The sequence below is a fragment of the Anthonomus grandis genome, chromosome 22, assembly GCF_022605725.1.
Source record: "Anthonomus grandis grandis chromosome 22, icAntGran1.3, whole genome shotgun sequence".
NCBI classification, from domain to species: Eukaryota; Metazoa; Arthropoda; class Insecta; order Coleoptera; family Curculionidae; genus Anthonomus; species Anthonomus grandis.
In genome coordinates, this window is record NC_065567.1 from 21,936,318 (window position 1) to 22,511,960 (window position 575,643).

Consider the following 575,643-nt stretch of genomic DNA (forward strand, 5'->3'; position numbering starts at 1 on the left):
GTCATTATTGCATATTTTTGTTGTTGTTTTCGATTAATTTTACACTATTAATTGGGACGGTTTCTTGTTTTTTTAAATTAATTGCTGGAAATAGAGCGGATAATTTAATGCGACTCCATATAAAGTTTTAATTAAGAAAATTGAAAACGGAGAAGGACAGGTAGGAAGAATTTTTTATAACCATTTTTTCCATCAAATGAGTCTCTTATGGAAAGGAAAAAAAAATCCCAAAATATCACTTAAAAAAATGATCATGCAACTTTCGTCATTTTTTGTTCAACCACCTTATCATCAAAAATAGCACTGACCTAAGAAATGAGCTCTTAGGAATATTGACAATTACACGTGGACTCATAAAAATCACTAAAAATATTTGATACCACACGCGAGTATTAAGGAATTTCGCGATTTTTTGCCTATAGTGTACCTGTGTATTTTACTATAGGTATTTCTTAAACTTACTCCTAGAAATTGACTCCAGAAACTTCATTGAATCCATTACTGCCATATCTATCTAAATTTTAAATGAAAGACCATAAGGTGGAAGAAAATTTTGGAAAACCTCTAAAAAAATACCAATCTTCTCAAGATCTGCTTTTTTTCTATCAAATCTAGATGATATTTTTTAAATCAAAGTTTGGATCTTATCCAAAATGGCTAAGTACTGATTTTCTTCCTAGGAAAGCCAGAAGAAATAAAGAAAGTGATAGAAACTTTTATGTAAAATAATGTAAACCTAATGGGACTCAGTAAAACTAGATGGCGTAACTCAAAAGAAATGAAAATTATTTATCATTTAAAGATTTACTACTCGTGTAACAATAATACACATCACCGAAATGGAGTGGCGATTGTGGTAGATGAGAGATTTTGTCTAACTGGCAAATGATGATAAGAGCAACAACAACTCAGAGAATACTTAACATCAATCAGGTAAGAGTAAAGAAGAGGTAGAACAATTTTACAATGAAGTTCAACAAGCTCTCGATGTGAAAAAGAACAGGAGACTTATTACGAAAGGGGTAATAAAATGACACAGTTCTGTCAAGAACAAGACAAGGTTTCCCTTGTATCAGCTTATCGCCCTCCAAATATAAATGCTACAGTGTTTAACAAATTAACTGAAACATGCACGAGTGGCTTGGTAAATTCAAGAATGATCTAGAACTCCAAGAATCCGAATTTTTTATACTGGTACTGTATACTGTATACTGGTACTCAAAGTTTCACGGAATAGTGAAATACAAAGGAAAATAAATTTTAATTTAATTTTATCCACAGTGAAAATTAGGAAAACACGTTTAATTAGAACAATTTTCATATTTCCGGAACAATTTTTTTTAAATATGCAGAACAAATATGAAAGATTTTAATTTTTGCAAAGTAAATATTAATTTTGTACATTTAAACACAAAAAAACGTATTCCGATTCAATGATTTACGAAAAAATTAGTTTGCCTACACAATTAAAATATGAGTAGTATGTACCCAAATGTTATGCACATAAAACATATTAAAATTAGATGAATGGTTTTTCTTGCGTTATTTTTATAACAAAACTTAATTAAATTTTCACATTTTATAAGCCGAGAGCAAAAAATACTGATATTGGCAAAATTTGAGAATTTCAATTTTGACGAAGTCTATTAGGCATCAATCTTAATCTCTATGGCAAAACTCAAAAAAATGGACATCTCAAAGAATTATTTGTTAATAAATTCATTTAAATAAAAATTAATGTTTTTCTAGAAATAATATTTTTTACATAAATTTACATGAGAAGACCTTTTTCTTCCTAGCTGGACCTCACTCTACTTTCAATTATGCATAGCAATTACGCTCCTCAATATAGACTAAAATATTTTTAAATAATAAATTTAATAAAGCTTACTGTAAATTTCATGGCCCATAAAATATCTATAAATACGCAAGCACATCAAGCTTATTAAAACCTATTTAGCGAAATACCAAAAGCGAAAGAAAGGCAATTCACCTCATTATTTTCCATACAAATAAGCAGAAGAAAACCAATTCTGATACCACGAATCGTTTCTTCTGCTACTTTAAAACGTAGCAGGGACCCTTGAGCGGCTAATAGGATTTTCGCTAGAATACAAATTTGTCCATTTGCTATAGGGAAATTATGCTATAATTTGTTTGCAGCCGACATAAATTTCCCTGCGAACTCGATGCTGAGCCAAACGGTACCTTGATAAATATTCAATGGAAAAACCGAGTTGCATATCAATTAAAGGTTTATTTTCCCTTTGTTTTGTTATTTCTGCTATTATGGTTTTTTTTTTCGGTGGTAGTTAATCAGATTACCTTTCACCCATTTAATCCCACTCTTTGCATTATCCTTACTATTCAGGGTATCAATTATTTATTAGCAAAATTGTATAAGAGGCAGCTGAACTGAAATTTAATAAAAGCGGTTTCGAAGTTATATTTTTGTCATCCAATGAATCCTGTAATAATGTTCTATTTTTATTGTTCCATATTTTTTTGAATAATTATTGAATCCGGGGCTTTTGCCAACTGTTTTCATTGTTTTACAATGAAGCATCGAAAAAATGTGGTAATTGCAGGATAATTATATTTACTTTGTTTTCTGTTTGGGAATATTTGATTAACAGCCATTTTGTCAAAAAACGCATGTAAAAAAAATTAGTAAGCATTTCTTACCAGTGATTATCCGAATGATGTGACTTGGAAATCCGAGTTTGCGAACAAAATTTCCCTAGGGATTTTTTTAAGGGATGATTGGGGATGGTCTTGGATTGATGCCAGACCGTAACTGCTATGACTTCGATCCTGTCAGATAAATTGTTCAGAAAAACCGCGGCTATATTTTTGTTTGCGGGTGTGAAGTCGTCAGAAGTTGATGTAGGGGTTGGAAAGTAAGACTAAATTTTTAAAAACTTAAGTTCATACAGTTGTTGATTGGTACCACCAGTAAATCCGAATTGATTGATAATGAAGTCGGCACTGGTAATGTGGAATTTTAAAAAATCGTCTGTTCACCTTATCGAAGAAGAGGAAAATTCTAAATGAAATTCGTTAATACTAGTAATATGGTTGCCATTTTTTTTTGTGAAAAATCGAGAGGGTACATTCGGAAAACGTTTTTCTGTCACCATTTTTTGGAAAAAGAAATGAATTATAAAAACTAATAGACTTTTTTTATCTACAACTTCAAATCATTTTTTTTAAATTAATTTTGCGAGTGACTGGCAAATGAAAAAAGTCGATAATTCATAGATAATTTATATATTAGAAAAAAGTTCTAATGAACGTGATTTATGTTCGAGGGATTTACAATTTTTACGTGATTAAAGTCTCCTTAGTTTATAATTTTTTAGAATGTGTTTTTTATAGAGGTTTACCAGTTGTGTGTTTTCCTTCCAGGCAGTTGAGTTTTGCAGCTTATGGGAAATTACAAAAAAATATTTAAAAATTCAACATTCAAATGCTTGTAAGAAATAAAGAAAAAACTTAATTTAACTGCACAAAACATTTAAAAATTGACTTTATTTACGGAAAATAAATACAGCCTCGAACACAAATTAACTTAACAGCATAATCTGAAAAAGTGGAAACACACTGATTGTTACACACAAATATGATTAATTATCCATACCAGACAATCCACAAGTCAATGGCATTTATTCATCATGACATTCAATTAATTTAACCAATATGTAATAAACTTTACTCTTTACTTTTTTTCTTAACTCTCTCTCTCTTTCTCATTCATATTGATTGCGCAATTCCAAGAGGCCAATACAGCATGCGCACAACTCAATTTTGAGCTATCGGTCATTTACAACTGTCGCTCCGATTGGCTGAACTTGATTTGTCTTTATCGGTACTACAAAGGGAAGCTAAATACTTTCACCTATTTGATAACATACTATATATGCTAAATTTAATTTTCTTATACTCAAATTCTTGTATCTCATTATTTCTTTAATCCAAAATTTTTTTGAGCAATTAATTGTTCAGAAAAACCGCGGCTATATAATTGGTTGGAGGTGTGAACTCGTCAAAGAAGCTGATTTAGGGGTTGGGTTGGATTCATAATGAAGTCGACACTGATAATGTGGAAAACTTAAAAAAATCATCAATTATTGAGATTAAGAAAAATCGTCTTTTTTGTAATGCACCTTAAGCATTGCTGTCAGGAGGAAAGTTCAGAATGAAATTGGGGGTTAATAGTAGTAATATGGTTACCATTTTTTTTGTGAAAAATCAAAGGGATGCCTTAAACAAACGTGTTTTTACAATCATTTTCACCTTTGGACAAAGAAATGAAATAGCGAATAGAAATTTTTTTTATTTGAATTTTTGCAAAATTTCTTTTTTTTTCTGAAAAATTAATGGGATGAGTGGCAAATGGAAAGGGCTGATAAATCGACAGTAGTTTATATATTAAAAATAAGTAATGATGAGTGTAAGGCATATTCGAGAAATTACGTGATTAAAGTCTCCTTAGTTCACAATTTTTAAGAGTGTGTTTGTAGTCATGCAAATTATTATTTTTTTGATGGAGGGTTACCAGTTATTACTCCTATAATTTGTTAATATACTATGTTAGGTGTTTTTCTTCCAGGCTGTTAAATTTTAGAGATTTTTAAGCTTATGAAAAATAAAAAAAATATTCAAAGAGTCAACATTCAACTGCTTGTAAGAAACAAAGAAAAAAATAAATTAATTTCCATAAAACATTTGAAAATTGACTTTATTTACAGAAAATAAATACAGCCTCTAACAAACTATAAACGACAAATTAACTTAAAAGCATAATCCGAAATAGAAGAAACACTGATTGTCCACACAAACATGATTTGTTATCCATACCAGACAATTCGTAACTCAATACATTTATTTATTCCTTTAAACTATCTATCATGAAACTCAATTAATGTAATCATTATGTAGTAAACTTGCGCAAGTCTAGGAAGCCAATACAGGATGCGCACAACTCAATTTTGAGCTATCGGTCATTTACAACTGTCGCTCTGATTGGCTGAACTTGATTTGTCTTTATCGGTACTACAAAGGGAAGCTAAATACTTTCACCTATTTGATAACATACTATATATGCTAAATTTTATTTTCTTATACTCAAATTCCTGTATCTCATTATTTCTTTAATCCAAAATTTTTTTGATCAATTAATTGTTCAGAAAAACCGCGGCTATATTATTGGTTGGACGTGTGAACTCGTCAAAGTTGATTTAGGGGTTGGGTTGGATTGATAATGAAGTCGACACTGATTATGTAGAAAACTTTAAAAAATCATCAATTATTGAGATTAAGAAAAATCGTCTTTTTTGTAATGCACCTTAAGCATTGGGGGTTAATAGCAGTAATATGGTTACCATTTCTTTTGTGAAAAATCAAAGGGATGCCTTAAACAAACGTGTTTTTACGATAATTTTCACTTTTGGAAAAAGAAATGAAATAGCGAATAGAAATTATTTTATCTGAATTTTTACATAATTTCTTTTTTTCTATTCTGAAAAATTAATGGGGTGAGTGGCAAATGGAAAGGGCTGATAAATCGATAGTAGTTTATATATTAAAAATAAGTAATGATGAGTAGTAGTTATCTTACCACGTTTCTGTGACACATGCCATCCACATCTGAAGAAGTGGATGATATTTGTTCTTGAGCTGTGCCGTAGAGGTCATGCAGATCTGAAGAAGACACAATATGTCGTCGACAGAAGTGTCCTTTAGTCCGAAGAAGTGATGATGTAACGCTGAAGAAGTAGTAAGAAGAAGAAGAAGAAGAAGAAGAAGAAGTTATGACTAATTGCCAAAGAAGTAATTATCTAAAGAAGTCATCAGCGTGTCTTATCAATTTCTTCAGATGTGGATGGCGTTCCGTAGCCGAAGAACTTATGACGCAACGCCGAAGAAGTAATTAACATAGGGTGTGGTCGGTGAGGGTGCCTGAGGTAACATATCACCTAACTTAATATGAAAACTCTTTGTGGTAAAGCCAAAATAAATACAAATAAATACAGCCTTGAACAAAATATAAACCACAAATTAACTTAAAAGCATAATCCGAAATAGAAGAAACACTGATTGTCCACACAAACATGATTTGTTATCCATACCAGACAATCCGTAACTCAATACATTTATTTATTCCTTTAAACTATCTATCATGAAATTCAATAAATTTAATCATTATATAGTAAACCTGCGCAAGTCTAGGAAGCCAATACAGCATGCGCATAACTCAATTTTGAGCTATCGGTCATTTACAACTGGCGATCTAATTGGCTGAACTTGATTTGTCTTTATCGCATTTTATTATAACAATTCCCTTTGCTAAATACTTTTACCTGTTTGATAACATAATATATATGCTAAGTTCCATTTTCTTATACTCAAATTCCTGTATCTTTTTGATCTAAAATGCTGTTGCAGAAAAGATCTTTAATGGTATAAAAACAAGTAATAAAGGCGCAAGAGAGCGTCTTAAAACCGTGCAACAATAAAATAAATTTAGCCCCCGCTTTCCAGTTTTATTTCTTCGACTTGTATGAGAACTTAATTACGGAACACACGATAAACCAATAAGCCACGCAGCGAGTAGCGAGTTCTTTCTTTGGAAAACCTTGCCTTAAAACGTAACAGCTGGAGCATTTTTTTTTTTAAATTACAAATTGCTTGTTAGGAGAACATTAGCGTTTTAATATTTAAAACTTTCCTTCCATTTTGATTAAATCTAAAGCTGTTTTTCTCGTCACAGCTACTTAAAAGGCAATTTTACGCATAAACTCAGGAATATATGACACTTTTTCTTGGATAATGCGGTAACGCGGTAAGCTCATTTAGCCACCCTTCCATTGCTGAAAGGACAATACACATGAGACAAGAAAATGACAAAATGTTGGAAGATAAGCCAAGAATATATAGATAATTGTAAAGTGAACATGCGGCGTTATATTATTAAGATGATGACGCAGATACATATAGTCCCAGGTTGCCTTTTTTTCCAACTTGGGAATTATATTGTAAGGAGTCACACACACGTGTAATGGATGGCAATTTTAGCTACTGACGCCTGTTCCATGACCTTTGGGATACCTGTGAATTCAGATGTTTTAAAAAGTAAATGTTTATTCCGCATTTTACGTCACGTGCAAATCGTGCTAATGAGAAATGGAAGTAATGGCTTATTTTTGGAAACTGTGCTTTTAAGGCAGTCATCTGCTTATAGCACTTGTGTGTTAAATTTGTTAAAAAAGTTATGGGAACATACTAATTCAATAGTCTGAATAAGTTAAGAAGAAGAAGTAAGAGTTAAAAGAACATCTGAGTCTACAATTTAGAATTTTTTAACCTTAAAAATTACCAAAATTGCCAACGATCCTATTGCATTAAGCATGACTAGAATATCTTAAAGCTACAAATCATGATAAACAAATTCATATTTTTCTTTTCCTCTAAAAATTTACCACCTTTCTCTTCATCGCATTGGATACTTTGTCTGGATAGAAGGTTTTTTCCACAAGTCCCTAGAGATTAAAAAAAGATCTTAGAATATATGAGAATAGAAAAGTAAATAATAAGTAATCATTAGTTCATTGAATAATCTGACAAAGACAGATCATAACCTATCTTGGTTAGTATCATATTTAACATATTACATAAATAGATTTTTGGTTAGCATGTTCACACCATCAATATATACTTCCTAATTCAGTTCTTGATTCAAGTGAACTCCTTAATTTTTTGATACCACATACCATTCAGATTACTTACATCATTGAAAAGGTATTTGTTTTTCCTTATTTATCACAATTGGCTAGAACTTTCTGATTTCTTTGGTGTAACTTGAGAAGTCTATAGCACATCTACTATTTAGAAGCTGGCAAGTTGGTTTAACCAGTGCCAAAAAAAACATTTCAATTTATCAATTGTGCTGCTTTCAGTGTTATCACTAAAGAGTGTGTAGACACTTTACAGCAGGGTGGGCTAATTTAACGTGATGCCATTTGGACTATGCACTGCTCCTGGAATGGCTGATGGAAACTATTTTAAAAGGACTGTCCTGGAAGACTTATCTGGTTTATTTTGATAACATCATTGAAATTTATCAGAATCTAGAAGGAGAATTCAGTCAAGGAGTTCTTGTTAAAAATACAAAGGTCCAGACTGTCAAAGACTGACTAGTTTCCAAAGGCAATCACGAGCTACGCAGCTTCTTGGGATTATGATTTGGAGGGATTAACCATTATCGCAAAACCAAGTTTTGATATCTTCCTATAGAGAAAATCAGCAACTTATCACATATATTTATGGATCGGATATCTATGACGAAACTCCAAAAGTATTTTTAATGATCTTTTTAGCATCCAAACCCAAATATTATAAATTGAAGATGCCCTTATTGGATTCAACACAACGAGAATAAACAAAAACCTTCAGTAACATAAAAAACCATTTTTTTAAGCATTATTCACTCAAAAGTATTCTTAAACATCATTTAACTATTTGACCACTAACATTTATTTCTTTTTCAGAAAAAAAATTCCACTATGATCCAGACAGATTCTACACCTACAAGTATTCAATAGAAGCCAGAAGTATTTTCAGTGGTACAAGCAAGAACGAATCAACCCTTTTTATCGACTCAACCGTCACCCTTAACTTTCTTAGTCATTGTGATGGTATTATTACCATCTCGGATACACATATAAGCGAGATTAATAAGGATGGCTTTAAGACCGCCAAGTCTGAAAGTAGTAATTTACTATCCAACTTGCTTGGAAGAAATCGTCTTAGATTCGCCTATAGGGATGGGGTTATTTATGAAATATGCCCGGATCAGATGGAGGGAAGTTGGGCCTTGAACTTCAAGAGGGGAGTACTGAGTATGATCCAGAATAGTCAGAAGAGGTTCGATCTGGATTGGGCTGGAGATGAGGAGGATGTTCGGGGTTTGTGTCCGACTAGTTATAAATTACTGGGAGCTAAAGAAACTAGCTTGGAAATTAGAAGAGAGAAGGATTTAGTTAAATGCGTGGATAGAATCAGGATTGATTCTATTGTACAATATACTACGTCAAATTTTCACTCTGTAAGTTAAATTAAAAAGAAAATAATTTGTAGAGTTAGTTGTTAGAGTTGGTCCTCTTAATTCAATTTAAGACCACTGCTATTTGAAAGAGTTTTGATAATTAAATAAATTAATTCCATTTTCAGCGGTATTTTTCTCATTTTAATCACTCTTATTTTCATTAGCTTTCTCATGAAAGTTGCCTTCACTAGTGAGATTATGTCAGTAGGATAATTTTTTATTACTCTCCATTCTACTTCTTCATACTCTTTATGTTAATTTAGTTCTTCACCTAAATTTAATGAGCAATCTTCTGTATCAGCTATACCTTTGATCCGCAATCAATTTACTACACAGGGCATCAGAACCACTTAGTCATATTAATGACTTATGTCAGTATGAGCATGATTTCTGTTTTAATTTGAGAAATAACAATGAGTTTTAATGACTTGTTCCATGGAAAATCTGCTTTTTTTGTCCTCTTCTACTTCATATTCTTTTGGTTTTTCGTCTCAATTGACTAAGCAATCTAGTGCATCAGAATTACTTACTTATATTAATGACTCCATATTTATATGTTTCTATACACTTTTGTACAAATACACGTATACTATATTTTTTAATGAACGCTTCTAACTTTAAAAGAGTTAATTGAAGCAAATTGCTCTGGATTCAAAATTAAATTCTCTGGAAATGTTGCTCCTTCAACTCTTCAGTTGAACAATCTGCTTCAACTGAATTTTTTCATTTAAATTTAATTTTCTCAAAAACTACTCAAAATATTCTAATGAAGCAAACAGCACTAGATTCAAAATTAAATTTTTTTGAAATATTGTTTTGAGTCCAAAAGCGTCCAACTAAAAATTGCCATGTTATTCAAAGTTAAACCAAGTAGTGCATCCCGAGGTCCCTTAAACCGAGTTTTTACTATTTAAACTGAATTTTCTCAAAAAATACCTAAAATGTTTTAATGTAACAAAATTGCTCTAGATTCAAAATTAAATTTTCTGAAAATTTGCGAAATTATCCAGAGTTAAACCAAGTAGTGCACCCTGAGGTTCCGTAAACCGACTTTTTGCCATTTAAACTCAATTTTCTTAAAAAGTACTAATACTATTTTAATAAAAAAAGTTGCTCGGGATTCGGAAATAAATTCTCTGGAAATATTGTTCTGGGCCTAATAGCCTCCAACCAAAAGTTGCCAAGTTATCCAAAGTTAAACCAAATAGTGCACCCTGAGGTTCCGTAAACCGATTTTTTGCCATTTAAACTCAATTTTCTTAAAAAGTACTAATTTTTTATAAAATTTTTAATAAAACAAATTGCTCGGGATTCAAAAATAAATTCTCTGGAAATATTGTTCTGGGCCTAATAGCCTCCAACCAAAAGTTGCCAAGTTATCCAAAGTTGAACCAAATAGTGCACCCTGAGGTCCCTTAAAACGCCTTTTTGCTATTTAAACTCAGTTTTCTCAAAGAGTACTTACAATATTTTAATAAAAGAACTGTATTTGAAACTAAATTCTCTAAAAATATTGTTTAGGGCCAAAAGCGCCCAACCAAAAGTTGCCAAGTTATCCAGAGTTAAATCAACTAGTGCAACTTGAGGTTCCGTAAACCGACTTTTTCCATTTAAACTCAGTTTTCTTAAAAACTACTCAAAATATATTAATGAGATAATTTGGGCTGGATTTTAAATTAAATTCTCTGGAAATGTTGTTTTGGGTCCAAAAGCGTCCAACCAAAGATTGCCAAGTTATCTATAGTTAAACCAAGGAGTTTACCCTGAGGTCTCTTGAACCGCCCTTTTGTGAAAAAAAGCAAAGATCACAAAAAAACTGCTTCAAATGTTTTAATGAAAAAAGTTGCTCTGGATTCAAAATTAAATTATCTGGAAATATTGTTTTGGGCCTAAAAGCGCCTAACCAAAAGTTGCCAAGTTATCCAGAGCCAAACCAAGTAGTGCACCCTGAGATCCCTTGAACCGCTCTTTTGTTATCTAAACTCAATTTTCTCAAAAGTTACTCAAAATATTTTAATGAAATAAATTGCTCTGAACTTAAAATTAAATTCTCTAGAAATGTTGTTGTGAGTTCAAAAGCGTCCAATCAAAAGTTGCCAAGTTATCCAGAGTTAAACCAAGTAGTGCACTCAGAGATCCCTTAAACCGACTTTATACCATTTAGATTTTTTCTGTACAATCATTTAATTTTTAAACTACTCTCTAGATCACTTTGGTTTTTAATATCAATTTACTATGCAATCTATTGCATCAGAATTACTTACTCATATAACTGATTTTATGTCAGTATGGGCAAACTAATTAGATGGCCTCCAAAGAGTTTTTATGACTGATTCTATAAATCAGCTTTTATTTATATTGGATTTCAATGAATTTTTTTCATAAATTAAATTCATTAGCCCAATTAACTATGCTATCAGAAAAGCTTACTCATATTAATGATTTATGTCAGTATGAGCTTGAAATTTGGTTTCAACCCAAATACTGCCGCTTCTATGGATTTTAGATCGTAAAATAATACTAATAACAAAATAATTATAAATTAACTAATAATCTAAACCAATTCATAAACGTATAAATTCGCGAAATATGTAAAATAATATTATGACAAATTACCAATAACTTTATGAATAGAATCGTTTATCGTTTTAAATTTTAAATGGTTATCAACGAAAGTTCATTAATTATGAATATAACTATTTAACTTTCTCATTACCGGACATTTAAATAATCGTGAAATATTTAGTGGATTTCAAATATTAATTATAATCTCTTTAGTCTTATGGCACTACAATAAAATATCGAAATAAATTATTATATAATGGGAAATCAAATGTATTTACTTTATCCAATCGGTTGTTGCGATAACATTTATAACAAGTATCAAAATTAAATAATAAATTTAATTAAACAATGCATTAGACTGTCCCATTAAGGAAGTTCTTCAAATACCACAAACACGATGTGTGTCACTTGAACTACTCTAAAGTTTATCGTTCGGCATTTTAAAATTTAAAAAAGGCAACTGAACACAAAATTCCCAGTTTAAAATAATAACGGGGACCGCTTGGGGAAAATCGAACTGGAAGAACAACATATTTTCACGAATTTCAAAAAATAATAATCGCGGAAAAGGGAAACTTTTCGAAAGTTTCTAAGCGCGAAACTTGCAAGCACAGTTTTGCTTCAAATGCGATTCAAGTTTTGTGCATGCTTATATTATTAAAAACCTTAAAATTTGTGTTGTCTTATTTTTAATCTTCTAAGGTAGGATCTTAATTAAGATCAGTCAGTGTGTAATAAAAAGCGTCACAAAATATAACAAATTAGTAAAATATAAATGTAGAGTGCATTTCGATTGGTACGATAATCAAAACGATAAAGGGCGAATCCGCTTGATAAACGATAAACTTGCAAATTAGTTTGCCATAAATATACCCCGCCATAGCTTGAGCAATTTATATTCTGGGATCAGTTGTGAAAAAATGTATTTATCTATTTTATGTCTAAATAAATCCTGCTATAAATTTATAGGGCAGTAAAACGTTTTGAGGGTCGCACAAAAGGAAATCATTTATAATATCCACAAAATGATATCAGGAATAAAAGGGTTGCTTTGGACGGGTTCGGGATATTTTTCGGGATTAAACAATAATGATTATTGATTAATGCCACGTCTGGTGGATTAATATACAAATTATCTACTGTGTTGTCACTTTTTACTCAATTTCAGAGAACGAAAAACGAAGATATCCTGCAATCCTCAAGCAGTTGTCTGTTGTCAGTTGACGAAAATATATATAACAAAATAACATGCAAGGAGGAGTACGTTCTGGAACCTTTTTCGAAAAACGCCGCAGGAGCTAGAACAACCGTTTTGCAGGAATTGATATTAATCGAAACTGGCCAAAGAACGACTAGCGACGAGAGTGAAATATCCAGAAGAACTAATTTGAAATTCGACCATTCGATTCCAAAACAACCGACTAATGGAGACTCTTCAACGACCAGGGATTTACTGATGAAATTATGCAAGGAAAACCAGCAAGAATCGGAAAACTTCTCGGATTTATTTGGCAAATTCGTTTATGGACTGAGAGGGTTATCCTATCCTGCTTTGTCCAGTTTTTACTCACATAAAGAACCCACTTGCCCAACAGCTAAGTAAGTTTAAATTTATTCGAATTTATTAGAAAAACTAATTTAGAAAGAAGCCTCACGATACCAACCTTATATCTAAAATTGGCGATAATTTCATGTTCTGTGTGTCCCAGGATAAGCGAATTTATACGTAAAAATGGCAAAAAAATTTGGAGTTGAAATTTGACGGTTTGTCATCCAGCCCTGCTTGATTAAAAAATAAAATTAAGCATATTTTTAATTTTTTAAAAATCAAACATGCCTTGATACGAGCATTTTTTAAATTTTATGCGTAGGTAAAGTTTTTTCTAGGCAAGATATAAAAAAAGTTTATGAGAAAAAGTTGTTTAGAATGCAAAATTATGCCCGAATACCGAATTTCATAGCCATAGTCCTACTTTGATTTTTACGTATTAATTATTTATTCTCATTTTTTTAAAAGTTTAAACAAATACCAAATAAATTATTTTAAAAATTATTGCCCTTGGACTAATTCTTATTACGATTGGTAGGAATTTTTTGCTCGTGGAATGCATGCCGCTTATTATATCGGGTTCTTTTTTGCAGCATTTTCGAGTTTTCGTCGAACTTTTTAAAATGTAAACTTTCTCAATTAAATGTAGCAGCTACTATAAAACATTATCACTGTCAAAGTTAAGTACAAAAAAAAAAGATAAAATTTTAGAGAACTGGAATTTTCAAAACAAAATTATATTCTCGAACAAATCTACTTCGATGGCCGGTTTTGGTCCAATGAAACGCCAAACTTTGTAATCCATGGTAAGAAGCAATATTTTCAAAAAGTCAACGTATACCATACTTTATTGAAGGATCTCTTAATTAACCTCTTCAGATCCCAGGTATCATAGATGATACGTTGAGATTTTATTTTCTCAAAAAAAGCGCGCATTAATATTTCGCTCGGAACCAGACGTATCATTGGCGATGCCCACTGGCAATACTGTTTAAGGCTCCAGTACACGTTCGGTCAACTAGTTTGGCCAATGAGCTGGGCCAAATATAGTACAGTGATTACACGCTTGACCAACTAGTTAGGCCAAAAAATAAGTAGGTGGACTTGACTCAGCTGCTACATAGACCATTTTTTGACGATGGATGTGGAAACCATCGCAGCTGCGGCAATTTATTTGCATAGTGCTTTCAATGTTTATAGAAAGGTGCACCAAACGAAAGTGATAAAAAAAATGGCGTAAAAGAAGATGCTGGATGCTGAATATTCATCGAAACAGGACAAGGTGATTATAAAAATACATCTAGTATAGTTGCATGTTTACTTTATGAAATTATGAGAGTGTATGACGTTAAAGATGTGATATGTCAGTATAGCAGTATAGTAAAGATGTAAAAATATCTGTTAATATTTTTGTTTTAGAGAGACCATGAACAACTAACTTGCGGAGCTTCTTGCAGATCCATATGGGGAGTGGTGATAATTTCATTCGGATGTCATATGCAGATTTTGAAACTCTTCTACAACAAATTGCTCCAATGGTTGCAAAGCAAGACACTGACTGGAGAGAAGCTATACCAGTAAAAATACGACTAGCATTGACCTAAAGATATTTAGCTAGCGGAGATAGCTTCAGAAGTTTACATTATCTGTTTAAAATATCAGGTTCACTGATCTCACGCATAGTCATTGAAGTCTGTGTGGCACTAAATGAAGTTCTGAAAGATATGATTAAGTAATAAATAAAATTTCATTGGAAAGTATTTGAAGCCGTTGAGTTGGTGCTTGATAAGGGTTATAAGTGCTGAATCGGATATATATGACCATTCAGATTCATCTGAACTTTGCGAAGTGCTTGGACGAGTGTGTGTGTACGAATGAGTGTGAATATTTTGCTTATTTCGTCGTCTCTTTATTATCATGTTGTCCAACATTATTTCTTCTCTTACTTTGTTACTTTCTTAACTTACTTTGTTTTTAATTTTGTGTTGTTTATGTTTAGGATTCCATATTACTGGTTCATTTTGGTACAAATCTATAAACTTTAAAACTTCTTCGCTCTTCCATGCCGCCATCGTAGCCGTCATTTCACTTTTTACGCCGTAAAATCAACGACCAACGTGTGAACGCTGGTTTGTAAATGGCGCCAAGATCCTTTGATTTGTGCACAAAAAACCGACAACATTCGGTTCGTGGACCAACGCTGGCTGCCAATCACCAAGTAACGCCAAACGGTCCTGTACACATTGGCCCAACTCAATGGCTGAACGTGTACTGGAGCCTTTATATTTTTTTCCGCACGCGATTTTGACATTTTGAGGTTATAATTTTATGCGGTTTGTTTACGTTTGGACTTGTGATTCTTGGACCATGGTTTTAAGTAGAAATAAGCGTAAGTATAGAAAAATTAATTATTTTGTTTTGTTTAAAATATAGTTTGTAGCTTGCAGAATTACGATTTAATAAAAAATTATAAAAAAAGTTAAAATTTCGGATGATTTGGAGAGTTTTAGTTAAGGTGATACCTTGGGATTGTACCGATTCAGATATATATTATATTATTATTTTTTAGTTGATTAAAACTACTTTTAGTTTTTATTTTTTGATAATAATATTTTTGTTTTAGGACCTTTAAGACAAAAGGAGCTTCAAGATTTAGCAGACAACATTGATTTGAACCAGTCGGTTATCGGAGAGCTGTCATCAGAAGATGAAGAGGAGGACCTGACAACGCATTTTGCTGAAGATGAAGAAGATCAACAAACCGACTCTTCATCATCAGACGATTACCTACCCTTGTCCTATTTTCTCCCAGCAAGAAAAAAAAGTTGGGGCCAACTGCTAAGCTAGAGGTACATTCTTTTCCATTTTTGAATGATGCTGCTGATGTAAACAAAGAGTTAGAGTACCCCATCAAATATTTAGAAAAATACATTTCAGACGACTTTTACGAAGATATTGCACTTTATACAAACATGAGAGAAGTAAAGGATAAAGGTCGTTCTTTCGAGACTACTTCTGATGAAATAAAAATGTTTTTTGGAGTGTCGATATTAATGGGAATTTACGGACTTCCAAGAATTCGAATGTTTTGGTCCAGAGAAATGAGGGTTCCCATGATATCTGATAATATTAACAGAGACCGATACTTTGGTTTGCGCTGTCGTCTGAAACTTGTAGAAGATGACAAGATATCAAGGGAGCAAATGAGTTTCGATAGGTAGCAGTAATTGTAATTAATAATATAATCGTAATTGCTGCTAACTGGTTAGAATACCGAGAGAATGCTATGTCTTTAAATGATGCAAAGAAGGATATTATGGATTATCTTGATTTTAAACTCTCGCTGGGTAAATCGTTAATTCACTCTGCTAATGAAAGCAAAAAAGAAAAAAATGATATTGAGGAAGAAGAAGATGAATTACCAACTTCTCGCAAGCAAAGAAAAGTTGAGCCCGTATCAGACAAGAGAGAAAAAAAGGAAATAAGCATTTATCTACTTTCATGAAGAACCAGCAAAAATCACGATCTAAATGTCGAAAACCTGGCTGTGGAAAATTAACATTTGCAAAATGCACCTCCTGCAATATTTTTCTGTGTTGTAGCGTTGACAGAAATTGTTTTGAGTTATTATTACATAACTAATGTAATATTTATAATATTATATTAGTTATGAAATAACTAGTAGTTAAATAATTAGTTATGAAAAAATTAGTTCGACAAAAATTAATCAGTTCGACTTTTATTTGTATTGATATAATCCCAACGTATCATATATGAAACGTATTTTTTTCTTCATAAATATAAAAAAGTAAAACAAAAAAAATTGAAAATTGCTTTATTAACATAATTACTACCTACAAGGATAATGTGTATTTTTGTAAATTTCATGTAATAGACTCTTGGGTCTGAAGAGGCTATGAAACGTATCTTCAAATTTTTGAAAGATTTTTTGAAGAATACTTACAACCTTTACCAGTTGATCAAAGAATAAATCTTTATTTTCAATACGACGGCTGTCCTATTTATGGGGCCGGCTTAAGCAAATTGTTTATACCGAGCCATCATCAAATGACAGGGAATTACTAAAACAAAGAATTAGAGATGCTTGTAATTCAATTTCCATTAAAGAAATTTGAAATTCTTTTAAAATGTTTAGAAAATATATTGAAAAATGTTTCGATAATGAACTTTTGAACATTTTACTATGAACATTTTATTACAAACATATTTTTGAGAATGGTTTGTAACTCTTAGATCAGTGATTTAACTATTAAATAAATAAATTAGTTAGTTTTTCTCCAATAATTAAATATGAATAAAAAAATTAATTGGTACACAAAACGTAAAAATCAAAGTCGGCCTATGGTTATGAAATGCGATATTCGGGCATAATTTTGCATTCTAAACAACTTTTTCCTATAAACTTTTTTTATATCTTGCCTAGAAATACTACTTTACCTATCACAAAATTTAAAAAATGCTTGTATTAAGGCATGCTTGATTTTAAAATAATAAAAATATGCTAATTTTATTTTTTAATCAAGCAGGGTTGATGGATGCCAAACGGTCAAATTTAAACTACAAAGTTTGTTATCATTTTTACGTATAAATTCGCTCATCCTGGGACACACTGTATATACGAGCAGGAAATTTAGCTTTATCTGGATTTTTCTTACAATTATTAAGCCATCTCTATCCATCAGTTCAGTTCGAATTGATTATTTAACCGTATTAGCTTGGCTCTCTCTTTACTGGAGAGCTCTAAAATCTATTTTTAAAATTAATTGACTCTAGGATAAAGTATTTTAAATAATTGACTTTTAAATGACACATCTGGTGAACTTCTTTAACTTTATGCACTCTATCACAATTAAAATCATTTTTCCAGAAAAATAATCTTAGATGCTCTCCCTTACGTTAACACAGCAGGATCACTTGGATTAATGAAAGACCGGATAAAAGCGAAATTAGTACCAGAGGACACACTCACAGATTGGATGAGCACTTTAGCCTTCATCCCGAATCCTGATAAGGAAATGCTGGAAGCAGCATTAATTATTCTTAAAGAGAAACAGTATCAGTCTAATGTAGCTTTCAGTGTTGCATCACTGACTCACACCTATTGCACCTTGCATAAAGACTGCCAAAAAACATATGAGGTCCAAGAGGTTGTGAAATATTTTGAAAGTGAACTTAAAGATCTTATGCTAAATGATATTTTAGAGAGGGTTGTTCAAGATAAGGTAAGACCATTTCATATTTATTATTTGATACAATTTCTTTTTTGTTGGGATATGTAGAATGCGTGGGTCGGACGGAGGACTGAACGGTTCGCCATATTTTGCGATCCGATTGGGCTGCGCAGTTGACCACTTTTATAAAATTATAAAAAGCATCTTTATCTCTTAGATGAAAAGTTCTATAATAAAAAGAAAATATATATCTGTCGTAGATCATAGTGACACTAAAGGCATTGTCTAGCATCGGAGTGATATCAGAGAATTTCGAGTTGGAACTTTTTAAACTTGCGGCTGATTCTAATCTGGATGTAGGTATACGGGTGGCAGCCATTGAAACTTTCAGGCGGCTTCCATGCGAAAAGCACCGAAGTTATTTCGAAAGTATGTTCGGAGATCAGGAACAGGACACTGAAGTACGGATAGCTGCATATTTGCAAGTTATGAGGTGTCCGAGCTACCTTTTGGTACGCACCATAGCGTATAACTTAAGAAACGAAGAAGTTAATCAAGGTTAGTTGAGCAAAAATTCGTTTATTTAGCTAACTGCAACACATAAATTTATTCAATTTATTCATTTATGTTAACTAATAATATTAATAATAATAAACAAAATTTATTATTTTTCATGACAGATTTACAATAATATATAAGGAAAATAGTAATAGAACATGAAAAATAAAAGACCGTGTCAATGCAGCCTTCAGGCGATGCCAGAAACTGTTTAGGCCTAAGTAAATACCTATTAACAAATATAACAAAATATAAGAATGACGCTTTAAAGTGAAAAAAAAACTTATATAAAAATGTTATATAATATAAGTTAAAAATGCAAACAGCATGAAGCAAGGAAACAGGATAAGGAATGGGAAAGGGGAGGAAAAGGATTAATGTCGGGATAAATACATATATATTACGAATGAAAAAAAAATTATATATATATTTATTTTTTTTTTACTGAGGAGAAAATAATAATTGTTTAATTTGTTTTTTAAAGGTAGCACAGGATAAGACAAATGTTGAAATGTTTGATTATGAGTTATCTTGCCTCTTACTGACAAGTCAATATCTTCGGTTCTAGTAGTCACAGTCTAAAAATTGTTGATTTATGACTCTTTTATCCTGCTTTGAAAAAAATCTTAAAATCCAGGCACTAAAAGTCAAGAAATTGGAATTTTTATTCCTGGAGTGCCTGTAAGAAATAAAATCATTTGTCTCTTATTGGAAATATCTGAAGTTCTAGTAGTCAAAATTTAATAATTAATAATATATGCACTGTCGTAAAAACTATTTTAGCATTAATGAAAAAAATTACTAAAATCCTTTCACTAAATGTTAAAAACATTAATTTTTATTTCAGGAGTGCCTGTAAGCGACAAATTAATTTGTCATTTATTGGAAAGTGAATATCTTAAGTTACTATTAAAACTATTTTATTTTTTGTTGAAGAAATAATGAAAATTCATTAAGTAAAAGTCAAAATAATGGATTTCTTATTCCAATAGTGCCTGTGAGAAACAAAAATATCTGTCTCTTATTGACAACTATTTTTGTTTCTCACAGATTTATAGTCTACTTTGAAGACTCTCTTACATTTTTTCAAGAAATTCCTAAAATCCATTCACCAAAAATCAACGAATTCAAATTTTTATTCGAGGAGTGCCTATAAGGAACAAAATAATTCCTCTCTTATAGAGCAGTGAATTTTTTGGCTTTTAATAGTCGAAACTTACAAAAGACCCGTTAAAGTATCCAAGACATTAAATTATTTAATTTTTATAGAAGAGTATTTGGTTTTTCCTAAATCATCAGCTTTTTGTTAGTGTTTATTTCCAAATCATATTGTATGATATAACACTGTGCATTAGAAGTTGTAAGGAAGCTAGGTTGTCTGCAAAAAAAATGGTATCTGCTGCAAACTTTATGTTATTCAATCGTCTAGCCGAAACCTTACCTTTTTTCGAAAAACATCCTAAAATCTATTCACTAAAAGTTAAAAAAAAGAGTTTTTATTTCAGGAGTGCCTTTAAGCAATAAATGAATTCGCCTCTTATTGACAAGTGGTTCTAGAAGTCAAAGTCTAAAAATTATTGATTCATGGACCGCTCTAAAAACTTATTTTTATCTTGATCATCGAATTATAGTCTTTACCTTTTCTGCTTTATATTACATTTTAGAAATGCCGAAAAAATTGTAAAAAAATCACAAAAAAAAATTGTTGATGGAGATGGGAAAATCATTGGCTAATTATAACAATTTATTGATTGTTAACTAAGAAAATGAGAAAAAATCTTTTTCTAATCTGTATGCTAAGATAATGACAACTATGTATATCAGATTGGTAGGTCAAAGAACTATAAAAGACTCAACCTGTATGTACATAAATAAAACGCTCCCAGTAAAACAACTGTCCTTGTGGTGACGTTAAGGCATAAACTTCCGTAGCGCATTTTTAAGTAAAATTGCCAACGTATCTCTAGGGCCAACTTCATAACAAACGTATTTGTATGCAGATTTTAATATTAAGTCTTCTCAAGACCTCTAACTCAGCTTTTAATAAAATTTTAGATTAAATTTCATAAAGGAGGTTTTGAAAAACCGTGCTCTCCGCCTAGATACCTCTAAATTTTATTAATTTTTTAGTCGGTTCATTTGTGTGGTCACATTTGCACAATATAGTTAAGTCGGCAAATCCATTGAAAGTCGAGATCCAAAGTTTGCTATCCGAGGAAAATCTAATTAGTAAATTCAGCTCGGACGTGAGGAAATTCTCGCATAATAAGGAGGGATCTTTATATTTTGACGAATACAACGTTGGTAAGTGTAAAATCTTTATCAAAACAATGAATTGGTAAAAATAAATTTTTCTCTCTTTTTTTTAAGGTGGCACGTACGAGACAAATATACTGTTTTCCCCATCGTCCTACATCCCGAGATCTGCCATGTTAAACCTCACCGTTGATTTATTCGGCAAATACGTCAACCTCTTCGAGGTAATATATTATAAAATAATCACAGGGTCTTTTATAAACCATATTTCTTTCGCTTTTATAGGTCCAAGGTAGAATGGAGGGCTTCGAACGTTATTTCGAGTCGCTTTTCGGTCCAGGAGGGAAGGCCGAGGGTATTAAAGAAAAAATCGAGGAATATAAGACGAGGTGGATACGAGCTGCTAATGAGAACGATCGGGTCGAGAATCGAGTCCAAGAACTCGCTGATAATGCTAGAGATGTCAAAAATGAACCAAAAGTAATTAGATGACTTAAAATAATTAAAGTACAAACTTTTTAGGGTTTATACAATTCAACTTCTTAATGCAGTACGTACTCTGACATTTCTTTAATTTGATTGTGGATGAACAAATTACACACGGTCATCCCAAAGTCGTTTAAATCATTGTAAAAGAAATAGCAACGAATTATCCCTGGCATAGTTATTCTGATGTCTAATTTATATATAAAAGGTCCTGGATTCAAATTCGCTCAATTTGACATATTTTTCTACCTTTTAAAATTTTTTATATACTAGTGCGTCAAATGTTCAATAATTGACCAGTTAATAAAAATTTTCAAAAATAATTACTTAATATAAGGTCACTTTTAAATTATATAAAATTTTAGTAATTTTTCTCAGCATTATTATTTAAAATAAGGAAAAAATAATGACCTATGAAATACTTTGAAATCCATTTTATTCTCTTTTAAATAAATGTCTAAAATCCATTTACTAAAAGTCAAGAAATTGGAATTTTTATTCAAGGAGAACCTGTAAAAAAATTTACTCTAAATGGCACGTAAATATCTTGAGTTCTAATAGTTAAGAGTAGTATATTTATGAACTAGAACTAGAAGACTTTTGAGTAATGTTTTAATAAATTCCTAAAATTCAGTCACTAAAAGTCAAGAAATTGAAATTTTCATTTCAGGAGTGCCTTTAAGAAATAAATTAATGTATCACTTATTGGCAAGTAAATATATTGGTTCCTATTATTTAACATTAGGCAATTATGGATTTATGGGCTACTTTGAATACTTTTTTAATCTTTTTCGATAACATTTCCAAAACCCATTTACTAAAAATAAAAAAAAAGGAATTTATATTTCAGGAGTGCCTCTAAGAAGAATCTTCTAAGAAGAAAGAATCTTGAGTTCTAGTCGTCAAAATATAGAGATTATTGATTTGTGAACTACTCTGAAAACCTCTTTAATCCTTGTTGAAAAAAAATTTTAAAAAATTGCAATTTTTATTCTAAGAGTGCCTGTAAGAAATAAAATAATTCCTCCTATTGACAAGGTAAATAACTTAGGGTCTAGTAGTCAGTCTAGGATTACTCTAAAAACTGTCTCTTCTAAAAAAAATCCTAAAATCTGTTCACTAAAATTAAAAAAAAAAGGAATTTTTATTTCAATTTTTATTGTCAAGTAAAAGAAAGAAATTATTGATATATGGACTACTCTGAAGACTCTTTTAATTTTTCTTAAAGAAAAATTCAAAATTCACTATTAGTTTTACTTCACTAAGAGTTCAAAAGAGTTAACAAATTGAAATTTTTACTTCAGAAGTGCTTGTAAGAATCTATCTTATTGGTACGTAAATATCTTGAGTTCTAGTAGTTAAAACTTAGTAATGATTAATTTATAGACTACTTCAAAGACCCTTAGTCTTTTTTAAAACAAAATCTTAAAATTCAGTTACTAAAAGTTAAAAAATTGGAAATTTTATTCAAGGAGTACTTGTAAAAAAATTAACTCTTAATGGCACATAAATATCTTGAGTTCTAGTAGATAAAATCTAAAGATTATTGATTTATGTACTAGTCTGAAGACTTTTAAGTAATGTTTTAATAAATTCCTAAAATTCAGTCACTGAAAGTCAAGAAATTGGAATTTTTATTTCAAGAGTGCCTTTAAAAAATAAATTAATTTATCACTTATTGGCAAGTAAATATATTGGTTCCTAGTGCTTCACATTTGGAAATTATTGATTTATGGGCTACTCTGATAACTTTTTTAATCTGTTTTAATAACAGTTCCAAAATCCGTTTACTAAAAATTAAAAAAAAAGGAATTTATATTTCAGGAGTGCCTCTAAGAAATAAATTAATTTGTCTTTTATTGGCAAGTGTTTATCTTGAGTTCTAGTCGTCAAAATTTAGAAATTATTGATTTGTGGACTACTCTGAAAACTCACTTAGTCTTTGTTGAAGAAAAAATTAAGAAATTGCAATTTTTATTCTAAGGGTGCCTGTAAGAAATAAAATAATTCGGCTCCTATTGACAAGGTGAATAACTTGGAGTCTAGTAGTCAGTGTAAAAATTATTGATTTATGGACTACTCTAAAAACTCTCTCTTTTAAAAAAAATCTTAAAATCTGTTCACTAAAGTTAAAAAGGGAATTTTTATTTCAGAAGTGCTTGTAAGAAACAAATTCATTTATCACTTATTGGCAAGTAATTTATTTGGGTTGTAATACTCCAAATAAAGAAATTATTGATTTATGGACTACTCCGAAGACTGAGTGAACAAATTGAAATTTTCATTTCAGAAAAGGAATCCAGAAATTTTTATTCTAAGAGTGCCTGTAAGAAATAAAATAATTTGCCTCCTATTGACTAGTGAATAACTTGGGGTCTAGTAGTCAGTCTAAAAATTATTGATTTATGGATTACTCTAAAAACTGTCTCTTCTAAAAAATTCCTAAAATCTGTTCACTAAAGTTAAAAAAGGAATTTTTATTTCAATTTTTATTGACAAGTAAAAGAAAGAAATTATTGATATATGGACTACTCTAAAGACTCTTTTAATTTTGCTTAAAGAAAAATTCAAAATTCATTCACTAAGAGTTAACAAATTGAAATTTTTATTTCAGAAGTGCTTGTAAGAAACAAAATAATTTGTATCTTATTGGTACGTAAACATCTTGAGTTCTAGTAGTTAAAACTAAGTAATTATTAATTTATAGACTTCTTTAAAGACCCTTAGTCTTTTTTAAAACAAAATCTTAAAATTCAGTTACTAAAAGTTAAAAAATTGGAAATTTTATTCAAGGAGTACTTGTAAAAAAATTAACTCTTAATGGCACGTAAATATCTTGAGTTCTAGTAGATAAAATCTAAAGATTATTGATTTATGGACTAGTCTGAAGACTTTTGAGTAATGTTTTAAGAAATTCCTAAAACCCAGTTACTAAAAGTCAAGAAATTGGATTTTTTATCTTAAGAGTGCCTTTAAGAAATAAATTAATTTATCACTTATTGGCAAGTAAATATATTGGTTCCTAGTGCTTCACATTAGGAAATTATTGATTTATGGGCTACTCTGATAACTTTTTTATTCTGTTTTAATAACAGTTCCAAAATCCATTTACTAAAAATTAAAAAAAAAAAGGAATTTATATTTCAGGAGTGCCTCTAAGAAATAAATTAATTTGTCTTTTATTGGCAAGTGTTTATCTTGAGTTCTAGTCGTCAAAATTTAGAAATTATTGATTTGTGGACTACTCTGAAAACTCACTTAGTCTTTGTTGAAGAAAAAATTAAGAAATTGCAATTTTTATTCTAAGGGTGCCTGTAAGAAATAAAATAATTCGGCTCTTATTGACAAGGTGAATAACTTGGGGTCTAGTAGTCAGTCTAAAAATTATTGATTTATGGACTACTCTAAAAACTCTCTCCTTTAAAAAAAATCTTAAAATCTGTTCACTAAAGTTAAAAAAGGAATTTTTATTTCAATTTTTATTGACAAGTAAAAGAAAGAAATTATTGATATATGGACTACTCTGAAGACTCTTTTAATTTTTCTTAAAGAAAAATTCAAAATTCATTCACTAAGAGTTAACAAATTGAAATTTTTATTTCAGAAGCGCTTGTAAGAAACAAAATAATTTGTATCTTATTGGTACGTAAATATCTTGAGTTCTAGTAGTTAAAACTTAGTAATTATTAATTTATAGACTCCTTTAAAGACCCTTAGTCTTTTTTAAAACAAAATCTTAAAATTCAGTTACTAAAAGTTAAAAAATTGGAAATTTTATTCAAGGAGTACTTGTAAAAAAATTAACTCTTAATGGCACGTAAATATCTTGAGTTCTAGTAGATAAAATCTAAAGATTATTGATTTATGGACTAGTCTGAAGACTTTTGAGTAATGTTTTAAGAAATTCCTGAAACCCAGTCACTAAAAGTCAAGAAATTGGATTTTTTATCTTAAGCGTGCCTTTAAGAAATAAATTAATTTATCACTTATTGGCAAGTGTTTATCTTAAGTTCTAGTCGTCAAAATTTAGAAATTATTGATTTGTGGACTACTCTGAAAACTCACTTAGTCTTTGTTGAAGAAAAAAATTAAGAAATTGCAATTTTTATTCTAAGGGTGCCTGTTAGAAATAAAATAATTCGGCTCCTATTGACAAGGTGAATAACTTAGGGTCTAGTAGTCAGTCTAAAAATTATTGATTTATGGATTACTCTAAAAACTCTCTCTTTTAAAATAATTCCTAAAATCTGTTCACTAAAGTTAAAAAAGGAATTTTTATTGACAAGTAAAAGAAAGAAATTATTGATATATGGACTACTCTGAAGACTCTTTTAATTTTTCTTAAAGAAAAATTCAAAATTCATTGTTAACTCTTTTTGTTGTTGAATTGAAATTTTTATTTCAGAAGTGCTTGTAAGAAACAAAATAATTTGTATCTTATTGGTACGTAAACATCTTGAGTTCTAGTAGTTAAAACTTAGTAGTTATTAATTTATAGACTACTTTAAAGACTCTTAGTGTTTTTTAAAACAAAATCCTAAAATCTAGTCACTAAAAGTCAAGAAATAGACATTTTTATTTCAAGAGTGCCTGTAAGAAACAAATTAATTTGTCTCTTATTGACACGTACATTTTTTGGGTTCCAATAATCAAAATTAAAAAAAAAATATTTATAGACTACTTTAAAGAGCCTTTTAGTCTTTTTTTCAAAGAAATTCCTAAAATCCAGTTAATAAATTTCAACAAATTGGAATTTTTGTTCCAGGAGTACCTGTACGAAACAAAATAATTTCTCTCTTATTGGCACGTGAATATCTTAAGTTCTAGTAGTCAAAATTTAATAAATATTGATTTATGAACTATACTAAAGACTATTTTAATATTTGTTGAAGAAATTACTAAAATCCTTTCACTAAAAGTTTAAAAAAAGAATTCTTACTTCAGGACTGCCTGTAAGAAATAAATTAATTCGTCTCTTATTGGCAAGTGAATATTTTAAATTTTAGTAGTAAAAAATCGAAAATTATTAATTTGTAGACTCCTATTAAGACTCTTTTAGTCTTTTTTGAAGAAATTACTATAATCCATTTACTTAAAGTCAAGAAATTAGAATTTTTATTCTAGGCGTGCCTGTAAGACATAAAAAATTGCCTTTTAAGTGAATATCGTATGAAAAATATTTCGCCTAGTAATGACAAGTGAATATTTTGAGTTCTAATACTTAAAATCTGAAAATGATTGATGTATGGACTAGTGTGAGGACTCTGTAGTCATTTTCAAAGAAATCTCTAATATACAGTAACCAAATTTTAAGAAATTGAAACTTTTGTTTTAAGAGTGCCTTGAAGAAATAAATTAAGATTTTTCTTGACTTCTAATAGTCAAAATTTAAAATTTATTGATTTATAAACTACTTTGAAAACTATTTTAGATTTTCTTAAATAAACTACGAGAATCCAGTCACTAAAGGTCAAGAACTTGAGTTTTTTAGTGTAGGGGTACCTCTAAGAAATAAAATAATTCGCCTCGACATTGACAAGTGAATATATTGCGTTCTAGTAGTCACAGTCTAAAGATTATCTCTTCTATTATCTCTTTATCTACCTTGACATAAGCCACCTGATTTTAGTAGAGATTTCTGATGATTTTGAGCTTGTATTTCTAGTTTTACATGAGATTTGGGCTTTAAGTATTTTGGTTTCAGTAATTATCTACCTTGCTATAGAGACACAAAAACTGGTCACTGCTAAAAAATTACTACTGGAACTGAGAGTCGTATGTTTGGTCATCATTACACCAATGAGAATTAATAAAAAGAATAACGAATTTAAAAAGTGGTCAATTACTGACCCTAAACGTTTTCTTCGGAAGTAGAAAAAATCTATCATCGATCGTTTTAGATACTTGTTACATTAATAATATTTTTTTTATAGGTGACAGTAGGAGTGAAAGTTTTCGGAAATGATTTGAAATATAGCAGCTTCCAAGGAGATCAGGAAATTAAAAATGCTCTTGACCAGTTCAATGTATTCACTCACCTAAAACACATTTTATCAGGAAAGGTAAGGCTTATTTTCACCCCTAAGAAATAAAATAGTTTTCATATTATAGGAAATATTTATTGTTTACAATGCACTTACTAGGGATGCTTCTTCAGTAAACTTCTAATCCAGAGATAATGGATGTTTTGTATGTATAAGATAATTATATATTATATTTCAATTATCCTGGGGGCTTACCGCGTAATCTCAGCACCTTAGATCCCTGTACATGTTACAAGACAGCCAGATTTAGTCCACTAGGGTTAGGTAGAACTAAGGATTAGTATATTTTTGTATGTGTCTTTAAGTATATAAAGTTATTAGAGAATTCTTTGTCATATATTTATTTATTTGCCTTGAATCTCTTTAAATCCCATAAAAAGTACCCATTTAAATTATGCATAAAAAATATAAAGCGATAAAAATTATTTGTAAATATATAAACCCAGTCGTAAATCATCTCCTAATACCCCTCTAATCTGTTTCCACTCTCTTTTCTCCGCAGGAAATAACGTATAAAAAAGCCACTATGTTTCTGGATAGCAACTACGTCGTTCCCACAGGATCTGGCCTCCCGTTGTTTCTCTCGGCACTCGGCACATCGTCGGTTAACATCAAATTATTTGGATCGCTGAGAGCTGCGGAATTTGCGAAAAAGAAGGAATTAGACCTGGTAGCTAATTTCGAGCCTACGGCAGCTGTGGATGTGTCAGCCGAGATGTCGCTAAGCGCTTTTTACGAGAGCACTGGGATCAAACTAAAAACTGACATGCATTCCTCCATTGCTGTCAAAGGGGATGTTAAAGTACGGGGTGCTAAGCTTGTTAGCGTTAAGTTCAGTTTACCGAAGAAAACGGTGAACATTTTTGGGGCAAGGTTAGTATTTCGCCTATAAATAAAAAAAAATATCGACGAAATAAATAATCCTTGTTAGAAACGATAATCTGGCTTAAACTTAGCATTTTTATGGCATTTTAACCAACTACAATTTCAGATTTGTTCCAAATTTTTGAAAATTATTCTTAATTACATATGCATAACTTAAGTGGATACGATATATATATTGACATATTAAGCTTTTCTATGAAATTAAATTATTAATTATATCTTGCTTGTAATAATATAAGTGTGAAATGCTCAGTGGCATAACTGCAGCTAAATGTTCGATTGACTTATGTAGAGGTCACGCAAGGGACAGTCAACTTATAACTTATTTACTTAATCAATATTAGAACATCTGAGGTTCGTAAATAAATTAATGATGCAATTTTTTTATTTTTGTTGTGAAAAGTATTTTGTGAGAATGGTAATAAGGGTCTTGAAAATTAGAAATGTTGAGAGGAATTATAAAAATCGTTAAAAATCTTGTAGGACCTAAAGCGATACTGCAAGGAATGTGATTTTCAAAAAATTATCCCTATCCTGTAAATTTCGAATTTTTATTAAAATGTATTCATAACTTACTATTTTCGGAATTTTATTATTATTCTTATTACTAATATTAATAATAATTAATCATCATCACTGTATGTCATCGCTGCCACTCTTCTCGGCCTTGTGCTTAATTGATTCATGTATTTTCAATCAGTCTCTATACATCTAATAAGAGCTCGTTTCTCCTACTAGTCCAAGGTCTCCGCTCTATTACTCTAAATTTCGAACAAAAGTCTACAAATAATTTAATTAGGCTTTCCATGACCTCCGCCCTTTTAGATCTACAGCGAATTTCCTCGATTGTTATTCAGTCTAGGAGTTACTAAGAGATCTACAGTTGCGACTATCATCCTCCTTTCCATTGCTCATTGAACAAATTTTAATCTATAAATAATCTTTTTGTGCAGCGCCCATGTTCTGTTCCGTATGTTAAAGTTGGACATACTGATCAAAAGTTCATGATTTGAGAGTATTGGGGATATTTGAATAAAAAACATCTTTATGCCTTCTTAAAGTTGACCATACCAATGCTATCCTTTAAAATAAATCTGCTTTAAAATGCCTTTCGATAATACCAATCTTTGACCTAAGTATAATAATAATATAATAATACTTGTATAAGTCTGTTCATTCTGGTTTTGTGTTATTGATTTCGATATTTATATTCTAGTTTTGTCGGTGCTTTTTTTAAGATCTACGTTCTTTGAATTTCGATTTAGACCTGTTATCATTTCCTGCAGATCCTGTTGATTTTGTGCAAACAAAATAATATCGTCCACATAACGAAGGTAGCTTTTCATTTATCTGCATCTCTTTGGTATCCCAATCAATTTTCTTAAGCAATTGTAAAGAATTTTGGTGAGATGGATTTGACTTAATCCTCTGCTGAGTTTGGTTTTGTTTGTGCAGTCGTTCAGTGCTACGGGAAAAGTTGCTTTGACATATGTATTTTTATTCAAAGTTGTGTATCGGTGGTCTACTAGGCAGTTACTAAGACTGTCCATGTTTCTGTGGAGTTAAATGGTTTTTCATAATCAACAAAAGCTATCCAATGAAATGGAATGTATTCATTTGCCTTTTCAATGATTGTTCTTATAATTTCGATGATCTAAAGTGCTAAATTCTTTCCTGAAACCGGCTTGCTCTTGGATGATAGCTGTCAAGTTTTTTTGGTTAGTCTTTTTGATAAGATCTATAATTTCTTTTAAAAGTATCTTATTTTTCTTTTCTTTTACCCGCCACTTTTTATGCTATTGATTCTGTTATTTGCTGTGAGATCTCTTTATTCAAGATATCAACAGATTGAGTCTATAACATAATTCTGTTACGGCAATTTTTCAGTTGGGTTTGGTATTGCTCTTCTTTCAGTTTAAGTCCCTCAATTTGAACCTCTAGACATTTGCTTGATCACTTTTTGTGTAGTGAAATATATCTGAGAACAGAAGGCTGTTTCTTGGTAATTCAAGATTAAGTTACTATAATTCGAACCTACCATTAGCCTATTCTAAATCAATGTTGACAAATCTAGTAAATGTACTTGAAGTCCAGAAACTGTCACAAAATTTCATCTTGTCACACAATGGCAAAATATATACTACTTTACCAGATATAAAACTATACGAATTTGATACATTCAATTTATCAGGATACTAATAGGTATATCCAAATTCCATCGATCCACTAATTGCAAGATATATTGGGATCAAGGCATGATAACCGATGCTCAAACAAGCAACACACCAAATATAACTATAAGAAATAAACAATAGAATAAAACTTGCCTTATAGATGCTTCCATCAAGAATAGCTTCAAAATTTTGCGACACTATCAACTGAAGTAAGGGAGGTGTGGAGAAAGCGATCACTATAATTCCAATTATAATCTTGGCCAATGGGGAATAATAGTTGGAATCTATTTACCAATACAAAAAGCAGCAGTAATACAAACCATAAGTCTTGGAAGATAATTTTTACTTCAACCCTAGTTTATATTTACAGAATTTATTACCCAACTGAGACTGTGGTGATTCAGATGAAAACCTTTGCATGTTTTTAATATAATTTGATTTGTATCATGTTCTGTATCTGTATACCTACAACATATAAATTAAAATCTAATCATGCAACAAATATATTTTTTTTAATTTTGTGAAAAGCTATATTGTGCAAGTGGAGTGAATGGCTAATAGGAAAGATACTTTCCTAAAAGGAAATCTTTTCTTCCCAAAATTACATGCCAATCTTGTTTTAGGAGTCATACATTCGTCAGTCAACACCTAAAATTTTATATATCGCATTAAAATAAATAAAAAACTTTCTAAATGATTTTCAAATGTACCCTTTCAAACAAAAATTGGATATGACACTCATATACTAATTTATGAAATAATTTAGTCCTTTATATTCCAATTAATATTGCTTTTTTATTTTTATGTTATTATTATTTGTTTAAGAGTATATGAAATTCATTATCGAGAACATCGTACCAATGTAATTATTATACTTTAAATAGACTTGTGTGTAATATGCTTCACTTAATAAAATTAATATAAAGAAAACGTTAATTAAAAATAGTTAATAAATACAGATATGTTGTGTATAGTAACTTGGGGATAACGTGTGTATATTTAATATTTATCCATTTAAGTTATGTATATAATTGTGATACTCATATGGTAAATCTTAAAATAATTCTACTTCTATTTCTAAATAATTCTGCAAATAATTAATGGGCACACTAATGTTGTTTATATAGTTTTAATTATATATACATTACTTAAATGAACTTAAATGCATGTTTAATATTTATCCATTTAAGTTATGCACATATAATTGTGCATATATTTGTGATACTCATATGTTAAAATCTGAAATAATATTCCATTTACGTATGTGATGTTTAAATTAATATTGTTTATTTTTTTTTTTTGAACTATTTGTCATTAAATGAGATTCATTATCGATTACCAGAATAATTAATATGCCTGGAATTGAATGCTTTTCTTAATTAAAATTAATATAAGGGAAACAATAATTGAAAATAATTAATAGGTGAAGTATGGCTTTTTAATTATATATGCATAACTTAAATGGATATAACACTCGTGTTTTAATTTATAACAATATTTAAAACAATATTCCTTTTTTTTTTTTCAATTAATTATTATTTGTTTAGAACTATAGGAAATTCATTATCGAGTAAATTGTCCCTAAGAACTCAGAATAGATTTGTGTGTAATATGTTTTACTTAGTATGAATAAATATAAAGAAAACGTTAATAGAAAATAATTATGTAATGTTAAAATATTATGAAATAAATATTAAATCGTGAAATAATTTAGGATTGCGTGGGTATCATTAATATTTATTCATTTAAATTATGCATGTATTTGTGGTACTCATATGTTAAATCGTGCAATAATTTAATGTTTTTAGTATGTGTATAATATTGAAATTATTATTGTGTATTTTTTTTTTTAATTATTTATTATTTATCCTTATAGGCGTTTTAATATCGAGTACAAGGATAATTAATATAACTGAAATTGACTGTCGTATAATATGCTTTACGTAATTAAAATGTATAAAAAGGCAACAATAATTGAATATAATTAATAGGCACAGTAATGCAGTGTTTCCTCCATAAAATTAAATGCCAATCTTATTTAAAGAGTGGTTCATTTCAATAAGATAACTAATGTACTAAAGACTGTGAATTTTACACATCACAAAATTTAAAAAAAAACCTCTCTAAATAATTTTCAAACGTACACTTTCAAATAAAACTAGATTTAATTTACGACGACATGTTTAAAAGTTAACGTTCCTAAACTAATATCGATCAATTTTATAAATTTATTTGCTTACCTTATTCATTTAAATATTGGCAGGCTTTAAAAGCGAGTTCGACAGCGTCCGCCAGTTTTTAATTTGTCGCCTGCAGGGTCCATATTTATTTTTTATTATTTATAATCCGAATAAATTATATTTGTCTTTTAGATCCGAATTATTGGTTAAACAAAACAACAAGGATCTCCCTCAAGGTGGCCTTCAGACCCCAACTGTATCCAGCACTCAATGTACTTGGTCGGCTTTCTCTGATGCAATTGGTCTAACGCTATGTCTTGATTATAACTATAAAAACTCAACTCAGCTACCATACGCTCCAGATTTTATGTTAGCAGGTCCAGCTAGCTTGCAGCTACACATCCAGAAATCTGATCCAACAGCTAACGTTTACTTGTTTGAATATAAGTCCACTCAGAATAAAGGCTTGGGTGTGGTATCCTTAAGGTTTGACACACCAGGGTCGGAGGTTAAAAGGTTAATTCATGCTAATTTTACTACCGAAAGCTCTGGGAATAATTTAACTATGCTTATGCAAAGCTCTGCTGGGATGATCCTTGCTAAAGGCCGCATTAAGAACACTGACGATCAGAAGATTTTTCAAGTAAGTAAAACCCTAGTGTTGCTACTCAATAAATACTTGGGAATTTTAGATGACTTTGGATATAGACGATAAACAGCATTTTGACGCAACTATTGCCTATGATAGATTCAAAAAAGTCAATGGGTTCCTTTACAAACCGAGAGTCTATTTAGGAGTTAACGGAGAAAGAGTTACGGAGCTACAAGGTAAATACAACTTTTCCATTATCAATGTGAAATGATATGATAAAAATAAACCATGACAATAAACACCTCATACAATTAATTAAATTAAGGGAGCACAATGAAAACAATTAGGGAAAATCCGGGTCTAGGGATAAGTCGAATCGAACTCCGCTTCGAGAAAATCGGGTTGTTGTAAACGAATTCACAACCCTTAATATATACATATATCATATAACAAGTTTGGAAAGTTCGCTCCGGTTATATACCCTTTATATTAATTGATTGTTGTCTGAGGCGTAATCAAGTTTCCTTAGTTGTTATCCCAAAATTATTAATAATATTAGTATTGTTTTTGAGTCCTCCATTAGAAGAATTATTTATATACCGCCAAAGGGTGTTTATTTAGCTTAAATACCCCTAAGGCGGACGGTAAAAGATCAATCCTGATAATACATTGGGAAATTGGCGATGGAATACCACATTTGGATTCTATTGTGCTTTTGATGCTCAAAAGGCTTTGCACATCTTACATAAAGATTTCAGTATCAAGTTAAATCTACCAAGATAATTAATATATTTGGAATTGACTTGTGTGTAATATGCTTTACTTAATATAATTAATTCAAAAGGGGTTCATAGTTAACAAACAGAGTCTGATGTAGTGATAATATTATACGTTAAAGGAAATTTAATTCGTGCATGTATATATTTTTAATTTTACATGCCTCTACATGCAACTCATTAGGATTATAGCAATTTCAGTATGGAGTAAATCATACCAAAGTAATTAATATAATTGGAATTGATTTGTGTGTAATATTCTTTAATTATTAAAATTCATTCAAAGGGGTTTTCATAATATAATTTCATATTTTAATGTAGTGATTTAATATAAAGGTGCAGTAATTTTATGTATGTATTTTTAATTGTACCAGCATAACTTAAATAGACATGGCACTCATATATTAATTTATGAAATGGTCTTTGATATTTACGTGGGGGATAGTTAAATATTTTTTTATTTACTTACGTGTGTAATGTTTAATGTGAATTAATATTTTTAATTTTTTTTACTGTTTATCATGAAAGAAGTTTCAGTATAGAGCACAAGGATAATTATTATAATTGGAAATCCTACTGTGTAATATGCTTTATTTAATTAAAATGAATTCAAAATGGTTGACTATTAATAAACAAATTCTAATATAGAGATATAAAATAAAGGAGACGTTAACTGAAAATAATTAATTGGTACAGTAATTTTATATATATTTTTAATTGTACATGTATAATTTAAATAAACATAGTATTCATATTTATTAAATAATTCAGTCTTTTATATTTACGAGTCTGATATTCCAATTAAAATTGCTTTTTTATTTTTATATTATATTATATTATTATTTGTTTAGGACTAAAGGAATTGTATTATCAAGTAAATTATATCAACGTATTTAATATATTTGTCATAGACTTGTGTGTAATATGCTTTAATTAATATAAAGGAAACAATATTTGAAAATAAATAGTAGGTACAGCAATGTTATGTATATACTTTTAATTATATATCCATAATTTAAATGGATATGTCACTCAAATAATTATTTATGAAATAACTTAGTCTTTTAACGTATGTGATATAAATTGATATTGCTTTTTATATATATATTTTATTATTATTTATTTAGAACTATAGAGATTTCATTATCGGCGAAGTCATATCAATATAATTAATATTTTTGGAACATATGTTTATATAATATGCTTTAGTTATTAAAAATAATTCAAAGAGGTTCAATGTTAATAAATGCCTTTTAATATAGTGATAGCAAACGGTAATTGGTATGGTACCGTAATTTTATGTCCAATAATGTTGTATATATCGTTTTAATTATATATGCCTAACTGAAATTGATATTAAATCGTAAAATAATTTAATAACATTTAATATTTTGTCGCAAAAAAAAATTAATGTTTTGCTTTGTGTGTGATGTTTAAGGAGTTTATTTATATAGGAGTTTCAGTCTCGAGTAAATAGTATCAGGATAATTAATATATGTACTTGGAATAGACTTTACTTAATAAAATTAATAATAATAAGCCTTTATTTACAACAGGCAACTTGCCCAATAACAGGAAACAGTTGCAAAACAATGAAAAATTTAGTTAAAAAAAACACACACAAACAAACCTAAAAGAATGAAAAGAAAAGAAAAAAAGTAAAGTAAAGTCACAATCTCAAAAGTTATCCAAAAAATTAGAACAAATAACTATTAATATGATATAAAAACCCAATTATAAAAGTTTAACAAGATAAGCACATATTCAACAAAATTAAATTAAATTAACTGCAATATAACTATAACTTAAACACATGGGTCTTAATCCCAAGAGTAATGATCCACCAAGATATCGACAATCACATGAACCGGAGAGAAATTTATATCGCACATGTGACAGATTCGATTAAATATAGCGCATATTGTATATAGTGGCGATTTCAATAGGATGTTAGTATGAGGCCTTGGCAGAAAGAATGTTAGGGGATGTCTAGCATTAAGCCTGGGCACCATGAAACGTACACCAGAAAGAAGTACAGGACTATCAATGAATCCATTCAGTAACCCATGCAGGAATTTTACAGAGAAGATCATTCTTCTGAGATATAATGGATGTAGATTGAAGCGTTTCAATAGTTGCCGATGATCAAACCCTCTTACCGGATATATGCCATCCTGCCTGAAGGCCAAAAACTTAGCAAATCTACTGAACAGATTCAAGGAGACCAATGTGATTCTGATAAAGCGGGTTCCATATAATGCAGCCAAACTCCAGTTTTTGATCTCACAAAGCAACAAAAAAGCAGTCTTAATGTAGATTCCAAAGTAAAACTCTGAGAACTTCTAATTATGAACCCAAGCCTTCTCAGGGCTGACTTGACTATGTTGTTGAAGTGTGGAACGAATGTAAATTCAGAGTCAAAGGTGATACCAAGATCAGTAATTTGCTCTAATTTACTCAAAATAGTATCATTAATAAAGTAATTAAAATTTAAGGGTGTTTTTGATCTAGAGTAACTGACCACACTACATTTAGCCGCATTCAAGCCTAACCTGTTAACAGCGCACCATACCTACAATGTATTTAGACAGTTCTGAAGAAAAACATAAACTTCCAAACCATATACATTTAAATATAGCTTCAAATCATCGGCAAAAGCCAGCCTATGACAAGTGAGTGACTCAATCAAGTCATTTATAAAAAAACTAAACAGAAGCGGACCAGGTTCGAGCCCTGTGGCACACCCGACGTTACGTTAAAAAGTTTCGATTTAAAGCCCTCATATTCAACATATTGAGATCTACCAATCAAGTAGGAATGAAATAAATTCCCTAAATAATCTCCCTGAAAAACCTTACTGAGTTAATTTATGCAGCAAAATATAGTGATCTATCCGATCAAAGGCTTTTTGGAAGTCGGTATAAATAACATTGACTTGAGTATTAACATCAAGTATATATATGTATATATATTCTTAATTATAAAGGCATAACTTAAATGGACATAAAGTATTTTATATTGTATACGTATTTTGATATTTTACAATTATAGAGTATTAGAGTGGCCCAAATTTTCGGGTTATCATTGGTATCTTGGAAATAGCTATGTTTATTAAAAAGTTATTTAAATAAAAAAACACAAAAATTCAAAAAAAATTATTTTAAATTTTTTTCTAACGTTGTTGAAATATCTACAGCAAAATAAATGACACGTTCAGATCTTCTTCTTTTCATTAAAATCTTATGAAAAGTACTTAAATGAATTTTTAGATATGCAAGTGTGATACATCGTTAAAAAGGCACTTAAAATGACCGAAAAAAAAGCTGATGATGGACCTTTAAACATGGAAAATCTCTTCGATTTCCAAAGTGTTATGTTCTACATGTTTAAATAATGTCAGAAAAAAATTAAAACAATCTTCATATTTTGATTAAGTTATTTTAGCTGACCGTTTATCTTTTACGGTTTCTAAGGTCTCAATGCTGACTCTAAAATTTGAGCCACCTACTGCAGCTTATATTAAAAATGACTGAGTTAGTGTATTTTATCTTACTTTTTATTTTTTAGGTACAATAGACCTCATAAGTAAAAAAGATATCTCCCAATATACTGTAGATCTAAAGTTTCAAACAAAACGCCTGACCTCAAAACTGTTTGGATACATTTCCAAAACAGAATCTTCCATAGGTATTGACCTAAGTCTGGACTACAAATTTGTAAACACCAGGGAGCAAAGGGTCTCTATGACTTTCAGAATAGCAAACCGATCCAAAAAAAATCTGGCAAAAATTATTGGAGACTGTGACGTCCAGTCCACTTCGTACCCCAGTTTAAACTTTCAGGGTAATATGACTTTCCAGGTAAATAAAAGGGTAATATTTTATTTAAAGCCCAATAAAGAAGCTTAAGGCTGTCTTGAAATTTTGAGTAAATATGATGGATTCAAAAAGGCCGACTAATTAAGTGCAATTTAAAATCATTTACTCTATTCCAGCGTAGCGGCAATCACATGGAATTTAAAGTAGGTTTAATCCAAAACCCGCTGCCTCCGAATGATCCAAATTCAGATTTTGAGAGCCTTAAATTCGATTTTCTATTTTCCCATAAGGCTTTTACGGATGCCAAGCAAACAATTAAAGCCGTAGCTAACGTAAAACGGATATCAAGTAATTTGGATTTGAAAGGGTCGTTGTTTTACGAAACGATTAATTCAAATACTAATATGGAGTGCATCGTGAATTATGGGCATAATAAGCAAGTTTCTTTGGCTGCTTTTTATTCACATCCCAGAACCACTTTAGAAGAAATTAAGGCGTACGTTAATATTTCCGTACCTACCTTTGTACCTATGCTTTTAAAGGTGGAAGTCAGCGAGAAGCAAAGTAAAAATTATAGGGTAAGTGGAAAAAGGACACGCGGTTAAATTATTTGTTTAAGTACCAAGGTTTTCAAAAAGGAAAAGTTAAGACATTTCATAATGTTAAATAAACGAAATTAAAGCATTTCACTTAAATTTCTGAGGTATTGCTACACTTTGCACGACGTGGCGGCATCTTATAAAATTCTCAGTAATATATTACTGCGCAGTAAGGAAAGTTTTGTTTCAAAAATGAATGGTTATATGCAGTGTTTTCATGTGTTAACAAAGTTCATGAAATACGTAATAATTTTACTTATTATTATAAGAAAATTAATAATACACATAAAGTGACTTAAAGTAAGTCATAGATGGAATATAGAATAACTTGAAGTATGAAAAACATTTTTAATGTTTTGTTAACGAATACTTAAACTTTCTAATGAAAAAAGGCATTATTTCACTTAGAATATTTGAGGCGTTGATACATATTGCAAGACGTGACAACATCGCTTACTAATTTAGCAAATATATTACTGCGCAGTCAAAGCAGATGGAGCAGTTTTGCTTTAAAATGCAATATTGCCTTAACTTCGTAAAATACGTAAAAAAATTAATTTTGATTAAGAAAAACAATAAGGATTTTAAAAATTGCCAAATAAAGATCTAATAAGAAAAAAAAGAGTTATTCTTAAAATTTCTGAATCGTTGATACATTTTGCAAAATTTGGCAGCACCGCTTAAACCTATAGCAAATAGGCATCTGCGTCAAGCAATGTTGTCTCAATAATGCATCGTAGAATGCAATGTTGCCATGCGTTAACAAGTTCGTAAAATACATAAAAAAATAATTTTTATCAAGAAAAGCAACACATCTCGTGAGAGTTAAGTAGAGAAAGTAAAATAGGTGAGTGAAAAAGTAAAAGAAAATAAATAGTATAGAGACAGCTATTGAGCTCTAGCCTCAACTACTCCACCTAGTTGAATTAACCAAACAGTAGAGTGTAGCTGAAAACTTAATCTAAAAACGCTGTTTAAGTTCGAAGTAATCCAAAAAAACAGTTTTGGAGTTACCAGACTTTATATGCCTCAATGTCAGGCACAGCTATTGATCTCTTGCCTTAACAAAAATCAAAATATCTCAAAAACCACCCACTTACATTGAGTGAAACAAATAGTAGAGTGTAGCTGGGAGAATGGCTTAAAATGCGTAAAAATTTTTTTTAAATCTTTAGTTAACAAAACATACAGTTTAAATGTCTAATAAAAAAATTCTGGGCCGTTACTCTATCTTGCAAAACGTGACAACGGTGCTAAAGGCTCTGACGATTTTAAGGCTGCGCAGTAGACAAAATTGATGGAGCAGATTTGCTCTAAAAAGGCGCAGTTGTATGCGATGTTGCCACAAGTTAACAAAAACAGTTAAGCTAACAATTCGGTTGGGTGAAAAAATTATTTTCATTAAAACTACTGATATTATAATATCATGGCTTTGCTGTGAGCTAGTTTTATTTAAAATTTATTTTTTTATAAAAAGAGAAAAATATTCCTGGGCTTGTACCAAAAAAAAATCTCGCGAAGACGTCGCATAAAGTATCTCTAGCAAATATGAACGTTAAACGACATGTAACGTTGCCATATGTTAACCAAATTCGTAAAATAACATAGAAACTCTTAATTCATAAGAAAATAATTCCAGTAATCTTTACTACCTAAATAAAATTGGTGTCATCTTACAATAAAATAATTTTTAGTTGGACCTCAGTGGTACATGGTTTAGTGGTCATAGCGCAGCCGCAGTAGGATTTTACCAAGATAGTAGTACCTCAATAACTTCGAACCACCATTTAAAGCTCTTCATTACATCACCAACATTTAAGGATATTAGCAGTGATTTAATTATTTATAGAGATAATGAAGAAATCAAAGTAGACGTTAAGGTAAGAAGAAGTAATTTTAAATAACATTTTTGGTGAAAGCATAACTTAAATGTACCTGAAAGTTAGATTACTAGAAAGTAAACGCAATAAATTGCTTTATTAAAAAGAACGAAATACTTTCGTGAACTTTTAAACAAAAGTTCTTAATCTTGTTTTTAAATAACTTTAAAAATGATAACTTTTCGTCTATCTTAACAGTCTGGAAAAGTAAAAAAAAGGGACGTTTTTGTCGCCGCGTTTAAGTAATAATTCGCGTAGAAAGGGTGACAATGACATATGGGGCCCTGAATCTTAGGTAGGTAAGCAAACTAAAGTTCTTGTCCGAGTTAGACAATCATTCGCCACGTGTTCCTAATAATTAAAGCGGACATTTTCTCATTATTCTGCTTGTCTGTTTGCACTGACAGCGGCTTAAGCTTAAGTTCTTTCACGACCCGATGGAAATAACGTGCTTTCGGCACCTTCTCTTTTTGATAATTTGTAAATGTGTGAAAAAAAGTCTTTTATAATGCAAGCCATTAATTAGGTTTTTTTCTAATTTATCTGTATCTTGGAAACAAAAACCTTTTTTGAAAAGGGATTGCATCTTGAAGGTCTAGAGATTCAACAGTATTCATCCAGGGTATATATATATATATTTATACAAGGGTAGTCATCAGTTATTACAAAGGAAAAATAAATATGCTGAAGCAATCAAAGAGATCCTTAATACTTTTAAACATTGACACTGATGAAACAAGAAGAGCTTTATTAAACCTAACGATGTCCCATTTGCATACCCAGTGCAATTGGCTTTGAAAGTTTGATCTACGACGTTCGATCCATTATCGTTGCAACAACAACTTGCATTTAGACTTTGTAGATTTTCAAAATAAAATCTTCTTAGTCGCATGGATATCACGTTGGATGCTTTGGAGAAGAGTATTTAGATGGAATTCTCCAAGGCATTTAACAAGGTCAATTAAGTATGAAAACACTCAGTTGATGATAATTCTTTACTTATTTTTAAACTGCGTCTAGGATATAGGTCTTAGGAGTGCCAAAAACTCGACTTTTTGGCCGGTTTTCCGGACATATCCCCATCTCAGTTCTTTAATGTCCTCGATATTATTCCAAAATTATGTTTTTCTATTGCAGTTTATATAATTACATATGAAAAAGTAATTTAAAAATAATTCTTCTCTTATTTTTAAACTGCATCTAGGATATAGGTCTTAGGAGACCCAAAATCTTAACTTTTTGGCCGGTTTTTTCGGACATATCCTTGTCTCAGTCCTTTAATATCAGTTAAAATTAAGTTTTTCCATTGCCGTTTATCTAATTATGTATAAAAACACTCATTTATAATAATTCTTCGCTTATGCTTAAGCTGTGTCTAGGATATAAATCTAAGGAGAGCCAAAAACATCAATGAACAGATATACTAACCCTCTTAAAATCAGCATTCTAGCTCCTGAATTACTTTAAAAAATTGATTTGTCTGTTCAATCAAGACCTACAAAATGCAATATTACTCTCCAATTCACCGTACTAATTATGGTTTAAATAAATTTCTAGAACCATCAGATGGGTAATCGACTTCTTCTGAAATTCACTTCTCTGGTTCGTTATCTTTGTCATTATCTTTCTAATTTAATAATTTAATATTGCACTATTATTACACATTTGAATTTAGGATATTCAATTGTTAAATTTATCTGTATTTTCTATTGGCGTTGATATATAACGTCAATAAATAAAATGGCGTCAGATATCCCTTAGGATTCCGTTTAAAGGACAGTAACCCTCCGAAAAACTACATTTCTTTTGCTAAATTTAAAGTCGCAAGAGGACACTACTGTCACGAAACAACAGTAAACAACAAAGTGCGATTTATTTTAAAATCTATTTTAGAAACAACCCCTTTAAGACAATCTCGAGGCATAAGCCAGAATTTACGGCTTTCAATGATAAATTACCCGAGCCAAATGTCATTTTCCACCGGTGGTTGGTTTTTATTGAATATTTCTGTGCGATATGGGGAATCTCATATAGGGTCATAAAAGTTTAATTTTTTTTTAGGTTACACATGATAATAACGACTACCAGTTTCTGTTGGATCATCAATCCCCTTTAACGAACCAGCTACGTTCATATATAAAAATTAAATATAAAACTAAACTGTACAGCCTCAATACTGTAGTAACCAAAGGTAGCCACATGAAGATATCCAGTGAACTTCATATTGACCAGTAAGAATTATAAACTGGGCATTCAAATTTTACGCATATAGTAACACTTTTATTATTACAGGTTGAGAGACGTGGAGTTTTCAGTGTGGGTATTCAATGAAGAATCACAAAAGGCTTTAGGGTTCGATATTAACTGGGACGCTAATAGAGACCCGAATCAAAAACTGTTGGTTGCTGCCAATTTTACAAAAGCAGCCGATTTCAATTACAACGCAGATTTAATCGTTAGCTATCCAGGGCGGACCATCATCGGGAAATACGAATTTCTGTTAGAAAGTAAGCGCAATTCGAAATATTACGTAATTTTTGCAGATATTGCACAGTTTGATGGATATTTATTGTTCAATTAGAATGTTATCGTGCTTAATTAAAAGCGAATTTGGTTGCAATCAACGGGGGATTAAAGAGATTAAAACAGTTAAATTTTAATGATGACAGGTTATGCTTTAAATAGGCATGCTTTACTTATGTGATATTCCTGGGTGTCAAATTATTATTCTGCCATATTTGTCATCTCTTGACACTTTTTATTTACACATATTGGTACCATCACTTAAACTACTAACACACATACTATAAATATCACAATGGTTTCTTAAGTTTCTGCACATAGAGATAATTGGAGAATTTAAATAATAGTTGGTTCAGGCGAACATCCATATTAAATACAAAGCTAAGTTGGGTAGTAATATGGGCTGGTACATTAAAACTTAACTTAGTCAGCAGATTGTAGTAAGTCTTAAGTACTTATTGCCTTCTATTTTCCAATGTTCTTAAATTACTTGCATTTTTGGAATGTGCATTGTAACAGCAAAATCTTATTTTGCTCGTGTGACATATGTGAGTCAAAAATGAGACCTAAACTTTAGGCAATATTACTCCACCAGCTTCCTACTGACAGTCTTCTGGCACTTATTTATGTTAATAAGTAATCAGGAAAAGACTCTATTCAAGTCATCTTGGATCATTTTACATTCTCCTGATGTTTTAATTTTTGCATCAATCTTCATGTCATCGGCAAATAACACTGTTTTTGTTTTATTGACTGAATCATTAATGAACAGCAGGAATAGCACAGACTCGAAATTAGATCTCTGGGGTACACGTGACGTGGCAAGATAATAATCGTGCCCTTTGTTAGCCACTGAAAATAGACACTAGAAAATGTTTTTAAAACAATAACGAATAAACTAAAGTCTCATTAAACCCATATAGAAATTGTAACTTTTGTAGTTAAAAAAAACCGTAGTAAAATCATTGGAGAGAACATCCACTTGATATTTTTTTATCAATAAATTATGTAATATTACATAAATTGGAGCTATTTCTTACAAATACATGTTGTCTGTCAGAAATTTTATTACGCACATTAGAATATCTACATATGTTTACATATCACAATGGCAAAGGATCGAAAGTTTTGGATATTTGCAGAATCATCTCTCTTAAATACTTTACATATTTTAGCTTGCCATGCTTCAGGAAATTGTGGATTACGTGGAAATAGTGTTTTTCTCTTGTAATGTGTCCAATTATGCCCGAAAAATATCATTTTATACTCATGCTCTTCTAATATTTAGATTGAGATATGGATATGTAAATGAGAATTCAAGTTTTCCATCTTTTTCTATATCATCGTTTCATTTTCTAAATAGTGTTTGGATCGGCTGGAAATAGTTTTTTTCTTCTATAATGTGTTTAATTATAGCCAAAAAACATCATTTTATTTCCATGTTCTTCTAATTTTTAGATTGAGATACGGATATATAAATGATTATTCGATTTTTCCACCTATTTTCTATATCACCGTTTTATTTTCTAAACAGTATTTGGATCGGTTAAAAATAGTATTTTTCTCCCGTAAGGTGTCAAATTATACCCGAAAAACATTTTTATTTCTATCCTCTTTTAATTTTCAGATTGAAATACGGATATATAAATGAGAATTTGATTTTTCCACCTATTTTCTATATCATCGTTTCATTTTCTATATAGTATTTGGATCGTCTAGAAATAGTGTTTTTCTTTCGTAATGTGTCTAATTATATCCGAAAAGCATTATTTTATTTCCATCTTCTTCTAGTTTTTAGATTGAGATACGGATTTGATTTTTCTACCTTTTTCTATATCATCATTTCATTTTCATAATAGTGTTTGGATCGGCTGGAAATAGTGTTTTTCTCCTGTAATGTATCTAATTATACCTGAAAAGAATTATTTTATTTCCATCCTTTTTATATTTTCAGATTGAGATACGGATATATAAAAGAGAATTTGATTTTTCCACCTATTTTCTATATCATCGTTCCATTTTCTATATAGTATTTGAATCGGCTGGAAATAATGCTTTTCTCCCGTAATGTATCTAATTATACCCGAAAAGTAATTTTATTTCCATCCTACTAATTGCCATAAAATATACTAATTTGTCCATGAAAAATAATGATAAAGCATATTTAAATGCATTATGATAAAATTTGTATACAAAATTAATGCGACATTGCCAAAGAACCTAGAATTTTAACATACTTTAAAAATAAACTAATGTTCAAATAAACCCATAGAGAAAACATAAGTAATATCTTTTTAGTGAAAATTAATTTGCCGGAATCTACTCAGCAGGAAATCGGTTTACTGCTGAGACTCGGACTACACTTTTCACTCAGTATCCTTTATGTGGCTGATTTCTACGGCAAGCTCCAACTTCAACTTCCATTCATCCTCTAAAATTACCTTTCAGATGAGTTTGTAATTAATTGCTATATTTGTCAAACTTTGGGGGATTTACCCTGGACTAGGACCGGGATATTTTCGGGATGTTATTACTGTTTAAGCGATATTTAATTGTGGATGTAATTACCAATTGATTTTAAGCCAAAACAAAAACGGATGTGCGCCTTTTAATTTATTTATTTTATCTGGCGGATCTAATTTTTATTTATAAAATAAATCAAGGCAAATAATCCCGGGGTAGACTACTCCTACGAATATAAAAGTCTAATCGATCGCCGGGAAACGATGGGGCATCATCAAAGGCCATTAAATAGGGGTCCTAAATTTTCTGAAATCTGTTTTAGCCGCATAAAAGGGTTTCAATGGAAATAAATTAAATAAACTTCCTATTTTAGAGGGCCACATTGATATGCTGGCCAGTGTCTCATGGGATGACGGCAAATCATTCGCAATTAATTTAAACGTCAAATACAGATATGAAAACGAAATATTTTTCGAAATATCATCCCGACTTAATACCCCGTTGGAATCCTGGAAAAATATGAAGCTCACTGGTGTGTAAGTACTTTGTTTTTTTTAATTTATTATATTCTAATAAATAACACTGAAAAAATTTACAGTTTATCAATTAATTAATTTTGCAGCATATAATCAATTAATGGAGAATAACTTAAATTGCTTACTCATTTGTGTGTTAAATGAAATTTGGAATTCTGGTTTCTAGTTGAAAAAGTTGCCATATTAAAAAATCATACTTTTTGTAACTAAAATTTGAATATTTATATTATGATAACTTTAATAAACCAAAACGTTGTAAATAAAATGTCAGCACAAAATCGTTTTCGATATAATAGTTGCTTTAAAAAACTGTTTATAGATTTTAAAAATGTTGAATATTTTTTGTCTCAGTTTTTTAAAAAATCTCGAAAATAACAAGACAGAAAATTGCAAACTAAAGGGCATTTATTTGCAAAAATATTTGCCAACAATTTTTTCCCATTTAACTTTTGAAATATAGAATGGTAACATTTTCAAGAAACAATATTTAATGTCACTTAAAATTTGATAAAAAAGGTACTATGTATTAAAAGGCATTTCTTAGAGTATGGATATGAAATAAAAAAATTATATGCCTTTAAATTTGATCTGAAGTTAACAAAAAACCAAGTATTTCTTGAAAATCAAAATAAAAGTGCAGCGTAGCCATTTAAGTTATGCCTATAATAAATAATAACTTTAACTAAATATAACTAGCTACATAAATATATTTTCAGGTTTGAACACATAAACCAAAAATACATCCTAGATGGAGCATTAACATGGAATCCAAGACAAAAAGTAGCAATTAACTTATTTGGCGATTATGCGTCCAATGAGACGAGCATAGATTGCAGATACAGCTGTGCTGTGCAAAGTACCATGGCCTCCATACCAAATATAAACACAACATTGCAGCATGCGCAGAACGGGTCAGATTATAATACTATTGTTCATTTAATGGTACGTATATAGAGTGTAGACATAACAAAATGTTACTTAAGAAATATTTACAGTATAATCCGGAATTTTTGATCGACATTGACAGTAAATGGCAAATTCAGAGAAACGAAAGAACCTCAAACCTAACAGGAACTGTAAAGACAATAACCCCGTTTCCAGGTTTAAAGAAAACAATCTTTGTCAGTAAAATAACTTATGATACGTCAAACAAATACCTGCGTGGTGTCGCTGAAGTCGATGTAGATCACAAAAGTATGCTAATTGATATGGAAGGAAAGTTTAGGAAATTAATGGACAGTATGTTTGTGGCCAACATCACAACCCCCGATGAGAAGTACCAATGTAGGTTTAAACTCTCTAAGAAAGAGAGACACTTTGTGGCACTGATCAGTTATCCAGACGGGAATTTGGGAACGGAAGTGCTATTGGTTTTTAATGATTTAACTGATTTTGATGTGAAGTTACTTTTGGCTACCCCTGTTGAGTTTTTGGAGAATGTGGTAGCTGTTGCTAAGTTGAAAACTGGAGCGGTGAGTCTTAATTTGGTTTATTTATTTGTATTTAGGAACAGAAACAGACAATAACCCAAAATAGAATTAAAAGTTATTTAATTAAATAAACTCAAATATAATGTATTTGAAAAAAATAAAAAGATTCGTTATCTAAAACTTGAATATATTCTATTTTTAAATCTCGTAATAGATTTAAGTGCTTTTTTTGATACATGACACGTATTGAGCTAGGGTCTTGCCTCAACTGCCTGGAATAAATTCCTGTTTATTTAAAAAATTAATAACCTTTAACTCCGAAAGACGATCGGGAGAAAACCCAGTTTTCAATCAACACAATTCCAAGGATTTCTTGCTTGCATCCACAAGAACATCTAAATCAAATTAAAAATTAAATTTAATTAGTTAATTTCCTAGAAAATAGGTACAGGGTCTTTCCCCATATATTGACTCCCCCCCCCCCTACAGGGGTAATGCAAAAAGTTAAAAAAAAATTTTAATACAAAACTTTTGGGGTTTTACTTTAAATTTTTGAATCCGATGTCAAAGTTTTTTTTTTGTTTAGAAACGTCATTTCGAAAGTCAAACGATTTGGGTGTTCTAAAAAGAAATTCAACATTTTTGATGGGCAATTTGAGGGAGACAAAGGCCCGAACATGATAGCGTAGATCTAAATGTATTCAAAAATTAGTAAAAACTTACCTACATTCGAAATATAGCAAAATATGTAATTCTTCTTCTGGATCGACAAGAACTGTCCGACGTTTTCTTCGTAGAGTTTTCTTGATGCAAAATGCTCGTTCTATATTTTTAAACGTATTTTTTGCCGGCATGGCACGTAAAGGAAAGGTTCGACGATATTCCTTTCTGGCGGCATTTGCGTTATTATTATTTTTATAAAATATACGGACGATGTCACATTTTTCTTCATCACTGTACGGCATTTTTTAACATTTATGGGTCAACAAACAAGAAATGACAATGTCATCTGAATGATTTGTTTTTTAATAAATGTCAAGCAATAACAATGCAGCGCCTACCACGATCTTCAATATATAATTTTTTTAAAGTTTGGAGCCCGATATTTTCAAAACGGTTTAATAAAACATAGTTAAACTATATATATTTGAAATCAGAAAATTCGGCTCTTTTAACTATGAAGTCATATACAGGGTATTCCATAAGAAAAAACTGATAATCTGTCAAAATTTGACGTTTATAAACGAAAAAAAAAAATTTGACATCGGATTCAAAAATTTTAAGTAAAACCCCCAAAAGTTTTGTATTAAATTTTTTTTTTTAACTTTTTGCATTGCCCCTGTAGGGGAGGGGTCAATATATGGGGAAAGACCCTGTACATAGACCTACTTTAAATAAAAAAAAACTTATGCGATGCACCTTTAGAAAATATATTTTAATTTAAATATATAAAATGTGTAATTTTTCTATTAAAAAAAAAGTTTGAAAGAAGAGTTCTGATTCAATGCATATGTTATAAATAATTCATTCAAAAACTTTTAAAAATGTACTTAGCTTGAATATAGGTCTATAATTCTTTATATCGATTTATATGGGTATGGTAATAGCTTCCTTCTAGGCTGATGAAAATATATAAAACTCAGGCGATTAACTTCTAAGAAGAGGAAGAGATATTAGATTTGCATTTTTTAATAATATTGCTAATTTACAGGAAATATTTCAATAATGCTTTTTTTATGTAATTGTGTAAAAAAACATAATTTCTAGACAAAGCATACAGTAGTAAAAAAATGAAATGTGCAAGAAGAAAAAGTGCAAATGTCATTTTTTAATATTGCGGAGGGTTGTTGGGTGGGGTCAGAAATAAAACAGAAACCTGTTTACCTAAATGTCGACGTTTCGACTTATATTAAGTCATCCTCAGGACACTGAAATGGATTTAAGTAATTACAGAGATAAAAAAAGTAATTTCAAGTACATAAAAAACACTATTAAAATAAATGTTCTTTAAGTTACAAAAATTAAAACAACAAAAAAACAAAAACCACGACACAGTTAAAATTATATTCAGGTACAATTCGTTAAAAAAATTTTTTATAAAAAAAACAGTATAAAATTAATTTTTTTTTTTTTATACATTACACCTCTTACCTAAGTCTAGGTTTCTTAAGTTATAATTAAAAACATTTATAATAGGAGCGTAGAATTATTTTTAACATGGGTTAAATTGTAGGTGTTATTGTGGGCAAACTAGAATCAACAATAAGCCAAGAAACAAATGTTTTTATTCTTCCGAGCGTTTATTTATTTAATTTTTTTGATTCAATGCTATGTTGATAAGTTAAGGATTAGTAGATAAGGAAGATGTATGTATCTATACGTTCAAAACCAGAAACTTAATTTGTTAATACACTGTGTGATCTAAATTTGGGACATACACTCTTTGACAAAAATAAATTTTATGTTTTAGTTTTATCTTTTTGGTAGTAAATTAATTAAATTATAGTAACTTGCATTTAGATCATCGGTGTCTTGTTTTTTATTAATGCTTTCTTTATACTTTTTTATATTAACCATTTTTAGTAAAATTCTTTTTTTATAATTTGATTCTCTGCCAATGATCCGAGTGTTGTTAAAATCAAATTGGTGTTCTTGATTGAAGGATCAACAAGGAAGGTCATTTTTTAACTTCATCTCATTCAGAAATGGTAATTGGTTTTTTATGTAGCTGTGCAAACTACGTAAGAAAAATACAATTTCCAGGCGACCCAGAGGCTTTCAAGTCGATTCAATATATTCAGACCTCCCTAAAGCCTGATTGGGTTTAGTATTGTGTGTTTATTGAGCAGCTTTTGTGAGTCACTGAATATTTGTTGATTATTAAATGACAGCGAACAAATTTGGGCATTGAATTTTTTTTTTTTTTGAAAATGTATTAAAACCCTTATAATACCATTGTTAAAATCGAAAAAATACATGAAAGTTGGCTTTGTGGTAACACAGCTCTATGGAAGCCATTATTTAGGTAATACATTTTGCTCAATATGCATTATTTACAATTGCCTGATTTCGAACTAGTCGATTTGCTGGTATTTTCCGAAAATATTCATCAAACAATAGAGGAGCGCTTTTTTATAACTGTTTAATTTACACTGAGTCAAACGATTGCTAAAATTTGATGATTTTGTTTGGCGTCAGGTCAATAAAGTGAAATCCAATAATAAAAAACAGATTGAGTTTTTTTTTTACTAGGAAAAACATTTTAGTTTAAACAATAGACGTATTACCTTTAAAAGCGTGTTTTTTAATACAGTCAAAGCAGTAAGCCTTCCTTTATGTTAAAATAATAAATTCGAAGCATGTACTGGTAATAACTACCTTAAATTAAAGCTAAAAGCACTATCTCAAGGATTTAGCACGTGCTAACTAAGTAATAAATCATTTAAATGCTACAAATGATAACAAAGTGTAAATATTGAGATGGAATTTTAGTAAACAAAGTATCAAGATCGCAGAATCGCATAAAATATTTTTATGTTTTTCTGGGAAATATTAAGAAAAGTCAGTTTAGTGCAGAAAGCATTTTAAGCCATCCAATAAGCACTATACAGCATATAAATTTTAATGGTTTCATAAATCCCATGCTATATGGTTATTTTTATGCTTACATATTTTTTTCTTCGTTGCTGCAGAGTATTGTTGGGTAGGTATAATATGTACTATTAAAAATAAATAAATAAAGGGTTTAATATAAAAGCTCACTTAAATATTAAGGTTCTTTGGTTAACATTAGAATAATTAATAAGGAATCGCGAAATATATAAAAAAAACATTTTATATATGGCACAATTAAAATTTTACAAGTGCAGGTATATTATAAATTAGATATTTGATTTTAAAATTTTATTAATAATTAATAGCTTTAGAAATATTTACCATTTACTACCTATGAAGACACAGATAATAGGAGCAAATTTACCAATAATACCTCAAAATAATTTATCAAATTGGGTGACAACTTTCTTAGTAAAGGAAAAATATTGCAAAAACTTCTTTGACTTTATTTTGTAATGTGATTTATCCTATTTTACGTAAAACATAAAACTATGATTTTAGCGATTTAATATTTACTTGAATATTATTATTTGATTCTTCAGAATATAAGTTTAAGAAAAATATTGAATTTTTAATTTTTTTTCTCGCAATTCATCTCTTTAGTAAAAACAATCACCAAAAACTATTCAATGTCAAAGTTTGACAAACTTTCCAATTACATTTGACAAAAAGAGACCCATACATATTTTATGTAATACTTTGTTTTTATAGGCCGAGTTCCGGATAGGTTGGAACTCCCTCACATTGGGAGTTTCAGGTCTATGGCATTATGTAAATATCATCGACTTCGAATACGCATACAAGATTTATACCCCAATAAGAGATTTCGAAGAAAACGGTGTTGTGGCCAGGCTTGTACTCAAAGATGGCTTAGACTTTGAAGTTTCCTTCCAGTTATCTCTGTATAAGGTAAGTTTCTTACATAAATATTTAAAATTGTTTTCCCAAGGATATTTTATTAGATCTCATACAGAAACATGACAGTTATTAATGAACATCCTCGTTTTACTCACGAGGATTTATTTAGGGTGTTAAATATATCCGAATTAAAACAAAGAAAAAGAATAGGAAACGCATGGATCTGAATAAGGTCAAGGGATAATAGAAGTAGGAACTATTCCGAATAAAAGGGCACGTCTATATTTTATTTATCTGCTTTTCAGAATTTATCTTACGTGCAAATCCATTCCTACTTGTAAATCCAGCGTTCACTCTATGTATATAGATACACTTACAAAGTTTTCCTCAAGGGTGTTCTATAAGGAAATTTTCTTAATAGATTATTCTAAGTCTGTTTGCTATAGGTTTAGAACTTTGGGCGCTTTCGAGCAAATATTACACCCCTATGTCACATTTAACGCCGGCTTTAACACATGCATGTGCCGCCTAAATGAAATAACATCTTTGTTAACATGTAAATTGCCTTTATGATAATCCGTCTATAGGTTTCTTTATCCTTACGCTAGGGGGTAATTTTGTATACAATTTGCTATAATATTATTGAAAATTTTATTAGTATTTTACATAATAAAGTAAGAAAAACTTTTTTATATTTAGATGGCAAGTAAGAAAGTTATCAAAATAAAGCTCGATTTATATAAGAACCTGTTATATCTGCGCAGATGGTCAAAATTCATTTACGCGCCGCCAGCATGTAGAAGATTGATATATTAACATAGAGTCGTCAATTTTCCCTAAAAGTTAATTTTTAAAATCGAGAAATCTTCCGTATTTCCCCTTATTCTGATATAAGACAGGCAGGGCCTATTAAGGCTGCGCATAGCGTAAAAACTCGTAGATGCGCCGTTACCCTATAAGAGATTAATAGATTATCATAGATTTGTCAACTTTCTTTCGGAACAAGATGGCTAAAAAGAAAAAAAAATCCCACAATTCTAATGACAATTTTAAAATATCTTGCAAGTAGGCGGAGCCTCTGCGCGTATGGTGAAAACTGGTTGATGCGCCGTCTTATTTATCTGTCGTTAACTTTGCATAAGAAATTTATTTATTTGTCTCGTAAAGGCTAAAGAGAATAACAAATAAGAAAATTCTTGTGAGTGGGTGTAGACTCTGCGCATATGGTGAAAACTCGTTGACACGCCGTTACCATAAAGAACATTGACAGATTACCATGGAGTCGTAAATTTTCCCTAATAATTAGTTTATGAGGCTCAACAGGCTCAATAAAGAAAACGCGTTAATTTGAATGCTTAAAAATTTTCCAAAATTTTGATGTCTTCTGAATTCCTCCTTACTCTAATATTGGATAGGCCTATTATGTCTGTGCACATCGTAAAAACTGGTTTACGCGCCGTTACTAGAAGATTAATACATTATCATAAAGTCGCCAATTTATTTTGAATCAAGATGGATTCATTAATCTCACATAAGCTAAAAAGAAAAAACATATCTTCCATAATAATGACAATTTAAAAATTTGTTGCAAGTAGGCGGAGGCTCTGCGCATATGGTTAAAACTAGTTGACGCGCCGTTCCATTTATCCGTCGTTAATTTCCCCTTAATAAATTAGTCTTCTATAAAATAAACAGAGAAAAGATGTATATTTCTCATACTTCAAATAATAAAACCAAAGTGGGTGGAGTCTCTGCGTATATGGGACAAACTCGTTGATACACAGTTCCTTAATGATTTATTATAGAGTCGGTAATTTCACTAAAAATTTCTTAATTAGTAACATTCAGGCCTAAGAGAGAAAACATTTATATTTTCCATAGTTTGCATGACAAGTCAAAAAATTCTTGCAAGTGGGTGGAGCCTCTGCGCATATGGTAAAAACTCGTTCACGCGCCGTTAATATATAGAAAATTGGGAGATTACCATAGAGTCGTCAATTTATCATAAAAATTAATTTGTTACTTTCAATAGGCTAAATAAAAAAAGCGCATTCTTAAATAAAGAAAGCATGTTTTAAATGACAAATAAAAAAATTCTTGCAAATGAGTGGAGACTGCGCATATAGTGAAAACTCAGTCACGGGCTGTTCTATTAAGGAGACCATCAGATTAACGATTTTATGAAAGTGGTAAATCGAGATTTCAGGCCCTTTCTTGGATGTTCTCTTAGAAACAACATTGCCGATACTATCCAACCAAGACTGCTCAAACGCAATAGGTGATACTAAATTAGGCGCAGAAATATGTACTTAGGTAGATGGTAAGTCATTTCAATTGATTTCCCAGATCTCCAAGATCCAAGGCTCTGAAGAAAACCAAGCCTTGAGCAAAATGTCGTGACTGATGTGGTCGAATGCCTGTAACAGATCACGAAATGTTGCAACAGAAGTTCCCCCACTAATAGTTGTTGAAAATATTTATAAAATTGTTGATGTCTCTTTAAAAATAGATCACCATTATAGGGTTACTTTTGTGGTAGAACAGAGCTGGAGGTTAAAGGAATATAAAGATTTTCAGCAGTAGGTTGATTCCAATTTACATATTTTGCTAAAGGAATTGATTTTGTAAGATAATAAATGGGGCATCTTCTAATTGCCCTTGGTCTTGAAATTATGAAGGGAAAAGAGACGGAAAGACTTGACATGGGACAGCATGATGCCAAAGTCACCACGTACTGGTTAAGTGTTCATACAAGGGTGGTGTGAACGGTTTCTAACCTTACTTTTGATAAGTACTGGTCAGTGTTTCAGCTATTTTGAATTATGAGTTTATAAGAAAATAGAGAATGGCCTGTGGCTAAATTAATGATCCAGAGCAGTCAATTTCCGCACAAAAATAATTCATTAGTCTGGTACAGGCTAGAGAGAAAACATGAATATTTCTCATGGTTCGAATAAGACACAAAAAAATTCTTGCAAATGTATAAATGTATGCAGCTTCTGCGCATATGGTAGAAACCCGCTCACGAGTTGTTCCATTAAAGAGATCATTATAGAGTCAAAAAAAATTAATTAGTCTCATAGAGATAAAGAGACAAGACATGTATATTTTTTTATAGTTCGCATAACAAATAAGAAAATTCTTACAAGTGGGTGGAGTCTCTGCGTATATGGTGCAAACTCGTTCACGCGCAGATGTTATAAAAAAATATTTAGATAGAATGAGTTTTTTTTTTAAGAATATGAGGCAAAATGACGTTTCTGTGTTTTTACACTAAACAATTTTAAAAAATGTTTAAAACCAGAAAAATATCCTTCCAAAACTAATTTTGCATGTCTTTTTATTTCAGTTAGGTGTAAAACTCTTAGGAAAACCAAAACCAAAGCCCCTTAAAGAACTAGGAATAAATGTAAAAGAGGTTTACAATACAAAACCAGACTTACAAATAGAAGAAATGAACAAAACTGATGATTTCCTAAGCCTAGAAGGCCTTATTGAAATAGATGCAATCTTTCTTCCAACGATGAAGGGAGAACTTGAAATAGATCAGAAGGGGACAACGCTATATGTGCTTCAATCAAAACTCTCCTTGCCGCATGGAATAGCAGTGATTATAAATGAGTTTGAATACATTGTAAGTGTGATTATTTTAAAATTGCATTTTAAAATGGCAGCTTTAAGTGCCATTGAAATGTTAATGGGTAAACACTTCTTGTCCATCGGGGGATCAATTTAAAAATCTGCATGAAAGTTTCATTTGTTTAAATTGCATAAACAGGATATTTACGGCTAACTGCTTTTCAAGTTTATTGTGATAAAAATGTTCATTTTTAGGATATTTTAGCTATGAGCAACTATTTAAGGATAACCACCCCCTATAAAAACTTAAAAGAAATCAAGTCAGATTTTAAGCTGCGATTTGTGGAAAGCAAACGTTATTTGTTCAATTTGGGGCTGTATTATTTGAATAATACATTACCTACTAAAGTAAGTTTAAATTGATTTAATACTGAAGTTTTGATTATATATGCAAAATGATCATTTTTAGGCAAGCATTCTCGCGGAATACAACGTAAACCGGCAAGATATTGACGAAAGAATTTACAACGTTACCCTAGAAGTAAATACCCCGTTTAAAGCTTTTCCAAACTTGAAATTGTTTGGGGCTTTTGAAACCGAGGAGAATTTTTATCGCACGAAGCTATTATTCACAACAAATAGAAGTGATATATCTCTGGACGCCACCACGGAAGTAAGAAATTAAATATACGGCTTGACTTTTAAATTGAATTGCTTTATTATTCAGTATGGTTTGGCGGCAAAATGCCTTGGAAAATTATTTGGACTTTTTATCATATTTTATTCTGGAAAAATATGATAAGTCCTGTTTTGTTTTTTTTTGTGTTCATTTAATTGGGTTTTAGGTATCAGGCTAATATTTAAAAAAAATAGAGTTGCAGCTAAGGGTGAATGGATCATCCAGTCATGTTCCATTTTCTTTCAATTTACTAACATGCATAAGTTTGAATTTTTTTAAATATAATTTCCGTTATTTTCCATAAAATATTTTACAGAAAGTAAATCAAATAACTTTTTCCTAAAATTGCATTTTTAATAAACTAATTACGATACGATCGAAAGTAAATAAAAGTTTACATAAACATTAAATCTAGTGCCTGTAATATTCAATAATATTATCTTAGGTAACATCGATATTATATAAGGAGTCTCGTAAACTAAGCTCATTTATTATCCGAATCCCTAAAAAATTCCGGAAGTTTATATTCTGCTATCGGTTTTAGCCATTAAATAAAAAAGTTTTGTAATAATTTACGGAACTCCAAGACTGCTAATTACCAACCCGGAGTTGTATGTTTTACCAATAAGAAAACAATTCTTCCGTTTAACTTTTTTTAAATGTATACGTGGGTAAAAATAGTAAAATAAAAACAATTTTGTCAATAATTTTGATTTTAAATGGGGTAATAAGAGAATATTGTTTATATGTTAATTTAGAATTTGGTCCAAATATGATTCTAGTTGTTTCAAAATTTGATATCTAACCATAGTAATTGAGTTTGTCAAATAAACAATTTCTGATGATTGGCTTTATTCGTAATAAAATGAAAATTTGTGATGGTATTTACATAAATATGATTTATAATTTACAATAATTTTGAAATAATTCATGGACGTTTTACTGATTATTATGATTTTTCCAGAATTTAATTGATTATTTTAGGAGCACAAGCTGTAATAGTTTAATAAATGTTAATAGTAATTATTGAAAAATCATGTTCTTTAAGCGTTTGTTTTAATGCAAAACCAAAAACTATTATTGCTATAAAACCCCAGTCTTCCGACGCTACATTTAAATAAATAATAAATAACAGTGTACGTTTGATAATATTTAATAAAGTCCTATAATTTGACTTAAAAATTTTCAATTGTTCAAATAAATTTAGTTCTTACTTCTGTAAAAACTGTTCACTCCAGTAGCAAAATTAAATTAATGCTTGGTTAAAAGGTGAAAAATGACAATAGATCCTCGGATTTATTAAAAAATTTCTTGTGTAATGTAGAATTTACATTTAAATTGAGAGTTACGTACAGAAATAAAATACTTATAACTCTTTTATTTTTAATTCGAAAAGTACATCTATAACCATTTTTGTTTAGAAAGATATTTGCTATTAATTGACATACTAACATAAATCTTATTTAATAAAACAGACACTTTTGAAGATATTTAAATTGAATTCAGAACAGTAATTCAGCAGCCACAACATATGCAGTGTGTAATAAACATTTTTACAAATATTGTACGCTACTGAAGCTACTCTCAATATCCCTCGAGATACACTGGATATTTTTTCTTTTCCACAATTTTTTTTTATCAAAGTCATTAAGTAAACGGAAAACTTAAGTAATAAATTAAAAGCGAAATGCGAGAAACAGAATGAGCCGAAAATGCGGTGTAGTGAACGGTGTCATTCCTGGCAGACAATCGAACCAAAACTGCGGCAAAGAACGGACCCTTAGGGAGCCATAATATACCAACTCAAGTGTCTGGAGTGATAACTAACAACACAGGAATAAAATATAGCTAGTCACGGATGCGCTTCAAAAACTGAGATATCGCCCCGATTTAAATTGAATAAGATTTCAACCCTGATCCCGTGGACTATTGATAAAATAAAAGTGTGTTTTCAAAATAAATTGGAAGTTGGGGAAAGGAAAACGGATAAACTTGCCGGGGATAACATGTGGGGCGGATCATATTTTTAATGTCAATATTGGACTTTTTTTGTTATTGTTATTATTAAATATAATATTAAATCTTTAAAAAAAAGATTAAATTTCCATATAGTAGGAAAATTTAATCATTCGCAAAGTTTAAGTCTTAAATCGCTTATTTATTATGAATAAATATATAGTATACATTTTCTTACATTCTTCTTTATTTAAGTTTCAATTTTTTTATAGCATGCATAACTTAAGTGGATTCGATGTAGCTTTATTTTTCACTAGATTTTATGTATTATTTAACACTTTGTATATTATTTTCACTATATCTATAAGATCAATTAAACATTTAGGTAAAAAGTAATCGTAATATCAATTAAAGGTGTACATGTTGGAAGTTAAAGATGTCATGGTAAATATTTGGTTATTCCTATATTTTTCTAATCTAATGCATAATTTAAATGAATGTGAGGCACTTTTTAATTATCACCTTGAAAAAATACAAGATAAACCAACTGCGGCTCCTATTTTTTGCAGTTGAGAACATATGTATATTTGTTCATCAACTGCCTGGGAGAAATACAAAGCGAATCGACTATGGCTCTCATTTTTTGCAGTTAAAAACATATGTTTATTTCTTTATCAACTGCTTAAAAGGAACACAAAATGTTTTATCATTCTGGCCAATTATTTGGCATGTTGAGGTTTTTATTTCTTTTTTAACTGCCTGGAAGAAATATTAAATGAATTAACTGTGACCTGATTTTTTTGTAGTTAAAACGTTTTCATTTTCTTATCAACTGCTTAAAAGAAACACAAAATTACTCAACATTTTTTCTTATTTAATCTAGACAGCTGAGAATTTTGTTTCTTTGTCGCTTGTCTTGATGATACAAAATGACTCAACATACTCTTTTATTTAGCCTAGGCAGTTTAATTTTTTTTTTAATTTCTGGAGAAAATATAAAATGCATTAAGTGTGGCTTTACTTTTTTTCAGTTGAAACAACATTTAAATTTCTTTATCAACTGCTTGGGAGAAACTCAAATTGACTCAACGTTCTCTCTTATTTAGTGCGAGCAGCTGAGAATTTTGTTTCTTTATCACACTCAACATACTCTCGTTTTTAGCCTAGGATGTTGAAGTATTTTTTTGTCAACTGTCTGGAAGAAATACAAAATAAATCAACTGTGACTTTCACTTTTAACAAAGAACACATCTTTATTACTTTATTAACTGCCTGGAAGAAACACAAAATGAGTTAACATTCCCTTTTATTTATTTCAGGTTGTTAAAATTTTCTTTTTTTTTCAACTGCCTGAAAGAAATATAAAATGAATCAACTGTATCTTTTTTTTTGCATTTGAAAAAAACATTTTTATCTCTTTATCAACAGCTTAAAAGAAATACAAAATTAGTCAACAATCTATCTTATTAATTTCCGGGAATTAAGATTTTTATTCGTTTTCAACTGCTTGGAAAAAATACAAAATGTCTGAACATTCTCTCTGATTTATTTCAGGCAGTTATAGTTTTCTTCTTTTTTCAACTGCCAGGAAGACATATTAAATAAATCAACTTTGGCTTTTGCAGTTAAAAGCACATGTTTATTTCTTTATCAACTATCTGGGAGAAACACAAAATTATTCAACAATCTCTCCTATTGATTCCTGGTAGTTGCGGTTTTTTTTTCCTCATAAACTGCCTCCAAAAAACATAAAATAAAACAGTATTCTCTCTTATTTATCCAGTTGAATATTTGTTCTTAACATCCTGGAAGAAATATAAAATTAACCAACTGTAGCTTTCATTTTTTGCAGTTGAAAAAATATTTTAATTTCTTTATCAACTGCCTGGAAGAAACACAAAATAAATCAACTATGATTCCTATTTTTTGCAATTGAAAAAACATTTTCATTTCTTTATCACTTGCCTGGAAGAAAAACAAAATGACTCGGCCTTCTTTCTTATTTATACCTAGAGCCCAAAATGCTTTTAAATCTTAGTGATTAATCAATAATAATATCCATCTACTTTTCATACATTTTCAGCCCCATATCTAACAACCAATGTGATTCTCTTATTTTATTTTGTGTCTGAAATCAATATCATTACTAAATTTTTCATATAACTGTTTCAGATCGAAGAGGGATGGCTAGAATTAACTTCAGACCTGAAGTTTCAAACGGCAATCATAACAGTGCCAAGATCCCTATTGAGACTTACCAAAAGGACATCCCTTAATGATAACTTCGTTGAAGCTCGCCTAAACGTACCAGAAAAACTACAATCGGAAGTAAGTTAAACACTACTAGCCTAGAAATGTTATTATTTCCCTACTCGAACATCTGCACCTTAAATACACTTTTTAATTACATCGTTCAATGGCATTTTATCTTTCGTTTCTTCTTCCTAGCACGTATAAAATAATAAAAGCCTTCCTATATTTGCAGATATATTTCAGAAGTTCTTGGCTTTTGAAAGGAGTAAATCAGTTTAGGAGCACATTAGAACTCGAAACTCCGTTCACGGGACTCGAGAACACTAAGGCCGCCGTGGATTTCTTATCTACGGACGTAAGAACAACTTTGTCCTCGTACTTGCAGGTTAATCCCATTGAGGGTAAAGTAAACTCAACTTTTGAAAACAACCTTTTGACTGTGAGCTCTTTGATTAAATTTAGTGGAAAAGTGTAAGTATAGTTTCAACACTGACGAAATCTAATTAAGACGCCTATGTTTATTATACTTCTCGCATGTTAAGACTTCATTATGAAATTTTAACAGCTATTTCTTTGTCTGTTAGATCAGAACGAAGCATGATTCATTCAGTGACTCAAACCAACATTTTGTTTAGATTGGATCATGATTTTCCAAGAAAAAAAAATTATTCAGAAAGTGCCTCTCCTGAATATTTTTTTTTTCAAAAAATTAAAAAAAAAATTGTCTACTGATTATGACAAGACAAAATTATAATGACAATAATGACTTATAGAGCCATGGCTTAAAAAATTATTCTTTAATAAAATTATCATCGTGGTAATTGTAATTACGACTCATTATTAAATTATTATATAATATTAAAATGTTATGTCTTAATTAATAATAAAAAACTATATTTTAATTCACATAAGCCATAATCAGCCGATCATATTTATGAAAAATCATCAACTAAATTGACATAATGATCCAATAATAATAATATTTCAGTTTTTTCTTTCATGAAATAATTAATCCCTATTTAAGTTCCAAGCGATTTCCTACGTAAATAATCTAAAAAAAAAAGAGATTACATAAAATAAAACCGCGTCAGTTATTTCATTTGAGCTAAAAACCCATTAAGGGCGACCAATAAGTTTGAAAGATACGAATCTTTATATCTGGCTCAGGCCTTTTTACTTGACCCCTTAAGGCCCGTATAGTCAAGGGTGTTTTTTAACCCATATGCTGAACAAAGAACTTATTAGGGTCTGAATATATCCCATTCCCTTAAAAGGTTTATTACGCCTAAAGTGCCACAATATTAGGTTAATTTTTAACTTTTATTAATGCATAACTTAAATGGCTATGGTATTATTTTTCTTTAAAAACGTTATTTTAGGGCCAGTGTATATAAAAATCAATATAATAAGCTATAAGGTTTTTTTTTTAAATTTCAGTATCCCAATAAATGTTCAATGCCACATTATTCCGTCAAACGCCCACCGCACTCTCAATGGCACCCTATTAGTCACCGAGAAAGTATTCAATATAAATGGAGACGCGGATCTTATGGGAAGTTTACCCGTAAAAGTTTTAATCACTTTAACGCCAAACGATAATGGCCCTACTTCAACTTTTCAATACAATCTCGAGCCTACTTTAAAGGGTTATACATTAGTTGGCTCGCTTGGTTTCGCTAACAGATTGGCCAGATTTAGTGGCAATGCCACAGGACACAGTAAGCTTAATTGGGAGATTTATTTACAGGTAATATATTTTCGAGTATACTTTTTAGAAGTTACTTTAAATTAATTGTATTGGTTATAGTTAAGAATCTTTATAGTCAATAATAAAGATTGACGTAAGTCTAGTTTAAAGATCAATAAATCAACTCATTACGTCAACACACTATTACGACGGTAGCTGACGAACTGGTCGTTAAGAAAATAGAGCATGCGTTGTCTTTAAGCTCTCTTTTTTCATATTTTAATATTTTAATTTGCTATGAGCTATTATGTCTAACCCAGGATCAGAAGCAAAACACTGGATAATATTGTCATGCATTGTCAACCAAAAGAATAGGTTTTATATGTTCAACATTTGGAAGATCACTAATGTATATGACAAATAGCAGAAAACTAAGAACAACACTGTTGACTCACTCTAAACTGTCTGACAAAAATACACAGCGAATCAACTGTCAGTCTTATTTCTTGCAGTTGAGAATACATTTTTATTACTTGCTCAACAGCCTGGAAAAAGAAATATAGTATGACTTAAAATTCTTTCTTATTTCTTCCAGGCAGATAAGGTTTTTACTTATCTTTCAATTTCGTGAAAGAAATGTAAAATGAATCAGCTGTCGCTTTTAATTTTTTGCAGTCGAAAACATATGTTTATTTCTTTATCAACTGCCTAAAAAAAACACAGGAAGAAAGAGTATTCTCTCCTATTTATCCCAGTCAGTCGAATATTTGTTCTCAACATCCTGGAAGAAATATAAAACTAACCAACTCTAGCTTTCATTTTTTGCAGTTGAAAAAATATTTTCATTTATTTATCAACTGCGTGGAAGAAACATAAAATAACTCAACATTTTCTCTTATTTATTCCAAGCAGTTTGAGTTTTTTTTCAACTTCCTGGAAGAAATATAAAATGAATGAAGCTACAGTTTGCTTTCATCTTTTGCAGTTGAACAATTATTTTAATTTTTTTATCAACTGCCTAGAGGAAACACAATATGATTCAACATTCTCTCTTATTGAGTGCGGGTAGTTAAGGATTTTTTTTTCAACTGCTTGAAAAAAATACACTGCGGTTTTTTTATATACAGCGGCACAGTCGGTCTTATTTCTTGCAGTTGAGAATTCATTTTTATTACTTCCTCAATCGCCTGGGAGAAGCATAAAATGACTTAACATTCTTTGTTATTTCTTTGTCATTTCTTGTTGTCTTGTTATACATTAGTTGGCTCGCTTGGTTTCGCTAACAGATTGGCCAGATTTAGTGGCAATGCCACAGGACACAGTAAGCTTAATTGGGAGATTTATTTACAGGTAATATATTTTCGAGTATACTTTTTAAAAGTTACTTTAAATTAATCGTCTTGGTTATAGTTATGAATCTCTATAGTCAATAATAAAGATTGACGTAAGTCTAGTTTAAAGATCAATAAATCAATTCATTACGTCAACACACAATTACGACGGTAGCTGACGAACTGGTCGTTAAGAAAATAGAACATATGTTGTCTTTAAGCTCTCTTTTTTCATATTTATTAATTTTTATTGCTATGAGCTATTATGTCTTACCCAGGATCAGAAGCGAAACACTGGATAATATTGTCATGCATTGTCAACCAAAAGAATAGGTTTTAAATGTTCAACATTTGGAAGATCACTAATGTATATGACAAATAGCAGAAAACTAAGAACAACACTGTTGACTCACTCTAGATAACACAAACATATTGATAGAAACTTTGGCATTCTCCAAATCTCCAAAAGATCCTTTGATAATTTTATTTAAACCTGGTCTTTTATCTTGGCCTATTTTGGCCCTAGAGACATTTGGTGAAAAGGGCAGCAACAATGATATAAATAAAAAGAAAGTTAAGGGCTTTACAAGGTTATAATATAGGCTACCACAAAAGCTCCTAATAAAGCAATTCACATTTAACGAACAATATTTTATTTAAATTGCAATAAAGATGCAAATCTCGTCTTCAGGTGTGTCCAAGCGATCCAAACACTTTTTAAAAAATGAAACGATGATATAGAAAATCGGTAGAAAAGTCGAATTCTCAGTTATACATCCCTATCTCAGTCTCAAAATTAGAAGAGTATGAGAATAAAATGATGTTTTTCGGGGATAGTTTGATAAATTAAAGAAAGAAAACACTATTTGCAGGCGATTTAAACACTAATAAGAAAATGAAACGGTGATACAGGAAAAGGTGGAAAAGTCGAATTCTCATTTATATATCCCTATCTCAGTCTAAAAATTAGAAGAGTATGGAAATGAAGTGATGGTTTTCGTATATAACTGGACAAATTAAAGGAGAAAAACGCTATTTACAGGCGATTTAAACACTATTAAGAAAATACAACGATGATATAAAAAATAATGGAAAAGTGAAATTCTCATTTATATATCTCTATCTCAGTCTAAAAATTAGGAAAGTATAGGAATAAAATGATGTTATTCGGATATAATTTGACAAATTAGAAGAGAAAAATACTATTTGGAAGCGATTCAAACACTAATAAAAAATGAAACGATGATATAGAAAAAAATGGAAAAGTGACATTCTCATTTATATATCCCTATCTCAGTCTAAAAATTAGAAGAGTATGGGAATAAAGTGATGTTTTTCGTATATAACTAGACAAATTAAAGGAGAAAAACACTATTTAGAGGCGATTCAAACACTATTAAGAAAATATAACGATGTAATAAAAAATAGTGGAAACGTGAAATTCTCATTTATATATCCCTATCTCAGTCTAAAAATTAGGAGAGTATAGGAATAAAATGATGTTATTCGGATATAATTTGACAAATTAAAAGAGAAAAACACTATTTGGAAGCGATTCAAACACTAATAAAAAATTAAACGATGATATAGAAAAAGGTGGAAAAGTAGAATTCTCATTTGTACATGCCTATCTTAGTCTAAAAATTAAAAGAGTATGGGAATAAATTCATGTTTTTCGGAGATAGTTTGACAAATTAAAGGAGAAAAATACTATTTGCAGGCGGTTCAAATAATATTAAGAAAATAGAATGATGATATAGAAAATAGTGGAAAAGTCGAATTCTCATTTATACATATATTCAGAAATTTGAACTGGCAAGACAAAATTTATTTAGAGACCTCAAGAGAATGTTCTTGGAATGTAAAATATTTCGAAACATTCATAGCGTGTTTGTTAAATTTTTCATGAATATTCTTAGACTGTATAAAGTCATTAACTTCATAATCACTTTAAACTGAACCCAAAAACCTAATTCACATTCACTAAATAAAACAAAATTGTAAATTAATATTTCCAGGTTGATCCTCCTAATCCAGAACAAAAAGTAACCCTTCATGGAACAGCAAAAACTGAAATTAATGGGACTTTTATAGAGCTGGAAGCCTCTACGAATATTCCTAAACTGGAACATCCATTATTCGGACTTATTTATAGGTAAGATTTAGAATGTTTCGGTAGGCATTAAGCAAACAGATTGCGATAATGAATTCTTAACACCGGGGAGAGGAATAATATCTTATGATTTTCATTTTTGAGCCCATTTTTAATGAAATTCAACCCATTAATATTCTTTGCAAGTGCGGTAAAAAATCAATTTTTTCCAATATGATAAATGCACAACAGGCCATTGTTTCAGTTTTTAATGAAAAGCGATCCCTTCGCTGGCGTGTCTATGCAAATTTTTTAATTATTTTTCCATTTGAAAACAATTGAAGATAAATAATCTTATGAATTGATGAATTTTAATTGTTCCACTATGTGATATTTTACTTAGTATGTGATCCAGTTAAAAGGGGCTTATTTGTCATAAACCTCAATATATTAGCCTCCAGTGGTTAAGGAAAAGGGACAAACTTAAAGTGATACCTGTGGCCCATCATAAATAAAATTTACTTGGCATTTACTTTATGGTGATAAATTATTTTTTATTTAGTGTGAAAGCTTTTTCGAATATTGTATTACACTTTGTTGCAAGTTTACCTCAATTTCACAACTCCAATTACTGTGTTGTAAAGATAATGCCCCGAGCGCTTAAAACGGGACAATGTTTATCTTGTGTCAGAAAAATGGATTGTTGCCAAGCTTTTTGCCCCTTTATACCATTGAGCTTGACATTTATAAAAAGATAATGTTTTGAATGCCGTGAAAGTACTTTGGAACTTAATTAAAAAATATTTTTAGAATTACTCGTTTGCTTCCGACAAAATGATTTGTTTATCTAGTTTAAGCTCTTGAGTTGGAATGTTTAATTCGTCAAAATTTAATTTAATTAAAATATTTTTAGGGATAAAGATTTAGTAAAACAGGCTAAAGGATATTTCAAGATAACGCAAGCTGAAGGTAGTGCTGATATCGAGCTGACTTGGCTCTACTTAGAAAACATGATCCTAAAAGCTGTCGGAAACTACAAAAATCCTATTTATGTCAGCTCGTCTCAATTGGAAATGTTTTACCAAAACCCAGATAAGTCATTCGTTGACGTGAAAACTGGAGGAGACCTGAAAATCGATCGGCTATGGGAGTAAGTTATTTTACATTGTACTGATATATTAACTCATTAAATTACTTTAGGGCGGGTGCAAATGCTTCATTAAAGTTACCAAATAAGAGCAATATAAGCTTAGAGGGGCACATTAAAATCCCTAATGACTTTAAAGAGACTCATAGTCTGTTTGGCGACTTATCATACACGACTGGACTGAAATTTGTTGACTATCTAGTAAAATACCGAAGCACGTATCCTATCAGGAAATATGGACTATGGGGAGAGGTAATTTAAAAAAAAAACGACCTTTTATAATTTATAATGGCAATAAATTTTAACAAAATCCGACATGCAATCTGTTTGGGCCTTTTATCCGCTTTTATAGGAAAAATCAAAACAGCCGAAAAACGTAACAAATTCGAAGCGATTCCTAAAGATTTTCGCAACTATATATTTTTAGGTTTCCTTGGAAAACAAGCGGGAAATGTCAGGAAATGCTACGATCGAGTGGAACGGCGAACAATACCATAACGATGCTAACTTAAAACTGCCAGTGGAAAATGCGTTAGAATTCGGTTATAAATTAAAAACACCCAAGTATGATGATAAGCAATTATTTGTGGCCGATGTGATTTATGGAAAAAATGGCGAACACCATAATGTTACGTAAGTTAATTTGAAAAAATTAGGTTATCTTAATGTATATCGTCTAAATTAAGTAGTTTTTGCGTAATAATAAAAACTAATTAAAAGTCATTAGTGCAGGACGTAAATGAGTTACATTATACTTAAGAAAAATGATCATCATACTTTTTATTATGATTATAGGTCGAACAAGGGACAAAAGTTTCGTCCGTTTTTTTTAAATATTTGTTTTATTACCTGAATAAGTTTACTATAGATAAGGAGCATATTTTTTGAGTTTCATGCGCTCATTATACGTGAGAAGCATAATTTCATTGAAATAATAAGATTTTAGGTTGATTATCATAGAGAACAATGGATGAAATGACGATTTGTTAGGATCCTACTGAGCCTTAATCTTCAACTACAGTTGAAGTTGAACCGGAACTAATTATTGAAAGTTTGAATTTATTAGTTTTTGAAAAAAAAATTAAAATTGAAATTTTTTTTCTATGTGGATCAAAGAAAATAAATATTTGAGGCTTACGGAACATTTTCAAAATACAATCAAAATATCTACAATTCTACCCAATATATTAAATAATTTTGTTTGTTTGTTAATTCAAATCTAGAAAATAATCACAAACAAATTATTTAATTTTATTGTGAAATTGAATTTTATAAAGTGACCGCCTAAAGTTCCGCATAAATTCGATAAAAATTAGAGACATGATTTTTTGGGAAAACGCTTGGACCCGTCGATTTTTATTTTAAGTTGCGCATTATTTTACATAAATTTTTGTATACAGGGTGGAACAAAAAAAAAGATATGACGTCATCGGTCATTTTTTAAGCGGAATACTATATTTTTTACTGCATTTATGAAATATAGGCGAAATTCCAAGCAAGTTTCGTATAACACACCTTATCTCAAAACTTAACTGTTTCCGAAATATTTACATTTAAATAATAAGGAAACAAATAAGTACGTCTATTTACAAATTAAGGTAAAATCGAGAATAAAAATAATGTTATAAATACTGCCAATTATTTCTATTTCCATGGTTGCACTTGTATCTCCATTTTCGAATGTCACTGTCAGTTCGAAAATTAATAGTTTTTATCAGAATAAATTATGGCTAATTTAACGGGGATCGTGTGTGCACGTAAAAAGAAGTAAGTGAACTGTTTAATGCCAAATACCCAAACCATCCTATTTCTCAGTCAACAGTTAGTAGAACAGAGCACAAATTCATAACTTCAGGTCATGTTAGGGATTTGCCAAGATCAGGTCTCCCAAAAATTTCTGAACAAACAAAATTAAACGTTCTGCTCTCCGTCGAAGAAAATCCAAACAATGCAACTTCACAAATTTCAGTTGATAATAATAATATAGCCGGAACGTCAGTAAGACGCATCTTAAAAGCAATTGAATACCACCCTTATAAAATTAGACTAATACACGAATTAAATGAGGACGATCCTGATCGAAGAAACAATTTTGCGAGCAAATGATGAACATTTGCAATAATAACCGTCAGTTTGTGTTTCGAGTTTTGTTTTCGGATGAAGTAACTTTTTGTTTAAACGGTGTCGTAAATCGGCAAAATTGTCGGTACTGGTCAGTGTCAAACCCACACCGGGCAACTGAGGCTCATACACAGTACCGTAAATCTATTTATGTTTGGGCTGGTATCGTGGAAAGTAAAGTAATAGAGCCATACTTTTTCGAAGAAAACTTAACAGGACAATGCTATTTGAATTTTACCTTATCCCTGCTTTGGCTCCCTTATACCCAGACGAACAAGACCCTGCTGTCCTGACAGATAATTTGTGGTTTCAGCAAGACGGCGCACCGCCACATTTCTTTCGAGATGTTCGTAATTACTTGGATACTGTGATCCCAGGAAGATGGATAGGATGAAGAGGGCCAATAGAGTGGCCGGCCAAGTCACCAGACCTAATTCCCTGCGAGAATTTTCTGTGGGGATGCCTGAAAAGTAAAGTTTATACTGAGGAGCCAAACAACGTAAAAGATTTCAAAAATAGAATTAGCTATGAAATTAGACGTATATCACCCGAAATAATTGATAGTTTTTTATATGAGTTTGTAAACCGTCTTGCTTTCTGCCAAGAAGTAAGTGGGGATCAGTTTAAACACTTGATACAATAATAAGAGTTTTCACAGTTTATAAAATTTGTAAATAGACGTACTTACTTGCTTTCTTGTTGGTTAAATGTAAATATTTCTGAAACAGTTGAGTTTTGAGATAAGGTGTGTTATACGAAACTTGCTTGGAATTTTGCCTATATTTCATAAATGCAATAAAAAATATAGCATTTCATTTAAAAAAATAACCTATGACGTCATATCTTCTTTTTTGTTCCACCCTGTATACATTATGTAAAATAATGCGCAACTTAAAATAAAAATCGACGGGTCCGAGCGTTTTCTCAAAAAATCATGTCTCTAATTTTTATCGAATTTATGCGGAACTTTAGGCGGTCACTGTATATTTTGCATAAACGTGGCCATTGTAGATTAAAATTAGTGTGATATGTACAATAAATGATGGGTTTTTTATTTATAAAGTTGAAAAAAAAAGTTCTTAGATAAAGACTTTAATATCCTTTAAAAGATAAATTAGACATCTTCAACGTTAATCTATTGCCTTATTTCTCCGAGTATATTTGCTTTTAATGGACTATTTACTGTAAAAACTAATTCCTTTAAATTTCGTTACATGTATAATCATTAGTCGATTAGATGATTTGATTTTTTCCTATTCAGAATGCAAGTAAATAAAGAATTTTTACGTTATTTTTAAACGTTTTAATTTAAACGAATTAATATAAATTATCTACGAAGGTGTCAAGATTGAGTTCATTAAATCCTCTCATCATTCTGGTGATTGGAAAAAAGAAAACAAATAAAATATTTACATCAATTATTGATATTGCCATTAAATGTAAGTACATTTTTTAAAATGCCCGGGCCATAATAAATTCCATTGGTTATTTTATAAAACGCGAGTAGATCCGAACGAGTCATCCTTATTTTAAGAGCATTTTTAAATGTTAAGCTTCAAACTATTATTTACTGACCACAAAAAAACACTTGCACATTAACATCAGCTTGTAAAAGTTACGCATCAATTGCGGATTTTATCATTTTATACAATTCTAGGTCATCTGCAAATAATAAAAATTCCGAGTGACGAATAACACAACAAAAATCATTAATTAATAAAATAGGTCCTAAGGTACACCATAAAGGACATAAATTTATTCAGAAAATCTGTTATTTATACGCACCAATTTAATACGATTGGACAAAAATCCATCAATCCACTTTAAAAGACCCAACCCAACCCAGACCCATTGCACGCAACTTCTGAATGAGATGTCAATTGCGTACTATGTCAAATGCCTTCAAAAAGTCGGTATAAATACTGCCCACCTGACTGTAGTTTTTAAAGGCGTCCAACAAGTACCGCTGATATGTGAACAAATTAGTTACGGTACAGAAAAACCACGTTGCTTATCTATGCATGAAGACTTCTTGCCCAAAAAGTTATCAATAATTTTAGAAATATCAGATTGAATGCTTACACCCCTTGGAAATATCATTTCTATTCACACTTTTATATAATCGAGTCAAGAAACTTGTTTTCAAGAAGTCGGGAAAATATCCAATAAGAGAGACAAAATAGCTAATGTAGGGTAATGATCATTACGGATCATACACAATTTTAAATGAGACTGATGATATTTAGTTTTAAGGCCATCAATGCCTTTAAAAACATCACTTGGATAGGAGTTTGATCTTTATAAGTTGGTTATATGTTTTCAAAAGTGATTTGAATTTTGTGATACATCGTGATTAAATTTAGCAATATTAAAATTTATACCAATTATCACTTGCACCTACTTTGATGATGTGGAAAATACTATGTAATCGCTTTTAAGTTTAATATTTTTTTATGTGCTGTTTTTTCTCTATATTGAATTTTTGCAATTGATGACTAAGCCAACATCGAAATTGAGGTGATTTATAAATCTTAACTGGAAAAAACATTTCAAGATTAAAGTAGAGAACACCGAACAAATAGCTGACACACTTATTAATATCAATTGCATTAAACTCTAGTTCCCAAGCAATAGTGGCAAAAAAGTTATTCATAGAAAAGTATTCTTGGTTTTTAAACCAAGATACGGAGTTGTTTAAAAGACCCCTTTTTTGTTAAAACATTGCGATGCAATAGCTGAATTATAAAGAAAAACTTTGAGGTCTACCTAGACGAAATGTTTTGAAATTAGGAAATTTCCTATGTCAGAAATATCATGTAATTTCAATATTATTTAATTTAAAATATAGACAATCTTCACAACTGACGAACTTATCCAATTTCTTATGCGACAAGCTGAAATTGCAGTGACATCACAGTACATAAAACGCAACGAATATCGCTCCGAAATGGCCAAGAATTTCACTGAATTAAACGGACGCCTATCTTGTGTATTGTGACGTCATCGAGCCACCGCGATATATCGATGTTTATAACTTTCTTATTTTTAAAGATAATTTAGAAAATCAAAAATACATATTTTTAGAATTAGACATGGTTTCTGCAAACGGTTGGGAAATTTTGGAACTTAAGATACTACAGACCAAAATATGTGGACTGACCCAAACATACCTCAGTCCAAAAGTTCATAATAACATCATTAATCGGAGGGTCAATTCAAAGTTAGAATTTTATTTTCTATTTTCCCTTATTGCTTAAGGAGCGTGACAGATTTTGGCATAAAACTTAGTTTTCTAGTATGAGAAACAAGGCTCTGTTACTTTCTATGGTCAAACTTCTAGAAGACGCCACTTACACCACTATTTTAGTAAACAACTTATCACAAATTTTTTGTGCTACCCTGTATACAACTAACCAAAAAATCTGATTTTCTCATATTTCGACAACAAAAAAGATCCACTTGTTAAAGCTCACTACAGCCGACAGGTAAGAAACTGGCTGGACAATAATTTTACAGGCAGATGGACACTAAACTGGCCTGCACGATCGCCCGACCTTAATCCTCTGGATTATTATCTTTGGGGTAATATGTGCAATATTATTTATGCCACCGAAATTGATACTCCAGAAGAGCTTCAGAGGCGAATTCTCGCAGCTGCAGGCCAAATAAGAGAAAACCGATTTGAAATTCTTCGATCGACCCAAAACGTTCAAAAAAGATCTAGGTTATGCATTCAGGAAAACGGAAACTTGTTTGAACATTTGCCTCAAATAAATTAGTATTTTTATCTGTTTGCAATTTTATTTGTCAATTTACTTTTGAAGCGTGCTATTGAGTTTTAATAAATAAAAATTGTTAATAATAATACTATGCAGCGTTATTTTTAAATGCGTTTTTCTCGAAAATGGTAATTCCTAGCGTTATTGATCAAGAGGTACTTTTTTACGTAAAAAACTTTAAATTTTTAAACTTTAAAGAAAAAAAAACAAAAAACTTTGCAATTAATTTTTTTTTAAGTATTTTTTTAGGCTCACCCCCTAAATGATACGCACCTGACTAAATAATGAAAATTATGAAATTACAAGTAAATTCAGCATATCAAAATTGGGAGAATACCAAAATTTAAAATTTTTATATTTACCCGTTTCGAAAATAAGTGGAAAAAACCATCTTCAGGAATCCTCCATCATCAACATCCCTTTAAAAGGGGCGTAGCTCTCTTGGGGGGCGTTTGCCGATATATGTTTATAGGAAAAAGTGAGGTTATTTTTGACCAAAGAATACAGGGTTCGCGTTTCGTCCACTAATTATGGGACACCGTGTATTCACTTTATATATGCTATACATACGAGAATTGTTATTTAATTCTTATAATTCCAATCCATCCAAACTTGGAGATGATTTAAAGACCAATTATTATTTCACTCTAAATAATACTGAGGTGCGACAATTTTTTATTTATTTTTTTACAAAATACCTAAAAAATCCAGGACAGTGCATTATATTTTGTGCGACACTCAAAAAACATTACAACTGCATATAAAAGATTTTTTATTACAATCTAGCATCAAATTTAATATCGTACCGACAAATACATTTTCTAATTTTATTTAAAAGTAATTTTCAGTCTGGGTTACGTTATATTCTCGATTGTAGTTTTATTCCGTTACGTTTCGCCCGACAGAGCTCTTCTACTTGACTCATGTTCTTAAGAGATTAGACTTGATTAAATGTGATAAAATTTCGAATTACTGGATAAACCGCGCCTTTTACGAAAGAGAGGATTTAATCCCAAATATTTTCCGGGTATACTATTTTGTTCTATAAACTGATTTACATATTTACTTTATATTCATAGAAGTCGGTCTAGATACACGCGCTATCCTATGTATCACCTCAATTATGCCAATGTAATATCAAAGATCAAAGTTGGATTTTTCGCACCGTGTGTTTATAAGTTTCTTTTCAGATGTAAAACGTTTTACCCCGAAGATGTATTGTTGGCTTATGGAACGATTGACTATGCGGAATTGGCCAACATGTTTGGCACTCTCAATATGTCCTTGCCACATAAATCACTCAATTTTTCTGGGCTACATTTTAAAGCTGAAACTAATCGGTAAGTAGCTAATTTTAGATATGCTCACTGCAGATTATTATTAATAAATTATTCAAATGAAAGCTTATAATAAACAATGCATTGAACCTGAAAAATATATTTGAATGATAGCGTTCCTCTTATAATTTATCTATGGAGAATCGGTGAATAATTGTTGTTCTCTCTTCAACTTAAAGTTTTGCTTAGGCATTTCTGTTGCCAGACATGTATAGCAGCTGGAAAAAAATAAAACCACTTTTTAATTTTTTGCTCATTTTAATTGGCCAATAAATAGCTAATTAGTTTTCACTCAAAAGGTTAGTTTTAAGGTCTAATCAAAGGCAATTGAGCGAATTGTTTGCAGATTACTCAAAAATACCATTACGCTTATAATTTCACTCACTTTAAATAGGAAGTTAATTGAGTTCTCGCTAGCAACTTGCTCAATTTTCGATTAAGTTAGTTCCTTTCAATGAGCTATAACCACGTAATTATACGAATAATTTAAGGCAGTTTCGCTCACCGAAGTTAAAACAAAGTTTATTTTGTTCTTTGCTCGTGATTTTATAAACATACCGTTTACATATATAAACATATATACGTATAAACATACGTTTATTGAGAAGTAAGGGTTAAAACTGTTTATTTTATTTATTTTAGGGATGTGCACAATCGTTACTTGCAAGTATTTTGGGCTAACGATACTGCTCTGTTGGACAGCAAATGCAAAATAAATACAGATTCTGTGTCTTCAAAGCATTATGCAGGAGATTTGGTAGTGGAAGTACCCCTTACTACAAGGCATGTTGGCGTAATTGATTACGAATATCAGGTAGTTATTTATGATAAAAGTAATAATAAAATAATTTATGTACAAAGTGATTCTTTTGCAACTGCGTCGGAGACTGTAGGGAAACTATGAACAGGAAAATATTGACAGCATGGCAGGATCAATTAAGATATTTTATTTTTTTCTGTATGGAGGTTTTTAATACTAAATTTTCTTTTGATTCTTTATAGAAGTGTGTTTGCATATTATTTAATAAATAGTAACAAAGGACGGTCAAAAAATGGTCAAAAGTAATCGTCTTTTTAAATAGAAACTGCAGGATTGTATAGTTTTTAAGATTGAAAAAAGGTAAATTTGTATAATGTTCTTTATCTCGATAATTTGTATTTTTATTTTTTTTGAAAGTGGTAGACAATGATAATGTAGAAACAGGTAGTCGAACTGACATTGTCTTTGTTTTTATAGAACACGACGTTTTGATAATTTGTAGTTTTCAAAATATCTAACAATGGAAAAAAATATTATTTTATACAAACCTGAGCCTTAATGACGAATTAAATAAGAATCTTAAATAAATGTAAAAATAAATGTAAAACTCGAGAAGACGTACGATTAACATATTTTTTCAGATCTCTTCTACAAACCACATTTTAAATATTTAACGCATATTTGCATTAATAAAAATATCATGAAAACATCTTTTTGGGCCTATCTTTAATTCTCCTGCTAAAAAATCCTTTATAGTGTTTTTTGTATGGCGTCTTTTTGTTAGATATAAAAGACATCAAAAAGTAAGATTTAAAAGTAATTTCCATTCGTTTTCCTTTTCTTCAGATAGCCAATTTTAAATCTGATATGGCTTGATTGATTGCTCATATATGTTTTTTTTGTTGGGAAAACACATAGGGAAAGATATCAACAGAATTTATATTATAATATATATTTACCACGTCATAGAATTAGGTCAAGTTATATGACTTTTAAATTAAAACCAAATAAACAATAGTTTTGAGACTTTTGTAAGAACAGTTTGTATAAAGGCATAATGATTTATTGATTGATTAATGAATAATAGCCTGTCCATGATGCTTGAAAACACTAGTTCGAGATTCTCCGCATAACGCACATTTTTTCCAGAAATTAATATCTCGAATAATAATCTTATTTCATAATAAAATAGCATATACTCCTTAATATGAATCTGCCTTAACAATATAAAATTTTTAATAATAAAGTCTGAAAATATAATCAGCCAGCTCATGCAGAGATATCCCTGCATGCGATATGTCAGAGAGGTTCATTTTGAGAATAGGATATTACTACTGATATTAATATTTTTCATGATTCAATATTTTTAATATTGCTTTTCAGAATATTTTAGTAAAAGATTTTGACTGGTATTTGCAAATATTAATTTTTATTAAAAATTATCCTCTGCTATTTTTTTCCTAGTCAAGCAAATATAAAACAACATTATGGATAAGATATAAGGTTAGGGTTATAAGATTAGGGTTATAGTGTTATATATTTATTAGTTAACTAGAATTCATAAACTATTTATATAATCTTCATTTCATTAATGATTTTTTATTTCTAGCAGAGCAAGTTAAAAAATACATTTAATGGCAGTTTTCTTAAGATATTATAAATCTTTAAATTCCTGAATTTCAAAATTAATTTCTTACATAATAAAAGTAACTGCAATTAATTAATATTTAAAAAGTAGAATATTCTTGTTGTGATATATTTTATTTTTGATCGCTAGAATTTTATAAAAATTGTTAAATTAAAAAAAAATAAATTTAGTAATATTTATGCAACGCAAGTGGAAAACGACATTTTCCTAAGATTTCCAAGATTTTTTCAAAATACTTTAATTCACTTCTAATGAAATTGAAAAATTAAATTATTAATTAATTTAATTAAAATTTAACAGGTAGACATAATTAAAATAAAATTCGTAAATGAATTTATTGATTAATTTAAATTAGTTTAAATATTTATAAATCAATAAAGAGTAATAATTAACTTTTTTCTTCACCAGAATTCTTTAGTAAAAGATATCCAGGGCTATTTGGAAAATTTAATTTCCACTAATAATTATGACCGATTTAATGAATGCAAAATCCAGAGAAATTTCGTACTCAACATAGACGTAGGCTTTCTGTTTCTATCCAAATATCATTAAAGATTTGGGGCTATTAGCATTTTAAATTTATAAGATATCCATTTGATTAAAGTGAGTTAAAAATTAACTGAAATGTTTTATTTGTCACTTATATGATACATAATTAATTAATTAAGACTAGTTTAAATAATTTAAATTTTTGCCTGCCAGAATTCTTTAGTAAAGATTATCCAAGGCCATTTACAAAATGTAATTTTCAATAATACTAATAATAATACCTGATTTAATGAATGCATAATAATAATAATTAAACTTCATTTAATGAAATGCAGTTTTCAGTTAAATTTTGAACTCTGCATGGGTAAAATAATATATGATTATAAACATTTCAAATTTTTAAAATATCCACTTTATTTAAATGAGTTTATTTATTTTATAGTAAATTTATTTATTTATTGTAATAAAATTAAATAATTTTACTAATATAAAATGTGTTAATTAATTTATTAATTGTTTGAGTTTATTTTAGATAATTAAAATTCAACAAGTAAATAAGAATTATCTAGTAAGAGTTATCCAAGGCCATTTATAAAATCTAATTTAGAAATTTAAGAAAATCTAAAAACCTAGAAAAAATGCGAGAAAGACTTGAAAGAAAAACAAACAAAAAATTAGTTAAATACCTAGAATAAAAAGAAAAAATACTTAAACTACCTAAAAAACTATTTTACATCCCTGGAAAATTAAAATAAAAGCTCTAATGCCTATAAAAAATTAATTTTGGTAGAAATGTGCGTGGAATTACGACTATTTTAATGAATGAATTAGTAATAAAACCACATATAATTAAGTTCAGTTTTCCAGGAAAATTCAAAATCAAGTATTTAAGTTATTCCTGGGAAATAATTTAAACATTTACATTCACCAGCATTTTGAATTCTTGGATATTCATTTAATTTAAATCAGTTAAAAATTAACTCTAAAGTTTAATTTTACACTCATTTAAATTAAAATTAAATGAATAATTTAAAATAAAATTCGTAGTTTTATGATTAATTAATTTAAATTAGTTTAAACAATTAAACTTCAACAAGTAGTCATAATTTAAATTTTTGCTCCTGGAATTATTCACTACAATTATCCAGGACCATTAGCAAAATATGATTTTTAGTAATAATTATGACAGATTTAACGAGTCCACAATAATAGAACCAAATTTAATGAAATGTTATTTTCCAGAACTTCCAACATGGGCATAGGTTTTCCAGAGAATAAATTTGTAATAAGTCTAAATAATTAAAATTTAAAAAGTACTCATAACTAAATTTTTTTTTGCTTACCAGAATTCTTTAGTAAAAGTTATCTAGTATTATTTGAAAAATCTAATTTTCAGTAATAATTATCACCAATTTAATGAATACATAATAATAAAACCACATTTTATCCATACCAGGTTTTCCAGGGAACATGTTTCTATCCAAATATCATTAAAAATATAGGGCTGTTAGCATTTTAAACTCTTAGAATTTCCATTTAATTTAAATGACTTGAAGACTAACTTAAAGTGGATTTTTTCACCTAATTAAAATAAAATTTAATAATTTAATTAAAATTCAAATCAAATTTGTAAACAAATTGAAATTAGTTTAAATAATTTAAATTTTTGCTTGCCAGAAATCTTTGCTAAAAGAAGTGGAGAAAGCTTGAAAAACAATCAAAAAATGAGTTTTCCAGGGAAATTCTAAATCAAACATCGATGTATCTTTTTCAGGGAATATGTCAAAATATCATCAAAGATATAGGCTTATAGGTATTTTAAATTATCGATTCGATTTAAATAATTAAAAATTAACTAAAAAGTTTAATTTATTACTTATTTCAAATAAAATTAAATAATTTAATTAAAATTAAAAGAAAATTTATAAACCAATTAATTAATTAATTATAATTAGTGTAAATAATTTAAATTTTTGCCTACCATAATTTTTCAGTAAAATTTTTTCAGGTCCATTTAGAAAGTCTAATTTGCACTAATAATTATCATCGATTAAGTGACTACATAATAAAAAAAACTACATTTAATGAAATGCAGTTTTTCGTCCATATATCATCGAAGATATAGAGCTATAGGCATTTTAAATTCTTACTAACTAAAAAGTTTAATTTTTAGTTAATTAAAATTCGTAAATTAAATAATTAATTCAAATTAAATAGAAACATATTATCCATTTTTTCCATTTTTTTACGCCTGACGAAACACATGCAGCTATTAATTATATGCTATAGATTTGTTTTCGTCAATTTTGTATGTTTATTTCTGGGCCAAAAATGGATGATATTATTGTATTTAACAAACGTGTTATACTAGAATACTACAAAAAAAAATTATTAAATTATCTGTAATCTGTAAATTAAAAAATTATACAGATAATAGGAGCGTTGATACATAAATGTAAACAAGAGAGTGGCATCAACCACTGAAGAGCACTTCAATAAATTTAGATCCTATATTCAATTTAAATAAAAAAATTTAAACCAAAATCTATCTATATCTGAAGTAGTTTTTATAAAATATAAATTAAATATACATAATAGGATCTTTAGCCATAATAAAATACAAGAAAAAGCAATCATGAAAACAGAACTAGCTAATATAAAAACAAGGTATACAAAATAAAAGTATGTATAGTAAATTAAAATACATCATATATGCAAAACACATACAATTTAATATTATTTGGATAAAGTTTGCGGAATTTCTGAGGAATGATCCAGGCTTCTTGGCTTAACAGGTGCAGAAAATGTGTGGAAATGTATGGAGAACACTTTGAATATTTGGTTTAAAGTATTAGTAAATTGTTTATTTATGGTAATGATGTTGAACTTCTGGCTGTATCAAAAACACGTTTTAAAGGATCCTTGCATTGATGTTATTTTTAACACGAAAACGGCGCGTCGGAGTGCAAAATTCAAAGACTCTTTTTTATTAACAATGATTAAAAAAATTTTTTTTTTCAAAAAAACAGTGGTACCGTACCTTTTTTGCCAAAGAACAGAACCCTCATGTGCTGCAAGTCCATTCCTGGAGGAGTCAAATCAACTGCAATTACTTAAAAAGTGGCCTCATTACCTATGATTTAAAAAATCCAAAAATTTTAATAAAAATCACTAAAAGCGTTTTTAATACATTGAATAAAATTCGATTATTTTGTAAACGACGCACATTCGACCATGTATATATTCTAGCATTTTTGACTCGTTGAACGGGGTCACCCTGTAGAATTATAAACATTTTAAAGTTTTAAAATTTCCAAGCTTGTTTACAAAAATATATCCTTTGCTATTGGCAAAAAAAACCTAATTTCCATTAATAATTATTAATTCCGAGCAAAGCAAATCGGAAACGAGATTTAATGAAATGCAATTTTCCAGAAAAACTCCGATCTCAGCATGGGCAAAGCGACTGTAATCTACAACGGCGGCAATGTTCTCGATGCCAAATATAATTGCCTGTCCAAATCAGAGGCGGACGCAGCTACGGACACGATCCATGTGGAACTATTAAATAAAATTATCCCCATCGGAGCCGACTATGTGCATCGCCAGGAAAACGGTTCGCCTAGGGACGCTTACATCGTTCCAGCTCTGGTGGGTGCATCAAATAAATCAGCTTCTCCCATAAAATCCTTTGTAATCTATTGCTCGCCTTGCATTACCACTTCCCGATTCCTCAGTCATTCCAGAACCTCTCGCTGCTGCTGTATTAAACCTTTTCCCGTTATCCCGTATTTCCAATACATCAAAGATTGTCTTTTTTTTTTATATTTTTTAAATTTACTGCGACAACCTATTTTATATGCCATATGCATTGGCGTTCTCGCACTTGTTTAATATTACGTCACCTTTTATTGCAAGTCAACATAAAAAACTACTTAACTCAAAAGTAAAGAAAATCATATTGGGCAAACATAGAATATAGAATATAAAAAAGTTTTGTAGGGGATGCATTTCGGCAAGTGTTCTTACCATCAGTATACTAAAATAAATTACAAACAGTTCAAAAAATATTAACGAACTTTTTTTTTTGTGACAGATAATTTCAAAAAATACAGATTAAAATTAAGAAATAAAAGAACAGATTTTTTTCAACTATAATTCGTATGAAATTTGGACATGCTTGTAGGTAGCATATCTCAATAAAATTAAACTATTACCTACTCATTTGTGCACAAATTGTAATGTTACCTGTGACCTAAATCACATATTTTTTTGAATGTAAAAAATATACTCAAGAAATCGAGATGCCAGTAGATGTAAAGTTGTCAGTCCGTTTAATATTGTGCATTTATTGGCACTAGAAAATGTAAAAGTATTTAATTATCTAATTACCTTCCTTGGAAAAGTATTTAATTAAATTTTTAATTAGAATAATTATCCTAGTTACAAGTCTCATTCCCTTATGTTTCCGTGGTCAATATCCCTTGTATTGTATTAAGTCGCCCTCAGCCCCCAGCGGCGCGTGTGTCTCACTGTCTTAAATGCTTTAAGATAGGATAATATAGCTAAGAACCGTCCTATAAATTAGATATATCTAGATATTAAAAATAAGACAACATTAAAAAAATAAATAATTAAATAATTTAAAGAGCAATATAATATATTAATTAAATAAAAAATAAATAAATACAAGATTGCAGATTGAAGCAATAACATAATTTGCATAAAGGATAAAGAATATTGTTGAATCAATGATCAGAGTAGTTAGAAATATGCGATATGTTAATAATGGCAAATTAAATAAAATATAAAAATTATAACTGCCACATGCCACCAAAAAAAAATATCCTTTTTTTAGAAATGAAATGCAAAGTTTCTGGATTTAAAAGATGCGAGTTCGCACTATCTACGAATGAATTATTAATCGTCTCGAGTTCAGCTAAATGGCTAGAAGTTAAATTACGAGGTTTTGAGTGAAGTATTCCAGTTTGTTTAGAGTTATCATTCTTTATCTTGGTCAATACCTATTGTAACTTGGTTCCGAAGTTTGCGATAATTGGTACAGTTTAATTTACTGATTTTACCTTTTCGAAATTTAAAAAAAAAACATATTTTTAAAGTATAAGATGCCTAATAATGCCTGTGATCCAAGTTTTATTATTTTCAATGTATGGTGCATGTCTATCAAAAAGACTCAGATTACTAAATCATCATGAAAGTCGGCTATATGCCAATAAAAAAGGGGACGACTTAGAAATCAAGGTGGAACATAACAAAATGTTCTGACCCGTACAGAGTCGGATCAACATTACTTCTTACTAAGAATTTTTTATCGGAATAAATAATAAGGTCCAAAAGAGATGCATTTACTGACATTTGAGACTGCACCAGAGAAATAAATCACATAATATTAAAATATTCATTTTTTTTACCATGCCTAGAGGTAGAACAAAAATTGACATATTTGTTGCTCCGTTGGCATTTTTCTTCTATAATAAAAACCGCATCACATTAAACTTATATTTTTCTCACGTAATTTCGCTCATATTATACGAAAATCGTAATTTAATTACGTTCCTTGGCATTTTTTACCGTTTTCCTCCTTTACTGCCTGGATCGCCTTGAAAGTATATTTTTATTACGTAATTACATTCACTATATATGAAAAATTTAATTTTATTACCCTCCTGAATAATAGTTAGGTTCAAAATGGGACATCATACCTAAAAATTGTAATTACAGCAGAATCGTCGATAGTAGTGGGGTCAGTCATCTTAAAATTACTTTCTTCTTAAGTAATTTTGCTCATTATACACAAAAATCATAATTCGATTACATTATATTTGGAAAATATTGAAAAGGCTATATGGATATAAGTAGTTCCGGAAATGTTAACATAATTCACATAATTTCATATACAGATCGTGTTATTACCCGTTACGTATTACCCAAAATAATGGCAACACCGCTTGGTTGCGGCTTGCAGGCGGCGGAATTTTTCGTTTTTATTTTTTGAACCAGGAGTCAGCAGACCTCACTTTGCTGTGTTACTGAGCATTATTTTCATGTTTTTTTCACTATGGCTGTTTATAGCCCTTCCGAAAGAGTTCAACTAATTAAATGGTTTTATGGAGGCAATTCGGCAGTACAAAAAATATGGGTACAAATGTTTCACGTATTCAAAAACTCAGGCAATATTTCCTGAAGACCAGTCGCGAAGAATGGAATTTTGTGAAACCATGATGGAAAAGGCAAATGAAAACGAATATTTTTTAAACAATATTTTGTTTTCTGATGAATCTTCTTTTCCATTACATGGCAAACACAATCCTTCCATTGTTCGTTTTTGGTCTCAGGAAAACGAGCACAGAAGTTTTCAGTTTCGTACCCAGTATCCTCAGAAATTGAATGTTTGGGAATGTATTTTGGGCCACAATGTTATAGCGCCATTTTTTATTGATGCCCAAAAGTACCTTGAGTTGTTGCAAAACCAAGTTCTTCCTGCCATTCAAATCCTACCTGATGTAGACCTGGGATCGGTTTATTTTCAGCAAGATGGCTGTCCTGCTTATAACGCGGCTAGGGTAAAATAATTTTTAACAAATACTTTTCCTAACGGCCTTATTAGTGGGACTGGCGATATTAAATGGCCTCCTAGATCTCCAGATTTGTCTCCAAATTACTTTTATCTATAGGGTTACCTTAAGCAGACCATTTACAAGCATGAATTTAGTAGGCCAACAAATTTAGAGGAGTTGCGAAATAAAATTGTCGAAGGTGTTAATTCCATTTTACCTGAAACTCTTTTGGAGGTGCAAAATAGCTTTTACGATAGGTTAAGTTTTTGTTTAGCGAAAGAATGCGGTTTATTTAAGCTTTTTATTTAAAAAAATGATATGTTATTAAGTTTGTTTATTAGAGTTTTATTTCTGATTTTTTATTATATTTTTATCAGAGTTGATACTTTATTTTTTATTAGAATAACGCTTTAATTTTCATTATGCAAAACACAGCATATTAAACATTTTAAGATTACGAAAATCAGATGTTTACTAATCCCGTCCTCGGGCCGGCCAGGGCGGTGCTCTGTCACAGGCACTCGTACACGCGCGACGTTGCAAAATTTCGCCTCTATGCGGTTTCCTATAAGTAACGAACGAAAACACGATCTGTATATTATGATATTCAACTGGCATGTGAGTAGTTAAAAATTACCCCGATCTTATATTCAATGTGTAAATAGTCTCTGTAATAAGCAAAAATCAATAGCGAAACTAAAAACAACTACAGGACATATAATAGAGGGTCACAAGGATATATCCGAATATTTTATTAAATTTTTTGGAGAAATAGAAGAAAAACTTGCTGCATAGATGGCCTGTACAGATAATCATAATGAAAACCTAGAATATCTTGCAAATTAATTTTATTTGTCAAACACATATTCTTTAGAAGTGGAAAACACAATACACCAACTTAAACAAAAGAAATCGCCTGGTTTTGACACAATAAGAGCAGAAACTTTACAGAAAGTGGCCAAAGAAACCTCTAATCCATTAGCATACATTATCAACCTATGTTTTACCACTGTATTTTTCTGGATATTCTGAAGACTGGAATTATAATATCGTCACACAAGAGCGGATCTTGTACCAATCCAAAATCATAGAAAAGATTTTAAAATCTCGATTGGTAAAATTTTTCGAAAAATTTTATATATTTTCTGAGATCCAAAAAGGTCAGCTAAAAACGCGATTTTCAATCTTACTTAAGATTTATATAATGCTCTAGATAAAATAAACATGCACTCTGCATTTTTGTAGACATATCGGAAGCATTTGATACCATAAACCATAGAATCCTATTAAATAAACTTGATGCTTATGGTATAAGAGGAATCAGTATGTAAAAGTAAATCGAGTACAGTTATGGAATTCCTCAGGGCACAGTGTTAGGTCCGCTACTTTTTATAATATACGTTAAGTCTTTTAAAAATAAATTCCAATGGGGAGATTGTTATTGTTGAAGTAATTGTGATGACACTGCAATTTTGTATACGGCAAACACGTGGCAAGATTTAAAATACACTGCTGAAAGAGATTTTAGATATATTTCAAATTGGTTCCAGAATAACCGACTTTCACTTAATGTAAAGAAAACAAAATATATTAGTTTTACATCTTATAATGATAAGCTTCCCAGAATGGAATCGTTAATGTTTAATCCAAAAATCTCAATTCCCGAAACAGAGACCATTAAATACTTAGGAATTATTGTACGTAATTTAAAAGCTCAGAGGTCTGGTATCCAAATTTAAGTACCTAAAGACTTATTTAGATATTAAACACCTAGGGCCGTATTTTCGAAACCATGCGAAAATCTTCGAATGCGAACAAAGTCGAGCGGCAAAATTCGCATGCGAATTAAAAAGTGCATTTTTAAACAGCATTCGAAATTTCACTAGCATGAAATGTAGCGGCAACGTAGCAAAGTCGAGTGCTATTGGAGGCCATGTCAAACGGGATCAAGAAGATAAAGATTTTTTAACCTAACCTGAAATTTAAATTTAAAAACATCAGGGAATTTTGAGTTTTTTTTATGGCGTTTCTTGGGTTTTTCGAATTGACTTTTTTGTTAAGATAGATTCAAAAAATAAAAAATATTGCGGTTTTGTGTCGAGCAAGCAAAAGAAAGAACTAATTTTAATTATGGAAGAGCACTCAGAATTAAAGTCGGGCAAATTCACCCAAGATTTTTCAGCTAAAATTGCACAAGCCTTGTAAATAAAAGTAGCGGACAGATTACACAGTCTCTGGAGCACATAAAAAGCACATCAATTCCATCGTAATAGGCTTGCTTAATCTATATAATTTAATAAATTGAGCATTTGAATACATTTCAAATGGGTCAAGAAATGAAGAGTAAATCCTTAAAGAGTTTCAGTCTCTTCTAATGCATTGACGACGTTTCTTTGCATAAGATTGTTTAATCTTGCCATTTGATTTTTGGTAATTTTTTTTTCAATAAACAAGAAAAAAACACTACGAAAATACTTAACGAACTCACAAAAATTTCCAAAAAAACAAAGCTAGTTTAAAATCAAGACAAGTGGCAGATTCAAATTGAAAATCGCAGACGCACTTTGAAATTCGAATGGTATATACCTATTCAAGACACCGCATGCGAAGCGGTCGAAAATACCATATATCGATTTTTCGTGCGACATCCTCTAATTTCATATGCGAATCAAATTCGAATGGTTTCAAAAATACGGCCCCTGGTGATAATTTATTATTCGTTAATACAATCTCAACTTACTTACCAGCTGGGGAGGAGTTAGAGATTCACATTAAACGACTAAACATCATACAAAAATAACTACTCAAAATAATGTTTGAAAAAAATAAATTGTTTCCAACTGATTTATTAGTTAAGGAAGCGAAATTATTCGACATAAGAAAATTATATATACAAAATTTGCTAATGAATATTTCTAAAAATTAAATACGTTTGGAGTACGTACTTATGCTACAAGAAATCGCCGAAAAAAGTAATAGTTCCAAAAAAGCAATAGAATATTGAATAAAATGTAATTGGAGAAAAACGGTTTAAATCAAAACTACAGGAATGGATTCAGAAAACAAGTCGCCAAATTTTACATGACTTAGTAAACAATAAATGAGTCTTATTAATAAAATTAAAGTTAGATTAAAATACACTAACTCGGCCTCTATGAACCTTACTGTGATTTTTTTCCCAAATTGTGAAACTATATTTTGAATTTAGACGTTATTGTTTTGTGTTTATAATTTAGAACCTTTTTATTGACCAGACAGATATCATGCTAAATGTCCAAATGCCATTCATAATTAGTTAGCTTTAGTGTAGTAAAAAAAATTAATAAAAAAATTACTAACAAGTTAAACTAAATTAACACGCCCAAACATTTTTGCAAAAAACACAAGTTTTTTCATAATATAAACGATTTGAGACAAAAAGAGAAGCATGGGGCGAAAAGCGATGCATTTTAGTAAAGACCCAGCAATTTTTGCCGTGGTGCTGAATCGGAAAGTTTAAATTGGCGATAATTCATATTTCGGTGGATTAGAGAAATAGCAATCTGCCACAGGCTACAGCGTACTTATGAGTTGCGCTCAGCAAACCGTTTGTTTTTCCTCGCGTGGCTCATATTTCAAACAAGCGAATGGAGAGACTAAAGCGACGAACATTCATCACCCTCGAATATATACCAAAGTTTAAATCAATAACCCTTTCGCTTTATGCTTCCAGATAGATATATCACCCCACCAAGTTATCATTGCAAAATTATCTGACTTGTCAGCACTCCCACATATGTTTTAATATGTAAAATATGACATCTTATAAATGTGTTTTTAGGACAAAAAAAATTTGCACCTCTACCACCTACAAAATCAGTCAAAATTCAATTTAACAGGAGAAGTGAAAGTCAAAACTCATGATAATGGACAAGGATTTGTTATAGCAGCAACTCATTCCAATCGAACTATCAACTTATCATCAGGATATTCAATTGAGTCTCAAAAGTATAGTCAACGGTCCAGATTGGAACTTAGCCCTAAAGTCTGGATCGAATACGATTTTAGCCTTATTAATAAAACTGTGGTAAGTAGGGGCTCAATTGTTTACATAAATACATTTTTTTTATAATATGTGCACCATGTCCGTTTATGTTATGCCTTAATTTAATAAAAAATTATACCACGAATGCGTAGAAATATGGTTTTAAAGCTTTTTCAAAAAATAATTAATTTTTAATTAAAACGAAAACAATCTACAAAACAGTTCTTACACGAACGTCTCTTGCATACTGTTGTTCACTGTATACGTTTTATCTAAAGATCAAAAACAAAAGAAATCCTTTTGCTATTTTAATTTTCTTCCAATCACGATTTTAATTAACTTTGTTTAAACCCCTTTAAGGACGATCATTTTGATGTCGAGATGTTTGTGGTGAATTTATCCTACCCACGACGAAACGTCAGCGGTCAGGCGTTCTATAACGTTAGTGACTCTATTATCACCACTGATATTTTGCTTGAGTGGGATAAAGATAAAAAGACTGTCGAAGCCGCGTTGGATTGGAGGAAACTCGATTTGAACAGAGGGCAGCTCAGTCTTGTACTTAAACATCCATCCTTTCAAAAAGTAAGTAGAGAGTAGAAATTAAATAAGCAATAGAAGAGGGAGGTGCCAAATAAGTGAAAGATAATCTATCTATTTATTTTTAAGTATTTTTAGATTTGTCAGAGAAAATGTACGTGCAAAATTTTGATTCCTTGTTATGTCTGCTAAGTAAATTTTTTTACAATATATGCTTCAAAGGTTTTGATTTGATGGTTTTTGGACCTTGATTAAGAAAATGTTCTCTAACTCAACAAGAAACGTTCTCCTATCAAATTATTGCGGCAGAAATACCCTTTCTTGGATTTAAATACCTTTAGTCATATATTTTCCTGTAATTCCACCATAAACATTAGTCTCAGTGATGTTATCCACAGAGAAACGGATGTTCAGATATAATCTTGATGGGATTCTCGTAATTCATTGATTATTTACTCTATGGAAATCAATGCATTATTTTTGTTACATGATAATGAATACTGTTGATAATGAAAAGAAGCATATATTCTATTCATGAAATTACTACATGTTGGGCGCCAATAAGTACCAAATAAGAAATTTAAAAAAATTCGTAGAGTATGAAGAGAAGATTCAAAGTTTTGAACTTTTTTAATGAGTTATGAAATTATACCATATGTTGGGCACCAATAACTCGCCAAATAATAAAATTTAAATTTTGTGCTTTTTTGTACTAATTTGATTAGACTATATGTTGTTAAAATAAGCAATAAAATTCCTTAAGATAAACCGTTCTCAGAAGAATACATTTTTAATTTTCACTGTTTTAATGTTTTAATCTTAAATCAATCTTCAAGAATCCGTCTATTTTGGAGTAAAAAAAAAAACAAAAATATTTTAAGTGGTTCTTAAGTACTATATAATTCCTATTATGTCAAGTGTAAGCAAAATTCTTGCAACATACGCTTCAAATGTTCATATTTGATGACTTTTAATGACATTTTTTTTTATTCTAAATTTTTTGAGGTACCAGAAAATCCTATCAAATTTTAAAAAAAATTCTTGGATTTCAAAAACTCGTTATTAAAATAATCTAAATAATATAATACAAAGGCGTTTCGTAATGATGGGATTCTCTTTAAATTGTTATCGTTAATACAATCGTCAATATCGTTATACGACAAGGAACATAAATACTACTTCTAAAATTACCATATGTTGGGCGCCAACAAGTTATTAGTTAAAAAATTCAAATTTTTTGTATTTTTTTTATGAAAAATTTAAAGTTTTGTGCTTTTTCGGTTATTTTAAAGTTTTATTACACATTGGGCGCCAACAAGTTCAAAAATAAACATTTTATTAAATTAAAAGTTAATAAAAGAAAATCAACTTTTTGTGTATTTTTATATTAAGGATTTTCGTCGTCAAAAAAACAACAAATATCAAATTTAACCATTGGCATAATTTGTGTTTCATGGTGTACCTTAACAGTTGAAAAATTTTTGTAAAACAAATCACAATTTTCATACGAAATATAATTTAGTAAAACTTTGTGATTTTACTAAATAATATATTATTATGTATATTTAAATGAATTCATGTCATGCAGAACCTTCAGGCAAATTTACTTTTGAAAAAGCTTCACCTTACCAAAAATTATCTTAGTAATTTTAATAATTAATTTAGGTATTATTATTCCAATTTCTATACAAAAAACGTCATTTTATATATGTTTCGGATGTGGGTTATGAAAATCTTCTCTAATTACTAAAATTCCTAATTTTGAATCAATTCTAAACTGTCTCTAATTCTTTTAGTTTTTAAGATTCAAGACTCATTCTTATATTCCCATATAAAATTATTGAGAAAATAATGCCCAAATTCCATTTTAAAATATTCCAATTAATTTCTGAAAATATTTTTAAAAATAAAAATATCATAAAGAAATATAATTTGATTCAAATTCATGCACCCTTAATATTCTTAATTCTGAACTAACATTTATTTAGTGTAACTCATAAAATATCCTATAATAAGGAAGATGTTTTAGTTTTGCCGATAGAAAAAAAACAATCAAAAACACCGATTATTAGACTCTACCTCCAAAATGGAGTTCTTCAATTAAATAAGAAAAAACATACTATTCATATTTTTGAAACATTTAAACATTTGAAGAGTTTTGGTGGTATTAAGGACTTATATGCTTTGTTGGCGCCCTTATATACCTTTACTCTGTCTATTAAAAAAAAATCTTTTTAGGACGTTTCACTTGTATCATCTTACGGCTATGACAATTCATCACTAGACGGCGAACTTGTAATTGACTACTCGCCAAACGCCGAGCAAATGGTAACAGTTGGTGTACGAGCATCCGATAAATCGTCAACACCATCATATTCCTATACGTACAACATTTGGGCCGAACATAATGCTACCAATTTACATTTGACTAGTAATGGACTTTTCCATTATAGTCCTGAGATGTGTCAATTTGAACACACTGCCGAATATCAACGATCATATTTACCTTTGACAACATCCTTGGCTTCTGCTAAGGTTGATTTTAATTTAAAGGATGTTAGTTTCAAGGTAAATATATTTAAGTATACTAGGGAGAAGCTAAGTAATATTATATACTTTCTAGAAACACGATATCATTGGTAAATCACATTTCTGGGGAAGATACGGCGGAAATTACCCAATATACACTGCTAACATGACAGCTGCCCACAGTGTAAATTATACCGCTGGATCGTTTTATCTTAATTTTGCTGAAAAATTACTTTATGCTGATGTCAACCTAACCGAGGGTAAGTTTATTGCTAGATAAAACTATCTGGTCATTTATAAAGGCTTTGAAGTGAGGTTTTTATAATTTGGCATCTGGTGTTGCGTTAAATGAGTTTCGAAATAAAATGAATAATTTAAAGTGAGCCCATATAAAGCGGAAAGTAATAATATTTTAAGGCCGATTTTAATCGAGGTTCTAAATAATAAATCACTTTATAAAAGTGAATTAATAGGTAAACGGTGGCATAAAACTAAATACAAATATGAAAGCAGAAGGGAGAGAATTATTCATCGTTTATACGGAGCTTCATAGCAGTGTTTCGCTGGGAACTTTGTCGTCCTCGGAACAGCTTTTTTGGTAAAGCGTCGCAGCGGCGATTGTAAAATATAATTCGGTATAATGCAACGAGGAGCGGGGCAGGTAAAAACGTTCTAAATTTATAGCAATATACATAAATTTTCACATTTATGGATGTTTTTCATTAGGAGCTTCGCCTGATATTAATAATACCTGGACATACTAAAAACCGAGGCGTGTGATAAATAAAACTTAATAAAATATAACATTATTTTTAAAATAATACTATTTGTGTTACATGTGTTGATTTATAAGACACGTAGAGATGCTGTTGAGTGAACATTTTGACTAGGCTACAGTACGGTTTTTTTCCAGAAAAAATGTAAATAATTTCTTTAAAAAATACGTATATTATTAATACAAAGGATAATAGAATAGTAAATAATAATAATAATAATAATAATAATAATAATAATAATAATCCAAGTCCGGCTAGCCATGATATAATATGTACTAGGGCGGATAATAGTGAAAATGCGAATTATTGTGGATTTTGATGAAATTTGGAAGAAAAATAGAGTTTTATGTTTAAATGAGATTGAGGTTGGTAGAGGTGTGAGGAGGCCTTAAACATGACGTCTTCTCGTTATGTGTTGCACGAAGGTTAACCTTGACTTTGGCCCGGTTAACCTTCAAATCCATCCCCTGTACCGGTAAAATTAAAAAAAAAACTGGTTGTCAAGTGGAACTGAAAGCCTTTAGACGAGAAGTGAATAATATGGTACACCAGAAGAAAGCTGTCAGCAATGACAAAAGACAATCTGCAGACGGGAGACAGCATTTCATAGCGATCATCGATGATTTCTGGATCTTTGAGTGATATTTATACCGATTTGAGGGTCAAAAGTGCCTTTTTTGACTTTCTACCGCATCACACATCATAGTGACATTCCGGATCTTCTGGAAAAACTACTTTTTGGGCGTAACTAGATCAATTACAGATGGGATATATCATTTAATAGCGATCGTTCATGATTTCTGGATCTCTGAGAAACATTTATACCGATTTGGGTGTCAAAAGTTCCTTTTTTGACTTTCTACCGCGTCTCACCTTATAGTAAGATTCTGGATCTTCTGGAAAAATATTTTTTTTGACGTGACTGGACCAATTACAGACGGGAGACATAATTCCATAGTGATCGTTTTTGATTTTTGGATCTCTGAGTGACATTTGTACCGATTTGGGTGTCAAAAGTGCCTTTTTTGACTTTCTACCGCATCTCACCTTATAGTAATATTTTGGATCTTCTGGAAAAATAATTTTTTTCACGTGACTGGACCAATTACAGACGGGATATATTATTTCATAGCGATCGTCCATGATTTCTGGATCTCTGAGGAACATTTATACCGATTTGGGTGTCAAAAGTGCCTTTTTTGACTTTCTACCGCATCTCACCTTATAGTTACATTCTGGATCTTCTGGAAAAATAATTTTTTTCACGCGACTAGACCAATTACAGACGGGAGACATAATTCCATAGCGATCGTTTTTGATTTTTGGATCTCTGAGTGACATTTGTACCGATTTGGGTGTCAAAAATGCGTTTTTTGACTTTCTACCGCATCTGACCTTATAGTAACATTCTGGATCTTTTGGAAAAATAATTTTTTTGACGTAACTGGACCAATTACAGACGAAATATATCATTTCATAGCGATCGTCCACGATTTCTGGGTCTCTGAGAAACATTTATACCGATTTGGGTGTCAAAAGTGCCTTTTTTGACTTTCTACCGCATCTCACCTTATAGTTACATTCTGGATCTTCTGGAAAAATAATTTTTTTCACGCGACTAGACCAATTACAGACGGGAGACATAATTCCATAGCGGTCGTTTCTGATTTTTGGATCTCTGAGTAACATTTGTACCGATTTGGGTGTCAAAAATGCGTTTTTTGACTTTCTACCGCATCTCACCTTATAGTAACATTCTGGATCTTTTGGAAAAATAATTTTTTTGACGTAACTGGACCAATTACAGACGAAATATATCATTTCATAGCGATCGTCCACGATTTCTGGGTCTCTGAGAAACATTTATACCGATTTGGGTGTCAAAAGTGCCTTTTTTGACTTTCTACCGCATCTCATCTTATAGTTACATTCTGGATCTTCTGGAAAAATATTTTTTTTGACGTGACTGAATCAATTACAGACGGAATATATCATTTCATAGCGATCGTCTACGATTTCTGGATCTTTGAGGAACATTTATACCGATTTGGGTATCAAAAGTGCCTTTTTTGACTTTCTACCGCATCTCACCTTATAGTAACGTTCTGGATCTTCTGAAAAAGTTAGTTTTTGGACGTGACTAGATCAATTACAGACGGGATATATTATTTCATGGCGATCGTCTATGATTTCTGGATCTCTGAGTGATTTTAATACCAATTTGGGGGTCAAAACTGCCTTTTTTCACTTTCTACCGCATGTCCCCTTATAGTAACATTCTGGATCTTCTGGAAAAATAATTTTTTTGACGTGACTGGACCAATTACAGACGGGAGACATAATTCCATAGCGATCGTTTTTGATTTTTGGATCTCTGAGTGACATTTGTACCGATTTGGGTATTAAAAGTGCCTTTTTTAAAATATTTTTCTCTTTAAAAACTGGGTCAATTTTTTATCAAATTTCGTCTAAACTAAGTGTTTACGTAGTTTTTTGCCTTAAAATTGTACTTGTATGTAAAAAAGTCTGTCTGAAGAATGCTTTTTTTATAAAGCAAAAATGATTTCTTTAGCCCTATGTATACTTTACCTAATTCATTATAAACAATTAAAATTATTTATAAATCAATTTAATTCCAGATGGAAGTCAAAGCCTGCACATCCACGGTGTAATTCCCGATGCACGTAACGTAGAATTCGACGTATGGCGAGACTACGAAGACAAGAGACTCACCGACGTATCCTATTATCTAAAACTGAATCACTCAAGATTAATAATGTCCCAGCTGAAATGGCGCCCCGAGCTGATAAGCGACGTCCAGGTCAGTTTTTAACCCCCTATACCTCCATTAAATGGAGAATTAAGTTTTCTTTAGTCAGGGGATGAACGTATGTTTTTGTGCCCTAACTACAGGTTAACCTACTCGATTCAGTTGTGCTAATAATAGATTTTAAAGTAAACCAAACTTTAGTTTAATAAAATCTTGCTTTATTATTCTAAATTTGGGTCACATGAACGGCTTTTAAGTATAAAATAAAAATACAGGGGCACTCAAACAATTTTAGATAAATATAATAGAGCATGGATGAAGTTGAGTGTTTTTACCTTAAAATTATTTAATAAAGTTTTAGAGTTTATTAATAGCTCCCTAAATAAATTATTTTTTTTTGCTCATGGACTACAAACCAGCTTTGATTTGTCACCTAAGAAACGACCTGTAAGGGTCTGCTTTTTATATAAGGTTTCACGTTTGCCAAGGTGGGATTTTCGTTGGAAAAAAGCCTTAGTTTGACCCGTTTTTAAACAGATTTCGGTCGGGTTACCCTTGCGAGTAAACGTTTTTTTTGTTTTTATAACTTATTATTTATATACCTATTTTAAATGAGTTTAATTTTCTCTCATGTTAATATTTTAAAGCATTTTCTTCTTTATTCTTTGAAAAATAACATTTTATTAAATTATAAGCATATATATATATAAAAGTATACATATATTTTCCATTCTATTATTATCATATGATTCTGTATATGCAATTTTAATACATCTATGCTACTGTTTGGTACGAAAAGAGATTTACTTCTAATTCTGCTTTAGAAATACATCCGAGCGTATAATCAAAAGTCATTTTTCGAAAATGGCGAAAAGCCGCATCTCTGCCATTTTATATTAATGTTCGTATATCTTTTTATATAGAATGGAATCCGGTCGCAAGCGATGCAGTTGTATTATGAAGCTCTGGATCAAATAAATGATACCAGACAATATGTTATGGCGGAGTCTATGGAAACTATTGATGCTATATGGCAGGATTCAAAGCCTATTGTTTCTGATTTTCTAACCGATCTAAGGTGAGTAACAACATTGAAAAGTTTTACTATTAAATTTAGAAGGTATTTAAATTAATTACCAAAACTTCAATCGGCAAACATAATACAAGATTCCGTATCAGTTAAAATGAAAGCTGCAAATATAATTGCACTGCCTTTGTGCCTGTTTGTCCGATTAAAATCAAATTTGTCTTTGATGTTTAGCGTCAAATGAAATTGGTATTAATTTGGATATATGGCAAGCGATTGTGGCGTATTTCGCTGTTTATTTTAACGTACTTTTAAATCGTTTTGTAAAAGGAAATAAGCGGGTATATTTACAAGCAGTTTATTAGCATAACATTTGCATATTTTTAACTACGTTAAAGAAAAAGGTTTTTTATTCTACTTTTATGTAGCATGCACTTGTTAATGCAGTGAAAGTTTTTTTGCAAACATTTCAAATGCATAATTTAAATGGATTTCATTATTGGTGTGTTTGCACTTACAAAATCTGATATAAATCATATCATATTTTGCAAGTTGAAGTTGCAACGATAGTTTACCTGTCATGCCTAATATAGAAAGTCAAAATTAATTAAGCTAATGTAAATTATATTATATCGGAATAGGAACTTTTTTTTTAATTAAAAAGAAATTGTTTTCCATCCCGAAGATAAAATACTTACATTTTTACACGTGTTTCTTTAATTATGTCAGCATCTTCAGGAGAAAATATTTTGAGTTTTAATAAATAAATGAGTATTAGGTGTTTAAAGGCATTTTCACTGATTCAAGTAGAACGGATCACATGCAAGAAAAATTTTACTTTAAAAATGCATAACTTAAATGGATATGATTGGATATTTTATGTCTTGACAAAATTAATTAGCAAGTCAAAATTTACCTGAGGGAAAGAAAGAAAAAATATTTCTCTTAATTTTGTCATTATTAATTACAAAAATGCAGCATTTGAAACTTTCGAAAATTTTACAGTACAAAGTCTAAGGTAACAAAATCAACAAACAAATTACTTTTCAGTATTTTTACAATAACTCAATAGAATATCCTTAGATTTATGCGAAGAATTCCAGTTTTAGTATGTTTTAGGATAAAATTCATATTAAGCTTTCTTAAAGGCCCTTTACAGCTTTATCTTAAGAAAAATAAAACGTCTGAATTTTCCCATAGAGGTTGCGAAATTCGATCTTTTTTTTTATTATTTTTCTCAATTTCCTCCAGATTTATGACAGATAAAATTGATCTATTTAAACGCATGATTACGCCACAATATTTCTAATAACTTTTATTTAGGATAAAAATAAGACTTCAAGACTAATTGTTTATTAACAAAAAATTGAAAACCGTTTTTTTCCAAATTAAGTTTTACCCTAAAATAGTTCATTATAGGGTGAAATTCATTATTTTAAAGATCTTTTGGTGTTGTATTTAAAAAAAATTAAAAGGTGTGACATTTTCCATAGGAGTTTTTAACAGTTTTGCCGCCATTTTCAAAATTCAAACCCTATTTTAATTTCGATTTAAATTCGAAGGAGGGACACCTCTTAACGGTCAGATGTATAACGTAAATCGGTATAATTTTATGATTAAAATTTCAGTAAAAAGCCTAAAGTAACAAAATCTCCACAAAAAAAACTACAATTCAGTATTTCTACAATGACTCAATAGTAAAGCTTTACATTTCTTCTATGGAATGTATCAAAAACCCCAAATTGTCCATTCAATAAATCAAAAATGTTAAAACTGACTTACCAACTAAATTACAAAAATTTTCGATAATTCCAGTAGAAGTTTTATTTTAATGCATAATTTAAATGCAGACTATGGTTGCTTTGTATAAACTTGTAAAATATGCTTAAAATTATAATTTTTTGCAAAAATAAAAGAAGAACATTTTGCTAAATTTTATAATTATTAGGTGTACAAAATAAATTTAAAAAATTTAGTAGTAACTAACTGGAATTTGCGGAAATTAAGCAAGAAATCTTACGGACAATAAATATAAAAATGCATAACTTAAATGGATATGATTGTTACTTTATATGTCAGCAAAAAACTATAAATTAGTATTTTTACAATAACTTAATTGAAAGTTCTTATATTTTTTCACAGAATGCATGAAAAACACCAAATTATACATTTAATAAATCAAAAATGTTAAAACTGACTTAGCAACTAACATTTGAATATTCGTACCGTAGAATAGGTTTTACTTTAGAAATGCATAATTTAAATGGATTTGTTTTTTATTTAGTATGAACTTGCAAATTATGATATGAAATAGTTTTACCCACCACATCCAATATAATAAAGATATAAGAGAGTCAAAAGTTACAAGAGGACGAGAGAAGTGAGTCAGATATTTTAGTAAAATTTGTCATCATAAAACAAGTCATAAAATTTTCGAAAATGTTAGTAAAAGCATCTGAATGAGACATTTCAGTTTTAAAATACATAAGTTAATTAGATATGGTCGTTATTCCATACGAACTTGCGAAGTATGTTTAAAATGTTAAAACTATTGGCTTTTAGTCTAAAGATTAATTAGCTAATTTTTAAGAGGGGAAGAATAGAATATACATATTTCACTAACTTTTATCATAATTAAATATTAATGGGGCGGACTCTTTTTTTTCCGTAAATAAAAAAAAATGTTTTACATCTCGAGAATAAATTACTTACATTTTTACACTTGTTTCCCTAACTATATTAGCAGCTTCAGAAGAAAATAGTTTGAGTAGAAATTAATAAATGATTATTAGGAGTTTAAAGACATTTTTGATATTTCCATGCATGATAAGTTTTACTTTAAGTGCAGATGATTATTATTTTGTACGAGCTAATATGTTCATGCTCAAAATATACTAAAATCATTATTTTTAGAACCAGAAGTAATAGGAGGTTATTTCGCTTTATTTTATAATTTATAACTTTTATATTTAAAAATGCATAACCTAAATGGATATGATTGTTATTTTATTAGTCTGTACAAAATGGATAAGCGAGTGAAAAAGTATATAAAACTGGAAGAAAGGAGAATTATTTCGCCGATTTTTTCATTATTAAATACAAAAATGCGGCATATGAATTTTTTAAAAATTTTAGTAAATTCATACCAAAATGAGTAAAAAATTTACAATTCCAATAAATAACCTTAATATTTTTCTATGAAATGCATGAAAGACTCCGAGTTGTCTATTCAATAAATCAAAAACGTTAAAACTGACTTAGTAACTAAAATATGAAAATTCGTACCTGATGCAATATCAGACCGTCTGGATTCTGACGAAGGTTGAATGTGTCGTAGCCACAAACGGATTCGTTTGTTTAAATTACGCCGTGTTTGCAACGCTGGCAGTGAAACAAGAAATGCTTTAAAGTTGATGCCACCCTTAAGGGCATCAGGCGATGAGTTTGTTAAGATCTCAACTTCAGATGTGCTAAATTAACTACATTGATGCATATTATATACAGTAGAAAATCTTGGATTACTAACCTTTTGGCTATGCTTTGGCTAAACGTTGGTTAAATTGGAGTTTCTATGCTGCAAGTGAGTAGAGATGAGTTATTCAAAGCTTAATTTTTTTTAGGAACCTCGCTGTAATAGAAGACGACATCGAAAATCTAAAAGAGTTCCTAAATACATCGTACAATAACAATGACTTTTATATTAAAGATATTTCAACAGTCATTATAACACTTATTGATGACTTATCTTTAAAATCCCATCTTCAATCGTTACCAAAAATTTTCCAAGAACTATGGACCATTATGGGGGCCTCTGGAAAGAATTTAAAAGAAAGTATTAAATTTGTCATTGAAAAGGTAATCATTAAGTAAAATTAAGGTGCATTTATATTTAACTGACTGATCTTCTAGGTTAAATCATACTATGTTAATACAACTAAGTTCATCCATGATTTAATTAATGGAGATCCAGTGCGTCATTTATCAAAAATTTTGGAAAAGATCGTGGACAAATATGATGATTATATAAAAAATATGCATGTGGCCACTTTACAATATATAGAAATGTTATGGAACGAAACTTATGAGCTGATAGTAGACAATTGGCACCAAGTTTTAGCTGCAATGGAACCTACTTTCCTTAAGTTTATTCACTACGGAGAAACAATACTTTGGACAACCGGAAAAGAGTTTTTGGGTAAGTGTTATAATCAATAAATGAATCTCAAAAAACATAAATTTTTTACCCGTTTTTGACATTAATTAAATAACAGTCGAATTAAAGCTGACAGCAAACAAATACTCTTTGATTTTAGATTTCCTATACATCCGAAAGAACAAAATAATTGAGTCAGCGTATTTCACGGAGTTCACGAAATTTTCACGGGATGCCGATAGATTTTACAAAGATATTACCGGAAATAATACCGTGGAGGCCATTTATAAATACGGCACCATCGCTTGGAATTTTGTAAACGAAAAATACATTAATCATATACCGTTCGGGAAGGAGCTCAAGGCGGTAGTCTTGGAAATAATTGCCGAACTGGAACACCTGGGCGAAGTACCAGCCATTAAATACGGCCTTGATAAAGTTAACGAAGTTTTCGACGGGGTCAAGTACTACTATAAATATTTTGAAGTTGAATATCGGGTGCACAGGTTTATTAGGTTTTTGTATAGGAAGGTATCTGAGATGTCTGTTACGGCCCTGGAATATGATAACAGGTAAGAATTTTGACAAATATTACACCTTACAGGGTAGGAAATTTTTATTTTTATAGTTCTTGAATTCAATTACCAAAAAAATATTAGTGAGTGAAAAAAACCCTATTTTGTTTGTTTTTGAAATATTTTGAATAATTTTACTTTTACTGTGTAATTTTATTGAACTTAATAACAGATTCCTTAAAAAAATGAGGTTAATTTAAATACACAAATAACACAGGGCGATTGAACTTAATGTAATTTTTTTTAAATTTTGCCATAAATTCAGTATGTATCCCTTGTTTTTAACAAAATTTGGAATATGATTTTTTTATACGGCAATTTTTCAAATTAACCTTTTTTAAAAGTATATCATAGAGGGCGCCACCAGCAATTTTGTTTTAAACTGCGGAACTTCTTTAGAATTGAAATAATTTAATTTTTTATTTAAAATGTGCATTGTGCAAATGGCATACTTCCCTAAAATTTCCCTACTTTACCCTTTTCGTAATATTTACATTTAAAGTTTTCTATGCACTTAAAAAAAATACGTTCATTAACTATTTAAATTGCTTTATTACACTTCCAATGAATGATAAAATATTATTTCTCTCTTATTGCATCCTCTCCGTTTATTGTGTTTTCATCAACAATTAATTTGTTTGTGAAATGTATCCTCATGCACAAAAATCTAATGTGTTAAAGTGTGGCCGTGACTTGATAATCCAGGCTACTACTTGATAAAGCGAATGCACCACCTCAAGAATAAAGGATAACATCTGGACTAGAGGTTTATGTGTGTACTATATGTCATATTGGCTAGCAAAAATTTGCAGTGAATTTTGGTGCGGATAAAGTTCTCAAAAGCATCTTGAATGTTAGTATTCTTAGTCTTATTTATAAATATTTTGTAATCTATTACAGCTTGAGCTTTACATACAGTTTAAGGTGCGCTAGAAATTATATAGTCAATAATAATCTTTGGTTACGTTTAATCTTTTGTGGGTAGTTTTTTGTTAATTATGTTTGACTTAACGTCTGTATTATACTAGATTGGGACTAAAATTTAAATGACTTCCATGTCAACTTTAATCTGCTGTTAAATTATTTACCATTATTTATGGGACACCCTATTTCAAGGAGTACAAGTAATATTTTGTGAAAGTCAACTTTTTCTTTTTTGTTCTTTATCACTATTTAATTTACGTTTCTCTCACGTTATTCTTTCTTCTTCAAGTACCATTTCCTCTTAGAAGGTTGGCTATCATAATAGCAATTCTCACTTCTGATCCTGCAACTCTAAAGAACTTAAACAAACTACAGTTATACCATTTTCTCAGGTTATTGAACCAGGAAATGCATCTTCTTCCTTTGCTTCTTTTTAACCTACATAATATTTTGCAATACATATACATATTTTTTTGTCCTCATCACTTCAACTGATAATTCAACTTCCTTATCTTAATTGTATCTTCATTATTCCTAGTATCTTCTTATTTGTTACCATGTCCTATATCTCAAATGCGAAAATCGATCACCTATATTCTTCTTTAACCTTCAGGATTCCATCCAATATAGCAACTAAGTTGTACGTCTCTACTGTAACACATTTCTCATTCTGTTAAACATGGTTCTGGATTATCCAATTTCATCAATGTACTTATTAGCTTCATTGACCATTGTTCCTGTATTTGTATTTACTGACTTTCTCTACTAGTTCTCCATTGATCCATAGGTTTTATATTATTGAACTGATCTGTTATGGTCATAAATTTGGTCTTTTTGATAGTTAAGTCTACTTTCCTCATCGTTTGTATTTGATAAACCAAACTTCATAAATCTTCTATTGTTTCGGCAATAAGTGTGGTGTCGTCTGCATACCGGATATTGGTAATGAGTATTTCTTTAACCTTTACTCCTATTGTTGTTTCCTCTAGTGCTATCTGAATGATGTTTCCAATAAATAATAAGGACTAATTGTCTAATTTTAGTATCAATTATTTAATCTCAAAAGTAATCATTTTACTTTTAATCAATTGAATAAGGTGGTTATGACGAACTTTATCAAATGCTTTATTGTACTCAAGAAGACGGACGTTCATCGCTTGATTGATGTCTATGCAGGATAATTGTTTCTTGTATCGATCCTTATAGCTCTTTCCTTCTTCTTACCTTCATTCAAAACTATCTCCCTGGAAATTTTTTGCCTTGAAATTAAGAATGTTGATTATCTAGGGATATCGATTAAGATCTTTAATGGTGAAAATTTCAAAATTGAGGATTTTACAATATTTTTATATATCATATTTTCCCTTCTATACTGCTTTTATTTCGTCTTTCTTTCATGATTTACCCAATTAGAATAAGAATCAATTATCAATATGTAAAACTCAATTATGTTTTAGGGCAAGAGAAGCTAAAACAAAGTTCGTATACGAACCAAATGATGGTATAATGCTTTTAGAGGAAAAACTTCCGATGTCTTGGCACGGATTTAATGAAACTCCACAATTCCAGGTAATGTATTTTTTTTTGGTTACTCTCTACTCTTATTGTATATATAAAAATATAATAAATATTATGAGTTGTTATGCCTTACATGTTTCGATCATACAGATGGCCATCCTCAGGAGGTAAAATTATACTATGTAAGAAAAATAAAAAAAAATTCAAAATAGTCGTCTATTTATTCTTTAAGAGACAAACTTAAAAAAAAAATCAATTATGGTCAAAGTCCCGAACTTATATTGTCAATACTGATTACTTGGTAACACGTGTTTCGCCCCTAAAAAGAGCATCATCAAACCTGATAAACAGTTTCTAAACTTTGTATTCTTAAGGACAGCCACCTTAAGACGTGCACACTACAAATACATGATTCTCGTAATTTAATTTATAACTTGTTTATTTTTTTATTGGGTATATATATTAAAAAAAAACTACTTCAGACGATCGATTTATATATTTTGGTCGATTTTTCGATTTCTATGAAGTCATCCTCTGGACCCTAAAAGATACAAAAATAAAACCATACATTCTAGCATAGTTTCAATGGTTAAATTTTCATTTAATGAATTTTAATTTTTAATTTTTTATTAAAAATTTTAATTTTAATGAACCTTAAATGAAATAATTGAAATAAAAAAATTACCCAAGTAACATAAATTAAAAACAGGACGGTGACAAACTAAATAATGCTTATTTCAACTTTCAACAAAACACTAAGGAATCTTATTAATTTTACTCCGAAAATTCTCAGTTTTTCAATATTTTTATCGGCTTATGATAAAATGTTTGTTATAAATTAAAAACTCTTTTCATGAAAATCGGTGGGACATTAAGGAAACTATTCTAATTTTTTTAATTGAGAATCTTTTTAAATTGACACATTTTTTCATATTTCCCTGCAATATTTTTATATTTACACTTTTCATTTTAAATTAAAAATCCTTTCCATGAACGTTTTTTTTTATGGAAATCGGAGGAAAATAAGGAAATTTGTTCCAGTTTTTTTACTTGAGAATCTTATTAATTTGTCATATTTTTTCATAATTCTTTTTACTCTGGAGATTTTTAATAGAATTTCAATAGATAAGCTTTTTGTTCTAAACTAAAATCTCTTTCTATGGAGCTTATTTTCATGAAAATCGGAGAAAAATTAGGGATTTCATACCAGTTTATCTACCTTCTTTTATTAATTTGTCACATTTTTTTATAATTATTTTTACTCTGAAAAGTTTCAGGTTTTTAATATTTTTGTAGATACACTTTTGGTTCTAAATTAACCCTTTCCATACAGCTAATTTTTATGAAAATCGGAGAGATATTAGGGAATTTATTCCAGTTTTTCTACTAAGAAATCTTTTTAATTTGACATATTTTTCATATTTAATGTTTACTCGAAAAATTTTCAGCTTTTGAATATTTTTTCTATATACATTTTTTATTCTAAATTAAAAAGCCTTTCTAAAGATCTAATTTTCGTAGAAATCAAAGGGAAATTAGGAAATTTGTTCAGGTTTTTATACTTGGAAATCATTAAATATGAATAAAGTTTGCCACATTTATTCATATTTAATTTTTACTGTAAACCTTTCCAGTTTTTTAATATTTCTATAGAACCGTTTTTATTCTACACACTAAGAATCCCTTGTACATCGCATAAGATCCTACAATATGTGAATCCTCAGTTATATTTATTCTAAAATGTTATTAATAGCAACATGCTGCTTAAAAGACGATGTCTTATAGTTAAAAAAACATCTCACATATGACCCAAAGTAGATGGTTAAAATATTTAAAAAGCCTTGATCACGAAAATCTTATAAATTTTTGTATTTATTATGGTTTTATAAATATTGTTATTTACGAAGACGAATTAGAATATAGGTAAGTGTATAGGGAGTCTTTTTATTTATTTATAGAGATAGAATATCTGTTATAGCTTAATGGTTTTAAATTTGAAAAGTTGAGAAATTAGGGTTTGAACTTTAAAAATCCATTTTATAAAAGAATATTTTTTTGCAAAATACTTAAATTATAATCTTACTTCTAACTAAGTGTTGATTATTGTTTTTATTGTGGAACATTTAGCCTGTGTAAATATGCCAGAATGTACGATTTTATTTATATTGTTGTGTATCGTCTAGAGTCCGAAAAAGCATATACTATATAACTTCCTTTTGTGTGCTAAGTTTTTCATTTTTTTATTTTATAGCCTATTTGTAGAAGACCTGCCAAAGCATAAAAGTCAATTAAATCCAGTAAAGTTTTGTTACCAAATCAGTCCTAAAAGAATCCCTTCAAAACAAAAGGGTAGCCAAAAAAATTTGATTTAATAAAGTTTGCTTGTGTTCTAAAACGCAACTGCCTAAGGAAGCTCGTATTACAAAGCAGAGGACATATATTCGAAATGGGAAATGAAGTTCTGCTTTGAACTTTTTAAGGCACGTTAGACATTTTAAACTAAGCAAAGTTGTTCGGGTTGTACCATTTTTTTACGTGTTTTTTTGATAGATAAAAAAAACGTTGCAATTACTCTGACACGGGGATAAATATATACGTCAAGAGACAAGTAAATTGCTTTTTAAAAATATATTTCTCCGAAAAATATTTTAAAGATGATAGTAAAGAAAATCCCAAACGGCAAAAAGATGGCATAATTCCGTGTCGTGTTTTGAATTTTTATAATATATATTTCATTTTATGACCCGATGTTTACGCGGAGGTGGAAGTGCAGTTACTAAGATTTCACACCAGTGCAGTGCCAATATTGCGTTTACTATTATCAAATATACGTACCCCATAAAACTATATTCAAACGTTTATATTAATACAGTATTGCATTCAAATAACACTTTATTAAAAGTGCATAGTAGGTGTAACGGAATAAGATGCTGATCCTTACGGACGTTAATCCTTAGGTAAATTTAAGAAGAATAGTTCTAATAAAGCTATGCCCTAAACTCCTTAACTCCTGAGCAACAGAGTGTTGATAGTAACCCTTAGAACCAAATTTAGGAGGCCCTGTATGAAATTTTTTTACCAAGAATTTGGCCATGCATAAAAATGTTTTTATTTTTTTCCGCCGTATTCGCATGTTGAACAAAAAAAGCCAAGAAATCAAATTTGCCCTAAAATGAACGGGGATTATAAAAGTAGTTTTTATTTTACGGAAAATCAGTGGCGCACATAATACTTTACCATTAATCGTAAGCTTGCCATTAGAAGAGCCGGACATCTTTAGTACCTTTGTAAATTAAAAAGTTTTAGTAACAGAAGTACGACCTCCCACTGCATTCTCTAAAAGTATTCTTGCGTTTCTTGTAGCTTAATCAGAAATAGAACAAATAGTCGGTAAGTTCGGATTATTTGATTACCTATGCCTCTTACATCATTATTGTCTATAATCAAATAAAAAACAATTATTGAACTTAAATTCCATTGGATTTTCTACAAGTGATTGACTGTGCATCATTATTTTTGTCTAAGTTCTAATAGAAAATCAAATAGATTAATTGTTTTACCTTACGTTAAAAATCTACATTAGCTTACCTAAGGCTTACATTGATCCAGTGGTTTTAAATCAAGTGCGATTCTAAAAATCAAATATTTTAGCAGTATGAAAGCTCATTATGATGCACTAAATGTCTCTGGGCTTCTTTTAAGGTCACTAATTAGCAAACCACTATGTACTTGCTTAGATTAATAATTTTCTGCATCAAAGGCTAAGAAAAAAAATATTCTTTTCAGTCGTAGATCGAGTTTTTTTTTAATATTTTTTTTTCACTGCCGGGAAAAAAAATCTATTTATCACAAAGATTTTTCATTTGCTGATTTATAAAATTAGTACCATTATCACACATGAGAAATTACCAGATATGAAGAAATCACGGCTTTAAACTATATTCAAAACAAGATTTTCCTTTGAGTATTTTAACGGAAATATTTGAAAGATATATTTGGAAAACCAGTCAGCTGCCACACACTGAAAATCAAAATGTGGTAATTTTACAGCAAATTTAGTAGGTCATATGTTGCCAGCAAAAGAAGTGGTAAACTTATTTTAGTACTGTAAATTTAAAATATCTGTAAAAATGTGAAATCTTCTGTAAAATGTAAGCAATAATCATAAAAATTTTTAACCAATATTACTAGTATATAAGATTTACTGTAGTCTTGTACTTTTACAATGGCTTTAATGCAAATTCAACGATTATATCCGTAAAAATCCTGTAAAACTTAAGCATTTTTTAGAGACCCTGTAAATTTACTATAATACTTTTGGTTAAAAAATGCTGTTCTCTGTGTATTTATTTTATATTTAGATATAATATAATTTTGCTGTAATATTTCATAAATAAAATTCGTTTAAAAATTGTGGCAATATCCCAAACTAAAGGCTTTTATGAAAAAATAAAAATATATTTCCTTATACATTTACATTAAGATATCTTAACATAATAAATTTATTTTGTAGTGAAAGAAAGTATAAAAGATAAACTTAATGGAATTAAACTTAAAATATTAGGATTTATTAAGCTATAAATATTTAACATGCTTACATGCAGGAAAAACAATATGGTCCCTTATTGTGCTTGCTTTTTGAACTACATGTTTTGTTAAAGGAATGTTAAAAAGCTTAATTTCACTAAGTTTACTTTTAATGGTACATATACTGAACGAATATAACCAAAACAACGTTAACATCTATATTAACACAAATTTTAATTCCGGTTCCATATTTGTTGACTTTCAGGTTTGATGTTCTTAAAAAAAAGACAAAAACCGTAAGCTATTAAAAAATTATATATTTACAGCCTGTACTTACATCAAATTAATCTTACTTCTTTAAAGTAATGTGCCAGTATCCTCAGTGATTGCAGCACGATTTCGTCCTGATCTTCGTCAAAAATGGTAAACTTCTTATACTTAGCTTTTTGGGTCAGCTTTAGAAAATGCCAAAATATAGCTTTTTTAGTAAAAAGCACAGGCCATTCTTTTTTAATACTCCCAATTGTAGGCGGATCGGTATTTGTTAGGATATCTCTTTGTTTGTTTCTTCTAACAAATCTTTAAACTTGGTGTGGTCCAATACTATTAATAATTACTTTCAAATTATTAGCATCATTTTCTATTAGTGGTTTCCACGTTAATGCAGAGCACCCAGCTTTTCTATTAATGAGTTTCTTTTTGTAATTTTTTTTGCAGGAACGTTTGGTCTAATAAAATAACCGATTCTCTTGGTACCTCTATTCATATACCAATTTCCATCTTGCATTTGGCTTACTAAAATGCAACATTCGAATTTACAGGTACCTGTGATGTCATAATAATGTAAGCAGCGAATTTTAACCGCATTTCAATCAGTTTTACGGGCTTCTGTAATTTTCGTGATGTTTTGTAAGAGTGCCGGGTTTTTTAACCATATGGATTAATTTTTATGCAAAATGTCTATATCGACAGTAAAAAAGCTGTGATTTTCCTAAATCTAGTATCATTTAAATTAATTTAATAAATATAGTAAATTCACATTCTGACATGGTAAATTTGCTTTAATTATAACAGTTAATACTGCTGTTGAAGATTGACGGACACATTTAGAGTGCACCCCACCATTTACTTTTATTGTTGGAGCATGAAAAAGAGTATATTTTTTTACGTATATTTGAGTGTTTTTTAGCACTACAAACTAGACAAATTTTTGAACAAATTCCAAGACATCAAATCACGTTACAGAGTTTTACCGAAAGCTAAACGACCTTTAGTCGGAGTGTTATAGTAAGCTTCAATGACTTTAACGTTCAGATTTAGGAACTAGAATTTTCCATACTTGTATAAAACACGCAATTGCGGAAATTTTTTAGGATTTTTACAGACATTCACACACATGATCAATATTTTCTAAATCAAGAAAAATAGTAGCAATTTCATTTGGACATATCTGATATAGGAGTCGAATTTACATTAACAGAATGAACTTGAGGAATTCTACCTAGAACATCAAGAACCAAGTACAGGGTGTCCCATTTTGGGTACTTTTGCGGGATATCTCCGTTATTTTTAGAGATAGAGAGTTGCGGTTTTCGTAAAACTAAAGATGTTGTTAACAAAATTTTCATAGCCCTTTTATTTTTTAGGATATAGGGCATTTTTGAAAATTTTGCATTTTGGGACCCCCATCGCATCTCCGTTATCTTAAAATTTTTTGTAAAGGTAAAAACTCGTTCTTATAGATTTTTTTCTATAGAATCTAGTGGTATATATTTTTTTTGATTAATAGTTTTTCAGTTATAACCCAAACTTATATTTTTTTTTATGTATATTTATAGTTCATAATATTGGCCTTTTTTTACATTTTTAAAAATATATAACAGTATAGACTGTATTTTTTATATAACAGTATAGACTTCTCCCATTAAATTCATAATTTAATGGGAGGCCATGGCTATTTATAATAAGAAACAAAAAAATGACAAATAAATTATTTTTGTATTAAATTAACATGTTTCTTTAAATTAATTGGTAACATTGATTTATGTCTTACTATTATCAAGCTTAAGTTGAATTCATATTAGTATCTTTTGTATTATTTTATTTTTGTAAAATTGGTGGATACCGTTAATAAATAAATAAATAATTTTATGGGGGTATATACAAGATCAAGTGTATAAAAGACAATGCAATAATTTCATCGAACTTCAAGACGCAATTCAAATCTGAGAAGGAGACAAATTATTATTTTGAATTGCTATTCAGTTACAAGGGTTATAAAAATGTGCCAATTTTGTATCAGAGAAGATGGTGGTTATTTTGAACATCTCTTGTAAAACTGTTGTTTTGTTACATTGTTGTTTTGTTGTTTTCTTATAGTGTTTATTAAATTTATATATTTGTTTTTTATGTTCCTTTATTACAAAAAAATCAAGAATGATGCAATTTCCCATTCGTCGTTAATAATTAGTAATTTTTTATTTGTTTATTATTGTTATTCATGGCCTACTATTAAATTATGCATTTAATTTAGAAAGTTCTTAGTTATTTGCGTATTTTTGAAAATAAGTCCATAGTGTTATATATTTTTAAAAAGGTATAAAAAAAAAACAATTTTATGAACTATAAATATATAGTGTTCCATTTAAAAAAACATAAGTTTGGGTTATAACTGAAAAACTATTAATCAAAAAAAATATATCTATACCACTAGATTCTACAGAAAAAAATCTATAAGAATGAGTTTTTACTTTTACAAAAACTGTAAAAATTACGGAGATACGACGGGGGTCCCAAAATGCAAAAAATTCAAAAATGCCCTGTATCTTAAAAAATAAAAGGGCTATGAAAATAGCCCTTATAAAAAAGGGTACATGTGTTCCAAATCCAAAAAGTATGTTATTAAGACAAAGCAACCAACGACTAAGCTTACCAAATGGATTTTTACGATTATTTAATTGAAGTAAACTTCTATGCTCAGTGATAACTGTAAGCGGTACCTTCAACCCATGGTCTCCATTTTCCTATATTTCTGATTGAATAAAAATATTTTACCAAAATCAGGCTGGGTTAAGATAGGAGCACTCACCAATTTTTACTTGTTTGCAAGAATCTATCTCAGCCTCAGGCATCCATTCAATGGATTGTTTTCTTTTTTTGTCTCTTAAAAGGGTTTATCAAGGAAGAAAAGTTTGAACCTATGAAACGTTTAACTTCGGTAGAAGTACTTGGACGAGGATAATTCTTTATTGACTCAACTTTAGCAGGACCAGTGGCTAAAGAAATATTACCTACTATAAAGCCAATATATTTAAGAGTTTTAGAAAATTGACATTAATTTCAATTTAATTATGTTATTGAATCACTTTTTTTTCTAGTTGCAAATTGATGCAGCTTTAAAATCACTGTTAAGATAAATATTTAATTAGCCTAAAGCAGCATTAAAAGACACTGTGTTAGTCCCACTTGTTGAAAGTTTGTATTCACTGCTGAGATAATTATTTTAATGCACCAAATTTTAAAAAAAATACCACCTTTAGCTAGTTAGAGGAAATAACTGCTGAGAAATAAGTTTTTTATTATCCAAGTATTTAAGAAACTAAAAACTTATTTTTTATAGATTCCTGACCTTTTAAGTCACTGTTAAAAAAAAGGTCGATTGTTGAAACTGAATTTTCCAATACAACACAATACAATAAAGAGAGAGAACTTCTGTCTTATGATTGGCCCTTAAAAAAGAACGAAATAATAAATTTTTTTATTTTTCCAGGAAATTCCCGAAATGAAAATGTTCTACAACATGTACAATTATCTGGCCAGCTCCGAAATATCTTTTTGGAATTTCTACTACAAATACATGCCGTATACAGACCCACTAGAATGGCTCCCTCCATTTAAAGGTAAAACGGATTTTTATTTGCAGAGTCCCTTATAAAATATGCAATCCCGTCGTTATGAAAATATGATAAGGGACTGTGCTATACTGTATAACGCCTTTGTGGTTTATAAGGGCCACCATTTATTTGTAATGCTAAAACGTTTATTTTAGGTCATGCCATGTTAATTGGCGGAAGGCATTACGTAACTTTCGACAAAAAACATTACGAGTTTAAAGGGAGTTGCACTTACTTGCTGACAACAGATGTTGTAGACAGAAATTTTACCCTTCTGGTTTCGTACAATGAAAATGGGGTGTCTAATGAAGTCATTTTGCTGATTAACAGGACCATTATCAATATTGACATGTTTAAAGACGTAAGTGCTTATAAATTATGCATGAATAAAATATTTCAGTCAAAAAAAAAACTGTATTAATTAAACTTTATTTATATTCATTAAAAAGGTAAATTTAAAAAACTGTTTTGAGTGCGATAATTGTTTTCTCTTCTCTTAAAATAGTATGAGTACCTAAAAATGCATAACTTAATTGGATCTTGTGCACGTCTTATATTATTTAAAATATGATAAGTAGTAGTTTTATTTACAGACCTTTCTTACCCTTATTACTTGAAAAAAGTGTTACATTTCAATTTCTAAACTGCAATTTTAAATTTAGGTTATCACAGTTAATGGTTCTGAGAAGATGTTGCTTCCGCTTGAAATAGGTAACAACTATTTATACAGAGAAGCCGAAATTCTATATTTAACCAGCAAATCCGGCTTTCGGTTAGAATGCAATATTAAATTCCAGATATGCGTTTTCGAAGTGACAGGTAAGTTTATATTATATGATATATTCGGTACATTTTCTACCCTATTTTTCTTATTAAAAGAAAAAAAAACGAGAGTAGTGCCCTTCGGTGTATCCATTATATGCTTTTTTACGCTTCGCTTGCACGTACTCGAAAAAATAATTGGCTAATTAAGTAGATCACTCAACCCTTTTATACATAACACTTAAAACACAAATAAAAAGCTCAGGAAGGGCAATTTACCACCGAAAAACATCAACGAGATAAAAAACACATCGGCCGGCTATTTAATGATGTTAATTTTACATCACGTAGTATGATCATAGCCCATTTTTTTTGTTAAAGTAATAATATCTATTTTTTAAGGTATAATTTATTTTTTTGTTTAGGGTGGCATTTTGCGAAGACTGCCGGGCTTTGGGGGACATACAACAATGAACCTAACGATGACATTAGTTTTCCCAATAAAACTAAAGTTGATGCGAGTGATTTAACGAGATTTGGTGACAGCTGGGTCGTCAGTCAAGATTGTAAAACTAAAATTCATTTAGGTAAGAAATAATTAATAATACAAATAGTAATTGTTTTTATTGATTGAATATTGAAGCTCAAAAATCACTGTTGCTATAAATATTTTATTATCTGAGAGCCGATGAGGCAAAAAAATACTATTTTACGTAATAATTTGTTAAAATTTTTTTTTTATTATACATTTTGATTTGGTAAATCTTGATTTTCAGATGAAATAAATATTATAATTTTAAATATATACATTTAAAATTACTGTTTAAATAAATGTTTTGCCATTGAATTCATGGCATATTGCTAAACTTTTAGCCTTTTTTCCAGTCTATGAATGTTTAAAATTAGCGTGAAGATAATTATTTTATTATATTCCGTGTAAAGGATAAATTTTTTTATATCCTGTCCAATAATATCTCTTAAAATTTGCCTATGTGATCATTTATATCATTAGGTAAATATTTTAATAATTCCGATAATACTAATAATCTTTATATTCTTATTCGTTTTAAATATTTTATCTACGAACGTTAAAAATCACTGTTGAGATAATTTATTAGCTCGTAAAAAGGAAAAAAAAATACGGTGTTGACTTGACAAGACTTGTTTTATTATTTTCAATAATTGAAATAAATTGAAATATTTTCCATTCTACGAAGGTTTAAAATCATTGCTGAGATAAAAAAAAATATTTTTTGATGGGAATATATTTATTTATTTATTTTTAGTACAATCACAACAACCATTAAAATTGTGGCCTAAATATGTACAGGGTGTTTCATTAATATTGCAAAAAAAATTCAGGGGAAGTTTCCTTGCTTAAAAATAATAAAAAAAGTTCCTATAAACCTATGTCCGCAAATGCTTAATTTCTAAGATAAAGGGTGTTAAAGGTTTATTTTTATTTTTGTTTTTTCTTAAAAATTTTGGTAGTTATGCAGATATTTGAACGAACATTGGCATCTGGGGTTATTTTTGATATGATAAATTCAAATTTAATATTATGAGGGTTCTCACTTGTAGAATGCGCTACATACACGGTTTTTTATACTTTAAAGCATGATGATTTTCTTATAGTTGCTTAAATATTTTTTTTTACAAAAAAATTATTTTATCTATCATTTTCACGTAAAAAAGATATCTTGGCCAAAGTCGCTATGAGCCAACGTTTTCGAGATTTTTGAAATTAAAATAATAAATGCATTACATTTTAACGTTTTAATATGGAGTTTTCGTTCACTATTCAATGGTCTTTTGAAACTTCAAAATAAATGTCAATATTTTATTAAGTGAAAAAAAATTACCCAAAGTTCTTACGACAAATATCTACTTTAAAAAAAGCCACTTGGTGGAACATAAGTTATAACAGTTGCTCAGAATGCGAACCCCTGCAATACAGGCCTCTATTCTACAACACATCGATTGGCAAACTCGTTCAAATATTCCGAGTGTGTGTTTAATTGTTTCACAGGATGCGATAATGCAATTTCGTAATTCTTCCAAAGTATCTACTAAGGTTGTATAAACCCAATGTTTAAGAAGACCCCAAAGGAAAAAGTCCAAGGAATTAAGGTCGGGAGATCTGGGAGGCCAAGGTTCAGTTCCTCCTCGGCCTATCCAACGATTCGGATATACTGTGTTCAAATATTCACGTGCAACTAAATTGAAATGAGGTGGAGCTCCATCGTGCATGAAGTACATTTGTAATCTTAACTGCAATGGAATATACTCCAAAAGTATGGGCAATTTTATAATTTATTATTAAAATTGCAATAAACTAAAAAAAAACGAATAATTACTAGAATAAAGAAAGTCTAATCAAATCTCAGCAATATGTCCATGGTTTTTAATTTTTTGTGCGAAAACCGTGCATCTAACGGACAAAGTCCAGGGAATCAAAAATGTTGCAAATAAAACGGGGAATATAAAAATATTTTTTAATACAAGAAAAACCAGTGGCGTACCATTTTTCTTTATAAAAGCATTCAGCGGAAAACCCGCACACACGCCACTGGAGAACATAAAAATGTTAAAAGTATGTTGGTAAATGGCTCTGGATACACAGATTCTGCATACCAATCTTTAGACAAATACCTACAGGGGTATTTAAGTTATCGAAAAAAATAATTTTTTTGTTAAAACTTTACCACCCTGTAGCTCAAACCTAAAAAGGTTTAGGACCTATGTTTATAGGAACTTTTTTGCGAATTTTTGTCCAAAGAACACGTTCCTGAATTTTGTTGCAATATATAAAAAAAAACCCTGTATACTGGAAGTTGCTAGCCTTTAATACAGATATGTTCTTGTCGGACAATCCTAGGTCTGTGATACGCCAACTATGCAATTTGCAGCTGCCTATTCCTTTATTTTAATTTTCAACATATAACAGAACATTAAAATTATTTTCAATCTATGCCATTACAGATTAATAAAAAAATGTTTACTGTTACTCTTGATTTGAACATTTTTCATACTTCTTAAGTAGCTTCTTAAATTTAAACAATTTTTTAAAATTTACTTTTAGATTCTAATCAGTTACCTACTCGAGAAATCCAAAGTCTTTGCCACGAGTTTTTCTTCAGCAAAGTTTCCGACTTAAGCTTATGCTTTGATCGCATTCCAAAAGATGATTTCGTAAATATCTGTATGAAAAGTAACACACCCCAAGAAGCATGCCGAAGTGTTATCGGTTACATTGAAATGTGCCAAAGGGACAACACACCATTAAACATTCCCGATTCGTGCATCAAGTAAGTGTTTTCAAAAATAACTTTACGACCAGTAATTCGTAAATTATTAACGCGAGATATCCAAGAGATTGCCATGATAACCCTATTTATTCCAGATGTAAATTATTAAATGGCACTGAAGTTCGTGAAGGGGATTTCATCAGGCAATATGGGAATACGCTACCGAGAACCGCCGATGTGGTTTTTATAGTCGAAGCCAAGAAATGTAATAAAAATCTGAAGGAGCGTAAAAACTTTAAAACCGTTGTGGAGTCAATAAACCAGGAGCTCGCTGAGTTAAACATAACGAATAACAGGTAATTTATTCCGGTTTCATCCCTGGCGAAATTTAATAACACATCTTTTTAGGTATGCTGTTGTTGTGTTTGGAGGCGATGGTGTTTTTAATGTACCTAGAAGCATCGTCTCGGAAAATGGGGTATTTACTAACGCTATATCTGTCTTGAGGCATTTTGACTTTCTTATTGGTAAGGCCTTTTATGTAAATCTTTAATTTTATAAAAGTTTCTTGAATTATTTTAGGCAATGGCAGCTCAGACATTTATAGAGCAATAACTTATGCCAACGAACTAGTGTTTCGTCCAGAAGCATCTAGAAACTTCATACTGTTGCCATGCTCTTCTTGTGAAGAACATAATATGGAGGTGAGGCATATTATTATTTTTTTGATTGCAGAAACATATAGTAAGGACGCGCAAGTTGGAACAAATTCATTTAAAATTTAGGGGTGTGTTCGAAAAATGGTCCCAACAATATGGCGCCCCCCCACACTATTCGCGAACAGTACGAGATTACCTTACCAACATTTTCCCAAATAGATGGAATGGACGGGGGGGTTTTATTGAATGGCCAGCAAGGTCGCTAGATTTAACCCCATTGGATTTTTATCTATCTAAAATCTAAAGTTTACTTTGATAAACCTGAAAGTTTAGAAGAATTACAAAATAGAATTAGAACCGAAATATAACAAATCCGGCCTCAAACAATAAAGCATTATAAGAATTTGAATATCCACTTGGTTACTGTCAGGAAGTTAATGGTCAACAATTTGAAAATTTATTTTAATTTGTTTGTATTGTTTTTTTTTATAAACTGTCTAAAAAATTTAATTGCAAATTTCTTAATAAATATTGAGGTTAGGTATAGGACATGGTATATAAAAAATGGGTGTTTTTATTAAAAAAAATTAAGTTGATAGTCGTAGCTAATTTTTGGTCCGCCAGGTATACATGAATTCATTATGAAAAAAATCGCGACAAAAAATAAAAATCGATGTGTCCGAGCGTTTTTTTTTTCGAACACACCCCTGAATTTTAAATGAATTTATTCGTACTTGCGCGTCCTTACTGTATAAACAAAATATATAGGGGTTTGTGAAAAAAAGTGTCGGGGCACCTTGAAGCTGCAGATATTATAAAAAGCTAAAATTAAGAGCACAAGAGTTTAAAGAAAAATAAATACTTAATCATGGCCGATATTTTTATCTTGTGTTAAGATATTTTTGATATTAAAATTAAACCTAAAGCATTGAAACACTTTCTGTATTAAAAAAAAAATACAATAGAGGGCTTAAATATATAATAAGGTGAAATCATGATCAAATAACATCAAGGGGCAAATCCTACATAACGAAGTTGTTATTTTAAATCGAAACGTTCTCCCTTATATGTGAGGCACTTATGGGTAAAGTGTTGTTCCCTCGATCGGAAAAACGAATAAATATATCAATATCTCGTTTATTTCTTGAGTAGAAATGTAAATACTACAATAGGTCTCCGAAACAAAGAAAAAAGGTTTGATATACACACACACACAAAAAACACAATTTATGATTGCGAAATTTATGTTTTTTTTAAATTCATTTTAGTACGATTACGGAGTTGTCCATCAATTGCTGTTTGAAAACTCCGCCTCCTTACACATCTTAATGGATAATTCTTTTAGCATAAAAGCCAACGAGTACAGAAAGCGAGAAAATAAAGTAACATTTGGTAAGCCTTATTTTGTTTTAAACATACACGTGTAATAGCGAGCGTTTCTTAGGTATTGATTTGGTCACGGCCTACACGAAAAAAGACATAAAAAAACTTGAGGGGGATCAAGCATTGAGGAATTCAATCAGCCTCTCGAAATCAACGTTGGGACTTTGTTCGTCTCTCGCCTTAGAAACAAACGGTGAGTATGTAGAGCACTGATTAAATTTTTTAGGCAGCCAGATTACATGCGTTGATATTTTCCGTTTTCACTCGAACATATTAGTTTTTCTTTTTTGTTACCCTCCAAGGACTAAACCAATAATAGATCTGATCTATTTTTAAAATAATGGAACATTGACCCTTTTATATATAGATACCCGTATTTGCCTATTAATAAAATATGATTCATTAAACTCATTGATATTCTTATTCGACACATCAGGAAAGTTTAAATTTTTCAAGTTGTTGATATACTATTATTTCACAATTTTTACATATTTTACAATTTTTTATCTGAAACTTTGTTGGGCGCCAAGATATATTTATTTTACCAGCCACTATAATGGACTCCTAAATTCTGTAATTTAATTTCCTAAATTTAGTTTAATTTTATTATTTTTTGTAAAGTTTCTGTTCAATTTATTTAAATTATTGTTTTTTTTTCCAAACAATTTTGGGATTTTTTTAACTTTTTAAAGCTTACTGCTAGGGTTTTTGGAACGACAACTTTTTTTAGGGGATTAACATTTTTTGGTTCAATTTCTTAAATTAATATTATTTTTATGGAATTCCGGTAGGTTCTTATATTTTCCGTTTTCATTCATGAATACTAACTTTTTTTCGTTACGCTCCAAGGGCTAAACCAATAATAGATTTGAACTGTCTTTAAAATAATGGACAAACCCGTTAATATCCAGACCCATATTTGGGTGTTAATATAAGGTGATTCATTGAACTCTTTAATATTCTTATTCAGACCGATCAGGAAAGTTTAAGTTTTTATCTTTGTTTTTTTGATTAGGATTTAATTTTAATTGTTTTTTTATTTATTTATTATATGATCGGATCCATTTTCCATTTTGGAATTTTTAAATGAAATTTTGTTGGGCGCCAAAATATATACTTCTTTTATCTGTCGCTTAAATTTAATTTATTGTTGTTAGTTCTTCTACTGTTCCGGTTCAGTTTATTCAACTTATTTATTTTTTTAAGGAATTTTGTTTTTTTTGCCTTTTGAGAGTTTCTTTTTTTTAAATGCTATTTTTGGTAGTATTTTGATTTTCTTTAAAATTCCAGGTAAATTTGATTTTTTGGTTCAATTTTTTAAATTATTTTTATTTTTAATTAATTTTTGGGATTTTGTTCTATTAATTTTCGTTTTCATTTAAGAATAGAGAGTTTTTATTTTATTTTTTTAACTAGACTTTAATTTTAATTGTTTATAAATTTGTTTTTAAGATGGCGTCTTTTTTTTATTTTAAAATTTTTGAACTAAAACTTTGTTGGGCGCCAAAATATACTTATTTTACCTGTCACTTTAATTCACGCTTCCACTTTGTAATTTAAATTAATCTTCTATAATCTAATTAGTTTATATACTGTTTTGATTTTATTTTGTAAATCATTGGTATTATTGAGAAATATTGGGATTTTTTGACTGTTGAGTTTGCTGCTAAATTTTTTGATTGTCACATTTATAATCAAAAATTACATTTTTGGTGCATTATTTTGATTTTTTGTGTAATTTCTTAGATTATTTAATATTTTTGAGGTTTTTTGTTTTTTTTTTCACTCTTGAGGGATTCTTGCTAGGTTTTTTGAATAACCAATTTTTAATCAAAAGGGATATTCTTAATGCAGTATTTTGATTTGTTTTTTAAATTTTTTGGAGAGTTTTGGTTTCAATTATTAGGTAATTTGGGTTTTTTTGAATTTTTGACAGTTTCTTGCCAGAATATTTGAATGACATATTTTTAATAAAAAATTACATTTCTGGTTCAGGTTTTTAATTTCTTGTGCATTTTTTAGAAAATATTAATCTTCATGGAATTTTCGGTATTTTTTCGATTTTTTTCAGCATGATCTTAGTCATAATTAAACTATGTTTAAATGAACTAGGAACATGAATTCTGTAATAAAAAATTGGGGCTATTGTGAAAAAACTGGAAATTATTTGCACATAATTTAGAGAACATCAACTTAAGGTAATGGAATAAAATAATAAATTAAATAACAAAGGCATTTGAACTTCATTTAAAGAAGTATTGTATTACCAAAGGTTTTGTTAAATCCATAATTTTTTTAATTTTGTTTGTCTAAAAAAACGCAACAATTATTTTATGGTAAGAACTTGTATAGCAATTTTTACTTTGAGATCAGAAAAACTTACTATAATATATATACCCTACCTATATAAATACTCTACCTATCAAACCAATACGACTGGTGTAATATAGGGAATTCAATATAAATTAACTGTAAACTCTTCTGCTTATTGAAATTAATTCAGAGTGACAAGGGAAGCGAATTTTCTAAAACAAAACTACTCGGTTTTAGCTGCAGCATACGATACAATAATTATTGTAAGGAATATATTAGAAATTCCTCAGCTATTTCATCCTTATACCTACTGCTGGAAAACAGGCATAAGTAATGAATTTCAATATAATTTATACAAAAGGGATGTACGTGAGGCATTCCGGTGAACAAAGACATTTTATTTACTTTAGGAAAAGTGAGTTTTTGAGACTCCTATATTAACTAAGCGAAGAAAATACCTGTAATATGCCTTATTTATAGCTTTATTTATTATAGCTTTAATAAAAAACAACCTGCTTTAATTAAAAATTACTTGTTGATAACACGACCATTTAAACCCGAAGTTACACCGAAACAATGAAATTAAGATACACGCTGGCTGATCATAGCTAAATTACTGTAACTGGCTGTTTACCTAAGCAAGACAACCAGCGAATCTAAGGTTATTGGTTGCTGGAGCGATGTAATTACTTCAAACACAAACCTGACTATGTGTTACACTGTTGATATATGACGCTATTGGACATTATTTGGTTTTACAGCCCAGGCGCTTCGGATTAGTAAAAGATAAATGAATTTCCGTTATTATTGATAGCTTTCATTAGACAGATTTAGAACTACATTTCTAAGCTATTATATCTCGTATAGTAATTAGCAATATTTAAGTAATGCTATACCAAAGAAATTCCATTCCATTGATGTGAGGATTTTTATATTAAAGACTGATTTTTTAAAATGTGTACTGCATATAGCATATACTTTTTTAGATCTTAGAGATTTTATGTCTAAAACCGGGTAAAATGTTTTTCTCTTACCCAATTTGGTTGGATTGAATTTATACCACATTTCATTGTTTTATTACGTCCTGAATCACCTTGAAATATTTTTTTCTTACGTAAATGTAGCCCTGCAGATTAAGAATACTATTTCAATGCAATTATTCATGATAAATGGACCTGATATTGGTTTTTTGAAATTTTACATTTCATTGTTTCATTACGTTTCGCCTTCGTGAAATGTTATTTTACTTACATAATTATTTTCTCTATAGACGATTAATGCTATTAGATTATGGATATAGGTTATTTAAAATTATGCCACATTTCATTGTTTCATTACACCTTGAATTGCCTTAAAACATAATAATTGTTTTCACTTAATTATGGTCTTTGTAGACCAACAATATAAGCCTATAAAAAATTGATTTTTTGAAATTCCACCATATTTCATTGTTTGCATTTTGAGTTGCCCTAAAATATAATTATTTTCACTTAATTATGGTCTTTATAGACCAGCAATATAAACCTGTAACAGGTAGATTTTTAGAAAATCTGCTATATTTCATTGCTTCATTACATTATGAATTGCTTTAAAACATAATTATTGTCACGTAATTATGGTCTTTATAGACCAGCAATATAAACCTGTAACAGGTAGATTTTTAGAAATTCTGCCATATTTCATTGCTTCACTACATCTTGAATTGCCTTAAAATATAATTGTTTTCATTTAATTATGTCTTTATAGACCAGCAATATGAACCTGGAACAGGTAGATTTTTAGAAATTCTGCCATATTTCATTTCTTCATTACATCTTGAATTGCCTTAAAATATAATAGTTTTCATTTAACTATGGTTTCTACAGACCAGCAATATGAACCTGTAGAAGGTTTTGTTTTAATTTAATTATCCTCTTTATAGACCTGCAATATAAACCTGTAAAAGGTAGATTTTATGAAATTCTATCATATTTCATTGCTTTATTACGTCTTGACTGGCATTGAAATATAATTTTTCTAATCCAACTTTAAAAGTATTTATTCGACTAAGAATTCTGTTGATCTAACCAACAGTTTGAAAAATCTTATTATCCCTCATCAATCTAAACTTATTTCCTTAGATGTAAAAAATCTTTTTCCCAGCATCCCTCCCAAAGTTGTTTGTTTAAAGTTAGTGAGAACTCTCCTATTAAAAACATCTCTTAGTCGTATAGTCATTGAGGGTCTTTTAGACTTACTCGATATAGTGATCAACCAAAATTTTTTCCAGTTTAACAATAAAATTTTCAGGCAGGTCTCAGGTTTGGCTATGGGTTCTTGTCTTTCCCCTCTGCTAAGCGAGATTTTCATGAGTCATCTAGGAAGAGAAATAGTTGAGGGTAGGTTTAGAGATTGCCTCAGGATATATAAGAGGTATGTGGGTGACATTTTTATAATCTGGAATGGCAGGGAGGAAGACCTACCAAATTTTCTTAGTTTCGTAAATTCCTTACACCCTAACATTTCATTCACAATCGAAGAAGAAAAAGATGGTTGTTTGTCTTTTCTTGACCTTCTAGTTAAGAAATGCAACAATAAACTTATTTTTAAAATATATCGTAAGTCCACTACTACCGATAATGTAATTCTCTTCAAATTCTCCCGACTCATATAAATTTGCCTCCTTTAATTCATTTTTCTATAGATTGTTTAATATCCCCTTGTCAAAAGAAGCTTTCGCTAAAGAATTGAATATTATAAAACATATTGCTCTCAACAACGAATTTCCCCTTCATTTAATAGACAAAATTTATTACAAATTTTTAAATAAATATAAATTGACCTACAATATTGTTCATAATAACGACTCAATAAGTTCCTTTAGCTCCTTGACCTTTTTTGGTTCTATGTCCGTAAATTTAGTAAGACTCTTTAAATCCCTAAATGTAAAAATCGCGTTTAAGACAGTCATTAATTTAAAGAACCAATTGGTCAGTAGAGTGGACAAGGCAGGCATCCATCATGTGTTGTTCTTTGTTTTTCGTCAATTTTATAATTTTTCTTACATAATGATTTTCTTCATAAATGATGAATACACTTACCGTTAATTGAATATTAAAAAAAAATTAATATTAAATATAAATTATTAAATATTCAATCAACGCCAGTGCATTGCAATCGTCCATGGTATACGTATGATCCTGAGATGTTATGTAAACAATTGTGAAAAAAGTAGGTTATTTCAAATTTTACCACATTTTATTGTTTCATTACATCTTAAATTGCCTTATAATATAATTGTTTTTATTTAATTATGTCTCTATAGGCCAGGAATATGAACTTGTAAAAGGTACTTTTTTTTAATCACATTTCATTGCTTCTTTACGTCTCGATTCGCCTTGAAATGTTATTCGTGTTATATAATAATTTTCTGTATATACCAATAGTGGCATTGCATTGTGATCTAAATTTTGATGTAAAAAACTGTTGAGAAGTAGGTTTTTTGGAGTTCAATTACATTTTATTGTTTCATTATATCTTGAATACACCTACATTTTTACAAAAAATATCATAAATATATTTTTTTTAAAACGTAATAATATAATATTAAAGAATAAATAAAAATTACTATAAATTTTTCATACAAGCGACAACGTCCCAACTATAAAAATAGTTTAGATTGATAAAGCAAAGCCTGCTTACATAATAATGAAATTAAAAAAAAAACATATACCATCAATCACATTGCATAATTTTATATACCTTACTAATATTAGGCGAAAAAAGGAAGAAACTGTACAAAAATATTTATATAGCATTTTAATCAATAATAAAACACAATGCACATAATGCACAATACATATTATAATTTTTTTCTAAATTCGACTATTGACTTAACCGTAAGTCAGAAAATGTATGCAAAAAAAATAAGATTTTTTCTACAATTAACTTCTGGGTGCGAAGCGGTATAACCAACGAGAACAAAGTTAGAGAGCGCCAAGTTACCAAGAAATAGGTAAAATTTCAAACAAATAGATGCCAAGGAAATACTTTAAAATTAAACTTAAAAAGTAACTAAAAACTATATATTTGATAACGACCTTTAACTTTGTTCTCGTTGGTTTATATATTCAATCCCACATAAATTATTGTTTAAAATTTAATCAGCTTCGCTTAGTTTTATGAATTTTTCTATACTTGTGACTTGATTTTCGATTGAAAGAAAAGGACATAGACAGCCCCATCATGGCGTAATTTTTTTTTAATTCATAAAAATTTATGGGAATGATAAAATAAAGCATCGATTTGCTCCATATGAAAATATTTTATAATACTTATTAAACTTCTGCGCTGACGATGAATAAGCTTCTATTACCTGTCACCCATTATTTATTTATGGAGAATAAATGAATTTAAATTTCATTAGGTATAAAATATTTTAAGCGATAAAATTGGCGTTTCTCTATTAAGCCCTGACAATATTTTATTCATTTATTGACTGTCGATTCGCACAAAATAGCCCGTGAAATGTTTTTTTAGCAACGCTAAGCAACCGCTTTAATCCACCCTATAACTTAATATTAAGACAACATTACCTGACACCCTTAATATATTGCCTATTGAACAATACCATCCCTCACAGTTATTACTACACCATTTACAAAGCTATTTTGAGAATTTGAGACTTGCCCTAATGAAATAGCGGACCGCAGCAGCGTCCAGTACGATCTATTTGTAAGTTGTCATTGTTATGGGTTTAGACTAGTTAATAACATGCTTCATGATTATTTAAAGCAAATTTAACTCCACTCAAGGGAAATTAGTCAGCTAGGTGGGCAACACGTTGCCGCAATTGCCAGATTAAACGTCCGTACTATTACCGAAATTAGATCGTGATTCTGAGTTTTTTGATTATGATTTTTTTTTGTCAATTTCTACTTTAAAACCCATAAAATTATATGCATGTATTTATGCAAGAAAAATAAAGAGCATTTTTTATTTCAATATTGAAGCATTGTATCTCTAGAATCCTTGGTCGGTCTTGGCTGACTGTGATTATTCTTTATCCTTTTCTATCTTGCATCAATTCAGGATCGTATTCTATTCCCATTGCTCTTAGGTCTGCAACGAGAGTTTCACATAAGAGTCTAATTATCAGTGTACATGTTGAGGGATCTCAACATACCTGATCCTAAACAAGATCAAGTTCTCTTTTAGTATCATTTGAGAAATCTGGTCCTAGTATAAGACCTAAGAATATTGCTCAACTTGTAAACCCTATACAAGGTAAAATAAATTTCAAATATTTCTAAAATTTACGTATAAACTTTGTAGAAGAATGGCTCGAGAATCATTTACCAAACTTTCTAATATTCTAAATTGATAAAGTTGAAGTATAAATTCCAATCTTTAACTCTGCCTGGAAAAAGTCAGAAATTACTTGAAATTCATGTAAGACTAACATTAATTAATTATGCTAAGCAGTTGAGGTAATTCATTTTAATGAATAAATAATTGTTTTTTCACTTCCAGGCAGTTGAAACATTTTGTATTTAATTAGAGTCAGTTGGTTATAAACAAGTTTAAATTTAATGTCTCAACTCCCTAGAAGAATCCAGAAACGACTTTTAACTACCTAAAAGAAAACAATAATTATTTAAATTATTAGCGAGGCATCAACTGCCTGGAAGAAATAATTAATATTTTTATTTTCTTCCAGGCAATTGTCGCTATTTTAATTTTATTAGAGTCACTTGGTCAAGTCCTTAACAAGTTTTAGTATCAACTGCCTGGACGAATTCAGAAACGAATTTAACTACTTAAAAGAAAAACGTTAATTATTCGCATTAATAATAAGGCATCAATTGCCTAGAAAAAATAATTAATATTTTTTAATAAGTTTTTTTTACATTTTCATCTTATTAAAGTCACTTGCTTATTACCAAGTTTTAATTTAATGTATCAACTGCCTAGAAGAATTTAGAAACGACTTTTAACTACCTGAAAGAAAATATTAATTAGTTTAATTATTAACGAGCTCACTTAGTCATTAAGATGTCAAGTTATAATGTAATATCTTAACTGCCTAGATGAATTCAGAAACGACTTTTAACTATTTGAAAAAAAAACATTAATTATTCTAATTATTAAGGAGGCTTCAATTGCCTGGAAGAAATAATTAAGATTTTTATTTTCTTCTAGGCATTTGAAGTCATTTTAATCTTATTAGAGTCACTTAGTCATTAATATTTTAAGTTTTAATTTCATATCTCAACTGTCTGGATGAATTCGGAAACGACTTTTACTACTTTAAAAAAAAATCATTATTTTAATTATTAATGAAGCCTCAAGGAATTGCCTGGAAGAAATAATATTTTTATTTTCTCCGAGACACTTAAAGCCATTTTCAAGTCAAGTCTCAATTTAATGTCTCAACTGCCTGGACGAGTTCAAAAACGACCTTAACTTCTTGCAAGAAAAACTTTAATAGAGATGTTTTTCACATTATTGTAATATCTGTTTTTTTGTCTTGTTTTTATTATAAGTGTGTGTCCAACGTTGGTTATACTATGCACCGGGGGTCCCAAAATGCTTGCCACAACATATAACTTCGCCATTTTTAAAGATAGCAAAAATTTTCAAAATGATTTTTTTATGGGAGACAATGCTCTTTTCAAAAATGTTTTCAAAACAACCTCTGACTAATTCATTCCCGAGAAAGCACATGTAAATTCATGTAAGACTAACATTAATTAATTATGCTAAGCAGTTGAGGTAATTAATTTTAATGAATAAATAATTGTTTTTTAACTTCCAGGCAGTTGAAACATTTTGTATTTAATTAGAGTCAGTTGGTTATAAACAAGTTTAAATTTAATGTCTCAACTCCCTAGAAGAATCCAGAAACGACTTTTAACTACCTAAAAGAAAACAATAATTATTTTAATTATTAGCGAGGCATCAACTGCCTGGAAGAAATAATTAATATTTTTATTTTCGCATGCACTTGTTGCCCCTCGGGCGCGTTAGGTCTTCCCTGAAAGTATGTCCAACTATTAATAACAAAAAAAAAACAGAGAGTGAGTCTAAAGGAAACACAATCGAAGGTTCCAGATTGTCTTAATTCTACTCAATTAAATACAAATGCAGATATAAACCAACAATTTTACATAATTATCTACACGTAGTTTAGATTTGGCTAATGTTGACAATGCTGGCAGTTATCTTTCTTGTGATAAAAATTAATTCCAAACTTCTATAAGATGCACATGTTGATTGCATATACCCTGGAATGAATGAAAGTCTTTCCTAAAGTTGCCCTGTCTGCTTACTTTGCATCTGATATAGGATTCTAGTTTGGAGGCGTGCAACTAATGTAGGCCATATTTTCTTTCTTCAGAAAAAGGACTTCAAGATTCTTCAAAATTTGAACTATAAGGCGAAGTGTAAAATACATTGCTTAAGGCTCAATAAGTGTACAAGTTTTTTTAGTATTGATAAATATAGCAACAATAATTTTACTGACCTTACAAACTATGCACATTAGAGTTAAGTTTGTGTATGTGTGTCTGTGATTTTGGCCAATATTGTATATTAAATGACTTGTGTAAGCCTACTATTAACATTAATAAAGCTAAACTCTTTGTCTTTGTTAGCAGGTGTAATAGCAGAATCTAATTTTTTTCAGCAATTTCTAATATTGCTATTATCTCATTGTTAGTAGATAATTACAAGTTCTTATGCACTTTTTTAATTTAAGCAGCGAGATAGTACAAGAAATATTTCGACTCATATGCAATGGAAAATTTCCACAATGGTTAGAAATTTTAGTTCACTTCATAGGTTGAAATTCAGAGCAAATAATCCAAATTATTTAAAAAAACTGTATTTTTCTCACTATATTACCATACTTTATTACCATTGTCCATGAAAATTTACATTTATAAAATTCGTATTTCTTCATAAAAAAAATGGTTCTGAAAATACCATGCTACTAAGTGTAACTTTTCACTCACCATCCAATAAAAAAAATATTTTATTTTCCTAACATTTTTATTGATTAAATATCCAGTAAAATCAATATTGAACCTCATACAAGCGGATTTTTTACTTTGTCCAGCAGCCATATTAATATTTCCCCACAATTCCGGAATTTAGGAAGTTGCTTCGACCGCATTTACATTTGCAACTTTAAGTCGAACAGATAGTGTTCCAGACTATTATTCATCCATCTAAAACTAAATGTTTAAAGTTGTCAGGGAGTACAAATCTGTTTGGAACAACGGCGAGTTTCATTTAGCGAACGCGCTAACTTTTTAGGCCTTAATTGAATTTTGCAAAGTATCCAGCTATGAACCGTAACGTCGTTCTACGATGACTGATGTAGGACGTTTATAATTTTTGAAGACCGTGGTGTATGAAGGGTAGTTTTCACTTTAACGGTTAAATCTTGTGTATAATTTATTACCGTAATATTTTTTTTGATATTAGAAAAAATGTATGTTAAAGTTTTTAGATACTAAGTAAACATTTTATAAAATAAAATACAGTCGTCTTTATACTATTTTTATTCTTATTGTTTTAGTGTGGACTCTATTGCTATGTGTGAATTAGGTGTCCAAAAAGATTTCCAAACATTCCTATATTTCATTTTAAAACATTCATATTTAACTACAGAACAAAAAAATAAAGTCCTCTATCAAAAATGAAAGACGTGTCTTCATTTTTACATGTGCACTGTCTTTCAATGTGTGTCATATGTTATACGTGACCGCGTTGCCACTTGTTATGGTCCATTCACGTTACCACATTTATTATTTGTCCACTTATATCATAATTATTTACTTAGAAAGACATGACCGTAGTAAGATTTTTTTTTGCAAAAAAACAAACTGTGTACGATTCTATTAAAAAAATTATTGGTAATGATCGTAATTAAACGATATTCCTTCTATAAAGATCATGGTTTCATAAAAAAGTAGCATTTTATTTATTTATTTATTTAAGTACAAGGCTCTCCTACAGATAGACTAAGCAATCCAATAACAGGAAAGTACAAAGTATCTTATAAATTTAAATACAAGTAAGCGCTTTGCCAAACATTACATTTTCACCAAACCTAACAAATACACCAAGCAATATAAACCTATCTAACTTATTTAATAGTATCTCTTATAAACAATAAAGAAGCATGAATAATGACAATAGGGAAAAAAGGACAATATTTATCGTTCTTTGCGAAATTAGGTACAATTTTTTAAGTATCGCTTAAATGAAGCCATACTGGAGAAAAATATATCATTATTCAAATTAGTTTCTTGAAAATTATTAAAACTACAGGCGCATCTGAACAATGGAGACAAATCTTGAGATGCTAAAGGATTATCGAACGATCGATCTATTACGCAAAATATAAGGATAAACGTTGATATGAAAATTTTCCAGACAGAAAGGGCAGTCTATTAAATTATTAATAATTTTATAAATCAACATTTAATCAAAATTGTTTGTATGCTCTAAGGGCTTCATACCACAAAATATTAAGATATCATAGTAAGTAAAAAAATTTCTTTGTCTATTAAATTTACTATATTTACAAACTTGCGTTGAACTATTTCAATTTGGTCAATATATTTGTGATACATCGGATTCCAAGACACTGTCGCATATTCTATAGTAGGTTTAACGAATGCATTATATAATAATATTAAAGATGGTTGATTACTAAAACTCTTTGTAATTCGAGATATAAAACCGAGATTTTTTAGAGCTTTCTGAATAATGTTTTCTATATGAACGTCGAAGAGCAGCCTGGAATCCAACGTCACACCTTAATCCTTAATAAACTCTACCTACTTCAAGATAGTGCCCCCGAGATAGACATTACATTTGTTTTGTGTCTGAGATGGTTTTCTGCTAAAAAGTATAGAATGACATTTTTCTGGATTAATAAATAATTTATTTAAGGTACAGTACCTTTCAAAATTTGCAAGATCAGATGGCAGGGCACGAAAATCTGATACCTTCTTAATTGTTGTAAAGATTTTTAGATCATTTGCATATGCAAGATATCTACAGGTAGAGAAACATTGACCAATGTCATTTAAAAAAATTGAGAACAAAATCGGTCCCAAATGAGAAACCTGCGGTACTCCTGAAGTTACGGTTGTACAAGAAGACTTTACTCCATTTATGACAACGTACTGAGAGCGATTTGTTAGATAACTTTTAATAAGCTTGAGTAGGGCCCCATGCACACCGAAATTCTCCAACTTCACGGAAAGTGTAGGATGATGTACCTTATCAAAAGCCTTGGAAAAGTCGGTGTACACAGCACAAGTTTCCAGACCACTATCCATACTTTCGTTTATACTCTGAATAAATGGTATTAAGTTGGTTATTACCGATCTTTTTTGGAAAAAGCCGTGTTAGTTAACATCAATAGCTTCTTTGACCTTAAAGAATAATTGTTTTAACAGCAAAGATTCAAAAAGTTTACCAAAGTGAGTAAGTAGGGAAATAGGTCTGTAATTCCGTACATAAGTTTTTTCTCCAGATTTAAATACTGGCACAATTTGAGCTGTTTTCCAATGAGGAAAAATGCCGCTGGATAAATATTGATTATACAAAATATGCAAAGGCTCGCACAAGCTAGGACAAGACTTCAAAAAAAATGAAGGAAAACCGTCTGAGCCAGGTCCCTTTTTAGGATCCATAGATATAAGTGCGGATTTAATAAAATTTATATCAATATTGTACTACAAAACATTCTTGACATTGACTAGGCTCAATTAAAGTTGGTGTATCAGAAGGTTCATATACTCCACTAAAATACTTAGAAAAGAGTTTACTAATGTCAACACAATATGAAGCTTCCTGATCATTCAATTTCATTTTTATTGGTAAGCTTTTAGTGTTTTTCTTGTTGTGAAAAAATGACCAGAAATATTTAACGTCTTCGACAATGTTTATTTCTGTTTTATAAATATAATCTTTGTAATCATTGCATATATTAATCTTTACTGTTTTGCGTAAATTTGAAAAGTTGTCGTGATCAGATTGTCTTCGGTACAGTTTCCACATTTTATGTGCCTTTAACTTATTTTTAATTAGACTGATTGTGTTTAGAAAACCATAGATGGTATTGTCCCTTATTGATCTTAATTCTAGGGATGTGGTTAATAACAATGTTATCTAAAACTGTATAAAAACATGGAATGTTAATATTTACATCTTTAGATGAAAATAGTTTGTTCCAATGAGTAGAAATAATAATTTCATTGATAGTGTCGTAATTGGCATTATTAAATTTTAACTTGGTATATGAATAACTAATAATGTTTTTCTCCGATATTAAATTAACATTTATATCCAAAGTCATGTGATGGCTATCTTCAGGCACAAATGGATCCATACTTTTGTTTACAGAAACTTTTGTAGAATTAGAAATAATAAGATCCAAAATTTTATCACGAGCATTAAAGACGTGATTCAATTGCTTTAGATTATTAAAGTAAAAAGCATCAGAAAATGCTTTGCTGCAAGGATCAGTGGCGTTGATAGGCAATAAATCCTTAACATTCGGTTTTTGTGACCATATTAAATTAGGTAGATTAAAGTCACCCATTATTAAAAAATAACTATTATTATTAGTGCCTATAATATTTTCTAGTTTAGATAGTTTATTTTAAGGCGTTTCAGGATGAAATCAATAAATAACTAGTTTTTTTATGCCTAAATAGTGGTGTTTCCAAAATAGTGAACCAATTTATCGGAATTGGAATATATTTTTTTTCGCCAAACCAATGAGTTTAATTAAAAAAAAACGCTTAAAAGCGCTTACTTGGCCATCCCTTTTTAATATTAAAAAACAAAAAAATAAGCAAACGAAAAAACAAAATGAACATCGCCTCGAATTCAACGGTCACTTGCCTAACGTCAAACACCAGGATTGACCAGCAAGAGTATAGCGAAACGTCAAAGAAGATTTTATAGTTAGACGCGAATTCTGAATGGCAGATGGTGATCCTTTGGGTGACATTTTTAAGAAACTAAAACACGCTTAAATACGGTAAGCGAAGAAGTAAAATGCTTCACAATAAAACATAACCTCTAATTTAACTGTCCTCTATCACTTTACCCAACGTCAAACATTGGTACTGCCTGCCACAGAACACAAATATACAGTGCTTTCATTTAAAAACGATCCACCCTTAATAACTTTCTTAAAAAAAAAAAAAAAAAAAAAAAAAAAAAACTATTTGCTTTCGCTAACTATTTGCTTACACATTTACCGATTTAATTTTTTTTGGTACCGTTGAATAGAGAATTTTACGCTGCTTACTATGATGTATCACACGATGGGGGTTCCCATTTGACATATTAAAGTAAGGTTAGCTGGAGGTGAGGAGGTGATTGACAGAACATCAGTAAATGCATAATTAAACGTCCCCCTTTATATCTAATTTGACGTGTTTTTTTTTTTTTTTGTAAGAAAGTTATTAAGGGTGGATCGTTTTGTAATGAAAGCACTGTATAAGAATTTAGCATTTGAAGATTGCTGTACAGTAAGTGAAAAATTCAGATATTATGTGGAAATTGTTCAGAAAGGTACTGAAATTTTTCCAAATACCAATTAGTTGTATATATATTTTTTTTAAAGAAATATTTGTAAAAAATTTCAATTGATATTTAAATTTTAATTTTTTTTTGTTGGCGAAGAAATTTTTTATGAACACGGTTAGCTTTTGAACCCCTGGTAGAGTGGGACTGAGACTTGCAGTCCTATTTTCTACAACACGGTCTGCATAACGTGTGTAGAAAGCATCTCATACTAAAATGTTGCAAAATTTAATATTTAAATAAAAAAAACAACAACAAGTGCGTCCATTGCCAGGAATTGAACCTCAACCTAAAAATATTCGTTTACTGCAATTTATTGGCAAAACCACAGTACAGATTGCTGCCTTTAAATTGCTTTTACAGAAAATTCCAGCTTAATGAAACTATACGTTGTAATTAGGCACATTCATAACTAAATATTAATTATATTTTTTTTAATTCCAGGTACAATTTTCAGTGCAAAACAGCTTGAAATCCAGAAAAACGCGAAAAAATTCGCCACAGTTTTTGGAAAAAGGGTGGCATATAGTGCTGCTCCAAGAGATTGTACTGAATGCGAGTGTACTTCATTTACAAATGGCTTATCTCGAATGGAATGTGCTCCATGCACTTATCCCAGGTCGAATATTGAACACGTAAGTAGTTAATTATCTATACAAAAATAGCCGCGAAAAAAAATTTTAAGCCAATAACTTAAGCGTGCTGGAATAATATTAAGATAATAAATGAACATCGTTCACGGTTTCACATCCCCTTGCTGGTTTATAAAGAAGAGTAAACAGCCCTAAAATTAGAGCAAGTTAAGACAATACAATTTTCTTATTATATAATTTAACCCTTAAGGAAGAGGGGAGAAGCTTAAGCCAATAGCATATCTTAATATTGCTAACGCACGTACTTGGAGCAATTTAAGAACATCCCTCTTTATTGGAATTTCTGAGATCCTCGGAGTTTTGGGGACAAATAATGAAGAAAGTTTGCTATATTTATTTTAATTGGCTTAATAAATAACATTAAGAAAGATAATAGAGTTTGATCTAATATACCTTAATATGTGTTTTTTTTCTTTCAGAATTTCTTTGAAGAAGATGAAATCTTTTAATGACGCGCCACGTATAACTTATATTTTAGTTTTAATTGACTTTATATAAAAATGTAACTTAAAAATTTATTGTACGGACATATTTCTAGGCATTTTCATTAAAAAATTATGAGATATTAATAAATCATTGTTTTTTTTTCTACTTCGATTTTACTTGATCTATTAACTTGGTTTTTTTTGATGATTGAAAGGTACCTACACTAAATATGTGTCATTGGTAAGTAAAGTCTGAATAGACAATTGGGAATATGTAATTTGCTTTAATTTATAATGAAATATATTGCTTCGAGTTATGTGACCTTATCGAAACTTGACTCGAGAAAAAACATTATTACCAAAGAGTAATAAATTTGATATGTAAGAAATAAAAAAGATTTCTCTCAGTTTAGAGTATTTTAAAGTTAGTCGATCTCCTGAAATTGTGTAAATCATGCTAGAATGAAAAAAGCGACTAAAAAAGAAGAGTTTTTGTAAATATATACATTTACGAAATTTGATAAGAAGAAATCAGGAACGCAGCATATCATTAGTTAATAATGACGATTTGTTAAGGCTAAAAACCTCTACAACTCTTCTACAAAGCCTTCGTTTGTAGAAGTTTAAAACCTCTATAAATTGAAATATGTATTATTCTTAGACTTTTCTACAAATTTTCATTAAATTTTATGAAAGTTTTAACAGTTAGCAGAGGCTTTCTAGTTTTAACAATAAACTTTTCAATAATGTATTACAAAAAGCGTTTCGTTTGTAGAAGTTTATAACTTCCATAAATCAAGTTAGTCTTTTATTGTTAATATCTGGACATAAAAATATTAAAATCCCTTAGGAAATTTAGGCGATACAGGCATTATAACGATTAAATAACAACGAACGCGCACTACTGCGTTCTTGATATAGTTGCTGTCAAACCGATCGAATGTTAGCTTCCAATCCACATAATTTATTTAATATTAGGATAGAGATATTTTTTGATATAATTATGCAAACAACATAAGAAAAACATATTTTATCATTCGCATGATATTTTTCTAATTCTTATACACAATAGTCATCTTACAAAAATGTACCTCATATAAAAATAAAGCTCGATATTATTGAACAAATAAAGTATGGTAGGAACGAAAAAAGTTAAGATATTGATCATTTCTCTATTTGTTAAAATATTTATACAAAGAAATATTTATTAGAATAAAAATATATAGGAGTTCCTATAAATCACATTCCCAATTATTTCACATAAGAACGCCTACTTTAAAACCCCAGTAATTGGAAAAAAATTGAAATCTGTGTCCAGGATATATGTATCCTGTTACCTGTAATCCCAAAAAGTTTCAAAAGTGCCTTAGTATATATATTTTTTAATTACAGCAAAATCAAGAGCCTAAAAACCTTGTGCAAGCCGCCGATAAGTTTTTTATTTAAAAAAAAAAAGAAGTTTTTTATTTTATTCAACCATCCTTACTTTTTTATTAATATTTTGACCACACTCCACGTTCTATGTAAAAATTTACAAAAAAATTTCAGTTTTTAGGCGTCCCTTTAACTTTACCGGACCCCTTTTCTGCAGATTAATATTACTGTAAAAAAATTAAACATTATCCTAAAATTATATAGCAACGTTTCCTCACATTTAAGTGTGAAAAATTGGGTTGGGTTAGGGTAAGTGTATAATTCCAGGTATGATTAAAATGCATAAATTTCAGAATAATTTTTTTCATTCGAATAAAAATTTAAAAAAATCCACTAGAATATTTACTACTCTGCCATTAGAATATTGTTCCAAGTATTCCAATTTTAGATGGAATTTTCAAAAAAATTGCCTTACATTGACGAATGAAAAATTAGGTAAATCTGAGTTCACTATATTTTACACACAGAGACTAAAGAACTTTAACGCACATTTAACACTAAAATAACACATGAAATTATCATCATTGTAGATAAATAAATAGAAGATACCTTCCACATCTTAATTACTACCTAACCCATCTTAAGTTCAATTTAATAAATTGCCGAAAGCGCTGCGCAATATTAAGTGAAATGTGTTTTTTAAATCGGCTTGATCCCCCGTTTAAAGAACCAATCGGTGAGAAATATTTTCTCGGTTAGACTATACATATAAAACAACAATTACGTTACTAACATAATTGTACAAATTTATTAAATTATAGTTTATAATAATTACAAAATGGCTTATTAGTATGTAGTTATGGACATTCTGTCGTATAATTAAAACAAAATATTTTCCAAAAATACTCAAAATCTTGTACGATGTTGGAAAAACGCTAAAATAAGTGTCAGAAAAAATGTGTATAAACTTTCGAAATTATTTATTAGTTTGAATTTTGGACATTGTGTCTTATAATTTAAAAAAAAAACTAATTTTCGAAAAAAAAATTGCATTAAAAATTTCTAAATTCTCAAAATCTTGTACGAATTTAGAAAAACTATGATGTAGGTGATAGGAACAAGCCGCTGGTATAATTAGTTCAATTTTGAAATAAATCTATTTTTGGTGAAAAATTCGATACGTATACCTGAAAAATGCCAAACTTTCAAAGTCGATATCTCGGCTTCTGTATACACTATCGGGAAAATGTCAATGGTTTTGACTTAGTTTCGTCCTTCTGAATCCAATAAGACCATTCGCAAAATCGTAGCTTTCATATTAGCCGAGATATCGCATTTTTAGGGCCCATTTTTAGGCTTAAAAGCAAGTCGAAAAATTACTTTTTACGAATTTTCAAAGTGCTCTTATTTCTTTAGTCCTGCTCGAATCCCATTATAACTCATCTAACGCAATATAACGGTGTTTTTGTGTTGTAGTTGATGGAACCAAGCCGCTGGTATAGTAAGTTCGATTTTGAAAAAAAAAATCAGTTTTTGATGAAAAATTCGATACGTATAATTGAAAAATGAACGAAAAAATCGGGAAAATGTCGACGGTTTTGCCTTAGTTTCGTCCTTCTGAATCCAATGAGACCATTCGCATTGTAATCGTAGCTTTCATATTAGCTGAGATCCCGCATTTTTAAGGCCCATTTTTGAGCTCAAAAACGAGGTAAAAAAATTGACTTTTTTCCGAATTTTCAAAGTGCTTTAATTCCCTCAGTTTTATTTAAATCCCGTTATAGCCCCGTGTTTTCATGATTCAGGTGATGTGAACAAGCCGCTGGTATAGTTATAATCGAATTCGAAAAAAATCTATTTTTTAGTGAAAAATTCGATACGGGAATGGTATACCTGAAAAATGCAAAAACCCAGAATTTGAAGATTGATATCTCGGCTTCTATAGACACTGTCGGAAAAATTTAAACGGTGTTGACTTAGTTTCATCCTTCTGAATCCAACAAGACTATCCGCAAGGTCGTAGGTTTCATATTAGCTTAGATCTCGCATTTTAAGGGCCGATTTTTGGACTCAAAAACTTGACCTCGTTTTGAGTTCATTATCGAGAAGGTTTTAACGGTTTTGGCCTAGTTTCGTCCTTCTGATTACAACGGTCCTTAATCACCTTGTATAAAGACTAGTTAAAATTCTCTGAACTAAATAAATAAATAATTTTTCAAAAACACGCAAGTTCCATTTAAAAAGTTATTTATAATTTAAACTGTTGATAAGAATACCGGTAAATGTTGGTTTTTTAATTAATATTCGCAAACTGACGCTTTAACGCTTTCCCGTGAACCGGGTAAAATGCATAATAATTAATTACGCAAAATAAAAATGTTTGCGAGAAAAAGTTTTTCGCTTGCCAAGAGATAAAACCGGCGTCACGTTCATATTCGGTTTCAATTTTAGTTTCTTTGGCGAAGTGTATTTTTAAAACGTGGAAAAAAAAATTGGGAAAATGTGCTCAGCTCCAGGCCGGGCTGGTTGTTATGCAAAAGATTGTTCGGCTTAGTCCCAAGGGGTTGACTTTCAACCTCTTTACGAGGTTTGTCAACTATACTTTTACTGCATACTAATTTCTTTTAAATCCTTGTTCTCGAGATGGGTCGTTTAGTTGTTAGAACGTAATAAACAATACATTTTATGAATAATAAGGATTTAAATACGAAACAGATTCTCTTCCTTTTTAATATAGCACGAATTTTATACAATTAATATAGCTTCGTAATATGCGTAGTTAAATTAAATTCCTCCTACAATTATTGAATTTCTTATAGGAAATGACAAATTTTCTAATATGTAGCTCGTGTATTATAGCAAAGACGTAACGTGTATAATATAACTTTTTAATATAGCTTTACATTTATAATATAGCTTTTTAATAACCGTTTTGTGATAAAAAAAATTAACCTTTCCATTTACGCTCCTTAAGAATCCTCCTAAATCATCTGAAAATTATGTTTAGTGTGCACAGTTACTTAAAAATGCATATTTTTTTTTCATACTTATTTTAGGCCAAGATTTTATTTATTTAGAGGAATTGGTACACCCTGGCTCCCCACAACATTTATTAAAATTAAGATCATAAAATAACAGAATGTGTTTTTGACAAACAAAAAAAAATCTGTGTGCGTTAATATTTCAAAGAAAAGTTGAAATTAACCTTAAACTATTGTGATAAGATAAATAATTTTGTTACAGGTTTAATCTCCAACAGATACAGAACCATAACTAAAAATATATACTACACATATATGATACACCGTTAAGATGGTCCCTCCTAACATACCCGATCTGAAACGGAAGGAAAACCATTATTGGATGAGGAAAGTAAATAATAATATGGGATATTGTTTTATAGTTTTGTTGTTTGAATAGCATCCAGAACTGCCATTGATTTTACGTTGATTTTACCTTACAGGTCAATTTGACCTATTTTACATTTTAATGAATACTGAGCACATATTAATTGTCAGTTTATTTTGTTCAAGTCATAAGGATCCATAGTGATAAGAATGTTAATGTCAATCTGGTCTGTCAATTTTTTTTTTGTAAATCATTGTTGCTAAACTATGGCCTCAAGTTATAAGTTACTCCATAATTGCAAATTACTTAAACCAATGTTGGTACCAGATAGTACCCAGTAGTTAAACCCAGCATGTCAACACCTAGGTACTTGACAAATAAGTGCATTCCTTAAAATCTGGGGGAAACTGACAATCCTATTTTTACTAGATTCATTCTTTATCTGCTTCTAGAGTATGACAAATAGTTTCGCTTAATGCGGATGTGAAAAGGTAGACCCTATCTTGGCATAATTTTTTTTTAATAGTTGCTGTACTTGGATGGCTTAATTGCTGATTAACTAAGTAGGCCTAAGATTTTATAGGGCTCCTTGTTTTTTTGGTGTTAAATAGACGCCAGAAAAGGCCACATTCCATCTTCGGCCTTCCGGTACCTTCTGCTTATCCTGTGCTTCTGCTTTTGCTGCACTTTTTATTGTTACTGCTTCCACCTCACTTGCTATTCCACATCAAGTAGATTGGATCATCACCTCCGGAACCTGCAATCCTTCCAATCAGCTACACCTAATACCGATTGCCTTTCACTACCTGCTAGACATTCTGGAGGCCTCCTAACTGGTTGATCTGCCGTTACCCTTTTGGCCCAAACGTATAGCTGCCAACAACGGAGCCCCATTCAGACCAGGTGGGCCCTGCTGCCAGTCGGAAAGACTCAGAATTTCAGGTACCCCCTTTTTGGCTTGATTTCTTTAGCTACTGGTTTATCGGCTCGCCGTAATTTATAGATTATTTTTTTTGGAATTAATATGTAGAAATGGTCACAGATTTTAAATTCAATTTAGCAAAATTGTTTATATAGCCACCATCATTGATTTGATTTGAAATTGGGAACTGAGTATATACGTATATGCGAGGTATTATCAGATGTACAATTCAATAAGTATTAAGTGCTAAATTTTTCTTTATTTTCTTTCATAGTCTTGAATTTCATAATTATAAATTAAGTATTAGAGTATTAATGTATTTTTTTTAAATTGAGGTTATACATTAAATTAGTTGTCAATTATGACATTGATTTATCTTTCAATATTAAAGCTGGGGTTACCAATAAAAGCTGCGTTTTTTTTGCGTGCCTAATAAAGGCTAATAATAATAACCCTGATTGTGCGAGAAACAGTGCAATAATTTCTACCGTTGTCTTTCACCAAAAAAAAACGTGTCAAAGTAGAAACATCATCGATTTTTCTCTAAGAGACCAAACAAAGGTAAAAGCTCTAAATCACGGTCTCATTAAACATATAATAATTTTATGCGTTACACGTGTTTCGCTCCTATCGGAGCATCATCAGGTCAAGACCTACGCCTACACAGATCATGCCGTATAATAATAAATAAGGGTGAGATAATATGTTTGTTTTTGTTCTACCTTTTTTTAGTTTTTTTATTCAATTTTTCGTTCCCAATATGTGGCCTTTTTTAGTTTTGAAATTATCAGCCTGCATATATGTACTTACATACCAGATACAAGGATATTATCAAAAAAATTTGGCAAAATTTTATTGTTACATTATTTGCTAAATTTCTAATTTTTTTGATTTCCTTTACGTACGCAGGGGGGTTCTAATTGCATCAAAAATTAGGAAAAATATTCTTTTTTTAATACAATAATGTAACTAGGTTTTAATTAAAAATTAGTATTAGTATGTACTCCTCAGGAAAAGCAAAAGTTACATAGACAAAAAACAAGAAACTCATTTAATTAAATCGTTTCTATTCTTTGAAGTCGTTGCGACAAAAGGGACTTCGAAACTTCTAAGCCTAAGCTTTAGATGTTTTGCTCATTTTACTTCACCGATGAATAGTTAGGGCTTAGAGGAAAAACTTCTACAGTAACAACAAAATTTAAGTGTATATAAACTAATAGAATTATAAAATATCATTTTTTTAATGAAGCGAATAATTAATTATAAACTTAAGTCGAGAACTAAGAGAGCCTTTAATCGTAAAGGCAATATTCGGCGAACTTTGTGACTTACCCTTTTATTTTATAGGTCCCGCGGGTCGAGGAATAAAAAGACGATTTTCCGGCTTTTTCTCGGAAAAGACTCTCTAGGCAAAGTACCCGGTAAATACAAATGAACACACTGGGACCTATTATTGGTCGTATCTTCAAAATAAATCAATTCGCTGCATTACCTTACTGTCACGGGAAGACATATGCTTTAAGGAAAGGCATCTAATCGACTTTGTCATTTAAAATTTATCCAAGAGAAAAATATATATATTTTTTGTAAAACATCAAAGCGGTTTAAAAAAAATACAAATAACATGATTGATATTGTTTTAATGTTTTGAAATATTACCAAACTTAAATGTGTAAATTAAGTACTACATGACATTGTACATTATGCATTATAAATTTCCTTACAAAATAAACATTAAAAAAAATTAAAACACTTTGATGTGTTGACACATTAATTAATATTTATTTAATTATGTTTATTTTTAATGTTTTAATAATAGTTATGTGAACCGCACTCTTATGAATAATTATATTTCTTATAGATATCGATGAAAAAATAAATATTAATTGCAATAAAAAATTTCTATAAAATAAAATAAAATAATAAAAAGCGATATATTCAAATACCAAGCATTTAAATATTAATTATGGAAATTACTTAGAATAAACTTTTAACAAACCAAAAACATTAAAAAAGTACACTTGATTAACTAAATAAGTTTAAAAATACATCCCTTAGATGCCTTGACAAGGTCTCAACATTTTTAATGTAGGTATTTAATATACTTTAAGTAATGTATAACATGATGTAACATTAATTATTTATTAAACTATATCACAATAAAATATCCTGTGGTCGTTAATGCTGAGAAAATTTAATTAAAATGTTTTATTTATTTTCTGATACAGATTTAATATAATCTTGTTTTTTTTAATATTTCAGTATTTTAGTTTAATATATTGAAGAGTCTTTTTAAATTTTCATCAATTTAATTATAAAACATAATAAAAGAAAATAATGAAAAAAAAAGTTTAAATCACTAATTTATACTTAATAAAACAAAAATTATTGGAAATCTTTTTGACTTTTTTTTTTTAAGAGTATATTATAGATATTGTAAAAAACAGTTTTTTTAATTGTGTTTTTTCCTATAATATATTTGTACAAGATTGTATTTAAAATATAAAATAAGAATCTTTAAACTAAAATAAACATTCAAGCCTTTAAAAATTATTAATACAGACCTGTACAACTAAATAAAGCGTTGAAAGTCTGATGTTGATCAGTGGATTCTTACATTTATTATAATAATAATTATACTAATAATAAATTTTGTTATTTAAAATTAATTTTCTAGTTATATTAGTATTTGTAAATATTGGTACATAAATATAATTATAATTAAAGAAGAATTATTCAAAAAAATATTAAATTAAGCAGAACTAAATATTTTTAGTATTTACTTTCTAGAATATATTTGTACCGGATTGTTACTTTTTTTTTAAATATTAAATAAAAAAAAAATTTTCAAGCCGAAGTAAACATCGGCAACAAAGAATATAAATCCGGACCTGTACAACTAAATGTCACTGGATGTTTATTACCATTATAATTTTTGTTGTTCAAAATTGGGTTTTACAAAAAAAAATTGTATTTGTAAATATTGGTACATAAACGTAAAATTATAAATTAGGAAAAATAATTTCAAAAAGTTTAAATAATTAATACATAGTAAAAAAAGAAAAAGATACATATATTTTTTTTTAAGAATATATTGCAGAAATTATTAAAGAAAAATAAAATTCTTATTAATTTATTAAATTCTTAACACAATGAACATAGCATGATATAATAGATATTTATATTTTTACTGTTTTTTTTTCTAAAATATTTTTGTACAGGATTGTATTAAAATATAAATACAAAATCTCCATACTAAAATAATAATAGTAATAATAATTTTTGATGCTTAAAATTTATTTTGTAGATACCTTAAGTTGGGTTTTATTAAAAATATTAGTATTTGTAATTATTGGTACATAAAAATTAAATTCTAATTAAAAAAAATTATTACAAAAAGATTAAATAATTAATTTTTATTCGAAGAAAGAATCAATTAAATAGAATTAAACATTTTTACTATTTACTTTCTAAATGTACTTGTACCGGATTGTAAAAATTGTTTTAATATAATATAAAAATCTTCAAGCCGAAATAAACATACAATGCAAAAAAAACAACATGTGTCAGCGGATATGTATTATAATTTTTGTTGATCAAAATTGGATTCTGTACAATCAGTATTTATTGATTTTGATACATAAACGTGAAAATATAAATAAGGAAAAATAATTCTAAAAGGCTTAAATAATTCATCTATAGTCATAAAAAAAAATAATTGAAAAACAAATTTTTTATTAGGAATATTAGGAATATTTTTTTAAAAATCTAATAATAATATAGTCAATTACAAAGCTTCGACAATGAATATAGTATGAGATAATAGATTTTTCTGTTTTTTTTAAATGTATTTGTATAGATTTGTATTAAAATATAAAATAAAAATGTTTAAACCGAAAAAAACATAAACATACAAAAATTTTGCTATCAAGGATTACAAATACGGACCTGTACAATTAAATAAAATGTCGTGTGGTGGTCAGTGAATTATTTTATTCATAATCATACTCATAATCATATTTATAATAATAATAATAATCATATTAATTTTTGTTATTCAAAATTGATTTTGCAGATGTTCTAGGTTGGCTTCCATTAAAAACATTAGAATTTGTAAATTTTCTTACAAGAAAATAAAAATATAAATAAAAAAACAATTACAAATATAAAAAGCTTAAATAATTAAATAATACTTAAAGAAAGAAAACAATAAATAGAATTTAATATTTTTACTGTTTTTTTTTCTAGAAGATATATGTACCAAATTGCATCAACATTCTTAATCTGAAATAAAAAATTTCAAACAAATAAGGCATATACTATACATACAAAAAAATCGTCATTTAAAATTATAAATCCGGATCTATAACTAAATAAATGGTCAGTAATATTTTTTATAATAATAATTTTTGTTCATAAATTTGGACTTTAAAAAATTGACACATGTTCAAAGAATAAAAAAAATATTTATTCTTTTTTTTTTTAAGTAAAAACATTTTTTTGCAAAATCCTATTTGCTAAAATAAAAATGAAACTGATATAAATAATACATTAAAAGCAGCAAAAATTCTTTATCTTTATTCCATCTTTTTCTTAGCTATCCAGCTATCTGATGATACTTTTAGACTTATAGTTATCCGGATTCCTTAACCTGCACTTCTTTATTATAAAACAGAAAACACATAAACTTCATTTTATTATGATGTTTGCCTGATTTGCGATTAAACAGATTCACCAGTAAATACAGAGAGATGGCAAATGTCACTCATTTTGTCATCGCGACTGTCCACAACGTTTGTAAATGGCTACATTTAAATTGCCCACCCATTTTACGAGTATCTACTATGTCAAAAGCAATTTCCAGTTTATCTGTATAACGCTGTCTTACTTTCGCATTTCGGTTTGCGGTTATGTAGTTGATTTTCGCTTTGGCACTATTTTCGATTTTGCGAGTTTTTCAATCCTGTCACAGATCTATTTGATGGATATTCGAATCGAGATTAATTAGACCGGTTTTCAGCCCCATTATTCAAGAATTTAAGGGTTCGTTTAATGAAAATACCCTTTGGGGTTGTAAAAAGTTATATTTAGCACCATTTCTCTATTTAATAATATATTTATTGACACCTGGTATCTAACAGATAGTTAATTCGTTTTAAAAAAATATTATTAAGACATATCATAAGGTGATAAAAACATAAAAATAACTATTGCAGTGCATGAAATAACACTACAGTATATATGCTTATGGAAAAACCTTTTTATCCACATTAAAAGAAAGCAAAACAAAAGTAGAAAAAATTTATATTAAGCGTTTCAGAGCTTTAATGCTTTATGCGAGCCTGTAAAAAATAAAAGAATAGGACCTTTATGAACATGTCATGGTTTTTTTTTATTTCAATTAACTATAATATGACCGTACGGGTAAAAAGCATAGAAAACGAGGAACATTAAACCTTTTATAAATTGTTGTTTTCTTCAGTCACATATTTGCTCGTGGTTTAGTTCGTTAAATAATTAAACATATTTTTAAAAAAGGTATTTTCCTCTCAATAAAAAAAGCCATTCTCTACAGTTTAGATTATATCCTAAAATTTGATCCCAGTGGGGTTGTTCATGTATTTTTTGGGAAAACGTCGAACTCCCTATCCACTATCGACGCTGTCCTGAATTCGTTTGGGATTAGGTTTTGTTTAAGCTCTGGAGATGCCGGAATTGGGTTATAAACCCGATTGTGTTTACCTCTTCTTTACTAAAAACACTATGTGCAGTTCGTAAACAAACTGGAAAAAAAATTGTATAAAATCGTTGAGTGCATTAGTGTTTATAGCACATTGAGCTAAAGAAAAACCAATTTTAAGTATTTTTTTTTTTGAACAAAACTAGTGAAAATAGTAAAATAATTTAGAACAGGTGCGCCGTACTCATTTAAGTTATGCATATATAATAAATATTAATTTCACTAGTACTATGGTAATTAAGAGAAAAATATTAATGGTATTATTAAAATGTTTCCTGTAATCTGTGTATTTGCAAAATAAAAAAAAGTTCTTTTAATGCCTGTCTTAATGTACTAATTAATGCTGATAAAACAATAAATTTACTGAAAGAAACTATTTTGATAAACTTCTATATTAATTAAAATTCGCTGTTATGAAGATTTTGTTACTTATTAAATTACCTACATTGAAAATCTAAACAGCGGTTGCTGAATTAGCAATAGACCGTTCCCAGTGCGGTTAACTACGAAGCCAAGATTTACACATTAATATCTCTGACTACATATATGATAGAGACATCAGGCTTGATAAGATTATTGTCGAGTTAATATAATTCAGAGGTAATTGATTGGGATTATAAATTGATACAGTAACAGGTAGCTGTAGCTATCGTATTTATTTAGTGTATCAACAGAATAAGGTGATATTGATTAATTACTTAAGTCTGTTTCAACATAAAACGAATACAAAAAAAATATAAAGAAAGCTTACATTGGATAAACACATGGTTGAAGATGTATAGAAACCAAAAAGTCGTATTAATAGCATTTTTTGTCGCATACTTACTAATTCTAGTTTATTAAGCATAACATTAATGGATTTGGTGATAAGTTAAAAATTTTGTTTTTTTTAATATATTAGAGAATTATATATAGAAGAGAATCTAAAAACATACAGTTTAATTAGAGTAACTAGAATGTACATATTTCTTCCAATACTCTCCATGTTTTCTGCACAAAATTCCAAATACATTAGGTGACTTACTGGAATAATTTAAAAATTAGTGTAGAAGTGAAAATTTTTTAAAATTACAGAAAAATACCTAGAAGCTGTTTTAAAAGCTGCATTTAAAATAATAGAAAAATCAAAAAATGTGACTTGAACTGCTTGAAAAAATTTAATAATGACTTTAAATGCACGAAAGTTACAAGAGATATACTTTAAATAGCAGAAGATTAAAGAAGGTCAGCACTTTAACTGCCTTAAATGTCTTAAAAAATTATTTTGAATGACCGATAGCTATAAGAAGTGAAGTTAATATCACAGGAAATTAAGAAATGACTTCAATTACACAGGAGGATTTAAAAATGCCTGAAAGTCACAAGACGTGCATTTAAAGTCTCAGAAAATTAAAGAACGGCCGACTTTAACTGTCTGGAAGGTTTTAAAGAATTATTTAAATGGAAATTATTAAAAGTGCAATTAAAGTCAAAGAAAATTTACAAATAACTTTAGTTACTCGAGAGGATTTAAAAATAACTGAAAGACAAAAGAAGTGCACATAAAGTTTGAAAAAATTGGAGAATTGCCGACTTCAACTGCCTGGAAGTTTAAAAAAATAACTTTTAATGCCTGGAAGTTATGAAAAGTGCAATTAAATTCACAAAAAATTTACGAATGACTTCAATTAGACAGGATGATTTAAATATTCCCGACAGTCACTTAAAATCTTAGAACTTTGAAAAACTGCCGACTTCAACTGCCTGGAAGGGTTTTAAAAATTACTTTAATTGCCTAAATTAATAAAATTGCAATGAAAGCAATGAAAATTTACAAATGATTTAAAATACCTAAATAGAGGATTTAAACATACCTGAAAATCCTAAGAAGTACACTTAAAGTCTCAAAAAATTAAAGAACTGCCGACATCAACGACCTGGAAGGTTCTAAAAAATATCTTTAAGTGCCTGGAAGTTATTAGAAGTACAATTAGAGTTACGTAAAATTAACAAATGACTTTAATTACCTATAAGACAGGATAAAAAAGTGCATTTTAAAGAACTGCCGACATCAACTGGCTGGAAGGTGATAAATAATAATTTTAAATGCCTGAAAGTTTATTAAAGTGCCATTTAAAATTAAAGAAAGTTAAGAAATAACTTCAGTTACCCAAAAGGAATAAACAATGCCACAGGAAGTGCACTTAAAGTTTCAGAAAAATAAAGAACTGCCGACTTCATTTCCTGGAAGGTTTTCAAAAATTACTCTAAATGTCTTGAAGTTGTTAGAAGCACAGTTAAAAATCAAAGAAAATTTACAAAATGCTTTAATTACCTGGAATCATTTAAAAATGCCTGAAAGTCAAAGAAGTGCATCTAAAATCTCAGAAATCTATAGAACAACCGACTTGACCTGCTTGGAAGGTGTTAAAAAATTGCTTTAAATGCCTGACGGACTTAAGAATTCCTGACAGTCAAAGAAGTGCACTTAAAATCTCAGAAATTTGAAAAACTGCCGACTTCAACTTCCTGGAAGGTTTTAAAAAATTACTTTAATTGCCTAGATTAATAAAAGTGCAATGAAAGGCAATGAAAATTTACAAATAATTTAAAATACCCGAGAGGATTTAAACGTGCCTGAAAATCACAAGAAGTACACTTAAAGTCTTAGAAAATTAAAGAACTGTCGACATCAAATGCCTGGAAGGTCCTAAAAAATTTCTTTAAATGCCTGGCAATTACAAGAAGTTCATTTAAAGTTACAGGAAATTAAGAAATCACTTCAATTGCCAGGAAGGATTTAAAAAGGCCTGAAAGTCACAAAAAATTGTCTTAAACGGGGAAACTGCCTTGAAGAAATTAAAAATTACTTTAAATGCCTTGAATTTTTAATAATTGCTTTTAAAATCAGAAAAATTCAAGAAATGACTTCACTTACCTGGAAGGTCTTAAAAATACCTTAAAGTTTATCCTAAAGAACTGCTGACTTTTACTGCCTGGAAGAATTTAAAACTGACTTTCTATACCCTAAAGTTACACGAGATACTGCATAAACAGTAAACATGAAATTTAATTATAATGGCTAGTTAAGTTACATATTTGCACGCTATTGATAATAATACTAAAGTCAACAAATATTTCCCCGGTACCATTCCCAGTTAAATTAATATTCTCCGATCTTAATAAAAGTAAAATGGCTTTTAATAAAAGTAGGGGAGCCAAAATCAATAAACCCATAAGAAGCTTATTTTAGCGTTCCTAACTGAATTACCCTGCACTTATCTGGACACCCCCTCATCCCTCGAGTGCTTTTTACCCCATTTAGTTTATACGCTTTTTTATTTTTCTGGCGTGACTTTTTACTTTTCTCGCCCTCAAATAGAAAGTAGTATATTAATAAGAAGCAGCATTCATGTGTAACATTCATAGTTGTAAAGGAAATTAACATTTACTGTTATTAAGGTTAAAAGCTTTAAAATTATGAAATGTAATAAAACAAGGGCAATTTAAGAGAAACCGTATCGTATTAGAGATCTAAGGCAATTTTAAAGCATTAGAACTGCAAAGCTACTTTAATAATATACGCCTGGCGTATATTTAACATATCCTATCTACTTTTAGTAGAAGTAAACTTTTACTACTTTCGAGAGAACGCCATATCTAGGTAGGGCTCGATTTTGTCACACTTATCTATTCTGAATTTTAACTGTCTCGGGAAGACTTAGCGAAAACTTTTCAACAAGCAACTAAATTTGACATTAGGGTAGTTGAGAAAATAGTTTTCCTTCGGGAGAGGTTACCTCTTTAAAATATATTATGGCAGATAAGTAAATAAAGATGAAAATAGTTGTTGTTAAAGCGAAGCTCTTAATTGTGTCTTCGTGACTGGCGATACGCTTTTTAGACTGCTGATAGGGAAAAAATTATATTTTGGTTCTATTTTGATTTTTTTTTGAGGTTAGCTGAAATTGATGTTATTAGGTTATGAGAAAAAATATCCATCGACCAACGCATTTTTATTTTTTGCATGTAATTTTTTTCGAAAAACGTATTTTGCTAAGGAACTCAATTGCCTGAAAGAACTTTTTTTTTTATTTAAACAAATTTTTTTATTAATTTCCTGCAGAACGTTTCCTTTTAATATTATCTTTAAGCAATTAGTTTTTTATTTTTTCCAGGCAGTTTAATTCAAGGCAACTTTTAGTTCAACCTAAGTTAGTTATTTTCCCTTTAACAACTGATTTTTTATTAATTTAAGAAAGTTAAAGCAGAGTATTTTAAGGCAATTTCATTTTTTAGGTTCAACCTCAACTGCCTGAAAAAATCAGTTTGTTTTAAATATTTCAACTAATATTTCTATTAATTACTGGTATATTAAAATTTAATTTTTATTTCTTACCGCTAGTTTCTTTTGAAACACATATCCTGCTAAAGACCTCAATAATTTGAAAAAATTGGTCTATTTTCCTTTTTGCAACTAATTTCTTAACAATTTATTTAGATTGTTTTCAGTCAGTTGATTTTTCTATTTTTAAATGCAAAATATTTTCAGGTAACCCCGTTTTTTTAGGTTAAACATTAACTCCCTAGAAGAATCAATTAATTCTACATGCTTTAACTAATATTTTTAATAATTACAGGCATTTTTTTCAAGCTCATGAAATTATATTTTTGTTTCTTGCAGGCATTTTTTTTTAAAACGTATTTTTGTATTAATTTCAGGCATTTTCTTAGGCTATTAAAATTTTATTTTTATTTTTAGCAGGCAATTTTTTTCGAAAAACTTAATTTGCTAAGAACCTCAATTGCCTGGAAGAATAAGTGTATTGTTCTCGTTTCAGCTAATTTTTATATTAATTTTAGGCATGTTAGTTCGTTAGCATAGACAAATAATTTTTTTAAGTTAAACTTCAGCTGGCTATAAGTATGTTATGTTTCAACAAATATTCTTATTAATTTCTATCATGATTTTTCAGGCTATTGAAATTTCAAATTTTTAACTAATTAAACTTCAACTGCCCGGAAAAATCAATTTGTGTCACATATTTCAACTCATATTTCTATTAATTTCTGGTATATTTTTTCAGGCTGTTTTTATATTTTTTAGGTAGTTGAAAATTTTTATTCAGTTTTTTTCAGGCAGTTGATTTTTCTATTCCCTTAAAGCAGGGTATTTCAAGGCAACTTCACTTTTTTAGGTAAAACTTCAACTCCCTAGAAGAATCAATTATTTCTGCAAGCATTAGGTAACATTTTTATTAATTAGAGGTATTTTAGGTAGACTGTTAAAATTTTAGTTTTATCAGGCAATTTTTTTTTTTAAACCGTATGTTGCTAAGGACCTCAATTGCTTGGAAGAATTAGTCTATTTTTTTTAACTAATTTTTGTATTGATTTTAGGCAATTAAGTTTTTAGATCTATCAGGAAATTTATTTCAAGAGAAATTCATTTTTTAAGGTTAAATCAATTTGTTTTTACATTTTTTAACTAATATTTCTATTAATTTCTGGTATGTATTTTCAGGCTGTTAAAATTGAATTTTTATTTTGTGCAGGTTTTTTTTAAATTATTTTGCTAAGGACCTCAATTGCCTGGAATAATTAGTCTGATTTTACTTTTTTAACTAATTTTCTTATTAATTTCAGGCAACTGATTTTCCGGTTTCTTTCAGGCAGTTTATTTTTAGGCAACTTAGGTTAAACTTCAACTTCATTCGTATATATTGGGCGAATAAAGAAAATTTGAAATTTGAAATTGAGACTGCCTGAAAGAGTCAATTCGTTTCATATATATCATCTAATGTTTTTATTAATTTATGAAATTTATTTCAGTTTATTGAAATTTCAATTTTATTTTTTGTAAACATTTTCATTAGAAAAATTTCTTTTTAAAGGACTTTAATTGTCTGGAAGAATTAGTTAATTTTTCAATTATCAATATTTTTTAAATTAATTTCAGGCAGTTGCAGGCAATTGATTTTTTCTATATATTCAAATCCACTTTTCTAGGTTAAATTTCAACGACATGGAACAATAAATTTTTTCCACGTATTTCATTTAATGTGTCAATTAATTTCTGGCATTCTTTTCAAAATCTTATTTTTATTTCTTGCTTAGAAACTCAATTGTTTGGAAGAATTAGTCTATTTCTCTTTTTTCAACTAATTTTTTTATTAATTTTGACCAGTTGATGTTTGTATTTTCTAGTTCATTTAAAAGCAACTTCAAAAAGAATTAATTTTTTTCTCATATCACAACTAACATTTGTATTAATTCTTGGCAATTTTAAAAAATACAAAAATTATATAAAATCTTATATTTTTTGACGTAAAAAATTACATAAAACTTTATCAGGCTTTAAGTTAAATAAAGTAATTTTCGTTCAAATGCAATGTATTTTATTATACTTAATATGCGTACATACGTCAGTTAGGTACAAAAACCTATAAATCTAAAAGAATTAATTAATTCTACATGCTTTAACTAATATTTTTATAATTACAGGTATTTTTTTTCAAGCTCATGAAATGAGATTTTTGTTTCTTGCAGGCGTTTTTTTAAAACGTATTTTGCTAAGAACCTCAATTGCCTGGAAGAATTAGTGTATTCTCGTTTCAGCTAATTTTTGTATTAATTTTAGGCAGGATTGTTTTCTATTTTTTCAGGCAATTTATTTTGAGACAAATTAATTTTTTTAGGTTAAACTTCAGCTGGCTATAAGTATGTCATGTTTCAACAAATATTCTTATTAATTTCTATCATGATTTTTCAGGCTATTGAAATTTCAAATTTTTAACTAATTAAACCTTAACTGCCCGGAAAAATCAATTTGTGTCACATATTTCAACTAATATTTCTATTAATTTCTGGTATATTTTTTCAGGCTGTTGTTGTTTTATTTTTATTTCTTGCAAAATTTTTTTAAACGTATTTTCCCAAGGACTCCTTTACCTGAAAGAATAAGTTAATTCCTCAATTATTGACAATTTGTATTATTAATTTTAGGCAGTTGAAAGTTTTTATTCAGTATTTTTCAGGCAGTTAATTTTTCTATTCCCTCAAAGCAGGGTATTTCAAGGCAACTTCACTTTTTTAGGTAAAACTTCAACTCCCTAGAAGAATCAATTATTTCTGCAAGCATTAGGTAACATTTTTATTAATTAGAGGTATTTTAGGTAGACTGTTAAAATTTTACTTTTATCAGGCAATTTTTTTTTTAAACCGTATGTTGCTAAGGACCTCAATTGCCTGGAAGAATTAGTCTATTTTTTTAACTAATATTTCTATTAATTTCTGGTATATATTTTCAGGCTGTTAAAATTAAATTTTTATTTTGTGCAGGTTTTTTTGAATTATTTTGCTAAGGACCTCAATTGCCTGGAATAATTAGTCTGATTTTACTTTTTAACTGATGTTCTTATTAATTTGAAGCAATTGATTTTTTAGTTTCTTTCAGGCAGTTTAATTCAAGGCAACTTCACTTTTTTAGGTTAAACTTCAACTTCATTTGTATATGTTTATATTGGGCAAATAAAGAAAATTTGAAATTGACACTGCCTGAAAGAGTCAATTTATTCCACATGTATGTTCTAATGTTTTTATTAATTTCTGAAGTTTATTGAAATTTCAATTTTATTTCTTGTAAACATTTTTATTAGAAAAATTTCTTTGTAAAGGACTTTAATTGTCTGGAAGAATTAGTTAATTTTTCAATTATCAATATTTTTTAAATTAATTTCAGGTAGTTGCAGGCAATTGATTTTTTCTATATATTCAAATCCACTTTTCTAGGTTAAATTTCAACGGCATGGAACAATAAATTTTTTCCACGTATTTCATTTAATGTGTTAATTAATTTCTGGTATTCTTTTCAAAATCTTATTTTTATTTCTTGCTTAGAAACTCAATTGTTTGGAAGAATTAGTCTATTTCTCTTTTTTCAACTAATTTTTTTAATAATTTTGAGCAGTTGATGTTTGTATTTTCTAGTTCATTTAAAAGCAACTTCAAAAAGAATTAATTTTTTTCTCATATCACAACTAACATTTGTATTAATTCTTGGCAATTTTAAAAAATACAAAAATTATATAAAATCTTATATTTTTTGACGTAAAAAATTACATAAAACTTTATCAGGCTTTAAGTTGAATAAAGTAATTTTCGTTCAAATGTAATGTATTTTATTATACTTAATATGCGTACATACGTCAGTTAGGTACAAAAACCTATAAATACTCGGGATCTTAACTACAGATATCTCAAATCAATGATCAACGTCAAATCGTAATGTACTTCAAATTGATTTCCAGAGCTAAAGCCTGGATATAAAATCAGTCTTATGAGTTTTACTGTTAAATCAATAAAATAAACGGTGTTTTTATAGGGACAAATAAAATAACCGATATTTGCCTACTTTACGACAAAACTTGTACCAGAAATATCAAAGCTCATAAATAAAGAACAACTTGTGTAAACCAACAAGAAGGTAATAAACATAAACACGTGTCAGTAATGAAAAAGTTTGAAATGGAAATTTTGGAAAACGTCAAAGATTTTCCTACATTTTCTGGGTAATCGAAAGCGTTTTTACATGAATTAAAGATTTTATACGAATTTTTCCAAATACCAAAGTTCCCAAAATAGACTTCCCTTTTGATTTTCAGGATCATACATTATTGTAATTGTTTATATTATTTTTTTATAAAATAATGAAATTTAAAGCACCACCATATCTCTATAATAAGCTTAGATATCGTACTGACGTTCACAATATAAATATTCGCAGACATCACCTTTTGTCTATACCTTTACACAAGAAAGAAATTTTTAAAAAGTCATTTTCTTACAATATTGTGTCCAAAATTAATAAATACAAAATTTGGGATTTTTCTAAATCTACATCGGCTTTTAAAAAATCAATAAAAATGGTTCTTTCATCTAAACAAAATAATATTTAATGCATTGAAATAATTTATGTTATTTCTTGTTAATACTGACATCTCTGGTAATCAGTCGCCCTGGTTCTGCTCTCTTTTGTGTCGGGATTCTGTGTTTGGATCTGGCGCGCGTTTGGAAATATAAATTTTTATATTTATATTTTTCTCTACTATAAGAGTCTACAACAGAAATATAGTCAATATACTTGTCCTCCTCGTTCCTCCTTTCCTGTCTCCTATTAGTAAATAATAAGTAAGCTAGGATAATTTAGATTTTTTTTCTTTTCGGTTAGTTATGGATGTATAGTAGAGGATACCAACATACGATACCACCTTCACCTATAACGTTACGGGATGAAACGTATGTTTTCATAAAATGTAGTATCTCTTAAAATGTATTCCACAAAGGTTGCATGAAAAATCTTGTGCAAAATATTAATTATTAATGATTAAAAATTATTATTTTTTAAACATTGCACTCATTCTGTTACGCATTAAATTGCGTACTAATCGAAAGTACGTAACTTATGAAATATGCATCCACTGGGTTGCCTACTTTTTTCTTGTGCAGTTACTACGCAGCCAGGTGCTCGGAGGTGATTCGTAATAGTAATTTGAACCTATCATGTTACGCAATAAAACATTACATTAAATTAAAGTTAATTTTATTGCAAACAATATGGCATAGGGTTGCTTGCGAAAAACCTGTGCATAATACCGGTTGTAAACAACAAGGTGGTAACAATTATTGGAAACAAAAAAAAATTTTTTACAGTTGACCATCAATGCTACTCTTATGAAGTAAGGGAAAATTCAATTAAAAAGATCGAAGAACCCGATTATGTGTGTCATCATGAAGAGGCGGATACGAGAATAATTTTTCATGCTTCTAAAGTAGCACCAGGGTCGAGAATTTTGATAAAGGCCTCTGATACTGATGTGTTGATAATTTTGATGGGAACAATCACAAATTTGGCTGGCTAATGCAAAAAAAACAAAACATCAGCACCTGGAGTGCATTAATTGCACCGCATTTGCATCATTAACTGATAAAGTGGATATTGTTATTAATGAAAAAATGAACACCGTTCAAGAATTCACGGCAAGCATATATGGCATTAAGAACTGCAATAGTGTTGATGAAGCAAGACATCGAATTTCTTTGAAAAATTATTCTTCAAAAGAAGATAATGAGCAGTTCTTAAAAAAAATAAAAGTTTCGATTCAAACAGTATACCCCCTTGCTGGTTATCACTGCAACAAAAAATTTCGCGTACAATTTTTGTTAATTCTATGTGGCTTCATGCAACGCATAAAGTTGCAGCCTGAAAAATGTGGGTGATATGTTGACGGTTATTTGAAACCAATAGGATTTATTGGTGACCAAACACCTTTAACGGTGTAAGACATTGTCGAAATGACTGATGGATCAATTGAAATTCAAGAACAATTTTTTTCCGATGAATCGAATTTTTAATAATATATATATGAAGTAAAATGTTTGTATTCTAATATTTTTGTTGTTTCAATAAATTACATTTTTATACAGAATCTAAAAATCATATTTCCTGGAAGTGGTCTTTATAAAATGGTGTTTTTGAACCGCACCTCAAAATGGTCCCAAACATGCCTATAAGCACTTTTAGCCTAAAATATGTAAATTCGTGATATATTCATAAAAATTTGCAAGATAATATGAATACATTTTAATATATTTATGAATGAATTTATTATATGTATACATATTTGTCGCTCGCATTAAGCCGCGCGAGAATTTGAACTTTAAAAAATCGGCAACCGGGATTATGCACAGGTTTTTCGCAAGCAACCCTATGCCATATTGTTTGCAATAAAATTAACTTTAATTTAATGTAATGTTTTACTGCGTAACATGATAGGTTCAAATTACTATTACGAATCATCTCCGCGCACCTGGCTGCGTAGTAACTGCACAAGAAAAAAGAAGGCAACCCAGTGGATGCATATTTCACAAGTTACGTACTTTCGATTAGTACACAATTTAATGCGTAACAGAATGAGTGCAATGTTTAAAAAAAAATAATTTTTAATCATTAACAATTAATATCTTGCACAAGATTTCTCAGGCAACCTTTGCGGAATACATTTTAAAATGTAGTACATTTTATCAAAACATACGTTTCATCCCGTAACGTTATGGGTGAAGGTCGTAATATGGTGAGATCTTAGACTAGTAGGGTATGCATGCTATTCGTACAGTCTATAATGCGGTTCGCGACTTTTTTTTTTAATTATAAGTGTAATATTCAAGGTCCTAACAGCTCCTTCTGGGGGTAGCTGAAACATGACCTTTAATTCCTCTTTACAGTTACATGCTGAATTAATACACACTGATGGATATTTTTCTTTGTATTTATATTATAAACTTATTTATATCTATGAGTGAGTATTTATGTAATTTCTTATGAGGAAATATAAACTGTCTATTATTATTTATTTAATTATATCACTCTGCATATTACTTAGAAATATATCCTTTTAAATCAAGTGAGATGAGGTATTTTTATTTAAAAAAAATTGAACAGCCTAAAAAAATCCTTCAGAAATTAATACAAATATTAGTTGAAATATGTGAAATAAATTGATTCTTGCAGGCAGTAGAAGTTTAACCTAAAAAAAAATATTTAAAATATCAATGCTGTGAAAGTAACAGAAAAATAAGTTCTACGTAACTTCTAAACGTATTTTATTTATTTAAATATACATTATTTACCTATTCTTGGCCAAACCTGAATAAAAATAAACCTCTATTAACCTTACCACCAACATCTCCTTCCTGACAGGTAAAAGTTAAATTCCCATTTGTAATTTTTGCCCTTAATTACTAACTAAAATAGTTTTAAATAAAGTGCAACAAACTAAAATATAGTAGTTTTTTAACAAACAAAAAACTAACATACTACGTTAAAAGTGACTAACATGTTTTATTTATGTATACTTAAAAATAGTACATACATATCTACCAAAGTCGTGACGCTTTTAAGTTACTTCCAATTTGTTGATTTTTTTTTAACTTTTACGCCACCAGCCAACACGCTATTTGATATTTTACTTGCTTTACTCAGTACATATCTGAAAGATATTTAAAAAACATTAGGGACACTGCAGTAGAGCATCCCATTCAATCGTGGTTATATTGATAACGATTTTTCAATTACGAGGTTTTCGATATGCTTTTGGATTTTTAGTCTATTTTTTAATATTGAAATGAACAAAGCAGTAATAATTGAATTACGTGTTTGTTTATTTTTATTATTCTCATAGATTTAAAGAATAGTGTAAAAATAAATAAGAATAAAACGTTATTGATTTATTATACTTTGCTGGTGTCTATAAAGGTTGCAATTTAAGTCCAGAAAGTTCTAAAAAAAATAATTTAAGCTAGCAGATAATAAATTAAACTTGACTAAAATAAGCAATTAAAATCTCATTACTTTAAACCGAGTGGCTCGAAACTACAAAAGTTATATTCTAAAGAAACTTGGATTTATTTATGTTTCGTGTTGATAGTAAACACCCAAAGTAAAGTTTCTAGTCCTCTGACCTAAAAAACTAAAATTCATTATAATGGAACTTTGAAAGTAAATAAATTTATTATTATAGATCTTTCTTTAATAAAAAATGTGTTGTCCAAAAAAGAAAAAACAAGTTGATGATATTAAACCTCCGAACACAAATAAAAATGAACCTTTTCAGCATATAATTCTCAGGCTTGTGTAAAATTGAAACAGTAAACTAATTTGGCTCCTTTCAGCACTCCACTATCCAATTTTGCAGTCAGATACATCGTTAAAATTGGAAAAGTAGCAAATTTCCCGCGAATGGTTTATTGAGGGGATAATTAAAACTTTTATGATATCCAGTTTAAGTGCTCAGAAATTACGATTTTTAGTTTTTCACTTGTCTGGGATAAATTGGAAAAAATTATCGCGCATTATCAAAATTTACAATTAATGGAATTTTCTTTATTTTGAAATATTTGTTTGAAAAACACTTTTTTTTGTATGATTTTCGTAAAAAACTAAATTACTGAAAAACCGTAAAATCTTGTCATATATTTTTTGAAATCAGCTCATATTCTATATCACCGGTTTGAGTTTGGACTATGATAATATATGTCAATATATAAAGAAAATTAACCTTTGTAAATTAAAATTATCACACTTAATCCATCTTTTAAAGAGTTTTATGTCCTTTTGGTGTAATGAAGATATCTGGAAGGCGCATGCAAATAGAATTAATTCAAATGATCATTTTTCTATCTAATATAGGCACACTGATTATATATTGGTCGAAAGTAATAAAAATTCATAAATAAAGTAGTCGTGGTCCATTATGTATTATTGGTATATTCCTTACTTTATTCATACTAAATAATAAATATGCTTCATATGGTAATGATAGAGCCTAATAGAATTTTTTGTTCTCTAATTTTCATATTAAAATATCATGATGACATATGAACTTTATAAATATAAAAAATTAACCTTTAAAAGGTTTTGGAAAGAACTTCCTATGAATAACAAAAATCAATATTTTTATCATTGTATTTCCCAAATATTTCTAAAAGGCCTAAAATCAATATAATAAAAATAATTTAGTTATTAATCTTCTTCCACCAAAAGTTCATCTGTTCATCACCGACTAAGTTAATTTAATTTTATTAGGTTTTTAAACTATGTTTACGTTATTATTATGTATTATTATCGCAAAAGGGTGCTTTACACGTTACAATTGCACCTATTGAAAATATGTGAAATAATAAAAAACAATTTTTTTCGTACTTAAACTCGTATTCGTTATTATAAAATGAAAAAATCTTATGTAACCTTATCAAAGTGAGCAAGTATAATAATTTCTAAAGTAACAATTTAAAGGTGATAATTACAAACAACTTCAATTATTAAGCATGAATTAATAACTAATGACAATTAATTTCACTGTAATTATAACCACATAATAGTGCATAAGGAGTAATGTAAGTACAAAAGATTTTTAACAAAGATTATCATGAAAGAAACAACTTTCATAGAATTCTTTCACAGTTTACTAACAAGATACTTTATATTTTTTTTTTTATTATAAATGTTATACGACTGCGCATGAAATTTTTTTTATATCTCTTTTGACCAATGACGTTAATATACTATTTTCTTAAATAATCATATAATATTTTTCATTTTCTTATTATTGTTCATTATTATTATTTATAATTTTGCAATTGAAAATATTTATTCTTATTGTAAATATGGAGGAACATTTTTAAATATTTTGAGTATGAAAAAACTTGATTTCATCATACAAAGCAAAATGTTCGTTATTGTACACGCTATAACTAGAGAATGGTTTATCGCCCAGAAAAAAATTTTTAATGAATTTTATAGGTTTTTTTGTGACGAACAACTTTTCTTTTGACAATGTTGTAATAAATAATTTTTTTCTATGCTAAAAAGCAAAAAAACACTTTTTTGGGTACTTTGACTCCATCTACTTTTTGTAATTTTAATAGCAGCAAGTGGACTCATTAAGAAGAGTTGTAGAAAATGATGTATCCGACATTTTTTGTCCTTACCAATTTTTCCAAAAACTTACCATTTATTGAGTTTTTTCAAAAACTCGGTACGCATCGAGGTCACAAATTTATCGATTTCCGCGAAAAAAGTGTGTAGGTAATTTTTCGTCACAAATTTAACAGATTTACTGTACTAACATGAGTATTTTTAAATTTTTTTAACTTTTCTTTCATACTTCTTGTAATAAATCTGATCCCTTAATTTGCTTGCAATCGACGAACAAACATTTTCACCCCGCATCAGATTTTTAGGAAACTAAAATTGTTTTTATTTTTTTAAGCGAAAACCATGCGTCGGATGAAAAAAATCAAAAAATCTAATTTACTAAAAAGTGATTATTAAGTTAATATTAAAAAACTGACCTGTTTCTCAACTTTTTTTTTTTAAATGGATCCAGGAATCACACCCTTAAATATGAGCACGTTTTTAGCACAATTTGAATTTGAATTGAATTTAAATATAACCTCCTACTACCAAAAGTGAGGAGAAGACTCCTCCCAAAAATTAACCAATTATTAACACCGAATACAAAAATCGCGTATTTAGAAAATGATATTTCCAGAAATAAAGCTGGAGCCGTGCGCAACAAAAGGTTCCCGGCGCAAGCCTAATTTTCCGTAAGGGCGCACGAAAAGGGCGGGAAAATTCGCGTCGAGCATAAGCGTTTATAAAAGAGAGCGCAATCTAGGCGAATCCACATTCTGTTCCCTACAGTGTTGTGCTCCAGACCTAACCTTCCCTAATAAAGTTTCCGGAGCGAGCGCGAGGCGAACTTGTGAAAACTTCTGAGTTCCAAACTCCAATTCATTTATTATGTAAATGTAACTGTTAAGTGTGATGTTATCATATTCATGTGCATAATCTAGTGTCTATGTATTTTTTTTGCTGACTTGGATTTACAAGTGTTTGTACTAAAATGTTTATAGGTTAAGCCGATTAAAATATTTAATCATGAGTATCAATCAATTGGTCTGTTTAATATTAATCATAAGCGTATTTAATGCGAAAAACTTTGGACTTGCTGGACCTGTCCAGCGTCGCATCAATCCAAACCCGGTTCAGCGTAAAAGTGACCGGGATAGATCTAGTGAAAGTGATAAATATTTGGTGGAGTATGATCCTAATGACGAGAACTTTGGACCGTTTTTATGTAAGTCCTTTTGAATTTATATTATATCCTTATAAATTCGAGTAAGGCAACTTAATTTTTCCATGCAATTAAATTTAAGGCGCTGCCAAAAAGAAGAGCCGCTGAAAGTCTTTAAGTTTTTTGTTTGTTTCTTTAAAGCCGGAAAGATTGCTTTTGTTAGAGTTTTAATTTAAGAGTTTTATTACAGAATATCTTAGGGTAGTTTTTTAAAGCGTGTTTTTTTTTTAAATTGTTTTCAAGCAATTTTATTTATTACATCAGCGAGGGCTTAAAAAATGATTTTAAATTAAAGTTCAAAGAATATACCTTGTGTATTGCATCACTTATTTTCTTGAAATATTCAATTTTTTATTTATAACCAAATAATTTAATTTTTCCACGGTAAGTATGCACGCAATATTATTTAATAGCGTATCCATATAAGTTATGCATTTCTTAATGTAAAAATGTGCTTTAAGTAAAGTGATTCTGTCCAATCCATTCGCTAGGGTGACGTTTAATGTTGGTTTACATATTTGTCGAGTATTTGTTTGTTGTATAAGATAATAGAGTACAATAAACAAGAAATGGGTACATACATACCATATTTTTTCCAGCATAAATGTAGACGCGTAAATTACACACTATTATTTATTATTTTTTACTAAATCCATAAATTAAGCATAAAATTCCATAACAATATCAAGCGTAATCAAACAGTCTGTTTTTGCTGATAAATTCAATAAGCTGGGACACGTGCTAGAGAGGCAATTTTAGAATATTTTTTTTATTACATTTTTATTTTGGTACAAAACAACAAATTACAGGTTTACTACTAAATAAATCACTTAGGACCATGCACAGATCCATTTAATATATTATGTATTGTTGAGAAGGGGTATAAAAAATTAAATAGGCTCTATTGTATTTGCAATATGTATATTCTACTTAACCCTAAAATCAGGGTAATAAAAATAATTTAGGTATTTACATCTTCCCACTAAAAGACTATTTTATTATACGTTTTATTAGTTGATTTACTACTAAATAAATCACTCAGGAACATTTCTTATAAACTTAAATACAAATTTGATGCACAGATCCATTTAAGTTATGCATTATTTAGAGGCGAGTATAAAAACTATGAATAAGCAATATTGTATGTTGTAATGTTATAAATATAATTTAGTTGTTAACATCTTCCCACAAATAGACTCTTTTATTTCACGTTTTATTTAAGTACAAAAATAATTATCAGTCGAAAAGCAATTTTCGAATTTAAGTACAAGCTTCAATAATTCAAAGGCAAGTATAAAAAATTTAAATAAGCTTTATACAATACATAACAAATGGAAGAATATTTTACTGAATTCTAAAATCAGTGTAATACAAATAATTTAGTTATAAGCATCTTCCCATCAAAAGTTAGGAGGAGACTCTTTTATTACTTATTTTATTCAGGCAGAACAAATAATAATATATTACCAAGTAAATCAGTTGAAAAACAATTTAAATACAAACTCGATGCCAGACCTATTTAAGTTATGCATTATTCAGAGGGGAGTATAAAAAAGTGTAATAAGCTGAGATAATTTACCTCCTTTGGGTAGAAAAAATTTATAATTTTAAAATTTTTTATTAAAAGTATAAGGTATAAAATAATAATTACAATAAAATAAAACTTAATAAGCTTAATATGCCTGGTTACCCAGGGCAAAAGAGGCAATTTATTACTTCCTTAACACAAATGAAATTTGGTATGCTGGGATGTTATATAAATACTCATTTTTTGGTTTCTGTTTAGCTTGATCAAGTTAGTCTGTCACTTCCAATTTAACAAGAGATTGCCTTGGTGTTTTATGCACCAAATAGTTAGTTAGTAGAAAAATACCTTTAACAGATGTTTATTTATTTAAAACATTCAAACATGTATTTTGGGCCTTTATTCATTATTTTTAATCGCACCCCAATGAGTCAAACCATGAATAAAATGAGTCAAAACCTCATTTTAGATAAAGGTTTTTTCCCAATAGATTTTTAATGCTCCTGTAGACTTATTGTGTTAAAAAGTGACAAGTCAGTTTTCTTTTTTTTGAGGTTTCTTATAAGAAATTGATGATGTAAAAAAATTCGCTTTCACGCAATATATCATTATACTTAATTTCATTTTTACTTTTATATTAATAATAATGCCTATTAATATATTAAATTCTAATGCACAAATGAATTACTTAACTACTTAAGAGATATAATGTACGTTGATGATTTCATAGAGCGCACAACAATATAGTAGTGCGAAGGGGAAATATTATGTTATCTAAAACTCTTTTATTATAATTTATAATCGAGAAAAATACAAAACAAGCTTGTAGCTATTTAATACATGTTACTGATTTTCTTTATCTTGGGCCATCTCATAAAATTAACAAATCTTTTTAATAAACTACGTTACCGCCCTCTCAATTAGTCTTATCATAGCATCTTAATAGGCATAAACATTACAAGTAGGCAGCCTTACCCATTTAAATTATGCATTTAAACAACGTAAATATATAAGAAATTCTTATTTTCGTTTTTAAGTTGCTAAAAACGTTTAATTGGAATAACTGGGTTATGTATATGGATTGCAAAGATATCTCCGTAAAAATAAAAAATAATCGAAAAACCTCCTTATCTGTAAAAACTGTTCTCTGTTCTCATAAATGATTTATATCGTATTCTTAAAATGCTTTACACTATATGCGAGCGCGAGGAATTGTGTAAGCTGCAAAAGCGCCATTGAACCGGATAAAGTTCCGAGTTTATGAAATAATTTAAATTTGCCACACGACTGGCCACACGGACCGTTTTTAATTTTTTTCTTCACTCGTAATACTTAAATATATTGCCAAATTAATCCGGAACTGAAGTGAACTTTACAGAGCTTAAATTACTGGGACGATCGATAAAAGACAGAATTTTGATTTAGGGGGATGCAAGCGCGTTTAATCGAACTGTAGATTGCACTAGTTTCAAGTGGATTTTCGGTAACAATTTTGTCCAAATGCACATGCGATATATCGAGTGGGCACGTCTGGACTTAGGAATCAGAACTCTTTTAAAGCGTGTACTGAATTTAAATAACCTAAATTTAGGTGAGAGCTTCATATGTTAGATGCAAGAAATACACTTAATCTTAATGTAGGACTTTTTTTCTTAAGATTGTGTATAGTTTTGACTTAAAATCACTACAAAGATAAATATTTTATTCTTTGACAAAAAGGGTTCAGGATAATCTGGCACTTAAAATTAGTGCTAAGGTAAATATTTCATTATTGTCAAGAGACACTTTTTTTGCATCATTTCAAGTGTTTCAATTTGCTGCCGAGATAAATGTTTCTAGTTTTCCTTGCTGGACTTTATCAATGCTTTTAGATAACGCTCAAAGCATGCATATTCAGTGCAGTTCACATCACGACTTCTCTGAAATAGGACTTGTACACAGAAATGATGCTCTTTATATAGCTTATTTAATATTTACGTTGGTGTTTAACCCTTAGAAAGATCTTCAAGAGTTAGCTCATAAAACTTATTAAGCGATATTCTGAGCATTATTTAGTGATGCATATTTTAACATTTTTTGATTAATATAAAGGGTCTTGAGAGAAATTAAATTATATGTGGAGTGTAATTTTTTTTTCTAAAAGATTACAGTGCCATAACTCGAAAGCTTATGGAGATAAGATACACTTTCAAAAATTTGTTAATAATTAATATAAATTAATTTATAAGACAGGTATTTTAGGATTTTTTAATGAGTTTACAGAGTGTTGAGAAAAATTTAATTATATGTACAGGATAATTAATTATCATAAAGTATCTACTACTGGAAAACTATTGCAAATATAATTTTTAAAATTTTTACATAGAATATATAAACAAAATCATTTAGCAAGTATTTTAGCATTTTTTAATTAATATTCAGGGTGTTGAGAGAAATTAAATTATATGTGGACGATAATTTTTTTTCTAAAATAGCACATTGTCTACATCTCTAAAACTAATGCAAATACATTTTTAGAATTGTGTATATGAATTATTTAAATAAATTCATTGTAAACGTATTTCAGCATTTTTAAATTCATATACAGGGTATGGAGAGAAATTATATTATATGTGAAAGATATTTTTATTTCTAAAAAATTACAATGGGTCTTTAGCTCGAAAACCAGTACAGATTAATTTTTGAAAATATACATAAATTATAAATTTATTAGGCACGTATTTCAACGATTTTTAATAATTATACAGGGTTTTAAGGAAATAAGAATTATATAGAGAAAATTACTTTTTTCCTACAAATGTCACAAAGTGTCTATAACTCAAAAAGTAATGCTGATACACTTCTGAAAATTTGCATTTGAATTACATGAATAAATTCATTTATTATAATTATAAATATATAATTATAATTAATAATTTCTTTTTAATTAAAAGTAAGTTTCTAAAACCAATAATTTTGGAGATAATAATTAAAATAAAATTTGGCGTTTTTTTATAAATCACCCTGTAATTCACAAACTAATAAACATTTTGCAACGCTGTAAAAGGATTTAGAATAAGCATCAAAATTGGCAACTTTTTTCTAATTGAACTGTCCTCGTATCTCCTATAGTTTCGGAAATAGCAGTAGTCACATATAGCAAATAGGACAACCTGTATAAGCAATTTTATTAATAAAGTTCACGTATAATCAGTATGTTTCACCCACTTAATTCTGTTTATTGCTGTTTAAAATATGTTAATAAGACAAACACAATTTTTGTTATTTCTCTCAGGCATAATATTATTGTTTTTTTGTTTTCATGAAACCTAATATTTCAGGCGTATTTTTTAAAAAACATCGTGTCTTACCTTAGGGCATACACAGATAAATTGAAGAGAATAAGAGCGAAAATTGAAATAAAAATATAATATTTATTACGTTAAAATCTTTTTTAATTTGAAACGAAAATTGTAGCATTTTTATTATCAATTCAGTTTCTTTAAATAACATCCCGAGAAAAACAGAATCTTTTTAAACCCGATATTTGCAGCGTCGCTCCATGTTCCATGAAAACGCTGAAATCCACTCAAGATTTTAAATGGCCAAAGACCGAGTCAAGAGTTTTACTGTAAAGGGGATGGTGGCTTGTTGGGATTCTACCAAATATAACTGATTTTGCTAAAAAAGTCGTTTTTCCAGGTATTTCATTAAATTAAGCATAGAAGTTTCTTTTTTTAATATATTTTCACTTAATCTACTAGTTTTAATTTTATTACGACCACAGAATTTATATCAACACGTAAAATAATAAATTTTCTACTGAGAACGCTGTATCTCAAAATTGGTTTGGCGTTAAACAGTTTAAGTTTGACCATAACTATATTACCAAGCCAAATACGCAAATACTAGTCCCAGCAGTCAGCAATAGAGTTGACCGGCTTTTTCTGACACGGCCGGGATATTGGGTTGTCGTCACTGAAAAGCAGGATATAACCCAATGCGATGATTTACCTAAATCGTAGTTACGTATTTGCGGGAATTGTGGTTTAATCCTATCTCGCACTTCTCCTCAAAATGTATTAGTTTTGGTGACAATATACTTCGACTTATTGGAACTTCGTTGGCTCTAGATTCCTAATTGAAAAGTCATCAAGGGCGAACCATTTGGGTAGCTGCAATATATTTTTTTCGTGACACACAAGGATTATTAGACATCCTAATTAAGTGAAATTTAGTATATTTTGTACTCTCGAATAGTGATGTAAAATTCTCGAGCACGTAATTTAAAAGAATGTTCCCTGAGCAGGAACGAGCATGAATGAGAATAAACAAGCATAAACGAAAAAAACCTAAGAATTTATGTTTGGGATGTGGTAAAGTATTCAAAAACTTTCTCAAAATGCCTAGAAAAATGCTTAATATTCTCCTAATGCTTTGTAAAATACCGACACTGAATGATTGTTCTAACTTTATAAAAACCTTAACATCATACTATTCATAAATCCGGATAGAATAAGAATATTCATCATAAATAACCAAATATTATATTTAAAGGGGTAATTAAAGAATATACAAGAATTTATGTTACCGATCAGGTTTGATATTATATTCTTAAAAACTGAGCAAAGTTTGTGTGCTATGCTATGTGAATACAAATACAAAGTAGGTAACATGAAAATAACATGAGAAACGTTTTATGATGTAAGAACTAAAAAGTAACTCGAAAAAAAGCTTTATATAAAAAAATAAACTGCAATCTGCAATAAACCAAAAATACAGTTTTAACCTAACTCAGGTACTCTAATTGTGGATCAAGATCAAGAGTAGTCAAGCCCATCCAAACTTTCTAGCCCAATGCTACTATTGGAATCGAAATCGTGAACACTGTAGGCCCGGCTCTCTTCGTCATCGGACTCATCAGTCTCTGAATTCTCAGATTCTAATGTTAATAATAAATCATGGACCTGATCACCCAGAGGAGGAGCTGTCTGTGTAAACGTGGAAAGTCCAAGGACTGAGGAAGGTTTACCTCCATTGACGTTGATTCACCTTGTCTTTGGGACTCTTTGGCCATCAGATTAAGGTTACAGGCAATATGGCTTAGCATTCCCGCTCTCTTCACCGTCAAGCGATTTCGACGTTTAGTTCAAATGTTATATATTATTTATAAGGCGAAGGTATAGGCAGGTACTTACTTTTCACAATTTCACTGCCTTTCAGCAAATGAACCCTTACATTATCTGGACATTTTAGACACTTTTTCAAATGATTTGTCATTCGTGTCGCGTGGCGGCTGTATTCGCCATCACAAAACTTGCATGCATAAACATCTTTACCATCTCGTTTTTTATGCGAAAAGAAATCAAATGATTCGCATTTTCTTCTAGGCATAATGAAATAACTTTTCCGGGGGGAACAATAATTTAATAGGATAGACACCAGACCCAACACAACCCAACCCAACCCAACCCAACAAATCCAAGGTGTTGACTAAATTAAATATCAAAAATAAAACATCTTAAGTTTTGTTAAACGCAACACAAAATAAACAAAAAATGCATAAATAACATGCAAAAACTACAGTCGGCATTGCTACAAAAGAGACCGGCCGTAATATTCGGGGAACCGCCGCTGTCGGCGCCGGCGCCGCTTTGTCTTTGTGATTGATGCTGTTGCCGACGCCGACAGTAGTTTTTGTAAATAAAGCGCGCCGAATACGGAATCGTGCTGAAAATTCTCTGGCGAACGTTCGCGCACGAGAGAACGATCTATCTTGCGCGCACGAACGATTTATCGGGCACGAACGTGCGCGAATATTCGCCATAGCACGAAGGGAACGTTCCTTCATTTACATCACTACTTTCGAACTAGTTTTCAATTTTGTTTCAGGTATTCTAACTTTCATCTAGGTATTAAAAGTCATTTTTCTTCCAGGCATTTAATGTCGTTTAGAAAATGGAAACACTTTGTCAGGGCTTCCAGACTATTATCCTTTGGAAATTATTGTGTTTTCTAAATATTTAGAAATGATTTTTAAGGTTTTTCACATTTTCTGTCTGTTTCCTCCAAGTCATTTAGGGCCTTCTAAAAACTATAAATAAATTTGGACATATTTTAGGATTTTAAAGTTATTTTGTTAATATATTCCAGAGATTTTAATTTTTTTTTAATGTCCTTCTCAAACACATTTTTTTTTTAATTCGCCATGCTTTTGGCCTAATTTCCTTTTATTTTTTCGAGGTAATTTTAAGCTTTTAAAAGTATTTTATATCCCAGGATTTAATTTTTTCTGCTTCCAGTAATTCAACGTATTCCAAAAACTGAAAATAATTTTTTGCGATTTCCAGGTTTTTCGCTTTATAATTGAATAAAGTCTTTTAATGTTTATGTTCTATGGATTGAAAATATGTTTTATTTCCAATTTTTTTAAATAATTTTGCATGTATTTCAGAAAATTAATTTTTTAACGTAATCATATAATTAAAATTTTATTATATAATTAATAATTCTAGGCACTTTAAAAAATAAAGTGCCTAGAATTTTCAAATGATAAACTTATATAACTGCCTGAAATTATGAAATAACGAACCTATTTTTTGTTATAGGACATAGGAAATAATAAACTAATCTTGGTGCCTAAAATCTTAAAATAGTAAACTGAAATTATGATTAAATATATATTTAGAAGAATAGCCTAGAATTTCAGAATCAAATAATAAACCTATTTAATAGCCTGGGATTATGAAACAATAAACTCTTTAATTTTTCTGGAATTATGAATAAATAAACTTACTTAAGTGCCTGAAATTGTGAAAAAATAAATCTATTATCAATTTTTCAGCCATTTAGGGTCTTTCAGAAATTATAAATAAATGTGTATATATTTTAGGATTTTAAAGTAATTTTATTCTATGCAGTTTCCAATTTTTTTATGTTTTTTAAAAACTATTTTTTTTATATTTGAGAGGCTTTTGGTGTATTTTTCTCTTTTTTTGAGGTAATTTTAGGGTTTTGCAGGTATTTTATATCTCAGGTTTTAATTTTTATTTTTATTTGTATTTTTCAGGCTTTTTCGGCGGATTCTAGGTTTTTAGCTTTTGGGAGTAATTTTTTATGTCTTCGAGACTATTAAGCTAATTTTTACGGTAATAAAAATCATTTTGTAAAAATGCTTTTAAATTTTTTTCTAAGCATTTAGTGACTTCTATAAACGGAAAATATTTTTTATTTTCATTCATTCATTTCGTTCATTCATGATAATTTTTTTATGTAATTACAAAATTATATTTTCGTTCAACTGCCTAGAATTACGAAAATTACGAGAGAATGACAAATTTATTTAGCTGCCTGGAAATATGAATGAATAAACTCACTTAAGTGCCTAGAATTATCAAATGATAAATTTATTAAACTGCCTGGAAATATATAATACCAACTCCTTTCATTGCCTAAAATTATAAATGAATAAACTCATTAAAGTGCCTGGAATTGTGAAAAAATAAACCTATTTGTCTCTTAAAAATTAGGAAGTAATAAACACAACTTGCTGCCTAAAATCATGAAATAATAAACTCATTTAACTGTCTGGAATTATGAAATAACGAACCTATTTATTTAGCAGGAATTAGTAAATACTAAACTCAACTTACTGGCTAAAATTTTATATTAATAATAACAGCCAAAAATATTAAATAATATACTTATTCAATTGCCTAGAATTATCAAACAAGAGTCTATTGCCTGGAACCATAGACTCTTTGAACTGTCTGAAAATATTGTTTCTCATTTCTAAGGCTTTTGGAGTAATTTTTTTAGGAATATGACGTAATCTTTATATCTTGCAGAAATTGAAAAGTAATTTTCATATTAAGCATTTAAATTTATTTGCCGTTTTATTACAGGCAAAAATTTCTCCTAATAAAAATGTCAATGTTTCTAGAGAACTATAATCTTTTATTCTAGACTTTTAGGATAAATTGCTTTTGTGTTTTTAGGTTTCTTTTTTAAGTTATTTTAAGTCATTTTAAGTTTGTGTTGTTGCGCTATATTGGACATTTCTTCCTTTTTTTTGTATTTTTTTTATTATTTATTTTGAAAACAAAATGCGAACTAGTAAGTTAAACCACGCTTTAAAACAATGCCTTCCGAACTTCAGCGCTTATAAATTAGATTCTAAGTTAAGTAGAACGATAATAATTGGACTTTTAAATGCATAAAATAAAAAGATATTATTCCCTTACCGTAGAACGATTATTTTAAAATTCTTATTTTTCGATTTAACTTCTAACTTAATTAAAATGCTTAAATTGGTTAAAAACTGGCCGTCAATTTTGACGAAAAATGTATTTAACTGGAATGATTACCCTATCAAACCTAAATATCATACTTAAAGTCACTTCAAATAGCGCATTTTGAAATTATTAAACTGCTAAAAAGCTCCGCGACTAATAAAATAATAGCTGCAATTTGTCCCTATCAAAGTAAGCCTCTGGTTACTCGAAAAAAGCTTGTGTTGAATCTGCACAATTTTTTTATTAAAAATTCTACTCGACTTTATTCTTTGTATTTTCCATAAATGAGTTAAAAAGTTTTATAAAATGCCGCTCGTCTTGCAGATACATTAAACGGAATTTATTGAGGACATAAATTTAATATTATATCTCTACTTAGCTTTGCCGAGGTAAAATTATAGATACTTCTAGAAAGGTTACACCTTCTATCTTTCTATATATAGTTTAAAAGCAAAGATCAATGGCTTGGAACTTTTCATTTTATATTGGCCGATTTTAATATATAAACTCACTTTATAGGTGCTTGACTAGTAGAAATTTACGATTTACTCGACATTTTAATCGGATAAAGGACTGAACCTCTTTCTCAAGATAAACGTCGTGATTTCATTTATTATAAAAGTTAAATTGCATCTCTGTCACGGCTCTTTTGCGAGTTAATGATTTTAATTTAATTTTGAAATTAATTTTTTGGGTGAATAAAATTGGTAATATTAGCGTAACATGCATGAGTTAAGTTTAAGTTAATCCATTTTAGACACAAACAAAGAGTGCTTCGAGTTCATTTAAGTTATGCATGGTTTAATTTAAAGTGATATATGGTGCATAGTTATTTTAAATCTATTTTGCTTATTTTACACTAAAATTTATTTAATTTTATTCATGTTTATTGAATTATAAGCCAATTTTTAAACACAATATAATTTCAGCAAGAAGAAAATTTTTTTTGTTAATTCAGGGAAAAATCCAAAAAATTATAAATATTTTTTTAGATTAAAAAAAATTCTTAAGCAAAAATTGCCAAATCAAAAAAAATATATGAAAAAAATTAAATTTCACAAATCTTAAAACAAAAATAATGTATTTGAACAATTTTTTGAACATAGTTTTAATTTTTTTAAATCATAAAAAATCGCTACAAATTGGGTTAATAATTAAATAAAAAAAAATAAAAGTCTTATAGGAAAACGTTTCAAATAAAAGTTGTGTGGAATAAAAAAAGGTATATTTTATATGAAAAAAATTGACTTTATCGAAATTGCGAAAAACTATAAATTTTGATTTTGCGATAAAATTAATATTTTCTAATTTTTTTTAAAAATAAATGATTATGGAGTTAAACCCTTTTGGACATAGACAAAAGTTTTTTCCTATCCATTTAAGTTATGCCTGGCTTAAATTAATTTTGCAAATGTTATATGGTGTATAATAATAATGTTAATTGTATTTACCATAAAAAAGCTACAATTCTATAAAAATGTAAAACTTTCATACATCCATATTCTATGTACTACCAGTAGAATTATCATACATCTATTTTGCGTTTTTTATCATAAAATTGATTTAATTTAATTTAGTCTTTAAATAAAGAATAATTTCTGTAAGTAAATGCTCTGCCTACCCATTTTAGTTATGCACAGTTTATTATTATTTAAATCCTAAATTTCCAGTTGGAAATAAATTAATAACTATAGGAAATTTTCTGTTGTTATTATATTTTAATTAAAAAAAGACCATTTTTTTCCAATGGTTTTCCAAGGGGAACAGTTATTCTTAAATCTGTAGAAAACGCCAATTTTACTCTTTCTATTTTTTTTATTAAAAAATTCTGGCATTTTAGCCTCAAAAAGTGCCCAGTATCCATTTAAGTTATGCACATATTTAACTAATTTTTGGGGTGTTATTTAAAAATACCTTAAACTTAATAAATTAAAATTTAAATAGTAGTTAGAGTAAAATTACAAAAAGTAGAAAATTTTTTTATTAGTAAAATTTGGAATGGTATAAAGGGAATGTAAGTGCATTTTTTTTAACAAATAAGTATATCTTGTTAGTTTTTAATCCTAGATAATTAGTTCTTTGTATTTATTCAAGTTAGTGCATACCACTTAATAATTGAGTGTTTAGTGTACATACCACTAATCATCAATTAACATCCAAAGTAAGGGAATATTTTTTTATTAGTATAATTTTAAAAAAATTACTATTAAAAGAGGAAATAGGACTTTTAAGGTTTAATTTCCTTATTATACTTGGACACTTAAGATATTTATATAATTTTTTTAGACTATTATAGGAGACACCCCAATAATGAAAACTATTACTATTTATTGTAAATGAGCTTCTCCCACATGACTGTTGACTTTAAACGACCATGACAAAATTATATAAAAACGATGTGACCGAACTGCCTATAAATTTCAGAGTTTCCATTACTTTTTATTTTATTAATCCTTTCACTTAATTCCTTATATATTGACGATGACTCTAAAGAACCTCTCCTAATTTGTTTAAGTGGGCTTTTAGGAAGAACGTACTAACAATACCAGCTTTACAAAATTTTAAGTAATTAGTAAACCCCTCGTCCCTAATAAAAAATATTAAAAGCAGGAAACGAAAAAAGCAACGTTTTAAGAATCTTTCGCAGCTTAAAAGCTCAGATCATAAACATCTAAAAATAAGCCCCTTGAGGGAAATAATATTTAAATAAGAAGAAAAGGAATCTGCATATAAACGAGGTAATTTTAAATTCAAATTAAGATTGATATTATCTTAGTTATTAATTGGCTTAAATGTGATAATGCTGCTCTGTCTTACTAATTTGATTTTACTGTTTTAACCAGAACTAAGGAATAATTTAAAAAATTATTATTTAAAGGGTAATATAATAAATTAAAAGTTATTTAATCAAGGAATGTATAAGGGACAAACTTACTTACGTATTCCTAAAGGGTCAGCAGCAAGCAGTTGCTGGAATCTCTAGCTGCTATTTACCTGAAACAATAATCTAAGCACCTGTTGAGATTTTAATGGAATAATTAGTTCTGAAGAACCCGTTCTGTAACACACGGAGAATAAATTCATATTTCATCTCTTTTAAATTAAAGTTTTTTGAGGTTTAAAAGTAGGTCTTAGTGGAACAAATTTATTTTTATGTGTAATAAAGTTGATTTTTTTTGCTTTTATGTCGCAATAACCCTTTACAAATTGTGAGGTAATGTTTTTAGCAATAAACGCAAAATAAAATCATAATTTTGTTTTTAGTTAACGCGACTTTTTGTTATTACGTGTGACGTAAAACAGTGTGTTTTATCGTGTTAATTTGCATTTGTAAATTGTTAAGTTTATAATATGTTGAGCAATTTACAAACATTTGTATTTTAAATATCACTACTGTGAGGATTTAATTTAATATAATATTTTTGTTAGTACATATTAGGTCTGTAGCCAGTTAAATATAAATTAGCTCAATATAATTAAAAAAATATATTTTTCTATAAAAGCTACTTATACAAAAAATTAACAGCTGCTATTTAATACTTCTTTTATGTGTAAAATAATAGTATACAGAAATAGGAAAACGAAAGCATTAAAAATTACACAACAGAATACTTACTTAGGTAACAAAAATATTGTAGATTAACCTCGAAAATAAAAAATTTAGTCAAGTAGAACTTTAATTGTGGCCTATGCGCCTTTTTTTAATTTTCTCAGTGCATAACTTAAATGACTATTATGTCCATTTTCCTCCTATTTTTGATTATAACAAGTTATGTAAGAAAAATAAACATTAATAATATATGTGATCAATTATGTAAAAATTATAACATACAGAAATATACACTGATTTTTTGATACCAATACAAATATTAAATTAGTAAAATAACTACATGAGTATACTGAAAGCATTAAAAATAATAACAGGAAATTACAAATAAATAAACGACTGGGCTATAATCGATCTCTTATTTTACGTGGCTTGGTTAAAATCGGCATTCGAACTTCTCGAGAAATAACCGACTCAGTTATTTCTCGAGAAATTCCTCTAAATGATTCTCGGCATTCCGAAATCAGCTGTAGTCATTCTCGAGGTTCTCGAAACATAGAACATCTTGTTTCTCGAACTTCTCAGAAAATTCTTTTCACATGATGACGATAAATCAGTTGTATTCGTTCTCAATACTGAGTATCTTCAGATTTTCTTGTGTATTTACTGGTAAAAAGAAAAACAGATCAATAACACTACATGTGACAAATCCAAGGTAAAAATTAAAAATCAGGACGGAGACTAGTTATCACATGTATTGTGATGATTAGTAGAAATGTATTAATTACATATTACCGTCCTAATTTCTTAACTTTTAATTTTTACCCTGTAACATATAGAATTGCTTATATGTTTTTTTTATTAGTGAATACACAAAAAGATCTGACGATGCCCAGTAGAACAACTCAGCGAAACACGTTTAAACTAAACTTTTTACTTTGTGTTTGAGACCTGTGACTTGGCGTTTGATTCATTACTATTAAACAGAATGTCTTGTTTCTCAAAGTCCTTTCTCTTCAACTTCTTGAGAAATCCTACTAAACAAATCTCGCTTTATAACATTACAGAAAATGACAGAAAATAGTTAACGCTTTTAGTCTAGTAATGCATAATTTAAATGGCTATCATACAAATATTCTTACCGTTTCTAAATTACTAGTACTCACGTACCAAAAACCCATGTTTTAGGTTAACATAACATTAAAGAAAATAATTTGTTGCACATGTTACAAGCATTTATAGCCAAACACTGCCATTAATATAAGGAAAACCTGCCTGTTCGGCAAAATGAGCCACAGTATATTAGATATAAGCCGTGCTCCTAAATTATATGTCTTTAATTGCACCTTCTAGTCCCATTAAATCACCTTGGGGTGGGTTAAGTTGGATTGTGCTAGATTATTACAAACGCAATAAAATTTATGAGATAAAAGAACATTTAAATACTTAGAAGAACGTGCAATAAGTCGTCTTTCTCTAAATAGCCTCAGTATTATCTTTGGAACAAAAAACTAAAAAAAAGTAGGTGTCCACTTCCTTCATAACGTATTTTATACCAAATAGAGGCCGATTCATCAATTACTATCCCTTATAAAGAATGATCAATAATTCCTTCAAGAGCGTAAAGGAAAAGATAAATGACTCCTTTGACTTACTCTTGAGCGTGACAGAGATCTCTACTTAATAAAGATAAAAAAAAGTCATCGTGCGTTTTCAAATACTAAAATTGTGTACGGTTTATCTTGTATAAGTAGAAATGATAATATCTTATAAAGGAAGTAAGTCAAGCAAACAGGATAACAAGAAAGCCACGTATGGAAAGTAAAAGTTATCAAACATTCAGAAATTATTATGCTCACATGCATGCAACTTCCAATACTCTACTTTATTGGAAGCATTTCCAATTTGAATGGAGAAAAATATAATTCAACAGGAAAATATTTTTAGAATTTAGTTTCATTTATATGGAACACCTGAATTTTCGATTTTCATGTGATTTTATGTTAAGGTTGTTTGTTATGTTTTATGTTGATAGAACATTGCATGGCTTTAATTGTATATAAATTTGAATATTATTATTAAGGATTATCGATAAAATTAATCTATTATAAACAGAACTAGGCATAAATTTAATGGATATGATAAACACTTTCTTATGTTATCCCATTGAATGACTTTCAATTATTATCAATTTAACCTCTACTCGTCAAACTATATAATGTTAATGGTCATTAAATTTAACAATTTTTTTTTATAAAATGGACCTTTTCATTTTAAATCCAGTACAAAATAGTAATAAATTGATTACTTTTATCTCATAGCAAACGTTATTGGCTTTAATTTATAACAACCACCGTAAAATAATTTAATTGATAATTTGTAAAAATACGTTACCAAGTAAATTGATTTTCAAATATATAGATTGCTTTCAATAAAAAACTGTTTATACGTTTTTTTTAATACTCGACAAAGTCTAAAAATAACATAAAATTCCACTTTACATGACAAAAATATGCAGCAAATAAATTTGAAAAAAAACGAACTTTATTTCTGATAATAGCCGCTTGTTTAATTTAATAATGCATAACTTAAATGGCTATTTATATAATAATCAATTTACTCATTCATAATTTAACTGAGTATGTTGTCTATTTTCTTACTGTTCCTGATTAATAGTAAGAAAGTTTGTACATGACAGAAACATAGAGTCAGCCAAGAGTTGGTTTCAATACATTGTGGACGTATTAAACAACTTATGACGTGTAATTTTGGAAAGTAATGCTCTTAAGAAAACAGAATTATGCGGGGTGACAACCCAGTGTTTACATGATTGCTATGCATATATACCTTTAGGCTCACATCTTGTTGCTAAGAGCGTTTAAACGATTTTCTTCTATCCAATTTGTTTAGGAAAAATAGAGCATTCATAGAAGTAATGGCTTCTAAAAGGTAATTACAAGAAGATATATATCCAGGACGCATAAAAATGGTATCTAGTTGAAACACAAAAGATTTATATAGCAAAATTTAAAGAATTAAAATGCATTTATGAGCATAATAAAACATCCTATTGTATAGAACCAGCCAAGTTAGCAGAATATTTCAGATAAAATCTTCGTTTATTTTGTTTAGAGAACTTAGGGTTTAACTGCATAACGAAAGCTTATAATATTTTTAGAATTCTCACCTTTAAATATAATACGTCGCTCTAGTTAATAAAGCTACACAAGTTTCTCCGTGAAGTAAATAAATATTACAAATGAAGAAAATGCGACGCTCAAGTGAGCACATGGACATCTCAAATAGCGGCTTATAAAAGGATAAAAATGTCAGAAAAAGAGACAACAGTCCAAAAGTTTCCGTACGAGTGTATAAAGTATATTTGTTTGGGATTTCGCCTTCTTTTGTAACGCATTTTTCGAGAATATCCTGTTAATTCCACATGCCTCAAAACTTTCCGTTGTGTCGCATTAATGTCGCAGACAACAAAAAAAACATTAAGCCTTTGCCAGGATGAATATGGATTTAGTTAGCAAAACATTAGTCTCTCGTTTCGGTAACAATATTACAAATTTACTGTTTAATGCCAGTTTTAATGAAGAGGCTATTGTCATCATGGAATATTATTTGACTACTGATTAGTATTAAGTTTTGTCAAATATTAGTGAGCTTATCAAATATATTAAAAAGTTGCCTTCTTTTACTAAATTTCATAAGTAACGATAATAATTATTTCAAATGAGCTCTTTATAAATTACTAAAATGCAGAAATCTATCTGAAACCGCAAAAGCAATAAAAAGGCACACAGAATACCAGTAAAATTATGGTGGATCTGAACTTTTTTTTTGGAATGCATAACTTAAATGGCTATCATAACTATACTATCAGTAATCAGTATCAATTTTTTTCCTTGTGAGCAACTATTAATTAAGAATAGTGGAAAAAGGTCGGATACCCATTTAAATTATGCCTTATTAAACTTTTTATAATCATTACTAAAATAATAAGTTTATGATAAATTATGTGCAAAATAAAATTTATAAGTATTGATTTGTATTCCGATGATTGCTATAAGAATGATTTCACCAGAATTATTTCGCTGCTAAAAGTGCTTGACGAAGATATTATGAGCGAGATGAATAATATTTCCAGCATGAGGAATTAATTAAAAATATTCATTTATTTTTGCTTCATTAAAAATGCCAAAATGCGGGGAGTTTCCTCGACATTTCGATTTTCTTTGAACCTTTAATTATGACCAATCTTTATTAAATCTTAGTGAGAAAACCCTTAATTAAATACTAAAAATGATTTTAAACAATTTTTAGGAATCCGTGTTTTTGCGATCATAATTTTAAAAATAAAAAATGTGTTTATAAACAGGAATTAAATTTCAAAAACTTCAGTTGGATACTCAAAAGAAAATTAATCTGAAAGGAATAGATATTACTGAAGATAAAATTGTTGAAAATTGTATATTACCTTAGTATTAAAATAAATAATTTACAATATGAAGTGTTTTTAAAAAAAGTTGTTAACAGGGAGTCAACTGAGCAAGAAAAATTTATAAGTTGGTTGATTTTTGATCATTTTGAACAACAAAGTTAATAATTATATGCACTTTTAGTGAAAAGACTTTAATATCCATATAGTTTATGCATTATAACAAGTCTTACTTAATTTTATTGTATTTCTTTAATTTACTAGAGATTTTTATCCTAATTTATCAAGAGATTTAACTGATTTATTGTTGATTTATTATGTTTATTAAGAAAATTCATTTTGTTAAACCAATACATATTGTACCTTTAGTCGCTGCCTGTTTTATATTCGAAAAGTAAAATTTTTATGAAATTTATTACTTTTAAAAATAATCAGCAAAATTAAATAACAATTACGAAATAATGATTAAAAATCCCAAAATGGGGAAAGATTTTCTCGACATTTCAATTTCCTTTGAACGTTTAATCATGACCAACGTTTATTAAATCTGAGTGAGAAGGGTCCATTAAATCCTAAAAATGATTTTTAATAAAATCCTACAATTTCAAAAAACCCTTATTTTTTGCGATATTTAGAATTTCCAAAATTAAATTCCAAAAAATTTTGTCCACAGGGTATTAAAAAATATATAATCAGTTTCTTATGTGCATACTCACAAATATATTTACTCTGAAAGCAATAGAAATTAGTGAAGACGAAATTGTTAAAAATTGCATATTTCGTTAGTATTGGAATATAATGGAAGTTTTATAGCCATTTAAGTTATGCATTTAAACAAGTCTTTAATTATTTAATTTTATTATATTATTCGAGATATTTAACTGAGTTATTTTATAATGGCTAAAAAAATGGATTGTTTACAACTTAACAAACAAGAAATTTAAATAACCATAACAGATAAAAATTTACCGCTATTTAATTTTCTAGATCGGAGACTAGAAAAATGTCAAATTTTTCATATTTCCTTCTCCATTACTGCCTGGATAATTTACAAATTGAAGTTTTCGTACATGATTATAATTTATTTTACATATAATGACTGAATTCAAAATTGCATGCAACTGGAATACGTATTAAAAAATTATTAAAAAAAGAAACACATACCCATTTAAGTTATGCATAAGTTTTCACTAAGCAACAATAATACCTTCCTGGTCTTTTGTTTGCAAACGTATTTAATATGGCATCAATAAATTGCCAGTCGGATTACTTTCCGCACTTTGACAGTCCGATTACGTAGCTAACAAAATTGATTTAGGATCCATACAGCTACATAGTAATTATGACTATGCAAACGCTGATGCATTCAACCGTGTATTTATTGATATTAATGGTCTAGTTAGTATTGTAAGAAGTTTCTTGTTGCTCGCTTATAAACTTACTTAGGAAATATGAGAATATCCTTAATTAAAGTTTTAATAAGGCAAAAAGTAGCAAAAGAAATATTTTTAGTAGAGTTTACGGGTCTAATTATTTTATCAGGTTAAAATTACTAGATGTCAGCTTGTAAGGCTCGTTCTTTACGACGTAAATAAAATTTGAGGGATTTTAAATTATACCTCAAGAAATTTATGTATTCAAGCCGTTAGAAAATAAACAATGCCGGTAGGTAATTTTCCTCAGCCGGAATCCCTCGTCGGTCTTGTAAAACTAACAAGAAACACTACCCGCGACCTTCTTTTTTGAGATAGCATTAATAAAACTTGGGTTATAAATTTAGGGTTGCTGATTTAAAAGCGGCAACGCTGTAAAATAAATGGGGGTTTTAAAGGTTAAGTGGTGAAATAAGCAAACTGACGGAATGGTTTGCATAAACAGACTATAAAATACTACGCGGATAAACGAAATTCCACTTTTTTAGTTTTCTAGACAAGCACGCAAAGATTTTTGAGGGAACTCTTTCTTTTGACCCATAAAATACGAACCATATAAAAATATCGTAAAGGACTCCTGTGGGTTATATCTTTATAAGGAGATATTGCTCTTAAGCAACTACTAATAAAATCCTCCTGACAGTAATTCAGAAGACAAACGGATTTTGGTGTCATTTGTTTGTATTGACGACTGAACTTTTGTTAAAACAGAGCTTAAATAATTTATCATTTTATTGATATAACAGACTATTTACGTCTTTTTTTTATGAAATTAATAATGCCTAAAAGCTAAAACAAAGTATAATGAAGCTTTTCAAATTGTTTCACTAATTTTCTGTATAATTTAATTAAGAATCCGAGCAACTGCTTAAACACGCTTTGCTCGCGATCTTTTTAGAAGTTGCACAATTTTTAATTAGTAATTACCAAATTAGGGAGGTAAAAGCGGAATTAATATAATTAAAAGTTGTTTTTTTTGGCCCCTAATAGCCTTAAAATCTGACAATAATAAACTTTTATTTATTTTTTTTTGGCGTGCAGAAAATTAATTTTTTAATACGATATTTGCCAATAAATTTTTTTATTTTGAAGCTAAAAAAGCTAATTTTTAAAGCATTTTTAGTAATTATAAAAAAATTACAGTTATGTCTCTTTAGGTTATGCTTAAATATTGCAATTTAGGTTTAAAATTGAATATATACACAAAAATATTCAAATTTGTGACATTTTGACAAAAAATTGGAAAAATATTATTAAATTTGTACTTAATGGGAATGGTTTCAAAATAAATATGAAAAATGATAACCATGTTTATTTAAGGATTTCCACTCATTTTCTTGACTATTATTTTCGAAATATAATTTTCTCAAACGAAATTATACAGAATGTTCTTTCTAGATGGCATCTACCAAATATCTTCTCTCCAAGGCTTTCAATTAAATAATTTTAATGAAAGACTCCACAAATTGTGGGTCAACTCGGTGTAAAGCCTTGCAGAAATCAGTATGCATGACATCTAACTCTACTCTTAAGAAAATTATTTACATGGTATCCACCAAAATTTCTTTCTTTAAATATCTTTAGATAAAAAACTAAAGACGTAGTAGGTTAGCTCTGTCTGAAGTTGCGGAAATCAGTATAGATGTATCTAAATATCTTCTCTCCAAGGTTTTTTAGTTATATAACTTAAGATGGAAAACTCAATAACCTATCGTATTCTCGAACAACATTTTTCTCGAATAACTGTTATTACAGAATTTTTCAAGGAAAGAATGTCATCCGAATATTTCAATTACTTGGTTTATTGGCAAGTACTGATTAAATCAATCGTGAATAAATTTTAATACTTGATAAATTCAAGAAGAATAGTTATATTCGGCCTCATCTCGTAAATAAGAGTCTATGTAGTACCTTCGTTTTTGGGCGCTATCGATCACAAGACTCTTATTTACTTCGACGAGGCCTTCATATAATCAAGATCGAACATCACAGGTAAGTTCGTTTGATCTTGAAATTATTTCGGAGAAATAAAGTTAAAATGATTTCGAGAAAAAAGTATTTAGGGTAATGATAGTTCGAGAAATTGATTGTTTGGGAAAATTAGTTGTTCAGGAAAAAATAACATTCGGAAAAATGACAATTCGGGAAAAACAAATTCGAGCAGAAATGCCATTTAAGTTATGCATATTTATTATAATTCAAGATTAATATGGAACAGGATATCCCAAGGTTCGTTTTTATTAAATATTTGGACTTCTCGCATGGTCTCTCCCTATATACAAAAATCACCAATTTTTTTACATTTGGGTGTAAAAATTATTTACGAAAAATATTTAATGTTCTATTTATTTAGAATGAATATTATAAAATTATAAAAATGACTATCATGTCCATTTATGTTATGCATAATTATTTCCATTTTAGTTAAAAATGAGGTACCTTGTCTTGGTTTTTGTTTTATTGCAGTGTCTAAATATAAAAAGCATTAAAATCATTACATTCGTCTAAAAATTATTTAAAATTACAAAAATATTAAATTTTTTAGACATTTGGAGAAAATATTAAGTAATTAAGTCTTACGTAATTTATCATCCTTCTACTTCATATTATTCACTTTTGGGTGCTAAAAATCCTTTTCTTAGGGTGTTTTATACATACCTGAAGGTATTTATGAAATAGTAAATAAATTTGGCATTCCTAATAAAATGGTCCCACAATCGATAACACTTTTTGCATTATGTATTAAATCAGTTTCATGGTTAATTATAGATAAATTAAATGCTATAAAGATAAATAATAAAGTGTATGCAACTCCAGCATATGCAGATAATGCATGTGCATATTTAAGTAATAAACAAGATATTTAAGAAGTTTTTGAAATTATAAAAATATATGAACGAGGGACTATTAGACATGAAAAAGTCAGTAATATTAAGCTTAGGTAATTGGAAATTAAGGCCAATGTTAAAATTTTTGTAACAATATGATTTAGAAGACACTACAAGAAAACTGGAAAATAATTGCAAGGAACTTTGAAAAGTTTATATATAAATAGTTAGCAAAGAATTTAGATCTAATAAGGACGGTGTGGTATACAAATTATTATTATAGTTTTACCCTTAACAGCAACGTGTAGTCAAAAAAATTATCAGTATATACCTATTGAAAAAGATGGGCTTAAATTATGTATAATGCAAAATATTTGATCGGTTGATAATTTATTGCACAGAATAAAAGAGCGTAAAATTAATAAAGTAGTATGGGATTGGGTTAAAACTAAAAAAAACTAAAAATCTTTAAGTTAGAATATTGTATACCTGTTAAAAGTAATTTCAGTTTTATTGAATAAAATTTTAAAAAAATATTTGCAAAACAGAAAATTCAAAAATAATAATTTTCTTAATAAATGATTTTTTTTGGAACGCTTATAAAACCATGACACTCATGTCCATTTACGTTATGCATACGAGATTTTATTCATAACATTTCCTGGTAAACTGGGTAACCTAACCTTGTTACATACTAACATTTAAAATAAACTAAATAAGAGATATTGTTTCGGCATGCAAGCGTATACATCATAAATCACCGGCAGAAGCAGAAAAGTTCCGAAATAATATTCGTAGCAAATTAAAGTTGGTGGGCATGCGATGTGAATGCATACATAGTAAAATCTTCTGGTGAATAATCCGCCTCTGAAAACTGCGGAAAACACATTAGTTTAATTTCGAATCTAACAGAATAATAATGTAACACCAGTATGCGTGTATACGAGCAGCCGCTAATTTTTAGCCAATTTTATGTAACTCGAAACCGTGTTATTTGGAGATTTAAGTTGCGTGGTATGTTGCAAACATTTGATAAAATCGCTAATGGATTTGTAATACGTTCGTTCGAAGATAAGAATGGAAATGAACAGTTGGACTTTCAATATTTCCTGAATTACTGACGTTATCTTTGATTTAATTTGAGACGCTTACTTTAATTTTTATAGCCTATTTTAAGCCTTTTTATTATAAAAAATAGAGTATTATTTAACATTAAGTAATAATGCCAGGAATATTCTTTTATCTAGGCCGCAAAGTTAAATCTTTAATAAGGCGCCCCTGCAACTATAAAATGTTCAAACTTTACGTTAAATTTACATATAAAAAGGCAAAATTCTAAAACAGGTTTCAATAAAAATAATCTACCAGGTTACGCTTTTTCTTGTATAGAAGTTGTAACAACATCCCTTACATTGACGACTTTTCTCCTTTTTCCTGTTTTTCCACGAACTTTCTCTGCTTAGTAATTACGCCTTAGGAAAACTTTTAATTACTTAATAAATAGTATAGCAGCTAAGCTTATTGGCTTATGTTCTAGAGACTATTAGCGTAGCGAGACCCTTAATACGTATAAACACTTTGGTTTATAGGTTTCTAATTGGGTGAGTTTTATAGCACTTTGTGCTAAAATATTTTAAAAAATTAACACCACAGAGAGAAGTTAATAAAAGAGCAAATTTTATAAGTTTTTATTTATAGGAGTTAAAGGGATTTGTCTACAGATAACTTGTGGCATTCTGCCATTAATTTGGGTAATTGGTATGTCAATTGTTAAAGTCATATATTTTTCCGAGGTGGTTTAATTCATAGAGTTAAAAAAAATTAAGAAAAATAAAAACAACACAATAAAATTATGACGAAAAAGCATGCTTTTTTAGATTTTAATAATTTTTTGACAGACAGTGGCTTAGTTACCTCAAGTTCCTTGGTTGTAAATGGAAAATAATTAGATTTTTATTTAAAAAAATCAATACAAATAAATTGCATGTATTAGTGCTAAATTCAATATTAACTTAGTTTTTTCCATTTTAGCCTCTGATAACATCGAATACTATCGTGCGCCAAAAGGAGTGAACTTCACAGTGCGTTGTCCAGGTGCTAACGAGAACTCTATGGTCGAAATCCTAGTGTGGCATCTGGATACTTTAATGGAAATGACCATCCAGTATAACAAAAGTAAAGACTTTCCATTTATGGATAATTGCACTGGACGCGTTGGTATGAACAGAGATTACAGTCTTACCTTATGTGACGTCTCGTATTTAGACACGGGAAATTACCAGTGCTTGATTAACCATAGACTTGTGCCAGAAGTGATGATCAGGTTCATTGTTGTTGGTAAGTAATTATACATTTTATTTGATTTTTTAATAAAATTTACTGGATATCCGCAAATTTTTTGATAAATAATTAATCACAGACTAACTCTATTCAAAAGTTGATTAATTGAGATATAGGGTAATATAGTTTTTGATATATTAACGAATAAATCATGTATCAATTTATGATTCTTTTATGTATTATTAATTAGCACATACGCTGTAAATACGATGTTTAAAGTTATAAACCAGTAAGGTACGCGAAATAACTACACCGACTCATAAAACCATATAAAACGCAAAAAAATATAATTATAAATACGGTAAGCACAAAATGCTCCCTATTAAAATAGTTTTATGATTATGTTAGTTTACGAGGTTATAAAAATATTAGTCCAATCAACGGTGCATTTTAAATAAATAACATTAGCCCTTAACTGACAAATCATAAAACACAACGAAGGCAATAAAATTTCTATTGTTTTTACTACAATAATTGCCCCCATTTGAGGGATTAGCCAAACACATCCAGTTGATGATATTGGAAATAGCTTTTACAGTGACACTTTATATTTTAGAAAAAAATTAATAAAAAAGCTTTTACAATTGACATAAATTCAATTTTTTATGATTTTTTTTTTAATTTATCGGGTCGATTAAATATTGATAAATATTTTGACGAATATATTTTAATATTAACAAACTTATGTCAAAATATATTCAATAGTCCATAGGTTAATCCTCCTAATTATAATTCATTTGAAGTCAATGAATACGATTATCCTGAAAGCCCCGTAGACACTGCGTTAAGAATTTCTTATTAGCAGGAATATTGGCAAAATGTCTGCCTCATTTTTATGGCTAAAATGTCCGTAATAATAAAAAAACAGGTATTTTTGCATAATTACAATCGCCTAGCATATAATTCAATTAAGTCATGCTTGATATTAAAAAAAAAAGACTTTATCGCACAATGTGCTAATACCGACTAAAAAGGCCAATCTATGGAGTTCTGCATTTCTTTATATACCCTTTTTATTTTTGAATCATCCTATAAAAAAGAGCCATTGATACCTTTCCCGAGGAAGGAAAGATGCCTATCAGCAGAAAAGAAAGCAATTTGATCATGGAGTGCTCAATAAAAACACGTATTCTCCAGTCGCGATTCCGAGCCCTCAAATAGGAAGTATTTTAAACAAGACGCCTTTGTACTATATCCTTCAAAGAGACAATTTTATTCCAAGACACAATTTTATGTCCGTTAAGGAGATACATTTTTTTTTATCTTTGGGGGTTTTCTCGTCAAGAGGGTACATTTAGAAGGGGATTTTTTTTGATATTGCTTACCCTTCTACAAAAATTAAACTGAATTTTTACTGAGTATAAGTTAAAAACTAAATGGAGTAACTGATGTCAAGCATAACTTAAATGGATATTGTGCTTACTTTTCTATATTTTACTTGAAAGTCGTTTCGTAATTTAAAAATATTTTAATGTAGTTAAAGCTATTTTATTTTTGTGTAAAGTTGTTAATCGTCATTTAAACACTCAGTCGATTTTAGGATTTTCTAATTTTAACATTTCTCAGGCTAATCTCAGATTTATTGAAATATTTTTAATCTTTTTTAAAATTATTTGTTATATAGAATAGCAAAAAGCAACAGTAAATATAAAATGGCTTTAGATTTCTTTAGCATATCTCCAAACTCTTAATGCCTTTAAATGAATACTATAATAGTTTTTTTTTCTTCTAATTAAGTTGAGTTACTTGACTCATCTAGTTGCATGCTTTTGTATATATTGCGACTTACAGTGAAATAATTGTACTTGTCTTAGTTATTATGGTGGATTTAATTTTGAGTTACTGCTCCTGTGGTTCTCTCCTGTGTAATCACCAATAAATAAATAAATGAAAATTTTAAAATATGAATTTAGGCCAGTCGAATTGAATCTAAAAAAATTGCATAAGTACCTATAAACTTCTTTCAGACACTTTAAGATAACTCGAGGGTCTATTCCAAGAGTCTGAGTCAGACTGACTGCCTGTAAGAGTCTCCTAAGTACTCATAATTTTCTTCCAGACACTTGAAGGTAATTTGAGTATCTACAACAGGAGTTTGAGTCAGTTTCACTGCCTGTAAGTGTCTTCTAAGTTATCAAACACTTCTGCCAGGCCGTTAAAGATAATTTGAAGGTTTATTTAAGGAGTCTGTGTCAAGTTCACTGCCTGTAACTTCTAAGTAATCATAAACTTATGCCAGGTACATGAAGGTAATTTTAGGGTCTAACCCTACCCCTAGACCAGGCCTTCTTTCCTTCTTAGACCATGAGTCTAAGTCATTTTGGTTACCAATAAGAGTCTCTTAGGTACTCATAAATTTCTTCCGGGCACTTCAAGTTAATTTAAGGGTCTATTCCAGGAGTCTGAGTCAAATTCACTACCTGTAAGTGTCTCCTAAGTATTTATAAACTTTTTCCAGGTAGTTAAAGCCAGTTTCAGAAAAATTTTCATCCTTTTTCAGGCAGTTGATATTGTGCATAACCTAAAAGTATATTGTTCTTGCTTTTTTATATTTTACCTCAAAATCGTGTTTTTAATTAATTATGTTTTAATCAAAAAATATTAATTTAAGACAAATTGAATGAATTAAAAAAATGTTTTTTTTTTTTAATTAATTTACTAATTTAAAAAAAATACAAAACATGCATAATTATCTGAAAGATGCATAACTAAACACACAAATTTAATAACTAGAGGATTTTACTAGCACAAACCAAAACTAAAAACGAAGTGATATCATGCATAACTTAAAAGGATATTGTTCTTGGCATTTTTATTTTAGCTAAAAGTTGTATAGTTTGCCTTTTTAGTGAAAAAATTGCCCTTTTAGTGAAAAAATACCAAATATATTAAATCTTATTTTAATTTTAGCCCACTAACTTGATTAAGTTTACCAAACGGAGTCAAAAATACGAAATTCATTAATATGCATAAAAATTAAATTAAAATTTAATATACAAATTTAATAAACCAATGGGCTTTACGGTTAAATTTTTATAATAAGTATAAAATATTTCAAAAAAACATTTAAAAAATGTTATCAAATACTTACAGGACTGTAATAGCAAATAATTTGACTAATAATGTGCATAACTTAAGAAGACACTATCGTCACTTTTTATATATGTTTTGACAGTACCGTTTCTTGGAATAATTTCACAACATTATTAATTTTAACCTTTCTAAAATCTCTTATCATAAAATATTAAGAAAGTGATGTATTGAATAAATCACCTGACCTTCAGTAACCAGTATCATGTTTCCAAGTCAATATATCCATCTCCTTTTAATTATTTTTTTTTTGCAATTTTGCAAGGATCACTATGTCCTTCTCAAATCTGCTTAGAATCTGTGGTCACATGTTCCAAAAATACTAAAACATATAATGGTTAAGCTTTTATCAAACGTTAGCCTAAGACCGAACAACTTTGAACAATATCCTGCATTAGTTAAAAGTACGTCATTTTCACCATTATAATTTTTTGTATTCTGCCTATAAACACTATATAAAATCATTATCGTCAGTCGAATTGAACACAATAATAATTATATAAATTTAATTTGTCTAATAGAGAGCATAACTTAAAACAACATCACGTTCACATTTTTATATTGTACTTGAAAATATGGCAAATAACTCATAATATTAAGGAGTACTGTTACCTCTTCCACCTTACCGCAGATTGTTATATGTCCTATTTATGAGTGCTCTAAATGTAATATTAATGAAAATATCCGCACAACAAGTGTGTGTAAAACTTCGGATAATAAACGACATCCTAAAGAGATGTAACTAAGGAAATTATGGTGGAAATTGCATGTAAATGAAGACTATATAATTAAAGGCTATCATTATCAAGTGTCAGGCATGCAAATGTGTTTGAACATGCTTGATATAGCTGACACTCAATAGATAATGAGGCGGAGCTCAAAGCACTAATGTATACAGAAACTAACTCTCTTGTGTACCGTTCGCCTAACTAACACATCATTATGAATCCGTTGTTCGACCTGTCACAAATGGGATAATAGATTTTGGAAAATTAATAAACGTGGAAATGCGTGAATGCGTGCCAGACGAACATTTCTGCACTCTGGGGAAGTTCCTTGTTTATAACTTCCCTCCGCTTTGTAAATAAGTTAAGTGTAGGTTTCTGGCTGAATTTATCGCATTAAGGGGCACAGTCTTTGGGAAGTTTGAATTAAAATTGTCAACTATTTAAGACCCTTTTCGTGGTTACTATAAAATATGTTAGTCAGCGCTCCCTCTTTTACTTAATACCGTATTAATTATATTTCATGTATTAATAAAGGTCAGAATAAGCAAACTCTACTCTTTTGGACTCCAGATGCTTTAATTCATGTGAATTCAAAGAGAATCGACTGTCGAAGATGCTGCATCTCCTTTAACAACATTTTTTATTTATAAATTTCTTTCTACAATAATATTATGTTAGTAATAATAACGAGGTTCTTATTTAGGGTTAGCATACCGTGTGTTTAAGACCTCACTAAATATTCTGATATTTGCACAGCAATACACTATTTACCTCTATTTCTAATTTAAATAAGGAAAAGCAATTAAATAATTAATAAAGATAAAAATAGGAGAATGGAGACAAGAGACCAGGAGAGACAGAATAAAAGACATATGTGCAGGATTATCAACAAGTTATAGCAAAAGCTGAGAAAAAATTGGAGTCTGCCACTTTCATTTGACAGATATGGAAAACACGTCGCAGATCGACTACAGCAAATCAATCCCAATCAACATTAATTCATTCAAAAACTTGTTAGCGACAAGTTCTATTATTTGAAGCTAATATAGAAAACCTTAACAAAAATGTCAAAGTAACAGATATCGGTGAGAAATAAGTAGTGCAATCTCGAACATCCATGCCGCCATCTAGCGAACCCACTCAAGTTGCCACTAGTTATTACTTAAAAGTAAAACCTAAGCCATACCTAATAAAAAGTATACCTACACGTACTCATCTTTAAATATTTCTCCCTTAAAGCCATATAAATAGTGTTACAGGTTTCAGGAACTACTTTGCTTTACGGTAGTTTAGATATAATCATTGTGAACTCTAAGTCTTTATAACTTCTTCCTGTGGTGATAAATCTAAGAGCAAGTCTTTCATGAGGTGAGATAGTCTTATGCAGGTGTCCTGTTTTTTATGTATGGAGTAATCAAGTCCAGTAAATCATAATACTCTTATTTTTTTAGTAAATTAATGTGTGAATGCTGATTTCTTTTTGAAAAGCATTCACCTTACCCGCACTAGTGAAACAATTATGAGATTAACCACTACTGCTGCCTCCTCCATATTGGTTACCTTTAGTTAACATAAATTAAAATGAACTGATACTAAGGAAAATACGTACAAATGTATAGCACTCCTCAAAGATGTACGTTTTGTATTCTGTTTTTATTTCCAATAAAATTTTTCTTCTTCTTCTTCTTCTTTCCTGACTTTAAAACTCTGGATGAGTCTTAGTAAGTCAAAGTGACTTAAACTTATAAAATAAAGCTATATACTCAATACTACTGCTCACTCCATTGCATGGATGAAGTCTAGGAGTACTTAATGAGTATTCCAGGCACTTAAAGTGACTTAGACTTATGAAATGTAGCGACTTAATGCTACTGCTAAACTAAACTTATAAAATAAAGCTACTTAATATTACTGCCGACTCAACTGCCTGGAAGAATTCTAGGAGTACTTAAATAAATATTCTAGGCAGTCAGAGTGACCTAAATTTATGCGATAAAGCTACATAATACTACTGCTGACTCAACTGCCTGGAAGAAGTCCAGGAGTACTTAAATAAGTATTCCAGGCAGTCAAAGTGACGTAAATTTTGTAACTTAAATTTTTAGAGCAATTTCAAATATACAGGACTGTAATCATTTACAAAAGGACATAAACAACATTTGCAGCTGGTCTCAAAATAATAAGGTGCCTATTAATGTAAAAAAAATGCAACATCATAATATATTCTAGGAAAAATATTATTATTGAGCAACAACTATTTTGAATCGAGTTAGTGAAATCAATGACATGGATATGAGGTTGAACTCGCACTACATTTATATAGCCAATAAAGCATACAACTCTCTGAGGTTCCTTATTAGGAATAATAAAAGGTTTTAAATTGGCGCAGTTATTAGACTTTATAATAATACATATTTTCCAAATCTGGATGCCTTCAGCCCAAATCCACATAAATCAGATTGAAAAAGTTCAAAAATGGTTTCTGAACATACCTGTTTATGGTCACATGCAAAAGCACTTTGGATAATTTTATTATTAAAAGAGTCAAATCGAAGAAATCAACAAGCGATGTTGTTTATTTATCAAATCTTTAATAATGTAACATTCAAAGACTCTGATTTAGTTGGGTATATAAGTATATTTGTTCCTAAAGTAAATCTAAGAATCTTAAATTTTGACTTATTTAGTATAGATCCAGGTAGCATATCTTCAATAAAGAGAATGATACTGATTTGTAATCAGATCAGCAATCAATATTTTTAATACAACGAAAAGTGACTTGATTAAGAATTTAAAGCAATTTGTATATTAGCTTAGGTTAGCTTATTTTTGTTATTTCCGTTAACTATTTTTATTAGGTACCTTGTTACATATGTTTTCTGTTCCATTAATTACCCTAGTTGGTGTTAGTAATGAGTACAATAAATAAATATATAAACTTATCAAATATGATGACTCAACTGCCCGAAAAAAGTCTAGGAGTACTTAAAAGAGTATTTCAGGTACTCAAGGAGACTAAAATTTATGAAAAAGAGTCACTAATGACCGCTACTGGCACAAATGCCTAGAATAAGTCCAGAAGTACTTTAAAAAACGCATTTTTTTTCCTCTCCTACGATCCTATGCCTCCATTTGCCACTGCTAAACTTCCATCCTAGAAAAATCTGCTGCGTAGGATGTTTCCATCTTTTTCTTGGTCTACCCAATCTTTATCAATTTGTAGTTTTCTGATCTGTCTACATGATCTTCTTCTCTTATTCGGTAATTTTTTATGTGTCTGACTATGTTTTTACATCCATATATTGTCATAGTCTTTTTTAGGCTTCTGTTGTTTCTTCTCTATTGGGTCCAATCATTATTCTAAATTTTCATTTAAACATACGAAGAGATTCAGACTTCGCTGCCATAAGTAACTACTGGGCGACTGTTTTGTGCAAAGTTAATTTGAATTGTTTTTTTTGATCTGGCCATGTTAATGGGTTAAAGTCAAAAAAAACTAAACCAGTATCATTTCGTGGCTATGAGAATTAGCTTAATAAATAATAGAGAAAATCAAAAATAAAGGTGTTGCTTTCCTCATTCTTTTATATATACGTTAAATAAATAATTTATATACCTTTAAAGTGTTAAGTCTTCTCTTAAGCCCTCTGAAGTGTTAAGAGCTTTTAAGAATTTTGAAAAAAAAGGGGATTTGGATCTGTTGGCTTACATTGCTAATGTTCCTAACCTCCACAAAAAATCTAATATTTTATAAGTATATGATATAACAAATATCACAGATTTAACAGATTTTAAGCAAAATAAGGCCCGGCATAAGTCAGTTACCGGATTTGCATATTATAAAATAGCTTATTGATTGGTAATTATCATACCAAAGTATTATGTTTTAGATGTTACATTCTTCGGTTAAATTGCCTGCCTGCCTGCCACTATCCTGAAGACATCTTTATAGTTGAACATGTCGTGTCAAATAATTCTGGGTGCGCCCTAGAGCGTTAAATGCATCTTCAGTTTTCAAATGTTGGTATCAAGTAAGGGAGCGGGAAACACTTTCACCACACGGAGTCAGGTCTGGAGGCCGTGCTGGTTACTGAATGAACTGGAACTCATTAAGGGTTATATTGTGCCTGATTCGAGGCCTTGGATTCTTTGTAACCAACATATTTTTTGTTTCTTCCTCGTTTACTTGTAGGTTGATTATCTGGCTTATTCACTATCAACGAGACACTGTATCTATTTCATCAGCAAAAGCCAATTACAATTTTGAATCTTGATGCGTAAAATCTTCTATTAGCTTCAACGCTATTCTGCATATTTAAGACAAAATTATATAACAAGGTGATAAAGGGTCTGAGACCTGATGTTACCCTAAATGGCGTTAATGATCTGTTTCCGACGGTTTGTTCAAAAATTTACGTAAATAATCGAGCAATAAATAACATCCGCTACGCTAGTGATACAGTATTATTGGGCAGTTCTTTTGAAAATTTGCAATGGCTTCTAAGGCGCAATTCACTCGGTGGCGTGGGACTGGCATGGAGCTAGAATGGAGTGGACGTGGCGCGCACAATTCACATAGAAAGGGACTCAATGTGATTATTGTCATTTATTTGTTATGTACATGACTGTGTAGTAAAGTTACAATGCTTTCGGATGACGAAGATGATCAAGATATGTTGAACCTTGTAAATTTAGCTAACATTCAAAGGAAAAGGAGTTACTGAATACATCCCTTGTGGTTAGATAAAGAAAAAACTGATGGTTCGTTTAATGTTATACGGGAGCTCAATATGTACCCTGAATGTTTTCAAAGTTTCTATCGAATGTCTGTTCAATGTTTTTATAAAATACTAGCTTTAGTAAGGGTTAATATTGAGAAGAAATCTACAAATTGGAGAGAACTTGTCAGTCCAGAGGAAAGGTTGTTAATAACGCTGAGGTAAGTTGAAGAAAATATATTTAAGTGAATTTATTTCTGTTTAATCTAAAACAAAAAAAATAACGATAATGTTACCCTAATATTAATTATTGTAATGTATAAATTTACTCAAATGAAATTCATCCGTGTTCCTGTGCGGTACTGAATCTAGATTTCTATTTACCGAATCTTCAATACATTGGGATAGTAGAGGCTTCAGGAATGGTTGAGGATAGTATTTGCTCGGCTAAATTCAAAATTCCAATTTTGAAACGCCGCTTCTGAACAGAATTCATGGAGTTAAAAACGCCAGGTCTGGGTCAGGAGGATCGATTATGGCATTCGTTTTCGTGCTGTTTTGGATCTCCAGCAATTGTTGCTTTTTTTCAAAGTACTGGTAAGCTCGCTGGTTGAACTCATTAATAGCGGTTCAGGCTGCTAACTTCTTTTTTTTTTCTAAAATCATCTTCTTAGTAGTGTTTTAGGTGCTCTCATTGCTATCGGTTGATCATCGATAGACGTACTGGAAGATGGTACAGGTGACCGAGAGGAACGACTGGGTAGAATGTTATAAGGTGAAAGTACATTGGCATTGGAGTTGTCTTTAGACTCATTAGATTGTGACCCCGTTAGGCAGACTTTTGATCTAGGTTGCCTTTGCTCTTACGAGACTTCAAGAAAGGATCCAAAAAGGAGAGATATGGGGCCAAATAATATTCTTTGACTTGTTTTGTTCCTTGTCCTGATTTTGTTTTTAATTTGGCTGTATATTTTGAGTAGCTTCCTCGTATGTTTCTCCAGCGGTCTTTACACTCGGTTACGGAAACAAAAGTATAATTTGTAATGTAAACACGAGTTTAAACATCTTTTGTTAATAAAGACGTACATACTTACCATTTTCACTAAATTTATTTTATTTTGATATCCCATGCTTGATCTTGTGCACTTCTATTGCAGTAATCCAACCTTCTATCGTCGTATAGAACTGCATGCTGTTGCATGTCTTCACAGAACTCGGTATCAAATAAATAATCATCCCGCATTTTACCAAATAGACGAAAAGAAGCAATATAAACCGCTGTTTGGTATATGGTATTTACCGCTAGTGTAGGCCACTCGTGGCGTCGAAGTGACGTGACTTATCACGCCAGTGCCATGCCATTTCTATCTGTATTGCCCCATAAGCGAACATGCAAGAGGCACATGCGCCTACCACGCCAGTCCCACGCCACCCCCATATGCTCGTTCTGTGTGAATTGCGCCTAACAAGAACTAACCAGGCTAGTAACACTAGTAATTTACCAATAAATTTAAAGAAAACTAACATGTACAACTTTCAGTTGGCAAAGAAATAATAGAAAGAATTCATCTCTATGAATACCTCTGATGTTACCTAAACAGTGAATAGGAAATACAGATTCGCTTTAAAAAGGACACTGTTAAGTTGACGTTATAAAAAGTGAAATGTGAATTTATCAAGATTTGCTAGAATATTAGAATGGAAACGTAAATACCACCACTCTACTCTAACCTAAATAAGGGTCATTTGTGTCTATTAGTCCAACCCAAATTAGCTTAGTAGGCATTGCATATATATATGCGTCCCATTTTTTTCAAGTTTGTCATAAATGAAATGCATTTGTAAAGTTAATTACTAACAATCAAAACTCATTCACAAACTTCGTAATCGTTAAAAAAAAAACAAAATCTTTTTGAAACAAAAATCAAATATTGTATACTTTCAACATTAAAGCGTAAGATACTGCGTTGCATTATTTTTTAATAAAGACTTTTAATTAAAAATTCTCCCTGCTTAAATTTCCCGACCAAAAAAAAGGGTAGGAGGGGGAGGGGGAGGCCAGGCCGGCGCAACATTTTTACATAAAACTATCCGCCGGCAACTAAAACTAATATGCTCATTTTAAAAGTGTTTTTAAACTATGGAGGAGTTTTAAAATTTTAAGAGAATGTTTTATAATGAAGGTTCCATCGCTGCACATCCCTATTTATGAGTTACCGAAAAATTCAATTTTGAAAGGGTAGACTCATGTGTACTTAAGCAGTTAATTAAAATTTTAAGTAGAATAACATAGTGGATTTTCAGGTTGCATTCATATGATGTGAACATTTAAAATGTCTCTTACAAAGCTTATAAATTGTTAAAGTTTTAGGGATTTATATGCTTTGCTGGGTTTCTAAAGTTTCACGCAACACTTGCTGCAGGAGTCATAAAAACAATTAGTATTTTAAAACTTTTAAAATTAATGTTTAACTTTATTTAATTACAAACGTATAGAAGGTTTTTTTTAATAAAACATGGTGTCCAGAAGGACAATTAATAAAACTCGAGGAATAACCCGAGAGTTTCTTAATTAAATTGCTGTTATTTGGCACTGCTTATTAATACCAAATAACGTTAAAGATTCATATTAATAGAGGGTGCCACTGCTAAAATATCCGTGAAGGCAATTAATTATGAATACCCTAATTATCTGATAACACTGTGTCATTTTGTCTCCCCTATTACGCTGTAAACAACAGTTTTTTTACCCTAACCATTAAATGTCTTTTTTAGCAGTGTAGGATATAAAATGATGATGACCTAAAAAGTTTAAAGGCAAAAACTCAAATTGTACGGCACTCATTTAGTTTGTATTTCCATTTTTGACCTAACAAGGTGATATTTCTATGCTCCGTATTGCTGGTACAGTCATAAAATAGTAACAAGAGCAATCAAACAATTGCAGAAATATAAAGAAAATTAATGATGTGTCTGGGAAAACGTGAGAAATTTATTTCTAATTTTGAAAAAATTAATAAAGTCATATGGGTACCCATATTTCATATTCCTATTTAATTTTGATTTTCTATCTCAGGATCATTGATACGATCTCCAGTAATATTTTTCTTAAGGTAGTATGGATCATTTGTAAAAAAAAATATATTTATGTAAACTGGCATAGAACCTGCAGGAGATGATTTTTATTTTTGAATTAATCTGAATGAGGATTTAAAAAATAATAAATAATTTTTATTCTAAGAAAAAGCAGTGATGTACCATTTTTTAATCAAGAATATGCAATTAAAAATTACATATCGAAACCACTATAAAGATTTCCAAAAATCTCTGTGTTTCAAAACGAAACGTTTCTCGATATATATAAAGAAAATTAGAGTTTATTGAGGAAAAGAGATTATAAAAATGTTCAATCATTTAACTTTATAAATCTTCGATATTTTATATTTTAATCCTAAATGTAGACTCTTGTTTTGTGATCTGTGCAAGGCCTTTAATTGTGCGAGACGAAGTCTGTAGAGTATAAGCTAAAACGATTCTTAATGTAGATCCTAATTTATCCTACTATGTATTTTTCGTTGAGAAAAGCGGCTGTATCTGTATCAGGACCTGTATTTCACCGCTAGTTTAAACATTAAATAAAAAAAAACATATTTTTTTCCGAAAACATATATTATCCCATACTTTTGATAAAACTGTTGGAAAGCAGAGAAAATTCATCATCATTAATGCTTAAGGCTTATCGGCCTACGAATGATAGTAGAGCTAGGGAAAGTTATTGAAAGTGTAGTCACTTATTCGATTTTAACAACCCAAAATTTGTTTACAAGACTAACGTAGCTGTCTTAAATATCCGATCTCACTACTACTCTATAGTTCCTACTGAAAGAACTAGAGGGTGCAATTTGTAATAATTCCCGTTCTTTTTTCATTTTACTTGAAAAGTTCAGATTAAACGATATATTTTTGATATCATTTTGTAAGCAGTAAAAATTTGCAAAAATACTGTAAAAACCGGACGATGATATCTTTGCTCATTTTAAAGCTATAAGGAATTAAAGTTTTTTACACACCGAGTCAAAACTTATGTAGGACCATCTAGCGTTAGATCTTATAATGTCTAATTCAATTTTAAATCTAATTATGTATTTTCTTTAATATCTTTTCTTAATAATGATTTTAATTTCGTTTTTTATGATAATTTCTTTAGTAATTAAACTAAATTTTCTTATGCTTTAATTAGGTCTTCTAGTATGTGTTTAATTTTACTACAAAGTATTTACCTTAATTTCTTTTCATGGAAAAAAATATATGATTTATTTTTTTTTTACATAAACTAGTTGGGATCATTTACTGTTCTGTGGTGTCCTAAGGATGTCTTTGTATAAAGTCGAAATATTAATATTTGAAAAAAAAATATGATCATCCAGGCAGGTATAGAAAATTAAAATATCAGTACAATGAATTTCAAAAAAAAAAATATATTTTTTATTATTTATTTAATTTTCAGATAAAATAGTCAAAATCATATATAAAATATGATTGAATTAAGCTAAACCTACACGTTTTTTCCCCGTGAGAGAAGCTCTACCAACATTCATTATCCTAGAAGATAATTAAAATTAGTTTGACACCCACATAAGGGTCATGAACAAAGGACAAATTTACTCTCTATATAAAAAAAATCTGTTTAATAATAAAATTACATACCTACTAAAAGAAGAAAATATCAAACCAACCCAAAATTCCCAAGATATTCTGGACGTTTCATTAATTTATTTTCATTACAAATATATCATTAATAAGCTATTTTTAACTATTCTCCGTACCGCCTTAAAGAAAAATTAATTAGAAAATAAAAATTTCAAATGCCCTTCATAAAACCCATAGGTAGAAAGCAGGTGAACAATACATAAAAGAAACAGAACTACGACTAGTATGGCCTAATCAAGTCCAACAATAGGGGCGAAAGCTTTCCAAGACCATTAGCTTTTTTTATTGAGTTTATTGAGGGGTATTTTTATACTAAATGTACTCTGTACTGGAACAGATTTCTAAGCTCTAATTAAACTTTTAAACGCGCCGAGCGAAATCTTTTATTGTCTCTCGGAAGTTCTTCTATAGGATTCCTTAGAGCGTTACTTGTACTAAATGAACCTTCAAAGAAAAGCTCTAATAAAAGCGTCATTCGAAAGCATCGAGTGCTTTCGTATAAAAAATTATTTTATTATTAATAAATTACGGTGACTTTTTTCAGTATGTTAATTCGCTGTTTGATCCCTAAACGATTAATTTAAAATTTCCCATCCGATAATTTTTCATTTTTTTTTCTCAGCTTAATTATGTTTTCATATTACCATTTAGATTGCTTTTTGTGACTTTAATTGACAACGCAGCTTGATTGGTAGGACTTGTCCAACATGAAACGAATCTGTAATTAGGGATAAAAGGAACGAATCATTTCCTTTACTTGGTATTAACGCCAACTATCCTGAATAAATTGCCTTACAAACGTGTTAGGCTTCGCTAATGACTTATTTTTTATGCGTGTCACAACATTTACTGATTATATTATTTTAGATGTACCAGATCCACCAGGACGGCCCCTTGTAGTGGCATTTACTACTAATACTGCGAAAATCTTGTGGCCACCACCAAGGCATATGGGAGGTCTTAGCCATTATACCATTATAACCAGGTAAGTTTTTGATTTTGGAGTATAATAATAAGCGCAAAAGTAACAAATTTAGACAACAAGACGTGATTTTAGCATATGAGCATTCAAGTCTCTAATTCAAATTCAAATTTATTACATGTTAGTCACAATAAAGCCAGCATGTGACAACAATATAATTAAGAAATAATATATAATTATCAGATAATATAATAAAATTATTATAGGCGAATTACAAAACATTATCACTTTAAAACGCCAAGATGTACAAAGAAAACAATTTAACATTCACAAAGTTTAAGGTGATTTATTTTTTAAAATTTAGATAAAAATACCTCTGGATTTAAGTCACTTATTCAAATTCAAATTTATTTCATGTTGGTGATAATATACAAATTGCCTACATTACCGTAAAAACAGAACAATATGTACAATACACCATAGTTATCTCAAATATTAGTTGGTTAGGATATACAGTGCATCCCAAAAGTTATGTCTAAATTCATTTAAAATTCAGGGGTGTGTTCGAAAAAAAAGGCCCGGACTCGTCGATTTTTATTTCAAGTTGCGCATTTTTGTGCGTGAAGTTTGTATATACAGGGTTGCTCAAAAATAAATTACGACCATCAACTTCATTTTTTCAAATGAAAGCACCTTTTTTTATTTCATCTTTGAATTTCGCGTGGAATTCTACGTATGTTTCGTGCATCACGTCCTATACCTAAAGTCAACAAAAAAAGACGATTCATGTGACAAATAAAAAAAGAACAAAAATTAAGTTAAATGTTCAAAGTGGTTGCCATTCACGGCTTGACAATATCCAAGGCGATCAATAAAGTCTCGTTGCACATTTTCAATTATTTCCGGAGTATTGGCGCGCACCTCTCTACGAATTCTCTCTTTTAAGTCGTCTAGATTATTTGGCCTATTAACAAATACCTTTGACTTGAGGTATCCCCACAAAAAAAAGTCCATTGGTGTTAGGTCAGGCGACCTAGCAGGCCATTCAATGGGTCCTCTCTTTCCTATCCACCGATTAGGAAAGGTTATATTCAAAAATGTACGCACAGGGGCAGCATAGTGCGCCATCTTGCTGAAAAATTAGTTCTTCGTCAGGATAGTCTGGGTCCAATGGATTTGGAAGTAAAGCTAGTAATACTGGAACTAATTTAAATTGGAGAAAATCGAGATACACTTGTCCCGTTAAAGTCTGTTTAAAGAAAAAGGGACCTATTACTCTTCCAAATTCATTATTTCCTAAGTTTTACAGCTGAGTATATTGAAGCTTAGTAGGTCGTTGGCAAAAATAATAAAGAGTATTGGCTCAAGTATGGATCTTTAAGGAATACCATATTGCTCAATTAATAAACTGAGTCCTATTAGACAGTTATGATTTTATCAGTGATAGAGCCTCCCCAGTTATATTGTAACTTCCCAATATCTTCATTAACATTGATACAATCGAAAGCTTTGCTGAAGTCATAGTGTGACTGAATTCTATTTTCATCTGTTCCATGCTGTCAGATTGGAATTTAATCTCTACTTAGTCTCTTGAATAGTCATATTATTATCAATATTAAGAGACCTCATATTTCGTAGTTCTAAAGTAGAGGAAAACAATGGCAGATATTTTGTTTTTACAGTATTTAGATATAATCTATGCCTTTGAAAACTTGTCATCCAAACATTTATATCAAAAAATGTTGAAACAAAGGATAATGATTTTCATAAGCAAGTATTGTAACCATGTCCGATAGTCAATATGGCTTTCAAAAAAAAATTTGATGTTGCTAGATGAGGCGTTTTAGAAGACTATCCACATAAGTAATGAAAAAGAGTGGCTCCAAAATGGTCTCCTGGGGAACTTCATAAGTTCGTCTTATTCTATCAACTATTATCGATAGAATAAGACGCACTTTTTACAATGTTGAATTGATTGAGTTGATAATTGATTGAATAATAATTTTTTTAATCAACGATACTGTAGTCGACGCATGGTAAAGAGTCATGCAAATAAGATTTCAGTTTTTTTTTAACCCGTCTTGACTATCGGACTTGGTTACAATACTTACTTATGAAATTCATTGTTCTTTGTTTTAACATTTTTTGATATAAGTGTAATAGATCTGTATACTGTATAGTTACTCATATTTTCTTTTGAGCTATTTTTATGTATAGGACTACTTATTGCTATTTTAAGACAATACGGAAACATTCTATTTCTAAAATGAATATTTCATATATAGGCAAGCGGTTTTGATATTTTAATGTTTGGAAATTGCAGAATTTCGGGTCTCATGCCCTCATTTCCTGAAGCTTTATTTTTCTTTAATTGTTAATATTTGACTCTTTGACTTTTAATTCCACAAAAATATATTTTTACTGTCTTTAAGAATATTCCGGAATCCAATGTTGTCTTGTTGATAGTCCTGCTATTGTAATTTTTATTATTACAAATAATATTCACATAATTCCATAACGCTTTATTTTTATTTTCATTTTTACTTATTTATCCTTGTGCATAAGTCTTTTTGCTTTTTTCTTCATTAACCATGTTCTTATAATTTAATTATTCTTTTATGTACTATGAATATAGTTCATGTTTTATCATTTTCATAATTGGTCTCGCAATCCAATGTTGCTTTCCGTTTCACCTGTTACCATTTATAATTATATATGTGTTATTAGTATTTCTTAAATAAAAGAACTGGGTCCCAAATTTTTTGTAGCAAAAAAATTAAAATTGTCACAGATTCCCATTACCCAATTTATTTCATATTAATTAAAATTGAAAATGCTTTAAACGGATAAAACCAATAATATTAAACCGGTTAATATGAAATAACATTAGGCTTAAATAAATTCGGTTATTTTTAAAAAGTTAAAATTATAATTTATATTTGTTTGTTGCGGAAATATATAGGAAAACACGGTGAAATGCGGGGGATATTATTTCAGAAAAATTACGTAATTTCGCACATCATGATGCAAATGCGCTGTTTTCCCGGTTAATTATTAATTAGTTTCCATCAAATTACTAAAAAATATTCATAAAATTAAAACCCGTGTTCATTATTTTCGTGTAAAATGTTTTCAGCTGAACTTTTGAAAAACAAAATGCATAAAATATAAGACAATTACCCTAATGTTGGCAATCTTTTTTCCCTAATTGCTTGAACGAAATCCCGTAAAATATTAAATTGAAAACAATAAATGAAAAGTATAGAAATACCGGGTTTGGAAACATAAAGCTATGATTAAAGTATTCCAGCGATTACATGGGTAACGGTATTGCGTGACAGTGCTATCGACACAGTAATGACCACTGACAGCGTGCAAAAACGTGTTATTTAACAACCTTATCTATTATCCCGCAATTTCGATGTTAAACAAAATGGTGGTTATTTTTTCCCTTAAGTGCATTACGTCCGATACCAAGAATTCCCGTTATCAAAACAGAACAAAAGGGCGTGTTTTAATTTCATTTGCAAACAATTTTAATAATAGGCTAACTCAATATATTTAGATGATGAGATGCGCAGCGTATCGTCCTGCGCAAACGGCCAAATTTAATTACTACGCATTTGTATGTGCGTGGACAACACTGATGATTTATGGTTTTGGTGAAAATATGTTGTTTAAGGTGAATTTTCATGTTTCTCTTGGGGAGTATTACCAGACTGCACCATTAAAGAAAGAAAGAAAGAAAGAAAAAGTGCTATATTACGTAAGAATAATCTTGTGTACAAGCATCCTACAAGCTAAAAAAACAAAAACAAAACAAAAATACAATTTCAAAAATTGCCAAAACAATGAACAAAATTAAACACAAGAAGACAAAACTTTTTGAACATACTTGAATTAAAGATAACTAAATAAAACAATTAATTACTAAATAAAGGTAAACTTGTTGACAAAACTAGAGAAGAAAAAAGAAAAAAAAACTTTCCAACATGTCCAAGGTTAAAACCTATCATTAAAAAAGTCATCCAGGTTATAATATGCCTTAGCCAATAAAAGCGTTTTTAATTCTCTTTCAAATTTCTTAACATCCGATATATGTCTAACACATAGAGGAACATGATTGTAATTTTTTTTATTTATGTAAATTAATGAGTTTTTGGTAAGGGAAGACGTAGGAATAGGTACATCATTTACACCATGAGTCAAATGGCCAGTGTCAGAGGGTAGTTTCGGAATTTTGTAAATAAGAGCAGCTGTTTCTAAGATAAAGAGTGAAAAAAGAGTTAGGATTTTTTTAGAAATGAAGAGGACTTTGCAAGAATCTCTTAACTTAGCAGAACACAGGTATCTAACTACTTTTTTTTGAATATATCTTATTGGTTAAACTCCAAAAAGGCAAGCCATACCGAATAGGAGATTCAATAAGTGAAAAGTACACTGAAAGTGCAACCACCCCTCCCAGCTCTTGTTTAGCCATTCTTACTGCAAAATATCCAGAAGATAATTTCCCAGCTAAATGTAAAATATGATCTTCAAACCGAAGGTGACCATCAATGGTAATTCCTAGGAACTTGCAGCACTTTTTATTCTGCAAGAGGGAATTTTCGTCAAACATCCGACCCTGAACATCGCACTTAAACCCCATAATAGACGTCTTTCTTACATTAAACACGAGCCTGTTGGAAGCACACCACCCTGATAAAATCTGAAGGTCTTCAAGAATACAAGTCTTAATATAATCAGAAGTTTTATGGCTCCATAGTATGGTGGTATCATCAGCAAACTGAACAACCTTGCCCTGGAGTTTCAATGAACTCAAGTCATCCACATACAGTAAAAATAACGGCATTAACATACATTAACTTATCAGTCTCCATATTCCTCTCAAGATCTTCTCGAAAATGTTGTTGCTTTATTTAAAGTTTTAATGCTTAAAAGACAAAATCTTTTTTGGATCTTCTTTTCTGCTTGCTTACTCTTCATTTTTATATCATACTCTTAATCAGGCCTTTTTCCTTTCGCGCTCTTTTTGCTAGTATTTGTCTCTTATATATTTATCAGTAAAATAAAATGTTTACACCTACACATATAATATTTAAACTAACCATTTAAGAAGACTCAAATTTGCGTATTGATGTTTAGGACACGGATTGTTTACATCATTTACTATGTACGGTGTAAACTTATCTATTGCCGCTTTGTATTCCTGACATTATTGTTTATTTGATTGAATTGATTTTCAATTAGGAGTATTTTCACTTGCATTCATAAGAGCCTTTTTATATAATAGATTCCTTTTGTGCATCATTTTCCTTATCTCAGCACAAATCCATTTTTATCTAAATACTTTTGCTCTTGGACTGTCTTAACTCTGAGACACATAGAGAAGTATAATGGACACTTATTTTGAGAATAAAGTGGACTTTTTAATAAAGGTTTTTATTACTATATAATCAGATCAGAGTAACTAGAAAGCCTAACATTAAGATATATCTTTGGTTAGCCCCACATGACTCCTGAAAAATTGACTACCTATTTTACCCTGAAATACCCTATAAACACTTTTTTTCTTATTCTTTTTATACTTGCATAACCGTAATACGACGATAATTGTTTAAAAAAAAATTGATTTAATTCTTCCTGAAAACATCACGCGCTGTTATAAAATAAGAAAGTTGAGTGTAACATTAGACAGGAATGGTTCATAAAGTAGAAAGCAGGGAATTAGGTTAGTCGTCCCTTTAACTACCGTTATTCGTAGTAATAAAAAGCTTTAATTAAAATTCTAAGTGATGCTCATTTCCTAATTACCCATATACCGTGTTATATGTACTTAAAGATAAAAAAGTATGTCCAGTTATCTTGCTGGAACTTTTCTCGTTTAATTTGATTCCGCGTTTTATCTTTAAGGTCATTAAAAGATAATTTTAAGTATTTAATATGAGGAAAACTTCACTAATGAGACATGTTTTACGATGGAATGAAATATCCCCTTGGAATTTAACTTGCATTATTTTACCAACATAGTCTAGAGTGCATTTGCATGGCGGTCTCTCCGTATTCAATTAAATGCTAATAGTAATCGGTATTTCCAAGTCTTTCTACTCCATTGGCAATTATGTAAATACTACTAAATATTGCTTTAGCACAGCCCTTGCCCTTTGTATTACTACACCCTCAAATTGAACGACACTCTGCTTTTTATATTTAAATTTATAAAGCGTCATCTGGGATCCTTTATTACGCTAAAGAATTGGATGGAAAGTATTTGCTTAGTTTTTTAGAAACAAACCAACAAAATACTTTTTTAATTAATAATAAATAACCAATTGTCTTTCTAATTAATTCATGCCATTATATTTACATTAAATAAACTATCCCTAGCGGAAGAGATTGTGGGGGATTTTTTTCGGTTTAGGCAAGTTAATTCCCACCAACGGCGCTCAGCACGGTGATATTACGAAGGGTTGTATAATCTTTCCACGAATAAATGTGCAAGATAAGCTTATATGTGTTTAAGGTCTAGTTAGGGTGGTTCTGCAAATATGAGACTCCCTAGAATACGGATGATACCTTTAATTTAAAGTCTCTTTAGTTTAAATCTGCATTAAAGTGTTATTTTTTTTAAAGGTAATTTATTGTTAATTAGATTTATTTTAGGAGTTCTAGTATGTTATGGCAATAACGCTAGCTTGGATTTCTGGTTGAAGATTCCTAATGATGAACATCTCTTGTTCGAGACATTGAGTTTGGTTTTTATTTCTTTTTTCAATAATTTTTAAAAAATTCAATATTTTTCTCAGATTTTGGCAGTACAGTCCATCACAGCATTGAGCAAAATTACGTAAGAAAATAATGGAATAATTATTTTTGTAGGGTAGAAATCAACGTTTAGGTTATATAAACTTTCTTGCTTGATTTACTTTAATATGTCCTTAGAAAACACTCCATATATAAATACATATATAATACTTCTTAGGTAACCCAAGCAACACATCATATATTATTATCGTTAAATATATATTTATTCAATGATTTTTTAGTATATTTTTGGTTTTAGTATATTTATTAACCGTCGATTCTGTTTACAAATGGACGAAAATTTCGGCAAATAAAAATATTGACACGAGATTTATATATCTAATTTTTACACTCGATTACTAAACCTGAAATATTAGATGAAATTCTTCTGAAAAATCACTGTTTTTTATTCATATTATCCAATCTAATAACACTGTTTTTATACTAAATATTTATATATAAAATTATATCAAATTTAAATAAAGAGTGTGATTAAATAAAATATTGAATATATATTTTCTGCACAAACATTGTTTTTCATCAACACAACCCATACCCCCCCCACCCACCCCAAACATTTGCCGAGTAAAAAATTCTTTTGAAAAATCACCGTATTTCGTCCATAATATCCAATCTAATGGCACTGTTTTTGTATTAAATATTTAATAATATAAATATATATAATTATATTAAATTTAAATAAACAAACTGTGTTATTAGATTATTTATTAATGACGAAACCAGCTATTACTCTAATATACTTTTTGAAAAAAAAATTATTTTTGAAAATAATTTCTTACTGGTAAGTTGTGTGGGGTGGGTGGGGGGGTAAGGGTAGGATTAATAAAAAATGGGTTTTTTGCAGAAAATAATTGAGAAAAAAATGCATTTTAAGAAATGTGTTAAGAAAAGATGATAAAAAAATCTATAGATCTTGTATTTATAAAATAATACAAATTTGCTCAAAAATAAACAAGGATTTAAAAAATAAAATTTATTTTAGGAAAATGCAGTCGTGTACTTTCTTTTTAAATAAATAATATTTACGATAAATGGACTAATGCCTAATACGAAAAATGCCTCTTAAAACAGATCCGCAAACTAAAAAAAATCTCATTCCATTAAACGCATTTCATAAACATCTTAAAATAGTATATAATGTGTCACAGTTAATCATGTAATAAAACTTCGTGTTAAACGCGAATAAAACATAAACATAATATTAAATTCCTCAACGCGGACATTTAATCCGATATTTATAGTTGAGGTTCAACCAAAAATGTATATCTGGTTTTAGCCAAAAATAAACGTTTATTTAACCATCGTGTGTCGCTTGGGAATAATTGAAAAACCAAGGTACTCAAAGAACTAAATATGAATAACAGTCGAAAAAATAAAATATTTTCTATAATTTTGCTGTTGTTTCTGTTATTCAAAAATAGCGGCTAAAATAAATCCGTGCGTGAATATGCAGCAACAGTTAATTTAAAATGAATTTTTCCGTGCAAGTTTATCGATAATTATTAAAAAGCTTGTTTGCCAATGCGATCTGTTCGGTAGATAAATTAATCAGTTTTTAGGATTTTTACCAATTTTTTTATAATTCAATTTGAGAACTTATTTACTGAGTATGCATCGGTTAAATTTTTCACTTATATTTGAAAAGTCTGCTACATAAATTGTTCATATCGCTTTAAAACTTTTAATGTCATAGCGATTAATTATTAGAAGTTAAACTTTCAGGCTCTATGTGCATCACATTTGCTTTGGACATCACTATCCTTTTAATAGCATTTGTTGCAGGAATCCGCCGTAAAGTTACGAACAGTAAGTAAAAGTTTTCGGGAAAATCAAGTTTTAATAAAATTTGCTATTAATGAATCCAATAAAAGGGAAGCTTAAGGATAAAAGCTTAAAAGGGTTTGTAAATCACATTAAAGGAACATTCGTTCGTCTATAACTCACTTTAGATTAATTTGTTATTAAAATTGAAAGAATGTAAGTCCACAAGTAATTTTGCGGGCTAACTAATCCAGGCACAATTGTTTAGGTCATTTAACTATAAGTTTAACTGATATATCAAGGAACGTTCAGTAGAAACCAACCTACTACTACTTAAAGCCAAATATCTCAAAAACTACGGAAGAAAAAAATTTTAAGACAAATTACATGATAGGTATAAGATAGTACTCAATATTCCTTAGAGTATAAAGTAGTACAAGTAAAACTATTTGACTCATTGAAATGTAAGTCCGGTTGATATGCTAAGAAATGTTCGTTATCAACAAACCTATTACTACTGACAGTCAAATATCGGAAAAACTACTGAAGAAAATATTATGAGACAAATTGCATGATAGGTACAAGACAGTAGACACTTAATAAATATTTTTTTAAGGTTTAATATAATCCAGGTAAAATTGTTAATGATATATTACTCAAAGTCCAGTTGATATGGCAAGCAACGTTCGTCACCAACTAATCCACTACTACTTACAGTCAAATATTTCAAGAATTACTGAAGAAAGAACTATAAGACAAATTGCATGATAGGTACAAAACATTACTCAATAAATATTCCTCAAGCTATAAAGGAATCTGTGTAAAATTTCTTAAGTCATTTAAATTAAAGTCCAAGACAAACTGCATGATAAGTACAAGACAGTATTTAGTAAATATTCTTTCGGCTAGAAACTAAACCAGTTAAAATGGTTGAAGTTATTTAACTTTATGTCCAGCTGATATGCTATAGTGAACGTTCAGCACCAACTGAAGAAAAAAATATGAAGAACTTTAAGTTTAAACCCCAAAAAACGTTGATCATTAACGAATCTGCCATTGCTTAAAATCAAATATGTCAAAAACTATTAAAGAGAAAATTATGAGCCAATTGCATGTAACCAAGAAAATCTTTTGAAATTATCCAGTTACTCCTGTGAATAGCGTCTGTTCTTAACCAACTTATTCTCGTTTAAAGTCGAAAATCTTAAAAACCACAAAAGGGAAAAATCCTACTTAAATTGCATTAAATTGGGGAAAGACTGCTGTAAAAATGCTGTTATGAGTGCAAAGCCATTAAGGCAAAATTTGTGAAGTATTCGACAACTCAATCTCTACGTTTTATTCATTCACTCAGTCTTTCCAGGTCTAATCACCCTAAAACCACCATCATTGTCTAGCTTTAATGTTGCTCCGCTTTTAAAGGTATGTGTTCTTCCTACGGACGAGTATATGAATACAAATGAGAATTTGTAAAAGTCTTGAATTTGTCTAGGCTAACTCACTCAGATCTATTTAAATTCAAAGTTCAAGTTCGTAAGTCTCTTAAAAGTAAAAAATCATGATAAAGTATCATACATCTAAACCATCTGTGACATAATTATTTTTAATGACAGTAATAATTCGGTTGTCTGGATGTATGTAACCATTATAAATTCTTCTTTCCTTTTGCTCTCTTTGCCTTTCTAACCATTTAAATATATTGCAGTCGATTTTTCACCTCCGTTTCCATTCGGAATACGTTTTCGATTTTTCGAGGGCACGCTCAACATTGGAAACAATTACAGGGTGTTAAAAATGTGGCTTTATTTATTGCTTGAAACGTCGATAAATCGTAGACGTGTTGAATGTATGCGCGTTCCTTTATATTACGATAAAACTATTTATTGAACCGTTTGTCGTAAAATGACCCTAATCTAAGTCTAGGGCCGACACACTTTAATTTAAATAAAAACAGTTGTTGCAGCAAATTCTCAAGCTTAAAAACCGCCGAGAATGCACAACGGAGTTAAATATGTTACTATAACTACATCTGGAAAGCTTATTTATTTTAATGAAGACATTAAGGCGGTTGGGGATTTCCACGTATCTGGCAGACTTTGCTTTTCCACCTCTTTGCCAGCTGTCTCGGATTAAAATTGAATATTTTGTGAAATTTGGGTATATTACATGGACATTTTAGTTACTTACATTTGCCAAGGCATTTTAGTTATTAGAATAAATTTTAGAAACATGTAAATGTATTAACAGAATAATTTAATTTTTATTCGAAGAAGTAAAATAGGTGGTAACTGACGCAAGAAACATTATTTATATAAAAAACACAAGTACATAATACTATCATCAATGTGATGACAGCAATAGAAATATATTTGTTTAGTTGACAATATTTCGATCATATTTTTGATGTTGGCCATTATGTGATATTGATATATCTTATATTAAGTCACTGCATTCTTAAAAATTAACTTATATGGCTATGTATAGGAATTATGTCAGTTCTCTCAAGTTTAATATTTTGACTATATATTAGCTTCTAACCTAACCTCACTATTTTTGTGAATTTTGCACTCTAAATTAAATATTAGTTATTAGTTTTGGTTTAGTAGTGTTTTTGTCCCTTATTTTCGAAATACTACAAACATTACTATCTCTTGATTTATTATAGGATAATGCATTGATTTACGCACTCTTTTTTATCTGTGCAATGAAATTTATTTTATTTATAAATAAAATATCCCTTCCAAATACTGCGTGTTATATTAATTATTATCTTATATAATAATATTAACTGTTTGTGGTGTAACAAGTATTTTTCATCCTATTTTAATTACAATTAGACTAGTTTTTAATTTTCCTAAAGAAAATACGAATAATCTGTAATATCCTAATCTGTCTTATTAAAATAAAAGCAGATAATGCGGGTGTTTGCTAGAAATAAAAATAGACGATATAGTTTTAAACAAACATTATGTCCGTAATTTGGGACGTTGCAACAAAGGGAAAAAGCAAACATTAATGATGCATTAAAGCACTTAAATTATAAAGCTTTTACATAAAGAAAACGGGAAAATTTCGAATTTATTTTATTATTTGTTAACATTAAGTAAATATGGGTTTTGAGTCAACAAGCAAGCAATTTATGAGACAATAGATCCAAGGACTCCCCACTTTATATGCAACGAGGTGACTTATTAGACCAATGCTATCAATAATTAAAGCTGTATATTCATTTCTTTATTATTTGGAATTTAAAGGTGCGAACCTAGATAATAGAATATTTTTTAAACAATATATTAATAATATAAATATAGCTATTTACACATGCTCGGCTCATTGTAAACTTTTGACTTTAACTAACTTTAATTTTTTTTTGTTCATCAGATCAAAAAAAAGAACTGAAAGACAATTTAATATGCTTAAATGTGGGTATACATTTATGACAACCTATGTCGATGTCCTATGTTCAATATATTGAAATTAATGCTTTAAGCAAATTAAGTTTTTTTTTATTATTAACATAAGAAGTTTATTGACAATTTAAAATTTAACACTTAATTTTTTTTAAATGTGTATGACCTCCTCTTGCCTCCTTTGACATTCAAACGTTCGTGGCTTATAAATTATTATTCAAAGTCAAAATGACAATTTTAGTTCTTAATATAAGGTGAATTGAATGTATAATTAATAATTTTTATGACCGTTGGGCGCCAAAAAGTTGATACTAGGCGGTGATTTTTAGTACTAATTATTTATATAAGAAATTACATTTTTTGTTATCATTATCAATCACATATTTAGAAAAGAAAATACAGTTTTTTTTGACATTTTGTTAAATAAATAATAATTTAATTTAAAAAAATTATAAGCAAGATACTACTAGTTCAACGATTAGTATAGAAAGCTTTAGGTTTTTTTTTTTTTTAGAAAGCTTTATTGTTTTAACAAATTGGGTTGCTGAGGTAGATAAGCTACACTAAATAATATTTTATTATAAAAAATAAAAGCAATAAAAAGAAATATATTAAAATATTTAAAATAAATTCAAAGCTCAAAATTATCTTATAATAATCTGTAGTACGCTTTTTCCGGTACCAAATGCTTTGATTTTTTTATCCCTTCATTTTCTTTGCAATTTATTTTTGGAAATCGAAAAAGGAAGATGAATGGTGAAAAACTATCAACTAAAATAAATTAAAGAGTTCTTAGCTAATGTTGAGTGATCGGGTCTAGTACCTCACAAGTATATGAAAACTATTAGGATGGTTAGCAGCTTTAACTAAGATTTGTAAGGTTCAAAACTATTTAACCCACATAAAAATTTTAAGAACAAAAAGCGTTTAAAAGGGATTCTCAGTAGAGTCAAGAATTTGTGAACCTCCTGAACCTCTAGAGATTTAGAATTTAAAGTGAAGACAAGCAACTGATACCTAAAGGTTTGGTTCTAGAAACATTGAGTGACAGCAAGTTAGCCTTACACCAATATTCAAGTCCGAGCCGATTGTTTGATGTGGATTTCCTGTTGTTATATTGTTTCACAAGACAGTGACAAATATAATAATTTTTTTTAGAGATGAGAACAAAGATGAAAAATAATAAAGGTCCCAATATGGTAATAGGTTAAACTTTTGAAGTACTATTTTGTAATATCGGCGATCTATCAGGGAGATAGTAGGCAAGCCATCTCAAGGGAATACCACGAAATCCATAAAATTCTAGCTTGCCCAATATAATTCCGTGATCAACACAGTCGGAAGCCTTAGTGAAATCACAAAATACGGCTGCTGCTACACCACCCTCTTAGATACAGCTGTCTTAAATATAAAAAAAATTGGAATTCTGATTTTTCTTCAAAAAATCGAGCATTTGACCTTTCACAAGCTTTTCGATAGTTCTTGCAATTATTAATAAGAAAGAAATTAGTCAATAGTTCGAGGAAGAATCAATATTCCTTTCAGGGACCTTGGCCAATTTAAGATTATAATAAAACTTTGATTACACTACAAAATAAGAAACAATAAAAGGTTGCAAGATTATCTATATAATTGAATGAGTCAACAGTACCTAAAGTTGATAACTTAGAGTTTCTTACATTAGCAACAATTAAGATCTATTGCTACCTATTAAATATCGTATAACACAGCTACTCTCACGGTAAACCCTAAACGTAATTATGAGAAATTTATTAAAGAATCCTTAAAAATACCGAATTAAACCGAAAGTTTTATTAAATCCCAAAAACACCATTTTCTCCTTATTTTCACAAATTCTTATAAATTATTTTTTTTCGGTTAAGTTTCTTATAAAACTTATGTAAAACGAGCATATCAAAAACTTTAAGCAAAGGGTTAGTAACGGTAGCGTGTTATCTAAATCCGCAATTGTTTAAGCTAATTTAAAACTCAACACTTAATTTTTTAAAAATGGGTTAGACCTCCTCTTGTCTCAATAACATTCTCGAGATCTACTAAGATCGAGTTTGGGGTATGAAGTCTAGCTCGAATTCTTTGTTTTAGCTCATTTCCAAATTGTCTTTCAAACGTTCGTAGCTTATAAATTATCATTCAAAGTCAAAACGACAACATCAATTCTTAACCGTTGGGCGCCAAAAAGTTGATGCTAGGCGATGATTTTTAGAAAAAAAATTTTATATAAGAAATGACATTTATTGTTATCATTAATTAGTAATGATATATTAATGAAAGGAAGTTTTTTTTAACATTTTGTTAAATAAGTGATAATTTAATTTAAAAAAATATGAGTAAGATACTACCAGTTCAACGATCAGTATAGAAAACTTTAGATTTTCTTTTTTAGAAAGCTTTATTATTTTAACAAATTAGACTATTATAAACAAAGCTTAAAGTGGGTATCAACTTTCTAGAATAAACCAGGAACATTTGCAAGGTCGAAAACTATTTAACATACCTAAAAATTTTAAGAACAAAAAGCATTTAAAAGAGATTCTCAGTAGAGTCAAGAATTTGTGAACCTCCTGAACCTCTAGAGGTTTAGAATTTAAAGTAAAGACAAGCAACTGATACCTAAAGGTTTTGATATTGGTCTTAGAAATATTGAGTGCCAGAAAGTTAGCCTTACACCAAGAGTATAATATAATAAGTACTATTTTGTAATATCTGCGATCTATCAGAGAGATAGTAGAATCTCAAGGGATTACCACGAAATCCATAAAATTATAGCTTGCCCAATGTAATTCCTTGATCAACGTAATCGGAAGCCTTAATGAAACCGCAAAATACATCACCCTCTTAGATACTGAAAAATTTAAAAATTAGAAACCTGATTTTTTTTTTCAAAAAAATCGAGCATCTGTAAACTGTAAACTGAATTATAATAAAGAATCGTTAAAAATACCGAATTGAACCGAAAGTTTTATTAAATCTCAAAAACACCAACTTCTCTTTATTTCCACAAATCCTTATAAAGTCTAATTTTTTTTTCGGGTAAGTTTCAAATCTTATAAAACTTCTTATGTAAAACGAGCATATCAAAAACTTTAAACAAAGGATTAGGAAAGAATAATGGTAGCGTGTTATCTAAATTCGCAATTGTTTAAGCTAGCATTTGTTGAAATAGCGCTCCAGGGTAATAGCAAAAAGTTTAGGGCCTGTCGGGGAGCGCTGATTCTCAGTTTAAACAGAACTGCAAACGCGTCTGAAGACGCGAATATCTGCTAAATTTTCTGTATATAACGTGATGAAGTTGTGGCTTAACTACTGTTTATTTGGCGTAAGTTTTGAACTTAGTACGGATTAAATTTTAAAATAGACAAACAAAAATCGCTAAACGCTCATAGTCTTGAAGCTTAAAAGTTTACTTGGGAAATGTTGAACTTCCCTTTTAAAAATGTATTCTAATAAATTGCTTGCTTGTTGACTCAACCCATATTTGCTCAATGTTAACAAATAATAAAATAAATTCGAAATTTTGCAGTTTTTTGCTTTATAATGTTAATGTATGCTTTTTCCCTTTGTTGCAACGTCCCAAATTAGGGACACAATGTTTGTTGAAGACTATATCGTCTATTTTTACTTCTAGCAAACACCCGCATTATCTGCTTTTATTTTACCGATTTAGGAAGTGATATTTTAAAAAATAAGGGCTATCCTAGTTTATTTTTAACGTCTGCGCAATACCGAATTTTAACTTTCTGCGCTTTATATAAATGAGCACAGCAATGAAAAAGTTCTCATGGAAGCAGCTATAAAACAAAAACTTTGACATATTAAGCCCTTGGTAATAGCTGAAGCAGAGCACTCAAATCGACAGTTTGGTTTCCGAGCTTTTGGAAAAAGTTTCCTGTATTGGATCCGAGTACAATATAAAATTGTCCTAAAAGAGAGTTCGATTGTTTCCCGTTTCAATTCAAGGCAATTTTACCCCGTTGCGGGGCTCGACTGATACGGTAATGCATGTTGTAATTTCGCTCAGTGCTAAATTCAAAAAGAGAAGTGAAAAATATATCGTAAAAATTTAACAGATATTTTAAAAATTATAAAAAAATTATTGCAGCATCTCTCCCACACCTCGACATTCTCCCTCGCTTATATTTTTCAATTTTCCATTGCTAGAAAATTTCTTTCAAATTTGTGCTTATTAGCTTTTAAAAAACGTTTTTTTTTTTCAAGTTATTCAACTGAATTTTAAAATTATTTTTAATAATTATTATTTTATAGATTGTGCAAATTATTTACCGGAAATTACCAAAACCTGTTCCTATCCAAGATTAGAACCTAAATCTTCGGCCCTTGATACAGGAAAACAATATTTCTCAATTTTTTTTTTTTATTTTCGAAGTTATTCACTTATTTTACTAAATATCTAAAACACTATATGTTTTTGTAAAATATTAAAAAAAAATATTTAGAAAAAGTGATTTGAGAAATGTGAAGTGCCTGCTTTACTAAAAATCATTGCCGAGTGTCGACTTTTTGGCGCCCAACTAATAAATTGAAATTGTCATTTTTGGTTTGAATGATACTTCATAAGCCATGCTTTGTAAAATATTAAAAAAGGGAGTGGAAGTCTAATGTGTGCGCATAGGAAGTAAATTTAAGATAATTACTGTTTTAAGATTTTTACTATATGGATATTGACTAAGTAAAAAAATTATGGATAAAAGAAACTGTTTTTTTTCTATGCAAAGATTTGTAAAATTATAAGGATGTTGATGTTCTTAGTATTTAATACTTTCAGATTCTTCGTAATTTACAAATTTTGTTAACTGATCTTTGAACTTGCAGTACCTTGCTTAATATTTATGTTTTACTATATAAATACGTCGAAAAAAATTTGTGACATATGTTCTATATAAATATCACAAGAAAGCTATTGCAGTCTTTTTCTAGCTTATATTTTGAAAAGAATTTGTGACTTGTGTACGCTTATCATATATTTTTGCTTAAATTAGCCTACAAGCCTAATTTTTTTTTCAAATTATTTCACTATATTTTTGAAAAACTGTATTTTTTAATGTAAATACTCCATAGACTTTGCAACTTATTTACCAAAAATTATTCTTGTCAGAGTTTACAACTTCTTGGTCCTTGCACAACAAAAGGGATTTTCAATTTTTATCTAACTTATTTTACTAAATTCCTAAAACACATTTTTTTGTAATATAAAAAAATATAATTTGTTAATTCATTACTAAAAATCATCGCTCGCTGAGCTTTGATTTTTTAGCGCCCAACAAATAAAGGATTTCTCAAAAAAAAATATTTAAGTTTTAATAATTATTCAATACCTTATACAGCTAAATATGTTACTAAATTACTAAAACACTATATTTTTTCTAATAATATAATATATTAATATGACAATAAAAATGAAAATGTTTAAATATACAAAATAAATATACAGTACACACAGTGTGCAAAGCAGGGAGAATTATTACTTAAACTAAGCAAAGTAAACTTAATAAAATAATATAAAAATAAAAAAAACATATATAAGGGGTGTAAATAAAATTATTAGAAATAGACAAAAAGAAACCAACTTTGTTAAATAACTTAACCTTATTTAACAAAATGTAGGAAAGTATATAAATAAAACAATTTTTTTCAGGAGTCGCTTGAGTCGCTTGATGACAGTTCTTTATCACTATAAGTAACTATTTAAATTCAGATCAAAGTTAAAAAATTAAAAGATACACTTTAAACGTAATCATTTGCTTCACAGACAACATATTTAAAACACACATTTAATAGGTGTATACCAGTTAAAGTCTCATGGTTCTGTTCTGTATCTTCTTCATTTGATTTATCTTCAAGTGTGGTGAATTGTATAATAAAGTAGAACATTGCAAATATGGAAACATGGAAATATAAAGCCAGCGATTTTCAAATATGATATATATAAAATATATACCAAAAAAGTTGTTCCTGTTCAAGAGCCAATTCAAATTATTGCACTAAATTTAAAAACAGCTCTGACCTTTTGGCGCCCAACAGTTATCTTAAAAATTGAAATTGACATTTTTACTTGAATGATAATTTATTTTTTTCTTTGCTATTTTTACCGATTGTTAAATGTTTATTTTTATCTTCACTTGGTGTAAAAGTTGGAAAAAAGATTTTTTAAACTTTTTTGTTTTTTGAATAAATTTTATAAAAAAATTAACTTTTTAACCTCAGAACACGATATTACAATAAAAAATTCCATTATCTAGAACACGAAAAGGCCTGGTTTTCAAGTAAAACTGTAAAAAAAAGTAAACAGTTTAGCCTATATTTTTGAGGAAAAAATGTCTTATATGGGATAATTTCCTATCCAAATATATCTCTGATTAAATTTCTTAATTTCAACAAATCTATTTTATTTCTACTTTTAAGCTAATAAAAATAAATCTTTGTGTTATTTAAAAGCCTTAAATATAGCAAAACACAAACTTCCAAGCCGTTAAAGCGGCTAAAAAGCTAAAAACATAAGCCTTTATTATGCAAACGAGAAACCTCAAGTACTTAATTTACAAGTTCCGAAAAATAAATTTATCTTTTCCAGTTTTACGACTAGGCGTTTGCTTAATGTTAGCTTACACCTGTTTTACATGAAACTTACACCGGCTAATAAAAGCTAATAAATAAATTGCCATCCAGCGGCTAGTTTGAATAAATATTTACGCCCTTTTACACGACGGTGTTGTTTTTTATTCGCGACTTTCCGGGCCAATTAAATATGAAATTTAAAAATAAAACAGGTAAAATGAAAAATATATGCGTAAAAGGCTGTCAGAAATAATCCCGCCAAAAATCCGAATAATAAAATGGCTTTTATATATTTTTTTTGAATAAAGATTAAATGTTTTTTGATTTTTCTGCCCAGAGCTGTCATTAATATTTATTTATACTCAAATGGATACATATAGCTATCAGTTAAAAAAGAATAAATACATAAATAGAATTCATATACACCCATTTGTACATCAAGATGTAGTTAAATGCCATATTACCCGAACTAGCCTAGTCAATTATTTATCTTTATAATCAAACAATGAATAAAGCTTTCAACAGCTTTACGTTTAGCTGGTTTCTGATTATTTTGTGATTTATTTAGACCACTCAAATGAGTCCAGCAGGAACCGACTGTACATTCAGGTTTTATAAATTTAATTTGCTGTGTAAATTTGATAAGCCTAAATAAACTTTGTGCAACTACTTGGTTATAAATTTTTTATAAATTTAAAAGCATCTTGTTTTATTAGCGCAGAGCCATTCAATTTGGATGGAAAATTAATTAATTCAAAAGTTATTTAATTAATTTGTCTATAATGGTCAAAAATCAATTGGGAGATATATTTTTTTTAAAATTGATGATCAAAATGACATAATGACCATCAAAAAGTTGATACCAGAGAACAAGGAAGGATGGAACAAACTTAGTAATTGAGAAATATGGGAAACAAATTCAATGATAAAAAAGGAATACCTGGAATTTATTATTATTGTTTGTTTTATTAGCGCAGAGCAATTAAATTTGAATGAAAAATTAATTTTTGTTCATTTTACAAAAGTTATTTAATTAATTTGTCTATAATGGTCAAAAGTTAATTTAGAGATATTAATTTTTTTTTAAATTAATGATCAGAATGATAAAATGACCATCAAAAAGTTAATACTAAAATACCAGAGAACAAGGAAGGATGGAACAAACTTAGGAATTGAAAAATATGGAAAACAAATTCGATGATAAAAAAGGAATACTTGGGACCAGAAGCTAACGAAAAAATGCCTTCAAAAACATGGATGCCAAATAACGTCAACAGTATACAAAATTACTCTTAATTGCCTAGAACAAGAGAAGAATTTATTTAAAAATATGAGAAAGAAGATTACACCTAGAAGTCTGAAAACCATAAAAATTATTGTCAATTTTTGGAGAACATCACCAAAATCCTGGGATAAAACCATTAGTTTAAGTGCCTATAACATGAGAAAAATTATTTTCAATCTATAAGATACGGAATAACCGGCATGAAATCTTGAAAAATATTTAAAAGCCTAAGATACAAAGTACTCTTCCAAACCTAAAAATTAAATTAGAAGTCACGAATTTAAAAAAAAATAATTCCACTCACACGAAGACTAAAAATTACTCTAGAAGCCAGAATAACGCATGAATTATTAACAATTCAAAAAACATCATTAACTGCCTGCAATAAAGCGAACTATATAAAATAAATATTTTCTTATTTTATATTTTTTTTTAAATTTTTAATTCGTTTAGGATATAGGTCTCAGAAGAGCAAAACCTCGACTTTTTTACCAGTTTTCGGGACATATCCCTGTCTCAATTATTTAATATCTTCGGTAAAATTCCAAAATTATCTTTTTCTATTGCAGTTTATCTAATAAAAAATGTATTCAAATACATGGATAATATTAAATGCGTGTAAAAATTTAAACAAAAAAATATTTAACCTCCTCAGAATCGATAGGAGGTGTTGTTAATTGAGGATCTGTCATGGAGTATTTATGTCACTTTTTATTTATCCAACGTACAATAGTCCCAGTCATAGACAATTTTAATTTGAAAACAAAATCCAGAATAACTTTGAATATTTCTAAATTAAAAAAAAAAAAAATTCACAAGCTATATGCATGATCTAAATAAAGTTTTGACCATGTACATTTAAGAATAAGCAAAATTAAAAATATCTTTGAAAACCTGCTATAAAAATTATTTTTCATTTAACCCTTACGCTACCCGATGTCACAATTGTGACTTCCTTATTTACTAGTATTATAAGGATCAAAAAATGTTTAATCTGGGTGGAGAACCGTGCGACATATTGTGAATAGTGCATTTTATAGGTGAGCACGCGCAAATCGTTTATTTTGCCGGGAGTGCATTCTTGTCATAACCTAAAAAGTTTCAGATTATTTTCAACATTGGCTCGTGCAGGTAAGTTATTATTTATTTATAGAATTTAGGGAAAAAAGAAGTGCTTAATATTAAATAGGTATAATAAACTTCAATTAAGTGTATCTTTAAAATTGTTGATTCCAAGAATGGTTTTGTTATGTATATCACAATTGTGAGCCACGGGAGTTAACGTGGTTTGGTTTTAATTAAGTTGGACACAATTAATTCTTTGTTACAGGAAGAAGTAAGGAAATTATTGATTTGGACCATCTAAGGGCCGACGAGGAGGCATTGTTCCAACTTCGTCTAGAAGTCGGAGGATGAAGAAGATGAGTTTGAAATTCATGAAAAGATCCCAACTGTAGCACCAAATGAAGCTGATAGCTCTTCAGATTCAGAAGATGATTTACCCCTCATACATTTCCAGACTCTCCAGTGGAAGCATGGAAACTTTAGAAGCAATGATTTTCCTGTAAAAGAGGACTATACTCCATCCATCGTAAAAACTCCAAACGAATATCTTGCTAAATATTTGGATGATGATTTTTTTGAGCCAGCCGCAAATTTCACTTCCCAGTATTTCTTGCAACAAAATGCAAAAGAAAACAACTTTACCTCTCAAGAAATAAAAGAAATTTTTCGGAATGAATGCTTTGATGGGATGTATTCATCTTCCAATGATACATATGTATTGGAATGAAAAATATAAGTTCCCATTAATGGTTGATGGGGTCATGACCCGACAAAGGTTTTATATGGTACGTGTAAATCTACATGTCGTTAACAATCTTAGCGTATCAGAAGAGGAACAAAAAAAGAATAGATTGTGAAGAATATAGCCGGTAATTGATTTGGTTCGCAATAGATGTAAAGCCAAGGGATTATTATAGTCAAAACCTTCGAAGCAAAGATATTATGGTTCTTTTGGAATTTAGACTTAATCTTGGGGAATATATGATTGCTGGTACTAAGAATCGTGTATTTGGAGGAAACAGAATGCCAAGAAAATATAGAGAAATGAAGAACCCAGTTAAATGCAGGTTAGAAGGGTGCAAAAGTCGGTCCAGAATGCGTTGCCTAAAATGTAATGTTTTTCTTTATTAACCAAAGATAAAAAATGTTTTATTTCATTCCATACAAAGTAATAAATTTAGTTTCACAATTGTGCTTTTCTAATGTTGGCTCCTTAGACACACAATTGTGTACTCCCTAAATCCCTCCCTTAACCCTTTCGAATATTTTTTTAAATAATTTTCCGTACCTTTTGACCCAACTTTATCGGCGTAAAATAAATATAAACCCCAAACTCAATTTTTTTTATCTCGGTACTGTAAGGGATATGGAAAAATCTTAAAATTACTTGAAATACTAGGAATAAAATAGAAAAAGCAAAAGCCTGAAACATAAATCTACTATAGTGTAACGATATTGTAAACACTGAAAAACCAGCTGATTGTACGTCGTGCCGGAATTACAAAAGTGGCACACCGCACGACGTCTTGAAGGTTGGCGAGAATCTTCCGGAACAGCGTTCTACCGAATATATAAAGAGCCGCCTCGCTAATGGAAGTCACTTGTCAGTTGAGTGCAGTAGAATTCAAAATATTAACGCAAAATTTAAATAGTTGTCGTGAATGATAAATTTTTTGTAAATTTGTGGCAATTTTCTGAATAGATTTAAACGAAGTTTCAATGTTAAGCAAATACAAAGTATAAATCTTATAACGTTTTAAGTACTTTTTTTACATTCAAATTATTTTAAAAAACAGAAGTTTAGAGAAACCACAGTGCTACAAACCGGCCATTAACTAAACAACACGCGATAAAAACTACACTTATTTTGTTTCCAGCTATATTTTTATACGTTCTCCGAGCTAAAGCCCCGGGTAATTTGGTTTCCATGTAACGCGAATCTTATCGGGGGAGGGATTTTAAAACTGAACCTAAAACCCCGATTGTCCAGGCATCGTTGAATTGCCCTAAATGAGCAAGAGATTCGATTTTGATCGACCCGGCGACAAAAGAAAAAACACGATTTTTATCTTTTATGAGCCGCAAGCGAAGGCTTCGATTACTAATTTTAATACCCCTTAATTTTTCATGTGGCAACGTAGCAGCAATTGCTGCTATTTGGGGTTTATTTGTCATTGCGAGCATGATGAGATTCCCGCCAGGTGTGGGGTGAAAAGTTTTCCAGCTTAGACCCCACTGCCTTGAATTTCCTGATGCCTTTGAATAATACCCTTATAGCGTTTCGCTTTATGTATTTTGTCACTTTAGTAAAGTGTATGAACAGTTTAATTTATCTCTTTTCCACTTGTTTAATTGGCCGGAAGTGGAACTTACCGCAGAAACGTGTATAGACATTCGTTATGCTGGTTTGCTAAGACAAATCAGGGCTTACATTTTATGGAATGTAATCGGACTTATATTCTCTTAATTTTAAAGAATATCAGGGTTTAAACTTGGCTTCAACGATCGAGAGCTTCGTATTCTCGTCTTAAACGACATGTAGTTTTTGGTTTTAGAATCGATGTTGTTTTCATTTTGCCGCTTGACGTTTAAATTTGATGCAATGCGAGTCTTGAAGGCGATAAGAAATATATATAATATAAAATTTGGAAGTTTTCTTATTTAAGAAATAAGACATTCGCAATACATGGCAGGCGTCATTTTGTGACGGCGAAATGGCTTATCATGTCGGCATATGTTTCCTTCATATCCATCGTACTGAATAGTTCTAAAATAATATTTTGCTTTTTTAGATTGATTTGTGATGTATGCTAGGTCATTATTACAAACTTTTATGATACAGTTTAAGATGAGCTTAAAGATATAATACTCTAACTGCTCCCTAATTAATTATTAATTTTGAAAATCCGGTTCTTTATAAACTATATATTAAAAGTAGTCCATTTTTTCTTAAAGACAAAAAAAAACTACAAATTTAGTCAAAAATCTCAATCTTATATTTAGATTCACACTAGGTTACACGTCTTCCGCTCCTAAAGGCATCATCAGACCTAATTAAGTGAAGACTTGCACACTACGAATGGATTATAGATACTCTTTTTTTTTGTAAAAATTTATATAATTCTATTTTTTTTTATATGTATCAATGAAAAAATCTAAAAGTTTCAAGATTGTTTTCGCATATTTTTGATTTAGGTGGACTGTACTAATAAATATATCCCCGTCACATGAAGGAAAAATCGGTTTTGTTAAATAAATTTTACATTGCCAAATTACGAAAAAAAATTGTTCAATCAATTTCAAAGGCATAACTTAACATTACCAATTAACTCTTACACCAAATTATCATTACTACAGTTTTTTCTAAAAATATCATTTCGCTATGTTTCTGATTTTTGTTATTATCATAGATTATTGAAATTCATTGAACGAAAAAGAAATATTTATTAGATATTTTTATGAAATTTGGTCCACCCCTTTGCAGTAACAAAATCCACTTTTTGATCTGAAAGATTTATAAAAAATTTTACCAATGGTATCCGTAAGTACAATGTAGGTTTTTAAAATTAGCAAATAGAGATCATTAAAATCAATTTTAATTAAAATTCTGTTATTATCGATAATTGCATTTTTGGTTTAAACATGTTTTTTTTGTAAATTTATTTATTAATTTCACAACTATGTCAAATTTTAAAGGATTATATTTGTCCAAAATTTTATAAAAATTTCTTTTGCATTTATTCGTTTAATTTACTAAATGCAAAGCTTGAACAGTGGCCTTTTTCGAAAAAAAATTCGCTAAAAATTTCAATATATTTTTAACGGATTTTCTTTGAGAATTTAGTCATTACATTCGCATTAAAGTGAGCATATAAAAATTAATAAACTCAATTTTAATTCAATTTTGTTTATTAGATGGAACCGTTTATCTAAGAATTTATTTGTTAAATTTTAAATTAAATTAAATTAAATATCTAAATTTTCTTTATAATATTTGTTCTTTAATTAATAAATATTTTTTGTGTTGAATATATTCGTTAATTACCAAGTAAAGGAGTTCGTTATCCCAATAATTTATCAATATATTATTATAATTTTTTAGATACCTAATTATTAAATACGCAATAAAATAAGCATCAAATTAAAACTAAATTTAATCAAATGTCTTTCATTAGTTCATAATATAATTCGTTAATGTTACAACTAAATTAAACTTTAAAGGTTTTTTTTATTATCTATTTAATATTTTTAACAATTTTTGTATTTATTTATTTGTTAACTTCTAGGGGCTAAGTTAAATGTGGGATCAATGAAAATCCAAGCTGATCAAGACTATTTTTTTAATACCAACGCTTTGGCCTATATTAGGCCTTCTTGAGAGCGGTACAAATTTTTAAAAAAATATAGTAAAAAACAATTATAGACAAAGTTAAAAACATTATGGTGTACAGTGGTCAAAAACAATATTAAAATACAATGAAAACTCTGTAATATTATTCATTACATATGACTATTTTAATTACTCAAATACATCTTTAAAATACAGAGATGAGAATTAACAATGAAATTTAAGAATTTTAATTAAAGTTATAAATTAAATGGAAACATTCAAATGTACTAAAATCACTAAAATAGCACATTAAATTTATTCAATAAATTCACTGCTAAATTTAAACTCAAAGCCTTGTTTTTTCGAAAATGTAGTCATTAAATTTATCTTAAAAAAATAACCATATTAAGTTTATTAAACTTGATTTTAATTAATTTTCCTTTATCAAAGGAAATCTTTTATATTAGAATTTATTCGTTAAATTCATTACTATATTAAATTAAATATATATTCTTTCTGTTTTTAAAAAATATTTTTGTTTTTCCGATATTAATGTTTTTTTTTTACTAAATTCTTTAAAATATTAATAAATAGTTTTAATAATTTTTTTAAGTATTTATTTATTAAATTCAGTTTTTTCTAAAAAAAATTACATTGTTTAGATTTCAGTGAATTTATTCGCTTAACTCATATTTAAAAAACAAAGAAATACCAATAATATGTTAATATTTTAAATTCTTACAACATTAATACTTAAGTGAATATATTCGTTAAATAATATACGTTTATATAAAAACCTATAGGGTATTAAAACCAATCAAAAGAGGCATACAAATTTGGGAACGCTGTGACTCTAATACGGGTTATGTTACGATTTTAATATTTATTCTGGAAGAGAACCAGGTACCCTTGATGGCACCCTAGGTGAACGAGTAGTAAAAAAATTGACAGAAACTTTAAGAGATAACCAGGTACTTATTTGTTATGACCGTTTTTTTACTTCTGTAAATTTAATAACACTTTACCTTTCCCTCAAGTTGGAACTTATAGCCACTCGAAAGAATATGCCGAAATCTGAGCAATTTGATAAAAAGTCAGTGAAAAGAGGAGACATGCAGTCTTTGCAATAATTATGGTATAATAGCATTCAATTGGATGGATACTAAAGAAGTAATGGTCCTGAGTACCTGTCATACTGATCATGTAGTTGAGGTTGCAAGGACTGGTAAAGATGGTAAAAAAATGACACTAAGTTGTCCCGAAGCAATACACACATATAATTCGTTTATGGGGGGCTCAGACCTGTCCGATCAACTTACAGGCCTATATGACATTGACCGCAAGTCATTAATATGGTGGAAAAAAGTTCATTACAAGCTATTGTTAACCACAGCAGTTAATGCTTGGATAATCTTCAAGGAACTTCGTAACAGAGATACTCCGTTTCTGACATACTTGGTAAATTTGGCAAAACAACTGAAAAATAAATATTAAGATTTTCTTGATCTTGGTTTATTTTACTATTGGGACATATAAAACCCAAACAAATATACGACTGGGACATATATAGCCCACACTATACTTACGTTAAAAAAATAAACTTAAGCTATTTTTGTCATTGCGGTAGGTACTAATAAAGAAATAAATCAAAAGACACTAAAGTTTAACAAATAAAAATGTCGCATTTTCAAAACCAAATTTTTGATGGGACAAGTATGTTCCAAGTGACGCGAAAGGGTTAACACTATTTCTTTTAAAGCAATTTATTCACAAAAAGCAATACTGGCTGAATTCCACGTTAGTCTCGAAAGCATGCTGTCTGTTAATCCAAATGATTTTTTTGAAACAAGAACAAAATTCGAAAATCTTTACTTAAAATAAATCATAGATCTAATTTTCATCTCAAAAAAAAACCTTGCATTACAAAAAATCCTGAAAATAGCCTATATCTAGATCATATTAGAATTCAATGAGTCTCTGCAACTTTAAATGCAGATAACCCCCTACGGCATCCAATTCAACAATTTAACACCAAAGTTGTTTTTTATTTATGCTTTTAAAACTTTCCGTCGCTGAAACCGATACCTTGTTGTTTTATAAAAGCGACACTTGCTTTCATGAATAATTCCTCTAATTTCCCTGCGAGGAAAATTTTACCAAGAAAGGTTAAGTCGGAACATTTTTGATTTTATTCCGGTTAAATTCTTACCTAAATGTAACTCTAGAATCAAAAGAGTAAGTTTGCAAATTTGTCTCAGGAGTTTTAAAGTTGTATTTATTTAGTGTTTAGGACATGACTCTGAAAATTTTAAAGTTCACTGAAACTTTTATAGGAAGCCGTCTTATTCAACGAATTATTAAATTAGTAAAAATTTAATTAAAATAATTATAGAAAATCCTATTTCCTTATACAACTTTAAGATGCTCATTTCATGAATAAGCCTTTATTACATCCAAAAATGTAGGAACTTGTTCATTTATAGTCATGACTTTAAAGTTCTAAGTTATCCTAATCCCTTTGAAGTCACAACAAAAAGATATTTAGCAACCCTAGGAGTACGAAATTTAAGTATTTGGAGCTCAATTGTTCTAAAGAATAATTAATAAGAATTAGAACCGCCGCTGCTAGCTTTGGCAATAGTAGGTCGACAAAAGATCCAATTTTAAAGTTTTTAATTATGTTCTTTGAACTTAGCAACCGGAGAAATGCCAGTGAAAAAATACTCTTTCTAGTAATAAAAAAAAGCTCCGATTTTTAATTGAAAAAAAATAAAACAAGTCAAGATGCTATTGTTTAATTTCTTTTAAATGCTTTATTTATTATTCAATTATAGTTTTTTTTGTTTCTGTTTGTTATTTTGTTACTGAAACAATTTATTGACCACCCAAGCAACACATATATTATTATCGTTAAATATATATTTAATCAACGATTTTTTAGTAAATATTTGGTTTTGGTATATTTATCAACCGTATATGGTCAAGGTATATTTATTAAACTGTAGAATATACATATATCATATACGATTCTATGTATATAGACACGGGATTTATATATCTAGTTTTTAAACTTGATTACTACACCTTTTGATCAAATCCTTCTGAAAAATCACTGCTTTTCGTCCACATGATCCAATTTAATAACCCTGGTTTTATACTAAATATTTTTATATAAAATTATATCAAATTAAAATAAACAGTGTAATTAAATTAAATATTGAATATATATTTTCTGCAAGAACTTTTTTTTTTATTGACACAACCCTTAACCCCCCACCCACCCCAAACATTTGCTCAGTAAGAAATTCTTTTGAAAAATCACCGTTTTTCGTCCATAATTTCCAATCTAATAGCATTGTATTTAAGGAAATCTTTTATATTACGATTTATTCGTTGAATTCATTACTAAATTAAATTAAATCTATATTCTTTTTGTTTTCGAAAAATATTCTTGTTTTTCCGATTATAAATTGATGTGTTTTTTTTGTTGACATAATAGTTTTAATAATTTATTTATTAAATTCAGTATTTTCTAAAAAAAATTACATTGTAAAAAATCGGTTAAACATTTATTAATGTACATATATATAATTATATCAAATTTAAATAAACAAGCTGTGTTAGATATTAACGACGAAATTAGCTGTTATTGATGCGTATTATTTTGGAAAACAATGATTTTTTAAAACAATTTCTTACTGGTAAGTTGTGTGGGGTGGGTGGGGGGGGTAAGAGTAGGGTTAATGAAAAAAGTTTTTTTTTTCAGAAAATAATTGCCTAAGAAAAAATGCCTCTTAGGAAAATTATAGATGATAAAGAGATCTATAAATTTTTTTAAAACGTGAAAAAACACTATTTTATTTCTCGAAAGCAAAGTGCATTGCTATGAAAATTTCAGTGGTTTTGCCATTTTTTATCACAAACAAGTGAAAATTTAATTTTTGTAAGATTGAAGTCATTAAGTTCTTGAAAAATTTCAGTTCTTTTTGGTTCTAGACAACTTTTCATTATCTAGGTTCAAAAATACAGTTTTTAATTTAAAACTCTTGGTATATTTATCAACCGTAGATGGTCAAGGTATATTTATTAGACTCTAGAATATACGTCATGTCATCATATACCATTCTGTTTACACAATGGAAAAAATTTCGAAAAATTTTAAACGTTATTATTATTATTATCTTATCTAACAAATACCTACCAACTCATATTAGGACTCTCAATATTCATACTCCAGGCATTCTAAATATATCATAATTAATAGGAGGTTTTTAAATAGGTAACATTTATTTAAACTGTAAATGGTTAGCGATTTACTCACACTTTACAGGATTATGCTTTCATCTTGGGTTAAACTGTTTGTGGTACGTAGATGTAGATGGTTAAATGAAATATCCAGTTTGAATTAAATAAATTTAAAAAAAATTGCTATAAAGTAAGCGGTACTCCGTATCCCGTTTGACAGTTCTGTTTAACTATAATAAGTACACTATAGTGACATAAAAAATTAGCTGAACCAAAACAACTACCTATTTTCCGTATAAGGAACAAAAAAACGAAATCCAGAACAACCGAAACTACCCTATAAAGATCACTATCTTAAAACCAAAACATATCTCCTTAAACATGGACCCCTTTTAGGAACTACACTATTAACCTTAACACGGTAGGATGATAGTCCCGGATTATAATCAGATCCCGTCCTTCTTAATATAATAAATTCCACATGAAGGCATTTTAGATAGTCTGGCATTTAAAATAAAATGCCACAATTTGGCCATTGACTTTCGAAATACGCGGGCATTTTTTTTATTCCCTTAAGAATTTTTCTAAATAAACCTCACGTTCGCAAAGCACTTAATGCACTAAAACATATAAATTTATATTTAAAATAACGTGCCATATATAAGGCTTATATACTGAAACTTTTAATGCCATAGTGATTAATTTAAGTAAAACTTTAAGGGCATTTGCGGGTCACGTTCGTCTTTTTTACTTGTGACACACTAAAAGCATTTATTGAAGTAGGTTTTGAATGGAACTACATGTAAAGTGACTATTAAGCGAGTAAAATGTACCTAATCTATTTTAGTTTATTGTAAAATTAGTTCTCATCGATTTGGAATCGATATAAAAGATGTTACTCAGGTTACAAGTTTATAAGAACCTTTTTGTTGAACTATTGCTTAGTCACCAAAATTGATTTAATTATATTGAAAATTTCTCTATTATTATGGCATTTTTCTCATTCGTTAAATGTGAATTAAAGCGATCGAAATCACTCACGACTACTCAAGATATTTATTTTTACCTCATTTATCTATAACTATTTAAATCTCGCGTCAATATTCCGGACGCTGATGCTGCTCCTTATATACTCGGCAGAACGTTGTTCCGGAAGATTCTTGCCTAACCTTTGAGATGTCGTGTAGTATACCACTTGTGTCAATGATGATGGAGAATCAGCAGGTTTCTCGGTGTTTACAATACTATTACAATATGAAAAAGGTATTGAAATTGATCACTCTTTCTTATTTGAAACTGAATTCTCGCAGCAAAGTAAACGTCAGTTATACGGTCCAGGGTTTGATTCGATATCAAAAAACCCTCTATAATAATAGATAAAGATTTAAAAAAAACTAGAGGGTTTTTTGACATGGAATTAAACCCTGTGGCGTATAACTGATACCAATTTTAAACTTTTTATCCCCTGATGATGGACACCGCTGTGTCGGAAACATGTCGGGAATTTTAAAAAACTGAATCGTGTTTAATAAATAAGTGGAAAAAGAGGATTTTTATTTTACCTTAATCTACGACTCCACTGCAAGTATGGACTATTTCTTCACTAAAAAGCAGAATGTTCACAAGAATATTTTTAAATATAAATAAGTTATAAATTATTTTAAATAATTTTTCAGAAATATTGGCATTTTTGAGCCATAGTGCCTAGGAGGATTCAAGATATTAAGACATAATTTGAATTTAATGATGATCTCGATATCTCTTTTAATTTCAAAAAATTAAAAGAGATTTTTACACCCTGGGAGCAGTTAAAAAAAGTAAACCACACAATTTTTTCCTCTTCCTATTTCATTTATTGAGTGCTGAAATGTATAACAGGGATAGACACCACCATCAAAACACTCGCTTATCTATAATCCATTCATTCAAATTTAAAACGTGCAGGTCTAAATTAGCGAATATAAATCTCTTGTTCCAATCTACTTGTAATTCGGCTGTTATTATTCTAAAAACTATGCAGTTTTGTCCCAATAAAATAAAAAAAAAACAAAATCAGGCCACTATCCAATAATAAATGTAAAACTAGTTTCTACTTGGTTTAATATCGAAAAGCACCAATTTAAAACCAGCGATGGCTATCGCATGGAAACCATTTAGACAAGATTTCCGCTATGCTGGAACAAAATATGCCCAGGCATTATTGTGTATCTACATGCATTCTTTTTCAGACTAGAAATATTACGTATCCCGTTGTATTTGGCTTTAAACGTTTTGCCATTTCCGGTTAGATTTAAAACAAAAACCTTATTGGACAAACAGTTGGTAGGAATGGACGTACGTTCGCAATTTGAAAACCTGGATTTATTTTTAGAAGGTAAATTTTAAAAGATGTATCTCAAATAAACTGGAATGAAAAAATTAACAGACGTAAAGAAATTGTTAACAAAATTTAGGTATTTGGTTTTATGAAAAATAAATTAGTTTTAATTAATTAATCAGCTACTGAGGCTGATAAATTTTAAGAAATTCATGCTTTAGACATACATTTCCCATTTATAATTATGTTTTGTTACAAAATTAATATTTCCTTTAGGCGCAGTAGGTCAACATTACATATTTACGAAGAAACTGTGAATCAATCAAGGAAAAAGTTTATCTAATCGAGTTTTAGGCTCAACTCACTCGTAAAATTAAGAAAAAAAAATCGTTTAAGAGTAGACGCAGCCAACAATGTGCGCATAATAGTACAAACAAGTTGCGGCATAAAAAGTATATTTTAGCTTTCTGCGCATTTATCTTGATTGAATAACAATAAAGTTAATGCCTTGGATTAATGGGGTGTGGCTCTATAGGAATATTTTTGTAACAAATAAGCGTATTTTATATACGAGGTACTTGGCGAAAGATTTGCCAAATACCAATAAAAACAAAATCTGACTATCCTTGCTACTTAACTAATTTGTTCTAATGCGCAGTAGGTGAAAATTGCATATTTACGCAGAAACTGTGAGTCAGGCACAAGTCGCGGTGTGGAAAGCATAATTAAGCTTTCTGCGCATTCATTTAACTTTAATTTAATTTTAAAACTATATTACGAAAAAAGATATATATTAACAAATTACATAAATAATAGTTGTACAGATTATACTAACTTATTTAGTATAAGTCTCAAATGCATTTATTCCCTATCCAAGATATTAGCGAACATCTCAAAGTTTTCACTCAAAAACAGCGAATTTTTTTATTTAATAGATTTCTTTTGTGGAGACATCTAATAGCCATAGAGCAAATGATATAAAATTGAAGATCTAAAAATTTAGGTTTGCCAAAAACCAATGAACACTACTACAAAAGTAAAAAAAAATATTTGATTATGCTTGTTAGGCAACTAATTTGTTCTAATGCGCGGTAAGTAAAAGTTGCTCATTTGCGCAGAAGCTCCGGTCTGTTTTTATTGATTCTCCTGAGATGTTAAGCGAACAATTTAAAACTCTTTGTTAAAAGAAAAAATGGTTTTTGTCATACGAGGAAAATCGACATATGATCAGGTTTAACTTACGTTACGTCAAGGATAAGCGTATGTCAGTGATTCGAAAAATCGCGGCATAAGAAGCACATTTTGGGTATATATTATTTAAAAAATATTCAGAAAAATAATTCTTGTAAATACTATCTCAAAGAAGTTGTTTATGTACTTGCCAAAGAAATGGTTCATCGTGTTTATTTAAATTATGCCCTTAAATTTAACTACAGTTTTTCCTTCTAATTTTTATAAACACGAAAATTATTGATTTTATTATTTTATCTTTTTCTCGTAATATATTTTTGCAAAAATAACACCTAATAATTTGTCTGTTACGCAAGGAAATTGCTTATCGTATACATTTAAATTATGCACACAAAGAATAATTTACAATAATATAAAATTGCAAAACTTTGTGTGTATAAATCCTATTTAATCATTATCAGGAAACCTTGTTCTGCTCTTTTAATCCAACAAAAATAGTTCAAATTTAATAAAATATCAAAAAACCGTTGTTTAAAGGTAATCTGTAATATTCAATAAAGAATAAATCATTGAAACTCGAGAACTTAAAAATTATTAATGAACCGACAAAATTAAGCATCGTATACATTAAAATTATGCACAAAAATACTAATTTTCCAAACTGCGTTTGTTTAAATTCTGTTTCGTCTCCATCGAAAATTGTGTGTTGCTTTCAATTCAATAAACTATTTGAAAAATGATCATTGTCAAGCAAATATTTAGTGTCAAATTATTAATTTATAAAAATAATTTATTTAAATACTACTTAATTGTCGCGCATTTAATTTATGCACAGAAATAATTATAAACTGTAAAGCTTAGTACTAGAATACTGATACAATTCTATAAAATAATCTACTCAAATACAAGTTAATTTAAACTAAATTAAATTTAGGAAGGAATTGTTTATCGTGTACATTTAGGTTATGCACAAACATTAACTAAAACTCGTAACATTTGCCGTATTCCTAATTTCGTCGTATTTTAGAATATTCTATGGAAAATTGCACAAAGCGATTACATAACCCCCAAAGCTCATTTTATATATCCAGGACTATTTAATGTCATATAAGGCTTGAAAAATAATAAGAAAAATAATTCTTTTAAATATCACCTCGAAAAAATATGTGATGTATTTGTTAAGGAAATAGTTCGTCGTGTACATTTAAATAATGCACAAAAACTTTATTACAATTCTAATTTTTAATTTAAATTTTGGTTTTATTTAACTTTTTTCATTCTTAAATATTTGCCTAATATACTCCTAATATGTCAATATAAAATTAATGAATTCACCTCTGAGATTGTTGTCTGGATCTTCCAGTTCCACCAGCTGCCTATTGGGTGGTAGGTTTTCTTTTGCTTATCACCTTCTAAAGTTAGTTTGGCTTCTGTAAGATCCAATTCTGTAAGCCGTCCTATGGAAGTGAAAAATTCGACCAATTACTGAGCTTAAACCGAATATTTTATATTGTTTTATCTTCCAGGGTTCTTGAATAAGTGCTATTGTGTTCTGCATGACCTTTTGTAATTCAGTTTAAACTGAATAATGTCTACCTGATGCATAGCTTTAGTAACGCTGATGATTGAGAAAAATGATCTCAGTCTCCAGTAACTACCTCTATACTGGAAAAATTATAAATTTTTTTTTTGGAGCCTAAAATATATTTTTCATTTTTTCTTTGGCATTATTAATTTTTTATCTATTACACCAGTTGCCATCATTAAAATGTATATATACGCCGAAAAAAAAACCCGGTTACCCGATATTTCGAATATAGTTTTCGAGTAGCCCAGGGTCAATTGATTTGATTTTTTGTCGGGAAAATGTGCGAGAGACAATAAAAAAAAATCAAATTGGTGCATTACAAGGGCCGGTAAATTGAATTGCTGAAGCTCCGGCAAAGAATGGACCCAAATGCAGTTTCTATTCTCTAGTAGTTTTAGCTTAGAAAAAACGCCGCATGTGAACTGTTTGCTTTTGGGTTTTGTCTTTTTTAGGCTTGATGAGCAGGGTTTAGAAAGTTCTATGTAATTTTCGATAATTGATTTTTCTCTATGTTTTATATTTTTAATATTTTAAACGAAGCGATGTATTGTACACCTAATAATTAACCAACATAAAGTATCCTAAGCCCTTGTGCCCCAAAAAGACTCTGATAAGTAATCACATACAAAATCAAAGTTTTCTTATTGGATGGTAAAAAAGGTGAGATACAGAATAACTTTTTAATTTTTATAAAGTACTTTTCCCCATGGTTTACGCTTTTCTTGGATTTCCGCCTTTGCGGGTATAATATTTTTAAAACTGCCGTTTATAATAGATTTTTAAGATGAGTGATGGCTTTGTAGAAACTTTGAAGACTATCCTATTACCAAGAAAACTGCTGGTAAAATCATTTTTTATCTTTATAGCGCCCTATTTTAAAACCTTAAACTTATTATTTTATGCATAACTTAAATGGACATGGATCATATCCATTTAGGTTATGCATAAAATTTATTTTTTCTAGTTTATGTTGCACAATATTTCTCCATTTTATTGTTTAAATGTTATGTTTTTAATTGTAAACATTTTTGAAAGGGAGAATATTTCGGCATTTAAAAAAATTGACATGGAATTTACATTTCTAGTTTTTAAAACAAATATTTGGTAAATTTTTGCTGATAAATCACTGTCATTCGTCCATATTATCTAATCTATTAACGCTGTTTTTATATTTAATATTTATATATAAAATTATATCAAATTTTAATAAACAATCTGTGTTATTAGATTAGATTTTAACGACAAAACCAGCTGTTATTCATGCGTATTATTTAGGGACACAATGATTTTTGTAAACAATTTCTTACTGGTAAGTTGTGTAGAGTGGGTGGGAGGCTAAGGGTAGAGTTAATAAAAAACGGTTTTTTTGCAGAAAATAGTTGCCTGAGAAAAAAATGCTTTTTAAGAAAATAATGGGTGATAAAAAATCTATAGTTTTTGTATCTATACTTTTCTCACATAACCTTAAGATTTCCGAGTAAAACTTGCAAAAACCCTATTTTATTTTCTCGAAATCAGGGCGTATCGCTATAAAAATTAAAATAGTTGTGCCACTTTTTATCGCAAAAAAGTGGAAGCTCAGCTTTTTTTTAGATAAATAATTTTTTTGGTTCTAGATAACTTTTTAATATCTAAGTTCAAAAATACAGTTTTAAATAAAAACTATTGATATATTTATCAACCATATATGGTCAAGTTATATTTCAAAACTCTAGAATATACGTATATAATATACAATTCTTTTTACACAAGGAAGAAATTTTTGGCGTTTAAAAAATTAACAAGGGATTTACATAACTAGTCTTTACAGTCGATCACTACACTTCAAATATGTGGTAAAATGATTCCGATATCACATATATGCTACTATGTAGGATACAATATACTTTTCATACACGTATATATCTTATAGTGTAATAATGAAAAACCATACACAAAGAAATCTGGAGAAAAATTGGAAATGCATTAACGTGTATAAAACAATAATTATACCAAATAAGATATACAAAAAAGAAAACTCAAGGAAACAAATTTGCTCAAAACTAAACAAGGATTTAATAAATAAAATGTATATTAGAAAAAATGCAGTGTTCTACTTTTTTTTATTAAATAGTATTTACGATTAATATCTTATGGACGCCATTGATTTTTTTTTCCTATTTACTTCGAAACATGTAAAAAACCTTTTTGTTTAACGTGAATAAAACATAAACATATTATTAAATTCCTCAACGTATATCACGCGGACATTTTATCCAATATTTACAGTTGAAGTTCAACCAAAAATTTACATCTAATGTGAACTATCGTGTGTTGGTTGGGTAGTTATTAGAAAATTAAACTCCGACTAAAATGTGTCCATATTTTTCCACTCTTATGTTAAAAATAAATGAGATATTGAATATTTTATCACCGTTTCCAAGGAACAACATACTACAAAGCCGTCGCTCAGTGCTACAATTATAATTATCGATAACTTCTTGTTTTCGATTTCAGAGGCAATTAGTGTGAAAATACTTTTAATTAACAATTAGATATCAATTATCTAAGGAACAAAATATATAGAGTAGGTATTATCATAATTAGCATAAAAAATAAACAATTTTACTAATTTAACCAACTTTGAAATTATAGGCGAAAAAAAATGTAACTAGGAAAAACCCTTAGCATTTATCGTCATACTATATATAGAAAAAAATCTCGTTTATCGGAATATATTATGACTATCCTAAAGCATTAGTTACGATCGTAATTAAAACTGTGTAAATTTAATCTTCTAAACTCACAACTAAAAAACAAACGAAGCGTAGAGCCAAGAATAAAGAGATTTAATTTAAAAAAAAAGTGGGCAAAAGCAGAAAAAGGGTCAAATGGAATTGTTTGGAATAAATGGCTATTGAACAATAAAATACGAGAGGAGATCCGGGACAGGATTTACAAAGTCACAAACGAATCGCGGTGGATTAAATTAAATTTACATTTTATCTGCATTTTGCGGTTGTGCATACATATATATATTTATATCGAGGGGTGTTTTGCTGTTTAAAGAGCAAACTGATGCAGCTAAGTTCGTTAAATGATTTATCAATAAAATGTATATCGATCCAATTGATTATGTACTAATATATTTATAGAATCTTAAAAGTCCGTATTTTCAAACAGAATATTCTCCCTTACTTTGACGGTTTAGTTTAGCCGAATTTCGCCAAATGGTTTTTGGATAAAGCCTCTCCAAGGGCCGTTAAACAAGAACGTGTGCCATCTGCATACGAAGAGCCTTTGTTTCCCTCCTAATATTGACCTGAGTTCCTTGCAAATTGCCTAATATATTTCAGAACACAGAAAAATTGGTCAAATTTATTGGCATTTATGCTGTTTTCGCCCGTCATGGACAATAATAAAACCAGTTTTTTAATTAAAAGCCCCTTTGGCCTGATCCACTTGTTTTAAGCCATTTATAATTAAAAATAAGGGATTAAATGGCAGCTTAATGGCATTGTTTCAAGTACGTAAATTTGCTTAGTCACTCTGTATTAATAAAACCCGACACGGTTATTTCCAGTTAAAATTAAATGTCACCGTTTGCTGATTAAAACTGTTTTTGTTCATATACGAGTATTAAATATCTGCTTAAAATAAAACTGCTTTGTAATGATCATAACCCATAAATCAAGGGAATTCAGTATATTCTGTGACTTATTCTTTACATTTATTATATTTACTGAATATTGATGCAAATGCATCATGCTCATTTAAGTTATGCATTTTTTTGTGGTCAATTTATTTATCCCAATATTTCCTCATTCTTTGAATATTGTTTCATTATTCACGTAAATTGCTTATACGATTATATATTACTGCTTTATAGTTTTCGTATAAGATGCACTGCATATTTTTCATGTTAAATATATTCCTCTTTAATAGACAACCGCTGGAAATTTTTCCATCTAAAAAGTCAATATTTGAGCAGTAGAGTAAAATAAAGTTTTTGATATATTATAGTAATTTTTCAGGCCCTACTGATAGATTCACCATGGTTGCACAAATTTTGTTGTCAAGCAATAACCGCAAAAATCGTAAAAAAATCGCTAGAATTGTGAGTGTAGCAATGTAGCATAAGCAGTCTCTCACTTACTGGTCAACGTTAGAACAAGAGAAGCATTATTTATTATTTGCACGTAAGGTTATGTGCCAAATATGTCTAGATATGAACCAAAATTATATGTGCCTCATTGAGTATAACAGAGAGTTCGATAAAGTACGTCACGATCATCTAATGAGACTGATGGTAGAAAAACTTTTGGATATCACGATCATTTCCAAGATTTACTATAACCAAAAAGTGAATATTCGAATAAAGCAAGAGGCAACAAAGAAAATTGAGGTTAAGAAAGGTGTGAGACAACTCTCACCAATCTTATTCAACCAGTACTCAGAAGACATTATAAACGTAGCATAGTTGTAATTGCAGAAACTTCAGATTAACAGAACAGAATTGATTAAAGTATTTCTGAAGAATAAAAATATTGATGTCGCATTCACTCTGTATGCTAATTATCATTAACTGAACTCCTTTAAGCTGATCTGATTTATTCCATCTGTAATTTGAACATAACACCCACGAAGAAATTTAAAACGCCGGTCACATAACCTTATTAATGAGACGGCAACGGCAACGTGCTAGACCACTTATCCACATCTCGTCGCATCGGTTTTTACGCTACCTGTTTTAAAAATATTCTGGACAACTCGTACGAAATCCAGGTTAAAATCTTTAAATTGCTAACTACAAACTGAAACTCTATTGTTTGTATTGAATAGCTGTACGGTTTCATTTATTTATTAAGTATGAGCGAGAACTCATTGAATAGTTTTGAAACAAGTTAGTGTAGAGCCTTACTTAATACATTTTATAGGTTGTCAATATTAAAAATTCGATAATAATTTTAACTGAATACCGCGGAACGGTTAAAATTTATTGGAAACTCGAAACAGTTAAAAACTATAGACTATTTATTTAAATTTTCTATACACGTGCCGTCCGAGTTAATTCACGATAAAACCCTCGATAAACGAACTGAATAAAACGGCTTTATTTAAAATTATTTTTTAGGCTAGTATCGCATTTTTGTTTGAATACTTTTGCATTTACGTACGACTGACGTTTCATGATTTAATTAAAAAATTCATGTATATTTTAATGACTTTATGGCTTTGCACCTTATTTTAATTACATATTTGGTTATTGTTTTCGGGTAAATGAATTTATTTTTTATGTACATTTTTAACATGAAACAATTAATAAATAATTCTTTTAGTTAAATGCCTTTTTGATGCATAACTTTATTGAATGTATTTTGTCACCAAAACGAGGCGCTAAATGTGAAAAAGATCATGTTCTTATAACCTATTTTAAACAATTAAATTATGAAAGTCATCAGGAAAAAAAAGCGAACTACAGCTTATCTGTCGAATAAGTAAACGGTATAAAGTAGCTCAAAAGCAACTTGAAGAGAACCTTTATATCGACCATTGCATAATTCATAACTGTTACGGCATAAATGAATTCCTAAACAAAACTCCTGCATTCATGCTTTGGTGAAACGTTATTTTTTTTATAAATATGCATTTGCCTCCCTTAAAACACCATACTTAGTACATTTTTTTTTCATCTTGAAACTATAATAGAGTAAAACGTTTTTATATGGAGCTATTTTCATAATTAATTAGTTATTTACTACATGGATAGTTTATTAATTTTTAAAGACATTCATACGCAATTTTCTCTACGTTCTATCATTTAAGTGATTAATGTGCATTTTTATACAAATGAAATCTTACTTAACTTAATATAACCAGCTTATGGGCACTAAAATTTTACCATATATTTAATCATAATTAAATACATTCGATCAAATATCAAAAAAAGACGTGCCCGGATGTAAATACTTTAATAAATATTCCCTCATAATTAATTATTATCCATGATTATTCCAACTATCAAAAGATGTTCATGTGCCAATATTGAAATATTTGACCAAAATGAAATAACCTTAGTATACTAATTTAATGACAAATCGATTATGCGTTACATTTATTAGCACATTGATGAAATCTTGATAGCGCGACATAACCCGCGTTCCAAATTCGACCTGGATTAACAACACTTTTAGCCTATTTGGAAATTTTTGAAATCCTGGAAAGTTTGCCGAATAGCCGTATAGAATTCTCGACAATGTTATCGGGTTTTGTTCGGGAGTGCGGTTCTGTCCTTTTTGGACCACTCGAATAAATGTATATGCTCTTGTATTACAAGCCTGGATGTGGCTTTGTAAGCCATATATTTAGTCATTTATTCAACTTCTATGCTGAATAAAATTATTGTAAATATACCTGATTTTTTTTTGCAATTAATTGAGGTAAATAAATCAATTTTAGAAGAAGATTCAATTTTCGCAGCTGCAATATTAAGTATAATTAGAAAAATTACATAGTGTGTTAAAAGTATATGTATCCTTATTTATGCATAACTTAATTGCATATCAAGAACCGCTGTTATGAAACTTTAATAATTCGGGTTTTTTATTAATTCCGCTAGAACAGCTTAGCGTTTGTTAAGATTTTCTACTGCAAAGTTGGCTTTAAAATGCCTACAAGAGATATTTAAGCCACCATCAGGGAGTTTGAAAAGTTAACAGTAGATTTCGTTAATTTTAGACTGAGACCTTTCTAAATACCCTTTTTTAAAGCTCTTTCTTTTTAGCAAATTGTATTAACTGTAGACCTATAACATGTTCTGTTTCCAAGGGAAATTCCAGAATGGCCTAGAGATTTAGGATGAAAGAAATCCTTGCAAACTCGTGTTTTCAAGGGGTTTTCCATGATTTTCGAGAGTTTTGAATTCCTTAAAATAAGAAAATTGTACTAAAAATAACTAATGCGTGGCCTGTACAACCAATCAACTCTTCAATTTAAAGCTCAAATTGAGCTGAAAGGAATCCTTGAAAACTGGTGGTTTCGAGGGGTTTTCCATGTGTTCTGAATTTTTTAAAATTGGGACTCGCAGAAAATGTATTTAGTACAATTGAAAAAAAATTGCCAGCAAAAGCATAACAAGAGATAAAATTGAAAGAATTCATTTATTATCTCAAAAAAACAAAATAAAAACACTAAATCTTGGCCTCAAAATATTTTTATGTCTCGAAGGTTACATGTTTCGCTAAAAATAAAGTATCTTCAGACCTACAATAAACAGAAAAACACACGTAATTACAATAAAACCCTGCACTAAAACAAATAATAAAAGGATAAAAGATAGAATTTTGAACTATTTAAAAAAAAATTCTAAAAATACTCCTAACCACTAAGTAATTCTTCAAATTATTTTAATTTTAAAGAAACCCTTAGAAACTTATGTTTTATAGAGTTTTGAAGTTTTTAAATTTTGGACTCGCATAAGATGTATTTAGAACAATAGAAAAAAAAAATTTGCTAGCAAAAGATAAAAGATAGAATTTTGAAAAGAACAATTTTAAAAATTATACTAGAAATAATTTATGCGTGGCCTATATCACCACCCAACTATTTAAATTGAATGTGAGTTTTGAATTGATTAAATTTAGGATTCGCATAAGACGTATTAAGTAAAATTAATTTAACAATTGAAATAAAGTGTTGAAAAATGTTTGAACAATTTTAAAAATTGTACTAAAAACAATTTATATGTTGTCTGTTTCATCATGCAATTCTTCAAATTAGTAAAATTTTTAAACCGAAAGATATTCTTGGAAACTGGTGAATTTAGAGAGTTTTTCATGCTTTTCTAGAGTTTTAGATTCCTTAAAATTAGGACCAGAAAAAGACACATTTAGTACAATTAAAAAAAAAATAGCAAGCAAAATATTAAAGATGGAATTTTGAACCATTTAATAAATTGTCCTAAAAACAGTTTATGCGTGGCTTCTACCACCAAGCAACTCTTAAAATTATTACAATTTTTAAAAATGTAATAAATCCTTGGAACTTGATGTTTTTAGAGAGTTTACAATGATTTTCTAGAGTTTTGCATTCCTTAAAATTAGGACTCACATAAGGCACACTTAGTACAATTGGAAAAAGAAATTGGCTAGCAAAGAATAAAAGATGGAATTTTGAACCATTTAAAAAATACTCTAAAAACAATTTATGCGTGGCCTGTATTACCAAGCAACTCTTCAAATTATTGCAATTTTTGAAACCGAAGGCAATCGGTGTTTTGAGTGGATTTTTCATGATTTTCTAGAGTTTTAGCTGCCTTGAAATTAAGACTCGCACAAGACGTATTTAGCACAATTTAAAAAAATTTGCCAGCAAAGCATTTTGAAGAAATTTGAAACCATTTTCAAAATTGTACTAAAACCAATTTATGTGTGTATCTCTAAACAGCTCTTTATATTATCACAATTTTTGTGCTAAAATTGAATTGCCTTAGTATATTCTTAAAAGGCGTATTAATTAGACTATTATAGGGTGAAAGACATTGATAGAAGTTGATAGAAGAAAAGGGATTTTCTGATAAAATACAAAAAGCTCTCCACACTAAATATAGAACACCTGTTTGCGCTTAGGTATAGCAAAATTATATTGTTGAACAAATAAAGAAATATTATGGTATACATGAATAATGTATGCAATAACTGTGAGAATAATACAGATTAGGCTTCAAACTGCGTTCGTTGCTGTCAAATTTCATCCATTATTGCCAATCTCCTATATTTAGTAATAAAACTGAATATTATTAATTTACATAATATATTGGGTAAATACATAAACCGCGATATTATTTGGGCGGCTAAATAATGGAACAAATTAATTCCAAAATCAGGTGCTCGTATTTTTGTGTTAAAAAAGCCTCATTATATACCTATTTCTCCATATTACCAAAAGAAAAAACAGATTAAATCCGACACATAACTGCACTTGTAAATCCCTGGTTTTCAAGAGAGCCGAATTTATATTCTAGGATTATTAGTAATTGCAGGGATTTCGCTAGGAGTGGCAGCCCGAAGGAGTGTACATAGTTTCTTTCGTGCATTACGAGATTTCCTAGATTGCACTCTAAGATTTGCCGGGGCTTTAATGGCTTTAATTTGTGAAATAATTTAATGGCCTCTATTAATTAGCCCCACTAATTTACTCTGTGCTTAAAGAGGCTTTTAAAAAGGCGTGTTAGTCAAGCGGTAAACTCTGATTTAATAACTCTAACTAAAAATAAATATTACGTGTTTAGCAGTAGATCTTAGAAACTCGAAAACGAAACATGTCAACACAGGTTTATTTGAGACAAAGGCTGAATTTTGTAAGTAATTTTTTAATTAAAAAGGGGTTCAAGTATCCTATTAAAAAAAGGAACAAATTCCCTATAGATCGATGCTTTTAAAACCCCTTATGAAGCCTGTGAGTTTTATTAACATATTATGCCAGAAACTGTGGTATTTTACTAAATAAGTCGATAAAGCTTATTTTCATTTAAAATTATTATTTTCGATAAAAGCAAGTGGAAGATAAAATTTAATGCGTTATATTGGCAACCCGCCATAGCCGTAAAAGATTGATAATAATTCTGTTAGGGTTAATTAGATAACTTTTCTACTGAAAAAGGCAATATTTAAGGGAGCTTTTTTCCTTTAAAAACCATTAAACTTTAATAAAGTTCCCTCAGGAATTTGAAACAAAAAAATCGATTATTTATTTTTATTAAGTCAAAAATTATACAAAAGATGAATTTTTCTTTGTGAGTATTGATGCTAACTTAATTAAACAACAATAAAAATTTGTATAAAAAACCTTTTTGTTATCTCGATAAAAACTCCATTATTCGAAATAAAATATTAACAAACAATATATCTAAGGCCTCCCAGCACTGGCGTATCATTACTTTATTTACTGACACTAAGCGACAGCCGACAAGAAGATTTATAACGTTTATAGAAATATGATCCAAAGTAAACTGCAGGAGAGGTCAATTAAGAGTAACCCAGTTTGCTGACTCAGATTTTTTTTCCTTTTTTATCTTATACAATATTTATGATAAAGCCTAGTAAATATATAACAAAATTGCGAAACTAAAAATGGTGCCCATTTAAGTTATGCATTATTATTTTGAATGGATTAGGGAAAAAGCTTTTCTAGTATAAATTATCAAGGGCCGAATAAAATAAAAAATAAAATTGTGATTATTTATAACTTTCTTAAAATTAATAACAATAAGCAAAAGCTAATTAACACCATAACGTCTTACTTTAATGGAGTAGTCGTAAGTTTTAGTAGACATGCATATTACAATTTAATACATATAAAACAACGATCTAATTAAATAAATTTTAATCTTGTCATTGGAATTTTAAATCCAATCTCTAAGTTCCTCCTTATATTTAATGTTGGAATCGTATCACATATTTTAGGTGATAATGAAATGATATTTTTGGTTGCTATAGTGTTGTTAAATCGATATACTCATATTGTTTACCACACAATTTTTTTAATATATAATTGCTTAACATTAAAAAATGTAGAGTCTTTAAAAAGTTACTTTGTAGAATATCTAATGTTTCTGTTATAAATAACTTTATAAATCCATCTTTGCATGGTATTTAATCTATAGTTATTCAGGCCTTTCCATCCATACAGACCATATGCCAAACGAAATTCTACAAGGGTAAAATGTAATTTCCTTAAATCTGTTTAAGTACTCTCTGGGATATTTAAATCTAGTAACACGAGACTTAAATTTATTAATCAAATGGTTTACCTATTAGTTCTACCTCAAATGATGGTCAATTTGAATTCTAAAATATTTCATTAAAATGCTCGCTATTATATTTAAAGTATTAAATAAATGACAGGTATTAAATAATATGTTATAAAATGAGTTATGTAGGCCTTTAAGGTGAGAGTATTAAAATCAAATCACTCTCTTAATTTGGCAAAATTCTGCCCTTGGCAGACTCTGGCAAAAAACATTGCTTTGTTAAACGGTCTCAGTCCACGACTCAAATTTAGTGAATAAAAATGTAATGTTAATAATCGTTTATAATGTGAACACTAGTGTTCTTTTAATTAAAAGCAAAAGAAAAAACAATCAAAAAAAGCAAGTAAATATAATTAATGCATCCATGTTATGCATTTTTTGTAACGGATTAAAGCCGCTTTAATAATACGTGCTTTCAAGTGCTTAAATATTTACATTTTGGCAGAAAATAAATAAAAGTTTAAGGAAGCATTTTTTTAATTAACATATTTATAATAAAATGTCTCCATGAAATTATTAATAAATTTATGAAATTAGAAATAGGATTAAAGAAAACGCATTTCTAGTATGTACTATCAAGGGCTATATCCTAATTTAATTTGCATCTTTTATCCTAAATATTTAAAATAATATATACTAAGTTAATATAATTGAAAATATTATGAATGGTATCCATTTATAATACTATACATGTAATGAATTATGAAAGCCGCATTTATAGTATGTACGTTCAAGGGGTTATTATTCATATTGTTTAAACATTTTAATTGTCCCAAAGTACATTATTCAGACAATTATGAAACTAAAAATAGTATCTATTTAAGTTATGTATGATATTTGATAATGGTTTAAAGAAAATGCATTCCTGGTATGTAGTATCAAGGGCTGAATTATTCTTATTTATTTTTATTCTCACTCTGTTTATAATTTTCCGATCTCGCCTTAATCAATAATTAATCAAACTTTTTTTTAACAATCTTGTACAAATCATTTTAATTATTACTGTGTTGTTTATGTATTAACTGATATGTGTACCAAGTTTGCTTAATAAATTATTGGTAAAATTATGAAACTAGAAAGAGTATCCGTTAAAGTTATGCATGATATTATGTAATGGATTAAATAAAATGTATTTCTAGTATGTACTACCAAGGGCAAAAAACAAAGAAAGCTTTCTTGTATATTAAATGTTTAAGATAAAGTATAAATACAAAAAGTGAGTAATATTTTTACGCGTATTTTTTTTCTATTGTTAAAAAATTATTGATTTGATTTAATTTCATTTGTAATGTGATTTGCCTTGGTTTCCGATAGGATCTGAAAAATGTTTATAAATGATGTCTTTAAAAACTAAAAATATAGTGCAATTTATTAATTACTGAAGGTTTTGTCATTTTGAATGGTCAAGACTTAAATCACTATCCTTTTCATATAAATTAATAGTTAGTTCCTCTATAACCATGTCAATTATAAAGATGTAATAAAGGTTAAAATTTTGTAAGGAATCTAGTATTATTTTTTAAATTGTATAATAAATTATGATATATTTTACACTGTTCATTATTTATCTCTATTTTAAGTTTTTCAGTATAAATGAACTGACAGAGGCCACACTAATTGGCTTACCTGTAGTAAGTAAAATACATAAAATGCTGAAAATGTGAATAGTTTCCATTTAAGTTATGCATGATATTTTATAATGGATTAGAGAAAATGCATTTCTAGTACGTAGTTTTAGACTGTTATTTCAATATTTAAATTGAAATAAAAAAGAAATAAAATCAGAGGACGTAATTTTTATCTCAAATATTTAAGTTTGCTTGGTATACAGTAAATAAAATACAAAAAATCCCCAAGGTAGAAATAGAATCCAATTAAGTTATGCATAATATTTTGTAATGGATTACGAAAGCCGCATTTCTAGTCCGTACTTTCAAGCGCTGAATGCTAATATTGTATAAATATTTAAATTGTAAGAAACAAAATAAAAAGCAAGGCAGTGCACTGCATTTAAACTCTCTGACCCAAAATAAATTAATGAATTTTTATCTTTTTTTGTGGGAGCGCTTTAACTAGTCCCTTATTTTTACGATTTGCCCCTTAATGAAATTTAACAAAATCCGTGAGGAGAAGATGCATTAAAACTTACTACGCTGACCTATACCCGGATTTTCCGGAACAGAAAATCCGAAATTTAAATTTAAAATGGAAACCTAGTTCGTCCGGCCGTGAGATTCAGGTTTTCTCAGGCTATAAAGCAAATGCTTTACAAGTATAATCGTGTTAGTTCACACTAACAGGACGACACTTTGATATCATTTACGCCTTTAAAACTGACATAATGTTTTAGTCATAAATTACCACAGGGCTAAATTAACCAACCAACTTGAAAAAATGCACATAATTTATATGGTTGATGTTAAGGAGGAATAGTTAAAACAAATTGGTGGAAAACTATAAAGAGAAATTTAAAAGTGAAAATTAAATCCCAACAGACTTTTTCTCTCAAAATATCGAAAAATTAATGACGCCAGACACGAAGCTTGCGGAAGTAAAGCATTTACATTTACATTTAAAGGATTGCTTTATTTTCAATTTACAATTTGCTGTCGAAGTGATTTATTGTTAACCCACATAATGTGGGAATTGTGTGTAAAAGTTGATTTAATGCAAATTCATGATATTATTATTCCCGATTGCCATACTAATACCCTAATAATTTACCATTTCCATATACATAAAAGGAATAAAAATATCCGCGCCATAAATAATGCTTTTTATGTCCTGCAAAAAAAAAGTAATAATTCTGGGTTATAGGTTAGATATACGCCACTAATATATATCTTTTCAATTTCGCCTATAAATTCCGTCCTAATGAAACCGCCCTAAAATATTAGGGCTGAGAAATACCGAGAATGCTGACCGTGCGATTTTTGTATGTTTGGCAAAATATAGAAATGTCTAAAAATCTGAGTTATTGCTCGCTTCGAATTCAGAATCAAAAAAAAAAAGATTAAGATGAAAATTTATTTGCAGTTAAACATACGCCAAAAAAGTGTTTGAATTAAGATAATATCCTATAATAATCATCATGTGTATTTAAATTATGCATAAAAAATACTACTGTTACACTGTGCGTATATTCAAATTCAACTTATCACTATCAGAAATAATTCAGCCCCTTTAATTCTGATAATAATTTAATAAATCATTGTGTAAAAATAATATAATAATAATAATCAATTATCCGAGCTCAAACATTCGTTTGCAGCTAAAACATAAATAAATAATTGCAATTTAAAATATAATATTTTACTTGATTTACCTGAAAATTTACTAGTTATTTATTAAAAATTATTATTGATATTATTCGGCGGAATTAAATTTGATTTCCCCCCAAAAAAAAAACACAAAATTCTGAGGTCATTTTTTTTAACAAAATAAAACCCGACTTAAAATAAAACGTATTTTAAAATGCCTTCACAATTCCGCTTTGCTTTTTTGCTCGTGCTTTAGTTCGCTTTAAGATACTCTTAGCCAAAAAGTTTTACTGCTGAAACGTAATGTGGGAATAAAATGAGTGAAACCGTGCGGCATTCCAGACAAGAAATCTTAAAATGTAGCTCGCCGTTATTTGATCCAACGGCGTGTTAAAAAGTGTAGCTGGGATCCCGTCTGCATGTCATTTACCGCATACGAGGACTCCTTGTGTTAGAGTTTTTTTTTTGTTTTCGAGGGACAACGTTTTTAGTATTTAAAGGATTTCTTTGTGCCATTCAACAAACTTATCGTTGTCCTCGTTGAGATTTTTTTAAATTTGAACATATACAATGTTGTTGTTATATCAAAGAAATTGCTGATTGTGTACATTTATCATAGATTATGCACAGAAAGCAATTTACACTCGCGGTAAGGTATATTTAATCGTGATCAAAAATTGTTTTGTTTGTCCAATTCTGCTATATTATCAAGTAAATAACTCGTTAAAATATTACTAATAATTTATCTTTTTGCCAAGAAGATTGTTTAGCAAGTACATTTAAATTATGCACATAAAATAATTTACATTAATATAATATTGAAAAACTTTGTGTGTACAAACTCTATTTAATCATTGTCACAAAGCATTCTTCTGCTCTTTTAGTTCATTATTATTATTTTCAATTTTGTAGAATGTCAAATTGTTGATGTTTAAACGTAATTTGTTTATTTAGAATTGTGTCATCAGCTCTCAAAAATAATTCATTTCAATTTAGTAATTTGAAAATAATTTATAAACCCCGGAAATTGTGCTCCCGTAATCTGTCTAATTATACTCAAAAAATATTATTTCATTCTTATCCTTTTCTAATTTTTTAGACTGACTTAGAGATATATAAATGAGAATTCGATTTTTCCACCTTTTTCTATATCATCGTTTTATTTTCTAAATAGTGTTTAGATCGGCTGCAAATAGTGTTTTTCTCGAGTAATGTATCTAATTATACCCAAAAAATATCATTTCATTCCCATACTCTTCTAATTCTTAGACTGAGATAGGGACATGTAAATGAGAATTTGATTTTCCACCTTTTTCTATATCATCGTTTCATTTTCTAAATAGTGTTTAGATCGGTTGCAAATAGTGTTTTTCTCGAGTAATGTATCTAATTATACCTGAAAAATATCATTTTATTCCCATCCTCTAATAATTTTTAGACTGGGATAGGGATATATAAATAACTTTTCGATTTTTTAACCTATTTTCTATATCATCGTTTTATTTTTTAAATAGTGTTTAGATCGGCTGCAAATTATCTAATTATACTTTAAAACCATACTCGAAAAACATTTTTCAAATTTAAAAAAATATTTGTCATTCACATTTAAGTTATGCACAGAGCTAAATGTAAACTTGTAAAAGTGTGTTGTTTAAATTCTTTTTTATCATCATCAGAAATTTTATTTTAATCTTTTTTAATTATAGTATTTAATAAAAAAGAAATTTTGTGGTTAAGCAAGTGTTCAGATTGCATTAAGGATTTTCTATACACAGAAATAATTAAATTACTATTTTAAAGAGGCTTATCTATTTGTCAAAGAAATTATTCGTTCTGCATTTAAATTATGCACAAAAATAAATTTAACGCTGTAAACCTTATTATTGGAATACTGCAACTATCAAATTCCACTAATTTTCATCTAAATGGAACCTTTAAAGAAATTTATTAAGTCGTTTTTCAAGGAAACCGTGCACCATATACGTTATATTTATGCATAAAAATTTATAATATCTTTATCCAGGCAATCGAAGTCAGTGTTTATATCTTCCAAAAATACGAGTTTTTTTTTTAAATATTTTTGTCAAGCAATTGAATTAAAATAGTAATTATTTCTTCCAGGCAATTTAATCTGATTCACTGGTTATTTAGGCAATTGGCAAGCGTGTTTTAAATAAGAAAAACATAAAAAATAACTAATTTCCATTTTTAAAATTAGTCCTGTGAAAATATATTTAGATTATTTCATTAAAAAAAATATTTACATTTATATAGCTTAAAATCCTAATCCAAATAACTTAACTGAAACCTGAGATTAAAAAACATCCAAAAAAACCACTTAAAAAAAATAATTTAAAAAAGATTTCTGATTAGAAGCAAAGCGGATTTAACCGAAATTTAAATTTCCATTATATTTCTCCTAAATAAGTCTCCCCGACGTATTTTTATTTATTTTCGTTAAACATATAAAATAGAAGAAAACACGCACTTTTGGAACTTTAATAAATAAACCACTTCATAAAATAATTATAAAATCGTCGGGTGTGAAGCTCGAAAGTGTATTCTGCTTTAAAAGCTCTAAAATATTTTCCTCTCAAGCGTTGAATGGAAATGTCGAATCACCATTCATCTCTTTCACTTCCCATTGCGCCAAGTGAAAGACCAAACCGTGAAAGTTCTTTTCATATTATATTGCTGGCCTTATGTTAGAAAGCCGACACGTATATTCTTCTATTTATTTATTTTTCTGGTTTTATTATCTTATTAAACAAGAGTATTTATAGATACATAATTTTATTCATAAGCCACTACGGGAATTTCACCACCCTAATATAATAAATTCCTAGTTTCATATTACACGTTGGAATTTACACGCAAGAATGAGGAATAGGCATGTACCTACATCGCTTATGGCATATACAATGAATATACGTAGTACTAAACGTGCTGAAGCAATTTTATTTTGTATTATAAAACTTACAGCAGAAATAGTCTATTAGAGTGGAACAAAATCATTTCTGCTTAAGCTGTCCAGAGTTTATAGTGCTTGCTTTGTGTAGCTTTCAGAAAATCTATACCTACTATTTTCAGAATAAACATATCTGTTACTAATCTATATTTATAATAAATAACAGAACATAATCCTGGGGGAACTCTTCATCAGAAATAAAATTAAAGACAATAGGGCAGTCACAAAAAGGAGACTGACGGGAAAGAGAAGAGAAACAGGGCTACATTAGAGGTAGGCTATAAAACTCGAGGCGATATTGGGAACAAAACCCTGAAAGGGTGTTAACCTAATGATATTTTAATGTCATAAAGGAAATACGCACGAAAATAGAATTTGAAAACGAGTTTCTTTGTACACGGGTAATTTTACAGATGAGGTTTTCTTTATGGAATATGAATCAGCAAGAAATTATTTGATAAGAGTTATATAATTATGGTAAAATATTATCAAAAATAATGTATTTAAATTTTATCTTAAAGCAATTTAGTAATTATGTTGTTTTTTAAGGTAATCGTGCATCGTGTATATTTAAATTATGCTCGAAAGTAATAACAACAAGGTGATAAAGTTTGTATGAAATTTACCATTATGCATAAACATTAATAGCAATTTTATATGTTGTTTTTAAGGAAATCGTGCATCTCGTACATTTAAATTATGCTCAAAAAATAATAATAACAAGCTGATCTTAAAGTTTCAATGAAAATTAATATTGCCATTATAAGGAAATTTGTTATTAATTTGTATATAATTTACCATTATGCATAAACATTAATAGCAATTTTATATGTTGTTTTTAAGGAAATCGTGCATCTCGTACATTTAAATTATGCTCAAAAAATAATAATAACAAGCTGATCTTAAAGTTTCAATGAAAATTAATATTGCCATTATAAGGAAATTTGTTATGGGTTCACCTGTTTGTGCGCAATATGTTGTTTTTTAAGGAAATCGTGCATCGTGTACATTTAAATTATGCACAAAAATTATTAATAACAAGCTGATCTTAAAGTTTTAATGAGGATTACCATTGACATTATAAAGAAGTTTGTTTATCATGTACATTTAAGTTATGCATAAAAGTTAATAACATTTCTAGCCAGACGTCGCATTTTTTTAACATTTAAATTCGATCTTAAAGCAATTTAATATGTTGTTTTTTAAGGATATCGTGCATCGTGTATATTTAAATTATGCACAAAAATTAATAACAACAAGCTGATCATAAAGTTTCAATAAGGATAAAGAAATTTGTTACGGGTGCATCATATACATTTAAATTACGCATAAGAATTAATAACATCTCTAGCAAAACGTCACATTTTTTAACATTTAAATTTCATCTTAAAGCAATTTCATATGTTGTTTCTTGAAAAAATCGTGCATCTTGTACGTTTAAATTATGCACAAAAATTAATACCAATAAGCTGATCATAAAGTTTCATTGAAGATTACTATTGTGATCACATAGAAACTTGTATAAGTGCATCATAAGTTAAAATTATGGATAAAAATTAATAACATCTCTAGCCAGACGTCACAATTTTTAACATTTAAACTCCTTTTCCCCTGAGAAAATTTTTCAAGCTGGTCACAAAGTTTCAAGGAAATTACCATTGCCATTACGTTGGTTTTATTTCTCTTCTTAAAGTTTCCTGGCAGATTTACAGAATTACCTTGAACTTGCATAATTTAAAACCCTATGATATGCACCATTCTTAGTTTTATGAGAAGCTTCCATTAATCTTTTACACCAATAAAGAGTGTATTTAAACGTCGTGCGTTCGGATATTCGTGTCGCCAAACAGTTAAAATTCAGTTAACTCGAAATCTTTTAAAGTGCCTTTAAAGATAACGCGGATTTTTTATCGATAGTTTATTTTATCTAGGACAAAAGATAAGTGCAATCTTGACAATGGAACGACGCGACTCCTCGCATTTTAAAAGGAATTATAACATTGCGTGAGGCGAGTCCTTTTATTGGATAAATTATGAATAGTGTTACTTACAAAATTTATATTGTTGTTAACACGATATATTACAGGGGTTAATAGGGTAATAGTATATAAAGATTAAAATGATAGGTTTATATAAATTCTTTAATAAATATAATGACTGAAGGAGGTACTGTGGTTTTTGTAGATGATATTTGGGATATATGTAAAGGAAAAATAGCTAACTTAAAATAGCTATTTAACTAATATTAAATAAAAAAAAATTAATAATTATTAACTAATTAAAAAAAAACTACTTAATTTTTTTCTCTATAATAATTACTAGTTCCTAGAAGATCGCCTCTATTAAAATCAAAATTAAAACTTATTAAATAACTAAAGTCGGTTTAATTATAATTTACGTAAGCATTTTCGTTGAGAAAATATTCAACAAAGAAAATCTTAAGTAAAGGACTTCCTTAATTAATTACTCCTACGTAAATAGAAAGAATTTATTCAAACTTGCGATAGAGTCGAGATTGATTTTAGCGGATCCTCCACAAAAGATGATGCGAGGAAGCCGGTTTTAATTAAGACATTTTTCAGTATTAATCTCTTGGTGTAAAATTTATTAACTAGAAAAAGAAAAATCAATGGATCGTTTAATTACTAGACTCAGACGCGGCCATTAGCGTTTATTCCAAAGAATGCGCATCATTAGCAGAACAGATAGAGATATAATGAACTTACGTGTTAAAATATACTAAGCGTTCAGTAGAAAGCTAAGAACAATTAAACAATGGCAAATTCGGTAGCAATTACGAAAATAGCCCAAGTGGGTACCCTCTGCGGCGTAATGCGATTAAAGGGACTCTTGATAGCCATTGATTCACACTGGACTGGCTACCATCTGTCTTTGCAATAATGAATATACCGTCTGTTATACTAAAGCATTTTGTGGCTTAAGATAATCGAGCTACGAGCTAAATATCTTGTTAACGGAATTAAATAGTTTTGGTTTATTTTAATTAAATTTTGTATTATTAATAAATCTGAAAAACACATATCATTTACGGACTTAAAGAGATACGCTTAAATCAAAATTAACTGCTATACAGCCATTTAACAATACAGTAACCTAATACTAAAATATTTATTATAGCTATTTTACTTTGGTCGGGTTTAGGTATTTTGGCGGATTTCATTTAAATGAATTCAAATTAAAAGTGGTATTTATTGCTGTTTGATCAATTATCTTGCAACCTATACTGGTGGATTTATATCAATAGAAGTTGGGGCTTTTTGATGTAAATACATTTTAAATTCTAGAAAAGTCGTGCAACTTGATTGGACGCGATATTCACTTGTATATTTCCAAATTTTACCGCTTGCTTGGGATAATACTAAAATATTTTATTGGATAATTTTTTTATATTTTTTAATTGAGATTTAGTTAATGAGTTGACAGTCAAATTGTAACTAAATTGAAAATTTTAAAATATTTACATAAGGCCTAATTGGACATCATATTCCTTTTTATAAGTCTGAAATTAAAAGCTTAATTGATAGAACACTAAGATATTTTAATCTGCAGTTCAGCAAAAAAAATCGAAAATTATTAATAACACCTAAGTTTTAAAATAATCATGCATAACCTAATTGGACATGATACTCATTTTAATAAATTAATCAAGATAGTTTATTTGACAGACTACGTGAATAATTCAACAAAACGAATTAAATTATTTAAGAAAAAAAAACATAATATACTACAAATGCAAACATAAATAGGTAAAATAGAGTTTTTTTATTAAATAAATGAACTTTAGACATTCCTGAAATATTTTTGGTTGTAGTGTGTGTACAAGTCAATTATATAATATATGCACCGAAAAAATATTAATTTTATGTGTATAACTAAATTGGACATAATATTTAAGTGCATAAATTTTGTTTTTATTAGTAATTAAGGCACGTATATGTAAATTATTATGTAAAACTATTAACTGCATCAGGATTATTTGTACGTTATTTTGCACTTGATCATATATGTATAGAGGAAGCTAATTAAGCAAATCAGTAAAAAAAAAATTTTTTCCAGGCAATTTTATTTTAAGTAAATTTTAAATTGATCTATAAATCTGCTTACATAAAAGTGATTTTTTCTAATAAATATTTGAACTTTTGATATTTCTAAAATATTTGATACGTAATGTACGTACAAGTTAATTATACAATATATGCACCAAAAAAATATATATTTTATATGCATAACTTAATTGGACACGATATTTACGTTCATAAATTTTCTTTTCTTAGTAACTAAGGCACGTATAAGTAAATTATTATGTAAAACTAATAATGGCATCAGGATTATTTGCAAGTTTTTTTTGTAGTGAAACATTTATAGAGGAACTTTATAAGCCAAATGAGTAAATAGTATATTATTTTTCCCAGGCAATTTTAGTTTTATTATAAATAAATTTTAATTGCATTTATAAATCTGCTTTGATAATTCAACGAAACAAATTAAACCGAATAAATAAATGAACTTTGGACATTCGTAAAATATTTTTAAACGTAATAGATACTCAATTATATATATGCACCAAAAAAAAATAATAAAAATTATGTACATAACTTAATTGGACATGATATTTAGGTTCATAAGGTTTGTTTTTGTTAGTAACTAAGGCACGTATATGTGAATTGGTATATAAAACTATGCAGTTAATTAGGATTATTTGTACGTTGTTTTTTGCAATACAACATTTTTAGAGGAAGTTTATTAGGCAAATGAGTAAAAAAAAATATATAATTTTTTCTAGGCAATTTTATTTTTATTTTAAATGAATTTTAAACTCAACTAAATATCTGCTATTGAGAATTTAAAAAAAATTAACTCAACAGAAAATAAATTTAATTGTCCAGGAGAAATGAAAAAAACATGCATTGGTTTAAGCAATTTCTTTTCTTGCAAATTAAAAATGAGTTTCTTGTTTTTTTTTTAGTTCCCTATACTTTTTTATTCAGGAATCAATTTTTAAGTCAACATAAAAATACAAAAACAATTTTTTCTATTAGATAGGAATAATTTTATGCACAATAAATTACAATTTGCTGGTGCAATTACAAGTTCCAGGTTTGGCATCATTTGACAATTTTAAATTTATGAAAATCTGAAATTTAAATCTTAATTGATAAAACGCTAGAATATTTTATTTTGCAAGAGAACAAAAAAAAATCGAACAATATTATTAACATCTAAATTTTAAAATAATCATGCATAACCTTATTGGACATGATACTTATTTCAATATAATTACATTTGTCTAAATACATAATAATAATAATACTATAATTACATACTCAATATAATTTATTTAAGAGACTACGATGATAATTCAACCAAACAAATTAATTATTTAAGAAAAAAACATAATATATTAAAAATGCAAACATAAATAGATAAAAGAGTTTTTTTCTTATTTAAGAGAATTATTTTTTAATATAATATAGGTACAAGGCAATTATAAAAAAATGCATCAAAAAAATATACATTTTATGTGCATAACTTTATTGGACGCAAAATTTACGTTCATAAATTTTGTTTTTTTTTTTAATAACTAACGCACGTATATGTAAATTATTATGTAAAGCTATATTAACTACATCGGGATTATTTGTTAGTTTTTCTTTGTAACGAAGCATTTATAGAAGAAGTTTATTAGGCAAATGACTGAAAAAAATATATAAATTTATTCAGGCAGTTTGATATTATAAAATTTTAAAAGTAGAGGTCCTTGAATAGTGCTTTGAAGTATACCATTGAAAACACTCACTTAATTTTTTTGCCGAGGATACCACAGTTATTAGTCTGGTGACCAAGAACACTAGTTATTAGCCCAATATCCAAATATTTATTTAATAAAGTTCCATAGAACATATCCATTAAATGTAATGAATTACATCAATATTTATATTACTATCGAAATTCAGATCGCAGAAAGAATGATCAGGGATCGTTAAAGGCCATTGGGGTTTTGTTCAATATTTTAACCATAAACTCGAAGTTGCTTTCGACATAGGAAATAAAGTAACAGGCCCTCGTATTTTCCACTTCTATTCGTTACTATTACTTCAGGAAAGAGTTAAATAAAAACCGAAGAAAATAAATCTTCAGCTAGATGGCAGCGAACTAGCGCAAAATTTCGTAGCAATAACAATTTAAGAAGCCCCGTAGCAAAAACACTCAGTACGATAAATATACGTAGACAGACACTAGGTAATTAAGGTTGGCGTGTATTCCATGCAGCCGTGTTCTCGGATATACGTGACAATTTACCCACGTGGCCTGACATCAATATCTTTTACGCTACATTTGCATCCCTTATTTCAACCACATTGGAGATATTTGCTACGCTAGATGGATTTTTGAAATATGGTTTCGAGGCGTTTGCTTTTTATATTAGTTTCTGATTAGACGATGTTGCGGTAGGATTTTTTTTTTTTGAAATCCATAAAATCTGTTTTAGTAGATTAGAAGTCAATGATGTATTCTGGCCTACGCCCGACAGAAACTATTGAAGTAACCAAATTTATATTATTGGGGTTAGGTTTATAAATCCGACAATAATTTAATATTAATTAAACTAGAATACAGGAAAGTTTCGAACTAAATAAATAAGTATCTAAACAATTGCAACTGTTTATATTTATAAACTTTCTTATCTAATAATGAAGGAGTAGTATTTACTGCTAACCTCAGCAATACTAGCACTTAACCCTTAGAAAGACGTAAAAACTTTATTAAATTTTGATGACCAAAAAAAGAAATTTAAATTATTATATCTTTTATTTTAGGGTTATTTTTGAACTTTAGCTTTAATTGGAAAAATGTCCATAGAGACTTCTATAAAATGGCTAAAATGAATAGTATTATTATGATACATAGCAAAAGTTTTTAAATACTTGTTCTATTATAATAGATTGGGCTTTTAGGTAATTTATTTATTATCATCTATTTGGAAATCAATTAAAAATTTATTGGAATTAATGTTATTCAAATTGAGCAGTTTTACCTCTTCATGCAGTGTTTTCCAGGTAAAATTAAAAGATAACCTAGCCCAAGCAACACATCATTTATTATTATCGTTAAATATATGTATGTATTATTCGATGATGATTCGAAGTAAAAAAATTTCGGCATTTAAAAAAATTAACACAGGATTTACATATCTAGTTTTTAAACTCGATTACTACATCTTAATATGTATATAATTATTATTTGATGAAATTCTTCTAAAAATCACTGTTTTGTCGATATTATCTAATTTAATAACGCTATGTTTATACATAAAATTATATCAAATTTAAATAAATAGTGTTATTAAATTAAATATTGCATATATATTTTCTGCAGAAACATTGTTTTTCATCCAAACAACCCTTACCCCCCCCACCCACCCTAAATATTTTCTCTGTAAGAAATTCCTTTAAAAAATCACTGATTTTCGTCCATAATATACAATCTAATAGCACTGTTTTTGTATTAAATATTTATTAATATACACATATATAATTATATAAAATTTAAATCCAGAAACTGCGTTATTAGATTGAATATTAACGACAAAACCAGCTGTTATTCATGCGTATTATTTTGGAAAACAATGATTTTTTATAACAATTTTTTTACTAATAAATCGTGTGGGGTGGGTGGGGGGGGTAAGGGTAAGGTTAATGAAAAACGGTTTTTTTCCAGAAAATAATTGCCTGGAAGAAAAATGCTTTTAAGGAAAATTATATGTTAGAATATACGTATATAATACGCGATTCTGTTTACAGATTGGAGACAATTTTAGAATTTTAAAAACGTTTGAACACGCCACATTTTTTGCATTTAAAGGATTACAAAATCTCGTAATGAGATGTTTAATGAAAAATAATGTATAACAAAAACAATCAACAGGCGGACAGGGTACAAAACCGCAGATCTAATATCCCTGAAATCTCTTTATAGAGTTATCAAATGTTTAAAGTAGAGCATAAAATTTGAGGGACTCATCATATACTTTTCCATGCAAAAAACTGTTTGCTAGAGAACAATTTTTATTTAAATTGTCTAGATTTGGTACACATAACTCCAGACATATAAAATGAAATAAAGAAATGTACACAATTCAAATTGTCGTTTCCGTTCTTGAAGAATTAATTGGGCTCCCAGGTTATTTGGTAAACGAAGACATCTTATGCAATGTCTACATGAAAAAGTAAACGAGTGATTTACTATGGAGAATAAACCCTTTATTGTGGCAGATCAAAAAATATAAAATAATAAGCAAGCTGCATATAATTTAATATGAAGTTTAATAAACAACGATATGAGCAGACGAAGCTTTATCTCGTAAAGATATTTCGTAACTTAGTATATAAAATGTTAGGGTTTTATGAGTTCTCCCATTTAATGCCAAAAAATATGGAAACTACGATTTAAAAACAAGCACTACTATAAATTGTTGACGATATTCTCGCAATGATTTATCGATAAACTTTATTCCGACATTTGCTGATCTAGCGATTTTATTAAGCAAACCTTTTAAAATATTGAATTACCTTAAGTGAAATTTCAAGTCTCGTGAAATATTTTAAATAGACTTGACGTAAAAGCGGAATCTTTTTAAGTTTTACATGTGAAAATATTTTTATTTAGTCGGATTTTAAAATGAGTTAGTCTTATTATTAATTTGTCAGGACTACGAACTCCGGGTACATCGTTAGCGGGTTAATTGGAACAGCATTTTTATGTGCAAAATCTCTTTGTAATAAATTGTGTATATTAAAGTGATTGTTTAAAAAAAAATGTTTTTATATTTTAGAAAAATTTCGTTTAATTGCAATTAGCAAACGCTCGTTAGCCTAAAATAAAACAAGTGAATAATAGAACTGTTAAAAAAATGATGTATGTTGTTATAAAGTTTTTGGTAGTTTTATTTTTACAATATAATAAAACTTTTCTGAATTTTCTCCTATTTTTTTTTTATATAAAGGGTCTTAAGTTTGAATCTAGGGATCTTACTTAGTCGATAAATCTTTTCGTTTAAACTCATAAATTAAACATTAGCATTATTTGACTTTAACGTTTAACCCTTAAAACGATAAGAGAAATCGATAAGAAGGAGCACAACTGTCAGTCATATGTACGTAGATTTAATTGCTAGTTCAAGGGATGGTTTTTTAAGATATTTTAAAATATATAAAATCTCTTAATTAATTAAATAAAATTAGGCAAAAAGAGCTTTATTAATCTTCTAATTATAATTAAGAAGTCCAGTAGTATCCTGACTTTGACTAGAGGGCACATGAGACATTTGACAAATGACTTGAGGTAAAATCCTGTCTCTAATCTGCTATTTCATTTACTTAAAAAACATTTTTATATCATGGTGTAATTTTCTAACTAGTGTTTGGACTGCTTGGAAATAGTTTTTTCCCCCGTAATGTGTCTAATTATACCTGAAAAATATAATTTTATTTTCATCCTATTCAGACTGAGATAGGGATACATAAATGAGAATTTGACTTTTCCGCCTTTTTCTATATCATCGTTTAATTTTCTTAATAGTGCTTGAATCACCTGCAAATCGTGTTTTTCTCTTTTAATTTGTCAAATTAAACCCGCAAAATGTTACTTATTTCGCACGCTTGTCTAATTTTCGGACTGAGATAGAGATATATAAATGAGAATTCGTCTTTTCACCTTTTTCTATAACATCGTTTCATTTTCTTATTGGGGTGTGGATTACCTGCGAATAGTGTTTTTCTCCTTTAATTTCTAAAATTGCACCCGAAAAACATCACTTCATTCCCATGCTTGTCTAATTTTTAGACTGAGATAGGGATATATAAAAGAGAATTCGTGTTTTCCACCTTTTTCTATATCATCGTTTTATTTTCTTAATAAGGTTTGGATCGCCTGCAAATAGTGTTTTTTGTTTTAATTTGTCAAACTATACCGGAAAAACATCACTTCATTACCATACACTTAATTTTTGTGTACACTCTTATTTATTTATTTATTATTCTTATTTCTCGAGGTCAGCGCTATAAGCACTGTTTAGAGATTTAGTGTAAATAATTATATGTAATATTTTTGAGTAATATAAAAGTGTCTTCAAAAGAAAATTTCTAGACTGGAATGGGGATATGTAACTATTTTCTATAATTCTAAGAACATATTCTTGCATGCAAAAATTATTAATTATTTTAAGACTTATAATATTTGTACGCATTAGGCGTATTTGTTCTTGGTGTAGCATGGGTTTATTATTAATTTCTAATAACTCATTTAATCTCAGCTCTCCTGGTGATTGTAGGGTCATCAGCAATAAATTAAAATTGGGAGTCAATGGAATGGAATTCATCCTGTAGCATCAGTTTCAAACTTTATTTTATTGAAATTCTTCAGATTTTTTTAAAAGAACTAAATAAAAGTCAAAAGTCGAAAGAAATTTTTGTTAAACTTTTCATAGAGGCTGAAATGTTTTTAATTGAATTCTAACCATACAATAAAAGAGATTACAGCGGTCATTACAAATGTATTTAAATCATATTTTCAACACAAGAATTGATTTTATTTGAAAATAAAAAACATTCAAAATAAAGTTCTTTTTATTCTAGTTATTTTAATTTCATTAGGTTTTATTTCTTGATGCTAAAAAAGCACCCTTTATAATATTTATTCTTGAAATACCATGCTTCAATTGTTATTTTCTAATAATTAATTTCAAGTATTTACCATATAGAGTAAAGTCCTTAAGGCGCTTTTAATAAAGGCCTTTTAGTATTACTTAGTTACAAAATAGTCTCACTCGAAGGATGGTAATGGTCTACTGTCGCTCGTTACAGCATTATAGCTATCCTCTTTAAACTTTACCTTATTGTCTAGTTTCAAGCATTTGCTTGAGAACTTGAAATTTAGTTTAGCTAAGTACATACTTTGGTGTTTAAATCGTAAATAATTTACATAGATTTAAAAAGAAAATATATATATAAAAAGCCCGATAAAGGGTGGGCTTATAAGAGAGGAACAGCTCGAAACAGTAGCGTTTAATAATAATTTATTTTACAGGATAAATTGGGTCTCCAGCTAGCGTGATAAAGTAGGGAAAACTTTACGGGAGGTTTCACTTAGGATAGCTGTGCTTTGAGCGATAAATATCAGAAGAAATAAAAGTAAACTTCGGGTTTTATGATTGTTTGTCTTCGAGTTTTTAAATAAAATTAGTGCTGCTAATAGTTTAAGCTAATAAAAATGTGACATAATTGGAATATACAATGCTTTCTCTATTCGCTAGAATCACCCCTGTTTTATTCATAAAATGCTTTTCACCCTTTGCTTTTTCATACTTTACCAAGCCATTTCACCAAAATATTTAGACGATTTTATTTTTGTAAAAAATAGGGCTATTTATGACTTGCCTAGAATGTTTTACCCCCGCGCGAATTAAACGGAAGCGTTTTATTTTAATAAAACCCAAATGCGTAAAGTTTCCGTTTTAAAATTTTAACATTTTGCATTATTCAAGGTCCAAGAATATACTCGCATTAAAAATGGTAATATAAAGTTTCATAAAAATTTACGTCGCCGGTGTTTCGTAAAAACCTACTAAAAAATCATCCTAGATTCCTCTCATGCAAATTAAAGCGAAAAAAATTACCCAAGTGAACGCTAAAACGAAAATAAAAACGTTTTTACTGTCATTTTGATTTAATTGACTTACCAGGGACGGGTTTCCTGGGTATGTATTATTTGGTCTCAGTTAACAATTGTTTCCCTACAATGGCCTTTACACATTGGTTACAAATTATTAGCATCGAATTCGGTTATAGGGAGGAATCATGAAACTGCCTCAAATTAGAACATGGTCCCAATAATAGCAGGCTAACATTATTAGATGTTTAGGAGATATCTTAATTATCTTGTACTATAGTGCTCCCTTAACAGACACTGACTTCCAATAATATTTGTCATATACATATAGGATTGTTTATATGTTATTGGAAATTACAGATTTGTGTTTTAAGGCATAATAGAGGTGCAAAATTTTATGTTTGTTTTCTGAACTACAGGAGTTAAGGCTACAAAAAATATATGATTTTTAAGTTCAATATATATCATTGGTAATTCTTTTAGTGCAAACCTGAATTTTTTTATTTATGTAAAAATAGTATTTATCATAATTTTTCCTTATTACGGCCTCAATATTTTTGCAAAACTAAATTATAATATTTTTTTAGGATTTGAATTTTACGTAAAAGTTATAAAGAAGTTTTATTTTCTTAGCAAATTTTTTCATGCCAAAAAAATGTATTTTTTTTATAAAAGAAAAAAGTTAACGCCGTAATGCTAAAAATGCATTGGAAAATAAATATTTTCTATTTATGTCCTAAAAACCTCATTGTCCTTCATAAACCTTGTATTAGAACAGGACCATACTTCGGATTTTTGTTTAGTCGTAATGAGCTCCGAGGTGTACCAGTACGCTGATGATACTCAGTTAATTCATTATTTCGATCTAGATGGCATAGAGCAGGCTTCTGAAAGTATCAATGGAGACCTAAACTTAATCTTGCGCTATTCGAAAGAACACAATTTTAATATTAATACCAATAAGACTAAGGTATTACGTTTTGCCAATAAAAATCGTCGTGCTAATATTGAAAAAAATATATACGTTCAATTTGATAATAACCCTTTGCTTTTACTGACAGCGTCAAGATTCTAGGTTTAACTATTGCTTCTTCTTTAAGATTCCAAGGACAGAAAAAAACTCTCAGTATCGTAAGTGTTATCCATGTTATATTACTGTTTTATCGTTTATTATCCTTGTCTTGATAAAATTACCCAGCAGAAACTGCAACATATGCAAAATACGTGTTGTCGATTTATGTGTAATTTAAGAAAATTTGATCATGTGTCCATATACCGGGTGGTGCATCGCCGAGCGGAACATAGGAAATCCCATGTAAATTTTAAGAGGGTCAATTATTGGCTTCCCTGTACATTTTACAGAAAAAATGTAAAACAACTTTTTGAAGAGACCAATCGGGCAAACCCTCGTACAAAGTTTCAAAAAATTTTAATAAGCCAATCTTTAATTATTCAATTAAATGTAATTGCAAATTTACCAAATTTTCGGTACAGGTAAAACCAGACTCCAGCCACCAGCAAATACTTTGTTATAAGGCTTTGCCAAATCTGACAGCCGAATACAAGAAATGTTTTTTTTTTGGCTTGGTGGGGAAATAAACTGAAAACGTTTCAGATATTGCTCTAAAACTGTTTTCCGCATAATGCCCCTTAATTATGGCAATTTTTTCGTCGATTGAATAATTCATACTTGTTTTTCAAATATCGACTGATTTATTGACAAATTTTCTCACGTCAGTGACAATATTCATTTTACTGGTGCCCGTTTGGTTTTACCTGAACCGAAAATTTCCAAATTTTCATTTACATTTAATTGAATAATTCAAGATTTGCTTATTAAAATTTTTTGAAACTTTGCACAAGGGTTTGCCAGATTGGTCTCTTTAAAAAGTTATCTTACATTTTTTCTACAAAAGGTAGCCAATATATAATACTATATACATAATATATACATAATATATAATACTATATACAATATATAATACAAAAGGTAGCTCGGCGACGCACCACCCGGTATATCTATCGATTGCAGTGGCTAAAAATGTAATTTCTTCTTAAGTTTCATTTTCTTACAATTATGTATCTGCTCTATAAAAACCAAAAGCCAAAATATCTCTTAGAGAAATTAATTCCAAAAAATGCGATTCATGATAGAGATATAACATTACCACACCAAAGCATAGCTCTTTTCTCATGTAGTTATACTTACATTGCTGTAACAATTTATAATCGATTTAGACCTAATTTTTCAATTCCAATATCTCGCTTTAAAAATGATTATAAAACTTTGTTCTTGGGGGAACAATTGGACAATAAGTTTTTTTTTCTCTTAATTTGTTCTTTGGTTAATTTTGATATTACTATTACTGCTTGCTTATCAAAACATTTGTAATTATTATTATTATTAATGTTAAGAGATAAAAGTGATCTTCGCCTTCCTGGGCAAATGTAATGCAATGTGCATTTGATACCAAATAAAGACACATTTATTTATTCATTTATTATTATTTATTATTAGCCCAAGTCTTTGAGACATATTTAAGCAAAAAAAAATACATCATACATGGATCTCTTTTAAGTTATCGTAAAATGCCTACCTTGGAAAAATCTGCACCCCAAAACAAATCAATTTTAAAGTTATGCAGATCTGCAGGATGCGGCAGAAGTAGGCTATATTAAAAAGATATTTTATTTTGAAGTTCCCGGGCACACTCCGACGATAATTTTAAAACTACTATGCTATTTTTCACAGAAGTTTTACCTTAAACTATTTTCTATGATGCCTTATAGGAAGTTGCTTTTTATTAGAAAAATTTTAAAAGGTTTTTTTTGCAGTATTTTAGCGTTGTTTACTACTTTTTATATTATAAGAAAAATATGTTTATGTTTCCATCATATTTTGTTTGCTTTGTTAAGACGTAGCAGTGAAACTTGTGTTTACTTGATATTTTTCCACGCAATATATTTTTTGGGCACAACCAAATTTTCATCACAATTAATTAATAATTTTAATAAATATATTCATGTGTATATATTATCGTAAATATTTAATAAAAAGATTAATCAGTTAAACTTCTATAATATTTTAAACTAACATCCAAGCCATGTTTGAATAAATTTTATACATTAAACTTTTAAACATAATTACGTGAGGAATTTAACCAATTTCAATTATAAAAGGGAGGTTATTAGCCACAATCTGGGTAATGCGAAAATAAAGTTGTTCATTTGACATTCAAGCGACTGCCCCGGAATAAATTTATTGCGTTTTATTTCTAATTGACATTAAAATGCTTTATTTACTTTCAAATAATTGTTATTCATATACCTTTAAGTTAAGCTTGTACAAGGACGTTAATGTGTGCGACTCGAACATCTAATAGCTAACTAGAATGACGTACCCAAAAACGGTTGTTTTCGTTAATGGTTAATTCAATTTCGAAAAAAAATTCAATTTTTGATGAAAAAAATCGATACGGGGGGGTCGATTTTTTTGAGAACTGAAACATCCCACACTTTGGAGGTCGATATCTGGACTTCTATGGGTACTATCACAAAAATTCCAATGGTTTTGACTTAGTTTTATCGTTCTGAATCCAACGAGATCATCCGCTCTCATTAACCGAGATCTCGCATTTTTAGTGTCCATTTTTGGGCTCAAAAACGAATTCAAAAAATGACGTTTTCCGATTTTTCAAAGTGGTCTCATTCCATTAGTTCCATTAATCCTCCATTTCATTATCCCATTAATCCCGTTATAACCCGATGTTTTCGTGATGTAGGTGAAGGGAATAAGTCGCTCGTATAGTTAGTTCAAAGTCGAAAAAATTCAATACGGAAGGGTATACCCGAAAAATGAAAAATCCCAAACTTTGGAGGTCGATATCTCGGCTTCTATGGGCACTGTAGGAAAAATTCTAGCGGTTTTATCTTACTTTCGTCCTTCTGAATCCAATGAGACTCAGGGTGTTGTTGCTTTTAAACAATTTATTTAATGATAAAAACAAGATGCTGGTATAGGTATTTTTAAAATAATATATTTTTGCTGAAAACCTCCATGGGCGGAGGTACCCGAAAAATAAAAAATTCCTAACTCTAAAAAACGTGTTATTGAATCCAATAACACTATCCGCAAGATCGTGTAATTTCCCAGAACCGGCATTTTTGGAGGCTATTTTCGAGGTAAAAAAATTGAATATCAAAAGCTACTCAAGACTCAATTTAACTTTTTTTATTTCATATTAGTCTAAATACGGTAATATTAATGATTTTTTTAAAATATTTCCATTTATTGAAGAGTCTTCTTAATAAGTTTGATTTAGCATAAGTTATCCCTAAAGCGGTTAAACACTTACCGTGTCATAATGTTTCCCTGCGTGACCTGTTTCCTAACATTAAATTACGGGGACTCCATTTACCCTGGCACACATATGTTCATACCCGTTATACACGCAGTTTACCGCTGGCTTCCCCCATCTGAATGTTCCCGTTTTAAATTTCAAACTACCCCACTGGCCTTTAAACAGATATTTTGGATCCCGATGGCACCGTTCCATATTTTATTTTGTAATTTATATTTTACTTTTCCAATTGATATCAATTAAGTAAATATTAACGCTTTTAAAACTTTTATCCTGGCTCAGAATTTTTTTTTATTGAGTTTAATTTATCCTGAAAGCAAAGAAAAAAGTTTGTTTATAACTCTAAATGCCGCAGTAAGATCCATTAATTAAAAAAAAAACACTTAAGGAGAATCGAATTTAAAAGAAGAATTAATTATTTTCCGATTGCAAACAAAAGACTTTCGATGAATTATTTACTGAGTTTAATAATTTTTAATTTCCTTTTGTTATTACTTTGCTTTAATTGACTTTTAAAATGAATTCTTCATCTTTTATTATGCAGTTTATGGCAGGGAGGTATATTGATCGCCATTAATTATTTTGATAACTAATACCTTAATATTTACAATGGGCTTACAAATTCGATAAACACCTTCATAGCAATGAAAAATAACAAGCAAAAAAGATTTTATTGCTTTCTTTGTTAGATTTTAATGAGGTATTCATACATGAAATCTATTTATTTTACTAAAAGTTTTTTGCTATTGCGTCTCGTAGAAAAAGAAGTTTATATGAAAAAAATTATGTTTATTTTATACGCAAAACTTTCTTTCGATTTTATTGGTAAAAACTATAACGAGATAAGGCATAGATAAAAAATAAGAAGGCTAGAAAATAACATTATAAAATTGTATATTAATCCGAAAATATTTTACATATTTTATAAACAACTAAAATATCATAGCGTTTTTACCATAGAAATAGCATCATCAAAATAGTCAACTGATTTATTTTAGTTTTATTTACACTGTATTTATTTACTACCGTTTATATCGATTCGAAATTCGCGCCAATTTCCGCCTTTAACTGGCCTCCTGGCGGTCACTCGCTAAACATGACTCCAGAATATTCGGTAACTTTTTACGTGCCTTCAGAGATGGCGTGAGGTACGCCCGCTTGGATCACAGTGATGATTCCGGAATGTCGAATAACAGTAATATACTTACTTATAAATAGATGGCACAATGTAGAGGTCACAGTAGAACCCTAAATATAGTAAAAGGAGTTTATTAAACTGCGATACCAAATAAATATTAGAAAATCTTCAACCACAAGGAGTTACAGGAAAGAAACGCTTTAAAATTAAAATAAATGGACAAATATTCTTACTCTTCAAAAGAGTAATAGCAGCATAGAAATATATATTCTTTCGTCTACTAGAAATATTTATTTTTACCGTATTTATTTACCACTATTTATACCCGTTTTAAATATCGCGCCAATAATCCGACCTTCACTGCACCTGACTCCCAGCTGCGACGCGGCTCCTTATATACTCGGCTGACCATGATTCCGAAAGATTTACTGACCGTCTTCGTGTCGCCAGATACATCGTGCGGTGTACTCATGAACTACTATAGGTATTTCAGGTGTATAAGGGATTTAGGGCATAGGTTCTTTATTAGATTATGGATTTCTAGGATTTATAGGTATGCTATTTATTTCATTCTGAAAGGATGGATAATTAACAGAATACAGAACGCTAAAACTAGACTCCAGCTACAACATGGCTTCTTATATACTCGGCTGACCATGATTCCGGAAGCTTCGCTAACCGGTCACGCGTCGCCAGAGACATCGGTATTTTAGGTGTTTAAGGGATTTAGGGCATTATTAGGTTAGGGGTTTCTAGGATTCATAGGTATGCTATTTTTCTCATTCTGGATCAACAGTGTGTCATTCTGGATCAACATTAAGTGATAAGCATTTACCGTTTAATTTTTATTTTACGTCCGTTATTATTTGAAAATATTTATCAAAAGAAGTGTGAATTTATTTTTAAAATTTAAGAAGCTCTAAGAAAGGCAGCACCAATTACGTAAAAAAATTATCAGCTTAGTAAAGTAAACCTCAAAGTGGGGTGACGATATATGTTGAGTTTTTAATTTTTTTCTCCTGAAACTTTTGAAAATGGCTTTTTTTACGTAGAAACCATAATTTTAAATAACTGTACTAATGAAATATTAAACATAAATCAGAGTCGTAGGTAAGAACAAAAAATTGAGTATCTTACAAAAAAATTCTAAATAAAATATTTTATTAATTTCTAAATAAATCTTTGAAATTCCAAATCTGTTGATCATCAAATGAGGCTGAAAACAAATAATGAAAAAATTAATAATTTTTTAATGGAATGGTGAGAAACAAACTTTATTAATTTATTCTCAATACTGGCGCGCTTTTAATAAACAATTCAGAATGCTCCACAGAGATGTATTAGCATTTTAATTAAACCTACCGTTCGTTGAAAGTTCTCGAAACAAATTAGAAAAGCTCCGAGGAAATTAAGATTTAAAACGAAATGAGGTGTAGTCCTATATTTACTTTAAAAGTAGCTCTGATTGAAGATATTCGTTTTCACTAACTACTTAAAAATTTCCCAACTTCTAGGCAGCAATGGATACCACTAGAGCGGCAATACGAATACGGTGCTTTTTTATTCTCTTAAGCCTCTGAAAAGAAAAGTTTAAAAGCTGAACATTTTCTTTACGGCCATTTCCAACTTCTTGGCCATAAATTTTTATGCTTTAGCAACTTCGAATCTATTGGGTATTAATTGGGGAAAAGCGATACACTATTTTAAAAGGTTTTACGACGCAGGGTGTCTTATAAAAAATATATTGCCGTACTTTTGCCTAATATCTTTTTAAATTACTTTTCTTGATTAAAATTAATAATATAAAATGCCTGTTATGTGTACATAGCCACAATTCCGAAAGACATTTTATTTCTATGTTTTATAAAGGTCATAACCTATAAAATTGGAAAATATATCAATTGGAGCAAGAATAAACTGTAAAATATCCCAGCGGGTCTCTAAAAGAAAACTGTCTAGAGAGCTGTAGTAATTTCACCCGCTTTGACACATTTCATCGCGAATTCTTAGAGTAACTGACGTAAATCTATTTTCAATAATGGGGTGAGATTTATCTTGAATTTGTTCTGTATCAGATAAGTTAAGCTTTGGAAAAAGGTTTTTAAATTTTTCTCATCGTTTAAATTTTATAGTTCCTCAATGATATATGATGATATGAGTGACACATGGCAATGTATATAACAGAAAGAGAGAGAGAGACATTCATTCTAGGCGCGTATAAGTAGCAATGTACAATATCTTAAACTATTATGCAAACTCCAATGGGATATACATGAATTGGGGCAAACGTAATAATTGCTTTCAAATTTTTGCGTATATATTTATTTCTCTTAGAAAAAAAAATTATTATTTTATTTTAGTTAGAGTTAAATATAGTTTTAATGTTATTAGACCAGTTACATTTAAGTCTAAAATCTTTAAGTCTTTTATAGTCAATTGAGAGAGGTAAATTGCATACTTTACATATTGGCTGGTTTTACTTTCTATACTATTTATTTGTATGTAATTTTTGTATTCTAAGTCTAGTTATTACCACTCTGTCTTTTTTTTGAGATTAGATATTTTATTTAGTTAAAATACTGTCTTTGATTTTATACTGTATTTGATTTTATTCGAAGTATTCGATTTTATTCTAATGTGACTAGAGACTTAGATGAAAGCAATATTACATTTACGTAAATACGCGTTTTCTATTTGGTGTTAAATTTCTAGGGCAACTGAGTGTTTTGGATGGTATAATTCAATACATCCTAACGCACTCATCGAATCGGTGGCTAGTAACCAATTTGTATTTTTTAAAGAAAATAGATGTTCAATTGCTTTGTGTAATACTAGCAAATTCTCTGTAAGAATCTTTGTTGGTATTGCAATCAATTTTAGACTCATTAGTATATGATTTGTTAAGGCTTAAATGTGATTGTGATGTTAAGGAATATTGACTTTTTTTTGCATGTTTTGATAGGTCCTTTATTATTTCGACTGATACTAAAGTCCGCGGTAGATATTTCTACGTGTTATAGCTATAAGCTTGTGTTTGTCGAATTTGTAGTCTTTGGTTAAGCCTAATGTTTCTACCTGGTTGGTATCTATTGCAAGGGCATTTGATGTTTGGATATAGGATTTTACAGACTATTGTGGATTTAGGTATTGTCCATTTGCATACTTTAGGGTGAGATATGTAGTTCTATAAATTGGAAGGATGCTCTTTATTGAACTTGTTTGGAAAGCTCCAAGAGCTATTCTAAATAAACTAGCTAAAGCTAGTCTAAGGGATTGTACATAACTTTGAGGATCAGATGAATAAGCGATAGATCCATAATCTATTTTTGACTTTAATAAACCTTTGTTGATGATTCAGATCCTCACTTTGTGTGTCACAGAATATGCATAGTTTGGAAGTCCTGTTACAAATTATGCTGTTATAATTTAATTTTGTCGTCATAATATAATGTTAAATATTTAGTAGTGAATCAAATTGAATTCTCAAAAATATATGGTGATTGGTTGGTTATTTATATGTAGACTAATCAGTTTGCTGCAATTTCTTTTTCTGACATTATAAAATTTTTAATCATAAAAACCATATGGCATCAAGTTTACGACACGACTACAGCGCACCCTTCGCAGCCATTAGAACTATTTAAGAAATAAATATGAACTATCGGTATTAAAGCAAGTTTCAATACCGACCAGAAAACCCGGAATATTCGAATTCAATATAAAGCGGAAAATTTAAATTGAATGCGTGCCGGTACTACACTGTCTACTGTCACTATCTGTAGATCAATCAATTTGCAAATTCTTTTTCTACAAAATATACTCCCACTGATTTATTTGGTGGAAAATCTAGGTTATTATTTGAAGCCCATTTTATTAGTGTAAAATAATACAGCTTATATTGGGGATGCTTGGTTAATGGAATATTGCTAAGTCGTCTGCAAAAATTCTAATTTTTGCAGACTGATTTCCAGATTGTCCTTATATTTTCATTATGTTTCGTTTCTTCGACGTAATCCTTACATCTCTAAATTTCTTGCAGTTATGCCTATATCATGTTTCCTTTCCGGTTCCTAGATGTCGTCACATTTGTTGCTAAGCATTGCTTCTTTTGCTTTTTTGATCTGCCGGTTATTTTCCTTATATATTTGTACTTCTTAAGTACGATACTTCTTTTTTCTTCTTATCATTCAAGGATGTTGTCCGTCATACATGCCTGCTTCTTTTGCCTCGTCTTTCCTAGTATTGTCAATAGTATTCTTCATAATTATTTTAATGTCTCCACATTTTTCTTCCGACATTGTTGGATCTACAATTTTCACGGTGTTCTTTTAATTGGTTATTTCTATTATTATACGTGACTTTAGGAGTTCTATATTTTTCTATTCTTTGACAATTTTTCTTTTTTGTTTGAATTATTTTCATTCTGATTTCTACTGTTACCAGAAGGAGATTATGATTGGATGGAATCATAGAGAAAGTAAAGTAAGAAGGGGGGTTAGTCACAGACAAACCAGATGGCATCACGTTTACGACACGACTACGGTGCACCCTTCGCAACTGTTGGAACTACTTGAGAAAAAAAAAGGGGAATTGATATTACAGGAAGTTACAATACCAACTGAAATCAGTATAAAGCGGGAGATTTAAATTTAAGCCGTGCAGGTACTACACATTTATGACACAATATATCTTGCTATTTTCTAATAACTCTAGGTACATCTCTCGTGTTAAATTGCGAGGTAAAAAAAGGGGCCTACGATATGTTTACCAAAAATGCCAGCCCAAACATTTAATTTTTCAGGATGTTGTGTATGCACCTCACGAAATATTCTGGGATTTGAATCAGCCCAATAGCGACAGTTGTGACGATTCACAGTACCGTTCAGGAAAAAGGAGCATTCATCAGAAAAACATACATTAAATAGAAAGTGTGGATCATTGGCGGCTTGTTTAGATATAGTTTCACAAAATTGTACTCGCCTATCAAAATCGTATTCGTTTAGTTCTTGTACGAAATGCATTTTGTACGGATGAAACTTGTTTTTTTTAATATCTTCTGAATGCTGCTTCTCTTAATACCAGACACGGTTAATAACTTCCTTGTGCTAAGTGTAGGATCTTGCACAATATGGCCTAAAATAGCTACTTCTGAAGCTTCATTCACCACTGGATTATCCAGTTTGCGCTTTTTGTTAGCCACACACCCAGTTTCCCTAAATTTTTAAACCAATTCCAAAATGTACTTGCGATGGACCTGTCGATTAGGGTGTTGTAGTGTGTTAAAATGCTGGGCAGTTCTATTAGCATTTTCATTGTTCGCAAAGAAAAGAGAAATTATTTCAACTCTTTCAGCAAGTGAATAAACCATTATCAGACTCAATGTTGTAACTAACTAACTTTAAAGAGCTATTTCTTTGACACACTATGATCTGACAGCAGTAATTGACAACCACTATTAAACTTCAAAATGTTGCTATAATAACAGTCTCAACAATAACCAAGAGTTCCCTTGCAGAATTGGCATAAATACCTACGGGTATTAAAAAAAAAATAACAGAAAATACGGTTCACAAAGTAGGAGAACAACATTTTTTGTATTTATTTAACTGCTAAACTTACAAGCATTTTTTTTCATAAAAAATGTTGACATGTTTTTGTAACTTTTATTAACTCCTGTATTGACTAGGCAAATAGTAACGATTTAAAACTTTAGGGTTATAATCCACATAAAAATACCTTCAAAATAAGGTATCACTCGACCCCCCGTTGCATTTAAAATTTTAGGAGCCCTTGTCACCCCCGCTAGGGCTTTGCCCTCAGGGGGGCGAAACTAGCAAAAAAATGGTTCCCCCTTGAATCAAAAATTGACGGGTCTGAGGATTTTTTCGCAAATGTTCTGAGGGATCCAAAATAGGCTCTGTTTCGTTTTCAAATGGCCACCCTATATATTAAAACAGTAAACCAACTGGCATTGAAATGTAGAAGTAAATTAATGAAACAGGAGGGCTGTATGGTTTAAAATTATCTTCTCTCTGTTATGGACCATACTTACGTTAAAAAAGAAAAAAGTTACATATAGCAGTCACTAGCTGTGTTTTGGTAACGATTTTCTTAATAAGCAATTTAAGTTTTGATCAATTAATTGCGTTCAAGGTGAAAAAATAAGCTATTGGCTGTTTCCATATTTTATGAAGACCTTTTAACATAAAGACTAAATCATGATTGGAAAACTCATTTTTTCTACCTAGGGCTTCCATGTCAACATATTCAGCTATTTTGTCATTGGATTTGTTATACGCTAGTTATTTAGATAGATATTTTCATCAAAAATTAATGAGCAATACCTATCAATAGGTTTTATCTTCTGTACTCGTAAAAGTCTTGTTTTTTTGAAAAAGTTCATTATCTAAGGAGTTTCTAAAGTGTGATTTTACTGGATAAAGCTAAACCTGTTTTTAAAAATTTGGATGGTTTTGGTTCTTTTTTATAGAGACCCAAAAGTATTTTGGAATAATGATGCCACAGTTGGATCCATGCAATTTTCAATGACTTTGAACCCTCTCCAGCTAGTTACTAAGCAGTTTTTAACTAGTTTTTGCTATTTAAAATTTCGTTTTTTAGTTTGCAGATATTATTCTATTAGACTTTGACAATTTGATTAAGTCCCTTTGCTCTTGGATTGAGATTGGCATTGCAAGTTTCATTTATTTCTGTTATCCCAAGAGCATGTTCTCCTGTTACTTCTTCACTTTTACCTTGACCAACTTTTTTAATAAAACTTAATATAAAATAATTTAAAAATTAATTACTTAAAAAATCTTCGTTGTATGCTTGTAAGCAAATTAGTTTCGCCCGGTAATATATTAGTTGTTGTATTCATCTCGACTGGGGCATGTATAGTCCTTATCCATTGTTGTATATGTGCAATTTTCGAAATTTCAATTAAACGCGGCCAAATACTGTCAACGCAATTTACGAAAAATTAATAACGCCGCGCACTGTAAATCATTTTGTTCCCTTTTGTTTTCTTTCTAATTTTATATCGGCGGTAATAGCTTTAACGTTAGTAATTATGATGTTACTGCATTTTTTTTAACTATAGCGACTTTTTTACCTCACATGTAGAAAACTGAATGGGAAAACTGGCTAGGAGGAAATATGCAAATTTTACGAAGCCAAAATAAATTACGAGAGCCATTAATATTGCTCACTTTATAAAACAGATAAGATCTTTACAGTTTCATTAAAAAGTCTAGATAAGCATCGTTATATTTTAATTATTTTTTTTTGATAATACTTGAAACTACTTAAAGAATTACTAAAAAATTTAAAAAAATTACTAAAAAACATCGCGTTTTCGAGAAAATGTGAAAAATTTAATTTTGTTAAATGGAATCCCCTGTATATTTTTACATAAATCAAAAGATAATAATTTTCTTAATAAAAAAGTTTCTTTACACTAATAGCCTAAACCTAAAAATAACAAAGTTATAGCGATATAAATAATTTTGTCAAATTTAGACAAGTTGGCCTTAGATTAGATTTTATTAAATAAAGAAATACTGACAGTTACATGTTAGCAAAGTTTGTGATTTTTGTAAAATCTAAATTAGTAAAATGCCTTTTGCGCATATTGAAAAATGTGATATGTTAGAATGTTACCTTGTATGTCAAAAAAATAGTGACAGAGCGCTAGAAGAGTACCACCAGAGATTCCAGACTCGTAACTTGCCAAACCGTAGATACTTTTTAATTCTCTACAGAAAATTTAGAAGTAACGAAAACATGTTTAAAAGAACTAGAAGAAGGAACCAATTTATAGTAAGCGAGGATGTTGAAATTTCTATTTTGGCATATTTTGAAGCTCATATGGAAAACTCAACTAGAGACAGCAAGAGCTTACGGTGTGAGCTTAGTAACAATTTGGCGGGTCTTAAAGAAACACAAATTTGTGCCATATAAGTATCGACCAGTACAAACATTGTTGCCTGGCGATAACAAAAGAAGACTTGCTTTTTGCAACTGGTTACGTAATGCATATGAAGCTAATGATAATATTTTAAACCGTATAATTTGGAGCGACGAAGCTAATTTTTCAAACAAAGGTATGTTTAACCGTAAAAATGTACACTATTGGTCCCAAGAAAATCTTTTCCTTACTGATCCCAGAAATCCTTAAAATCAATTTAGTATAAACGTTTGGTGCGGCTTAATAGGAAGCCAAGTAATAGGACCTGTGTTTTATGATGGCACTTTGACTGGAAGGAGATATGTTGATCTCATATTATCTGGAGCGCTGGGAGATTATTTGGATAATGTTAACTTGGAGAGACGGCAACAAATCTATTTTCACCAGGATGGAGCACCTCCCCATCAACTAAATGATGTAAGAATATTACTTCATAGACTGTTTGACGATAAATGGATTGCGATACGTGGCCCAATTCGTTAGCCATCTAGGTCACCAGACCTAACCCCTCTAGATTTTTATTTTTGGGGTTACATAAAAAATGAAGTGTATAAAAAAAATACAGAACCGTTGTTGAACTTCAAACACATATTAGGCAAATAATTGGATCAATAGATAGAAGATCAATCTTAAAAGCTACAAGACGTGTGCTCAAGTGTGCTCAGAAATGTATTGAACAAGATGGCGATGTTTTTGCTCATTTATTGTAAATCAGTAGTTTTACTTGATGTTATTTATTTCAAAGCCAATTTGCCTAAATTTGGCAAAATTATTAATATCGCAATAACTTTGTTATTTTTAGGTTTAGGCTATTAGTGTAAATAAACTTTTTTATTAAGAAAATTATTATCTTTTGATTTATGTAAAAATATACAGGGAATTCCATTTAACAAAATTAAATTTTTCACATTTTCTCGAAAACGCGATGTTCAATTTTTTTTCTGTTTTCACCATTTTAATCAACAGAAAAAATCCTACTAGTTTGTTAATTTAACCGACCCTGTATCTTAAATATTAACAAAGATACCAATAGTGCCGACTTAATCGGAGGCACCCTATATTGTTAATGCTATATATAATATATTGATTTTAAGGGCGTATTCCTTGGGTCAAAATATTTAAAAAACTTCTTATAAACCTACGTCCGAAAATGCTTCCTGCGGAAATATAGGGCGTTGAAATTTTAATTTCATTTTCCATTTTCCTAAATATATGAAAGTTAACGAGAATAACCATATGAAATTAGGTATACAGAGGTTTTCTAAGGTGCAAAATTTAAATTTTTTGATAGTTTTTATGTCGCTAATAGAGGGCGCCACGTATAAATTGTGAGTTTTTAAATACAACAATTAATTCTAACAAAATTAAATGTTTTTGTAAAAGGGAAAAGTGATAAACATGACGTAAAACACAAACTAAGGTAGAGGTTATCAAAGTTAGGTGGTAATTGTTTTAGGTAACCCCAGAGGAAAAAGTGTAATGAGTTTAAATCGGGAGTTCGCGGAGGCCACGGTTGTGGACCTCTTCTACTGCTAGTTTGTGTTTTACGTCATGTTAATCACTTTTCCCTTTTATAAAATGCTTTCATTTTATAAGAATGAAATTGAATAAATAAATGTATTTTTTTTTAATTTAATGATCCAAATCAGATTATATCGTTTGGATTATTATTGTTGGGTTTAGGGATCAATAAAATAAAACTCCAAGCCTATTTAAATATGCCGACGTTTCATCCTCAGGACGCTAAAATACAATAATAATAATAATTAATATAACAGAAAAAAAGAGTTTGTACAGTTAAAACTTAATTATAATTAAAATGTTAATAAATAAAACCTGATTTTCCTAATTTTGATACAACCAACGGTATGATAAGAAACTGATATTTCCATTTTTCTCAAAAGCCGTTCATTTTTCAGGAATTTTTATTTTAATGGAAATGTACTCAGCGATGGGATTTCCATGCCACTCTTTGATTCACGTCTCTATCTTCAATAGCAAAAAAGTTATGAAACATTTGTTAAATTTTCCAAAATCTGAAAATGCCAAAAAACTCAAATTTCCATTTTTCTCAAAAACCATTGATTTTTCAGAAAATTATACTCTAATCAAAAACGTACTCAGAATTCGGGTTTCCATAGCACTTTTTGATTCATGTCTCTATTTTCACTAGTAAAAAAAGTTATCAAACATTTTGCAAACTTTCCGAAGCACCTATACTATACTTATCGATTTACTTATTTTGCAGAAACAAACGAGAGAAAAAAAAACGGACGGATATTACAATAATGAGAAAAAACTTATACTTACAATTCAATATATAAAATAATATAAAAAAACAAAATAATAAAAATAAACACTTATACAGCTTTTTTTAGGTACGTGGCATTAGACAATACAAGTAAATTATCACAGTAAAATAATTCAGTTCTTTTATGTATAAACAGTGCATTATATACCAACACACTTCTTATCATTAGATAATTGATGTTTACGTTGACAGAATTTATTTTTTTTATGTAAATCATTTCTAAAATAATTCTTTTTTTGTAGTTCGTTTGTTGGTCGAGAATCGATACACTTTCAAAGTCGAATGTCCTGTTTCTTCTTTGTGTTGTACTAAAGCAGTTGGATTTGTTTTTGATTGAAAGTTTTTTTGATCATTTTTGTGTTCTCTAATTCTGTCTTTTAAGTATCGCGAGGTTTGTCCCATGTAACATTTATCACATTCATCACATGGAATCCGATCATTTATATTTGATTGTAATGAGTTTTCTGTTTTTGTTCTTAACTTTGAGAAATAGTTTTCATGTTGTTGCATTATTTTTGTGTTACTGTTATTTGTTTGTTATTAAAAGCTGGATATTTCTCGATCATCATTTTTGGTTTTTCTGTTAGTCTTTGTACGTATGGTAATTTTCAAAATATTTTCTCATCGTTTATCTTTGGTGTCGTGTACTATTTACGCCGTTAGGTTTGTACAGTATTCTTTTTATTAGTGAGAGTGGGTAATTGTTCTCTTTTTTTTCTCTCGTTTGGATCAAAGATGTGTGTCTAACGTTGGTTGTATCAAAATTAGGAAAATCAGGTTTTATTTATTGAAATTTTAATTATAATTAAGTGTTAACTATACATACACTTTTTTTCTGTTATATTAATTATTATTATTGTATTTTAGCGCCCTGAAGATGCAAGTATATTTTGCAAAAGGTCGGCATATTTAAATAGGCTTGGACTTTTATTTTACTGATCCCTAAACCCAACAATAATTCAAATGAATAAGTAAAGTCGTTGTTTTAATTGTTGTATTTAAAAACTCGAAATTTAATACGTGGTGCCCTCTATTAGTGACATCAATACTATAAAAATATTTAAATTAAGCACCTGAAAAAATCTCCCTATACCTAGTGTCAATTAGATATTCTCGTTTACTTTCAAATTTAGAAACATTGAAAATAAAATTAAAATTTCAACGCTCTGTATGTTCGCAGGGAAGCATTCTCGGACATATATAATATTTGACCCAAGGAATACGCTCTTAAATTTTGGTGCAATATTCTCATAGACTGCCTCTATAGAATGCAGCTAACTGGAAACTTAAACGCATTAAACAGTTTTGAAATAAAAAAACCACTTTACAACATTTTAATTTAAAATCTTTTTTTTTTGTAATAATCACGACAAAAATATTAATCTACTAACGAGACTTTGACTCCTCATTTAAATTTGTTTTTGCTACAAAACAGATTGTAGGTCTCCTGATTTGGAACAGTTTCCACCGAGTGAAAATTGGCTAAATCTATATTAGGCCATAAATGTGACCGCGGTCAGTGTATATATAAATACAATTTCAAAATAGAAATTAGGCAGAACCATTACGATTGCTGCATAAATAACAAATATAAACTCTAATTAGGATCAAATTGTTATAATTAAATGCTTTTATTTACTTAACCGATGCTAATAGTTACATGTGTATAATTTTATTTGACAACATTTAACTATTAAATTAACAAGTCTATGTTTAATTAAAATTACAAATAATTCAGCGGGATTTTAAAAGCAATATTTAAGATATTTATTTCTTTTTAACAGCCTGAATTTTATATCTAGTAGAGTATTTTCTAAATCTAATTGGCACTTGCTCAAGAAACCCCGTTAAGCTAACAACTTTTATTGCACGGAAGTATAAATTATTTGATTCTCCTGACTTCAAGAGCAACACAGCCATTACTCTTATTTAGAAACAGAAACGTCTCTGGAGACAGCGATGTAGAAAAAGTGACATGTAATGCATAACTTAAATGGATACGAAAGTCGAATGCTTTTTTTATTATTCCATTTTTTCGAGCTAAAAGAGGCATTTTAACTTTTGCATATTAAAAACACAAGCTATAATTTATATTCTTGTATTTTTCTTATCCCGGCTTATAAATTTAACGATTAGTCTTTATTATTTTCACTGGAAAGGGAATTATAAATATCATAGAATTTAATGTATAAATCCGTAAACCTTTGATGTTATATATACTTGTACACGTATTGCGACATTAATAATTTCTTCTTTTATAACCCGTAATTGGCCTCATAAATACATGAAACGTATGTCGAATCAGATGTAACCATAGGGTAAATAAATAATTCTTCCTGGCGATATATGAGCTACTAAAAAGCAAAATTAATTCAATTTTATCTTGCGACATTAATAACTGCTTTTATATTGCCTAATTGGTTTTTATAAAAATATGTCGAAGAAGGGTAAATAAATATTTTTGCTGCATGCACTAAGGGGTAGTAAAATAGATGTTACTAATAAAGTTATATTTATCATTTTTATTATTATAATACATATTAGTGTCATCTATTTCGTGTATATGTTATTACTAACCTATTTATTAATAATTTTACTTTAACATTATATTTAATAAATTAGTTAACAAAAATGAACTTTTTTACTTTAAAAGCAACACAGTCAGTATTTTTATTAATGATAACAATGGCTTTAGAAATAAAGACGTCACAGTAATATCCATTTAAGTTATGCATTATTACCTAAAACGTCACATTTCTTTATATTTAAAATATTTAATTATTATGTACATTAATAAGTTTTTAATGTAGTTTTTCCTTTTTATTTCAGGCAACACCATGAAGCTCCAAACCTTAGTCAAATGGCGTAAGTTTATTCATTTAATTTTATTATTTTAAAATTCAATTATTAAAAAGAACTTATTCGTTTAATTTAATTCAAAGGTTATAAATATAGACAAGAATTATGTCTGCATTGCATGTGAAAATAAATAAAAATAATTTCACAGTCGATAAATTTGTTCAAACAAATATACGCAAAATAAAAACGACTTTTGTTAAATAAATGTAGCAAAAAAAATATTGGTGTTAAACAAGCCCATCGACATGAAAAATTAAATAAACAAAACATTGTTAAAATTTTATTAAAAAAAATATTTATATTTTCTCATCGAAAATTTGATTAATTTATTTATTTTAGGTGTAATAATTTAAAATAAATACGTGAAAAATACGGTCAAGACCGTAGATCCTATGCGTGCTACAAAATTGTGAGAAACTCACCATTTGGTAAGGTATAGCGCCGTATGATTATCTGAAAAAATATTGCCGTAATATACTTATGAAAATTACATTTTTATTACACTATTGCATTAAGTTAATTGATTTCTACTACTATAATTTTATTACCCAACTATTTCCAACATACCCCATCAGTCCCTGAACCTTAAGAAGCATACGGGGAATAAAATGATAACATTTGTTATATGACTATAATGATATGTACATAATATGCAAACCCTACGAGATTAAAAGCCTCATTTTTCAGATACATTATTAAGGTAATGGCTGCACTATGTAACCACGGCATGTTTGTTTCAAGAAAATGCGCCGTTTTATTGTAGTTATCATACCCTACGTTTTCTACCATGTTTATAAAAAAAAATACTTTAGAGAAAAATATGAACGTTCAGTAGAATTTCGGGCTGCATATGCTGCAGCATTGCTTGATAAAGGATAGACGTCAGTAAATTCATGAAAATGTATTATGTACAAGGTGTGGAAATTTAAGGGTGTCTTTAGACTATAGGCTGTTTACTTTATTTTGGTGAAATTTGGTTAGTTGTAAGAATGTGTAAAATTAGCGGCTTGAAATCTTCATTGGTGACTTTTTAGAATTTTGCTGGGTACCAAGACAATAAACTATATTTTTGTTAAAGAAATCCGAACTTAAACTAACCAACTATTTTATATCTTTACAATAACAATCATAATAACCCAATAAGAGATAATGTGAACAAAACTATTACAAACTGAATAAGTCAAGAATCTTGGACTCCTATTGTTACAGAAGAAGATACACAAGCAGCATGTATGATAGATGTAAAACATCTGAAACTATAAAAATTAAAACACATCTCAAAATTTAACCTTGGATCTGTTAAGACACATAATTAAGATTTATTGGAAAATTGAAATTGAGAAAAAAGTGGATTGAAAATAGAGAAGATAATTGTAGAGGGACACAAGATTTATAGAAGCAAATTAAAAAGAATAATAAATAAAGCAAAATTTAGATACTGCATTTTTATTATCAAATTAAAAAGATTTATAAAAAATCTGATGGTAAAAAGATCAAGATTTTAGATGATGATAATCAACCTTTTCATAATGTAAAGCGGATGGCGAATTAATGCAACGATATCTTTATAAATGTAGGACAAAAAAAGAGCCAATAAAATACATCTAAGTAGTAATAACCAAAATGAAAGTTATCCAAGTATTACTCAAAATATGTTTCTTAAGTGAACGTATCTTGCATATAGTATTTCTTAAAAATAATAGCTCTCCTAGTCATGATAATATTAGTTCAAAACTCATTAAAGACAATCATTTGTTTCTACTAACTAGTTCCTCTTCTACACATTATAAATCAATTTTGTTCCAAGTTATTTAAAAGAAAATAATGGTGTATCAGTGTCTATTTGTATACCAGACAATAAAATTGAAATAATATTTTTTTCGCTATCAATTTTAATTTAGAGCTATTGGATTATTTTTTTTCTTTCTTCTTGCCCATACAGACTCTACATAACCTAGGTGCAATTATATAATATCACTTTTAGTGATTTCTGATTTGAGATGAATATTGGTCGTTGATGAAATTAGTCCTATTGTTATACTAGAATAAGTGTAAAAAAAAATAATAATAACATGTCTATTTTAAACTAATACAATTTAGCAAACAATATTGATAAAAATGGACGTAAAAAGGGTTTTAAATATGAAGTTTACCCCCTGGGTTTTAAAAGCAATGCATTTTGAAGTAGAAAATGTAATAGAAATATCCATATGAACTTTTATAAAATTAGCTTCTGTACTTACTTTGCCTAATCATAATTAGGGAACACCTTGTAAAAAATTTCGAAAAACAAAAACAGTAATTCAACTGAAATTTTTATTAAATTTTTTGCATCTAAACCATTATATAATTTCTTTTATAAAATATTATGTAATGGTTTTTTGTCTTCCATTGTTATCGGTATAAGTATGTCTTTCTCTTCATGGTTTCTATCCGTTTGATTTTATTGGTCGCTAATTGATTGGATTTTTTTAAATCAAGCAAAACAGGTATGTTTGCCACTGATTGCCGCAAGAAATAAAAAGTATATATATATATAATTAAAATAAATATAAAAAGGCTGGCATTTACTTGCATGGAAAATACAAAAAATGTTTTTTTTTATTAGTAGATTTTGATTTTGGGTTGCTGGTGGATGATGTGGATGAAAGGGGCATAGACACACTCATAATGAGCTTATGTTATAATAAGCAAAACTGCATTTATAATATAAACTTTGGAAAGTTTAAAAAAATATTGAGATAGTGCAAAAATCATAACCAAAATAACACATTCTAAATTACGACAGACCAAGGAAGGCATATTCAAAAATTATTTTTTTTATAGAAATTTGTATGTTATTCATAGTTGGGTTCCAAAAATGAAAGAAAAAATGCCGGTCAGTTTTTAAAAAATTAAATTAATTATAAGAATTTAAAGCCAAAACGTTTATAAGAAAAAGTGTCATTAATTAAGGGTTATTTCATTTGAAATATATACAGAATGTGCATATTAAGGACTTTCTAGCCCCCGAAATCTTATTATATTTACATATACATATGCTTTTTATGATGATTTTTTAGAATGCCTGCCCTGTGAATGCCTTGAAATAAAAATAAAACTTATTTGGGTTGATATTTCATAAATTAGAGGTGTTTGGAAAAAAAAATTGAAAAATAAGTTAAAAAAAATCACTTATTGCATAGTACTATCCATACATAATAATTGTTTTTTAGGAAATCTTTAATAAAATACAGTAAAAGATCATTGAAAAATTCACAAATTCAACATTTTTTCCCTTCTACTTCTAGATTTTTGCTATTACGTCTTGCGACATATGGCGACATGCGAGTCCTTCTGATTTCTAACTTGTATATTAATTGATCACTGGAGCTACTTAGCAATATTATTAGAGAAACTTAACAAATATATTAAAAATAAATATGAATAAATTTTTTTTCCAGAACATCCTAATTTATGTTGCTGATAGGAGTGGCCGTTACTGATTAAATACCAAGCTATTAAGTTATATAATTTCGTGATGTCTGCATCAAAAATGCCTGGAAACTTCTGGATGCGAGTAGTAAACTTACTATGGCTCTTGAAGTTTACTGCCGTGGAACTTTACGTCTTATTTATGACACTTTCAGATCAAATATCGTCAGATAAGATGAAAATTTTGTTAGGTAAAGCTTGACAGCGGCGGGTATGCGTTTAATTGGTTGGAACAAAGGGGCACGCGGGCTCTTGTATCGCTTTAAGTACATAAGTAACAAATTGGTATAATTTTTCGCCCTGGAAAAATTTCTCGAGGGAATCATTTAATATTAGCGGCGCTTGTTAATGGCTAATTGTCCACTTTACGAAAAGAAAGCGGGTTATAAAATTACTTTAAATAAAGAAGAATCTTGTTTAAATTCTTTTGGCTTTTATATCGTATTTAATTAGCCCATTTTATTACATCATATGTTACTCGTCGCTTTTTAGCAGCAATTTGAGATGACAGCCAGAGAAGAAAGTTAGCCGGCATGCTAGAAAATTTATTTATTTTCATTGTAAGATCGTGTGTGCACATCGAAACAAATTTGTGTAGTTTCTTGACAGGATGCAATTATTACCCAGGAAATTGCGAAAGTTCTTTTGACAAATGTTACTTGTAAACTGAGCCGTTTGGATCATTGTCAAGCGAAACTTTCGATTCCTTAAATAAATTAGAAGGATTTTAAGCCCCATTCCAGTTTTCTCCCTAAAGACATAAGGGCACATTTCGTGTTGGGAAATATCGTACGTCGAGCTTGCCGACGAAGGGTATGTCCTATTTCAAAAAATCGTGCCTCAGAAAATGATATATTACCTCACGGACTAAAGTCCTTGTTAAAATATACGAGAGTTTTCCATTTTATCTTTGTAGAGGTTGCAATTTCTTATCTGAGAAATCCCATGTAAAAGAATAGTTTCCAATTTTAAGGACACTATCAAGTGAAATGGTATATCTTATGGATGGTTACAATAGCGATTTGATTTTATTTCCACACTCCCATTCTTTTATTATTTAACCCGCGAAAATACGATTTCAATCGCTTGAAAGTATTATTACTACTGCTAAGGTTTTATATCATTATTTACATAATACCTTGATAATTGAAAGAACATTTTTATTATTTATAATAATAATAAAACGTGTACAAGGGTGTTATTTTAGGTTTTTCTTAAGGAAAATTAATTAAGATTTTTTCCAATAGAGACTATTTGTAAATTCAAAGTAAGGCACTAGATCGTATGAATCACTGTATATGTATATAGGGCAGCAATTCTTTTTATTATAAAGCCAAATTAAATTGATTTTTATTTAAATAGCACCACACTATCATTTTGATCGCTTTTGATCAGCGATACATTAATGTATCAAATCTACTTTGTAGATTATAGTGCCTATGACCTATCATCTTCATTTCATCATTCAATTATGTGACGCTTTTAGTAAATGGTGGTCAGATCCACAACAATGCTAATAAACCCTAATTTTATTAACCAATGTTTTGAAGTTTTCCCTGCATACACAGTAACCAATTATTTATTTTAACGTTCTCGTTGATTAATTCTACGTGAATTGATAGTGTTAATACCATCCTTTCATTATCTGTAAATTAATAAGATCGCACAGAATTATAAATCTTTCACCGTTTTTATCAACTCTCCAAATAGCTATTTACTTACATTTTATTAGTAGAATTACTTCGTTTAAATCGTCGTAAATTATATCCTTCATCAGAGATAACCAAAGAAACGTGCAACTGTCTGCTAATAAAACATCCGATTATTGGTGATCAAACGTAGATGGCGCACATAGCGTTGGCGTCATAATTCAAACCTCGGCTACTAAGAATTCAATTATTTTATATTAAAATCAGCCGTTATGTCTCAGAAGTCAGAACATAATAATTATATTTTGAGATAGAATGGCTGATTTTAATTAAAACAATGCAATTTGAGAAAATTTTTATTGGGAGAATAAATAAATTAAATATAATTCTCAAAATGTATTGTATTGTATTTTCAGTATATGGTATAACTATAATATGTACTTTATTTTCTTAATTTATTAATAATGTATAATTTAAGATGGTAACAGTAACATACACAGCACATACATAAATACAAAAATTGTTTTTTGTATGTGCTTGTATGTGCTTTATAAAACATGATCAACTGCATTAATTTTAATCATTTTTTTTAAATTAATCAACGCATTATTAGCTCTTGATTGGCTGCTTAAAAAATTGCTACAGTGTGCAACGACATCAATTTTTTTAACGTTTATAAAACATTGGAGATCATGATAATGATTTTTTTAAATTAATCAACGAATTATTAGCTCTTGATGAAGGCTTAAAGAATTGCTATAGTTGTGGTTTGAAAGTAGCAAAGAAATCAATAATTTAGGCACATAAAAATCAATTTTTTTAATAGTTATAAAACATGATCTCAAGCATCAAGTTTATTGATTTTTGTTTTAAATTAATCAACGCACTATTGGCTCTTGATGACGGCTTAAAAAATTGCTAAAGTTTTGAACTAAATTGTTTTAGAAATAAATTAAATATAAATATTAGCATATTTTTATTGATAATTTATTTTTTTTTGAAAGATACAACATTCTGTTTATTTAGTCATTTACTGAAAGAAAATGAAATCACTATTTTTAAACTCATAAAATAAAATCAGAATTAAAAAATATTTCAAACTTTTATCATTTAATAATTTTAAAAAAAATTTCACTTTTCTATCCTTTTTGCTGTAGACTAGCCCTCTTAAAAATGTGAAATAAATAATTAGTTTGAAAGGTCATTTTATCACCTTGAAACGGCTTACTCTTACAGGTATTAAATTAATTAATGAAAACAAAAACCTGTTTTAAAAAGTTCTGATATCACAGAATCTGAAAACAGCAAGTTAACAACCCGCGTAGTTTGTATTAACAAGGTTGATAGCAAAGATTTATGAATACGAGATTATTTTGTCCCACCCAAAAATCAAAAATCGACGGATGCCATTAAAAAATCATGAAGGCTTTAATTATTACACTACAATAATATTAACCCAAAAAATATATCGTTTGGTGTAACACTAACACTTAAAATAAAAAAGGTTTAATATTCTACTGAAGATGCTAATATTTTTAGCGAAACAGGTTTCCATAATAAAAGAAATTGACTTGGTGAAGTGGTAAAACTATTTCTCTACTAATTGGTAAAGAATAGAGAAGTCTAAATTAATTTTATTTTTCCAATAATTACATTATTAATGATTTTATTGTCAAATTTTTATGCGTATGAAATAAACATACACATGTGTTTTATTATTTATAATGCAGTTTTTTTTTAATTTTTTTATCAATAAATATTAATTAAAAGGATAAAACAGCTAAATTAAATTTTTAAGTAATTTTTAGAAAAATAAATGTATTTGACTATTTATGTTGCAGTTTTTTAAGTTTTTTTTTAATTCTTTGTTTTGCAAATATTTTAATTTTTCCTTTGGCACCACCATGAAATACCTATTTTAACTACAGCTTTAATAATTAATTACCTTAATGAGGACATCTCTGAGTCTAACACAAGTCAAAATACTAAAATCTGTTTTATCATCTCAATGAAGTTCATCTAAATCCGCTGGGTATTAAAATTCGTAAAATTCGCACTCAGTCATATTGAAATTGTCAAGTAATGTCTTCTGTTCATGTTGAGCAGGGATTGCAGTGTTACCGTACTTAATTATAATTAAAAAAATACTAGAGAATTGGACACAAGGTATCCCGTATTTTTATATTCATTTAGACGGAGATAGAGAACGTTTTCTTTTGAGTGTTCTAATAATAATAAAATACATTTGGCATCGCGAAAAATTAGTATTGTGGCGCCACCTTAGTTTACTTTTCATAAGGAAAGAGAGAGACAACGAAATACAGTATATACAGATTAAAGAGAGCAACAGCAATAGCATAATAATTTATCTCTTGTTGCATATCTCTGCCTTTACCTCGTCTTCTTCATCTTCAGAATGTCTGGTCTTTTGACGTTTTTTGTATGATCTATTTATTACCTGAATAATTATTGATACAGTCGAATTGCTCTATGCTAGAAAATGTGGATAATGTTAGTTTTGCAAATAAGGTATACGAAAATTAAATTGAATCAAATACTTCGGGGTAGTCATGGATAGATACTTAACTTTCAGTAATCATTATTACGAATAAAATGGTAAAAATATATTTAATGTTCAGAATAGGTGAAGATATTTCTAAAAACACTAATTAACCAATTTATAAAGCTATTCAACCTCACCTAAATTTTTGCTTATCAATACTATTTTTATTAAATAGATCTGAAATGTATAAAATACAAATAATAGAAAATAAAGCTTTCCGATATATATTAAATAAAAATAGATACACACATGTAAAGTATGTTAACCGAAACTAATTTACTAATGTAAGTGTAAACCATCACTTTTTAACATTTACTAGAAAATTGTATATGTGTTTGGGAAATTCATACTTTAAAACAAGGATGAAAAATAAGATTTATGTGAATATTAAAAAGGTCTTGTAGACTTTGTAAGCTACATGTTTCAAAAACGGTACTATAAGAGCACAGCGTATCTTTTTAGTTTTAACTTTATATAAATTTAAATATTTTTTTATCCAGTTTTCTTTTCCTGCGGATTCCATAAACATTTAATTAAATGGTGATTTTTTCTATTATTTCTATGAGCTATGAATGATCGTGTTAAAATTCATTGTTTGTTATTCAATACACCTGCATGTAAAAGTTATAAATTTCAAAATCCAACATTAAATACGTTACACTAACTAATTTTTTAATTCAATATCATTGTTAAATATATCATTGTAAATTAAAACAATGACGTGCAGTGCATTTAAACTATTCGGAAAATATTGATATGCATTTGACAACTGGATGAGTTTAGTTATTGCGTTACATTAATGGTTAAAAGCAAACGAATGTAATGTAAATTAACGGGTTTTTTTAAACAATAGTATGCGAAATTGAATTAACCATAATTAAATCAGTTTCATCTTTCATTGGAAATCTGTCTTTTAAATACAAAATGTATAATCCTCCGCGCCTTCAAATTTTAAAGAAAACTCGGTGAAAAATGTCTTTTTTATGTTCCTCGCCCGGCAGTATTTAAATTTACGTTCTCCAAACTGCTGAGGGTCCTTTTAAAAATGAAATTGTTGTTTTTTTTTTTACAAGGCCCAAATTAAATCCCCTTACTTATTTGGGAAAACCATTTGTTTTCAAGTCCGCTTACTAAAAATGGCGTATCTTACGCTATCGTGCCCACCCCTTGATACAGTTTACTGATCCTTTTTTTATTCTCTCTCGATGTTTAGGGTGTTTTTAATAAAACAAGTCTCTTTTTGGCATGTTTTGTTACGGGCTTCGATAGGGTATCGCATTGTTTTATTAATTAAAAAATTCCTATCTGTAGACTTCTGAATATTTTTTTTGTCGAAGAAAGCTTGAATATGTCAGTATTTATAAGGTCCTTGTAAACAAGTGTAAGCAATGGCATTTAACCGAGTTCAATTAAGCGAATTTACCAAAATAAATATTTATCCCTAGGCAACTGTAATTCCAACCAGTATTTACGCCTTCCTAGACAGTTGTCTTGCGTATTTAACCGCGACAAGGTACAGAGTTTAGTGCCTGTGCCGGAAACTATTCAACGAAATTTGTTGCCCCAATAAATTGCCCTAAGACTTAATTTGTAATTAAGAAAGCTATATTGAGGTTAAGATTGTTTACTCCTTCACGCTATAGGGATGCCTATTATCCCGGTATAGGAACCAAAAGCTTTTGGAGAGAATTAGCTCTATTTGTAAACCAGTTTAGTTTTGAGTTTTTTTTTTCTCGTTAAAAAGGAAATTGGTAAAGTACTAGAGTTTATATTAGGCCTCTTAGAGTTTCTTTTTTATTTATAAAAAACACTTTTATGTGGTAGGGATTTATTAAATTTTATATTTCATTCTTTTCTTCACTTAAATTAGTAAACTATTAATTTTTTTCTAGCGCCGTCACTTATAATCTTCTTATCATTTCTTGTAATAAAAAGTCTTCACTGACTACCGCATAAAATTAAAAAAAATACCAAACTTTATTCTGAGAAGCTGATCATCCTTCTTTAGAAGCTTAATTACTTTATCAAGAAAGCGTCTTTGTACAGGATGTTTTACTAAACGTGAGTCGCTGCTATAGACCTGTCAATCTGACATCATTAGAATTTATTTTGATAATATAAAAGGGAAACTGCTGGAAATTATTTAAGTGCCATTCTTTTAATATACTTAGAAACCTTAAAATATGTTTCAAGTACTTTGAACTATTATATCCAGTAGTACGCGAAAGTTTTTAGTTAAATTGTTATTTGAATTTAAAACTGTTACTTTGATTTTTCCACTCAAATTTAAATAGTACAATATAATTTTGTTAGCAGAATCTAAAAACAGATTAAGTTTTCTAGAAAATACTTCAAAGCCGCAGTCGGCTATCTTTTTTACTTTTCGAGTTATTACCGAAAGAAAAAAAAATCACTCTTAATGTCGGTATGTCACTTGACATTAATAATTATTGTATTTTGTTTGTTTATTTAGCATTTTCCTTCACAGTTTATCTAGGCATCCGACTAATCTGAATTATATAAAAATAAATAATAAAGTTAAACATCATAATTCTAAAAAAAAATAGGTATGTTTAGTAAACGGTCTATATACAGTTAAAACAGTTAGTTACAAATATTCAAAGTGTCCACCATTTTTTAAAATACAGCTCTGAATTTTTTCCCTATAAACGGTAACAGCTGTTTTAATAGAATGGAATTTAGAGCATTTTAAACACGCTCTATTAAGTGTCTTGAGCACATACCCATAAGTAATATTCATGGAAACAAACTACCGAGATTCTAGTCCAGCGATCTGGGTAACTTTTACTTACAAAATCACGTGATCTTTAAGTCAATGGGAACATCATCTAACAGTATTGGCAAGGTATTTTGTAAAAAGTTAAGGCATGATTTAAATGGTCATCAATAATAAATGGCCCAATAAGTTTATTTCGTTACTAAGGGGTTTCCAGGGACCAATAATGCATGTTATGAAAATTAAATTACAACATTTAGAAAAACTAGCTTAATCAGTCCATAAAATTTAAAAAAAGAACTGGGGATTTTGGTTGCACATTGCTTCAAGCCAATAATGGTCGGGTCGTTTGTCAAAATGACTTTTTTATGGAGATACGTGATATGCATGAAGTTTAAATTTGTCCAAAATTCGGATGACCAACGATTCCTAGATAAAGCGAAATTTTTCTCGTGCTAAAAGAGAAAATTGGCTTTAACTGCCTGCAAAAAAATTAAAAGGGCTTCAAGTGCTAGCATATAGATGTTTAATTTTTTTCCAGGCAGTTAAAGAATGCTTACAAAAAATACTTTTTTTTTAACAAAAAGTTCACGTAACCTCTGTTTTCATTCCTGTAGGAATATTCCTGTAATCCTTTGGGAGATACGAATTTTTTCTCAATTTTGAAAAAGTGAGTGGAGCTTTGGCGCCCAACATGTGAGTATCTCAAATTGACCATATTTCGCAAATACTGCTACAAATACTGCTTGGGATAGTAGTATGAATAAGGAATATTCAATTTTCGGTACTGAACCTACAGGCGATAAGCCCCATTTTCTCACCCCAATTTAACATCCTGGCCTCCTTGAAAAGTCATTATTTATATAGTTAAGACTACTATATATTTGAAAAAATTTTTGGATTTTACTTTACAGTTCAAATCCTGCAATAATGAATATGTGATAAGTATATTCCTTTTCCGGCAAAAATTTCAATTTGTCAAAAGTGGGCGGAACTTTGGCGCACAACATGTGAGTATCTCCAATGGACCATATTCCACAAATATCCCAAACATGCACATTAACCTAAATACCATTTTTCTTCATATTCATATTATTTAATAACAATTAATTAAGTACGAAATCTAAAGATTACCTAAAATGTTTGGAAAAAAGATATCCTAGATATAAAACAATAACTATATAATGTTTATACTAATCTATACAATATTCATTAAACCTATTAGTATTTTAAAATACTAAAGTTTGTATTATGAGAAAAGTTTGAAGAAGCCAATGACAATCACCCTTCACATTCTAGCACATTAACAAAAGAGAAACAAGCTGAATCAATGAAAAAAATTATTTTTGCTTAAACCTCACCATATTCACCTGATTTGGTTCCTTGCGAATCAACAAGAGAAGCCCAGTAATTATTAATGCCAAGTGACAGCCTTTAAGCGTCAAAAATTCATATTTCGGTAATTATTCGAAAAGTAAAAAAATTAGTCGATTGCGGTGAACACGTTTTTTCTAGTAAATTTAATTTGCTTTTCTAGAATTTTCTTTACTAAAATTAGACCGTTTTGTTTAAAATTTTATGAAAAAATTTTTAAATGAAATGACGCCTCCTTTAGTAAAACTCTAACTTTAGTAAAAACTCTCGTACTTCTGGATAAAATGCTTAAAAATACACGTTTACATCCAAAAATTGAACAAAATCGTATAAATTATTTAAAAAAAATAGCTATTTAAGCAATTACACTTTCACTACCTTCTCCTACTTTATAACGTTAAGTACGCCAATGAACAACGCTTCTAATTATGTATATTTAAAAAAAGGTACCATTAGCTGATACTTTCCGGAAAAAATTGAAATGAATTACATATTGACCTTTTAATTACGCTCCATAGATTTCGAACCTAAAAATAATTTTCAGCATTTTCTCTTAGCGACTTTTGTAATGTAAAAAAAAATACCAATGATACGCCAGATTGACATTTCCCGAGATATAGCTTTGATCCACGCTTTGTGAAACACCGTATATATGATAAAACGAGCTTTTTCCATATCAGTGCGATGAAATTTCAGCATCCTTCTCACTTTGAAGTATAAAAAACCTCTGACAAATAAAGGCTCCATTAACAAAAAGATTTTATATTAAAAATCGGTGGCTTTCAAAAAAACAACCTTAATATAACAATCTCCACTTTCACAGTGTTAAATAAGGAAGAAATATTTAATTAAAAGATATATTTTAATGAGATCGCCTGAAAGCGGCGAGGCATTTAGGACAATTAAGTAAGATACAAAAACAAATAAAGGCATTTAGTTGAAATTATGAGTTGTTTTGACAAAATGTTTCAATTAAGGAAATGCAAGGCTCTTACCGGGACTCTGAGTTATTTAGTGTCAGTCATATTTTACATTTAATTGCTTTATTCGCTGAATGGGAAAATTTCAGTTTACAAGTCTTAGGAAATATATGGTAAGTATAGTATAGTAAGTATAATATAGTCTTAAGAAATATAAGGATGGTAATGCACGACTCTGATTCTTTATTTAAAAAAATGCTATTATAGCTAGAGGCGTTAGACTCCTTACTTCTATTAAGACTTTTTAGTTATTTTTATGCATAACTTAATTGTACACGCCGAACAATTTACTAAATAAAATGTACAGGATTAGTTCACATGCAGCCTAGCAATGAAAATATTCTCAGTTGAAAAAAAACAGAAACTTTATGGAGAGTGAGGCAAGAGAACAATCCAATCTCTTCACCCTTTTACCATTTTAATTTTATACCTCCACAAATCATTTTAATAAATTTTGTGCATAATTTAATTGTATACGATGCGCAATTCTTTAGAAAAACTAAATATGCTCACTTGCAGTTAGAATATATTGGGTAAATAGAGTGAACAATAAAGATGAAGGTATAATTTAATTTAGTAGCTTTATGAAGTAGAAAATAAATTATATTTTTAAAAAAATGGGAGAAATGAAACAGTTGATACAGAGCAAAAAAATATCTTGTCCTTCACTACTTTTATATGCGGGATGGTACCCTCATTCTATTAACAAATTTAAAAGTTTTTTCTCAAATTGGTGCATAATTTAATCATCTACGATAAATTTTTCTGAAGCAAAATCAGATGCTTGCTCCTTGCTTTTGAGATGCAATAACAATATATAAGGTAAATAGAGTGGACAATAAAGGTAAAGCTATTATTTATTGCAGTAGTTATATCAAATAGAAAATAAAGTAGTAAATATACAAACATAAATAATAAAAAAAAATTTAATTCTCCTCTGCGTTCATGTGCTGGATACGCCACTGATTATACTATAGCCCTATTCTATTAAAAACTAAATTCGAAAGTTTTTTCAAATTAATGCATAATTTAATTGTACATGATGCATTATTTCCTGCGTAAAACGAGATATGCTATAATCAAATTGCATGAAAAGCATACTATCAGGATAAAACTAAAACTAATTGTAGTACTTTAAAAACACTAAAAAAGTATATATTTTTACAAATTTTAAACAGAAAATTTAAGATAAGATAAATAAAATTAAGATGGCCTTTTTATAAATATATTGAATATCATGTTACATAAATCTTACCAACAAAAATATTGCACATACTGGTTACGCTACTATTACAAAACCAAAAATGAAAAATTGCATGAAAAGTAAGACAAGAGAACAAACTAACTTACTATTTTAATTTTACGCGTCCAAAAATAATGAAGATTAAATTTTGTGCATAATTTAGTTGTATCGAATGAACAATTCTTTAGGGAAATCAGATATGCTTACATAAAATTAGAATATATAAGATAAAAAGAGCGAACAATAACGATAAGGCATTAATTGGTTATAATGCCTAAAAATATTTTACCCTCCACTGCTTTTACACTGATTTTAGCCACATTTTCATAAAAACTAAAAATTCGAAAACTTTTTTTAATTGGTGCATAATTTAATTGTACAGGATGCATTATTTCCATTATAAAACGACATATACGATGAAATTTCATAGAAAACAGAGCAACTACTACTGGTATAAAGCTAACATAAAATAGTATACATTTTTTTCAAATTTTAAACATAAAACTGATTTACTTAAAATGGTTTCTACCAGCTAGATTCGCCACTGATTGCAGCCTAACTCTACGATTAAAATTGAAACTTCGAAGATACTTTCATGCATAATTTAATTGCTCACGACCAAGACTTTCCTTGGCAAAATTAAAATGGATGGTTTCTTGGCATCAAATTAGTACGCCACTGATTAGCATCTAATTCTCTTATGAAAATCAAAAAGTTTATGGTATGAGGCAGACAGGACGCTTGGCCTTAAATGTTTGCAAAAAAAAATATTAACTTCCTAAGATCTATTTTAATGCATTATTTAATTTAATTTTTAATGCAATTTTTAATAATATTTGTATAGTTAAAATATGGTATGAAAACGGAAAATGCCCATAAATATGAAATTTTATCTGCAAAAGAATAAACTGTTGGAGCTTTAACTGTGAAATTTACATAACTAACAAGCATATTTCAAATACTCCAAACTGATTGACTATTATGATGTTTATGTAACAGCTTGATTTTACATAAATGCATATTTTGAGTCCTATTTCAGCACATTTATTTAGAGCTTATTCATCTTTTACCCCACAACCACCCAATTATTAAATACAAGTCAAATACTTCAGCAGTGAGATTTCTCATGGGAATCTCATCTTAATCTCTCTTGGTTGTAGTACTAATTCTGTCCCTGTCTCCCAACGGCATTACATAATTGTCGAAAATTACGTGGGACTATTAAGGAACTCCATCTACTGAATCTCCGAATTGTCTGTTAATAAGGCCTAATTTATGATATTGATTTATTTTATAATTATTATTCTGCGATTAGGAAGGAAGATTTAATGGTGCATTTGTGTAATTAGTTATGATATGTACATACTTAAAGAGATGATGCCTAATAGAACCCAATCTGAACAATTATCAAGCAATCTTGCAAAAAGACGTTTAAGTCGGTTTAATTAGGAATGATAGTAACTGTTATATATAAAAAAACTATGAATAATAAACAACCTATAGAAGAACTATAATAAGCTAAATTATAGAGCCTAAATTTGGGTAAATATATGCATAATTTAAAGAGCTACTCATCACTTATTTATATCTAAATATAAAGGATTTTTATTAATTAAAGCATAAATTAGCGAGGATTTTAATCGGGATAAAAAAGAAACCAAAAGTCATTATTGATCGAGGACTTTTCGGTCAGCTATTCAATAAGGACAAGCGTTTGGCAAACCAGTCGTCTAATCCTTATATTACAATTCCTGTGTGAACATCACACTTACGGTGGAATTGAATCGTTTTCGGTTCAACGCAAATTAAATTCTTTGAAATACTCTTTTCCCCGTATAAAAGTTCTTTATCTCCTTTTTAGTTTCCTCTCAATAGAGAGAGAAGCCAGAGTTTCTATTGAGCCAGCAAGAAATTGCCCATATAGTTTTAGGTTTATTTCAAGCGATAAGGGTAATATGTAACCCTTGAGATTAAAAGGGCAAGAAATATCGATAACATTTTTACGGAAACTGTTGAGTATAATCATATATAGTCTCCGTTGTGTAATTACGGTATTTTACAGTGTAGTTAATAGTTAATTAAAATACGTTTTTCAAGTAGTTCTTTAATGCGGCAGTAACAATTCATGTGTTTACGCCGAACCGGAAAAACTACCTGCTTTGTTCCGAATTCACCCTTATGAAAGTAAGAGCTTAGTAAAGTGCAAAATTAAAGCAAACCCCTTTTGTCCCCGGCTGGTTTATATGAAATTTATTTAAATTTTTCTTTGGCTTTAATTTCGTTTTTGCAAAGTCGCGGGATTTGATCCTCGCGCCTTTTTTTCCACTCTCCTGGCTAAAGAATAAATGGGTTTTAAAACGTCATAAAAGTTTTGTTTTCCGTTTATTACTCGCCGGGGAGTTTCGTGATTTTGAACTTAAACATGCTAATCTATAAACATATTTGTCACAGAAGGCGATATTACGTTTTACTCCTCTGTGATAGTAAAGAAAAATGATACGATAACGCAGAAGTTTTTTTTTGTTTTTGAATTTTTGGCTTGATGATTAAAAGGAGGAAATATTTAAAATTGACAGCTGTCAGAATTCAAAATAAAGCGTGGCGATATATTTATGGAAAAAAAATTTTTTATAGCAATTGCTAGTATAATTTTTATTTTTGGTGGGATAACTTCAATGGATGCGATATACTTCTACTTATGTGTATTATCAAATTAATTAAAACATTTATTTTAAAGTATTAATTAATGTTCATATTTGTAAATTTAGTATTATTTTTTCATCTATCCATACCTAATAGATTTTTTTATTTTTTGTTAAATTAATAATTGAATTAAACATTCAATTCACGTATAGTAAAACAACATGCAAATAAGATTCTTTGATAGAAAAAAAGAATTAATAAGAAGAAGTATTTTAAAGTATAAATTCGGAATACAATGCATAACTTAAATGGGTGCGACACGCATTTTCTTTAACATATATATTTACAGACGAATTAAAATTTCAAAGATTTAATATTAAAATTAATGTTCTCATTTACCTCATAAAATTGCAAAGAAAAGAAATATTTTACACTAAAAAGCAATGATTCTTTCCTTAAAATTTAATTGAAAAAACAGGGTAAAAGAATGAAAATTATTTTTTAGTTTAACTTCTGTCCATGGAGCATAATTTAAATTGGTACGATGAATTCTTTCCCTAATTATATTTGCATACTAATAAATGCATACATTTTAATTTAAAAATATTTAAATGGTAAAGTTAGTGTATTTATTTCCCTTATAAAATTTAAAAAAAAAGAATTATTTTAAAATAAAATACAAAAACTCATCTCGGAAATATTTGCCTTAAAATTTAATTTACAAAATTATAACTTCTGCGTACGATGGCTTAACTTTAACGAGTACGACACACATTTTCCTATTAAAAAATTTCTATACTAAGTCAAGCTTTAATTTTAAAATATTTTAAAGTTAAATTTTTTGTTCGTATTTTGCTCATTAAATTATAAGACAAAAAAATATTTCACACTTAAATGCAATAGTTCATGCCTAAAATATTTGTCCTAAATTGTTAATAAGGAATAAATATTAAAAGCAATTTCAAATCTTCTTTATATATTGGTATAATTTAAACGAGTACGATGTATATTTTCTTAGTCATATTTATATACTAAATAAAGCTTTGATTTTAAAATTTGAAAATGTTAAAATTGATGTTCTCATTTTCCTCATAGAATTGCAAAAAAAATTAAACTAAAATACAATAATAAATCCCTAAAATTAAGTTTTCAAAATTAAAAATTAGGTATCATAAGAAGCAATTCTTAGTCTAACTTCTGTATAAAATGACATAACTCAAATGAGAATGACACACATGTTCTTAATTATTTTTACGTCGATCGATTAAAGCATTAATTAAATTAATATTTAAATGTTAAAATTTATGCCTAAAATATTTGCATTAAATTTTTAAATAAGGAATTAAATACGAAAAATTTTTTTTAATTTAATGTAATGGAAATAATGTTTGTAATATTTTAAGAGGTGAAAATATGTACTATTAATTCTTACCTAAATTGGATCTAGAAGCTACCATTAACTTGTGAAATTTAATGATATATTCAGCTAAATTCCTTTTATTAATTAAACTCAACTACAAGGGGTGGCAGAGATAAAGCTTTTATAGAAGAATGTTACTGTAGGTTCACATATCCAATATTATCTCATCACTTTTTTAAAAGAACTTTTTTGCTCCCATGGGTGAAACACCTACACATAAAACAAAAAAAAAGCATTAAAAAAAGTCATAAAGAATGTGCGGCTTACTTTTAATAACTACTAAAATATATTACATTTATTTGGTATTTATATTACATTACCTCATACTCGCAATATTCAATGCATATATAAACATAATTATATTAATAATGTGTGGTAGATTTGGCGCCCAACATTGTGGGAAATTACTTTGATATTTTATAAAATTATATGTTTTTTAGCAAATGTTGGGTCTAATGTCGGAAACAATATTGAACTAACGTTTTTTTAATAAATTAGACTAAAATATTATTTATTACAAATTAAACCAAAACCAAATTAATCTACGCCTATTAATTTGTTAACTATTAATAACTAATAGCATTTTCTACAGAATCATAAACTTATGATTTATCAAAACTGAATTTCATATATGTTTTAGGAACATTGCAAAATGACAGAAGGTCAATTATTCCATTAGCATTTCTTGTAGAATCTATACTAGTAACTGCAGATGACGATTAATGGTTGTACTATAAATTGTTGTTTATTGACAATAATAATTTTTTTTTTAATTATATTAATAAGTATACCATTTTATTATAAAATATATATTTCTTAAAGGCACTTTTTCCATGAACTTTGAATATTAATTAAAATTGTTAATATTAGTATCACGTATTATGAGTAAAATATGTGTTTTGAAAATGCCATTAATAAACCAAATAAATATCCCCTAAAATCAGCCTAAATATGGTTCCTAATCTTATTATTTCAATTTTAATCTTAAATTAAATCAATAAAAAGATACTTTATTTGGTGAAATCTGTGGCATAACTTAAACGAGTACGACGCACATTTTTTTAATTATACTTGCATATTAAATAATGCTCCAATTTTAAAATATTTAATTGTTAAAACGTATGTTTTTCTTTTCCTCATAAAATTGCGGAAAAGCAAACTTCACACTAAAATATGCATTCTTAACCTATACACCATAAAATTTTGTTTAGAAAATCATGAATAGGGTGTATAACCATCTGTGGTATTAAATTATGCAAAAAGCTATTTATAACCTGCAGAACAGCACGTTGTAGTGTCAAAACCTTAAGCGGATACACAATTTCATTTTTCATCCTGAAATTTAAGCCGGGTGCATAAGCTGCCACTAAGTAATGGGATCTAGAAGTTGCACTAGGTGAGCTTAAGACAAGAGAAACTTATACTAATAATGGATTTATAGGTTTTAAAAAAGGGGTTGTGGCTTTTTAAATTGCTTCATGTGGCTTCCATTATTCTGTTTTTTAATATCTTACAGCACTATAGAAAAGTTTAATATTATGTACTATTCTTTGAACGAAAATCTCAATACATGAAATATTGTTTCCTGTAAAAGTGCCAATTATAAAATTGTGTGTGTAGCTTATTAATTTTTTCTCTACCTGTTTCTCTGTCGTTAGTATGCACACGTTTACGCAAAAAAAAATCACACAAACGGCTTTTGGTAATTATTAAAATTAATAAGTGCGCGTATGTCTCTAATTAAAAACGAAATACGTTACGTCGCAAAAATGCACTAATGATTTCATGGAAGAAAAAACAAAATTAATCACCTAATTTTTTTTTGGGAGATTTAAAATAAATAAATGCCTCTTTGAATTTAATTTAGAACTAAAAGCTCGGTAGGAAATTAACTATACAAGACGTGGTGTGAGCAATTTCTCAAGCCATGTATCTCGATTGCAATTAATACCCCAATGACACGACCTTATCAGTGGCTTAAGTGTCAATCGAATTAATGTGGATAATTTATGAATACAGTCTATTAGGAAGGCTATATCTGTATATCGATGATCCTAATTTATTGCCTATTATTAAAGATTTTGGCATGCGCAGCAGTTATAACTTGCCTTATACAGACTGATTATTGACCATAATTTTGTTCATTATTAAGATAAAACCGTCAAAATTTCCTTTTAATAATTTAATCAAGGAAGTTCAGCTTTCTGTGTGCAAAACGGAGATGGTACAATACCTGAGATAGTTGTTTAGAGGCAGCCCAGAGTAATCCGATAATGCGATTAAACATGATCATGCACTCCATGCTGGAAATGAAATAATAATAAGGCTTGAGGTAAACAATTAAGACATTGTTTGCGATGTTTCACCATTACTACCTTATTATAATTATTCCCAACTTTCCACGTATAAAGCATGTTAATAATGATATTGAAACAAAATATATTTAGTTTATATTGAAGTGACTATACCCATCTGAGATTTGCTTTTAATTAAAAACAATTTTTTTTTCTTTTCAGTTTATTAGATTTTTTCCAGCCCCGTTGTAAATGGTTTTGTTTTAGCGACTTTTGAAATATTTTTTATAATAAAAATGAAAAATTAATTTAGTTCAGGGTATTTAACTGCACCTGTTACAGTTTTTCCACCTTTTTTCTATATAATCGTTTTATTTGTAAAATAGTGTCTGGATCATCTGTAAGTAATGTATTTCTGGCGCAGTTTACCAATAGGAATAATATAATTTTCTTACCATAGTGTTCCAATTCTTAGACTGAGGTTAGGATATTAAAATAATATCCTAACTAATTCAGAATAGTTGTCAAAATTTAATGACAATACCATTTTATAACTGCAGATGACGACTAATGATTGTACTACAAGCTGTTGTTTATTTACAGTAAAAACCATTTTACTATCTGTATTAATAAGTATTTAATCTTAAATAAAATCAATAAAAAGAAACATTATTTGGTCAAATCTGTGGCATAACTTAAACTAGTACGACGCACATTTTTTTAATTATACATGCATATTAATAAATGCTTCAATTTTAAAATATTCAAATGTTAAAAAGTTTACGCATTTGTACTGTGCATATCAACAATTAAATTATTATTAAACGAAAATGTAATAGTTGAGAAAAAATATAAATGTATTACCATTGTGCAGCATAGGTCCAAAAATCATATTGAAAATAATGGAAAATTTGGAACTACAAAAAAAAATACAAATACAAAAAGTTATAAAGATATTACATACTTATTTAAGATAAATAAATCAGTTTATTTACAATATTGTAAAAAAAAAAATTACAAAATAATTAATTCAATTTACCAGTAAATAAACAATATTCACAGAAGCAGTAGTATACTACTTGAACGTGATAATAGAGTATACTTAAAATTTATGGAAGGCATAACTTATATGGGTGTGACATATTTTTATTTAAAGAATTATCATAATTTTATTTTTAGTATTTATTACTTTTTATTTTACGGCGTATATAGAAATGGACAAAAGTATATAGCGTAGATCAACAAATATATTTGCACAAGATATAGAAGTTCTAAATAACAATAGAGATATAAACATTAAGTTTTTGGCTCATAGTAACAATAAATAAGAATATTATTAAAAAAAAGTACATTTTTCTTGGGAAAAAAGTACATAGACAACATTTACATTAGCAAAATTTGGTTTGCATTTAAAGTAAAGTTTAAAAATGTCTGAAGTGTTTATAATGATGCCACATGGTTCACAAGTTTCTTTTTTAATTAAAGTAAAAATTAATAAGTTATTTAAAATGCGTCAGCAATCAATAAACATTTCAGAAGAATTTTTATTTTAAACGTAAATCAGCTTGGGCAATTATTAATAGATATAAGCGGAACGGAGTTATTGAGAATATGTAGGAATGTTTTTAATAGATAAATAAGAATCTAAAAGTATTTCAATAAGGACGGAACTTTTTACGGGTTTGGGACAAATATAGAAAGTTATTAATATTTCATATATCAACAGACTAATAGAGTCCATGCCACGTTACAATAAACTTAAAGTTATGCAAAAAAGTGTATTGAGTCTGTTATTACACAAAATCATAATTCTTTTGCTGTATTTCAGCGGTTTTTTTTTAATTAATTTTTTTATATTTGTTGATATATTTTTCTCACTTAGCGCTTCATTATTTTTTTTCTGGCACTTAGTGACTATAGAAAACCTTATTGTATTTTATAAGAACTGAAATATAGTGTAAATATCTATATACGATTGTTTATTAATATACCTTTAGACTAAGTATATTTAAAATTTATAAAGTATACGTGGGTGTGACACTATTTTTGTTACGTTTTCAAAATTATCATTGGGTTTTTGTCTCATAAAATATATAAACAACTAGTATAATCACTAAAATCTCTAAATAAAAAATATTTATAATTTGCATAACTTAAGTGAGTATGATACAGTTTTAATCAAGGTTCCGCAATAATTATCGAGATAAATTATTATTTTTTAATTAATATGAGCATTAAGGTATGAGATGCATTTAATTTATAAGTTTTATATTGATTACACTTCAAAATAGCTAAATAAAGGATATTTAATGCACAACTTTAAAGGATATAGCAATTTATTTTCTAATTTTTGAGAAAATAAAAAAATAGACTATTAACTTTGCATAACTTAATTACACATGTTTTCTAATATATAATAATAGAGCTACGAAGTTTTGCATTCATTTTTAACGTTTAATCCAGACTTAAGTCTACCCCAATTATTTCTAGAGTAATTTTTCATTAAAATTTCACAATAGAAAAAATTGTACCTGTTTAGGTTACGCAAGAAAATCTATTACCCTTTCAAAAGATGTATCTAAATATATCCCTGCCTATTTAAAAAAAATAAGGGTGAAAGCCGTTTCCCATAAAGAGCTGAAATTATATTAATGGATTTTATGTGTAAATAGGTTCCTTTGGAAAAAGTGTTGAGGTCCGAGAATTTTGTTTTAAATTTCCACATTCAAAGCCGTAAACCTTACTGGACTTTTCCAGCTAATAGTCAGAATTAAGCCATAAAATTCTTCCTGCCCTACTGGCTTGACACATTTTATACTCATAAAAAACTGACATGAAACAAAATCGTTTTTGTTTCATGCCAGTGCAATATGATTAGTGCAAAATAATTAGAATTGAACTAAAAATAATATAAAAGCAAAGATCTAATTATGAACAGCTTACTTTAGTTAAATAGACCAACAAGCATTTTTTAAATCGTGCATAAAAAAGCATAACTTAAATGGACCTGACCCTATTTTTCTAGTTTTCGATATTCAAAATGAATCCTGATTGTTTAACTGGTTTGATACTATTTATATTTGGCATTTACGATCAGGAGCAGGTATAATTCGTAGCTAAATCTGGTAAACGCGATATAAATAAAACGTAGATTTCGCGGGCTTAGCAGTGCGCTTAGAACAAACCTTAGCTTTTATCAAATTACTTGCAAGCTGGTGCACTTGAATCGCAAATTTGGCATTCCTTTGTCTGGAGCGAGTGCACCGAATACAGGACAGTGTTAAACCTGATAGTGAGAGTCTTAGAAACGTGTTTTTAGAATATATTGAACTGAAATTATTGGAATTTATAAGCTAGACAAGGCAGCTTAGCAAATTAATACACATCAATATTATCGGTTTTTGTAACATTTTCTTCAAGTAAGGAGCTAAAAAATTTGGGTATATTTTTTTAGCTATTAAAAAAAATGCATGTTTTTGCCATCATATAGTCTGTGTTAACAGAGAAACACCAATTTTTCCGCAGAAATTTGCCTCGGTTTCAGTTTCGAGAAGTGTGTTTTCATCTTCGAAATATTATTAAATGTTTATATTTTTAAAAATCATTGTGCAAAAGCACATTCGGATATTGAGTTATCTCGGTGCTAGTAAATATTTTTTACATTAAAATGTATGTGTAATTTATGTATATTATTTATTTCTGGTATATGAATAAGTTAAATATAATAAAAAACTTAGGTAAAATAATTTTTCTTAAAGATTAAAGGAAAATTAGTATTGTTACGTAATTCAGAGGCGCACTCTCCCTAAATACAAAAATAATCCCTGTAATCCCTAAATACAAAATATTTATTATTTATAAAATGCATAACTTGAGTGGGCCTGTCACAAATTTTATTAACTCTTCAGAATAATTACTAAAATGCATAATTTTTTTATGTTTTCTTTTAGATATTAGGCTATAAAATGATTTTGTTTCATGGGCTTTATGCTGTTTCTAGTAAAAAATAACTAAATAAAGAATAATTAAAATGTATTTATTTATTAACAGTATTCAATAGACAAACTCCAATAATAAAATGGGAAAAAATTCATACAAAAAATGGTAATAGCGTAGATCAGATAATAATTGACTAACAAATTATTAAATACTTGAGAAAATAAACAAAAATATTTAAACTAAGCGATTTTTTTTAATATCGATCAATCTACTAGTTGAATTTAACATACTGATCCTGTGCAAAGTTGTACGTATTAAAAACTCTTCGTAAATGAGAAAATTTGGTGATTTTGGTGATCAGATGCAAGATCTCCGATGAATCAGCTAACACATGAATACATTTATGTAAGAATTGTAGATCTGATGTATCCCTTGTAAAGATCTCAACTCAAAATCTTTCAAGCAAAAGATCATGTGAAATTTCGATTTTCGGGTACACTCGCTGTATATTCTCAAGCTCCTAATTATGATTCTGATAGTATAGCGTTTATCCTTGGCAAGAGTATTCTAAAATTAAACGACCGTATGAATAGTATAAGAGTTTAGTACAAGAGATATTGTCAAAGATTGAAGAGTTCCTAATATTTAGCCTTATTAAATGTAAGTAAGCTATCAAAAATAACTTCCAGGTCTTTAAAGTGTGTCTACTCATTTTCAATTTTATACTGGTAAGTACACTACATTTAGAGGCATTTAAAGATAAATTGTTTTTCTTGCAGTCGTAAACTTAATTAATGGCTGCCTGAAGCTTAATTCAATCTTTAATAGTGACAATTTTAAAGTAAAACTTTTTGTCATCATAGCATACTAAGCTGTTTATTTTTAGAACTTTAAAAATAATATTCAAGAATGAATTGAAAAGTGGAGTATTTAACGTATTAAGAGCGATTTGTAAAATAGGAAGAGATAAAGCAGTTAAATGAAGTGAAACCCAAAATTGATCAAAAAGATTTGCTCTAAGAATACAATGGTCAAGGCTACACATCATCATGTTGTATAGACTACATCAACTTAAGAGTTATTATTTATTGAATTTGCAATAAATTATATGATCGTAATAAAATTAGAAGAAGTGGATTTGCCCTTCATCGACATTCTGTCGACTATCCATAAGATCTTGCATAAGAAAACTCACTCAAAAACATTAGAGAATTTAAGAGCAATTAGTTCATAATTATTGATGAGATTTTTAAATTTTTGTATGTATAGGAATAATTTTGTTCTTTCAGAATTAACTTTTTCCAGAGCAGTGGGAACTCTTCAGTTTTAAGTACAAGATTAAATGATATTATCAGGTATTTATAGGAAGCATATGCACAATCCGATACAAGAAATGTTGGTATTTTATAGGTCTAACTGTAGCTATAGAATATTTGCATAACAACACATAACAACGCTTAGCATGTTTATTTATTTAATTGATATATTGGCATAACTTAAATGGCTATGATAGATGCATTCTTTTTTTAAGAAGTTATAGTTATTATATGATAGGTTTGGGTGGGTTTGTTAAAAGAATACAAATAGAGTCAAAATAGTTTAAAATTAAAGTTTCTTACACGATTGTTCAAAAGGTACTCTACAACAAAGAGGTTTCTTAAGTGACGACAGCCAACATGGATTCTGGTTCAGAAAATTTAACCTAAGCAGTTGGAGTAGTATCTGATCTTTACGAAGTCATAGTGCTAGAACAACATAGGATCCATATTTGTACCGTTTTTATTATTTCTATTCATTAATGATTTAGCATTACCTGGTATCACCATAAAGTTTGCCGATGATACTTTAGTAGGAAGAGCTCTTAATGATGAACAGACATTCATCCAGTATGTGATTGCATGAAGCATTGGTGCTCAACTAATTAACTTATCGAACTGCAAAAATGAGTTCAGGGGTAATCTAATAAATAGCTCTAATATGGTGAAGTTCCATGGACACCATGTTTTAATTTTATAATTTTAACCTGTCAAAAATGTTTGTTCGTTAGTATTTATGTTCTGTTATGTTAGAATTTATTATTTAATTGTCTTCATCTATTTATGTTTTAGTATTTAACTTCTCATTTCATTTATTCAAAAGACCTCTCTGTCAGATTTAGTAATTAACAACCCCAATGTGGAGGTAAAGGAATCTATTTATTTATTTATTTCTTCACGTACACAATCTCTAGAAAATTCATTCAATTCAACTACCATGACTTACAATAAAATAACGTATTTAAATTTTCAAAGCAGTAATTTAATCTTTCAACCCATATATATTTTTAGCTGGTCGCAACTAAGCGAGAGTTACTCAATGAAGTTCTAAATAAGCAAAGGGTATGTATACACATACATTGAAGCACTTTAAATGTATTGGCTGAACGGATTGACAAAACCAATCTTGTTTATTGCATCTTGTACAGGGTATTGATTCGATTTGAACTTTGATCTAGGCCTCAAGGGCCCCGTTCCGCCACTGGTCCCTAGTTTTATTACTCGGGATACAGATCGATTAAAGCGTGTTTCGCCAATTGAGGAATTTATCGGTTTTACTCATCTTGTTCCTCCGGCGGGCTTTAAGGAAATAGTTGAGTTGCTTATTATTTTGTTTGGTTTTTAATTTATTTGCAGGATATCCCTTAAAATTACGGTTAGCGGCTTTCACTTTCTCATCAAACTTGCTGCAAAGGAAAATGAGCTCTATACTTTCCTTTCTGAAATCCAGGGTGGAAATTTAATTTTTTACTTTCTGATTTAAGTAATATTTAATAGTATGGGCAAAGTAATAAAATGGTGGGAATAACATATTAGAAAAAGCCAAATAAGAGGTATGTATTATGGTAGGCAATGAAAATAATTAGTTTTGGAGTTTTTGCATTTAAATTGTATTAATTAAAAATTTCTTAGTGCCGCCAGGCTTTAGTATAATTTTTAAAAAGAAACCAATTAATTGAAAAACAAAAAGGTAAATGAACTTGCACCACCATGCACTTCTTTCGGTTATCACAATTTTTGCAATTATTTTTTTTTCTATTTTATTTATTTATTTAGTAAACGTAGGAATATAAACAGATTTACCCAAAATAGAATTCATAATATTAGCTTAACAGTAAAGGTACTATAAAAAAATTAAAGGACTTTAACTACCTACCAAAAAAACTTTAATTATGTATGTATTACAGTTACCTCAAGAAAAAGTACAGTATATACAGTTACTGAAAGTAAATTAGTGTTGGCATAATAAAGTATTTTTGATGCTCTTTTTAAACCATAAAGAGCCAAACTAAAAAAATTTAATGAAATATCAAACATGTTTTATGTCATTTTTGTGTTTATGATAAATGTGTTTATTAATGTCCACTTAGTAATGCAAAAAGTAGAAAAACTTGCAACTATTTAAAAACATAAAGAAAAAACGTGGCTACAACCCTCGCATCAATAAAAATGTATAGAAATCTAAATATATATTCCTCCAATAAAATCAATAAACAACTATTTTGGCATTTTATCCTAAACAATAATTTATAATGGATAGAAGAACTTTTAAAGTCGAAAAAAATAATTAAAACAAATGCTCATATCTCTGAGACCAATAGAGATGACCGTATGAAAGTTTGAGTATAAATTCCTGTAATAAAATTATTATACACTTATTTAAAATGATTTTTAAAATTAAGAAAACAGCCGTGGAAATTAAAATATATTCAAGAAAAAACAGAAATTTTAGAGACAAGATGTTCATATCTCTTAGACCAAGAGAGATAACTGTATTAAAATTTAAATACAGATTACTCTAAGAAAATTAATTAATTCTTATTTTGGTATTTTATCATAAGCAATTTTCAAAATGGAGAAAACAGCCTTAAAAACTAGAAAAAAAAATTAAAATTCTAGATACAAAATGCTCATATCTCTTAGTCAAAGATTTGAATATATATTCCTCTAGTAAAATCATTAATTAATACATTTTTAAAATAGAGAAAATAGTGTTGGAAATTTAAAAAAAGAGTGGTTCTTTTTGTCCAAGAGCCTCTTATTTTCTTAACGTTTTATTAAATTAAGGCATAACTTAAATGGAGAAGATTCACATATTCATAATAATGCCAAAAATACAGGTTAGCTTATTAAAATATAAATACCATTTGATAAATACATCTATTTACAAATAAACACATTCAAGATTACATTAAATTGTGCTTTGTTATCAAGAGAATATTGGATATTGATTTTAATCCATGTATGGCAATCAATGTGCAAAAAGTGATACTTTCATTAAAAAAATGCCTAATATAAGAAAAATATACTGTTTCTTGAGGACAAATAGCCTAAATTAAATTATCCGATGTAGATATTTATATTTTAATTTGAAATGCCTTAGATTAGTTTATGAATGGGATAGAAAATAATGTTTTAGGGCCTTTAAGGGGATGTTCTTATACTTAGGATAAATTCCCTATAATGTGCTATAAAGCTAATAAACGTTGCACGAATATTATTTAAAGTCAAAACTTTAAATAAAGTCAACTTATTTTTTATTGATTTATTTATTTTTTAGAACATCATAAATGAATAAAAATTGTAGAAACAAGATATTTATATTTCTAATACAAAGGCAGATAATTGTATGAAAAATTTTAATGCATATTCCCATAATACAAATCATTAAATACCTAGTTTGACATTTTATCTTAGAACATTTAAAAAATTAACAGCATTGGAACAGCAATACAGATATTATGCAATTCTTCCAGTTTTTGCAGTTTGTGCCATTAAATAGAAATATTGTAGAAACTTCTGAGCGATGCGAGGGCTCGATTTTAGTAATAGTTTAATTTTAGTAATAATTATTGAAAATACACTCCTTAGTTAAAGAACAAAAAGATCGAAGATTTATATACTATTTAAAAATGTGTTATAAAAACTCCTTGCCACTACCTCAAATAACCGTAATTTTTGTATTTAAATTAAAGTATTTGTGAAATTTCTTAGTGACGACCGAAGCGACGCATAAGGTAATTTTAGTACAATTTAAAAAAAAGTACAAAATGATTAAAAACTTTATACTATTTAACAATTTGTACTGATAACGCCTTAGCCTACCCATTTCTATTACTGATATACCTATACTATTTCTGTATCTCGATATACCTCGGACAGCGATCCATAATTTGAAGTTGATTAATTTTTTTATCTTATAAATAAAAGTGCAGTATGAAACCATCAGCACCACAGCCACCAATATATTAATTACTACGACTTGGAAAAAAACAAAGTGCTTCCTTATAATTGGCGTACTAAATTAGCAATAATTATACGATGTTCAGTTTTATAAATCTAAAGCAACTCACCTGCTATAGACAAGCAATAAATTTATTTAGCAGGGAGATAAATTGCAAAACCCCCACACCAACTGTGTTTTATGTTTTTAACGCAGCCAACAACCATTCTCTGGTTTTTTATTTAAAACAAAGGCCATCGGATATGCCGGTAAATCACTCAGGACATGTGATGGGATCAAGGGCACTACATTCTATTTTCTAGTTTTAAAATGCTTTCATTTTGGACACGATTTTGTTCGATTAACAACCTCGGTGGCCCCTGCCGGTTTTACATGGAACCATTTGAAGCAGTTTTTAGCAATAGAGAAGTGAAATAGATGGCCAGAAATAAAAGAATAAGAGGCGAAAGTTTTTTTACTACCACACTCGATAGTCAAAGAAACTTTTTTCCATCGTTTCCATCTTGATAATGATTTTCATTCATTCATTAAGGGGCCTACATACGTTGTACGTGACTTAACAAAAGAGATATTGAGTTATGTGGCAGTTTCTCTCGAGGAACGCGCCTGGATTGCATGGAAGACCGTTTATTCAGAACTTTCTTTAAAACTTTAATTAAGGGCAATATTTTTTAGGTTAAAAAATCGCTCTGTATATCTGGGCACTTCATTAAATGATTTTATTTTCTGCTCAATCTATCATCTTCCTTAAGTATTTTATATAACTAATATTTCCCCGTGAATTTAATTGCCTAGAGATGTCTAAAAAACATCAGATTGAATAAATAATTGCGCCTTTCAATTACCGGCAAAGGAAAATGTCAAAGCTCAAATTAAAATTAAATTACCCTAAAGTGTGTGACACCTTAAAGTGATTAATGGCCTATAGCCCAAGCTTTGACCTCCGTAGTTAGGGGGTAACGATGTTATCGATGCTCTTATCAACGCGTCTTTTTTTTTTATTCAACCTAGATTTTTATAGCACTTTGATGATCCTATGATCCCATTTTAAATTGGTCTATATAAGAATTCTATTATAATTTTACTTGCATAGGAATATTACATCACACGTTTCAGCAATCGAGACTATCGTGTGTTCAGTGGTTTTGCCAGTCATAATGAAAAAATATTATTTAATTATGACTTTATGATTTATCAAAATAAAATAAATTTATTAAGTGATAATAAAAACATATAATTTAGATGCATTTTTTAATGATACCTCAGACCCTCTCTTTCCTGTTGTTTTCTGTATCACCGTTTCAATTATATATGATTATCTTGATCTTCTGGTAGAAATGAAAAACACAGTGAAAAAAAAATAATTTCAATATTTTTGTAGCAAGCCCTCAGTGATTCCTTACATATAAAATCTCTAAATAGTGCAAATTTTAAAAAACTCATTTCGCTCGTTTTTTTAGGATTGACTTTTAGTAAAATTATTCAATTTCATAACTAACTAATTGAATATTAGCAATTTGATATTTTTCATTGATTACTGGAAGCTGCCATATTAAATTACCTGAATTTCGAGTCTAGACCGCATATTCCTCCTCCTATTCTATTATTCAAGTTTAAACCGTTATAAGTATTTCATTTTAGGTATTGTATGCACAAAAAAATATTTTTTTGATACTATATATACTGTAGAACTAGAAATATGAATGAGTCTGAAATAAGTCTGAAAATATAAAAAAGTGTTTTAAATTCCTGGATATATAAAACGTGCCTGCATAATTATATCATAAAAAATTACTGCGAAAACTATAGAAAAAGTATGTGTATTTTTTTCAGAAGAAATATAAACAAATATTTTTAATGCTTGGGGGACTGTAAAAAATTAATGCCATAACCAGTAAAATGTAGAAAATTTATTTTCAATTTCTGGAAGAAATGCCCGGATAAATTAAATTAAAAACCTGGAAGAAAAATGACTTTTTTTTATACTGAAAATTCCGTCAAAGATAAAGAAAATTAATGCAATGTCCGGGAAAACGTGAGAAATTTGTTTTCAATTCTAGAAAAATTAAAATTAAACATCATTTGCTTGGACATCGGCCAACAGAAATTATGGTATCTAACGATATGATTGTAAAATGGAAAAAATTTAAATTTTTTTTTAAATAAACTTAAATTAAAGATGTTATACAGAAGCTATTTCGATAGAATATATCAATAATCTGGATGTCAAAATATCAAAAAAATAAATACGATATTAAATATAAATTTAATAAATAATGAACTTTTAAAAAAACTTTAATGCTTTTTTAATAATATTCAATTAAATCAAATATTTTTTTAATATGTGCATCATATCAATTTAAGTTATGCATTTGTATAATTTAAACAAAAGCTATGTTCAACAAGAACGAATTAAATATTAATCTATTTAAAAAGATCAATTAACTTAAATAAGTTTTTTAGGAATTTATGTATTATGCCCATTTAAATTATGCAGTATTTACATTCTATTTATTTTTAATCGCAGCAATTAATGAAAGGTTTTTAGAAAACTTGAAATTTATTATTATTTCTGAAAAGGTATGTTAAAATAGCGACAGAATAATTACTTTATCGAATAAATATTGAACTTTTATAAAAAATTTTCTACAAAACTGTTCTACTAACCCTTAATATTATGTTCATATATGTTAATCAATGTTCCAATAACTAAATTGAATATTTTTTTAATAATATGTATATCTTGTCTATTTAAATTAGGAATAAATAATTTTATATAAATTGATATTTTACAACCTAATTTCTTCTATAAAAAAAAAAAATATTGTTATCATGTCCCTTTTTATGACGCTAAAAAAAAAATATTCTTGCTCTATAATTTTCTGTTATTTGATTTAAAATGTTTTTTATTACTAAAAATAATTGAAAAACGCGTCGAAATATTATTTTTTTATTTTTTTTGAAAAATAATAAAGAATTATCTTAATTAAATTACTACAACAAGGTATTATTTTCCATACAAACAAAATTATTTACGTGAACCCCATTCATTAACCAACCTTTATTTGTTAATATTTTTGTAATAAAATGTGATTCAGATCCATTTAGGTTATGCATATTTTCACTTTGGTAGGTCGATTTTATAATGCATTTATACCGAGAAAAAAAATTAATCTAAAGCTCAAATTAAATATTTGCATGCATCGCCATCGTGGCGAATATTCGAATTGACAATTTGAAAGAAAGAACAGGAGACGGAATAACCAAATAGACCATATTGTTATAGATGCACGACACTTTACAGCATCAATAATGCACGCGAAAAGCAGACAGCGATATTGATTATTTCCTAGTGAAAATCAAGTTAGCATCACAAAAAAATTGAGTAAAATGAGCAAAAGGCAGAATGGGACCTAGAAGCCTTTGAAGCACCTTATAAAGAAGCTGAATAGCTATAAGTAACAAATTTAATTATAAACTTGATATAGAGCCGGAGATAGAATTGCAGGTAAGAAAATGTGGAAGTATTGGAGAAACTTAAACTATAAGAAAAGAAACAGGCAAGCATGGTAAAAAGCAGGAATGGTAAAAATAGAAAAAATCAGCAAATGTAAGAATGCCAGTACTAACACTTCAAGTCATGTAAGTAAGTCTAAAAGTTTATTTTTTAAATGAGAGTCTTATTCCATGCATCTGAGTCACTGGGTATGCCTGGAGTAATCAGAGAGATACTATGAATTAAGTTCCAGGAAACTGAGAAACTTGAAAAGTGTCTGAAATAATTCTAAACATACTCTGACACGTCCAGGCAATTGAGGGTCAATCGAAATGTCTGCAGTTACCTTTTGGGAATTGAAGGAAATTGAATCACTTGGAATGCCTGCAATTATCTTAAGAGTTTTGTTCTAGGAAACTCAGTAGCTTTAAATATTTGGAATAGTCTAATTAAGAATGCGATAACATCTCTTAAAAAATACAAAGCGTCAACGATGGTATGAATAGAGAACTGCTTAAAAAGGGAGCAAGCGTTCTAGTTCCAAAAAATGTTTCTAAAAATATAGAAACAATAGAAAATACCTAAGAAGTGGCAAGTGGGCTTCAATATACCTACAAGCAAAAACTATATTTTGCTTATAACTGTAAATGTTTTTATTGACCAGACAAAAACTGTTCATTAAACAATAGAGCGTTATTAAACAAACAAATAGCGTCAATATTTACTAAACAAATAACCGAACATATTATTTCATATTACCTCTAAAACAACAATAAGTTTAAATATGTCCCCAAAAACCGTAACCGGTCATGACTCTGTCAACTTTCTGATAAGTTCATTTCAAAAGATAAACGATGAGTTAAAATTCGAAGCTGCGTTAAAAGGTAATCTCAGTAAATTACTTCATCACATTAATCGTTGCCTACTCCCCAAAGCACTTTTCAAAAGCGAATGATATTTAGCTCCCTTTGAAGTTCAAAAAAAGAATATACTTAAAAACGTTTAAATTGTAGCGAGTCATTAAGGGGAAGAATTCGATTACTACACTTGAAATAGATTTATTTTCATTAAAACCACTTTGCTGGAGATTTTGTTAAACTGAGTAGCGAGCAAAGTAGAAAAGTAAAATCTACTTGATTTTAAAAATCAATTTCATTTTAATGGACATTTTGAACGTTCGAGTATAGAGGTTCAAGAATTAAAGTATGCAATAAGGGTCATTGAAGCAACAAAGTTTTAGGGCAAGCCTTATCATAAAATGGAATTTTCCGCAATCTATGTAGTCTGAAATTCTTAAGAAATCGTCTTTCCACTAGTTTTATTTTTTGCCTTAGAATGATTTAATTAAACACTTCTGAGCCAGCAATAAAGTTATTGAAGGATATAAGAAGACACCAGCAGAATTGAAAAGTTTTTAGAAGGTCATTTCTAAATGATTTCGTGGGTTACTCAGAAGAGTAAGTAAGAGTAAGAGTTTTACTCAGAAGAGTTGTATAAAGATACTAAGAGCTTATGGTCATAAGAATATAAGGCTAAGAAAAGAAAAAATACAGCAGGTGTTTTTTTGCAGAAAATCTAGACCCTCCAAATGATTCTTCAAGTAAGTGTAAATCTCAAGAGTATCAGATTTTTGAAATTTCAATACTAAATACTAAGTGCTTATGGTGTTAGGAATTTGGAGCTTAGGAATAAGAACTGCAGGTTACATTAACAATTTAATAACGAAATCTGTTAAAGAACTGAAGCACGTAGTCCAGACGCTGCAAATCAGACTAACTAACTACAACATTCAAAAAGACTTACCAGGATGTCAGGTTTTTTAAATTTTTATACTTGATCCTAAATGTTTGTGGTATTAAGAACCTGAGGCTTAGAAATCCTTACAATCCAAGAATGTTAAATGAACTCTAGATTATCTTGACAGTTTAATAACGAAATTAGTTCAGGGACTTAAAAACTTAGTCCAGGCTGTCCAAATTATACTAAATAACTAGAACATTCTAAAAGACTTACCAGGTTATTAGAATTTTAAAGTTTCTATACTTGATCCTAAATGCTTTTGGTATTAAGAACCTGAGTTTTAGAAATCCTGACATTCAAGAACTGACGAGGAACTGCAGATTGTCTAGAGAGGTTAATAGCGAAATATGTTCCAGAGCTTAGCCTAGACCCTTCAAATGATTTCAAATGTCTAAAGGCTTGAGGCTTATACATCATGAAATTGCAAGGATCCTAAAAGAACTGCAAGTTGCTTTAGCAAGTTAATAACGAAATCTATTAAAGAATTTAAGAACTTACTCCTAACCTTCTTAGTACTCCTAAGCTATATTCCAAATACTAACAGGGGTATCAAGTTACTAAGATATCTTAATGGGATTTTAGATTTCCAATTTTTTATACTTGATATTTCATGCTATGGAACAGCCAGGAAATTTTTTTTAAATTATTATACTTCATACTAAGTGCCTATGGTATTAGGAACTTGGAGCCTAGAAATAATGAAACTTAGAGAGACTGCAATAATAACGAAATCTTTTAAAAAACTTCAAAACTAATAATCCGAATTCACATTCCAAAAGACCTACGAGGACTTTCAAATTTGTATGCCTTATACTAAGTGCTTATCGCATTAAGAACTTGTCGCTTAAAAATGATTAAAGTCAACCAGTTAGTCCTGGCACTTCCACTAATCTGAAGCCATTTTTCTAAACAACTTACCAGGATTTCAGCTTTTCAAATTTATATACTTGATCCTAAGTACTTATGGTATCAATAATTTGTAGTTTAGAAATCATGACAATCCAAGGACCTTGGAAGAACTACAGGTTATCTTGGCAGTTTATTTACTAGTATTATTATAGAACTTAAAAACTTAGTCCAAGTAATTCTGAATGAAATCTGTTAAAAAATTTCAAAGCTTAGTCTAAGTAATCCAAATTCACATTTTAAAGAACCTATAAGGACTTTTAAATTTTTATACCTCATACTAAGTACTTATAGTATTAAGAACTTGAAGCTTAAAATTATGAAGGTCCAAGAACCTTAGAGGAACTGAAGGTTGTGTTGGCAATTTATATACTAAGAAACTTTAGAACTTAGTCTAATTATACTAGGATATCAGATTTCCAGATTCTCTAAATATTAAGTGCTGCTAATGTTAAAAGCTTAGGGCCTAGAAAAAAACGTAACAGCAGGTTGTCTTGACAGTTTATTAACTAGAATTTTGAAAGAACTTAGCCCTGGCACTTCCAGTAATCCTAAGCCTAACCTACAAATTTCAGTACTTAATTCTAAGTGCTTATGATTAAATCATGATAATCCAAGAACCTTAAAAAATTGCAGTTAGTCTTAGATATTTATTAATTAATTGTATTTATTTTTATTTTTTATTTAAAGCAGTACAGCCCAACAGTATATCCATTTAATGGGCAATATAAATTACATACCTATATATATGTCATTATAAATGTTCAAAATATAAAGATAAACTAAGTCTAAATAGCTTATAAGTACCTAAAAAATTATTTTAAGAGAAAAAAAGAAAAAAAAACAAAAAAAACAAGAATTTCAGAGAGAGAGGAAAGAGAAAAAAAAAACAAAAATATCATTTCAACCCGAAATATAAATCAGCTAAGCATACTAAATAGAGTACCATAACAAATGCGATACGTAAACTTTAGAATACCAAGTCGCGAATATAAGTTCATTAAGAAGTAGTAAACAACTCTGTAAAAACTTTAATTAAATTATTACGTGAGCAAACAAATAGATCACAGAATGGCGTTATTTTGTTTGAATTGTCTGACATTACGTATAAGGGTGAACTTAACATTACATTTGTCCTGGCCCCTGGGCAATAAAATAAGTTTGTGTTTCTTGAGTTGAGACGCGGCACAGAAAAATTTAGATTCTCTAGTAGCTCAGGACTATCAACTTTCCCATGCAATATCTTATGCACCAACAAGACCGACGATCTATTTCTTCTAATTTCAAGAGGTTCCACGGAAAAGCGAGTTAGGAGAGTTTCGTAAGAGATTCCCTGAGGAGGATAAGATCCGTCAGCCTTAAAGGAAAGATACTTTAAAAATTTTCTCTGTATTTTTTCGATAGAATATTTATGAACCTGGTAGTAAGGGTTCCACACTATAGAAGCATATTCCAATTTAGAACGTAAAAGAGCAAAATATAAGTTTTTTAAGGCTTCTATGTTACTGAAACCCCGACAGTTTCGCACAATAAATCCAAAGACTCTACTAGCACTGTTTGATATATTATCTATCTGGTTCACAAAGGTAAGCTTATTATCAAACACCACACCCAAATCACTGATTGATGAACATCGAGTAAGTTTTGTGGAAAGGGTGTAATCGAATTCGATTACATTTTTCCTTCTAGAAAAGGACACCACCTTACACTTAGACACATTTAGATTTAAGCTGTTTTCATCACACCACAGACTTACACACCTCAAATCGTTCTGCAAAGACATGCAATCAGTAGTATTGGTTACAGAAGAATAGATTTTTAGATCATCAGCAAATAAGAGCTTTTGTTGATCTATTTTATCACTTAAGTCATTGATAAATAAGAGAAAAAATAATGGACCTAAATTTGACCCTTGGGGAACCCCCGATGACGCAGTATATTTATAGGAACAGAAACCCCGTTGACAGACATATTGCTTTCTATTTAAGAGATAGCTCTTAAAAAGGATCAAGGAATCCGATAGAAAACCAAAACTATGAAGTTTATTTAAGAGTATATTATGATTCAAGCGATCAAAAGCCTTTGAAAAATCTAGATAAATTACATCAACTTAGCTCTGGCTATCCAAGGCATTCGCAATAAATTGAGTGACAATTGTTAAGTTTGTAACAGTGGACCTTCCCGGTAAAAAGCCATGCTGATGTAGAGACAATTTATTAGAGATAAAAAACTGGATTCGTGAATAAAGTATTTTCTCAAAGACCTTTGAAAAGTTACACAAGATAGAAATTGGTCTATAGTTTTCGATATGCTCACGATCACCACCCTTAAAGACAGGACATACTCGTGCTTCTTTCCATGTCATAGGAATTAAAATTTATAATAGAAATAAAAAAACTTAGTACAAGTAATTTTAAGAAACTTAAAAACAAGATTACTACAACATTCCAAAATACCAAGGTATCAGATTTCCAGATTATTTAAATATTAAGTGCCTCTGATATTAAAAACTTAAGTCCTAAAAACGTCCAAGGATCTTGAAGAACTACAGATTGTCTTGGTAGCTTGTTGACTAAAATTTTTAAAGAACTTAGTCCTGGTTCTCCCAGTAATCCTAAGTCATATTCCAAAAGATTTACGACGATTTCAGATTTCCAAATTTGTATACTTGATTCTAAGTACTTATGGTAGCAATAACTTGTGATTTAGAAATCATGACAATCCAAGAACCTTGGCAGTACTTCAGATAATTTTGGCAGTTTATTTACTATATAGAACTTTATTTTCCAAAAACATACCAGAGTTTCAGATTTTTTAATATTTCTTTACTTAATATTAACTTAGAACTTAGAAATTCCAAGAATCTTAGAGGAACTGAACTTAGTATTGGCTCTTCAAATGATACTAAGTGACCACAATATATCCAGATACCAGGGTATTATATTTCCAGATCCTCTAAGTATTAAGTGCTTTTGATTTTAAACTTAACTTAAAGCAGTATTTTTTCAGATTTCCAAATTTTCTTACGTAATACTAAGTGCTTATGGCACGAAGAACTTAAAATTTAGAAATCATGAAAATTCTAGAATCTTAGAGGAATGGCAGACCGGTAGTTTATTTACTATAATTATTAAAGAACTTAAAAACTTTACACAAGTAATCCTAAGTCACATTCACATTAAGTAACATCCAATCACACCAGTGTGTTCACCACCTTCTTCTAAGTGTTTGTATTACTAAAACCTTGGGACTTAAAAATGATGAAAGTGCAAGGATCTTCAAAAAACTGCAGGTTATCTTGGCAGTTTACTTTCATATTATTATAGAACTACAAAACTTAGTCTAAACAGTCCTAAGTCACATTCCAAAAAATTTACCAAAGCTAAGATTTTTTAAATTTCTATACTTGATACTAAGTGCTTATCATATTTAGCACTTACAGCTCATAAATTATAATGGAAATTATTAAATACCTTGCGAATTAAGTTTAGAAACTTCAAGCAATTCTAAGTCACTACAACATCCCAGTAAATAATAATCAGGAGTTCAAATACTTGACAAGTGCTGATGATATTAAGAACTTATCACGAAAGTCTTAATAACGTACAGCGGCAACCTATGGCTTAAGGACTACAACTATTTGAAAAATTGCTTAATATTAATATAATTGCTACTACCTGATTAGGATACCCATAAACTTAATGTTATTTATGCATAAAAATAACTAGAAATTCTCACGATATTAATGTAAAAACATCCATACGCCATTTTTGTAAAATTCATCGCAATCGCTCGAATGTAATTTCAAAATTCCTGTGACAAGGCGTAATTACTAGCTATCTGATAGTAAACAGGTCGCCAGGAATTTTATATTTCTAGCAAATAGCACTCGTCCCTATTTCCTCGACTTTGAGGGGGATTTTTTCACTTTTATTGTTCCATTTCAGGCTACCTGGTTTATTTTTTTGAGATTTATCGATTTAACTCAGTTGGTGCTAATAGAGAAAGTTCCCTTTATTGTCCATAAACGATGTGCATTAGGAAGAACCTTTTAAGCAGTGCCTTTCATTACAAAATAGTGTGCATCGATGGACTGCAATGTATTTGCAAAAGAAAATATTAAATTTAGGTTCTTTTAAAATATCCAAATCCTTTTATGTCAGAAAAGTTAGAAAACTAAATTAAAACAGTAATATTCCAATTAAGATATGAAAACTCGTCTTCTGATTACATAGTCTTTCTTGGAAACTTTGATTTTAATAAAATCAGTTCATTTTAACGGAGTAATTGTAAAATTCAATTTTCTTGAAATCTTGCACTTTTAATTTAAAATTCAATTAAGCTGAGCAGGTAAAATTTTCATATAATTGTATTTAAAAGCGTTTTTTTATCAATTCCTGCTAAATAATATAACTATTGTTAATTAATCTATTAAGCAATTTCATTAATCAGGTTTACGCAGATGGGCATAATGCGAAAACCAACAATGTTAGCAGTAGCAAACCAATTTATACTCTTAACCCCTAATGTTGTTATAAACTGAAGGCTTTATATCCTTCAAATACATAACAATAAGGAATTAATAATCGATTATTTGAATAATGGGGTATTTTCACATTACTACAGCACCATAATTGTACTAAATTACGTATACGGTATGCAACGGTAGTTTATTCGGTGCCGGACATTAAATTTATGAAGTTCAATCTGATTTTGGTGATTTTGCATTAGCGAACATTGTTGGATTTAACGCCGCAACATTTTGCCTTAATCAGGCAAAACCAGATTTGTCAATATTTTTGTTAATTTGTATCATTCGAAAGAATTAATTTTTTTATTTTAATAAAAAACTATACATTGATACGTTAATGTTCCTAAATTTTCCCAAACACAACAAAAAAATATACATTTAATAGGATCCTTTTGTGTCAAGTGCCTGTCGTCTAACACAGGACTATTATGCTGAGTTGGGTCGGAAATCCGAGATTCCCTTACAGCAACTTGGGACATAAAAAAAAATAAATTAAAATTCATTCATGTATGTATTACGATGTCATGGTAGAAGTCTTAAATATCTCGGTTTCTATAATTTTAAACAACAAAAGTTTGCAAGAAAATATAACCCAAGCAACACACGATAGTTAAATAAACGTTTATTTTTGGTTTACACCAGGTGAGCATTTTTGGTTGGACTTTGACTATAAATATTGGATAAGATGGCCGCGTGATATACGTTAAATCTAGTATTATGTTTATGTTATTCACGTTTAATAAGAAGGTTTATAACATGTTAATAATTTAAAAATATTATGCCATAAAAGTTCAACATTAAAGTATGGTAAAACAAATTTAAATAAATAACACAGTTTATTTATTTAAATTTGATATCATTATATATGTATGTATATTAATAAATATTTAATAATAAAACAGTGCTATTAGATTGAATATTATGGATGAAAAACAGTAATTTTTCCATGAAATTTCTTACTGGGCAACTTTTTGGGGTGGGTGGGGGGCTAATGGTTGTTTTGATAAAAAACAATGTTTCTGCAGAAAATATATATGCAATATTTAATTCAGTAACACTGTTTGTTTAAATTTGATATAAATTTATATATAAATATTTGATATAAAAGCAGCGTCATTAAATTAGATAATATGGACGAAAAACAGTGATTTTTCAGAAGAATTAATCAAATATTTGAGGTCTAGTAATCGAGTTTAAAAACTAGATAGTAAATACCGTGTCAATTTTCTTAAATGAGAAAATTTTCTCACTTTTGTAAACAGTATAGTATATGATATACGTATATTCTAGAGTTTAAAAATATACTTTGACCATGTATGGTTGATAAATATACCAAAGCCAAAATTTTACTAAAAAATCGTTCAATCAAATATATATTTAAAGATAATAATATATGATGTATTGCTTGGAAACAAATCTGCTCTGAATGAGCATTAACGGCTTTCGAGAAATTTTGAAATTTGTAAAATGTTACTTTATCCTCATACTTTACTGCAAATTTCTGGAATATCTCAATTTCTATCACTTAGCCCAAGAAAGTCTTAGAGTACAAAATGATAGACTACATCTTGCGCTATAATAATCCTAATACGCATTTCTCTTGCACCCTCAACAGTTTTCAAGAAAATTCGAAATTTAAAAAAACCTTATATCTTTGAAATCCTTACTTCATCCTTATCAACGAATAGAATATAATTAAACCTAGAATATAATAAAACATACAGCAAATAAAATCGCAGATTTTTTGAGGCTAGGTATGAAATTTATTTATTCATTACTAATACTAGAAAAAAATCATACTAGAGAAGAGAATTTAATAAAACCGGCATTTCCTAAAACCGTTCTTAAAAAATATGACAAAGATATAAAAGCAGTATACTCACTTATAATTCTCTAAGCAGAAGATGAGTGAAAAACAACTGTTTGAAGAGATGAAAATAAGAAGTGTGTCAGTGTAAATGGATGAATCAACTTTAAGGCATTTTTCTGAAGTAATGTTGTTCTCTAAATGTTCAGAAGGCACCAGTCCTCCAAAGATAATAAGCTAAAAAACTACTTAGATGTCAGTGAAAAATATAACATTTTGTGTTATTTATAGGGAAATGTTGGTAGCTAAAAACACCTGGAAGTACATTCAGTAATAAGGTGTATTACTGTAATTAAAGCTTGTGCCAAATGTGAGCGTCCTTTCAAGCTATTTTATGAAGAACAAAGTAGAGACCATTTAAAGGTCTTTACTTCGTGGGCTCCAAAAATATAAGATAACTAATAATGCTTTACTTGTTATTGTATTGTCAATCAAGTGAATATTCTATCCAACATGGATGATGCAGCCAATATAAAAAAGAACTTGTAGAATTACAAAATAATTATCAGTCAGTTATAACTTTACTTAAAATAAAAGGAGTGATGGCATGGCTTTGTGAGGAAACAGAGATCAAATGTACAAATTCAACCGAATGTGCAACAAAAATATTGCTACCGTTTTCATTTTCATTGTCAGCTGAACGTAGATGATTTTCATAACCTAATAAAAAAAAATCAATGCAGCAAGCATCAAGTGCAAGGATGTCCCTAAATTAATATAAAAAAAGTCTTTATCAAAATTATTTGGAATTGGAATTACATTTTTGTATTATACGTTTTTATGTAAACAAATTATTTTAAATTAAAAATAAATATCATTTGTTGACAGATTGGCCCAAATACAAAGAGTATCACTGACATTTTTGAAATTTGAAATCAATAATCAAATTCTTATCATAAATAGTCAAATGTTTCACACTCATTATTCAAATTCAAATTCAAATTCAAATTCAAAAGCTTTTTATTTATCCCAAAATAAATTACACTTCATTTTTAAATATAACAATAATCGCGGTTGATGATAAATAAAGGACTACCCTGCGATTAATAAACCGATTCACAAGTCTGGAACTTATTTTCAGAAATGTGTAGAGCGCCCCAAAAACTAAAACCTATAAAAAACTAAAACCTATAAAAAACTAAAACCTAAAGAAAAAAAAATCACTATTTATACTTAACAATAAAGTTAATAATTTTCAGTTTATGACAATAATTTTGGTATCCGGTCAAGCACAAGAACCCCCCATAGGTCACTAGGAGAATAGCACTAATAATTCATTATTATTTATAAATTGGACTGACAGAGAACGCACAGATCTAGCCACAAATAGTCAGATAATTTCAGCATTTTCTCACATTTTCATTAAATTGTTAAATTTCATTAAATTTAAATTAAAAATTAAATTTCGTTAAATTTCATTAAACGTTGCTCTTGCAAAAGTTTATTTTTAATGTGTTTTGAAAATGTAGATATTGCTAAAGTTTTTTTTTCAATTGGAATATTGTTCCATATTTGAGGTGCAACAAAAGCAAAGGATTTTTGGAAATTTGCAGAACGGTGTTGCGGTACAAGAAAATTGCCAGTATAGCGAGTTTGGTGATAGTGATCTCTAGATATGAAAAGTTGATATAAATATGGCGGTTGCTTGGATTTTAAAACTCTATAAATAAAATTGGTTAAATGTAGCGTACGTCGATTAGCCATAGATAATATTGAGTGTTTATTTAAGTGTGGAGTAATATGATCTCTATAATAATATTTTTGATGATCCCGCACAGGGTTGAAAAGTGCTATTTCCTATACTTTGACAGCATTTATCTCTGAGCAGTTTGCTCTAAGTAAGTCTAAGATTAATTATTTTATAAAGCACCTCGTGTTATTTAAGTAAAAGCTACTCAGGTAAAAAAAATCCAACGAATGAATCAAAACAAAACTGTTTTACAAATCCAAATTGAGAGACAATCAGTTTACAGGTTCACGCCCGGGAATACTGAAAGTTTTCAGTGGATACGAGAGACATGGCTCGCATACTTAGTAGTTCTACTCTCCAGTTTGCACTATTTTTACTGTAAAAGGAGTGACTTTAATTAAATCTAGGTGTCACAAGTGCAAATAAAATAATAAAGAATTTCACACGTAGGCAATTGTAATTCAAAAGCAAATCATTCAAAAAGAAAACAAATACATAAAATTATACAAAAGCGGGCTTTTGTTTGAGGAATAATAACGTGACAGAGACAGGTATTTTACGTGTACGCGAAAAACGGATGCAAACAAAGGATTTTTAGGCTCGGGAAATTTTTTTATATACCTCGAAAATTAGACACATACCTACTGAAAATGCTTTAAATATAAACAAAAATCGCTAATGGTAGAATAAAACCCAGGGATTCTTGTACATTTATTTCTTTGTATTACTTTATGAAAGACAGTAAAATAGTTGGCACTAAATTAAATTAATCTCTCAATAAATATTTGACAATAGCACTAATTTACGTTATTTTAATTTGCGTATGTAATCGGATTTTATTGTTACTAAGCGTGAAATTTTTAGCCATTAAAATCATCGAAAAAATAATCAGAATACGCGTTGAATTCTATATAATGCCTCATTTAAATTTACGATATAATAATTGAAATCAACGAAATACACATCAAACTAAAGAGGATGTAAATTAAACTAATCGGGTAAAACTTTACGGTAGGAGGGCGAATACGCTTATCAATAACACTAAAAATAAAATTTTGAATAATGCGAATGAATGAATTACTTTGATTAATAAAGTTTTTTTTGTAAGGATCTGTAACTGTTATAAACCAGGAGTGTTTATATAGACACGTGTGCCATATCCATTTAAGTTATGCTAATTATACCGCAAAAATCATGTTTAAGCCCCTACAGTCGAACAAGTAAGTTTCATGATTAGACATCTGATTTATTGAAACCGTCTGGATTAGAGGTTCGTCACGTCTATGCAAAATAGGGAAGGTAACTGCGTTCACTGCTAAGTATTTCCAGGGATCTATGATTAATACAATAAGCTGCAGATTGGTAAACAGAATACATCATCAGGGCAGGGCGTATTGCGATTTATCATCCTATAGGTCGGGAGAATCTAGTTGTGGCTTTACTTCAAACAGATTTTCATCCTTTTTTTCCTGTTCTAATATGTTAAATAGCTAGCAAACTTGACGCATTTCACTCTCACATTTATTATTCGCATGTTAAACTTAAGGGCCCACGGGCATATCTGTTTACCTCATCTTCAAGCGGTCTGGTAATTCGAACCAAAATGTTTTGCTTATCTATTAATGAACACACGTATGTAAATCATAATTTAAATTGGTTAATTCGTCAGTATCGAGGTTGCCGCAGTCACCGAGATCCTCGTTATTTATTCGGATCTGTATAGGAAGAATTGCTATTTGATGGTCGACGTGGCTGGATTAAGCTTAGTTTACAGTTCGCTAACTGACACAAACCCCTTATTAGACTATGTGGATTAATAGATTTATTTTAAACCCTTTAATTTGTCTATATTCTATAGAGGGTAAATGAACAGGAGTCGATGGTTAACTGTATTCTTATACCTTTTTAATACTTCTATTGAAGATAGAGGATGATTTTCAAGCCATTTAATTCTCTATTTTTCATCATAATTCATGCCACTTTTCTGCTTCTTATTAAAAACTGAAATATAAATAATAGCATAACCCTTAATAAAACAGTATTGGACCATCATAATATCAACACTCTTTTGTATTCCACAAAGGAAAAAGTTCCAAAAAGACATAACAGGGTAACAATAAAAGTAATACAGTTAACGAGGCTTCAATTTAATACTACGTGGGCGTTTTTATGTATTAGCAGATAAAGGGCCATTTAAAAGGGAGTAAATCATCCAAGGAACGTATAAAGGATTTTCGGGGCGCGCAGACAATGGAATAAATTAAAGTGCCAATAAAATAACGCAGTAAAAGACTTCTTTCTTAACTATGGCGGGCAAAGAGAACACTCAGGTGGCGAAAGAACTTAAAAGATTTTTAGATCTCTTGTGAGAGACCTCATAAAATGCAGTTTAAGGCGTGCTGGGGACCCGCAAAGGGACTAGTGTAAATAGTCGCTATTTTTCACTTATAAGGACTTGCGATGAGAGATTTTGAAATGTATGTTAATATAAAAAAATTCCATTAAAATATTATTTTTTTTTTAATTTGCTACAAAACTACCTCTCTCACCTCTCGAGAAATTATGAAAAAACTACAATTTAAAAATGATACAGCTTGCATTTGAATTCTATATACAATTCATTATCAACCTATTTTTTTAACTTTCTCTCTCTAGTTATAGATTTCGCGGCTAGTTGTTTACAAATATTTATGTTTAAAATTGTTGTGCATCTTTTTTTGAAGCATTGATGTGAAATAAATACTTGTTATTATTTAAATCTCGCGCCAATACTTACTACAATACTACAAAACTGCACTGCACTCAACTGACTACCAGCAGCGACGCGGCTCGTTATATACTCGGTTGACCGTAATTCCGGAAGATTCGCTGTTTCGAGACGTCGTGCGGTGTGGCAGTTGTGTTATTCGAAAAAATCGAATTCTCATTTATATATCCCTATCTCAGTCAAAAAATTAAAACAGGATGGGAATGGAATGATGTTTTTTGGGAACAATTAGACACGTTATGAGGGAAAAACACTATTTTTAGCCGATCCAAACAGTATTTAGAAAATAAAACGATGATAGAGAAAAAGGTGGAAAAATCGAATTCTCATCAAGTAGATGGGTATGAAATGATGTTTTTCGGGTATAATTAGATACATTACGGAAGTAAAACACTATTTCTTGCTGATCCAAATACTACTAAGAAAATGAAATGATGATAAAAACGACGACGATGAAAAAAAAAGAAAAATTCGATCATATTTCTCACAACATTAGCTTCAGTGGCTTAATGTGTCTTTTTTGTATCAGTACTTTTTGATGATATTTGCATTTAAACTACTTAAAATATCTGTTCCGCAGTGTTTAAGATCCGAATTATTTCGATGTGCATATAGTACCCATTATATCTAATACTCTTTCTATGCCGAATCATCACAAGGCAATTTTTCAACGTTGTTTTACATATAATATAGTATCATTGTATAATAAGTACACCAAACATTTTAGCTTCAAAAATCTTTTTACATTTCGTAAAAAAATTAAAGAAATACTTTTTAGTTCTCAGCAAGACGTTGTTAAGGTATAGCCTGTTAATATTATGCTATTAGATTATATTGTATTTATTAATTGTTAATTTAAAAATTGTTGTAAATTGTAAATTTAGTTATTTTAATAAATTTTAGGGTTAATGTTGAGTAGCTGGCCTTAAAGTCAGATAGACTTCGCCTTTTGAGAAATGTACTTTACCTCTTGGAATTGTATTTTTCTTAATAGAAGACATTTATTATTATTATTATTATTATTATTATTATTATTATTATTATTATTATTATTGTATATCCCGATGTCAGTCTAAAAATTAAAAAAAGATGGGAATAAAATGATGTTTTTCGGGTATGATTAGACACATTATGGGAGAGAAACAAAATTTCCAGGCGATCTAGACTTTATTAAGAATATGAAACGACGATATAGAAAATGGATGGAAAAGTCGAATTCTCAATTACATATCCCTAATTTGATTTGAAAATTGGAAGAGAATGGGAATAAAAAAAATTGCATTTAACACAGTTTCTATACTTTTAAAATTTAAAACAATAATAATTATTAGGATTTTGTTAGCCTTATTTTTTTTGTAAACAATATTAACTTGTTTTTAATTTTTTTAACCATCTACCTTGGGGGACATTAGCTGTAAGCAAATAATCTTCTTATTAATTCTTTATAACAAAGAAATGATAAGTTATTAGTAAAAATTGTTAGGACAAGTATACAGGGTAGGATCGTTTCCTATGTACCAGACGTTCCTAATTTTTTTTAAATTTTATTAATTTAGTTAAAAAAAGCACAAATTAGGTGTTTTATAAATTTAATTATTTTATTTTATAGTCTCCTTCTAAAATTTGGTTGTTTAGATTTTTTTTACCTATACGCAACAAAAAAATTCAAAAGCTTCAAAACTGAGGTCACGCGAAATATTTCACATAAAGAATATACTTAAAACTCCCTATTTTTTATAATATGTTTGCGTTTAGCTTTTTCTCTTTTTTTAGGCTTCTTTAAGAATTGCTTTGTTGCTTGAAACAATAAATTAATTTCTGAAGTTAAAAAAACTACCAAATTTTCCATCAAATTAGAGAAAAACCTTATTTACTCTTCGCCCTAATTCATTCGTAAACAGCAATTAGCTGAAAAAAAGAAAATAAGCAAATTCAAAAATAAGGGTAATTTATTTAGCAGACCGTTCCAGGCAAAGCTATGAAATTTGGCGATAGAAACCTTAATTAAAGGTTTATTTAAGGAGCATTAAATACGTCATAAACGTCTTCAAGTTATCAAGAATAGTTTTGGTAAATATTTTCTTTCATGAAAAATAATATTTGCACCAAAATTAAAGTGTTTTTTTTTCAATATTTTATTTCATATAGCAATTTAACGAATATGCTTATTGATTTTTCATTATCGAAAAAAAATGAATCACACCACATGAAAATGTTTTCAGTGTACCAAGGCTAGTTAACATTTGCATTTTTTCCGTTAAAATTGAAAAAATGTTTGCTTTTGCTTTGACCAAAAAATTGCTATTTCAGTTTGTATTTATCCTGTCTTTCATGAATAAGCTATTTATATGAAAATAGCGGTAAATAAAAAAAAATAAATAGGTGTTTTGGGAATAAGTCCAAATTGATCATTGGACAAAAAAAACCAACCAGGTTTTTATTATCACATTTTAATTTAAAATGCTGCACTTCATTATAAACAAGACTTCGCTTTAATTAATGTCGAAAAGTCCTGATAAAAGTTTCACGGGAATCGAAAACATTAATTAAATTTATTATTTAAATATTCTCATTATTGCACGCAATATTTTAATGAATCAAAAATATTATATTATGTATACGATAAATAAATTCCGGTTTTAATTATTATACAAATATTATTTTAGAGACTTCTTTTGCGATTATTGAAAAGTGGAATAAACGTTTTTTTTGTCTCAGTTAAATTGAAAATGGCTTGGCAAATGGCACATCATATATTATATTTTTTTAACTAAAACGATTATTTTCAATAACGGACAATAAATATAAAATATCTGGTTTATGTATTTATAGCATATTAATTATTTAAAGCCATATTTTACTTTAATAGTTTCATTTGCTAATTAATTAAGCTGCGGTTAGCGTGGTACTGTGATTGAATATCATTTATCTGACAGGCGGTATTAAATATTATTAGGAAATGTTAATTAAGCATTAGATTAATTAAAATCATAAATTCACTTTTAGTAAATTTATAAACTATTTTTTTGTCGAACAAATTCATTTATCAGGGTAAAATAACCTTTCAAAACTAGTAGTTACTCAAGAGTAAATATTGATGTGATTACAAGAGCTTAGCAAAGTTTGTTTGACATCGCGGCTCTAAAGCACTTGAATTAAGTAAAATTTATTATGTGTCACCGGAGTGATGTATTTTGTATAGAGATTAATCGCTCCACGATATGGTTAAATATCGCCAATTAAAATGATTTGTTTATTGGATCGCGATAATTTAACTTTCCGAGTTACCCAGTTTAAGGAACAACGTTAATTTATGCTGTAAAAATATTTAATTTAACTAAATTAAATTATGACAAATATTATGTAATTATAGGAAAATAATTTAATTTAAAGTTGTTTCCGTAATGCTTTGCAAGAATTTAAATATTATGGGTACCTTTTTAATTTCTCTTACTACTTTTATATTTTAGTACAATCAGAATTTTAAATTTACTAATCAACAAATAACAAAAGCATCAATTAGCACATAGCAACTAATTCCAATCGTAATTTATTTATTTTTTAATTTGTAACAAAAAAATAAAAATAAGACATTTTGTGTGTTTTGAGTGCCTGGAAGAAATAAAATAATTTAACTCTTATTGGCAACTGAATACCTTAATTTTTAGTGGCTTTAATATTGTAATTATTGATTTCTGGGATAATCTAATACATCTTTTAGCATTAGTTTATTTAATCATTATTTTAGTTCATTTTTTGGTTTTAATATAGTTAGTATATAGTATATTGGTAGATTTGGTACATAGTATATAACTTTAGGTGAATTGTGAATTATATAGATTCTTTTCTTAATTACTTTTCTTTTGTACACACACAGATTGTAATCTAGGTGTACATTTATTCATACTTTTGTGAGCTTTGTAAAATTATTGTTTTGCATTGAAATATATTTGATAATTAAAAAAAAATCTTTTAGCACTTCTTAAAAAAATTACTAAAATTCATGCACTAAAAATTAAGCTATTGGTATTTTTCTCATTGGATTGCCTGAAAGAAATAAAACAATTTGTCTCTTATTGGCAAGTAAATATCTTGATTTTTAGTCGCTTAAATATTGTAATTATTGATTTTTGAGATACTTTAAGGGCTTTTCAAGCAACTGCTGAAACAATTATTGAAATCCATACACTAAATATCCAGACATTAACATTTTTCTCACTGGAGTGCTTGGAAAAAATTAAATAATTTGTCTCATATTAGCAACTAAATATCTTAATTTCTCGTGGCTAAAATGTTGTAATTGTTAATTTTTAGGATACTCTAAGGGCTTTTAAAGTAACTACTAAAACAATTATTGAAATCTATACACTAAATATCAAGATATTAATATTTTTCTTACTGGAGTGCTTGAAAGGAATAAAATTTGGGAACTTTTTTTATATAATTGTTTAAAATTATTTCCACGTGTTTAAATGTAAAGTAAATGCTGCTGAAAATTAAAGATCTTTATTTTTGCTTCAATAAATCTATGAATATATTTAATTATGAAATTATTTAGCAAAAAAGATCATTTTTATGTGATTTTATATTTTTTAATTACAAAATTATTAATTAATTAAAAATATTAATAAAATTAATTTCAGTTTAAACGCAAATAATACTTGCTGCGTTTTGTGTACTTTTGTAAATAATTAATATTTATTTTAACAAAAATCAAATCCAAGTTTTGGATACAGGGTGTCGTGAATTGTAGTGTCCACACGTGTGTTAATTTAGTAGCATATATCGAGAAATGCTTTATTTTTGAAACGTTGGTTTTTGATAATAAAAAAAATGTTTTTTAGTCATAACTTTTTTATTACTTGATATATTTGTATGAAATTTAATGCACGGTTTTGGAGTAATAAAAGGCATTTTTCCATATGCAGTCTTCTGCAATTTTTCATCAGTGGTGTCCGTACGAGATATATAATTGAATATTCTTGAAGAAAAAATACTACGCCACTGGTTCTTCTAAAAATAAAAGTTATTTTTAAAATTCTTTGCAGCAAATTTGGTTCTTGGCCATTTTTTTGTACGATGTGTGTAAAAAAATATAAGCCAACTATTTTTTTTTATTTTTTATGCGTCAAAAAGTGTATTTTTAAAAGATCAATCACATAAAAAATGCCCTTACAAGGATTAAGAAATTACTTTTTGTACTTGGTGTACTAAAACTTAAATACTACTAAAACGTAAATTTTAACGTTTTTTGAATCCATTCTTACCTGAGAGATAGGAAACCAATTTTTACTATCAATATTTTTAGAAACTATTTATGCTACATAAAAAAAATAATGAATGCTATAATGCTACGTGAATATACTTAAGACTTATAACTTAGGACGACAATCATGATTTTATTACCATCCTCTACGATTAAAAATCGGAAATGAAATAAAATGTCTAAAAATTAATTCGAAAGAAGGATTCAGATTATAAATAATTTTTAATTATAATCTGAATCCTTATAAATTATTACGTAAAAAAAGGGTTTTTCAAAAAAAAAATTTCCTCAAATTCGATTAGATCTCTTTTTATTTTTGAGTTTCTCTCAATCACCTTAACATAAAAATCCATTTATTTTAGGCAGTTTAGTTTCCATTTAAAATTAAAGGAAAAATTAATGTTTCCTGCCTTATGTATTACTTAATTTAACATAATTATTAATCTTATGATTTTTTTAGAAAATTTACTTTTGCTTTTGATAACTCTTGGTGTGATTTCAATAATCTATCAAGATTCTTTAAGTCAACTTATGGTTCTGTCAGTAGTTCCAGTCGATAAAATCCATTCATTTTTTTTTTGCGTTTTTACGGGAAACCCTCATTGCAAAATAACAATAGCATAGGTAAATTTACCTAAAATACATAACTAATTCCTTAAAAATAATTGACAGTCTTACAATAAATTAATTTACATAATTAAAAATTACAAAAAATAGTTTTCTATAATAGCAACAGGTATCCTTAGTAAAATCCCTTAAAAGGGTTAAAATTAATAAAAATATTCAATATCTTCTCTGTATTTAAAAAATCCAGTAAAAGAATGTTTACCAGAATTCCTTCTGTGAAAACTAATGAAAACTTTTTTATTTTATCTACGTATTCTTTGACGAATTAAAAAACATATCTTAGATAATATGAATCACGATCAACCCGACATAAAATAACTAAACTGCTTCCAATGAAAGATTATTCCAATTCATTAAAGTAACATTCACTGCTAATTAATTGTCAACATGTTCATTAAAATTTCGTTGTTAATCAAAGAGTATTTCCAAATTCTTGGCTTGTTCTTTATTTTACAGGAACCGACCATCTATTGAATAAGACGATAAAATTTTATAATTTTTTTTAATACTTATTAATATTGAGATTTAATAAGTTACACCAATTAGACAAACTGTTTAAATCCCTCTGAAGTAAATCTACATCCATATCATTCAAAATGATCAAAAATAGTTTAGGATTATCAACAAACATTAAAATTTTTCAATATTTTGTGCAATCTTTAAGGTCATGAATAACTATACCAAATGGTAAAGGTGACCTGTGGCCACTTTAAGACTCCAGAATTTTCATGAATCACTTTTCATAAAAATTCCGATCTTAACCATCAATTTTATATAACAAAGAAAACTAAACACCCAGTCTGCAAACTCATGAAAAAACCTGCCGGAGATAGCTTTAATTTTTTTTACTCGAAAACCTAGCATCGTACGAAGAAAAGGTAAAAAATCAAATTTGCTTCAAACTGAATAAGGATTTGAGAAATAATTTGTCAAATATTTTATTAGAAGTATTTTTAAAATATTTTTCTGTAAATATAGATATCTTACAATATACCACCAGTATACCGGCCTTAAAAAAATGAATTTCATCAAATCAAAAGAACATACTTCAAATTAAAAATTGTCAAAAAAAAATTGTTCAGTTTAAATTTGTTAAATTTAAATTTAACAAATTTTTCAAAAAATTCTAGAACAGTTAAAAAAAATCAATTAAAGTTTGTTAGTATCAAACTACAGTTCACCTTATATATTGTGCAACGAATGTGATAATGATGCATACATTTGTACCATTTAGGCATTTTCTAGCTAATGTTTGAGAAGAGTAAAAAATTAATGCTCCATTAGACCTTTTATTAAAAAGATGCAAACTCATTAAAACCAACTGTTTTCAAAACGTTTCATAATCCGAGCTCTTCCTAAAATAATCGCTTCTCATTTTCCGACCCCTACTTACCTACCTCAATTCCAATTATCCATTCGCCCATATAAGGGATGTAAGAATATCCCTAATATGCGTTAACAAGTTTAAATAATCCCCAAGGGCATTACCTGACGCTGTTATTACATCCTAAATGGTTTCGTTTAGATTCTCTTAAATAATCGGGACATACTAAATAAACAACGAGCCCTCCAAGATGGAAACAACTTACCAACGGCTTACATATGAAAATAAATTTAACATGATATATTGTATAGAGCCTTTTTAGGTTTTACGATTATATGGTGCTTTTTTTGTTCTGTTTCGGAGCCTGGTGTAACATTTTACTAATTTCCCTGGAGTATTGATTAATCTTACTTGAATGTATTGGCCAGGAACAGTGAGGGTCTCTAACTGTATTGAGCTTTGTTTTAAAATTGAACCGTTTATTAATTGGTGTTCATTTGGCTACGATTGGATCAAGTTCCTTAGTTAGGAACAAAAAATTAATTTAATTGGTTTAATATCCATTAGATGAATAACAGGCAGTTCTACAAGAAGAAATTCAATCGATTTTACTGCAGTTTTGCTAAATATTTTTCTAAAAATTAACATAATTTTCCAGGTAGTTGGGTTGATGGTTGATATGGAGCATTTTGGATCTCATTACAAAAATTTAAAAATCAGTTCCAGGGACTTGGTTTGGATTAAGTTGAGATGCCTAGAAGAAAACGCCCCATGTCTTTTACACAGTTGAAATAAACTATTCACTGCCTTTACTGTTTTTCTAAAGAACTCATATCATTCTTCCAGGCAGTTAAGTGATACAATTGAATACATAAAAGAGGCTTTAACTGCTGGGAAGTAAAACAATATTTCCATCTTCCACATAAATAATTCCAATTGATTTTCATGAAGTTCTCTCTAATTTTTCCAGGCAGTTCTATAAAAAGAAATTAAATTCATTACACTATAGTTTTGCCAATAGTTTTTCCAGAAATTATTATTTTTTAGGCAGTTGGGTTGATAGTTGATAAGGAGCTCTTTGGATCTTATTACAAACATTTAAAAATCTATTCCAGGTCGTCGGGCTGGATTAACTTGAGACACCCAGGAGTCTCAACTGCCTGGAAGAAAAATCCCTATGCATCTTACATAATTGGATTGGAGTATTCACTACTTTAAAGATCTTTCTTAAGAACTGATGTAATTCTTCCAGGTAGTTGGGTGATACAATTTAGGGGATTCCAAAGAGTCTTCAACTGCTTGGAAGTAAAACAATATTTCCGTCTTCTATACAAAGAAATCTAATTGATTTTCATGTTCAAGTTCTCATTAATTTTTCCAAGCAGTTCTATAAGAAGAAATTCAATTGATTCACTGTAATTTTGCTAATTTTTTTATAAAAATTAACATTGTTTTCCAAGCGGTTGGACTGAGTTGATGGTTAGAATAAAATTTCTTGAATCTGATTTCCAATAATGAAAAATCTATTCCAAGCAGTTGGGTCGGATTCAGTCAAGAGATCCAGGAGTCTCAACTCAAATTGTAATATTGTATCTTATAATTTTAATGATATATTTGTTTAAAATTTATGTATATCACTGGAAATCTATAAATATGCTCTGCTAAAGTTACTTAAGATGTAAAATTGTAAAGCATAATAATATTTTAACATTTATTATGCATAACTTAAATGGCTACGATACTGCATTACTTATAAGAATTATTAGATATTGTTCTTTAAGATTTGTTTATTTAAGAGTTCTTTATTCAACATATTCAATAAAGTTCAACAAACGAATATCAACATATTTATAAAAATTCTGTGATAAGACTCCTACGCAGTAATAAAATAAGTCTGAAATACTTATAGCAATAAGATATTAAAATATTAATCCCTTTTCTTTGCCTAAAATAAACTTTTTATTTACTAACTCTTCTCTAGTTTAAATAGCACTAAACATTTTCAAAAAACAAAGAAAACTCTATATCAAAATTAAGTATAAAGTTAAGTCTTGGATGCTCTTAATAAGTCTTAAGCAATTGCTTTCTTAATTTAAACATGCATTTTAATTCTCTTTTCGCTTCTTTTCTTAATCTTTTAGTTTTATCATTTTTCTTATTTATGTTAAAGCACAGTTTACTTAACAGTTACTGGTTTTTAATCTTTATCAAGTTAAAAATTTTTAAGTAAGTTAAACTTTTTAGTTTAAATTTTAAAAAAAGCGGTGAAAAAATGTTTCAGGTTACTGTAAAAAAATTAGTGGTTTATAAATATTTAAAATAAATTCTGTATTTTCTTATTTCACCATTTTTAAATTGATTTACCCTATATATGATTTGTTGTTTATATTATAAAATTAATAACTAATAAATAATTATAAAAATTATTATTGTAAGAAATTAATGAAGTATTTTAATAGGTTAAGTGAACCTGATAATAATTAAAAAAAAGAGAAACGTAAATGTTATTTATTTTATCTTTTTTAAAAAATAAATATTTTATTAATTGATTAAGAGAATTACGTTTACCAAAACATATACAAATTACTACAATTTTCATCAAAATAAATATAAACTTAACATTTTTACCAATTTCCACACATAAATACCATGAAGAATTTATATTTAGCTTAGCCATGAAGGTCATATAATAATTTTTTCATTCTTGCCTAATTGCCAATTTTAATAGTTGTACGATAATTTACCAAAACATTAAATAATATCATTGTATTTTATAATTTTTATGATATAATTATTTAAAATTTATTGATTTCACTGGACCTCTATAAATTTATAAATGCGTCTTACAAAATGTACTTAATATGCGAAATTGTAGAGCATAATAACATTTTAAGATTTATTATGCATAATTTAAATGAATAGGATATTACAGTACTTTTTTTTCCATTTTTTTGTTAAATTTACTTTAAAGAATTTAACGAATATTTATTAAATAATTAAAAAAAAACTTACACTGATGTAATAAAATATTTAACAAGATATAGGCAACTACAATATTAGATTACAATGAGTTAAATTAATTAAGATTATTTACAGTAAAGTGCTTCAATATATTTATTAATTTTCATTTCATGTTAAATTTTAAAATACGGTGAAAAAATGTTTGATGTTTCTGTAAAACGAGTGTGTTTTTTAGAAATATTTTTGTATTTGATTTTGTTATGAATTCTGCATTTTTGTATATGCTGATTTCAGCTACCTGGAAGAAAACTCCCTATCTATCTTACACAATTGAGATGAAGTCGTCACTGCTTATAAGATCTTTCCAAATAACTGATGTTCTTCTTCCAGGCAGTTAGGAGATACAATTCAGGCTTCCTCTTTGGAAGTAAAACAATATTTCCATCTTTCACATAAAGAAATCCAATTGATTTCCATGTAGTTCTTTCAAATTTTTCCAGACAGTTCTATAGGAAAAAGTTCAATTGATTGCACTGTAATTTTGCCAAGTGTTTTTCCAAAAATTAATGTTAATGGCCTGTTGGTTTATATGGAGCTCATTGCATGTCATTAAGTTAAGACACCCTGGAACCTCAACTGCCTGGAAGAAAACTCCTCAAAAGTCTTACACAGTTGAAACAGAGTATTCACTATCTTCAAGGTCTTTCTGAAAAAAACTGATATTGTTCTTCTAGGCAGTTTATTTCCATCTTTCACATAAAGAAATCCAATTGATTTCCATGAAGTTCTCTCTAATTTTTCCATTCAGTTCTATAAGAAGAAATTCATTGATTTCTTTTGAGTTTTGCTAGGTTTTCTTTCCAAAAGAATAACAAGAGTTCCGTTTCTTTTCTATGCGTAGACCATTCTGCTACTAAAGCTATCTGCTAATCTGATTTTAATAAAACTGCTGGTTTTTATCAGTGCTAGTTTTGGTTCTCCCTTAGAAGTATTTAATTTCCCCAATACCACAGACGGGATATAATAAGCACTGTGAATAACCATGAATAAGCAACATAAAAATTGTTCAAAAAATAAATATACATATTTGCTAAAATTCCAAATTTATTTCTATATTATCGATATAGCGATAAATCCATAAGGAAAAAAAGAAGTCTGAAAAGAACTGGCGCGTTCTGCCTAACAATACACTACGAACGTAAAAAGTAGGAGTGTATATAATGTTTTGCATTGGAATGCGAAATACATAAATCATGCTGTTATTGAGATTTATTGTACAAAATCCGCCCCAATCCATCATGTTTACACATTCGTACAGATGTGCCTGATTTCCTCAACTAAAAACATGTACCTAAAAAGCTGCTAATGGCTTGGCAATTTTTTGCAGCGTTTCATAATCGTTAAAATGTCCCAACATGCAACATTTTGGTAATAAACCAAACACCGTTTAAGTTAAACGCGAATTTGGTATATTTGTTCATGCTGAATCATGTCTTTGCTCACGATTCGACTGGCATTAATAAACTTTAATAATTTGATCAGATTGAGATGTGGTTAAAGTCGAAAACTAATTTAATTTCGTTAATAAAGTTCCAGGGATGGATCTATAATCAAATAGCAGCCTGTATTTAACGCGTTATACTTTCCGAACTTCTGGTTTTGCTGATAAAATTGAATTATAACTGCTTAATTCACATGGTAATCCAATTGTGTGGCATGCATTACTGAAAGACGGAAATCTTAGGATTTGCATTACTAGTTAAAGTTTGAATAATTTTACATTTGTCACAGGAAATTTAAAATTCATGAATTTATTGGCCAATATCGTCCTTAAAAACGCTTTATATTCGCCATATAAAAATAGTTAAATAGTCATTTTCCCAAATAAACTCTAAATATGCTCGCGGGAAAAACCCGGTAATACCAACTCGCAAATGTACTGTATTGGCATAATTAGATTTTCCAATTTGACGCCAGGTTTATACAGTTAGTTGGTAACAGATTTCCTATATTAACACAATTCATACGTAATTACTTTTCGTTTTCAGATTATCACTTTTTGACGAGTTTTTTGAAAAATTGAAATTTTTCACATTTTATTAAGCTCTAGAATACAAAAAACTATTCTCAATTATTAGTTATAATAAACTAAACATTAATCTAAAAAATGAGCATAACTTAAATGGGCATGATTCTCACTTTATATTTCAATGTATAAGAACATTCAATTTTTTAATGGCATTTGTTAACTGTAACCCTAGGTGGCGTTTGTAAAAAGTTAATTAACGAAAAATTAATTTAGTACTGATTAATTTAAGGGGATATTACACAGAATACAAGAATTTCTTTTTAATAATATAATTACGAATATTATATCCATTTAGTTGATGCATATTCCACTGAAACTTTTATAATAATATGTATTAGTCTTGCGTATATAGGTACGAAAATCACATCCATTTAAGTTATGCACATTTCTATGTATTTTGATTAGTTCTACGATACACTGTTTTTTCTATTTCAACGCAATGGGAAAACTCGATAATGCTGACTCGCAAATATACTGTAATGGCATAAATAGATTTTTCAATTTGACGCGGGGTTTATATAGTTAGTTTGCAACAGGTTTCCTATATTACCGGAGTCTATATTTAATTGATTGTCATTTATTCGGATCATTGATTATTGAGGTTTTTTTTGTATTAAATTATTGTTTAGTTTAACATGGTCGCAGAGTATAAAAGATATAAAGAAGGATTCTTTGCCATGTATACCTATGATTTTATTAAAATTCTGCAATCAGTATAAAAGTAAGATTAACAGACATGTAAAACCAAGTTAAAATTATTAAAATGTATTGCTAAAGAGTTACTAAAGATAAATTGCAATTTATTTAAAGAAATAAATGAACTGTTTAATGAGAAAACATTAACACAAAAATATTAAAAACAAAAAATTCTCATCGATATTTGGCCCTGGGCTCATTAGTTTTAGTTTAATTTTAAATATTTATTACAATTTTTTTATTAAAATGCAAATTTGTTGGTATGGTACATAAACATTAAACTCTATAAGTAATTTAGATCTACATTACTAAATTTATAGTTATAGTTATATTTTTGTCCAGAACAAACATTAAATTAAAATTTAATAAACTTCTGCAATATTCCTGTTAGTGAAAAAAATCAAATGTTTTTTTTTAAATGATTTAAAAATCAAAAAACTATTCACTAAAAACTTCGACTTGAAAATTTCAAAAGATGTAAAATATTTGCATAAATTAAGTGGGCATGTTTACTGACTTTAAAAATAACGAAATTCTAAAGTAAACTTACTAAATAAAAATAAGTGCTGTACACTGGAAAAACAGAAATCTATTCAAAATAAACATTTATTTATAAGAATGTTATCCACTTAAGTTATGCATATTTCTATGTTTAATACCTTGTATCGTCTTTTTATATTTACGATATATTTCTGGATTATTGTGCCCCGGGTATAATAGTTATTTAGTATGATGGTATGGTAATAAAATAATGATATAGCTCGTGTTTCGGTACTAAAAGGTCGCAAAAATTTGAAAAACAGTAATATATTTATAAAGGAAGATTTAACTAAAAATCGCCTTTTTCTACTTAATAAGGCCATTGACTTGTTTGGTGTCAAAAACGCATGGGTCCTGAATGGAGTTATTTATACTAAGTTTAACAATAAAGTGCATCGTATACCTAGTGAAAGTGACTTAATTAAAATAAAGTCTGCTTAGCTTAATAATGGACAGTAATTTAATACGTTTTGTTATTGTTATCAATACTCATGCAATTTCGATTTTCGGTAAGAAAATACTTTTTAACCAATAACTTAATCATAATTACAAAATTTTTTTGCCTGGTTTTGGTTCTATATGAATAATTATTATTTTTTACAAAGTAATCCCGGGGCATTGTGTGGAAGCGCTGTTTTTTCTATTTTGTTTTCTATTGTTTTTGTTTTTAGGCTAAGCTATTTATTATCTATATATACCTGTATAGGGAAACACTGATATATTTTCGAGCTTGCATAACATTAAATTTTTCCGCATTTTTCCTATAATTATACATACATATATTATTGTTAATAAGAATCAAATTGGTTACTGGATGATGACTACTAGTAAATTCAAAGTTGGCCACTTAAACGTAAGATCTATCTTTACGGGTTTTGCTGAATTACGTGATATGATAGAAGCAAATAATTTTGAGATATTTTTGTTGTCTGAAACTTGGCTGTCTGAGGGGGATGATTCTGACACATTTAAGATTCCGGGTTACCAAATGTTTAGAAAAGATAGGGTCGGCAGGGGGGGAGGTGTGGCTGCTTTTGTTAAATGTACATATCAAGTTGATATATTGACTTTTGATTTTAATATTAATCCTAAACTTGAATACCTTGTTTTTAAGATTAGGTTGGGAAATAAGTATTATGGCTTTTGTGTTTTTTACAAGCCACCAACGCTAAATTTTAGTGCATTAACCGCTGACTTTGATAATATATTTTCATGTCTTTATCCTGCTGTAGAAGAAACTTTTTGTTTAGGGGACTTTAATATTAATTTATTGAGTCTTCAAAATCCACTTACTACACTTTTTGAAAACTACAACCTACATCAAGTAATTGAAGAGCCCACACGAGTAACGGCAAATGTAAGTACTCTTTTAGATGTCATATTTGTTTCTAATGTGCTGTTGGTTTCTAATAAGGGTGTGTTATCGGCTGATGCCGTATCCGACCATAAAATTATATATTGTGAATTAAATTTAGCAAAAATAAATTGCAGTCAAAGAATTGTTAGGTACCGTTGTTTTAAAAATTTTAATGTATACAATTTCAATGCAGACATGCACAATTTGCCGTGGGATAATATTTTTTACGAAAATGACATTAATATGAAGATATCTATGTTTAATAACTTTATTTTAACCCTTTTTGATAGGCATGCGCCTGTCCGAGAATCTCGCATTACTAAGCCTAAAGCACCATGGCTCACAGAAAACCTAAAAATCTTTATGAGACAAAGGGACGATGCCTTGCGTATATTCAAACAGTCAAAACTATTGGAAGATTGGAATACTTACAAAGGTTTAAGAAATTTTACTTTGTCTCGGGTTCGGAGAGAGAAGAGGAAGTATATCGATTCACTTTTTTTAAATAAAAGAGAACCGAGTCAGCTGTGGAATGCACTAAAAAGTTTTAATATTTGTAAGAATAAGGATGGTCTAATTCCGTCGTTTCTCTCTGATCCCAATGAGATAAGTAATTTTTTTGACTTAACTGCGCAGGTCAATCCAGGCTGTGAGGAAAAAACGTCTTATTATAATAATAACTTTTATAGAGATGCGAATATGTTTAGTTTCCATTTAACGAGTCCGGATGAGGTTAACAAAATTTTAAATAATATAAAAACAATTGCGATAGGTACCGATCAAATTTCTTCATTAATGCTTAAGTATTGTAGCCCCTTTGTTGACTTGTACTTAACCCACATTATAAATTGTTGCATAGAGATAAGTTACTTTCCTGATCAATGGAAAACTTCAATGGGAAAACCTTTGCCTAAAATGTCTACTCCTACAACTCTTAATGACATTCGCATTATAAGTATTTTGCCTGCCGTTTCGAAAATTTTTGAAAGAATTCTTTATAATCAGATATATAACTATTGCTTATCTAATGAAATAATACCAAATTCACAATGTGGGTTTAGGAAACATTTTAACACTTCGGTAGCACTTTGTAATGTAACTGATGACTTATTTAGAGCTTGTGATAAAAACATGCATACCGTTTTAGTGCTGTTGGATTATTCTAAGGCGTTTGACACCATTAACCATAATTTGTTGTGCGCTAAGCTTAAGTATTACGGTTTTAATAATAACTCCTATTTGCTTTTAAAATCCTATTTGTCTAATAGATATCTAACGATTTTTTCCGATAACAGAAAGTCTGAACAAGTAAGTATTAGTTGTGGAGTACCGCAGGGTTCTATTTTGGGTCCTTTGCTTTTTATAATGTATACCTCAGATGTTTTAAAATCGCTTAAATATTGTAAGCTTCAGGCATTTGCTGATGATACGCAAATTTATTATTGTTTTGATTACAGCGACTATAAAGAGGCCGAATCACTCATAAATGAAGACCTGCAAGCACTAGGCTTAAACTCAAAAAATCACAATTTAAAATTAAATCCTAATAAGTCCCAGCTTATGATATTTGGTAACAAAAATCAAAGAGAGTTTTTAAAATCTAATATAAATATTAATTTCGATAATACAAGATTGGAATTTGTAAACAACGGTAAAAACTTGGGGGTTATTTTGGATGAACAATTAAGATTTAAGGAACACCTTAAAAAAATTTTTCAAAGAACTTTTATGTCCCTGAAAACATTGTATAATAACCGCCATATGTTAAATGTAAAGTTAAGAAAACAATTATGTGAATCCCTTGTACTGTCTCATTTTAATTATGCTGACGTAGTTTATGGGTTTTGTCTAGATTTGGAAAGTCGGGTAAGAATTCAAAGGGTCCAAAATGCTTGCGTTCGATTTGTTTATGGACTCCGAAAATTTGACCATGTATCTTATTTATATAGAGATATTAGATGGCTTAAAATGGATATGCGCAGGATATTACATTTTGCAGTGTTTTTATTGAAAATAATTAATGACACATCTTCCCCTGTCTCCCTTAAAGAAAGACTAATTTTTCGGGACACTGTTCATGGTTTAAATATAAGGTTTTCTAAAAGAATTACGGTTCCACTTCATCATAGTGTCATGTTTCAGAGGTCATATTCTTGTAATGCAGCAAATATTTTTAATAAAGTACCAACAAACCTAATTAATTTATCAATTCAATCTTTTAAAATAAAATTCAAGGAACATCTATTTAATTTGCAAACCAATGGAGATTTTTTTTAGTGGCTTTTGTTATTTGTGCAATTTTTCTGGCAAATTTAATGTTTGTTATGCAAGTTTCTTCTAGTTTTTTCTGATTGTAATATTTAATTAATAATTTATTGTAATTTACTAATTAATTTGCCTAAGATAATTTTTTTTTTAACTACCTAATTTATTTACTGATGGTAAAGTATAGCTTCTGGTTCAGTAGAGTAGCTCTTTAAAGCTAGACTGCGCCAGTGGTTTATGCTACTTTTTTTTTAATAATGTTTTTTTTTTCTCAGCTATGTTTATGTAATTTTAAAAATAAAAGGCATATTTAGTTTAGTTTAGTTTAATATATGAGAGATCGCATGTGCATAATCCGTTTGCAATAAGCCAATACCAATTCGGTCCGAATATAAAATATATTCACGTAAATTTGCCAGAATTAAACGGTAATTATTGGTTTGGAACACGTTTCAGAATGATGATATTTCTATATTTAGATTTACCTGTTGGGTTTATTGTAAATTAATGTTGTTTTCAGGCTCTTCAAAAGTACGAACTTCACCTGCTATGAAAAAAATACAACCGATACGAAAACCATTGGTGAAGTGGATGATTTAATCCCTTTTACAGTCTACAGCTTCGTGGTGATTGCCTGGAATATGATTGGTGCTAGTCCACCTAGTGAACCCTCTTACTTCATTGTGACTTTAAGTGAACGTAAGTAACTATTAAAATATATTAATAGGACTTTGAGTTGTAACAATTATTTATATGGAACAACTACTAGTCTGGAAAACATTTATAATACAAAGCAAATCCGAAATAGATAGGGCCAAGTATTATTAAGTTATATCTGGTATATCCGGGGAAAATCCGAATTTATATTGGAATACTGATTAGCCAACAGCTGCGGCTAACAACTTCAGAAATTTACAAAGGTGCTTGAACATTATTAATGTATAGTCCGAAACTGTGTTTGACAAACAAAGCTCACTTCTATAAATTCGCAAGTCATCAACGTAACTTGCTCGTTGAACCGTGTGAATTTACCAAGTCAGCAACAGGATAGCTGTAACGGCCCTCGACCTGAGCTCGGGAATTATTTTTCTTACTAGACTGCCGAGACAGAAAACTAATTACTCTTAGAATTTATAATAGCGGTAATAAACAGTTTTTATTTCTATGCTGCATAATAAAAACTAAGTCATTTTTTATTAAGTTTCCATTTGAAGTTCCACCAGCGAAATAAATCAAAAGCTGCCAGAAAAAGTTGTAACTGGGGTGGTAAAATACAGAAAACTCGTATAAAAGTTCTCAATAGTTTAAATTGACAATTTATCAAATAATTCTCGCTGCTCTATTCGACTAGCCCTCAAGGGCCAACTTTATTACGTAGCTTTACTTCGATTTAGTGTAACCCCATTTGAGCCTGTGAAAAGCCATCCCCGAACGACAAAATATCTGAAAAATTGTTGAAATCATAACCGAAAATACTTAAACTTTTACACTAGCGAGACAGATTGACTGAAGAAGTTAAACGAATTTCCACACTTTTATTCCCAACGGTCGTTTATGTTACAAAGTTGTATATCATATCGAGCAATTTCCTCTTTGACATAATATTGGTCAACCATACGATGTAAGTTCTTATTATAATATTAAGGCGTTGTCGGAATGGTCCATTTTTTACGGAAAACTATTCAGTTCCGCAAGAAAACTTTCCGTCGTATATTGGAATTACATGCGCTTAAAAATTTACAGCATTTTTCCAATTTTTCCAACATATTTCTGATCCAATAGTTGCGATATTTATTAAAGAAGTTACTTGGACTTTGGAATTTAAAACTTACAGTAAAGAAATTATTTTACGACAAATAATAAGCACTTTTGAAATTAAAAATGATGAAAAATTGATCCATGCCTTTAATGGCTTGCAAATTTAAATATGTTTATCTCAGTAGTGGTTTTCAGATTTAGACAATATGCCAGTATTGAATAAAATTGGATCATAGAAAATTTTACCAGTGATTTCATCGGCTTAATTACCAGGAACCTGGAGATGGTGTTCTTGGTGTTCTTGTTGATGCAGAAGATCCAAGTTCAATGGGGTAGATAATGGATGTCGATCAATTCTCGACATTTGCTTTTTAAATATTGATTTACCCTTTACAATCAAATGTACCAGTCTTGTTAATCCTGATTCATATCACTTTCCTTTAGAACTGGTACTGCCTTGTAATAAGCCTAAATTAACTTCACCTGTAACTTTTAATTACGATTTTAAACATGCAGATTTTACTTTGATTAATAATTATTTCCTAAACTGTAATTGGAAAGCAAGTTCAACTATTGTTGAGACTAGACTTTCAAAAGTTGATGCAAGCAAGAGTGCAAGTCAAATTTCGAACAGGGATTGATTGGATACTGCCATTTTCTTTATAATATCCCTTTCTACAAGATGTTTAGTGATTTATTAAATTAGGGTCTATTCTCTAAAAATTGGAATCTTCCATATATTATTACCCCATAAGCATTTTATTATCTATTCGTAAGCTTGATGAGCAATATGTTCTGAAGAAGGGTTTTCAAGAGATTTAAGTTGATCCACAGCATCCTTTTCATATTTACTAACTTTATTTTTAGTTTATTCCATGAAGGCCATGTATGCCATTTATAGCGTTATTAGTAAAGCTTTTGATAATCTTAACCATTCTATTTTAACTCATCGACTGTCAAAGGTTGGCATTACTAGCGTATGATTGGATTAAATCATATTCCAGGTTTTTATTTATGGTGCTATAGATGAGTTTCTACCCAAGAAGTTTAATTAAATTGACAATTTTCCTAAGTGGTTTTCAACTAATCCAAAAAAACTGCTTAGGTAAAAAAATATACTTTACAAGAGGTACAAGACTACAAGGCTTTTGGAGGATTATGAGCAATATTCTTTAGGAGACAAGCTAAAGCCTTAATTGACTTATGTGACAAATATGACGCACCTAATTTCTGAAAATATAAAGCACTTCAGGTCGGATCTTAATTCTTTATGTGTGTTGTTTTAGCAACCCAGTCCAATTTTTTTTTTAATTTTTAAGGGTTTATTTGGATAAACGGTAAAAAAAATCCAAGCTTTTCAAATTTTTTCTTTAATTGCCAGCGTTTCGGCCTATATTAGTCCTTGTTCAGGGTAAACAGAAACATCAAAGCTCTTCGTTTAATTGTGATAAATAGAACATAGTGGTTTCATATGATTGTATTTGGTTTATTTGTTGTTGAGGAATATGTACCTGTTGGTACGTAAGTAACAATGTACTTAACAATAAATTATTTTTTAAGAAAGATGGGCAATTAAGAAACTTGGGCAATTTAAGAAAAAATTTGAAAAGTTTGGATTTTTTTTCCAGATTAGAAGTCCCTTGAAAACTATATTTCTCATAGGCAGTTGAGAAATAAAACATTTCAGGTAATTTGAGTTTGTGGTACCCCATGGGGTTGAAAAAACACTGTTTCAACTGCCTGGACGAATTAAATTATTATTTCCCTTTTTCTTTCTAGGTTGCAAATCCCTTGGCTTAATTGATTTCTCTAATCCTACTGAATTTAATCAAGTAGTATCAATCTTACATAACGCTTTCAAAAGTCCTAAAAAAAGTATTAAAGCTTCAGATAGTCGTTTGTATCAATAAGTTTAATATTATCCCTGTTAAATTAATCGGGGTTTAGATCTAATTATAGCTGATCCACTGAACTGTCTGATATATTGGACGATGTTGTCGCTTCTCAGGATTCTGGTAATGCTACTGTCTTGGTCTTATTGAATCACTCTAAAGCTCTCGACACTCTCTTAATAACAGTATCATGGTCGCTACATTTGGTGCGCTCCTCTATATCATATAATAATATGCTTTTATGATCGTGATACCCCTTAAATACTACCGATATCACTTTTATACCTAATTATATGCATCATTGAACCTTAATGGCAAATGTGACTGATCAGATCAGTAGTGACTTGGATGTTATATTATAATCATTAGAAAAGCACTTGCTCAAAATAACTCTTAACAAATTTTGTGCCATCCTTTTTTTGAAATGAAACTTCTAGAAATTGTTTACAGGAAGCTATAAAACTTAAACTTGGGGACAATTTAACCCCATTTAAGGAGTCAGTATAGAATCTAGGTCTTGTTGTAAATTGCAAGTTAGAATTTAAGGACCATATTCATTGTTTTAAGAAAACGTATTCAACGCTTAAGCTAATTTACTCGCATAGGCACTATTAGTCAGAGGAACTGCTCTTACTAGTGTTCTCCCATTTAATTTTGCTGATCATTTATATGAACCATTTTTTGACAGTCTGGATGTAAAAAGAATTCAGGAAATAAAAAATTCTTCTTTGTAACTTGTCTTCGGCATTTTGTCACGAATTGGTAAAATTGAAATGGCTTAATATGATTGACCGATTTAGTCATACTTTTTTATAAAATAGAAATATCCTCAATACGGGTACCAGAAGATAAATTATAGGACAGATGTACATAATGTAAATATTCGTAAACTAAACCTTGTTACAATACATGTTCACAAAGTCATTAAAAAACCCATAAATAGCCTATCTTAATTACCTAAAATAGTATAGTTCTATTAGTACCTTGTTTCAAGAAGAAAATTAAAGAAATATTGTTCTTAAACTTCTAACAGATTTAAACTCCCTTATCTTCTCCTTGTTTTTTCTTTTCTTACGATCCTTTCCTTCTTTTTTTTTAATCTTCTATCTTTTCTTTTTTATCTATTGTTCTATTATAAAATAATATTTATTTTTGTTAAATTACACTTTCTCTTAGTTGGTATATTATTAAAGTTGTTATTTTGCTTTTATTGATTTATACATATGTGCATTACTATTTTTTTATTACATTATTTTATTTTTAATGAAATCAATAAACCTTTATATGATTTTTAAAGCTACAGTAAGGTAAGATATAATAAAAATGCAATTTCAAGATGAATGAGAGAAATTCTATAATTTACCAATTTCCATATTAACTATGCAGCAAAAAATGAAAAATCATAACGAAGATGAGTCGGATGAGACCGAACCCAATCCGACTATTAAATTTGTAATTAGTACGTAATCTCAAAGGCGCGAATTATTCATAGCCCTATGCCCAAAGTAAAAATTTTAATATTTTACGTGAGGATCAATGATGATTTTTATTTCGAAATAGGGAATATTGGCTAGGGGCAAATTTGTTAATGATTCACGGATTTAAAATATCAAGTTATAATTATATTTTAAGTATAATTTATATAACCATATAGGAATTAAGATATAGTAAGAGTGAATTACATAATCAAAACACAATTTCCAGAAGATTTAAACCGTGAACCTCGACTGGTTTTGATGGAATTTATGAGAATATAAATTGTTTGCATTTAGGATAACGTATGTTATACACCAGATTACACAAAAACTAGTAGGCAGTCAATAAAAGGAAACAATTTTCAAACTGGTAAGTATCTTCTGCTCGACTAGTTCTGTTTGCAGAATGATATGTATTTTAAAAATCGCGCAATTGAAAATTCAATAGGAAACAAAATATTCCTCGGAACGGTTGCGCCATTGAAAAGAAATAATGCATTGTGTATTTTTCAGATCGCATTTTTGCCAGTGCGATTTCTGACAGACTTATTGACTGTCAAGGGTCAATTTTCCTTATACGTACTTATTTACTCACGATATACTTCGCAAATTGTAGCGGCCCCCGAGGCTATTTTTCTATAAAATATCTTGTTACACCCGCTATGCCACTTGCAGTAATCCGTTTCGCTTTATTTGTTGTTTTATATGAGTTCCAGCTCTCCTACTCAACGTGATACACGAACCTTTCTCGTACTAACACCTTTTTATTTTTATAACAAATTTTATTTGATTTTCTTGTTGAGTTAATAATTTTAAAATAATATTTTATTTAAGTGTTTTGCCAATTTTGTGCCTTGGGCAAGTTTACAGGTAAAGACGGAAATTACATGGGTTATATCGATTCTATGGCAAAGACGTACGGAATATTTATTTTGAAAATCATTGTTGCGATAACCATTTTATTATTTTTGAGCCATTTAAGGTTTTAGTAAATTTTTTTTGTGTTTCTTCAGGATCGATTAATCTATATTAAAATCATTACCATAACAAATATTTTATTTGCAAGCCTATCAGACCCAATTATCTATGGCAAAATAATTGTTGTACTGAACCTTTAAAATTTACTACTAATATCACATGATTATGACGCAACAAATCGAAAGTTGACTGATGAGAGTTGGTAAACATGCAGCATTTCACGAGAAAACGAGGGATCTTGATTGTCAAAATGGTGAAAGTTTATATGCCACTATTCGTAAAGTGCGTCCAATATTCGGTCGAATTAATGTACCTAGTTCATCTACTGTGACAAGAACAAGAAAAAAATTCGAAAGTACTGGTTCGGTTAGTGAAACCACACAATTAGACCTCGGAGTGGTCGTGCAGAACAAAACATCACAACAGTTCGCGAGAGTGTGACACAAAAGCCAGAGACGTCAATTCATCATCGAGCACAAGAATTCGACATTTCAATAATTCAATCTTTAGCGAATTCTCACTCTAAAGATTTACAAATCTCTCTCTTTAGTTATTGTCTCTTTTGAACGGAAACTGCACAGTGATTCTTTACCATGATTCTCTATTTTTTTCCTCTTGCATTACTTGTGAAACCGACATTTGTCTGAGATTATTTATTTGACCTATGTGTCTCACCGATGATCTTCCTCTTGATCTCTTACCATCAACTTTCCCTTAGATCATCTGTTTTTTCCTCCGTATCACATGACCAAAAAATTGGATCATGCATCATAGGATTGTTGGTAATAATCTTTCCTCGCTTAAAATGGATATATTGATGCAGTAGGCTGTCCATGATATTCTCAGCATTTGACGCTATTTCAAACGCCTTAATTCTTCTTCGACACTACGCATTTATGGTCTAGGATTACGATCCTTACTCTGCAATAGGAAGCACCAGGGATTTCATAAATCTCATTTTAGTTTCCTTGCGGATACGATAGTCTTTCCAGATTTTAACCAGTTTACCTAAAACCACCTTTGCCATCCCAATTCTTCTTTTGATCTCCTGCACTGACCCACCTTTACTTGTTATTTTCGTGTCTAGATAAAAAAAACTTATTCCTTTTTTTCTAGGTCTTAGATTAGCTGTAAGGGTACAGGAATCGTTCTTCATTCAATTCATTTTGAACTTCAATTTATTTTGAAAATCATTATTGCGATAACCATTTTATTATTTTAAAGTCATTAAATGTTTTAGTAAAATTTTTTTGTGTTTCTTGAGGATCGATTAATCTATATTAAAATTCTTTTAAGAATCTTTAAAATTTACTACTAATATCACATGATTATGACGTAACAGATCGAAAGTTGACTGAGGGAGTTAGTAAACATGCAGCATTTCACTGTAAAACAAGGGGTCCTGATTATCAAGATTAATATCAAAATGGGGAAAGTTTAATTGACACTATTCGTAAAGTGCGTCCAATATTCGGTCGAATTAATGTACCTAGTTCATCTACTGTGACAAGAACAAGAAAAAAATTCGAAAGTACTGGTTCGGTTAGTGAAACCACACAATTAGACCTCGGAGTGGTCGTGCAGAACAAAACATCACAACAGTTCGCGAGAGTGTGACACAAACGCCAGAGACGTCAATTCATCATCGAGTACAAGAATTCGACATTTCAATAGACAATCTTTAGCGAATTCTCACTCTAAAGATTTACAAATCTCTCTCTTCAGTCGTTGTCTCTTTTCACTCAATCATGGAAGCTGCACATTGATTCTTTACCATGATTCTCTATCTTCTTCCTCTTGCATTACTTGTGAAACCGACATTTGTGTGAGATCTTTTATTTGATTCATGTCTTAATATCCCACCGGTGACTTTTGAAGCATGCATCGTTGGATTATTGGTAATAATCTTTTCTTGTCATGAATTTTAAGTACTCTTAAAATGGATATATTGGTGCAGTAGGCTGTCCATGGTATTCTCAGCATTTAATGCTATTTCAAACGCCTCATGTCTTAGCATGTCTTCAATAATTCTTCTTCGACACTACGCATTTTGGGTTCCTTGCGGATACGATGGTCTTTCCAGATTTTAACCAGTTTACCTAAAACCTCCTTTGCCATCCCAATTTTTCTTTTGATCTCTGCACTGGCCCACCTTTACTTGTTATTTTCGTGTCTAGATAAAAAAATATTCCTTTACTTCTAGGTCTTACATTAGCTGTAAGGATACAGGAATCGTTCCTGCCCGATCTATAATCATCAGATGACATTTATTCGCAGCCTACATTCCATGTTTATTTGTTCTATTTGTTACAAGAGATCATACATTTCTTGATCTTGAAGATCTTTTTTCCTCCAATAGATACTCCATCCTCCCACTCATCATTCACTCTCTGTGTATATTTAGAAGTATAGGCGAGAAAATGCATTCCTGCCTTTTAAATCTTTGCCCACTTTAAAGTTCTCTGAAAATTCGTTTCCTTTTCTTATTATCAATTAAATTTTTGATATTAGTATTATAAATATCTAATTTAACGCTAATATCATTTTTTCGATAGATTATTTCCCGTAGTTACTGAAAACCTTCCTGTTCCAAGAGCGTAGTGCTAATAATGCCATTATAATTTCTATATTTTAGATATTTTATTTTATCTTTACACCAAGCAACGATCTAATTGTGTTAAAAATAGGTAGAGAAGCAATTCTTTTCGGTAATAAATGCATTAAATAAAATCATTATTTGTAATAATTCAATTTAGATTACTGATTATATATTATTATACGAACAAGTCATACATATTAGTTCTGAGCAGGAGAAAGGTAACCTTAGCACATAATTTTTTGTTGATGTGCATTTTTTTAGATTCCGATTAGATACTCTTACAGACAAGGCAGTAGTCATAAAGTTTCTTTTAGAAAAAAATCATGAACAATTAACAATAAAAGAAGGGAGCCCCAAAACCGATTCCTAAAGGACTTCATAGTTCTATGGAGCAAGATGATCTCTATTTTCTAAGATTATATAAGTGCTATGTTTTTTATGCCATCTTTGAGATCAATGAATCATGGTTTACAGTATCAAATGCTCTTGAAAAATGCATGAACAACCCGATACACCCCTATCGGTAATTTTTAAACTAACAATTAGAAGATGGCATCCACTGTACTCTTAAAGACCAAATTCTTCAAAAGTTAATAATTCCAGCTTAATAAAGTATGGAATCATTCTAAGGTTAACCATAACCTAAGGAAAATAGGCAATAGTGCAAGAAGCCTGAAGTTAGAAATCCCATCCTTAAAAAGAGGAACAACCACTGCCCTCTTAAGGCAACATGGGAAAAATCCAGGTACAAACGAAATATTAGAGCAAGATCTGCAAAATAACAAATTATTACAACTTAATGAACTCATATGTTATCCTGTATATTTCTAAATATTATCAAGCTCATAATTTATAGGGAAAATGGTAAATATTTCCAACTATAATAGAGAATTTAGAATATTTAGGGAATGACATATGTCAGTAATTAAAATTTTTACGAAACGATTTTTTGGCATAATAACGAAAATATCAAAATGGCAGTTGTTTCAATATAATTACGCAATGGTGGTTCTAGTGTGCTTACAAGATCAATGACTTGCGTTCTCTGTAACGACATTTGGAATTTAATTGAAGCAATAAACTCAGTTCGTTTATATATTTTCGGTCAACGGTAACTCATTTTCTTTGATCTGACTGGTTATCTATCTTCACTTTCAGCCAATACATCTTTAGAGGCACTGCTTTACTTAATTTTTCAGAGTAACTTGGTCTGAGATGGACTTTTTTGATGGAGATTTTAAAAAAATGCAATTTAAAGAGATACATAATAAAAAGAAAACAAGCAATTTAACTGGCTAGTAAACAAGTCAAAGCAGATACATCCTATTCAAGACCTAATACACTGGCTAGAACATCACAAAAGAGCATATTGTTTTTTTTTTATTTCAGTTAATATCTGTTCTGAAGGTTACGCCGCTGCGCCGCAGTGATAAGACAAAAGGGGTTGAAATTAGCTTCTTTAGAGTCTAAATGAACATTCTCCAATAAATGGCAGTTGTACTCCCTTTATAATTACAATGTTTCATCGCTCAGCGAGACGCAATTCACTTCGGTCCTATGATCGAGATGAGGACCGCCCGACATCGCACTTAATGAACGTTATTATTTATAGCATTTTATCTTTTTTTTTATTTTGTTTTTAATTTAAATATGGATTTTTTGTTAAGAATATTAAGGAATTCAACTTTTTAAAACAGTTGTGAAAATAAACCGTTTTATTATTATTTATTTATTCATTCAACGGGCAAAAAACCCAATATTACAAGGAATAAATTGAATTAAATAAAAGATGAGCTTTCAACCTTTGTCCAGGTGCAATGAGACTCAAGGTTAAAATCACCCAGTAAGCAAATTTCACAATGAGGTAGTTCTTCGTAGAGTTTGTCCAGAGTGTCTTAAATGTTGCATAGTACACAGAAACGAGAAGAAAAAACAATAAACATTTATACGAGAAATGTAAGACATATTTTAAAAAACAATCAGTGTGAAAAGAATCCTAACAATTTTCTTCGACTATCACTCGTAAACGGTGATTGCAAACATAAAGATTACGATTTTTAAAGTTCTGAATCATTCATTGCAGGATGATTAATTTAACGCTTACCTGTTAAATAGTTAATTATCAGGACACATTTATAGACCCCGGAGAGTGCGGAAAGTGAGTATTTTACACTGCTAGTAGTTTGCTGCACTACTGTTTTTCAAAATCATAAAAACGTTAAAAGGAAGCTAGATGATGTAAGCTCTGAATGTCAATAATTCCTAAAAGCCTAATTTCTCATTTCAGAAATTTCAGTTTCTCCTTACGTCAAGTAGAAAGTTAAATTTCCGCCGTAAGATCCTCGAAAGCAAGTTGCCCTGATGGGATTCCAAATATTCGCTGTAACAAATTCAAATTTACATTATAATATGTAAGGAAAAGGTGCTATTAAAACAAAGACGGCTGTCAATAATAAGTATTAAGCAAATTTAAACGACGTCATTTAAGAGTACTTTAAACGCTCACTCACTTTGATTAAATATTTTTACTATTGCTTTAAGCGACATTGAAACAAGTAATTTCACTTTGCTTTGATAGAGCTTCCAGACTAACTAATTAAAAAACCAATTAAATTATTCATTTTTCCCCCATTATATAACCCTAAGAAAAGCTGATTCAAACCAGAATTTGGTGTAAATAATTTAAACACCCGACCAAACAAACTGGAATTAATTCCCGGGGATGCCTACGCAATTTAATGCCTGCAAATAAAACGTGGGTCAGTGAATACCGCTGGAAAAAGATATTATCGTTTTATTTCAAAGAAATGTGGTATTTTGATGGGGGTGCCAATTAGGAAAGGCTCGATTAAAGCGCCCAGTTATGTATATTTTCTTGAGGGGCAACTGTAATAATATGACTGCATAATTGCTTCGGCTAAGGTAGGTACCGCCCTGTAATGTTGGCCCTATTATTATCTTTCCCTTATTATACATGCGAAACATAGCAAGTTATGTTTAAGAACTAGTATTTAGGCATAGAAGTAGGAGTAGGTCATAGTAATTAAAATGTTAATTAGTTTTTAAGATTTTTTATTAAATTAGGACAAAAAATATAACACTTTTTTAATGTGGTTTTTCTATATGATGATATTTGTTTATACATGATCTTCTACAATCATATAAAGAAAAATGAGTGTTGTCCCACTAAATTTACACAACGAGTTAATTGCTGCACTCACAATTGACAAAATACGAGCCAAATTATTTAAAAAAATACCATGTGTATCTGCTTTTCCATTAAAACGTATTATAATAATCTAATCTGTAATACAGGACATTTCCAAAAATATTTAAATATTCCATGGTAACACCTTTATACAAATTAGGAGATAAAACAGCACTTAATAATAATTATAGGAGTGTAGCTTTATTTAGTACTGTCTCTAAATTATTGGAAAATGCATAAAACTTCGATTTTATAGTTTCTTAATAATTTTTCCAAAAAAAATCGGTATACATTTAAAGAAAAAATAGCACTGACGATGCAGTTCTTTGTGTGACTCAGCACGTCAATGAGTGTTTCATGACTGGTGATTAGCGTATTGTTGTGTTTTCGGACCTAGGAAGAGCCTTTGATACTGTGACACACCGAATTCTTTTGAATCGATTGAAAAGCAATAGTATTCCTGAAATTGTTTATGATTTGCTTAAAAGTTATCTGAATAAAAGATCTCAAAGTGTAAAAATAAATGGTAAAATTAGCTCACGGAGAAAGGTTAAGTCCGTTGTGCTACAGGACATAGTATTGGGTCCAATTCTAATTTCGATGTACATAAACGAGTTACTAAATCTATTGCCTAACATCAATGTGGTTTGTTTTGCCGATGATACTGTTATTATTATATACATTAAGGAAAAGACTTAGGAACAAGTTAGGAGGTATACAGAAGCATTGCAACTATTAAAGGCATGGTTTGATGCAAATTTTCTGACCTTAAATTCCGAAAAGTCAGGATTTATATGTTTTTCAATTGATGTTAGACCTTCAAGCAATATCTCTGAACCTAGTAATTGTCAAAACATCTTCATCAAAAAATAAAAAGGCAAAATATTGTTAAATTAATTAAGGGTATATTTGGATGAAAATTTAAAGTGGGATGCTCATGCTGAATATGTTTTAATATGAATAAGAAAATTAATAGATAAGTTTTATCTGCTTAGAGAATTTTTTAAAAAGAATCAATCAGTACTTTAAATTTGTGTCTCTTAGTTCTAAATACCTTCCACTACATACTCTGTTTTTCATGGGTTAATTAATAAACCTACTTGATGTATTCTTCGCTTGTTTTCCATAATATGCAGTGGACATCATCCTGATCCTATCTCCAATTGAAATACTCATAGGATCACATTTTTTTTGAAGTTTCCAGAACTTCCTCTAAATAAATCTTGCAATGCGTCAGCCTTGGCGAAGTCCTGGTTGTCCTTTGCCTAATATTTATAGAACTAGTCATATCATTGTATAAGTCCCTCATGGCATTATTGTACATTGAAGGAATTTTCGAGCCTTCTAGCGCTTGCCACAACTTGACTAATCGGACACTTTCACACACTTTTTGAAAATCAGGTTTCCAGTTTTAGTATACATCCTATATTGATGACGCATTAGTTCTACCGAGAAACTATTATACTTAAATATAATTTGAGAAATATCATAATCCCATTTAATGGAAAATATGCCCTGGACCTCCTTGATGAGATGTCTTGCAGTATCATCGAACGTCTCATCTTTGATTTCCTTTTGAAATGTAAATAGTAGTGACGTTTTAAGTAAACGGTTTTCTCTGTATATCCAGTAATTGGTTATTTACTTTAACTTTCTTGTTGGTTGGGTTTACATTATTTATTATATTTATATATGATTAGGAAACTAATTAATTATTCACTGTTTCTTCTCCAAATGGGCCGACTACTTTGCTATTTACTTCCATTCCGGTTATAATATTTAGGTGAGCTAGTAAAATTACTTTCTTTCTAAATTCAATACTCTCCACTAAGTCCGCCAAATCGTCGTTAAATGTATCGTCTACCTTGTCTTCTTTATCTTTAGAAGATGCATATGCGTCCACTAGTATATCCTTTTAACTTCATGTCAACTTTATTTACTTATAATTGTTGACGGGCTTTTATTTATTATATACGTAGTCTGTTTCTGCTTTTCTGTCTTTTTCTACTTCACTATAGAATTAAAGAAAATCTTTGTAGTAGTCCTTTTTTCTGGCTTAGGTCGAATGTCACATTCGACATTCCAAAACTCATAGCTCAAACCCAAATACAATTATCACTGTAGCATTGCCCTTTACTTCTACATGACTGTTTGGACCTTCTGGTAATTCTGTGTTTTACCCAAACATACTAACAATTGTTCCAAATTCAATAATTTGACCCTCAACAGCAAACTTTTCTATTGTTCGATCACCGCTCCGGTTATTTAAATGTAACAAAATAATGATTTCAGTTTGGTCTCCAACTAAAGCCTCACATTGCGGAGCTGAATTAGGAAAGTTTTGGGCATATTGAGTGCTTAATTACTTAATAAACATATTTTACGGCCCAAATATTTCTGTATAAAATGACCGGCTGTAATTTCAACTACCGGCGAATTACGTCTAAACGGGACGATCTGCAAACAAATTAAATAAATGACATAAAGTTTCGTTGTATATATTCATTAAACCCAGGACTTTTAAACTTTTACTGAGATTTGAATATTTAATTAAAAGTTTATTTAATTTGTGTGGACACATGCAGGAATTTGACTGGAATGAATCATCTTGCCATGATTTTTTAATTTATTCCAAAGAAACAGCTTTCTTTTACATAATAATCCGTAATTACGTGCCTATACTAGAGACACTTAATTATCTCTCATATCCTGTCTGTATAAAGGGAGTGGGTATCGCTTTCCCAATTAAATTAATTGGCATTACCCAAAAGCTACTCAAAAAGTTCCTTTGATGATTGAACTTACTTATCAGAGTGACAATATTTTACATGTGTTTCTCTTATAAAAGAAGATCAATAGAGTTGTTTTTTTTTAATTAAAGTTGTATAACGCGGTCAACAAGAAGTAAGCTTAAAATATAAAATTGAAGAAAACTAGAGGACCCATTGGGTAATTTTAAGTTTAATAATTTAGAGAGAGTAAAATAAAAATAGGCGATTCTTTACCTTCTTTATGGCTAGAGAATTTTTAGAAAACTCTTGCTCCTACCTTTGTTTTGCCTCTGATTTCCCAAGTGTAAACCGTTTTTAATCATTGGCGCACCTAGCAACTTTACCCATTTATGAAATTACTTTAACATAATAGATTATTTACTTAGCCTTACACCGAGCCATCCCATTTCTTTATCTTCTTTTCAATTGCTAATTGCTTAGATAATTTATCTTGGAGGACTTTTTTTGCAGTTTTACTGAAACGCTTGCACGGAGTACAGTATTAACTAATTTTGCTGACCTAAATTATAAGAGGAATTAGCGAGGATCCATAAACTCCTGGATTATATTGATGAAAATGGTTATTTTCATTATTATAAATTTAGTGACTGTCGTCAATTAATTGGCAATTTGTTAATTATATTAAAAAAACATCATTTTCACAGTAACACAATCAACTGCTGAATCCATTAACGTCCGCAGTTAGACTGACGTCTTTTTGTACCGTTAAACATCACTTTATCCTCATCCTCTTCTAATTTTTGAACTGATATAGAGATATATAAATGACTTCGACTTTTTCACCTTTTTCTATATCATCGTTTAATTTTCTTAATAGTGTTTAGATAGACTGGAAATAGTGTTTTTCTATCGTATAGTGTTTAATTATGCTTTAAAAACATCACTTCATATCTATCCTCTTCTGATTTTTAAACTGAGATAGGGATAGATAAATGACAATTTGACTTTTTCATCTTTTTCTATATCATCGTTTCATTTCCTAAATAGTGTTTGGATCGACTGGAAGTAGTGTTTTTCTGACGTAAAGTATCTCATTATACTTAAAAAGCATCACCTTATTCCCATTCCTTATTAATTTTCAAACTGAGATAGAGATATATAAATAAGAATTCGACTTTTTCACCTTTTTCCATATCATCGTTTCATTTCCCAAATAGTATTTAGTTGGACTGAAAATAGTATTTTTCTGACGTAGAGTGTCTAATTATACCCGAAAAACATCACTTTATTCCTATCCTCTTCTAATTTTTAAACTGAGATAGATATATATAAATGAGAATTCGACTTTTTCACCTTTATCTATATAATCGTTTCATTTTCTTAATAGTGTTTGAATCGACTAAAATAGTATTATTCTAGCGTAAAGTGTTTAATTATACTCGAAAAAGATCAATTTATCCCCATCCTCTTCTACTTTTTAAACTGAGATGGGAATATTTAAATGAGAATTCGACTTTTCCACCTTTTTCTATATCATCGTTTAATTTACTTAATAGTATTTGGATTGACTGAAAATAGTGTCTTTCTGGTGTAAAGTATCTGATTATACTTGAAAAACATCAATTTATTATTATTCTTTTTTTATTTTTAAACTGAGATAGGGATATATAAATGAAAATTCGACTTTTTCACCTTTTTCTATATCATCGTTTCATTTCCTAAATAGTGTTTGGATTGACTGAAAATAGTGTTTTTCTAGCATAAAGTGTTTAATTATACTCGAAAAATATCAATTTATTCTTATCCTCTTCTAATTTTTAGACTGAGATAGGTATATATAAATGAGAATTCGACTTTTTCACTTTTTTCTATATCATCGTTTCATTTTCTTAATAGTGTTTGGATTCACTGGAAGTACTGTTTTTCCAGCGTAAAGTGTTTAATTATACTCGAAAAACATCAATTTATTCCCATCCTCTTCTAATTTTTAAAGTGAGATAGGAATATTTAAATGAGAATTCGACTTTTTCATCTTTTTCCATATCATCGTTTCATTTCTTAAATAGTATTTGGTTGGACTGAAAATAGTGTTTTTCTATCGTAAAGTGTATAATTATATTCGAAAAACATCACTTTATTCCTATCCTCTTCTAATTTTAAACCGAGATAGGGATATATAAATGAAAATTCGATTTTTTCACCTTCTTCTACATCATCGTTTCATTTTCTTAATAGTGTTTGAATCGATTGAAAATAGTGTTTTTCTGACGTAAAGTGTTTAATTATACTGGAAAACATTCATTCATTCAACATACATTCCCATAAAAAATTTACTCCTCAATCAACCTAAATGTGCCTATACTACTTAATTTTTTGCTGCAGTTTAATTATTCATTTACTTCAATTAGATTTTTAGTTTTATCATTCTAAATATTTTTTTTTCTATAGTTACGAAGCGCTTTATTATGTTTATTACTCTGTAATCTGAACTTCTATGCCACTGTCTAGTTTTTTTAGAACTTATATTTTTGTTACATTGTGCTTATTGGTTGATCAATAGCAAGTACAAAAATAATAATCGAAAGCTAAGAATGCGATAAAAAAGCGAGAAATAAGGAATGCCGCATAAAACTCGTGTTTCCAGAGTGGGTAGTAACTTGTTTCAATTTTCCCTTTGACTTTCATAAGGTATTTCATTAAAATCCTCAACAAAGATCTAAAAAATGTCCTCTTTTCCCACTAAAGCAGTTGCTTTATTTAGAACCAGGGAGAGGCCAAATACAAAAACTCATTCGAGAAAATACTTTTTTTTAATTTTTCCACTCCGCTTTGCCATTTATTATTAGAAGGGGAGTGTTTTTCAGATTCAGCAGCTCCGTATGTGTGATGGTGAATATTTACGAGTTGAGAAAATATATTGTCTCCAAATTTCTGAGCAACGAATTAGGGAAGTAGCTCTACGCTCTGTCTAATGTATTTTGGTATAAGCGCCTGAATAATTTACCATTCGTTTATTGTTTTTCCCGTTTCTCTCCTTTTATTTCACTTGACAAAACACTGATAACGTTTAAGAAGTTAATAGACCCAAAAAGGGAACATTAATTTACTGAAACATTTTTATTTCTATTTTTTTAGTTCTCCGCAACATATTCAGAACAAGAGTTCGCTATATTAAAAAAAACATCAAGTTTAATTGTTGATTTATCTGGCTCAAGTGCATTGTAAAATATTTAAACTTGCACCATAATGTATTTAAAAATATTCTTACCCTCGGCCCTTTATAATCGCGTTTAGTCTCTAAATCCAAAGAGCTTAAAGTTCACAGTTAGTTTTACAACTTTTTATCTACTGTGCTTAAACATCGTTTCTAGCAGCTTTGGGGAACATTAAACACGTATGCTACATAAATTATTCGGATTCTTTTTATTTATATTGAAAAGTTTAACGAACTAATTTTGTAAGTTTAACGCGGAATCGTTTATTTCAAATTTTTTTTTTTAAAGTAACTTTAAATAACGTCTTGAGTACGGTCCTGTCGCATTATAATGCTAACAGACCAACAACACACATGCGTTAAACCATAGAGCCGGCGCGCGCAGCTTATTTATGGGAATATAACGGTAATACGAACAGAATCGTAGTAGGAAAAGTCGTGAGTTTTCGGATCGATTAAAAAAATTATTGGTCTATTTCAATGATATCTAGTTTGAAAAATGGTAAAAAAGAACAATACATATATAGGCAAGATCTATATATTTTTACGTAAGGGAAGAAGATATTTGTCGAAAATTATATTAATATTTATGAAAAATCCCTTAATTTGTCCTGCAGTAAATGTGTCTCTTTCGTCACTAATACATCTAAAAAAAAAAATTTTATTAGTAACTCTTAAATTTAATAAAAAATGAAAATGCACCTTAATTAAATTAAATATAGTCCGTGTGGTAAAAACAATAAATTGCAGCCCAAAAATCTGTTTATTCAACACGAAGATTTATTAACTGATATTATATTTAACAAAGTAATTTAAAATCAGACAATGTCCATAAATAACAGCGAACCAAATTTAATATGTTAAAATAAACGAGATAATATAAAATTACGAAATGTATCCAACAAACCTGGCTTACAAAATCAAAATAAATGGATACTGTCATATAATAAACGAACACCGGAAAATAATAGTTGGTAAATTGTCTATAAACTGGAAACATTTATGCGCTTTTAGACAGTTACCCGACTAGATTGCCAACAATAAATTATACGCTTTAAATAAATATGGAACAATTAAACATAATAATTAAGGATACGTTCAAATGCGGTTCTCGAGCAAGCCATACAGCGTTACGATTGTTTGCCCAGCTGTTGGCTCAGCTACTGAAAGCTAGCACTGCGTTACCATCTTGTTTAATTTTTGATTAAACGTACTTTGAACCTTTAGGCTAATAATAACTTTGATCTTTTCCCAAGAAGGCAACTTGTACTACAAAGGTCTGTTAACTTTGTGAACGTGGTTTTTAAGTAATTTTTCAAGATTAGTTTTGCTTACTATGGATGGTCATTTAAGCAGATTCTTCAGTAATGTAGGTACTGAGCGTTATCACTATCAGAGTGAGACATAAATTTAGAAATTAAATTTGTATTAATTATACATGAGAAAGAGAGGCTGACTTCTAATAAACACCCCTCTATATAATTTTAATGATTATTGAGAAATTTGGTGGTTATGGAGTTATGATGAGAAAATGAGTTTTTGTTCAAAATCATTGTCTCGATATACAGAGAGTCCCATAAATAATAGTAAATACTTAATCAGGAAATTCCTTTTAAAAAAAATTAGAATAAGTTAAATTTTCCTAGTCTGAAATTCAAAGACAACCCAGTATTTTTTATTTTTTTTAATGACAAGGGCTGTCACAACGTTATGATTTATATGTTATCTATAACTGAATTATTTACGACAAGCTAATAACTAAGTATATATTTTATTTCTTTTTTTCTTGCAAATTTGCTCAACATAATTTCTAAATTTGTTTATATCATCTTGCTGGTTCAAATTTCGTACCAAGGCAAGAAGAAGAAATATTGAGGTGAAAGGATTGACTTAAATAGAGTAAAATAGAGGATTTCAGAGTACCTTTCCAGATAATCTGGTATACCGGATTATCTGGAAATGCAAGGAGGAGATATGTTTTGAAGAAAATTTCGATGGAATGCGTAAGATCTATGATATTTTAATCAACCAGGACAAAAACTAGAATATTAATTACAAAAAAAAGTCGTTATTGCTGAACAAATACTTTATTTATATCGGTGATTTTATTTTAATGAATAGATAAGCCAATAATGGAAAAATCATTAACATGACTAAAAAGTGACTGGAGTAGCAATTTGCAGCTCAATTTCAAACCATATAATGTCAACATCATTTAGATATATGCACCAAGGGGTGATTCTTGTTGAAGCATTTTTCCAAACATCTACAACACGTTGTAAATCTGTCAAAAAAAGTCAGAAATCACTATTAATATGGGTGATTTTAATAAAGAGATTGAGCATTCCAGTTCTGTCAACAAATGTGGTTTGTTTCAACAATATTTCCGTTAATAGATATAGAAATTGCATTAAATCGGCTTGATCTGGAACGCCACAAGATAAACCGTGAAATAAGAATAAAATGGCTAAAGAAAATTAGCTTAACGAACAATTTCATGAAATCGACGATCTGAAGACTAAATTTTCTTTCTAAAAAAATTAAAGTTTTCGAATTTTACACAAAATCTTACTGGGTACATACAAATAGTAAGAGTGGGGACAGTTACTTCTACTGAACGCTTTCTTTTTAAAAAGCCTTTGTGGGAGTGGAACCTTAGGGTTCTGCTTTTGGACCAGTTCATTCAGAAAGAAAAAAAATTGTGCGATTATGGTAATATTTTATTTCTTTCAGGTAAATGAAGGAATTTATCGAACAGACAAGATTTTCCTGATTTTTTTTATTTGCTAAATATCAAAGAATAAACTTGAGTATTCCAGTCATATTTCTCCATATATTTTGCAACTCTCTGCAGGAAAAAAGTTAAGTTATTTCTCCTAAATAGTAAGACAATTTTTGTCAAATATCTTCTCCCCTTAGCTAAAAATAGTTTCATTTTTAACATTAAATATTTTAATTTTTCCTACTACGGTTCTGTCCACATTACCGTTATACTTCTATAATCGAGCTGCGCGCGCTGGCTCTATGGCTTATGTGCATTGCTGGTTTGTTAGTATTATAATGATACAGGCCCGCACTTAAGAAATTATTTAAAGTTAATTCTGAATAAAAACTTCTGTTGAAATTAACGATTCCACGTTAAACTTCATTAAAATGTTTAATATAAATAAAAAGGGCAGAGGGTAACAATATTTTTAAATAAATTATGGTGCAGTTTAAAAGTGATCGAAGAAATATAAGAAAAGTAAAAGAGGCGAATCATTCTTCATTATATAAATGCGAGCATACATCGGCTTAAACAAAGGAATTTTTGACTGACTAAAACATCGAATTAATGGTACAGTCCTGATTTGGCACCCGCATATTGTTCCCGCATATCAAAAATAAATTCGGTTCTCAACGATTTTCGATACTCCAAGGTTAATGGTTTTAAAACGCATCTTTTGGAGTTTCCTCAATTGGAGTGGAAAAATTGCTTCGAAAATTGGTTGAAACGTGTACAAACGTGAATTGATCATCATGGAGAGTATTTTAAAAAACAATAAAACTAATTTTGATTGTAAATATTTGTACTTTCATTATTAGGCTATTAGCGAAATATAAATAGGAACCTTTGTACGTTTACTAGTCTCCAAGGAATAACAGCAATTAATCACAGAGTTCAAAAATGTATCCACTTAATAATTAAATAAGGGACTTTTGAAAAAGTTGATGATAGGCGTCAAAAGAAGAAAGGAAACGAGTTTTTAAATTTTTGGTTTTATTTTCCCAAAATTTTGCATCATGATTAGAAGGAAAGGACCAATGAGAGGATCTATTAGAGGAGGTAAAGGAGGCTAAACCTCCTCATAAATTTATAAGATTCATTATCATTCCTAATATACCTCAGTGGCGTGTAACATCCTTATTTCCTTCTTTTTTCCCCTGCTACAAAAAAGTAAGATGGATATATGACATTTTTAGATCAGACATTTGACATTTTAAACCAAGTACAACCCACTCTAACCCAAAAATAAGTGGCCTCCCGTGTTAACAAAACCACGATTCCCCAATGCTTTGACTCTTAAAAAAAATACATATATACTCAAATAGCCTTTCTCGCAATTCAACTAAATACAGCGCATGTCTCGCTTTAAATCCAAATGATTTAATTCTTTCGCACCGATTGTAAGACTATTAGGGTTTAATATTGATTGACGAACATTAAAGTCTTTTCCACGTCCTATCAGATCGACCTTTGTCGGGTTTCAGTCACTTTATTCACTTTGAGAGAAAAATGCCAGGGAAATTGAATTAATTGTTGCTAAAGACCCAACTGAAGCAGATAAAGGCATCGATCTATTTAATCTTATTGCGGATTGGTTTTGAGTACTTTTGCCTGCATTTAATTGATTCCCCGGTGGGATCTGGCAACTATATCGCGAGGGAAAGGAAATTCTCAGTGAGTATTTATATATGGTCAGAAAATTTACCTTTTAGAACATGTAATTGAGTTTTTGCTCTGTTTTTCTGTTTGCCTAATAGATACATGGAGGTTTGTTCATTTATAAAAAAATCTGAAGTAAAATTAATTACTATATAATAAAAAAGTGGCAAAAAATTATGATTAATTTAATGGCGTTTTATACTTGCAGACCATCCAACAGTTATAAATATAATTATTAATTTTAATTTAAAATAGGGATTTACATTTCGATGGAAAATATTTTTGAATGTATTTAAACAAAACCGTATGTTTTATCATTTAATTTTAAATTAGAATCCAGACTGTATAAATGTAATTTTGCCAATGCCAATAACGTTTCGGTTTGAGTGTTCTTGTAACCGGAATAAAGTAATTAGGGGAGGTTGCCGCGGTCGAAAATTGCAAATTTATTACTTATATTAAATTTCGGTTATTAAATATAATATTAAAGTACGGTAGGTAAACTACACGCTGTAACTAAAAATATAGTTAAGTTTTACATTTATTTAAGGTATACGAGAGCTTTATACATTTTGTTACATGAAATTATACTAAAAAAGCATAACTTTTGTGCATCTTGCTTCAAGTTCGTTATAAAACTGGTGTTGTTTTACAGTTCTATATAACTAAACGTATTTTAAAAGTATTTTTATATAAAATGTTTAAAAGTTCAATATTCCAACCACGTAGACCTTTTAATAATTTAAAACGTTCAGATTTGCGCCGGGCTTTATCTCTCGGTCTTTCATCATATTTTACCACTGATGTATAAATAGATTAATAAAAGAAAACGAGAATATATCCGCATTAGGACCGTGATAAAGAGACTCTTTGATATTTCATATTTACCGTGCCGGATACAAATTAGCTCTTTAGGGGTGCGATATTTTTCTTACCAGATGTGTGATGTCGATATGCCGAAACTGCTTTTTATTTAGGCCTCGAATATGCCTCAAAAAAAAAAAGAGCGACCCTAAAATTTGATAGGCACTTATCGAAGATGGAGGAACACGAATTTATTTTTGATACGTATAAGTAAAATTTCAACGGGGGTCGTGGCAAGTCGGTTTTTAAAATTGTTGGAAATATTTCCCGCGGGTTATTGGGAACGCAACAACATTTTTATTTATGATTTTCGAGTCTAGTGCAGAAGTTTTCTAAAATTGATAAAGCGTTTTGTATCGACATTTATCATGCGAAGTTCAAATGGTTGAATATAACTGTAACATTGGTTTAGTAAGGGATTATTTTATTTGGATTGTATAACTCGCTTTCCACGTCAGTCTGTAAATAGAATATGTAGCACAAATATAATAAATATAACCTTATTGCGATTCATAAAACCTAATTAGATGGATTTTTTTTGGATGATTTTGACCGAGAGTTTTTTTATAAGTCACCGTCGGATGAGAGAATGACCGTAACTAATGCTTTTATCAAATTTAATACCTGTATTTACACTTAAAAATTACGTAGATTTTCGTTCATTAAATCTAGATTGAAATGGCCGAAACTGTTAAAGCTTTAATTATGCACGCGTGGATTAGCTTAGTTTAATGGGTTGGTAATTATTGTGTATGATTTTTAATAATAGTCCTGTATAGTAGGTATTTCTTGCTAATATGTAAAGGGTTCTAAATTTGAGAGTGTGATTTCAGTAAATATAGGAGGAGTGATAATTTTATTCTGTACAAATTAATAGGAATAATTCATGATTCATACTGATTCCGGATAGGTGAATTACTAGTGAGATAATTCATTGTTTTCTTTCAAGGGTAAGATAACAAAAACAAAAATTTTACTGGGTTTTAGATGTTTTTAAAAATGAATTAATTAAATGGAAAAAGGCTATTTTTATTTTTATATCCGCATCTCAGTTTGACAAGAAAATAGTAATAAAATAATATTTATTTGTATTTGAGTAAACTACGTATGAAAAAAAAAATTCCAGACGATCCAGGCAGAAGTGTAGAAAAGAGACGGTTACATACAGGGTTCACAAAAAATGGTTACATAAAAGAGGTTCTTTGTTTTTTTTTTTAATTTACTCACGGCAATTTTATTTTTGGATTAGACATCTTTTGACATCAAAAGTAAAACACTTCGCCAGTTGTATGCTGTAATTGACAATCAAGTTGAAAATCAAATCAGGAAAGTCATAATGAAATAAAACAGGTATTTAGTGTAAAAAATACGTTCTTTCTTTTATTTTATGAAATGTGAATATACAGGGTGTCTGTGTGAATATATTGATGTATAATTACGCTTAAATAATATTTACAACTCTTTACTGCAACATAAATTGATACATTACATTCCACATTCTTAAAATTGATTTTATCAAATGCTGGAAGTGGACGCCATTAACAGCTCTCTAGTACACAAGACGATCGATAAATTCTGGGTGTATATTTTCAACTGTGGTTAGAGAAATATTCTTTGTTACATTATGAATGTGACCTTTGAAGACACCAAGCATGTATGGTTTATCTTTGTACATTTCACTTTTGATATAGCCTGAAAGAATCCAATGGATTAAGGTCGGGTGATCTAGGTGGCCACTATATTGGCCCACGATACCTGTCTACCCGTTTGGGAAAACATTATTTAAGAATCTTCTCACCATCGCAAAGTGGGGAGGCATTTTATCCAGTTGAAACCATAACACTTGGTTTGGCATATCTAAGTTATATTTATCAGGATGCTGTGTTACCTGTGCTGGGATTAAGTCGTCTACAAAAAAGTCATGATAACGCTGCCCCGTCACAGTTCCTTCAATGAAGTATGGTCCTCTGTTATTAATAATCCCTGGTCAAACATTTATCTTTCTTTTCATAGTTCTGAGACAGACCAGTATGGATTTTCGGGTGCTCTGTACCTAAAATTATGCCTATTATATAATGGACTAGTACCATTCAAACAAAAAGTATTCCTTTGAAAAGCATATTAACTGTTTCATGTTCATTAACTGTTACATTTCCTGATGAAAAGTGTAAAAGTATGAAAGAGAGTCAACGCTTTCTGCTCTATACCAAGTGAAACCCAAGTGAAACTCAAATTCGAACTCTGGGTATTTCAAGGTAGTTTGTTAATTATTCCAGGTAGTAAAGTCATTGTCAAAATCTCACAGGCAGTTCAGTTCATTTATTATTATTTCTATGCCGTGGAATTTTTTGAAGTGCCTTGAAATAAATCGATAAATTGAACTAATGTCTGAATATGTCAAGGTAGTTGGAATATGTTTTTCCAGGTAATTACAAACTCTTGTGAGTTGTTCCAGGCAATTCAAATACTTTTCAAATTTTTCTAGGCAGTTGAGTACATTAGTGGGAATTTGCGCACTACCACGGAACTAAACTAACCCAAAAACTGAAATACTTTATCTGAAATACGTTAAAAAATTAGATGAACGACAAAAAAATAAGCATGTAGCTTTCAAATGAAAGAAATTTTAAATATTCTTTAAAAAATATACCTTATTCAGTAACCATCTGGATTAGTTTTAAAAAAAGTTAATAACTGCCTGAAGGAAATAGAGAATTTCCTAAAAAAGTCATATTTGCTGCAATTGCCTTGAATGGGTCTGAAAACCGTCAATTTCAACTGTCTGGAAGAAATATGGAATTTATTTCAACTGCTTAAAAGAGGCAAAATTAGACTCCTTAACTGCCTGGAATATTTTTTTTTATTAACTTAATAACGTACTTTAAACTATTATGGAACGGTAATAAATTAATTCAATTTCCTCGAATCTTCATAAAACTGTTGATGGGAGTCTTGAATTAAATACGTTTTTTGCACCGGTAGCTATCTAGATTCTGGTAGATTTATCTGCTATAATGAGAAATCATACGCAGTTTTTGAGGCAGAATATTCCAGATTGTCTTAGGTTTAGCTTTCAACAAGAAAGCTGGATATAGCTGAGGGATGCTATAGATTCGCTATTAATGGGTCATTTTAAAAAGCTAAAAATATTTTCTTTTTACTATTTGCTTCTTACTATTTGCTCTTCTAATTAAACATTGACAGACATGACAGACAATGAAACAAACATTACTGCACATAATGATGCAGAAGTAGAACCATATAAATTATCAAATATTTTCTCAATAATCCCTGAGTTTGAAGGAGATCAAATTTTTCTGAAAACATTTCTTAACGCTTGTGATTATGCTTATAACATGTCCACTAGAAATCAGAAACATTTATTAGTAATTCAGATAAAAAATAAATTACGCGGAAAAGCAGCGCAGCTAATAATCTCTAGAAATCCTTTGTCACATTTAGAAATAAAACAACTACTTAACTCTTATTTTGGCAATACTAAAGACCTATCCTCGCTTATTTAGGACTTGCAACGCGTTAAACAATTAGCAAACGAATCTCCTTTAATATTCCTAAACCGTGTTCAAACCTTGAATGCAAAAATACATGCAAATATCCAGAAAACTAACATTTTCATTAATAAAAAACAGCACAATAAACCTTAATTAACCTTCCTAAACCAATTTCTAATCAATCAATAAGAAGACCCAATCTTCAAGCAACCAAATGCCATTCATGCGAGCGCATCGGTGATTATGCCAACGAATGTCATTCACAGCAACGATCAAATTATTTCCAAAATGGTAACAACAATTTTCAAAGACCCCTTTTTAATAACAATCAACCTAATCCTAATCAACAAATTAGACCCAATGAACAAAGAGAGTTTATTTATCCTAACTAAACTGATTAAAAAAAAGTATCTTCACAGAATACTGTCCATCTTATCTAAAAGTTTCCAAAGTTAAAGCCTATTTTTAAGAAGGGTTCAAGGTCTGATCGGCAATTATAGGCCCATCTTATTAATTCCCACTCTTGCAAAGATCCATAAGCACATATTAAAAAATTAATTGTTCTGTCGAATTCTTCGGAATAATCACTGAACATTTCTTCTACTGTTGATAATTGAAATGACTGGAAGGATATAAAAGGTTTGAGATGCTGTTAATGGCGGTCACTTTCAGCATCTTCGTTTGAGGTATCAATATGTTTTCATTGGAGAAAAATATAATTTTCAAAAAATTCAAATATTTGTAAAAAATAAAAAGGTATCTCTTAATCATAACAACTGGTAATAAAATGATATTTTTTTATGGTATTTGAGTAAACTAAGTAAGAAAAATACAAGTTCCAGACGATCCAGAGAACGGTATAAAAATGAAATGGTGAGTACAATTTCCATTCTAATATTTTTAGGAACAGGATAACTATAATCTACCTTTCAGGTATGTGAGTAGTAAGTAAGTAAATAAATTACGATTATAAACCTTGTTTGCTCTTCATGCTTGAAAACAAGAACATTTGATACAATTTTAGAGAAATTCTTTAAAAAAGTTCACCGAACACTACTTTCATTGTGCATATTAACTATATTTAAAAAATACCTCTATGTATGGACTATAAATTCGTGATCTGCGGAAAAAAAATACAATAGAAAAGTATGTACGATTGAAAGTAGTTATGAATAGTCTACATTTAAAGTCTACCATATATGGATCGTAGGAGGCATAAGAGCATGAGACGCATTAATTAAAAACTTCAGTACTCAAGGTACACGATATCTAATAGTCTAGATTCTTTTGTATTTCTTCCCCTAGAATTCAATGGTGCAATCAATTTTCTTATTTTATTAAAGTTTAAGCAAACAAATAACAATTATTGCAAATTTTATTGTTACAAAACAGAGTTTTCGGGTTTTTTGCGTTTTTCAACTGTTTTTTCTACATAGGAAGTTTCTTTTTCGTATGGGAGCAATTTAACGAAAATTTAATTTTTTCCGAAAAAATAGAATATCTTGGTAAATTTTCAATATTTTAATTTGAAAAAATTGGAGGTTATTTAGGACACTAAAACAAATGTTTAACAAAAATCGAAAAGTTCTTCTAAAAATTAATAATTCAAAAATGAAAAATCGGTTTTCCCTGTTTTTTTTTGGAAATTTTGAGGTTATGTTGAAAAGTGACTTTTAAAAGTTGCAGACATTTGTATTCTCTACAACTTTTGTATTTAATTTTTTGTTTACGATTTGACGTCAACTTTAAGCGTAAATCGTAATTATACAATTTTTTCACCCTCCTCAAACCCACCTCCTTAAAGCTACTCTGCATAAATTCCTTTTATAAGTATTTTTTCTATGTGTAGTATATGCCCCTCTACTAATTCCAGCTGTTTTTTCTCAATCTAGGTATCAATTTTCCGGTTACAAAAAATTATAAGGGTTGGTCTAATTCGGATATTTATTATTGAAGATTATTCTAACTTCGTTGAGTGGTTTAGTTTGCTCACCACTAGTTGATTTTCTAAGGTTCAATTTAATGCATTGCATTGATTAATACATTGTGTGGATAATTGAAATGACTGGATGGATATAAATGGTTTGAGATGCTGTTAATGGCGGTCACTTTCAGCATCTTAGTCTGAGGTATCAATATTTTTTCATGGGAGAAAAATATAATTTTCAAAAAATTCAAATATTTGTAAAAACTAAAAGGGTATCTCTCAGTCATAAAAACTGGTAATAAAATGATAATTTTTCATTGTATTTGAGTAAAGTAAGTAAGAAAAATACAATTTCCAGACGATCCAGAGAACGGTATAAAAATGAAATGGTGAGTACAATTTCCATTCTAATATTTTTATTGTGCCTTGTGCTTTTACTTAAATATCAAGAATCAACAAATTTTTCCACCCTTTTAGAAAGACGAGGAAAACATGTATAAGAGCTTAGCCTTACAACGTATATATTTAACTTCTTGTTTCTGAGAGTTTCGCCAAATAGCCCAATAACGTCTCGAAATTTAGATTTGGCATTGCCGTCTATTTGCATCGCAGATTTTTACGATCCTCCGTTCCCCGAACCCTTCGTTGTTTGTTACGAATTCATCACATTCGCAAATTAAGGAAATGGATACTTCATGGCTAAAATTTCCCTACTGGAATGCTCGCTTTTATTTCGAATTTTCGTCTGAGAGGCTTTTGAGGTTTAGAGTCACCTAGATTACGAAAAAATCTAATACCCCGGGAGACTGCGTAATAAAAACCTACTTTGCGGCTGCCGAAAAGCATTTATTTATCGACATTTCCAGGAACGCCGTTCGGAAAGGTATAAATCAAGATGCACCTGAAAATAACTGCCACGACTTTTAATAACTAGACTTTCTGAAACTGGGTCGCTTTAAAACGGGTGCCAGCGAACGTTTTTCGCGGTTACAAGCAGCCTTCATATATTTTTTAAAGCCCGTTTACCGCTCGCATTTTACCCGAAAAAAGAAAACTAGACCGGCATTTTCTTACCTTCTCAAAGATTTTCAGTTTCAATTTTTTCCTTCATATTCTCCACATCAAACCACAAGACTTTTACTTGATTTACGTTTACTTTTGAATTATTTCCAAGATAAAGAACAAAACTTAAAAAAATTAAAATATCACAAGACTTGATAATTTCCATTTAAAAATGTCTTGTGTGAAAATCGCATTTAATGTTAATGATATTAATGTATTGATAGTAAAAGTATCTTTGAATAAAGATTTTTCTTTTTATGTTATAGCTGTATATGCTGCACCAACTTGGAAGATGCCTTCTTACATTAAATGTTTCGGTTTCACTTTAGCAAATAAAGCATCAAGAAGAACTACAAAATAATTATAACTTTAAAAGAGGCAATTAATTAAATATTGTTATTATTGACGTTAATACTGCCGTCGAATGTTTTTATGAAAAAATATATAAAATTCTGGACTTGTGTATACCCAATAATAAAGTGAAATTAAAATTAAATAAAAAATGCATACATATCTATCATTCAACGTGTGTTGATTCCAAGTCGTTTTGGAACTTTTCAAATTCCAACAACACAACACGCACGTATCATATCCCCAACTCAATGTATCTTTCTAATGAAGTAATTAATGATGGAAATAAAATTTGTGATGCTTTTGCCAGATACTTTGGTAGTGTTTACTCAAATGATGTGGGTATCAACCCCAATATTCCAGACAATATTAATGCTCATGAAGTGGTTATTAATCAGGTTCAGATGATGATTGCATTGCGATACATAAAAGCAGTTGAATTGGACTCTATATCTTCGTTCTTCCTTAAGGACTTTTTTGATTTTCTTTGTTTTCCTTATTTACCCTATTTAATTTAAGCCTCGAAACTTCCATTTTTCGATCGAAACTACAAAATTATTGGCCAATTGCGATACTCTCTACCCCTGCCAATGTGTTTGACCTGGTTTTATTAAAAATATTAAATAAAGTGAATAATGGCATTTTCGTTTTTCAACATGACTCCCTCAAATCTAAGTCCACTTTAAGTAATTTAGTGAATGCTACCCAAGAGATCTCTGATGCTTTGAATCTTTGAGAACATATAGATTTTACATACACTGACTTTGAAAAAGCTTTCGACAAAGTTTCTACTGGAATATTATTAGGTAGACTAAGATATTAATTTGGATTCCATGAAAATTTAATAGATTTTTTTATGGAATATCTTTGTGACAGGGAGTATTCAGTGAATATTAAAGGATATAAATCTCAGCCCTTTGTTATTTTTATTATTTATAAATATTATTACAAAAGTTTTAAAAAAATCAATAGGTTTATTGTTTGCGGATGACAAGATAATAAATAGCTTTGGTGACTGTTCGGAATTACAAAAATATTTGGATAGTGTCAATCGAGAATAATCGAGTAACAATCGAGTACACTGTAATTTGATAATTGTCTTTTCATATCATAGAAAAAAAAATAGTATCATGTACCCATACAAATAAAGCATCTCAAATGTGCATACTAAAAAGTTCTATAATTCAGCATGTCTGAGGCAGCTGTACTATGCCTACATAAGAAGTTCAGCAGAATATGCATGCATAATTTGGAGCCCATACTATGAATGTTACAAATATGACTACGCTGTAAGTCATAACAAAATGACGCGTTACAAGTTCTTTCGAGAAAACAAATATTACAATAATAATGCCTCTTCAATTGAGTTATATAAATGCTCTTAGTTCCTCTTAGTTTTTACATCCCATATGGAGCCAATAACAATAGACATCTAAAGCCCTCTGTTCAGTATGTGTAAACTCTATAATAAAATGCACGATAACATAGACTTATTTAATGTTACTTTATCCCAACTAAGAAGAATTTTAAGACCAATGTTATTAGTTTAGTACATAGTTCGGTGAAATAATTTAGATTAAGGGTTGCACTTTGTAATACCGGCACTACATCTGAAACTATTAAATAAAACATAAATAGATCCCTAAATAAACTAACAACCACATTTACCATTCATTTTTATCAACCTTATCCAAATCACTTTTACCTAGCTCGTCTAAGTCAGCAATTCTATTTTCCCTTGAATCATTGTGCCAAGAATTATTGTCACCTTTCTTTTTTTTATAATTTTTTAATTTTATCTTCTGGTCTGCTTCTTCTTGTTGTATTCGGACATAAAATTTTGTCAACATCAGCTTTTGTTACTACCTCTGCATCCAAGCACAGATGTTTTTTTTCTTCAAATCAAAGTTATTTTCAGGTTTAGTTGACTTCAATAACAACTCTTTAAATGAAACATCTGAAATCTTCTATAAAACTGCAACGCTTTTACTTTAATGAAGAAATATTTTTTTTTGTTTTAGTACCATTGGCTAAACCAGTATTGAATGCCCACAACCTCTCGTCGACGGCTATTTCGGTCTTTTGGGATCAACCGAAACTGGAGGAACTTCGAGGTGATTTTCATGGATATCGTTTGAGCTGGAAGAGGCTTACGCCAGCACAACTGGCTGCACACGAGAAATTTATTAGGAATATACGGATCACTGTAAGTATTTATATTGTGTTTGATTTTGGATGCTAAAAAACTGCTGCACAGTAGGGTGTTTTAGTATATGAGCAACAACTGTGGAAACTTGATTAAAGTATTTTTTTAAGAGTGAACGGGTTTTTCGTAACTGCTTAAAATTGTTATTTTCTGATTTGGTACTTGCCATTGTATACCGGGAGTATACTTTTATTGCGATCGTTCGTGGTACTGAGGTCTAAAATGGGTTTTAATGTTTAAAAATGGAAAAAAATATTTTATTTTTTATCGCAAAACATCTTAAAATTTATATTTTTTTAACATAGATTATTACATAAGATTAAATTTTATACAATTTTACGAAGATTCTAAATAGTTTATAATATTTAGCGCATACCTTAGAAAATTTTGACTTTTTTCTAATAATACTCCTGGCATGAACTACCGTGGTTATATTAAATTTTTCATCTTTTGAATCAACATAAAATTTTAAAAAATGTAATGCTTCAACTGTTTTTGAGATATTTAAAAATGTTAATTGAAAAAGACTATTATTTTCTCAAACTGGTTTTAAAAAAACTCATCGTGAAATCGTGAAATCCATTTTTCTCTATCTCAAATTGTTTTGGCTCTGTAGCTCCTCAAAATGAAAATTTTCAATTACCAATATCTCAATTACTCATTGGATCAAAGTATATGATGTAACTCATAAAACTTCATAAGATTTTACGAAGAATCTAAATAGCTGATAACATTTAGGGCATACATAGAAAATTATTATTTTTTTCTAATACTTATTTGAGAGGCTAGATATTATTACATTTTTAAATTTTGCATGTAGAAATTTTAAGGATCCCGTAATGGAGTTTGTTCGGTTTGGCTGTCTTAAGTTTTGTCTCTCCTGTCATATCTCATTTTTCTATTACGACCAGGAACAAACTTAATATCGTCATTTTTTTACGTAGTTTGTCCGGCTATATACAAAAAGCATAATTTCATTACGATCGTCAATGATACTTGTGCCTGAGACCAGTTTTAAATTTCCAAAGTTTGTATAAATCCTTTGGACTGTCTACCTGATAAAATCAGTTTCAATTTCTAAATAAAATCTACATTTAGATACAGATATAAGTAAATTAATTAATCATAATAAATAGATTTAAAGTTCTATATATGTCTTCATGGTTATGCTATATGCACTCGGAACTAAATGTTGTTAACTAGTTTCTAGGCTCGAAGTTCCCATCATGGATATAGACAGTTGGTTAACATTACACTTTCACCTTTAATTGTGGTTAGGATTAGAACTTGGTTTAACTACTCTAAGTTAAATTACGTCTTAGGGCCCAGAGCAATAAAGCAATGTTGTCGGGTGTGATTCCTATAGGGTCTCTTGGACTTATCTTATAAATTTAATTGCCACATTGTATACAGACATGAGAATATGCCAATTTTGTTTACTTGTCTTTAGTGAGATAGTTTATCTACAATGTAAGTTTATTGTGGGTGAAGCCGCGGCATAGATTTTCATTAAATTCATTAGACATTATGAGGAATTAGGTTTTACGATCACTTCGTTTAAGGGCTTTTGTTGGTAGCAGATGGCTGAATGAAATTGATCCGTAATATTAAAAAAAGTGGTACATTTACAAAGTGGTCGATGTTTTTATTAGGATCCTTTATTGTCCATCGTATATTAAGGAGTGGAGAATGTGTCGTAATAAATTTAAATATAATAGCTTTTGGCGAGAATCCGTGAGAAATTGGTTGTTAAACCCGCAACTTTGTTGTAAGTTATTGTGATTATAATAGAATTTGTCATATAATTTTTGTAGCTGTCATAAAATTGCGATTTTACTCCGATTGAACTGCACAGAAATATTACAGCAACCGGATATGAAAACGTATAAAATGCGCATATAGAATAGATACATATGAGTCGTAACAATTTTTTAATGTGTATTAAAATTTTTATCGGCTGCAAGAACATTCAAATTTTCTTGCATGGCACAGCATCAACTTTTAAGCTGTTAAATGTGCATAACCCTTAAGGTTATCAGGAATATCTTCTTACACAGCATGACAGAAAATCAATATAATATTAGATTGTAATAAAAGAATAATCATTTAATTATAATAATAAAATCAGACTTATTAAATCATTTTATTGAAAGAGTAATGTCTTAGTAATTAAAATAATTGCTTTAAAAGATCTAAGAGAGATTTTTGATAGGAAAAAAATATGTCTAGAGGAATCAAGGCCTAGATAGTGAAAAATGGAATTAAAATCAGAAAATGTCACTAAAAAAAAATGAAGTAATGAAGAATAATAAGAAAAATAAAAATAATGATAAATTTATATTAAATGGTAAAAAGATTTTTCTTAAACCATAATGCAGTTTTTCACTACTTGGTTTAGCATTTAATATGCATAACTTTAAAGCCTGTCATGAATGTTTTGTTACACAAAATGATAAGTGAAAATTGATTTTGTCAAATAAGAGTGTATATCGATTATAAGAAAACCTTAGCAAAGTAATTCGTTGCAATCTTAGCAACGAATTACGTGAGATGCATCAATAACTACTTACGAAATATATACAATACAGTAATTCAGATAAGAAATGAAAAATTATAATTTTGAAGAAAAAAAGAAGGAAGGTAGTAGGGTGTACAAATATAATCGGCTATATATACAACAGCAAACTTGAGGAAAAAAGTATTATTATTAGAGCCGTAAAAAATTAGTGCATATGTTAGTAATAAACATAACGTTATCTTTTTTTAGGTTTGTAGAATATATAATCAAACAGATTATTCTTGCAACAACATCATTTTAATATATTTCTTAAGGTAATAGGTATAATACGAATGTTGTTTAATAGATTCTAACAAGTTATTCCAACTATTAGAATTGATATTATTATGTGGCCTGAAAATTCTCCAGATTGCATATCCTTACACTTTCCCGTTTTAGGTTTTAATAAAGAAAATGGCGGGAAAACCTTTCAGGCTTTACATTTCCAGATTTTCTTTAAAATGTTCTTATTTCTTTTGGGAAAAAGCCGGTTCCTAATTTTCCAAGACAGTTCAAACAATTTCTTATTTCTTCCAGGCACTTGAAGTCATTATTATTTATTAAAGGCAATTGAATCCACTGCTTTTTTTTTTCAACAAATTGAAACCATTTTCTTACTTCTTCCATGCAATTGAAGCAATTTCTTATTTCTTTCTGGCAATTGAAGTCATGTCTTCATTTTTCTAGGTAATTGAAGTAATTTATTAGTTTTCCTAGTAAGGCATTTCCTAATATTTCAAGCTAATCAAAGTAAGTCCTTATTTCTTCGAAGAAATTAAATCAGTTTCTTTCTTCTTAAGTAAATGTAAGATTAGTGTCCTAATATTTCTAGGCAACTGAAACTATTTTTCAGGCAATTGAAGCAATTTCTTATTTTTCCCGGATTGAAGCAATTTAGCAATGTTCCAGGCCAATCAAAGCAAATTATTATTTCTTTCAGGAAATTGAAGCCATTTTCCAATTTTCCAAGGCAATTGAAGCATAATATCTTAATATTTCTAGACAATTGAAGCAATTTCCTAGTTTTCCCAGGCGGTTATAGTAATTTCTTATTTCTTTCAAGAAGTTGAAGCTACTTTTAATTTCTTTCAAAAAATTGAATTAGCTTCTTATTTTTTCCATTTAATTAAAGCCATTTCGTAATTTTTCCACGCAATTGAGACCATTTTTCACTCATTCATTTTGCCTTCTTTCTGGTAATTGTACTAGTCAGATTTCCCTTGGATCTCGAAGTCTTAATAAAGAAAATCGCCGGAAAACTTTCCACGTTTTACATCTCCAGATCTTCCTTAAAATGTTTACATTTCACTTATAAAACTGAATCTATTTTCTAATATTTCCAAGGCAATTGAAGCAATTTCTTATTTCTTCCGTGCAATTGACGTCATTTCTCAATTTTTCACGGGAATTGAAGTAATGTCTTATTACTTCTAGGCAACTAAAATCATTTTCCAGGCAATTAAAGCAATTTCTTAATTTTTCACGTATTTGATGCCAGTTCCTAATTTTTTTAGGTAACTTTTTCTTCTTTCCTTCTTTCTGGTAATTATACTATCAGATTCAGCTTAAAGTCATAGTAATTGAAATGGCCGGAAAACCTTCCAGGTATTATACCTGCAGGTTTTCCTTAAAATGTTTTTGTTTCTGCCAGGAAATTGGAGTAATTTCTTATTTCTTCCAGATAGTTAAAACAACTTTTAACTTTTTCCATACAATGGAAGCAATGTCTTATCACATCTAGGCAATTGAAGAAATTGCTTATATCTTTCAGGCATTTAGAGCTGTTTCCTAATTTTTTCGGACAATTGAGGCAATTTTTCGCTTCTTTGCTTCGTTCTGACAATTGTACCATTAGATTTCCGTTAAAGCTTGAAGTCTTAGTAGAAAAACGGGCCGAAAAACCTTTTAGGCTTGACACTTTTCCTTAAAATATTTCTATTTTCTATGGGAAATTAAAGCCATTTTTTAACTTTCCAAAGATAGTTGAAATAATTTTTTATTTCTTCCAGGCAGTTATTTGTATTGAAGCAATTTTTTAATTTTCCAAAGCAATCGAAAAAACCTTCTATTTATTATTATTGTTTATTTTATTATTTTTTATATTATTATTTTTTATTTTGTTTGTTTACATTCTGTTGTTGACAAGGACCAAACAGTATGCGTAGAGAGCGTACTGTTCGGTCCTTGTTTAATTACATATATCTAGCAGGCATTTGATGCCATATCCTAATTTTTCCCAATCCTTCTTCCTAACATGTGCGCAATCAGATTTCCCTTAAAGGTCATAGTTTTAGTAAAGAAAATGGATGGAAAACCTTCCAGATTTGACACCTCCAGATTTTTTTTTAAATTTTCTTTCAGGAAATTAAAGTCATTTCCTAATTCTCCAAGGCAATTGAAGCAATTTATTATTTCTTTCAGTCAGTTGAAGGCAAGTTTTTTCAGCTTGCAAAATAAGTAATTCAAAATCAGCCAAATTAGGAGATATTTCAGAATCTGTGTTATGTAGAATATTAGTTCATAATTTTATGTTATCTCTAATCCAAGGCAAAAATAGTAAATTTTTTAAGCTGAACTAATGTAAATTCATCAATTAAAATAGAATAGATGATCGAACACCACGGGAGTTGATTAACAGCCTATTCAAACATTATCATAATTTCTAGATTTATTTATATTAATTTTGATTCGTAAAATTGCATAAATAAGGCAGTGATCACCAATTGCTGCAGAAACGGGAATAGAGTTATTTTTAATAACTTTTAAGTGCTTGTTACTAATTCTTAGGTCTAAAAGAGTATTTGGATTATTATAAAAACTATATTGAGTTGGTTTTGTAATACTTTGTGTAATATTAAATGCATCGGCTAACTGAATACATTTATTTTATATAGTTAATGGCTAAATTCTCAAAAAAGTCTATTAAGCTCGTCTCGTTTTGTATTGGTTTTATTACAATTCTATAATATAGTTTTATCGAAATCAATTTTTTTTCCTCTTTTAAGCAGATTTAGACTTTTCTACTTTAAAACGATACTGTGTAAACCTTTGGCTTGTAACGAGTAAGGGATGTTAATTTAAAAATATGTAGTAACAGAAGTGCGTGGCCAAAGACCATAATTTTTCCTACTGTCAAACTTTTTATTTCTAAAAGCGATTCGCCACGCATAGAAGGTTTTTTCCTTCATCCCTTTTTTTCACAACCCCTGTATATTATATAAAATCATAAATTATGGTGAATGTGAGATAAGAAAATTACGTCATAAATAGCTAATAAATCAAGATATAGACAAGCAGAGGCAGAGAGAGGAATCGAAAAAAAAACAAAAATTATTCGTAAAAACCATTATTTTATTATTAATTAAATTAGTATATTTAATTGTCATAGATAATAAAGAAATTTTCAAATACCAAAGGTTTTATCTTTTGATAATGATAATAATAAATGTTCAATTTGCTCCCGAATGTTCCCTTAACAAGGATCTCTAAGGCGATTTAAGATAATTAGTCCCTAAGCGTAAATCCCACGTAAATTTAAGTGGCTCGTGGGAAGCAGAACTATGCCATCAATTCGCTATGAATAAGAAATCAAAGCTTTTCTACAGGACTCGCCCAATAATTCTAGTCAAGTACCAAAAACTTCAGAATAGGTGATAAAGTGTCTTACCCAAAATCCCGGCGGTGAATTATTATTCGGTCAATTCAATTAACTACGATTATTTGCTCCCGGCATAATCTCAAGACAAAACCTTCATTATATTAACCTAAATCATGTGGATTTTCATTGGACCCGGTCGAGATTCGGATTTGTACATGAAATTCCTTCAATTTTTTCTTTGACGTTGCAATGTTAGTAAGGTCTAGTAATGTCAAAAACATCAAAGTCGCAATTTATGGCACATAACCGTTATAATGGAGACATCAACACAAATGGCTAGTATAAAACGATTGTAAAATATAACCCTGGTTTATTCGCTATTAAATGTATTTTATGATACTTTCATGATTTACAATAGAAGCTCAGTCTCTTTTGATACCGTCATGCCAATTACTTAACTTTTTAAGGATCTAAATCTCAATTTTAAACAAGCCATTTTATTATCCTTTTATGCATAACTTAAATGGATACGTTTTTTTTTAGAACATGGCAATCCCAAATTTGGAACCAAATACAGCGTATGAGGTGGGATTGCGAGTAGAAAATGTGGTGGGGGAAGGACCGCTTTCGTCTCTAGTGGTAGTCACTGAAGAAGGAAGTAAGTATTGTATTTCATTTTAGTTTAAAACACATGAAGTAGAAGCCAGACATGCGCCAACATGCAGCACTCACTGTAGATGCCACTCCGTAGAAAACGCTTGACTTTTGTAAGTAGATTACCAATTTGTATTTGAACCAGATTTCATTGAAGAGATTGGAAATAAGGTTAAGTTGCTTTATCAGGTTATTAGTAGCTGCTTAGTTTTTATTGCTTTTCATTTTGCTTTTTTTGAAATTCTCATTGTTTGTATTATTTTTTTAATTATATTAAAATCCCCTTAAATATTATTTTTTGTTATAAGTTTCTAGGGCTTATAGCTTTTCATAACAGTACTTCTTAACTTTACTTTATTAGAAAGTTTAGACATATAAGTACAAAATACGCAAGAACGAGAAACATAGATTCTGCTTTTATAGAGTTAAAATAAGTATGCAAGAAAAACATAAAAATAATATATTTCTTCTGTTTTCCTAACGCGTTCGTGCTTATCGTGCTTTCTTTTAGCTTTTTATGTATATAGTACAATTTTTACCTTTATATCGCAGTGTAACATTGAAGTAATGGGCTGTTTATATGTATTAGATACCATATCGCCAAAACATATATAAAAACAGGGACTAAAAGATTTCAGTCTTTATGTCGTAATATTCCTAAAAAAAACGAAATAAACAAAGCAGAGGAGCTGAATATAGACCATAATTTTTATATTCCATTTGCATAACTTAAATGGATACCAATAACACTTTATTAGCATTTTCATATAGCGGATTTTATATTTGGTTGTTGTATGAAAGTAATCAAGAATACGTAGATTGTTGGACCTAGAATTTGATTGTTCGAATAATAAACGGATAATAAATAAGACACATATATAAAAAGGCAAACTTAGGTAAATTCAAGGAGGTGAATAATACAGAATATAATGTTTACTTTCATATATACTTATATACATAATAATACTTTACTTTCAGATCCATATAGCGAGTTTAGAATATTGTAACTGAGATTTACACCTAGAAGCAATTTTATATAGGAATTGGGAAATAAGCCTTTATAATAACTTAAGTGAACAATTAATTTCGAATGTGTGAAATATATGAAAATTCTTAGAGGACATAGAAAATTACTCGAAATATCTGAAAAATCTAAAAAATAATGTTGGTAAATGACAAGAATAACGTGACAACATAATTGCAAATATCTTAAAAAAACATAAAATCTATTTTGCAAATTCTAGTTGAGAGATACATAAAAAATGTGAAGACATCAACAAAGATTAATTATAGGAAAAAAGTGAAAAACTTATTGCTAATACTCGAAGCAGTTAAAATGTTATTGCAAGTTCCTTGAATGCCTATAAAATGCCTTGAAATATTCGAAAGACGTCAAAAATTACGTTTATAAAAGACAGGAATAAAGTGTTTTCACTTTATTTAAATTTATGAAATACATTAAAATTTAATTGCAAATATCTAACTAACCTGAAAAATTTGTTGATAAACAAGAATCAAGTGAAAATGTAGTGCAATTGTCAAAAAAAATTTAAGTTTATTGAAAATTGTAGCTGAAATACAAAAAAAGCTTGCTTGAAAGAATGGAAAAACATCAGAAACTTCGTTGAAAATGCCGCGAATGAAGTGAACAATGTATATCAAAGGCAAATAGGCAATAAATAAGTATTTAATTACAATTCCAGGGAAGATATTAGAAAATGTGGAAAACCTGAAAATTATTGCAAAATATGCTAATTATCTGATAAAATTAACTTACTTTAAAAGCCTATGCTTAGACATTTATTATTTTAAAATGTCCGAAAGACCTAGAAGCAAATCTGAAAGTCAAAAAATGACTTAAAAAAGTAAAAAACAATGATATTAATAATTGCTAGAAAAGGGTGAAAATATTATTGCAAATCCTTGAGCAACATAAAAAAATATTCAAAAAGATTGAAGGACGTCAAAAAATACGTTAATAAATGCCAGGAACTAAGTGACAAATACATTTGAAATACCTAAAAGATATAAAAATCTAATGCAAATACCTGGAAACCATCATAATCCTTTTCAATATTGTATTCCTAAATAAATAATAAACATCCTAATTTCAACAAAAAAATTAAGGGAGCGAATAAAGATCATATTTATTATTATTTGCATAACTTAAATGGATACCAATAGCATATCATTGCTATACTCATATAACGAACTTAAATGTTGATTATATGTCTGATAAGTTTTAGAGAGCTGCACAAAACCACTTACGATCCTAAACTTAACTTAAAAAAGATATAAAAGACAAAATAATAAAGTGACAAACTGTTCCTCATAATTTAGAAACGAAAACAGCATTCTGGCATCTCCTGGTTGGTTGTCACGTTGAAAAAACATCAGTTAATTAAACACGGATGTTCGAAATGTGGTTAAGGGTAATGAATGGTTGGAAAATTGACACCATAACGCCCTCATCGACCCGAGTACCGTACCTTGATTAATGGACCGGCTGCATTAGTCTACAAAACAGAGCAGTAAATTTTATTGGTCTGGATAATAAAACAATCTTCATGATTTACATTTCTAAATTACGGAGCGCCTGGATGGGAACATTATTTAGGCAAGCGGTTTAGCAATCCGATATTAAGATGAATCTTAGTAACGTGCGATTATACGATCATATTTAAATGTGATGCTGTTAAAGACGTTGGGTTCATACCAGGGGAGTCCAGATGTAATAAATGGACCATTCCTGTAAGTTATCCAAACTATACCCATCCATTTATTAGGTCATTGGACGTATATCGCATAATTATAGAAAATTGAAGTGAGTAATTTTGACTAGTTGACTTTGAGTTAGTTGTGCTTTAAGCAGTTCCTGTTTTTAAAAATTTCGGTTTACTTAAAATCGCTTTGTTCAGCTGTCACTAATATGGCTTATTTAGTATGTAGCTATTAAAATGGCTGGGTTTAAATGTGATTCCAGCCAAAAAACCTTATTGGAAAATAATGAATATAAAGTTCGCTGTAGTGGTCAATGTCGCCGAAATGTGCAAAAAAGATGTTTTATTTATATATTCATAACAAAATAGCACAGCTGCTTTTGAGAACTCATCTAGCTTGATCCTTATTAAACGAATGTCGATATGCCTCTGAATTAATATACCCTCATCGCCAAACTAAAATTTTAAGTACAAGCAAAAACTTACCCTCTCCAAACAATTTTCAACCGAAAAACGTAAATTAATCCGCTTTTCTCCCGGCATCGGCCAATTTAAAAAATAAAATTCATCTAATTTTCCTTTTTTTCCATTTTTTCCGCTTTTACTAATTAGTCGGCGATTCGGTGAGGCTCTTGAAGCGGCGCCGTTTCCACCACTAAATCTTATACCAAATCCTTCTAAAATTAGGTCATTATCCTTTAGTAGAGTTTTATGTTTCATTTACCCTAACGGTGTTGAAACATTAAGGGCAAAACAGCTACTAAGCAGAGGCCGTGGATTTGCTTGCACCTCAGTTCGCCTCTAACAACTTTAAAAAAAAAAACGACTCTGCTGGCTTTGGTTTGTTCCATTCCGGCATTCAAAGAACATAAAAAATATGAATTTGTTTTTGTACTTAGTAATAAAAATTCACTCGCCGTGGGGTTAATCAATAGGAAATTTAATACTTAGACTAGATTGTGTGTTAACGATTTTAAACATTTTAAGAAGATCCAGGCTGTAGTATGAAAATGAACCGGTATTAAATGGTATTATGCCGTTGATTAGTTCTAAGATATAAGATATATAAGTCCTAAGATGTAGCTCCTCGGTTTTTTGAGGGCTGCCCAAGTAAGACCTATATTCTTGCTGATTTCGCAAGTTTAATTATCGCTCCCAATATAGGACCTTTTCTTTTGGCGAAGAAATGTTTAATAAACACCGGTAGTTCTTGAGTGTAGCACTCCGTGGCCGGTTACCTACTAAAACTTCCCTGTTGGTTGTTACCAGTTAGTTCCCTACACTAATATAGGACCAAACTTGCTCAATATTTAAGCCGTTTTAGAGAGACTGTTACTGATGATGTAGATATTCAGCTCAATTTCTTTTAATGTTAGTTCCAGTTCCTTTAGCATCTCCCAGTGAATTTTTCTGCAATTGATACCAGGTCATCAGAAGTGAAGATGGTTAAGAAAACGAGTACCAAAAGATTTCTCAATAAGATTTGTCACTGTGTGGAGATGATTGGTGCTATAGCTCTAACGGAATCTTGCCTGTTCGTTTGATTATAAAGATTAAATTTTTGGTAAATATTTTCCTAAGAGTTCATAAATCTTCAAAAATAAGCTAAATGGCCTTGATTTATATTTGAGCTACATCACCTCTCTTATGCAGCAATCTTATTATTGCCTTAGCCAATTGTTAAGGCGTTATAGTATTTCTTAGACAAGCATTGTATAACAAAAAGGCTTCATCCATTTTCTCAAAGAGTACCACATAAACAAACGAAGAAAAACAACCAAGTCACGGTCTCACAAACATTTATTATATTAAGATTTATAGAATTGTGTGTAAAATGTGATGTGTATTTTGGCATTTTAGTTTTAGACCTGATGATGCTCTAATAGAGCGAAACACGTGTCGTCGATAATAAATATTTGTGAGACCGTGACCTGGTTGTTTTTCTTCGTTTGTTTAAGCATTGTATAGTTTGTACAGTATTGTAGCGTTTTTTTTTCATTCGTTAGGTTTGAATTAAAACAATTGCAAATAGTTAACTAATTTATTATCATACTTAAAGTACTAAACATGATCACTCATAACTATTAGAAATATTTATTTTCACTGTAACTATTTAAATCTCGCACCAATGTACTGAACTTTACTTGACTCAACTGAGAACAATCGGTAATGCCGCTCCTTATATACTCGGCAGAACGTTGTTCCGGAAGATTCTCGCTAACCTTCGAGACGTCATGGGTGCGCCACTTGTGTCATTCCGGAATGACGAAGAATCAACTCCGTCATCTCCAGGTGACTTGCATATTTGTCTTTTGCCTTCGGATAAATTTGTCCTCAGTACTTTTATTCCCTTGTTAGCCTCTTTTAGTTATTTCTTTAATGTTATGTAGCCTTTCCACCCTTTGAATTGTTTTGGATACCTCTTTGTTAATTTCTCTTAGCTGTATGGCGTTTCCTGGGTGTTTTTCTCCTAAACTTGTTCTTTTCTTTATCGGGTTTCTAATATCACTACTCAGATTTTTTTTTCATTTTCCCTTTATTATTACTTGTCTATCCTCAATGTCTACTTTGTCATTGTCATTGCTGCTATAAGACCTGAACTTAGCGGGTGCGTTTGTGACATAATGTTTTTCTTACTAGCGTTGACCTTTTTTTTGATATATTTATCGAGATTTTTATACTCTTTTGTACTATTTTGGTGTTGGGTATTTTAATATTTGTTGCTAGCTCATTTTCTCTGGGAAGCCTTTTTAAAGAAGCTGTTTATCGCATATAAGTTGTTTTAGTGCATAAAGTTAACCAGTGTCTATCCTTTGTCGTTTCTCAAGATCTCCCAGTAAGGTTTCATAATCGCCTTGCTCTTGCTTCAGTTTGGCATCAAAATCTCTCCTATAATTAAAGCGTAGTCAGAACAGTTTTTTTGTTGCAGAGCTCTGTTGATGTCGTCATAAAATTCTTCAACAACTTCCTTAGCCTGCATTGATGTGTGGGCATAAATCTGAATTACCTTTAATGTGTATCTACTATTTAGTTTGAGTGTCAGATATGCTATTATAGGTCTACTCCTTTGTCATTTTCATTTTCTACACCAACATGATAAAGAAGATGTCCTGGTCGAAGTAGTACTTCACTTTCCTCGTTACGTTGGTGCTCACTGATTCCCAGCATATCCCACCATAGGAATCTGGGTGTCTCCTCTAGTTCTTGGAGTTTATAAGTCGTTGCTAGAGTTCTGGTATTATTGGTGATTATTTGCAGCGTGGGTTTACTTACTATGGACTTATCTAACCTTCACCCCTTGCAAAACTACTACAGTAAGTTCAAATAAAATAATTCAAAGATAACTCGTATATATTATACTGATCCATTAAGATAATGAATTCTTAAATAAAAGTTCACTAGAGCAAGTGAGACTCCAGTCCTAAGTAGTCTTTAACGAATTTTGGTAAAACTAGTTTTTCCCGTACCAGGAAAAAATTGGTAATTAACATTTCTTTCAAATTGGTAGGTACATACGAATATTAGTACAATTTTATAACAATAAATTTGTTATAAAAACTTAAGATGTGTTTATAATAATGAGAACTAAAGCTTAGCCTTAGTGAAAATCTTTATGAATTAGCGAGGCAAATTCATTATAATGATTAGAGACTGGATCCTGGGCCCTTCGTAAGTTTAAGTACATCCGAAACTTATTTAATTAATTACAAGTTTTCCTAACCTCTGCTGAAGGTTCTCACAAAGGGAGACGCCTCTCTAAGCCGGGAAGAAATCTATCCCAAACAACTTTGCACGCGGTTAAACTCCCCAAAGCTCTGAGCGATTTTATACAAAAACTATTTATTTACTTAAGCTCCCAACAATTTTGTCAGCACGGATATCTACACTTAAATTTCTCTAAACTAAATCGGAACTTTCGTGCATTACGGATTTATTCCAAGATAACTTTAAAGGTATGTTTTTTGGGCTTTAAATACTCTACGACTCCCCCTATAGATTGATGCGAGTTTAAATTTAATAGCAGGTACATAATCGATTTGGTCCTTATCAGTAATATCCTGAGCAAATAAACACTCCGTTAGGACAATGTTATTTCCTGCAAGGGGTTGTTACGGTAAATAAATTAGGTAACTTCCTTTGATAGGCGAGAAGTGGTAATCAGGGCCTAATGTACTTTAATTTCAAACAATAATGATCATTTAATACTAGATTATGAGGGTCCAAGCTAATTAGATTTGATTTTGTTTGGATGCACCCTGACATTTTGGTAAGATTCTATCTTTAAAAAAATTGGTTTTGCTTTTAAGTTTTATGTCAAAAATGGCATTTGCGTAATCGTGCATCTCTTTTCGGTACACGCTTTTAAAACTTTCTTTAAGTAAATTGTAATAAGATATGGATATTGCGTAAGTCACTCTCAAAAGTGGCATTAACATTTTTAACATTAATTTGGTTGATTTATGAAATTTTTTATCAAATGCACTGAATAATAAAAGTCGAACGAAGCTACGGCATGACATTGAAAATACCACTTCTCATTAAGTTGAAATTTTAAAGCAGAAATAGTGCTGAAAAATTATTTTAAAGCATCTATCTGGGTAAAGTGAGTAACAATAAAAATATAGAATATTAAAAAGTGTTCAAATATTAATATTTACCATTAAAACTTTTAAAGAATCACTAAGAATAGTTTCATTGTTTGTATTGCTGAGGTCAGGGCTGCGTTCCAAAATCCATTCTACAAAGTACAAGTTTTACAACCTGCAAGTGGAAGATCCTTGATATTTCAATGTAAACTGGAGCAGATTAAACAACAGATTATAGACCAGAAAGAAGAAATTATTTAATAATTAAAACCGCAAATGAAGGAACGATTTTCACCAACAAATCTGGATTTCCACTATTATCTCGTTAAACCCAAAAAGTTAATACAAAAAAGCAATCAAACTAAAAACGTATTGGAACAGAAAATAGATCCATAGAACCACCGCGTCAAGTGCCAAATACATTTTAAAAGGAGGATATGCAATGAACTGTAGTGAAAAAAATATAAATATAAATAAATTATGTGCCGATATAAAGGAAAAATCCAAAAATAATTAATGGTAAAATTATAGTAGAAAAAATATATATTTAAAACCGAGTGTGTACCCTCTCAGAGGACAGAAAATTAAAAGTAATGTGTAAGTGCCAAACAAAAATAGTATATCAGATAAAATATTAATTGGTTGGGAAACATCATTTTATATGGAATATGTGAATATTATCCAGTGCTACAGATGTTGTAAATTCAGTCATGTGTCTAAGGAGTATAAGAGTGCTAAAGATTTTGGCACAAAATGTACAAATGAACTTGAAAAAACTGAATGTCAAGCACAAAATGAAGTATGTAAAAACTGTAATTATTATGTTGAAGTATTATTAACATTTGCTCAATTACAAGAAGAATTATCTATCCAGATTTATATCCAAATAGGCAAAAATAAAAATCACAGAATAAAATCTTCTATTTAAATATCCAGGGACTTTCCAATACACAAAGTGCAGTAACAGTGGTTAACCGTTCAATGGAGCCCCATTGTGATTGGATTAAGTGAAACTCGTATAAATTTGTTTTTTATAGTGGCAACTATTGTAAGAATCCTATTATTAAGTATATACATACTATAATTATAAGTTGTTAGCTGAACAGCTATTAATAAAGGGTTACGATTATTATTATTATTATTATTATAATTCAGGTTCTCAATTTGTAGTTCTATCATAAAAATAATTATGCGGTGGCATCCAAAATGTCTTCGTGTTAATATTTTCAGGTTTGGTTTTGTGGTGAATTTGTCTTTGCTAAAATAAAATATTCCTTGAGGTCGAAGTCCCGCGTAAAAGAGATAACCTACTAAAAATATAAAATGGGTATTGGAAAAGCGTAAATCGGAAAAGTTCAGGGATCAGGAACAAAACAGTGTATAAACGTCTCAAAAAAGCCGAGGCGGAAAATTGAGTCGAGTCCCTTTAACACATCCTTTTTCTATCGAAGCCGAATACCCTGGTTAAGACATGGAAAAGCCTATGGACATCTCTCCTGAGGTCAGCTATCAGTAGCGACTCGTGTATATTCATTTCACTATTGTATATTGAAAAAATAAACGATATAAGGTAATCTAAATATATTGAATAGATCCAACAGGGTTACTTAAATATAAGTAGTGAGAATGGGATGAAAAACTAACGATAAAATGAAATCGATGCCATGAAATAAGACGATTTTTTTTTATTTCTTAAAAGAAAGAAAAAATTATTTACAGTTCCTGGAAGATATCAAAATGACATTAAATATCTGGATCAAAATGATTTTTTCTATCATACCACTAAAAAATATATTAAATTATTTTCAGTTTATGGGATACCTGGAATAAATAAAAAATGTCCTTAAAAGCCTGGAAAAAAAATTAATTTCAAGATCACAATAATTACAACAAATATCTATGCATTAGAAAATTACTTCAAAAGCTTGGAAAATGTGAAAAAATCTTTTCAAATCCTGAAAAACATTAAAAAAATCAATATTTCAAAAATGTCAAAAAAATATCCAGACCATAGAGTGCCTGGAAAAAAATTAGAAATGTCTATGAAAGCCTGGAAGAAAAATGAATTTCAAGACCACAACAATCACGACAAATATCTGCAAGATAGAAAATTACTACAAACTTAAAAACGTGAAAAAAACTTTACAAATCTCGAAAAAGTTTAAAATTTCAAAAATTAAAAAAAAAATTCTAGATCATGAAATGATCATAAAAGCCTGAAAGAAAAAATAATTTTGAGACCACAACAATTACGACAAATATATGCAGGATAGAAAATTACTATAAAAGCTTAAAAATGTGAAAAAATTTTTACAAATCCTGAAAAACATTAAAAAAAATCAATATTTCAAAAATGTCAAAAAAATATCCAAATCATGGAGTGCCTGGAAAAAAATTAGAAATGTCCATAAGAGCCTTGAAGAAAATTAATTTCACGACTACAACAATTACGACAAATATCTGCAGGATAGAAAATTACTACAAAAACTTAAAAACGTGAAAAAATCTTTACAAATCACAAAAAAGTTTAAAATTTCAAAAATTTCAAAAAAATGTCTAGATCATGAAATGCCTGGAAAAAAATTAAAAGTGTCCATAAAAGCCTGAAAGAAAAATTAATTTCAAGGTCATAACTGTTACGATAAATATTTGCAACAAAATTACTTCAAAAGCTTGAAAAATGTGACAAAATCTTAAATAATAAAATTTCGAAATTTTAAAAATTTCGTCAAATGTCTGGAATAAAACGATTTTTTTTAAATTCCAAAGAAATGAAACATGATTTCCAATTCCTGGAAGATATCAAAGGTCTGGATCAAAATTATTTTTTCTTTCAAACGATTAAAAGTTATAAAAAAATTATTTCCAATTGATAGGATTCCTGGATGAATATATTTGAAAATAGTCCACAAAATACAGAAGTACATCGATATATAGTGTTCTCAAGCCATTGTGTACTTTTTACAAATAAAACTGGATAGAATTATGGGTTTTAATATAAAATATATGAAGAATTCGCTTTTCATCGGCTCTATCACTTCTTATGTCTCCATTATAGTCTGAATTCCAAATTATGCGTTTTTTTATATAGTTTGTCTCACTGTACACGATAAACATAATTCCATGGCAATAGTGCATGATACTTGAGTCTAAGATGGATTTTAAAGTCAATATGTTATATTAATTAATATAAACAAAAACACTACCAATTTAAGAAATATGTTTCAAAATTAAAAGTTTATAGTATTTTTGATTGATTAAAATCAGTGGTTAATAGCATAAGGTGTAAGCAATGTTTAGATACGAATAATTTATTTTTCCCAAGGAATATGAGTTTAACAGCCATTTAAATTATGCACAATTTATGCAGCTCAAAAAAATTAATAAAAGGAATTTATTGTAATTTTTAATGTTGTAACAGGAGTAGGATAATAGGATTTTTGATAAACAAGATATAGATCTTGTTTTTCAAATTAGCTGTTGTTTGTATATTATTCTACCAAATAACAGGAACTTCATTCATATTCTATTAATTTTTTTCAATTTATTTTACACAACTTCGACAATTTCTTCATGCTTCCTAATAACAAAAGACTTGTCTAGATAATTGAACTCCTTTTCAATTTTTACAAATTGTTAAAGTCACTTTCCAGATTGTCAAGGCAATCGACGCCATTTTTTTAGTCCCTGCAAGGCATTATAATTATTTCTTTTTCTGTAACATCAACAAAAAACTTCTGTTTAGGTCATTAAAGTTCTTTTCGATAGCTTCTGAGCAATTAAAGTCAATTTCTATATTTTTTAAGATAGTTGGTGGAATTTGTTAGGCCTTATAAGGGAATTTAGATTATTAATTAATTTTTTAGGCAGTTAAAGTCATTTCGTTCTTTGTCTTAACAACAAGAAACTTTAAGAAACAGGAAACTAAATTTTTTTTCGATATTTTCCATGTAGTTGTTGACGTTTCTTTCTTTGTTTCCGCAACAAAATACTTGTGTCTTAATAATTCAATCCCTGTTTTATATTATCCATGTTTATCAGAACGTCCAGGCAGATGACGTCACTTGTTAGTCCATCTAAGGCATTATAGAATATTATTTTATTTTCCATGCAGTTAGTGTCATTTATTTCTTTGTCCTAGCAACAAAAAACTTGGGTCCAGTAAATTGAAGTTTTTTTTTAATATATAAGTAATTGAAGTCGGTTTATGTATTTTTTAAACTACTGACGTCACTTGTTAGTCCTTAAAGGGTAAGTTTGGAACATTAACCAATTTTCTAGGCATTTAAAGTCATTTTTTCATCTGTTCTTACAACAAAAGATTTTTGTCGAGACAAATATATAGATATTTCCCAAATCGTTTTCCAGATCGCCTAGGCAGTTGACGTCATTTGTTAGTCTTTCTGAGGCTTTGTAGGATAATATTTAATTTTCCATGCGGTTAATGCCGTTTGTTATTTATTCTCTTTAGCATAAATTAAAAAAACATTCAAATTCAAATAAGCTCATTGGTCGAATTGTCTCTATTTAATCCTATCAAGTAACTGAAGACATTTTAATTTTGTTTTAATTTTTCAGCAATTCCGTCCATATTTTCCAAGCAGCTCATGCCGTTTTTTAATTCTTCCTAATAAAAAAAGACTTGTCCAGACAATTGAATAAAACATTGTTTTAAGACCGTAATATTTTTTTTAAATGGCACCAGGTCCTAAACACAAAATAAAAATATAAGAATAACTGGAACTCGTTAACGAACTTAAAAAGAAAGTGAGTTAAAATTTAAACACGAACTGTTTTATTAAAATGATTTTCTACGTTAATCTCGACGTCACATCCACATTTTCTATTTCAATTCGTCTCCATTATTTTTAATATGTCTCTGGTCATGCCACTGGACATCTTTTTCCTTTTAAAAAACGCCATGTCGGGTCGGAGAAGATTATTCAGTGCGAGTTCGTAATCCAAGCCAAAAATAATATGAATCTGCCGTGTCCAGTTTCCCGATTGTATTTTTATCCAGTTTGCCCATATATTGGAGCTGCCGGAGACACTTGCCTCAGACAATAAACACGTATACAATATTGAATTTTTATTAGAGATCCTCTCACGTCAATTTACTGTCACTGTATGACAGTTCAAATATCGTTGAGTTCCTTTTGATTATCTCATCAAATTTTATCGGTAAAAATCAGATCAGAGCGGAATGGTTGATCGCGCTTAATAGGCAAACGTGTTGAAACTTATAAAGTCATTTAAACAAGCAATTTCGGCGAGCAGTGACTTCGAATCCTAATTGAATGGTCTGAAGGCACATGCCTCTCACCAGACAAAAAGGTTTTTATCCCAAAAGCAAATCTGAATGTGTTTTGGGACCTTGGGAATAAGCCAGTAGCGCAGTTCGAGATTATTGTGAAAGGAAACATTATCACGGAGGAAGTGTTTTCGAGAGGTTTATAAAATGGACCCTTTTCTGGATTCTTTGCAAATGGGCATGAGAGCTATAAACTAGTTTACATTTATCGCCTCTTTCTTATTTATTTTGCTTATAAAGGAGATTTTTTTTTTATTCATGGTCAATTTAGAATCTTTGGGTTTTTTTTTTCAATTAGGATTCAAGTTTTTAGGTTAGGTAATATTTTTGTTGGTTAACGATTTTTATTATTTGAACCTGACGAGGTTACTTGATGAGGATAAATGGCCTTTAAAAATATGCATATTTTTAAAAATTATTTAGGCTAGAATTACTTCAAAGCTGGAAAATGTTAAAAAATCTTTACATTTCCTATGAAACATCAAAACAAAATTTCGTTGCAATTTTTCAATCATTTAAATTCCTACAAGAAATAAAAAGTTATTTCCAATTCAGCATAAAAAAAAGGTACAAATTCCTGCAAGATATAGAAATTTACTTTCAAAATTTTAAAAATATAGAAAAATTAATTTTCTAGAAAACAAAATAAATAAAATAATTTATTTTAAGATCTTAAAAATTAGGTAAAATTTAAAAAAAAATTAGGTAAAATTTTCAAAAGAGATATGAGTGTTTCTATACGTAATTGGATAAACTGCAATAGAAAAACACAATTTTAGATTGATACCGAGGATATTAAAGAACTGAGACAGGGATATATCCAAAAAATCAGCCAAAAGTCGAGATTTTGATTCTTCTAAGACCTTTATCCTAGACGCAGTTTAAAAATAAGCGAAAAACTATTATTAAATAAGTGTTTTCATACGTAAATGAATAACCTGAAATAGAAAAATACAATGTTAAATTGATATCAAGGATATTAAAGAAATGAGACAGGGATATGTCCGAAAAACCGGCCAAAAGTCAAGATTTTGGTTCTTCTGAGACCTATATCCTGGACGTAGTTTAAAAATAATCGAAGAATCATTATAAAATGAGTGTTTTCATACGTATTTGGATAAACTGCAATAAAAAACACAATTTTAAATTGATACCAAGGATATTAAAGAACTGAGACAGGGATATGTCCGAACATAACACTTAAATGCCTGGAATAAAATGATTTTTTTAAATTTCTGAAAAAATTAGGAATGAAATCTTTCTAATTTATAGACTAGATATGCCTGCATTAAAATTATTTATTTCAAAACCCTTAAAATTATGTCAAATTTTGAAAAGAAAAAAAAATACCACCCAAACGCCTGAAAAAAAATTATTTTTTTTAATTCCTAAATAAATTAAAAATGATTTCAAATTCATAGGCTAAACACTAAGGAGATACTACTCGTAAATGCATTAAAAAAATTAAATGCCTGGAAGATATAGAAATTTACTTTAAAAACCTGAAAAATGTAGAGAAATAAAATGCCTGAAAAACATTAAAAAATTCGTTAAATGCCTGTATTAAAATGATTTATTTAAAGACCCTAAAATATACCCGTTAAATTTTGGAAAAAAGATTTTAAAAAATGCACCCAATTACCTGGATGATACAAAAAAATAACAAGACGTGGAAACTTGATAATTAAATTAAGGAAAAGTACCCCTTTCATACTTTTTTATTTATAATAATAATAATAATAATAATAATAATTTTGTACATTCACATTTCAGAGTACAGATTGACAAATCAAAATAAAAAAGAGTAAAATAAAAGTGAATATTCAAAAAGGCGAGGTTCAGTTTGTCAGATTATAAATCTAACAATTGTTTAACTGTTATTGATAATTCAATCCTATACCTCTGCCTGAAAATTCTGGTACTGTCTTATGTAGTTTACATAATTACATTGCCATCGTAAGTATATAATGACGTTTCTTGTATGTTATTGGGTTAAATGGATAAAGGCGGATTTCATATATGAATAAGTTAAACAAAAGTTAAAAACCATTAAATGTTTTATAATGAACCGATCGAAACGAGAAATTAAAATGTCGTGCACGAATACGGGGAGAAAAAAGTCCACGAATAATTAAAAGTCAGGCACAACCCACGATGAAACAAAATTAAAAGTTGAAATTATTATTTGAAGGGCTCTGTTTAGAACATACGAGTTTTTTATTATATTTTCTCTATTACAATATATGGTAGTTTATAAGCTTTCTGCTAAGGTAAACGATAAATTACATGGTTGACATTACAAACAAATAACAAAGTACCAAAATTCTCTCTAATATAGCCGTTAAATCATTGCAAAACCCTGAACAAGCTTCCAGCACATAATGGACTACCTATCAATAAAACGCTGAAGGATTTATAGTCTAGCTGAGATGAACATTAGTTTTTAAACTGAATTCTCTTAATCTATTATCCAGATTTCATTAAAAAAAAAACAAGTAAAATTTTATGGTTTAAATTCAATAGCGTTATAAAAAGGGCAAACAATTGTCAAAAAAACCGATAAAAAGAAATAAAACCAGGGTGCAATCGTTAAGCCAAAATTGACGCGGCAGAATTGCTGAATAGTCTGTAAGTAAAATGCAAGATTTTCCGTGAGTCAATATTAATGTGCGGTGACTTTTGGCAGTAACATTTTGTTCGCCATACAAAACGATAAGTTGCGAAATGGAAGGATAAGTACAGACACTGGGTGACATTAAAGGGAAATAAATTGTAGCTGCGTCTACCAGAATATTTAATTGTGGGCCCCTTTTAGCATAAAATATGGCGTCAAGGGAAATTAGTGCATAAAATTTATTAGAAGTTTAATGCCCCTTTTTAGGCGCATAATATGAACGAGACTATGTGCACGAGACATCAAAATTGAGAATGGCTAGGATGATAGCCAACCTTCTAAAAAGATATGATACTTGAAGAAGCAGATTAACTATGTAGCATTTTTTTTTATAATTAATGACAATACTGACTACCAAGACCGCTTTTAATATTTTATGTAACGAACAGGTTGTAACTAACATTGGTTTGATCATATATCATCGATTAATAAGGGTGAATGAATGCACTGAAATGCTTGCTGGTTGATCGCTTCCGGATGTTCAATTGAAAGAGTATTACGTCCTATGCGCTCTGTAAGGGCTATGTTAAAAATCCATTAAGCGGCTACTATCGATTTCAAGAGGCTACGCAATCCTACTTAATTCATGTAAAAAGCTCTTCCCTATTTTAACCCTCTCTAATCGGATTTTTTTGTCCCATACTTTTTTTTATAATAAACATTGTTGGTGTATATGCAACTGTAAGATAATTACGGTCAATTGCTTCATTAGAAATAATATTAGCTTTTCAGTTTATAATTATTATCGGGTCAACCGATGGCCTCATGCATATTATAACAGCACCTGAAATTACAGTTGATTTTGTAAAACAATTACGTGATAAAATCAATTGACCTGTTGCCCATATATTACGGCGGGTATAGGTCAGTAAAATTACGAGTTAATTTTACCCTACGATTTATATCGCGAAACATTTTTGAAATTTCTTTGAATTTTTTTTTTAGTAATGTTCTAAATACTTTTAAATGGTGTCCAATTACAAGGTGAATGTATTGTAGATAAATAGGGAGAAAATTTTAATATTGCATTTGCATGTACAACGCGTTTGTTATTTTTAATAAGATATGAAAAATATTAGAGATAAATTAAACAATAAAAATTTTAAAATGTATGTTAGAGATTGGATACATCAGATGGGCAGAGAAAGATTTAATAATTTATTAAATAATACATAGGAAAACTAATCTAAGAAATTGCAGATCTCGGAAATTAAATTATTATAAAAAAAATATAGATACGACCCAAATCCTAAAAAAAAGACATTTAATACTGAACTTATCAAAATCTAAATTACCTGCAGCTACGACCTAAGTCCGGAAACAAAATGCTATTATTATTCTTTATTTTTATCTACCTTTTGTTATTGCTATTATTATGTACAGGTGTAATAAGTTATCACGTACAAGTAGTATACTACTACTTCTGTGATTATTGTTTATTTACTGGTAAATTGAAATTAACACTTTTTAATATTTTTTTTTTCATTTTTGTAAATCAACTTATTTTTTATTATTATTTAATATTATATTTTTTTTGTAGTTAATGGATTCATTTTTTAAAATTCTAATATAGTTCTTGATGATATTTCCGACAGTGGTTTGTTATCCTGTCTAGAAATGGGGATGAAATCCTATTTTCTATTTTTCTATATTGAATCAATTAAAGTTGCGTTTTTCTTACTGGGTTTGATTGACATATGAAAAACGTAATTTTATTAGCGATGATATTTCAGATTGAAATGGAGATGAGGGTGAAAGCCTTCTTCGAATATTACGCATTTCATTTTTTTATCATAGCTCAATATTTTTAAAAGGGGTTTTCTTTACGTAGTTTAATTCATTACGTACGAAAAATGTAATTTTATTGGCATCGTTTTTGCTTGAAAAAATGAGTGATTTGTATTCACTGTTCTAATTTTTTTAAATTATTAAGGTCTTATATCAATATTTTTTATGTAAAAAATATTATTAAAGTAGAATAAGTAACGAAGATATGTCATAAAATTAATTCCATAAGTCTAACTTGAGAAATAATTTTTCTGTTTCCGCCTGTGTTCCCGAATGCTGATTCTCAAATTGTCATTTTCTCAAATGCTATTTTTCCCGAACGATCATATCTCTGAATACTTTTTTCTCGTAACTGCTTTACCGATTGGTTTTTCTCCCGAATAACTGTTTCTCTCGAGTAATAATATTTTATCCAGTAATAAAATTTATTTACGGTAGGCTGGGGCTATTCAGTACTTCTATTCAACGAATTTTATTTAAAGAAAAATTTCTTCAGGAAAAATTATATTCAGGATAAAAGTGATTCGAGATAAATATTGATCGCGAAAAAAGTCATTCGGGATAATTGTAGTTCGGTAAAGTGGTCGTTCGGAAAATTGACATTCGGGAAATTTACTAAGAATATTTTTTTTATTTATTTTCAACAAATGCGTATAATGATTCCAAAACGTGTCAAATTGCAATTTTTGCCTAAGCAAGATATTTTGTACTCCTAAAATATTTCCGCCAAATTTACTTTATCTCTCATTTTACTGTGAGGCCAAATAATATAAAATATAGTTGAATCAGATAAAAATCACATTTTAGCAAGTTTTCTTTGCGGTTAATATCGGCGCTTCGGAGCAAAAATGTCACTACTCGCTTTTCCATTATTACCATTTTCCAATCTGCACAATAAATTTAATGGAAGCTATTTACTGATTTTACGATTCATTGATAATAATTTTTAAACATCTCCTTACATACAACTTATTATTTTAAAACGATCTTATGTTTGCCATCAGTCTGAACCATCTGCGCCCCACCCATAAAATATATTTCGGAACAGAACTAACATTATCCGTATCTCAAGTTTTATCAAAAAAAACTGATGAAGCTCCTCTCATAAACTTTTCATAGCATCTTCGTCAATAAGTTACAAGAAAAATATAAAAAGTTTTCAGTGTAATGAGGAAAGATTGACAGTTCCTGCAAACCCTATGTAAGAAGGTTATTTAATTTAAACTTTCTCGCTGAAAGTTGGACATTCTCAGGGGCGAATGTATATATAACTTTATATACTTAGAGCAGTTCAGTTGGGGCCTTAACTCAAAATATTTTGAACAAAGATTCCCCTGATGAAAGATTTCAGTGATAAGACTGATTGCTTTTATTAAAGGCATCGAAACGCAGCCGTTCCAAGATCCAGTGGAGAGATTACTGGTGCGTGTTTATTATTCTGGAATACGTTATACACTGGGTATTTTAAATATTTTAAGGAAGTTCATATGAAGAAGTCAAAAGATGTTTATTAATCCCATAATAGCTAAACTTAATTTTTTACGAGGCATGGAGTTGAGTTGGATTAAAAATTAACATGGGAACATCTAATTAATAGTATTATAGCTAAGGCTGAGAAAAGTCTTAGTCTCTTGTACAAAGTGCCATTGAGGAGCGGACTATTTAGGTGTGAATTAAAACAAACAAATTACTCACAACTGCTAAGAAAAACATTTATTTTCACTGTATTTGTGTCTGATTTAAATCTCGCGCCAATATTCCAAATTACACTGCACTGAACTGACAACTGACTTCCAGTGCCGACGCGGCTCCTTATATACTCGTCTGACCATAATTCCGGAAGATTCGCTAACTTTTGAGACGTCGTGCGGTGTACCACTTGCGTTATTGCGGAATGACGGAGAATCAGCTCAGTTTCTCGACGTGTCCAATATCGTTACAGTATCTTTGATGTTTTATAGAGCATACGTGAGAGCTCTGATAGATTTTGGATACTTTCTATATGGGTCAGCAACGAAAACATGAATTTTAAAAGTAGGTTTTCTGAAATATAAGGCATTGAGAATTATAACTGGAGCTTTTTCTACGACACCTACGCAGGCACTTTTGGCCTACTCAGAAAATTTGGAATTTAATAATAATGCAGTTAAGGAGAGCCTGTATCAGCACCAAGGAGTTGTCAGCGTTTACACAGATGGATCCAAAATAGGCACGGACAAAAATAACCGGTTTTTGGAATAACCGGTTTTTTCATATCGAATAACCGAATATTAACCGGTTATTCTTGTCCTTAGGTTAAACCTGATAACCGACTAATTGAAGCAATAACTGCAAATTAAATTACAGGTTGACAAAAATATTAAACTACAAGGTGTAAAATCATCAAATGAAAAAAATGAAAATTTAGGTGCAAAAGAGCAAGGAATAACAAAAAGTATTTGGCAAGTGCATGATGCTGAAATAGTAAGGTTTTCTATGGATGAGGATTATACAAGTGGAGGTTTGCTAACAGAGTTTAAACTATGCTTGACTCCATTAACTGAGCTATTAATATCAAGAAATAGTAATTCAATCCGCTATTGGATAGAAAACAAAGGGGCGTTTCCTGAAACCAGCAGGATTGAACTGAGATTTCTGACTGTTTTAGGGGCATCAGTCCCATCTGAAAGGGTGGTTTCATTATTAAATAATATTTGCACAGACCATAGGAGCAGATTGACACCCGAACACTCCAATCAATTAGTATTTTTAGGTTCTCTAGAAGATAGTTTTTGGAAAATTTAAGTATTAATAAAAATAATCCCAAAATTTGTAATTTTTTTTTTTATTGACATGGAGATTTTACGTGAAGTATTATTTATGTGTTTTATTATGTGTAACCAAATATCCGATTGTTTTGTGCTAACCAATCTCAATACCCTCGAATTTGGTTACATAAATACAAAATTAATGTCCTGAATGTTGAAATTGAATAGGTTATTACAATAACCGGTTATTTACGTACGGTTAACCGTTCATGGTTTAACCTAAGTATCAAATTAACCGGTTAACTGATAACCTGTTATTTTTTAATAACCGCCCATCCCTAATCCAAAAGATTGGAGGGTGTAAGTGGCGCATGTTCATGACCATGAAGTCGCATGATCCTTTGAAATAAATAACGCAGCTCTATTTTGCCGAGGCTTATGAAATTATTGATGGCCTAAGACAATATTTTATATTTACCGACTCAATGTCCGGTTTTAAGGGTCTTAAACATCAGAATCGAAACAATTATTTTTACAATATACAAAAAGTTTCAACTTTAACAAAAATTGACATCAGAGTACCATTCTGCGGGGTTAAAGGACACTCTGGAATTCAAGGAAATGATATTGCTGACCATCTAGCGAAAGAAGCGATTGGTAAAGACGTATCCGTTCATGGATTATAATTCTATTACATATTTCCTTGCCTTAAGGTGTAACAGTTTGGTGAATCTAGAGCCAATAACTGCAATTTTTATACAGAAACCAATAAGCAACTTACCTTGGAGCCATCAATTGAAAATACAAACTTTTAAGGAGTAATTAAATTAATTTGTTTAGTCGAAAATCCGTATAATGTAATATGCAATAATAACCATTGGCTTAAACCCTAATTTATAATCTATTATTAGCCCTAAATTTCTTGCATTATCCTTAATTAATACTTTCTCATACGAACTTATATTTGTAGGATGATTATTATTAACAACAGATTTTTTTGTATTAAAATATAATATTAGACTTTGTGATTTATTCGACAACTTTTCAAGAACATAATTTATTTTTAAGTTGGTTTATGGAGTTTTACATATATCAAAATTATAAATTAATTGAGTATCATCAGCAAGCATATGATAAGAACAATACTGAAGACTTTTAAAAACCATTAGATGTATAAATCGAATACAAAAGAGCACGAGGGATAGCTCTATCTCCAAGATAAACTGTTTGGACTCTATTTGTTTCATATAACTCCAACAGTTTTAAAGGTAATTCTTAAAATCTGACTATTTTAAAATAGCCAGCAACATCCTGTGATTCAGAGTATCGAATGCCTTAAGACAATCTAATAATTTTAACAATCTGTATTCATGTCAAGAGATCGAATTATGGTCTGTAACTTCGACCAGAGCCGTTTACCCTTGTCTAAAACCTGATTGTTTTTCTGGTAAAACATTGCTTTGGATTAGTTTGAATTCACATTACATTTTCCAGGACTAAATAAAAATGATAACATTTAAATTGAACGAAGGTCATTTTATTCTTGGCTGCCTTTAGGTACTAGAATTACATTAGTTTGTTTCCATAAATCTGGAATGACACCGGCATTGAGGCAAAAATTATTTAAGTGAATAAGGAATAATGTAATTTGTCTGGACCAACTGCATTCGATTTAATTTATTTTTAAAATATCGTTATCGGTTACAGAGTTAATCAATAATCTATTTGCATTTAGCCTCTTATTTACAAATGATAATAATGCATCTTGATTTAGGTTCACTTTTCTGGAATTTATAGAAGAAAAATATAAATATATTTCCTTGCAATATAATAAGCAGAAAGCCCTGACTAACAAATTAAATAGTCAATGAAGGTATTTTTGAGAGGACTTTTTAAAATGTATAAATACACAAATGATCAGAATGTTCCGCTATGTATATTAAAAAAACCACAGAATTCACGAAATGTCCGATCTAAAAAAGAATATAATAACAAGTTGCTTTTCAATTCTAATAATAAATCACGCACTTATAAATGGCACATTATAAAAAAATTTAAATGAGCACAAATACTAAATTGGATGATTTAGTGGCATAAACTTTCAACAATTAGTTTGCAGATTCAGTAAATAAACTGACATCGAAATTGGATAATATCAATGCTGAAAATAAAAAAATAATAGTGCCTTATCTTTATTCATTAACAAATAATTTGTATTCATGGTCATATCATCTAAGCATTCAGCACTTTTGATGAAATACCATGCTCTCTTATAAAGCACGTTATAGATTACGTACGTTATGTTGTTGATCCCTTACTCCTTGTAAACTATTCCTTTTTGGAGGGATCTTTTTCCTGAATTTTAAAACAAACTCATTATCCATTTTACAAGAAGAGGGATAAAAAAGAAGATTCTTAATCGGGGCATTGCACTTGTGTAATATGTGATCTCCTATCATTGATAGTTTATTAATTTCTGTTTAAATTGTTTTTTCAATGGGAATATTGTGTAGCTTGTTATATATTTAACATTTATATATATTTAACAATGAGCATTAAGCACCTCGTTCATATAGTGTTATATATGTCGTGGGTAAATATCGCATTAAGTTCTTGTATTATAATTATGAATAAGATTGAGATTTTTAAATTTATTTTTGTTCTTAACGACAAATAAAACTACGTCAAAGATGTATAGAGCATAGATAGTTAATACTTCCTTTGTCCCAAAAACATTTCTACATTATTGAGATCTAAATATTTAATAAATTCTTTTTCGAATATGTTTCTGTATTATAAAAATATTTTGTTCCTTAGGGTTACTAGCTCAAACAATTATGCCAGATCTAGACCTTAATACGTTCCAAGTTTGCATACAGGATCCTCAAAGCTGTTACGTCCAGATATTTTGATACTGTACGCAAACAGTAACAGATTTTGTTAACTTTAACAGCCATAAATTCATTTATATGAATCCCACTATTTGTTCATAAATGAATCCCTAAGAATTTATACTCTATTTTTTTAATCTTATTAAATTTTGTTCTAAACATTATTGTATTCGTTTTTGTCTTATTTAAGCATAGCCTATTTTATATAAACCAATTATCAATTGATAAAAATATTCTGGTTGAATTTTTAATTTTTTAACTAATAATTTGCATTTTAATTCAAAGAAAATCTGCGCTGCCACTAGCAAATTTGTATCATCCACATACTCTGTGATGCAAAAATTAGGATGATTAAATTCAAGATAGCTGTTTACTCAGCTTAACGTAACTTTTTATTTTAAATAACGTACATTTTATTAAGACTGATTCTCACCTTTTTAGGCCTTAACCGTAATAAAAGTGGTCATTATAATCTAAGAAATAATTTTTATATTAATATTCCATCCCATAGATTGATCAGTGTGGCAAACAGTCTTCTAGTACTGCCCAAAAAAAATCTAATTATGCTTTTTACTCAATTCAAGAATGTTTGAACACTAATTTGATAATGAGATATGACACTGTTGGCATGTGGAAACTGATAAGCTTAAGTGTGTTAGTTACTTTATATTTTTAATTTTGTTTGTTAGATTGAGAAGTTTCGTTTCTTGTATTCTATTTGTAATCTTCTATATAGTTACCTAACAATATCCTAAATTTATTTATGTGAATAATATCATTTAGAAAGATTGTTTTAGGCCTGGAATCGGGGATAAGATCTTAAGTCAAGAAATACTAAATATCAGAATAATTTGATAATATTATTTGATTCTTTGTCAAATTTTCTGGCAATAAATTACAATTTTGACTGGCATTCTATAAATGTATGTTTAACAATGTAAAATCTTTTTTAGGAACAAATTTAATTTAGTAAAATATAAAAAGCAAAAATATTTTAAATTAAATGTAATTATTTAGAGCAACAATTTTCAATTCATCATTCATTCCATAGTAAATCGCGAAAGTCAAAGCAACTCTCTACGCCCTCTCTTGTATATTTAATGAACTTCTAGGGGCTGAAGGGAATTGGCATTTCCAGTTCATAAAGGATTTACAGATTACGTCATTTTGCAATTTAAATAGCGAAAGGTTCAATAATTTGTATATTTTTAGAATTTAGTGGGTGTTCCTTGGTAAGGGATACACTTAATAAAAGAATAGTTTCTTATCAAGTTATATCCAAAAAAACGGAAAAACTTTTTCAAGAGCCAAATGAAGGGACACAATACTGAAATTCTTAAATTTCTTTCTAATAAGAAAGGGTGAATAGGGAAAAAAGAGCAAACATTTAAAATTAATAACGAAGAAGAAAAATAAAGGGTTTTATGAGACTCAGGAACAAAATGTCAGGAACACCAGTATGTGAATATGTTCCGTTTTCTATAACCAATAAAGGGCCTTTCAAGAAAACCTGATTATTTCCTCAAAAACTTTTAATAACCTTTCTTTTGTCTGCGGAACTTGGCTTCGAATGGGGCTAATTTTATGTTCTATTCCGCCGCCAAAACTTAGATTATCGATCGTCGTCCTTCTTTCTTTTGTCTTTCTATTCGTGTGTTCCAATGGCGCGCCATACAGAAAACTTTTTGTAGTTTTTAACAGTTTTTCATAGTCTAGGGGGGGTTCGAAATATTATATTTGGCTCTGACGCGGAAAACAATTTCTTGCTTAAATTCCTTTTGAAATTGAGTTTTCGAAGTTCTCGACTGACTTTTTGGAGCGACTTAATGGCCAAAGTCAAAAAATAAAAGACCAATGATTATAATGAAATTTTTATTACCGATCAAAATGGCAAGTGGGTGCCATCTTAAAAAAAGTATGATTTAAATTCGGATCAACCAACATAAATATAAACTTTTAGGAGTATCTAATATTTGTATGCTTATAAGTTATTATTAATTTAACTAGTACCGCATTGTCCCTATAAATAAAACAACAAGCCTTTATTTACTGGTTTACCACGCTACGTTGCCGTGATTTTTAAAAAATAGTCATGTCGCGGTATTACTATATTTTCAATATCTTTTGGTAATTGCAAGGAAATATAATTACAAGCAGTAAAGAATTCACACTTAGTGCTTCTTGAACCATAATTTGACTTCTTGAGTGAAATTTAAACCATAAAATGCGGGAAAAATTTTTACAACGCTTGTATCGGATCTTGAAACCACAATTACGCAAGAAAAATAATATTTAATGCCGATTTACGGCGTAATTAAAATACTAAATAATAAATATTAAATTTTAGAAGCATAAGTATTTGGGTATGATAATCCATTTTAAATCAATCACAAAAAATCGTAATAAAATTATGCTCATCATCTGTAATGAGGAAACACAAAAAATTGATATTTTAAAAATGAAAATTCTTTCTGGCCTCGAGAATCATATATGATGATGCGTATCATTTGTTGTGTATACATCTGCATAAGAAAAATAATGCTTTACAACGATTAACATCGTAATTGAAAAATGATATGTGGTAGGAGCCCAAAATATAGAGATTGAATAAATTGCCCCATATGTAGCGAGAACATGAAAATCTCGAGAAATTATATAAAATTCTAATAAGATTATGCTTATAGTACGTAATCAGTAAAACACATAAATATGCGGACATCTATCAGTTCGAAGAATCGTGATACATCATGATAAAATTACGCTCGTTGTCTGTAGTGCCACAATTAGGCAATAAAAATAATTAAAGCTTATTTAGGCAATAATTAAAATATTAAATGCGGTAAAACTGAAAATATGAATGTTTTTTACCGGTATGATAGTCTAACAATTACATTAAATGTAACAATCATAGAAAATTGTTATACATTTATGCTCATGGTCTGTAAATACCAAAAAATTACGTAAAAAAAATCACATTTAAAGATGACTTACATCGTAATATAAGAACAAGGTTGAAACCCAAAACATGAACGTTCTAACAAAATTTAGATATGAAAGTCCATTTTAGATCCAGGAATCGTAATAAAGTAATAACTATTGTAAAACCTGCAATGACCAGAATTACGTATTTAAAATAATATTTAGAGCCGATTTGCACCATATTTGAACAACTAAATGCTTTAAAACCCAACGTGTGTGGATATTGTTTGCATGTTAGATAGAAAAATCACGAAATATCGTAACAAAATTACGCTAATTGTCTGTACATATTATAAAATCATACTTAAAATTGAATAACGTCATAATTTAAAAACGAGATAAAAATCAAAAATATGGACATTTTATCAATTTTTTGGGTAGGAAAGTCCCTCCCTATCAAGCTTTAGAATGTATTCAGTCATAAGATAATGCGTATATTTTGTAGTATATATAAATGCATAAGAAAAATATTTTTTTACGATGATTTATGTGGTAATTGAAAAATTATATGTGCTAAAACTCTAAAGCATAAAGATTTCACGCATATGAAAATTGTAATAAAATTATACTTATGGTGCGTACTAAGTAAAACAAGTAAAAAACATATTTGCAGTATTTTCACTTATATTCATTTGAACGAAATCGTATTTGTTCTTTCAGTAAAAGTATCATTTCCGCAAGAACGATGTCCCAAGAGAGAATTCGAAATTTGTTGAAAGTTGTATGAAAGCAGCTTCCTTTTTTAAAACAGTTCAAGTTTTATACAACTTTTTTACCGCACCTACGAATCGCTTGGCAACTCTACAAACTGAAGTTGGAACAAAACTTGTCTTGAAATCTTTGTTGGTATCAGGATACACTAAAAATAGTTTATAATACTATGGCAAAATAATTGAGACTTCTTTGATGAGATTTTATTTGAGAAAGATGTAGCTGAAAATGCGACTACACGACAAGACGCTAGTGAACTTCAAATTCAACTAGTGCGACGCAAAACAACATTCATGCTGATCCTTCGGCATTTCTTACTTCCAATAGTATGGATTGCTGTTTACAAAAGATTGCAGAAAGCATAACTGATATGCTAAGCGACTATCGTGGACTGGTAATCAAATTGAAGTTCATGAAGAGAAAACGTTGAACATTCCAGGGAGTCAAGACGATGTTTCTAGAAAAAGAAAAAGAAAGTTACAGTCTGACGAATCACTAGATGGAGAAGTTCAGTTGTCAGGTAGTGATAATTTTCGAGTGTGTTCTTTTAACGTCGACACCGACACCGTCGGTTCTAAATTAAGGAAAAGGTGCAAAAAATCATGTACAAGTACTGGCAACATTGATTCAAGTGAAATTCTTTAAATATCCGAACATTTGAGGAAAACTTATACTTCAGACCTTGAGTTTTTATTCGGTAACCAAATGGTTCACTTTCACGCTGACCACGATACTAAGCAAAAGTTGAAAGGTAGCACATCATAATATATTCAATTTTATTATTCAATGTTTGCCTTGTTTAAATAGATCTGTATGCATTGAGTCGGATTTACTTGGACGCTTTGGTGACAACTTGATTCCCCAGTTTGCAGCACTAAAATTCACACGTGTTTGCATTTGAAGTGATGCATTAAAACTTTTTGATTCTCGAAATTTCAAAAAAAAATATATATAAATACTCAATCCTTTGAATTATGTTTTTTCATTGTCTTCATGAATTTATGTTCTGAATAAAATAATATTGGATTATTTTTCGAGCACTGAATCTTGACTCAGAAATTTTCTTTAGAGGAATATAATTTAGACTATGTAATTATTTTCCTACCATTTTTCAATGCAATCACCTGAAATGCTTTTAATACCCCTTTTAAATTGTGTAGTTAACGATTTTTCAAATTACAAAACAAACATAGAAACATACGAGTTTGGAAAATTAGGGCGGCATTTTTGCTAAATCCAGCAATGACTACAAGAATTTTTTTTAAATTTAAATTAAAATAAAGAAATATATGCCAAAAAAAAAACATTTTTCTTTTCGATTAACCTAATAAAGCTTTATTAATTTTAAAATCGCAATGCTTGGTAAACGTTAGATTGCCCTGTAAATAAACAACAAGGTCCTGAATTTCTTGTTGCCTTCGTAAAGCATTTCATTCATCTCGCATTAAAAATTCAAAGGGGTAAAGCATTTTATTTTCAAGGTGAAAGCTTTTGTTTTAATTGAGAGGGTCAAATAAAGATGAAACCTATGTAAAGATTTGAAAATAGATCAAACAAGATGAATATTACAAGCATTTTTAACAAGCCTTGGCACAATTCGTCTAAATAGTATGTATGGAAGTTGACCTTGGTTATTAGCATCAAAAGCATAAAAATTGAAATAAATGTCTCCAAAACAGATATTACATAAATGTATAATATGTTGGAATTGTCAGTCAAGTTAAACATAAAAAATTGGTTTATACACAAAGATAAATTAAGCATCCAAATTAAACTTTAAAAGAAAAGTGTCAAGACCAATTACGTTTCCTAAAGCCCTAGTTTGAAGTAGAAAGTTTTCAATGAAATAGGAAGACTATCAATATTTTTTCTTGGATAAAGACAGGTTAGCAGGAAGTTTTGGAGAAAGTCTATATATGTTTTTTTATTATCCGTTTTGGGTAGTAAACACTTGAATACTGCTAATATTACTTGAATTATACCATGTAAGAAGCCCATAAAATAGTACAGAATTTAGACAACCGTAATAATATATTTTGATGGTGGACTCATTTAAATAATCTCTCAAGCGAAGGATTACATAGTTTTTTTATGCAGTTTTTATTTTCTGTTCCCTCAATAAAACGCTTCTATCTGAGTTTATTCTAAGAGGATAGAATTGCATAAATGCAGTTTTTTTAGTGTTAAGATACAGCCCATTTATTTCACACCATTTGGAAATATTATTTATACACCTATATATAAGCGATCAAATGTAATTTAAAATCTGTTCACTGACAATAGCAGAGTGACATGTAGCAAATATCAGAGAAAAGGGGCAAATCATGAATAAATAGTAGGAATAAGAGAGCCCCAAGGACACTGCCTTGACGGACATCAGAGGACATACTTCTACAATCTGATATTATATCTGGCTGACTCCTGATACAGCAACAAATCTATTATTTAGATACAAGTTAATCCATGCATAGGCTGGTCCCTCTACCCCAAACCTAAATAATAAGCAGGACTTTATCATTAATGGCATTATTGGTAAAGCATGCAAAAACGCGAAGAAAACTTGGATGATCAGGACTATTATTATTTATTGAAAGGTTGAGCTGATTATTTAGTTCATCATCATGCTTATTGCATGCATTCTTCAGGGCAAAGTAACCAGAGGGCACAAAAAATGCATAAGGGATCAGGAACAGCCAATTCGTGTACTACGCACTAGAATCTTTTTTTTAAATCAAGGTGTGATTACCCAATTTGGCAATGATTACATTGATTCTTCACTACGAGAAGAAATTCACATAAAAAAGGAACCACTGATGCAAACCCAAATAAAACTCCAAACGATTTACATGCTATATATTTTTATCATCAATACCAATAACGTACATCCCATGTGAATAAATTAAAAATCTAGAACATGCCGGCGCGGCGCGACATCATAAACTTTCTATTCAATTATAAAGGAAACAGTATTCAAATAGGAGGGATTTAAGCAACGGCAACATTGCCGGATATGCCATGGGCCATCCGATCATAAACTGTCAGGTCAAACGAGTATGCGTTGCTGTCCCCATGCCGAATTTGCCGCTGTTGCAATGTATTTTCATGTTGAGAATATTGACCTCTTTTGGTAGTACCGAAATTGAACCCGATGGGCTAATTTTCATTTTTCACTGATGTCACGCGTTATTTTTAGATGGGTGAATATTTAGCCAATGCAACGCACCTTTGGGATGTATTTGCAAATAGTATATTTCCTTTTTTTATACCTTTATTCCTATATCAAGGGTCGTTAATTGTTAAATCTAATACAGAGGTCTTTTGTTAAGATTAACATCAATCAAATGAAAAGTACTAAAAAATTAATAAAATAATAAATACTAACGTTACACTATATAAGTACTAACGAACAAACATGTTAAATTTATAAATTAAATTTATAAAATTTGATAATAAAATAATATAAACTATGATAGATAGTTCTTACAACTAAGAGAACAGTCATACAAAAAAGAAATGACAGTATTATTATATAAGTATTCCTTAAGAATATAAAATTACTTTTCAGTTAGAAACATTTCAAGTTTAGTCTTGAACTGGTTAAACAATTTAAGTTCTCTGATCATCGTTGGTAAATAATCCAGGGGGATTAAGTCTGGAGATCGAGCAGGCGATACGTGAGGTCCACCTCGACCAATCCAGCGATCTTGTATATTACTGTTAAAAACTGTCAAAATTCTAAAATGCGCTGGTGCACCATCGTGCATAAACCACGTTGTATTTCTTATAGCCAATGGTACCTCCTACAGAAAATAAGGTAGCGTTTGTTCCAAAGAGTTGCGGTATACCTCGCCGTAAGTCTGCCTGGCAGAAATACTAGTCCAATTAGAAGTCACCTGTAATTCCCACCCAAACGTTTAACGAGAACTGATGTTGACAGCAATCTTTAAGCACCTCATGTGGATTTTCTTCCGCCGAAACATGGTGAAAAAAAGAATTTATTAAAGAGAATAAGAGTCCGTAGTTGAGGGATCTGAACCAATGTATGCAAAATCCATCGACAGAATGTAATACGTGGAAGAAAATCTGCAGGAAGAAGTGTCTGAACGCGTTGTATGTGGTATGGGTGCAAAAAATATTCTCTAAAAATCTTCCAAATTGTCCTGTTATTGACCTTCCTGGTCCTCCACATCACTTCAATGCTCCCGTCCCATACTTTGGAAGGTTTTTCTATTAGGCACATTACGATTAGGAAATCGTTAACGGTACAACCGACTAGCTTCTACTGAATTGCCATCAGCAAGTCCATAAATGTAATGCATGTCAGCCATCACAGCATCTTCGTATAACCATGATAGAGTAAGAAGACTTTAAATATTAAACACAGAAAATACACGTCTACATTTTTTTAATAGATTGACACTAATTGAAAAACTCAAGCTTTTTTGCCTACGTTAAGCTGAATGTTTTTAAACGGAATTGTTCGATTTTTTATTACTTGGTAAGTCCAGTGTAGTTTGCTATCCTTTTAGTTCGGCTACGTTAATAATTTTAAAACTGTCAAAATTGGATGGTTGAAAGTCTTTTTCGACCCGTATCTTCGAAACAAAGCGTCCTATCAAAAATCATAAAAGGACAAAATATCCATAGAATACTCCCTTAAATGTTTGCCGCATGTTTAGTAAACACCCTATATATATAATCTTTACCCTCACAATACTCCTAATTTTATTATCCCTGTAGATATCATGTTAAGTCCTAATATATCGTTCGTGGATATTTTCAGAAAAGACAACTCTTATATTAGATTTTTAGATTTTATTTGTCACTTTCAACATATATTTACCCTTTTGAAATATAGGCAATTTTTTTCAGAATTTAGACAGCCACCCCTATATAGGTCCACAGTGTTTGTACGTCGATCAATTTTATATAACACCTTCAACCTTCATTTGCAATATCTGGATTTTACCGAAATCTACTGTAGGACTACGACTCTATAACATATTATAATAGTTCTTTAAAGCATGATACCCCAGAACAGATCCTCTCTTTCCATCGCATATAAACTTCAACTAACCAGACCTAACTTCACCTGATAATTTGTAGTTTTGTTAGAAATTTCTTTGAAGGTCTTCACCACGAAATTAATAAATATACCTAGACTGCCAATCCATTGAAAAATAAATGACCACTACTAGATGGCCGCCATTTTGCGTGATTGTGTCCTTTCGATATTGGTCACTCTGGTAAATTTCAGTGATGCCAATTGTAGGAAGGCAAAACAATTGAAGCTTTTGAGAGGTTTACAAAGACCCAATAGAAAGTTAGATTTAATTAAGAATTTAAGATAGTTGCACTAGTTTATATGTGTTTTATTGTTCTCATTAACTTGTATCTTACGAATCCTACTTACCATAAAATAATGGTCTTCATTTAAATTTTTGAAACTAAAAACAAAGATTATTGAAACGCTATCATTTTGTTTTTATTATACCCATTTCAACAATTCTGATCTCTGGAACATGTTTTAATTTAGAATGTGGTTTAAAAACAATGTCATTGAAAATTATCAGTTGGTGAATGAACGACATAAAGTGATGTATCTAAAAAGTATGTACTTAATGCTTTAGATAACAAAACAAAAATGAGCTAACCAATACATTTAAAAATAAAATAAGTTTTATTATTTAAATAAAATTATAAGAAGGGAAATTAATAATTTAAGACAGAGAGAAAGAGAAGCTCTACAGGTAAAAGTTTTAAACACAACTCAACTGTAATAGACAGGGAAGAGGTATAGAAAAAAATGGTATAGATGTTTCAAAAATTTCTTTTTACTGGTTTACTTCTATTTATAGTTTCGCGACCTAACGAATTAGACTATACTCCTTAAAGGACATGGACAATGTTCTAGAAAGCTTCCTGCAAAGTCATATTTTAAGGCATTTTAAAATGAAGGTACTTTTCTTAATTTCTAAGCAATTATTTTTATGTAATAAAATTTCATTATTTATTTATGAGTGAAGAAAGTGCACGACACTGTACAAGTCATGACTTTTTATATGTTCATGACAGATGTCAAGCGTCGTCAGCGTTGTCAACTTCATTAAATTTACTTAATATATCCTTTGTTGGCAACACTGAATATGTGCAGAGTGATCAACATCAAAAGGACACAACCACTAGAAAAAATGGTGGCCATCATGCAGCGGCGATTTTTGGCCATGGTAACCACTTGCATTAGCAGTCCAGGTATATTTACAAGTTTGTGGTCTTCACTGACAAGACCTAAACGTTCCAAACTGGTCCCAAGGATTTACAAGGATTGATTTTGAGGGTTAAATTAGTGCAAGATTATTTCTAGGATCAAATGTCAGTTGGAGTTTATTAGTTAAGACCAAGAATTATTGTAGAAATAATAAAAATAGACTAATAAATGTGTTTTTAAGGCTTAAGCTTGGAATTCTCTTTTAGGAACTTAATAAATATACTTGGACTGCCAACTCAATGAAAAGTAAATGACCACTACAAAATAGTGGCCGCCATTTTGCGTGATTGTGACAAACTTCAGTTGTGCCAATTGTAGGGAAACAAAACAATTACAGTTTTTGGGAGGTTATGTTTACAAAAACAAAATAGAAAGTTACATTTAGTTCTCTAGATTTTTCTTGTACTTCTTTAAGAATTTCGTTAAAATTTATGAAAGAAAGTAATCCTCACCTAAAATGAGACAATGTTTCAATTAACTTGGGGTAAATGCATGCACTTTAGCATATTTGTTTTATTATTCTGATAAATTTGAATCTTATAAATCCTAATAACATGAAAATGATTATCTTTATTCAAATTTTTGCTTGTGTTTAAGTAACAAATTTAGTTAAAAACACTTTTATTTTCTTCCTATTTTTACTTCACGACTTTTACTTTCCTTTTATGTAAAGTGTTTCCACATCAATATGTACAACCATCTATAAAAATCAAAATATGGATGATTTCATGAAGGTTTGTAATTAGCAAGGGTTTATAATTATAGTAAAAAGAAACTCAATATATTATTCTATGATAAACAACACAGACAGATTCACAATAATTCGGTTTTGATTAACAATGAACCAAATACGTTTAAAATTTTAAATAAGGATGCTGATACCTTATCTATGTATTAAATAAGGAGGAAGCTATATCGCCTGATGCAGACGATATACTTAAGCGTGTCGTTTACGATTCGCCAAAAACTAGGCAATCCGCTATTATACTCGCAATTGAAAATGTTATTTAGAATCAGTCACATCGAGTGATCGTGTCGAGTCGTGAATTTAGAATTCAAATGATGGTTTAAAAACAATGTCAATGAAAAAAATTAATTTAGTTCATGAAGGGTCACAGGTCAAACGTCATTTAATATATTTTTTGTTGGCCACACTGAAAATGTTCAGAGTGACCAACATCAAAAGGACACAACCACTATAAAAATGGCGGCCACTAGGCAGCGGTCATTTTTGGGTATGGTGGCCATATGCATTAGCAGTTCAGGTGTATTTATTAAGTTCGTGTTCTCTTCTCCTTCTTTATTTTTATGTACAAAAATAAAAACCTCGTAAGCTAACATCCAATAAAATGTCAAACCTGTCATTTTGGTACTTCAAAATAGATCGTATGTCGTATACACCGAAAAAAAATAAATGTAATCCAACTTTATATAATCCCTTATCTATGATGTAATCTACCCTGTTTGGGAAGCATCAAATTCGCGTACTAAATTTTAGTGCGCTGTCATTTACACCGAAAAAATAGTCCCCGTGACCTCATTTTTAATTTATTTATTTACGGACTTGCCATTTTACAATAAATAGAACTAATTACTAAATACAGTATAGATATAAATTGCTATACAAAAAAAAATGAAAGTATATATCACAATATATGCCTTAAAGATTCTCTAAATCTTCCCTCTGAAGTTCCAAAAAAATCTACAGATTGTTGCATAGAGTTTGCATTATTTAACATTCTTGTAATAGGGTTATTTTTGCCATAATTTGTAGAATGGTAAGGAACATAAAAAACATTAGTATGCCGATTCCTTCTTATAGGTACATTCAGACATACTAGATTTAAAAGATTTGGACAATCAATTACAACATTAATAATCTTGTAAACGAATTTCAAGATTTAGTCTCCTCCCTTCCAAAGTATCAATATTAAGTAGCGATCTTAATTCACTATAAGAATAATCATCTCTGATATAACCACACCTGTAACCAATATAATGAAGAAATTCTGCACTCGCTCAATTGCAGTTACATGTGTTACATAACAAGGGTTCCCGATAGGTGAGCAATACTCCAGAACACTTCTAACTAGCGAGCAATATAGTTTCTTTATCGTAAAAATTGAAAAGTCCTTACTAGACCGTATGATGAAACCTAACATTCTATGAGCCCGAGAGATAATACCCGATATATGAATATCAAATGATAATTTGCTGTCCAATACAACACCAAGGTCCTTCATTTCATCAGTAACCTTTAAGTTAGTATGGTTGATGGAATAATTGTAAGAAATAGGACTTTTTACTCTTGAAAATGATATTTGATAGCATTTTTTACGTTAAGGTCCATATGATTTGCTTGACACCAGCCATAAAAATTACCAATGTCTTCCTGAAGAAGCTTAACATCAGTCATTGTTTTAATAGGCCGAAATATCTTTACATCATCTGCAAACATTAGTACCGAGCTATTTTTTATATTTTGAGGTAAATCTAATAGGAACAAATTGAACAGAAGGGGACCGCAGTGTGACCCTTGAGGTACCCCTGATGAAACAATTATAGGTCTAGACACCGAACTACCATATTTGACTCTCTGCATTCTATCAGTTAGAAAACTATTTAACCAATCAGCTACCCTACCGCTAATTCCCAAGGCCCTTAACTTTGCAACCAAGAAATTATGGTCCACTCTATCAAAGGCCTTGGAAAAGTCAGTATAAACAGAGTCGACTTGACACCCTTGCTCCATATTGCTTAAAATAAAATTTATGTAGGCACATTAAAAGATTTGTATTGGTAGATCTATTTTTTATGAAACCATGTTGCTCACTATTAAGTATACCACGACAATCACTGTACAGTTTTTTAGCAACAAGGGAGTCAAACAGTTTAGGTATTTCACACTGAATGCAGACTCCCCTATAAGTATCAACAGCCGATCTATTCCCTGATTTAAATATGGGTTTTATATTGCTCACCTTCCAGAAATCTGGAAAAATTCCTGATTTTATTGATTTGTTAAAAATCATTGCTAGAGGAATAGCCAAAGTGTAAACACATTTCTTTAAAAAGTAACATGGTATTCCATCTGGCCCAATACTTAGTTTAAATGGCATTGAATTTATTCCATCTATTATATCAATTAAACTAAAATGATAATAATTTACATTTATACAATTTTAAAAAACATAATTATTGGAATGATCTTTTACCGGCATTTTATATACACTAGAAAAAAAGTCAGAAAATAGATTTACAAGTTCCTGATTATTATGACTATTAATGCCATTAAATTTAACTGTTTGAGGCAACATAAAATGCTTTCTTTTTTCATTAATGAATTGAATTGAGGATTATCATTAATATTGTGCTCTATATTATTTATAAAAGCATCATAGCAATTTTTTGTAAGTTCTTTGCACTTTCTTCTAAGTGTTACAAATGTTTCATAATCATAAATTTTACCTGACTCCATGTACAATTTATGGGTTTTCTTTTTTTCTATGACCATCCTATGTAGTTCACCGCTAAACCACTTTGGAAAGGATGAGGTTTTAAATTTTTTAAAAGGTACAAAATGCTGAATACCCTGAAATAAAATGTCGTAAAATAATGACACATAATCATTTACTTTTAAGTTTGCAAAAAAATCATTTAATGGAAAATAGTTATAGTCATACACAATTATTATAGTCATAAAAATACTCTTCATAGTTACTGGATATATTATCACAATTAATAGGAACTCCAAAAGTTATGGCAGTATGATGAATACTATTTGGCAGTAATGTGCCAATAGCTTCTGACACATCTATATCTTTTATATCCGAAAAAACTAAATCTAAAAGAGTATTCCTACTGTTTACTACAAAGTTAAGATTATACATGTTAAGAAAATTAAAACAGTTAGATAAACTATTTGCTGGTGAAGTAGCATTGCACTGTACACTAATACCTGTTACTTCATTTTTCCATGAAACTTCAGGAATGTTGTAATCTCCTGTCACAACAATCCTACAATTATCAATATCAAAATATTTACTAAATAAACTATCCATTGTATTGCAATGAGATTGATAAACTTCTAATTTAGATTGGGGAGGAATATATACACAGCCTAAAATAACTATTGTCTTATTAATTTTTACTTAACAAAAACCTGTTCAACATTATTTTCAATAATTTCTATTAATTTTGATTGCAAGTTTTTTGCTACCGCAATTAAGACGCCGCCTCCACGTTTTTTACCAGTCTCTGGCCCTCTATCAACTCTGTATATATTAAAGTTTAATGGTCCAATTTCCGCATCCTCAAAGTCCTTATTCAACCAAGTTTCACTCGACATTACAATATCATAGGTACATGATAATAAAGCCTGGGAGAAATCGAAAAGTTTTGTCCTCATTCCACCCACATTCTGATATTAAATCGTGAGATTCTGAAATGTTTTTTGATGATATTGTTTTGTACCCGTAGTTTTGTTTTTATTCAACCGATTTTGTTGCCCCGTTATGTTATTACTTAAAAAAACGATTCTATATTTAAAAATTCTCTGTGTTTATCAAATATAAAGCGCCTAATTCCTACATTGCGAGGCCAGTTGATAGTTGTAAACGTAGCCACTGACCAGATAGGAGTATATCATGGTATATAACTGTTAATCATGGTAAAAAAACATGCCCTTAGGCTTTATAAAAAAAAAATACATTTTGTTTAAATCTTTGACAATATATTTTTTGAATATACCGTGCTGAAAGCTTGCTCTGCATTAATCTCATAAGTCATTATGCAAACTGACAGGATGATTGAGAAGGTGACTTCTGATTTAAAAAAAGTAAAACTTGACGCTTTATAATATGTTGATATTGATCAACTAGAAAAATGTTTATTTTCTTAGAATACAATTTAACATGAGACCGGACCTGTTTATTTAAAGATTTTAAGATATTCTGCAAAGTTTGGCAACGTTACTATCGCCGAACAGACTGCTGTCAAGCAAATCGCGGCTCTCCAGCCCCGCTTCGCCCCTCTAATCCCTCTCCCACTGCATGCAGTCGGAGTTGGGTGGTGTTCAACGCGATAAACACTTTACTGTTATTTCTCCGATTTTTACCAACTAAAACAAGATATTTTAAGTAAAATCACCGGACGCGTAAATAAGAAAACATGCGAGATCGGTTTTAGCTATTCCGTAGGACGAATATGCCGCATTAAACCGGATAATATCGGCCGATGAATCCTCTAGGATGGGCCATGCTTTTGTTTATGTTGGGGCTATTTTTTGGGGCGCCGTTTTGGCCCAAGAATCGACCACTATTCAAAGTTTAAACGGTACAACGACCCCGAGTGTTACTACTGAAATTTCAACAACTGCCAAAGTTTCTCAGGGCAATGACACATCCACTATTGATGTTTCAGCCCCCAGTGCCCCCAGGAATATTGAGCTAGTGAACTATACGGCCACTACCATCGTTTTTCAATTTGATATGCCAGAGCATCCCAACTCCAAACTGCAGGGATATCGCATATATTTTCACTATAATAACTTCACTGACCAAAAGACTGATCGGAATGAACCTGAGGAACCACACAAAGTCTACAAATTGGATAACCTAAGTAAGTTATTTTCTTTATTTATTTATTACCTCCCAAGTAAAGTAATGTAGGTAATTGTAAATCTAAGGTACTGTCCTCAATATACTATCTATAAAACAATCAACCCATTATTGTCTTAATAATATAGTTGTGAATTTATGTAACATAATACAATTTCATTTAAAATAATGGAAATATGCCCTTACAACAGTGCAGTGCTACATTATTTTGGTTTTAAATGGGTTTTATTGCTTGGCACCCTTCCAAGATGTGTGCAAAAGCTTGGAATGGTTTCAAGCATTCAAAATGATGCATTTTAGAATTTTTTAAGTAAAATTTCCTCAAAAACCATAGTGGTGACCAAGGTGTGATCAGAAAAAGCTTTTATATAATTTTGAGCAAAAGCTTTTTTCTAGCGTTAGTTAGAACCAATAATAATTTCCTGGGATAAATAGATTGTATCTATAAAATAGGGAAAGTGCATGGTAGATCTTTTGTATGCCAATTTAAATACTTTTAAAACGGTTAAGAACAAGGTGAATAGAGAATTGGCAGCTATTTCAGATTGGTCATCTAGGCATGGCTTGGAGTGTTCACTTGATTATTGAATCTGAGTCCATTAAAGCCAAATTTTATCTCTTTAATTTTGCCCGCCTTCATATAAATTGAGAAATTATTTTATCTGTGGAATAAACTAGAAATTCGAGGCTTTCCTTTTGATGATTGCTTAATATTTGAATGTCATGTCTTGAAAAAATTAACCTTTATATCTTAAACTCAAATTCCTAATCCTATTTAAATACATATTTTGCCAACACATTAGTTATTTGTTTATTTATCAATGGAGTCCATTTACATTGTAATTATAGAAATATACAACAGGGTGTCTCTAAAAGGTCTGTGCAAAATCATAGGATATATTCCTCAAAACAAGCTGATTTAGAGCAACCTATCTTAGTCCAAAGTTGCATCTTTTCTTAGTAATAGGGTGTTAAATTTAAAAAGTAAAAATTGAATTTATTTAACATTTTGGGACATACCATTTTGGAAATTAGTACCTAGAGGTTTTCTGGTATGAGAAACTTGAAAATGGGCATCTTTTTACTGTGGCCAATAGAGGGAGCGCCATACTGCACTGGTGATGGTGTAAAATGGTTTTTTGCAAGTGTGTTGAACAAAATTGATATCGGTTGAAAAACCTTTACTCAGAGATTCTACATGAAATGATTCTCCAAAAAAGAGTGCTTAGATTTAATGCACTGTGTGGGTTAAATCGTTTTCAATCTTGCAAACCATTTTTTCACTCTTTAAAAATATTAACAATGCCATCCTTGTTTATTGTAGAAACCTGTTGTTTGATCCCGTCTAAATTTAATTCAGTCATAGCTGCTAATAACCCTAATTTTACAAGAAGTTCTCATATTGTACCCTTATTTATACCCCACTCAATCTTAACAAAGAATTCCTCAATTTATTTCAGTTTAAAATTTTCTAACCATCTTAATTCAAAAAAATAAAATTAAAGGAATGAGAGCCCTTGGTGCTGGGAAGGCTTACTAAAGATTGTCAGAGTATTTAGAGGATAATTTTGAGCTTTGACTTTTTAATTTTTATATTTTATTATACATTTTTTACTTTTAAACCTTGTATTTTTTGTAAAAATTTGTGCTTTTGTTTTATTTAGTGTAACCTTTACCTAGTTTGTGCTTATAACAATATTGTGTGTTGAAACAATAAATCTTTCTTTCTTCTTCTTTAATGTTTGTTTTGTTATCTCTTGGGTAACATGGAAGAACATCTTTGTCAATGTTTACCTTTTATGTAATAATTTGTACTTTTTCATTTCATTACATAATAAATGATATTATTAAGAAGATTTGGATGTTGTGAATAATGATGCAAATCAATGATTTTGTTGTAAGATTTTACCCCATTAAAGAACTCAGAGACATAAATATTAGTTTTAAATTCACTTTCTTCGACACCTTCAATTTTATTATAACAGATACCAAACTAAAAGTTGGTAGATACCTATTTTTATGAACCAGATATTGTTAAATTCATTTTTTTATTTATTTATTACTCTATATTATTGTTTAAAAGGAAATCCCCAATTATGAAGCCAAAGAACAAATCTTAAGTGCTAAAATAGGTATTAATCAACTAACAATAATTCACTTATAAAAAAAGCTAACAATATTTATGAATATATGCATTATAAGGTAATTTATTGGAATAGTCAACAGTAATTAACATAGGAGTATGACGAGTAAAGATCCACAATAGGTGCTTGTTAATTTTTTATAATGGAGGTGTTCAAAATATCAAAACTTCTGCTAATATTTTTATTTGTAGTGCACATAATATAAAAAGAAACTTAATTTTGTGTAATATCTCGGGACAGTCCAGTTGATTGTTCAGTAACTTATAATAAAACACTTGTGAGAAATATTTTCTGTTGATTAAAAGGGATTACATATTAAACAATTTAAGTAAGTCTTTCTTTGGGTTTACTTGAGGAGTCTCAGTGTCCTCAATATGTTGATTATATTCAGGTGACCAGACTATCTGTAATGATTGTAAATATAAGTAATGATTGTAATCATTGTAAATTACTTAAAAATTTATAAACCATCCTATGAGTCAGCATCACTAAAAATCAGCATATTTTTTTGTACATTATTTAACACAAAATAACATAATTGAAGAAATTTGTACATTTTAAACATGACTTCATATTAATGATGACTTATATTTTTGCAGTACCAGACACTGAATACACGATAGCAGTAAAAGCATTCTCTGCATCACAAGAGGGCAACCTCTCTGAGCATGTTGATGTGGTTACAGATATCCGAGGTCCCAGTCCTCCAATTTTTGTTAATGTCTCTTGTGAATTTAACAACTCCATCTTGGTCGCATTCAGAAAACCTAAGAAATATGCTGATATTGTGGAGAGATATGTCATTGAACTTTTCCAAGGAGATGGCTCTCCTTATCCGAGGGACCCTATTCAACTCTCAGCTGATAGAAACCCTGCAAGGCTTATGGGAGCTCCAGAGGTATTAACTTTCTACTTGTGTTTTTTCTGTGTTCTATCCGTTTTTAATTTTTTTCAGGTTTATGTCATTGAAGATCTTGAGCCAGATAAAGAATATCTGGTTCAGATGTATGCTATTGCCAGAAGCAGGAGAACCAACTCTTTGGTGGAAGGAGACAGGACTTACTTAAAAAATGTTCAACTTACCAAAGACTGTCATGTTGAAGTTCCTCCATTTCAAGAACTGTGGGCAGGGGTACTAGCAGGCCTTTCATGTGCTGCTGGAGTAATTTTCCTTACATGCTTTGGGTATTACTTTTGGAGGTAAGTTTTTTTATATATTTTTTAATGGTTCTGTGTCAATTTTTTGTTGCTATGCTTATGTGAATCGGAACCATGAGGACAAAAATGTATTCTATTTTCTATAGCTTTTGTAAAATACTTTCTTCTGCTTCAAAAGTATGAAACAGAAAATACAGCTCATTTATTCACTTCCTAAGTGACCATATTTGCCTAGACCACAGGATCTTTAAAATGCAGAAAATTTTTGTGAAAATAATCATTAGTGTAGTACTAATGGATTTTATTGTATTTTCAGCACAAAAGCTAATGTGTTTGGTATCAGCAGCCATAAATGCCTATTATTTGGAAAGAACAAAGCCATTATTGATTAAATTATTATTGCCATTGTTAACATACTAATTTCCCAGTGGAACTGTAGTATTACTCATTAAAATGAGAAAATATAATTAAAAATTCCTTAGGAATGTTTCATTGACTGATCTCATTCAGTTTTCTCTATTTTAATAGCATGTTTATCTTACAACAATAAATAGGGTATATATTCCGCAGCAATATAAATACATATTTTACTACTAAATGATGTTATCTTTAAACACGATAGACATCAGCTTAATAAATCCGGCAACGATTTAACAGATGTTTCAATTGTTTAGTGTAGTTTTCCAATATGCGCTGTATAGAAACTGGAAATTCGTTTTGTTCATTGTTTCAACGGTCAAGAAAGTTTGTTATATGCCCTAGTTTAAGTGAAAAAGGCTGCTTGACAAAGACAAATTATAATGCAGGGAAAAGGTAAATTATAGCTCAGATTGAAACTACTGTAGCATATACACACATTAATTTAGTACATTAGAATGAATATTTCATAGACCATGCACTCTGCTGATTCTTTTTGCAAATTTAGTATAGCTGTGGCTATTTTAAAATTTAAATTAATAATGTAATAAACCCAGTTAAGGTATGAAATATCTCAAATAACTTCCTTTTGTAATTTATACACATTAATTATTTCTTTTAATGGGATTCCAATATACGCGACTCAGTTATTAACACCCTAAACCCATATACTTAGTGCCTCATTAAAATACCAAATCCAAAATAATAGAAAAAGTTGTTTTCACTCCGTTGAACATTAATGATAATTACATGGTTAATGCATCAGTACAGGAGGTAAAATAAAGGGGAAACTTATTGTTTAATATTAGATACTATCATGACAAAGGCAAAGAACCAAAACAATGGTGTTCTCACATTTGACCGGGCGTGGTGACCACTAGGCGTTAAAAAGTGCTACCTGTAACTCATTTCAAAATTACATACAAGGTTTTAATTGTTATTTAAACATCCTCGACATTTTCGTTGAAGTCGTTAAAGTAACATTGTATGGGAACAGATATAAAGTGTTCTAGACTATTGCTAGACTGTTAAGTTGCTATTAACCTTGTTTAATTTACGGGTAATTTCCATGTTTCATAAAAGGTTTCTTGTTATTTTAATAATAAAATTATTTATTGTAGTAACTTTTGGAATGCTTGCCTGATTTGTTATTTAAATTATTAAACGAATATGCTTGTATGGCAATGTATGTGTTTTTGTTTACAGGGTGTGTATATGTAACTTTAATATTTTAAATTGGATAATAATAATGGTTTTATTAATTACTGGTTTCCAAATTTCGGTTACATAATTTTTGTACATGTAAAAAAAAGTTAAAGAGCATAAACAGAAAATAAAATATTTAAACTATAATGCTGTAATAAAGGCATTTGACAAAGTGAGTTATGAAATATTCTGAAAGGTGTACAAAAAAAAGTCGATATTTTTACTGATTATTTTTATTGGCTAGTCTAGTTAATTGGAATATTTATACCATTATTTGTTTTGTGAATTTAATTGAGAACAATTTTGGATTTTGAATGAGTCTTTGAGGGACATTAAGAGTGATGATATCTAACAATTCAGAACAATTAAATACATTGTTAACAATGTAGTATAAAGTGGAAGTACTACACGACAATTTTTCAAAGAATTTAGATTTAAGATATTTTCCATATAATTGTAATCAATGTCTAAGGAGTTTGCTTTGAATTTTGTCCAATAAAGAGCTCTAAAACATTAAATGTCATTAAAATCCTTTAAAGTTCGTTAATAAAACCCAATAGCTTCATAGCTTTACTCCTAATAGAATTTATATGGTAATCAAACCTAAGACCACTACCAATATATACACCCGATTTTTAATTTAATTACCTTTACCCAAGATATTTTTATTAATGCAATAGTCAAATAGATAATTATATTTCTTTTTGGAAACTCTCAAAATTTTAATTTTTTCTACATTTAAAGTCAATCCGATGGCCGAACTCCATTCAGAAAATATATCTAAATCATTGCAATTTTAAGCAATCATCAAATTCATTAATATTTATCAAAGGTTTTAAATTATCCAATTATCCGCGTACAGAAGACATTCACAGTATTTTTTTTGTTAGTTCATTAATCAATAAATTAAACAATAAAATAGCTAAATGAGGTCCCCGTGGAACACTACAGTCGACCGAACTTTGGAGGGCGTTTTTTCTCTATAGAATTTTTGTTAAAAAAAAAGGAGCAAAGTGCCATGAACTCCAAATGACTGAAATTTATTAATAAGAAGATTGTGTTGAACCCTGTCAAATGTCTTTGAAAAATCTGTGTAAGTCATCAATTTTTTGCCGGTTTTTCAAAGCACCAGACAAGAATTCAACATATAACAACAAGTTGATACTAGTAGAGCCACCGTTAATAAAACCATGTTGAGCACTTGATAGAGCATTATAGAAAATAGGTGAGATTTTCATTGAAATTGGGTTATCTACAATTTTGTTACTATGGACATTTTTGAAATTGGATGGTGATTTTGAATATCATGCTTATCACCATTTTTAAAGACAGATGTTACAAATGACAGTTTCCGAAAGTCAGGATAGGTTCCTACAAGAATTTAATGAAAGTTTAAATAACACAGTAGATAAAACACATTGACGATTTAAAAAAAAGAATACAGGTAGGCTATTGAGACCTAGTTCCAAATTTGAATTAAAAACATCAGTCATAGTAATATCACAGTTGTTAAGACCGATTTTGCTCTCAATATCAAAGTTAGGAATGTTACAATTTAGCTTCACATCTGCAATGTGTGCTTAGCATCAAATTTCAATCAATATTAGCAAGATAGAAATTAATTAATTTAAAATTATAGTATTCATATTCACTAGAATCTATATAAGGAACTTCAATTTAATTAAGTGAAAAATTAAGGTAGTTGAGATTATTTCAAAAATGCTAGAAAAATTAAAAAATCCTTAGCACAAATTTCTTTCCTGTATGATTAACATTGGTCTTGATCTTGTTAGCGTAACGGTCGTTTTTAAGGCTGAATGCCAACATAATGTAATTCATTGCGGTGTTTTCATTGGTAAATGTGGTAAAGGTAAAATATCCGTTTTAGTTTTTATCTTACATATTATGTTAATTTTCCTACACCTTAGTTTCAACTTATTATTAAAACGCAATGCCGCCTCTTAATATTAATATTTTTTATTATAATTATTCCGTGACCTGACCTCTAGTAATATTTTCAATGAGCATGAAGCGGTTATTATAAATATACAGCAATTAAATCCCCTATGATTTTTCTACGATGACTAATACCGACTAATTGAGAAAGAGTTGACCACTTACGAGCTTTTAGTAGTGTTTATTTATCTCCGTTCGTTTGTTTTTAAATACTTCTCCTGATAAAACGTCAATTAGGTATGCCATTATGTTTTATTTATGTTTAGATATTCTGCTAAAAAGATTATGTGGTCTGGGCCTAAAATTCCATTTAAATTACCTCCCATGGTTTCGATACGTTGGTTCTTTTATTATTGTTGCCTAGGTGGTGTTTAATGGTATGAATGATACCTTCTTAGAGCACATATTTTGTGGTTGTCTTTCATAAAAAAACAGGATTTTATTTAAAAATGTCACTGCTTCATTTTAGTGGTTTTATTTATTATAGTGTGCCCAAAAGTAACATATTTTTAGCTTTTATTTAATAAGTAGTTATAGTTCGGTTTACTGGTTTGAAGTAAGATGCACTGGTGGGAAAAGGATGGTATTAAACAGTTGTACTAAAACTAAATTTTTTATGTGTTTCTGTTTTTTCTTCCTTGTAGAATGTTCGCTTATTAGCTGGCTTTAATTGGAATTTTTTGTTTGAATCTGTTAATTTTATGATGTGAGCTATTTTCTTTGTAAAGCAAGAGACGATCGTCCCACCATGAGTTATGGATATTTAACATTCCTTTCGGAATTATATGATATAACTGGTTTTTATAATTTATTTAACATATTGGCAATCTAGACTGCCTAGTAGATTCTCTATTTTTATTGTCACGCAAGTGTAAATCTATTTAAAGACTGATTTAGAATGGGAATTTGCATTTTTCAGAAGTCATGAAATTATGACTTGGTTTATTAATGGACTTTAGAAACTCCTTTTTATCTAGTTTACACATCAAAATCTAAAACTTTCAAAGCTTCTAAAAATGTATGTGTGTTTGACAAACAAAGGTTCTTAAAATGTTAACAATATACAAATTATTTGATAGACAAAACCATGGTTAAATAGCAATTGGCTTTTAACCGTTAAGAAGTAGATCAAACCCAAGCTGCCTGTACGTCGAAATTGCGAGTTAAAAGGTATTGGTTTCATTTGTTGGCCGAGAGCCATCGATTTAGGATCGGCTTTTAGAAAAAAAGTTCTTTGATCTCGAAGTTGAGCTGCCTTTAGTATTTACAGTCGATTAAAACAGCTGTTTAATCCGTCCTTTTTTTTGTACCCGCCAGCGCTCTTTCGAAAATGCAGCTAACAGCAAATGTTTTTTCTAATGACAGGACTCGCTGCCGAAACCGAAACAACAACAATACAACCGCCGAACGTAGTACTAAACAGTATACAGGGTCTTCTGCGGAAGATAATTACGAAATCACTGATGAAATTATTGAAAAAGTTGATGAAATTGACGTTGATAAAGATGAACAGCCCCAAACTGAGCTCAATGAAGTTCGAATCAATCATGACGCTAATAATATCTGTTTGAAAGAAAGCGTCAAAGCCACGCCCGTTTAAATCTATGATTCTAGAATTCTAATTTAATTTTCCAAAATTATTTCATATTAATAAATGTTCTTTCTTCTATCTATTGGGCTCTGTTAAAAAAAAAAGAATATAGCACAGTGTTCTAAAATACATATAAAACATATTAAGATGAAAACGAAAAGACTGACAAAATGAATTTATATATTTTCGGTATGATATATTTTTGATTTATACAAAAAAACCTATAGAATATCCTGCATATTATTTAGACTATAGTTTTGGTGAGGAAAACACCGTGTTTAAGTTCATGGGTACGTACTACATACACAGCACAAGTGACAATTTTGTTTTTTTGTTTGTTTCCAATATTTCGACTTAGCTTAGATTTTTTTACTAGTATAGTATTATATGCCACATGAATATATAAAACAGGCACACAAAACACAGGATGATGTTATAATGTTAATTTTTGTATTAATTAGTTTTGCAAAACTCACCGCATTTACATGGATACACACATTTTGTCAGCTTGGCACTAACTAGTCAAGTCAAACTTTTTTTAGAAATTCCTTTTTTATTTGAAAAATTGGAGCTTTGCTTCTGTACATATCTTTTCGTTTTCATTGCTCATGAATATACACGGTGGGCTGTTCAATCTTTATCTGTATAAAAAAAATAGCTACATATTATTTAAAATCGCGTATATACCACCCTGTATATTGGTATAGAATTACGCTTCTAAGAGTTATTATCAAATTTCATAATAGGTTTGTTGTTTCTCGTCGGTCGGTTATTACTCATTATTTAGTTGAGAACAGTTGGTAAGCACTAGGTTTTAGCTTTAGTAAAAGAAATTTGATAATAACTTTGGACACACTATATCATACACGACACGATGACTCATTTATTTCATACTGCGAGGAAATATTTTATATCATTTATTAAAATGGAGCATTTTTTTGTTTTAATTTTACCACTGCCTTGTTGGAGCTTAAACCTAATATCTATTAAAACATTTAATATTTAGGAGGGACATAAGGGTGAATGGGTGAGGCAAATATCTCTTAATTAAATTGCCCAAAGCTTGGTTTTATTAAAGGAAATATATACCGTGCAGTCAGAATGAAAGGAACAAATTCATTTAAAATTCAGGTATTTTTTTTGTGCATGTTGACAGAGTATAGTGTCCCTCAATTAGGTTTTATGGTGAAAATATAGGTAGCGGGATTAGGGACAACAAATCAAACCTCAAGTTTTTAATTGGCCGACCTGTCGACGATATATATTTTTCGTCTTTATCAAGGCTAATATAAAAAATTTAGAGGTTTTCGTAAAACTTAACTTAACAGCCTCCATTATACAGATAACAACGACCAGGAACATTAATACCATTAACGCAAAATAAGAAACATCAATAAAAATTGTATATACGTATATAACAATCTGCGATCTTTTTTTTTTTTTTTTTAAACAGAAATTATTAAATACTGAAAGTATTTTTTTAATTTTTTTAAATACATCGATTAGTATTGTCACTTGCGCGTTATTTGCAATAAAAATTTTCTATACAGGGTACCTCAAGTAGAAACTATGGCGTCAACATTAATTTTTTTAAATGCTTTTTAACGGCTTGTATATCATAACATTGTACAATTTTACAATATATTCTAAATACTTTTTGTAAGGCATACTACATGCCTAAAGTCAGCGGTTTGTCAAATTTGATGTAATAGACTAATAAAACATACGACATTAAAAAAATAAAATTTTTCCCATTACAGTGCAACTTATGTTCAATTTGTTGTCCATTTACTTCAGGGCTATTTTGAAGTCGGTAAATAATTTCCAATTGCACATTTTCAATCACTTGCGGATCTATTAGTCTAATTTCTTGTCGAATTCTTTGCCTCATCAACATTATTTGGTCTATTCATATAAACCTTGGACTTCAAATAGCCCCATAAGAAAAAATCAAATAGGGTTAGATCCGGTGATCTTGGTGGCCATTTAATCGGTCCTCTTCGTCCAATCTATCTGTTAGGAAAAGTAGCTTCAAGAAAATGTCGAACAGCGATGGCAACGTGAGGAGATACCTCTTGTGGGTCAGGGAATAAAACAAATAAAGCAGGAATAAGTTCAAACTGTATAAAGTTCAAGTTTACAGATTTAAGCCCAATTTCTATGAAAATGTTTATTAATAGTAAAACACCATACCCCTCTATTTTTAATATCACCCCTGCTAATTAAAGAATAAGCTTTCTAAGGAATCTAAAAAAAATTCTGATTTCAAAAAAAATGTTTTTACTTGAGACACCTTGTACAACATACTTGAAATATCCTGACAACAAATTAAACATTATTTGCAATAAATCTAGAATATATGTTTTTTATGATTTAATTTCATATGATAGTTTGTTACATCATATTTGACAAATCATTAACTTTAGGCATATGGTTTGCTATACAAAATTCAAAAAAAATATCCAAAAAATACCTGAATATAAAATGAATTTGTTCCTTTTATCGTGAATAGCAAATTTTGTCATTCAAAAAAAAATGAAATTTTCATAATAACATTAGTTTTAAGGCAATCATGTCGTATTCAAAGCTTAATTGGATGGTAAATTCATTAATATTTATTTATTAAGCGTAAAAACATTTTTATCTTTATGATGCCCTAGGAAAGTGGTATCATCTGCAAACCAATCTACTTGACTATGTTATCCTAGACAAAAATATGGGCGTCGTTTTTAACAACCATTTTGGTACTAATTACTACCACTGGACATTAGGTAAAATTAAGCAGATCTGTATGCTTCAAAAAGATTGTCCTAATACCAGTATGAAATAAAAGCCTGCACTCAAAAATAGCCGTGATGCTATTATTAAACCACCTTTAAATATATAGCGAGCACGTAAACACTCCCCCTGCATCTTTCTAAAATTGGATCATCTGATGTTCAGATGACAGCTCTTAGGCTAGTTTGAACTATCACTTTTATGTCAAAAGCTACACAAAAAAGAGAAAGGGGGGATTTTTATGATCGTTTAAGAGCAATTGATAGTCTAATAGTTTCTAATAAGAAAATCCACGCTTGTGCTTAGTTTTTTCTTTTTTTCATGAATCTTTTTATTGTGAAAACTCGCCCCGTGCACCGCATCGCGTGCAGACTCACGTATTTGAACAGCTTTTAGAGTGAATACGTCGTTTTCCGACATCAAATGCCATTTTGCTAATTAATTGCATTATGATTATGAGGTATTGTTTTGAAATATCGTTTTTAACGGTAATGGGTGTATGGAAACGGCGGCCGGGAATGCAGTTTTGCTAATGGGTTTTGATTGTTTAGGCATGCGCGGTAATTTGATTTCATATTGGTATTATTGAGGTGCTCACGCGGAATTAGTAACAGTTTAAAAAGTTCTCTGAAGTAATCGGGATTAATTGATTTGTTCCTTTAATTATTTTTTTTTCGAAGTATGTTTAAGTTTATGTGGGCTCAGACAGAGAAGGCTAGGTAAACTTATTTTATTGTGATCACAACTCGTTAACCATTCATTTCATAGACCAGTCTTATAAGATAAACTTCAAAACCTTTTAACGCACACCAATCAGCCGTATGCATTTGTTTCCGAAAAACGACCTTTCTAAGCACTTAGGTAGAAAACAAAGAAACATTAAGCTCTTTAAAAAAAACTAAAGCCAAACCTGATTCATTTTTAGAAGGAAGCGTATGAGGAGGTTACAAGGTCAGCCTCCCTCATTCTTCATGGACTACGAGCAATGCACACCGGCCCCTTTGGATTGGAACGAACGCCCCCCTCCGCGTCCACTACTCGCCATTGAAAACGGTCCAGGGGGTCCAGAGAATCTTAATCCTGGTCTTGATGCTTTAGTGGATGAAAGGATGATCACTGATTACAGTGGCCCTGTAGATGTCTCCATGTTTCCACAGCACGTGCAGAGATTACACGCCGATGGAGACATTGGGTTTAGTAAGGAGTATGACGCCATCCAGAATGATCCCAGTAATGAGGGCAATAGCTGTGAACTATCTCAGCAGCCCGAGAATAAAATGAAAAATCGGTATCTGAATATTATTGCATGTAAGTATAATAAAAAAATTGATTGCTGTTTCCGCTCTTAGAGTTTAATATAAGTTTTCTGGGTTTAGTTGAACGTAATCAACACCTTAAATAGGGTGACCGATTTCGTCCAAAATGTTTTTTAGATTTAAATTTATTTTCAAATTGAATACTGAAATTCTGTGTTTATGTCATGTTTCAAAATTATCAGCAAATTCAAGCTTAAGGCAGAAAATAAATGAAAATATTTTCACATAACATAAGCATAGTCAAGGTATAAGAAATTTACTTATAATTATACTTACGTAGCAAATACTATAGAATAGATAAGCTTTTGTCACTTAATACACAAAGTTGCTTAGATCAGAGTAACTAATTGAAGACCTCAGCGGAAGAAGGGGAGATGCCTAAAAAGCCAGTTTTGAGATCAATGGGTTTTAAAGACTCAATAAAATCCTGCAATTATACTTTTATGTTTTGAAAAAAATATCATCAATCAATCACCTTTTTGCAAAAATATAAACTAAACGAGAAACATTAAGAGAAATGTACGGAAAAAAACTAAAAGAAAATGCTTCTTTCTTCCACACTAGGAATCGTTTAACATCTTAAATAATTCTAATTAAAACCCGTTTAAATTCCACTCACCGTCATTTTCAATTTCTCCTTCACTTCTCCATATATCCAGTTCTTCCATATATCTTTTTTCTTTATTGAAAGGCTCTTAAAGGCTTCATTTGTTGCATTTTTTATGAACATCTTGTTGGAATCCTTAAAACAAAATTTAAAATGGCTAATCTGACTCAATTTTAATTTTTCCTTGTCATTTAAAACACCTTTTTTACGATCTGATTGTGTAGGTCGCTACAATAATAAGATATATTTGTGCTTTATAATATTTACTAAAAAAGGATTTGTTCTTTTTACTTTTTTAACAGCTTGATACCAGTCATTTTTACCATAAACTTGTCTCATTTTTTATACTTCTCTATGAGAGCAGAATCCTTATCGCAAGGAAGGTCACAGTGGCAAACAACCAAAAATCGATGCTTAACTGATTTAAATTACCCATCAGCATATTGTTTTGTTACTACAGTTTCTATCTGTGTATACAATAAGTTTTTTGTTTCCTTTAATCTAGTAATTTATCGCTGCTAGTTTTGGCAACATTTTCTGGCCACATATATATATCCTATACCTGTCATACAATCATGAATGCCTAGACTATAGACTGTTTTTCTTAAATAAATGGCTGGTGCGACTGTCAAATTTGGTACAGGTAAATCTTGTGAGACAAATAAAAAAATTATGAATCTGTTAATTTTTGGGTTTTCAATTTCCAAGGTTCCACTGCATAGGCTCCGCTTTTCTTTGATGTAACTCTAATTTTGTTTTATTTTTATTAATTTCTGTTGTATTTGCAGCAGGATCTTCAATTTTTCTATTTTACATGTGTCACCCCTTGGGAGTTTTGTACAAAATATGTGTCTATATCTGTCTTTTGACACAAATAGCAAATCGGTTTCTTTACACCAGTCAAGATAGTAATCTTTATAGAGTTTCCATATACTTACATCGTGATCTATAAACACTTTCCCTGTATTATTCTTCCTACTATAGTGACTTATTTTGGAATATCATTTATGATCTATTATAGATTGTATTTGATTAATTTTTGTGAGTTTTTCGTTTAACTTTTTGAGGTGCTATTAAGCCAAAATTTATTTTTTGTGAAGTAACTCGATTATCTTTTTACTACTTTGAAGCCCATGAGCAGACAAGAATTTGGTTTTGCACAGCTTTATATTTTTACCATTTACTTTGACAAAATATTGCATTGAAAAATTTCTGAAAGAAATGTGCTATTTTTTATTTATTGTAATCACCTAAATCCCAAAATAGTTTTAACATATCCAATTTTTTTCCTCCTAGCTACTTTGGCACTTTTTTTTACAATTAGATGGTATTTCTGTTTGCTACTTGATTTGATTCCTTTATGATTTTTGTAATTATGACCTAAACTCACTCTTCTTATTTTAGTTTTTTCTTATTTCCTTCATTCTGTATAAAATCAGCATCCTCCCACTTATTATGCAAATTATCCGTAAAATTGTAAATATTATAAACACCAATCATCTGAATGCATTAAATAATCATAATCACTATAAAAAGTATAGTAAGGATTTGCCATAGTCATAGTTATTAATTCAATTACCTAGAAAAATCTACATACAGCGTTCCTTTTCACCGAAATGTACCGTATCCCGTTCTTCCTCCGAGGTCTTCAATTTGGTTATTAAACTATAAGAGAGATTGAAGTCTTGTAGCTCTAAAAACCCAATAGTTTCGTTTCTTTTAGCAGATGATATTCACGAATGCACGCTGCAAATGTGCGTGCGTAAGTTATTTCTTTTTACGTAACGTGTCCCCCCACTAACCTTTAGATTCCTTTTGTGTATATCTGACGGCATGTGGCTTTGTAACCTCAACTGATATTGTTAATAATATATATGATATAATTAATATGTTTGAGGGTACGAAACTGTCTCGGATACAGAATGTGACAGACAATATATTAATGGTGTCAGACCTATTGTTCCCCTTTCCTCTATTAAATGTTACTTGAATTCTGTCTATCTCTCTTATTTTAATTTACCTTTGAACACTATTTTGAGCTAAAGCATTTTTGGTTATTTTTGTTTTTATATGTGCGTAACTGTGGCGCATGTTTCACGTAACTTTTACTATATCAGTTTTTTTACTACCGTTTCAATAACCTTTGCATATAGTAAAAGTTATTTTCTCATTTAGTTTTTAATTTACACATTGCATGTTTTTTTTTCATTGATTTGAATCATCTCCACATCATTGTTACTAAAATGGCCTCGGCTTTGTAGATGATCACTCGAGAGTCCAACTACTACCGCTACCATCACAAAAAAGTCCTGCGTATATAAACGCAAATTATATTGATGGGTTTATGGTGAATCGAGCTTATATAGGTACGCAAGGTCCTTTGCCCTCAACGTTCGATTGCTTTTGGCGCATGATCTGGGAGCAAAGAGTCAGTATTATTGTTATGATCACCAATTTGGTGGAAAGGGGACGGGTAAGAAAACGTTTAGACGAATTTATATAAGTTTATATAATTTATTGTATGTTTTACAGCGAAAGTGCGACATGTACTGGCCTAAAGACACTGAAACATATGGCTTTATCAATGTGAAGCTGGTGGCGGAAGACGTGTTAGCCACATATACTGTAAGGACTATGGTGATTAAACATTTGAAAGTCAGCACTCCTGAAAATGTTAAGAAGGCAAAGGATCCATCTATTTTGGAAAAGACTGTGTATCAATATCATTATACCAATTGGCCAGATCATGGTACCCCTGATCACCCTTTACCGGTAATTAGTTTTGTAAAGAAGTCCGCAGCTGCTAATCCTCCTAATAGTGGACCTATTGTTGTTCACTGCAGGTAAGACAAATAAAAAATCTCTAAAGTAAAATCTATTTTATTGGTAATTACTTATTTTGTTGGGAATTACGTCAGTATTTCAGTAAATATCAATTTAAAAGATACTATCTCATACGATCAATTATAGAAAAGAAAAAGAAAAAAAATTGACTTTTTTTTTAATCTCTTTTCTTTTTGTGAAAAGTACTATCAGGGACGTTTATAACAATTTCTTTATATTTCCAGCGCTGGTGTTGGTAGAACCGGTACCTATATTGTGCTGGACGCAATGTTAAAACAAATCGCAAAAAGGCAAGAAGTGAATATTTTTGGATTCCTGAAGCACATCCGTGCACAACGTAACTTCTTGGTGCAAACTGAAGAGCAGTACATCTTCATTCATGATGCTCTAGTGGAAGCTATTGAGGCGGGCGAAAGTGAAATCCCTACCGAGAAATTCTCTCGGTACGTTGATATTATCCAGAATCCAGAAAAGGCCGATGTAAATGAGTCTGAATGGCGGCCATTGGTCAAACAATTTGAGGTAAAATTCATTTTTCCAACAGCATTCTCTTACATTGTTGTTTGTTACTTATTTTGCAGCAAGTGATCAAATTCAAACCCCGTGACTTTAATCTGGTGTCGGCGAACAAACCTGTGAATGCTGAGAAGAACAGATGTACGGTTTTGGTGCCCGTTGAAAATGCTAGGGTCCATTTGACACCCCGACCCGGTGAAGATGGTTCGGACTATATCAATGCCAGCTGGATCGCTGGATTTCACTGTCTAAGGGAGTTTATTATCACTCAGCATCCCATTGATCGAGAAGATTTCTGGAAAATGTGCTGGGACCATGCTGTCCAACTTATTGTCATGATAAGTATTGTTGATGATGAGCAGTTTGAGGTATTCTGGCCTGAAGGTAAGAGCCAATAAAACAGAGTGTAAGTATGATTAAGCAATATAACATTATATGATAAGTACTTGTTGGGTGAACTAATTGATAAGGCATAATTTTCTATGACTTTGTTGGTAAATACCATAGATGTAAAGCTGTAAAGAGGAGGAATGTGGTGGAAAACCGCCGTGCACATGGTTTAATGAATCATTTGAGGCAAATGCGTGAAACCGTACGTTTCTTAAGTTCTTTATATGTTAATACTAGACATGCGTAACCAGGTGAGAACTTATAGAAAGAGATATAGGAATGAAATTATAGCTGCGAAAAAACAAGGCAGAATATACAGAAAGCCGATAACAGAACAAAGGCAGCTAGGCAGATTGTAAGCCAACAAAGAAGAGGTGGTTTATCCAAGCATTTTCAAAAGTTCATACCAATTTTTAAAAAGAGAAGTAGAAACGATTTAAATAACCATCGTCCAACATCTTTAATTTCAACCATATCAAAATAGTTCTAAAAAAGCAACTTTATACCTACTTTGAAGAAAATAAAATCCTTAGTAATTAAAATAGTTTTCAATTTGGATTTAGAGAAAAACAATCTACTACAAAGACAATTTTGGAGTTTCTGGGGTATGTGGTTGAAGATATAAAATGGGATCCCTCATTAGTGGAATGTTTTGTGACCTTTCAAAGGCCTTTGACTGCATATCCCATGAGATCTTTCTAAGCATGCTCAAACACTATGACTTCTGTCACTTCTTAAAACCTACCTCATTAGGAGAATTCAAAAAACTTATTTTGTTGTAATCTTATCTGAAGAATGCCAAATATGAACCTTACTTAAAAAATGCCTTTTTCATTGCGCAATGTAATATTGAGGGTTCAGATGTGGTGAGGTACCGGAGCATCTTTCTAATAAAGATCAAATACTTATCAAGCTAGTTAAGCATTTAAACTGAGTTGCAGGTGGACCGTCAAAATATGTTTATCTCCTCAAAAACTTGAAAAGAACATTTAGTGGACATGTTTTGTTAATGGTTCACCATGCTTTAATATAGTCTAACTACAACTATGATCTTTGGACGATAGTGAATGGAGTTGTGTACCTCAGGCTAAGAAAATTGTAAAAGTTGCAAAGAGGTTTCAGGGATGATGTCAGAGATTCTTGTAAAAGCCCTTAATCTCCTTGTTCTGCCAATATGTTAAATTTTTGAATGTCTAATATACAGGGTGTTGCATAATTAGTGGGACAAACTTGAAGGGGTTGTGGAGGGCCTCAAAATAAGCAAGTTTGTGCAATAAACCCCTATCTGAAAATCATTAGATTTTGAGATACAAAGTGATAAAATTAAAAAAAAAAATCTAATTTTTTACGATAGATTTGACATCCCTGTAGATATTTTTCTGAAAATTAGTAGGTAATTTCTATGCATCTAGTACTATTTTTTAATACATAATTTAGTTTTTTTTATTTTACCAGTGGCGTCCATGCAGGCTAGAACTTAGTGAATTTTTAAAAAAAAAAAATGGTACACCACTGTTTTTGCTTTGAATAAATTTTTTTTTTCAAGTCCTTATTAAATTTAAAGTAAATTTCATCTCTTGGCTTTGTTTTCTCCGATGGACCGTTTTCTCATAAAAAATAAAATCCATTGTTCTAAATTTATTTTTCGCTAAAATTTAAATTTTTAGTTTCATCCGTTTAATAATATTTACGGTATTTATTCTAAGGAAAAAAAATTACTTGCTTTTAATGTGGGATTCGGTACCAGAAAGTTAATTTTTGCCATGTTAATGTTAAAAATAAGACTTTTTCTTAAAATTTTTTTACCCTGTATCCCAAAATCTCTCAAATCATTTTCCGATAGGGGTTTATAGCGCAAACTTGCTTATTTTGAGGCCTTCTACAACCCCTCCAAGTTTGGTACACTAATTATGAAACACCCTGTATGCAAACAATAATCTAGATAAATAAAACCAAAAGGCAGAAGTTCATAACCATAACACACGACAAGTAAGTCTCCTAGAGACTCAATTCCTGAGACCCAATAATAAACCCCATATCTCAACTACAAATTATGATTTAATAACTTCCAAATAAACTTAACTCTTAAACGAAAAACATTTTGATTTTTGTAAAAAAAACTCCTAGCTGACAGGGCTTTTTATAGTTTTGATTAGTATTAACACGTAGAATGTTGAAAGCTCGAGGATAGTTTATATACTGTGGTCTCCTAGACTGTACCATTTTATTGACGATTGAGAACGAAAACGAATTTTTGAAAGCATGAATAAACTTTATTTTTAGGAGACGAAGTAATCGGCAATGACTTGTACAATTGCCGCCAAGTTATGGTAAACCGAAACGGTCCGTTTGTTACTAGAGAATTCGTGCTAAGATCCGTTCAGGATGATTATGAGATCAAAACGCGTTTCGTACAGAGCTACAATTGGCCACACCAAGGGGTGCCTAGTATAAAGAATATGTATGACCTTCCCAGTTTCGCTATAGGAATGCAAGATCTCACTCAGGGGCCTGTATGTGTTGTTGATAGGTAAGTATTATTAAGAAAAAAAATGTATGGAATTCTACGAGCAGAAATCAGCTTAATAAAACGGATCGTTATTTAAAATGGCTTATGTTTATCAGATTTGGCGGTACGGAAGCTGCAACATTGTGCGCCCTAATGACCCTCAAAAGGCAGTTGGCTTACGAACAAAAGGTAGACGTTTACATGTACGCAAAACTCTACCACAATAAAAGACCAGGCATCTGGCTTACTCTTGAGGATTATTTGAAACTGTTTCTCTGCGTCCAGTCGCTCATTTCAAACGACAAACGTCTTGAAGAAATGTCTCCGAATCTCGGTGCCAAGGCCAATGGTAACATAGCAAGAATTCATTCGACAGTGGTAAAAATGCCTTCTTCAGCTTCGAACAACTCTGGCAGATTGTCATGCTGCGGTGAACCCAAACCAGGTTGTTCTAAGTCTCCTTCAGTAGCTGCTATACAGTTTGTACAGCCCGACGGAGCAGTCCCGTCCACGTCTAAAGGTGTCGCAAGCGAATTGGTTCCAGAAGTAAAAAGCATCGAGCCGCCAAGGTCTGCACCTGAAGGTAGGGAAAATGCTGGAGATACTAATTAAATTGATACCACGTTTATGTTGTTTCGTCTGCGCTATGCCGGAGTAATATAATTGTTTTTTTTTTGTTTTGGTTCTTTGAGCAGTGGTTGTATGTGTAATATTTTAATCTACTAAAAGGTTCACGCTTTTTTCCAGGTGGAATATTTGTTCCCAAATCAATTTTGAAAAAACCTATGCGATTTGAAGAGATGCGTTTTTAACAACTTTACCATTTAAGCTCCCTTGTAAATCAAGACACTAATTCCTGATCACTGTATTTGTTTTTTTCCTATGGCCGTTGATTTTAGTTTTATTTGAGGGCAGCGGTACATTCGCTCTTGAGGGTGCTGGCAAACTTTCGTTACAATGCTACAATAGACCCCAATTTGTCTTTTAACTGATTTCAACAGAGACAGGGTGTCAGAGTTCTTTTATAAATAACAATAATATAAAATGCGAGAAAAGATTTGTACAACGTGTATATATTAATAATACACGTTCGTTAATAAGTAATATATACATGTTGTACAAATCTTCTCGCATTTTATTAAATCTACGTGTCACTCTTGCAAGTTAAAATTAAAATATGTATACTTTTGTAAATTCAATAACTTACTAAAATTATTATTATTATTGCCCTCAGTTAATGCTAAATAGGTCGTGATTAAGCCCATTCTTACCATCCCCATATATAACCTTTAGTATAAGATCAGGTAAATTGAAAGATTCCTCAAATATACCAAACCACACAGTGTTTTCCTTTACAAAATAGTATTAAAACATATATTACTTCGAGCTGTGTTTGAAATTAGTACATTTTCATGTTTTAACTAATAATTAACAACGAAATTCTAAGGTTACCAAGTAGTTACTAATTTAGGAAACATCGAATATTGTCGATAATAAAATTGTTTTGTGAAAGTTTTAGGTTCCTATTTAAGTGGAGAGTTCCTTGCTTATTCTTAAGGTTAGGGATGTTTGAAACATGAAATTGTACAACGCAATATACTTGCCTGTAAATATTGAAACGCGCTCGTTTGTAAACACTTAGGATCCCTGTATATATTATGAAAAATGCCATATTACACTAGCTTAGCGACCATTAGGGTTACTTCTAATTTTATTATAGGAAACGTTCTTATGATTACTAGAAATACCTATCACTTTCTAGTCAATGCACAAATTTCCATAAAGTAATTTTTTTAGAAAATTGTGATTACAAATTTAAAGCAGTAAAAGTCTGGTAATGGCATATATTAATATGACAATGTCAATAAGGAAAAATTGACACTTCAAATTATTTAAAATATATGACATTATCCTTTTTTGAATTCTTTTTTGTATTTAATAAGGATTTCAGTTTTTACATATTAAAATAAATTAGCGCGCCAAACTTCATATCCGAACTGCTGTATAATATAATAATTAGAAGGTGGTACAAGCTATCATGTATATTTGCTTGTATATATAGTTCATACCGTAAAGAATTGCTGTGAAGATGTACAGAAATATCTGTATAATAATTAGATCCCGTATAAGTTGAAAATCAAGTAGACTTATATGTTTAATTTCCCTGCTAGTTCCCCGTAGATCAGATACATTGTGTTTGTCATAATGTATCTCTTAGTTAAAAAAAAAGAAAACAAAGAAAAAAATGGTGCTCTATTTAACGTAGGAATCATCAATTACGAGGCAACCTTTTTTTTTATCATTGCAAAGACCCTAGGTTTATAAAATCATATTTTCATTACAGTATTGATACATAATAAAGCTTAATAATATAAACATTTTATACTAGGGATTCTTCCTTCAAACATAACTTTCTATTGTTCAAATGGCCGAATAATGACAACATAATAGTATACAATGTAATCTTAAGCTGTAAATAATAGGATTCAGGTTTACAGACGGGCGCAAACTCTCAAAATACTTTGCTATTTGTACCTAGATTTAACGATGATCAATAGTGATCAATCTGACCAACCATATTAACAATTTAATCTCTCCTTAACAGTATCTAGCACTTTTTTCATAGATTTACTGTGGTAATCTTCTTTGTTGAACTGAACTTAAAGACTATAAGCGAAAGACTTATATATATATATATGCTGTTTTAACTTCTCTGTCTTGTGTGTTTTTGTTCCTAAAATACTGTATTTTCCTTTGCTTTTATTGTTTTGCAGTGTCGTCTATTAGTGTTTGTACACGCGTGGCCTACTAAAGTGTTTTTTTCTTTAATACTATTTTAATTATGGCAATTTTGTTTTTTCAGCGGTACCGCTGTTAGGACCCGTCGAGAATTATTAGTTTGTTTTGTTTTTCGAAAAGCACTTTAAAATTTACATTCCTTGCTATTTTAAAAGATACATTGTAAAAGACTCTTTCAGGCGGCTTGTAAAAATCTTTAATCAGTTTAATAATCGCTTTAATGACAGTATTTTTAATAGGAGGTACCATTCTCAGTCTTTTTTAAAATGATATCTTTTGGTGCTATTTTATTATGAAAGTGTCTTTTACATTACTATTTTAATTACCTATTTGATTCCTAAGAATAATTGCATTTATCAAGGTACAATTTTATTTATTGTGTCAAAAGTTAGAGATTAGTTATGAGCGATTCTGTTGTATCAACAGATGTTAGTTACTTTAGGTTAGTATGTATATTTTACTAAGCATTTAAAAATAAGAAGGATAAGATGTCTTTATATAGAAAAATAAGGGCTGCAACTAGAAAATTCAAATTTTAAATCTAACGGAACACAATGCTAACTTTTATTTCATAATTCCAATACAAGTTATAAGATGATATTGATGTATCTGACCACAATGCGGTTTGTTTACGCTGCCAGACTTAAATATTGTACCGAGTTTCCTAAGGCAGAACATCGAATATAGCTCAAAATCCGTTAATCTGACAAAAATTGATATAACACATATTAACTACATTGAACAAAATGTTTCAGTGTCAGTTGGTTTCCTAATCTTAAAAGATTAAAACTTGCTATAATGGATGTGTTTCAATTTTAGCACAGTATATGTAGTAGAATGTTGAATTTTAGCATTATATCTAAATGTAATCAATTCAGTGTGTTCTTTTGGATCTTGTTTTACAATGACAGATTATTTATTGGAATGCACTAAAAACAATAGAAGAATCAACATTTTCAGAATTGTAAATAATTGTAAAGTATTTAATTGTGCGCAATTTAACTTCTGCCGTTAGCATGTAAAGCACACAGTATGCAAAAATATCTGCGATTAAATTATCTATTATGTTCTATTATTTTTAAGTGCAACTATATAAATTAGTATCAAAAGCTGTAGTTGAAAGACATGAACCATATTATGCACATCACAATTATTCTGTTCCTCACATATGCCATTATCGATAATCGATGTTTCATATACCATAATCGATGTTTCATAGTTTTATATAAATTTCTGTGCCAATAACTATATATTAATGAATTTCCTAAGTGATGAAACAGGTTGGATTTAAATATTGTAAATATTTTAACAGATATGCCTAACTTGAACAGCATACAGTTAGAATTATTTCAAATTTTAATTTTTTCTATAAATTATCATGATGCCATGTTAAATAAATGTAGGAAATGCTTGAAATTTACACAATCAGTTTTAACGTGGTAGCTGCTAAGTAACTTATATATATAAAATGCTTAAATGTAATTTTTAGAGAATACATAAAATGAACTGGAGCATTACGGCACGTTGTGATGTTAAAGAGAAAAGAATTGAATATGCTGTAAAGATAGTTTGTAAGTTAAGTTTAAGGCTCGAGTTCATTTTCTGTTTAAGGAGGATATTTTAACCAGTCTGTCTAGTATTAGAGTTTTAAAAATTAATCGTATTGATGTATTCTAGATTCTTCTAAATAAGATATTTATTTGTGTAATGTTTTAACTGATTAGGATTTTTTATATTACATGTAGAATTTCGGACCAATGTTTTTAGTTTTTCGCTCACCTATTTGCCTCTTGGGGGTACTTAGTAGTTGGATCACTTTGGAAAAAAACGATCACAAATTGAAATGCTCTAAAACTAAACTAACCGCCATGGAAATAATCTTTTTTTGGATCTGTTAAAGTCCAGGGCATGGGTTACAGGGTATATTTTTTTAAAGATTTATCTATAGAAATACGTAATACGCCACCAGCGAACAAAACAGAAAAGTTCTCTCCGTCCATGAAATGTAAACTAAGTACCCCAAGTGGTGATAACACATTCCGTTTTTGTTGTCTCTTCTGTTGACATGTTATCTGATCTATAACCTTTTTAATGATTTTTCTCACAATTTTATTCTGTTTTTTTTTTAACTTGTGTATTTTATTTGTATTGTAAACGTGATTATTTCTCATTATAATAAGTTGTAAACAGATTTAAGAGTTTGAAACAATATATAAATGTATGTGAAAACTAATTGTAATAATATGAATATATTAAAAATAGAAATAGATGTGTTTTATTCCTTACCCATGACTGTGGCTTTCAAAGTGAGTTCCCCAAAAGCTCCAATTTGGAACCTCTGCTGTTTCTAAATTGACTATAAATAACTTGTTAAGTTCTATAGGTAGTTCAAAGACCTTATGTTTTGCAGATGATTTTGAAATCTAGATAGAAATAAGTTCAGTTGAGGATTGTAATAGTTTAGAAAGAGTTGTAAGCTGGTATACTTCGAATCATTTAAGTTTTAAGCGTTGCTCTGTCTTTAACTCTTAATAAAAATGTAGTCAATTATACTTACAGTATTCATGGTGAAAGACTTGGGTGTCAGTAAATTGGCATTTACAGATTACATTATTGAGTTGGTGAATAAGGCATATAAAAAAATGGGATTTATTGTCAGATCCACTAAGGAGTGTTCTCTATTATTGTTTAAGAGTCTGGTGTTGCCGGTGCTAAAATATGGTCTCCACAATATGAACTAAACTCCTGAAATATATCTTTTTCAAAAAGCATCGTTATTATCCGAATCAAGGCTATAATCACCTATTATTATTATTGCAAAATTTAATAGGCTTTCTTAGAAAATCATCAAGATTCGTACTGTATGTAAATACATACAAGATTTTAATTTTAGATGAAATGAATTCTCCAGAAATACTTTCAATGATTCCGTGTCAATACTGGTAGCACTAGACAAAGAAAGACTTAACTTGGATTTTCCTAGGACGAACATTTTTACCACACCACCAATCTATAACATTTTTAATATCTATGCTAGTGACTTAGACTAAGATTTAATCAGCTCAGATAGACTCACAAAACCTGTAAGTGTCAGCGTTCAGATGCAAGTTCTGAAGGCATAGTTTGCATTATTTATATTTTCTTTGCTAGATAATTGGGTCGTTTTGGTCGGCTGTGTATAATATTAGTTATCACAATCGCATTGGTCTTTTCACTGTTGATGCGTTATAAATCAATAAAAAGTGCTCATAACGTAATAACTCGTATGAGTTCGTTCCTTACTCCTCGGTCCTAACATTGTACTGCATTTACTGTGACTGTGTGCCTTGTTCACAAAAAGTTTAAAGAGGACTGTTTTATTCAGCCATATAACACAAGACAGATTTTTTTGGTATCTTTACCTACACTGTGGTCTGATCGAGTGAAAAACTCCATAATTTATAGCGAAAAAAAATACTTTTTAATCATCTCCCCATCTAATTAAGAAAACACCACGGTACAAGGAAATTTTGAAAAACATTAAAGAAACTATTATTACTGATTGCATATTATTTCTTGAATGAATATTTTAACAACTCTCAATTATCTTATAGGTTTGAATGCATTTATGATGCTATTTTTTTAAATTTTGTTGGAATGTTTTTTATCTTATTTGATTAAATCTTTATATGTCCTACATTAGTTTAAATTAAGTTTAGCCTGTATCATTTTTTATGCAACTTAAAAGTAAAAGAATGTATTTTGTATATTGACCCACTTAGAAATTAAGATTTAAGGCTTTGTATACAACATTACTTTGTTAGTTACAAATCAAGCCACTTTTTGACTTTCACTTCTCATATCCGTATTGATTCAATGGCATATTCACTAACTTAAAGACTTTAAAGATATGATTATATGTTCAGTACACCCACTCATACTCTCTAGCACATGGCCCATTGTTAGAAAAACCTCTAGTCCAAGAGCAAAAGTTATCAAAGGTTTATTATGTGGAAAAACCATTTCAAAACAAAAATATTTTGCTATTAAAACTTTTATTACAACAATACAATTCTATTGTCCATAATTCACAATAACTTTGGAAACAAGCGAAAGATCAATGAAAAAAATAGCTAACAATACAATGGAGAAAAAATTACTAGCATGTTGACTAGTTATGATTGCCAAACCAAATATACAGAATAATGCAATTAATTGAAAAGATCACTGAGAAACTACCAATGTAAAATAAGTAATTCTCAAAATAAATGACTCAAAAATTGACTAGACCTTGTTGAGTGGATTTTCAGGAGATTTCTGCCACTCCTTGAATATCATTTGCTTTAGTTGAGACAAGCGTAGACTAGGATACTCCATCTTCAGTTCTTGCAATCTGCGTTCTTCATAAGCAGTGTAGGCAGCCTTCATTCTCTTTTCAGGATGTTTGTCAATGTCAGTAGATGCACCACTAAAAAATATATACCCCAACAATGAGCCTAACTTGATTGTAATGTAACTTACTCTAAGATCTGGATAGCCTCATCAATAGTTCTTGCTTCCTCACCATCAATACTCAGTCGATTTATATTTTCGACTAGAGGAGTATCAAGATGAGTTTCTACAACCTTCTCTTCTTTTTTCTTTGGCTGTTCCTCTTTTTTAGCTTGGATTTGGGCTCTTGTAACCTTGGCCGAGGGAGCAGGCTTGCTTGTGGTCTTGATGGACCCCATTTCTTTTTCTAGCAACGCTTTTGCTTCTGCTTTACGTTGCAGCTGCTCTTGTTTCTTACGCTCATCTAACTCCTATGCATATATAACGAGCAGTTTTCTGTTTAATAAATTAGGGCTTATATACTTACCTTTTTTTGTTGTTTCTTCAGTAATTGCTTATCATCATCTTTCCATTTGGCCTCTTCCAAATCCCGTTCTTTCTTTGCGTTCACTTCATCTTTCGCAGCCTTTTTTCTTTCTCTAGCTGCGACTGCCTTAGTATTTTCAGTAGCGAACTTTTTGGGCATTTTAATAGCAGAATTTCCAAGTTTTATTTAATTTCTTGTTTGGTAAATCTAATAAGAATATTTATTTTTATTTGCAAATTTTAGGTTAATATTTAGACAATTATATGACAACCGAATGTTGCCAATAAGACGTAGTCTACACGCAGCCGTTAATGCGCATTAGCGACATGCCAATTAAGACAGTTTTAACGTTCCTAATTCGCATTATTTTAAAACGTTTTAAATATGTGGATGATCTCGCTGTAATGCGCATTAAAGTTCCGTGTATACGGGAGATGATTTAAAGTCGCATTAATTTTCAGTGCTACCAACTAACAAAAATTTGAAAACCGAAACAGCGAGAAAAAATTTGCACTTGGATTTTTTTGTTGTGTGCTTTATAGCGTTTTCGCAAAATTTAAAGTATTATATTCTTTTATTAGCAACATTCTCAACCTAAGTGATTTATCAATAAATTATTTAGGTTGGCAATAAAATTCAGCTGGTTAACGTCAACATTAAAACCTCTTCTGAAAACCATTGAGTAAACACATGCCAAAGAGTTCTTGCTCTAATTCGCGTTAGCCGCTAATTCTCATTATTGTCAGATGTAAACTTAGTAATAATATACTCGATAATGCGGCAAAATGATTTGGCAAAAAATTCACATCTAACCTTAAAATAACCCTATTTATTTTTTAAATTTTTTTTTTTTTTCACTTATTTAAATCGATTTAAGCTAAACGGGTTTACAATCGCTAAAGCGGTTTACGGATGTTTATGCATGCGAATTATGTTAAACCGATTTCCACTAACCCACTTTAATGTGCTCGTTATTACTAAATTTACACGCGACATTAATGCGAATTAGGGGCTAATGCGAATTACAGCAAAAACGGTTTGGAAAGTGTCTATACAAGGGTTTAAGGAAGAGGTTTTAAAGTTGACGTTAATCAGCTGATTTTTATTGCCAACCTAAATAATTTATTGATAAATTAGTTAAGTTGAGGAGATTGAGTAAAAATATATTTATTAAAAGAATATAATTCCTTAAATTTTGTGAAATTGCTATAAGGCACACCACAACAAAATGAAAGTGAAATTTTTTCGTCCTGTCTCGGTTTTCAATTTTTTGTTAGTTGACAACACTGAAAATTAATGAGAATTATTTGGTGCTTCTGCCGTATACACGGAACCTTAATGCGCATTACAGGGAGATCATCCATATATTTAAAACGTTTTAAAATAATGCGGATTAGGAACGCTAAAACGGTTTACACATTTATCTTAATTCGTATTTCGCTAATGCGCATTAACAGTTGTGTGTAAACATGGTAATATTATGGTATATTACTAAGTTTATACGATTTATTGTTTTGGTTGTGGTTTACATCATAGATTGATACTTCTTAGATAGGAAACTCCCATAAGAGCCAGTAGAACACTGAACGCCGATTGACAGTACTAACCGGAAGTGAAAATGAGTTTGTGGCGTCATAATAGCGGGTAATTTAAAATTTGATTATGGCGCCAAATTTGAATTTCGCTCTATTACACCGTGCGCTTAAAATTGGTAGAAAATGTGTGGGATTTTTCGGAAATTATAGTAGGCAGATTAAAAAAGGGTTAAATCGGGAGTTTTTTGAGAAATTAAATAATAAATATTCACAAAATTTATTACTATATTATACCAAAAATTCACAAGTTATACAATAAAAATTAACGGTTGTACACGCTTGTTAAAACATTAAATAAAATATAAAAAGTTTTCCAAATTCCATAATGTATAAACTTATAACCTAATTTAATTAGGAACTTTGTTGTACGAAGAACAAGTTTTGTAAGTTAATATTTATTCAGGGTGTTACAATAGTAAATGTATAAAGGTCCATAAAAATGTAATAAAATCCCCTAGAAATTACTGCATACCTAATTCACCAGTAATGGTGCTTAGTAAATATCATAAATTAAATAACTGTAGCAATGAGAGACAACAAGTAAATAAGATTATAGCAGCAGAAACAAAAAAAATCAGAAATGTATTATAAAGAGATTATAGAAAATAATTCACAATCTATACAATCAAATATAATAGTTATAATTTAATGAGAAACTTTGTTGTATGAAGAGGAAAATTTGCAAAATATAATTATACAGGGTGAAGCAAAAGGTTATAGTAAATGAACTTTATAGTGAAAAACTCACTTTGACCATATATCAAAAAAAAAATATTATAGAAGCAAGGCATAAACATAAAGCAGGCCTGGGTTCCGGGGCATGAAGTAGCTGATACCCTGGCAAACATTGGAAGAGATGTAAGAGAAATTTTACCATTACTCAAGCAAAAACAATGGATCAAATAAGACATAATGTAGGGGACGCCATCAGAACTCAAAGGGAGGCAGTACATAAGAATGCCCAGAATAAACTAAAAACGAAACCCTAGTTTTCTATATTAAAGCACCAGACAAGAAAGACTATAACAAGAATAAAAACAGGACACCTCAAGAACCCTCTTTGTTATCTAAAAGAAAGACAGATCTACAAAAAAAACAAATCATTTATTAAAAATAAGTTATTCATAATATAAGGTACAAAATGTTTAAATTATAGAATCACTTTCAGGCTGATTTTCGAGATCATTGAAGTTGACATATATTTGAAAACCACATTGCTGTCATCAGTAGAAAATTTTCTTCAACAACCTTATCGTAGGCTTTTTGTTGCTTTTTAAAAGTTAAATATCTTCTTGCGCAATCCATCTCAATGGAAATCACTGAGGGGCTTGTAGCGGGTTTCTCCTCCATAAGTAATTCTGACGTTTGCTTTTTAACATATTCTTGGAAAAATTGAAGTTCTCCGTACAATGTGCGTTTGAAACTCGTTAGTTCATTCGGGTCTAAGATTTTGATAGTCAGAAAGGCTTGTTGACCAATAAATAACATTAATTGATCCGCGGTTCTTCGAACATTCTGGATATTAAGGTTATTGATCCAGGGATCAATAAGACCTAAAAAAATCAATTAACATTAACGTTTGAATAAATGAACAAAATATTACCTGAATATTCATATAAATATCTTAAAAACGAACTCAGTTTTTGGTCAGGCAGGAATTCACTGGGATTCTGATGCTCTACCAAACCGATGTAAGTAATATAAGTGTTTTCATCAAATTCCAGCTTTGGATTTTTCCCTGATTTATTATTCTCTCTATCAATCTCATGCCTTTTAGCATGTAGTTGCCCAATGGTCTTGCAAAGGAAGTGTGAAAGACACAACAGTTTGCCATAAGTCAGCTCACATGGTATGGGGAGTTCAAATTTAGGCACATTAAAATCATTTTCTATTAATATAATTGGGGACTCGTCAGGCATATGAACGTCTAACAGATCTAACACATTTGCGTTTAACTTATAAAGGCACTCAAAACCTAATCCTAGAATATTTATTAGCCTAAAAACAATTTTAAAAAGAACGTTTAACTTCTAATATTGCAATAACCCGATATTTTTTACCTGTTGATGATACAAATCATTAACTCATTAACACACTCGGCGTCTTCGTCTAAAATATTTAGACGGTAATAGTCATCTAAATAATAAAATACTATATGCTTCGGCCTTAAACAAATATATATACAAGAATTGATGGTTTTCCTGATACCATCCTATAATAAATGCCCATATTAAGAAAAAAATGCAAAAAAACCTTAAGACGCACTTACGATCATAAATGTAAACGTATGTGATTGTTTTCTGTGCCATTCAGTTTTCCAGTTCTCAACAACCTCAATATAAAACAGCAGTACCTCTGTGAGCAAATCCAAGGCTGCCAAATCGACGGTGCTTTCAGGCAAATTTAGCGCGTGTCTCATTATTTGTTCATTTAACATTAAAAATGAATAGCATGTGTCCAAGGCCAATTTTTGGAATTTTTGTATGTATGCGTGCATGAATTTTAAAAGCAAATTGAAGAACATCCAGCCTTCTTTTATGTCGATAACGTTAGTCTGGTACATATCCTAAAATAAATCCATGAATATATTTAGTTTATACAACGCTAAATCAGAAAGGTTTAGAAGAAGAAGAATATATGTATAAGCAATATAAGCTTACCTTGCCAACTTGCCCAAACAACAAATCCTTAATAATAGGCTCGACTCTATCGAAAAAATGTGGCAATCGTAACTCCAAAAAGTCATATGCCAATGGTGACTTTACATACAAAGTCAAACTATACAGTGCCATTTTTCCCGCCTGCAAAGTCTCCTTTTGTTTGAACGATAAGAGCTCAGAAGTGCAGGCCGTTATTTTTTGCAAGTATTTTCTATAAGCGAACCACAGTTTAAATTCTTCGCAGTTTTTAAGCGATAAAAGATGATTGGCTATTAAAATGATCATCACCCAAGGGGCCAGCCACTCTTTTGCTTCTATGTCACCTTTTTTAAACTTTTCCCAAACTTGGTCTTCTAGAATGGTGTGTTCTGTGTCCACCATTGATCCAATACTATCTAGGAAATGTAGGAGTTCATGAGGGAATTTTTCATAAAAAGGTTTTAAGTCTTGAATAATTCTTAAAACTACTGTGTAAAATGCGCTTTTGTCAGCTAATGGGAGAGTGTTATATTTCTTTCCGACTATTCTCGTAAAAATTATCGCTTTTTCCGCCAACTCCTTGTGATGGTCCTTAAAATCAAGCCGGAACATGTCTACAGCTACGATAATGTATTGCAACCAAGAATGAAAAATGTTTTTATGAACTACTGGATTCTCTAAGTTAAGAAAGGCCAGTTTTAAAAATGCATATTTGCTTTGCTCATCAGTGAAATATTTGATCTTATCCTGCTTATTAACAGTGGCTAACAGCTCCGACCAGGCATATAAAAGCGATTCTCGATCTTTCAATTGTTCTTCTTTAAGATTCTTATTTAGAAAGATCTTTAACAAATATTCCTGAAACAACTTAAGTTGCTTGGAGGAACACAAAAAACCCTCCAAAGCTTTATAAAACTTTTCATCATCCTCATTGGGTTTTTTAAGGGACATCATAAGCTGGATACTCAATATTTTTATCAAATATGAATATATTACCGGTGCCTGTTCAAAGGGTTTAAAAAGAGGATCTACAAGCAGAGACCAGAAGTCTTTTTCTGATGTAATGTGCTTGATTAAATGTTGTTTTTGATTCTGCCAAAGGCTTGCCATTATTTGTAATATGCCGACTTGTAAAGGACACTTTAAAAAAATCAGTGACTGCAATAAAAAATGAAATTACAATTATTATCCAGTATGAAAAATTTAATTTTAATATCCACACCTTTTTAATATTTTTTAAATAATCCATCATGAAATCCCCTACAGTATCTCCATCGATTTTTTTTACGTGTGGATTATACCATTTTTTGGAAGCCTGGATGTTAAAGAAGGCAGCGGTCATGCCAGTTTGGTGATTAATACACGTATTTATAATGTTAAGAATATTTAGTTTGACTTGTTCATCTTCCATGGGGTCCCTTAGTCTTTCTAAGAACAAGATTTGAACTTGGTCGTAATCTAAACCAAGACAGGACAGTAGCGGAATGTTCTCGTTCTGAAAAAAATCATTAGCTATTTAAATAAAAAGAATCTCCCATTTTACCTTGGCCAAAATTTCTAAAAACCTCCCAGCCAAAACCGCCAAAGTGGAGTTATAAGGATTAATAAAGTACCGACTGGCAGCCATTGCGATAAAATGTATCTTTTCGTCAATTGGGAATTTCAAATTTAGGATTTGAGTCCGACATTTAAATACGAGCAACAAAGTCAACAATTCCAGTCTTACAGTGTCCAGGACTACCAGGGACTTTCCATTCAACCAGTTCGATTCTTGGTGCATTACAGTCGGTAGGTAAAATTTATCCTTAACAAATATATTATAGAAACTGTTAATTATGTTGGGCATATTTAGGAAACTATCATGAACCAATGTTAATAATTCTTTTTGCTCTGTGGTTATTTGATTGTCAGAATGTTTGTTAAGAACATGAATAAATACCCTGAGACAACCTAAAAAAATATTTATAACTTTTATTATTATTAAAAAAGAAACTATACCATTAACAATTCTGAGTTGCTGGAAAGGTTCTGCATCTTCAAAAAGCCACTTTTTAATGCAAGGGAATATGTTAGTCAAGATGTACCACACACCACTATATACAATATCTTCATGGGGCTTATTTTTCTGTAAAAGTTTCATATGATATATTTTGGAAGGACTTTGTTTATTATATTACAAAACAACTTACCCTTAAAATATCAAAAATAAACTCAACATATTCTAAAGCAAGAGAATGATCACTCATGACCTGCTCCTCATTAAGAAATCCATACAATATGCAATCACTGTTTGTTTGCAATAGATTTAATTTTTCCACATCCTTATAATCCACTACAAATGGAAACAGAAACTTTCTTATTTCAGGAGGGAATGCTTCATTCATTTCAATATTATGACATTTAATCATAGCACATTTTGCTTCAAAGTATACTTTAAAAAACTCATAATTTCTAAAGGCTCCTTTATTATAATAAGTGGGAACACAGTCTAATCTTTGAAGCAATGGCCTTATGGTTGTATCTTCACGAAAATTCCCTTTATAATTTCTCACTATATGGGTTAAAAACTTGTTTGCTCTAATAACATAGTCAAAAATTAACTTATTGAAGTCTCCTTTACGGTAAGCCCACATGGTAAGTGATTTAATCAGCTGATCAACCAGTTCAAAGAAATTGAATTTGTAATGATACTTTAACGCGTCGAAGCCAAAACAGCTGCACTTTTCAGCTAAAGTTCCTATGGGGATAATAAATCTTTGTGAGCCTGCAAATAGGGGTTTTTCTTCTGTCATTTTAAAGGCATCTGAACTGTAGGGCCAAGCAAGCTCAGTGCAATATGTTGGGCAATTTTGAAGTAGTTTCATTAGCTAAAAAAGACTTATTTGATGACTCCTTATTTTAGGAACAATAGGAGCAATATCCTACTTTACTATAATACTCATTGGATTCCAAAGCAGCCTCAACCATACACAAAAAATGATCTAACATAAAAGGAAACATATCCAGTCCAATTTCAAAATATTTCCCTAAATATGTCAGAGCATTTAAATAAGGCTTTTTATATAATTCACATAACACTTTAATAAACCCATCTTGTTCATAAATAAACCGATAGTCATGAACTATATCTGTGAATTCAATAAACATTATGTGTGATGCTCTAAATACTACTTCTTCCAGCCTATTATCCTAAAATTAAAAGAGCAAAGTGTTTTTTAAACATTATCAGCAGTCTTGAAATTGTTACCTTGAACAAATTGGATGCAAGAAATTCAGCCAAATATACAAAAACCTTTTTGTCTATCAAAACTCTTAATAAATCATTACATTCATCTGCATGTTCATCAGGATCAAGTGTGCATTTAAACACATTCCAAATGAACAAAATAGAGCTATTATCCCCTTGTAATTGATGATCTTTCATTGATTTTTCTACATTATTTGGGAGCATGTTAAATGTTTCTGGGTCTTGCCTTTAATCAAACAAAAAATTAGTTTTGCATTGAAAATGGTTGGGATAAACAACTCTTACCAAAATCTTTTAACTAAGGTTATAACAACACCAATTTCTGCATTTCTAATATCAACTAAATCCTCAGATCTTGACAATGATGTTGCTCCTAAGAAGAAAGGGTGTCTTCCAAAGCCATCCACCATGAACAACTTTAACACATCTACCAATTCATCTCCACTAAGCTCCATTACTTCACACAGGTGAACCATAATCAATAAGACTTCAATTTGTTCCCTATTATTTCTTTGCACCCACAGAGGTACAGCATCTTCATCAATTCTAGTGATTTTATCAGTGGACACCTCAGTCTTGAGAATCTGAAAGCTTTTTTTTGAATTCTCCCACATCTCTTTTATACTAATCGCTCGAAAAAATGACTTGACATTTTCAATATACATGAAGTTTTCATCCAAACTCTTTTCAAATAAGAAGCGAAGAGATTTGAGCATAAACATGCGGTCAGTAGTGTAGAACTGCCAGAGTTGACTTATAATAGATTTTATGTTGGCCTCATAGCGGATAATTGATTTTAGATCATCAACTTTTCCCATATATTCATACAATAAAAAATTACAGATGATTGACCAAGCTAGGGTAGAATCCAAATCCTACAAAAAAAAATTATATTTGATATACACGGGAGTAGTTTTATTCATACTAGTTCTTTTGAGACTCTATGGATAAAGTTAGATATTTCATCATCTTGAGCTAGAAGCATGGATTCAGAGGTCTTTTGCCACTCCCTGAAGCTTTCTTTAGTGTACATGTCATAATTCAGCAAAACTTTGGCTAGATTGTGCTTGCATATTTCTAGAGCCTCCTCTACTATTTGAGGAATAACATTTTTATTGCTTCCAGATATTACTTCATAAATTTTATGCCAAACTCTATAAATTAGAAAAGATAAATCGGTAAAATACTTAAGGTCTTTAGACGATTTATAAGACATACGGCAAAGTATCTTCGGTTTCTTTACTCATGGTATATTTAATGGGCTCACTAATAGCTCTATCTTACATGGACATGGACTCTTACATTCAAATAGAGACTGCAAAACATTAAAACTTTTGAACACAAAAATTTAAACGCAAGTAAACAGTAAACTAACCTCTAACGGATATAACCTAATTTGTCACTTGTCATTCTTGTCATTGAATAATTTTTATGGGCATTGCAAGAATCAAGAAGACTGGATATAAAGAGATTGATCTTCGCGGTTTTCAATTGAGGTCACGCGTACGCAAAATTGAACGATAACTGGGTTCGCAGAGTAGCCACCTCGGCGCTGTTGGTCAAAAGTGTATCTCGCTCTGATTGGCTACTCTGCACGTTGTTTTTATTTTGACTCGCGTCAATTTGACGTTTTCAAAAAGAAAATTTTTGATGAAAAATCTTTTTAAATTCGCCTCCCATTCTGATTAAGATTCCATTATGACCAATATCGCCAAGCTAAATGTCTGGATAGAAAGATACATTATGGTTTTAATGGTTTTAATGCAAGATTTGTTACTCTGTATGGTCGTTCTTATCATGTACGATTTGTATCCTTCAGTTTTCAAAATAAAAAAGGAGAAGAAGAATGTGAAAAATACAAATAGATGTTTTAAGCGATTCTATTACCACACTTCCTTCAGTCCAGCAAAAAGCATGAAAAGTATGAAAGGCTTATGGGAAAAGATGTTCTGACTTAGTTAATAGTTAAAATTTATTGTGATAGTAGATGCTTTAATAACCGTAATGATGGTGAAAACTCCTCTAGATGCACTTTATTCTGATAAGGGCTGCCGCAGTCACATCCTACGTACGTCTTACCCATAATTTGATATCATCTGATGGATATGTTTATGTATATGTATATACATTAATTCAACATAATAAAATTGTCTTAAAATATTATTAAAATGTGGCTTAAAACTATTTTAGAATCACCTTTTGAGATGTTTTAATATAAGCGATTTTCAGTGCGGATTTATTAATTTATATATTTGTATTTTTAATTATATATCTTTTATTATCTCTATATAAACTTGGCAATGCTGGCATACATTGGCGTAAAATGTCAAGTCATTATTGTCAAATGTCAAGACTGTCATTTCCGTAAAGATGAAGTCGGTCTCGGTGGACGATTAATTATATACATACATTTATTTACAATTTAATGATTTTTCTTGAAAATATGAATTTTCTTTAGTTATTACCTCGTTATATTACACTACTTGCCTCGTTTGAAAGTATATTTACATTCAGAATTTGGTTTTTTCCAGTAAATAGTCCCAACAATGTCTGAAAAACTTAAGGTAAGTTTTGTATATACAGCCACAGTGGTGCTTTGTGAGTTATTTAATGCATGGTCTTGATGTTTTTATCCTTTTATAATTCAGGAAATGCGATATAAACTATTGAAATAATGTAATTGCTTAAGATTATTATTTATATTTAGTTCAACAATTTCTCTATAAAATTAAGTGGGACTCAGTATATCTCTGGTTCCGTTTACTGAGGATCGGTTATAGATGAGATCAGCACTTTTTTGCTGTTTCAGTTTAACTATCTTAACATAGTTAAACAAAACTACTAGTGTAACCTAAAAGTTTCCCTTAAAAGGGCAAATCATCTTACAAGTTTTGAATAAACTTTCCAGATAAGTAGTTCGCTAGAATTTAATCACAAATATTTACAGTTCTGAAAAAACTTACTATGCTACTCTATTCATTAAATTAATAATTTGTTAATATCTCAATGTCTGTAGATTTATTGTTCCTTTTTTTCCTCCAACAGAATATTCCAGAGCAAAAGCTAAAAGCTTTTTCAATTGGAACAATGGGTAAAAGAACATTATCTAAAAGAGAGCTTGAAGAACAAAGGAAGAGGGAAGAAGAAAAAGCTGCTGCTCATGTAAGTTTATACTTTCTTTCATATTTTTCAATAATGCTGATTCTATTAAATTTACTTTTAGGTGTTTCAAGAATTTGTGGAAACTTTTCAAGAAGCACCCTTAAATGGTAGTAGTAAAGTTTGGGTTAAAGCTGGCACATTTGATGCAGGGTCAAGAAGTAAGAATAACTTTTAAATAAATTAATAATCCTACTTAAAGAATTTTCGAATATATAATAAATATACAATTCAACATTTTTAGAGGAAGATACAAAAGATAAAGGACAACTATACAAGCCAACAGCAAAATTTCAACCCAGTTCTGAAACTCTATCCTCCACAGAAAAAGCTCAGGCATTTGCCAAATTACTTAGCATTGATACTAAAAAGCCTGCTAAATCTAAGAGGACAGGAAAAAGTAATTTGGAAAGCTTTATGGAGGAATTAAAACAGTTAGTACCCAGCTCTTTTGAAATATCAAATATTTATATAATGATCTTTTTAGGATACAGGAAGAGAGAGAAGAAAGACATAAATACAAATCCTATATAAAGACTCCTATTGAAAATGAGCTAGACATGTTCATGAGAGGAGACCTTGGTTCCTTTGATAATGGAGATCCTAACACAACTAACATTTACTTAGGGAATCTTAATCCTAAAGTAAATGCCATTAAACATTCTTAAACAGTAAAATTAATTAATATTTCTTTTTAGCTCACAGAACCTCAACTTATGGAAATATTTGGTAGATATGGACCACTCGCAAGCATAAAAATTATGTGGCCAAGGTCTGATGAAGAAAAAGCTAGAGGCAGGAACTGTGGCTTTGTGGCATACATGTCCCGCAAAGATGGTGAACGAGCCCTCAGGAACTTAAATGGAAAAGATATTTTTGGTTATGAAATGAAGTTAGGTTGGGGCAAAGCTGTTGTTATACCTACACATCCTATTTACATTCCCCCAATTCTTATGGAAGTTAGTCAACCTCCACCACCTTCAGGTAAGATGAAATGCAATATATGTTAATAATATTTTAAAAATTTGCAAATTTTCAGGGCTACCTTTTAATGCTCAACCTGCCTCTGAGGATAGAGATGTATTACCTCAAACCAACGAAGAGCTAGAGCTAATTCTAAGTAGGGCAGTAATTAAAGTAGTCCTACCTAATGATAAAAATCTCATAATGCTTATACATAGAATGGTTGAGTTTGTGGTCAGAGAAGGGCCAATGTTTGAGGCTATGATAATGAATAGGGAGTTGCTCAATCCACAGTTTAGGTATTTTATTTTAAATCTTGAATGTATACAAAAATTAATTTTTACATGCACTATAATATATAAAAAACAAATGGTTTTAAGGTTTCTATTTGAAAATCAAAGTCCCGCCCATATTTACTACAGATGGAAAGTATATTCAATTTTACATGGAGATGCCCAAAAGGAATGGAGAAATAAAGAGTTTAGAATGTTCAAAGGTCTGTTCTATCAATTCTTTATGATACTGGGTTTTTTAATTAAATGTTTTATTCAAGGAGGTTCAGTGTGGAAGCCACCAGTTATGCATTCATACACAGCAGGCATGCCAGATGACTTAATAAATGATGATGACATACTAAGGGATTCTTCAAAAGGAGCTCTTTCCAAAGGGTTAGTGTCTTGAATAAATGTTATAAATTTAATTGAATATTTTTGTATAATTTTAGACAAAGAGATAGGTTAGAGGATATCATTCGTAACATCACTCCTGAGAAAAAGAGAATTGGTGAAGCAATGATTTATTGTATTGACCATTCTGAAGCAGCTGAGGAAATAGTCGAGTGCATTACTGAGTCTTTATCCAATGAGTCGACTTTGATTACCAAGAAAATAGCCAGATTATACGTCGTTTCCGATATTTTAAGCAACTGCGGTGTCAAAGTCAATAAGGCATCGAATTATAGGAAAATTTTCCAAGACAAACTCTTTGACATCATAAGAGAAATTAAAAAAGCTTATGACAGTCTTGAGAGTCGTCTTCAAGCCGAAGGTTTTAAGGTCAGAGTTCTCAGGGTTCTAAAATCTTGGGAGGATGCCGGAATTTATACTTTGGACTTTATGACAAAACTTCACAATGCATTTTTAGGTCTTGACCTTCAAGTAAGAACCTAAAAAATATTGACTTCCAAACATGTTTCTATATATATATATTTTTTTTAGAAAGGTGCTGCTCCAGAAAAAGAGGATGATCTTGATGGAAATCCTCTTGATCACAACAGAAATTCAGATGAGGATGGAGTTCCTATAGATGGTGCAGCTTTATTGAAGAACGCCATGAGTCACTACAATAGTTCTCCCGAGGATGAAGAAGATATTGATGGTAATAGTGTTTTTCTTTTGTTGTTGAGAGTGCAGGAAAATAGTTTTGATTTTATTGTTTAGGTGAAGAAATTAAAGAGGATCCTGCAGATTTAAGGTCACTCGTTCGCGCAGGATTCACCAGGTCTAAATGGGAGGCTGTTGATCCAGACCAAGTAGAAGCTCAAGCCATGACAACCAGCAAGTGGGATTTATTGGAAAACAGTCAAGAAAACACTCAGGACAGCTCAGGAAATCCTAATGACAATGATTCTCCTCTAGATTATGGTGATACTAGGTAATTAAAATTTAAAATAACTTTGTGGAGGAATTTTTAATGAAACTTAGTTTTTTATTTATCTATTTATTTGCCAGTATATAACAGTCAGAGGCCAATTACAGAAGTTAACAAAATAGATTAACCTATGAGATTAATAAATATAAAATTACATGAATTAATAAGTGTCAACTATATAGTAATTCTACTGCCTATTGGATCTGATTCTGGAAAGTAAAAGTCTATCCTCAATTGTTTTTTACACAGGCATTCAAACTAATCTTATCTGATCCTTTAACCGATGAATTCATATGAATATTTGTTCTAGGATATTCTAGGTGAAAAGTCTTTTTTTACCGTATTTTAATTATTTATAAAAAAAGGAGTACTAAAAAAAGTTCTGAAGAAATGATTTTATTTGGTAACACTTATAAACAAGACAAGTTTTAATAACGCCTATTCTAATTTTCATATTAGGAGATATGAGATAGGAGGAGATATTAGGATAATCTCTTATATTCCTTCAAAAGTAAACAGTGGTCATACCATTGCTGTGAATAATATCCAATTTTTTTATCAAACTTGTATTTCAAAAATTAATACTAAATACGTTCTATAGTTTTAATCCATACCTCATGTTGAAGAGACCATACAATACTACCCTATTTCAGTTTTGGTAATATGACAACATGACATTGAAACTTGTCGTAGTCTAGTGATAAAGCTCATTTTATGTGTCTCATTTGCCACATTTCAGTCCATTATCAAACCCAAATCTCTCTCTTTCTGAATTCACGAATTGTATGCCATTAATACTATAGGTATATGATATGTCATTCCCATTCAGAGTAAGTGACACTACACAATTTTGTGTTACACCAGTCCACCACAGTATTCAAACTATTTTGTAAGCAAATACAATCATCTGCAGTATTAATTAAACTGTATATTGAAAAATCATCAGCAAAAAGTATACTTTGTGATATTCCACTAACTAAACACATATCATTAATACAAATTAAAAATAGCAATGGTCTTAAATTGGATGCTTGAGGGACCATTCATAAGATTTGATAAGTTCCAGCACTACATTGCTGACATTATTTTTATAAAGGGCTTTTATTATAACAATATGTTTATTGAATGCCTTTTTCATATTTGTATATAGTAGATCATCCTGATTTTTATCATTAAACGCGTTTTGAACAAACTGGACAAATGTTATTAAATTGGTTAATGTATATTTTATTGGCAGAAACCCATGCTGTTAATAAGATATATTAAACATAACTTATTCTTCATACAATCTGTTAAACAATGCCATCTGAAGAAACTGCATTTAAGGTAATAACGGGATAACCTTGCTTTTTTGTCAAAGTATAGGATAGGCTCCACCAATAAATCTCCACATTATGACATGAGCTGGGAGTCATCAGGTCCAACAGATCTATTGCCTTTTAGTTTTTTTATTGCATATTTTATTTCTTGTGTGGAAGGGAGATTGTTACAAAAAAAGTTTTTAAACGGATTTTATTACGATGTATATGTGTATCTTTTATTATATTAAACTTGAGCAGGTATAATATCACATTCATTTGATGATTTCACACAACTACGAATGTATGACCAAATATACTATTTTGGGCCTCTGTAAAGATTGAATTCTGAACCTTTTGGAAATATTCACTATATGCCCTTTTTATTTCCGGTTTTATATGTTTTGCTTGATTTCTTTGTATTTATTTTTTAAATTTATTGAAAAGTCTTTGATCATTTTAATTGATCGTTTTAGAAACATGACTGAAGAAAGACGCCAGAAGCTACGAGAAATCGAAGTGAAAGCTGTTCAATACCAAGACGAACTTGAATCGGGTCAGCGTTCCCTAAAAAGTGGTTGGTCGGTACCCCAACAGGTGGAGCACTACCGACGTAAACTACTGAAGAAGTCAGAGAAAGAATCGAAGAAAGAGGTGAAGGCTGAAAAGACGCCTAAACATGAAAAACATAAGAAGGATAAAGATTATGAAAAGAGCGAGAGACGACTAGAGGAGGGGTCCGATGACGAATACTACAATAAGGAACAGTAAGTACATTTCAACAGAAAAAAGAATTTGGCGTTCAATTTTTTTCCTTTGGAAAAATGTTTTTGTTCATCATCCACTTTTGTTTGTACATTTTAATCATGATTTACTGATTTTTATAGTACCTCTAGAAAAAGTAAAAAACATGCTCGCAGCTCTTCAACGGGTTCCACCTCAAGACACAGGTAACAATTTAGAAGTTATATCTTTTATTTTAGAAGTCCTTTATAAAATGATATTTATTAAGTTGCTTATTTATTGAAGCATTCAATCAATCAGGTGTTTTATCAAGGACTTTCTAAACATTGACTGTTACCAGCTTTAAATTTTTTTAGAACTACCATCTGTGATACTTGTGGTATTTTTTCATCACCTTTCTATATATTTATTTAGTTTAATGATATTCTCTCCACCGGAAACTCTGTTTTAATGAAGGTTAGATTTTTCAAAAAGGCCCTTAAGAGTTGAACGTGTGCTTGCCATGATGCTGCTAGATGGGTTTTCTTTATTGACTTGTTGACATTTCGCAACTTGAACATTCTAATTGTGATTTGTGAGTTTAAAAGTTTGACCCCATATTGTACTTTGAACACAGTGGCCTAAATTATACTTCAGGGAAGTAAAAGAACATGAAGAATAAGGGACAATTTACCTACCGATTGGTCATCAAACTGCTCTGCTGGAACAAGAATGGAATGCTGCCTTGTGTGTCCATTACGACGACTTCACTTAGTTCTGCTTTTTGTTTTAGACTATAGAATTGATTACTATGACTATTGCCCATAATATTTCCGAGATAAATTAACTTCATAATTTTGTTTTCTGTTGTGCCACAAAGAGTTTCCATGTGGAGAGATTTTCTTTATTAGTGGAAGAAACTTTAAAATAGAATTTGTACTCTTTAAGAATCAGGGAGCTCAATCTCTATCATAAAATATTTCCATTCTTATATCACCAATAAAACTACATCTGCTTCTAATAAATAAACCAGGTCAAGAAGCCGCAGCCCGACAAGAAAACGCACCAGACAACAAAGTCGTTCTCCCACCCCTCCCCGTTCCCGTCGTCCAAGTCCTTCATCCTCTCGCTCATCGCGCAAGCGTAGAGACTCTCCTGGTTCTCCCATTAGCTCCACTAGCCGATATTCTCCTCCTCATAGCACCAGTCGCCATAGCAGGTTGTCTCCGTCTCCTGTAAGGAGCTCAAAACGTTCGAGGAACCGATCCTCATCTCCTAAAAGGAGGAGTAGGAGTACTTCCAGGACTAGGTACTATTCTCCGGACTCCACTAGCACTAGCTCGAGAAAACATAGGCATAAGCACAAGTACTAACACAAGGTGATGCAAGAGGAAAGTAGTTTATGTTTGTCCTGTATCAGCGTCTTTGTGGCCTGCCTAATTTAGACTAGATTTAGAAATAGATTGATTTTAGAGGTAGTTAAGCGAAGGGTTTGACTGCTTAAAGGTACTTGTACCACTATGCTTCAATGGCGGTGACCTTAAGACTTAACGGAAATGACTTAAAAACATACTGTGAATTTTAAATGTGATTTTTGACATTTCTTTTTACTTTGTGGACAATTATGGTGCTTTTTTGAGGTGTTACTGCTTCTAAGAAAAAGTAGTGTTGCTTGTAGCACAAAGCGGTTAAATCGTTTCGTTTTACTGCCTCTGTCAAGTTATTAGTTTGACCCTATTAGTCGTTTATACTTTTTATGAGCACGTTTTACACCCAAAGTTAAAAATTAAAAATTATCAGTTTTTCCCGAAAACAATGATTTACAAGTCATGGTTTTCTGACTCTATTCTTGATTTAATTTTGAAATATTTACGATATGTTAGGTCGAAAAGGCCTAGGATATGTGTGATATGTGAGATTCACAACAATCTTTCATATTTGGTGTTGTTGATTGACAAAAATTAAGTGGAAGTGCATATTAGCAGCTGAAAATTTAACATTTCAAATTTTGTTTGAGAATTTGTATGTATACAAATATTTTATCTTTATTTATAAACCATAATCTCAAGTAAATGTTTCTTCGTTTGCATTTTTTTTTCATTATTTTGGAGAATTTCATTTATTTGTCTTTATTAAATGAAGTTTATACATGTATACTCTTTGGTACAGTGTAGGCCAAAAAGAATGTAATTGGTTTTTTTTTCTTTTGCTCATAAAATGTAGGCTACTTTTTCTCTACAAAATGGATCAAATACATTTATCATCATTTAGTTAAAACGAACATTGCCATTTTGAAAGACAAAAAGTCACCCTCATTAACTTTAATGGGCTTTATTTTGTACAAAATTGTATAAAATAGTTATATTCTAGAAGTAAGTTTTTTAAGTAACTATCCTTTTTTTTTGTCATTTCGTTAATAAAACCAAATTTCCAATTGCTTGTTTTATTTAATCATGTTTGCTTCTGTCTTTTTTTAAAGTAATTAATACCACTTTGGATAGACGATACACAGATATAATTATAGTATAAGAATTGTGAAGATTGTGTTGAAAGATCCTCTTAGACTGAATAATTTCTAGTCTTTGCTACAACTCTATCCGCTATAATTTAATACCGCTTTTATAAAAATTTCGTGACTAATTTAATAGTGTTTATTATTGGATTAGATGGAGGGAGCTTATAATGAAAAAGGAGTTTGATAATTGTCTGCTACTAAATCTTGGTACAGGTCAGGTTTGTGGCCCGTACAATCCAATAATATATCTTTAATATCGCTGATTCTTCCACACATGGAATATCCCTTATCCCCAGGCTGTTCAAATGTGGAGTTAAGCAATGTTGTGTCTTTATGTCCAATAGTTCTTCCAGTGAATATTTCTTTTATAATCGGTGGCATGTCTTGTATAACCAGGTTGATTCGATAAAGTATGTAAATTTCTTCTTATGTCGTCTAGATTGTCAGCGACTTCATTCTCTGTAATGTGATGCCCTGGAATCCACTCTATATATATTTCGAAGTTATTATTATTTGTTTGGTGAAATTTGAGATATGGTCAAGATCTGTCCTTATTTTATCTGATGGGATTCTTTTTATTGCACTTTCTTAACCTACATTTTTTGATATCTTTTTCCAGGCAATATGTTATTGAATTGAGGATTCCTACAATCTCTGCCGTGTAATATTTGGGTATTATCTGGTAGCCTTGAAGAGAATTTATGGTGTTCTTAAGGGCAGCATACTCCAAATCCAGCTGAGTGTCTCGTGTGCCTGTCTATAGATCCATCTGTATATATTCGAGGTGACAGTTTTCGAATTTCTTATTAATTTGTTCCATAAATTTTTGGCTCACATTCGGTTCCCCATTTCTGAGCCCCATATTGACTACAGATATATGATAACAGATCCGAGTGAATTTGAAGCAAGGATTTTATGTTTTTGGATATTTTCTTCATAGTATGTTAGAAAGTATGATTGGTCTCTAGTTACTATAATATCCTGTCCTTTTATCTGTAGCTCTTGTTTCCTGTTTGATCAAGGACATAGCTTTGCCATTTTTTCATCTCATATGTTTGGACAGAATTTTTTTTTTTGACTTCATGCATCCCAAAGCTATTCTAACAGGTTGAAACTGTGTTGTTCAGTTAATTTTTTTTAGCTTTTGTCATTGGGCTTAGGATTTGACTGCCATAGTTCAGATTTGATCTTACCACTAGAGTAGAATCAGGAGATCTCCTCCCCACCATACCCTGGAAACTGTTTTCATTGCATTTGTTGCCCTCTGAGCTGCGTTTGATATTTTCTCTATTTGCTTATCTTGGTCCAATTGAGCGTATCTGTAAATATGATGCCTAAATATTTATATTTCTTGACACAGTTAATTATTTCACCATAATACATCTTTCCTCTGGGTAATGTCATAAACACTCGAACTCGTATATTTGATGTGGATGATTAGTTCTTCTGCACTTTCAACATTTGTATTTCCCACCTTTTTTTGCTTTTAAAGCCGATAATGCAGACATCGCTTTTAATTACAATTCATCATGAATTCATACATCGCCATCTATCGTACATACACATAGTAAATTCATCACCAGCTGTTTAGTTTACTTTTTAGGTTATGTAAATGTGTGTCAACAAATTAAAATAAACATTAAACCCAATTTCTTTTTTTATTCACTTAATCGCTGAAAACATGGGTGAACCGCCCAAAAAAGGTAACTTAAATCCACTCTGCGTCATTTTAATATACATTAAAACATAACCTTACAGATTACCCTCCCGGCTGGAATGACCCACCAATGTTAAATTACTCCCCAAGTAACCCACCTCCAAAATCCCGTATAGGCAGTAAAAGGGTGGCATTCCCTCTGGGTTCGGCCAACTCTAGCCCCCAACCTGTACCCTCAGGTGAATCACCTAAAATGCCTCCTTTACCCTCAACAGATGGTTCGCCTTGCAATGAAGAATTATACTTAAGAGGTAGCAAAAACTTCAATGCTTGTCTAGAAAATTTAGATGAAGATTCAAAAGAACAGGTTTGGATGATGTTATCAGCATGGCAAGGGGGGACATTTTCTGATAATGTTCAGGAATTCTTAGCCGATTTGTCTGAACCACTCTCCTTAAAAACTTTTTCCAGTGTAAATCCCCTTAACATGCGTTTTACTATATTAGCAAAGGATCCTGGGCTACAGAAGTATTTACCTATTTTAAAGCATTTGATGTCAAAGTGTTCTGCGCCAGTGTAATTATTTTTAAAATCATTTTTAGGGTGTCACCGCATGATGATTTTTAACCTCCAAATCATTTCACTAGAAATTTCTGCTCCTAATATATTTAGGACAGTTCCAGTGACACCTAATAATTATTTCCAGTTGTAAAATAATTGTGATTTTTTTGTTTTTTAATATAACTTATTAAATAAAACAATTTTCTAGTGAATTTGCCCTTTTATTGCTAATATAATGGCTCTAACATGTCTACTGTGCCTCTCTCCTCTTAGCTCTTGCCAATATAAAAGCGAACATAACATAGTCAAAATATATACTTATATTATATACAAAAATCTCATGTGTTTTAAATATAACAATTCCTTCTGCCTTACATGTAAACCTTTTAGGTATTTGAAAAGGATTTACAGAATCCAACGCAAAGAATACATGTTCCAAATCAGCAGACCTGTTTAAAAAAAATTAGGCTTGAGCAAAAAGACAATTAGGATGGACTGTTTGAATTTGTTACATGAATTCATTTCTATTGTGCGTTGGGCTCTTAATGTGAAATGTTTTATGCAGCTAATATATAGTAGCTATGCGGGCAGATATAAACCTTATTTAGTAGGATAATTTTATATAAAATCTTTAATTGTCACAAAAGTGGTTTGAGTAAAATCATTACCCTAATGATAAAAATAAAATGGCAAAGTTTTATAGCATTAATTTTGCACTATAGCATGCAAAAAATAAACGGAATTTGCCAACATTTACAATTACATCATTACCTACTTTTTCGTTTAAATTGTAAATGCATACAATCCTTAATAAAAAAAGGCATAGGCTCTTTAAATATCACATAGTATTTAGAATTTCTTTTTAAGAAGGTGCACTTGTGTAAAGAAATAGTAAGCCTAATAATTATTGTGTTAAGTTCAACATTTATAAAATTTCTTAAAGTGTATATACACAACATTAATTCTTAATCTAAAAAGGCTAGTATTATTATTGTTTAAAAGTACAATTGTCTTTCTTTCGCTATAAATAAAATAGTCTTAGTGCAACCATTATAATCACATCATCTGATATTATTGCTATTATATCCTAATTACTCCTAAGATATGCAAACTACTCAATAATAATTTTGACTCAAAACACTTAAATAAGTTTATTGGTCTCTTAAGGTCTGCTTTTTAAGGCCAATAAATTGATTTAGATACTAAAATTGGTTGCTTAATTAGGATGTTCTTTAGTTCTAAAGCTGAAACGAAACAAATATGCAACGTACCTATACAAAAATTTATAAATATGGCAATTTATATAAAGCAGTCTTATTGAACACCTTGATCGGCATTAGTTTTAAATCCTGAAAGAACCCTTTGCTGAGCTTTTATGACATATTTAAATATTATAATAATTTTCCGGATTTTTACACAATTACGCTTCGCCTATTTGACTTTTGATCGTGGGAATATTGTTCCAGATCTTCCGGTTGGGCATTTAATGCCGAATAATCGACCGGAAAAAGCGCAGAGGATTTTTCATGAGGTGGAGCACCTAAAATATGATGACCTGACCCATTAGGGTATCTTCCTAGTAGGTAGTTAGAAAAACACAGCCTAAATGCTCTGTAATGAAGAGGATGATCTCCACTCTGAAAATTCATTAGAAAAAATAGGGTGGTTTGAAAGTGAATTAATATAAGTATCAACATTTTTGCTTACGGAAGTCATGGCGTGGTAAGATGTATCAAGTATTTCACCAACTTTTGTTGTATCCAAGCAAAGAACTGATGAGTAGAAGTTGCTCAGTTCATCCCTAGTGATAATGCCTGTACCTATAAGTGACCAAAAATTATTTTGATTATTGTTTTTGCAAAAATGTTTATATACCTCCTCTGTTAATGACTTGAAAAAGTACTTTTACAAAAAACTGAAGCCATATAGGAAAATCTGTTAGATTTGTTGAGTCTTTAAGTAGTTCTGCCCATTTCCTTAGCCATCCTTCTTTATTGATATAAATTATGTTGTTTAGCTCGAATCCTACGAATGATAAAGTAAACAAGCACATTTTAATATAAACTTCTAAGTCTACCTCATACCAAATTTATCATCTGAAATGTCTGCCAAAAACGTCGAAATAAAGCCCCTCTCCACTTCCCTTAGAATATTATACTCTGTAGAGTTCTGAGACCAGTCTGCAAAATGCCTTAACCTCTAAAAGAAGCAGAAATTATGTTGCGGGTACTCAAGTGGTATACGCGACTTTTACCTCTATCAGTGACTCAAAATCTTGTTCGCAAATTAAATTGTCTTGATCGTGGTCCAAGAGGCTAACGAAAAAGTGCGAAAATTTACTTTTCTGGATCGGAGTTAGAACGTACACATCTTGGGTTTGATCTTCTGCCGAATCTATGCTGAATCTGTCTACCCACGTTGCTAAAAAATAAAAGGATCACGTATGTTTTTTTTGCGTTTCTTAGGTGTAAATAAATTAATTATTATTCACAAAAAGTGACAGATTTTTCAGAAATTGGAAGGAGTTTTTAGTTCTGAGTTAATAAAATATGATATTTATTCAAAAAATGCACCTAAAGAACCTAAACTAATAAAATGAAGGCTAATTATATAGATATAATTAATATGAAAAAAATCAAGAAAATTACCACGTTGCATTATAAAACGGTTCATTATAAAAAATTATTGTAATAATTAGTATTTATAATAAAGTACCTGTAGTCTGTAAATGTGATGATTACCAATGCTTAATTGGTATATGAAAAAAAAGCAAGTAGTAGAATTTATTTTTTACATAAAATGTAAGTGTTTCATATGTATTGGACTTAAACAGCACTTAATTGGGACCCATTTATCGTTATGAAACCCATAAAAATAGTAAAGTATGGTATAAAGTAATAAGAGCTACTTTAAGCTATATTCACAGACAATAGTGTTTATAAAAAAATAAACCTGATGCACAAAGTCTCAGTAAAACAGGGAAAAAAGTGATAATAAAGTTTAAAAATTTCACCTTTTTTTCCGGATATTTCCGGTATTGGTCGAAAATTTATCGTTTTCTTAACGGCAGAATGTGATGAAAAAAAATGGGCAATTATGACCCAATTAACCATCTTCGTATGTTTTACAGTTACCGCAATACATACCAATGGCAGTCGATTTTTTAAGATTTTGAAGGTTTTCGAGAGACAACGAGTTTTTGAGTGTTAAAGTTTTAAGAAAAAAAATGTTTTTAGTCATTTATTACTTGAGATATTTTTATGAAATTTAGTACAGGCTTTTGAATTAACAAAAGGCACTTTTTGACCTGAAAGATTTAAAAAAATTCTTATCAGTGGTGTCCGTGCATGATTTTTAATTGAACATATAACAAATCCTTATTCAGTTTGGAGCAAATTTAATTTCTTGCCTTTTTTCGTACGATGCAAGGTTTTTAAGTAAAAAATAAAAACCTGCAAGTTATATATCAGTTTACATGAAAATAAAGAGTTTTCTTGCAAAAGATCCGCATTACCTAAAGAAAATATTACTGGAGATAAGATGCATCGTATCCATGATCCTGAGATAAAAATTCATATTTCACTGTCAAAAATAATTAATTCACCAATGAATTCCTTCCATTGGAAGAGTGCACCAAAGCAAAAATAGTTCAATATTAGAATTTAGTGTAATTTTACTGAAGCCACCTGAATTGTGAATTCTTGAATATCTTGGTTATGTTGGAATCTTCAGCTCTATTCGAAGGCCACATCATTTGTAAGAATAAGAAACTTATAGGTTAAGTACAACTCTTAGGGCCAAAATGTGAAACATCTTACATCGAACTCATGATGGGTTACTGGAATTTCACTAAAAGTTCCCAGAGATCAAAGGGAGTTAAGGAAAAGCCCATGAAGAGTCATTGTCTCATTAATTTCATGTCCTCGAGTAAGCTGTAAAGCACAAATAAATTCTCAGTTACTGACATGAGCCAGAAGTTGACATAAGGACCTCGATGAATTATTAGAGTCTAAAGCACTTGGAAATCGTCGTTTTACGTGACTAAGGTCTCATCCTTCTCTGAAGTAAATCAAGAATTTTCTTACAGAATATTCAAACTTCTTAAAGGAAATTCTAACTGGAGCTGATATTCCTGGACATTGATAAGGTCCTGAAAGGCAATCTAGGAAACTCAGAGTTCACTTTCAAAAAACAACTGATTAATGAATCAATTATGTCCTGATGAATTTCTGGAGAGGAATTTCTACAGAGTTTTTTGGCCTCTGATAACTAAGATTCATCAGAGGTCAAAGAACTTGGAAATGCTAAAGAGTCGTCTGGGTTTCACGCTTAACTGGGTGGCAAGAGCTTGGGCTTATCTCATCCTGTTCCTTGTAGAGCATACATGGTTTTAATTTTTTTACTCAGATATTCTGAGAATATTTTTTTTGTTAATACAAAATTTTAGTGAAAAAACTGGACAGAATATTTGACATGAGGTATAAAATTCCCTAAGCTACTTGAGCCCCAAATTGTCAATGTACCTTTTTAAAACATGATAAAACAATAACTTACTCCACACGTGAACACTCCAGCTACTCTCATGTTCCTTTTTCTCATCTTCCTCCTCACTTCTCTTATTTTGATCGGCTTCCGTTTCCGGTAATGTTCGCCACCTCTTTAGTAAATCTTTGGTTTTATCTTTGGTCTTGTCACACGCTGACTTCCAGTTAGCAATTATTTTATTAGGCACTTTAAGCGACGCGTCACTGGGGTATCGTTGATTGTCGATGATATCCTGCGGGAGTTCCTTAAACTGTATTGACGCTTTCTCTTTCTTCAAACTACCCCCTGAGCTGGACTTCTCTAGACTTTTTGTACTTTTAAGGCTAGTTAAGGATGTACCTAAATGTAAGCTGTTATCTCTGCTTGACCTACTTGCTGTTTCGTCTAGTGAATTGCTCTCCATGGTATTTTTAATGTAATGCAAGAAAATGGAAACAAGCTACTACTAAATAGGCATATTTTGTGGAAAGTGGAAATAATTAGGGGCTAGGAAACTAGGCTAATACTAGGTTAAATTAGGGTACATGATTAGAAGTATGACGCAGGCAGAATTGATTATTTTTCTGTTTACCTTTATCAAGGTTATGTCATTGTGGCTATTTGAATATTTTTTAGAGGTGGAGTAACATTTTTCTTACAAGTCTTTACAGCACACATGCTCCACTGTTAGATGGTTTAATCTATAAGGGAAGAAATCATGGATGAAATGTAAAAAGTTCAGGTGGCGCTCCATCAAGTCTGTTATAACCCTTTCCACCCTAGAGGTCGCAGAAGGGTAAGCAGGATATGAAGAAAGTGTATTGATTTTGTAGGTTGCATTGATTTATATAACTCCAACTATAGGGAGTTTTTAATTCCAATCCCTCAATACTCTTTCCCTCATCTATAAAAGAGAGTTTTGATTCCTTATATAATATCATAATTTTCTCACATAATTTGGCTTATTATTCTATGATACTCTCGTCTGATTTATTATCATCATCAATCATCTTAGATTCAGATCCTTTTACCTTTATTAATTTCTAATGCAAATTATGGTAAAAAAAATACTATAGATAGTGTTTATTGTTCACTAAAGTATTTTCTATAAATATTATAAAGGGTTTAGGGTAGTTCACATAACCATTCTGAAGATATCTAGGTTTTAGTGCAGTGGTGAGCAAGAAGAATTTTTAATTTTCTCACATAATTTGATTTATTATTCTGTAATACTCTCGTCTGATTTATAATTATCATCAATCATCTTAGATTCAGATCCTTTTACCTTTATTAATTTCTAATACAAATTATGTTAAAAAAATTCTATAGATAGTATTTATTATTATGTTTCACTTTAGGAAGGTATCATCTGCATATTAAAATTAACATTTTGTAGCTGCTAATGATGTTATGATGTCAAATTTTAATCATCAGCCTGTCCCACGCATATAAGCATAAATTAAATTTTAATCAACTAGATCGATCGAAACGAAATTCGGATTATATGCCTCAATGAAGAAACGTGACGATTCTAACGTAGGGTAGGGCTCTAACGATCATTGACCCGTTTTTAATCTCATGTGCCTATTGTGCCAAACATTTTTTCCATGTGAGTAATTAAAGTGTTGGCCCTCGTATTTTTTACCTGCCAGACAAAACAAACCACCAGATTAAAAAATAACTTAACCTTCGGCTACACGTTAAGTTTCGCAGAAAGCCATTATCTTTGTTTCAGCAGAACGCTCAGTTTGCAATTCTTCCTAGTTCCTGCCTTCAAATTACACGCTCATTCAATAAAAAGAAACAAACCATTCATAGAAATTGAACAAAAAAGAAATAACCTCAAGTTTCATGGTAGAACATGCTAACTAGCAGTTTATATTGATAGTATTGCATGACATGATGTTTTTGTATATAGACATATCACTTTATATAGTTATACAGGGCGTTTATAAGAGGTTCTCTATACGAGAAACCAATAATGTTCCAAAATTTCAATATAAATTTACTGCTCAATAATTCCAGGTACATATTCGATTTTTTTTGCCTAACTGGTATGTACATTATATCCAGTGCAGGTTCTTTATTTTAAGATAATATTCAATTTTATTTCAGGCATTTCATTACAATTCATTCGAGGCAATTAAAATTATTTTAAATACATATTTGAAGTTCTTGTAAGTATTTAATTATGAAAAACATTTTTTTGGCTTCCCAGTTCTGCTTTCAGCTACTGCTAAATAATTTATTTATTATTATATATAAGTAACAGTTTGTTATTTATGCACTTATATCTAAATTATTCAAACACTCCGATGACACGAAACCTGAAAAAAATTAAAGAACTTATTGGACGACACAGCGGTCCATCTATGTTTTTTAAAATAATTTCTTTATTATTCCAGGCAATTGAATAAACTCTAAATTTCTCCTTGGCATTTATTTAAAATAATTTCTATTAAAATTTTTGAGTAATTTTCAATTTTATTCCAGGCAATTAAATTTAAATTTAATATTTTTATGATTTTGACGAATTTTTCTAAAAGAATATATTAATTTTATTCCAGGCCTTTGGAGTCATTTCCAAATATATTTCAGAATTTCAAGTAATTTTAAATACCTCTCAGGTAACTGAAGCCTCTCATTTCTCATTGCTGGTATTCTCATGTCATTGGACTTTTAAAGTAATTATATAAACTTTACCTTAACTTTAACCATTTTATGCAATTTTTATGGTATTTGAGGGCATTACTTAGAGGCTTTCTTATGTATTCCAGCCTTCTGAAGAAATTTTCATCTTTATTCCAGAGATTTGATCAAAGTAATTTTAAAGTATGTACTTCCTGGCATTTAAGTGCTGAAGGGTTTCTTAAAGATAGTGGAAATGAGCTGCTTTTTAATCTCAATTTAACAGAAGGTTTGCTATGTCTATATAGGTCCTAGATCAGATTGTTGATACACTTAGATCAGATCATTGATTCAATGACCTAATGAAAAAACCACCGCAACAAGAGTTGCAATTTGAGTGCTTTCGCTGAGCAGTGTATATAAAAAACTAGATCCTTGTATCGGATCAAAAGGTGCTTACTCGCGCGTTCAGTAATCAAATGATATTAAGCCACGCGCCAGACTTACGTAATCAAAGAGTCACTGCCGGTGCTAATTGATAATCCGGCAGCTCTTTCTTTTGTTTTATGCAGCAATTAATGGATAATTTGCAGTACTACTGTTTAAAGTTTTTTTTCTCTTAGTCATTCTACTACCAAGCGACACCTATTTGGTGAAAAAATATCGTACGATTTTTTTATTCGTTTGTTGTTTTATAGAAGAAAAAGTAATTTATTACTAGGCATTGCAATAAGGAGTAGACATATGCAGTACATTTTTGCAAGAACTATTGAAAATTATTATTACATGAACTATGGGCAGCTTTTTTGCTTGCAACATCTCGGATGCAATGATGCCAAATGCTTTTGTAGAAAATGCAAAAAAGCTCTTTATAATATCATAAACATTTGTCACTTAATCTGACAGACACAAAACAATACTATTGTTCCTCCTCAATAAAATATCATAGATTTTTTTAAATAAACTATGATAAGACGCTTTTATGAAGTCGATATTCAACGTTACATGAATATAGATAATGTATTTTGGAGAAAAAGGTACATGTTTGATTATTAAGCCTCTTTCAGCCTGTGCTGACATCTTATCCATAATGTTTGTTTTAGGTTTAATATACTAATATAATTTATTGCTATTTTTAACGGATTTTTGCAAAATAGCACTTCTTGTTTGTGAAAAACTTGTTTATGAAATTTGATCATTTGATTGTTTCACTCAATTCATTGCATACAATATACTTGACTGCCATTCAAATCCAGGACTTGATCTTGATATAATGGAGGTATGTATTTATATATTTTTGAAAAAATACTTACGCACAGGACCCATTTCTTCATCATCGCTACTACTAGAGCTTTCATGACTGCTTAAGAACAGGAGCTTAAATATACCAACAGCATTTGCATTCATTATGGGTATTATAAATAATAATAGGTACCTATAACACAAAAATGGAACGTAATATCAACAAACGAAAAGAAGACCAACCACCAACAAGGAACCAGAGCGTTCCATTTCAAAGCGATATTTTCAGGAACCGTAAAAATACAGCTTCTAACCGACGATTCACCAAGGTTAGGTTTCGGAACTTACCCTTAATAAATATATGAATAAAAATGACAAATGACAATTGCGAACAAACGTCAACGTCATTTTATTTCTCTCTTCAGCGTAGTCTCCCTATTCCCAGGGAGACTGATTGGTCTAAGCAATTTCAGCTATTGTTTAAAATTTAAAAATAAATATAACAAATTACGGTTGCTAACAAACGTCACAGTCACAATCTCCTACCACTTTAAAAGAAGACTTGTGCATCACTACCAGTTGACGTCAAAAAATATTTACATGATAAATATTTATTAATAATAGATAATTTTTTAAAAGTAATATTACCGTTTATGAAATATTTATGTTTTTTTAACGCACTTCATTAAAGGTAATAGGAAGCATTTTTATGTAAATTAAATATTTAATAGATTTTTAATAAGTCATGTTTTAAGATACAAATTTTTACATAATTTTATTGTATTAAACAAATATCAGTTTTACAAAAATATATTCTTATTCCACTTATACTCGTATTTCACATTCAAATTTTCATTTAGGCATATTTCTAAGATCCCCTATTCTACGTTTATGTAGACGCTTCCTTATGATGTGAATGTTAATAAGTATCGATATTTCCTTGTGGAAATATCGGATTTAATTTCTTTTTTTCCATGTCATGGCTCAAGTTTTTACCTTCGTAACAGTTCAGGAAAACACCCAAAAGTGAGACCTTTTTTCTTTTTCAACCCATGCCATGCCACATTTTTTAGAAGCGTTAGGAATAAGAATGTTAATTTTTTTTTTGGTTTAAAGATGTTGTATTTACTATTGGAATAGGTTATATCTATTTCTACGTTTTATTTTTAATCTAAAATTCAATAAAAATAATTTATATTATGTGCTAATATATAGCTGAAAATTTCCTCTTTTAGAAATATAGGTAAACTTGACAACAGAGAATTGGTAAGTATGTTTGTAAATAAAACACCCCCTTGCCCCTGAGCGCATGTTCAACGTTGTTTACTGATTCAAGTCTTTCAATGTTCTAAGCATGCAATAGGTTGAGTGCATCATCAACTTTAAGAATAAGAAGTTTTCGTGTCATCCGCAAAGCCATATGGGTACAACCTTAAACAGGTCTGCTATATATAGTAAAAATAAACTAGAACTTAAAGCGGATCCTTCCGCACACCAGAAGTTATATAAGAGATATCATGCTAAGAGACTTTTTCCATTCCCAAGGCCTATAATTAATTATTCACGTATGTTCCTAGCACCACTCGGCAAGGTCATCTCCATTTCAAAATCACTCTCAAGACGAAGAGGCCATGCATGGCTGTCATCAGCATATCTCGCGACCTCGAGATATAGACGTACCCCTACTAGACTCCCAGGCGCCTCCGTTATCTTATTAACGATCCCGCGAGTGGTACCGAAGGAAAAAATAACGTGGAATTTGAGACGATGATAACAAAAGTTTATTGATACCAAACTGATGATGATATAAAAACAGCGCTACTAAACAACTACGGGTGTGTGTACGCGCTAAACTGCACGTACGCCAAGAAGAAAGTCACCCTACCACTTCTTCGGGCATTATTTTTCATCTTATACTTTTGGTACGGTAGATGAATAATGACGTAACCATTCGCATTGCAAGTGGTACGAATGGCAAATGGCCTCTCGCGTCTCGCGGTACCATGCTATAGGTCAGTAGCGGGTTTAACTGATACCAATTTCGAGAGGGGTCATTAGGAAGGTTTTTGAACTTATTTATTCAAATGTCAAACAATCTCATCTAATTCAATTTAATGATATTAAGGATAATGAGTGCTGTAGATCAATGGAGCGTTTATTATGTAATTTTGCTAAGAGCATTATTAGGTCCGAATGGAGAGCATTCATTTTTGAGTGTTGGAAGTATTTCTTTTATCTTATTTATTATTATATTAATAATAAAAATGGTAGTTGAAAATATTACGTTTAAAATTTTCCATACGTTTTTTTTTAAATTGAATTGGGGAGAAATTATTAATATTAATTATTATAATTAGTTTTTTTTATCCCAGTACCGCTAGTTTGTTGTTGCAGTTTTTATTTTAATTATGTGCAGTATATTTTTAAAATATTTGTTATCTTTTTATGGTAAAACTTGTGATGTTTGAAAAGCGTGGATAAAAAATAAACATGACCATCTCAACTCGCTTGTTGCATACAGTTTTTTTTTTACAGGGAAATAATTATTTTTTTAATTCATTCGAACTAAAAGAAAACATTATAAAAATAATAAAATTGGATTTCGATTCTTTAATTCATTCCGGTGATTCAGTTTAATTTAAAATTTATTTCTGGTATTTGAAATTGTTTCTATAAGGCAATTAAGATTAAGGGTTATTTCCTCTAGATATTTAATTTATTCGGGGCATTTGAAGTATTTTTTATCGACTATCTGGTATATTTTTTCAAATTTTCCAGGCATTATAATTTTCTTCTTGATATTTGAAGTTTGAAGTCATAGTTAATATATGTCAAGCCTTTAGAATAGCCTTTTAGGGAGGAACGCTTAAATTTTAAATTAATTAGATGGCAATTAAAATAATTAAAAAGTTACAAAGAAGAATTTTAACTTATTTTTCAATAAAAAACAATTCTATAATAATAATTTTTTTTTGATCCAGCTATCCCTAAATTTAAAACAAATAATTTGCTGTTGAAGTTTTAATTTTAATTACTTGCAGTGTAATTTTAAAACATTTATTACATTTTAATGAGAAATTTTGGTAAAAATTGCGATGTTTGAGAATCCCTTTTTATTAATGCATTTATACGTTTTTTTTTACAAGAAGAACAAGTTTTTTTTTAAATTCATTCGAAATAAAAGAAAACATAAAAATAATAAAATTGGATTTTGATGCTTTAATTCTTTATAGTGATGTAGTTTGAAGATATTTAATGCTATTTTAATTTTTTTTCTGGAATTTGAACAGATTAATTTTCTTACTATTTATTCCAAGCTTTTGAAGCATTTTTTTTCGAGTATTTGGTATAAACTTTCAGATTTTCCAGGCATTATAGTTTTCTTCCTGATATTTGAAGCTTATGATAGTTAATATGTTTCAGACTTTTAGAATAATTTAATAATGAATTTAAGAAGAAACTATTTAATAATAAATTTTATATTTTCTAATAATAAACAATTTTTTTTATTCAGTTACCCCTAAATTTAAAAAGTTTTTATTTTAATTATCTGCAATATACAGTGTGTCTAAGATAAGGGTGTCTATCATGGGGATCTCGGCAGCTATAGGAGATACGAGGTTGATTAAATTAGAGAAAAGTTGCGCATTTTAGAGCCTAATAATACGCCGTTTAGAAAGTTTTAAAATTTTGTGTAGTTCCGGAGATATTCGAGAAAAAAACTTAATTTGCCGATTCCGTTTTTATTTTTTTCTGGCGTTATTTAAAGAGATATGGAAAAACGAAAGACACTTTCTCATGGACACTTTTTAAGCTCTAAAAAATAATATTGCGAGATTTTTCGTACGACGTTTCACATTAAACTTAAACATTATTAAATTAAAAAACTACCTACTAGAAACCCAAAAATACTCATTTAAATCCTAGTAATAAATGTTCAAACAAATTACCATTATTCTCCAAACACAGATAACATCTTTTAACAGTCGAGTTTAAAATACTTCCTAACATATCAGGTGTAATAATGCTCTCAAATGCTTCAAGAACTATTCTCCTCAGCTGATCCTCAGATTCAAAAACACGACTGTAAACATAATTTTTGCAATAGCTCCAGAGAAAAGAGTCGAGCGGAGTTTTGTCTGGGGAACGAGGAGGCCACGAAACTGTTGAATGTGTTCCTATCCATTTTTCCGGAAATCTGTTCGATAGATACTCTCGCACGATTAAGGCATTGTGTGCGGACGCACCATCCTGCTAAAACCAACAGTTTCTAACCTTGGCAAGCGGTAAGTTGTCCAAGGATTCTTCCAAATCGCGTTCCAATAAGTTGCGATACCGCTCCGACGTAAGGGAATTGTCGTAAAAAAGGGGGCCTATTAAATCTGTTCCAAAAATGCCAACCCGCATTTTAAAACCGAAACGGTGCCGATGTCTAGCCATTCGGTGTACTCGGAGATTATCTCTTGACCAATAATGGGTGTTCTTCCGGTTAAAAATTCCATTATTTGTAACCATGCTCTCATCGGACCAGATAATCCTATAGGGAAAACTTTCATTCTCCTGACACTTCCTGGTGTACCATTCACAAAATGTTCTGCGCCTTTCTTCGTCACCAGGTCTGAGGCCTTGACAGATTCTGAATTTAAACGGGTGATATTTATGTTTTTTAAAAATGAAATGGGCAGTAGATTTTGGTATTCCAGTGGTATTTTCAATTTTTCTAACAGATATTTCCGGATTTTCAGTTAGAGCTAATACCACATTATTTTCTTTTTGTTCATTGCAGGGCTTTCTTGACAATACTGGCTTCTTAAACGCACCATACTGCTTAAGATTGAAAACCAATCGTCCGAAAATTTTTGTACTAGGTTGTTTCCTGTCTGGATAGTTATTTAAATACATATGACCAGCTTCAACGGCGTTGCTGTAGCATAGGATATAACATTTTAACATATCAAACTTTTCCTCAGGTAAAAAAGCGTCTTCCATTTTGTAACAACAAAAACTAGCAACAAGATGCAAAAACAGAGTTCAAAAACACAATGTCAACTAAATTTATCAAATAATTAAAACTACTTCACTTAAGATAAAAAGAATAAAAAATAATGATTATAATAAAAACTACTTTGACATTTATTTTTATTTAATTTTGACATTCTACATCAAACACAGCCTACTACATCAAAACTATCGGAATTTAATAAAAAATCATTTTTTGCAATTTAAATATTGTTGAAACATATTGTGTCATACATCGTTGTAATCGTAAAAAAATATGCTTTTTTGTACAGTCTGTACTTTTTTTACGCGCCATATAAAGAAATTAAGTTGATGATGCTTTCTTCGAAACGAAACGTCGTATGAAAAAACGCGCAATGTTATTTTTTAGAGCTTAAAAAGTGGCCATGAGACAGTGTCTTTTGTTTTTCCATATCTCTTTCCATGTCTCCGGATCTACCCAAAATTTTAAAACTTTCTAAATGGCGTATTGTTAGGCTCTAAAATGCGCAACTTTTCTTTAATTTAATCAACCTCGTATCTCCTATAGCTGCCGAGATCTCCATGATAGGCATCCTTATCTTGGACACACTGTATTTTTAAAATATTTATTCAATTTTTATGGTAAATTTTTGTAAAAATTGTAGTCTTTGAATATCATCTTTTTATTATCGCCTTTGGGCCGTTTTCTTTTCAAAGTAAAAAAAGTTTTTTTTTTAAAATTCGTTCGAAATAAAAAAACGATATAAAAATTAAAAAAAAAAAAAATTTAACTCTTTAATTGCTTACAGTGGTGTGGTTTGAAGCACACAGAAGGATGGTAAAAAAAACAATTTAATTTTTTTCAGAAATTTGATGCTATTTTAATTTTTTCCTTGTTTTCGAATTAATTATTTAGGAATTTTATGCTTTTAAAGTCGTTTTATCTCAAGCATTTAAAGTTAATTTGGAGTATTTTTTTTATTTATTTCTGGAATTTGGAGCATTTTTTTAATTAAAAATTTGGTATAATTTTTGAAATTTTTAGCTAATACACAAAATAATTGATACAATTTTTCTATTTTTCTAGTATTTCATATAGGCATTTAAATTATTCTTTTATATTTTATCAGTATCTCATATTATTACTTTTTTTTCTTCCAGGCATTCGACGCCATTTTATTGTTCTCATTTTTAGTTTTCTTTTTTATATTTGAAGTAATTTCTTGTTTTATTAAATAATGTTGCATAGTATTAATTCTTACTGGAAATCAATTTTTTAATTAATGAGTTTTGAACCATTTCTTTTATCTTATTTTAGGGTCACAGCATTGGCAGCAACACAGCAAACATTTAAAACTAAAAAAAAACTGAATTTTAACTTTTGCTAAGGATTTAAATTTTAAAATTAACAGGAAAGAATTGAAATAATTAAATGTTTTTGTCCATGAATTCAATGCAATTTTTTCCAGGTGTTTGAAGTAATTTTTTACATGTTTCATGCTTTTAAAATCGCTTTATTTCACGCATTTAAAGTTAACTTCAAATCTTATTTCTGTTATCTGAAATCATTGCTATAAGGCAGTTTAGTTCAAGGGCTATTTCTTCTAGGCATTTTTTTTAATTTCAAGATTTTAAAATAATTTTTATTTTATTCCAGGTTTTTAGTTTTCTTCCTGATATTTGAAGTTTGAAGGTAATATAATTCAGGCTTTTAGAATTACTTTTTTTATTATTCTTGTATGTTTATATCTCCCTTATAACTGCGGTGATTTTTTATATGTTTTAAACCTTTGAAGACATTTACTATTTTATTCCAAGCTAAAATAATTTTTTGTCTTTTCAAGTATTTAATATAATTTTGGATATCTTTCAAGTATTTGAAGGTAAACTACCGGTGTAAATGTGGCCTCGTCTGTACACTCTACTAGGATGATTCTTCCTGGTCATTTCAAGTGTATCCCACATTTTCTTTTGATTTTTTGGCTTCGTAAATTATGTAGAGCCACTGATTATTCATTAAATATTTTAAAATAATCACTAATAATACCCTATAGAGCAGCCACTGTTAAAAAACCAGTAACACCTAAACATTAATTCGAGGTTAAGTGACCGCTACTAGTTTCGCTTCAGTTCCGCCATTAGTCGCTTAGAAGTTGATTTCTCGTTTTAATAAATATTTTATAATTTATATTTACTTACTAATTAAGATCCAATTTGTTGGATACTCGTTACATATCTTATCACTGCTGCGTAGTACATTATAAGCTGATTATAGAATTTTTTCTTCTGCACATATATACGCATTATAAGGGTCAATTTCACGCACGAAGAACAGGAATCTTAATTAAAGAAACATAAAGAATAGTTTGAAGTGGTTTCTACTCTCATGAGTGGTAAATTTTAAGCAAAGTGCTTTATTTCAAAATTCCTCCGTGTATATAGCTAGAGGGCAAAACCCATACTTCCATCTTCAAATTCTGAGAAAGAAAAGAGCGAAAATGATTAAAGACCTTCCAAAAACCTCCCGAAATTAAATCGTCTGAAGTCGACTTACAGTAAAACCCGTTTTCAAGTGCGAATTTGGTATATACTTTAAGTCATTAACCACATTTATTTTGGCTAATTTGCATTTAATCCCTTAATCTGAGTTATTATCTGACAAGAGATCTCCTAAGAAATATACCTTTTGGAGCTTAGTGCATGCAAGAATTATGCCTATAATATAATATGGGCTTATAGAGATGTATATATGCTTAATTAAAAATAATTTATGGTAAGAGGACAATGGTACACAATGAAATCTAAATTGCAAAAGATTTGCCAGGGTCAGATAATCGCAGTGCAAAAATAAATTTTATCTAATGAGGCAAGTATTAATTGGCCTTCTAGTTTTTTGGAAATTTTTTCCTGGCAGTATTTCTCAAAATCCTATGACAAATTTAATACACCTGGAAACAATCCTGATAATGTTTTCATTATCAATGGTAGTTATTAATGTAATCTTTTTATGATGATTATCTGGTGTTCACATGGTGATAATTTTTATAATTTAACCTCGTTAGCTGCCTCAGGTACGTACGTCACTGTCGGCGGCACGAGTGATCGAACAACAGAGGCGTATCTCAAAACTGGCAATTTGAAGTGAAGTATAAACAGTTCAAGAAGCTGCTACAAGTATGAAACAATTTTTTTTTATAATAGCGGAAATAATTAAAAGATGATGAAGTGCAAGGAACAGCTTCGGATGCCAGGAAAAGATTGAAAATCGCTTTAAATACCTGGAAGATCATGCTTTATTTCTTCCAGGTATTTCGGGTAGTAATTGCTTCAAATACCAGTAATAAGTTAATACTATGTTTTCTCTTTTTAGTGAAGTATACTCCTTTCGACTATGTAAATCATAGTATCTTAATTAATAAGCTGCAACATTACGGGTTCAGAGGAGCACCTCTCAAATGGCTTAAACTATTTACTAATAATAACAGAAGTCAGCTTGTAACAACTTTATATCAAATAAGTAATAATATCCGTAATAACCCCCAAATAAATATTTATTTAAAGGAATTTATAGTTGTGAATACCGATGAAAGTCAGTTATTATAGAACAATGAATTCCAATTACTTGTCATTACGTAATTAAATACATAACTTAATTATTAAATACAACATATAACATTTTAACATATAATACCTATTATTCGACATTAATCACTTTAATACACAATAATAATCTAGACAATTTACTCATAAGAATAAAACAACTATCGATATTTTCCATCTTGTTCAGGTCGTAATGGATTTTTGATATTTCTGCCAGACATTTGTTAGGAATCGCTTAATTTTCCTATCTGGTAAATCCCACGAGGTAGGCTCATAAGAGTTTCAATTGGATTCTTACAGGCAGTTGTAATTTCGTCCAAACACGTCCTGGCTATTGTATTTTTCCTCTCTGGAAAACCTCAAAAACTCACATGTGATTTGTAGATTGGAATGTTGTTATAAAAGGGTGAATATGACGACGTCTTCTGGTAAGCACAATATGGGAGAACTCAATGTTAAGTTCCAAGGACTATTTTGTTTTTATGGTTTACAAATTACAGCTCTAGTCTTTTTGCAGACGATACAAATTTTACTTGGAACAACCCGCAAAAAAAATGTTAAATGTCACAATAAAATCTTAGTGCGATCTTGTCACATAAAAATATGTTGGAACTATTTCTACTTCATAACACCTGTTTAGGAGTAGATGAATCTGTTACGTTTTTAGGACTTATTAGACGATGCTTTATCCAAAAAATGAAACTCTGCAGGTTTTGCACTTGTATCGGTTTCTAGGGAGTTAAACTTGGCAACTATACACCCTTTCATTTTGAAGTACATGTTATGCGATTCAATTTGTTCATATTATTGAAGCTGTTCGTTATTCGCTGAAACTAGTTAGTAAGACTCTCTGTCAAGAATACCTTAAAAATATAAACTCTTTTTTCCTTATTCATATTTGAATACGCAATTCTAGAAACACCATCTCATAGTTATGTGGAATTTATAATTTAATTGCACATTTTTTGGTAAATTTTTCAAAAGTCTAACTCGCATGGTTTCTGAGTTATGGGCAAGTTGTGTGAAATTTTTTCGTAAAAAAATTAATTCTTTCATAAAATTTTTCTCGTCTCTGTGTATTTTTAACACGGGTTTAATTATTTTAATTGAGCAATTTATGTACAAATTTTTAAATCAGCAACTTTTTTTTGTTTTTAGTCGGTAGGATTCTTTCGTAACAACATCCATGCTCAAAAATTTTTTTCGTGTTTCTGTATATTTTTTAAAAAACTAAAATACTTATTGTCCCTCTTTGTATATTTGAATTTATAAATATTCTTTTAATTAAATTTTTGTATTTGTAATACGACTATGTACTATAAGTATAATTTACATTTTATTGTACGTATATATGGACTTATATTTTTATGAGTATTTCTTAATATAATTTTTCTAGCTTTATTTACAAATTTCTTTGATAATAAAGCAAATGATTTTTATTATTATGTGAGATTTTTGGATGGAATTTGAAGCCTGGAAATATGAGAAGGATTATACAGGGTGTTTCTTAACCTAATACACATACACTTGGGAAATTATTGCTAATGATAAATAATGACTAATAGTGAAAAAAAATTTAAGTAAAATATTTTTAGTTTCTGAGATAATTCGTTTTTTTTTCACAAAAATGTAATAACTTTATCAGGTGGAATATTGTTTTCAAATTAAAAAGTAAACAAGTCCGGATGATGTTTATTATGTTTAGTAGTACCTACTTTGCTATCAGTTGATACAGTGGTCGTATTTCGTTTTTTATTAAAATTATGCCGCATAATTTTTCAAATGAGGAACTAATGGACATGTTACTGGCATACGGGGAATCAAGACAAGACAGTGTGGCTGCAGCTAATCTTTATGCACAAAGGTTTCCTCATAGGTATCATCCGTCGCGTGAAGCTTTTTTGCGTGTGGTTCAGGGGGGTTGAGAAACTGGAAATTTGCGGCCGAGGCCAGGGCAACATGGTGGAGCCATTAGACCTAGGCGCATTTGAAATCTGGAGAATTTGATTTTAGATATCATCGAAGAGCATCCTGACATAAGCACTAGAACAATTGCAATGCAATTTGGATTTTCACCAGTCACAGTTTGGCGAATTTTAAGGCATGAATTACTGTATCCATTTCACGTCCAAAGAGTACAAGCTTTACTTTCAAGGGATCATGCGCCTCGAGTAAACTTTTGCGAGTGGTTGTTACATGAGCAGCAGTTAAACCCAAACTTTACCAGGAACATTTTAGCTACGGATGAAGCAATTTTCACACGCAATGGTATTCACAATTTTCGCAACACGCATTTTTGGGCAGTTGAAAATCTGCATGCCATTCGGCGAACAAACTTTCAACAACGATTTTCAGTAAATGTGTGGGCTGGAATTGTAAACGGAATACTTATTGGCCCTTTCATTTTGGATAATCGTTTAACTGGTGCTCTTTATTTACAATTCTTGCGACAAAATTTGCCGGTACTCCTTGAAGAAGTTCCTCTTCACATTAGGCAGAACTTGCCTAATGTGTGGTTTCTTCACGATGGTGCTCCACCACATTTTGCGCAATCAGTGCGACGGCATTTGGATCGAATGTGCCCCGAACGATGGATAGGCCGAGGTGGTCCAATTGGATGGTCTCCTCGATCACCCGACCTTAATCCGCTTGACTTTTATTTTTGGTGCCACCTAAAATCTCTGGTGTATGTAACCGAAGTTGACAATGAACAAGAATTAAGAAATCGGATATTTGCTGCCGCCGAGGAAGTTCGACTACAATCTGGATTAGCTGCTGTCTGCAACTCTTGGATTAGGCGTGCTCAATTATGTATTGAAAGTCATGGAAATAACTTCGAACAGTTACTATAATAGTTAAATAAACATTTATTTTGGAGAATTTACGTTTTTTTTAAATTTTAATTAATAAGTCGTTTATCTCCGTAACTCAAACTATTTTACTAATTTTTTTTTTCACTATTAGTCATTATTTGCCGTCAGCAATAATTTCCCAAGTTTATGCGTATAGGTTAAGAAACATCCTGTATGTGACTTCGGAATACAAGGAAAAAGTGTGAAATGGCTTCAAATGCCTAGCCGATATGTAAAAATTCAATAGCTGCCTGAAGAGCATTTTAATTAGGTTAAAAAAAAAAACTCAATTGCCTATAGAAAAAAAAATATTAAAATACTATCCCGGATCTGATTTTTAAATACTGGAAAAAATCAAAATCAACAAATATTAATTCAATCAAAGAGTGAAAAGTAATTTGAAATTAAATTGAGAACAAATGATTTACACTAAAGTACGTTTATCCCCTAATTAATTTCTACGTCAATAATTATTAAGATAATAAATTTATAACTCTGAGTAATATTGAAGATTACCACCTGTCGTATTACCTTAATTGGTTTTAAAATGTTTATACTGATTTGTGAGTACTAAAAACACTTTAAAGTGGATTAAAGGCATTGGCTGCCCCAAAAATAAGAAACACCGAATTTTATTATATACTTTCTGGATACATAAAATTATACACTTTTTACCCAAATATGACGTAAATGTGTTTGTTTACGTCAATCTATGATGATTGGAAAAATTTTAAATTTCATGTTTAAATAAATAAGATATCTATTAGGGGTTTTTTTATAGTTTATTAACAATAAGATAAATAATACGGATCAATAAGTACACAAAACTAATTCAGATAAAAAGCTTTTATTTCACTCGCCTCACGTGTATTAATTAGTAACATGCGCTTGCGATTAAGAGATTGAACAATTAATTACTTAGTAACCAAGCGAAATATTCCTGCAAAAAGTAAAAGTACTTATGTTAATGTTATTTATCTAATTTGTTTAACAGAACAAGTTTATATAATTAACTTATGACATTTTATTATACGACCGTGATGTTTTCGCGTCAAAGCAATATTTTTTTAGAGAAGTTGAATACACTTTTTTAGACCATTGCATTTTATTTGCCTCAGAAATATGACTTGTTTTCTGTTTAAATTTACTCTTTATAATTCGTTCTATATTTGTGCTTTCAGGTAATTGAATAAATTTTTAATGGCTTTCAAGCAGTTTATTCGTTTTATTCATGTAGTTGAAGTCATTCTTATTCTTTAATAGATCACTGAAGACATTTTATTTCTCTTAGTAAGTACCTAATTTAAAGAGTTTCAAATGCCTGGAAAGGAATTTTTTTTTGTCACTTTAAAGACTTTAAAGTAACTCTGTACTGGGGTAATTAAAGGATATATTTTTATACCCTATTCTTAAAAAAAAAATTCAAAATTCCCGCCGAAAATACATAAAAAAAAATACAAGATTTTAGTTCGGGCCACCTAAGCTGGAGGCGCTCCTGTCAATTACACATCAATAACCCAGAAGTGTCATGATTGAAATATCTAGAAGTGTGTAAGAAAATGTGCAGACAGCATATTGCACTGGACTGTTACCCAATAATTGTAAGCTTAAAAGGTTACGTTAAGTACAAACCCAGTAATGTAAATCCATTATTATTCGATGTGAAATTTTTAGTTTCTACCTTTTTAGGTCAAAAAAACTAGAAATGAATTCTTGGAGTATTGTAACCGGCATTCTTCAAAAAAATGGATTCAAATTTCCCCCGCCGAAACCGATGATAAATATGAGATTTTTGTTTTGACCACTAAAGTTGGGGGCGGTCTTGTCAATTACACATCAAATAACCCAGAAGTGTCACAGTGGATGAGTGTGCATGAATGTGGATTCTTCTCAAATAATTAAAATATCTAGCAGAGTGCTTTGCAGGAAAATATGCAGACAGCATATGGCACTGCAGCTGAATAATTGTAAGCTTCAAGGTTACATTAAATCTTGTAATGTAAATCCACTCTTATTGGATAGGAAAGTGACTGAATTTTCAGTGTCTACTGTATTCTTTCAAAAAAAAAAGTTGAAATGGATTCTTGATCTATTGTATCCGGCATTTCTGAAAAAAATATATTTAAATTTCCCGCCGAAACCAAAGAAATACGAGATTTTAGTTCTGAGCACTTAACCTGACGGCGCTTCTGTCAAATATAGATTAAATATCCCAGAAGTGTCACACTTGATAAGACTCCTAATTGTGCATATTGTTTTGTAGAAAAATGTGCAGACAGCATATTACACTGCGGTTTTGCCAAATAATTGTAAGCTTCAAGGTTATATTAAGTATACACCCAGTAATGTAAATCCATTATCAATGGATGGAAAAGTGACTAAATTTTTGTTTTGCCGCCTTATTCTTTAAAAGGATTCTTGGACTATTGTATTCCACCCAAGTTGGCACAAGTATTTTCTTCAGTCAGCTTAAAATAATTATTTATTCTTTAAAGCACTTGAAGTCTGAAGTTTCTTGCACCCATTAAAGTTAATAATTTTATATTACCAATGTAGTCATGACTTGATGCCTTGTCTTAAGTCCAAATGAAGTAGAACCCTAACCCTTGCACTAACCAATTAACAGTAGTTAAAACAAATGAAACTCTAATAGATGTAAAACATAAATTAATTTGCAACAACAATCATGGTCTACGTGCAAAATTTAAACTCAATTTAGTTCAATGATGAAAAGAATTATGTAAACACGGTCATCCGCCTATAAAATGTTGATTTCTCAAATGCTATTGGTCAGCGGGCGATTTAGCAAACAGGGGCCTATTTTAGCATAGATATTAAATTAATACTGCATGCACCATATTGTGCGCAATTTATTAAGAAGTCTTCAATCATTTTAGACCTTTGGACTGAACATTCGTTTCGAGAAGCAGTGTTAAGAAGCATCCTGTGCCATCAGGTGTCTGAAAGTTCTTTTTTCACAATCTTGCATTAAAATTATCACATGTTTAGGCTGGCAGTTTTTACTTTGCCGGAATGTCAATATTTTCTCTTCTAAGAAATTAAGGTTATAACACCACCTGATAGCAAAAAAAAAACTGTTACGTGACGAAAAAAAATATGTTGTCCATTGCAACACGTCAATGGGAACGATGAGTGCATACAAAATTTTGCAAGAATATTTACAAGGAATTTTAATAAACCACCTGTAAGGTCATTGAAACCCTTATGTGACATCTAAAAATAATATATAGTTTCTAGGAACTATTGATTCAAGTAGGAGGATTCTATTATAGTTTATAACGTGAAAAATTTATTTTATAATTGCTCAATAATCTGACTCACGCCAAAATACTATATTATCCGAGGGGATTAAAATATTTCAAAAAATAATTATTGTAAAAACCCGATATATGAGTAAATATTATCAATACACCCGTATAGATGTATAAAAAAGTATTACCTAAACGGTCTTATTTTGAGAAAAATCTCATCAATCCAAAGGTCAATTAGGTGATTACCGATCGCGCAGATTGAAACGCAAATAAAAGTTTATTTTAAAAAGTCAATTTTAGTTTTTTTTTCATCCTACTTGTAGCTATGCGCCCAAAGTAAAAATAAAAAGATGATAAAAATATCACATTAGCAGCTAGTTAAAAAAAAATTATTTTTAGGCCAAAACAATGCAGATATAGAGACAACGTATCTAACGGATTTGTCATCGAATGCCAACAATTACATCATTTATTTTTTGCAGATATCGGATTTTTATTAACTGTCTAATTGACTGAAAACATGTATATAGTTCCCTCAGTATAACAACTGTATTCAATTAATTGAGTAGGTTTAACACAAGTGTGTAAGGTACAAAAGATTTACAAGAAACATTTCACTGACTACTTTAGAAACTCGTAGGAGGTAGAGTCTTTTATGATATTTTTCTTTCACAGATTTTTTATCCAGTACCGTCCAGACAAACCTGTCAAACACATGATTTTTATATTCCTTCCCATAGGACTAATTTATGGTTGAGTTCGCTTATTATTTAACAAACTTTTGCCGAATAGATTCTAAACTATCAATATTAATAGGGTGTCAAGTAATTGCGACTGCATATTCCAACTGGGATCTAATAAAATCGAGGGAAATTAAATTTTTAAACGTTTCTGAGTTGCAAATGTTCTGCAGATAATTGATGATTAATCAATATGTTTGATTTCTTCACTAAGCGTAATAAAAACTATGTGAATAAACAGATTTTGAAAAATGAAGATAGAAAAGTTAAATGTAGAATGCAAAAATATTAATTTCCTGAACATCATTTACTACGAATAATAATATTTACATAAATAAAAAGACTTTCAACAGTTTCAAATCTTTAGATACCAATATGACATACTACAACTGTATTCTCAACAGCGGCCAGTAAGCCTATCGAGCATGCGTCAACTTACGAATCAGACAGGCTCGACAATACTCGTGGTTACTTGCACTAGCAGTGATGCCATTTGAAATGGGAAATCTTAAAAATAGAGACAATAATTTTGAGAAAAGATTTTAATTATATAAACAGAATTTATAATTTGGTCAAAATGCTTAGGAGAAATCGATAATCTTACATCGATGGATCGATCATGCGTCATATTATAGATCGGACAGGCTCGGCACTACTCGTGGTTGCTTGCGGTAGCAGTGTTGCCGCATATGATCTGAAAAGTCCTTTGATAATTTCGAAAATATGATGGAAGATAATTTGTCAAAGAGGGCATCTAGTAACACACCCATTGGACCAGAATCAAATATACCAATAATCATCGGCACTTACATAAGCAAATAAGCGGATGCACTAAATAAATAGAAAATATAATGGAATACCTTAAAAGAAATGCAACAGACCAGACCGTAGTCAATATCTTCTTCGAGAGATCGATATTTTTCTAATTCTGTAACTCCGTGTAGAAATTTCTACTTAACTTAAAATAAGGAATTGATCCAACCTGATAATGTAGCATTTATATTTACTTTTTTTTACTGTACATTTTATTTACATAGCATTTTATAGTTCCTCGCCTGCTTTTACAATTTGAGTGTCATCTGTATCACATGACATCGAAGCGTCATTAACTTGTTAACTCATAAGGTGCCCTATACATATCAAGGAAAAATCTTAGAAGCCACTACAGACTAAATGATAAAATTCGAAGAAAGAGGAAAAGTTGTGGAAGATTTTACATGCAGAAAATTCCTAGAAGATAACGAGTCGGCTGAACATATCGTTTGTAAATGGCCATTATATGTACCACAAAGATTATCTCACTTAAGAAACTAATGACTGGATATAGTGAACATGAACAAATGCAAATCCTGTAAGATTTTTGATTTTATCAAGAAGGTATAGAACTACTGAATTGCAAGATCTTCCTTTGAAATTGTGCTTTTTGGGAGTACAATTTAATTCATATCAGTGTTTTTAGGTTTTACTAGAGTTTTGGATCAGTTTATCTTAGTTCTTGTAAGAAATTTTATATTTCTTCTAATATTAAACTGCACATAATATAGCCTTTCTCAAAATTCAAACAAACACTAAACAGATCGTATAATTTGGCAAAAAAAACTCCGGAAATATCAATTATTTTACCTTGAAATTAATTTTAATTAGTGGCTCCTTCAGTTACTTTGTAACATAATAATAGCATTTATCATTAACATTGACAATAACAGCAATAAAGGTATAAATAAATATGAATAGCAACATCGCTTTTGCTCGACAACGGCCAGTCGACGAATCAAGCATGCGTCATGTTAGGAATCGGACAGACTCGGCACTATTCGTGGCTTGCACTAGCAGAAATGCTTTCATCTCCTTTTTTTTGCAATTCATACATTTACTTACTTAGACAATAAGATTTATACCGTTGCAAAAAAAAACGATCTTCTCGAATTCAAAAATTCAAACTGTTGGGAAACGTCTAAATTAAAAAAATTTTAAATAATAATTTTTCATTGTTATTCATTATAATTTTCATACATCATAATTGTTTCTAATGCTGTAATATAACAATTGTATTTTTATGCATATTATCAACAACAATAGCAATAAAAAATTAAATAAATGTATGACCACATGCTCGTCAACAGACGTAGATTCATTGAGCATGCGCTTGTGGTGAGTCTAAATTGAAATTTTGAAAACACACTAAATAATTTTTTTTCTTACTTTTAATTTAAATATTTTGCTTACTGTTAACCCGTAGTGCAGCGGTGAAGACTTTACTCAACACTTTCCATAGACCAATCAATCTAAGTGATTACATTATTGTATTTTTTATTTATTTATCACGACAAATATAATAAATATTTGACAACGCCGCTTTCCAAATGTATTGTCACAAAGAGCATGCGTCAGGCTAGAAATCGGGCAGGCTCGTTATTACTCGTGCCCTTCGCTCTAGACAGTGTTGCCATATATTTATAAAAGTCTTGAAAATTTAAAGAATAATTAATGAATAAAATATGCCCTGACTGTTTATTATGATATCACAAGATCCTATTAAGGTTTTTATCCAAATAAAATATTCTAGAAAAAAAATAAATAATGAAATTCGATGCTATTTTACAAAACAACTAAATTGTGTGATTGTAAATAAAGATCATTTTAAAAAAAATATGGAGACTACTACGCCATAGAATTTAATTCATCCCAATAAATAAATCATTTAAGAATCAACTTTTGATAGATAAAATAGCGAGAAAAATTCGCACATCTGGGTAAATATTTTTTTAACTGGTTGACGCAAGAAATTAAGGCCGTCAACAAAGTTGTCACTTTGTCTCGCTTATTTATGAAATTTCATACGATTGCGAAGCATTAGTGATTAGTGCTAATATAATAGTTGAAAATTAAGCGATAACGTCAGTAAATTACGTATTTAAAAAATAAATTAAATTAACTGAAGAAAAGTTTTTTTTGGCTATTTCATTTTAAAAGACAAATACAGCAGTAGGAATATAATATATACATACAATACACGTGTATAAAATTACATAAACGATATGTTTTGCTTACTAGTGCAGTTCCCGCTAATATATCAATTTGTTTCTTAAATTACTATGTTACCAGTAATCGCCTAAGTGTAAACAATGTTTAATTTTTTAGTGATAATTTAATTCATTTAAACATGCTCGTTATTAGTGTAATGGAATAAATATTTATGTTCATCAAGGTGTATTTTTTCACAGAAATAAAACATTATTTAAAAGTGGTAAATCGCTTTAAACGGATGTAACCGTTCTATATTTAAATATAATTGCATAAAAAAAAATTAAGATTTATTGAAAATAAGTTGTTCTATCCAAGGAACTTGCAAAATATTGCTACTTAATTACAGAATTGTAAATTCCTGGACAAAATAGAAATTAATTTACTTAGAGACATTTGAGATCGTTTATAATTTTAGAGCACCCCGAGCTATTTCCAAAAATAATTAAGAGGCGTTAGTAGTAAATTTAGAGCATTTTAAAACAACATTTGTAGTCCTAACATAAAATAGCGTATTTAGAGGCATTTGAGAGCATCTTAGGCTTATTATGTATAAAACTACAATTTCCTGCACAAAAAAAAAGTCAATACAACGTATTTTCAAGATCAAAGACCCTAATTTCACACTTTTGTCTATTATTGAGCCATATTGCATAACAGGTTCTCGAAATTATTTTTTACGCGATTTTATTGGTCAGGAAGTGGGTTTTTGTGGGCGTACGTGCTATTATATAATAGTAAACGAAAACTCAACAAAACGTATAACGTTTTAATTTAGAGTATTCTTTTATCTATGTATATGACTCATTTGAGTAGGTTTGCCCGAGCACAATTAATTATTTAGAAAATGCTTCTAATGGTGAGCTTAGAGTCCTAGGAGATACAAAATAGAGCAATATTCAACGCTCATTCAAGGTTTCTGGAATAAGTTTATGTTTACTTAAAGGAATTTGGGGGTAGTTTAGAGCACTTTGAGGCAGTTTCAAGGGCCTGAAATAAAATAAAAATTAATTTTACATAAAAGTAAAACTTTGGTAAAGGTATTTGAGAACAGCTTAAAGTATCTTATACTCGTCAATTGCAGAATTTTAAATTCCTGGACGAAAATGGAAATTAATTTTATTATAGACATTTGAAGATCATTTATAGTTTTAGAGCGCTGTGAGCTATTTCCAAAAATAATTGAGGAGCATTAGTAGTAAATTTAGAAATATAGGACGTACTGACATCAACCAGAACCTTAGGGTAAACAAAAAGCTTCTAACGAAAAATGTGCTACTCCATTTAAAAAAACCCTTAATTTTTAATTCGGGTTGTCATTTTTGCAGCAGTTCTGTTCCCAAATTAATAAATGTTCAATTTTACAATTAAAAAAAAATCGCTTCATTTAATAACAAACTCATCAATATTTTATCACCTAATAAAACGTTTTACTTGAAGCACGTCACAACCTTAACAAAAAATATGATGAATTCTTCAGTAATTCGGTCACGGATTTATGTTCGATTGAGAGAAGAATTTTTTAGAACTACGTGAGCCCTAACACGCTCTTCGTATGCACAAATTAGATTGAAATCTATTGCCTATTGTTTTTTTTACATTTATTAATTTTGACTTTCACTGCATATCCCGGGGCATATTATAATACGTTGACCAATCAAATATTCAGAAATTAAGTAGTTTTAAGAGTGCCTGTAAAACCCTACTCAATGTCCAATTTAAATAGCATGAAAATGAAGACGTATAAAAGCAATCATAAATCAGGCTCAAGATCATCTATCTGATCCTATTCTCTCGCTATTGCATGATTAATCACCATAAAGGACAATATTTGCCTGAGTAACATGAAATTTAATCGCAAGTCAATATAGAGAGTCAATACAACGTATTTTCAAGATCAAAGACCCTAATTTCACACTTTTGTCTATTATTGAGCCATATTGCATAACAGGTTCTTGAAATTATTTTTTACGCGATTTTATTGGTCAGGAAGTGGGTTTTTGTGGGCGTACGTGCTATTATATAATAGTAAACGAAAACTCAACAAAACGTATAACGTTTTAATTTAGAGTATTCTTTTATCTATGTATATGACTCATTTGAGTAGGTTTGCCCGAGCACAATTAAATTAAATTAAATCAATTAAACAACAACAATTAACACAATTAAAAACAATTTAATTTTACTTTCTTAATTGAGGAGTTTAGGTGCAAAACCGGATGTATCAACTTTTCATCGAAAATCGTTTTTTGACGGTTTTTGGTTCTTTGTTATCATTTCTATAGGTTCATTTATTTGTTTGGAAGCAAAACCGGATATATCCAAATTTTGATGACAAGAGCGGATTTATTCAAATAAACAAGTTGTGCGTATTCTATTGCATTTTTTATTATTTATTGTAGTAGTTGTTGTTTGGACGTTGAGTTGTGATTCCACGCGCTTTTAACTTCTGTAAGACCAGTCAAATAAAAGTGTTCTTTTAGTGTTATAAGTTCATAAGACATCCAGTCATTACAACGAGAGAAAAATACGTTGAAATATATTCGGAAGTGGGTTTGGTAAAAACACTGGGCCTTGACTGGCAAATGTATAATGTTAAAGAGCTATATAAAGCTAGTTAAAGAGAATAAACATAACAAAACCACTTTTAAAAATAATATTAGTCTCAATTTTATTGGTTTACATCATTGGGTGATACAGTTTGGGAATAACTTCTTAAGAAGGTAAAATCAGAAGACAAGATAGCTTAGCATGCTACCACTAGGTCAGAAAAAAAGTTTAAATCATTTGATGGAGCATTTTGGGGATGATTGGCGAAACAGAGAAGATGGTGGTACAAAAACCTATTACATAGTAATAATACCGGAGCCAATGTGGATACTTCGGTAAATTTTGAAACCCAAGCAGAAAATGAGCTATGCGATATGCAATACATATTTAATTTTCCTTTTATTATTTTTGTCAAATTAGTTAACTTGATCCAGTTTGTTTAAAGAGAAATAAATATTTATTTTTTCTTACTAGGTCTCATTTGTGTGCAAAAACATTTCATCATTTGTGTTTTATTGGTAATAATGACGAATTGTAATTTTTTTTTCTTTTTATGTTAATAAATTAGTCAACCCCGCTTAATTAAAGCTAGTTTCTTAAAATATTACTATTTTTAAATATAAATACACAGGGTGGTTTTCGTGTTTCCTGAAAATTTTATGAAAGTGGATATATCCGGTTATGCACGCGAACTCCTCAATTATTATGGAATATCCCACCAGAACTCATTCGAGTAACACCTTCGTAGCACTGGTACTACTTGTGACACTCGAGTACCCTAGAGTCAGGCTTCTTGTATTAATCATCTCTTGTGTTACAATGTATTTCGTCAAAAAAAAAGAGGTTTCATGAAAGTTTCATGTCATGTCATTCAGTCAAGTGTTTATGTCATTGAAATTTTTGGCCATAATATGGCTCAAAGACGGTATGTGGCTCCTAATTCATGGGACAACACTCAACAGCTCAATATTCATTTCATAAATAAAATATCAATTCCACACTATAGAACGGAGTTTTTGAATTATTGTTTTACATATCTATCGGCTCATATAGTATACAAGGTGTCCCAACAGTCAACGATAAGCTGATAAAGGGCAATAGACCAGGTGCTCAGGGATTCAAAAAAAATACTAAAAAAAATCTATCTTGAGTACTTTTAAAATTATAGGCATTCATAGAAAAACCGAAAAAAATTGACACCCCCTGTTGACCTTTTTAGTACTGGGGCTACAAATTTTCGAATTTCTTAACAATTTTTTTTAAATGTAACCCTAAATAATCTTTCGATAAATTACAAAACTAAATTCAAACACAACACTTCAAATTTTTAAGAAATTATCAGATTTTTGCGCAACTTGTGTTGAAAATTGTGATCATCATTTCTCAAATTTAACTAACTGTCCTGGAAAAGAAAATTACTTGACTGCTTGGCAATGATTTCAAAAGTTGGCGTATCTAATCTAGATTTCAAAATGGTAAGATACTTGCTAGATTATTGCTTCAATAGGTGTGTATTTTTATTTTTTTAGTACATAGTCAAATGTACGCCGCTACTCTAATTTTTAGTTTTGTAATTTATCGCGGGTTATTCAGGGTTACATTAAAATAAAAATTGTTATGAAATTCAAAAATTTGTAGCCACAGTACTAAAAAGATCAACAGAGGGTGTCAATTTGTTTCGGTTTTTCTATGAATGCCTATAATTTTAAAAGTAGTACTCAAGATTTTTTTTAAATATTTTTTTTGAATCCCTAAGCTCCTGGTCTATTGCCCTTTTTCGGCTTATCGTTGACTTTTGGCACTCTGTATAATTATATTTTTCATTCTATGAAAAGCTTAAGCAATTGTGCTTTTAAAAGTCATTTAAAGTTGTGATTGTTTTATTGAGCTTTTATATACGCAGGTGCTGATTGCGATTGGCTTTAACCTGTTTAGATAATCATTTTATTCAAATTTAGTGGTAATTATTAAAATACGCTTTGGGGCGCTTTTCACCTTTGTGTGATCTTATATTATATCTTTTGCTTTGTATTTGGTAATTCCCTTGGTATACATACATTGTAATTTGAGATCATGCAGTAAAATGATTACTTATTTATTTGTATTATAAGGATATATTTTATTGGTCGGCGCGTGCGTACTGTAACAATTCGTGGATGGAAACATATTTTTTATATTCAAGATTAATGTACTATAATATTTGTTTCTGAGAGAAACCCACTCAAAATTATTACTGTGTTTATTATCGGCCTGTCGTAGTTACGTAAAACTGCAATATTATGGCAATTTCGGAGACGCCACATTTTTTTTTCAGAATCGGTAAACTTTCTCTGATGATTAATTTTTTGATATTAGGCGCCACTGAGGTTTATTTGAAACGTTTATATACGTTATGAGAATCTCAAATAATATTTGACAATAAATACTAGTAAAAAGTAATGCAAATGCTGAGCAGTTATATTTAATTACATTTTAGGGTTCTTTTAATTCTCTTGGAGACTCGCGTTGGGCGCCAAGTTTATACTCTTTTTATTTTATTAATATAGTTATTTACTTTGCATTAATTACTATAAGTCACATAAACTAGAGCATTTTAATGTCTAATTATTAAGAAAGACATTGTAAGCCATTGTATTATGCTAGACAAGTTTTGATCTTTGTAATTGGATCATGATGATTTACAGCACAAATAATCGTGTGTGGCAACAAATGTAATTATGTTCATTGCACCGAATGTCCTAAGTATCAGATTAACTTGGAATAATAATTTGAATGTGGAATCCTCCTTGGGACGCAAATATAAAAAAAAATAAAGATATAGGTGGTAAATAATGTCCTATAAGGTATTCATGGCAAAAAATAATAAAAATTGACGTAACAAGGCATTGCAATATGCACGAAAAATTAGGTTCATTTAAAAACGCTACGTGCCATTGTCAGCGTATATTTTTTTGAAAAGCATTTCTCCAGATTGCACTGTGATGATCAATTGATTAGCCAATAAGGACGGTTTATTGAAACACAAATGCCAGATTGTCACATGATTATATCGAACTTTTGAACGTTAATTTTTTCGCGCCCGCGGGGGTATTTTTAGATTTTCGCAATATAGACGTGTGACTTTGGGTCACAAGTTTCATTTGCGATTGTGAAATCATAAAGGATATATCATGTGCCCTAATGAATATTTTCGAATTATATGTTTTTGAAATTTTTAAATTTACGTGGGATAGGATAAGAAAATTGGATTGCATCCTAAAACTTATTGGGGTTTTTAAGGTGTTTTCATTTTTTAAGAAACCGCTGGAAAAAAAGGTTAAGTCAAAATTATTGACATGCAAAGCATCGAATAAATTAATAAAAGCGTCATTTTAATTAAATATTTTGAAATTAAAGCTTGTTCGCCTCAGATTAAATAAAATCAAAATTTTGATTAAAGTGAGGAAAAGACTAAGTTATTTTTCTCATTATCTTTTCAGTCACTTGAATAAATTGTTCTTTGTCATTTTTACATTTGGTACGGAAAACAACAATCAAATCAATTAGTCTTATTAAAAATATGAAAAAAAATGCCAAATAAAAAGCAAAGTTTTTTATAAATAATTCCAAAACTATTAGGAAATTTAGAAAAATTAATGTTAGAAACAGTTTACAATAAAAGTCTTATTTACAAACAAGTGTAATTAATTGTGTATTTTTATTACTCTTGATAATTACAACTGTTACGCAATAAACCCCAATACATATGAGCGTAATTTAATTTACGTTAAATTATAGGGAACGTTCACTTTTTCGATAATCCTCAAATTATTATTACTCTAACGTATTTTTTTTGTGATTTTAATCTCGTATAGTAATTGGTTATACGGTATTTAATTTGTAAGACAAAAATTAAAAATTAGAGTGTCTAGTCTAAAAATATGCAAAAACTAAGATAAAAAAAATTAAATTTGCAAATAATTCGAATATTTGCGACTACAGTTCAGGGCATTAAAATCCTTATTGCCACTAATTTTCCTGAATTATTCTTTTTTTGTATTTTATGTTAAGTGATGCAGCCCATTAAAACATGTTTTATTACATTTTTAAACATTTGCCTAAATTAGCTTCTTTTATGACCTTTTATAATCGTTTTTTTTTTCCAAAAAGTTACTTGACTCATTGTAGGAATTTAACCGGAGTTATTAACGACACAATTAACACAAACCGTTTTGCGTCAATTTCGATTTACAACATACAATTCACCTAATGGACCTATAAAATGTCATATTCATATTTGGAGCGAAAATTGTTTATGCTGGTTAATAAATTCAAAAATTTCAAATGTCTAAGGTCACCTTAGACGACGACCACATTTAGTTCGACGAGGAATTTTAACAGAGAAAAAAAACGCGTCCTACCACAACTTTTTTAAATAGATGCATTTTTATTGACGTAAATGTATTCCAGAAAAATTTAATTCCAATCTTATCTAACCGAGTAAATGAACTATTCATTATTACCAGGTATTAAACGCCCATTAAAGTGAAAAACTGTTCCTAGGCTATTTATATTTTTAATTTTCCACTTAATTAAGTCATTTTTAGATTAATCTGTGGCTAGTTTTAATGGGAAAAATACAAATGAATGTATAATTAATTTGATTCTTAGAATATTAAAGAGAAAAGTAGTTTTTTTTTAAACGATTAAAGAGTTGCAAATATATATGAAAAATTAAATTTTATCAATTATATACATGACGCTAGGCTGCTAATTATTTCTGAAAATAATGGTTATACGGAAGAGTCATTTTTTGTTTTAAAATTGATTGTCGTATCATACGGAAACAGTAGAACACTTCTTCCTTGTGGAGAAATTTTAAAACTAAAGGGTAAGCAAGGGTATGAAGATAAAAAATAATGAAATTAAAAACGCAATCTTAAGTATATTATAAGGTCTTGGCTTTCAAAGTCTTGATAGTTTCAAATGCCTTGAATACTTAAAAGGTTTATTTAAAATTTTTCGGGAAAAATTTAAAATATGAAAATACTTCAAAATGTCCGATATAAAATCAAAATATTCTCCTTAGTCTGAAAAATATAAAAAATAATATTTTCAGGCATTTGGAATAATTCTGAATTTTATTCCAGGCATATGAAGTTATTTCCAGTTTTTCCCAACAATTTTATAAGCCTTTATGTCTTCCAGGCAATTGAAATAATTTCCCGGAAAAATACCTTATACCTTAAATATTGATTTCAAATTCTTGGAAAAAAATAGAAATAACTCCAAATGCCTGGAATAAAATAGAAATTTTCTCCTCAGTCTGAAAAATATTAAAAATAATGTTAATACCCAAACATGCCTCAAAATCGTGAAAATATTAAAGGTAGATTCAATTGCTTGAAATATTATTAAAAATTATTCCAAATGCGTGAAATAAAATTAAAATATTCTCTGCAGTCTGAAAAAACATAAGAAATAATGTTAAAACCCGAAATGGCTTTAACATCGTGGTTCAATTACCTGAAAGGCTTAAAGGTTTATATAGAATTCATGAAAAAAATAAAAATAATTCCATATGCCTGGAATAACATTCAAATTTATTCCAAGTGCATGGAATCAAATTGAAAATCACTTACAATGCCTGAAATAACATGACTCAACAAATGCCTGAAATAAAATCGAGATATTCTCCACAGTCTGAAAAATATAAAAAACTGATGTTAACTCTTATCTCTTCAAAAACGTGAAATCATTAAAGGTAGGTTCAGTTGTCTGGAATAAAATTCAAAATTATTTTAAATGTCTGGAATTAAATCGCAAATTACTCGAAATGCCTAGAAGATACGACAAACACGTTTTAGTTTAAAAATAAATACGTACAAATTAAACATAACTCTTTGGCATACAAATTATTAACTTACTCAAAACACTTAACATTGGCCAACAAGAATATAACCATTACATTTAAGGATAACTCTAAATGCTCTATTATCTCAATCTAATGTATTTTAAATTGGGGTAAATTTGGCAATATTGTTGAGCAAAATTGTAAACTTCCGTTAACTCCCAAAATTGCTTCAAAATCGTGAAAATATTAAAGGTAGACTCAATTGCTTGGAAGACTAAAGGTTTATTTAAAATTCTTGGAAAAATTAGAAATCACTCCAAATGCCTGGACTAAAGTTTAAAATGACCCCAAATACCTGAAATAAAATCGAGATTTTCTCACGAGTCTGAAAAATGTAAAAAAAATTTTAACTGGCTTCAAAATCGTGAAAATATTAAAGGTACATTCAATTGCTTGGAATAAAATTGAAAATTGTTCGAAATGCCTGGAAGAAAATCGGAAATTCGTCCATAATCGTCTTTTTATTGGAATACGTCGAAAAACTACTTTGAATGCATGCCTGAAATAAAAACGAAATTATTCAAAAAGCCTGGAAGATATAAAAATTACTCTTAATACATGGAAAAAAATCATGAATTCACCTCTTTCTAAAAGGATTCTGGAATGAAAAAACAAATTCTGCAATACTCCAAATGCTTGAAATAAATAAATCATTAATTCCTTTTCGTTGAAAGAATGACTAAAAATAAAATTTGTCGCTCATTATGTGAATATTTCCCGAATTGTTAATAAGTTGTAATGCTGTTTTATGTCACCAGCTAAGTGTCATTTATTTTAGCAACTACTCTCAAGAGCAACTTGAAAATGCTCCAGATTATTTCACTTAAAATTTATTTGTCATCAAAAATTTTTAAGATTTTTGAGAATCTTTGGAATCCACATTTACATGATAAATATATCTTAATCGGATGTGTCAACGAAATCATCTTTATTTCAAATCACAGTTAATAAACAAACCTGATACGAAAGCAAATTATCTGTAAATATAATACGTAATTAACACGCAAGTAATAAAATGACGGCTTATAAATGGATTATCTGAATAATACGTATGCCGTCGCGCATATTTTATAATTCGATTCTGGACTTTATAAAATGATTAATTAGGCGATGATGATTTAAAATGCAAAAAACTAATTATAAGAAATGCGACGGTCATTATTGATGGCAAGTTATACCAGTCATGGTACCTTAAATGGGCACAAGGTACCATAACATGCCAACGTGTCGTCGCAGTCGACTCGTAAATTTTAGGGTACCTAAAGGATCACACGACTTTCTTATGCGAAATTTCAAAAAAAGCGAATATGGACGTGCACAAGGAATAAATTAGAAGGGAATCAATTAGGTCTTCTTGCATAATATGGCAACAACGCCAAAGCGAACATCCACGGGTCCGCCCGATTCCTAAACGTTTCTGCATAAGGCAGTGTTGTCATATGTTTAATAGAAAATAAAATTGGGATTAATGGCCAATAATGTTGGACAATGTAAACCCGTTGCGTATCGAATGACACGTAAATTCAACTTTCTTTATTAACATGTTGGCTCCAAACCAGAGCGTCAACCGTAACGTAAAGATCAATGTTTATTTCTTGGCAACGGCTGACAATACTTAAATATAATCCGGGATTTTTATGGTTTTAATTTAAAAATATTATTTCAAAATTTATAGGCAGAACGAAGGTTGTATGAAGGAATCAGTAGCTTAACTAATAGATTTTGTCTAGTCAGTTTGACAATAAAGGATAGTAGTTTAGATCCAAATGCTATTCTATTTAACCGTCTATCTAAAATAACGTGCAACTTAATATTACCCTCTAGAATGACAACAAATGATCATAGTAAACCCTTATCAAAAAATAAATGATTAATCAATGTTACAAATAATGATTAATTAGATCTCAGAACGTCTTTACAGACCAGTCTTTTTAATATTTCGTTTGAAACTAGATAGAGATGTAGGAGAATCGTGCATTAAAGGCTTTAACTGCAGCATAAGTGAATAAAAATTTAAATTTAGTAGTCCAATGTTTAGGAAAGATAAAGTTACCCCAGTTAGGTGTATTTCTACCCTGTGTTGCTATGTAAGAAACAAGTCAACAAGACTTTCTGATAAAATGAAGCTAGACTAGAGAGATGCAAATCTTTCTTCTAAACTCAATCACATAGATGCTTTAAATAAAGATGTTACATAATCAAATTTTTCATATTTGTAGCAAAACTTGAGACAACCATTTTGAAGTTTCTGTACACTATAATTTTTTTATTGGGTCTTTAAGAACAAATTTATGAGCCTTAGAAATTTGTGAAATAGTTGAAAATTCGGAGTTTATATAGTCTACAGAAGCAGTTAGATATTCAAACGACAAATGAATTTGGGTATCATCCGCATACTGATGTGAACGACATTTTTCTAAATGGCTATAAAAATCGCGTGTGTACAGAGAAAATAAAAGTGGACTCAAAACTCTTGGGGAACACTCCAGTCACCACTTAAACATTTAGGCACCTTTGATCCAATACAAACCTTTTATTTTCTATTCGTTAAATAACGTCTATTAAGTTCAATGGCATTGTCATTAAAATTAAAATATTTCATGTTTTTGCAGCAAAAAATAGTCTCATCCAACGTGTCAAAAGCTTTACTGTTATCTAACAACACTAAAGCTCTTTACAGAATTAAGTAACTACGAACTATTTTAAAAAATGCATCACCTTAATTTCCGATATATAATTAGGACATAATAACCCAATGTATAGTCAATCCATAACTGTTTCCCAAAAAAACGCAGCTTCATATGGCAACAACGCTATGGCGAACATCTACGGGACGTGACGGATCCATCCGATTCGTGCGTAAAAGCTTGACCGTTGTTCTAAATTAAGTTTACGCGCTATGCGGTGTTGTCATATTTTTTTTTAAACAATAAGTTTCGAATTCAATGACAACAAGTTGCAGTGGACTCTTTTAGGGAGAATTTGCTTTATTGGAATGCCATAATTTTATTACAGAAATCCAGGGCTAATACCAGATCCCTTTTTTTGGGTTTTAGGTAATTTAAGTCAAAGGACTATCAGCGTTGATAACTATGAAGTATAAAATTATATTTACAAATCTTAAAGTAGAATCTCTTAAGTATTGTGAGCTGCAGGCGTTTGCTGACTATACAGACATTTATTATTCTGTAGATCACAACGACTATAATGAAGCCGAATTACTTATGAATATAGAATATATGGAAACATTGGTATGAATTCAAAAAATCATAATTTAAACCTAAATCCTAATAAGCCCCAGCTTATGATATTTCGCAATAAAAGTCAAAAAGAATTTCTGAAATCCAAAATAAATATTAATATTAGTAGTACCAGACTGATAGTATGATATGTGAGTTCTACTGAAAACTTGGATGTTATTTCAGATGTTCAATTAACATTTAAAGAGCACCTTAAGAAAAAATTTCAAAAAACTTCTGTCATTCAAAATACTGTATAAAAGCCGAAATATGTTAAATGTTAGTTACGTAAACAAACATGTGAATCTCTTGTTTTGTCGCATTTTTATCATAGTGATTCAGTTTATGGATTTTCTTTAAATTTGGAAAGTAGGGTAAATATTCATAGAGTTCAAAATGCTTGGATGAGGTTTGTCAATGGATTTTGAAAATTTGATCATGTATCTCATTTATAACAGAATATTGGATATAGAAAGGAAAATATAAAAAATAGTGTTATTACCTGGAATGGCTTCAAAATTGGGAAAATATTAAAGGTAGATTCAAATGCCCGAAACAAAATTATAAATGACTGTTAATCCTCCTAAAAAAAAAGACGAAATAAAAACTTAAGATATAATAACATGTGTTTTGTTTTTTCCATGCCATGTATACCATAATCGTATCCCAAAATTACACACTAAACAAAACAAATCTTACTTTCAGCTTAATTTTCATTTAATTGAAATAAATCAAGAAATTACTTTGAATGAATGCCTAAAATAAAAACAAAATGATTCCAAAAAAATTGGCTTGAAATAACAGGAAGAAACCTAAAATCACTTTAGAATCACATCAAATCCTGTTACGTTCAATGACATTGTCATTAAAACAAAAACATAAAAAAACTCATAATAACGCAATGGATGTATAAACATTCAATCAACGAAATATTTCTCGAAAAAAGCAGCATCATGTGGCAACAGTGCTATTACGGACATCCACGAGACATGACGGATCCATCCGATACCTACTTACCAGCTTGACCGTTATTCCAAATTACGTTTACGCGCAAGGCGGTGTTGTCATAATTTTTTTTTTAATCAATTACTATACTATTTTTCAAAATGCTCTCATTCCCTTAAATCTGCTCGAATCCCGTTATAACCCGGTGTTTTCGTGATGTAGGTGATGGGAATTAGCCGCTGGTATAGTTCATCAAGTTTCGAATTTAATAACATTTACTTAATTTACCAAAAATGTAGCGTTCAATTCTCTTATGAGCCACGAGAATCGTGTGCATGATATCATGTGCATTGAGACAACAATCAGCGTCACGCCTTACGCTATTTTAACATTTCGCGTTCAAATGCGATCTTTACACCCGATCATATGATCCGTTTTGGATGTTTTCCAGACTTTATAACACGCCTGTTGCTCGCAGTCGCAGTTCAGCTTATATCGTGTTTGTTTAAAACGGAAAAACTCTTGATGGCTCCACTTGACTTATTTATTAATCAATAAATTCACCTTTGTAGGTCAGGGTATTAAATAAACAAATAAAATTGCACAAGGTACAACCTGACTGAAGGAAGTCGAGTACGTTAGTTTATGCATTAAGGTGTAGTCAATATTGGGTTTATAAACATAACGTTCATCAGGTTTTAAGTGGTGCATAGCAGACGTAAAAGTCTATGTATTTTTTTCTTAGCTTAATGTGATTCTAAAATACACTTAGAATGATATTATAACGCATTGTGTAAATAATGTCGGGTCTTTGATATGAATCATTATCTCTATTGATGATATTTCTAAAGATTAACGTGAAATGCCATTGACCATCCATAATAAATATACCTACTTTAATAAAGTGGCTTCTAAGGGCACCTGATACACTTTTGTTTATCTAACAAACTATCAGCAAAAGCTGGTTCTTTCGTGTCCTGGGTAATTAAGTAAATGGTCCATTTCTTAGAAACGCATGACTGAGGCAGGTAGACGAGAAAAATTGCGGAACTCTTTTTTTTTTAGAAATACCGAAAGCGGTAACGAAAATGGTAAAGAACCAACATTTGCAACGTCCAAAATCCTGCTGACGCAAAAGGAAATGACCAAGTGGTCATTTACTGATGAAGAAGATGAGTGTAAAACGAGCGTGGTTTTCTATAGGTGAAACCACCCACTGTTTTTCGTTTGCTATTAGTTTTATAGTTCTGCGAATTAGCATATTTTTCGCTGTATTTTTGGTTATTTTTTTTAACAAATATTGACGCAATTTGTTTGTCTAATAACGCTTCTATTGTTTTATGTACAGGATTTAAATCTATTAGCACATGTGGTTTTTACTAAAATTGTTTTTGGAATAAATGTGTGCTAGATTTTTCGAGATTTTTGAACTATTGTTGAAGACTTCCTTTGTATTTCTGACAGAAATATGTCAAAGAAGTTTCAACTTTTGGATATTTTTGTTGGTCTTTATTTATAATCGAATGAAACATCGATTGTACTAATGATTGTTTTAAATATTTCCGAAATTTCTGCAGTAGATTATAATTATTATTATCCATTAATTTTTCTTGGGTTTCCTATAGGAAATAACCATTTTTGACATAAACATTAATTTGTTGCCCTTTATTGATTAGTAAACAGCACAAAAAATAATTTTTAAGTTCCATTTTCTAAAATTTGAAATACGTTAATAAATTCCTATTTTTTCCCCACAGTATCGATTACAAAAATTAAAAATCATTAATTGTCTCATTTTGAAAAGAAATCTGTTTTTAATTAGAGGCTTTTCAAAATTGACAAAAAAAATCTTAAAAAGTACTAATTTGGTCTTGTTTTTAATTTACATTTTCAGGGTTCTTTCCTTTAAATGTAATCAAGAAATGGAGAGAAGATGGAGCAGGTGCATGAATTCAAATAAAACGGGTTTCGTTCCAGAAGCAGTGCGGATGTTTCGGCCTTTATTTAGCTAGCAATCTTCAGGGTTATTTCTGCTTATGAAATTATTATAGAGTTTTAATTAAACAAGAATATATTATAGAGTTTTATTTGAAGTCCCAAAGCTGCTACACTTTCTCTTAATTTAACCCTAAGGACACCAAACTTTATTCATTTAATAAAGGTAATTGGGAAAATCAAATTTGCATTCAAAAATTCCTTATATGTAACACGCTTATGAGAATTATTATACGTTTTTTTATTTTATATTTTGCAATCTCCTATTAGAAGTTTTTTATTATTATAGACTTATTTCAAAATTATACAGGGAGCTAAAAAAATGTTTTTGGTTAAAATGTTTTTTTTTTCAAATTTTCTTTATTAACTTAAAAACCAAAAAGCATGGACTCTTGATAATTTGTTCAAACATTTCTCAATTGAAATGATTAAATACCTACTTCAGCGTTTTTTTGAAAAATATACAGGGAATTGGGGAAAACATTTTTTTGCTAAAATAATTTTTTTCCTGAATATTTTAATGAACTTTTTTGGCTGAAGAAATAGAATGACTCAAGAAATAAAAATTCCAGCACAGAAAACATACTTACAAAATTCTGCTTTTCTAAAACCCATAGATAAAACTGATGTAAAAAGTTTTTAAATAAAAATTTAATTTCAAAAATTTAGCTTAAATACAAATAAAGCCCCAGGATTTGACAATATAATTCGATTTATTAATAAAAAACATTGCTGACTATATTCTGAGTCCGTTATTACAAATTGTTAACCTCTGTTTTACAACAGGTCTATGCCCAAATTATTTTAAAATTTGTAACGTCAAACCAATTTTTAAAAGCGGATATAAAAGTAGTTGCACAAACTATTGCTCAATTTCAGCATTTTCGAAAAAAATTTTAAATCAAGAATTGTAGACTTTATAAATAAAAACTAAATTTTACATGAAAATCAATTCGTATTTCGGCAAAACCTAGGAACTGAGGAGGCACTCAGGCACCAAGACATTTTTCTCGATCGGCGAAAAGCATTTGATAGTGTCCATTTGAATTTATTACTCTTAACGATGGAAGTGTACGTTTTTCGAGGAATAGTATTACAGCTGTTAAAGAGTTACTTTAAAGATCGTATCCAAAGAGTTACTATTGGTACTAGTAAAGGCTCACAAAGAATTGTGGAATATGGAATCCCCCAAGGAACTGTTTTAGGTCCGGTGCTGTTCATTCTGTACTTGAATTATTTTCTGGATCATCAGGAGGATTTTGAAATTGTCTCTTTTGCAGACGATAGTGTGTGTTTCATAAATTAGATTAAAACGTTAAATGCCAAAAGACCTTAAAATGGGTTAAAAAATGGCTAGACCGTTTTAACTAGGAAAAAAAAGTTCTACCTTTCCATGTAGATTCTCGATCAAAACCACAATTGGAAAACTTACTAATAGTACACGAGTATGCTTGTACAAAAACGCTACCATGCAAATGCGTTAATTACGTTGAAATAGTCGAGAAAATAAGTAACTAACTAAGTAAGTACCAAACTACAGAAAATCATATTTATTTTAAAAAAACTAAGGTCTTATATGAATAAAAATAATTAAAAGACTATATATACTATAGCTTATTTGAGTTTATTCTTCAATATGGCATAAAAGCATGGGGAAGCAGTTAAATAGCTAAACTGCCTTAAGTAGTGTGGAAAAAACACAGAAATGGTGTATAAAAACCGCCTGTATGTACCCAATACATTTATTATTTTAAGAGTTTAGTGTTCTTAGGGTAAGGCAACTTTATGCGACCAGACTCCTATGATATGTTTCAAAGTACCCTCAGAAAATAAAATTGCTTACCAAAGAGATGTACGAAACTAGACAAATAAAACATAATAGGGTCTCTCAAAAGTGCATTTCTTATATGGCACCTAAAATATTTAATCTGCTTTCAACCAATGTAAAGAAAATAATGCACTTTAGAGCTTTAATAAGTACTATTTTAATCGTGTATACATATGTTCTTTTTGTAATTATTTTATTAATACTTTAAGTTTTTATTTATTTTATAATTTAATATTTTTAAAATTGATTAATATAGGTTAATTGATAGAATTACTTAGAAGATAAAACTTACATAGCACTAATTATTAGAGCAAGACCAAAGCGCGAAAAAACGCTACGCGCTGGCGCACTAGTTGCCTAAGTAGATGTCTTCTTTTCCATAGTTAAGCCATGACCCAATGTGCTCTAACTGTTTATTCATTTAATAATTTATTTTTTTTTTACTTAGTTGTATTTTCAGCAAATATTGAATAAACTAATGTATAAGTATTAGTTACACCCTATAGAACACTGGAGAGGTGCCAGTGTAGGCCTGATTTGCTGAGTGTCAGGCTCTTTAACAGATTGCTTTCACTGGTAAGGAAATTCTCGCTAACCAATTCAAAAATAGAGTTAAATCATTTTTAATCAAAAAGGCGTTCTATAGCACCTCAGAGTTTCTTAAACTTAGAGTCTTAGACATGTAGTATTTTTAAGCCCTTAAGTAGTTATCATTTTATGACTTTGTGTAAATGCTTGTTAATTTTCATATGTAATATATTTTGGTATTTTTTGTATAGTAATGTTCCCTCTCAGCAATTTCGCATGAATATATAGCTATAAAGTTTTCTATATGTCATCCTCATTTAACCATGTCTCAGATAGAGCTAGAATAGTACATGGTTCAATAATTAAGAAATGTTTTATATCATCAACTTTGCTACGAATACGTTATTATCATCATCTTTCCTTAAAAAAAAATTAAAATGAAAAATATGCAATTGCTCATGTAATCTTGAAAATGTATAATTGGTCCTGTACTAAAAGTCCATCCTAGAAAAAATCCCTTAAGATTAAAAAAAAAGTCCCGTAACGATATTCCCCTTCCACCGAGATCCTAGTGGGGGAACAAAGTCTAAAATATAAAGTGAACTCGACAGCCGCATTGAGGTTGTTTCGTTATCATTACGATACCGGTAAGACCGCAGAAAGCTTCTCTCTATCGACTGAAGGTCTGTGATCCGATCGAGAAATAAATTAATTATTATCGAATCTTTCGAGACGCGACTTTTAATTTGAAATGTGTGTCGGAAGAGTGCCGCAAAGTGAGGAGTGTCTCAATTACCCGTTGAGCCTCAAGTACGAAGATGTGCCCGCGATTGAGGAGGTGTATCCGGAGCGTAAGAAAAAACCTCAAAAGTACGAGAATCAGTTGACCCAAGATGTTCTGGCTGTGACAACTATGTGGACCAAAGATTTGTTCTTTTCTCTAAATGGATACATGAAGTCTATTAGTGAGACCCCTGCATACAGGTATATATAAAAATGAAACTTTCCAAACAATCGTATTTCGACATAAATCTAAATAGCATTTATTTTATTTTATTGTCATGTATTAAAAACAACAATAGGGTCTATTAGTGACGTCAAGCTTATTATTTTTATTACTTTTCACATGCATAACTTTTAAAAAATGTTTTAAGTTTTATGCACGAACAGGAACCAAAATAACGAATGCACCTCAATAGCGATAACGTTTTATTACATAAATATAATTACACCCTTATCTGGATTGTCCTTAAGATTTCAATGAGTAACGTGCCGAAGCTCACGTCACCTAAATTTTTGCTTGATTTTCCAGAATCTTATGTCAAACCACCCAACCAGCCCACTTAGTGACTTCAATAGCCGTACTATGGATCGCCTTTTTATGCTTACCAAGCAAAAGATCAGTATCATCCTTATCTCCCTTATGGACCTTGCTCTACTTGGGATCATTTAGCGCCCACTTTGGCGCCCAAATCTGGATGACCTTTGTTTCCGGACTAGCTCTCTACTTTTCACTGCCTAGGCACACCTTTGGGAGCGTTCAGAAGATCTTATTTCCAAAATACTTCTTACTCAACGCATTTTTGAGTTTGATCACCTTAGCCATCTTCTTGAGGGCTAAAAACAGCGAACTAAGGACCACGGAGATCGCAGTTCAGGTAGTTATACTATTTCAAGCACCTTATAACTTAATGCTAAAAGTATGTTTGTTGTTTTTTACAGGCGTTTGCAATGTCACTTTGCTTTCTAACTGAGCTGGTGATCTTCTTATATTTGACTCCTCCGCTACTCGCATTGATCGCAATGAAAATTGAGATGGAAAAAGATGCGGGTGTTGGCATGGAAGTGGGAAAATTGGAACCCGGGAAATTGCTCAAGTGCCCTCATTACGTGAAAATTCATAAAGCGTTCAGGAAAGTTCACATGTCGATAGCCATCGGTAATATCTTCACGATGGCTTGCACCTCGATGCACCTGTACTACTTAGCGTGTCGGCTGTGCGCCCTTAGTTTATAAAATATTTATTTATTTTATTTATTTATTGTTAATTAGGCCCATCCGAAATATTTTAGTCTGTAAGGATTTTTATTTATTATTTAGGTTAAGTAGGCATGATTTTCAAATTCAGAATCAGTATTATTTGTACGTTTTTAGTACAAACTAAGAAGTATGTTCCTTTTTTTATATAAAAAGACAAAGTTATAGGAATGTTTTTAATTAAAAAAAAAACTAATGCTGTCTGGTTGTTTTATTTCTCTTTGCGGTTATAAAACCAGGTCCATAATTAACGCACTTGCATAATGTGAAAATAAACACGATTTACATCATGTTGAGCAGATGTGAACTGATCAGTTGTCGGTAAAATTGTAGTAAGAAAAATGCACTCAAGCAGGTTCGAAAATAAATATTTAGTTTCCTGTAGGCGTAAAATAAAAAAATAATTAATGGGGTCAAATATTGGTAATATTAGACGTACCTGAAATGTACAGGGTCTTTCCCCATAGATTAACCCCTCTCTACAGGGGTTAGGTGAAAAGGAAAAAATGTAACTTATGATCTCATGTTTAAAAAGAGCCGAATTTTCTGATTTCAATTATATATAGTTTAGCTACTTTTAATCAAACCGTTTCGGAAATATAAGGCTTCAAGCTTTAAAAAAAAAAAAATATGAATAGAATCATTTGCTGCCTACTAAATGGCATACATTGGAGCCCGATATTTCAAAAACAGTTTAATTGAAAGTAGTTAAGTCATATATATTTGAAACCAGAAAATTAATCTCTTTTTAACTATGAAGTCATATACAAGGTGTTTCATAAGGAAAAACTAAGCTTCTGTCAAAATTTGACATTTCTAAAATAGAAAAAATATTTACATCGGATTCAAACATTTCAAGTAAAACTTCAGAAGTTTTTTTGTCTACATTTTCACCTAACCCCTGTACAGGTCAATATTTAATATAATTAAGACGTATTGATGAAAGTAACAAAGTTAGAAAGAAAGGACTGAAAAAACGTTTATTGCCAAAAAACAGTTGCAAATTTACTTAATTTAATTTAATAAAGGAGGCAAATAGGAGTGCACCTTGATTATAAGAAAACCATTCCAATTTAATTCTTTTCTGGGGTCATCTGAATCCATATTTTAAAATAAATGACATTCAACAGGATCATATTTTATTCCCTGCAAAATAATGTTTTTATTCATTGTTCACCTTATTTTTTTTAAATACGTGGATTTTGTGTGTCATAATATTACTCTACGCATCTATCTTTGATATGTAACTTTCAAAATAATTTTTTTCTCTGTCGCACTTGCTGTAATGTTTAATTAAAGAATCAATATTTAAAAAAAAAATTCATAGTATAATAATTTAATATAAAATTGAATTTTCAATCCATATTTTAAAATAAATGACATGCCACAGGACCATATTTTATTCCCTGCAAGATATTATTTTTAAATTATTCGAACTTATTTTTTTTAGTACAACCCTGGATTTTCTATTTAATTTTTTGGGCTTCTATGGAAAAACAAAAAACGTAATTAGAATCTCCTAACCCATCTCTGCTTATATATTTTTTGTCATGTCATTTAATATTTTTGCCAACCACTGCAATGCCAAAAAATAGGACAAAATCGATATCCAGGGCCGCATTTAAATTAAAAAAAACACAAAATTGATGGTAGTTTATGGAGGAAAAAAGTCAACTTGAATTTCGTAATTTTTATTCTTAATTTGTAAATTTTTTAGATAAGAAAATCGGGGAAAAACAATAGGACTGCATAGGACAAGAATCTTACATTTGTGTTAAATTACTTTAGTCGCAAGTAGGCAATACGTAATTTTGTATTTATATGAGAAGCAAAGGTTTTATTCATTGTCAACTATAAGGCCTATATTTTTTGCTTCTGAGAATTTTTAAATTACAAATTTCAATAACAAAATTTTTTGAGATTTAATCAACACTTTCTTTATTGGTGCCAACGAAGAGAACACATGAATTTCTGACTATAAATATGTTTTTCCAAAATGTTAGAAACCACATTTGGCACTAGGAGTAGATATTTTGGGTAAATGTTTATTAATTTCGCGAAAGTTATTCTGAACTATACAGTAATTAATTAAGAGCTTTTAGATAAAATGGCGAACATAAAATTAAATCCTTTATTAATAATTCATCTTCCCCTACAGAGCCAGCCAGCCTTATTAATAGACTTTACTAATTTAATTAAATCAGATTTATCAAGGAATTTAATTTACTAGATAAACTTACAAAAAATATTATTATTATAAAATAAATAATAATTTTATATGGTTTAAAAGTCTAGTTAAAAAATTCATTATGCTAAGCTTTAGAAAGCAATTTTCTAAATTGTTTTCATTTAAATAAAATAATTGCTAAATAAAAAAAATTCATGGTAGCCTCTGGCGCATAGGTCAAAATAAGGTCAAAATACTATTAACATTCCTCCTTAAATTTTTAAATAAAAATGCCCCCCTATTAAATAATAAAGGTGACATTCAAGCCCAAATAATTAAACCAATTATTTATGTCATGCAAGAAAATGTAATAAATTATCTCGCGGCAGAAGTAACGTTACTTCGATTAAAAAATTTCAAAATTATTGCTGCTATGTGTCAATAAATTGAATGTATCCGCGAAATTTTCGGGCTATTTATATCTCGGTCGGGGAGCCTCAATTAAAACGATCTCTTTTAATTTATTATGTAATTACTTTATAAGGTCGTCCTCTGGGTCATTTTTGGGGTGCAGATCTATACAATCATAAATAAAAGTTGGATTTAATGCAATTTTTCCAATACCTCCAACATTTTCTATGATAAAGATGCAAGAACTCTAAAAAAAAGTATGGAATTAAAACATTTAGAGACAAAAGTAACAATATGATATTTCACTCCTAGATAATTTAACACACTATTTGCCCTATATAAAAAGCCCTTTTATTATTTTTTACAAGCATCCTGATTCTTTGGTGAATATGGCAGTGATCTTAAGAACTATAACAGCATCCGTAGCAATGTTTATGATTCATATAAGACCTGGAATTGAATAAATGATCTTTTTTTTAATTAAACTGGAAAAGATATGCGAAACTCCCATTCAAAGTCAGAAAAGTTTCGGTGAATACTACCAGAAATAATTTTTAATTTGATTTTAAGAGTGTCGTCTTTTTGAACTACTTGGCGCATTCACCAATGAATCAAAAAAACATTTTTTACAAGCATCTTGATATTTTGGTGAATGTGAGAGTAACTACACCTACAATATCGATATCTATACATTTAAGATCGAATATTTACCCAAATGTTCGATCAAAGCCATTATGCTTAGATGTTCAAAGTATAACTAGATTAAATAAACATTATTGTGGTCTTAAGGGGGCATCGCTTCGTAACCAATAAAATGATTGATGTTTCAGGTAAGACCTCATCAGGCTGAAATTGAACAAGTCATTATAGTGATAGACACAATTCAATAAATGATTCAGATGAGGCCTGGAATTGATTAAATCACTATCATAATGATTGGAATGATCACTAGGATAAGCCTTTTTGGTTCTAGGTTATAAGATTATGAATATCAAAAAATCTTTTATGCCTTTTGCTAATTAAATCATTAGTTGGTTCCATTTCCGTATAAGAAAAAGGCAATTGTGCATAATAGGCATTTTTTTGTGGTTCACTACGTTTTTATGTTTGTACGTTTAATAATGTTTATGGAATTCATTTTTTATCGTCCTGAGGTTGGCCTAATATAGGCCGAAACGTCGGCAATATTAAACTTTAAAACCGGAATTTTATTTGCCCCACATTCAATGAACTTATTAGCAAGAGGCATAATAGGTGGATATTTTTTTAATGATAAAATTCTTATTTTTCCCTAAAATCTCAATTTCTACTAATTTTATGAAAAAAAGTGTAAAATACAGAATGATAGATAATTTTATTCTATACAAATTTGTCTTAAGCATTTTTACTGTAGGATCAAGAGTTTTTCAGATATTTGGAAAATTGCGTAATGACACTCGATTCAGTCAGCCTGTTTTTTTTTCCAAAAATCTAATTTTCTATTGATTTTACGAAAAAAAGTGTAGAATACTAAATAATAGATAATTATTCTGTATAAAATTTGTTCTAAGCATTTTTGCTGTGGTATCAATAATTTTCCAGATATTTGGAAAATTGTGTAATGGCACTAAATTCAATAATGGATGACTCGGTTTTTTCAAAAAATCTCTTTTTCTATTAATTTTATAAAAAAAAGTGTAGAATACGGAATAAAAGACAATTTTATTCTGTACAAAATCTGTTTTAACCATTTTTACTGTAGGATCAATAATTTTCCAGATATTTAGAGAATTGTGTAATGGCACAAAATCCTGTAATGGATGACTCAGTTTTTTCCCAAAAAAATCTGAATTTCTACTAATTTTATGAAAAAAAGTGTAGAATACAGAATATTTGATTATTTTATTCCGTACAAAATCTGTCCAAACAATTTTTACTGTAGGATCAATAGTTTTTCAGCTATTTGGAAAATCGAGTTATGATACTCAATTCAGTAATGGATGACTCAGTTTTTTCCAAAAATCTTATTTTCTATTAACATTCATTAAGATGCACGTGGATCAGCCAACCCGGATTTCAGCATTTTCTTCCTCACTGATAGATTACTTCTGTACGAATTTTAACCAACACGAAAATCAGTGTACAACAATCAATGCCGGTTTGTCTGATCATGAGGCAATAGTGGGATTAGTAAAGCTTAATAGTGCAGCTAATGAGAATAAGTTTGCACGTGATAGACTTTATACTAGAGCTAATTTCCGCAAATTCTCCATGCTTTGCAATATGTCAAGTTGGAATAATGTATTGACTACTGTTAACCCACTGCATAGCTTTCATCAAATAGTATTAAACAATTTTAACACTGCTTTTCCTGTTGTCAATATTAAGAAACGAAATAGAAAACCTTGGTATACTAAGGGTTTACGAGTATCTGGGAAAAATATGCGCTCTCTTTTTTACATTAGGAAATACGCTATGAACAATGCAACATTTTAAAATTATTATAACAGATACCGCAAGATTTACAGAAACTCAATCAAAATGGCTAAGTGGACCTACTTTCAAAGGAGGATAAATAATTCCTCCAACAGAGCAAAAGAGTCTTCGAAGATTTTAAATGAGCTAAGGGGCAAAAATAATGTCTTGGTTATTCCAAGTACCTTAGATTCCAATGTCCTCAATTCCTTTTACTGTGATATTGCTAGTAACCTTGCAGCAATCTCTCACAAAAAATAGATCCCAGGAGCTATCTCAGCAATGTGGTAGTAGCCGAATCTTTCTTTTTTGCCCCCACAAGTGTAGAAGAGCTTAAACAGTTAATGGTTAATATTAAGAATAAGAGTTCATCAGGTTGGGATGGGCTTTCTCTTAAAATATTTACCTCTTGTTGCTTTGCAAGTCTTGGCCGAGTCAATTAACTTTTCATTCATGTCTGGAGTTTTCCCAGAGTGCTTAAAAAGAGCAATGATTGTTCCTCTTTACAAGGGTGGCGATCGCGATTGTCCTTCTAACTTTAGACCTATAGCGTTATTGCCTACTTTAGCCAATATAGTGGAACGGCTCGTTAAGGTGAGGATGGTTTAATTTTTAAATAGGTTTGGCCTATTGAGTCTTCAGCAGTTTGGCTTTCGTGAGTCTGTGAGCACAAATGATGCTATCTTTAGCTTTCTAGAGCACCTGTACAACCGACTGAATGTTGGTGAAGTTGCAGCAGCGGTATTCTGTGACTTGTCCAAGGCATTTGACTGCGTGAGTCACAGAGTGCTGCTGATGAAACTGGAGCTCTATGGTTTCAGAGGAACTGCCCTTCAGTGGTTTCGTTCCTACTTATCAAATCGTGTCTAGGCTGCCAAATTTAATGGTGGTATATCTAAGGAACTTAATATAAATGTGGGTGTTCCGCAAGGATCAGTACTTGGTCCTTTACTGTTTCTCATTTATGTGAACGATCTGCCACAACTGCAGGTAACTGGCAAATTTACATTGTTTGCCGATGATACCACCATCCTCTGGCACGACTCTGATGTTTCTCAAATGGAGGCCAATATACCTGCAGATTTGTTAAAAATAAAAGACTGAGAATAAATAAAATACAAAAGTGTGATGCAAATTTTTTGACATTTAATGTTTCAAAAACAAATATCCTTAATTTTAAATGTAATACAAATGATATATGTTTAAATAATGAAGCCATCACCATGCCACCGTTTAGTAAGTTTTTGGGTCTTTCCATAGACAAGTTCCTTAAATTTGAAGACCATATTGTGAATGTATGTAGAAAAGTCTCATCAGGCTGCTACGCCCTAAGGGTTATTGCCACCAGTCTTAATTTCTCCATCGCCAGATCTGCATACTTCGCGATTATCGAGTCGCACCTTCGATATGGAATTTGCTTTTGGGGTTCACGTTCAAATTCACTTTTTAGTTCAGTGTTTGTACTCCAGAAAAGGGCCATTAGATATCTATGTGGGGCCAAGCCTCGTGACTCATGTCGCCCGCTTTTTGTAAGTCATAATATTTTAACCCTGTGTTGTATCTTTATTTTGGAAACAGTTTGCTTAGTTTTTAGAAAATATAAACAGGAACTCCACTTAGGAAGCCACTATAATACGCGACAAAATTATTTGTTGAGGCTACCCATTCCTCATTTTGAACTTGTCCGTAGCTCTATCATATATGGAGGTAGAAAGCTGTTTAATAAACTTCCACTAGAAATAAGACAACTTAAGACTGCAAAAAGCCTACGTACAAGGAAGAAAATATTTCTTGCTAGTGAATTTTTTAATGATTAGCATTTAAGTATTTTTCAAAGTTTTATATCATTTTATTTTGATTTTAAATTAGTTTCTCGTTTTTATTCCTTTAATGTACAGTATATTGGCTTTGTCTACAACTTTTATGTTTATATTGACAATAAAGCATTTTTGAGTTTGAGTTTGAGTTTAACCTTATCAAAAAATATATAGTTTTATTCTATACAAAATCTGTTCTAAGCATTTTTGCTATAGGATTTTTCAAATCCAAATATTTAGAAAATTTCATAATGATACTTGATTCAGTAATGGGACGACTTAGTGTTTTTCAAAAATCTCCTTTATCCATTTTATCCATTTTACGAAAAAAAAGTGTAGAATACTGAATAATAGAAAAAATTTTCTTCCGAACAAAATTTGTTCTTGGCATTTTTACTGTAGGATCAAAAATTTTCCAGACATTTGGAAAATTGTTTAAAAACTTGGCACTAAATCCAGTAATGGATGACTCAGGTTTTTCCAAAAATCTTATTTTCTATTAATCTTATAAAATATAGATAATTTTATTCTATACAAAATCCGTTCCAAGCATTTATCCTGTAGGACCAATTGTTTTCCATATATTTCCAGAATTGCTTAATGACATTCAATTCAGCAATGGATGCCTCAATTTCTTCCAAAAATCTCCTTTTCTACTTATTTTATGGAATAAAGTGTAGAATAATAGACAATTTCTGTATAATTCCTTCCGTACAATACTCTATTCTAATAATTTTTGCTGTAGGACCAATAATTTTCTAGATATTTGAAGAATTACGTAATGACAAGCTGGTGTGCATTTAATGGCAATTTTCCCAAAAATCAATTTTTCCTAAAAACCTTAATTTCTACTAACTTTATAAAAGTTTCACCCTGAAACTCTTAAACAGCGTCCTCGTGCTATATCACGTGTATGATGTAAATCGAATGCCGAAACCTTCAATGTAGACCCATGACAATCTAGAATCAATATTATATTTATTTATGTGTGTTATGATCTAATTATAGCAGTAAATAAAATTACGAACAGGGAAACTATTCAGATTATTTGTGTAAGAGCATTCCTGAACATTACTTAACTATTTTGCATTTATGCGGCAACATAACATAATTTTAATTGTCAGTACCTTGATTACGCACAAGGTTTTGGTAAGTAAAAGTGAAGGGATTTCTCCTTTACATGTGTTATAGTTATAATGAAGTATGTGTGTGCTTCTTGGCTAATGCAGTTGATGCAGGAAAGATTATCTGACCGTCATTAAGAAAGTTGTATCTTCACGTGACAGTTTAGTCACTTGATATACAGGATAATAAGTAGGGAACTCCTCAACTGTCTTGAAGAATTGTCATTTAATTATTGATAAGAATGCGGGAAAGTTGAGGTATTTTTTATAGGGAGATAAAGTAATCATGCCTGAAAAATGTAAAAATCGAAATGCCTGGAAGAAATTTTTATTTTATTATTAGTAAGGAAGAGGGAATGTATATGTCTCCGAGAATTCAATAAATTCATAATGTATTTTAGGAGGTAAATGTTGCTTTAAGCACATATGTTTGTGAGTTTTTATGTCTCACGCAGCTCATGTTCTTGACATTTTAATGTTCCGGGAAAATTCATTGAATTGCATTTGTTACATATTTTAGTATCTGAAAAATTTATTATTAATTCAAGAACGGAATGTTAAAAAAAGTTTGTTATATCGCCATGAATGGTAACAGAATAATGTTGTCTCACTCACATTGAGTAAGCTATTTGCACAATACACGTCGGAAAATAAAGATGTGTTTTCACTTTCCCTTTGAGGACTTTAATCCAAAGAATTTCCATTAATAAAAAACTCACCAAAATCAAATACAAATTGCATTAAATGTATTTTACTTGACTAGAATGCAGCTAAGCAATCTAAACATAAGGTGACGGTACTACCTCTTATTTATCATATTAATTCCGTCACCATATGACAAATAAATAAATAATACATAAGGTGTAACTGTTATCAATAAAAAATGCTAGAGACATATTAATTGCTCACTGTATATATCTGGGAAGGTAAATTTGAAAAAGAGGTGAACCGAATGCAGGGAGACTGTTGCCTGCTGATATATCTCTTATTCTATCAAGGCAATTATTTAGTAAGTGACTCGGCACCATTAAAGTATACAAGGTAAACGTTACCATTTTTTTTTTTGGTGGAGTATAGCGCCAATTGTTATTTTGTGAAGTAGTTCTCGTGGATTTAGTGAACCGTGAAAAGCGATATTTCTGTCGGTCAGTCGGTTTAGTTTTGACCAGTTGGGTGCGATTGAAAAAAAAAACAAGTGGATTTTTGTTTACAGGCGCCACCAAGAATTTTCACTTTTTTTTTTAATAAAGGAGGTGAGTGAGAAGGGGTTTTTTAATAAATGAAAGAATTTTTATTGAAGTATTATACGTGAGAGTTTTTACTATTTAGGGTGATTAACGAATTAATTATCTGGAACATCTTAATAAAGATTTACGTGGAATAGTTATAACACGCGTTATGGAGAATAAACAGGGTTGATTTAAATAAATATGGCTCTAAGATGATTTATTTACGCTTGATATGGGGTTTAAAATTGTGTTTGATTTTCAGTTTATATTAGATTTTCCAAAATGAGTGGAGAATTTTTATTTTCAGTAAAACCAAAAATATCTATGCCTGTACTAACGATACCGATGAAAATCTTGAAAAATCTGCGATATTAAAAAATGGCTTTTAAGATTTAGAGGGTATGTGTTAATTTTGTAAAAATATCCGAAAAGTTGATCATAAATGAGTTTTTTTTTCAGAATTAAATCGTAAAAATATCCTTCTCTCTTAGTACCTAATGCAATGTTACCTGCATAAGTATAGGGGTTTTATTTTTGTTCATTTTTACCTGCTTTCACCAGGACATTTACCTAAACTATTAGCGTAAGTGGCGCTAATAATTTGATATTTATTTGTTAGCATAGCTTAAGGGCCTGGTTTTTAAGTTAAAGCATAATTACTGAAAAAATGCACACAATTTTACCACATTTTTTATCAAAATCACCTTTAAAATAAGACAACTTTTTTAAGCATGTTGAGGGCATAAAAGTGATAGAAAAATTATTTTCGTTGAACTCGTAAAAATTCGAGAAATACAATTCTCGAATTCTTTTGAGTTCTTTGTCGATAAAATTGGACCACAATAAGTAGTTAAAGTATCGGAAATTGAACCTCTAACGCACTGTATAATAAAGGCCGAAACGTTGGGGGTAAAAGAAGAAAAAGTTTTTACGAGCTTGGATTTATTGACCCCTTATCCAACTTAACCCTTAAAAGTTAACAAAATTAAAAACGACATAGAAAATCTTGATTTCTAATGGCTAAACTGTTGTTATTATTGATTTTTAGGATACGCTGATGGATCTTTTAGCACTTTTTGGAAAAATGACTAAAATTCAAACACTAAAAGTTAAGATATTGATATTTTTCTCACTGGAGTGCCTGGAAGAAATAAAATAATTTAACTCTTATTGGCACGTTAATATCTTGAATTTATAGTGGCTAAAATGTTGTAACTATTGATTTCTGGGATACTCTGGTGCCTCTTTTAGTACTTTTTCAAAGACTTACTAAAATTCGTACACTAAAAATTAAGATATTGATATTTTTCACACTGGACTTCCTGGGAGAAGTAAAATAATTTAACTCTTATTGGCAACTGAATATCTTGATTTATAGTGGCTAAAATGTTAAAACTATTGATTTCTAAGATACCTTGATGGCTCTTTTAGCACTTTTTGAAAAACTTATTAATATTCATACACCAAAAATTAAATTATTAATATTTTTCTCACTGGAGTGCCTGGAAGAAATAAAATAATTTGTCTCTTATTGGCAACTTAATATCTTGATTTCTAATGGCTAAAATGTTGCAATTATTATTTTTTGAGATACTCCTATCCTTTTGGCACTATGCTTCTAGCACATCTTGAAAAAATTAGTAAAATCCATTCACTAAAAAACAATATATTAATATTCTTCTCACTGGAGTGCCTGGAAGAAATAAAATAATTTGTCTCTTATTGGCAACTGAACATCTTGATTTCTAGCAGATAAAATGTTGTAATTATAGATTTCTAGGATACTTCTAGAGTTCCTCAAGCCACTACTGAAAAAATTATTGAAATCCATACACTAAAAATCAGGATATTGACATTTTCTCTGTGCCTGGAAAAAAATAAAATAATTTAACTCTCTTTAGCAACTGAATATTTTGATTCCTAATGGTGAAAATATTGTAACTATTGATTTTTGGGATACTCTAACGGCTTTTAAGCTTTAAAATTGGGGTATGGGAAATATATTGTAAACACGCATATGAATCATATGAATAATATGAATAGCCAAAATATATATTGATTGCTTTACGTATGTTTGAGAGAGGGAAATAAGGGAAATTGCTTCGGATGACATAGAAGAGTAATAAAGTAATAAGTATAGTATTTTTAATTTTTTTTTTCAATTTTTGCAAATAAATTAATGACCCTTAAGAAAAAATTGGAATTTCAAGGGACAATATACTTATATCTCTGAAAATATAATAGCTAGAGACTTGTAAAGTAAAACTTATATGTATCATATAAGCCCATTAAGTGAGAAGCTATGTAACAAAATAATTATTTTTTTTTAAAGAAGAAGATTTCACATTTCAGTAATTTAAATAAAAAAATTGTAAGAAAATAATTTGGCTAAATTGAAACAATTTATTTTAAAATAACTGACCCAATTTCTTGGTCACGTTTTCATTTCTACCAGACTTTGTCAACTTTTTCGAATTCAATGTTTTCCATTGCATACCAACATTGGACAATAATAAGAATATAAACGGATATATGCTAAACCGGTAATTTATTGGATGTCCAAAATAATTGTCCATTGAACCAACGGTGCTATCTGGGTAAGCACTTTAGGGACGCTATTGCCGTATTTATCTTTTTCCATTCAAATTTCAATGGGTTTACCTTGTAACCAATCCATTCCTGTATAATATATATTTAGGTGCAAAAAAATACTAATCTGGTTTTGTAAGTCTTGAGTATTTTTTGGAAACCTATATTGCTTCTTAAAGAAATCAATTCTTATTTAGCGAGTTTAGTAATTTTTGCAAATCTGCTTCAACACGTTATTCTCTTGAGTGATTTGTGCTACTCTGAAAAAACTCATTTTAATACCAGTAAAATTCTCCATTGCAGTAGTGACTGGTATACATACCGATGCCAACGAACTTGTAAGTCCTCTTTCATTGTTCTATAGGCCTCATTAAGTTCTGCTCAATTACCATGTCCGTCCATATACCCGACCAAAATTTATTTGATCTTCTTATTATAAAAAATTCGTTTTCAGTAAAATTTCTTTTGTATTCAGGATAGTTAACTTGAAATTTTTGCTTTTGTTGAATATAAAGTTGGGAGCATTTGGCGTAATTATTGTGCTCAGTAGCGTAAAATATTCTATCATAAATAGCATAAGTATCGTTCCACATTCTTGCAAAAAATAGCTTGTCATAATTTTTTTCCGGGTTAGCTACGCTATCAGACCAAAACTAGTAAAAATCATTCACTATTTTAACAACTACCTCATATTCATTTTACTATATAATTAATTACACTCAAATAAAACAAAAAAGCTACCTTTATTTAACACTTAAGTATCCGCCAAAGCTACTACTATTAAAAATAAATAAAATCACGCGACATTCCAGGCGAGTGAGGCATCATAATTGAGAGACGCTAGAATCTACCTTCAGTACAATTTCAAATAATTGTTATAAATTGGCAAACGGGCCGGGCATATTTCAAATTGGCTGTAGGAAATCTTTCCTCTATAATACTTCTTTAAATAGTTATACTTAATATTTAAGCAGTGTAACTGTGGCTCTATTTAACTGTGCTTTTTCTTGAGATGATATTGAAGAAAAAACTATCTTTTAAATAAAAAAAATACCCTTTTTACACCCTTTACTTATCGTACCTCAAAAACCAAGCATAACCATAACAACCAAGTTGGTCAAATAGTCATCTATATCTTTTGATGTTTATATTTAGACTTATTTAGATAGAAAAATAAAATTAATTTTAAAAAATATGCATTATAATAATGCCTACGTGGACGCCATTAATGGAAAACTGATTTTTATCCAAGAAAAAATGTATAAATGGAAATCTAACTATATTTTATTGCTAAAACTCTTTTTGAAACATCCTGTATATTTTTGTAAATTAACAACATACAAAAATATACAGGATGTCAACAACCGAATTCACTCTGGTTCTGAATATTAGTATCGGTTTATAGCTCGACCGCGTAATATATAAGTACTTTCTTCACATGTATAGTTTAATTTCTTAAGTGAGTTTTAACCAGATATACGTTTTAAGAAATATTAAACATAAAAGTAGTTTTTCAATAAACGAATAAAGTGAGCCCACACTGTTTCAAAAACAGAACCTTACAAGAAAAGTACACATTATATTTTTTGCCTCTCCTCTCAGTATATGGGTGCCACAGATATTAACCGCAATAAGGAATATTCTTATGGTAAGAATGAAATAATTTTTTTAAATGTATTTTTAACTCCTAATAAACGCTTATAAAAAGTGAAAAAAATCTTAAGTTGTTGCACGAATATTTAGGTAAAAATATATTTTTTCTTAGCTTTGCATTCCAAGTAAAATATGTAAATTTTTTATTTTGGTTCCACAAAAATAAACAGTTCTGTAACCTCAAATTCTCTTTCCCACTTTAATTCCAGTGAGAAAAAGCAAACATGCAAATCACCCAAAAAAAACATTACATCCAAAAATCCAATTAAAACAAGCAGATACAGAGCAATCAAGTTTTTTTATTCATGGTATTAAGTTACAACTGAAATATATTATGCATGGGCCACTTGTAGCTAAGTCCCACCTACTTTCCGTGTAGGAACTACATGTGGGTTAAATAAGAATAATAATAGAATTCGTTTCCGTTGACCGATTTGGTAAATGTACACCTTAAAATAATCAAGATGCAATCTATCATTTTTAGTTTTTTTTTGTTGCTGCTGCTAGGACGAATTTAATCTTAAAACTAAAACTTTGACAATTGATGATTTCTCTGCATTATCATTTTTCATATTGCTTCAAGATTCAACGTTCAAAAATTTCACACAAAAGCATCATAAAAAATAAATAAACAATAAAACGAATCTCGGCAGTTTCCGCAAAAGTGGTTGTGATGTAAGGTCAATACATCTTAACCAAAGAAGGAAAAGAACAATCAATTACCTGCTGATTGCTGCATGTCGAATTGTATACATAAAAAACAAAAGATCTGTTCGGCCTTCACCTTTTTGTAAATATAGAATACATACTACCATTTTTTTTTATTCGTCTGAGTCGGTTCCACTTTTATACAAAGTGAAATACTGCGAGTGTATGAAGGAAAACCGTGTACTACCGATATAGCACAATTTCCTGTTCTTAACCTTGCAAGAATTACATGCATAGTTTTAAATCTGATATGATCAATTTGATTGCTCGATTAATATTTATTCTGTTTTTTTTTCTTTGCCATAAAAACTAAATGAAATGGCAGGTTTATTTGACACTGAGACATGAGGTTGAGATTTAACCACACCCTTAAATCTAACATATATGTAAGTAAATATGATATTTAATATTGATACAAAAATCCTTCAAGGCCATTTGAGGATGTCCACGGATGTCCAAATAATAAAACTTTCAAATCCTGGTACCTTACTCATATATTTTCTATGAAAATCAGTTTATCACCTCATTGCGAATATTCCAAGAATTCTCAAATTTAACCAGACTCAAAATAAAAACCCTTAAGTCTCGGTCTCAAAATATTTTCTATATGTCCCGAAGGTTACATGTTTCGCTTAAAATAAAACATCATCACACCTTACAAACTAGTAATAACTCTCACGAGATGACCTGCTTACTACTTTCAGTACTTCAGGGCTTTATTTTTTCTCTTTGAGATAATGGACGAGTTTTTTCAATCTTAAATATATATTTTTCTATTTCAGAATGATGCTACAGCTTGCAATACTTTCCTTACTTTCCCTTAGTTGCATAGCTAACCCCAACCCTGCAAGGATTTACAATGTACTTATAACTTCAAAGAAAAACCTCTCCCCGAGTCACGCACAGCCAGTTTACGAACCAATCTTAAGAACAACATCCATTGGATATGCCTTTCCACCATTTTATTATACATCCTTAGTACAAAATATACCTGCAAATTATGTAAGTTAAGATGGTCAGTTTTTCACAGCATTTTAATATAATTTTGGGCTTTTAGATTAGCCCAGACTACTCTGGAATCCAAAGGGTTGAAGCAACAAAGAATGTCCAAAGTCAAGAAGAGCCTTCAAATGGTCCTGGACAGCAGCAGGTATTCTTTACTATTTATTACTATTTTACATAAGCAATCGAAATACTTGTAAAAAATGACAAATACAAATAAATAAAACACAAAATTTACATAACAAATATTATAATCTAACCAACATCCTGCTTATCAACACACGATGCATAACATTGCTTCTAAATTTGCTGAGTGAGCCTGCAAATGGATCAAGAGATAAATGTGGATTCAGAAGACTTAATGATCGACCCAATAGACTGTGCATTCCATAATTTGTTCCATAGTACCCAACTTCTAATGTTTCATTTCTTTTGAATATACGAATGGGCACAACGAATGGGTCAAGTCAATTAAACCATTAATAATTTTATTGAGAAAACGGATATCATTAACTTTTCTTCTAATATAATTAGGCAATGATGTTGAGTACCAAATTTAAAAAGCTTATGAATTTCCTCTGAACTTGTTCTAAATTATCGATGTGTACAGCATAGAATGGAGAACAAACCACACTAATTGAGATCTTACCAAAGAGCAGTCTAAAATTATTAAATATATAGAAGTGAAAAATTAGGCGTTAATATTAAAATGACACCAAAAGATTTCATTGCATTATAACGATCCGGAAAAGTGATTTTGGTGTCCAACAAGATTCCCTGATCCTTTTACCAGATTTAACATTTTTCACTTCTTACTATTTATGGACTGTGTCAATCCTGCGTTGATTTCTAAAAAAAGATTAAAGTTATCCCTTTCAGTATTACCAAACCTATATATATTTCAATCATTCCTTTTCTGTTTCTAGCAATTACAAACTGACTCAAACCAACCAACCAAAGTCAGTACTCAAAATAGCCCACCTATCGCACCATCTGGACAATTAGTTCCTCAGTATGATCCCACAGCCCCAAACTATTCTCAGTATATTTCAAATGGTGATGAAGGAACCAGTGATGTTCAACACCAGAATCCAGTGCTTCCTCCATTACAACAATCCCATGAAGAAACTGACCCAAAAAAGGTTATTGCTAATTTAAGGAGAAATAATGGAATTCCTGATGTTCCTCCACCACCTTTGCCGGTCAGAATGAAGCAATAAGACTTGTTTGAAACTGAAATTTTTAGGCTGATATTTATTTTGTTGTCATTTATAGTTAAGATTAAAGGGTTACACAACTGTACTGTATGTTTTAAAAATACACTGTTTACAGTAAATAAATGTTTTTAAAAATGCATGATAAAACCTAAAAAAAAATTGCTATAATTTTTCTTCTAGATGGATTTTATAGTATGTAGAATTGTATCTTTTTTTATGGTTTTTTATACTCTCTAGATTTAGTTGCTTTAGTGCCTTTAAGTGCTAATTTGTTATATATTTTGTATCGAATTTACATATAGTAGATAAATACCAATCTCAGACATTTTAAATTATTGGGAAAATTTCACTACATTATCACAAAAATTGTTAATATATAATATATATTTAATAGAAATAAATCAAATATATTATTAAAATTTTATATGTATGTAAATATTTACTAGTAAGTTGTATATAAAATTGTCTGACCTGTGGTTAATATTAAATTTTCTTTTAATAGTAAAAAATAAACTGTTTTAATTTCAGGAGCATTATGTTGACTAGATCAAATGAAGCTAATGATTTGGGTATCTTGTTTGATCAGCAATTTTGCAATTTGTAATAAGGCTCTTAAACAGCTGGGGGTTATACAGCATAATAACATTTTTTCCCTGAAATATTGTATTATACATATATATTCACTTGTGTTTAGAGTATTGCTATATTATGGTATTCACATTCAAGATATTGAGAAGGACCAAAAGGTTTTTAAATATTGCTCTTTTTGAGTAGATCTATGTCCAAAGGCATAAAAAGTCGTGCTTTTTTATTTCTATTCAAATTAATTAATAGTTTGATTAATAATGATCTTAATTTATTCAGTCTCTTTAATTTTAATGCTCCTAAATGTATTCATGGCTTAAGAAATGATCATTTGTTTAAGAGTGGTTCTCTAAGAACTAGTTATGGGTTCCATACTCCAATTACCTGATGCAAAGAGGTTTTGAATTCCCTAGTAATGGTTGATTTTTCTGTACCTTATAGCACTTTTAAAATTTGTAAAAGTATTTGTAAGTTACATTCCTAATGGTCACTTTACATTCTTAAGTAATTAGCAATTTTTGGTATTCTAGACTAATTAAGGCCTTATACATATTTTACCATCTTAATGTAAAAATGATTTGCTTTTAGATTATAATCATATTGTAAAAATTGTCTTACCATTAAAAGGAATAAATTAATTTCATATTGAAAAATATAATTAGTGAATCTTGAAAATCATTTAAACAATCATTAGTAAATCTTGGGATTTTTTTTGACATCTTTCTTGTGATTTAGAAGAATATTATGATATTGAAAAGAGGTATACAACCATAGCTACCCAGTATGTATTTTTTATATAAATGGTTTTTAGATTTTCATCCCTTTAACCCCTAGCAACCATTTGATATATCAATTTCAAAAAAGTAATTGTAGATGTACATTCAAAATAATAATACATTTACTCCCTTCATATTAACTAATCAAGCAAAAAATTAACATTTTTTTGTCTTATTTAATTTCCAAATTTTTTATTACTTTTACATGTTGTTGCCTTTCTTGTTGGGCAATATTAGGGAAAGTTTTTCCTAATATCATCAATCTTCAGTCAATCTCGACCCATCTGGTAATTCCGCATTAAGTTTCTCTACAATAGCTGCCTTTGAGATCCCACCAGAGATTTTCAAAACTTTGTTTCTTGACTTATGACCCTAAAATCATTAGTTTATATATATCATATTTAGTCATAGTAAATTAATATACCCTCTCTAGTGTCACATGGCTTGATTTTAGTCCGAGGAATGATGCCATATATTTTACAAGTTCCGTATTGGCAGAACCTTCAACTGGGGGAGCATTTATTTGAACATTTATGCCTTCTTCAGTTACTTCAACTATGCAATTCTGTTTTGCTCCAGGTTTAGCATAGATCTCCATGAGAATGCTACCTTCTGGGTTAGTTTTTAAGGGGCCTTTTGCCTGGAATATTATAACATTAAAAAAAACATTGGCAATATACACTGACAACCAAAAACCTTTTCTTCAGTGTATTGTTTATTTTATAATTTACTTAGGAAATGTATTGTGGCAAATTTGATTGATTTACCGTTGGTTTGTCAACTTTTGAATCCTTGGAGGATTTGCCCTCTTTTATTTTTGGCTTTTTTGGCATGTTTCTGGGGCTTGTACTGCAGAAGAATTGTTTGGTTAGGAAAATGTTGGCCCCCAAAACTTTAGAAGATTTCCACATATAAACCATGAACGGCAACTCATTAAAAATAATAGAAAAACGAAAAAAATCAAATTATTTTTCTTTTCAAGGTTTGTTTTGGTTATGGTTCACATAACCTAAAAATTTTGACTTGTTGATTCGCATTCCTATTGGCCCAAAAGATCACGTGGTTTCCAGCTGATTTTATTGACATTGACAGTTAATATTTCATTCATTTTAGGGTAAATTTACAATCAATTCCACCTTAAATTCAAGTTCCGCATAAGAATATGTAAATTTAAAAAAGGAATTCAACTTCAGTATGCATTATAAGTTATAAATACTTCGTTGATTAAAGGTATGTCATAATCCATTAAAGTTGTCAAGTCCAAGTGCTAACATAACCTACAAATCTTGAAGTAATTTGGGCTTAGAAAAGAATTTAAACACATAAAACCTTTGCAAAAATACATCAAAATGTGACAAAGAATAATGGGAATCCACTAAATACAACAACTAGAGCCAAAAGCATCTACAGGTTTATTTGCTCTAAGTCATACATGCTTCTCCTAACGTTCCGTCAAAATACTTATGGTCACGTTATTTCAATGCTTAACGTAAGTTAAGGTTCACGTGATCCTTTTATTCTGAGAAAATTCAGTCATTCACCTTGACCAATGAATATGTCAAAATGAATGAATGATGGAATGGAGTAAAAGTTTTTTCAACCAGCGAGAATAAATTCAGATTCATAGAGGTCCGTCCGGGTTACGGAACGTCTCGTTGTTATTTGGTGTTGTTTTCGTCAAATCGTGTTGATTTTACGTAGGTTTGTGGTGATTAATCAAGGTTTTTGTCCTGTAGTTTTATGGAAACAAAAGTGGTTTTTTAACCTTTTATGTGAAAAGGAGGTAAGGAACCCTTCTGTTTTGTTGGGCTTTTGTAGAAACAGTAAATATTTATATTTTTATGTCAACTGAACAACAATTTTTACTATAAAATCCCTGATTTTTGAGACTGTTTTTCAAAAAGTTGTGGGCTGCCAGGCCAGAAATTTGTTTTTTTATTGTGCTTATTAGTAATCCAAATATTACATAAAATTAGCTGAGTTTGTAACAGGTAAATACAGTTTTGTTACTATAGCAATTTAGTAATACATATGTGGCATATATAACAAATATCTTTTATTAAATATTTTACCCTCTTTGTGAGTATTCAAAAGATTAGTCATTAGACAAAATGTTGATTATTTAACTAAAAAATAGTTTACACTTTATATTAATTGACTTTAAAGTAAGTATAATAATATAAATATCCTCAACATAATTATAATCAAAGTTGTAATCAGAATTTTTAGATGTTTATACAATATATAAAACAATCCTTATACACAAAAACACAAATCTTAACCTCACTTTCTTGTTGTAAAAAAAATAAATATAATTTTTGTAAACATTAGGCATTACATGGCTGGACCAATAGAATTCCCTCAATGAAATATTATGCTTTGCTTAAAAGTTCTAACATTGAGACCAACTTTCATATAATCAACACAGTTTATTTATTTATTTATTAATGTAAAACACATTTTACAAGAGTTAAGCTTAGATCAAACTTACAATAATAATAAGTTTCAATCTAGAAAAGTATAATGTTCTAAGCTGCTAATTTAATTAAGCTCTGCACAATACTTGTTAACAGTGAGATTTTATTTACTGAGCAATCAAGTAAATAATATGCAAGAGGAATTGGTTGTGAGTGTGGCGAGCTGGTACATAAATTTTAAAAGTAGCCAGATACTTGAGGATCTTCTGTGTAAAACACACATCATAATATTCCCTTCTGTCAGTTCATGTATTTAAGTGAAGATATCAATTCATTAGTAAGATTTATACCTGATCTCTAGAGATATAACTAGAATATTTCAGAAACTTATTTTGAATCTTATTAATTCTCTCAATATGTTTCTAATTCTCATAATTAATTGATCATTTATATGAGAATCTGGATGGAGATTTATTTATTTATTTATTTTATTTATTTCCAAATTACAATTTAACCTATATTACTTTCCTTAATTCTAAAGCCTGTAAAGAAATAAATAATAAGTAAACCCCACTGAAACCAGTGGTTTGTGTGTGGGTTTAGAGTTATAACTTAAATTTACCCAATACCTAATAATAGCATTAATATATACAACAATAAGCAAACTTTATATTAATAATAAATGAGTGCCCCATTATATTAGGGATTATTTTTCCTGTTTTAATCTATCCCATTCAATGAATGTTCATGTTAGCATTAAGTCTATATATCAAAATTTTATTGTAGTTTTTTTTCTCCTTCCCCTTTCTCTCCCTTTCTTTTTTCTCTTTTCTCTCCTTATTCCAGTAATACAATAAACGAATTCTCACGCATTGATCCCAATATTCACTATTATTTAACTTCAAAATTGTCTTGATTATTTTTGTTAATTAGGTTTAGAATCTATATAAGTTATATACTTTATGCAAGCTGTTCTACCTTGCTCCAGTAACCATTTTTTTAGGCCTGTTTTAAAAGATGGAATATATAAAATATTTCATAAGTTCTGTGGAATGAAGCGGTATACATGTGGTCCCAAGAATTGTAGAGATCTTTGCCCAATTCTTTTATATGTTCTATCAGTTTTATTTATCTTATTATTTTTATGTCTAGTATTGTGATCGTGTGTAATGTTTTGTAGTTCAGTCCTCTTTTTGAATTTGTTTAAATTTAAATATAATTACTCTAAGTTTTTTTATGACATTCTCGATATGTATATTCCATTTTAATAAATTATCAATATACACACCCAGATATTTAATGGATTGAGCTTCCTCAATATTCAGTTGATGTTGATTTATATGTAAGCTTGAAAATCCGGGTCCATTTTTCTTAGAACAACTAAATGCCAGATATTTCGTTTTTTCAAAATTTATAGTTAATTAGATTAGGATGATTATTTGGACTATATACCAAAGAACAGAATTTTGCAAACAAGTTGGCTATATCAGAAAATAATACTTCAAAACTTCAGCATAGACCTAACAAAGGTGACGTAACATACAACATATTAACATACAATTTGCCCTATTAATTATTTGATCAAAATGAGAATAAAGGTCAATAGGATGTCCAGATAGACCCCCAAATCCTTCATTTTACTAACCTCTTCAAGAATTACATACTTGAAAGAGTATTGTACTGGCAGCTTATTTATTAGATGACTAAATCTCATAAATGTGTGTTTAGAAACATGTCATTACCATGAAGAACCAATGTCAATATTTTGTATCAGTATCAGTATATATTATTCAGATTCTCAGCTGCAGTAAAGTTTAGGTCATCTACCAAACATTAAGAAAGGGCTGGGCTTGTTAAAGGCCTTGCTAAAGTCGGTGTATCTTGCATGAGTTTTATGACTATTTTCAAAGATAGAGTTAGTAAACAGATACAAGTTTTGTATGAACATAAATTCCAAGCTTAAAACCATGTTGCCTAGACAATATTTTTTCTTGAACATGGACCGGCAATACCCACATAACATACTGCTCAAAGAATATTGGAATCACTGAATGAATACTTATTTGTTTTTGACATTGTTTCTCCCTACATGTTTACGAATGGGTATGATAGGTATATAAGAGTGTCCACATATCAAGAAAATTGTTTGTAGGGGCTTGTTTAATATGAGATATAAAGGGTAATAGAGAGTATGGCAGCAGAACTTTAAAATTCTTGCTAGGGATTCCTTCAGGACTTTTTCCCTTGTCGAGATCTGGAGACATGAATGCCTTTCTAATCTTTTCCTATCTAATTGCACTTATGTTTATTCTATTAAGACTATCATGCATACTTAATTGATGATTAGACTAAAGAAAAGAATTTTGCAAACAGCTCTGTTCAGCTGTAACATCTTCATAATGCACAGTACTAGAACTAGATTTAGAGCTTAAAAAATTCCAAAAATGTTATTTATTTTGTACCTTATGTCCGTAGATCTAGTTTTATCATAATAATAAGCTTGAAACCTGAATTTATTGTGATTGTAACTATCCTTCAAATTGAATGAATGTTGCTCGGAATATTGTATAAACCTGGCTTAAGTGACAAATCTAATCTTAATCCCTGGCTTAGGCCAGATATATTATATACTGAGTCATATACAGACAAATGTGAGTAAATAAATTAAATTAAGTCAAATGACAAACCTTTTTTAAACTGTGATTGGCCACCCTTAAATTTATTAATTCAATAATACTCAATAATTTATTCATGCTATAACATACAGTTTGCAGACATAAAAAAATATGATATAGGATTATTTAAAAAGAAATTACAAGAGTTTGTTAAAACAGTTACATCAATAGAATAAAAAGCTTTTTTTATTAGATAATTCCTTCATTGCACAAGTGTTGTAGTAATGGATATCCTTGTAAGCTTGAAACTGACCCCCACACTGTTTAGTATATACACTCAAACAAAGCACAGTCAAGAGACCAAGAGAGTTAAATGCTTGTGAATCATACAAATTATATCTGATATAGGTCCTAAGAGTGCAAAGAAATATTAATTGAACCCAGGCCGCTCTTGGCTGGGTACCTTAGTTTAGTTTAACAATAAAATCCCTATAAGTTAACAAAAAAGTCAATAAAAACTTAAACAATATAAAATCTAGGGTTTTCATTTACTATACATATTAATAAAATGCACTTTCTAGCATTAAAACCCATTAACTCTAAAAAGTCAAACCTAACTGTTAAAGCATATGTTATTTTTCCTATGCAACCTACCTGAGGTGAAAAATCTTTTATGAAATTTTAATAATATATTTCTTTGAGTTCATACTGTTACCCATTTATGTAGAGTTGTTACATAATATATTGGCTACCAGGGAGTGGTAATACACGGTGATACTTTATGAGATTGTTCTTGATATGCTAGTCAATTTTAACATTAACCTTTTTCTTTAAAATTTCATTGAAATGGGCCATTTATTCTTTAGCATTTTCATGGCCTTGAAGTTGGTTTTAAAATAGAAAAGCAATCAGGGAGGTGTACATCAAATTTAGTTCGTCCTTTTTTTGTGTGGCATCAGACCAAGCTTTCTAATGTCTTTGTTTGCCTAAATTAAGACATCGTACAAAGAGGCCATTTTGCAAATTTGGTGACAATTTAATTAAACCGTTGTTTTGTGAACCACAACAGGTCTAAAAGAATTTTTATTCAGGACCATTTCTACTGCTTAGGTATGCACGGCGTTACCATATGTGTTGCATGTTAAATTATCTGATTACTGTTGTTGGTATACTTAGGTACACATACCAAGGTGAATGTCAATCTTTAAATTTATATTTGCCAGTTATTACTCCTGCAATTTATGTTGGTTCTTATATATTAAGAAAAGTTGATATTTTTGTTTTCAGACATGATAACCTCTTTTATGTGTCATTTTAATACGTTTCAGGTAGTAATGAATAACGTAATAGAGAAGTTAAAAAACCTAAAACCTTGGAGAGTTAAAATAATGGGATAGCAATGATGAAGGTTAAAAATTAGATAGGCCCATTAAAGATAATCAGGATGACTAATATTAATGGCATAGTTTAACTCAATTCATGTGAATTTCTTAGCCTAAATGTAAACTTAAAATCTGTAAATTCTTATCAAATGAGACATTTCCCTTATAAATCTCATGTGAGTAATAGATTTTTATCAGTCATTGTAAGTAGTTGAAAAGTATTATAAACAATGTATTATTCATTGCTTGTTGCCTAATTTCTCAATTTAAGGTAGAAACCTCAATATAAAGTGGAATTTTCATCACTTGGCTGATTTTATTGAATTATTGTAATGAGGCTACTATACTATTATTTATTGCTTATCAGTCCATGCAGTGCTAATCAAGTTATGAAAAGTTTTACACAATATATTTATTTTTAATCAAAAATGATGCGCAATTAACACATACTAATCATAATAAGTTTTTAATTAAAATCATATTAATTTTTCGGCAATTATAAATAGTTTTTCCTTTCACTTTCAGTCAATTGAATAATTTCCTCTTGGTAGAACCACACACCGTAAAACAACAAGCTTCAAAAAAAAATTAGGTATCATATAATTCTGCTGTTTTTCTATGGCTAACCTGTTCGCCTTTAATCACTGTTCTTGATTCGAAAAACTGCCTTCGGATGGATCAAGGTTTTAAAAAGGTTCAAGATGCCTACAACTTACTAATTAGATTTTAGTAATTGACCTCAAACATGTTAATAACGCATTTGTACTTTCACGTCAAGTATTTTTTAATATGATATTAAGCATTTCATATTTGTGTTAAAAGCATATCAGCCATCGATCGATCCACGCCCTCTTATAGCTAGATCCGCAATAAGGAATATTTCTGTTAATGACCACACGCATGCAAGTTTACATAAAATAGCCAGAATATATAAGTAGGTATTATTTTATAGTTATCTAGGTTAAGTGCATTAGGTAGTAATTTCACTAAAAGATCAACAAATCATACTGTAACTTGTTTAGATAGAATTATTTAGATAATCGTATCAAGAGGGAAAATAGGAAGTTTATTGAACTTTCAAGTTTTCCCTTCTATCGCATTTCTAGTTAAGATCTTCTGCCCTGTATTATTTGACAAGCATTAATATCCTCCATAATACTACTCGCCTTAACTCAATTATAATTTATTATTTAACAAATACATAAGCAATAAAATGTGGTGACTATTATAGGGAAACCTTCTATAACTAGATCACATTATACAAAAATTATATAATAAGGTGGGTATAAATATCGTGTTTTCTCTTAATATTATGAACTAAAAATGAAATATTCATTAATATGGTTTTAATATAGCTGAAGCTCAGAGGGGGCATATATGGGATTTTATTAGAATCCAAAATCGAAACGGTTACACCACTGAATTCTCAAATAAAACAAGGTTGTAAGCAAACATTGCTATCGTTTATCTGACTATATGCAGTTAATATTTGTATATTATCATTATGTTTTTAGTGTATATTAGTTTGTAGTAAAAGTTGTGCCGGAGTGTTGGGAGGTATGTACTTACGGTATATAAGCATTATCTGAGAAAAAAAATGAAAGTGATAGGAGTGTGAAGGTGTGATAGACATAAATGTTTCATTATCAAATGGATAGCATTGGCGTTATGTAATGTTTTGTATGATATAATGTAAAAACTGATTAAAATGCATATATTTAATTAGTTTCAAGCAGTGTGCCAAGCCTTATGATTTATTTATAAAAAAATTTAATTTTAATGTAAAGGAATCAAGTATTAGCGTCTTTACATCTTCACACAAATATTTGAACAGTTTAGGTGCGTTGTAGATAATATACACGAATAATATGTACATACGTCATTTTTTTATAGCTAAATGATTTTTAAATATTATAAAGAAGTACCGCGCAATTTAGCACTGTTATAAATCCCACCTTTTTGCGCCGTAAATAACGAAAATGAAAATAAGAAATTTAACCAGTATCGCTCTTGTACCTTTTTTTCTTGCGTATTTTTAGCGCTTATCCTTGCACGGCATTTTAATCTGCTCTTTGACTTTCTGTTACTAAACTTACCTTGAGAATAATGGACTTTTTTTAGGAATGATCCGTGTCAAATCGAGACATTTAAGTGTTTTGTTTCGGATTTATTCAAATTATAGTATAGGTTAGTTGGATAGGTCATATATGGTTAAAAGGGGCCAAAAAGTTGATTATGAATTGTAATTATATGAGCTGATAATTCAAAATGGCCGATAGGACTTTGCCGCAGACGTGTTCTGCCTCATCCCAGCTTGTCGCGACAAAAATACATGCGCACTGACGCGCTTCTAATCAAAGGCGGATGTTGGTGGAAGCCGCACCGATTTGTTCAACACTAAAACCATAAATTAAGAAAAAATAAAACTTTAAGTAAAGTAAACCTCGTGAAAGCCTAATATGATTTTATTGTAAGTGGCAATTTTTCTGCGGCGAAGCTAATTTTCGCCTTATGCAGCTTTACTAGGTCAGAAAATTGCGGGCATTATTCTCGCTGGATGGACAACATAATGAATGCGCGTTCGAGAATAAAAAAAATTACTTGTAGTAGACTTGTCAATCGGTTGTTTTAATAATTATTTATCTATTCAACTACGAGCGACTCAACGAAATTTTGGGGTCAAAGCGTGAAAGTGTTTAAAATGGAAACCGATTTGTAGTACTTGCGTTATTTCGTAATTTTTTTTAGTGGTTCTTTTATATGATATGGTCAAAAATGTGAATTCTTTAAATTAATTTGTTTTGGTTTAATCAGAATTGGAACTTAATTAAAAGAGACTTTGTGGTAGTTGGGAATAACACGCCGGCGCAGACTTCTCGGCATATTGACGTGCGCAGTGGTATATTGCACATTCCATGTGGCAAAAAAAAAGACTTTTGGGTGGTTTATTTAAATATTTGTCGTCATTAGGCCAACGTTTTGGCATTAATGTGTCATCTTCAGAAGCATTAAAAATGTTTTGTAGGCGATTAATAATGAAATAGTAATCTTAAAACTACTACTTAATAGATCTTTCTATTTTTCGTTCTATCATTAATAGTTAAAAAGTATATCAACTAATTATTTAAATTGTGAAAATGGCAAACATTTGAAATTTTAATATTTCTCAAAAACTATTGGTTTTTCAGAAAACAATATTTTACTTTAAAATTATATGCAATGTGTTCGGATGTACCTGTCATTTTTTGATTTATGTTTCTATTTTCAATAGTTAAAATGTTATCAACTAATTTTAAATTTTGATTTATTTCAAATACTATTGGTTTTTCAGAAAAATGTATTCTAATCTAAAATGTGCTATGTGTTAAGGTGTACATGTCAGTTTTTGATTCGTGTTTCTATCTTCGATAGTTAAAAAGTTATCGACTTATTAGTAAAATGCTCGAAACGTAAAAATGGCATAAATCTGAACTTTTCAGTTTTCTCAAAAACTATTGGTTTCTCAAAAAAAATATTCTAATATAGAATGTGCTTTGAGTTTGGGTGTATACGTTAGTTTTTGATTCACGTTTCTATCTTTAATAGTTAAAAAGTTATTAACTAATTAGTAAAATGCTCAAAATGTAAAAATTAAAAAAAATCTTAAATTTTAATTTTTCTCAAAAACTTTTTATTTCCTGATATAATATAGTTAAGGCCCTCGAGGACATGAGGTATCTTATATGTGTCTAGAACTTTTTTGTAGCCTCCTTAATTTTTAGTAATAAAAAACAATTTTAATATAATATTAGGATAAGAACCTACTGCTATGACTCTTTTAAGACTGTCTTATTATTTGCTGAAAATTATCTCAAGAATACTGACAATTTTATTACCTAAAATCCATCTGCAGGACTTCCATTAAAAGGAAAAATATTAAAAAATCCTCAAAAAAAATTTGGTGGTCATTAATTGACAAAATTGGCTTTAACTCAGAAAGTGTTTAATATACTAAAAACGCTTTTACATGAAATTATTGAGCAAGAAAAACCCCTTTTCTACCCAACATCCTTTTAAGAATATTTCAATTGGTTCATCAAAATATTGTCAAAAAAAGACTAATTACCCAAATCCTTAACCGAGATTAATATTTTTACCCTCAAATCCATCCTCAGGAACTCCTCTATATTAATGTCAAAGAAAATTAATCAACATTTTAAGTGGATCCTAAACAATCTGTGCTATGAGGGTATAGTTCATCGGTGTCCTAGAAATGAAATTATACAATACCCGTTGAATTTTTAAAAGGTGCGCCCCATACAAATAAATAATGTCTACAATTTTAAGTCGTGGTTTCTCAATTTTTAAATTATCGTTGTTGAACTAATTTTTTTTTTAAGATAAAAACGTATGTGGGTTGGCTGTCCTCGTTTGCACAATAGCCAGTATTCATTGATAAGTACCATTGTCTTAAATGGTTGGTTTAAGATTTGCACTTGAAAATCAATTAAGTTAATTAATTATTAGAGTGGTAAAAATTGATTAATAGAGCTTATAAGGTAACAATAAGATAATCATAGTTATATCATCCTTGTTGTAATTAAGGAAGTTAATAAAAAAACATCATATTCATTAAAACATCAAAAAAAAAGAAATTACTTAATACACACTGCATATGAGTTGTTCATCGACCATTAAGATGAGAAAGCTTTTGTGTGTGTGTGTACTTTTTTCCGGTACTTGACCCCGCCTTGAAATTCAGACGTTTCGCCAAAACTGATTCACTCTTACTTACTATAGAAGGTTTAATATAATATTTATTTATTAAATTAATTTAGTCAAAATTCACATGGACACTTTCTCTTTCAGGGGCAAGAGGAATGTATCGGCCAAAATAAACGAATCAAGTTATGGAATCTGAAGACCTTCTGAGATATTATTTAGATGAAGTCAAGGATACTCAGCATGATATCAATAATTTAGAGGTAGAAGAACACATACCCAATGGTGAGTTTATAAATATATGGCAACGCAACCCAAGAATTGTTAATAAAAATTATATATACGCAGCACATTAATATACAAGCTGTCAATTAATTTATAATCATAATATGGGGATCATATATAATTAGGGATTATTACTTGATAAGGTATATAGGTTCAATAATATAAGCCTGAAGTGTTTGAAATTTGATAAAAGATTTAATCCTATTTATTTTCTAATTGAGCACTGTCAATTATATTGAACAGCTAATCTGGTATCTTCTGTTTGTACATTTAGTTGTTGCGTCAAATATCTGGAAACTTTCGACAATAGAACCCCAAAAGGACTTTTAACTTACATTTCACTCTTTATAATGTAGCTTCCATTCAAATACTAACTTTCAAAACATTTTAAGTAGAACAAATAAAACAACAGCAAAGTCTACTCACAAGAACATAATGTCGTTTTCTTTTGCACGATACGATAACATACATTTCTTTTTTACTTTCAGAGGCCGAACAAGCAACTGATTTCTTATTAAAAGCCGGCCTATCAAACCTAAACCAACTTTACCATCAAGGCAAAGAAATCTCCGATAATATTGTGATAGACTCAGTTAGGCAGAAGCATTTGACTGAAAAACAAGCTCAAACCGTTAGGTCGCGTGTCGCCACCCTTAATAAAACCCTGCGCAGCAGACAACCGCGCAGAAAATACCGGCAAGATGTTAGGGATGTCGCTTGGAATATCGAGGTGAAATTGGACCCGATTGATTCGTGCAGAGTAAATTTGAAATTTTCAATTTATAGACTTCAAGTACTGGTACCAGGTCGAGAAGCGCCACTCCAGACTCCTTAGATTCTGGAGATAATCCCAATTCTCATAACGAAGATCTCACTTCAGACGAAGATCATCAGCTTTCCTCACTACCTCCGTTGTAAGTATAATTTAATTATTCGCATAGTTTATTGGCCCCCCTTTTTTTTTTCGGGTTATTTGATGAAAATAGGCAGAAACATGCCAAAAAAAAATTACTTACATCCGCTACCTTATTATCTCCCGCTAAATTTAGTTACATGACTAAAAAAATATTAATCACCCGATGGGATATTGCACGGTGCACTTCCCTCGCCCATTCGCCAATTTATTAATGAATTTTTTTAATAATAAAATATGTAATAGTTTTTCGTTTTTGATACCGTTGATGCCAAAAAAGTGGGGCATCTGCTGCAAAAAGAAGAAACTGAGAAAAGTTATGAGCACTCCATATAGACAGTATAATAGTAGTTGTAATCGTGGGTATGTTATTAATTGGTTGTTGAGTATAATGCATGCTTCGATATGGTTGTTTTGGTTTTTAACCGCTAATTTATGCTAATATGTTTGCATGCATTGGAATTTTAAATAACTTGTTTTACTCAAAAAATTGATTTGCAAAAATGTTGACAGAAAACATTAAAATGACGCCTACGTTTTTATAGTCTGACATCTCGCGGTCATGTGTATGCGCATAATTCTAATGCAGTAATTTCATTTCAAGGATTAAAAAAAAGTTCATGAATATTATTATTTTCCCCTTAATTATTATGCTTCCTAGAGACCACCCAAATGGCGGATAGGGCTTATAAATTTGTTTGTTCATAGGCTATTTTATTATTCAAATTATAAATGAAAATGCCAAAATCTACATAAAAATAATCAAATCAAGTTTGTTAATTAGGATTTTTCGCCTACTGTTTGCACAAAACGTTCTAAATCACTCATTTCTGATGGAGCTTACCTGTTGCATACATTATAAATAATTTATTAGATATCTAGACCTTAGATATCTAGACTTTAAAATTTGCATGATTCATGGGTAAAGTGAACAACTATTGTTTTCTTGTAAATATTGACCTATAAAATACTACTAAGGCAGCCTCCACTTTTTTTAACATTTTCAGGCTATTTTCGATTTACAGCCAGATTTCTTCTTAAAAAAATTCTTCAGATCATTTTTAATTAACGGTTTTCTCAATTTCAACTGTTTTTTCAAAACAACACATATCCTTTGAAAGTTTCATATAAATCTATGTTGGATATTTTAACTGTAAGTCTAATATCTTTATTACATCCTAAATAATAAAAAATTATTTAGTGTAGATCCAAATAGTATATCTCCTTTTAATAGAATGATGGTAGTAACTAATGAAACTCTCTGTGAGAGTCAAACAGATCTGTTTAACATTAGTCTCAAAAATTTAAAGGCTTTGCTATAAATTCTCCATTGTGTTAGGTTTCTTCTTTTTGTTTTTTTTTTTGCTTTTATTATTTTCTTATTTTTATGTTAACTAGTCCATAGTTGTGTGTTTGTAAAGTATTCAATAAATAAATAAATTTACATTGACAATTTAATAATAATTGCCTTAAGAGTGTAGTGCAAATTAATATTCTCCTTTCTCGATGGGGCTTTTATTACCATTAAATATACCTGGAATCATCGTTTGATAAGACCGAATAAAGTTTAAATGCCCATTGTTTCAATATTCATAGACAAAAACTTAGTTACTCATGTGCACCCATATCTGTTTAGATGTTTATTTGTTTTTATTAACCATTAATTGAATAATAAGATGAATAGTGTTTTTATTAACACCTAAGGTTGTGATTGTGTGTTACGGTTTTGCACGCGTTATTGTGATTTTTTGTATTTTAATGTAGTTTTTTTTTTAATTTCTTTATCATGCGACGGATTTTTTCTGTGTTTTATAAGTCCAACTATAGGTAAAAACAAAAATGTGTGACAACAATAAAAATTAACACTAAACCTACTTTAGCTTAAATAAGTAATGGATAATAATACTTTAACCCTTATTGAAAAATACCTAATAGATCCTATAGTGAATTTACACACGAAAAACTTAGGTAGTTAATAAGCAATATAAAAAAGGCAAGAAAAGGGATTTTATACAGTATTTATCTCTAAAATACAGTGAAATATTTATAGATTGAGACGAATTAAGAAATCTTAAAATTTCATATTGCATGAAAGTTTTCTCAAAAAAATCTTAACGGTTCCATCCAATTGGTCTTCCTGTGATTTTTCCATGGCTATCCAAAATGAATTATTCTGTACATTAAAATTTGTAAAAAAAAGAATATTTAGTACTAAAAGTTTAAGCGCCGCAAGATAATACTCCCTAATAAAGCCTAACGCAATTAAAATAAATTTGCGGTAATAGTAGTGATTTAAATCGAATTATAAGTCTTTTGCTTGTTATTGAACATCTGCGCCGATATGCATTTGATCAATTAAAAGTAAATTATTATGGAAGTAGTGTTGTTTAAGTAAATAATACTGCTGCTGAACAATTCTTGAAATTGTTATAATATGGCGTGTATCTGTAGCAAGGTATTATTAGCAATACATATTAATATTATTCGTCTACAATCTGATCGCTATAATAAAATTCAAATTAACTTGCTGACTCGCGTAACTCAAATATATTGGCAGGAATTATCATGGAGAAGATATGCATATTTCATTAGCCATTTACATTATCTTTTGCGATGTTTACTCTTGTTGTTTTTTATTTGCAATGGTTTAGTTTTGTACGTGTTTCAAGAATGGATGCCGTTAAGGCACATGTGTCGGATAAAAGTAAAATAATGTTGCGGGAAAATATGTGAATAACTTCGGCATGATAGTGCATGGAATACTTGCTCTGCTTAAAAGGAAAAATCGGTAGATTAGTTTTTAATGTTAATGTCAACAGTTCGGCCTTGGTATTTTATAGAACCAGTATAAGCCTCGTCCAAAACATAGTATTAATAAAATTTTACATAATCGATTAAATTTTTTTAAACATATTATGTTTTTCAAGGTATTAATGATCGTATGTATTGTATTTTTAGTCCATTAGAGCATACGCATCATGTGAACGCCAAAACGAAAATCAAATCAACCTCAAGCGAACCTTTGCAAAGTAAGAAGTTTACTAGGCACGACAATAAGGGTGATATAGCACACTTAGGGTCTGAAAATGTTGTTCTGAAGGGCTATCAACCTTTGGTAGAAAATGTTTTTCCGCCAATCCGTCCGCTTAGGGATAGAAGTGGTAGTGACCCTACCACGGAGTCTAATTTACAACCCCTCAAAGTCCAAAATACGGTAAGGTACAATCCATTTTGAATGCACACACTGTACATGCTTAAACCGTGATTTTTTACCAATTTGCTATGTATTCTATCGATTTTATTATGCAGTCGTAGATATTAAACCCATTAATGTTTATGATGCATTCTTTATTCTTCACTACCAAATTGATAACACCTCAAGTCTGTTATTACCTATCATCATTTGAACAATTATTTTCGCTCAATCAGTCTTATAAGCAATATGAAGTCGATTTTTTATGTTCCGTTGGTAATAATTATAATTTTAATTTCGAGTTGAAGTTAATAAATGTGATTTTTTTCTAGGAACCTTTTGCGGAACCTACTCCAAACTTCCATACTCAGCTGACTAGAACTAGTAACAATAATACAAATCACCATTGCAGCACCGTATATATTCATTGTAACGAACCTAATAATGACAATGAATCTTTAAGTTTTGAGGGACTGATTAGGCAAAGTGAACTTAATCATTGTGATTCGAGGGTAAGCTACAACTTTTTAATTAAAACCTATTTTAATGAATCAGGGTTTTTAGAGTTGGGAATTGGAGGACGGAGTGAGCATAGACGAACTTAGTGATAGTGAGTATCAGTATTTAAAACCACTACTTTACGTGGAGGTAGTTGCCATATTTGACCAACATAAGATAAGTTATTTTAAGAAAAAGGCCAGTACAAAGAACAAAGGTAACATTCACCTACCTTTATCCTTTCACAGTAGTTTAATTGTTAATTTATAGGAGGAAATGTGTTTGGGGTGAACCTGTCAACGTTGGTAATGCGGGACATGCCAACGCCCACAGATAACTCCATGGTACCACAAGTTTTCCAAAGCATAATAAACCAGCTCAACACTAGGTGTATTGCAGAAGATGGAATACTTAGGGTGGCCGGACAAAAGCAAAAACTAGAAACTTTATGTACTGAAATTGAAATGAAATTTTACCACAATAGGAGGCACGTGGAGGAACTATTAAAGCACGCTACTGCACATGAACTGACTGGAGTACTTAAAAAATTGCTGAGAGAGTTACCTGATCCTGTCTTTACTATGGAATTGTTTGATATGTTTTATAAAGCTGGATGTAAGTAATAAGTATATTATATCTGTTTTCTTTATAATTATAAATAATGGTAAATAATTTAACAGCAGATTTCTTTAAAAAAAAATTAAACTCAGTTGAATTTTCCTATTCCGAAAGTCAAGGACAACTGACAGGGTGATAAACTAATGTAATTTTTTTTAATTTTGTTTATTAATTTGGCATTTATTCTTTGTTTCTAACAAAATTTGGATAATGGGTTTATTTTTATATAGCAAATCTTAAAATTATGTCATAGAGAGCGCTAGCAGCTTAACATTTTGAGTTTTTTAAAAGTCGTAACTTTTTAGGCTTGTCAGAAATAAAATATGCATTGTGCGAACAGTTTTGCTTAAAAAAATGAAAATTTTGAAAAATCCCGCTACGATTAACTTTTTTCGAGACATTTACATTTAAAGTTTTTAATGTTCTAAAGATAAAATTTTATTTTCTAACTTCAAGTTAAAATATGAGGATGAATTATAAATTTCATTGTCAATGTTTTTGTTATAAAAATTCAAACTCACATATTTAGTAACGTTATCTATTACCTTTTATTGGGTTCTTATTATTAATTCCGTTAGTTATTGTTACTTATTGCGTATGACGTGAGACCTTGGCCCGCTCTTTTACCCATTAGATTTTTTTGCATATTGGGGGATACATGAAATTAATAGTAAAAGTATTGATTGCTGCTGAGTCATTTCGAAATGAGCAATTATTTTTTAAGATTCGGCGATCTTTCAGTAAAAGAATTTTAAAATGTTTTGAGAAAAATGGAGGTCATGCCGATTATTTAATTAAACTCTATTTTTTTAAAGGAATCTGTGCTGTTAAATTATTTATGAGACACTGTATATTTTCAAATAATCATAAATTAATATATTGTAGCGATCGCAGATTCCCAAGACAAAAGGCGAGCATTAAACTTACTAGTTTTAATGCTTCCCATAGAACACCGGAACACCTTTAGAGTCATACTTGAATTTTTATTGAATGTAATCGAAAACCAAAGCAAAAACCGGATGGGACTTCATAATGTCGCAACCATTACTGCACCATCATTTTTCCCTCCGAAATTATTGCTTGCCAAGTAAGTTAAATAAATGATTATAAAAAATATATATAACTAAATGTTTTAAATAATTTTAGGACCAGAAAATTGCTGGATAACAAAATGACTCCAGAAGAGCGATCTAAGCAGCTGAATGTGGCAGCTAATTGTGTGTGTATTATGGAAACTGTGTTAAAAACCGGACAAACGCTATGGACTGTCCCAAAAAATTTAGCAGCACAAGCACGTCAAGCACAACAGAAGGCACAAATGAAAAAGGATTTAGGCAAAGAGAAGGATAAAAAAATTGTACGTTCAATCGCACTTTATACGCTTCTCCGAATAACTAACCTTTTACTTTCCAGAGGTCAAAAACGAAATTAGTGAGAAGTAGTACTCAGTACGAACCAGGTGCAATGAACTTACCGCGTATTAAAAAAGATTTTCTTGTATAGTTCTGGATGTTAAAGTAGTTTTTATCGACTCATTCCGTTATTTTTTATGTATTATGGCGTTTTATACCCTTTATTAATTATTATGTTAAACTTCCTGTAGACTTAATTGTACTGTTAATTTATGTGATGAATAGTGTTGCAATAAAAACCCACCAAAATTGTTACTAGGCATAACAGGGTGGAGCAAAAGATAATAAATTATTATTTATTATATATTTTGTTCATTTTTGTACTTAAATTCAGAAAGAAAGGAAACTGATAAATCAAAAAGCTTATCAATTGTTGGCTCATTGTTACTGAATATCAATTATTTTTGACCCATCCTGTATATATTTATAGAAAACAGTGTACCTTTAAAATACTGTCCAATGGACAATATTTATTATTTTTATTTCCTGTTATGTAATACAATGGTTTACCAAATAATATTAGTTAGCTTTAAGAAGGAATGGTTTTTAAACCTTCCTCATCGGAATAACATCTTATTGTGATCATAACATTAATAATATTTAAAACCATATATAGGATGATTCTATTTTCAAATACCTGTGCCAATAAAAAAAATAAAGTTTTTAAAAATTAGTGAAGTTTTCTTTATCAACGATTTATAATTGATGTGATCTTTTTATTGATGACGCGGAGTACGAGTGGGAGAGAAATAGTGTTAATTTTCTAATAAATTGCCAAAAGTAGTAAGTTTTCCAAATAAGTTGTAAAAAAAATAGACAATTACTGTAATATACCAATGTATTGTTACGAAAGCCTAAACTGAATTAACAATTTATACAAACAAATATACCTACTACTTGCTACTAAAAAATCACATTTATGTAAAATTTAACTTTTACACTTCTTAACAAAATGCAACTAAATTTATAAATAATACTCTGAAAGGAAACAGGCTTTAATAAAATTATTAAACTGTATATTTTTACCTTACAGAAGACCACTGATTGTTTTAGAATAATATTTTGGATTGAGCTATACAATAAAATATATATTTGTTGTACTTCTTTGTTCATCAGTGCGCTCTGCTTTCTCGTTTTATTTGCAGACTGCAACTTGAAAGGTAGAAATATAGTGGTTACAACCCAGGTCGTATATGTGACCCCCTAATATTAAACGTGAATAGGTTTTAAACAGCCATATCTACAGTATATACATTGTCCACTATATTTCCTAATATAAATATAGCATAATTTTTAAACATATATATTAAATGATTATATTATAATTATTTCTAAAATAATCAGTTTTCTTGTAGGAAAAATAAAGATAATAACAGGATAAGAAATTATATGGTACATGTTTAATTATAACCCAGGTTTTAACTAAAATAAAAACCCGAATCTGCCGGGGATTCTTTATTTTGAACAAGACTATCAATTAATATTGGCACACACAGATATGTATTTCTCATTTAACACATTACAAACATATAAGAGCATGAATAATATGTAGAACCTTAACCACTACAATTATGTTAAAAAAAATCTGAGTTAAATAATAAAACTTGGACCATATATAAATTCCTACCTGGAAAACAATTGCTAGGAATGATAGTATAAATTAAAACATACAATAACGATTAACGAACTTCAAAGATAAATATATATGGTGTTCACAACAAAATATATATTTTTATAACATACCAAAAATTTAAAGAAAAAGTACCTTTTCATAATAGTGTATGCTCATGAGGAGTACTTATATGGCCGCGTTTACGATCCTATGCACTATTATATTACGGGTTGGATATGATAAAAGGTTTTCAAATGTTGAAAAACTGACAGGTGAATGCATGAAGCTAATAACAGGTTAAATATTATATTGTAAGGAGACCCTGTATACTTTTTTCTTTAATAAAAGCCTTTTTACTGTGTGTCCTCGAATAAGCATTTTTTACTAATTTCTGGACACCCTATACAGTTGTGACTTGATAATGAAACGCAGCGCCATAGCAGTAGATTTAATAGATAATGTAAAGTCATCGAAAAATGTCCATATTCCACAAAGCCTTTGTCAAAAAACCCGTTGCACCTTTTTATCACAACGTTCGTTATCGATATTATCTCAGTCGCTTGTGCGGAGCGGTTTTTGGCAAAGAGGACGTAAAATATTGCTTCGCACATCTAATCCTAATATTTTAAATTACCAAATTTTTAGTTCCATTTTTACTGAGTGGTGGTTGGAGCAAATCACAAAATTGTAATAGTGCTTCTTTTAAAGGTCTTGCTACTTGAATTGAAGTGGTTGTTGTACATTCAACTAAATAAGGGTACAAAGTAATCAATTGTTCCCATGCTTTATTGTCATCTGGAAGGTTACATTTAAAATTACTTTTGCTAGGAAAATGTTTTATATTTTGTTTTACCTTTTACAGCAGAGGATTTCTTCATGGACACTATTAATGTTGTAAGGGCCTTAAGGACAAAGGATATTTCTGATAAACGATATCTATGAATAAGAAATCATGTTATTTAATATTTAAAAAATACATCTAAAACTTACCTGGGTAGTGGGCATTTTCCGCTTAACTTCTCATCTTCAATATACTTCTTTAAAACTTCCTCAAACCGGTGTAATAAAGACGTAACGGCCAACTGCCCAGCAAGGCCATTTTTATCATCACTATTCATAGCAAAACTATTATAATCTCCATCTATCAAGGAAAACTGCAGTAACGTTTCGAAGCAAGTCTTAGCGAAATCTTCCCTGAGAGTCAGTTCTACATCCCCTTCATTTTTCACATTAGTAGCTGAATGTATTGAGCCCTTGTTCAACAGTATCACTACTTGAGTTATGAATTCTTTGGGTATGTTATTTGAATATGGAAGTACTTCCGTTCTGAGCAGCTCAATTATTTGACAGTCGGTTTGCTCATCGGAAACCATTTCGTCTAAGCCTTTTTCTCCCGGACTAGGAGCACAACTAACAAAAAAAACACAATAACAAAAAGCTTTTTAGTTAAACAAAAACTTACTTAGTAGGAAACAGGAAATCGTTAAGCGTACTGGCCAACTCATCCCACATCTTCGAAAATTGATTTCCATGAGTTCTAGCAACTTTCAGCCCAACTTTAAGCACTGTAATCAAGCTACTAGCCGCCAACTTCCAAACACTACTGGAAACACAATTATATTTCAAAGCTAAAGGTGTGTGAAGTGTAGCGATAATTTCTTTTAAAATATTCCCGTTTACAACCTCACTACTATCAGCAGTTTTTTCATATAAAGTTACAACCATATTGGTGGCCTTTTCACCAAACGGAACGTAGTTCATAGTGACCCAGTCTGACATTTTGCTGTGCTTGTTATCCGGTTTTGAGTAGTTAGGAACCGAGCACGTGAATTTTGAGAAGGCAAGTAAAAGTCTAAATATTTCAGGAACCATTTTGCCATTATTTCTTTGCAAAGCTTCCTTCTGTAGGAGTTCCATGGCGTGTAATACACCATCGTGGAGTGGACTTAAAGTTACATCAGAGGACACTGATATTATGTAAGGGGAGGTTTCGCCAAATACGGGGACACATACAGAATTTTTTAAAACTACCCCTAATTGATTAAGATCTTCTAGGGTAAAAGAGTTTTTAATATGTTGAAAAACGTTTGGGAAAATTTGGACCAGAGCAGTTAAAAACGTTTGGCTAGGAAGAAAATAATCTTCTGTAGGGTGACCATCGCCCTCGCCATTTTTCACCGCAGCTGTGGCTTCTGTGCCAATTTTAACCCATACCTTCCAAGCAACAGTCCAAATCTCCTTATCTTCCAAAGCGGCCTTGTTGTCACCATTCTGGCTCTTACTTAAAAACAAAATTTCCTGAAAGGACTTTAAAGCTGCGATGCTCACTTCATTATTTTTACTTAAAGCCGAATTTTCTATGAACTCTAAAAGTATTGACCAGGCCCTCGCGAAATCACCAAGAGCCTGAAGAAGCTGCCTTTTGGTATTGAATACTCTTGCGACTCCAGAAAGGGTAAGCACTTGAGTCTCAGCCCATTGTTTTTGAGCAGTGTTTCTTGAGTGGTGAATCAAAATATTTCCTCCGGCATCTACTTTCTCACTGCTAGCGGAGTTAGAGAGACGCTTTACTTTATCCAACAAAGGAAATAAGACTTGCCAGATCATGACTTGCCATGTCGATTGTTTTAGCAACCCACCATGAGCTGATATCGTTGAAAACAACGTTTGGCCAGCGGACTTTCTTACTGCGGGGCGGCTATCGACACATAATTCCCCAAGTCTGGCATATAGACACATCCACAATTTATCAAAACTTGGCATATCAAGTGTACCAGGAAAGTCTGGAAGCACTGCTGAATCATCTGTTAGGGTTTGACTGAGTTTTCCTTGGTTTTGGTGAAAATAGTCTGCGATGTTCCACTAAAATTTGTTTTCAATATTATAAAATTCAGAGATCATAAAATAAATATTGTACCATTAGTCCTACAGATGTAAGAGATATATTCAGTTCTTGAGTTTGAGACCCAAATTTAGACACAGTATCCACACATTGAGGTAAACATCTCCATGGCATAACTGGCAGAAAATCTGTTATTACAAGTTGAAGGCATTGGAAGGCTATTCGTATTAAATTCTCCCTAGGAATGAAATAAGATTACTTAGAAAAATTATACGGGGTGTTACAAATGTTATTTTAAGAGCGTATTGTTAGAGTTGTTATTATAGTTATTACCCATGTTGATCATTCACGGCACCAATAATACCAAGTATCAAAGGCCAACCATGCGACAAAGTCTCTCCGTTACTATGCAAAATTTGCAACACACACTCCAGTTGCCTCTGACGCACGTCTCCGTGAGGCACTGAGGATAGTTCATAAAGAGGTCCAAGCAGCAAAGTTTGCAACTTTTGATTCTCCTTAAGAGGAATAGCATGTTTATATAGCAGGGCGGATTTTACTAGATAAGTCACAGCTTCGACACCCCATTCACGCATTCGAATATGCGGATGGTGACACACTTCTAGAAGGTGGTTTGTTAAAGGTCTCCACAGGACTTCCACTCGGGACATATTTACCAAACCTAACAAAAAAAAACATGAAATTTCGGTTCTGGAACTTTAAAACTCATCAATATTTGAAATAAGAATCTCACCTTGCGCATTAGATTAGACTGGTACTTTATTTATGACGTGTGTAAAATTATTGTATTATTGACATGAATAAAACGTGATTAAGATTATTATTATATTAAAATTAATAAATTAACATTGAACTAAAGCAAAGCGAAATACATTCCCTTTGCATCGTACTCCGATGGCTTATCTGCTTCAGTTTTTAAATACTTCTAAACACGTTATAGCACAAACAGATAATATCAAATATCTGGGTATAATAATCTAGAAGCACTTACGCTGTGATAAGCAAATGGATCATATAAAATCCAAAATAAAATATTTAATATCACGCTTTCCTTTTTTGAAATCTTTTTTGACTCTTGCACAACGTAAAGACCTATATTATGCCTTAATTCATTCTCATATAAATTATGGTATTGTGGGTTGGGGAAGAGTACGGCAGAGTTACGAAAACTAGAAGAAATTCAAAAATTGGTTTTAAAGAATATTTTAGATAAACCGAAGTTATTTCCTATTTCCAACAGAACTACTATCCAGAAAAGCAAAAATTTTTGGTATAAGGCAACTATATTTTAAAGAAATTTTAATTCTTATAAATAAACGAAAAATAGATCTACAATCAATATTGCATCAGCAAAATACTAGTTTTAAGAAAAACTGTATGGTAGTTCCCTTAACAAAAAAAGAAATAGAGCACAAATCCAAAAACAAATAAGCAGAGAAGATAATCATGTTTTTTTCTAAAGGTCATGGATATTTAAAAAAGTAAAGTACCTGGTAGGTAGGTATAGCTTATTTACGTAATAGTAAACATTTTTTTGTTTTAAGGAATCGATAACTAACTTAATTCTAATTGTTTTGTGAAGCTGAAATTAACTTTATAACCCTAAATAGACTGTCATAACTGGATACGACTACCAAAACACTAACAAGCGGCGTCTATGGTGCTTCAGTGTCTTATTTGTTTATTTCATTTACCTGTTTAATTGTAAATTTGTAATATTTTTCCTTTTTTGAAATAAACTTTTTTTTATCTATATATTTTATTTTAATATAAATCGTACTCCAATATCACTTTTTTCTTACCTGTCTCCAGCAATTTCGCCACTGCAAATAGAGAAGGCTCTCTGTTAGAATAAGCAAGTTCCATAGCTTCTTGTGAAAGTTTACAAAGCGCATTGATCAAATGATGTAGAGCCACATCATCTAAAAACTGACTAGACTCAAAAAGTTTACTCAACATTGCTGAAAGAACTGGCAAATCTGCCATAACGGCCGTTGTAAGTACCGCATTAGTATCTGAAGATGGACGGCCAGCCTTTAAGCTTCCTCCAGTTGATGGTTTTAGTCCTAGAAAGAAATCAATATTAATAAGAATGTGCACAAGAGATTTATTTATTATACCCAAAATCCAAACCAAATGTTGTAATGTAGTCAAAACCAAGTGCCAAGAAGTTCCCAAAATACTTCCATGACAATGTGCCAAACTTAATAAAGCTCTCATAGACTGTAAATTCTTTGAAGTTAACATAACAGGACCTTGATGCGTTCCAGCTGGAACTGATGAGGTAGGCAAAGGGGTTCCCACAGCAACGACCTGTTGTCGAAAATCATTTTCACCATATTGCATTAACATATTCTGAATTTCCCCTACTTGACCTTGCCTCAAATTAACCCCTGAGGTCACAGTATTAAGTACTGTGAGGGCATAGTGAGGAGGCAAAGAAGACTTGCAGATAGCTGTTATGAAAGCATCTCTTGGTGTGTGCAAGTCTAACATACCACACAGTGAGGTGTAAGTCTGTATTGCCTTTAATACATTTTCTGTAATTGATTCATCAGTGCTAGCGTCAACTAGTGGACTTAAAGCGGCGAGCAGTCCACACCAACTTGAATTTATTAATTGGCAATTTAGTTCTTTACTGTTTTCTTTTCTTGGTGATTCTTCTGAGCCATCTACTGATTTTTGGGGATTAATAGCGATTTGCAAAGAACGGATTATTTCCATTAGGCAAGCATAGGCCACAGAAATTCCATATCCTTCTGGCACCACTGGAGACTCTACTTTATCCAACATTTCCAAGCTATAGAGAAAAGTAAATATAGTTAATAAAGTTCAAAGTGTTATTCAGTACCCTTACTAAGTTGATTTCGTTTGACCTGTAGGAAATGTTGCTACTAAAGGCAACCAAACTCCTCTTAAATGAAATCCAGCCGGAGGGGTTATTCCAGGTCCAGCAGGTAGGCTACCAATAAATACTGGGGGTTGTGTTTGTGTCACAGGTACTAAAAATGAAAAGTTACATATAAAAGATGCATACGTCCTTAATGCTTTACTTACAACTTGTTCCTATATGCATTTGTTGACTAACAAACAGAGATTGAACATATGCACCTAAAGAATTAACAATATCCTGGAAAATACTTGTAGTGTGCTTTCGAAGATCATAACATTCACAAAATGAGACCAACAAGTCTGGTTGAATTGTCATTCTATGCAAAACTTCCAATGCAAGAGATCTTTGCCATGTAGGTTTGTCTGGATCCAAAAATTTCACTATTAATGAGAGAAAAATCTCACATTCAGTGACCTAGAAATACTCATCTTACTAAAACAGATCATTCAAAATAAAGAACTAATATACTCACAAGTAAGCTATGATATTTTTGTATAAGTATGGAAACAACCCTTAATAACCTCATACTTATTGGAAAGTATGGCTTTTCAAAAGGGGTGGCCTGCTGCATATTGTTTGGAACATTACTTCTATATTTAATATTTGGCGAAAACAGTTTTATTACTAGGGCACACACCCTTTCTTTAAGCAGAAAACTAAACTCTGGGAACTGAAAAATATGATTCAGAATGATCAAAAAAGCTAGAATAATTGTTATTATGCATTTATATAAAATTTTACTCCTAGCATGAAAATATACCCTTACCTTGTAAAACACACTATAAAACTGTGTAAGAACAGATTCAAGTAATGCCAACCCAAATGTTCTAGTCATTTCAGTCATGCCAATCAACCAATATGGTTGATCTGCATTTACCAATTGCACTAAGTCTTGAAACAATAGATAAGCATCACCAGCACATGGTGGTAAACCTTTAGGAGGGCTACCACAAGGCATCTTTAATTCTTCCAAGTTAACTGGAGGCCTTTCAGGCTTGTTTGGGAGTTTTGAGAGCTGCTCATCTTCGGCTACTACCCTTTCAAATACTAAGTAGACTAACTGTCTTACTGTAGCACCTGCTGTGTTGATTGTGGTTGAATTTTTCGTAAAATGTAGACGAAAACAGAGAACTAGAGTCTGAAAGGAACAGTAAGAGTGAGGACTAGTGATAAAAAATTCTCAAGAATGCCAAATTTTTTGAGAATGAAACCTTTAAAAGCATTTAGGAATACATTTAGAGGTGAAATAGGGTATTAAAAGTCATGAAATTAAACAGAAAAATATGAGAAGAAACAACATTGTTTTTCATATTTAGGAAATATAATCTCATCTAAAAAAGATGAACTCTTATCCTCACATTTAGAATCTATTTTTATCATTAGTTCACCCTAGTTCAATGTCCTGATAAGGATTTGTGGGATTTTGCTTTTTATTCTCAGTTATAGATTGGCCTAACAATTTTGAATTGTAAACTCTATTTTCTAAATATTTGCATGTGTTATAATTGAATTAATTTCCATATCTTTCCCCATAATATAGCTCAAAAGCAATTAGTACAAATACTTTAAATACCCCAGTAGCTCGAGGAATTCCCTGGCTACTTCTCAATTTGACACTCATTTGTTGGAATTTCAGATATTTATTTATTAATTTGCTACAATATATGTATGCTCCTACATGGAAATTGTGTATGGATTTTTTAAATTATAATAACTTGTCTGATATGCCTCATTCTTCTCAATTTTTATATTTATTTCAGTTTTTGCAAATACAAAATAATATAATTTTCTGGTCGAGACTATTCTCTTTCTAATCACTAGTCAGGACATATGAAGTTAATTCAAAAACATATGATAAGCCACTGTGATATTAAAAGTCTGTGAATAATACAGCATAAAGGCTTTGTAAAAAAGTATATGGGAAGCAGATAATTTTTCCTACATTACTTAAATCAGCTTATAAAGAAGATCTATTACTTAATAACTAGTTTTATCTCACTCACCCTTGCTAGAGTTTCCCCATGAACCACAGTATTTGTAGTAAGAAGAAGCAAAACTGATTGTAAAATCCTGACTTCTTCAATCCCAGATTCCATTAAAGACCATAATGCATCAGTTACATAAACAGCACCTTTCTGGTCTATTAACTGGCTGGTAATCAGTTTCTGCATTATTTGTAAACATATCTGAAATGTATTTATTCATTATATAATTATTTATAATGAATAGAGGCAGTGGCTCTACCTTTATAAGCTTAACATCTTTAGTTTCACATCCTTGCGATACTGGGTAAATAATTTGGTTAACTAGATAATAAACATTGTTTTGTTGTCCTGCAGAATTCTTTAGTTTTGCAATTGCTTCTTCGGAGGCCTATAATAAAACCACTAAGTAGTACAACCTCTAGAAAAAACAAAAACATAAACTTTACTTACCTCTTTGACTTGAGGATATTTCTTCTTTGATTCAGAAGATAAATTTTTAAAATCAACCTGTAGGCTCTCCACTAATGAAGGGGTGAGTTCGGGGTTGCTCATACCACCCTCAAAAGCCATTATTTTTATTAAATATTAAGGACAATCAAAGTTACTGCACCTATTGATAAATATATTTGGGTGAGCTGGCACCTGTCAAATTGTCACTAAGTAAAAACAAACGATTGCACTCATTTTAAAATTCATCTAAACGCTGATATAACACAACAGATTGGTATTCACTTGCTGAATTTGTTTTAAAGCAAATAGAAAAAAATATTTATTTACGAAAACTTTTCATTGTTTTTCTATCGGCATTTGCAGAATAATTTTTTATGACAGACTGACGTCAATGACATAAACTGAATTGACATTGACAGGAGGCAGCTGACGTACAAGAGAGAAATTAAAGACAGCAAAATAAACCTAATGTGCATGCACCTTTAATAAATTTAAAAACAAAGTGCATCAAAACATTCAACATGTTACTGTCGTCTATAATATGTTTTACTGTAGGGATTTTTTTTGTTTTTTTTTTCACAACTGTATCCCAGCTAGGATTTAGTGGAAACCTGGCATCCTCGTTGCTTTTAAAATCTGGCAATATCGCTTAAATGTCAATATTGTCATTTCATAATGGCGGCTCTTTTAAATTTTGTTATGGTCACAAAAAAATCCAAACGATCTAATACGTATGGGATCTACATGCTTTGGGGTATAATTCCTAGAATAAAGCATAATATTCTTACGCCATATTCTTTAATAAATATACACATTTCTCTAGGTACAAGGTAAAGCATGTATTTAATTGTTAATAGAAAAAGCAAAACATTATCAAGACATCAAAAATCATTTAATAGAAAGAGATGCTAGGCATCCTCCCGTTCGTCAAACGAAGAAAGAAGCACTGAAAGCAAGATGGTGGCAAAAACATCTGTTTTTTATTTTGTTTTTATTTTAAGTTTGACGTCTGTTTTGTGGGGATATAAAAGCCAGATGCCGGAGCACCGACGATTGGACGATGGGCACAGATAATGTTTTTAATTTAGATAGTATAAATGTAAATAGATTTATGTAAATATTAAGCGCTGGATTTGTTGTTTTTAAAATTAACTATTTTTATAACAAGAGAGAGGATTTTTTTTTATTTATACACCGCAAAATTGTGAATACGTAATTATATATATTGAAGATCAGGTATGTAAAAACTTGCTTTTTCCTCTTTCAAGTCTTAACCCAATTCGTCATACTGGTACCATTAAGAGTGTTGTTACAACTAAAATTACTTGTATTTTAAGAAATCTCTCTTTGGTGATATTTTAGTATGTATACAAAGAAAACTGTGATGAATTTTGGACTCTTTTACCTTGTGTCCATAATTGCTATAGTGTTGTCTCGAAATGATCCAAAAAATGACCCAAGGAACAGCAGCGACCTTACTTTATGGATTGATGAAAAACAAGTAAAAATGTTTAGTGGTTAGTACGCATTTTTTAAGTTGATTTATAAACTATGTGGTTCACAACTAGCCTCATAGAATTAAATTGCATCAAAAGCCTTTAAGCACCTCATTTTTCATATGTATGTTATCCAATTCAAATAATTTGTAGGGGTTTCAATGGAAATCTATGCAATATCAAACGGATATGTCCTGTCCCATATTCTTGACCCCAATTTTGAAAATCACCTTCCAGTAATCCCTTCGGAAGTAAGCTATGTAAATTTTACTTGGAAAGCTGGGAACAAGAAGTATAACTACAACTTTGACAGGCTGCAGTCTTACGACACAAGCATTTTGGAGTCACCAGTAATTTCAATTAAAACAAAGGGCAGAGTCCCTAAAAGACCTAAAGAATTCAGTATATTCTTGCCTTGTTTAGGAAACAGTTCAGGAATTGCTAGGTTTGAAATTGGATTGCTAATAGAGACTAGGAAGGGCAAACCTCTTACTGGCACTCCTCTCAGATTAAAGCTTAAGAAAGAGTGCTCATTATCAAGGAGAAGTAGGTATATTTTATCTTGTTTTAGTAATATTGCAATAAAATCATTATTATTCAGGTCCAGATCCAGAATGTGATAAGAAATGTGCTAATCAAGGGTGGTGCAATACAGAGAAAATATGTCAGTGCCCAGAAGGTTATATGGGGCAGTATTGTAAGACTGCTTTATGCTACCCTCAGTGCATGAATGGAGGTAATTGTACTTCACCTGGGGTTTGCAGCTGTCCTCCTGGGTTTCAGGTAGGATTCAAAAAATATATTTTAATAATTTAACATTTATTTTTCTTCTTAATTTTTTTAATGTACAAATATACCATATAGTTGCTGATATATCTTATAATTTGCTCTATTTTTTTCATAACAAAGACATAACTGCCTAATTAAAATAACTATAATATGAACAATACTATAATTTATGCACACTTTTTCTATAATGAAGAATCTTATCATCAATTTTGTAATAAATTATTTTATTATCTCTGCAAGTTTATATTTTGCAAGTCATTTCATATAAAACTGACACTAAAATAAATCCATTATATTTTTTTTAATTAAGTGATTTAAATTCTGTTCATGTAATCTTTTTGGCACCAAGTGCATTAAAGATTACTAGCTATGATTGACCTGTACCAGTCACATATAATTATTAATATTGACTTACTTTTAAATATTTTTTTCACCATGGAAAGCATTTATTGATTTCAAGAAGAGCATACAAAAAAAAACGTATACTAGGAATGATGCCTATATGCAAATAAAACAGTAATTATTTTAAGTCTTAAAATAACCACATTTATAAGGTATAAAGACATATATGTCCCTTATTACAAATCTATGAAATTTAAATTACATATAGTAAACAACAGAAATATTTTCGCTATTTATAGAAACATTAAGATTGGTACATTCGACACTGGAAAAAGAAAAATCATTATATTATATAATAGTAATAAAATCCAGTAATGTCTTAGGTACTTTGAATAAATGCTTTTAATGTCTTTTATTTTTTTAATGAAATATGGTAAGGCATTGTATAATTTAATTTGTCTTTAAAGTTTATAGTTTTAGTTTATAGTTAAAAAAAAACAGGTGTATATATAAAATTTGTATTATGTTCTCAATATGAAGGAATTGGGTATCTTTATAGAGCTGCTCTGATATGTAATTGATAGTTTGTAAATATTTTGAAGTCTTGTGAGTGGATTTATACACTCCTGCAGCTGTACCCCACAATGAGATAAGATAATGTAAATGACTAATGATATGTGAGCATAATAATAAAGTGTTTTCTTAAATTTAAGTTTAATACTTAGATTTTTTTTTCTTAACTTTTTAATCTGTGCAGGCCTTAAGTGGAGAAACTTGTTGTTTTTTTTAATTTTTTTCTTATTGATGTAATTGTAAATCCATTTATGAACACCTATAAACCTAGCCAAATTAAATAAAAAACAAATTTTCCAAAAAAAATATTTATTCTCAATATTACAAAAAAAAATGTTTGTTTTGGAAGTTTTAACACTTTATGGACAACAATGGAGAAACTTTTGGGTTTCATAATATATTTCACACTATTGTACAGAAAATAAAAAAAAAAATCAATACTTTATGTCATAACCATTATTTCTGATATCTTCGCATTATTACATCGTCTTGGCATGGATTCAAGAAGGCTGTGAATCAACATCTTCAGAAATTCCATTCCATGCTTCTTCCAAGGCCTGGAATAAATCATCTTTATTATGGAATTTATTAGAATTTGATTGTCTAACTTTTCTCTCTAGGTGCTACAATTTTGGAAGTATGCTTCGGATCGTTGTCATGTTGAAATGTCCAAATTAACGGTAAATTATCTTTAACATATGGGTGCATATTATCTCTTAAGATGTTCAAATAATATTGGCCAGTCATGATGCCTTCTATCTTCACTAGTGGGCCAACACCTTTGCCAGAAAAACATCCTCATACCATGACATTACTACCTCCATGTTTTATTGTGGGCTTACTGTACTATATCTTAGATTGATTGGACGTCTAACCCATGTCATACCAATTTAATTTACTTTCATCTGACCATAAGATGTTTTTCCATTCATTATAACTACAGTCTAAATGTTCTATTGCAAAACTCAAACGCGCTTGTTGATTTTTAATTGAAATTTACGGTTTTTTCACTGGTCTTCTGGCTCTATGTTTTCAGCGCATAAACGTCTTCGAATAGACAGAACTGAGAGAGATAAGGTTGGATAAGCGTTTTTATATCTTCAGCAGAGGTAAATGGATTTTTTATAGAACATCTTCTAATTAGTTTGTTAGTTCCAGATGTTGTTTTTTTAGGTCTACATGGCTTCCGAATAATAGCAGTAGTGCCTTTAGTTTGCCACAATTTAATTTGTTTACAAACAACAGTTTTATGTAGATTTAGTTCTTTAGCAATTTTGTCACTTTTATTTAATTCCGGCGTTGTGCTTCTCAATTATAAGTTCTTTTATTTGAACTGATAAATTTATACCTCGAGGCATTCTGGTAAACAATTGAGCTTCTCAAAAACGAACTGATTTGAATGAGAACTACTCAGTTAATAACGTGTGTACAAAAAGTTTCTCCATTTTTGGCCGGAACTAAATAATACAGCTAAGATTGCTCAATAGATTGACCCTCAAAAATGATGTCTATACTATTATTTAATTTAAAATATTTCTATTCAATGTCAAGGCCATTTGACTTAAAAAGAAATAAAAACTGTGCTGGTTCACTTCAGCTCTGCAATTTAACAGAATCATTTGTTTTAGGGTACCCATTGTGAAGGGGGTATCTGCAGTCAAAAGTGCCTAAATGGTGGCAAATGTGTTCAAAAAGATACATGCGAATGCTCAAAGGGCTACTACGGCCCACGATGCGAATACTCGCGCTGTATCACCCTCTGCCTAAACGGCGGTCGTTGTAGGGGCGTAAACAAGTGTAAATGCTTAAGAGGATTCAGGGGTGACCACTGTGAAATCGGTAGGGCGAAGCCTGCGAGGGCTGCTTGCAGCTTAAATTGCAGACATGGCTCGTGCGCCCCCGATGGTGAACCGGCTTGCGTTTGTGAGAAGGGGTGGCATGGCAGATTATGCCAACACGGTATGTAAAACCATTAATTAAATTCCCCAATTTTTCATTGCTTTTTATAATATACCCCGCAATGTATTTAATCAACATAAATCTCCTTGTTAATTTTCTAAAGTCAAGTGTTCCCTGGATATTACCCGGAGCGCAATAATTTTACGCTTGCCTGGCCTAAAAAATGATGATAATAAAATTGTGGCGGGTTTAATAGCCGTGCAAAATGCCCATTATTTTTGAAATATAAACATTTCGTTGGCCTGTTAATTCTTCATACCATAAAACATTTACTTCTGTTCTGGGTAGAATATATTCACTTTAACGTTATGCCAGAATGTATTCGATTATTGGAGTTAAATTTTATATAGTTTGATTAATTGTTTCTTTTTTTTTGTTTCAGCAACAACGATGTAACAATATAATCCGAAATCGCTCAATATTATTGCTGTGTGATGATCAATAAAGCATTTTATTAATTAAATATGAAGTTTTTTTTGTGGTGGTTGGGCCTATTAAGAGAGTGTATTTTGACTCCTTATTTCTACCTAGTCAATCTAAAGTCTCCAAACTAATGGATAAAATTTGACACAATCATTTACATCTTGGGTAAACATAGCACTCCTATTTTTCCTAACGTTGGAGCACCCTGTAAACCAATCGAATCAAGTTCGCGTCTGTAGAGATGACCTTAATGCGTGCGCACCAAGACGGGAAACAATAAACCTTAAGATTGTTATCAAATGGTGCAAGTTAAGGGTCATTTTCTTTTTAGCCAGACATCACATGAGACAAATAAGGGTCCACTTACGACCGACATGAATGCTTTCGTGCTCTAGACGGTTTTAGACAGATCATTTTGTTCTCCCTTGTTTTTTCGATCCCTTCTTAGTGTCGGCTATCATCATTTGAATATGAATTAATTTATTACGGGCTATTACATTTCTTATTGTATAAATTTATTCTCGACACGTTCTGAAAAGTTATTGGAACTTTTTTGGGGAGGTGTGGGCAAACTTTTTAAGATCGAACGGAATTGAATCAATAGTCATGTACAGGGTGTTCCAAATTTGACCCTCAACATGATACGATGTGGTTAAATTGGGGCAAAGTTGAGAATTTTTGAGCTTACTGTATACAAAATTTTGAAAAATCGATTTTATTTCTAATGCGATTTTAAAATAATTTGCACTTTTTTTGCCACTTTTTTCGTGCTACATGAAAATGCTTTTAGATTTTTAATACGGCATTTCGTCTTTTACTAACCATCATCATCATTGTTTTCTCTTATGGGCGCCCTATTGAATTATCACAAGTAATATTTATTTTTTGTACAAACCCTGAAAAGACCATAATATATATCACATGTTTTAAATATTTTTATGTTTTATTAGTTTTCTAGTATGAACTGATAGTTATTTGACGAAAAATTTAAGCAATTATGGTTTTTTACGAATTAAGAAAAGCAAGATATGATTAAAATTAATTATAAATGTGATATGGACCGATTAAAGTACATTTACAAACTGTGGCATTTTTAATAGAAATAATAAATGCATTTGGAGACATCTTTTAATTTTAACGTTTTAAAATAATTTTTTCTTTTCAATTTTTGAAGTCAGAATTTTAAAGAGCATTTTCCTATATTATTTCAGGCATTTAGACTAAAATCTTGTTTTATTCCTGGACTTTAGAGTCATTTTCCCCGTGTTTCAAATAATTTGTCTTTTAAATTTAATGTTTTAGGATAAGTTTTTGTTTTCAATTTTTAATTCCGGAAATTTTGAAATTTAAAAAAACATTTTTGGAATGTTTTAGTATTTTTCGAACATTCTTACAATATTCCAGGCACGTGGTATAAAATATCATTTTAATCCTAGACCTTAGGGTCATTTATAACGCCTTCCAAGTATTTTAAATAATTTATCTTTTAATTTTTAAGGTCCCAAAATATTTTTTTATTTTCAATTTTTAATTCTAGAATTTTTGGAAGTTTTAACATTTTCTAGATTTTTTAAGTATTTTTATGATATTCCAGGCATTTGGATAAAATCTTGTTTTATTCCAAGACTTTGAGTCAATTAATAGGGCTTCCAAGTATTTAAATAAATTTTTGTTTTAATTTTATTGTTTTAGGATAAGTTTTTGTTTTCAATTTTTAAGTTCAGAGTTTTTGAAATTCGAGGCTTTTGGAATAAAATCTTGTTTTATTCCAGGACTTAATAATTTTCTACGTCTTCCAGGTATTTCAAATAACTTTTCTTTTAATTTTAATGTTTTTAAATAGGTTTTGGTTTTCAATTTTTAATTTTAGAATTTTTGAAACAACCTTTAAGTTTCCAGACTTTTTGAGTATTTTTATACTATTCCAGGCATTTTGTAATAAAATTTTGTTTTATTCCAAGATTTTGCGGTAATTTTTCCATGTCTTGCAGGTATCTGCAATAAATAATGTTGGAATATAATGTTTTTATTTAATTTAACGCCATTGCGTTCTCAGAATTTTTAGAATCAGTTTTTCTATTTTCCAGACACTTTGAGTGATTTTTTTATGACTTAACGTAATTCTGCTAGGCTTGCCAGAAAACTGAATTAATTTTATATATTATTTCAGACATTTAAAAGAAATTTTTACTCCTTTCAGGGATTTCAATATTTTTTTTTGTATTTTTCAGGAATGTTGCGTAATTTTCTGTCTTCCAAGCATTTAGAGTAATTTTGTAAAATAAAATGGAAAATTACTTCAACTAATAAGGGAGTAACTTAATTTTTTCAAAATTTCAGGTTTTAAAAATTAATAATATTATTCGTGCAAATTATTTTAAAATCGGCTAAGAAATAAATTCAGCAAAAAAAATTAAATCGATTTTTCAAAATTTCGTATTTTTTCAAATATCTTCGGAGTTTTTAATTTTTTTAAACTGAATATTGTTAAGCTCAAAAATTCTCAACTTTGCCAACCCCAATTTAACCATCTTTGTATCTCTTATAGATTCCGAGATCTCCATGTTGAGGGTCGAATTTGAAACACACAGTATTATAGGTCTAATTTTAAATTTCCAAAAAGACTACTTGATCGATTATAGACGGTAGATAGATAAACATAATCGCATCATGTTTTTCCTTAAAAATTGCGACGAAAAATGTCTCACGTGCTATTTTTATTATGTTTATTTAATGTGGATCGTACGATTTTTTCCAAACCTTCTTATTTACGCGTCATAATCGTGCTTATTTTCTTATGCTAGGCAGGCATTTAATTTATTTTCACAAAAAAAAAATAATTAGGAATGGCATGAAAAATTATTAAAAGTTTTGACGTACATTTTACGTGACGTATATAACGTAATCATTAATCACGTTAATCGGAGCCTATTATGTCTTTTAATTGACTGTGTCAGAACTGTATGAGTTTAAAATTTGTTTTTATTTACTATAATCCTTATGTAACGTAGTTAATTGCTGCTGCCGATCAATCCTGAATGTTCATGGAATATAATCTGGCATAAGTAACATAATATGTGCTTTATTCAAATGGATTGAAACAATGGGCTTTGTAACTGTTAACTAAATCAGCTTAAAAGTGTTGACATAAAATTATATACATATATTCGCTATTATATAAACGTTATAATTTATTCAACTACTGAAAATCCAACCCTATTTAGTAATTAAACTGCATAATTATCAAACACATTTATTTAACCGGAATCGTCTGAACACGTCAGGAGACACAATGGCAAACTTTCATATAAATACGAACCGGGGTTTGAAACCCTTTTAAAATGATTGAAATTAACTCATACGTTTAGTTAATATAAGCAAAAGATAACGTCAAAAGCTTTAGTGACAACATTTCAGAACAACATGTTTCGAATTCAGAAAAGCTGACGTAAATTTCCTTTATGAATTCTGACGCGGTTCAAATAAGGGCCCCGCTTAGTTTAGCGAGCTTTTAGCAAGATTACAAATTGTTCGATTCCTGACGAACAAAGTGACACAATGTATTTTCTCACCTTTGACAAATTCTTTCTCTCTAGGTCTTTTGTATAGAGAAAATTCCTCTCGCTGCAGCACTTAAATAAACGTCCTTTATTTTGACATTTTTCAATATTCATGATTTCACATTATCGAAGTATAGAAATGAAGGTGGAAGCGATAATAAGTGGTTTGAGAATGACTTTTGGTTTGGGTCTGTATAAGTTGATGCGGTCATGTTTAGTTAGATTTTATAAGAGGTCAGGTCACTGGCCGAATAAATTTATCGAGATTTTCTTTCGATAATGGAACTGATTTTATCTTCGAGTTTTATTAAATTAGGGGTTCAGCAGATAACCAGTTTTATTTTCTTTCAAATAAAAAACTTATTCAACTTTGTAAATGACATGTCAAAAACGGCTGCAATTTTTTATTACATTTTGCTGACATCATAAGTATATGTTTTAATTAACAAATTTTATCATATTTTTAACATGTGTCTTCAGCAGGGTCACTTTCTTATTTTAAATAGAATGATGTGTTTTTTATTTTAAAAATCGAATGTGAATTTAAAAATTAATTCAAGTATTTTAAGCATACCATATACAGTCGTTGCCATGGAAATTCTTGTATTCACTTATGTCACATAAGAATATTGACATCTTATTGACAATTAAATTGTGTCTAAAAAGAAAAACCTTATGGAAGCGAATTTCAATATAGAAGTTTCAGTAGGACGTAACTTCACCCCATTTAATAATGCTGGTGTATGCATTGAATAAGTGGGAAAGACCTTTCCTGCATGGTACAATGGCGAAATCAATAAAATGATCCAAGGAAAGGTTTTTAAACAAATTTAGAAAATCAAAAATAAGCTTTTGGTGGGATAGGTACAGACAAATACGGCAAAAAATTAAACATTTATATGATGACCATTTAAGTAAAGTAGAAGCAGGTTTATTTAGGAATCCCAGGTTTTTCTGGTCCCATGTCTGATTTTGATTAAAAAATTTTTTGCAAACAGACATCATTTTATTTAAAATAAGAATGTGACTCTTCCCCATTCATCTTAGGGTGGTAGGAAGGGAAAAATTTGCAGCTGTTTTTGACATATCGCATTGTAACACTTTCAAAAGCTCACCCTATATATGGTATCATCCAATTCCTTCATTAAGTGCAATGATTTTATTAGAACTTGTGTTCCAATTTTCAAATTTCTTCATTAAATCAGCATTTTGGCTAGGAAATTTAATTTTAAGACAATTTTTTTCAAATTCCATGGTTGAAAATTTTTTGGATAAAACAATAAAAAACGTATATAATTAATGATTTTATTAGAAGAAACTGCGTTTCAATTGGTAACTTTCTTGGGTTGATTTCTTTTTGAAATCGTATATATGCCAACTTTTAGCAGATGTCTAACTTACCTACTTAGACTAAATTAAAGCAACTGTGAAGATACTGTGAACTATTTAATTATCAAAAAATAAATTGGTATTAGCGAAGATAAAACACCATTTAATTTAAAAGTGCTGACGATCCTAAAAGGTCATATCCAAAATGACGTCTATTAAAAACACCTAAAAACGCGTCATACAAAGATTTAAATAATGTTTTAATGACTTACTTAAAAATTATTTCAAATACCTGGAATAACAATAAAAATTGGTCTCAAAGTCTGGAGCAATAAATCACTTACATTGTGCAAATTTCTCTAAAATGGCCAATTTGTATACTTAAAAATATATCAAATTCTTGCTATAAAAATTTATAGCAAGAAATAAAATATAAATTATTATCATTAAATATAAATTTATAGCAAAAAATAAAAATTTAATAAGAGTTATCATCATCTTTATTATAAGTATATAAAGCAAATTAGAAATTACAATTTGGCCTTGCTTTAGCGAATTAATACTGAGAAATTATTAATAATTGCTTTTAACTAAACTTATCGCATAAACCAAAAATGAAGTGTATTTTTTAAAATATTTATATACATGTAGCTATTTTTTTAGCAGTTTGCATATACGTATAATTTGCGTTTCTTACTGCCTTTTGTGGGATTTCGGGCGTAAAGGTAGGTAAACGCATTACGTCGCAGACTATAATATTTTAAGGATCCATCACTTAAAAATATATACATACATATATAATATTTGGATCTTGACAGAATTCCTCGTCGTTTGCTTCATATCAAATATTGTAAAGAAATTATTATATTTAATAATTATATCGTGGAAACAAATCTATCTATCCACTACTTTCCTAGGTACAATTTTTTTGAAAATTGAAAAAGCAGAGCAATTAAGTAGAAAGGTACTATTAAGTAACAAAAATTAGTATTTTGTTATTGATATTTATATGGGAGAATTTATTTACAAACAAAAGAGTGGATACTGAACCAAGTTATATTATTAAAAAGGAAATTATAGATTCAAGTATTAATGAAATATACATAATTTATTTTAGGAGCATCGAACATGCAGCGATACCACAGTAACATATAGAGAATACGATTATACATATGTATATGAGCCGTTCAGCGGAAAAGTGGTCTAACTCCCTTAAAGTAGAAATTTAGAAAATTGATATTTTGCATCTGGATGAATTAAAAAATCACAGTAACATATTCTTTACTTTTTTTACATATTTACACTCTTAAAAATAGATGAATAAAAATTCAACAATTGTATAAATTTTACATACAATTTGATTCTGGAAATGGTACAGAATCAATTTGTGTAGAATTTCTCTATTCTATTGTGTTTAAACAACTGTGGTTCTATAATTAACAAATTGTGTATCAATTTGATTTATTTTATTGTATATATAGTACACTATTTGTGTACTTAAATTCGACAATATTTTATATTTATTTAATATAATTGTTCAGTAAATAAACAAACTCTTAGTGTTTTTTTAACATAATATGTACAGGAAAAAAACAATTTGTGCATTTTAAATACGCACGTTAGTGTAGGTTGTTTTTACAATATATTTTATTTTCTTTCATTTCAACTATAAAATTTTATTACAAATTGTGTATAATAATACTATATATTGTTTTATAAATTTAAATATAGTGTAGGTTACTTATTTTAGATTTGTATATCAAATTAATTCTTGTAAAAAATGGGAAATAAGTGAGGCCCAACGTTTGGTAAGAAAAGAAGTCATATTAGAAAAATACAGATTGAATATGTATTTTCCTAATTTGACTTATTTTCCATATTGACTGTTTTTCCCAAGCACTCTAATATTTATGTTTTATAAAAAATTTAGTTGTATAGGTAGGGAAAAAAATTCAATTGTTTTAAAAAAAAAAATTATTTAAATACCTTTTAAAAAAGTACACATAACCTGTACAACAAAACATAAAAACTTTAGTAGTAGTATTACAAATACACATTAGGAACGCAAATAGAAACTTAAAATGGAAATTCTTAGTTGTAAAAACAGGATTTTAACCTAAAGGCTAATAAACACATACATTTATGTACAGGTTCATTTTTTATATTTGCGTAATGTAAGTGATAGAGAAAAATTTTTAAGATTTTTAAAAATTTTTTAGATTTGTAAAAAAAAAAAACAAAAGCGCATTGCAAACTTAATAAAACAATAGCAAGTTGATTTTATTAAATAAAACGCCGTATATATTTTCTGCCAGATCTAAAGACCTTTTTTCCCTGATTTCAAAAATATATAGGTTGTTTATATTTGGAAGGGCTATTTTTAAATTATTCAAGTTTAAAATTTTTATAAATTAAAATCGTGTTCGCCAAGTTGATCATGGAGTGACGAGACGTTCTGCATACGTCAACGTGACATATGTGTCGTTTTAATTTAGACCAACCCAACTCATAAGAAAATGGGTTACTAAGAAAAAAAACTTTAAGTAGTTTTTTGTTTTTAGAGAACTTTCAAAGAAACTTTAATTAAATTAAATTAAATTAGTTAAAGTGAAGTCAATTAAAATTAAGTTAAATTATTGAAATTAGTCGTGATTTTTACGGCTTTAGAACTTTAATTTGAATTAAATCGATATAATAACAATTAATATGTCACGTTGAAGTATGTGGAACGTCTCGGCACTCCATGATCGGCGATCACGATTTTAATTTATAAAAATTTTAAACTCCTGAAGTTGGTCCAATAAATCCCACTCCTTAAGTTTATCTTCAACGAATATATCCATTTTTTTCTCATGCAATTTTAACACTTAACGAAACGAAAAAACCTTAAAACAAATTAATGCCGGCCGGTTTATTGAAAGACTGAAGAATGAACAGTTGAACACCAGTGGCACTGAGAATTATAGCAATGCTGCCAAATCAAATGTATCTTAAAGATTACACCGCCAATTAAGAAAGTTACGTTTCCTTTTTCCTTACGCGTGTTATTATCACGATATTATTTAAATAAATAAAATTAGAACTTATGCTGATTGGGCTTATTTTTAAATATGCTATTAAATTATTTTCAATTAATAACTTTAAATCGACTGCAAATTTTGATGCATACCTTTAGAACTGTTTAATATTGAATCTGGAAACATTGACGCTAACAACGAAGTGCTAGCGGCAAAGGCAAGGGCGTCGGGCGCTTCCTTCTTTATACACAATTGTGTATTATAACTACACAATACACGTTTTAAAATTCTATAATTGTGAAAGACTATTAGCAAGAATCTTTTTTATTCTACACAATTGTAAATAAAATCAACACAAGCCAGAATAAAAAATTAATAAAAAATTGTAGTAAAAATATACTTGGTTATTAGATTTTTTACCAAACTGCATTGGATTAAAAAAAAAAAATGTGGAATATTTATACACAATATTTTAATAATTAATATTCACTTATGGTGTATTAATTTAATATGCAATAATTGTATGAAATATACACATTAAAACATATACAAAATGCCTGAGAATTTTTATACAGGACTGTGAGATATTATCTAACAATTGTGTATTAAAATTAAACATTTTTTTTTACACAACAAAATGTGAAAAAATCCATCGGGATTTTTCTGTGTGTATAATAACCCTGTACTAAAATTTCATATGGTAAACATTTTTACTGATTGCGCCCATTAATTACATTTTTGCCGCCCAATGTCATTCTTCCAGTAAGTTTTTTTCAAAAACATAGCGGAAAAGTGGTATAACTTGGAGAGTTATATCACTTTTCCTCGTAAAAGTTAACCAAATTTCACAAAACTGATGAACCAAAGGAAAATAATAGCTGTAGTATGTTTACTATGATATCTATTACTGATAAAAGTGTTCAAAAAATATAGAGCTTGAAGAGCAAAACATTACTACTACTTATCTTACATACTAAACTTACAGTAAGGAGAGTAAGAACAAGTTATTAAACAAATTAATCTTCATCAGAATGGGATAATGGACCACTGTCAACAGCATCTTCTTTTGTCAGTAAGTCCAGGAAGAACTGATGCTGAATCGGGGGAATCCACTGAAGAAGTTCTATCATATCTTTTTTCTTAGCTACAGTAACTGATCTACACACTACGTACCATAACACTAAAAAAACCTGACTAAACAAGAAAAAGCGAGTTTAATAGGACCTGGCGCGACATCGGAACAGCGTGGTGCCTTGACTTATAGACTTCTACCACTATTCCAGCGAACGAATCCATTATGTTGAAAGGAATAACGTTAGGAAGCTCTTATCTGAGCTAAGTTAAAATTTTGACTTATACCAGTTTTCGACTGAATATATTAGACCAGTAGAAAAATAAAACATTAAAAAATACTGACATATACCACTTTTCCTCTGAGCGGCTCATATATCTTCCATTGAGCCATCAATATCGAATTATGTTGCACAAGGAGTTGTTTTAACAAATTACTCCCTGGACAGTAAATTATTCCTGGATAAACTGAAGTGAAGTTATCTTAATAACTTTAAATCAAAGATAAATGTTATTTTAATTTGAATATATGAACACTTTATTATAAGGTGAGTATCGCGAAGCTTCGAATAAAAGAATACCTATTTCAAAATTTATACTACAGTCATTTTATATTAAATCTACTCATATTACGTTTAAAAATGTTGGAGCCTCAAATTAATGATATGGCGTTTCTAATTAAAAATCTATTTAGGAATTAAAAAAAATTAAATAAAATATAGATATTTTTAAATTGACACTTTTGAATCGAATGATCGAAATCTTCGTTGAGTTTTACAAAGATATTAATAATCAAATAGGACCTTTAAATATTATTTTTGATATTAAGTTTTTTGATAATTTAATAATTTATTAGAGTAAGTATATTTTTATTTCAATAACGTATACTCTAGAATCAAGAATTCAAACAGTATTTCGAATACTTAAACAAAGAAACCCTAGTAGCATAATTTATTTATAGAATATTTATATGTTTTCTTAATATTTGAGAAACTAGGCAAATATTCAAAATAAATATATGTATATTGTTTCAATATGTATTAAATATCATACACATATTTAATTACAAATAGTTGGACACCAATAATT

At 29.8% G+C, this 575,643-nt stretch overlaps 13 protein-coding genes across 19 annotated transcripts in view; 8 read left to right on the forward strand and 5 right to left on the reverse strand.

The window, feature by feature from the left end:
- LOC126748627 (apolipophorins) overlaps positions 1–132,968 on the forward strand; it is a 159,640-nt gene extending 26,672 nt beyond the window's left edge. Inside the window, exons 3-57 of the mRNA XM_050457977.1 lie at positions 8,550–9,106; positions 12,840–13,270; positions 18,109–18,463; positions 18,673–18,970; positions 21,101–21,274; positions 21,341–21,450; positions 21,512–21,706; positions 27,646–27,774; positions 28,259–28,629; positions 33,188–33,638; positions 33,688–33,823; positions 37,931–38,223; positions 38,358–38,759; positions 40,475–40,660; positions 42,722–42,891; positions 42,953–43,167; positions 46,020–46,182; positions 46,899–47,124; positions 47,178–47,654; positions 51,939–52,136; positions 55,435–55,719; positions 55,920–56,072; positions 56,134–56,337; positions 60,472–60,627; positions 60,785–61,023; positions 61,990–62,299; positions 65,589–65,725; positions 66,576–66,812; positions 66,863–67,061; positions 67,237–67,442; positions 73,900–74,049; positions 74,689–74,860; positions 80,379–80,594; positions 87,342–87,587; positions 87,906–88,130; positions 90,324–90,653; positions 90,709–90,874; positions 94,030–94,211; positions 95,084–95,238; positions 98,808–99,042; positions 99,097–99,382; positions 99,501–99,912; positions 102,297–102,408; positions 110,654–110,783; positions 110,933–111,138; positions 111,440–111,596; positions 111,965–112,126; positions 114,622–114,847; positions 114,943–115,143; positions 115,196–115,314; positions 115,370–115,491; positions 116,715–116,838; positions 116,891–117,022; positions 132,187–132,377; positions 132,815–132,968. Coding sequence (XP_050313934.1) covers positions 8,550–9,106; positions 12,840–13,270; positions 18,109–18,463; positions 18,673–18,970; positions 21,101–21,274; positions 21,341–21,450; positions 21,512–21,706; positions 27,646–27,774; positions 28,259–28,629; positions 33,188–33,638; positions 33,688–33,823; positions 37,931–38,223; positions 38,358–38,759; positions 40,475–40,660; positions 42,722–42,891; positions 42,953–43,167; positions 46,020–46,182; positions 46,899–47,124; positions 47,178–47,654; positions 51,939–52,136; positions 55,435–55,719; positions 55,920–56,072; positions 56,134–56,337; positions 60,472–60,627; positions 60,785–61,023; positions 61,990–62,299; positions 65,589–65,725; positions 66,576–66,812; positions 66,863–67,061; positions 67,237–67,442; positions 73,900–74,049; positions 74,689–74,860; positions 80,379–80,594; positions 87,342–87,587; positions 87,906–88,130; positions 90,324–90,653; positions 90,709–90,874; positions 94,030–94,211; positions 95,084–95,238; positions 98,808–99,042; positions 99,097–99,382; positions 99,501–99,912; positions 102,297–102,408; positions 110,654–110,783; positions 110,933–111,138; positions 111,440–111,596; positions 111,965–112,126; positions 114,622–114,847; positions 114,943–115,143; positions 115,196–115,314; positions 115,370–115,491; positions 116,715–116,838; positions 116,891–117,022; positions 132,187–132,377; positions 132,815–132,844 — 12,350 coding nt within the window. The 3' untranslated portion in view covers positions 132,845–132,968. The remainder of the gene's footprint in view (positions 1–8,549; positions 9,107–12,839; positions 13,271–18,108; positions 18,464–18,672; positions 18,971–21,100; positions 21,275–21,340; positions 21,451–21,511; positions 21,707–27,645; positions 27,775–28,258; positions 28,630–33,187; positions 33,639–33,687; positions 33,824–37,930; positions 38,224–38,357; positions 38,760–40,474; positions 40,661–42,721; positions 42,892–42,952; positions 43,168–46,019; positions 46,183–46,898; positions 47,125–47,177; positions 47,655–51,938; positions 52,137–55,434; positions 55,720–55,919; positions 56,073–56,133; positions 56,338–60,471; positions 60,628–60,784; positions 61,024–61,989; positions 62,300–65,588; positions 65,726–66,575; positions 66,813–66,862; positions 67,062–67,236; positions 67,443–73,899; positions 74,050–74,688; positions 74,861–80,378; positions 80,595–87,341; positions 87,588–87,905; positions 88,131–90,323; positions 90,654–90,708; positions 90,875–94,029; positions 94,212–95,083; positions 95,239–98,807; positions 99,043–99,096; positions 99,383–99,500; positions 99,913–102,296; positions 102,409–110,653; positions 110,784–110,932; positions 111,139–111,439; positions 111,597–111,964; positions 112,127–114,621; positions 114,848–114,942; positions 115,144–115,195; positions 115,315–115,369; positions 115,492–116,714; positions 116,839–116,890; positions 117,023–132,186; positions 132,378–132,814) is intronic.
- A 26,595-nt stretch (positions 132,969–159,563) lies between these two features.
- On the forward strand, positions 159,564–445,970 carry LOC126748168 (tyrosine-protein phosphatase 99A-like). The gene is made up of 21 exons (XM_050457205.1): positions 159,564–159,881; positions 183,960–184,265; positions 198,382–198,499; positions 280,361–280,396; positions 344,689–344,867; positions 376,188–376,372; positions 383,071–383,185; positions 418,422–418,573; positions 421,055–421,475; positions 424,218–424,516; positions 424,574–424,818; positions 429,721–429,949; positions 433,415–433,443; positions 433,650–434,032; positions 436,909–437,120; positions 437,180–437,490; positions 437,716–438,013; positions 438,073–438,391; positions 440,681–440,927; positions 441,023–441,489; positions 441,654–445,970. The coding sequence occupies exons 1-21, from the start codon at positions 159,683–159,685 to the stop codon at positions 441,716–441,718; spliced, it is 4,815 nt and encodes a 1,604-aa protein (XP_050313162.1). The 5' UTR covers positions 159,564–159,682; the 3' UTR covers positions 441,719–445,970.
- A 1,752-nt stretch (positions 445,971–447,722) lies between these two features.
- Positions 447,723–448,821, reverse strand: LOC126748634 (coiled-coil domain-containing protein 124). Its single transcript, XM_050457990.1, has 3 exons — positions 448,543–448,821; positions 448,206–448,486; positions 447,723–448,152 (listed from the first exon to the last, which is right to left on the reverse strand). Exons 1-3 carry the CDS (start codon positions 448,699–448,701, stop codon positions 447,969–447,971), a joined length of 624 nt encoding a protein of 207 aa, XP_050313947.1. The 5' UTR covers positions 448,702–448,821; the 3' UTR covers positions 447,723–447,968.
- Positions 448,822–451,222: 2,401 nt separating this feature from the next.
- LOC126748628 (nucleoporin Nup188) lies at positions 451,223–457,416 on the reverse strand. 2 transcript variants are annotated; one of them, XM_050457979.1, is made up of 15 exons: positions 457,399–457,416; positions 457,242–457,338; positions 456,949–457,177; positions 456,309–456,898; positions 456,024–456,249; positions 455,702–455,965; positions 454,966–455,643; positions 454,775–454,901; positions 454,320–454,726; positions 453,999–454,271; positions 452,798–453,934; positions 452,407–452,703; positions 452,198–452,349; positions 451,741–452,135; positions 451,223–451,690 (listed from the first exon to the last, which is right to left on the reverse strand). In XM_050457979.1, the coding sequence occupies exons 2-15, from the start codon at positions 457,268–457,270 to the stop codon at positions 451,320–451,322; spliced, it is 5,175 nt and encodes a 1,724-aa protein (XP_050313936.1). In that variant the 5' UTR covers positions 457,271–457,338; positions 457,399–457,416; the 3' UTR covers positions 451,223–451,319. The 2 variants fall into 2 exon arrangements, with proteins under 2 accessions (XP_050313936.1, XP_050313935.1); XM_050457978.1 differs by having other exon boundaries at positions 457,242–457,408.
- A 978-nt stretch (positions 457,417–458,394) lies between these two features.
- On the forward strand, positions 458,395–465,872 carry LOC126748894 (U2 snRNP-associated SURP motif-containing protein). The gene is made up of 15 exons (XM_050458427.1): positions 458,395–458,587; positions 459,069–459,185; positions 459,247–459,343; positions 459,427–459,616; positions 459,670–459,826; positions 459,881–460,166; positions 460,222–460,444; positions 460,526–460,641; positions 460,699–460,813; positions 460,870–461,302; positions 461,363–461,522; positions 461,585–461,798; positions 463,570–463,860; positions 463,981–464,043; positions 464,850–465,872. The coding sequence occupies exons 1-15, from the start codon at positions 458,570–458,572 to the stop codon at positions 465,187–465,189; spliced, it is 2,820 nt and encodes a 939-aa protein (XP_050314384.1). The 5' UTR covers positions 458,395–458,569; the 3' UTR covers positions 465,190–465,872.
- Positions 465,873–467,904: 2,032 nt separating this feature from the next.
- On the forward strand, positions 467,905–468,761 carry LOC126748574 (uncharacterized). The gene is made up of 2 exons (XM_050457905.1): positions 467,905–468,034; positions 468,090–468,761. The coding sequence occupies exons 1-2, from the start codon at positions 468,013–468,015 to the stop codon at positions 468,566–468,568; spliced, it is 501 nt and encodes a 166-aa protein (XP_050313862.1). The 5' UTR covers positions 467,905–468,012; the 3' UTR covers positions 468,569–468,761.
- On the reverse strand, positions 468,757–476,414 carry LOC126748571 (uncharacterized). The gene is made up of 6 exons (XM_050457899.1): positions 473,104–476,414; positions 470,804–470,970; positions 470,634–470,748; positions 470,425–470,574; positions 470,257–470,369; positions 468,757–470,186 (listed from the first exon to the last, which is right to left on the reverse strand). Exons 1-6 carry the CDS (start codon positions 473,495–473,497, stop codon positions 469,962–469,964), a joined length of 1,164 nt encoding a protein of 387 aa, XP_050313856.1. The 5' UTR covers positions 473,498–476,414; the 3' UTR covers positions 468,757–469,961.
- Positions 476,415–513,000: 36,586 nt separating this feature from the next.
- Positions 513,001–514,627, forward strand: LOC126748572 (transmembrane protein 205). The gene is made up of 3 exons (XM_050457900.1): positions 513,001–513,373; positions 513,702–514,047; positions 514,112–514,627. The coding sequence occupies exons 1-3, from the start codon at positions 513,141–513,143 to the stop codon at positions 514,403–514,405; spliced, it is 873 nt and encodes a 290-aa protein (XP_050313857.1). The 5' UTR covers positions 513,001–513,140; the 3' UTR covers positions 514,406–514,627.
- Positions 514,628–523,299: 8,672 nt separating this feature from the next.
- LOC126748573 (uncharacterized) lies at positions 523,300–531,136 on the forward strand. Of its 4 annotated transcripts, none has more exons than XM_050457901.1 (4): positions 523,300–523,440; positions 529,361–529,580; positions 529,636–529,728; positions 530,507–531,136. In XM_050457901.1, exons 1-4 carry the CDS (start codon positions 523,352–523,354, stop codon positions 530,798–530,800), a joined length of 696 nt encoding a protein of 231 aa, XP_050313858.1. In that variant the 5' UTR covers positions 523,300–523,351; the 3' UTR covers positions 530,801–531,136. The 4 variants fall into 4 exon arrangements, with proteins under 4 accessions (XP_050313858.1, XP_050313859.1, XP_050313860.1 ...); XM_050457902.1 differs by lacking the exon at positions 523,300–523,440 and adding an exon at positions 523,447–523,652 and having other exon boundaries at positions 530,507–531,054; XM_050457903.1 differs by lacking the exon at positions 523,300–523,440 and adding an exon at positions 527,708–527,865 and having other exon boundaries at positions 530,507–531,070.
- Positions 531,137–532,258: 1,122 nt separating this feature from the next.
- On the reverse strand, positions 532,259–533,171 carry LOC126748575 (UPF0235 protein C15orf40 homolog). Its single transcript, XM_050457906.1, has 3 exons — positions 532,926–533,171; positions 532,583–532,798; positions 532,259–532,530 (listed from the first exon to the last, which is right to left on the reverse strand). The coding sequence occupies exons 1-3, from the start codon at positions 533,076–533,078 to the stop codon at positions 532,417–532,419; spliced, it is 483 nt and encodes a 160-aa protein (XP_050313863.1). The 5' UTR covers positions 533,079–533,171; the 3' UTR covers positions 532,259–532,416.
- A 604-nt stretch (positions 533,172–533,775) lies between these two features.
- LOC126748819 (rho GTPase-activating protein conundrum) lies at positions 533,776–550,865 on the forward strand. 2 transcript variants are annotated; one of them, XM_050458299.1, is made up of 11 exons: positions 533,776–533,941; positions 543,421–543,558; positions 544,047–544,288; positions 544,345–544,472; positions 547,430–547,685; positions 547,997–548,176; positions 548,229–548,379; positions 548,433–548,777; positions 549,666–549,867; positions 549,927–550,137; positions 550,194–550,865. In XM_050458299.1, the coding sequence occupies exons 2-11, from the start codon at positions 543,462–543,464 to the stop codon at positions 550,281–550,283; spliced, it is 1,902 nt and encodes a 633-aa protein (XP_050314256.1). In that variant the 5' UTR covers positions 533,776–533,941; positions 543,421–543,461; the 3' UTR covers positions 550,284–550,865. The 2 variants fall into 2 exon arrangements, with proteins under 2 accessions (XP_050314256.1, XP_050314257.1); XM_050458300.1 differs by lacking the exon at positions 533,776–533,941 and adding an exon at positions 540,007–540,129.
- A 147-nt stretch (positions 550,866–551,012) lies between these two features.
- Positions 551,013–560,400, reverse strand: LOC126748583 (protein MON2 homolog). 2 transcript variants are annotated; one of them, XM_050457920.1, is made up of 16 exons: positions 559,996–560,400; positions 559,805–559,933; positions 559,564–559,746; positions 558,327–558,698; positions 558,033–558,230; positions 557,725–557,974; positions 557,525–557,669; positions 557,038–557,467; positions 556,788–556,980; positions 556,470–556,733; positions 554,980–555,328; positions 554,722–554,884; positions 553,267–554,666; positions 552,795–553,214; positions 552,658–552,740; positions 551,013–552,599 (listed from the first exon to the last, which is right to left on the reverse strand). In XM_050457920.1, the coding sequence occupies exons 1-16, from the start codon at positions 560,113–560,115 to the stop codon at positions 552,430–552,432; spliced, it is 4,869 nt and encodes a 1,622-aa protein (XP_050313877.1). In that variant the 5' UTR covers positions 560,116–560,400; the 3' UTR covers positions 551,013–552,429. The 2 variants fall into 2 exon arrangements, with proteins under 2 accessions (XP_050313877.1, XP_050313875.1); XM_050457918.1 differs by having other exon boundaries at positions 556,788–557,467; positions 559,996–560,399.
- Positions 560,401–560,975: 575 nt separating this feature from the next.
- LOC126748584 (protein shifted-like) lies at positions 560,976–565,617 on the forward strand. The gene is made up of 6 exons (XM_050457921.1): positions 560,976–561,231; positions 561,358–561,512; positions 561,645–562,037; positions 562,093–562,274; positions 564,824–565,154; positions 565,537–565,617. The coding sequence occupies exons 2-6, from the start codon at positions 561,359–561,361 to the stop codon at positions 565,548–565,550; spliced, it is 1,074 nt and encodes a 357-aa protein (XP_050313878.1). The 5' UTR covers positions 560,976–561,231; position 561,358; the 3' UTR covers positions 565,551–565,617.
- The last annotated feature ends 10,026 nt before the right edge of the window (positions 565,618–575,643 follow it).

Bases quoted from the DNA above. Each gene is read 5' to 3' on its own strand.
- LOC126748819 (XM_050458299.1), top strand. From the start codon at position 543,462: ATGGAATCTGAAGACCTTCTGAGATATTATTTAGATGAAGTCAAGGAT. The intron at 548,177-548,228 runs GTAAGCTACAAC...CAGGGTTTTTAG, and splicing joins TTAATCATTGTGATTCGAGG to AGTTGGGAATTGGAGGACGG. The intron at 548,778-549,665 runs GTAAGTAATAAG...AATATATTGTAG, and splicing joins TATGTTTTATAAAGCTGGAT to CGATCGCAGATTCCCAAGAC.
- LOC126748573 (XM_050457901.1), top strand. From the start codon at position 523,352: ATGCAGGGAGACTGTTGCCTGCTGATATATCTCTTATTCTATCAAGGC. The intron at 523,441-529,360 runs GTAAACGTTACC...TTTCTATTTCAG, and splicing joins GCACCATTAAAGTATACAAG to AATGATGCTACAGCTTGCAA. The intron at 529,729-530,506 runs GTATTCTTTACT...TTCTGTTTCTAG, and splicing joins ATGGTCCTGGACAGCAGCAG to CAATTACAAACTGACTCAAA.
- LOC126748574 (XM_050457905.1), top strand. From the start codon at position 468,013: ATGGGTGAACCGCCCAAAAAAG. The intron at 468,035-468,089 runs GTAACTTAAATC...ATAACCTTACAG, and splicing joins GGGTGAACCGCCCAAAAAAG to ATTACCCTCCCGGCTGGAAT.
- LOC126748584 (XM_050457921.1), top strand. From the start codon at position 561,359: ATGTATACAAAGAAAACTGTGATGAATTTTGGACTCTTTTACCTTGTG. The intron at 561,513-561,644 runs GTTAGTACGCAT...AATAATTTGTAG, and splicing joins ACAAGTAAAAATGTTTAGTG to GGGTTTCAATGGAAATCTAT. The intron at 562,038-562,092 runs GTAGGTATATTT...ATTATTATTCAG, and splicing joins GTGCTCATTATCAAGGAGAA to GTCCAGATCCAGAATGTGAT.
- LOC126748628 (XM_050457979.1), bottom strand. From the start codon at position 457,270: ATGAGTAAAGAAACCGAAGATACTTTGCC. The intron at 452,704-452,797 runs GTAAGCTTATAT...GATTTATTTTAG, and splicing joins TGTTTGGGCAAGTTGGCAAG to GATATGTACCAGACTAACGT. The intron at 451,691-451,740 runs GTAATATTTTGT...TGATTTTTTTAG, and splicing joins ATATTTATATGAATATTCAG to GTCTTATTGATCCCTGGATC.
- LOC126748894 (XM_050458427.1), top strand. The intron at 461,799-463,569 runs GTAATTAAAATT...TGATCGTTTTAG, and splicing joins CTAGATTATGGTGATACTAG to AAACATGACTGAAGAAAGAC. The intron at 463,861-463,980 runs GTAAGTACATTT...TGATTTTTATAG, and splicing joins GAATACTACAATAAGGAACA to TACCTCTAGAAAAAGTAAAA.
- LOC126748168 (XM_050457205.1), top strand. From the start codon at position 159,683: ATGAGTATCAATCAATTGGTCTGTTTAATATTAATCATAAGCGTATTT. The intron at 159,882-183,959 runs GTAAGTCCTTTT...TTTCCATTTTAG, and splicing joins GAACTTTGGACCGTTTTTAT to CCTCTGATAACATCGAATAC. The intron at 280,397-344,688 runs GTAAGTTTATTC...TGTTGTTTTCAG, and splicing joins CCAAACCTTAGTCAAATGGC to GCTCTTCAAAAGTACGAACT.
- LOC126748634 (XM_050457990.1), bottom strand. From the start codon at position 448,701: ATGCCCAAAAAGTTCGCTACTGAAAATACTAAGGCAGTCGCAGCTAGA. The intron at 448,487-448,542 runs GTAAGTATATAA...ATATATGCATAG, and splicing joins TGAAGAAACAACAAAAAAAG to GAGTTAGATGAGCGTAAGAA. The intron at 448,153-448,205 runs GTAAGTTACATT...TATATTTTTTAG, and splicing joins GAGGCTATCCAGATCTTAGA to TGGTGCATCTACTGACATTG.
- LOC126748583 (XM_050457918.1), bottom strand. From the start codon at position 560,115: ATGGCTTTTGAGGGTGGTATGAGCAACCCCGAACTCACCCCTTCATTA. The intron at 558,699-559,563 runs GTGAGTGAGATA...TGTTCCTTTCAG, and splicing joins ATGGGGAAACTCTAGCAAGG to ACTCTAGTTCTCTGTTTTCG. The intron at 556,734-556,787 runs GTATAATAAATA...ATTTCTTTCTAG, and splicing joins ACATTTGGTTTGGATTTTGG to GACTAAAACCATCAACTGGA.
- LOC126748572 (XM_050457900.1), top strand. From the start codon at position 513,141: ATGTGTGTCGGAAGAGTGCCGCAAAGTGAGGAGTGTCTCAATTACCCG. The intron at 513,374-513,701 runs GTATATATAAAA...TTGATTTTCCAG, and splicing joins AGTGAGACCCCTGCATACAG to AATCTTATGTCAAACCACCC. The intron at 514,048-514,111 runs GTAGTTATACTA...TGTTTTTTACAG, and splicing joins CCACGGAGATCGCAGTTCAG to GCGTTTGCAATGTCACTTTG.
- LOC126748571 (XM_050457899.1), bottom strand. From the start codon at position 473,497: ATGGAGAGCAATTCACTAGACGAAACAGCAAGTAGGTCAAGCAGAGAT. The intron at 470,749-470,803 runs GTAAAAGTCGCG...TGCTTCTTTTAG, and splicing joins ATTTTGAGTCACTGATAGAG to AGGTTAAGGCATTTTGCAGA. The intron at 470,575-470,633 runs GTATGAGGTAGA...TATCATTCGTAG, and splicing joins CATTTCAGATGATAAATTTG to GATTCGAGCTAAACAACATA.
- LOC126748575 (XM_050457906.1), bottom strand. From the start codon at position 533,078: ATGGTTTATATGTGGAAATCTTCTAAAGTTTTGGGGGCCAACATTTTC. The intron at 532,799-532,925 runs GTAAATCAATCA...ATAATATTCCAG, and splicing joins CAAAAGTTGACAAACCAACG to GCAAAAGGCCCCTTAAAAAC. The intron at 532,531-532,582 runs GTATATTAATTT...TAATGATTTTAG, and splicing joins GCCATGTGACACTAGAGAGG to GGTCATAAGTCAAGAAACAA.